General features: G+C 43.1%; 8 protein-coding genes and 1 long non-coding RNA gene across 47 annotated transcripts; 3 read left to right on the top strand and 6 right to left on the bottom strand.

Annotated features, from left to right (window-relative positions):
- Window positions 1–4,249: 4,249 nt before the first annotated feature.
- Window positions 4,250–22,449, bottom strand: cope (COPI coat complex subunit epsilon). Its single transcript, XM_067968456.1, has 10 exons — window positions 22,326–22,449; window positions 16,429–16,491; window positions 15,780–15,880; window positions 15,008–15,160; window positions 14,619–14,672; window positions 10,992–11,073; window positions 9,454–9,609; window positions 6,823–6,891; window positions 5,798–5,872; window positions 4,250–4,589 (listed from the first exon to the last, which is right to left on the bottom strand). Exons 1-10 carry the CDS (start codon window positions 22,431–22,433, stop codon window positions 4,542–4,544), a joined length of 909 nt encoding a protein of 302 aa, XP_067824557.1. The 5' UTR covers window positions 22,434–22,449; the 3' UTR covers window positions 4,250–4,541.
- Window positions 22,450–33,445: 10,996 nt separating this feature from the next.
- LOC137299595 (semaphorin-4E-like) lies at window positions 33,446–90,293 on the bottom strand. Of its 3 annotated transcripts, none has more exons than XM_067968452.1 (15): window positions 90,147–90,293; window positions 65,035–65,413; window positions 63,887–64,032; window positions 53,468–53,530; window positions 52,471–52,569; window positions 49,745–49,844; window positions 47,945–48,055; window positions 46,423–46,574; window positions 44,307–44,482; window positions 43,031–43,187; window positions 41,543–41,765; window positions 38,630–38,745; window positions 38,354–38,520; window positions 38,098–38,150; window positions 33,446–37,039 (listed from the first exon to the last, which is right to left on the bottom strand). In XM_067968452.1, exons 2-15 carry the CDS (start codon window positions 65,156–65,158, stop codon window positions 36,249–36,251), a joined length of 2,478 nt encoding a protein of 825 aa, XP_067824553.1. In that variant the 5' UTR covers window positions 65,159–65,413; window positions 90,147–90,293; the 3' UTR covers window positions 33,446–36,248. The 3 variants fall into 3 exon arrangements, with proteins under 3 accessions (XP_067824553.1, XP_067824555.1, XP_067824554.1); XM_067968454.1 differs by having other exon boundaries at window positions 90,180–90,293; XM_067968453.1 differs by lacking the exon at window positions 90,147–90,293 and adding an exon at window positions 89,594–89,789.
- Window positions 89,655–91,686, top strand: LOC137299596 (uncharacterized). The gene is made up of 3 exons (XR_010957958.1): window positions 89,655–90,009; window positions 90,092–90,985; window positions 91,106–91,686. It is a non-coding gene; the product is annotated as an uncharacterized lncRNA (long non-coding RNA).
- A 26,188-nt stretch (window positions 91,687–117,874) lies between these two features.
- LOC137299593 (growth arrest and DNA damage-inducible protein GADD45 beta-like) lies at window positions 117,875–120,069 on the top strand. Its single transcript, XM_067968449.1, has 4 exons — window positions 117,875–118,096; window positions 118,281–118,382; window positions 118,584–118,797; window positions 119,097–120,069. The coding sequence occupies exons 1-4, from the start codon at window positions 118,053–118,055 to the stop codon at window positions 119,208–119,210; spliced, it is 474 nt and encodes a 157-aa protein (XP_067824550.1). The 5' UTR covers window positions 117,875–118,052; the 3' UTR covers window positions 119,211–120,069.
- A 4,542-nt stretch (window positions 120,070–124,611) lies between these two features.
- On the bottom strand, window positions 124,612–375,361 carry LOC137299590 (guanine nucleotide-binding protein G(I)/G(S)/G(O) subunit gamma-7). Of its 32 annotated transcripts, none has more exons than XR_010957951.1 (8): window positions 375,281–375,361; window positions 359,634–359,698; window positions 257,831–257,951; window positions 248,715–248,927; window positions 245,385–245,522; window positions 225,717–225,816; window positions 211,987–212,152; window positions 167,780–168,345 (listed from the first exon to the last, which is right to left on the bottom strand). XR_010957951.1 is itself a non-coding variant. In XM_067968446.1 (6 exons), exons 3-6 carry the CDS (start codon window positions 328,637–328,639, stop codon window positions 257,922–257,924), a joined length of 261 nt encoding a protein of 86 aa, XP_067824547.1. In that variant the 5' UTR covers window positions 328,640–328,786; window positions 359,634–359,698; window positions 375,281–375,361; the 3' UTR covers window positions 257,904–257,921. The 32 variants fall into 32 exon arrangements, 5 of the variants coding, with proteins under 5 accessions (XP_067824549.1, XP_067824547.1, XP_067824544.1 ...); XR_010957935.1 differs by lacking the exons at window positions 167,780–168,345; window positions 211,987–212,152; window positions 225,717–225,816 and adding exons at window positions 276,736–276,812; window positions 297,741–297,791; window positions 327,183–327,353 and having other exon boundaries at window positions 233,593–245,522; XR_010957940.1 differs by lacking the exons at window positions 167,780–168,345; window positions 211,987–212,152; window positions 225,717–225,816; window positions 375,281–375,361 and adding exons at window positions 276,736–276,812; window positions 297,741–297,791; window positions 327,183–327,353; window positions 375,127–375,233 and having other exon boundaries at window positions 233,593–245,522.
- Window positions 375,362–431,233: 55,872 nt separating this feature from the next.
- LOC137299795 (GTP-binding protein Di-Ras2-like) lies at window positions 431,234–432,001 on the bottom strand. The gene has a single exon (XM_067968731.1). It carries the CDS (start codon window positions 431,999–432,001, stop codon window positions 431,405–431,407), a length of 597 nt encoding a protein of 198 aa, XP_067824832.1. The 3' UTR covers window positions 431,234–431,404.
- A 21,193-nt stretch (window positions 432,002–453,194) lies between these two features.
- On the bottom strand, window positions 453,195–466,508 carry LOC137299589 (zinc transporter ZIP3-like). Of its 4 annotated transcripts, XR_010957930.1 has the most exons (5): window positions 465,561–465,883; window positions 465,344–465,435; window positions 463,815–464,221; window positions 456,975–459,737; window positions 453,195–456,876 (listed from the first exon to the last, which is right to left on the bottom strand). XR_010957930.1 is itself a non-coding variant. In XM_067968441.1 (4 exons), exons 3-4 carry the CDS (start codon window positions 464,019–464,021, stop codon window positions 458,997–458,999), a joined length of 948 nt encoding a protein of 315 aa, XP_067824542.1. In that variant the 5' UTR covers window positions 464,022–464,221; window positions 465,344–465,435; window positions 466,432–466,508; the 3' UTR covers window positions 453,195–458,996. The 4 variants fall into 4 exon arrangements, 3 of the variants coding, with proteins under 3 accessions (XP_067824542.1, XP_067824543.1, XP_067824541.1); XM_067968441.1 differs by lacking the exon at window positions 465,561–465,883 and adding an exon at window positions 466,432–466,508 and having other exon boundaries at window positions 453,195–459,737; XM_067968442.1 differs by having other exon boundaries at window positions 453,195–459,737; window positions 463,815–464,091; window positions 465,561–465,884.
- A 15,787-nt stretch (window positions 466,509–482,295) lies between these two features.
- On the bottom strand, window positions 482,296–511,069 carry LOC137299588 (small glutamine-rich tetratricopeptide repeat-containing protein alpha-like). 3 transcript variants are annotated; one of them, XM_067968436.1, is made up of 12 exons: window positions 510,989–511,069; window positions 500,351–500,490; window positions 499,459–499,562; window positions 497,823–497,907; window positions 496,607–496,706; window positions 493,667–493,771; window positions 491,344–491,482; window positions 490,179–490,241; window positions 489,252–489,289; window positions 489,062–489,157; window positions 486,657–486,779; window positions 482,296–484,678 (listed from the first exon to the last, which is right to left on the bottom strand). In XM_067968436.1, the coding sequence occupies exons 2-11, from the start codon at window positions 500,448–500,450 to the stop codon at window positions 486,668–486,670; spliced, it is 942 nt and encodes a 313-aa protein (XP_067824537.1). In that variant the 5' UTR covers window positions 500,451–500,490; window positions 510,989–511,069; the 3' UTR covers window positions 482,296–484,678; window positions 486,657–486,667. The 3 variants fall into 3 exon arrangements, with proteins under 3 accessions (XP_067824537.1, XP_067824538.1, XP_067824540.1); XM_067968437.1 differs by lacking the exon at window positions 510,989–511,069 and adding an exon at window positions 510,929–510,948; XM_067968439.1 differs by lacking the exon at window positions 490,179–490,241.
- Window positions 511,070–511,858: 789 nt separating this feature from the next.
- Window positions 511,859–537,735, top strand: LOC137299587 (thimet oligopeptidase-like). Its single transcript, XM_067968435.1, has 12 exons — window positions 511,859–512,249; window positions 520,879–521,027; window positions 522,273–522,380; window positions 524,007–524,109; window positions 525,900–526,060; window positions 527,128–527,263; window positions 528,118–528,484; window positions 530,567–530,768; window positions 532,963–533,149; window positions 534,121–534,249; window positions 534,732–534,868; window positions 536,385–537,735. The coding sequence occupies exons 1-12, from the start codon at window positions 512,024–512,026 to the stop codon at window positions 536,547–536,549; spliced, it is 2,070 nt and encodes a 689-aa protein (XP_067824536.1). The 5' UTR covers window positions 511,859–512,023; the 3' UTR covers window positions 536,550–537,735.
- The last annotated feature ends 3,392 nt before the right edge of the window (window positions 537,736–541,127 follow it).

The raw sequence follows: 541,127 nt of genomic DNA, 5'->3' as shown, positions 1-541,127 counted from the left end.
AGTATCATAATATCATGGTATGCTACAGCGCAGAAGGAGACCATTCGGCCCATTGTGCCTGTGCCGGCTCTTTGAAAGAGCTATCCAATTAGTCCCATTCCCTTGCTCTTTCCCCATAGTCCTGTAAATGTTTTCCCTTCAAGTATTTATCCAATTCCCTTTTGAAAGTTGTTATTGAATCTGCTTCCACCGCCCTTTCAGGCAGTGAATTCCAGATCATAACACCTCTCTGCATAAAAAAATGTTTTCTCGTGTCGCCTCTGGTTCTTTTGCCAATCACCTTAAATCTGTGTCCTCTGGTTACTGACCCTTCTGCTACTGGAAACAGATTCTCCTTATTTACTCTGTCAAAACTGTTCATGATTTTGAACACCTCTATCAAATCTCCCCTTAACCTTCTCTGCTTTAAGGAGTACAATCCCAGCTTCTCCGGTCTCTCCACATAACTGAAGTATCTCATCCCTGGTACCATTCTAGTAAACCTCTTCTGCACCCTCTCTAAGGCCTTGACATCCTTTCTAATCATGTAGGTGTAGTTACATTAAACCTCTGAATGCTCGTTGCACACTTCTGAAACTGATGACTCAGATTCTACCCTCAGACTCACACATGAATAATACCCATGTGGACAAGGTGCCCAGAGTACATGGAACCTCTTCCCCTCCACCCCTAGAAGCTGCTGGAAATATGCAGCAGGGCCATCAGCATTTGATAGGAGATAAGGCAGGTTAAGGTTACAGGTCTGACAAAGGTTCTCAACCTGAAATGTTAATCATTTAGTATGAGTTAGTTCCACAACTAAAGGTTACATAGAAACAAATGAGCTTCCAATAGCTCATTGGGTAAATGCAGTGCCCATTGAATCATATGGATCAGGAAGGTCCAGGTTCGGTCACCAGACTGTGCAGTGGGAGGTGCTACAATTGGCTTCATTGCCCTTTGATGAGGAAGGGGTGAAATCAGCCAGGGTTTCTGCTCTTGATTGTTATCCCATGACACCCTGCTAGAAACTGCATGTCTGGACATCAGGGTGAGAACAGGATTCAGCCTAGCTATAACATTTGCATTATGTTGCATGGGTGGAATAGCCTACCAAAGCTCATTATCTTCCCATATGAAGATGAGCCACTGGAGGGCAGGCAGCACACCATAGAACTTTACCTTAGCAAGAATCAATTATTCAGTAGTGGAAGGGAGAAAATTGGCAGGGGGAAATTACTGATTAAAAAATAAGATCTATTTAAGGCCTATGTAATGATTTATGTCCCATGAGTGAAGTAATTTGATTAATCACAACTTATGAGGAAACCGACTAAATGAGTTACAGTCATCCCCATGGGTAGCATGTGTGTCATATCCCATGGCTGTACATGTACACAGTTTGCACCATACTTTAGAAAATAATCAGTAAAGAGGTGAGTTAAATGGTGCAGTACACTCCTTTGTGGTTTGGTTTCAATGCTGCTGAAGACAGTATGTATGTTAATGAGGCTAATTACTACAGTGTTCAGAGAAATTGAGTCATCACATGCAGAAGAACCTCCCTCTATAGTGATGTTCCACTTTTAATTGAACATAACAATATTAAATCAAAGCTCCCCAGACAGCTCAATTGGTAAAGGCGGATCATGCAAAACAGAAGGTTCCGGGTTCCATCCTTGGTCTCTGTTGAGTTAGCCGATCTGAGCCGAGGTGGCTGCACGGATGCAATGCTTGTTTTCAGTGAAAATTCAGCCAGAGTACTCACTCCTGGTCATTATCCAGTGACTCCTGCTGGAAAGTGTATAAAATTATGTGGGGCCTAGATGGGGTGGATAGGAAGGACCTATTTCCTTTAGCAGAGAGGTCAATAACCAGGGGGCGTAGATTTAAAGTAGTTGGTAGAAGGATTAGAGGGGAGTTGAAGAGAAATTTTTTTCACCCAGGGGTTCTGAAACACACTGCCTGAAAGGGGTGGGAGAGGCAGAAACCCTCATTGCATTTAAAAAGTACTTGGATATTCACTTGAAGTGCTATAACCTACAAGGCTACAGGTTAAGAGCTGGAAAGTGGGATTAGGCTGGATAGCTCTTTTTTGGCCAGTACAGAAACAATTGGTTGAATGGCCTCCTTTTATGCTGTGAATTTCTATGATTCTACGATAAATATGTGTCCGTGGACTTCCGATCAAGATCGACTATGATGTACTCCACATGACACTCACACATGAAGTATGGCCAATTGGGAGAGACACTGCAGGGCAATTGAGACATGTGGAACTGTGCTCTAGCACAAGTTAGTTCCTTCAGGAGAATGTCAGAAAAAGGATTCCATGTCTTAGATTGTAAGTGCAATTGGCATTGTGCCACTCCATCATTCTCAGAGGTACTGTAATGGGCAGATGACGAATTCAGATTTTTATAAGGACAGGGCAAGGAGGGAAGAATCATGTCACAGGTCACAGCATCAGCAAAGGCCTATCAGAAAGTTGTGTTTCCCCTGACCATGGATGGTGGAGGCACTGAGAGGAGGGGAAAAAAAACAAGTTCAAAAAATTGTATGAAAAATTCCTCTTAACCTGCTTGACTCACCTGCTGCTGCTGTTTCCCTCACCGTTTGAAAAGAACTGAGGTGAACCTTGGTCAGTTCTAGATCAGGATATGTTCCACTTTTGAATGTGATACCATTTGTTCCTGTTACAATTCATGTACAGTAATCCAGAGTCAAGTGTACATCAGTGTGAAGTATGCATGCCTAAATATCCATTTTTTTTGTTACACCCATGACTGGAACCTGTTTAAGGTGGTGCAAAGAACCAGGAGGCTGATCCCCTTAGTATCAGAGGATTGAGTCATACAGAGAGGCTAGAGAAATTTAGGCTTTTCAGTGTTGAAAGGAAGAACTAAGAAAAAACCCAATCGAAGTATGTAAAATAGTATAATAGGATAAATCCGGAACACTTGTTTAAGTTGAACCCTCAAAGTTAGATAAGGGAACACCACCTCACACTAAAGGCTGATATGAGGAAGCTCTTCACACAGTGATCAACGCATGGAATGGACTTCGAGGTTGGGTAGCAGAGGCCAAAACCTTGGAATCATTTAAGAGACAATTGGATGGTGTGATGGGAAAGTCTAGGTTTTCCTGGATGGATATGGAATGAATGGCCTTCCTCGTGCATATAGATCTTGTTATGTAGAACTATATAATAATTAATGCATACTTGACAAAGTCCCACCAAATCAAACATATCACATATTCTTGACAGAGGGCAGTTTCATTACATTCTACCATATTGGATTCAATGGTCAGAGGCGATGAAGAATGAATTAAACAAATCAGACCCTAAATAAATAATGTCACTCTGAATTGCTGCTGTAGTAGTGTAGTTGGTCTGTGCAGCAACACAATTTTACAGAATAGAACATAAATTTTGTGTTATGTCTTACTTGTATTATAGCACCTTGACACAGGTACACATAACTAATGTGCAGGTTCAAGAATATAACCTTTCTTGGTTCTAGCATTTGAGATCAAATGTTAGACAGTATATGCTGGGACTACTAGGCAATAGAAAATGTTCCTTAGCCACCAGGTTAGGCTACCCAACTGATTTATGATTAGCCTTTTTAACTGATCAACCCAGTTTGATATTAATTGTAAGCACTGCGCTGTGTGAGAGGTGCTATGTAAATGCACGTTATCTCAAGTGACTGTTCAATGTTAGTGTTAAGAAGTTGCAGCTTTCTCTTCTCCCATCTCACCATGTGCTGATTCTTATAGGAATTCAGTTCCACTGGACCAGGCCCCATTTGGTACCTCACTAAGGGGCTCCCTCTTCAAGTGCAAGACCAAATCTACAAGGAATATTGACAGGTTACTGGGGTGCATCATCGCTGAACCCAACCCCACTGTAACCCAACAGTGATGCCTGGCAGCAGGCACTGGTCAGTAATCAGTAATGAGGGGTCGGGGCACCAACTCTGATCGAATGACCCCTACTGCTGCTGCAGCTGAGATCACAAAACTCGGCACAGACTAAAGATTGAACCCAGACCTTACGTGTGGGGGTGATGGGGTGGGAGGGCTTTAACTACCAGACGAGCAAACTATCTATCATCAACGGAGCACCATCACAAGGATTGCAGCGGTTCAGGACAACCAGGCGTGGGCATTAAATGCAGACTTGGGAGCGTTGCCCACATCCTGTGAATAAATAACAACTGGAGCTAGGAACTTGATCAATTCCATAAACGGCATAATCCTGAAATTAACATAACATGACATTTTTATTCAGAATGTGTAAAGTTTTTACTGATTTCAGCAAGTTTAATGACCAAAATTAATCTCATACAGAGCACACGTAAATGTTTTTAATATTTAACAGAAGAGTCTCAAGCAGGTGATAATGACTGCTCTCTGGTCACTTTATACAAGGTTTATAAGTTACGGAGACATAACTTTAAAAAACAATTTCCACAGTTTATGCCGCTGAACAGAAAAGCAGTCCAAGAATGTAGATTACGGTCGCTCTATCTTCATAGACACCCTTTCCATTCTTCTCACACAATGGGAGCGTACTGCAACACCAATCGATCAAATTCATTCTCCTGTGCAGACAGTTCAGAACACAGAATTACTTGACCATCGGAATAGTGAACATTTCGGGATGACTTTCCCATTTAGTTCCAGCATTAGTACACCGACGGTAATGGAGGACTGTAGCAGAAACATAATTCATGTTTTGAATCACCGCACATAGTTCACAGATAAAAGGTGATGTCAGGTCATTGCACTCCTCAGGGATTCCTGCTGGAAGGATATTGTAGAACCATATACACTGCAGTTATAATGAGCTGTTGTGACTGTACTACAGATCCTGTCGTTTCAACACATTCATGCTGCACTTGCGGCCCTGGGTAGTATGTCTGAGATTGTAGTGCCGGGGCTGCAATTGGCTTTCCATTCGGCTACAGAATCACTAAGTATAGTTGACAACTTGTACAAGATGCCCTGAGCCTGCTGCTTGGGAATGTTCTTGGAATCGTGTTATGCTAGGTCGCACTCTCTATTCGAACATAGCATCAGAACAGTGCTCTTCAATTCCAGTAACTCAGTACAAACATCCCATGATGATCGTATTTGATGTCCTGCCAATACGTCCATTGTAGCCAGGCTAAAGTGTACTAATACAATATGAAAAATACTCTCCCTGCTGCAAATTTCTAGTGCCCCTCTCCCAATAAATAGAAATTATTAAATACAATTTATGCTGTGCTTTGTGTAGAGACACGCATGTGTCAGAAAAATGGCAACACAGGAGAGTCCCAACTTACGAAGCTTGATTGCGCTATCAAGAAACTTAGAATCATTGAAGGATACAGCACAGAAGGAGGCCTTTCGGCCCATTGTACCTGCGCTTTCCCACAGGGAGGGAGGGAGGGGAAAAGTTGGAGGAAGTCACAGTGACATTGACAAAGGCCTGAAATGCTACCTGCTTAGCTGTAGTGAACGGTGGTTAATTCGACCGTGGTGGGATTTTATCCTCATTTATTAGGGAGGGGTTACTGGATAGTGATTAGGAAGTGTTAACCCGATTTTAACTTTTCCTAGCAAGGGGAAGACTGAAGCCAATCACAACAAACTTCCCAAACCACTGGTCTAGCCAAGATCCACGTAAAGACCAGGGATCAAACAAGAGACTTCCCTGATCTGTGTTTTATTAAAACATTTATCCTACTGAAATCAACATCCCTTATTCAACTAAAAAGCTTAATTTATTAAATTTACAGTCAGTGTTATTAGCTGCTTCACGTACCTTGGCCATATATTCTTTAACAAACGGGTGTCCTCGGTGTCCATCCTTCAGCTGGGAGAGGTAGCGGTTACTAACCTGTTTATGAAAAGGAAGAGCATATTTTAAGTCTGAGATGGCATTGCCAACAGTGATGGGTAGTCTCATAGTTGGTAATATTTTTAATAATAATATTTGGCTACATACAACATACCACATTAGATCATTGTCCTTTCAACAGAGTGATAATACTGAATAGATTTCACACTGAAGGATCTCCTTTCAGTTCTGATGAAGGGTCCCACCCAAAATGTTAAACATCTTCCTGTTTTAAGGTGCTGGCTGACCTGCAATGCAATTCTGCCATGTGTTTTCTTCTGTTTACATCTTTACACTCAATTCACAGATGCGGATAGAAGCTGTGTGGCAAAACAGTCCTTGGGCTTCCACAACATGAACTTTAGCCAACCTAAGCAGAATTTTGGAGGAACAGTGAAAGCTGCCAGGAAAACGGGATTGCTAATGGAATTGCGGCCTCCTCAAGCCAATTTGCAGCGCACAGTACAATTTAATCTGCTGATACATTCAGCACCAAAAACACCTAGAACAGCCATGCCAACCAGAGCAAAGCTCATTGTGCAGTATATTTAGATTAATAATTCCTATTTTAGCAGTGGAATGGTAGTAGCTTAAAAAAATGTGTAGTATGGGGCAGAAAGGAGGTTGGAAGGGGAAAAACAAGATTTAGTTTTATAAATATTGCCGGAGAAAGAGAATCCTTGGTGCTGAAACCCCTAGTCTACGTGATGCACTCATACCCAGGCCAACTTTTCCCCTCAATCCCAGAGGTGCGCTGGCCAAGTTCACTGCTCCTACATCACCCTGGCTGAGGTCAGCTAATACAGCAGAAACTGGAGATTCAACATGGGACCCTCAACCTTAAGAATGGTTCAATTCGACACTGGGTGGTGCATTCACTCACTAAGCCGTAAGGAGGGGAGCTCCAGTCTTTTACTGGCACCATATTGACAAATCTGCATAAGCCTTACCTCAGGAGCCTTGCCCAGGTGTTGTGAAAGTACAACGAGATTGATGAGAGTTTCTGGATGACTGCTGTCCTGTGAGAATCAGAAGAAAGCAGGTAGAAAAAGAAACAACAGCTTACCATTCAAAGTAGATTAACAAACATGTAACTCGAGTTTCACTTCCAATGGAAGGGAGTGGATCTGCATTATTGACTAACAAAGAACAAAGTAATCAGAACATCAAATGCTGAAATAAGTGGAGTATTCAACTCCCCGAAGATTGAAGAATGGAAAATTGGGGCCACGAAAGCAACGCTGCTGCTGTGAAGCCGGGACAAAACGGACCTGCTGCACACTTTCATCACAAGCTACTGAGCTCGAGTCTGCTCCCGGTTTCACTTTACATCATATCATGTGATACAAGATTAAGCTATATGAAGAAAATCTTCATTTGTCTTAAAATGTCAGGACTGCCAGTTTTTTTATTTTAAACATAACTAAATGTTTTCTTTTAAATATTGTGTTGAACTCCCCCCCCCCCCCCAGCTCATCGATGGCACAGAGCATTTATCCAGTGTCTAGTTGTGCCAGAGAGAGTGGAAAAATCCCAGGTGTGATCCCATCTCTGTGCCAAGGTTGCTGCTCCTGATAGAAGTGTGTAAGGTATGAGCTTGGTTGTGACGCCCCCACAGTGGAATAGTGCACAGTCATTTGCAGTTGAGGCTCATGCATTAAAAAAAAAATGAACACTTGAGAGAAGGCAGTGGAGTGGGATTGGCGCCTGTGGGAACTGAACCTCAGCGAGGAGTCGGTGGCTTTAGAAGCAGAAGGAACCACAGGGAAACCAGGTCACTAAACTTGAAACTGTTACATTCAAATGTTTGATGGATTTTACATCGAGGTCTATGGAAACATCAGTGTAATGAAACAAATTTGCACTACTTTCCGTGACTACGGTCCATCTATTCAGTTTTCCTCTCTCTAAGGATTTACCCCCCCCCCAATTTCCTGTTTTTGTCCCCCATCCTCCCAAGAGGAATAATCCCACAGATACAGCTGCCCTAGGATCTACAACCATGCTTCAGATGCAAGCTTAGACCGTGAACGCCACGCCATCCAACCTGTTGCTGTGGATCTGGATCCACTAGTAACTGGACTGAGCCCGACTGGTGACTGCTCAAACTCACGTAACTCCAGCTCCTTTCAGTCAGCAACTCATTCCCTCAATCAAGGCTGCATACGAACAATGGTTTTTGAGATGAAAGGTGTCAGTGTGCAAACTCTGTACCCAGCAGCCTACATTAATATAAAACATTTTAATTGGAAGAGTAGATCTGACATGAGGAGCAATGCTGGAATCTCGTGCCGATTAGGGAGCACATGTTCGAGAATCTGACCCGAGCTCCTCGCAACAAGCAGGGGATCGTGGAATTACCTTCCTCACAACCCATGCTTTCCCTATTTTCTTTGTTGGAACGTTTTCTCAACCACAAGGTGGCAGCAAAGCTCGTTTTTTTTGTACCGTCTGGACTTTGGGAAGCTTACCCATTAATAGCATTACTTTGGCAGTTTTAAATATGAAGCCACTCATCTATAACTATCAACAACACAGATTGGACTTCATCTGATGCAACAATAAGCAGCAGACTGAAGACAGATTAGACATCTTGTGAATTCATGCAGGAGCTACACCAGCTTGGCTTTTGAAGTTATCGTTCAGTACCTCTCCAATCTACTTCTTTCCTGAAGGCACTAATTGTTGCTGAGGTAGTGACGAGCCCTGATGATGACGGTCACCTGGCCAGTTGACTATGGAGAGCATCACAGTCAAGCCCAACCCTCATCAAATGTTTACATGTGCACTTACCTGCAGGAGCTACTGCTCAAGATAAGGAACCCTGGCTCACATTCCCCATCCTAGTTCAGGTGGCCAAGGTTCAACCTCCTATCTTACATGGAGATCAGATAACTCAACATAAGACAGGGGTTTGAACCTTGGACTTATTGATGTGCGCGGCCAAAAAGAAAGTTCAGTGCAACAACTCTTAGCCCGCCCCTAAATCTAAGTCCCACCCAACGTCTAATCACATATTGCGAAGGGCACTCTTCCTCCTGTAACATTGTTTAGGCCACAGTTAAAAGTATTGTGGGCAGTTAAAGGTGCCCTATTATAAAAGGACATTAAAGCCAGACAGTATAATCCACGTAGGGGATGGGAAACTATATTTATGAGAATAAACTTGAGGTACTGAGAGAAGGCTTGGGAGGAGGTTTAATAGAGGTTTTTAAAATTATGAAGGGTTTTGATAGGGTGAACAGGTAGGGGAGTCATTAATTTAAAATCATCACTTAAGTGAGGAGAGGAGTTAGGAGAAATTTCTTTACGCAGTGGATTATTGGAGCATGGAATATTTCGCCAAAGGCAATGGTTGAGGCAGAGACTCTTAAGGAAAAATGGGATAAATATTTGAAGCAAAGGAAGATACAGGACTATGGGGATACATCGGGGCAGTGGGACTAGTTGTGGGTTTCTTAAGCAAAGACCAGCCACAGATACGATGTTCCCAATGGCCTCTCTTTGTGTTATAAGCTTCTATGGTTTTCTTCCCCACTCCCCATGTGATCACACCCTTATAACAGTCCTCCTACACTTACCTTGTCTAGCGCCTCCTGTAGAACTCCTTCTGCATCATCCCACTTGCCCTGCGCCATCTGACAGGCAGCTTGTCCATTCAGAAGCAGCAAGGTTGCTGTGTACTTATCTGCCATTTCTTGGAAGATGTAGTAGGCATCCTGCAGCTTGTCCCCACCCTGTAGAGAGCAGACAATAAAACAGATTCACCAGAGTACTGACAATTACACAGCACAGGATAAGTTTACAGAATATATACAGAAGTTCCAATACTTTCTACATTATAGCAGTGGTTTCAATCTATGATAGATTTATTCAACACACCAACTAGTTACAATGTATACAATAGCTTGCATTTATATAGCGCCTTTAACATAGAAAAAAAACAAATATTCTAATGAGTTTCACAGAGGCGTAAGGAAAAAAAATGGATGGCAAGTCAAAGGGGGTATTAGGAGTGGTAACTAAAAGCTGGATCAAAGACAAGGGTTTTAAGGAAATTTAAGGGAGGTTGAGAGATATAGGAAGGGAATTCCAGAATGTGGGGCCCAGGCAGCTGAAGACACGGCAGCCAGTGGTGAGGCGAAGGAGGAAGTGGTAATGCACAACAGGCCACAGTCAGAGGAAGAGAGTATTTAGGGGAGAGGGTGTTTGTTGGGCTGAAGGTGATTAGAGAGACAGGGAGGGGCAAGACCACAAAGGGATTTAAACACAAAGATGAAAATGTTAAATTGGACACATCAGGAGGCTGGGATCCAACATAGGTCAGCTGGACCGATTTGGGTGGGGCAGTTGGTAGAAAGTATAAGCAAGTAATGAGGCTACAGTAAAGGGCAAGGTAGCATCACCAGTTAGCCCAGTTTCAGGCAAAGCCAGGACATCAATGCAATCGTCCACAATAGCATTGTAGATGGCAATGGCCTCGTCCACAAGCGAGCGGACATTCTGGTGAGAAATGGAAGGTTGGAGAGGGAAGGATGGGGGTTGCTACTTGTTTGGAGGTAGCAACGAGTGCCTCGAAGGGCAATTCAGAGAATGCCGAGTACGGCACAAGGGGTTGCTATTAGCTTATCCAAGGGGAATTCAAACCTGAAACAGCAGCAGGAGATTAGGAAGGCAGTGGAGCAGTGATGGGTTTGGATTGGAAGGAAAGGCTAAATGTACCCAAGACGTGGGAAGAAATAAAAGGTGGGTAGATTGGGCAACAGGATTGGGAGGAGATAGGAGAGATGGGCCAAGAATAAAAAGGAGATAGTCGTAATTGGGGTTACAAAGGCTTGGAAGAGATTAGACAAGATACGGCCTGATTGCAAACAGAGGACTTTCCCTTACGCCAAGTGCCTTAGATTAGATGGACCTCTTGAAAATTTTCTGTCTCCTCAAAACGTACCTCTGACAGTGTTCTGGCTTCTCTCTCTCACTTCCAGTTCAATGCCCACTCCTGTAAAGCACCTTGTGACGTTTTGTTATGGGAAAGGTGCTGTATCAATGTAACTTGTAGTTTTGCTTCACATCTCGGCTGTTAGAGTTATTGGATTCTGTACATTTGTAGTATACTCACCATAGCCAGGTTCACCCAGGCTGTCGATAACTGTGTCAGGGTAGCATCCTCATCCTGCTCCTGCATCTTCTTCAGCTCCTTTCTGAATTAAATGGATTAAGTCATAGATTATGCAATGCAGCAGGTCTGAAGATGACAGTAGCATCGTAACTTTTTTTACTAAACAGTTTTCTTCCCCTCTCTCTCCTGAAGGAATTAACTCTTTGTTGGGGTATATTCTGTTGACAGTGGATGCACTCCAAAGAGTTCATTGGTTTCAGGTGAGATGTGACCAAGAAATAGGTTATTCAATCAGGGAGTGGGGGCGGGGGGAGGATGATAAAGAAAGCCCTCTTCACCCAATGTCCATATGCATTTTTCAACAGGAGGGACGGGGGGCAACTGGTTAGTCATCAGGAGCAGTAACCTAGCCAATTTTCCTCTCTCTAACCGAACACCACCGAGGCCAGTTGCATCACCCAACACCATCCCAGTTCAGAACAGCAGCTAACTCAACACAGACTGAGCATTGAACCTTCCTAGTCTGAAAGTCTCAGCTATTCGCTGGACAACTTTACTTTCCAATTAGGGGAAGCTGGAGTAATTATGTTGTGTTGGTTTAACTGTTGCCCTGCTTTAATAATGTTCATCACCAGAGTTTAAATTTGGAAAACAGTAACAGAACTAATTACCTGAAAAAGTTCCAAATGCACAGTGTACTGTCACACTAACAGGCTTCAAATATATTCTGATAAAAACATTCCACTACATTAATTCAGGTGTAATTTGCAAATTGCAGTGTCTGGATTGAGTGGAACATCTCACATTTTAATTTTATTTTTTGCTTATATGCACAAAATTTGCATCACACTCCAATTATTGCACACTGGCTAGAACAGATGAAGGCAGGAATCATAGTTATCAACTAGCAGGAAAGATTAGAGGACCTTTAGCTTTATAGAGAAAGTTGAGAGAGGACCTCAGTGAGACATCCAAAATATTACTTCAAAAGGATAGTGGGCATGAGATTCAATTTTAAATTAAAAATAAATGTAAAAGATCACAAATATTTTAAGTAATAAATATTTGGGATAATCTACCAGTTATGGTAGAATGGACAAAGACATTATGGGCCCTCAAGGCTGGATGCTGGACTTGAGTTGAGCTATGATGAGCCAAATTAACCTTTCCAGTTCTTGATTGTTTTCACGTTCCTGGTGACCAGATGTATTGGACTGTCTTCAAAACTGGCCACAGCAAAAAAAATAAACATACCCAAGTGCTGGGTTTGTTCTGTGACAAAACTGATTTGAAGCACTGGACTCAGCCAATCCACGTGGATGCAGAGAGCTTGGACTGAAGTAGAAACTGGGTTTAGTTTCATCACCGATTGCTGGGTGTAAAATGGGATAAAGGGGACACAAACCAATAAAATGATTCAAACCGTTCAGTAAAATCCTTAATCCAAGACATAAAGCACGATATTTACTTGTGCAGTTGCTCGGTTAATCTGTGCATCTGCCATGCAAGTTTCATGTTACACAAACTCTTGTATTAAATTGATTTCCTGGAAATTGGCCAAACTGAGTTACTGAACTCAGCCATACGAGAGAGCCAAGTTAAGATCCACAAAGTTGAAGTAACAATCGCTTCAATATTGCTGCGTAATGACCATTTATGGAAGTTAATTCAAGTTTCCTCAGCAACATCCTTTAGGCTGTGCCTCAATGAGGCCACCAGCATTCACTGTTGAAATGAAATTTAACAGAAAGGCACATAAAAAGAAAAAAGGATCTTAAAAAATTAATTAATTTGCAGTCTGGACTTAGTTACACTCTCAGTTGAGGTGACAGTAGAGATGCTAATTGCCCACAAGACGTTTTGGAGGGGGGGGGGGGGGGGCGGGGAAAGAGGGAAATCAGCAGGCAGGATTTCCACTTTTGCGTGAGATATTTTATATATATTATTTTGAATTAACGCAGGTCTCGCTCCCAGGGTATAGGCTCACACTTGAATGGCCGTTTGGATGACAGTGATAGCTTCAGGAGAGGAGAAAATTGTCACAAAACCAAAAGTAAGCAAATCTTCCAAACAGATTTCAAAATGCAGTGCTGCTCTATAAGTTGTCCCTTTAAATGGGGCCCTGAGTGAGCAAATCATTCCCTTTGCCCAAGCAATATTAACCAAATAGATTGGGAAACGTCGGAAAATTAGTCAGCTACGAGCAAACAACCCTTTAAGATAAAGCTTCACATTTACAGGCATATACTTTATTCCGGGGCAGGCGGGGTGAACAGAGGACTCGACATTTTATTCTACATCCATTTGGAGTCCCCCAAGGATATATCCTTGGCCCTCGATTTCTCATCCACGTGCTGCCTCTCAGCGACATCATCCGAAAACACGGCAGGTTCCATATTTACGCTTGTAACATCCAGCTCTACCTCACCACCACCTCCCTCGATCCTCCACGGTCTCATTTGTCACACTGCTTGTCCGGTATCCAATACTGGATGAGCAAAAATTTCCTCCAACTAAACATTGGGAAGACTGAAGCCATTGTCTTTGGTCCCCTCCACAAACTCCATTCCCTAGCCACCGACTCCATCCTTCTCCCCAGCCACTGTCTGAGGCTGAACCAGACCGTTTGCAACCTTGGTGTCCAATTTGACCCTGAGATGAGCTTCCGACCACATATCCACTCCATCACCACGACTGCCTATTTCCACCTCTGTAACATCGCTCGTCTCCGCCTGTCTCAGCTCATCTGCTGCTGAAACCCCCATCCATGCATTTGTTACCTCCAGACTCAACTATTCCAATGCTCTCCTGGCTGGCCTCCCGTCTTCCACCCTCCATAAACTTGAGCTCATCCAAAACTCTGCTGCCCATATCCTGACTCGCACCAAGTCCTATTCACCCATCACCCCTGTGTTCGCTGACCCACACTAGCTCCCGGTCCGGGAATGCCTTGCTTTTAAAATTCTCACCCTTGTTTTCAAATCCCTCTATGGCCTCGCCCCTCCTAATCTCTAACCTCCGCCAGCCCTACAACCCTTCGAGATCTTTGCGCTCCTCCAATTCTTACCTCGTGCGCAACCCCGATTTTAATTACTCCACCATTGGCAGCCATGCCTTCAGCTGCCTAAGCCCTGGAATTCCCTCCCTAAACCTCTCCACCTCTCTATTGTCAATTGTATCCATATGATTTATATCAATTAGTGTTAACTGTATTCAGGTGGTGCATATCAACTAGGGACTCTCTTGCATCCATTTATATGAGAGCTTATCTAGAGGTTGCACAGTGGGTAATGTTGAGCTCTGTGAATAAAGGCTTGGAAGCAACTGAAGACCAGGCTCTAGTATTCTATCCTTCACCAGCTGGCTATCCAATTTATAACATCTATCTTCCTTGAAACCTACCTCTTTGACCAAGCTGTTGATCACCTCGCCTAATATCTTCGTTGTGGCTCAAATTTTGTTTGCTAACGCTCGTGAAGCACCTTGGTACATTAAAGGTGCTATATAAATGCAAGTCATCGTTGTTGCTTTCTCTAGACAAAGTGCACACAGGTATGGCCTCGTTACTACAAGTGTGTTGATAATAAAACATTTTCTATTGAACTTCAATCTTCATAATGTACTTACCGAGCCAGATCCAGCCGGTCGAGCTTCAGAAAAATCTGTATCGACATGGTCATGCTGCAGGGATTAAAGAGACAAACAAATCAATCTGTACAACACAAGCATACTGCTCTGGGGCTTCAAGGGAAATGATGAACTGAGATCTCGTCTACATTTAAGGCTCAGGTGGATCCATTTGAGGAAGAGTGGAGAGTTCTTGTAGTGTACTAGTCAACACACTTCCTCAAACCAACACATTAGCTGGTCACTCAACTCACCGCTTTTTGTGAGATCCTACAGTTCACTAAATGTTTGCATACAAAACTGATCACATTACCTCAAGGTAATTCACAGTGCATGAAGCAGATATTTGAGAGACATGCGACAAGCAGTACCTGCACATTCCTACTCACCACTCCAGGCTCTCCCCTTGGTGTAGTGTACGCAGAGCTGAATCAGTATTTTGGTCGTGTAGATAGACTGAAGCTGCCATCAACAAGAACGTCGTGTTGCTAATATCAACACTCTTCGCCATCTTCTTGTCCATTTCTGCTATGATGGCATCTCTGCACAAGACGTGATATCATGAATTCTCCTTTTATATACTGACACTAACTTATGTTAAAGTGTAGTTCTACGGACAAATCCTGGTTACTTTTAAAGAGACCAATGCATTAACTACTGTTCTGTGCCAAGTTAGTAAATGTTGGCTAGGGCATTCCAATTGGTCTTACCAACCCTAACTTGAGAGGGTAAAAACAGCTAGTATTCCCATTCCTGACTGCTATCCAACGACATGGGCATCAGGTGATGATGGGATTGGGTCTGGCTGTGATGTCTGCACAACAGAACAGCCCATCAATTAACACTAACACACGTGTAGGAATAACGGCCACTTGGGCAAGTTGCCAGAAGGCAACCAGTGCCCATGGAACTGTACCCTAGCAAAGAGCACTTGACCACAGACAGCATCACAACAAAGATCAATCTCACCCTCACACCAACATCCACACATTGTACTTTCCAGCAGAAGTGGGATGCCTGGAGGCCGGTTGCACTGGGGTCTAATGAAGCACCCCAAAGTTGAGATTGATTAACTCAACACAGACCAGGAAGAGTGCCTGGGATCCACTGTCCCTATGCTATTGCCCTAGTGTAAATATGAAATAAATTATGGTCCCTTACCGTCGATCCTCACTAGACAAATATTCAGCAAACATTTTTACAGCTTGTAATTCAGGAGCAGCTCCTGGTTTGATATCGTCCAATACCACACCATATTTTCTCTAAGAAAAAAAAATTAAATTATGTTTGTTTCTGATCAGCTAGGATTTTAGTTTAAATTTCAGTGAATTTTGCTAACCGTTTTCCACTGGAAAGCAACATTAAGCAATCCCAATTAGATGTAGGACAATACTCCCTTCTACTCTGCCTCAATAAGACTTTATCCCCCAACCAGAACAAATCCCGGCAACAACACCAGAATAAAATATCCATTTCCCACACTCTTTTTAAAAAAAAAACTGAGAAATTACTGACAATTGTGTGTTGTGGATTCACATCCATATAGAATTGCATTGAAACTGTCTAAACTTCTCTCATGTCCAGGAACCATTCCACGGGAAGCAGGAGGGGGAAATCTGAGGAAGCATCAACCCTGACCTACTTGTGCGCTTCAAAATGACAACTGCTCGACGCCACATGAAGTGCTTCCCTTGGAAACCAGAAGATGGGCAAGTATGGTAAAGTTGAAAGTTAACGCACGTTAAAACAAACTGTTTATCCACAATAACCAGAGGAAATATTATTTCCATAATGAACTAGCTGTCCTTACCTGTGCAATGTAAGCTCTATAAAGGAAAACGTCTCGCTCAACTTCTTTCTCTGGGCTGGACAGCTGAAAGACAAAACAGACAATTAGTGCCACAAAAACAAACAGCAATGATAGATATTTTAAAAATCCCATGCTCAATTCTCCTGACAATGCCTACGCTTGCTAGCACACAGTGCCACAGGCACCGCCAGTCCTCCGATAACTCTCCATAATAGCCATTCTTCATGGATGAACCTAGATATTTGGTCTTGGAAGACATCACAGCCAAGCTCAATCCTGTCCTCATCTGATTTCCACAAATCCATACCTCCGGCTGGGGTTGTAGGATAGTGATCAGGAGAACCCTGGTTAATTTTTCTCTCTCCATGTACCAGGCTAATTATATTGTCCCAAATGTCACTTCTGGTTTAGATCAGCTAACTCAGCACAGAAGTCAAACCGAGGATCTTCGGGTTCTTAAGGCTTCGTGCTACAGTAAACGGTGCCTTTATCTATAGGGTTTCAGGCAACTGCAATTAAAAGTTTATATGTAGTGAAACATCTTAAAAAGATAACCATAATAATAGGAGAAATTTTATCAGCTAATAAGCTGGTGGAAGTATATGTAGATATAAATTGGTGGATAAGTAACAAGTTCAATGGAGGAAGTTCTGACAAAGAGCAACAATACAAAGTTATTTCTAGTATTTTTTGGTTTTATTTAACTCTACATTTGTCAGTTTAAGATTTCATTTACTTTTCTCATGCTCAGAAGGACCTGTGTTGCAGTATTTAATGTCACTTAAAGATTTGCTGATTATACATATAATTGGGCAATATGATTGCAAAGACACTCTCATATAGCACCTTTAGTATAGCAAAAATCTCCCAAGTCACTTGACAAGAGGAAAATCAGACATTGGGCAAGAGGTGGAAAAGAGAAAGGTGACCAAAAGTAGTCAGAGAGATATGGAAGACTTCACAAGGCGAGAAAGGGTGTAACAAGGTACAGGAAGGGAATTCTACAGTGCCGGGATGTAGTGGATGAAGACTCTGCCACTGATGCTGAAGTGCACAGCCGACCAGAGAGTACGAACTAGGATGCAGAGCTGGAGGAAATTACAGAGGGAGTTGCAAATGAGGACAAAGACTTTGAAGTCAATAGAAAACATTGTTTTGAAGACAATGGAAAACATTTAATCAAGTTAGAATTTAAGGAAATGAACCTTACAAATGGTAGAAGAGAAACAGAATTAGACCTTTTCTGCCCTCTCAAATGGATTAATGTAATTTGCTCATTTCTCTATGCACATTTGTTCAATTGTTTCAAAAAATGCAATGTATATTTAAATAATAAACAATGGGCAACAAAGAATGAATACAAAGCAGCTATTTCACTGGGGTTCATTAAATATAAATGCCATGACAGTACAGCCCAAGCAGTTTACAACATTAACCTCCATGTTCAGATTACATTATTGCATTTGTTTCGGATAATTCATCCTGTGTATACGTTCACAGACACCAGCTGCATTCCTGTACCCGATGTGGGAGTGGAAATCGCAGCCAATCACAATCCTGTCCTTACACAACCTTCACACGTACACCATATTCGACCAGGGATCACTGGAGAATGCTCATGAGTGGGAACACGAGCCAATATTTCCCCCTTCCATGGCTCAGGGTTGCTGAGGTTAACTGCAGTGCTCCACTAGACCATTAGTTCAGATTAGTCAACTCAGCAGTGACCAGGGATTGAATCTGGATTCCTCTTGTCCGCCTGGGCTCAGTATTGCTACAACCATCATCTAAATATTTTTCTATGTTTCACTGAGATGTAATGAAGATTTTTGATAAGATAAATAGAGAAAAAACTATTTCTCCAAGGTTTGGTGAGTTGGTATCTAAGTGAGTTGGGCATAAATTTAAGATCAGTACCAAAAGAATGAAAGGAGGTTAAGAGAATTTATTTATTTACATAGAGGGTTGTTTGGACATGGAGTGCCCCATCAGTAACAGTGGTAGAAATAGAATCCACAATAGATTTTAAAAGGCAAGTGGATTAATATTTGAAAAAGAAAAATTTAAAAGGTTATGGGAAAGGGCAGGGGAACTGAACCTTTAATGTTAACGGGATGTGGGCAACGCTGGCAAAACTGCATTATTGCCCATCATTGTTTTCCCTGACAGGGTGGTGAGGGGCCTTCTCCTTGAAGCTCTGCGGGCCTTATGTTGATGGTGCTCGAATGATGAAGTTAGGCAGGGAATTCCAGGACATTGACAATATATGTTCAAGTCAGGATGATGTGAGACCTGGAGAGGAACTTGGAAGTGATGACGTTTCCACGTCCTTTGTGGTAGAGGTTAGAAAGCTGGGAAATGCTGTGAAAGTAAGCTTGAGGAGTTGCTACCGCTTCTCGAGTATTGATGCAGGCTGCCCCCATCCAAGCAAATGTTGAGCATTCTATCATGCAACTGACTTGAGCCTTGTAGACGGTGGAGAAGCTTAGAGGAGTCAGGAGGTGAGCCACTCATCAGAGTATCCAGCCACTACCCTGCTCTTGTAGTCATGTTGTTGATATGGCTGGTCCAGTTAAGCTTCTAGCCAATGGCGATCACCAAGGTGCTGACGATGATGGCAGGGAACATGACTGGTGCTGAGGGTCAGGAGAGGTTATTGGCGATAGTACTTACTTGACACTTACATGCTGTGAATTTTACCAGCCGCTAATCAGCCGACGCGTGGTGTTTTGCCATTGGGTGGCATGGGCTGTTTGATTATTGGAAGAGTTGAACACTGTAGAATTGGCAGCAGACAGATGCATTCCTGACACTATGATGGAGGGAAAGTCAATGATGCAGCAAATGAAAACCGGGCTTCTCTGAGGACCTCCTGCAGCAATGTCCTGCGGCTGCAATGTTTGGGCTCCAATAACAACGACCATCTTTTGTTGTGTCAGGTTATCACTTCAGCCACTGGAAGGTTATCTCCTTGACCCTAGTTTTGCTGGAACTCATTTCTGCCATACTTGGTCAAATGCTGCTCTGCTGTCACTGGCAGCAAATCTCTCCTATCCTTTACCATTAAGCCCTCGTATCCACGTTTGGCTCAAAGCTGTGGCAAGGTCTGCAGCCAATTGGTGCAGGCAGATTCCGAACTGTGTTGATTGAAGCAGGTGTCGCTCGACAGCACTGCTAATGAATTCTTCCATCACTTTGCTCATGATTTAGGAGGAAGCTGATAGGGTGGTAACAGGCTAGGTTAGATTTATCCTGCTCTTGGTAGACAAGAGATACATAGGCAATTTTCCTCATTGTCAAGTAGATACCAGTCATAGCCAAGCTAGTGCAGTACAGCATGGGGGGAGGGCAGTAGTTCTAGTGTGCAGGTTTTCAGCACTACATCCAGGATAGAAACAGGAATAGGCCATTCAGCCCCTTGAGCCTCTTCTGCCATTTAATTAGATCATGGCTGATCTGTACCTCAACTCCATTTACCCAGCATTGCTCCATATCCCTTGATATCCTCACCCAACAAAACTATCAATTTTAGTCTTGAAAATGTCAATTGACCCGGCATCCACAACCTTTTGGGGATGCTGGCGGCGTCATAGCCTTAACTATGACCAGTGAACTCAGCTGTTTCGTGTCACGTGGAGTGAAGTGAATTAACTGGACACTGCCATCTACGACTGAGTGGGATTGCCCAGTCGGCACTTTTGGCTGAAGACGTTTGGAAACATATCAACCTCGTCTCTCGCATTCGCTGGGCTCTGGCATAGTTGAGGATTGTGAAGTTCATGGAGCATCCTCCTCCTGTTAGTTGCCTGATGGTCCATCACTATTCTCGATCAGATGTGGTAGGGCTACAGAGCGTTGCTCTGATTTGTTGATTGTTGGATCATTTAGTGGTGTCTAGAGCCTGTTAAGCAGATAGCTCTTTCAGACAGCCAGCACAGACTCGATGGATCTAGTAGCCTCCTTCTGTACTGTAAAATTTTGTAACTTCATAATTTAGAATAAACACTAAAAGGAAAAAAAAATATTGAGTGACATATCAATCTAAGTGCTAGAGCAAGAAAGGTGGCATATTTGGAGCTTAGGCAGACCGGGAGAGGAAAGTTCAGTATGTTATTAACAAAATATAAAGAAACAAATAACCTTATAAGAGAGGCATTAAGAACATAAGAACATAAGAAATTGGAGCAGGAGTAGGCCAATCGGCCCCTCGAGCCTGCTCCGCCATTCAATAAGATCATGGCTGATCTGATCCCAACCACAAATCTAAAGAACACAAGAAGTCGGAGCAGGACCCGGCCACATAGCCCCTGGGCCCTCTCCGCCACCCACAGGGCATTGACCGATCCGAACTCAGCTTCATGTCCAATTTCCTGCCTGCTCCCCATAACCCCTAATTCCCTTTACTTCTAGGAAACTGTCTATTTCTGTTTTAAATTTATCTAATGATGTAGCTTCCACAGCTTCCTGGGGCAGCAAATTCCACAGACCCACCACCCTCTGAGTGAAGAAGTTTCTCCTCATCTCCGTTTTGAAAGAGCAGCCCCTTATTCTAAGATTATGCCCCCTAGTTCTAGTTTCACCCATCTTTGGGAACATCCTTACTGCATCCACCCGATCAAGACCCTTCACGATCTTATATGTTTCAATAAGATCGCCTCTCATTCTTCTGAACTCCAATGAGTAGAGTCCCAATCTACTCAACCTCTCCTCATATGTCCGCCCCCTCATCCCCGGGATTAACCGAGTGAACCTTCTTTGTACTGCCTCGAGAGCAAGTATGTCTTTTCTTAAGTATGGAGACCAAAACTGTATGCAGTATTCCAGGTGCGGTCTCACCAATACCTTATATAACTGCAGCAATACCTCCTTGTTTTTATATTCTATCCCCCTAGCAATAAAAGCCAACATTCCGTTGGCTTTCTTGAGTCTAAAGGAGCAAGACCTGTCACCTATCATTATTGCTACAAGTGATTTATCCCTCAAATTTATTCAGAATCTATCACTTTCACTGCCTCTGGGCAACAAACTACTTTCAAGTGTAGTAACAGGTCTGTAGACAAATGCAGGACCCCAAAAGCAGCATTGAGACAAGTGACTACTTCAAGTATTTTTGATGGTGTTGATTGAGGGGGCAATGTTGGGCAAGGCACTTGGAGAATTCCCAGTTCCTGTACAAATCGTTGCCATGGGATCTTTAACATCTACCAGAACCAGTGGAACAGGCAGACGAAGTTCAACGGATCATCCAAAGGTCAGCATCTCTGAAAATGTAGCAGTCCCTTGGCACCGAGTTATCAGCCTAGATCATGTGCTGAGGCCCTGGAGTGGTACATCCACCACCTTATGACAGGGGCCAGAATGTTGCCAACTGAACCGAGCACAATTCACAGGATCCATCACAACATCACCCGTCAGTGACCTGCCCAAAATCATCCCAAGACACCAAATGCAAGAACTCTTGGACTTTGTGTCCAAGCCTGAACCTACGACCCCCCCCCCCCCTTCCCAGCTCCAGACTTCCCCCTCCTCAAACCCAAGCTCGCCCACAACACCAGCCTGTCCCTATCCCTCCCCTCCTCCTCCTCTAACGGGTGCCCCACCGCCTTGTGAAACCCTGAGCCCCCCCCTCTATACCCGAGGGGCGTGAAGCTGCCGAGGGAGGCCCAGTTCGTGGCGCTGGATTGAAATCACAAAAAAAAAACAGGCGATACTTTCAAACCGAGGGGTGGGGGTGGGGGTGGGGGGGGGGGGCGGCCACCAATAACTCCAGCGGCCCGGCCCGGCCCGTCCTCGGGCGGCTCATGGCCCTCCGGGCCCGTCCAATCTCCTCAGACACCGGCAACCACTGCCGGGCATCCGGGGCTGCTCATGACCGCCCGGCTCATGGGCCGCCTCACCTTGAGCTTCTGCGCCTCGTTGATGCACTGCTGGTAGCTGCCGATGTAGAAACTGTTCTTCACATCGAACAACACGTCGCCCTCCCCCTGCTGCTGCATCGCCGCCATTTTGCTCCCCTTCCCCCCCCCGTTGGAAGTGCGCAGGCGCAGCACACGTGGCGACGGAAGTCACTGAGCAGGAGCTCGCCCGCGGCTCTGCGCATGCTTGAAGGGATTTGGCGGGCCCTGCAAATATTCCAACAAGCAAGGAGAACTTGATGATTCAAAATAATTTTTAAAAATGCATTTTATATAGTAGCATTGAGGGTATTGATCTTATACAACTATCCTCTTCAATTTGCCCAACTTTACTTTTGCACTATTTAACAGGTGGGAACAATTGGATGCAGTCACTGGACTTGCATTGGAGCCAGTTTCATTTACATGGATAACCTGGGTTAAGGAATTGAGGGATGGTGTTAAGATTTGGGTTGACACCAAAGTGCTGTCATTACCAAATGGCAAGTTGTGCCGAGGATTGTGAAAGGCTGCAGGTGGACATACATAAGCTGGCAGGATGGGTAGATGCTGTTCAATGTAGAGTTAAGAATGAAAAAACTTGCATTCGTATTGCGCCTTTCACAATCTTGGGATATCCCAAAACATTTCACGGGTACGATAGCATAATGGTTATGTTACTGGACTAGATCCCATGGCATCAGGTCAAACATGGGCAAGGAAACCTCCTGCTGATTACCACCTACCACCCTCCCTCAGCTGATGAATCAGTCCTCCTCCATGTTGAGCACCACTTAAGGAAGCACTGAGGGGAGCAAGGGCACAGAATGTACTCTGGGTGGGGGACTTCAATGTCCATCACCAAGAGTGGCTCGGTAGCACCACTACTGACAGAGCTGGCTGAGTCCTGAAGGACATAGCTACCAGACTGGGTCTGCGGCTGGTGGTGAGAGAACCAACACGAGGGAAAAACCTACTTGACCTCGTCCTCACCATTCTACCTATCGCAGATGCATCTGTCCATGACAGTATTGGTAGAAGTGACCACCGCACAGTCCTTTTGGAGATGAAGTCCCGTCTTCACACTGAGGACACCATCCAATGTGTTGTGTGGCACTACCACTGTGCTAAATGGGATAGATTCAGAACAGATCTAGCAGCTCAAAACTGGGCATCCATGAGGCGCTGTGGGCCATCATCAGCAGCAGAATTGTATTCCACCACAATCTGTAACCTCATGGCCTGGAATATCCCTCACTCTACCATGACCAATAAGCCAGGGGGTTAACCCTAGTTCAATGAGAGGTGTAGAAGAGCATGCCAGGAGCAGCACCAGGTGTACCTAAAAATGAGGTGCCAACCTGATGAAGCTACAACACAGGATTACATGCATTCTAAAACAGAGGAAGCAGCATGCTTTTCACTAGAACAAAGAAGGTTAAGCAGAGGTCTGATACATGTATTCAAAATTCTGAGGACATTTAATCAGATAAATCGGGAAAAACTATTTCCACTGGTTGGTGACTTGATAACTGGAGAGAATAAATTTATGATCACCAAAAGAACACAAGGAGGTTAGGATTTTTTTTAATGCAGAGGCCTGTTAGGATATGGAATGCCCTACCAGAAATAATAGTGACTATTTTAAATTTGAGCCTTCTTGTTACTGTCTTGCTGACCAATGGAAACAATCTATCACTAGTTACCCTATCATAGCCATTCGTAATTTTAAAGATCTCTAATAGGTCATTTCTTAACCTGTTCAGCTCCAGTAAAAAATAGCTCTGACTGCTCAAGTTTTTTTCAAAACTATGTTCCCTCATCCCTGATAACATTCTAGTTAAGCTGCACCTTTTCCATTGCTTTTATATCCTTCACATAATGAGATGCCCGTAACTGTAGACAATACTCCAACCAAAGCCTAACTAAAGTTTTCTATAATTTCAGCGTTACCTCCTGCTTTAGTATTCTATGCCTCTAGATAAAAAACCAAGTACGCTGTCTGCCTGTTTTAAAGCCTTATCTATTGGCGTTGCCAGTTTTAATGGTCTGTGTATCCACACACCTATATCCCTCTACTTCTTTACTCTATTTAAAATCTTACCATTAAAGCTGTATTTCCTTTTGCTATTCTTACTTTCAAAGTGTACTACTTAATGTTAGCCTTGGCTCAATAGTAATTGTTGCCTCAGGTTCATGGATGTAAGTCCCACTCCAAACTCTTGAGCACATAATGTAGACTGACCCTTCAGTGCAGTACTGAGAGGGTGCTGCACTGTTGGAAGCGCCATCTTATGGGTGAGATGTTAAACTGAGGCCCTGACTGCCCTTTCAGGTGGATGTAAAAAAAATCCCATGTGTGGAAATTGACTGCCATGTTTCCCTACATTAACGACTTGGATATGAATGTAAAAGGTATGATCAGTAAGTTCGCTGATGATACAAAAATTGGTAGGGTGGTAAATAGCGAGGAGGATAGCCTCAGTCTGCAGGACGATATAGATGAGTTGGTCAGATGGGCGGAACAGTGGCAAATGGAATTTAACCCGGAAAAGTGCGAGGTGATGCACTTTGGAGGGACTAACAAGGCAAGGGAATACACAATGAATGGGAAGACCCTAGGCAAGACAGAGGGTCAGAGGGATCTTGGTGTGCAAGTTCACAGATCCCTGAAGGCGGCAGAACAGGTAGATAAGGTGGTAAAGAAGGCATATGGGATACTTGCCTTTATTAGCCGAGGCATAGAATATAAGAGCAAGGAGGTTATGATGGAGCTGTATAAAACACTGGTTAGGCCACAGCTGGAGTACTGTGTGCAGTTCTGGTCGCCGCACTACAGGAAGGATGTGATCGCTTTGGAGAGGGTGCAGAGGAGATTCACCAGAATGTTACCAGGGCTGGAGCGCTTCAGCTATGAAGAGAGACTGGGAAGATTGGGTTTGTTTTCCTTGGAGCAGAGGAGGCTGAGGGGGGACATGATTGAGGTGTACAAAATTATGAGGGGCATAGATAGGATGGATACTAAGGAGCTTTTTCCCTTCGTTGAGGGTTCTATAACAAGGGGGCATAGATTCAAGGTAAAAGGCGGGAGGTTTAGAGGGGATTTGAGAAAGAACTTTTTCACCCAGAGGGTGGTTGGAGTCTGGAACTCACTGCCTGAGAGGGTTGTGGAGGCAGGAACCCTCACAACATTCAAGAAGCATTTGGATGAGCACTTGAAATGCCATAGCATACAAGGCTACGGACCAAATGCTGGAATATGGGATTAGATGAGACTGGGCTTGATGGCCGGCGCGGACACGATGGGCCGAAGGGCCTCTATCCGTGCTGTATAACTCTATGACTCTATAACAGTGACTACACTTCAAAAAGTAGTCCATTGGCTGTAAATGAGCATCCTGAGGTCATGCAAGGCGCTATATAAATGCAAGTTCTTTCTTGGTTGAGAGCCAACACACCCGGACGTCCCATCGTATCAGGCAACGGAACCCTGTGTGAGAACCTCTCTGGATACATCGAGGGCATTCTGAAACCCATCGTACAGGGAACCCCCAGCTTCTGTCGCGACACTACAGACTTCCTACAAAAACTCAGTACCCACGGACCAGTTGAACCAGGAACACTTCTCACCACGATGGACGTCTCGGCACGATACACCAGTATCCCCCACGATGACGGCATCGCTGCGACAGCATCAATACTCAACACCAACAACAGCCAATCTCCGGAAGCCATCCTACAACTCATCCGCTTCATCCTGGATCACAATGTCTTCACCTTCGATAACCAGTTCTTTACCCAAACACACGGAACAGCCATGGGGACCAAATTCGCACCCCAATACGCCAACATTTTCATGCACAAGTTCGAGCAGGACTTCTTCACTGCACAAGACCTCCAACCAACACTATACACCAGATACATCGACGACATTTTCTTTCTATGGACCCACGGCAAGGAATCACTAAAGAGACTACACGATAACATCAACAAGTTCCATCCCACCATCAAGCTCACCATGGACTACTCCTCAGAATCAGTTTCTTTCTTGGACACACGAATCTCCATCAAAGACGGGCACCTCAGCACCTCACTCTACCGCAAGCCCACGGACAACCTCACGATGCTCCACTTTTCCAGCTTCCACCCTAACCACGTCAAAGAGGCCATCCCCTATGGACAGGCCCTGCGAATACACAGGGTCTGCTCAGACGAGTAGGAACGCGATGGACACCTACAGACGCTGAAAGACGCCCTAGTAAGAACGGGATATGACGCTCGACTCATCGATCGACAGTTCCGACGGGCCACAGCAAAAAATCGCATAGACCTCCTCAGGAGACTAACACGGGACGCAACCAACAGAGTACCCTTTGTCGTCCAGTACTTCCCCGGAGCGGAGAAACTACGCCATGTTCTCCGCAGCCTTCAACATGTCATCAATGAGGACAAACACCTCGCTATGGCCATCCCCACACCTCCACTACTCGCCTTTAAACAGCCACCCAACCTCAAACAGACCATCGTTTGCAGCAAATTACCTAGCTTTCAAGAGAACAGCGTCCACGACACCACACAACCCTGCCACGGTAACCTCTGCAAGACATGCCAGATCATCGACACAGATACCACCATCACACGAGAGGACACCACCCACCAGGTGCATGGTTCATACTCCTGTGACTCGGCCAACGTTGTCTACCTCATACGTTGCAGGAAAGGATGCCCCAGAGCATGGTACATTGGCGAGACCATGCAGACGCTGCGACAACGGATGAACGGACACCGCGCAACAATCGCCAAACAGGAGGGTTCCCTCCCAGTCGGGGAACACTTCAGCAGTCATGGACATTCATCCACCGACCTTCGGGTAAGCGTACTCCAAGGCGGCCTTCGAGACACACGACAACGCAAAATCGTCGAGCAGAAATTGATAGCCAAGTTCCGCACCCATGAGGACGGCCTCAACCGGGATCTTGGGTTCATGGCACGCTACACGTTACCCCACCAGCGAACAAATGTTATCTGTTTTTAATATAATGGGTCATTTGCTGGCTTTCTCTGCCTTCCGGATGTTTCTGCCTCTCTCTGTTTTTTTTCCTGTTTGTTTTTTTGTTGAATGTGTATTCGGGGGTTCTGCAGGTGACACCTCTCTGTCTGAACACGGTGATTGCCTTGGCAACGGGCAGTTGCAGGGGCATTCTGTAAACACCATGTATTGTTCTATATGTATAAATGCGTAGGCTTCGAGGAGTTCCTGAACATTTACCTGAGGAAGGAGGAAGCCTCCGAAAGCTTGTGAATTTAAAATAAAATTGCTGGACTATAACTTGGTGTTGTAAAATTGTTTACAATTGGTTGAGAGATACATATTGCCAGGACAGCAAGAGGACTCTCTTGCTTTTCTTCAAATAGTGCCATAGGATCATTCACATTTACCCAAGAGGGCATATAGGACTTCACTTTAAAATCTCATCCAAAAGATGGCACCTCCAACTGCAGCATTCTTTTTGTACTGCACTGAAGCATCAGTCTAGATTACGTGCTCATGACCTGGAGTGAACCCATGACCTTTTGATTCAAAGGTGAGTGTTAGCAACCAATTTATGCTGACACTTGAAACTAGTATAATTTTCCACCTTGTAACTCATTAACACTTTCAAATCAACTTAGAATACTAATGGAAAGACCACAAAATGGTACAAAGCTTGTATCATACCTGCTTTAATCTCAATGCCTTTGTGATCCATTAGGTGAGATCAAAAGCTTCTTTTTGTGGTTTCAGCAGGACTCTGATGGGATGCTGTAATCTGAGAAAGATGAATGGTCTCCATTTCAAAAAGGTGTTTGTTTCAATTTGAAAGACTAGAAAGTTATCCCGAGGCAATTTCAGTAACAGAACAAAGTAAGACCTAGTATAGGCATGCTATTGTGTAAAAAAACCTGAACTTTGCGGAGGGAAAAAAATGGAGTCCCAAGTCTAGGTAGTCTTATTTAACTGTAATTCAGTGCATTTACAATATGCTTGGCTCAGTTGCCTGAGTCAGACAGTTGTAGGTTTAAACCACACATAAGGATTTGATCTGATAATCTTGATCAACGGTCCAGGGGAATGCAGCATTGTCAGTGATGCTATCCTTTGAATGAAATGTTAAACTCAGGTAGACTAATGATTCACACGGGCATTAAAGATTGCATGGCAGCATTCGAAGAGCTGTTCTGCCAAACACTCCTCCCTCAACTGTGTGAAAATTGTGCTTTTAACCTGGAAGTTATGCGCAAATCACTACCTCAGGTCATGCCCATTAACAGCTAAAAAAAGCTATATTTTAAAAGAAAATTTGTCCAGGCATTATTTGGGTTCTTTCCTATTTGGAAATTCCCTTCCTCAACCAAAGATTTTGGTGCAGCTCAGTGGTAACACTTATGCTCTGATTCAGAAGGCTGTTGGTTCAAGTCTCACTCCAAAGACTTGAGCATATAATCCAGGCAGACACTCCAGTGCAGTACTAACAAGAGTGCTGCAGTGTCAGAGGTGCTATTTTCAGCTGAGTCATTAAACGGAGGCCCTGTATGCCCTCTCAAGTGGATGTAAGAGATCTCATGGCACTATTCAAAGAGCAGGGAGTTCTCCCTAATGTCCTGGTCAATATTTATCCCAACCAACATTAGTAAAACAGATTATCTAGTAATTATCTTATTTGCGGTTTGTGGGAGCTTTGTGTGTGCAAATTGGCTGCTGCTTCCCTACAACAGTGACTAGACTTCAAAAAATACTTCAGTGGCTGTAAAGAGCTTTGGGATGTCCTAAGGTCAAGAAAGGCCCTATATAAATGCAAGTTCTTTCTTTCTTGATAATCTACTATTCAAGTCGTGTTCATACCACTCACATATTTTGTTCAGATAAAATGTATGAAACCCACTGGGCTATTATGAAGTCGTGATATTGTCAAATATCATGTTTAATAAACAATCAGTTAAAATCTGTTTTTCTGTACATTGACATTTAAGACTTTGGACAGTTTTGTTTAATCTGTGTCCTCACAGCCTCCTGTGCAGGTATCTGGAGACCTGCGTGACATGTTGTTCAAGTATAGGAGGCAGAACCATCAACTGCTCACGTAGAATGTTTCCTCTGAACCAAAACATACCAATGCTGGCGCAATTTGCTGAAATGTACTTCATTGAAACAGTAATAACCAAGGCAACCCATAGATTTCCTCTTCCCAGTTTTGTTGAAATTGTAGACGTCATTGCTGATTCATAAGGCCCACACAGCAATTTCAAAAAGATTAAGGCACTGACTCGTGCAGGGATACGTTTCCACAACCTCCCTCGCCCGAGTTGCTATTCTTCATATCAGAGCCCAAATACAATGGTGGCATCACAGCTGAACCCAATTCTGTGTCACATGATGTACACATACACACTTTCCAGTAGGGGTCACCAGATACCCTTCAGGAGCAGGACCCTGACTGATTTTTCCTATCCCTAGCCCAAGGCTATTTTGACCAACTGTGATGCCTGTACTGCTGCCCAGAGCACGGACTGACATCCACGGGGCGCTTTTATCCACAATGCTGTAAGAAGAATCTCGTCTTGGGAGTTTTCACTATAACAATTGCTGTAGATCTGTGAAACAATTAATCTTTATTTTGTTTGCTATTTTTGACAAAGATGGATAGATAAGACCATCACTACTACTATAGACAGACATGACTGCCATCAAAATAGATAGAAAGGACCGCCCCTAAAGATCCTGTTCCTGTCTGGAAGGGCTACAAAAAAAGAAGCGTCTGGCAAAAGGATGAAATTTTAAAAATCTCATTTAATCACAATCTCTGTATAAGAATTTTGCTGAAATAGGGTTTGGTAGTATATTCAAAATAAAAGTAAACTTTTCAAAACTAGTAAATAGCATTTGGTAGTGTTTGATAGAGGAAGTGTATAGTATTTAATAACTGAGGGCAGTAGCATTTCTCCATTTAACAAGATTACAGATTTTGTATTTATTCCAAAAAATTACACAGAAATCTCCAATAGCTCTGTACATTTCTACAATTCCACTGTAAAATATTCATTAGAAATTTTTAAAAGTTTTTTTTTGCATTAGTTTGGTACTGAAATAGTTTTAAAGACAGCCACTACTGTTGCAGGTTTTAACAAAAATCAAATGTTTTTTTTATAGAAAGTCTTTTTACAGGAATTGGTTTCACATTGAAAACATGCCAATCTGAAAACTGTTGCTAACATTTTGATGAAAGCATTAACAAAACAGAGTGAACATCTTTTAAGAAATGTCAATACAGAAAGGTTTCTTCCTGCAAAGCCGGAGTTGACAACAGTCGAGAAAATATGACAAAGACCATGAGACCAATATTCTAGAGTGGATTTTCTTTGTGTTAACCTTGTGCTCACACCCTACAGATCCTTTTTTTGTGCACTAAATTCTTTTTTGGTATTACAGGGCTGACTTAATGCAACTTCCCCACTGATTTTCCCTCCCCATCCCCCTTTTCCTGAACACCTTGCTGGGGTGCAGTTCCACAAGCATCAGCCCCACTCTGGTACTTCAGTGAAGTAGCCATTCCGCTAGCATCAGGCTTTTTGAACATGGGAGACATCATAGTCAAACTCAACCCTCTCCTCACCTACTGCCCATCAGCAGGGAGTCATTAATTAGGGATCAGGAACAGGATCCCCGACTCATTTTCCTTTTACTTTCCTGGCCTGGGAGATGCGGAGTCCAATTGTAGCTCTAGCTGGGATCAGCTAATGCAACATACACTTGGAACTGAACCAGAGATTGTCTGGCGCCACACGAGGCAGTACATTTGCCCATTAAGCCAAAGGAAGAGCTTCTGCAAATAAATATTAAGTGGATATTAACGGTCCTATTGACGCCCATTAACATAGTAGCTATCTGCAGTAAATCAAGTATCACAACACAATCTGATCTGAAAAAATGCATTCAAGATGTTTCCATTAGTCTAAATTGAGAAATTTAGATGGGGCTACATTTTCACAGGAACGAGCACAGGGAGAAATTTTTAATTTTCGTGCCAAGCACATATATGTAATTAGAATTATGGGCGCGACAACATTGTGAGGGTTTTATTTTTGCAATAAATGGACAGTTGCAAAAATCTACAAAAATAACGTAACTTGAGGGTATTCTCTTGCTGTGTAATTAGCACATTGTACCGCTAATTTACTGGCATTCTCCTACTTGTTTGACAGACTGTGCTAACTCATTTCTGCCTGCAGCACCTACGGATTCAGTCTGTAATGTGAAGTAATTAGCACAGTGACCACCCATTTATAATATTCTGTATTTAAAAGAGGTGCATAATGCTCTACAAATTAGGAGCATTCTATTTCTTCTCACTCACCAATGTAGAAAAGATGTGAAGGAAACATTTAGCAGAGGGAAACGTTTTAGGCAGGGTGCAGTGTCACTATCTTTATGTGTTGAGGGCTCAAATCCCAACCTCAAAAGCCACTCACGATAATGCTTCGGCGGAGCTGATACAACGCTGGCCTGTAGCTATGGCTAATATTATTAGTGCTGAGTTCCTGATTTCAATCATGCCACTGTGGCCAGTGACCGAGTGCAGGCCAGACACTTCCTCAAAGGAAGAGAAAGGAAAACACCCCGTAGGGTGAGTTGGCTCTACTTTGATAATTACCTTCCACCTGCACGCTAAATGCTGGGACTGCCTCCTAATCCACTTCCTTTATCTTCTTATTGCAGAGCAAGAAAATAAAAAAGAACAGCACTGAATCCCAGCTCTGTCAACATCCCACAACCCAGAAAGCCATAAAATGGAGGTCAGTAGGAAACACGAAGCAGCGAGTCTACCAAGAGTAACAGTAGGGGAGGGGAGGGGGGAATGAAGGGGTCACAAGTAGCTCCCCAGGTGTATTAATAGTAATACATCTGTGAACACATAGTCCAGATTGCAGATTTATCCAAGGCAACTACAGTGTCCCAGAGATCTACGGGGTCATAAATCTTCAATGGGAAATGTCATTTTCATCCTTAAACAAAAATCTGAGAAGAGTTCATGTCAAGTATTGTTCTCTAGTGGTTTTACAGGATACACAGATAAACGTCTGCTGGAAAGAGAGTTCTTAAAGATTTATGTACAACATGCAAGCATATAAAACAACCAGAACAAAAAAAACTCAAGTATAAAAATATAATTTGTCTGTACAATAAGGAATTTGTATGTAGAACAATAAGGTGGAAGTTATCAGGTAGAAAGAACGGTGCTACAAACTTCAGCCGAAACATGCACAATGAATGTGAACTTCATAACATTTAACCAGTCCTCCTTCAGGGAAAAGACAAATGCAAAAATCAATTTTTAAAAAAACATTTCAAATATATTTTGAAGACAGTTTTGCGGGACTGTAACAACAAATTGCATTTATATAGCGCCTTTAATGTAGTAAAAAAGTTCCAAGGCGCTTCACAGGAGCATTATTAAACATAATTTGACACTAAGCCACATAGGAGATATTAGGACAGGTGACCAAAAGCTTAGTCAAAGAGGCAGGTTTTAAGGAGTATCATAAAGAAGGAGAGAGAGGTAGAGGGGTTTAGGGAGGGAATTCCAGAGCTTAGGGTCGAGGCAGCTCAAGGCATGACCGCCAATGGTGGAGTGAAGAAAATTGGGGATGCGCAAGAGGCCAGAATTGGAGGAGCGCAGAGATTGTGGAGGCTTGTAGGGCTGGAGGAGGTTTCAGAGATAGGGAGGGGCGAGGTCATGGAGTGATTTAAAAACAAGGATGAGAATTTTTTTTAAAATCGAGGCGTTGCTGGACTGGGAGCCAATGTAGTTCAGTGAGCACAGAGGAGAGATGGGTAAATGGGACTTGGTGCGAGTCAGGATACAGGCACCACTGAAGGATCTGTCTCATCTGCTTTAGTGATGGGCTGTTTAAGATTTAGAGTAGTCGGAAGATTTCTTTTTAAAAAAGGTTTTCTTTTGAGATTTACGACGATTGAAAAAGCCGCTCAGATCAGGTGCAAAGCATGCTCTTGGCTTTGTATTTTACCACCCATAAATTTAAAAAAAAAATCTCACCATCAAATTTTCCTTCCCTCCATTCCTCCCCACCCCCCCCCCCATCCCACCCCTTCTTCAATCAACTTTATCCCTCCCCAGAGCGTACTGCCTCAGGGTGGGTTACAGTTCCACAACAGCGTTCCAGTACCTCACCCAAGTGGCCATTCTTCCTGTGTGAGCCGATGCAGCACATGTGAGCAGGCTAGTGGATTGTGTTGGGGCACCAATGGGACATCATTTTCCAGCACAGGTCACTGCGTGATAGTCAGGAATGGGAATCCTGGCTGATTTTATCCTCTGTGTAGTCCAGCACGTCCAAAGGATATGGGAACTCGAGTCAACACTGATTGTAACAGTTGGTTGGACATTTCAACCCCACAGTGATCAGAATTCACGCCTCAGATCCAAGTGGTGAATCTTTAGACTCATCTTCAGCCTTATCAAAGCTGAATCTTGAATCAAAATCATGAAAGGTCTAGACAGAGAAGATAGAGACAAAATGTTCCCACTGGTGGAAGGGTCAAGGAGCAGAGGACATAGGTTTAAGGTGATTGGCAAAAGAACCAAAGGTGACATGAGGAAAAACTTTTTTTTTTTTTTTACACACAGCGAGTGGTTAGGATCTGGAACGCACTGCCCGAGGGCGTGGTGGAGGTAGATTCAATCATGGCCTTCAAAAGGGAACTGGATAAGTACTTGAAAGGAAAAAATTTGCAGGGCTACGGGGAAAGCGCAGGGGAGTGGGACTAGCTGGATTGCTCTTGCATGGAGCCAGCGTAGACTCAATGGGCCGAATGGCCTCATTCCGTGCTGGAACCTTTATATGAACGACATCAGGCAAGGTTAAACCTCAAAAGGACAACCAGCCAATCAGCTGCCCGAGTTGCCCAAAGTTATGATTTTTTAAAATAATTTGAACTAAAACAAAAAACAACATTTTTAAAACTAAATTATAATTTTATTCCTGGTATCTACAAAACGGTCCAGCCCTTGCAGTGCCCACTGGTCCAAGTGGTGAAAGGTGTGAAATTTGCCTGTTGCTTATCTAGATATTTCACATCATTCCCTTTTTGACCAAACAAGATTAATCGCTTTTGCAGACTGCCCCCTGCACTTCTTGGTAGTTGATGTTTGATCATGCCTACATTACTGTAGTTTAATGAAAATAATCCGTGAGGTGACTGTAAAAACAGGATACATTTAGGCTTATTCTTCAAATGAAAGTCTGCCTGGAACTTCAATACGGTTAAGCCCTGGCCTGATGAGAGTATAAACCGCTGGTCAGGTGGATCAGAGTTAGGGAGAATTAGAAGGAAAACTTATGATAAATAAATAGGCAAATCAGAGCGGACAGAATAAATGATGTTAAACTGAGTGATGTATTCGGATGCAAGGTGTTTTTGTTTGCCTATAATCTGCCCTTATTTCCTGAAGGTGCTGACTCACTCTGGGGTAAAGTGCCAGTTACTTGCCCAACCAGCTATTCTTTATGTGTGAGCATAGATAAGAATACTATCTACTAAGTATACTATTCACCATGAGACATATCCCTACCAAGCCTGATCCTGTCCTTACCTGATATCCACGTGTACCTTCCAACAAGAATCCCTGAAAAGCAATCAGGAGCAGGAACTTTAGCTCATTTTCTCCCCTCTCCAGCCCAGAGGCAATGTGGCTGAGTATAGCACTCAGACAGATGCCTTAGCTGACGCCAGGTAACTCAGCAAAGAACGCGGGATATTCCACTCTGTAAAATTCAGTTGAATGCTGCCTAACTGAGTTATCGGGGATGCCCAAGGGAATTTGGGGGCTTACTCTTGGATCATGGACAGTGGAGTCTGCAGTGCTATGGTGACTGGTTCAATACCAGAGGACACAAGTTGAAAAATACAAACGTTAGGCATTAAAAAAACAGAACAATTTCATCTAAAGTGTAATAGAGATTTGAAACAGGTTAACAAGAAAGACTATTGAAGTGGGTGGCATAAATGTGTTCAAGAGGCCATTAGAAGTGAGAAGGAATTGAGGGATGTGGTGATAGGCAGAGGTATATGGGGTTGATCTAATAAGCTTGTTGGACCTAATTGTTTTCTCCTGTTCCTAATAAATCTTATGTTCTTCATTAAAATGTTTTTCGCCAACACCAATCAAAAAGTAAAAAGCTTGTCAAATGTTCTGTCACTGTGGATTTGATGATATGGATGTTAAACAACAAGTATTCCAGTTCTACATGGAAGGACACAAATAATTAAAGAAAAACAGAGCAAGATTGAATCACAGCAGCGTAAGGATCATGTGGGTCCTTGTAGAGAACACACACACAAGGGGAAATTTAGTGATTCCATGCTCCTGGGGGGGGAAGCTACACTCAGAGAATGTGGGTCAGAGGATCTGGGCTACAGTGTTGTACCCTTATCTCCAACCCACACTCCCTTCAAGTATGGTTTCTTCGCTGGGAGTGCTGGATCACTGAGTTAACCCTATATAGTACCTTTCTAATACAAACTTTTAGTACTTTTAAGTTGTAGGGTTTTTTAATAAAAAAAGTGATAAAAGGAACTTCACCTCTTTTCCTGGAGAGAAATATACTTAAAGTAGATTACCCTACCCTTTTATAGGACTTCTGATGGTCTACGGTCTGCTACAGAATACATATTGTTTATGGCTTATTCTCCCACATTAAAATTAGTCCAGATAAAGCTGTCCCTTTCATAAGAGTGTGTGGGTAGTTGCCAAGGGCAATGTCAAGAGTGGGAGAGGGGGGCAAGGTCCCATTGCATTACTCGATTGCTCACACACAGTATTCACACACCGTGAGGATTCCCCAAGCATCAATGTCTTTTCCTTAGACTCATGCTTTTGAATCAGTCTGATCAGCATCGATATATTCTAACTCGTCAAGGACAAACAATGGCCTAGCACAGCTGGAGTGTGCATTCTCTAGTGCTATAGAATTATTGTTGCTGTTTTTCTCAAGTGGACTTGCATTGGTGATGCTCGTAAGTGGGAGATCAACATTGCTCAGCGCTCCCTGAAATTGAGGGCCCTCTGGCAGTGGCGTTTTCTCCTCCAACTGCTGCACTGAGTTGTTCAGAAGGCTGGTCGGTGGTCTTGTGTTTCCATTTCTAGATGGACGCAATGGCATTGGCACATGTCCTTTATAAACATTCCATGCTAGTAGTAGTATGAACATCATGACAAAGAGAACCAGGAAACCCTTTAATGTAAATTCAGTCTGAAGGTAACTCTGTGTCATTGGCAAGTTACCTACACGAACATTAGTGCCTGGTGAGGTTGGCAAAGTGGAAATAGCAGGTTTAGCACCAGGAAGTGTCTCAGTTGGAATTGGGTATTCTATGCCAGGTTTATACTCAGATGACTGGAGGAGATAGCTTGCTGTGACTTGTGTAAATGGTTTCCCAGCCACTGTTTCAACAGACTGGCAGTCATACTGTCCTTCGTCTGCTATAGAAACATTAAATATTAATAGTCCATCATTTAAGTAGAGGTATTTCGAATCTGCTGCTGGAATCACTCTTCTGTTGAGCAACCATTGCATGTGAGCCAAGTTAGATGTAGAGTAGCAATTTAACAACATGTTGTTTCCAGGAATAATCATTCGGCTTTCTGCTTTATAGTTTTCTGAATAAAAGAATATTTGTGTTATTAGAAATAGTATTACTGAGAAATAGTTAAATTAAAAAAGACTACTGTACAGTTCAACAGGCATTTTTTATGGGCAATCCTCAAAGTGTCATCAGGCTATTTCACCGTGGAGTGCATCACAGTCAGGCCTGGTCCTCGCAGGTGCAATTTCCAGCAGGGGTCACTGGTTAACAATCAGTAGCAGGAACTCGATCTGATTCTATCCTTCCCTAGCCCAAGGGCATTGAAATCATGAATAGTTAACTTCTCGCTGGGTTTTAACCTTTTGTAATATCGTAGAAGTTGGAAATCCTGTTACAGCAGCTTAATGCACTTGAGACAGCCCACAGACTAAACAATCTAATTTGCTATTCTGATGCAGTAACAAAATAATTAGAAACATACGCACATCAGTCAGTAAAGCTGCTCTAAAAGCGGTACAGTCAATAGTACAGAGCGTTCAGCAAGCATCACCAGTTAATTAAGAACTCAAAGGAATAGCAGAAAAGTAGTGCAGGCTTACTTACCCTCAATTCTACTCAGTTCCATTATCCAGTTGCCTTGCACTACAGAGACTGTGCTTTAAGAAACGGGTTTGTAGTGAGGGTGGAGTGTATTATACGATATCCCAGAGTTGGGGAATGAATGAAGGATGTGCACGTGGTCCCGATTGCTTAGGACCACAGATGAAAGTAAAGTTTGAAAGGCTCTGACCGCCCCTGCAGAGCCTCACTTGACAGGAACGTAGATCAATTAAGCACAGAGGGCAGCGTGCTCAATTCGGGGCACACCTGATTTCTGTTGGGCAAAGCACTGCTCTGGGACTGGAGCCTTGCAATAAATTACCTTTCTGTTTAATGCATCCATTACCATCTATTATTCTGTACATAGGAAATTAACCTCACCAAAAATGTGATTGTGAAATAAGCAGCACTAAATATCCACAGCTGTATATAATCAAAGTTTGAATTTTTGAGGAAAAAATATCCTGGGAGAGGGAGGGGGTGGAAGAAGAAAGGGGAACGTAGTATTGAAGCTGTAAATAGGAAACATACCATGGCTGGGGCATTCTGAAGGGTCTCCGTTCTCTACATTCTGAACTAAGTTCCTAAGGAAAGTAAATATAAACATTAAAATGGGGAACAGTGCAACAAAAAAGCTGTGCCAGCTAATAATTATCTAAATAAATGAATCAAAACTGTGCAGATAGTCAACTTAGCTGTCCTGGCCTTACCAGTAAACAGCTTCCAAATGATGAGTACTTTAAATATCTGCCTCAAAGATATTCATATTGTTGCATGGTTTACTTACAGTACATGGCTATTTTTCTTTGAAATGTCAACACACTGGCTTGTGGTTTTGTCCCACGCACAGTAAGGGTCTCTTGCCAGCACACAATCCCAACAGTTAATATACCGAGTACAAACAGCGACAGGCACTTGTACTACTTGCGATGAGGATCCAACATACAATTGACCCTAGGAGACAAACAACAGTTCTGAAGTTGATACATCATATAATGAAATCCACGTTCATAGCAAAACGTTTCACAAAAGAAAAATAAATTTCACTTTAGACTTGTTTTACCCTTTTTGGAGAAAGCTGTAGGTTTTGCACTGGCTCTGCAGGAAGGAACATCTGCACCTCCTCAATAATAAACATCTCTCTCTCCAAGCTAAGGGCTTTGTGCAGGTATCCACTATCTGAAAAAGAGCACATGACTACTTTGAAAGGCAGGTTTTGAATAAGGTTATGCAAGACATATTCCACAGATTATGAATGCTCATATTATTTTCCAGAAACTATGATAATTCACTCTACTGACAAATAAAATCTCAGAATTTGTTTAAAATTCAAGTAAGGGAGATTTAAAGTTTTTTTTAAATTCGTTCATGGGATGTGGGCGTCACTGGCGAGGCCAGCATTTATTGCCCATTAGAAAATTGCCCTTTCACTTCCTGGATTTGGTCCAACTGATGGGGTGGAACTTTCTTCTCTCTCCTAGCCAAAAGGATCCTATATGAAATGAGGTTGGGTATTCAACCTGGTTCCTTTTAGGCACAGCCCCACAGCGGAAAACTTGGCCCCAATGATCATTTCTCCACCCTCCTCATAATTTTCTCTACTAGTCTCCCTTCTCCCGAAGGCAGCAACTAAAATTGTGCAAGTGCTACACACCCTCTAGTAACTTGCTAGACACAGTTCTACCCACGTGAACCTGGAAAGTGACAGTGAGTGCACATCACAACCAACCCAGTTCTCAGCCATTCACACTCTAGAGAAGTGTAGACTTAGGGGGATGGTTTGATCGAGGTTCATAAGATGAAGAGATTAGATTGTGTTTGTGTCGACAATTTGCTTCAACTAAATAGGTTAGGGAGGACCAGGGGTAATAATCTCAAGTTATGTAAAGGCAGAACCAGGTTAGATGTCAGGAGGTGGTTCTTGTTCCAGAAAATTGTGCACCTGTGCAGTAGGTTGTAGGCGCGTGTGGTGAACACTGATTTTGAGTTCCTTGAAGCGAGAGCTTGACCTGTTTCTGCCTGGGGCGGAGATCACCTCGTATAAGAGGTAGGTACCATATAACAATAATTAGGACCAGAGTGCTCTCCTGGGCTAATCTTGATTACCTGAGGGGGTCGGAGGGGAATTTTCCAGATTTTCCTCCCTACTTGGCCCGGGTTTTTAATCCATTTTTTCACCTCTCCCAGGAGATTACATGGTGGGGTGGGAAGTGTATGCATTGTGATGCACAAGACATCACAATTTTATGGGTCAGGCTAGACAGACCAGTAGTTTTTTTCCTGTCTATCATTTTTCATATGTTCATATGCACTTTCCAAGAGGCGTCCACTGGATAAGAATTAGCAGCAGATCCTTTCCTACTTTCCCTCTCCCTAGCCCTGGGGACACAAGCCTGCCGTAGCACTCAGCTGATGAATCACATATTACAGAAGCTCTTTTTCTAGTGCAAACAAGTTCCTCGTTACTCGTCTGAGTTTATGGGTCCGTCACACCCAGGAAAGATAAATATTGCGCAGATTATTTTCACCATTAATTTCTTAACTTCAAATGCTATTGGGTCAGCTTGCACGATGGCAAAAATGTGCATCACAAAATTTGTGCCATGATACAGGTTTAAGGACCTATTCTGCTCCCATTTATTTTATGTATATCACAAGGGAGAGTAGTTTGTATACAATCCCAAACCTTACTGATCACTTATCAAACAATATTCTAATAGTGGAGTATGATTGTGTACATTTAAAAAAAAATTGTAATTCAAAAAGATCCTTTTGCACATGCATCCCCAGGAGGAAACAAATTCATCCTGTGGAGCTATTTCTTATTCAACCCCATATGGAAATTGGGCACAGTGATGCAAAACTCTGGAGAAGGAGAGATTCAAAACAACTACCTAATATTTACCCAGAATATAAAATGGTACATTATGCTAAAGATTAAAAATTACAACAGTCCCTTAAATCTCAAACTTGCTCACTAAAGATTAAAATTGAATAATTCAATTTAAAGTCAAGGAAAAGAGTTAGGTGACATGATAGTGCTGTGTTGTCAGAGTTAATGCCTTGTACCATGGAACATGGATGGATGAAGGTCAGAACCCACTCTCGAGTTCTCATGGATTCTCACTTGGACAATTCAGAGGGAGTCAAACTCAGATGGTTCCAAGTATCTCCTGGCAGCCAGTAACCGGGGGCATTTGCAACATTCCGGGATTAGATAATATGCAAAGGAAGAGCTAAATCACAAAAAGCACCCAAAAACACATGCCATAAAAATGAATACGAGTTCACAACACAATTAGCAAAAACTAACTCAACATTAGTGATGTCAAAAAGATGACAAGGACATCAGGTATGGTTCACACTGGTTCAGTGGGATTTGAAGGAAGGGTACACCACTTGGGTAGTGTAGAGTAGAGTAAGCTGTAATCTGCATCCAACCCATTCTATGCCTGACTCAGGTATGCTTAATGCTGAAAATAGGTGCCAAAAGTAGGCAAATATTTCATTCTCTAGCATTTAAATCTCTCATCTTCATGGACATAAATACAGCCAACCAGCTGTGAGTTGAATTACTGCCTTAATGTCAGGTATTTCGTCATTTTTAAACTGCTCAACCAACACTATCAGCTGGATTTTACTGAAGTGTATCACTGCTTTGGAATTCAGTGTTAGTCATCCATTACTCTATAGTTACAATTTCTTAGTCAATGTTGTATTCGGGATAGTGCAGATATTTGTCTACGTATTTTGCACATTGTCTAGGTTCCTGCGTGAAGCACCGGAAAGCTGCTGGCACCTGTTTCACATCTTTTGTAAGTCTCACTTTCTCAAGAGCCGAATGGTCCATGGTGTGGTTGGTGTCCTTTTCCAGTGACCTAGTGATCATGCCGTTCCCTTAGAACAGTTTATAGTGCAAGTTTGACAATGTGTAAAGCACAGATTATTGACAGTACTTGCATTGAAAAGATTTTACCTGTTCCCAGAAAAATGACATCGTATTCTTTCTGATTGGCAGCAGCAACTCTGTGTACAGCGATCTGGGTGTACTTTGTTCCCTGCTTTATTAACTTTGGTTGGCTGTTGATGGAGGTTACAACATCATCCATCAAAGGGTGATCCTTTACAAACTGGAGCGTTCTGTCTGGCAGATCTAGAGAAGTCTTGAAGCCACTCTTGCGGATATTATTGTTGATGCACTATGAGGAAATCGAGAAAGGAAAGTGTGTATGCCAACAGGGCCTTCAAATGTTACAAACTTTGAATTTCCTGAAGTTAACATTTATGAACATTGTCCATTAAAAATCAGGTACATCTGCTATCCTCCACAGTTTTCTTGCCTCCTCTCCTGAAGGCGTTGACTCAAGCCAGAGGATTGTTTCACAGGAGCCTAGACAGTGAATGTTGGCAGGCTATTTGACTGTGGAGCCATCACTACTGAGCACAAACCCTGTCCTCGCCCAACAATCAAACACAAGCTCCACGTCAGGAGCTACTGGATAGTGTTCAAAAGAGAGGAAACCTTGGATGATTGTCCCCCTCCCTAATCATGGAGGCTCTGAGGCCAAATGGAAAGGCCCTCTCCTCACAATTCTGAACACCTGGCAATCAAAGCTGGAACTTTCCTGGTCTGTATGGCTTGGCACACTTAGTGCTTGGGTGATCAGGGAAACTACTTTGCTGAAATTCTTAATAAGTTAGAATTCTTAGGTAAGTCTGCTAAAATTATTAAATTTTTCAGGCCTAAATGTTATACTAAATTTTGATTTTATACCACAAATTACCAATATACAGCTGGAACTCCCCCACCCTCCCAGACAGGCAGCACAGTCCATTGAAACTTCTTGTCGTGGTATGGGATGCAAGACGAGTTACTATTTCAGAATATTATAGAGGACTCTACACCACCAAAAATACAACAGTTTCCCTAGTCTGTGCTGAGGTAGCTGATCTCACTGAATTAATGGTGGGGGCATTAAAATAAGCCATCGCTCTCCTGAGCTAGGGAGGAGTATAAAGCCCTCCAGAACTACAGTTCCCAATAGCTATTCAGTAACTCCTGCTGGAAAGTGCTTGCACGAGAATCTCAGGTGAGGACAGAACGTCGCTTGGCCTCCATGGTTGAATATGCTGCCGACACCCACTCAGATGCTTACATGAGGATGGACCAGTTAGGCGAAGTACTGGAGGGTTTCCATCACTTGTGACATTGTGCCCCAGGATGGATCAGTACCTTTGAGAGAGAGAGGAGGAAAACTTGAGGGGAAAATGCTATGTCATGATGAGTCATGAATGATAACACAATGGCAGAGTTAATTTTGTCATCTGAACAGCCTTGCGGTAAAGTCAAAACTATTATTGATAGAATGGAAAAACTCCAGTGTAGTGTGGGAAGCAGAAAAATACCACAGCTCTAGATTAATGCAAAGATTTTTCTCCTTTTATGGGAAGTTTTAGTACTTACAGATCCTGGGCGAGGAACAGGGACTGTTCCACTGTACATCACCCACTTGATGCGAAACTGTTCTATTGTCACAGGTGATTTGTATTTCCCTTCATTGAACACTTCCTGAATTTTTGCCATACTGAAGGCACAAACTGCAGAAATGTCCTGTATTCCCCTAAGTAAATAAGAGTGTTACATTACTGCTTAATACAGGACAATATTGATGAATACATTTACTACACATTTTTTCCTCTATTTTATCCCTTTCCCTGCTGTTATTACATTGTTGCTGACAGACTGTATTAAATTTTAACACACCTGTCCTTTCCTCCACCATTAACGTAAATTCCAGTAAATGTGTAATGCTGAACTTTATAAATTAAAATAAGATAACGATGCAAAACTGATTATTTTTCCTCCACCTAAGTCACACATTTGCTCAAACAAGAGAGTGGACAAGTGACCAAATACAAGACCACTGCCATTTGATAACTGTTCACCAGGAGGGGTGACCAGGATTGACTCAACCAAATCACCCTGCAACACAGCCGCCAAGCCAGCACCATAGTCTCCGCTCCAATTCTCTTTCCGGATCTCCTAAAGGTGCTCCTAAATGGTCAGGCCATCACAGTCCAGCCTGACTGGGTGCTCACTGAACTAGATGGTGAAGGGGTCAACACTGTGTGCATATTATGCATTAATGAAGTAAAAATACTGCTGAGAGAAAACAAAATTAGCCAGCATTCCTGATACTGATCACTATTCAGTGACTCTTGGTAGAAAATGCATGTGTGGGAATGTTGGGCGAGACTTGGTTGTGATGCCCTTTGTAGTTGAATAGCCTGTTGACACTGACTATTTTAAGCTCACAACACAAACCGTGGTCTTTTGGGCAGGGTACCAGAGAACTGCAGGGACCCCATGGAATCATACCCCAGTAGGAGTGAGCTTGTTCAGGAAAGGAGGGCACAAAAAACAAAGAAAGCAAATCCATTATAAAACTGTGTAAATGACACCAAGTCAGAAGTGCCAAGAATGTCCTGTACAGCTAACTTACAACATCACTATCATGAAGTACGAAGACAAATGAACTGTATAATATCACCAGTGTCATATCTAGTGTACGCCATCTTCTAGTCTCCAATACACAAAGTTAAAAAGGCAGAAACCACCATTGAGGAAATAGAACTGGGGGAACTGATGCATTAAATCTTCAACTACATAAATAGAATTAACCTAACTTGGGCCACATCATTTGTTTGGTTTGCTAATGTGTACTTCTGTTTATTCTTACCACTGCGGAGTAAAAACTGCAAAGAAAATATTGTCCCTCCAGTTTGATGCCCTCAGTACAAAGACATCTTGAATTATGTTAAATGGAAAGCTTAACTCAGGGGCAGAGCATATTAGGCTGGCTTTCAGGAAGGAGGTCCACTTCCTTTGGAGAGTCCGCTGGCCACCTAGATCCCCCTGAAATTCAAGAGAACAGGAAAGCATCAACAAAAACCTCAGGAGTGTGATGGAATACTCTCCACTTGCCTGGATGAGTGCAGCTCCAACAACACTCAAGAAGCTCGACACCATCCAGGACAAAGCAGCCTGCTTGATTGGCACCCCATCCACCACCCTAAACATTCACTCCCTTCACCACTGGCACACAGTGGCTGAAGTGTGTACCATCCACAGGATGCACTGCAGCAACTTGCCAAGGCTTCTTCGACAGCACCTCCCAAACCCGCGACTTCTACCACCTCGAAGGCCAAGAGCAGCAGGTACATGGGAACACCACACCACCTGCACGTTCCCCTCCAAGTCACACACCATCCCGACTTGGAAATATATCGCCGTTCCTTCATCGTCGCTGGGTCGAAATCCTGGAACTCCCTTCCTAACAGCACTGTGGGAGAACCTTCGCCAGACGGACTGCAGCGGTTCAAGAAGGCGGCTCACCACCACCTTCTCAAGGGCAATTAGGGATGGGCAATAAATGCCGGCCTCGCCAGCGATGCTCACATCCCATGAACGAATAATAAAAAAAAATTTAAGGTGTCTTTCATCAGTAGTAGTAGATCAACCAGATGTCCAACTACAAGGCCTCTGGCAATGGTACCATCTAGGCTGCATGGTGGAGTGACTCACTTTTAGGAGGGGGGGGGTGGAGGTGGAGAAAGGCAATGGGAATCAAAACCATGATCTTCTTCAATCTATTGCGAGCGCACCAGCTACTGACCCTCTACTGATGGCAATATTCATGAGTAGGCTTGGAATTTGGGCCTCACCAACAATCCAATGCATTCCAACCAAAGGAGATTAGGAGGTGAGAAAAATTAAAATCAGGGGGAAAGGTAAACAGACTGGGGCTGGACATCTCAAGATTTCCCTTTCCTTGTTTTAAAAAAAAATAGAAGAGCTCCCTGTTTGGCTCAGTGGGTAAAGATACCACCCAGTGTGGCACCTGGTGATACACAGCCTGAATCTGATGACAGGTGCCAACTAAATGTTAACTGTTGGTCAATTTTCAGATGATGACTGACCTGCTATGCATTTTCAACATTTTTTTGATTTTATAAAAGAAGTAAATTCAGTCGCACATTTATAATGTAGTTTAATATAACTATGTAATTAACTTGAAAACAGTGTACAGAGGCCAGTGGTAACTACTGGGTGGTTGGAACAGTTAATTTTTTTTTTTGTAAGACGTACAAATCACTTCAGTCCTTTTCGGTTGGGTGGACAAGTGAATGTACTTCATGACGTCAACTCAAATATTACATAATCACTGGCAACAGTGTCTTCCCGAGAGAGAAGACACACCACATCCACTATTTCCTCCCCACCCTTCCAGTGAGCCTATCAGCAGACTACTGCACTGTCAGTAAATATAACAAGAGTATTGAGCAGATTTGAGACAACCATGGAGTTTAATCGCTTTACCAGAGTGTTATGTAACAAATATAAGGTGTGTTATTTTTTTTTAAAAAGTGACCTGTGTGTAATCAGTGGGAGGGATATTAATGCTAGGGAATGGAGCATCAACTCTCAGCTCAGGCACATCACGGTTAGATGCAGAGTAAAGTTTTCCCTACTCAACCACAAAAATTTGCCTTAGCTCTAAATAAAGGAGTGCCCCCTCCCCCTTTTCCACAAAACAGCCTCTTACTGAGATTAGTGGCAATTTAAATGCTGTGGGTCCATAATGGGATTAAAACTGCTCTAACTCATTTCATATAGCATATTTACACTTTTGTCCCATCAGTCTGGACTGATTTTGAACCTAGCGCCCAGAAGTAGGAGGTCAGTGTGGAGCTCACAGCAGCACTCTGCCACACAACTTCGCCTGTCGTGTCATTATTTACAACAAAACTGAAACATTGCAGAATTTTGCCAAAGCGCCCAGTGTTAACACCTACCTTACATACTCGAGCAATTCTCGAAACCACTAATTTATTGTAGAATTCAAACTCAACAGCTGTTTCACTGAAGAACAGGTAGATCTTATCATCATCCCCATCAGCAGTACCTTCACTCTCTTGCACCACATCCAAATGAACAAAATTAGGCTCTGTTTAAAAAAGCACAACATTTATCCAGCAGCAGTGATCAATTTAATGGAGAAAAATTATCAGCACATAGGAAATCTGGGGTCGGTATATTGAGTTGATGACATTGTGTAGACAACGATACATTAAAGATATAAGAGAAAAGGTTTTCTCTAAAATAAAAACTCTTCAAAAAGGTCAAAGTATGTCTTGTGGCACTAATGTTATACAGCTTGGGTGAATATCAGCCGATAATGATAACTGTCTCTTCCTATAGTTTCTGATTCAATCCAAATAATAACATTTTAATCATAGAATTCAAATTAACTAATGGTGTAAATATACTTTAGGTCTGAGGAGTCTTCCCAAAATTATGAATAATCAGACAGCCTGGTAGCGTAATGAGAGGTAGATTTGATCTCCCCATTCTGTCGAGTTTCCAATCTCAGTGCATTACCATGAGTTAAATACCAAATGGAGACTAGGCATCAACCCACAGGAAAGGAAAACAGACGGTTAGCACATCCATCACTGGGTCACTCTCATGTACCAGCTAGTGGACAATTCAGAGCAGCTTGGGAGACTGCAAGTTGATCCCCTTATCTTAGGTGCAGTTGATGTGTGAGCCAAGGAACCAATAAAAATTGAATCTCAAGTTTCAGGCAGCAAGATACTTGGTTCAAATCCAGCCTAGATTGATGGGATAAAAGTGTTCACTGTCTGTCAGCTGTAAATGTCCTACATTAACCAGGTTTGGGCAGTCTTAATCCAAGTATGGACCCACAGCACTAAACTACTCCTAATTCAACACTGTTGTGACTAATCTCATTAAGAGGGGTTATTATATGGAAAAAGGGGAGGGGTATATCCCTCTGTATTCGGGCTGAGGCACACTGCTGCAGTAAAGACAGCCTTGCTCTGCATCTGATATTGCGGTCCCTGGACTGACAGCTCAGTGCCCTATTCACTAGACTAGTATTTCTCATCTTGATGACACAAGGTTTCCTTGGAAAAATTTCACTGACCCCACCATCTAAGGTATGCTTCTGCTTTTTGAGTCAGCATCCAGGTGGTCTTATTTTGTGACAACACCATTAATAACCAAGAACTTTTAAATCAGTACTTAAGCACCAAACAGAAATGGGTAGGTTTTGTTTAATTACATTTTGAAAAGTTGTGTAACTGGCTTGAGAAGCCTATCTGTAGCAGTATCTACATTGCAAAAGGAAAGAAAAAAAAGGAGATTCCCCTGGGTTTTACCATACAGTCCCTTGCTTCAATTTTGCAGTTCACACAATACACCAAACCATATGCAGACTCCCCCACCCACCCCACAAAAAAGCCTGAATGGTAAAAATTGAGTCTTTTAGCTTCACACATGAGACGTGCTCACCATTTAGCCAGGAAGTCTCGTACTCGGTCCTCAGGTTGTTTTTTAGACTACGCAGTAGAATGGGCTCAGAGCCAAGGAAGTTATTTGCCGTTGCTGAGTAAAATTCTCCATCTAAAATACATGAAATTAATGTAATGAAAAAGAGGTTTATATTTCATTCACTTCCTGATCAAATGCTTAGAAACTACAGCTACCACACCTTGTACTGTCAGTTGGCATCAAGTGAAGGTTTCTATCAAAATTAATAGAAAATGGTTTTAGATTTCCAATTTCTATCTACGCTATTGTATCCAATCCAGTTAATTGAATATTTGTGTCACAATTAGATACTTTATCCAGTTTACAACCTAAATGACACACACAATGCCTGCTGTGCGAGAGACATCCCCTGGGTTTTTCTTATTCTCTTCTTTCTCCCCATCGCTCAAAGACAGTGACTCATGTTGAAGTAGGTGTCAGCACTCTTGCCTGAGTCAGAAGGTCATGGGTTCAAGTACCACTCCAGGGACTAGAGCACAAGATCTAGGCTGACACTCCCAGTGCAGTACTGAGGGAATACTGCACTGTCGGAGGTGCTGTCTTTCGGATGAGACGTTAACCGGAGGCCCCGTCTTCCCTCTCAGGTAGACGTAAAAGAACCCATGGCACTATTTCAAAGAACAGCAGAACAGTTCTCCCCGGTGTCCTGGCCAATGTTTATCCCTCAACCAACACCACTAAACACAGATTATCTGGTCATTATCTCATTGCTATTTGTAGGACCTTACTGTGGGCAAATTAGATGCTTTGACTCCTATATTACAACAATGACTTTACTTCAAAAGTACTAAATTGGCTGTAAAGCACTTTGGAACATCCTGAGTTGGTGAAAGGCACTATATAAATGCAAGTTCGTTCGTTCTTCTTTATGATCCCATGGGCACTGGCAGAACCTCCGGTAACTTATTCAAATGGCTATTTTGTGTGTGAACCTGGACTGTGAAAGTTGGCGCTATTTAACAATTGGGGGTCATCACAATGGAGCCCAATCCTGCCTTTAACCAAAGTTAATACATATGCACTTTCCAAAAGGGATCTTAAGATTACAGATCAGGAGTGGGATCGCCCCCATGTCCCCTCCCCCCCTCCAGCTGAAGGATATTGCTGCCAATTGTGCCTCCCTACCACTGTTCCCACTGACTCACTACAGGCCAGATCAGAATCCGGTACTTTCGTTTGTTTGGTGCAACATCACACCAGGCGACACACTCTCGCACTCATCTGCTCTTCTTTCTTCCCCTACTTTTGGGCTGATGTTAAAAAACAAACACTAGTAGGTCAGGCAGCCTCTATGGAGCAAGTAGATGTTTTAATTGTTTCTGTTCTTGTTCAGATTTCCAGAATTTGCAGGTTTTTTTTGGAGAAAATAATGTTGTCTGTTTTGGAGTCTAAATTTCAGCATATGGAGGGAGTCTTTGTAGTTTATTAAAATGATTAAATATTTATCATTTAAATATGATAAATATTGGCTCTATTTGAAGAGCAGGGAGTGTTTTTGGTGTCTTGGCCAACATTTTTCCTTTGATTAACAAGCCATTTTTGTCAACTGTTGTTGTGGCATCTTACTGTGCACAAATTGGCTGCTGCGTTTGTCTACATAATAGTAACTACAAGGCAGAAAGAAATTAAATCGGACGTGAAGTGCTGGGAGACATCTGGAAGACTGGATAAGGCACGATATAGGTCTCTTTCTCGTCATGCAACAGCTACAAATTAGCAAAAATATTCTGAAGAAGAATGGCCAAGAAGTGCATTACATACCAACCATAACGGAAGCGTATCTTTGAGTAGGGTCAAATGGACACTTTCCTTTACTGTCTTCAGGCTTTTTTTCTAGCTGTATTTTGCCACTGTTAATGACCTGTCAAACAACAGATGCCCACAGTAAAGCTTTATTGTACATCCTAAATTCAACTGAGGTGACTTTCTGATGACAACTTGTCAATAATTTAAAAATGCTTAATAGTTTGAAAGATTGGATGGTGCTACCCAATAGTTCAGCAAGTTCATATACAGTACAAAATAGCAAAGCAGGTTCCCACCTTGGAAACTCTCTTTACCCCTATACAAGCAATATATGTTATTTGTAATCACAGAAATAATACTACTTTTTACTAACTTCTCCATGACCCTGGGTTTGACAGTTGATCTCAGGATATCTTGGCTATGGAAAAGAGTGGGGGAAGAGAGGAGCAAGAGACCAAAAAAAGCCAGCCAAACCGCCCGGTCCTGATCACGTTCTAGTGACTCCGGTTTGAAAATGCACATGTGGACCTTAAGCGAAAACAAGATCAGGCTCAGCTGTGATGCCATTCACAGTAGAATAGCCCACAGACATGAAAGGGGCTAGGTATTATACCCAGAGTCAGAGTGAAAAATCTTGCCCAGTCTTGGCTTACGTGAGAATAGCCACCTGGGCGAGTTTCCCGAGGCCTGTACGTCTACAGAAATCAGGGCCTTCAAGACAGGAGTGGAGAGGGAAGGGTGAAAAATGAAAATCAGAAGCAAAAAGTAAACAAAGCAAAAAACAGAAAAAGTGAAAAAAGATTTAAATTTTTTTAAAAATCACAATCACAGGAGCAAAAATTACATAAGGACTCTTTGGAATACGAAGCCTTAAGAGGGTTGATAAGGGTAGTGCCGTTGATGATGTGTATATGGACTTTCAAAAGGCGTTTGATAAACTACCACATAATAGATGTTAGCAAAATTGAAGCCCATGGAATTAAAGGGGCAGTTGCTGCGTGGATACGAAGTTGGCTAAGGGACAGAAAGCAGAGGAGTAGTGGTGAACAGTGTTTTTCAGATTGGAGGGTGCAGTGGTGTCCCCCAGGGGTCGGTGTTGGGATCACTGCTCTTTTTGATACATATCATCATGACCTGGACTTGGGTATACAAGGCATAATGTCAAAGTTTGCAGATGACACGAAACTCAGGAAATATATTAAACAGTGAGGAGGATATTAATAGACTTCAGGAGGACATAGACACACTGGTGAAATGGGCAGACACATGGCAGATGAAATTTAACACAGAAGTGTGAAGTGATTCATTTTGGTTGGAAAAATGAAGAGAGGCAATATAAATTAAGTGGTACAATTTTAAACAGGGTGCAGGAACAGAGAGACCTGGGGGTGTATGTACACAAATTTTTGAAGATGGTAAAATAAGTTGAAAAGGCTGTTAAAAGGGAATAAGGGATCCTTGGCTTTATAAATAAAGGCATAGAGTACAAAAAAAGCAAGGAAGTCATACTATACCTTCATAAAACACTGGTTAGGCCCCAGCTGGAGTATGGTGTCCATTCTGGACACCACACTTTAGGAAGGATGTCAAGGCCTTAGAGAGGGTGCAGAGGAGATTTATTAGAATGGTACCAGGGATGAAAGACTTGAGTTACATGAAGAGACTGGAGAATCTGGGGTTGATCTCCAGAGAGCAGAGAAGGTTGAGGGGAGATTTTTGACAGAGGTGTTCAAAATCATGAAGGGTTTTGCTCGAGTAAATAAGGAAAAATGGTTTCCAGCGGCAGAAGGGGCAGTAACCAGAGTACACAGATTTTAGGTAATTGGAGAAAGAACCAAAGGCGACATGAGAAAAAAATATTTTATGCAGCGAGTTATGATGATCTGGAATGCACTGCCTGAATGGGTGGTGAAAGGAAGCAGGTTCGATAATAATTTTCAAAAGGGAACTGGGTAAATACTTGAAGTGGAAAAATTTGCAGGGCTATGGGGGAAAAGTTCAGGGGTGTGGGACTAATTGGGTAGCTCTACCAAAGAACCGGCACAGGCATGTAGTATAGCAGTCCCCAGAGAACGACAAAGTGGAGATTGGAATCAGGAAAATTGTAGGTCAGATACTGAAACCATTCACTGACCGTGTTCTTGCACCTTACTTCAGCAATGGCTACCTCAGCAGTCTCATTCAGTTCTGCGTAATAATAATGTGCAATGGAGGATATCCATTCCAAGTTTCAAAATCAACACTGTTGTGTACACAGCATGCACACAACCACCACAAATTCTGGGTTTTAACTCAGGATGGACTCTGCATGTGGAGTCAGTCCCGAGGATTACTGTACAAAGGTAATTTATTTCTCGGTAATTAAGCTTATTGTTGACTAAACATAATAATGAAACTAGCATGCCATAATTTCATTTCTAGAACAAACATATCATGTACCAAGCTGCAGATAATATCTTGTGACAGTGTGCTTTTCTTATACAGCAGAACTAGATTGGCTAATGGTAAAATCTGCACAAAACACCTTAGTAGATCAGCAATTTTACATAAAACACAATATCAATTCCCTTTTGAGACCGGCTTACAATTACATCATGTGGTATGAAATGAATACCCAAGACGCTGAACAAAGTTCACACTTGGATAGATTAACTCCCAGTCTCATTTCGTTTGTGTAATTCTAAACTCTAGTATTGATTTATCATCGGATATACGATTCAGAACTCTACAAGTGTGCTCACCATGTAATCACATGTCGGATGAAATGCATTTGTTCCACAAATATACATTCTGGTTTCAGTTAACCGGTGGAGAATGCGTATGTAGTTCCGGCAATCGGTCTGCAATGCAAAAATTATATATAAATGCTGAAGACTGTGGATTACTTTACCAACTTACGCAAACCATTTCGCACACTATTTTCTGCCTTCGTAGCATACAGTGGCTGGCACAGAAGACGGAAAGATGGCATACACTTTCGGTGCCACTGCTGGACTCAAAAGTGGGGTGCAAGAGCTACATGGGTTGACTGATGCTCTGATTTCTAGCCCTCCAACACTTAACCTTTTGCTCAGAGCCGCACCACTGTGCCAAGATACAAGACATACAGTTTTAAAATTTACACAGAATTCTGGTGACCAAATATAGGGACATGGCCCATTGTGGCACATAAGCATTGCTCCTACACCATTTATTTTCCCCACAATTGCTAAGTGTTAAAAAGCTGTGGCTATGGCTTTCATTATACCATAAAGCAGAGAAACATGAAAAACACTGCATTGGGGAGCAAATAACTCTCATCATGGAGAGGGCCAGAACTATACTGGAGAAACTGGTACCAAACTCATCCAAAAAGTAGTGCTGATCATCAATTTAAACTTGGCTATTAATCCACAACAACATTTTTTTTTTAGAAAATAGTATCAATTTTTCTAATCCAAATTAATATTTTTATGTCCAAAACTTGGTGCTCTCTACTTCTGTAGAAAAGGCCAGAAACAAAAATGTCAGTTAAGAGTTTGTGGAAACTTTTTTTGTCACAAACCTTTGTACTGCAATATATTTTTGGAGAAGTAGCAGCATACTCCAACAAACCTGAAATCATTCCAGAATGCCTGTACTTGCTGGTTTTCTGCTTATCATCAGTGCTCCGTCTTATTATAAACCAGTCATTGGCTAACAAGGCTACAGTTAACTGCTGCCTGCATTGAGTGAGTATCAACTAATCGTGCAACATACCTCTCTCGACTTTCCTTTGTACATACATTCATTCCGCTTGTGTTCAGGAACGGCCCACATCTCCTGGAAAAATGGAGAGGGAGACTTGTAAATCTGCAATACTAGAGATGAGCGCAGTCAATATATTATTCAGAGCAAGCTTGGACGGTTTTAAAAAGAATTCAAAAAATAAAATTCTGCTGGAAATCTGAAAACAAAAATAGAGAAAGCTGGATATATTCAGGTAGTCAGGCAGCACATGTGGAAAAACAGGAGGGAGTCGGCGTTTCAGGCCTTATGACCCTTCCTCAGGAGTAGGAGATATTACAGATGAACAGCACTTAAAAAGGAAGACAAAAGGGGAAAGGGAAAAAGTACAAAAAACAAACACACAAGAAATCGAATGATCTGTGGCAAGCTTGAGTGAAGAACAGGAGGTGATTAAACAACAGACGTGATATCAGCAGGAGACAAAGGGAGACATAATAAGATCAGTCGAAGAAATGAAAGACATATACGAGACAGACTGTGTATAGCTAGAGGGGGATAGGTAGAAAGGGAAGCTTGAAAAGCCGCCAAGTCGGAGGCTGCAGTGGCCCTGGAGTCTGGTGACTTAGGCTGCAGACCACCCCACCAGTAGTGTTCTAACGGGGAGTGCCCACCCCATGTTTCAACCCATTCTCTCACCCCTCATTATGAGCGTGCCAGTGTTTCAGGTGATGGGGGGAGGAAGCACGTTGGTACTTGGGGTGGGCACCTCCCTGTCAGAACACTACCAGTGGGGTTGTCTGCACCCTTGGTGTTGACCTGCTTTTACTCCAGATTCCCAAGCCACTGCAGCCTCCACATTTCCTGTGTGTACGTGCGTGCGTTGTTTTCCCTTCCCCCTTCTGTTCATTTTTAAATGCTGTTCATCTGTAATATCGCCCAGTCTTCTGGAAGGGTCGTAAGGCCTGAAACATCGACTGATTCCCATTTTTCCACAGATGCTGCCTGACCTGTAGCCTTTTCTGTTTTGAAACAGAATTCACTGGTTGCTACACCGTTTCTTTTGAGTTCCAGAATAGCAAGCTACTTCCCAGTCATTCAAGTTCAGAAAATTCCAAATACAAACACAATGCTGAATATGAAGTCCTGATATGTGCATAAACTGTTACCCCCCAATTAAATTGCAGAGCATTAAAAAAAAAGGGAAAAGGGAATATTTCAGTATAACCTCCAACGACCTAATCTTTCAGCATTTGTATCAAAAACACAGCTCCATAAGCCAATTAAAAAAACATAGGTAACTAATCTTTTGATCAAGACTACCATAATCTTAGCATTTCCAAGGCCAGGGTGTAGAAATACAACGTTCTTTAGGTTAGCCTTGGCTCCCAGAACACTCTGTTCCCCACCTTTTAATTGGGAGAACAGTTTATAGAATCATAGAAAAATTACAGCACAGAAGGAGGCCGTTCGGCCCATCGAGTCAGAGTCCATTGAATCAGAATATTGTATCAAACATTGTGCTTGGATCAGGACTTCGATACAGTAGGAGTGAAAGGGAAATATTCTGGAAATTTCTGCCCATGCCCGTTGTTTTTTTAAATTCATTTATGGGATGTGAGCATTGCTGGCAGGGCCAGCATTTATTGCCCAGCCCTAATTGCTCGAGACTGCGCTGGTGAGCTGCCTTCTTGAACCACCGCAGTCTGTGTGGTAAAGGTTCTCCTACAGTGCTGTTAGATAGGGAGTTCCAGGATTTTGACCCAGTGACGATGAAGGAATGGCAATATATTCCATGGTATATATGGTGTGTGACTTGGAAGGGAACGTGCAGATGGTGTTGTTCCCACGCGCCTGCTGCCCTTGTTCTTCTAGGTGGTAGAGGTTGTGGATTTGGGAGGTGCTGTCGAAGAAGCCTTGACGAGTTGCTGCAGTGCATCTTGTAGATGGTACACACTACAGCCACGGTGCGTTGATGGCAGAGGGAGTGAATGTTTAAGGTGCCAATCAAGCGGGCTGCTTTGTCCTGGATGGTATCGAGCTTCTTGAGTGTTGTTGGAGTTGCACTCATCCAGGCAAGCGGAAAGTATTCCATCACACTCCTGGCTTGTGCCTTGTAGGTGATGGAAAGGCTCTGGGGAGTCACTTGCTGCAGAATACCAAGCCTCTGACCTACTCTTGTAGCCACAGTATTTATGTGGCTGGTTCAGTTAAGTTTCTGGTCAATGGTGACCCCTAGGATGTTGATGGTGGGGGATTCGGCGATGGTAATGCCGTTGAATGTCAAGGGGAGGTGGTTAGACTCTCTCTTGTTGGAGATGGTCATTGCCTGGCACTTAAGTGGCAAGTAACATTTGCACCATACATCAGCCCAAGCCTGAATGTTGTCCAGGTCTTCTTGCATGCGGGCACGGACTGCTTCATTATCTGAGGGGTTGCGAACGGAATTGAACACTGTGCAACATCAGCAAACATCCCCACTTCTGACCTTATGATGGAGGGAAGGTCATTGATGAAGCAGCTGAAGATGGTTGGGCCTAGGACACTGCCCTGAGGAACTCCTGCAGCAATGTCCTGGGGCTGAGATAATTGGCCTCCAACAACCACTACCATCTTCCTTTGTACTAGGTATTGGCTCTGGCCAATGGAGTTTTCCAGCTGATTCCCATTAACTTAAATTTTACTAAGGCTCCTTGATGCCACACTCAGTCAAATGCTGCCTAGATGTCAATAGCAGTCACTCTCACCTCACCTCACCTCTGGAATTCAGCTCTTTTGTCCAAATTTGGACCAAGGCTGTAATGAGGTCTGGAGCAGTGTGATCCTGGTGGAACCCAAACTGAGCATCGGTGAGCAGGTTATTGGTGAGTAAATGCCACCTGATAGCACTGTCTATGACACTTTCCATCACTTTGCTGATGATTGAGAGTAGACTGATGGGGCGGTAATTGGCCAGATTGGATTTGTCCTACTTTTTGTGGACAGGACATACCTGGGCAATTTTCCACTTTGTTGGGTAGATGCCAGTGTTGTAGCTGTACTGGAACAGTTTGGCTGGAGGCGCAGCTAGTTCTGGAGCACAAGTCTTCAGCACCAGAGCCGGGGCGTTGTCGGGGCCCATAGCCTTTGCTGTATCCAGTGCACTCAGCTGTTTCTTGGTATCACATGGAACGAATCGAATTGGCTGAAGACTGGCTTCTGTGGTGGTGGGGATCTCGGAAGGAGGCCGAGATGGATCATCCACTTGGCACTTCTGGCTGAAGATGGTTTGTCTTGTCTTTTGCACTCACGTGCTGGGCTCTGCCATCATTGAGGATGGGGATGTTCACAGACCCTCCTCCTCCAGTTAGTTGTTTAACTGTCCACCACCATTCACAACTGGATGTGGCAGGACTGCACAGCTTTGATCTGATCCGTTGGTTGTGGGGTTGCTTAGCTCTGTCTATAGCATGCTGCTTCCGCTGTTTAGCATACATGTAGTCCTGTGTTGTAGCTTCACCAGGTTGGCAACTCATTTTTAGCTACGCCTGGTGCTGCTTCTGGCATGCTCTTCTACACTCCTCATTGAACCAGGGTTGATCCCCTGGCTTGATGGTAATGGTACAGTGAGGGACATACCAGGCCATGTGGTTACAGATTGTGGTAGAATACAATTCTGCTGCTGCTGCTGATGGCCCACAGCACCTCACGGATGCCCAATTTTGAGCTGCTTTTTGAGTTTGCACTGCTTTTTTTATTAAGTGGCTTCTGCTGGATTTGTTATATTTATTGCTGAACTGATGATTAAATAGATTGTACTACAAAGATTTACAAGTTGTCTGGATGGTAGAACCACGTTTACACCATGACAGTACCGGTGATTCCCATCACAGAGGTCTCGCAAGAGTCAGTGACAATGGAGAATATAAAATCACAATACCAGCTTCTGCTCAGCCGCATGCAGCAGAGACACAGTTTTATTCCTTGGAAATGTGCTGAGCTGGTAGTTTTGGAGATTTAGACTTTTTAAAAAACTAAAATGAATTGTTTCTCAATTTGAAACATTCTATTTACTGTACTGAGTCTTTTTTGAATAGGTTTAAGTACAGCAGAGGCACAGCACAGACTATAAAAGGCAAGAATGTCACACATGGAAGTAACTTAGGTAAAAGTACCTAAGAAACCAGATCCCAGCATAAAACTACTTAGCAAACTGCCTGGGCTGCACAATACCACAGTACTTTGCATCAACACAGAGTACTATAGACAAGTGGGAACATCCTCATGCTTCCGTTGCAATTACCAGCATCGAACACATCACTATGGGAAAGCACACAGCAGAGGGGCCAAGCACTTCCTCACAGAGGAAGGAGGTTGAAAAAAAAAATCAGACATTATTGGTCTGTTTTGCCACACTTCCAAGTAGATGGCTCAGAAGAGCACTGGGGGAGGCCTGGGAGCAAGTTTCCCACCCACCCACTCAGCTAGAGTTGGCCTGTGAGTCAAAGAAGATATTAAAAGGATTTAAACTCTGGTCAGCTTTTAACTGTCGAATAAAACAACTACAGAATCTTAAATTTAACAGAACAAATTACAAAGAGCAAAAATAAAACTAACAGTGATGTGGTTATATTGTAGGTCCTGGTATTTGTGCTTGATTAACTCGGTCTCATTAATATCCAAATTACCAATAAAAAGAAAATACCATTGCATTATGTTTGGTCTGGTGGGAAAACTGCATAAAAAGTAGCTAACATTTACATCAACAATCTTAAAACATCATAATTCAATGTCAAAGTTTCAGCCAAAACTGCAGTAGCAAAGGAGAACTAAAATTGTTCATTTTTTCAGTGATTTGTGGTTTTTCTGATAATTGTAAGAAAAACTCAGAACCGATACTCAGAAGTAAAAGGGTTTGTGGAGTTAAACTGATTCTCTCCATTTCATCAGGAGACTGCTTAGACTCGTCAACTTAATTGCATGAAAGGTTCAACATTATGGAAATTTAAATAAACTGAACGTTAAGATCAGCAACCTTGTATCACAGCATGCACTATTTAGTCAGATGCTTTAAAATACCGGCAGTGCTAAATGGAAAACACAAGGGCAGCCCTTTTTTTCCTGGTCTGAATGGCTCAACCACTCACTTAAATAGAACTCTCTGATAGCGCAGAAGAGTTTAAGTACCAATTGCATTGTGGCAATTTTAAAAATGGAAAATTATTTTCTGGAGGTGGGGTGGTGTATAATCTGAGGGCCGTGCTCCTCCAGAAAACTTTTATTTTTCACAACTTGATCGACCAGCAGGATGGACGTTCCTAAAATCTTTCCGAAGCCAACAAACAGGCAGTCACACCTGTCAGCCTGGTATAGCGACTAAGATCAGAGAGTTGGTGCATTTTCCATCCATTTGAGTTACACACATGAATATTTCATGTTGCGTTTACTTCATGATGTGCAAAAACACATTATACAATTCACACACAAAATCAGCTCCCTCATCGCTGAGCGAGTTTCTTCAGCGATTAGTTGATGCATAGACCAGAAGGGCTGGCCAACTCAACAGCCCACACCCAACCCTAGAAGCCAGCTAGCTACCACCAGTAACCAGAAGTCACTAATTCACAAGTAGCAGGCAGCCACAAGAAGCCAGCCATTCAACCTGCAGCCACCAGCAGCAGAAGCATGGGGCGAGGCTGTGGTTACCCCAAGTTATGGGAGCAAATGCAGTGGGGTCATAAGGAAAGTCAACAGGGGCAGGAAAAGAATTAGCCAGCACGAGAGACAGTGGCAGAATCAGCAGCACGCCGTACACTAGCTTCAGATTCTTCTGCTGCCTTTCCTGCTAGTTCTACCGCTGTTGATGCTGCTGCTTCTGCAGCATGGGAGAAATTCTGTCAGATAGGTGATTGAGGCAAGCACAAGCTGGTGGTCACAGCAACCAAAAAGTGAACATATAGTTGCCTCCAAAAATTTATAGCGGGTATATAGTGTACACCTACACATGTGTTTGACTATACCCTTGAAGGTTGGTTGAGTAAGTGTTTATTTGCGTAGATTGAAAAAGAAAGGCGGCAGAACAGGACAGGAGTCTGGACCTTCTTATACCGCCTTTATGCTACAGAGCTACTTCGGATAAGCGACTCTGATCATTCAAAGTTTCTTCTTCCTGTTCATAAAGGTGTTCTCTCTTTATAGTGTGGCGTGTCTTCAAAAATAGGAGAGAAAACAAGATAACCGCTCAAACGAACCCCACCCACTCCTTTTACAAGTAAGTTTTTTTTTAATGGGATTTAGCTGCATCACAGTTTCCCATAATGGGAGTACACAAAAGTCCTTGAAAGAGATAGTTGTACATTTCACCCAAACTGAATTAGTTTTATAGCTGTTGCTCTCATTCGTCCCTCTTCCCAGCAGTGTTCCTTTCTAAAATGAGTGTTACCTCTGACTTTCTCAGTATCCATTTATCCCCCAACTCTTGTCTTGTTTGCTCACTCTCCATTCCTGTATTTTCTCTACTCCCACTCCTAATCTCTGCTCTCTCCTAACTTACATTAATTTTTGTTTACTGAAGCAGCGTGGTTTTCATGAAAGTATTTGTTGTTGTTAGCAAATGCATAACCAAAGTATTGAAACGCAGCATATCACTTGTACTTGAAATCACGATGACAAAAATAACTTGTGTCCCTTCTCCTTCCCCAAACATAAAATTTGCTGAAGCACTTTCACAAAGTTAGGGCCCCTTTTAAAGAGCCTCACAGTTTGTACAAACTAAACCTGAAAGAAACAACCTGCGAGATAAATCCTGTCCCGTGACACAGAATTACAGTCAACAGTAACTCCCTGACCTCGGTTAAAGAACTCTGCCAAAGTCAAAGTGTTTCCAAAACAAAGACATCAACAGAACAGCAACTTCCTGCCCTCTATAGGAAAGACTCATCCTAGCCAGCTGCACAAACGTAACATGGTAGTCCCACGATACATTGTCTCTGTAACAGACTTTTGTAGTGGGAGTTTGAGAAATCTATTTTTGTTCAATTAATCTACAACTGTAAATTAGAATGCTTCATTAATATGTTTATTCATAAAGACAGTTTTCTCACACATTTAAAATGCTGATAACTTTTGCCCCCACACCCCTGTTTCACAGCTTTTCACCTTTGCACAAGCAAAGCATAAACAAAATCATTTTGAAGTGTCAGTGTCCAAGGTCAATTATCCTGTAGGCAACAGACAGACTCACGTGAGCATGGTTGTAAAAGGTTTCTAAACAGACGTTTCTCATAACAAAACAGATTGTTATCGTGTTCTAACACATCACTTTAACCCATCATTTCTTTCATCACAACACCTGTTCGGCTCTACTCATTGAAAAGGCTTAACGTCCACAGCACAGCTAAGTTTCAACCTTTGTAGAGAGCAGCAAAACATTTGGTAGAAAGTAAACTTGACTTCACGAGAAAACTGACAGTACTCTTAATTCAAATTATATAAGAACTTCAATTTTATTTAAGCACTAAACTAACCATTTTGCTGTGTTATTTATGTTGCTTAAATCAAATGATAGGATAATTTAAAAAATGTTACTCTACTACTGATAATTCAGTCAATTTTTGCACTATTTTTTTTATATGGAAGAGACAGACTATTTCTTTAGCTAGTTACCCCACTTTCCTTCTTTATCAGCCACTTTCTTTTCCCCCCTTCCCCTCTCCTGAACTAGTTGACTCATTGCTTGGGTATGACTGCATGGGCACTAGTTACAGGCACTCTGATACATTCTACCAAGGGACCATTCTTTATGGGTGACCCCAGATAGCATCAGTGGGCTATTCGTCTGTTAGATGGGAGGAAAATCACAGCCAAGCCCAGTTCCACCCAGACCTATCATCCGTACCCGTGCTTTCCAGCAAATGGTGTTAGATAACAATCAGGAATGGGACCCCAGACAAATTTTTGAGCATTAAGGCTGATCGTAACTCCATTACTGCTACTCTGCTGAGATTGACCAACTTGCTACTGATCACTTTGATCACTTTGCCTGTATGGACGACAAGTAAAGAGGGAAAGCATGCTTAACTGTGATGCCTTCCACAGTGAAATAGCCTACCAACATTCATCACCAGTGCTCATACATGAAGACCGGCTACTTAGGAGAAATACCAGGGGTGGACGGTACCTGCGGAGCCATGCTCCAGCAAGCCTTCCTTGGAGAGAAGAAAATTAGGGGCAAGAGAAAGCAGAGACACTCAAACAAAGGAAATCTGCATCTACTGGGAACTGGAACGAGACCCAACTCATTTCACTTAGGACTCTTCGTCTTTACCAAACAAATAACAATTTCCCATCATCATTTGGAGCTGAATTAAGCTGCCAGGTGAAAGAAGTGTCTGAATATGTTGTGCCATCTAGTCTTTCATCAAATAGATTTTTAAACATCTGTGGACGAGTGGGAGACTAAAACCCACTAGGGATCCCGCTCTTGATCACTAACGAGTGACCCCCCTGCCTGAAAGTGCATGTGCATGGACAGTGAGTGCAGGGCATGAATGCGATCAACTGCAATACCCTTGCCCCCATAGTCGAACAGACTGCTAAAAATCATTGCCTGTGCTCATATTCAAAGAATGGCCACCTGGGTGAGCCAGCACAAGATTAGGCTCAGCATGAGTTAGCATCCTCCAGAGAGAAGCTTAAAAAGCGAAGAGGGAAAATATACATTTTGAAATTAAAGATTATAAACGGGACACTTATTCAAGGTGTTTTGAGTCCAGATCTTAATGGGGAAAGGTCAGTTTAATAAAACATTGTCCTAGTTCTGATGAAAGGTCATCGACCTGAAACGTTAATTGTTTCTCTCCCCACAGATACTGTCTGGCCTGCTGAGTGTTTCCAGCATTTTCTGTTTTTATTTCGGATTTCCAGCATCTCTAGTATTTTGCTTTTGCTTTATTGTCCCCCCAGCCCACTGTGTACTTAATATAATTTTAAAACTTAGCTGTTGTTAAAAACACATGCTATGTATTTTGGTCTGCTACTATTCCTTGTTCTCACCAACTAATTAATTAAGCCAAAAAAATGGTTTACGCTCTATTAGCCAGTTATAATAATAGCATCAGTCATTACCTGTTGCATCTGAATGCATGAATTCCAATCCAGCCCAAGGCAAAATCTAATTTCACTAATGAATCCTGATAGTTATAAGCAATTGCAAAAAATAGGAATGACTGGCTAGTCCAAGCTTTTTTTTTGAGGGGGCAGGTTAACAAACCACTCTGGCAATCCAGTATTGCCATAGGCTTCTCCCATACAGTAGCTCATCTTGAAGTGTTACAGAACTACTAATTGCAAGACAGTTAAATGTTAACAGACCTTTTCAAAACATAATAAAAGTAAGATGGAGGGATTTTATTTTGAAGTATTATCAGCCAATAGACCTGTATAAATACTTAGTGATAAAGAAAAAACAGGAAAGCTAGAATGTTCTAAGGACGGTCTCCTCAAACATTAACCAATCTTACTCTTTCAGATGCCTACTGACCTACTTTACATTTTCACCATTTTCTGTTTTTATTGCAAATATTTACTGTTTTTAATATGTGCCAGTGTATTTCTTATCCAGTATCTGGCAGTAAAGACCTAATACACTTACGATCATACCCCAAAGTGAAAATGAGAAACAGTCCTGCAAAGTCAGTGCCCAAACTCACTGATCCCATTATGGGATGTGGCTGAAAATTGTGCTTCTCCACTGGAGGGGGTGTGGAAAACAGTCATCCACACCATTGAAAGCCACTCATAAAGCTCTTGAAACTCATACTAAGATACAGTTCTATGGGCTCTCGCAGCCCTTCAGCCACTCACCCAAATGATCATTCTTTGTGAATTAGACAATGTCCGTAGACTATTCAACCATGGGGTTCTGGGCCATGCCAAGCCTGTCCTCACCAGACAGTCACACAAATGCACTTTCAAGCAGTAGGCACTTGATAGCATCTTACTTCTGCTTTCTATGTTAATTTTCCTCCCCCCCACCCCCCCCACCATCCTCCACTCCCTAATAAACCACTGCAACTACCATCCCAGTTAACATCAGGCAACTCAACATAGACTAGGAATTGAATTTGGATCTTCTGGGCTGTATGGCTCAGTTGCACAGTAGTTTTTCAACTAAACAATAGGGAGAGGTCCTCAAAGAGTTCCTACAAGCAGCATTCACATTGATCTATTAGTGAGGGACAATGTGTGGCACAGGGAGATCTAAAGGAGTAGACAGGGTTAAAGGGGAGTAAAAATGAGAAACAGTTCAGAAATGATTGTCCTTTGGAACAGGGGTCCAGCGGTCTTGCACTGGGGACCCCAGTTTTGCCAGTACCTCCTGGGTGTACACTGTCCCTGTAATGTTACCAATTTGATATTCATATCAACGAGCATGACCCATAAAATGAAAGCAATTTCTCCCAATATGCTTACTTGTGATATACTGTCTGAAACATTGTCAATGTTGAGTGCGAAGATAGCATCTCTGGCTCCTACAAACAGTAGGTTATGTTCCTCACTGAGTAGCAATGTTGAATAATTGGAGATTCCTTGTTCAGCGAATGTTTTCAAGTTTGCATCTATAAGAAGTAGCAAGATAAAGTTATGGATGGCTGTCAAAAATATTAAACGGTAAGATTTAAGGAAGGCTTTATCTTAACATGTTGAAGGTTGGAATTAAAAATTAAGATATACACTGTATCAAAGTTAGAATTATGCCAATAATTATACAGGCAACTTAAATTATGATGTCACCAATAATAATCAAGATTATATTGAAAATGCAAAAAATGACACTGACATGGAGAACAGACACAGTGGAACCTTGAATATCAGTGATGGATTGAGATATTCAACATTTCTATCTTCATGGAATTGAGTAGCACCAGCGAAACCAAATTCCCCAAAGATTGAATAGTCTGCTGACATTCAAATGAAGAAGAATGGCTGCTTGAGCAAGATATTGGAGGAGTGTGGGCTGTAATCCTAGCATAAGTCAGTGCGCTCTCAAGGAGAGAGAAAATTGGAGGAAAAAAAGCAGCTTTTAACATGGAGCATAGAATTCCACTTAGGGTACAGTAGTGTACTAGTTATGGTACTGGTCCAGCAAACCAGAGCCATGAGTTCAAAACTCACCATGGCAAATACTGAAATTAAATTCAATAAATCTAGCACTTGAAAAAAAGACTACGAAAGCCGCTGGATTGTCGTGAAAACCCAAATGGCCCTTCAGGAAAGAGAACCTGCCACCTCTTCCCCATCTGCCCTACAAGTGACTCCAGTCCCACACTACACTGCTGATTTTCAATGGCCTCCAAAGTGCCCAGCAAGCAGATTGTTTCAAGGGGAAAGCCAACCACTGCCTTCTCAGGGCAATTAGAGACGGGCAAAAAATGCAGCTGTGGTAGCATCACCCAGATCCTAAAAACAAATGAAAAACAAATTAGTGGAAACAGAACAACCTAGATTATTAAAACATACCACTGGTCTATTTATTTTTTGAGGGCAGGGAAAACTGGAAGTAACTGCTTCTCTATTTTCCACAAAAGTAGAATTTATGATAAAAGTACCCGGCTTCTTACCTTCATAATTCACAGTTTTTCTTGGTGTACAATCCAGTGTGTTGGCTTGTGAATACAGTGGAAATCTGATCAGCAGATTATAAAATAGGAACAGGGCAGCTTTATGCACTTTTGACAAGCACATTTTCAGTGTCTATGTTTGGATGTTTAAAGCTTTGGAGTATTTCAGAACCTCTTCAATAAGCTTCAGGAACCACTTTGCTGAAGGGAGTGTCGTTCTGCAGGGCCAGGATCCACGACTGTCACCAACATGGTGCCAAATTTTAAATGTCATCCCAGATAAAAGGCACTTGTTGTAAAGAATATGCTCAAGCGAGAGACAATCTCCTGGGTTGTATCTTCAAACACAGGTTTACAGAATCCGCCATGAAGTATTAACCTGAAATGGAACCGTTGCAGTTCAGTATCTTTGCCCAAATGACCATTCTTCAGTGCAACGACTTTCACTAAATAAATAAACCTGCAATTAATTTAAAACATTTCAGCTTTACAGCAGCCTTTTTGCAATGGATATTAGTTCTTTGACAAACCCAAAGTAGTCATTGTAAACGTTTTTGTATTCGGTCCTATTTGTATGCAGGGAAATCCAAAACCAATGAAAACTTTGCCCAGCCTCTCTACTTCTGCTTATCAAACATAGTGTGGAGATGCCGGTGATGGACTGGGGTTGATAAATGTAAACAATCTTACAACACCAAGTTATAGTCCAACAATTTTATTTTAAAATCACAAGCTTTCGGAGGCTTCCTCCTTCGTCAGGTGAAAGTCTGGGAATCCTCGAACGTTTCGCATTTATATTCAGAGAACAATACCTGGTGATTACAGATAATCTTTCCAACTGCCCGCTGTCAAGGCAATCAATCAAAGTGTTCAGACAGAGAGGTGTTACCTACAAGACCACCAGACGGCCAGAACACAAAACAGAGAGAGAGAGGGAGAAACATCCGGAAGGGAGAGAAAGACAGAAAATGACCCGTTGAATTAAAAACAGATAACTTATATTCGCTGGTGGGGTTACGTGTAGCGTGACATGAACCCAAGATCCCGGTTGAGGCCGTCCTCATGGGTGCGGAACTTGGCTATCAATTTCTGCTCGCCGATTTTGCGTTGTCGTGTGTCTCGAAGGCCGCCTTGGAGTATGCTTACCCGAAGATCGGTGGCTGAATTTCCTTGACTGCTGAAGTGTTCCCCGACTGGGAGGGAACCCTCCTGTCTGGCGATTGTTGCACGGTGTCCGTTCATCCGTTGTCGCAGCGTCTGCATGGTCTCGCCAATGTACCATGCTCCGGGGCATCCTTTCCTGCAGCGTATGAGGTAGACAACGTTGGCCGAGTCACAGGAGTGTGAACCATGTACCTGGTGGGTGGTGTCCTCTCGTGTGATGGTGGTATCAGTGTCGATGATCTGGCATGTCTTGCAGAGGTTGCCGTGGCAGGGTTGTGCGGTGTCGTGGACGCTGTTCTGAAAGCTGGGTAATTTGCTGCGAACGATGGTCTGTTTGAGGTTGGGTGGCTGTTTAAAGGCGAGTAGTGGAGGTGTGGGGATGGCCTTAGCGAGGTGTTCGTCGTCATCGATGACATGTTGAAGGCTGCGGAGAACATGGCGTAGTTTCTTCGCTCCGGGGAAGTAATGCATGACAAAGGGTACTCTGTTGGTTGCGTCCCGTGTTAGTCTTCTGAGGAGGTCTATGCGATTTTTCGCTGTGGCCCGTCGGAACTGTCGATCGACGAGTCGAGCGTCATATCCCGTTCTTACGAGGGCGTCTGTAGGTGTCTGTAGGTGTCCATCGCGTTCCTCCTCGTCTGAGCAGATCCTGTGTATTCGCAGGGCCTGTCCATAGGGGATGGCCTCTTTGACGTGGTTAGGGTGGAAGCTGGAAAAGTGGAGCATCGTGAGGTTGTCCATGGGCTTGTGGTAGAGTGAGGTGCTGAGGTGCCCGTCTTTGATGGAGATTTGTGTGTCCAAGAAAGAAACCGATTCTGAGGAGTAGTCCATGGTGAGCTTGATGGTGGGATGGAACTTGTTGATGTTATCGTGTAGTCTCTTTAGTGATTCTTCGCCGTGTGTCCATAGAAAGAAAATGTCGTCGATGTATCTGGTGTATAGCGTTGGTTGGAGGTCCTGTGCAGTGAAGAAGTCCTGCTCGAACTTGTGCATGAAAATGTTGGCGTATTGGGGTGCGAATTTGGTCCCCATGGCTGTTCCGTGTGTTTGGGTAAAGAACTGGAAGAATCGAAGAAGAAAGAGTCAAACTGGACTCCTCCGGAGGGTCGCTGCACTAAGCTTGACATGTATGCTCAAGCGGTCAGGAAATGAGTCAATGCCAGATTCATCAGCCGCACTCACAAGACAGTCCAGAATGTCACCCGAGCACAACGCAACGCCACCAACGCTCTCAAGACCAACCGCAACATAGTCATCAAACCAGCGGACAAAGGAGGAGCCATCGTCATACAGAACAGAACGGACTATTGCAAAGAAGCATACCGACAACTGGACAACCAGGAACACTACAGACGGTTACCCGCAGATCCGACCAAAGAACACACCCACCAGCTCAACAAACTGATCAAGACCTTCGATCCAGACCTTCAAAGCATCCTACGCGCTCTCATCCCACGTACTCCCCGCGTGGGAGACTTCTACTGCCTCCCAAAGATACACAAAGCCAACACACCCGGACGTCCTATCGTATCAGGCAACGGAACCCTGTGTGAGAACCTCTCTGGATACATCGAGGGCATCCTGAAACCCATCGTACAGGGAACCCCCAGCTTCTGTCGCGACACTACAGACTTCCTACAAAAACTCAGTACCCACGGACCAGTTGAACCAGGAACACTTCTCACCACGATGGATGTCTCGGCACTCTACACCAGTATCCCCCACGATGATGGCATCGCTGCGACAGCATCAATACTCAACACCAACAACAGCCAATCTCCAGACGCCATCCTACAACTCATCCGCTTCATCCTGGATCACAATGTCTTCACCTTCGATAACCAGTTCTTTACCCAAACACACGGAACAGCCATGGGGACCAAATTCGCACCCCAATACGCCAACATTTTCATGCACAAGTTCGAGCTGGACTTCTTCACTGCACAGGACCTCCAACCAACGCTATACACCAGATACATCGACGACATTTTCTTTCTATGGACCCACGGCGAAGAATCACTAAAGAGACTACACGATAACATCAACAAGTTCCATCCCACCATCAAGCTCACCATGGACTACTCCTCAGAATCGGTTTCTTTCTTGGACACACAAATCTCCATCAAAGACGGGCACCTCAGCACCTCACTCTACCGCAAGCCCACGGACAACCTCACGATGCTCCACTTTTCCAGCTTCCACCCTAACCACGTCAAAGAGGCCATCCCCTATGGACAGGCCCTGCGAATACACAGGATCTGCTCAGACGAGGAGGAACGCGATGGACACCTACAGACACCTACAGACGCCCTCGTAAGAACGGGATATGACGCTCGACTCGTCGATCGACAGTTCCGACGGGCCACAGCGAAAAATCACATAGACCTCCTCAGAAGACTAACACGGGACGCAACCAACAGAGTACCCTTCGTCATCCAGTACTTCCCCGGAGCGGAGAAACTACGCCATGTTCTCCGCAGCCTTCAACATGTCATCGATGACGACGAACACCTCGCTAAGGCCATCCCCACAACTCCACTACTCGCCTTTAAACAGCCACCCAACCTCAAACAGACCATCGTTCGCAGCAAATTACCCAGCTTTCAGAACAGCGTCCACGACACCGCACAACCCTGCCACGGCAACCTCTGCAAGACATGCCAGATCATCGACACTGATACCACCATCACACGAGAGGACACCTCCCACCAGGTACATGGTTCATACTCCTGTGACTCGGCCAACGTTGTCTACCTCATACGTTGCAGGAAAGGATGCCCCGGAGCATGGTACATTTGCGAGACCATGCAGACGCTGCGACAACAGATGAACGGACACCGCGCAACAATCGCCAGACAGGAGGGTTCCCTCCCAGTCGGGGAACACTTCAGCAGTCAAGGAAATTCAGCCACCGATCTTCGGGTAAGCATACTCCAAGGCGGCCTTCGAGACACACGACAACGCAAAATCGGCGAGCAGAAATTGATAGCCAAGTTCCGCACCCATGAGGACGGCCTCAACCGGGATCTTGGGTTCATGTCACGCTACACGTAACCCCACCAGCGAATATAAGTTATCTGTTTTTAATTCAACGGGTCATTTTCTGTCTTTCTCTCCCTTCCGGATGTTTCTCCCTCTCTCTCTCTCGCTTTTGTGTTCTGGCCGTTTGTATATTCAGTGGTCTTGTAGGCAACACCTCTCTGTCTGAACACTTTGATTGCCTTGACAACGGGCAGTTGGAAAGATTATCTGTAATCACCAGGTATTGTTCTCTGAATATAAATGCGAAACGTTCGAGGATTCCCAGACATTCACCTGACGAAGGAGGAAGCCTCCGAAAGCTTGTGATTTTAAAATAAAATTGTTGGACTATAACTTGGTATTGTAAGATTGTTTACATTTATCAAACATAGCAAAGACGAGCTACTGTTGTCTTCACTGAGAATCTGTCCCACATTGTTGCTGCACTGGCATTTCAAGATGCCAAAAAAATCATGATAATTTCTGTATGACATGCAGCAAAAGGTTATCTGTATTCACTGTTTCGAAACACCCAAAACAGAACAGACACTGAACAGATCCCTCCACTTATCCCATATGTAGGTACTTTGCAAAAGGAGTATGTTTTGCTTCTCGTGTGCAGATTAGTACAATTTAACTACCTTCTAAAGGCTGAAATAATCTTCTAAGTGTATTTCTTTCAGCTCTGAAATTTCAAATATTTGCCTTTATTTTCAGAGAACTATTACAACTAAAAGACAATCTGAAACTACCCTACCAGATTTTTGATTCTGGCTATTTACTGACTACAAGCCTTGAACACTTTGGAGGTGGAATGATCCAATACATAAACAGAGAGAGATGATCTATTACAAAGTTCTTCCTTGTGCATTAGTGTGCATGCATTGATGCATTTTTAGGTGAACTGCACTTAAGTTCAACATTGCCTTTGCTAAGGTTTTTATATTATAAAATAAACTCATCTAATTCCTGCCGCATGGCTAGTGGCTTATAGCTTGACAGCCCACATGTGACTTCAGGGTCTCCTCTTCATCTCACACCTCCCACCACTTCCCATCAAATACTTATGCCACATCACAGAATTAGAACAAACACTAGGGGAAGGTGGGAAGGAGAAGGAAAAAAAGCAATGGCCTACATTCATATTTTGTTTTCTACCTGAAACTTTTCCTGTGATACCTTCAAAGCTGAATGTGGCAATATTCTGTATTTACTTTATTAACATTATATAGATTGATAGCATGCAGTTTTGGTCACTACCTCAAAAAGAAGAGATGCAAGAGAGGAGTGATTAGGAAGATTCCAGACCTTCAGGCACTAATTTATGAAGAAAGACTTGAGTGTCTAAAGTTACTTTGCTGGAGAAATTAGAGAGCGATAATACAGGTCATTAAGATAATTAAAAGGTTAAGTGAGGTTGAAGCAAACAAGCTATTTATCTTGGACAATGAACATAGGACAGGAAGGCACAAATCTTGAGCAAGGTTACAGATAGAATCATAGAATGGATACAACACAGAAGGAGGCCATTTGGCCCTTCGAGCCCGTGCTGGCTCTCTGCAAGAGCAATCCAGCCAGTCCCACTCCCCTGCCCGTTCCCCGTAGCCCTGTAAATTTTGTTCCTTCAAGTACTTATCCAATTCCCTTTGAAAGCCACAATTGAATCCACCTCCACTATCCTTTCAGGCAGTGCATTCCAGATCATAACCACTCGCTGCGTAAAAAAGTTTTTCCTCATGTTGCCTTTGGTTCTTTTACCAATTACCTTAAGTCTGTGTCCTCTGGTTCTCGAACCTTCTGCCAAAGCTTCTCTATCTACTGTGTCTAGGCCCCTCATGATTTTGAGCACCTCTATCAAATCTCCTCTCAACCTTCTCTGTTCTAAAGGAGAACAACCCCAGCTTCTCCAGTCTATCCACATAACTGAAGTCCCTCATCCCTAGAACCATTCTAGTAAATCTTTTCTACACCCTCTCTAAGGCCTTCACATCCTTCCTAAAGTGCGGTGCCCAGAATTGGACACAATAATTCAGTTGTGGCCGAACCAGTGTTTTCTAAAGGTTCATCATAACTTCCTTGCTTTTGTACTCTATGCCTCTATTTATAAAGCCTAGGATCCTGTATGCTTTTTTAAACCCCTTTCTCAACCTGCCCTGCCAGCTTCAGCGATTTGTGCACATATACCCCCTTTAGAATTGTACCCTTTAGTTTATTTTGCCTCTCCTCGTTCTTCCTACCAAAATGCATCTCTTTGCACTTCTCTGCACTAAATTTCATCTGCCACGTGTCCACCCATTCCACCAGCCTGTCTCTGTCGTCTTGAAGTCAATCACTATCCTCCTCACTGTTCACTACTCTTCCAAGTCTTGTGTCATCTGCAAATTTTGAAATTGTGCCCTATACGTCCAAGACATTAAAAAATATCAAGAAAAACAGTGGTCCTAGTACCAACCGCTGGGGAACACCACTGTATACCTTTCTCCAGTCCGAAAAACCACCGGTCACCACTACTCTCTGTTTCCTGTCACTTAGCCAATTTCGTATCCACACTGCCACTGATACAAAAAAAATTCACAGATACCCTCACAGGATAGTGGAACTGAATCCCAGAGAAGGTAGTTGATTTGGGATCAAAAAGGAGGTGGATCGATATCTGTTCAGAAACTGGATCAAGGGTTATAGAGATATTTACCAACACTGCTTGTTTTTATTTCCCAGGGCAGGCTGGGCAAGGAAATAATTTTCCCTGGAGTTGCGGATCAACAGATGGTGTGCGAGAAAGTCCACAATAGAATAATTATACATAGATCTTGTGTGGAGTGGTTGAATGCCCCTTTCCCCATTCTGGATTTCTTTATGTTGTCATGAATTTAGATGTATTTCCTAACTAACTTATTTGGACAAAATCAAAAGAAAAAAAGCCCACCAATTCTGTTCAATTGCAAAACTATTAGGTACAGGTCCGTGTATTTATTTTCAAAACCAATCAATCAGTCAACCACAGGCTGTGGGCATGTGGTTGACAACAATTGTGCAAGTAAACAAATGTCACAGACTTTGTGCTGTTGAAATGAAAGAATGGGAGACATATTTTTACTTCTTTCAATGCAAAACATTCAGCTATTCAAACACTTGATTATTGTAGTTAAAAATTACAGTACAATGGCAGGGGAGCAGGAAACAGTGTAAATTACTAACCAAATGCAAAGCAGTTTGTTTACAACTAGTAATGTAACTTCTTAACACACAAACTAATGAAAAAAATGGTATCAAATCTGTGCGCTACCCATCAGTATACAATGGCAGTTCTGAGAAACGTCACCTCGAATGTAAAATTTTAGTACAGCTGCTCATGGCCACAAAGTGGCAACCAAACATCGAATGATGATGTTGACATACTGGCAGGTTTCCAGTGGCCTCGTGGAATGTGGTTATCAAAACCAAGAGAACACAACTCTCTTAGTAGGCAATGTGCTGATGATGACTGGAAGTGTATTCTAAGAAGAATGAATGCTTTCAAAGAAGATGGGGGGTGGGGGAAAGAAAGAGAAAAATAGTGCTAAGGGAAAAAGGAAAATGAAACAATATAACACAATGCAATAATATTTCTGCTGCCAGGTTCCAGATGAAGGTTATGGCACAGTAAATTCATAAGAAATGATTAATGAGAAATATCACTCAAAAATACGAAGCCCCAATGTCTCGGCCCCGAGGCCTATGCTAAATGACTAGGTTCATTTTTAAAAAAAAATCAGTGTTTAACCATCTGGTCACTGAACTAGGTGCATGCTACAGTCCTCTGGAAGAATGCTTTGGGTATGTTCTCCAGAAATAGCACTGCAACAAGAAGCTATAAACACCAATATACTCTTCTTGGTCTTCAGATCATTAATTGAGCAATTGGCTTCTGTTTGTGAAAAGCTGTGGCAGGTCACTGAAGGGAAAGTCAACATGGCATTATGTGACCAACACTTGTACCTTTAATTACAAAAATGCATCCAAATATTGGGATAATCATAATCATGATAAATACAGCAAAACAATCAAGCCGTTTTTAAGTGGCGTCACTGGAATATTTCAATTTTTTAGCACAGGGTTAAAAAAAAAGTTTCTTCTCTTCATCCCCCATCCCCAACCACCAACCACCAACGGTTTAGCTGGTAATTGCACTGTGTGGTGTGATACTGAACCAGAGCGTAGAAAGTTTAATGCTCGACTTGTGCCATTACCTGATCTCGGCCAGAATAAAAGTAGGTATGCTACAGCTGGACAGAACATTGTACTTAGAAATTACAACACGGAAACAGACCGTTCAGCCCAACCAGTCTGTTATTGCTTCTCCTCCGCACAAGCAGTAGTCCTAATCCCATGTTCCTACTCTGTTCCCATATCCTGCTTTCCTTCAACCAGCTATCTAACCTTTTCTTAAATGTTGAAATGATCTCTACTTCAATCACTAACACTGGTAGTGCATTCCATCATTTCACAATCCTAGGTCTAAAAAAAAAGCTTCTCCTGTTCCATCCTAAATCTCTCTCCTTAATCTTATATCTATGTCCCCATGTTCTCGACCCTTCAACCACTGGAAATAGTGTGTTTCTATCTATTTTGCCCTATCTCTTCATAATTTTTTAACACCTCTATCAAATCTTCCTGCAATTTCCTCTTTTCCAATGAGAACAGCCCCAATTTTTCAAGTCATCTTCATATTTGTATCTCCTCATGCCAGGTAGCATTCTAGTGAATCTGTGCTGTATCCCATCTATTGCCTGAACATCCTTCCCATGGTGTGGATTCCAAAACTGCACACAGTAATCCAATTGTGGCCGTATGAAGGTTTTATAGAGATTCACCATTACATCTTGACTTTTAAATTCTGTACCTCATGCCATAAAACTACATTTTCCATTTGCTTTTTTTTTTAATTGCCTAATGAACTTGAAGTGCTGCTTTTAAATGTCTTGTGACGTTGAACTCCCAAATCCCTATCTTCGCCAACATCACACAGCCTTCTTCCATTCAAAAGGAAAAATATTACTTTTTTTAAAAAAATCAAAAATGTACCACTTCACATTTACTGACATTGGATTCCATCTGCTATTTTTTTATACATTCCACCATTTTATCAATATTCCCTTGTAGCTTCCTTTGATCCTCAGAATTATTTACAATGCCTCCTTGGTAACAGTTCCCACCATTGCGCCGACCTCAGCTCCTCTGCTGCTGAAACCTTTATCTGTGCCTTTGTCACCTCTAGAATCGACTGCTTCAATGCTCCCCTTGTTGGGCCTCCCATCCACCACCCTCCAAAATCTCCAACTTGTCCAAAACCCAGCTGCCTGTATCCTGTTCCACAGCAAGTCCCACTTGCCCAATTCTACGTCTGCAACCTTCTCAAGCCTATAGCCCCTCTCCAACATGCTCAGTTCCATTGACTCTAGCCTTGTAAGCATCACCCCCTCCATTGTCCCATTAGTGGTGCAGAGCCTTCAGCCACCTCAGCCTCTCTCTCTGGAATTCCATCCCTAAACCCTTCACCTCTCCATTTCTCTTAAACCTCCTCAAAACCAATCTTTTCAACCAAGCTTTCGACCACCCCACCTCCATTTCCCTTACTTACCTATATTTGTGAAGTGCTTTGGGACTTTAATGTTAAACACCATTTAAATGCAACTGTTGGTTTATATTTCTGGTCAACCCAGATGCATCTTTTGAGCCGCATGTACCCAGCATTATACAATAAAGCAACTTTTCTTAGCTATTCAAAGAGTTCACCTAAAGCATTAAAAAACTTTTCTTTTAAAAATGAAGCCCCATAGAAAATCATCACAGATCAGTTCAAACATGCCCGAGACCGAAGTGGTAAGCAAGTACATGTATGTGGGCGGGGTCTCTGGTCTTGAGGATTGCGAGATTGAAAGTTTCAACTGTCCTGAAAACTATGTCCAGCAACTTTCTCCCTCTTCCCCACCCCCCCCACCCACCCCTCAATGTTATAGATAAAGAGATAACTACGTAGCAAAAGAATATTTAAAAGATCGTTAAAAAATGCACAGCATGATTTCAGCATTCCGTTGAATGTTACCTTGAGGCCATCTATAAAGAGTAAAAACAAAAAAGGAGACATGTGAAAGTTTCATTTACCTTCTAACCAATTTGTTACTGTACCACATTTATACTTTCTTTTGCAATGAATGAACCAAAATGTTAGGGGGATGATTTTTCATTTTAGAAAGCTCAATTTCACAACTAATTTAAGATTCATTTATATGTTTCTCACTTTTGCTTCAGTAATGTTTACTGTTCGTTGCAACACCCAGCGATTCACTGCGCGAAATGCTTTGAGACATTTCATATGATAAGGCGCTATATAAATACAAATATTTTAACACATTTATACCTTTATTTAGTGCATTTTTCCCTTTTATCTTTCCTCTCTTGAAGGCAATGATGTGCGCTGAGGTACAAAATCGAGAAAGTGCCACCAGACTACCAGTACCTTGCCCAAGTGACCATTCTTTGTTCATGAAAGTGGAGATGAAAGCTGTCAGGCTATTTGATCACGGGGCAACATAGTTGCTTCAAAGTTCAATCCTGTCTTCATCCAACATCACACTCATGCATTTTCTAGCAGGGTCAATAGACAGAACTGAGAAGCAGGAAACCTGACCACATTTGGCCAAAGTTGATGACCCCGAGGTCCTCACTACTGCTGCAGCGAGATCAACTAAAAAGTCAACATAAACTAGGAATCAAACCTCAGAACTTTCTGGCCTCTGTGGCTCAATAACACACCCTGCAAATGCATCAAGGGAGTCCCATCCAGTGCATTTTTAAGCTGGCAGTCCTGGCACAAAGTAACATATTCTGTTGTGCATCGCCAATTTTCATCATTCCACCATTGGCGGCCATGCCTTCAGCCGTCCAGGTCCCAAGCTCTGGAATTTCCTCCCTAAACCTCTCCACCTCTCTTGCCTCTTTCTCCTCCTTTAAGACGCTTCTTAAAATCTACCTCTTTGACCAAGCTTTTGGTCACCTGTCCTAATATCTCTTAACCTGGCTTGGATCAAATTTTGTCTGATAAAGCTCCTGTGCCACCCCTTGGGGCCTTTTCTCTACGTTAAAGACGCTATATAAAAATGCAAGTTGTTGTTGCAGCCACACAGTTGTGTTAAAATCAGTGAAAGATGGTTGTCTTGGGGCTTTTTAGATATGGTACAGAAAAAACTCATTATTTGCTTAAAAATTGACCAGACACACCAGGCTATAGTCATCTTCCAACATGTCCCAACCTATGTTTCTGACCTCATCTTGCACTCCACCCAATTGTTACTTTTCCTTTCTCAAACAATCCCCTCAAGCCCCAATACTGGCAGCTGGTCATTTACAGTATGCACACAGTTGGAGAAATAAACTAATGCACATTCCACTTGTGGGCTAATCGGAAGCTGTCCATCTTTATTAAGAAGAATGATTAACTCAGCCCCTGATGTTTACCAGAAGTGGTTTACAGGTCAGGAACCACTGCTGGAACTGCTTTTAAAAATGTTTTTACAGCAGGTTGAATTTAATAATGATGGTGCAATTGCAAATTTTTGAATATATTCAACATTTTCACATCCCCAAGATGTGCCAAAGCACTTTACCTGCGATGGATCACTTTTGAAGTACAGTCACTGTTATGTAGACAAACATGGCAGCAAATTATTGCACACAGCAAGATCCCACAAACAGCAAATGAATGAACAACCAGATAGTCTGTTTTTGATGGTGTTTTAGGGAGGAGTGTTAGCCATGACACCAGGAGAACCCTGCTGTTCTTAGAATGGATGTTTTACATCCAGCTGAGCAGGCAGACAGGCCCTTGACTTAATGTCACCTAGATTATGTACTCAAGTCCATAGTGGGGCGTGAACCCCGAACCTTTTGACTCAGAGAGGAATGTTACCAAATGAGCTCAGCTGGCACTTGATGCCATTATTGATTTGATCGAAGAACCATGGCCTATTCAGATGCCGTCTTTCTTGCTCAAGTGCTGTAATTAAATATGCCACTGCTACACGTCTGCAACCTGTAATTTTATCTCAAGTCTTATTCTTTTCCAGTACTACAAACTTGGTGCATAAAACAGATGTTTGCCAAGCTCTTATTGCATTCCAGTATTAGTCAAAAAAACATCTATCGTTCAAAATAGTACATCAGATTATATAAGTGGGATTTCTGAAATGGGAAAAAGTTTGAACCTTTTTAAAATAAGAGTTAAATTTAACATGCAGGTTGTGAAAAAAATTCTTGACAGAGGATAAATAGAGTAGTGCAGTCAGGGTGATTAATCTTATAATAACCTACTATAAAAAACATGCTTTTGTGTCACCAAACTCAGAACTTTGCTGGCAAAGGTGCCACACAGACGGACTGGTTTAGTTATTAGGATCAGGTGAAATATAAATCAATGTGGAATGAAAGTGTCCCAACTTGTCACACAGTTTGATTCACAAGTGATAAACTGACCAAATGGTACCTAGACTGGTTCTGCAACATCTCAACTTACTAGAACACTAAGAAATTTATGACGGTGGAAATGTGGCATCTGTAATGGCTAATATTTAAAGATCTGAGTCTTGTAAAATAATTTTGAGCAGCAAATCAGAGTTTATTTGCATTTAACTAACATTGTGATTAGGCCCATGCCAGAAGTTACATTAATGAAATACAATGTTTGACAAATACCGTCAACTACTGTACTATGGTAGGGGTCGACAGTACACTTTTGTTTGTCAGAACCACTGATCAATTAGTTTGGATAAAGAATCAAAGAATAAAACAGAGGATATCACAAAACAGTTCCCAATCTGCAGAAATGTACTAACAACAACTCATCAAGTAACCTATACCTCCAGAAGGAGGGCAAAGGTGACAACTGGTAGAAGGAGGAAAAAGAGAATAGAACTGGTACTGCACCATTCCATGGATTAAGATAGCATTAGGTTCCGTATTATACCGCACTTCATTGCCTAACTTCCAAAGCAAAATACCATATGACTTTTAAAATTCTGTACTCATCAAATTTCCACTAATAGGGGAACCAAAAACTAGGGGCCCCAAAAACTAGGGGCCATAAATATAAGATAGTCACTAATAATCCAATAGGGAATTCAGGAGAAACTTCTTTTCCCAGAGAGTGGTTAGAATGTGGAACTCACTACCACATGGAGTAGTTGCGGCAAATAGCATAGATGCATTTAATGGGAATACATGAGGGAGAAAGGAATAGAAGGATATGTTGATGGAGTTGGATGAAGTAGGGAGGGAGGAGGCTCATGTGGAGCATAAACACCAGCATAGACCAATTGGGTCAAATGGCCTGTTTCTGTGCTGTAAATTCTATATATAAACACGAGAGATGTCAGATAAGGCAATTAACACTCTTTCTATCCATCATGAAGCATTCCTAGATCATACAAGCTGAACGCATGGGAAAGTTTCCCTAAACCGCCTCACTAATGTGTCTGAACTCTAACTTCATATGTACTACCCAAACTGTACTACAGTAGCTGACATGGTATTTGTCAAACATTGTATTTCATTAATGTATCTGACCGCTCATGAATTATTCCAGCATCCTGTACGACTACACCCCGGCATCAGTGAACACCTTCAGAAGTGGAGAGAACGATAGGGAAAGACAGAAATATTTTACTTTTCTTCTGAGCCACAATATTGCCAACTGAGAGGGTAGACAGCTTCTTTGGCTTCTGCTACCAGTGGTCACTCACTGACTGCTAGTGGATGTAGAAGTGTCCTCCTGGTACTGTGTCCAAACTGCCTGCATCGATATGGAATGTTATGGTGCAGATCTTGCACTTGTGACACAAGCATCCAAAACTGGCTCAAGGGCTAGCGATTCTCAGGGTGCTATTCCAGTTATAACTTGTGGAGCCATAAAGAGGTTAGCAGGGATCACTAAAAGCTTGGTCAAAGAAATGGTCTTGAGGAAGTTTTTAAAAAGGTAAAAGAGCCGTAGAAGTTTAAGGAGGTTCCACAGAATAGAATCATGATGACTGAAGCCTGTTCCACCGACGGTGGGGAAAGGGAGGAGGGGATGCACAGGAGGCCAGAATAGAGGATCGGAGAATTCAGGAGGAGACTGCAGAGATTCAGTGGGGCAAGGCAATGGAGGTAATAATAAACAAGAACAAGGAATCTGAATTAAATGCAGTGGGAGATGGGCAGCCATTTCAGATGGGGGGGGTGGTGGTGGGGGTGAGGGGCAAGGGGCAAGCAGGACTTAGTCTGGGACAATATCTATGGTAGAGTTTTCTGAACAGTAGCGAGAGGCCAACAAAAAGCCATTAAAGTAGTTTAGTCTGGGAGGTAACAAAGACACGTATAAGGGTTTCAGCAGTGGATTGGCTGAAGCAGGGGTGGCGACAGGCAATGCTGCAGAGATGGAAATAAGCATTGTATTTCATTAATGTATCTGACTGCTCATGAATTATTCCAGCATCCTGTACGACTGCACCCCGGCATCAGTGAACACCTTCAGAAGTGGAGAGAACGATAGGGAAAGACAGAAATATTTTACTTTTCTTCTGAGCCACAATATTGCCAACTGAGAGGGTAGACAGCTTCTTTGGCTTCTGCTACCAGTGGTCACTCACTGACTGCGGAAATGGAAAGGATATGGGTTTAAAGCTCATCTCTGCGTTCAGCCATATGGTTCAGCCTGAGAATGTGGCTGGGGAGGGAGGTGGAGTCACTGGCAAAGGATCAGAGATTGTGGTGGTGCCAAAGACAGAGCAAATTCATCCATTGAATAAAAATAACAGTCCTTTCATCATAGCATAACATATTTCTTCATTGATTTCAGGGCATTTTTAAAATTTATTCATTCATGGGATGTGGGCGTCGCTGGCGAGGCCGGCATTTATTGCCCATCCCTAATTGCCCTTGAGAAGGAGGCGGTGAGCCGCCTTCTTGAACCGCTGCAGTCCGTATGGTGACGGTTCTCCCACAGTGCTGTTAGGAAGGGAGTTCCAGGATTTTGACCCAGAGACGATGAAGGAACGGCGATATATTTCCAAGTCGGGTTGGTGTGTGACTTGGAGGGGAACATGCAGGTGGTGGTGTTCCCATGTGCCTGCTGCTCTTGTCCTTCTAGGTGGTAGAAGTCGCGGGTTTGGGAGGTGCTGTCGAAGAAGCCTTGGCGAGTTGCTGCAGTGCATCCTGTGGATGGTACACACTGCAGCCACAGTGCGCCGGTGGTGAAGAGAGTGAATGTTTAGGGTGGTGGATGGAGTGCCAATCAAGCGGGCTGCTTTATCTTGGATGGTATCGAGCTTCTTGAGTGTTGTTGGAGCTGCACTCATCCAAGCAAGTGGAGAGTATTCCATCACACTCCTGACTTGTGCCTTGTAGATGGTGGAAAGGCTTTGGGGAATCAGGAGGTGAGTCACTCGCCACAGAATACCCAGCCTCTGACCTGCTCTCATAGTCACAGTATTTATATGGCTGGTCCAGTTAAGTTTCTGGTCAACGGTGACCCCCAGGATGTTGATGGTGGGCGATTCGGCAATGGTAATGCCGTTGAATGTCACGGGGAGGTGGTTAGACTCTCTCTTGTTGGAGATGGTCATTGCCTGGCACTTATCTGGCGCGAATGTTACTTGCCACTTGAGCCCAAGCCTGGATGTTGTCCAGGTCTTGCTGCATGCGGGCTCGGACTGCTTCATTAATTGAGGGGTTGCGAATGGAACTGAACACTGTGCAATCATCAGCGAACATCCCCATTTCTGACTTTATGATGGAGGGAAGGTCATTGATGAAGCAGCTGAAGATGGTTGGGCCTAGGACACTGCCTTGAGGAACTCCTGCAGCAATGTCCTGGGGCTGAGATGATTGGCCTCCAACTACCACGATCATCTTCCTTTGCGCTAGGTACGACTCCAGCCACTGGAGAGTTTTCCCCCTGATTCCCATTGACTTCAATTTTACTAGGGCTCCTTGGTGCCACACTCGGTCAAATGCTGCCTTGATATCAAGGGCAGTCACTCGCACCTCACCTCTGGAATTCAGCTCTTTTATCCATGTTTGGACCAAGGCTGTAATGTGGTCTGGAGCCGAGTGGTCCTGGCGGAACCCAAACTGAGCATCGGTGAGCAGGTTATTGGTGAGCAAGTGCCGCTTGATAGCACTGTCGACGACACCTTCCATCACTTTGCTGATGTTTGAGAGTAGACCGATGGGGCGGTAATTGGCCGGATTGGATTTGTCCTGCTTTTTGTGGACAGGACATACCTGGGCAATTTTCCACATTGTCGGGTCAATGCCAGTGTTGTAGCTGTACTGGAACAGCTGGCTAGAGGCGCAGCTAGTTCTGGAGTTCATTACACTACCAGGAAGTCTATTCTACTGTTAGTCACCTTATGTGTGATGAAGTTCCCAAGATCAGGTCTAAATTAGCCTTTCGCTTGTTTGAACTCGTAGCCCCTTGTTCTGCTATTACAGTTAATTAGTATTCAGATTTACTTTTCCTGTGCTGTTTACTGCCATACATGCCGCTATAGGGGTTTCCTCTTTAGTCGCCTCCCTCCAATGTTGAAAAACCCAAGTTTCTGCACTCTTTCCTCATAACTTCAATGCTAAGGATCAGTCTCTGCATTGCCTCCAGGGCTTGAAAAGATCTCTCTGCAGCTCTCCGACACTTGCTGCTGTGTGGAGTTGAAACTTTTCCTCTCTTACGTTTCCACCAGGTATTTACTGTTAATATATCCCTGTTCTCTAGTTCAATATGCCGACATTACCTCAATTCACACTTGCATCTTCAGCTGTTATTTAGAGAGCTCCAAAGAGGATATATGTAAGTGAAGATTTAAATCAAAAGACAAACTGTTGCAGGCTAGAGATAAACAGTTTGCAAATGTTGGTACTTTCCTTTAGTTATCATCTTCAAAGAATCTGTGCATTGCCCTTTTTGCAAATCTGTTGCAACCTTGTATCCAACATGACCTTTTTTGATTAAAATATGTGAATCATAACAAGGCATAAATGATTTAAGATAGTTAGCTAGTGGAAAGATCTTATTCCCCAGCATGATGACTCAAAGCAAAATAAACAAACGTACACACAAACAAAAGGAAGAAGGAAATTTCAAAACAAAAAGTAGCATCAGTGTTGCTAATACATGCATAAATTATGTGAAGGATGTGATTAAAGTTGGCTAGGAACAGTACTTATAAGTGGATAACTACGTTTATTCAGTTCTGGAGTATTTCCACAGTGTACACAGATAAGCAAAAGTCCAGAGACCTAACCTAATCAGTAAAGTCAGTGCAACAATTGGAATTTGCTCCTTCAGGGAGGTTTTACATTTACTAGACATCTGCCAAATTAGAGTGTTCTGTTTGTGGTAAGGATTATTCAAAAACTACAGCTCAGTTCCTCCGATAGTTCTGTGGGTAAATGCACAATCTGGTGTGGACCATCAGATTCAATCCCCAGTCAATGCTGATTTAGATGCTCCTAACTTGGGAAGAAATGAGATGTGGAAATAATCAGCAAGAAATCCCACTCCTGCTTGCGATCTAGCGTCCCTACTGCAAAATGCACCAATGCATCTTGGCTGAGAACAGGATTGCACTTTGCCCTAATAAACTCTGCAGTCCAATTGCCTGCCAACATTCACTGTTCATCTCAGAGATTTGCCTGAGGAAGGAGAAAATCTCCGAAAGCTTGTGAATTTAAAATAAAATTGCTGGACTATAACTTGGTGTTGTAAAATTGTTTACAATTGTCATCTCAGAGAAAGATGAGCACTTGGATGAGGTACTGAAGGGCTGCTGTGTCTGTAGAACTGTACCCCAGTGAGTCAACACCTTCAGGAGCGGAAACTGGGAGAAAGAAATACTCCTTAGTAAATCCAAAGCAACTCAAATTACAGGCCTCATTTACTACTATCAAATTGCTTTTACTGTAGTGCTCACCTACTGTCCAGCTACAACCAGCTGGGTCGGCACAAACTAGCAGTTGAATCTGGGACTTTCTGGTCTGTACGAATTAATTCCAAACAATTCAGTGCCTTTACCCATTAGGTAATCTGGTGAACCAATATTATCAAATTACAAACCAAATATATATTCTGCTATTAAATGTGTATCAGAATTAATAACCAAAATGGATCTGTAGTCATTTGAACACTGGATCCTTGGCCTTTATATAAACACTAGCTGATCTACATTACAACAGTGACTGCATTTTAAAAGTACTTCATTGTCTGTAAAGCACTTTGGAATGTTCTGAGGTTGTGAAAGGCTCTATATTAATGCAAGTTCTTTCTTTCTCTCTTTCTTTTCCTGTCACTACTCATGGGGAATCAAGACTAAGTGTAGCTCTCAGGTGAAAGGGTTAGAGGGCGTGGGAATAACTGGATCAGGGCACACAGACATGATTCAGGCCCCATTTTAAAATCATATATCCTGACTTTATTTTTATATTTTCATTGTAAATTCCTATGTCCACATTTATGTTGGAAACTGCCTAGATAAACTTCTCAATTGTAATTGCATCCTCTCACCAGTGGTAGCACTACAGCACATTCATTGGCAAAAGAGTATAATTACAGCACGATACATGTGTGTAGGCAGTTTTCATTATTAATGTGGACATGGAATTTATAAATGCGCAGATGCAATTATTTTTTTATATTCGATATATAAATGTGCAGGGAACACTATTGTACTCTCTAACCAAACAAAAGCTTATCGCTCAGAGCAATTTGCATAGCGCATTACACTAATTTCTGTAAATAATGCAAGGTAACAGAACATTATGAACATCAATATCCCAATTGTGAAAGGTAGACTAGTGATCTAAAGTGTTTGGATAATCCATTTTCAACCACTTTGTTGACTCAAGCATTTCGATATTCTATTTTCCAACCCAAATCAATCACAATTACTGCCATTTTAGGAGGAGTGAAGACAGTTTAAAATTATACTTCCAGTAAAGCTGGTAAAACATCAAGATAATCTGTGTATTCAGATAACTGCACTCTCCTCCAACAAAGTTTATAGAGATTCTGCACACCAAGAATAAAGCCAAAGGAAGGGCCAGTATAAATATAATCCACAAACAAATATAATTTTAAACCACACAGAGTGTTTTTGTGACCTATGGGCTACTTGTATCCATCCACAAGAATCATTGTGAAGAAGTTCGTATTGTGATTGCAAAATCCCCAATTTATAACTATTATATGCAATAGTACCTTTTTTTCAATAATTAACCATTTGAACTGAAAGCCCTTTTCCATTTTCACAATTCCAGGAAGTATCCTTTTGGTTAGCTTGTTGTGTCATTCATGGAGAAACCCATCGGTGTGTTTAAAAGTCTCCAAACCAAATTATTGAAAAATCTACACAAGCAAAGTTTCTGTTTTCCTGACATGGGGTGCACATTCCTTGTAGGGACATAGCCAAGTGAGCTTTGGCATAGGTTGGTAAGAGCCAAAGCTCAGAAACTCTTTCCCCCCACCCCGGCAGTGATAACTGCTGGGCTTTAACTAGCTACAATCATGCAGCCTACTTGCACAGAGTTGTCTGGTACCAAGCGGGAAGAATCCTAACCCCCAGCAACAGGTTTACCCCTCCAGGTCCCAGGCTGGCCAGTCAATAATCAACAGTGTCTGGAGTATTACAGACATGTTGAGCTCAGGCAATTAGATTACCAGATTTGCCACAGAGAGTTGACCCAGTTCAAGTCTCCCATTGTGTTATTTTGGAACTACTTAGATCCCAAAGAGATGTGACTGATTTTGCCGCCCCCCCCCCCCCCCCCCAAGAAGGACAGTCACTGACAAGCACAGATTTGAGCCTTTGTTAGGCAGATAGCATGTAGGAGGCACTCAACATGAGCCACATGGTATGCAGGACAATTCACCATAAAATCTGAGTCCATACCTCATCAAACAATCGTTCGACCAGGGACTACTCGTGAAGAATGGCCAGTTGGACCTGTGGAATTATGTTTATCAAGATTTAGCGTCTTCGTGCAAAGAGCACAAATAATATGTGGTAATACCACATTCTGACATTTTTATGCAACCCAGTAGAATGTGTCTTGAGAATAGAATAGGAGAATGACCTTTCTCTTGCTGTCTACGTTTGAAAAAGCAACCATCGATGGTGGAGCGGAGGACATTGGGAGGAGTAAACTAGTCTCAAAGAAGTGAATGGTATGTGCAGACACAAATAGCTGGAGGAGATTATTGAGGAAGGGTGGGGTGAGGCCATGGGGGGGTTGAAAGCAAGAGGATTTTAAAATCAATTCAATGGGGCCCAGGGGGCCACTTGACTTGGCAAAGCTGGAGATGCTAGAAATACAGGACTTTATGCAAGTCTTGCATTCTGAATTGGTTGTAATTTTCCTAGAGAGTGAGTGTTGGCAGGTTCCTGGACAATGGAGGATTTCACAGCCAGGTCCAATCCACTCCTGACCCAATAGCCAGTCACTTGCAATTTCCAGCAATGGTCAATAGGTAGTGACCAGAAGAGGGAATCCTGCTTGTTTTCCCTTCCCTAGCCCAGGAACAGATGCCAAATGTGCACCTCTACTGTCACCCCAACTACTTTTAACATATTGTTAAAATCTAGCATATTTTTAATACTTTTCTGGCATATTGTGAAACATTACAAACAAGGCAACATTCATTTCTTAGCCTGCAGGCAGTTAATATGTATTACAAAACATTTGATTCAAAATGTAAAAACAGACATAGCAAAAGTCAATGTCCCAAAATCTGAATATAATTTCCTGCTCTACCGTTATTTTTGCCTTGCACTTGTTTAACCTGGGGTCTTCCTTGTCTGTACACCTCACTAATACAGTGGGCACTGCATCAAGCAAACTCCAAGGTGAACTTAACATAGTTGAACACCTTTGATCTTACTGCAGTCATCTTCACTGAATTACCCAAAAAATTCAGAGAAAAAGTTTGGTAGATGGTGCCCAGCTGGTGAAAAAGAGGACTATTAGTCCATCCTTCAGATGAGACATTAAACCCAGACCCCATCTGGTTGCTTGTTAAAGATCCCATGGCACTACTCAAAAAAGAGCAGGGAGTTCTCCTGGTGTCCTGGACATATTCCTTCCTCAACTAACATCACCAGCTTTTTGTAGGACCTTGTTGTGGCAAAATGGATACTATGTTTGCTCCCAAAACAGTAAGTGTCCACATAATTAATTCTATGTGAAGCACTTTGGGATGTTTCTAAGATGTGATAAAACATTATATAAATGAAAGCTTTTTCTTTCCTCATGGGAGAAGGGAAGAAACGAGCCCAGCAAGACCCTGTGTAAAAGTTTGCATTCCCCAAAGCATTGCGAAAACAAGTATCCAAAACATTGAAGTAAAATATTCACACAAGATTGGCAATAATAGTTTTGATTTTTTTTGCCCTCTTTCACTTTCACTAAAACCAATTTGAAAAGCACAAAAATGCTACAAATGCACAGCAGGTCAATCAGCAACTGAAAGAGAAAGATAGGTAAATGTTTTGAGTGTAATCCTCTGACAGGGGCTTACACCCAAAACGTTGACCTATCAAATGTTAACCCTGCTGTGCCTTTCCAGAATTTTTGTTTTAATTGCAGATTGCCAGCATTTGCAGTTTCTTTTTATCTTTAGAAAAGCACATGTATCCCCTGGGACAGATACTGTTCTAGAAAACAATTATGTGCATCCCAGTTAAAATCTGGTTGCCCTGGGTGCGATGGAAATGGTATCAGTTTCACAGAAACGCAGAACAGTTTCGCAACTCAGGCTGAACTGTTGCCTATCAGTTAACAAATTAATCTTTACAGTTTTTCTGTTTACACACTGTACTGTACAATTGTTATATTCTCACCCCATACCATTTCCAAACTTCAATTCAAAACAAAATTTAATTTACAGATTTTCTTTTTTAAAAAGTGTAAATGACAGGGAAAAAAGTTCCAACAAAGTTCCTGAAACATTCTGGACATTAAGGGCACCATGAGTTCTGTAATGTGCAGCACTCAAAATGCTTGCAACTTGCTGGTGTTTCCACAGAGAGTAAGACAGTGGTCTTTAAGTAGAATTATTATTTAATGCAGTGCAAGAGTATATTACAAAGAAGTATTAAATGAAAGGGGAATCACTACGTTCTCTCCTTACACAAACACCAAACAGAAAGATTTCAGGCACCTAAACTAAACATTCTGTATGGGGGTTGGGGGTAGTTATCAGTTGCAGTCCCCATTTCTGATTTCTACCTGGTGTCACCTGCTGAAAGATGATATTTTCTGAGGACAGGGATTTTCCAGGATACTCTCACTGTCAAATGGTCTGCCAATTAATTAATATGATGTGGAGATGCCGGTGATGGACTGGGGTTGACAAATGTAAGGAATCTTACAACACCAGGTTATAGTCCAACTGTTTTATTTGAAAATCACAAGCTTTCGGAGGCTTTCTCCTTCGTCAGGTGAGCGAGTCCTGACGAAGGAGAAAGCCTCCGAAAGCTTGTGATTTTCAAATAAAACAGTTGGACTATAACCTGGTGTTGTAAGATTCCTTACATTAATTAATAGCCATTTGGGTGAGGTATGGACAGTAGCTATAAAGTTGTGTCCCTTCAGGAGTCAGGATTCGAGAAGGGGAGAAAATTGTGGGGTGAAGATTGACCCCACAATTCTCATGTGAGCCTAGGCTGTAGAGGGAATCACAGCTAAGTGCAATCCTGTCTTCACCCAACATCCACAAGAGCACTTTTCAGGAGCAAGTACTCTGATTTTTCTTCTACCTCGCCCAGGGCACTGAAACCAACTGTGACATCCAAAATGCTGCCATCTGAGAACTGGCCTATAAGGCTTACTGTAATGGCAGACATTGCCTTTATCCACTAGTCCATCAGGGGGCCCTTATTTTAAAAATGTTATAAAAAAAAACACCAGGCAGTGTGGGAATGTTAAGCTTCACCAATGTCTAGGTGAGTAAATGTACCACTAGGTACAATACAGAGCTACACAGGCTGGATAGGTTCCAGATTAAGTCTCAGATCTATTCCAAGTTAGCTGATTTCAGCTGAGGCAGTGATAAGGAAAGTAGAATTCAGCTCACACCCTTGTCCTGGGAAGGGATTGGGGGGGGGGGAAACGAGGAAATCAACCCTTGCCAGAAAGGTGCCTACATGGGGGCGTCAGGCAAGCACAGGATCGAGCTCAGCTGTGATGCCCTTGTGGTCAATAGCCTGCCACTCACACACACTTGGATGAAATACTATACTGAGGGGTACCAGCAACTATTGGGATGCATTCACTGCACTAACTCATGCACTTTGCTCCAAGTCACATAAAGATGCTGCAAGAGAAGCTTCCTAAGTCATTTCCAACAATCAATTGCCTACTTAGTCCAAATTTTTGCACTAGTCTTCAGATATCTATTCAATATAGAACATATATATTTTCAGCAATTACATATTACATGGTCTTCTCTATACATTTGGTATAGTTACTAGTGCAATACCCCTTTACAAAATAAACACTCAAAACAAGCAACCAACATCAAGGCATAATTAAATACCCAATAAATCCTGGTCATAATAGATCTCTGACCATTATAGATTGAAATATCTCTTTCTTCTCTGCCCCCTTCATTGTATGTGGAGATGCCGGTGATGGACTGGGGTGTACAAATGTAAGGAATCTTACAACACCAGGTTATAGTCCAACAGTTTTATTTGAAAATCACAAGCTTCCGAAAGCTCGTGATTTTCAAATAAAACTGTTGGACTATAACCTGGTGTTGTAAGATTCCTTACCCTTCATTGTAGGTCACGATACCAGCGCACACCCCACTGCCAAAGCACCAGAGACAATGAGACCCTCATGCTCATTCACCAACCCTATAACAGACACACATGGAGCCCCAACCAACCCCAATCCCACACACATGAAGACTGAAGTTAGTCCAAGACCACTATCAATGCCTAGACATTGATATAGAGCCTATTCCACACTCACCATGAACCAATAGGGAAGACCTAGTGCTAAAAGCCCCCAGAAACAGATGCTACCTAGTCCTCTCCGACCACCAACCCCCATGGCACACGTTTGTACTGGGTCACACCTACCCAGACACAGGTAGAGCCTGGTCCACCACCCTCGCCCCCAACCCCAAGAAACATAAGGACCAGCTAGGTAGCAGGAAAGAGACTATCTTCTACCTCATGTCACAGATCCCCTTCCTATCAGTCTCTCGCCCTTCCCCCCCCCCCAAAAAGGCACAAGCTGCCGTCAGGCTCCCCCGGGCCCACTCCCCACACGGACCTCGTGGCCACGTTTGGCGGTTACTCACTGAACCAGTTGATGAAGCGGGGTCACATTTCACTCAGAATCACCGTCCGCGCCCTCAGGTTCCGACTATCTGCGCCGATATCGTCGAATGGAAAGAAAACAAACACCAGACGCCACAGCTGCACCCGGAGTAGACCCAGCCGCCCCTCCCCCTCTAATGGAACCCCCAAACCCGCTGGCAGCAACCGCCGGGCGCGCTCGCGCGCCACACCAGCCCAACGGCCGGAGCCAGCGAGCAGCCACAGGTACCTCAACACAGCCCCAGCGCCCACTCCTCCCCAACACACAAATCATGTTGACCATTCTAATTACCAATTTAACTTTTGATTTTTTTTTAAAAAAAGAAAATCTAGATTGTATAACTTAAACTGGTCTCATACTTCTTCAAAGTTTTGGCATCCACCTCACCTGAGACAGGTAAATCATTAACTTAAATCAACAACAAAAAGCGTTTACTTAAGACTGTTGTGATTTCTATCTTTTTTTTTCTCCCACGTAGGTTATGAACATTCTCTTTTTAAAGAAAAAGACTTGATTCAACGTGTTAAACTTACAAGTGGATTTACGAGTTCGAGGTGCTTACTTACTGTGAAGACCAATCCTTCGTAACTAACTAATAAGCAAGAGTAAGGTTCAGTACAGGATTCCCACAATTCAAACTGTTGGAAGCTCCAGGTGGCGATCGGGGTGGACTTCATACGCCATCAACTGGAGAGACTGAAAGCTACCCTTTAAAGCAGATGAACAGGATCAAAATGAATGGCTTGCAAATATTTTTCAAAACAAGTGTCAAATAAATTTGAGCAAAAAGCAAAATACCGCAGATGCTGGAAATCTAAAACAAAAACAGAGAATGCTGGAAACACTCAGCAGATCAGGCAGCATCTGTGGAGAGAATAGACAAGTTGAGGTTTCAGATTGGACTCTGCCAAAACTGGAAGATATTAACAGCATTTAAAAAGGAACAGAATAAAGGGGAGGGGGGTGGAAACACACTCAAAGTTGAACCACCAAATGAGATGAAGGATGAAAATGAAAGAACCAAATTGCATTTATATAGTACCTTTCACAACCTCAAGACGTTCCAAAGCACTTTACAGTCAATGTACTTTTGAAGTGTAGTCACTGTTGTAATGAAGGGAAACACGGCAGCTAATCTGCGCATAGCAAGGTCCCAAAAACAACAATGAGATAATGACTGGATCATCTGTTTTTCTGGTATTGGTTGAGGACTCCCTTAGTACTGCACTGCAGTGTCAGCATGGATTATGTGCTCAAGTATCTGGAGTGCGACCTGCACCCACAACCTTCTGACTCAGAAACAAGAGTGGTACCACTGAGCTAAGGGTGACACTTGAAATGGAACTGAGGACCAGGACAGCTCTGAAATAAAGTGAGTTGGTGCTGCTAAAGAAAGGCATCAATTAAAATTAAGGTATGTTTATCATGGTCTATTAAAAAAAGGAATATTTTGTATAAAAATTCTGTCCCTCGATTTTCATTCCCCTTGCAGATTTACCCAATACTTCTCACCAGATGTTGGATCGATTGGAGGACAGGATAGCGGTATGGTACCACCTGGTAAAATAGCTGCATTCCAAGGAGTATTGTAGAGGACAAGAGAACGAAACAACAAAGAAGCATGGTTTGCAGCAGTGGCAGATTTAGAAATTTCTGTAGAGGGATGCAAGTGCCCAAGTCCTGGACACCATTTTCCAACATATTGGCACCTATTATAATTCTGCCTTTCATGCCAGAAATGGTTTGTCCTGAAAAGGTTACAGATATTGCAAATATGAAAATAAAGGAGTTGTACAGAGTTTACAGAGTTCTGTTCCTTCCAGTGGAAATTTAACCTCAAGTACACCATTCTCTAATTTGTTCCCAAACTCGGCAATAATACAAATGCAGAGACAGGAATGCTCAAAGAAGGCAATTAAGACGTTCACACCAAGCAATATCCTTCTTGTCTTACGTCTGCAAGAATAAAGCCATATAAAAGAGCAGAGTTTTAGAAAGACCCAACATTCCTTTCAGGAAAATGAAGTTTTTAAAAGGTGTATTTCAACAGATTTGTTTTACAAATAACCTGTTTTGGGGATGATAAACTAAATAAATGCACCTGAAACTCCCAACTGTCTGAAACCGTTGTCTTATTTTAAAATTTTCCCCCTCAAAGTTAAAACATTTACGCAAACCAGTAATGATGGAAATTAAACAACAACAACAATTTGCATTTATCTAGCACCTTTAACGTAGTAAAACATCCCAAGGTGCTTCACAGGAGTGTTATCAAACAAAATTTGACACTAAGCCACATAAGGAGTTATTAGGACAGGTTGATCAAAGAGGTCGTTTTTAAGGAGCATCTCAAAGGAGGATAGAGAGGTAGAAAAGCAGAGAGGTTCAGGGAGGGAATTCCATTGGTGTTGTAAAGCGATGGCTGATTGGTACCAATGGCCTCCAATCCCACCTACCAATTGATCCAGTGGGTACTGACTTCCTGCACTCCTGTCCTCCAATCGACCTGACTGGTAGTGACAGCATTAAGTCGTGCCCTGCAATCATTCTGATTAATACTGACAGCTTTCAAATTTAACTGGGGACCGTAGTGAAATGTGGACAAGCTGAGATAGTGGTTGAAACACTGACTATGCGACCCCCTCGGAATACATCCACTCCCTGACAGAAGCCTCAAACTCACTATCCCCCTCAGCATCATTTTTGCCTCCATGTTAAAGGACAACACCGAAAGCTTAAAAAGGGCTTGGGAACAGGACCGAGGATGCCAGATAACAGAGGAAGAACGGAGAGATGCACGGAAGCAGACCCTCAGAACCAACACCTGCAGCAGAATGCCAGCTCAGTATAACATACCAAGTTAAACGCAGCCGCAGATGCTTCACAGATTCCACCACTCCCTGGGGGACAACCGCTGGAGGGACTGTGCCAGAAAGGCACATTACTACACACAGCCTGGTCATGCTTCCTTGTATTCAACTATTCTCGGAAGTAGTTAAAGAAGCCACAGAGAGCATGACATGCTTCATATTCTCTGCAGACTCCAGCTTATGTTTACTGGAGACTGAGTTGTGCAACCTAGCACAACCATTATTGCCAGCTGCAAGAAGATACATTCTTCCACTGGGCAAATCACAACGCTTCCCACAACAACCATGGGTGAAACATCTGTGGGACATATATCAATTAGGGCGGGGGTAATGTATGGACTCTGCCTGGAATTCCAGAGGTACCAGACAGTCTGAAGCCCTTTCCTGGCAGCCCAAATGACTCAGGCACCCTACCATACACACCCAGACCACTTCCCATGGCCAGAATGGGACCACAGACTAATGACCAGCACCCAATGCTCCAAAACTCTACACTGTAAGTAAGCAGGAACCTTGATATTTCTTTGATGGAGCCAAACCCCAGATTTGTCAAACTATCCCTATCCCCATCCACAACCCTAAGTTTGCCAGTGTATTCTCTTGTGTGTAACAAAATTGTACAGTAACTTTTCAAAATTTATGTACGTATTCATCTTTCTTAAAGGAAAACAAAGAAATACTGACTGATAGTGTAAAATGCAGATGATTGACATGTATACAGGTTTGATCCCCAGTCTGCACTGAGATACTACATCTTAGTGGGACTATACTAAGCATTCTACCTTGCCTTTCAGCTAATGTAGGAAGCAGTGAAGACCAAGCAGATAGCCTTGAATTTGGAAACAAAGAAGTTTATGAGCTCCTCATATCTAGTATCAACGTTTTTGACAAAGGATTCATATACAAAACATCAACTCCTTTCCACAGATGCTGCCTGACCTCCTGAGTGTTTCCAGCATTATCTGTTTTTTTGTTTCAGATTTCCAGTATCAGCAGTTTTTTGCTTTTTCTTCAGATTTGCTTATTTTCTTCATCAAGGTATTGACGTGGTAACCATACACCTTACTCGCTGCTTTCCCAGCCAAGACCACCCTACCCATTAGGACATCGGCTTGCAGGAGTATTTACAGCAACAATAACTTGCATTTATATAGCGCCTTAACATAGTAAAACGTCCCAAGGCGCTTCACAGGAGCATTATCAAACAAAATTTGACATGGAGCCACATAAGGAGGTATTAGGATAGGTGACTCAAAGCTTGATCAAAGAGGTAGGTTTTAAGGAGCGTCTTAAGGAGCGAGTTAGCATACGGGCAGCAGAGTTTTGAATGAGCCGAAGTTTCCAGAGAATGCAAGGTGGGAGGCCAGCCAAGTGAGCATTGGAATAGTCAAGTCCAGAGGTAACAAAAACATGGATGAGGGTTTCAGCAGCAGATGAGCTGAGGCAGGAGCGGAGACGGGCAATGTTACGGAGGTGGAAGTCGCAGTCTTGGTGAATGAGAGGATATGGGGTCGGAAGCTCAGCTCAGGATCACATAGGATGCCAAGGTTACGAACGGTCTGGTTCAGCCTCAGACAGTGGCCATGGAGAGGGTGGAGTAAGTGGCTAGGGAACGGAGTTTGTGACGAGGACCGAAGACAATGGCTTCAGCCTTCCCAATATCTAGTTGGAGGAAATTTCTGCACATCCAATACTGAATGTCGGACAAGCAGTGTGACAAATCAGAGGCAGTGGAATGGTCGAGAGAGGTGGTGGTGAGGTAGAGCTGGGTATCGTCAGCGTACATGTGGAACCTGATGTGTTTTCGGATGATTTAGAGGCAAGGGAGATGAATTCCAGTGTCCAGTAATAGGTCTACTCCTCCAGGTTGCATTAGTGAGCCAGACTAGCTGGTCAATCATCCACAGTATCCTGAAGTACTGTGGACCTGCTGGGTCAGGTATCGGTTACCAAGTCTTCCACGGAGACTTGGTTCCAAACTTCCATTATCAGGCATGTCATCTTGAAGTCACCTGGACCCCAAAGACCCCCAAGAAGTACAACACTAGTTGGCCAGTTTAAGATCAGAGGTGAGGATGGCGGGGTAGGTTGTAGGATATCTGAGAATTTGGTTGGAGATGGAAAAGAGGAGTTTGGGATTTTCCTAGATCCCCAAAATGATCCTGGGGTAATTGCAGAATTTGGCCACAGAGTGATTGGCAATATGCTTGAGATAAATAGCTAGTCCAGTTTTAAGCAATGAGTGCTCTAGCCTACAGGACTAGGAATTGACTCTGTGAAAGTGACTATTGATATGAAAGAACTGTGGAGGTTGAGGAGTTTCTAAGGTCTGGTGGGAATAAGGGCATCAAAAATGAAGGCAATGCAGCTATTGAGGGTATTAAGGTTTACGGAACAAAGAGATAAGATACAGATCAGCCATGATATAATTGAATGGCAGAACAGGCTCGAGGGGCTGAATGGCCTACTCCTGTCCCTATGTTTCTAAATCAACAGAAGCAGATCAATGTCAGGGCAAGTGCCAAGTCAGAGGAGAGAGAGTTGTGAGTTAGAAAAGATGCTAGTGAGGGCGATAGAGGATAACTTTTTTTTCCAGAAAAGAAAGGATAGAGGTGAAGAAGTGATCTGAAACAGGCTAGCCTGTGCTCAGCACCTCCTCTCACTAGCAAGCCTGCAATCAGGAACTCACCGTTGGGAAATGGAGGCACAATCCCAGGACCTGCCACCATGGGACACAGCATATTGGTGCTTTCAGGGTCCAGGGCCCTCCCAGTTGCTGCATGAGGTCCCAACACGATTGTTAACACAGCCTAAAATAACTGGGTTACCATAGTGATGATGTATCTATGAAGCATTAGAAGCTCCTTTAATCTGAACAATGTAGAATACTAGAAAGAAAGGTACATTAACCTTTGTGTTAAAAAGGAACAAAATTACAAGGGGATTCTGTGGCAATAATAGAAATTTTACCTTGTAGGATTCTATATACAGTGTAGATTTTACGATTTAGCGCTCCTGGTCTAAATAGATAGAAAACAGAGTGGGCTCCAAATCGCATGTGCTGTACCTGAATTTCCAGTATGTTCCATTGAATGAAACTGGAATACTAGAACATATAATATTCCCCATATATTTTTTAATGAAAAGCTATGGTAAGTCAGATTAAAATGGATACTGTTACTTCCCTGATTTTAAAATGGGAGCCCAAAGATGGCCTGTCTACAGGAATACAGTAAGATTCTTTTGAGCAAGGATCAATCAAGATACAGGCTCACATTGTTCCAGTAAGTGGCTGTGATTGGGAACAGCATGCAAATGAAGATTCCAAGTTATCAGCACATGATCAATCTCTCTGATAACTGTAAATGTTAACTCACCTGTTGTCTCCACAGATGCTGACTGACTTGTTGAGTGTTTCCAGAGTCAGATTAAGAATTCTTGGGATCCTGGCCAGCAAGAACATTCGAGCCCCCCACCCCACCCTGCACAACCCCTCCCCGATGTATTAAAATACAAACATGTTTTACCGGGGGGCCCCACCTTCGCACAGGGCCTCATAGTCCCGTGCGTTAATCCGCCCCTGAGTATTTCTAGCATTTACTGATTTTGTTTCAGATTTCCAGCATCTGATAACTCTACTGTGTTGTACCTTAGCACTGTATAGCTTTCAAAAGGTCTGTATTAGCAGTTAGAGAAATATTAAGAGAGACTGCACTTTTGCCAAGTGCCAAAAAAGCATAGTTACTTTGATATTCAATTTAATGAAGATTGATTAATAATCCTAAGGGGAAAAGTGTCCTTAAAAGAAGACTGTGTCTACTTGATTTCTCAATCTGTTAGGGAAGTACTCTATAATGAAAGCTAGTGTAATGCATACTCATGAGGAAAGACTTCAAAGAACCAAAGGATATTGCTGAAGTAAGATTTATTTGACTGTTTGTGTCACCAATCTGCAGAAGATGTTTTTTACCAGAGCAACGGAGACAGCTAAAAGCTATTTCAGAGAACTTTTGTGTGCTATAGTATATTCTAATATTGTCCTGTGCTTATAGTTTTGCCTACTTATTAAACTTCTGTAGAGTTGATTTTAAGTGTAAATAAATAATGATTTTAGTCTGTAAAAGTCTAGTCCTGAGTGCAGTAGTCTGCATTTGAATAAACTGAAGACATAGCATACATAAATTCCAGTATGCAATGTTACTGTAAAATAAGGTAATTGTTGACACTGGACGAAGCAACCTAAGACATAAAAAAAAGAAAGATTTGCGTTTATATAGCGCCTTTCACAACCTCAGGTCGTCCCAAAGTGCTTTACAGCCAATGAAGTACTTTTGCACTGTAGTCACTGTTGTAATGTAGGCAAACGCGGCAGCCAATTTGTGCACAAGACCCCACAAACATTCCCGATTACAACGGGAACAGCTCCTTCACAGAGTCTGATACACTGAAAGGGTAACTGATCAGATGCTTGTCAGCATAGTTGCTATGTCATTACCCTTTGAAAATAAAAACTATTTATATTAATTTTGATATTGGCAGTCCGCTCTCTTTTGGGCTAATCGAACCTCATGGCTGATTTCCTGATCAGGCAGCGAGCCATGATTTTCTGACTAGCGTTTCCTGTGGGACAGCACCCAATCGGAGAATCAGCCCCCTCATTCCAACTCAAAAATGAAAATGGCATTAAAACCCCCGAACCGTAACAGATACTAATCTTTGTGAGGGATTTAGATGACGACTACCATAAGAATAAAGCGTTGAGTATATTTTCCTTCTCAATTTCTTTGCCCTTAGGCTTCCTCTTCTCAAAACAGTTACTCAATCTCAGGTTGGTTCTACGAGCAGCACCTTCGACACTTTGCCAAAGTGCCCTTTTTATTCTTGTAGTGAACAGTATTCCACAGAACCCAATGTTTGGGACAGGAGCAAAGCATTGGGATGAGGGCGGGGATGGGGGGGAATATTGAAGGTGCAACAGGGTTGATTAATGGGAACATGAGGATGAATATTATCCTAGTATTTTGCTTGATAACCTGTACTGACTTCTAAGAATCCTATTACATGTTGGGAAATATTCACAGACAGAATATTGTGAAGGAGTTCCCTGATATCCTTGTGTGTAAAAACACTGCCACTTGCTGAGGTGGTGCTAAACTGTACACACCGGAAGATCCCAGGTTCAGTTCCTTGAGTACTGAGTTAGCTGATCTCAGCTGGGTTGCCACAGTTGGCCTCAGTGGCCCCTGGCCAGAGATGTCTTCGTAGGCGACACAGATGCATACCATAGAGCTTAAGCAACCATATGTAAAGTTTAAATCCAGGTTCCCATTAATTTGCATATCTCTAAAGCGACTAAAAGCAAAAGATCTCGGCGTTCTGATTCAGGATCTATCATATTCTGATTTATGAGGCAACAATGCTAAAAGCATCCCTTTCCAAACCTCTGGGCCCACAAAATGCAAACAGGACAAACCAGCAAGTAAGCACGGCCATGCCTGGGAATTGAGGACTACCTGTGTCCCACGAGCTGCAGTTTAGATATCCCTTCCCTAGGCTAATGGAAGGAAAGAAATCAGTCAGAGCTTCCACTCCCAATTGCTACCTTGTGACCCTTGCTGGAAAGTACCTGTGTGTGAATACCAGAAGGGAACAAGATTGAGCTTGACCATGATGTCCCCCACAGTTAGCCGACACTAGCGATCCGACCTCACACGTGAAAAACGGCCACTATGGCAAGGCACTGGAGGTCTGCTGATACCCAAGGAATTATCTCCTGGCAAAAATCCATACTTAGTTAGCTGATCTCAACTGGACCTCAGCATTCCTGGGCTAGGGATGGGAAAAATCAGGCAGGGTTCCTGCTCCTGATTGCGATCTGTAATTCTGTGTGTGGACTTTGTGTGAGCATCACCTTGAAGCAGAAAATTCCAGCCTGTTGCAACTCTGGACGGGGTTTTGAATGCTCCTGGAGTACTTTGGCAGTGCATATCAGGAAATACTGCACCCTCCCCCTGACCAGAATTTTTCGACCATTAAATTCAAGGGGTGCCAAATTTCCTGATATACCCTCCTAGCCTGCACCAGGAGCACTGAAGCAGAATGGAAGAAAAACAATTCACAAACAGGAAGCTGTGAAAGACATTGAGCATTCGAAGAGTTAAGCTGGAGCTGCTGTGGAAATTGCTGGCATGGTGCTGACAAGGTGATGCTTTACTCGAGGCAATAACAACCTTCAAATTGTTCAGTAATATTGACTAAAGCAGCAGGATGCTGAGCTGAAGCCACTTAAAATATTTGTGTTGTATTTAGATTCTGAGTAATAGATTGCATGTCAGGCCATGTGAGTGGAGCAGAGTATTTTTTTTTGGACATCTTTTTCCTGAGAACACAATGTATTTTGTTACAATGCAGACAGAGGCTGCAGCTCCATATGGTTCTCCTGTGAGGCATTCAGTGACACCCTACCTGTGTTTAAAGCAGACCTGTTAAATGTAACGGTGCATGCTACCGCCAGCGCACTCTCACCCTCTCCAAGCACCACATGTGCAAATCACCACTGCATTTACCCAGCATAGTCTAGACTGGCGTGATAGTCATCTGGTTTTGAATCAAAAAGTCTGGTTTTGAGGGGTGGGCCATCCAGTAATTTGGATAATGCAAAGCCGGTTGGAAAATGCACTCATATGTTGGTTTCCCATTGATGCAAAGGGATCTGTTTCGCTTCCATGTGTGCATGAGGAGGGTCTGTGTTCATGTGTTTCACCTGCCCAAATAGACCTATTTCATGCATTTTAGGAATACAAGGAAGAGGAATGATAGAAAATACAACACAGAGGCCATTTGATCCATCAGACCTATGCCAGTGCTAGCTCTTCAAATAGATTGTGATATCCCCCCCCACCCCATTAAAGTGAATGGGTGGAAAATTGCAGGTTGGCAAGCAGAAAATCCCAGTCATCTACTCTAAGGAAGACTGAGTAGGGCTCCCAAATGGAAAACTTCGGTCATCTACTGTAAGTAATAGTGTGTAGGATGGTGTGTTAGCAGAAAGAAGAGAAATTCAAAGAGGCATTGACCATAGCATTACTAATAAAATAGGGATGGTAATGAAAGGATTGCAGTGTTTCTTGTATAGCTGCTCCCATATAAAGAAAAGGTTCAGTCTGAGAAACCTCTTGCCTATTAAAATCCATGCAGAGTTCCCTGATGGCCCAGTGGCTAAAGGCACCAGCTGGCCGATCACTAATTTACGCAGACCAAAGGCTGCTAGGTTTTTGGTCCTCATCTGTGCTGAGCTGCTTGCTCTCAGCCAGTGCAATAGTTGGAGCACTACAGCTGACCTTTGCCCTCCTGGGCTAGGAAATGCAGAAAGACAAAACCAGGCAGGATTCCTGCTCACCGTCCAGTGAAAAAGTGCACGTGTGGACATCAGGTGCGAACAGGATCGGGCCCGGCTGTCACATCCTCCAGGAAATGAAACCCTACCGACGACTAATGCCCCTATTTTAATGTGGGGGGGGGTGTAGGGGGTAGGGTGTATTGGAGGCCCGAAGCGGACTGCGCACCTGGCAGGTACGAAGGCAGCGAGGCCCAGGCTGATTTTAACTTAAGGGCCACAATTAAATAATTGAGATCGGTGTCCTGCTTGAAGACGGCGGAAATCATGTCAAGGCTGGTGGGCGGGAGCGGGAATTGAGGCTGGGGACCTAAGGTAACGGGCCCCATCATAAGATAAGTGCTGGGGGCGGGAGTGCAGTTCCTAAACAGATGCCGGTGTGGGGAGGGAGAAGGAGAGCCGCGGCAAGAGATGCCGAGGATTTCTTCCTGCCCCTCCGAAGAATTTTTTAAAATCGTTCTGGCGCTCTGCTGCATCAACGCCGGGCGGGCCTCCCCCCGCGCCATCGTGAAAATCACATTGCGGCACCTATTGCGACTTTTACATTTAAATTAGGCCCTCGCTTACCTGCAGCGGGACCCTGGGCCGACTTCAAAGTCGGTGAAGATAAGATGTCACCGGACAGGAACATTGCATCCTCAGGTTGGTTAGTGGACTCCGCCTGACCTCAACCCCTCTGGTCTCCATAATACAAAAAGGATCTAGAAGCACTGGAAAAAGTGCAAAAAAGATTTACAAAAAGGATATCAACTGTGACTACATCCATGATTGCGTAGCCTGCTTATACTCACCACCTACTCTCGTATATTAAAAATGACCAACAGGTGAAGAAGTGGAGGGAGGAAGGCGCTGGTGGGACCCTAATCCAGTCAGTGCCTTCAGGAGAGGATGGGGTAAAATTGGAGTGGGATTACTATCTTCAAAGAAAACTATAAATTCCAAACTGCTTGTACTTCAAACACAGTAGCACCCTTCCAGCATCTGGTTCCAAGCACTGATTTGATTTTTATCATTTACTGTAAAGGCTAAAAGTGCTTTTCATTTGCCTGATAGCACTGAATATTTGCTTTGAACACAATAAATTAAGTAGTCATGCATGAAAAAGACATACTTGCATTTATATAGTGCCTTTCATGACCTCAGAACGTCCCAAAGCCAATGAAGTACTTTTGAAGTGTAGTCACTGTTGTAATATAGGAAATGTGGCAACTGATTTGCGCACAGCAAGGTCCCACAAACAGTAATGTGATAATGACCAGATCAACTGTTTTTTTTAGTGATGTTGGTTGAGGGATAAACATTGGCCAGGACACTAGGGAAAACGGCCCTGCTCTTCAAAATAGTGCCACGGGATCTTTTACATCGACCTGAGAGGGTAGACAGGGCCTCAGTTAAACATCTCATCCGAAAGACAGCACCTCCGACAGTGCAGCACTAGAGTGTCAGCCTAGATTTTTGAGCTCAAGTCGCTGGAATGGGACTTGAACCCACGACCTTCTGTCTCAGAGATGAGCGTGCTACTAGTGAGCCACGGTTGATGCCTCAATAGCTCAAGTTCTGCCAGTCTTTCCTCATACCTCAGTCTTTTGATGGTAGGAATTAGCCTCAGAGCTTTTCTCTGCAATGCCTCCAGGGTTTGACATGTCTCCCTTGTATCTCGTTGACTAGAACTGACTATATGACTAGCTCAAATCAGCCTCACACACACAACCTGACTAGGCGTGGTGAGACAGAATTCATTGGGTAAAAAAGAAGCTATAGATTTTGTTCTAAATAAAAGGCTGCATTTCACCAATTAGTTTGAAGTTGGGGCAGATTAATGACCTTCAGCTCATGTCTATCCTGACCAGCTGGATATAATTGGGGTATAGGATTGTTTTTTATATGTTATATGTCATTGTCAATCTCCCACCCCCTCCTCTCCTGCAGGCTGAGGTACAGGTACAGGCAACCAGGTACTATCTCATTCAGCATTTGACCGAGTGTGGCACCAAGGAGCCCTAGTAAAATTGAAGTCAATGGGAATCAGGGGGAAAACTCTCCAGTGGCTGGAGTCATACCGAGCACAAAGGAAGATGGTAGTGGTTGTTGGAGGCCAATCATCTCAGCCCCAGGACATTGCTGCAGGAGTTCCTCAGGGCAGTGTCCTAGGCCCAACCATCTTCAGCTGCTTCATCAATGACCTTCCCTCCATCATAAGGTCAGAAATGGGGATGTTCGCTGATGATTGCACAGTGTTCAGTTCCATTCGCAACCCCTCAAATAATGAAGCAGTCCGAGCCCGCATGCAGCAAGACCTGGACAACATCCAGGCTTGGGCTCATAAGTGGCAAGTAACATTCGTGCCAGATAAGTGCCAGGCAATGACCATCTCCAATAAGAGAGAGTCTAACCACCTCCCCTTGACATTCAACGGCATTACCATCGCCGAATCCCCCATCAACATCCTGGGGGTCACCATTGACCAGGAACTTAACTGGACCAGCCATATAAATACTGTGGCTATGAGAGCAGGTCAGAGGCTGGGTCTTCTGTGGCGAGTGACTCACCTCCTGACTCGCCAAAGCCTTTCCACCATCTACAAGGCACAAGTCAGGAGTGTGATGGAATACTCTCCACTTGCTTGGATGAGTGCAGCTCCAACAACACTCAAGAAGCTCGACACCTTCCAAGATAAAGCAGCCCGCCTGATTGGCACCCCATTCACCACCCTAAACATTCACTCCCTTCACCACCGGCGCACTGTGGCTGCAGTGTGTACCATCCAGAGGATGCACTGCAGCAACTCGTCAAGGCTTCTTCGACAGCACCTCCCAAACCCGCGACCTCTACCACCTAGAAGAACAAGAGCAGCAGGTACATGGGAACAACACCACCTGCACGTTCCCCTCCAAGTCACACACCATCCCGACTTGGAAATATATCGCCGTTCCTTCATCGTCGCTGGGTCAAAATCCTGGAACTCCCTTCCTAACAGCACTGTGGGAGAACCGTCACCACACGGACTGCAGCGGTTCAAGAAGGCGGCTCACCACCACCTTCTCAAGGGCAATTAGGGATGGGCAATAAATGCTGGCCTCGCCAGCGACGCCCACATCCCGTGAACGAATAAAAAAAACTGGCCATTCTTCATCTGTGAGCCTCGACAGTGAGTTTCAGCAAGTTATTCAACTTTGAGAGCATCACAACCAAGCCTGAACCTATCCTTACCCTTTGTCCAGACACATGTACTTTCCAGCAGGGGGGTGGTGAGGGGGGGGTGTCATTGAGTGGCGATCGGGGGCAGGAACCCTGTATGCCGTTCTGCCTCCATAGCCCAGGGGTTCCAACACCAATTGTCACTCCCTTTCCCAAGCAGACAGTATCAGACTGCAGTTCTTTCCCTACAATAATGTAAACATTCTCAAGGTTGAGCGGGATTGAGAGATACAAATGCAGCTGAATCCTTAGAGCTGAAGGATATTCCCTGGCATACAGCCACTTTATTATCAGCTTATCAGATTTGCACTTACTCGGAATGTTATCTCCTTGTAAACTTACTTCATTAAAGGAGAAAGTATTTCAGTAGAATCACTAGAATTTTTGTGAACTGGATAAAGCCAGTAAGCCCAAAAGCCTGTCTCTTTTGATAGGTGAATCCCACCTACCCGCCTTCTCGTATATCCCTCAATCTTTTCTCTCTCCAAAAAGACATCTAATTGCCTCTTAAGACCATTAATACCATCGACGTGAGTGTCCTTTCCTGGGAGCTTATTCTACAACTATAACCATGTGGGTGGAGAGAGTCTTTGGCTTAGTATTTCCACCTCTGAATCAGAAGGTGCGGGGTTTGAACCCCACTCCAGACAGTCGTGGAGACTAGAGCTCCAGCTCTGAAATCTGGGTTGACATCCAGTGGGGATATTTGTACCTGCTGGCTGTAGGTGCCACCCCCTTGTCGCATGGGTTATGGGAGCCCATAAAATCCTCCTCCTGCTGTATAAGACTAACCATCCTATTGGCTGGTATAAAGATGGTTTTGGCCATGGAAGGAGCATTCACACGCGATCCGTCAGACAGTTAACCAGCCTGCAAATCCTTCCACTGCTTCACACTATGTGAAATCAACAACCATTTGGGTGAAAAAGTTCTGCCTGACTTACTATGTTACTTCCAATGCCCTCATTTTTTTAACTTGTGTCCTCTGCTATTTGAACCACAGTGAACACTTTGCCTGGAATCAACTTTGTCAATCCCCTTTCACAATCTAGAAAGCTTCAATAAGTGCAGCTTGAAGCCTCCTTTCTAAATAAAAGACTCAAATTCCTTCATCCTTTTTTAAAATTCATTCATGGGATGTGGGCGTCGCTGGCAAGGCCAGCATTTATTGCCCATCCCTAATTGCCCTTGAGAAGGTGGTGGTGAGTCGCCTTCTTGAACCGCTGCAGTCCTCGTGGTGAAGGTTCACCCACAGTGCTGTTAGGAAGGCAGTTCCAGGATTTTGACCCAGCGACGATGAAGGAACGGTGATATATTTCCAAGTCGGGATGGTGTGTGACTTGGAGGGGAACGTGCAGGTGGTGTTGTTCCCACGTGCCTGCTGCTCTTGTCTTTCTAGGTGGTAGAGGTCGCGGATTTGGGAGGTGCTGTCAAAGAAGCCTTGGCGAGTTGCTGCAGTGCATCCTGTGGATGGTACACACTGCAGCCACACTGCGCGGTGGTGAAGGGAGTGAATGTTTAGGGTGGTGGATGGGGTGCCAATAAAGAGGGCTGCTTTGTCCTGGATGGTGTCGAGCTTCTTGAGTGTTGTTGGAGCAGCATTCATCCAGGCAAGTGGAGAGTATTCCATTACACTCCTGACTTGTGCCTTGTAGATGGTGGAAAGGCTTTGGGGAGTCAGGAGGTGAGTCACTCTCCGCAGAATACCCAGCCTCTGACCTGCTCTTGTAGCCACAGTATTTGTATGGCTGGTCCAGTTAAGTTTCTGGTCAATGGTGACCCCCAGGATGTTGATGGGGGATTCAGCGATGGTAATGCCGTTGAATGTCAAGGGGAGGTGGTTAGATTCTCTCTTGTTGGAGATGGTCATTGCCTGGCACTTGTCTGGCACGAATGTTACTTGCCACTTATCAGCTCAAGCCTGGATGTTTACATTTTCAGAATGTAAAGTTCCTTATATCTGAAACTAACTTCATTCCATCCCCCTGTACTCTCAAGAACTTAATCTGCACACAGTACTTCAGATTACATCTAATCATATCTTGTACAGGAGCAATACAACCTTTTTGATTTCAACCTAAAACGTGCCCCAATTTGCGATTGTGGAATAAAAAGTTAAAGCTCACCAATGACTAGGTTGGTAAATGTACTGGAATTGAGCCATTTAGAGAGATCCTAGGTTTAATTATTGGGGTGTGCTGAGTTAGCTGGCTTCTATCTCCCTGGAGCAGGGACGGAGAAAATTAATAGAGCTCCCATTCCTCATCACTATCCAGTGAGAATGGGATTGGGCTCAGCTACGACACTCTCCATGAAGAATGGGCACTTGGGCAAAGAATGGGGAGTGGCTGGTGCCCAGGGAACCATAGCCCTGCCAGAGTTAATGCCTTCAAGAGAGGAGGAGAGAAAATTGGAGGGAAAAAAGAAATGCAAAACATTTATCTTCACCTGCAAAGTGACGTTTCAAAGTGGGTTTATTTTATATTAAGCAAGAAGGATGAACCAGTCAACATAATCATTACACTTTTGGCCGATCACTCGTAACTATGACATCTTTTAAATTTAGTCTTTTCCCGTTTCTTTCAACGGAGCAGGGGATGATTGTTATTGCCTGGAAAATTCCATCACTACTTAATCACTCCTTAAAATCCTGTTTTTAATTAAACCTCCAAAACCATAGACTTTTAAGCTCCCATTGAGTATGACAGACTGCAATATTGAGTAATGTACTTTCAGCAGAATTATCTGGTGAGTGAATGAAAACTGCTTTATAATCTCCTCAAACTGCCTGTGTTACTCAACATTTCCTCGTAACTATGAGCTAAGTTTCTATAAGATTTTGTGGTGAGCAGAATCACAGATTTAATTGTCTGTTGCAGGTAAACATTTATCCAAATCTTTAGATGCTGAGATGGAAGTATGGGGATACCAGAGAGATGAACTTTTATGGGAATGTTGGGGTACTTAGAGGGATGAGGTTCCATTGGGAGAGTTAGGGTACTAGAGATATTAGTTTCGATTGGGAGAGTTAGGGTACTAGAGATATTAGTTTCGATTGGGAGAGTTAGGGTACTAAAGGGATGAACTTTGATGAGCCAAATGGCTTTTTTTTCAAACAAAAGCAGAAAATGTTGGAAACATCAGCAGATCAGGCAGCATCTTGGAGAGAACAGCCAAGATAACATTTCAGGTATGGACCTTTGTCAGAACCTTTTTCTGACTAAGTACCGAGTGAGTGTTGCACGGTCAGAAGTGCCGTCTTTTGGATGAGATGTTAAACCGAGGCCCCATCTGCTCTTTCAGGTGGACGTAAAAGATCCCATGGCACTATTTCGAAGAAGAGCTGGGGAGTTCTCCCCGATGTCCTGGCTAACATTTATCCCTCAACTAACACCTAAATAAACAGATTATCTGGTCATTATCACATAGGGTCATTTGTGATGGCTTCCCATGATCGAGTAGGCCATAGATGCACACTCTAGAATGGCACATAAAGAATGGGCATTTGGTGAGCTACTGGAGGGCTAATGTTGCTCTTGGAACGAATGAGGTGTAGTGCCTTCAAAAGGGGAGAAAATGTTTTTAGGGGGAGGGGAATCTTCAAGGAGGCCAAAATGGGCTGGTCCAATAACTTTGCCACACCCCTCACAGTTATGTGAATGAGAGATGGTATGATAATCAATTGCAACTTTTCTTCTTTCCCCCCGCGAGGAATGGAACAGAGGTGACGGTAACTGCTGGTCCTAGTTGTTCTTCACGGGTGTTGACTTCCAGAGTTCCAGTGAGAATGCACAAAAGAGGTAACATTTACTTTCCTTTTGCGGCTGATTGCCCTAGATGTGATAAGGATCACATGTATATGCTCCAGGTGCCTGTCATTAGTCATGGAGTAATTCATTAACCCCAGGAAGATGCCTAGAACATATACACATAGTCTGCCAGGTAACGGGGAAGACTAAGGATTGGTAATTGGACTGAAAACATCTCAAAAGGGAACCGGTTTAATCTGATTTGCAACACAAGCCTGATAATTGTGCACCTGCAGTTGTAACCAACAACTGAAAGTTCCCAGTCAATGCAAAGCATCTATCAACACAATGGGTCAAATACTAGGATGCATCTCAAGGCCTACAAGCCAAAACAAGCTACTGTAATCACGTATAGAGCATCAGTGAGGTTACATTGCATGCGGTTTTGGGCACCATGCCTTGAAAAGGACGCTGATGTGTTGAAGGAGGTTTAGAGATTAAGAGTCTCCATTTCAGCACTGTTCCCCAAGGAAATCTAAGTCACGGGGACAGACTGACATACCCAAACTTGTTGTCAGTGGAGTAAAGGTGATTGAGGAGGGGTCGTGATCCAGGTTTATAAAACCCTGAGAGCGAATGGCAACAATACAGATTCAAACAGGTTATTGACTTTAAACAACGAGCAGGGCACAGGTATGTAAAAGAAACCTCGCTAACAAACTTGAGATTGGAAGGAATTTTTTTTTTTCTCTGTGGACTCTGACAACATGTATTAAATTCCTAGCAACACAGATGATGGGCCAAATGACCTCCTTTTATGCTGTAAATTTCTATGGTTTCCCAGATAAAGCAGTTCCTGATCAGCCATGATTTAATTGAATGGCGGAGCTAGCTCGAGGGGCTAAATGGCTTATCCCTGTTCCTAACTGTTAATTGTATCCATATGATTTACATCAATTAGTGTTAATTATATTGAGGTGGTGCGTATCAATTGGGGACTCTCGTATCCATTTATATGAAAGCTTATCTAGTGTGTGGAGTGGGTAATGTGAATCTCTGTGAATAAAGGCTTGGAAGTAACTGAAGACCAGGCTCTAGTATTCTATCCTTCACTACCTGGCTATCCAGTTTATTACACTAATGTTCCTATGCTGTACTGATTGACACCTTTACAAGCGTTGATCCCTGGACTATGCTGAGTTAGCTGATCTCAGTCAGACAGAACCACTACAATTGGTCACACTGCCGCTGGGTTAGGAGGAGGAAAAATCAGCCAGGGTTCCTGCTCCTGGTAGCCCTCCAATGACTTCCGTTAGAAAGTGTATGTGAACGGAGATCAGGCGAGGACAGGATCGAGCGTGGATGTGATGCCCCTATGACCAAATACCCTGCCAGTGCTCACATGATAGGTGGACAGTTGGATAGGGTATCAGAGGGCGATCAGCATTTGTGTCCCACCGATCGTTAACGCCTTCAGAAGAAGAGGGGAGAAAATTAACCAGGAAAAGAATGAAATAACAAAAGGGGAGAATCTCGTTCTATTAAAAAGATCCTGCATGTATAAAGCGCCTCTCACAACGATTCTCCGCAAAAGAGATTTTCCTCACCAGGGGGAGAAAAATAGATTCCCAGAATGGAAAAGAATGTATTCCAACCTTGTACAAAGCAAGAATTGGTAATTCGATGTTTTATCTTCTCCCTCATTCTACAACCAGGAGAAACAAAAGCCCAGAATCTCCTAGCAACAGCTAACCGAATGCTAATAATCTGTATCCAGGAGACAAGGTCTTATCAAAACTCCTCAATCTTTGCCCAACAGACATTTCTCTTCAGCAACATGCACGAGTCATAACAACAATTTGCTTTGATCATGTTTACATTCGGAAAGCAAATGTATTTTTTTCATTCAGGGAAACCTGTTTCCTTGTTTAATGCAAAGCAGTACAATGTCAACTCAGAGAGAAAGAAAGAAAGAACTTGTATTTAAATTGTATCTTTCATGACCTCAGGACATTCCAAAGCCAAAAGACTTTTGCAGCCAATTAAGTACTTTCTGAAGTGTAGTCACTGTTGTCATGTAGGAAACGCGACAGCCAACTTGTGCACAGCAAGATCCCACAAATAGCAATGAGATAAGTGACCAGATAATCTGTTTTTAGTGATATTAGTTGAGGGATAAATATTGGCCACAACACCAGGGAGACCTGCCTTGCTCTTCTTCGAATGGTGCCGTGGGATCTTTTACATCCACCTGAAAGGGCAGACAGGGAAATCGGTTTGACATCTCATCCGAAAGAAGGCACCTCCGACAGGGCAGCATTCCTTCAGTACTGCACAGGAGTGTTAGTCTAGATTATGTGCTCAAGTCTCTGGAGAGGGACTTAACGACCTATGGAGAGCTTATGGCCTAGACGGTTGAAGGCACAGCCACCAATGGTGGACGAAGTGGAGGGATGCGGAAGAGGCCAGAGTTGGAGGAACGCAGAGTTCTTGGAGGATGGTAGGGCTGGAGGAGGTTACAGAGATAGGGACTCAAGATAATAACACTTTAAAAAATGTTGGGTTACCTTGGAACTCCTAATGCTGTCATCTGCCTGATTTCAAGGTACTTTTATAATGTCCAGTTATTTCCCTTCTGTTGACTTGCTGTATCAGTGGACCAGTCCCTCTCTCTGCTTCACTGAATCAATCGCCCTTAATCTGGCGGCACATTCATAGACCCACAGTCTCATGTGTCTACAATGCCATCAGTTCCCCGTGTGTGGGGATGTTCGTACCAGCAAGTGTAACTGACGGAGGGAGTCTCACATGTCACCTGTCATCTGCACTCCAGTGATACAAAAGTGCCTTAAATTCTGCTACAGTGTGGGCCCCCAGGTGGTGCAATGGGTTAGACACTGACCTCTGGCACTTGGGTTTAAAGACAGCCAAGACTGGTGCATTGACATTCTCCTGTCTCCTGGTTGTGAGATCTTACACAAAATGAGTTATGAGCAGTTCTCAGTCCATTTGCTACTGGACAAGGGCTCACGTCATAAAACTGCCCCTAATCTAAATGATCAATCTCACTCAGAGTGGCTGCAAAACAGCTGGTGCGGGAAGTGGAAAATTAGGGATTGAGCCAGGCGTCTTCTGGTCAGTACAGTCGTTACCATATCAGGTGATGCATTTCCCCACTAAAAGCTCAACGGTTAATATTTCACTCTCATTTGTTATCTGTGAGGAAAGGAACACACTGTCAACCAGTGCTCTATCTGGGGAAAATGTTTCTTCTCAAGGACTTTGACAAAGTCCTTCTCAAAATTGAGATAATCCGATATCAACATTACCTACATCCGCCAAGTCAGTAAAATCCTCAAAACATTCCAACATGTTTAGTAGGCCCAGCACTCTCTCCTGATAGCTCTTTTGTTACATTCCACCTCACTGGATAGCCCAGCATTTGACAACAAATTCTGGCATATTACTCCCTCTCTTGAAGTAAGAACTCTCTTTTACTCCTCTCTTCCTTTTCTCTCCCTTCTGTCTCTTCAACAACAACTTGCGCCTTTAACGTGGTAAACGTCCCAAGGCGCTTCAAACAAAATTTGATACAGAGCCACATAAGGAGATATTAGGACAGGCGACCAAAAGCTTGGTCAGAGGTAGGTTTTAAGGAGTGTCGGAGAGGTTTAGGGAGGGAAGTCCAGAGATTAGGGCCTAGGTAGCTGAAGGCACAGCTGCCAATGGTGGAGCAATGAAAATTGGGAATGCGCAAGAGGCCAGAATTGGAGGAGCGCAGAGATCTCGGAGGGTTGTAGAGCTGGAGGAGGTTAGAGAGATAAGAAGGGGGGGGGCGAGGGCCATGGAGGGATTTGAAAACAAGGATAAGAATTTTTAAATCGAGGCATTTTCTCCACATGCTGAGATGACGACGCTTCCCGTCAGCAAGTTATTCCTTCTGTTCTCCTGCCGTGACTTTAAGAAAGTTGTGAGCTTTTTTCCGTAGTTTTCACCATTGAAAAGCGTGTGGTCTGGGAGCTCCTTCCACTAGCTTAGTGGGTAAATGTCTGGTGTGCTGCTGAGCCATACAGACCAGAGTTAAACACCTGGTCCGTGCTGAGTTTGCTGATCCCAGCTTGGGCACCAGTTAAGGGCGTTACAATGTGCCTCTTGGACCCTTGAGCTAAGGAGGAGAAAAGTCAGCTGCAGTTCCCTCTCCTGAACACTATTAACTGACTCCCGCAGGAAAGTCTGTGCGGGACATCAGGTGGGGACAGAATTGGGCTCAACAATGGTGCCTTTGGTGTCAAACAGCTTGCTGACGCTCGCTGTCTAGGCTCACAGGTTGAGAATGGACAACTGGCCAAAGAATGTGTCATTTTCTCTGGTCCTGTTGGATTGCATCTGTGCATATTAAAAGAAGTGAGGGAAGAGATAGAAGTGAGGGAAGAGATAGCAGCGACACTATTACACATATATAAAAATTCATTAGAAAAGGGAGTAATGCCAGAGGACCGGCAGACAGCTAATGTAATTCCTATATTTAAAAAGGGAGCTAGAACAATTCCAGGGGACTATAGACAAGTTAGCTTAACATCAGTGGTAGGAATGTTAATGGAATCTTTACTCAAAGATGCAATAGAAAAACATCTAGAAACCGAAAATATAATAAAGGATAGTCAGCACGGATTTCAGAAGGGAAATTCATGCTTGACCAAGAATATTGATGAGGAGGGGAAATTTCCAACAACAAAAAAAAAGCGTGTGGTTTAGGAGCTGGATCAATAACTGAGGAAATAAGAATTTGTGATATAATTGTGCATATTATGACCTGGGGAACTGATGGCATCGTAGACACATACGAATGTGGGTCTATGAATGTGCCGCCAGATTAAGGGAGCCGGTTTCAGGGGAGTAGACAGAGGGACTGGTCCACTGATACATCAATTGGGTCTTAGCTTTGCAAAATAGAGCCCAGTGTGACCAGTACCTGACATTAAAAGCAAAAAAAGCAAGTCAATAGAATGAAAATAACTGGACAATATAAAAGCACCTTGAAATTGGACAGGTAACGGCTTTAGTATTTCCAAGGCAACCCAAAATTTTTTAAAGTGTTATTATCTTGAGTCCCTATCTCTGTAACCTCCTCCAGCCCTACCATCCTTCAAGAGCTCTGCGTTCCCCCAAATCCGGCCTCTTGTGCATCCCTCCACTTCCTCCGCCTCCCCAGTGGTGGTCGTCGAGGTCCTAAGCTCTGGAATTCCCTCCCTAAGTCATTAAGTCCCACCCCAGAGACTTGAGGACATAATCTAAACAAACACTTCAGTGCAGTACTGAGGGAGAGCTGCACTGTCGGAGGTGCCTTCTTTGGATGAGATGTTAAACTGATGCCCTCTCAAGTGGATTTTTTTAATTTCAAAATAAACTTTATTCATAAAATTTATAAAGGTACATGCAATGCAATTCAAGTCATGCTTTAAATAATACAATACAGGTCATACAATTTGCAACGGTACATACAGTACAGTTCAATGGTCCCGGTACAATCAATACAATTACACACTATACATTGTACATACTGTTGATGGCACCCTAGTGTGCCTCATTGAATTACAGTCGTTACCGGTTACAGATACAGTATACTTTGTTACATTCATTTATCGTTTTACATTCTGCCCGAGGGGGTTTTTCCCTGATTCCAGCCCCTCAATATACAATGGCGGGAGGGCTCTAAATGGTGGTCTTTCCCCATAGAGCCTTTGCTTAGGTCGCAACTCGCCTCGGTGCGTCCCGCAGAACGTACTCCTGGACCTTGGAGTGTGCTAGTCGTGGACTGCTCCTTCAGCTGGAAGACCAGCAGGTTTCGGGCGGACCAAAGGGCCTCCTTCACCGAGGGTCTTCCAGCCACAGTTGATATCTGTCTCGGTGTGCGTCCTGGGGAACCGTCCGTAGAGCACAGCGTCCTGTTACCAAACTGTTTGGGATGAACCGGGACAGATACCAACGCATCTCTCTCCACACCCTCTGCGCAAAGGGGCAGCCCATCAGGAGGTGGGATACGGTCTCCTCCCCACCACAGCCTCGAGGGCAGCTCGCGGTGGCGCTGAGGTTCCATGCGTGTTGGAAGGACCGCACTGGGAGGACCCTTCTCACCACCATCCAGGCTACATCCTGGTGCCTGTTGGTCAGTTCCGGCGACGAGACATTCTGCCAAATGGCATCGACCGTCTGGTTGAGGAAGAAACCGAATGAGTCCACCCTCTCAGTTCCTTGCAGGACTCTGAGAACGTTTCATGTCGACCACTGTCTGATGGTCTTGTGATCAAAGGGGTTCCTCCTCAGGAACTTCTCCACCTGGGACAGGTGCGGGGGGGGGGGGGGGACGGTCCAGCTGGACGGGACATCCTGCGCCTGCTTGGCCAGTGTGGCCAGACCCAGCCTTCTCAGCATGTTGGACAGGTAGAAACCCAGCACGTAGTGACACTTGGTGTTTGCGTACTGGTGCTCTACACATATCCTGAGGCAGACACACAAAGGTGGCCATCAGGATCAGAGCGACGTTGGGGACGCTCTTCCCCCCTTTGTCTGGGGGCTTGTACATGTTGACCCTGCGGACGCATTCTACCTTGGACCTCCAGACAAAGTGGAAGATAGGTTGGGTGACTGTGACGGCGGAGTTGTGGGGGATGGGCCAGACCCTGGCCACGTAGAGCAGCACCCACATACCATGGCCTTGGCAATCCACTCCTCCCAGTTCTTTGTGCAGGCCAGGGGGCCCCCAAACCAGATCCCCAGCACCTTCAAGTAGTCAGACCTGACAGTGAAGGGGACAAGGGACAGGGCCTCCCACCTGCCAAAGAATATGGCCTCGCTTTTATTTTGGTTCACTCTGGCCCCCGAGGCCAGCTCGAAATGGTCACAGATGCCCATCAGTGTGTGGACCGACTGCTGGTCAGAGCAGAAGACAGTGACGTCGTCCACATACAGTGAGGCCTTAACCTGAGAGCCTCTGCTGCCTGGGATTGTCAACCCCCTCAGACCTGCAAATGGAAAAAATCCTATGGCACTATTGGACATGCTCCAAAGATGAACGGCCAGGATGCAAATTCCAGCCACTGTACTTTTGAAAGGACCTTTTAAAGAATAGGTGACTAAAATAAATCCCACCATTGTTGTACATTTATTTTAAAAAAACATTTTATTTTTGTTCCCAATTTTCTCCCCCGCAACCGGTCCTGAAGTCATTGACTCATGTTGAGGGTATGATTCCTCAGCAATGGCTGACCGCTGTTTCCTCCCTTAAATGCGCATTCTTGATGTGTGAACTGAACAATGAATGCCAGCACGGGCCACTGCAACCCTCTCCGCTTTGCCAGATTTTCCATGCTTCCCTCCCCTCTGCTATTCTGCTGTTACCATTTACATCTCCTCTGGTACCATCTTTTATTTCTATAGTTGTCTCATTATCACCCCCTTTTGCATTGCACCAATCATCCCTTTAGTCATTTAATCACTCCTGCCCCTCTACTTTATCGCAGACTTCTCCCTTTTGTTCTTTCCCTGTCCCCCTTTTCCCTGGCTCTGTATTTGTTTAAAAGCTGTTCATTTCTAACGTCTTGCGGTTCTGATCAAATGTCATCGACCTGAAACGTTAACTCTGTTAAACGTTCCTCTCTCCACAGATGTTGCCTGACCTGCTGGGTGTTTTTATTTCAGATTTCCAGCATCCGTAGCATTCTGCTTTTGTTTTAATGAATGCCAGCAGATTGTTCAACTGCTGGGGATATTAGGGCCAAGCCTGGTCTCCTCACCCAACATTCAGACTTGAATTTTCCAGCAGGGGACGCTGGATAGCAATTAGGGGCAGGAACTCTGGACTCTTCCTAGTCTAGAAACTAGGAAGGGTTTCGAGGAAGGAGGGGAATTTTAACCCCCAAGAGTGGGTGGGCTGGGGTCAGTTGGGAAGTAAAAATTGTAGAAATTTGAGGCGCGACTGCAATCTGGCTCCAACACGCCCACTTCTGGATTTAACGGAGGCGCGTTTGGCTGCGTGCGAGTAACCTACTCGCTGGAGGCAGGTCGATCATCAGGACAGGCGAGTCGGTTATTATCACAGCAGATATTAATGAGGCAGTTTTAAATTGAATTCAACAGGCTTTTGAATTTAACACCTCCAGCACGGGTTTCCCAGGCCGCGGGAATCCCGGCAGGTAAAAGGAGGCGAGAAGGGCTGGATCTATGAGGTAAGTGCCTTTATTGCAATGCTTGTGGGCCACGAGGAGCAGGAGTGCTTCCCTGTGTCCCACCAAGCTTACCTTTTAAACACCTTTTAAACATCGGCCGACCCCTACCCACGATGTCTGACTTCTCCCAACCCGATCCCAATCTCTCCTCGAACCTCCCCATCCAAAACCCCGAATACCCTGATCTCTCCCCGATCCCTCCCCCCATCCAAACCCTAAAGACCCCGATTTTTCCCCGTACCCCCCCCCATCCAAATCCCGAAGACCACGATTTCTCCCCGAACCCCCCCCCCCCATCCAAACCCCGAAGACCACGATCGCTCCCCGGCCGACAGGCAGCCAGCCTGTCAGTCAATCTGGCTAGCTGTCGGACGCTAAACCTGTTGAAAAAATTTAAAAGACATCCTACCGTCAAAATCATCACTTCCGGGTTTCCCGTCCAAGAATTTTGCCCCCCTCCCTTCCTGGCTCCAACTAAATATCGGGACCACTGAGGCTAATTGTAGCACTCACCTTTGCCCTGGTTGAGATCAGTTAACTCAACACTGACTTGGGATTAAACCTGGGGCCTTTCTAATCCATAAGAATAAAAGAAGGATTTGCATTTATAGAGCGCCTGTCACAACCTCAAGTCATCCCAAAGCGCTTTACAGTCAATTCAGTACTTTTGAAGTAAAGTCACTGTTGTAATGTAGGAAACGCAGCAGCCAATGTGCGCACAGCAAGATCCCACAAACAGCAATGTGATAATGACCAGATAATCTGTTTTAGTGATCTTGGTTGAGGGATAAATATTGGCCAGGACACCGGGGAGAACTCCCCTGCTCTTCTTTGAAATAGTGCCGTGGGATCTTTTATGTCCACCTGTGGGGGGAGACGGGGGCTCGGCTTGACATCTCATCCGAAAGATGGATATAGAGTTTGATAATAAAGCAGGTGGTGCACTTACTATCTGAGCCACTTGGACATCGCATGACTTGGCTGTCTTCAAAGGAAATGAATCGCCATCAGAAGTCTCAAAAAATTAGCTTCAAAGAGTTAAAAATTGCATATTAGTAATTTTACTACCAATAGCAATTAAAGCAGATCGCTCCTTTAATTGTATTTATATATATTTTAATGTTCTTGGTGGTGTGGAATGGTGCTCAAATCAGCAGCGCCCCTCAAATATCTTAATGCACCCCCAAAATAACCATGTTCGGAAGTAGCAAATTGTGTTGAGACTTGGTACCAAGCCTTGAGTTTTCCTTTAGTTCAACGCCAGATGGAACCAGTGAACTGATAACAGAAGAAGCAACGGGCAGCACACCCGCCGGACGGCGCTGTTCGATTAGTTTTAGGGGTTTATCGTTGTAAATGCAATATATTTATTTCTGAATTTGTTTACAAGCTGCGTTCGTTTTTTTTAACGGCTTTCAGGGTGGGGGAGGGAGCAGCTAAGCAACGTGCATTCTATTTGGAATTCAAACCATTTCTCAGGTTGTCTTTAATTTCACAAAGCACCGATCAAGTGTGTTTAAATATGCAAATCGACGACTGAAAGTTACATGTAAACACATTTGACCTCTACAAATGGATCGCATTGCAGAACAGTTGTAGTCACAAATACAACGAAGATATTTAGGATATTTTATTTTCCTACATGAGGAGTAGATTGGCCCGTAATAAAATACTGCACTTGATGTCAAAGGATAAACGTAAACAATCAGGTGCAGTGCAAAAACATTACAAAAACGAACTGCAGAATTAAACTAATAATAGTTAAACTTATTACTACTACTTTGCAAAACATTTTGTAATAATCCCCCACTTATTTCTCTATCTGTCCACTGAAAGAAAGTAAACTTAGCTGGTGCAGAGAAAATATTGCTTGCAAATGTCTTGTTTATCTGCTAGGCGGAGTTTCCATTGATTTGGAGAACTCGTTACGTACAGAAAATACTCCCCATCGGAAACTACAGAGAGAAGAGAAATAGCTTCTCTTTCCAGTTCTTTCTATTTCCTTATGAACTCGCACACAGTGTACGATTAAGAAGTAAAGTACATTTAGTTATGTTTTGTACTTCAGAACGGCAAAGTGCAGTGGGTCACTTGGTGCATTCCGCTCCAAAGGACAGTTTATAACAGCCGTTACGCAAGATTTAATATTTAGTTTCACCTACAATCCACACTCCCAACTTCCAACAGAGCCTGTGCTGCAACACATGGCTTCAGATTTCAGTCTCGATCAATCAGTGCAATCAAAAAACTTTGCAAAATCTTGAAAATACATAAAGCCGATCAACTGCTTACTTCTTCCAGCAAATGTCTGCAATTAATTTGGAACAATTTGCGGCCAACTCTACAAGCATTCCCTCAAGTATAAATTTCCAATTTGTTTGAGGAGCCAGTGTTAAAGTCTGCAAAAATAATTTTTTGCTTTGCATTACGTGAAATAGCAAATAAGGTTATAAACATAGAATATATATTTTATATACATAACAACATATGTGCTCTGGCGTTGGGGAGCCGCAAGAAAACTCATCTCATTTTACACTGCATTATGCGGTTTTATTTTTAAGATCGGTATTCATTTCATTCCAACAGAGACAAGGCTGCAGCTTGATAATCCCGACAGCACGCGAAACTGAGTCACCGAGAGAAAAAAAAAAGAGGGAGAGAAACAAGGAATTTCCCAGAACCGTCAAAAAAAAAACGCGACATCTGTGTCCCGCCCCCACGTGGTGGCGGACGTTGATATTCATTACCGGTCGGCGCAGCCAATGGCAAGGGCGATATGTAAATGAGCCGGTGGGTGGAATGTAACATTTAAAAAGCGGCGAGCTCGACTCTCGAGCCGCAGAAAGAACAAGAACGAAGCGGGATTTGTATCAACTCGATCTGCAACCTTGGGGAGGAATTGTTACATTCAGCCGCCGAAAAGCTACAACGTATCATTTTTTTTATTATATTCCTGCACTCGCGAGCTATTTTGTTTTACCTTGGATTTAATTACTGCAACATGACTCTGGAAGATACCACTGGAACTGACAACACGAGCAAAAAGTAAGCACCCAGAGGGGGTTTTTTTTTCCTCAAAAATGCGCACTTGACGTGTTTGCAATTTATGTTTTATAAAAGTGGAAAGGACCACGCGTAGATTTATGAGTATCTGTTGGCTGCTTGGTTTGCAGTCGTCTTTGAAGAGGGACAGTTTTTAAATATATATATATATTTTTTTTTTGTTCAGGATGCAGACGATCGATGAAGCTTTGGAAGACTTACTGGTTGCTGCTCAGCGCCAGGGCTATTTAACCGTTGGCGTTTACGAGTCCGCGAAACTAATGAATGTGTAAGTATCCAACACATGATTTTTTTTTAACCTGCAGAACGAGTAACTATAACCAGTGTATGCAAAGATCAAGTTTTCTTTTTAAAAAATAGCAACAATATTTTATTGCAATTTTTTTTCAAATTTCTTTGAATTGTAAGTTTTATGTTTTATATACATTCCAGTGATTCTAATCGTCCCTTGTATTCTTGTCCCGCACAGCGACCCAGACAGTGTAGTTCTGTGTCTCCTGGCGGCCGATGAGGAGGACGAGGGCGACATCGCCCTGCAGATACACTTCACCCTGATCCAGGCTTTTTGCTGCGAGAACGACATCAACATCGTGCGGCTGCGGGGAGTCAAGCGGCTGGAAGAACTCCTGGAGGCTGGGGACGAGAGTGCCGAACCCCGGGACATGCACTGCATGCTTGTCACGGTAAGAATCACGACCGTACCGTAACTCTTTAGAATTTTCCCGTGCAGACACATTAATAGCCTAGCTATTTTAAATATATTTAATGCATGCAATTTTGCAGATATGCATTGCCGAAATAAACCAGCTCTTTAAAACTTATGCAATGCTATTTAGCTGATCGTGGCATTTGTAGAGTTAAACTATTGCAACAATCGTAAAACGTAGTGTTGCGTGAGGAGACTGAAACTGACTGGAATTGACGCGTTGATGATGCTGACGCGATTCTCAACCGTGTCTTTTTTTAAAAATTCTATTTACAGAACTCTCATACCGATGTTTGGAAATGCGAAGCCCTGGAGGAAGTCGGAAGCTATTGCGAGGAAAGCAGAAGCAAGAACCAGTGGGTCCCTATCGTTTCCCTGCAAGAACGCTGAAAGATTAAAAATAGGGGCAAAAAGAAAGCGGAAAAAAGCGCCTTTAATTAAAAAAAGAGAGAAATGTATGCCGGTTTAAAAAAATAGAAGATGCGGATGGATGAGGAAGAAAATCTTGTTTGCAAAGGCACTATTTTTTTAAAACAAGAAATCGGCATACCAGGCGGAGGCTTGGCTGGTTTTGAGGCAGCAAGTGGATTGCGTCCGCTCCCAGGACCGAGAAGGGAGCTGCAGAGGAGGAGCTGGAGATGTGGAAAAAAAAGATTTGGAAATGGAATAAAGAGAGGTTTCGAAGCGGGACATTTTTATATATATATAAATATATTTAAAAGACTGGACTGAAATGCAGAGAGAGGAGAAAGGATGTTTGATACGAGAATGCAAGAGGACTGTAATCCTGGCTGTGCCCATTGAATGGGGCATTTTACGGCCTCCCCTCGCACACTGATGGGCGTTTTACATCCTTGAGCAGGCTGGAGGGGGAAACAACTGTTAAACCGTGCGAGGCTGCACCAGAAAGATTTGGAGCTGTCTTTTTCTAAATGGAAATCGTTCCTACACGTGTGACTGTTTCGTTTGTAACATCGAGGAGACTTGCAACAGATGTCGAGGAGGGAACTGTTGCATTTAGCTTCAATACTGGGGCTTCTGCAAAGAATCCCGGACTTGTGTAATGGGCACTGCAATTTAATTTAATTATAAACGCTGTTAGTAAATGTCATGATTTTAAAAAAAACTCAGCGTTTTGTTGTTTATAACGCTGAGATCTTCGTTTGTCTTTTTCAGGATATATATGTAATAAAATGAACTCATGTTTCTGTTGCAAATTTACAATAAATATTTTAAAACTTTAAATGTACACGCTGGTCTGACTTGTGTTATCTTAACAGCCACTGCTTTGGGGAGTGGGATGAAATACTTCAGTGACCTTTTTAATGAAGGAGGTTGACATCTGTTACATTCTGCCAGCAAGCAACAGATAACACATTAAAAGGCAAATGTATGTGTTGGGTTGCATCTGTCTGGTTTAGGCCTGGACTGTCTCATTTCAACTTAAATTTTTAGTGCAATTTTTTTTTGCCCATCTGATGCTGTCATGATGTGCAGAAATTAGTCATTGAGGTTTTCAAGGAATTTTCATTAGCAAACATACATCAGAATACAAAGCATTATGCCTGCACCTTTGGCAAAAGATGGCAGCTCCTGTTCTACCCAGCCCTCCATTTGAAACTGCAGGAGAATAAATAAAGAATTTATCTTTACAAAAACATACCTTACTGCAAGGTGACTAAATGTTCTAGTTCCATTCATATTAAAGCTCACTTAAGACAATACTGACCACAGTTACTGGCTTCATAGCTATCCTGTGATGGAATCTGCCTGTTAGTAGTGCAGAGTCTGGTCACTTAAAGGAAGTGGGAACAGATTACTCACCCTGGCATCATAAGATTTTTATGTGACAATTTTTTTCTCTTGGATGCAATTGAATTGATATTAATTGCAACAGAATGATAAGGCTTCAATGATTTAACCAATCTTCCCTCGTACAATCTACTGTATCAAAATGTGAAGTTAAAACTGCTATGCATCGACACTGTGTTATGTAAGTTGGGTGTGGAGTTGCCGAACTGATGGTGTTTGGCAATCTTAAGTTGGCATAAGGCCCACCTCAAGGAGATAGCCTTGATAGTGCTTTGGCTCCACAGCAGATAATTGCAATGTTATTGCAACAGGTGAAAAGTACAGTCACTTTTTAAAATTTAATTTTTAATGTCAGTGGATAGTTCCATTGGTTGTTACTTGAAATTAAAACTTAACCAGCATTTGGATTGTGGTGAGCCCCTCTTTCCCCGATGAGAGAGCAATGCAGTGCCAGCAACAGATGTTGGCTCTGCATCCTCTGTATCGCTATAAGTAGGGATCACTCTCAAACCAGGAACCTGTGGTATAACTGTGCCCTTAAACAAGACTGGTCTACACTGTAATCGTGTTTAGTTATCAAAGGAGTCAATCCTTTAAACTTATACAGAGCGATCAAAAGGCATTTTTGTGGCATTTGGCTCACACCCAATTCATTCGGCCCAGACAAAACAGTATATTGATGCTGGCACTCCAGCAGCCTCAGTCTTCCCTTTTATATCATCTAGTCCCAGTTGGGAAGGCCTATGGGAAAATGCCTTCCAGCCCTGTGACCTTGGTTCTCCGGTCCCAGATGCCACCCAAGGTACAGAGTTTACCTTCTTTACATTAAGTATAGTATACCACTGGCACTAAAGATAACACTCATCTGCTACCAGAAGCAAACTATCAATGTAAAATAGGATTACAAAGTTTACAGCAAGTTGAATTGGTCATTGACCTGTAAACCGTTTAAGTGCACTTGATTATTTTGGGTGGGGAAGGAGAGGAAGTTCCCCAAAAAACTATGCAAATCTTTTTTGGAGATACATCATGCAAAATATTTCAGTAGGCTTACTTGAAATTCACAGTACATTGGATTTGCATCTTGAACTGGTGCAGATACTGATACTCCCATGTCCCAGAGTGAGATCTCTGCGTGAGATCTCTGCCTAACAGCTAAAGAGTTCCTCTTAAACACCTACATACTAATCAGGTCATTAACCCTTTGATGATAGAGTCTTAATCATTTTGTCAAAATGTCTCAAAAGGCTTCACACAATAATTAACTTTCAGAGTGCAGTTCCTGCTGTGCAGTTACAATGCAGGGTGCAAATGCAGACCTGAATCCAAATACCAACTTTCTGTATTTGGTCTGGTGCTGGTCTACAGAAATAAGATTTAACAACATAAATTCCAGGAGCCATATTATTGATACTCTGCCCACAGATTCTGACTTAAAAAGAGGCCAGTATAAAAGGCTCTTAAATATTATGTTTGCAGCAGGAATTCTATGCAATGGAAGTGGTTTCCCAATTGGAATTCTGTTATTGGACCAGGAATCTGCATTTTGTGGAATTGATTGTAGTTAGGATTTATTTAACAGTGTTATTTCACTGACACTGATCACTGTGTCTGCTACTGAGAGACAGCTCATCAGAGAAATGACAGGATTACAGCTTGTTAGATGTTTGTCTGAGTAGGTCCGTTTATTACCTCATTATTCACTAACTACCACAGTCTAGCCAGTGTACATGAGCACTTAAAAAGTCCACCCTCATCTGATAAGCTATCTTACATGTATCTTGTTAGGTAGGTCAACAAAAGTATGGAGAAAGGGCATGATCTTGTCTGATGCACGACTTTAGGCAAAAAGGTCTGGTAAGAAGGATTTTTTTTTCGTACAAAGGGTTATTATATTTTGGAATGGCTTACCACATTTACAAAATTAAACACTTGAAGAAGAAAAGATATTGAAGAGTAAAGACAAAGAACAGGAATTAGAGTAATGACTTCAACGTTGAGCAAGTCCCAGCACAGACACGACAGGCCGAATGGCCTCCTTCTAAGTTGAAACGTCTTTGGTTATCAAGATGAAATCTTAAGCCCTGCTGATGGATAAATTATGGTGTAGTGCTAAGCTGTACAGACCAGAAGTTACCATCTCCAATTGCCAATCCAAGCCAGGGTCGCAATTGGGTTCCTAATGTTGATTTCTGTACTCCCGGGCTACAGAGAGGAAGAAATCAGCCAAGGTTCATATCCCTGTTAGCTACCCAGTGCCCCTTGCTGAAAAGTGTGCACGTCTAGATGATATGTGAAAGGAGGATTGAGATCGGATGTGATAAAAAAAAAGAAAAGAAGGACTTGCATTTATATAGCGCCTTTCACAACCTCAGGACGTCCCAAAGTGCTTTACAGTCAATTAAGTACTTTCTAAAGTGTAGTCATTGTTGCAATGTAGGAAACACGGCAGCCAATTTGCACACAGCAAGCTCCCACAACAGCAATGTGATAATGACCAAGTAATCTGTTCTAGTGATGTTGGTTGAGGGATAAATATTGGCCAGGACACCGAGGAGAACTCCCCTGCTCTTCTTCAAAATAATGCCGTGGGATCTTTTACGTCCGTGCCCTTCAGAGTCAAAGGGCCTGCCAAACTCACTGCCTAGGCTCACACATGTAGAGAGGTCAGCTGGGTGGAGAACTAGAAGGGCTGGCGATGCCTGTGAATCCATACCCCAGCATGAGTCATGACTCCAGGAGAGGGCAGGAAAAAAAAATCAGAAAGAAGCTTTAAAATAGAGCCTAAAATCTTCTAAATTCCTCGCAGTAATAGTAAAAGAGGAACATCTACTTTCACACAGAGGAGAAATTGTAAAAAGAGAGATCTTTTGAAATGTAATGAGTCATATATCAGGAGGCTATTTGAGAAATGTGTGTTTCAGTAATTCTACGGAAAATATTAAATGAAATGAAAACTGAAACCTGCTCAATTAATTCACAGCTTGGAGCTTCCTACTATCTGAGTAAGCCTGACTGTTAAAGGAGCAATTTTCGTAGAAAGCAGCCATTGATACAACTTAGCACTCGGAGGAGAGCAATTAGTGATTGCTGCAAGAATCAGAGATTTTCTGGAATGACCTGCAGCCTCAGCTGTTACATTTATTTGTTTTATATATAAAGCATGCAGCAGAAGCGCAGTACTCTTATTTCTCAGATTACAAAGTATTTGCACTCTGGAATGCCAGTTATTTCATGCCCTGCCCAAGTAAATCAGGGCTCCCAATCCTATAGTGAGTGTCAAATAGAATTGCACGCAGAGGAGAGTCAACCAATTTCTTTTTCTCTTTTTTTGCCAGTTTTCTGTCCTCCTTTCCCCTCCTGAGGGTGACGACTCCTTTGCAGATGTTTCCACAAGTGCTGGTGGCCTCCATTATCTCACCAAGTGGTCACGAGTGGTCCTGGATGGTGAATGTTGGTGGGCTATTCGACTGCAGCGGCATCGCTGTCAAGCTCGATCCCGTCCTTACCTGACGTTCTTCCAGCATGGTGTTGCTGAATAGCGATTAGGAGCGGGACCTCTAGCCAATCTCCTTACACCCCCACCCCAATCATGAGGTGCTGAGGCACAATTGTAGTGTCCCTAACACCACCCCTCTGAGACTAGCTAACTCAATACAGATTGAGAATCAAATCTGGGACCTCTTGGTCTGTACGGCTCTGCTATTCACTGGGTAAGCATGCTGAGTCATTGAGGAAGCCCCCGTCAGAAATTCTCCTCATAAAAGTCCCCACTGCACCCCGCCCTTTAAAAAAAATTTGGTTGAACTTTATATTTAGCATCGAAATAATTGCAAATATTAAAGTTTTTATTAACTTGCAAGGTATTATAAGCAGACACATGGGGTGAGTCAGTGATATTTTTCTCAAATATATACATGTAAAGAGTTTTGAAAGCAGCTGCACATGTAGGAACTTTGTCAAAGTAACTTTCTATTTCTTCAGTTTGTGCCAGAATTTTGAGAGTTGTGACCTACTCCTGGGGAAAACATAAGTAGAACAGGATGTGAGACAAATTTCACAGTAACATACACAACGAGAAAGAGCCTGAGTATATGTGCATTCACTGGTGCTTTAAGGGGCTACCCAACCCCACCCTGTTGCTAGCATGTGGCAGTTTTATTTTTTCCTCTTCAATGTGTCAGTGTTTCTTTCCAATTTCCTCTCGCTTTACCCTCATGGACGTACTCAACGAGTCCAACAGCATACGCTTAATTTGCTGATGCCATTAGCACAATCAGCAGATTGCCAATTCTGAAACGGATGGGAAAAAGCCACTAAAATAAAGTGCATGTGAGCAGTTGTGACTGTGTGTAGCGACGTTCCTCTGTGTGTGTGTGTGGTTGCGGGGCCACTGACCGATGCACAGGGATGTCATGATGCATGGATGTACTTGTGCACACACGCCTCTCTGAGTTGGCTGTTTCAGAGTTGTCAATTCACAAATATCTGATTGGGATTCTGGTGCTGATTGCTGTTCAGTGACTTCTGCTAGAAAAGTGAGTGTGTGTGTAAGACAGGTGAGTGTGGAATTCAGTTGTAATACCCCCCACCCCACCCAGACTACTGATATTCAATGTCCACTCGGGTGAGGTATGGAATTACATATTACATAGAAATTGCAACATAGAAACAGGCCGTTTGGCCAAACCAGTCTGTGTTTATCCTCCTCATGAGCAGTAGTCCTAATCCCATTTGCCTGCTCTGTTCCCATATTCCTTTATTCCCCTTTCCTTCAACTGCCTATCTAATCTATTCTTAAATGTTGACATGGTCCAGTTTTCTGTTTGCTTAGCAATCTCTTACATTGCCAGTGAGCTGGCCCAAATCCACTGTGGACAGATACACATTTTCAGTATCTAATTGCTTCAATGCAACCTGCCTATTATTTATGTTACTTTCTTTAAGCGGTACATTTGTAACAAGAAATGTCTTCAATCAATCTTTGCGCACTACAGTATTTCATACTCCTTTAAATGCCCTATGTAACAAATAGAGTTGCATGGGGAGAGCAATCTCCCCCCAGTATTAATACTATAGATGCACTGCACTCCCTATTTGAGATGACTTTCTTTGCCACACTTGGGGTAGATTAATTGCTGCTTAGCAGCTGCTGGGCATGCAGCTCATGATTATCATAGTTACATTATGTTTGGCCCATCCAGTGGATGTATCAGCCCCCCAGTTTTTTGGTATGGGTTAAGTCCCACTCTTCAAGTCCTTGGAATTGCCCCTGATATACCTCAAACTCTTTAAACTTGGTTTGGCTTCTGGCGTCAGGAGTTATGGGGAGGGGCTCCTGCTTGCTCTCAGATTTTCAATCTCTGCCTTTCACCTGTGTGATGGAGGGTGTGGAGGTGATACTTGCTGTGCAGCCTTTATCTTTATTTGGGCTTTGGGTCAGGTTCATTCATCACTGCCGAGCTTCATGGATTATCCCTTGCTTCATAAGATACTGGGGACTGGGGAAGGAGCCTGGGAGTTGAAGGAGGGCCTCTGGCTCGCCTCTTTCTCTGTTTATGCCACATTGTTAATATTGCACTTGTGGCTGTGCTGTGCACAACAGAATCAGTCACTTTAAGGGAGCTGGAGAGCAATTTCTATGATTGTAAGGAGTCTTACAACACCAGGTTTTAGTCCAACGGTTTTATTTGAAATCACAAGCTTTCGGAGCTTTCCTCCTTCGTCAGGTGAGTGCAGGGTTCCATAAAGGCACAGCATATATAGTCAGAGAACAATGCCTGGTGATTACAGATAATCTTTCCAACTGCCCGTTATCACACCTCGGCAGAGAGGTAATCACAGCAATCAAAGGAGTGGGTGGTGTTCAGACAGGGGAACATTACATCCAAGACTACTGAATACACAGATCACAACGACAGAGAGAGAGAGAGAGACACCCGAAAGGCAGAGAGAGAGAGAGAATGACCCGTTGTATTAAAAACAGATAACTTTTTTTTTCACTGGTGGGGTTACATGTAGCGTGACATGAACCCAAGATCCCAGTTGAGGCTGTCCTCATGGGTGCGGAACTTGGCTATCAATTTCTGCTCGACGATTTTGCGTTGTCGTGTGTCTCGAAGGCCGCCTTGGACGTATTCAGTAGTCTTGGATGTAATGTTCCCCTGTCTGAACATCATCCACTCCTTTGATTGCTGTGATTATCTCTCTGCCGAGGTGTGATAACGGGCAGTTGGAAAGATTATCTGTAATCACCAGGCATTGTTCTCTGACTATATATGCTGTGCCTTTATGGAACCCTGCACTCACCTGACGAAGGAGGAAAGCTCCGAAAGCTTGTGATTTCAAATAAAACTGTTGGACTATAACCTGGTGTTGTAAGACTCCTTACATTTGTCCACCCCAGTCCATCACCGGCATCTTCACATCATAACTTCTATGATGTTTCCTAACTCAAGCCCCACCCTGGTGTTGTCAATCGAAGAAATGTTTCTAAATGTACAGATATAGTGGGAGTGGGGTTCAGTGCCATTGACTGAAGATGAAGGAGGGAGTAGGACAATATCCCATGACTGACGCATAGCAGAGCATGGGCTGCAAAGCACAAAATGAAGAATAAAAGTAGATGGCACCCTTCCTTTTTTGAAATATAAGGTAGTAAGAGGATACAATTTGTATTCAATTTAATGTCCTGGCCATTCCAATGACCCAGAGCTAAGCCTCCACCTCTAAGCCATACAAACCAGGAAGCTCCTGGGGTTTGATCTCTGGTCTATTTAGATGATCTTGCCCTGAATATCGGTCGGGGTTCTATAACTACCAGCCTGCTGGGTTTAAGGTGGTAAAATCCACAGGGTTTCATCTCCTGACTCCATAATGAAAGTGCCGGGTGGGACCAGTTATGGCTGTAATCCTTGCACAGTTTCCCACGCTCACTGTCCAGGTTCACACACGAATAGTGGCCACTCGAGTGAGTTGCTGGAGGCTGCCCAGTGCCCATGGAACCAGGCTCCAGTGAGGGAGGCAATGACTTCAGGAGCGGAGGAAAGAGGAAAGACAAATTGGAGGGAAAAGTAGGGAAAAATTCAATGCTTGGTTCATGTTCGCAAATGAAACGAAGGAATAAAAGGTTATTTTGATCAACTGAGAAGGATGCCGATTATACTGAAAGAGTTGGTGGATAATATAATGCTAAAAACTGGTAGATGGATTCGCTGGGCATCATTCATTGATTTCATAGGCACAGACTAGTAGCTGACTCTTTGATCAATATGATTACACAGAATTACATAGAATTTACAACACGAGCAGGCCATTTGGCCCTCCTGGTCTATGCTGGTGTTTATGCTACACAGGAGCCTCCTCCCACCCCTCTTCATCTAACCCTATCACCATATCCTTCTATTCCTTTCTCCCTCATGTGTTTATCTAGCTTCCCCTTAAATGCATCTATGCTATTCGCCTCAACCACTCCATGTGGTAGCGTGTTCCACATTCTAACCACTCTCTGGGTAAAGAAGTTTCTTCTGAATTCCCTATTGGATTTATTGGTGACTATCTTATACTTATGGCCCCTAGTTTTGGTTTCCCCCACAAGTAGAAACATCTTCTCTAGGTCTATCCTATCAAACTCCTTCATAATTTTAAAGACCTCTATTAGGTTAGGGCTGTGACTGGGTTTACTTTGTGTGAAGCCATGTTTTCACATTAAAAAATCATGGATTTGAATATCAGAAGAATGATCACTTTCAACATGGTTATTAACTCCTTGTTTCCTGATGATATCATTAATACATTACGTCCATTTACTAAACTCCTGCCAGTGTAATGCAACAACATTTACTTGGGATGTGCTTTCCCTTCTCCGAAGGACTCTGAATCCAATCTGTGCTTGTCAGTGAAGATTAACTTTCCATGTTAAAACCTCGCTGGAGCCCATTAGGTTTAAAGCTGGCAAGTAAAACAATGCCTTATCTCTATTCTGATTTAACTGGTTTCTGTTATACAACTGGCACTTCCTCCCCTGTGAGCCTCCAGCTTACTTCCAGGAACTCAAATTTATCCCAGGTATTCCAGATAACTTATGAATAAAGGTTCGCAGTCAAATTTTATCCATGCCTTATTAAAAAAATAAATATTGCATTTATTTAGCAAGTCTTCGGGGCATAATCTAAAATGCTTCACATCCAATGAATTATTATTTGAAGTGCAGTCACCGTTGTTATATGGGTAATTTAGCTAAATTTATGCACAGCAAGCTCCCGCGTGCATCAAGTGTAATGAATGGCCAGATCATTTATTTTTGGTGATGTTAGTTGAGGGAGGAATGTTGACCAGGACACTGGGAGAATTCTCTGCTCTTCTTCATATAGCACCATGGAATCTTTTATGTCCACCTGAATACACCTGAATAGTTGAAGAACAACAGAACCTCTGACAATGCATCACTCTCTCAATACTGTGCTGGATTGTTAGCCTACAAAATGTGCTCGAGTCCCAAGGTGGGACTTGCTTTGACTCACAACATTTTGACTCAGAGGCAAATTGAGCCAATCTGACATGTTTTTGAGGGATTAGCACACTAGATTGATTCCTGGAATGAGAGGGTTGTCCTTTGAGGAGAGATTGAGTAGAATGGGTCGCTATTCTCTGGAGTTTAGAAGAATGAGAGGTGATCTCATTGAAACATATAAGATTCTGAGAGGGCTTGACAGGGTAGATGCTGAGAGGCTGTTTCCCCTGGCTGGAGAGTCTAGAACTAGGGGGCATAGTCTCAGGATAAGGAATCGGCTATTTAGGACTGAGATGAGGAGGAATTTCTTCACTCAGGGGGTTGAGAGTCTTTGGAATTCTCTACCCCAGAGGGCTGTAGATGCTCAGTCGTTGAGTATATTCAAGACTGAGATCAGTAGATTTTTGGACTCTAAGGGAATCAAGGAATATGGGGATAGGGCGGGAAAGTGGAGTTGAGGTTGAAGATCAGCCCTGATCTTACTGAATGGCAGAGCAGGCTCGAGGGGCCGTATGGCCTACTCCTGCTCCTATTTCTTATGTTCTTACGTAACTTGAAAAGCTATCGTTCCGATATTTTTATTTGCTTTTGTACCTGGCAGTCTGGTTTTTAAGTGGATTGTAGAAAGAATTCTAAAGTTAAACTAGTCACCAAAGGGCCATTTTCATCCACGTCCTTCTGCAGAATCGTGGCAATGTCTGCAGAATCATGACATCATCTGCAGAATCATGACATCATCTGCAGAATCATGGCATTGTCTGCAGAATTATGGCAATGTCTGCAGAATTATGGCAATGTCTGCAGAATCATGGCATTGTCTGCAGAATCATGGCATTGTCTGCAGAATTATGGCATTGTCTGCAGAATCGTGGCAATATCTGCAGAATCATGGCACCATTGCCGAATCGTGGTGTCTGCAGCATTTGGAAATCTGCAATCCCAGCCCCTCCTCTCCTCTCCTCTCCCGATGTCCTGACAAACTCTTCTAACTCTCTATGCAGCTGCAAATTCGAAATTCAGAAGTATTTTACATCAAAAAGAACACTGGGGTGAGCTACCAATTGGTTACTGATGTTTGTGGAACTAGACCTCCGCATGAGTCTGGAGAAGAAGGAGAATGGGAAAATCAGAGAAAAAAAATTAGTGGAAAAAAAATGAATTAACTGAACTAACATTGACAAAGCTTGCTAGGGGCCTATTTCACATATCTATTACACTGTGGGAAAAAAGGCTTTTTAATCTCTATTTTGCTTCAGGCTTGTCAATTTTGTACTTATATCCCCTTGTCCTGTGACCTCCAAGTTGACTAACCAGCTCACATCTATTACCTGTAGCTTTCAACATTTAAAAGCCCTTCTTCAACTACTTAAAGACCTGATTATAGATACATTATGACTGATTATTTCACATTACAGGCCCCACGGTGATGTAGCAATATTAGTGCTGGTTTGAAGACAGTGATGGTTCTAATGTTACTTTAAAATGAGCTTTAGTTTCAAAGCAGTACTGTCCCTACTGGCTCAGCAGTTCAATGCACTGCCTGGTGTGGTGGTACTAAGCCTTACCTTCCTGTCACTGTAATCTCCTCCAGCCCTACAACCCACCCCCACCCCCCCAACACCGAGAACTCTGCGTTTCTCCAATCCTGGCCTCTTGTGCTTCCCCGATTTTCATCGACCCACCATTGGCGGCCGTGCCTTCAGCTGTCCACGCCTGGAATTCCCACCCTAAACCTCTCCGCCTCTCTCTCCTTCTTTAAGACGCTCCTTTGACCAAGCTTTTGGCGCCTGTCCTAATATCTCCTCATAAGGTTCGGTGTCATATGTTGTCTGATTACACTCCTGCTTTGGGACATTTTACTATGTTAAAGGTGCTATACAAATGCAAGTAGTAGTAGTAGTAGTAGTAGTAGTAGTAGTAGTTGTTGTTGTTGTTGTTGTAGTAGACCAGGAAAGAAAGGAAGAACTTTCACCTTATGACGTTTTCAGTACATTCCAAAACACTTCACAATCAAAGGGTTATCCTGAAAGTGCGGTCACTGTTGTAGTACAGATAATCCACCAGCCATTTTGCGCACAAGGAGGTCTCACAAACAGCAAATGAATGACTAGATAATCTATTTTTATTGGAAACAGTTGAGGAAGGAATGGTGGCCCAGGCAATTCCCTGCTCTTCTTTGAATAGTTATACCACCTAAGTAGTCAGACAGAGCACCTCCAAATATGCAGCACTCTTTCAGTGTTACACTGAAGTGTCAGCTTAGATTATGTGCCCAAGTCCATGTTAAGGTTTGAACCCACAACCTGCCAACTGTGCCAAGCTGACATCAGAGGGGCTCAATTTCCATCCCTGTTGAGCAGATTTCAGTCAGAGCCACGTTAGGGGTGCTACAATCGGCCACGGCACCCGTGGGCTAGAGAGGGGGAAATTGGCCAGGATTCCTGCTCCAGATTCAGTGATCCACGTTAGAAAGTGTATACGTGTCGATGTTGGGTTAGGACAGGATCGGGCGCAGCTGTGATGTTCCCTGCGGTCGATTAGCCTGCTGATATGCACTGCCAAGGCTTGCGCATAAAGAATGGTTGCTTGGGTGAGCTACTATAGGGCCTGCATGCAGGACTGCGGTGGAAAAAAAAACTAGGTAGGTGAAGCTAGTTCCTAATTATGCTGCATCATCCAGTTGTTATCATGAATTACGTAATTTTTAGCCTCGTGTTTCAAAACGTCCCAAATATTCTGTGGGGTTTTTTGTGATGCTTTACTGGGTGAGGTTTATAGAAACTGAGCAAATATTGCATTGCAAGCTGTTGTAAATTTGCATAATTTATCCCTTACACGTTGTTTATAACCTACTCCGTGAGCTGGTTATCATCAGGAACAGGGTCCAGGCACTTGAATTAAATATATGTTTACCCAAAGTGTTCCCTCCCTCCTGTTTAGAATGCCCACAATCCTATCCACGGGGCATCAAATTAAGCTCACTCCACCTTGCTTAAGAACATAGGAACAGCAGCAGGCCATTCAGCCACTCGAACCTGTTCTGCCATTCACTGGTTCAACCATTCATTATGGTTGATCTGTATCTTAACTCCATTTACCCACCTTTGTTCCATATTGCTTGAAACCCTAACCTAATAAAAATCTGTCGATCTCATTCTTGAAAGCTCCAATGGGCCCAGCATCCATAGCCATCTGGGGGAGCAAGCTCCAGATTTCCATTACCCTTTGTGTGAAAAAGTATTTCCTCTTGATCTGGATTCCCGCACCAGAGGAAATAGTTTCTCTTTATCTACCCTATCAAAACCCTTAATCATTTCAAATACCTTGATTAGATCATCCTTCAACCTTCAAAACTCAAGGGATTACAAGCCATGTTTATGTAATCTGGCCTCATAATTTAGTCCTTTGGATCGTTCTGGTGAATCAGCGCTGTACCCCTTCCAAGGCCAATATATCTTTCCTGAGATTCGGTGCCCAGGACTGAATGCAGTTCTCCAGAGGGAATCTGACCAAGACTCTGTACAACTGAGTACAAAGTAAACACATTGTTTGTTAACATTCAAATAACGTGACATACAGAAAACAAGAACAAATAACTGTTGCGACAGAAGTGACAATGATCAGTCACACCTGCAAGCATGAAACTCCAGTAAAGCTAACCCTTGGAGACTTCCATGGATAGCTGTTGGAAAACGTATGGTCATGGCTCAGCTGTTCATTGCACCCCCTGATATGGAACTGAACAATAGAAGAAGAACTTGCATTTATATAGCACCTTTCACGTCCTCAGGATGTCCCAAAGTGCTTTATAGCCAATTAAGTACTTTTGAGGTGTAGTCACTGTTGCAATGTAGCAAACGTGGCAGCCAATTTGCACACAGCAAGATCCCACAAACAGCAATGTGATATTGACCAGATAATCTGTTTTAGTGATCTTGGTTGAGGGATAAATATTGGCCCAGGACACCGGGGAGAACTCCCCTGCTCTTCTTCGAAATAGTGCCTTGGGATCTTTTACATCCATCTGAGAGGGCAGATGGGGCCTCAGTTTAACATCTCATCTGAAAGACGGCACCTCTGACAGTGCAGCACTCCCCCAGTACTGCACTGGAGTGTCAGCCTAGATTAGGTGCTCAAGTCTCTGGAGTGGGGCTTGAACCCACAATCTTCTGACTCCGAGGTGAGAGTTGCTACCACTGAGCCATTGCTGGCACTGTAGGGAATGAACTTCATAGGTTCAAACCCCTGTTGGTCCTGTGTTAGTTGATCACAGCTGTAGGGGTGTTGCAACTGGGCCACGGCTCTGCTGGGGTAGGGAGGTAAAAATCAGCCAGGTTTCTTGCTCCTGATTGCAGTCAGTGAATCCTGCTGGTAAGTAAATGTTTGGCAAGGACAGGATGAGACTCAGTGATCTAGAGGCACTTTTATATTTGGTGCTTCTGTCATCCACGTGGTGGGAGAATGACGCCTGCAGCCATTCTCTGACTTTTACATTCAGGGGACTGAAGACCCATAAGCACACTGGGCTCCGCTTTTATCTGGAGCCTCTGCAGAACAGAAAATGCCCAGGACCACCTCCCCACATTCACATTGCTAAACCCGGCTCCCTTTCCCAATTGCAGAATCGTAGGCCCATATTTTCGTGAGTTTACGATGCTGTCAGGACGAGAGGGCCAGGTTCGCTTACGCTATAGAGTGCAGAGGGGAGACCTAGGGGGAGATTTTAACCGCCAGCCGATTTCAGGCGGTAACTCGGTTAGTTTCCCGCCCGGCTGCCTGCCCGCAGCAGTCTGTCACGCAGATTTTAACCTCTAGGTCTCAATAACACGCCACGGGAAGTAGCTGCTGGCTTTTGGCACTCGGGTCCATGTGGGGAAGGGAGTTCCGAAGGGTGTCATGGTAGGGATTCTGGGCAGGGGAGACCTAACCTTCCCTTGTGGGGTCTGGGGCAGGGTTTGGCGGGGGTGGGGGGGGAACTCCTTTTCTTCCCGGCAGCACAAAGGACAGTAAAAATCTTCCCTGCCTGGGTTTCCTCAGCTTCCCGATCCTCTTCACACCAGCCATCACCTGGTGGGAGAGACAACCACTGCAGCTTCCCAACTCAGGCCAAAGTTAAAATTGCTGTCGCGGCCTAGTGATGTCATTGGACACCGATTAGTATAAATGAATTAGGACCCTGCTGGCTTTGGGCGGGCAGCTTAGCTGCTTGACCAGAAGTGTCTGTTAAAATAGGAAATGGCGGGAGTCGGGCGGCTTTCTGGCAGGTAAGTAACCCGGGACATTTTAACTGCCCAGTTTCCGTCAGGTGGGTAGGGTTAAAACTCCCACCACCCCCGCCCTGGCCTTTCTCTGGTGGCTGCATTCATATAATGTAAGAAGACCTTCAGATCACACATGAAGAATAGGTATTTCTGTGAAATAGGGAGAGCTGCCATGTCTTAGGGACCATCCCTGATGAGTCAGTGCTTTCAGGCAGAGGAGAGAATCGCAGAGGGTGGAGAGGTAATTGGACACTTACGACACTTTTATTTGGCACCAAGGAATCGAATAGCAACTCAATTGGTTCTGAGTGTGCTGCAACCAGACAGTTGCACTTCCACTGCCTGCTAGTATCACTGTGGAGATGGGAGAAGTTGGATTGTGAAATGCACAGCGTGTTGCTCACTCCCGGCTCAACGGTTAATGAGATGATCAGCTCTTTTCAATCATTAATCTGTGAATGGTATTACAGTGAGTTATACTGCTTTTAATATGCGAATGATGATACGGTGAGTTATACTGGTTATAATATGAGAACGGTGATACAGTGAGTTATACTGGTTATAATATGAGAACGGTGATACGGTGAGTTATACTGGTTATAATATGAGAACGGTGATACAGTGAGTTATACTGGTTATAATATGAGAACGGTGATACAGTGAGTTATACTGGTTATAATATGAGAACGGTGATACAGTGAGTTATACTGGTTATAATATGAGAACGGTGATACAGTGAGTTATACTGGTTATAATATGAGAACGGTGATATAGTGAGTTATACTGGTTATAATATGAGAACGGTGATACAGTGAGTTATACTGGTTATAATATGAGAACGGTGATACAGTGAGTTATACTGGTTATAATATGAGAACGGTGATACAGTGAGTTATACTGGTTATAATATGAGAACGGTGATACGGTGAGTTATACTGGTTATAATATGAGAATGGTGATACAGTGAGTTAAACTGGTTATAATATGAGAATGGTGATACGGTGAGTTATACTGGTTATAATATGAGAACAGTGATATAGTGAGTTATACTGGTTATAATATGAGAATGGTGAGTTATACTGGTTATAATATGAGAACGGTGATATAGTGAGTTATACTGGTTATAATATGAGAATGATGAGTTATACTGGTTATAATATGAGAACGGTGATATAGTGAGTTATACTGGTTATAATATGAGAACGGTGATACAGCAAGTTATACTGGTTATAATATGAGAATGGTGATACAGTGGGTTGCACTATTTAGCTGCAGGTTTCAATTTTGCTGATTACTCTCCCTGCTCTTGGTCAGAGGATAGTCACGCAAAGGGAGGTGGGTAGGGGAGCATGAGCCAAAAAGGAGTAAGAAAGAGATAATTTACAAAATGTAGAACAGGGTGGAGGGGGTTTAAATTAAATTAGTAAGCTCTGGGTCGAATCATCATAATATCCTGGGCATTGTTACAGAGGCTGACATTTAGCAAAGGTAAAGGAGTGAGTCACTGCTCTTACACCGGTAATGTGCCAAGGGTATATGTTACTGGCACCAATGTGTGTTCAATGGAAGTGCACCTGTACACATTGAAAATGGGTCATAAAAGAAAGTGCTTCAGCTCCCTTGATAGCTCCATTGGCAGATGTATTGTCGAACTGGGGCACGCAAACCAGGAAGCTCCCAAGTTTGATTCCTGGTCTGTGCTCTGTTAGCTGGGGTGGGTTGGGGAGGGTGGGGGGAAATCCCTGAGCGAAGAAGGAGGGAGAAAAGTCAGCCAGGATTCCCACTCCTAATCCAGTGACTCTCCTGAAAAATGCGTGCATCCGGATGTCCGGTGAGGATAGGTGGTGCTATCATGGTCAAATAGCTTTTGATCATTCATGCGTGAACAATGGCCACGTGGATGAAGTACCGAAGTGCTGCCAACACCTGTAGAAATGTACCCCAAAAAGAACCAGAACCTTCAGGATAGAATTGTTGGGGAAGAAAATGTAACTGGAACAGAACTATCAGGTTACACTGATTTGTTATTGTGGGTTTGGACAGTTTGGGACTGTACTGAATTCAAAGCTGTTTCAATCTTTAAGATGTTATGTGGTTGAGAATGGACCCAAAATTGACCTAAAATACAAAAGTATCTCACTGGAATAGGGGAGCTTATTTGGTTCATTTAGACCTGACCTTCACAAATAAGGATAAAAGTTAAGATGCCGTCCCAAGAGATCAGAAATAAAGCCTTCCCCTTCTAAGCTGTAAAGACCGGCGAAGATCCCAGGTTCAATCTCCAGCATGTGCTGAATTAGCTGATCTCAGGGAGGACTGATGTAGAGGGGCTACAATTGGTCACAGCACCCTGGGGTTAGGGAAGGGAAAGACTCGGAGGGTTCCTACTTCTGATTGCTGTCCAGCGCACCCTACTAAGCAATGCATGTGTGCAGACATTGGGTCAGAAGGGGATTGGCTTTTGATAGCTCGCCGGAACTCATTTCCAAGCTTCTCAAATGAATAATGGTCATTCGGGTGAGGTGGTTCCACCACAGTCAACAGAAAGGATGGCCGGAGAGAAAACTGGAAAGTGAAAAGGATGAGACTCAGAGCAGCACAGTTACAATCAGAGGGCAGTACGGAGTTGAGAGGTATTAACAGTAAGAATTGTCAAAGCTGTCAGGATGAATAAAGAGGGCGTCATTAACTGAGCACATAGTGTGATGGAGAATCAGGATTTATTGTTGAGAAATGTGCAGACTGTTTGACCGCAGAGGAACAAAAGATTCTGGAACTTACTGTACTTTGAGTTTAGCAAGGAAAAAGGACGACTTGACAACCTCAGCTTCATTTGACATAGAACCTCGAATGCTAGTTACTGAATCAGAAAGCACTTAACTCTGTTCACACAAACATAAATACACAGGGCAACGTACCACTATTTCAAACCAAACAAAAATTGACAGTACAGAGCTGCCAAGTTCCAGCAGTTGATTTATTGCACGAGATTACTGCTCAAGGTTTGCCAAACCCCAACTTCCTCCTCCTCATCTTCAACAGAAAGTGCAAAGTGCAGAGCTCCCTGCAGCTGTGTAACATCGGTAATGAAATTGCTGTATTTTTCCCACTCCCCCCCCACCCCAGTTTTCTCCCCTCCGCTCCTGAAGATGCTGACTCTCAATGGGGTCTAGTTTCATCGTTGCTGGCAGCCGTTCAGCACTTTGCTATTCATTCGTGATCAGCACCTTTCACGACCTCAGGACGCCCCAAAGTGCTATTCAGCCAATGAAGGCACTTTTTGAAGTGTAGTCACTGTTGTAATATAGAAAACACGACAGCCAATTTGCGCACAGCAAGATCCCACAAACAGTGATGTGATAATGACCAGGTAGTCAGTGATGTTGGTTGAGGGATAAATATTAGCCAGGACACCAGGGAGAACTTCCCTGCTTTTTTAAAATACAGAATAAAAAATTCGGTTTGTACAATAAGACTACATGCTCAAGAGTAGTCAGGAGTGTATTTAATACCCGCTATATTGGTTAGGGCTGCTCAGTAGGCATTTAGGGTGTGCGCCTGAAACTGGCGTTAGTCCCACTGCATATGCAAATCGGGGACCGAACGCATGTTTCAGGCCCCTTTGCCAAATTGGACTTCAAGTGACTGCAGGATGCTCTGTCTGTGCTGCAGTCAGTTTCTTCAGGTGCTCAGCAGTCAAACCAGCGGTTCTTCAAGGCTGCTGCTGGAGGCTGCCACCCGGAAGGTAAGTTAAAAGTTTTTTGCTTACCTTATTATAGGGGCAGGAGGAGCAAGTGTTCTCCTCCCGGCTCCACATTAAACCCGCGGGCTGATGCCGGGCACCGCTTTCAACCCCCCCCCCTCTTCCAATTGCCTCCGTCCTTCCCCCGCCACCGACTCTCCTGAGGCTCTTGGCCGACATCTGAACGGGCCAATTTGCTGCCCCCACCCCCCCACTATCCCCAGCTCAACCAGCGTGCTGCTTCCGAGGCCGTGAATGGTGCCTGCATCTCGTTGGCACTGTGCTAATGAGGCCAGCAGACCAATTTGCTGTGGTCCGGCCGCCGGCCTCATTCGGCGTGTGTGCTGCACCGGGATTGTGCCCCGATTCAGGCGCAGTCCGATTTCTAGGCCTAAGTCTTATATGATAATTTAAAACTTCTTTTACACGGCCCCAAAAATTGCTCCTGTCTCAACAAGTGACCTCTGTACACCAAGAGTGTGAGCCGTGGCTCAGTGGTAGCACTCTGGCCTCTGAGTCACAAGGTTCAAGTCCCACTCCAGAGACTTGAGCACAAAAGTCTATGCTGACACTCCAGTGTGGAGTGCTGCACTGTCGGATGTGCCGTCCTTAGGATCAGAGGTTAAACCGAGACCCTATCTGCCCTCTCAGGTGGACGTAGAAGATTCCACGGCACTATTTTGAAGAAGAGCAGAGGAGTTCTCCCCGGTGTCCTGGTCAATGTTTATCCGTCAACCAACATCACTAAAAAGAGATTATCTGGTCATTATCTCATTGCTGTTTGTGGAACTTTGCTGTGTGCAAATTGGCTGATGTGTCTCCTACATTACAACAGTGACTACACTTCAAAAAGTACTTCATTGGCTGAAAAGCACTTTGGGGCGTCTGGAGGTCCTGAAAGGCGCTATAGAAATGGAAGTCTTTCTTTATCACTGCCATCCTTCAATGCATCCTGTGGGGTGCCAGCCTATAAGTGCTCCACTGTGTAATACAGAGACCTGATTGCTTAAATGGAGTGCAAACACAGGGCAACCAGCTACCTGTGTTTACCTGATGGCAGATTCGTGGGTCTACTATGCTGCAGGTTCACTGTGGGTTGACTCTTTTACACTACGGAATGCAGCAAACACTGAGCATCTTTGGCTGCAATCCTGTAATGCAAAAAGCACCTTGTGTGAAACTGTTCGAGGAGCTCAGGCACATTGGCAGTCAGCAGTAAATTAATAAGAGTTCAGATCTGATTGAGTTCCATTGTGTTCTTTATGTTTCAATCCAAGGCAACTTATCCAACCTCTCTGGAGATCTGTTGGGTCACTTTGTACTGGGCAGCTGACGTCCTTTGAGTGCAAAACATATTTCAGAGGTTGGAGCTGGCCTGGAATCCAGCCTCCGAAATGCATTATATCTTTCTGTGTGAAAAATTATAATTTAAACAAGACCCACCTAAGGGCCTTGTTTTGTGCTGGTGCAGATTTATGCCACTATAAATGATGATGGACTCTGACCAACATTCTCCTTTCCCTGTGTCACCCATTCCAACTGGCAAATTCTTCTGCACTGCTGTAATGCATTCCCACCCCTGTTCTACCTCCTGGCTTTCTGACCAGTGTTAGGTTTTTGATTTGAAGCGATTTTTAAAAAAATTGGGTAGGTGTTGCTTGTTGTGCTGTGCTAGGGGAAAGAAAAACAATCACCAGGCTACTCTCGAGGAAGCTCAGAGCAGCAGTGAGAGAGTGATTAGGAGCTCTGCCTGTCCACCTGACTTCAGCTGATGCGTGACCTAACAAACAGACTTGCATTTATATAGTGCCTTTCATGACCTCAGGATGTCCCAAAGTGCTTTACAGCCAATGAAGTACTTTTGAAGTGTGGTCACTGTTCTAATCTTTTAAGCACCTTGGGACGTTTTACTATGTTAATGGCGCTATATAAATGCAAATTGTTGTAATATAGAAACTATCATTTATTTGATAGTGAAAGTATTGTAATAAAGGGAGAGTTTCTATGCAGCAATGCTACTTTGCTACTTTTCTGTGTTACTTGCCAATAGCACTGAATCGTTGTGAAATGGCTCCACTTAGGAAAAGCAGGGAAGTGAGTGAGTTATAAGTAAAATTGAGAATGCTTTGGAAGATCTGCTTCCTGCAGTGTAAACTGTCCTTTACAAAGGTAGTATAAATAGAGGGCGCATCACAGGATAGCAATAGTGAGACTCATCGGAGAGCTCAATAGTGGCTGTGTTGTTAGTAGCTTATGATCAGTTTCTCGAGTGACACATTTATTAAGTCATTCTGGTTATGACCTTTTCTATTTACTACCCTTGCGATAATTTCATGTATTAAGTTTTAAAAAAAACTGGATTAACCTGGATTCGGGGAAAAGATAATTCACTCATGGGTTTGACTTGAAAATTCACTGCCTGGTGTACCTGAGCCATTCAGATCAGGTTGTCCAAAGTTTGATCACTGGCTTCCAATCTGTACGAAGCTAAACTAGGCTAAGGTGGTGGTGGTGGAACACTGTAATTGGCCTCAGAATTCTTGAGCTAGTCAGGTGTAGAAGCAGCCAGGATCTCTGCTCCCAATTGTTATCCAGTGACTCTTACTGGAAAATACAGGTATGTAGATATCGGTAAAGATATAATCCCTCAAAAATGTCAGCTTGGCTCAGTGGTTGCGCTTGGGGCTTTTGAGTTAGAAAGTCGTGGGTTCAAGACTCACTGCAGAACTTCAGCACATAATCTAGGTTAACACTTCAGTGCAGTACTGAGAGGGTGCTACATTGTTGGAGGTGCTGTCTTTCGGATGAGACGTTAAACCGAGGTCCCGCCTGCCCTCTCAGGTGAACAAAGAAGATCCCACGACACTATTTCGAGGAGTGCAGGGCTCGACCAATGTTTATCCCTCAACCAACATCACTAAAAACAGATTATCTGGTCATTCTCACATTATTATTTGTGGGAGCTTGCTGTGCGCAAATTGACTACCATGATTCCTATGTTACATTGGTGAATACACTTCAAAAGTACCTCATTGGCTGTAAAGTGCTTTGGGACATCCCGAAAGGCCCTATATAAATGCAAGTTCTTTCTTTTATCTCATTTGTGAGACCTTGCAGTGCACAGATTGGTTGCTCCATTTGCCTTCATAACAAAAGTGATTACACTTCAAAAGTAATTCATTGGATGTGAAGTGCTTTGGGACGCCCTGCGGATATGAAATGTCAATTATAAATGCAGGTTCTTTCTGTTGTCAAATAACCTGCTGACAGTATTGCACATGCTGAATAGCCACTACGGTGAGGTACGTGACGGCTATCGGTGCTGTTAGAACCACACCCCGACGAGAGTTACATTTACAGGAGAGAAGGGGATCAAAATAGGAAAAACAGAACCGAAAACAAGAATGTAAGTTGCCAAGTGAGGGCCTGAGGGCAAGGGAGGGAAAAGATGATTCTGCAAACTGCAGAAAGATGCAGAACCACCAAGCATTTCATAAATTGACAATATTCTCAGAATTAACAATATATTTTAACAATTATGTGCTATTGGTTCTAAGAATTGACTGGAATTCTCAGAGGCCACACAGGCAAGGTGTTTATGTTGGTACATTAGGAGGCAAGGTGAACCCGCAACCGTCTGACTCAGGGGCACTTAGGCCAATTGAAGTGCCTACGCTGCTGCTACCTTGACTGAGAGCAGTTAACTCAACACAGGCCATGAATTGTATTTCCTGGTCTGTATGGCTGAGCTACTCTCTGCCTTAACCAGCTTAGATGTGGAGATGCCGGTGATGGACTGGGGTTGACAATTGTAAACAATTTTACAACACCAAGTTATAGTCCAACAATTTTATTTGAAATTCACAAGCTTTCGGAGGCTTCCTCCTTCCTCAGGTGAATGTGGAAATGAAATCCTCGAACCCTTCGCATTTATAAATCACAGAACAATGCCTGGTGATTACAGATAGTCTTTCCAACTGCCCGCTACACTGTCACGCTACACGTAACCCCACCAGCAAACATATGTTATCTGTTTTTAATATAACGGGTCATTTGCTGTCTTTTCTATTTTTTTTTGGTGGTTTGTATATTCGGTGGCCTTTTAGGTAACACCTCTCTGTCTGCACACTGTGATTGCTGTGGCAACGGGCAGTTGGAAAGACTATCTGTAATCACCAGGCATTGTTCTGTGATTTATAAGTGCGAAGGGTTCGAGGATTTCATTTCCACAACATTCACCTGAGGAAGGAGGAAGCCTCCGAAAGCTTGTGAATTTCAAATAAAATTGTTGGACTATAACTTGGTGTTGTAAAATTGTCTACAATTAACCAGCTTAGCCATTGAGGCAGCTCTTTTCTCAGCCTTGCTGTCCCAGTGAACCTCCCAGTGGACCATCCTTGCAGCCCTGTATGACAGGAACCAAAATCTGAAAAGAGTAATGGGAATGGTCTGAGCCCCACAAATCAGGAAGGTTGAAGGTTCAATCTCTTCTCTGTTCTCAGCTGGGGGCGGCTGTTGTGCTGCTCCAACTGCCCTGGGGCTAGGGAGGGAGACAAGCTCGGCTCCTGATTGTTATCTCCACCCCCAATGGAAGTGCATGTCTGGGGAAGGCAGGATGGAGCTTGGCTATTGTAATCCCCGCAGTGAAACTGCCTGCCGGCACTCGCTGTCTGGGTTCCCGTATGGAACATAGTAACTGGGTAAGGTAGGGCATCCTGACTGCCACTCATAGAACTGTAACCCCACTGGAGATCAATACTATGGGGGGAAGGGGGGGGGGAAGGGGGGGGAGGTGAGAAAACCGAGGGGGAAAATAAATGAAGCCAAACTTTAGCACAAATTTTTAAGTCTGTTGCAAGTTTTTTTTTCTCTCAAAACAAATCAATGCCTTTTAACAAACTGTTCAGTTCTCTAGTTGGGTAGAATGCAGTGCCCTGTGCAGTATCTACCAGAACAAGCTGTTTTGTTTTTGTTTTGTTTTTCGTTTCCCTCGCGGCCATTCCCTTGATGCATCAGAGGCTCATAAATGCCTGCAAGAAGAGATTGAATGCCAGCAGTGACCAGGGCCAGATCATCATCAGGGTCCCTGGAGGAGCTCAAAGCAAAGGTCACAGGTCAGAGACCAGCCGCTGTGAGTGCAGTGACACTGACAGTAACTCAAAAGGTTGGCTGACGTCACTCACAGGGGTCACGGACGCTCAGCAATAGCTGATTCTCTTTCATTGCAGGTGACTGAACTGGTCTAGTGGACTTTGTAGAACATCCTGCTCCCCTGCTTGTGAACTTGACTCGATGATTTCCACATCGTTCACCTGAGGAAGGAGATAGCCTCCGAAAGCTTGTGAATTTAAAATAAAATTGCTGGACTATAACTTGGTGTTGTAAAATTGTTTACAATTGTCAACCCCAGTCCATCACCGGCATCGCCACATCACGATTATTTGCAACACTGTTATGGAAACTGCTGCCAAAATCCCTCAGTGTTTCGGAAGTACGTGTGTTGCACATAGTACAGGCATTTGAATGGGGGTTGGGGGAGGTGTGGGGTGGGGGGGTGGAATTCCTATGTTGATCATTTTAATTATCACAGTTCCAGGGAGGAAGATTAACTGAGAGGTTATAACTATCAGGAAAGGCTGAACAGGCTGGGGCTCTTTTCTCTAGAAAAGAGAAAGATGAGAGGTGACCTGATAGAGGCCTTTAAAATTATGAAGGGGTTCGATAGGGTAGACATGGAGAAAATGTTTCCACTTGTGGGGGAATCCAAAACTAGGGGCCATAAATATAAGAAAGTCACCAATAAATCTAATAAGGAATTCAGGAGCAACTTCTTTACACAGAGTGGTGAGAATGTGGAACACGTTACCACATGGAGCGGTTGAGGCGAATAGCATCGATGCATTTAAGGGGAAGCTAGATAAACACATGAGGGAGAAAGGAACAGAAGGATATGTTGATGGGGTTAGATGAAGAAAGGTGGGAGGAGGCTCGTGTGGAGCATGAACACTGGCATAGAATGGTTAGGCTGAATGGCCTGTTTCTGTGCTGTAAAATTCTATGTAATTCTATATAATGAAAAAGTTGCGATTTCCCATTTTACAATCACATCAAATATTTCAGAAAAATGAACAACACGAGATTATTCAAACCTGGTTTCATTTTCTACCTGGACGATTCTATTTATTTGATAAATTTCCATACCTCCCCTTATTCAATAGCAGCCTCCAGTAAGTCACCCAAGTGGCCCATTCTCTATATGTGAATCTAGACAATGAGTGTCGCCAGGCTATTTAACCATAAACAATATCTCAGCAAAACCCAGTCCTGTCCTCACCACACTTACACTTTCCAGCAGGGACTGGATGTCAATCAAGAAGGGGAGCCCTGACCCATTTTCTTGCTTCCCAACCCTGTGGGGGCTGAAACCAATTATAATGTCCTTGTTGCTGCACTAGCTAAGTTCAGCCAGCTCAGCACAGACCAGGGATCAAACCTGTGACTTTCAGTTTGCATTGCTCAATTTCACACTGAGGATGTATTGGCACATAATGACAAAGCTGTGTCAATATAACTACAATATATTGTATAATGTTACACTCACCATGTACTAGTATAACATCAGTTTAGTTTAATACTGAGGATGCAGTGGTATAAATCCAGTATGTTACACTAAGAGTGTGTTGTGGAGATGCCGGTGATGGACTGGGGTTGACAATTGTAAACAATTTTACAACACCAAGTTATAGTCCAGCAATTTTATTTTAAATTCACAAGCTTTCGGAGATTTTCTCCTTCCTCAGGCAAATGTTTCAGGCAAGTGTGTTGGTATAGATACACTGTACCATCTAATGTTTCACAGAGGGATATACTGGTTAAATCAGGTGCAATGTTACACTGAGAATGTGCTGATACAAATACATTGATACAAACATATAATGTTACACACTGGATATACTGGTATAAATTTGGTAGAATGATACACCAAAGATATATCTGCACCAAAGCACAGTCGAGAGAAAGTAGTGTCCAACCGTTATATCTTCATAAGCTGCTTAGGTGTATCCCATGGAGTCTTGAGGGCGACATATTAAGATTAAATCCCTGGTCCCATTACTTTGCGTATATCTCTGGTTGCAGGTAATAACAGACTTTGGTGTTCTGATTTGGAATTTATCCACCAAGAAGGCAACAGCACTAAGAACAGCCCTTCCCAAACCTCCACAAAATTCAAACCAACAATAAATGAATGTCAGTGCAAGTAAAGGGAGTTGCTTGTGATTTATAGCCCACATTACCAGGGATTGAAAGCCACATGTGGCCAATGAGACATAGTTTTGACACCCCTAGTCTATAGGGCTGGTGTGGAGGGGGTTCCTGGTCTAGGGGGCTGGTACGGAGGGGCTTCCTGGTCTAGGGGACTGGTGTAGAGGGGGCTCCTGCTCTAGGGGGCTGGTGTGGAGGGGGTTCCTGGTCTATAGAGCGGGTGTGGAGGGGTTCCTGGTCTAGGGGGCTGGTGTGGAGGGGGTTCCTGGTCTATAGAGCTGGTGTGGAGGGGTTCCTGGTCTAGGGGGCTGGTGTGGAGGGGGTTCCTGGTCTTTAGGGCTGGTGTGGAGGGGGTTCCTGGTCTATAGAGCTGGTGTGGAGGGGGTTCCTGGTCTATAGGGCTGGTGTGCAGGGGGTTCCTGGTCTATAGGGCTGGTGTGCAGGGGGTTCCTGGACTAAGGGGCTGGTGTGGAGGGGGTTCCTGGTCTAGGGGGCTGGTGTGGAGGGGGTTCCTGGTCTAGGGGGCTGGTGTGCAGGGGGTTCCTGGTCTAGGGGGCTGGTGTGCAGGGGGTTCCTGGTCTAGGGGGCTGGTGTGGAGGGGGTTCCTGGTCCAGAGTGTTGGTGTGGAGGGGGCAGAGGGGGTTCCTGTTCTGCTTAGTTTGAGGATTTCCAGGGAAGAGCTGACTGAGATCTTTTTTGCACAAGTCACAGATTCTTTAGTGCAGACTGGCCTTTCTCCTTCAAATGGCCGACAGGTAACCTCCGACAGGATTTTTAAAAATATTAATTCTTGGGATGTGGGCATCACTGGCAAGGCGGAATTTATTGCCCATTCCTAGTTGTCCTTGACAAGGGTGTGGAGGGTCTTCCTGAACAGCTGCAGTCCGTGTGGTGAAGGTGCTCCCACAATGCTGTTTGCTAGAGAGTTCCTGGATTTTGACCCAGCGATGATGAAGGAACGGCCGATATATGTCCGAGCCAGGATGGTGTGTGACTTAGAGGGAAACTTGGAGGTGATGGTATTCCCATGCACCTGCTATCAAAGGGGGATTTTGTGAGGAAAGAAAAAACTATTTTACTTTCTAAGTGGTTTCCAAGTTTGAACAAGAAAAAAATCAGAAAAAAAGAAATTGAATAATTTTCAGAAAGTGCAAAGTCTGGGGATCTCTTCCAGGAAAACAGTGGGTCATGAGAGAGTCTGGGAACAGGCTGTCCTGATGGACTTTAGTGAACACAGAGTTTTGGGCTCGAGGCCACGTGGAGGGAGGATGGGGGAATCGTTGTCATGGGAAAAAAAAATCACTGATTGGCATTTTACTCTTTAGTCAAGGTTCACAGAAGGATTTTTTTTAATTATGGAGAATTGATTGTCAGGTGATAAAATGCAAATAAGGCTGGTTGTTCGCCAAGGGAATACAACTTAATTGCTGGTGAAGCCATTGATAAAATGGGAAGTATGCATGCCTCAGTGATTGAAAGAAAGACTTGCATTTATATAGCACCTTTCATGACCTCAGGACGTCCCAAAGCGCTTTACAACCAATTAAATACTTTTTCAAGCGTAGTCACTGTTGTAATGTAGGAAATGCGGCAGCCAATTTGCACACAGCAAGATCCCACAAACAGCAATGTGATAATGACCAGATAATCTGTTTTAGTGATGTTGATTGAGGGATAAATATTTATTGCTGATCTTCTCGTTGTGCATCACTGTCAGTGAAGTCACTGCAGCAATGCATTGTGGTCTCCAATTCCACCCCAGCTCCCACACTGCCTCCAGGTGCTTCATATGACAAGGTTAATCGGGCAAGTCAGGTTCTCACACAGAGGGGGATGGGAGAACAAGGGTATTCCCTCTGGGGCCCAGAATACCCAGCGCTGTCCTTTTGCAGAAATAAGTCTGTCATCTAGGATCGAATTCTGACTTGCTCAGAGGGAGTGATTCAACGATTCTCACCTTTTACCCTGCTATACACTTCAATGAAAACAAAACTGCCTTTGCGTGTCAGTCCTTCCAGCTGCATTTACGATTCACACTCGATGTTTTCTCCCATGCACTTAGTCTGTGCCCCTGGCTGTGAAGCACCTGAAAGGGGAGTTTTTATGGGATTATGATGGGGCAGGTCTAGGAACTTTTTTTCTCCTATCCTGAAGATGCTGACTCAAGATCATCTGATATCTGCACGTACAACTTCAGCAGGGTCATCTGGACAGTAAGCAAGAAGGGAACCCTTGCTGGTTTTTGTCATTTCTCTGACCCAAGGACACTATTCCTACTGCCACCCCAGCTGAGATCACCCAATTCAGTACAAACCCGTGTTCTTATGGGTCTCAGCCATGGCTCAGTGGGTAGCAATCTCACCTCTGAGGCAGAAGGTTGTCGGTTCAAGTCCCACTCCAGAGACTTGAGCACAAAATGTAGGCTGACATTCTAGTGCAGTATTGATGGAGTGCTGCACTGTCAGAGGTGCTATCTGTCTCACCTGAAAGGTGCCATCTTTCAGATGAAACAGTAAACCGAGGGACCCATCTTCTCCCTCAGGTGGATGTAAAAGATCCCTCAGCACTACTTCAAAGAAAAGCAGGGGAGTTAGCCCTGATCTCCTAGCCAATATTTATCCCTCAAACAATATCACTAATACAGATTATCTGGTCATTATCACATTGCTGTTTGTGGGACCTTGCTGTGTGTTAATTGGCTGCCGTGTTTCCAACAATATAACAGCGACTACACTTCAAAAGTACCTCATTGGCTGTAAAGCGCTTTGAGACGTCCTGAGGTTGTGAAAGGCACTATATAAATGCAAGTCTTTCTTTCTTGATAGGATGCTGGATATGCATTTCGCTGCACCTCAACTACATATAGATATATGTAAGGAATCTTACAACACCAGGTTATAGTCCAACAGTTTTATTTGAAAATCACAAGCTTTCGGAGATTATCTCCTTCGTCGGGTGAGTGAGTGAATGAGAGGTTCTCAAATCTCAAATCGGTGAGTGAGTGAACCTCTCATTCACTCACTCACCTGACGAAGGAGATAATCTCCGAAAGCTTGTGATTTTCAAATAAAACTGTTGGACTATAACCTGGTGTTGTAAGATTCCTTACATTTGTCCACCCCAGTCCATCACCGGCATCTCCACATCACATATAGATATGTAATTTAAGAATGCAAGCCTGATGTGGGGAGTTTTCACAAGATTCTCTGCTGGCTTCACTTGAGCTGCTTCAGTTCAGGTCGGTGCTGAGCTCTGAAGTGACCGTTGTCCTGCAGGCATCACATGAATATCAGCACCATGCCATTCGCAGGTAATCATTAAACAACAGAGCAGGCAGCAGACAGCTAAACATTAACCTTCACAGGATTGTGCTAAGAGGATAATTTCAAGGATAAGTTTCAGCTGGCATTTGCAAACATCAGCACTGAAAACAATCGCTTTCGAAGATTAGGGTTGGAGACTTGAGAGAATAAAATGACAGCAGATTGCACTGCTGCAAAATCATTACAACTGATCCAACTCTCATGCAATAACAAAACTCTAGAGGCCATAAATATAAGATAGTTACTAATAAATGCATTAGGGAATTCAGGAGAAACTTCTTTAACCAGAGAATGGTAAGAATGTGGAACTCACTCCCACAAGGAGTAGTTGAGGCGAATAGCATAGATGCATTTAAGCGGAAGCTAGATAAACACATGAGGGGGAAAGGAATGGCAGGATATGCTGATAGGGTGAGATGAAGAGGGGTGGGAGGAGGCTCGTGTGGACCACTGGGCTGAATGGGATGTTTCTGTGCTGTACATTCTATGTAATTCTATGCAATAGAGGCTGCACTATGGGACACTGGGGTGGAGGGGCTGTAGCTTATTGCACATTTTAAGCAACCTATGAAAGTCTAACTGGGAATAATAAGGAATAATAGCAGTCTAAGCTTCCCCATTTGGTAAATGCCCTGCCCAATCTGGCAATGTGCCACACAGATCAGGATGGTCCCAGGTTCGATCCCTAGTCTATGCTGACCTGGTTGATTTCACTCCAGACAGTGGCAGGAGCACTGGAACTGGCCCGTGTCACTGAGCAAAGCAGGGGACAAATCAGCTAGGGTTCCTACAGCTGATCGCTTTACAGGGACCCGTGCTGGAGCATTTGGATATCAGGTGGGGTATAGCATCTGAAGAGAACGGCTCGGTCACGTCCTCGCAGCCTGACATACTGAGGATCTGCAAATCCTTTTATGCCGGACTGTACGACGCGAAGCCCACAGACAGCGCGGCCTCCCACTCCTTCTTGTCGTCTATCACGGAGGTTCTAGACGACAGCAAGCGGGAGAGTCTGGATCACCCGCTAACTCTGGACGAACTGACAAAGGCCGTCCGATCCTTCGAGAAGAGTAAGACTCCCGGAAGCGACGGCTTACCGATGGAGTTGTACTCGGCTCTGTGGGACTGGATAGGCCCAGACCTGCTGGAAGTGTACGGGGGTATGCTTCTGGCAGGCAGCATGTCAGACTCCATGAGGAAAGGCATCATCACCCTCATCTACAAACGGAAGGGGGAGAGGGAAGAAATCAAAAATTGGCGACCCATCTCACTACTTAACGTGGACTACAAAATTCTGTCCAAGGTCATCGCCAATCGGGTCAAGTCAGCCCTGGAGGTGGTGATCCACCCCGATCAGACCTGCACCGTACCCGGCAGGAAGATCTCTGATAGCCTGGCGCTACTCAGGGATACGATTGCCTACGTACAGGACAAGGGGGTGAACACCTGCCTGATCAGCCTGGACCAGGAGAAGGCCTTTGACAGAATATCCCACACGTACATGATGGACGTGCTCTCCAAAATGGGGTTTGGGGAGGGAATCCGCAATTGGATCCAACTGCTCTACACAAACATCAGTAGCGCAGTTTCAATCAACGGGTGGGAATCAGAAAGCTTTCCGATCAAATCTGGAGTCAGGCAGGGCTGTCCTCTCTCCTCCGTCTTGTTCGTGTGTTGCATCGAACCCTTTGCCGAGTCCATCAGGAGGGATGCGTTGAGAAGGATGGGCCTGGCCACGCTGCCACGGAACGCTCCGTCCAGTTGGACCGTTCCGCCCCACCTGTCCTTCGTGGAAAGGTTTGTGCAGGAAAACACCTTTGACCACAAGGCGATCAGCAAGTGGTCCGCACGTAACGTCCTCGAGACCCTGCGGGAAAAGGAGATGGTGGATCCTGTCGGTTGGTTCCCCGAGCAGACTGTCAATGTCATTTGGCAGAACGCCTCATCGCCAGAGCTTTCAAACAAGCACCAAGACCTAGCTTGGCTGGTGGTGAGAAGGGCCCTTCCCGTCAGATCCTTCATGCACTCCCGGACTCTCAGCGCCACCGCGCGCTGTCCCAGAGGAGGCTGCGGTGGAGACGAGACCGTCACCCATCTCCTTATGGAATGTGCCTTTGCAAAGAAGGTCTGGAGAGAGATGCAGTGGTATCTGTCCAGGTTCGTCCAGAGCAGTTCCGTAACACAGGTTTCTGTGCTCTACGGGCTGTTCCCGGGGACGCACACTGAGACGGACATCGGCTGCTGCTGGAAGACCATCAACTCGGTGAAAGACGCCCTTTGGTCTGCCCGAAACTTGCTGGTCTTCCAGCACAAGGAGCTGTCCTCGACCGAGTGTTGCAGACTGGCACATTCCAAGGTCCAGGACTACGTGCTGAGGGATGCACTGAGGATGGGTGCGGCCGCCGCAAAGGCCCTGTGGGGAAAGGCAACCGTTTAGAGCCTTCCCGCCATTGTAAACCGAGGGGCTGCAATCAGGGAAAAACCCCCTCGGGCAGAATGTAAAATTCAAATTGCTGTAATGTACCTGTAATGAATCTGAAATGGACCAGAAATGAATCTGTAAGCAATAATCTGTGTTGAGTATGATGCAATGAGACACCCTAGAGTGTCATGAACTGCAATGATGTCCAATGTGTTCATTGTACTGCACTTAACGTAACCTGCAAATTGTATAATCTGTATTGTGTACGTTTGGAAAGTGATATGACAACTATTTTGTATGTACTGCTGCAAATTTTATGAATAAAGTATATTTTTTGAAAAAAAAAAATCGGGCTTGGCTGTAACGCCCCTGCGGTCAAATAGCTTGCAGACACTCATCTAGGCTCAAACATCAAGAATGGCTGCAAAACCTCCCCTCCTGCCCTTAGTAGATAGGGTGAGATGTAGGGTGAGAGGAGGCTAATGTGGAGCATAAACACTGGTATAGACCAGTTGGACCGAATGGCCAGGTTTCTGTGCTGTTAATTCTATGTAAGTTCACCCGCTGAATCATTGAGCCATGCAGACCATGAAAGTTCCGGACGCAATCCCCAGCCTGTTCTATTAGCCTAACTCACCTTCTGTAAAGACTCAGCTACACATGGAATAAACTTGCTGAGGCGTTGGGGCAGCCTAAACATTAGGAGTTGCCGGGATGGCAGCACCATATGTTACAGCAACGATGAGAAGCAGGATCGCGGAGCAGCAATTCTTAGTTATGCTGCTGTTGAGATCTGAGCAGGCAGGTTAGTTAGTTCCCCCTCCAGGAAGAGAAGAAGGAACAGGGAGAATGCTATCCCTGGTCTGTGATCATACACCCACTATCAGCTGGCTTAAACCAGCATTGGTGGAACCCCATCACCCCCACCACCCCCCCAGCCACCCTGGGATGCTGTTTGCCTGGGAAAAGCAGAGGTTTGAGGAGAAATAGACAAGAGTTAATAGCTTCACAATTACTAAAAAGATGTTAGAAATGGTTAAGCCAACCATGAAGGCATCCTGTCAGAGCACTGGTCAAACATTTAACCTTACATAACGCTCAATAGCTGAATCATTTCCCTGCTTGTAGTGCAGAGCTGTCAAAATCAGCCTAAATTATGTGCTCAGGTCCTGCAATAGGAGGTGAACCCAGAACAACAACAATAACTTGTAATTATATAGCGCCTATAACATAGTAAAACGTCCCAAGGCGCTGCACAGGAGCGATTATCAAACAAAATTTGACACTGAGCCACATAAGGAGATATTAGGACAGATAACCAAAAGCTTGGCCAAAGAGGTAGGTTTTAAGGAGATACTTAAAGGAGGAGAGGTAGAGAGGCGGAGAGGTTTAGGGAGGGAATTCCAGAGCTCAGGGCCTGGGCAGCTGAAGGTATGGCCGCCAATGGTGGAGCGATGAAAATCGGGGATGCACAAGAGGCCAGAATTGGAGGGGTGCAGAGATCTTGGAGGGTTGTAGGGCTGGAGGAGGTTACAGAGATAGGGAGGGCCGAGGCCATGGAGGGATTTGAAAACAAGGATGAGAATTATAAATCTTTGTTTATATGAATGAATAATTTTTGACATAATTGTTTGGCAGCATATCTTTTTAACTTAAGAAATATCTCATCTTTCTGAGGGGGTCCTTGTCAAATGGGAGACTATTTGCAGAGGCACCAAGTATTTTATAATAAACATAATTAACAGCCGCTCTGAAAAAAAAATGAATTCATTGCAAATCTCCTTTTGTGTCCAAGGACAAAGGATAATTTTGTATACAATTGAATAGCTGATATGTATGAAATTCTCACAGATTGACAAAGGACACAATCAGACAGTTATTACTGTGACTTCGAGGGTGCGAGAGTGGAGGAAACTCCCTCTGCTTCCCAGCATTCTGCCCCTCTCCTTGGAGGAAGTGTGTGATTGTTCTCACGTTCACTGTCGCTTCCAGACACTGCCCTTTCACAGGCCAAACCAGTGAATACAAGACAGGATCTGGAATTGTTCACAAGAATGAGCGCACCACTGAGAGCGAGTTGCAAAGTCAAGAGTCATTAACCCTTAGTTAACTTTTTTTTTAAAAAAAAATTGCATTTCTGTAGCCCCTTTCACACCCTCAGGATGTTCTAAGGCCAATAGAATTTTAAGTGTCACGCTTGCTCCCATCTCCAGCTGTTGCATTCAAGTAACTATTTCCAAATGTTCCCTGCCGATTCTTCCAAGGCAAGTGACTGAACAACAGTAAAAACTTGCACCTCATGTGCGAGCCTAGACAGTTAAGGGAATATATTTTGAATCCTCACTGCGAGCGGGAAGCTTCACCTGCCGAGAACTGTAGATTGGAAATCCGGGCGTGCATTGGATATGATTTTCCGACCATGTGCGCGCCCGACGTTCCGATACACCTCCCCCTTATCCATCTTTTGTTTCTGAGGCGTAGATGGTATTAATGCAGAATAGCAGAGAGGGAGGGGAAGCATGGAAAATCTGACAAAGCGGAGAGGGTTGCCCTGGCCCAGGATGGAAGTTCCATCCCCAGTCTGTGCTGAGTTAGTTTCTCTCTGAGCAGCAGTTGGAGCTCTACCATTGGACGACTGTGCCCCTGGGCCGTTAGTTAAAGGGCTGCATTCCTGGGAGCGAGCCCCACCTGCCGAGAGCACGTATCGGAACCTCGGGTGCGCAAATGGTCAGAAAATCATGTCCATGCACACCCGGATTTTTAATCTACAGTTCTCAGCAGGTGAAGCTTCCACTCGTAGTGGGAATTCAAAATATTATCCCCTAACTATCTAGGCTCGCATGTGAAATGTAAATTGTTGTTCAGTCACTTGCATTGGGAGAATCAGCAGGGAACATTTGGAAGTAGTTATTTAAATACCATAGCTGGAGGAGGGAGGAGGCTTGTCATGTTTTTTAAAAATTGTTGTATAAAAAAATTGTGTATTCTTCAAGTTTTTTTCGTTTCATTCCATTCTCATTGAGTGATTCCTGGAAGTTCTAGCCTTCTCGACAGAGCGCCTTGTCAGAAAAAGCTTAAAAAATGACTTAATCTTCCAGGAAACATTATCTCATACTGCAGTAGTACAACCTTTAGTAGCATTTGATTAGTGAGTTAAAGGCGATTGGAGTACATCTTTAACTGAGATCCTCCCACAGGCAACATTGTGCTCTGCTCCACCACATACAATCTCTGAATCGGCCTGTTAAATAGCCAGAATAAACAAGAGACCTCAATCCCTGCAGAGCAAGCAGGGATACCATGTGAAGGGAAAGGCTTTTCCCATAGTGAGGGGTTTGGCTACTCACACCTTTCCTCCTGGGGGGGTCAGTAGGGGGCGGAGGGGGAGGGGATGAGGAGACGTGCTTTGATAGCACTTGTAGCCTCTCCTGGGGGCTTCTGACAGTAGGACATCCCCTCCCCTGGGGTGGGGGGAGAGAGAAGTTCCCAGCTGCATAAATCTAGTGCTCACACCTCAAATATGAGAAAGTATCCGGAAGTACTCCCGCTGCTTTAGCTCATTCGCACCTCGGGCGCAGTTTAAAGCCAAGCAACTGCAGGTGTTTATGGGGTTGTGCTACATTGCATCATGTGCTTCCATAATATTGATGTCATTTTATGTTGTGCAATTAGTTGCACAATATGCCAGTCTTCTGCTTTTGTGGTGATTTCCCAGTTTATGTTACAGGGACAGGTTTCAGAGCATTTGAGGCAATGGAGCACATGCACAGTTCCTCAGAACAACGAACTTGCGTTTATATAGCTTCACAACTTCAGGACTCCCCAAAGCGCTCTACAGCCAATGAAGTAATTTTTGCAGTGTACTCACTGTTGTAATGTAGGAAATGTGGCAGCCAATTTGCGCACAGCAAGCTCCCACAAACAACAATGTGATAAATGACCAGATCACCTGTTTTAATATTGTTGGTTAAGGGATAAATATTGCCAGGACACCGGGATGAACTCCCCCCTGCTCTACTTTGAAATAGTGCTGTGGGATCTTTTACATCTCATTAACGTCTTATCCAAAAGACGGCACCTCAGTCGGTGCAGCACTCCCTCAGTACTCCCGTGTCAGCCTAGATTTTGTGTTCAAATCTCTGAAGTGGGTCTTGAACCCACAACCTTCTGACTTAGATTCAAAAATGTTTATGACGCTATCTGGACCTGAGATTGCATTATTTGTTTATAACTCTCTTCATCTGGTTCTCATTTGCTGTGCAAACATTGTGCAGTTACTTATTCTGATCATGATTTTGAGCAGAAACTTCCCCCTGTTAGTGGTGGACCTAGTAAGCTGTTCGGCTCAGACATAGTATACATGAACCATGCCAACCCCTGGAACATTTCCTGTGGGAAAAAGCATCTTGGTGGGTGAGTCAGGCCAGCAGTCTAATGCTGGTGAGGATAGGACTGAATTGATGCAGCTCCAAGTGGAAATCACAATAGCCAAATCGAAGTGTGGTCTCTTTGAGGGGAATCTGAGAAACATAACGGCAATTAGAAAGAAAAAGTGAATGGTACCTTTCACGACCTCAGGATGTCCCAAAGCACTTTACAGCCAATGAAGTACTTTTGAAGTGTAGTCACTGTTGTAACATATCTGAAGTATATAAAACCCCCTTATTCTGCTCTCCTTTCCTCAAGGTACTGATTCATGCTGGGGGTACAGTTCCATTGGCAGCCCTCTGATGTTGTGTCCAAATGCTCATGTGCAAGCCAAGACAATAAAACCTGGACTTTCTGATTGGGCTTGAGCCTGGCCTGTATTGGAGTGGAGGGTGATTGGTGCCCCAATGCCAGCTTCATTGCAATATTTTGAGTGAGCTCTAGGCATCAGAAGCACCTGCAAATGGGACTCGTTCCTATTAGGGAGGGAGAGGAAAAGCACGCTGCTGCAGGATTTAAAGGACTGCAGTAGCTTGAAGGGACAGGCATCATCATAATCATCTTTGCTACAGAGAAGATGTCTGGCAAGTCTGCAGATGGCCAGTATGCTCCCCCTCCCCCCATGCCCCCATCCCTCACCCCCGGTCCCCCCTCCCTTCCTTTCAGTTCATAGATGCAGCAGGGGATGTGTTGTTGCAGGAATTGAGATAGAGGAGGGAGACCCCACTCTGGCAAGGAGCACGACAGGGCCCCATGGACAGCCACTCAGTGGGAATGGAGAGAAATGGCCACGACAGTATGTGGCTACTCGACTGCCCCATGCACAGTCAGGCAGTGCAGAAACACATCTAACAACCTTATCAGGTCAGGCAAGGTAACAGAAACCAGTCACACCTTCCAAGAATACAATGTACAAAGCATGTCCGTCATTTACAATGACCTCCCCTCACATTATGTGTCAGTCATGGCTCAGTGGTTAGCACTCTGGTCTCTGAGTCAGAAGGTTGTGGGTTCAGGTCCCATTGCAGAGATCTGAGCACATAATCTAGGCTGACATTCCAGTATAGTACTGAGGGAGTTCTGCACTGTCGGAGGTGCCATCTTTTGAATGAGACGTTAAACTGAGGTCAATCTGTCCTGTCAGGCGGAGATAAAAGATCCAATGGTACTATATGAAGAAGAGCAGAGGAGCTCTCCTTGGTCTCCAGGCCAATATTTATCCCTCAATCAACATTACTAAAACAGATTACATGGTCATTATCACATTGTTGTTTGTGGGACCTTGCTGTGCGCAAATGGGCTGCTGCGTTTCTCAAGTTATAAGAGTGACTGCTTTTCAAAAGTGCTTAATTGGCTGTAAAGCGCTTTGGGACATCTTAAGGTCATGAAAGGCACTACAGAAATGCACGTCTTTCTTTCTTTCTATGTTAAAGTGCTTACCATTAATACCCATGGTGCCCTTGGCAGCATTCACCTGGAAGTGTTCCTTTACTCATGCTTTCATGCATTCAACCCATGAAAGGCTCACATAGGCTGCATGTATTTACTTGGAACATGTAGTCACACCTATTATGGGCACATGTCCTGGAAACCAAAGGAAGTTCTCGATTTTTTGCACTCTTTTTCAACGATAAGAGAGCCATCATGTCCTGGAATCCTGCACAGGTGTCATAAGCCATGGCTGCAGAGGATAGCCTCCCCACCACCGACAGGGCACAAGTCAGGAGTGTGATGGAATAGTCTCCACCAGCCTGGATGGGTGCAGCTGCAACAACACTCAAGAAGCTCCACACCATCTAGGACAAAGCAACTGGCTTGATCGGCACCTCAGCCACTTGTCTAAACATCCACACCCTCCACCGCTGGCATACTGTGGCTGCAGTGTGTACTCTCTACAGGACCCATGACTGTCATCACGTGTACACCATCACCTCCAAGTTCCCCTCGAGGTCACACACCATCCCGACTTGGGACATATATATCTCTGTTCCTTCATCGCCGCTGGGTCAAAATCCTGGACCTCCCTACGTAACAGCATTGTGGGAGCACCTTCACCACACGGACTGCAGGAGAATGATTACAAAAATATACCCAACATTGCGATGCCATGTACGGATTTAAAATCTTCAGCTGCCCCTTTAAAAAAAAACTTGTTAAGGATAATAACTTACTCTCATTTTAATTTATAATTGTAGCTTTGAAATTCATCTCCAATCAATACTGTCATAACATGGGCCTGGGACTAATCAGAACCCGAATCATAATATGAAATAGAGTCACAATACAAACACACAGGTGCATGGAACTGCTTTGTCTAATTAGCAGGCCAGATCAAGAAGTGCTTAATCCAACAATAAATCGCATAAGACCGGTGAAAATCTGAGTGAACAAATTCTGCCAGAAGTCCAGAGGACAGGCAGAATGGCAGGAGCCCCCTTGCACTTCTTACTGACAGCACTCACTCAAGGTAAAGGTGCCTCCGTTTCAGCTGGGGAAAGATGGGAAGCACTAAAAATTGGAGAAAAAAAGATCAGTCGGGTTTCTAATCCTGATCATTATGCTGCAGGAAACTGAGTGTGTGTGTGTGTGCTGCTGTTACATGAGGACAGGATCAGACACGGCTGTGAAGCCCCCCCACAGTCAAGCAGCCTTCCGACACGCACTGTCTAGGCTGCCGCGTGATTGGAGGGCTGCCAGTGTCAGAGAACTGTGTGTGAGTCACTGCCTACAGGAGAGGAGGCTGGTTGAAAACCAGAGGAAGTCGTGGGAGTTTTTGTACTGAAACCCATATATATTGGATCAATTACTGGGACTGCGCTGCAGGTACAATGCAGATGGAGACAAGGCTTTGAACTGCTTTTATATATACATATAGTAAGCCACACAATGATAATCAGGGTACATTTGAAATCACAAGCCTGGATTACAACCAGAGCATCCTTGTCCTGCCAGTTTTATATTCAGGGACCACCTGCTATGCCAGCTTCCTGGTGCTGATCTCCCTCGTTTATTTTCCCATGTGATGCTGGGCCCCACAAGCTGCCAGTCGGGTACAGCCGTGGCTCAGTGGGTAGCACTCTCAGCTGTGAGTCAGAAGGTTGTGGGTTCAAGTCCCACTCCAGGGACTTGAGCACAAAATCCAGGCTGACACTCCAGTGCTGTACTGAGAGAGTGCTGCGCTGTGGAAGGTACCGTCTTTCAGATGAGAGGTTAAACCAAGGCCCCCATCTGCCCTCTTCGGTGGACATAAAAGATCCCATGATACTATTTCAAAGAAGAGCAGTGGCGTTCTCCCCTGTGTCCTGGCCAATATTTTTCCCTCAACCAACATCTAAAAACAGATGATCTGGTCATTATCACATTGCTGTTTGTGAGACCTTGCGGTGCACAAATAAGCTCCTACGTTTTTCCTACATTACAACAGTAACTACACTTCAAAAGTACTTCATTGGCTGTAAAGCACTATGGGACGTCCTGAGGTAATGAAAGGCGCTATATAAATGCACGTTTTTTTTTGTATTCTGTACTGGCAGCAGCACGATGATTCCATTACAGGACTGCATTTCAGCCCGAACATTTCCACCAGGCACCTCTGATGCACTGAGATCATGACGCATACTGACAGTGTGGCATCAAATGCACTGGATGGAGTGAGTCAGTAACTAGAGGGCATAAATTTAAAATCAACACCAAAAGAATGAAGGGGAAAGGCTAGGAGCGCCTTTTTGCACACAGGAACACAGGAAGGAACATAGAAACAGGAGTAGGCCATTCAGCCCCTCGAGCCTGTCCCTCCATTCAATTAGATCATGGCTGCTCTGTATCTTAACTCCATCTGCCCGCCTTTGTTCTGTAACCTTTACTACCCTCGCCTAACATAAATCTATCAATCTCAGTTTTTAAATTTACAATTGGCCCCCAGCCTCAACAACTTTTAGGGGGGAGAGAGTTCCAGATTTCCACTACCCTTTGTGTGAAGAAGTGCTTCCTGACATCACCCCTTAACGGCCTAGCTCTAATTTTAAGGTAATGCCCCCTTGTTCTGGACTCCCCCACCAGAGGAAATGGTTTCTCTCTATCTACCCTATCAAATCCTTTAATCACCTTAAACACCTCAATTAGATCACCCCTTAATCTTCTATAGGAGGCTGTTAGGACATTTCCACCAGAAATAATCGTGGAAGCAGAATTCATAGTAACTGTTAAAAGGGCAGTGGATAAATATTTGAAAAAGAAAAAAAAATGGAAAGGATATGGAGAAAGAGCAGGGGAGTGGGAGTAATTGGACAGCTCTTTCAAAGAGCAAGGGCAATGGGCCAAATGACCTCCTTCTGTGCTGTAAAATTCTATGATTTTATAGGAGTGGAGTGGAACCATTGAGTACAACGCCAGCGCATAAGAACCCACAAAATTATGGCTCTCCACCTCCGCCTGACTAAAGAAAGTCAGGCCATTTATAGTTCCAAACAAAGCTGAAGGCGAGGATCACCCATTTGCTGTTGGCTGCACCGATGGAAGATAACACCTCCTTCATATAAACCAGGAAATAACCTACATATCAACATAAGAAAAATGTTTCTTGGTACAAAGTGCTGAGTAAATGGGCTTGAGCTTGCATTAAATACTAAACTGCACTAATTTCACTGGCGAGGGAAATTCCACTCCATATTAGCAAAAATGGTCAGGTTGAGTATAAAATGGGATTTCAGCCCCTCACTCTGCTCTGATTAACTGGGCATCTGGGCAGTCTGGTCCCATTTAATGTTTTAGAGTTGCTTTCGTGAAGTGTTTAGATTGGCAGCCACAAAGTATACACCATCGCCAGGTTACTGGCTCTGATCCAGACCTTCTCAAGGCCCAGTTTGCTCATTCTGCATTTGAATGATCGATTTAGAGACTGGCTCCTTAATTATTTAGTCATTGCTTTGGCAAGCGGAGAAGCTAAAAGGTCAAAATAATTATCAGTGCAGTGAAAACCTTGATATATATTACACACGACTTGCTAGTCATTAGTTCACGATGTCTCATCTGTAAAAAGACATTATTCTGTGGTGCTGGATTTCAAAATATGAAAGCAGATGAACTCCTTTGATGGATCAGTGAGTAAGGCCCTCCTCGTGTTGGACTCAGTCACACAGATCTGAGGGTCCAAAGTTCAGCCTGTGCTGAGTTAGTTGACCAGCGATGGATGGCAGTAGCAGCCCCGCAATTGTCCTCAGTGCCCTGGGCTCAGGAAAGGAAATAAATCAGCCAGAGCTCCTGATCAGTGACCCCTGTCGTGTGTGTTGGCATTGGATGCGGACAAAACCAGGCTTGTTTGTGATACCCCCCATGGTAAAATAGCCTGCTGACACACAGCAATACATGAATGCAAAATGGCCACTTTAGCAAAACACCGGAGAGTGATCTCCATCTGTGGAACTGTAGCCCAGAATGACCCTGTGCCAGGGGAGGAGAACAAATGCCAAGGACTAGTGTGTGAACATTTAACTCGCCGTCTAAATGTCCTCACTCTGCTATTTTAGTACCAGCGAGAATCCGTTGGGAAAAGGCTGCTGGTAACATTTCAGACAAACATGTTTAGCTTTTGCACACTTCCCTCCATGGCATAAGTGAAGTGTTGTTGAGTGTTGAAGGTAACATTAGCGGAGGGTTTTGCTGGACAGGTTTACAATATAATATCATGTCTATCGGTTGTGAAAGAAAATCAGAATTCTGAAAGACAATGTGTGTCTGCCACTGCAGTTTACCCAAACACTCTGGTTATTAATCTGTACTGAGGGTTTCATTCAGGGAAGATTGAGACTTTGCTTACCTTAGGGGAGCCTGTAGAATGCTGCAAGGCAATCCAGCCATTGGATACCAATGGATATATAAGGTAAAAGTGGAATCAGTGGGTGTCTGATGGTATAGATTGACAGGTGGTCTCACAAGCAGAATTTTGATCAGTGTCAGCTATGGCTCAGTTAGTCGCAACTCTCCCCTCTGAGTCAGAAGGTCATGGGTTCAAGCCCCACTCCAGAGACGTGAGCACAATATCCAGGCTGACACTCCCAGTGCAGTACTGAAGGAGTGCTGCACTGTCGGAGGTGCTGTCTTTGGGATGAGACATTAAACCGAGGCCCTCTCAGGTGGATGTAAAAGATTTCACGGCACTATTCGAAGAAGAGCAGGGGAGTTCTCCTGGCGTCTTGGCCAATATAAATCCCTCCACCAACATCTAAAACAGATGATCTGTTCATTTATTTCATTGCTGTTTGTGGGGGCTTGCTGTATACAAACTGGCTGCCATGTCTGCCTACAAAACAACAGTAACTGCACTTTAAAAAAAAATTGTTCTTTGGGTGTGAGGCACTTTGCGACATCCTGAGGGTGTGAAAGGCATTGTAAAAATGCAAGTCTTTGGCTCCAATATTTACGGGGAGACTGCTGGGGAGGCTGAAATCGGCCAAAGACCCTGGCAAGGCTGGGGACTTGGAGGCCCTGCCAATCTTAATGGCAGGGCTTTGGTAGCATATTGTAGGACTGCTTCCCGCCCAGTCAGCTGGCCGAATGGACAGGCTGGCCGGCCGGCGGGAAGGAGTACTAGCCTTTGGAGGCCACCGCCTGCCATTTGCAGGAGTCTCGTCCATGGCCTGATTTCTGCACTTCAAAATTTAAAAGGGGCGGGAACGGGGTCGGGTTGCCCGATCCTGATATTTTAAGCCCCGACCCTCTTCCTCCTGTCGGGGGAGGGGTTAAAATCGGGCCTTTATTTCCTCACTATTGTACTGCATCACTCTATCCTCTGTATCAGCTACGTGTGCAGGTACAATGTCTCGCAGATGCATATACAGTACAGTACTTGGTTACTGTAGGTTGCATGCACAGGCATGATGTTAAAAAAAAGCACAGAAATACGAGCATTCTGCAAAGCTGGCCAGCAGAATACATGGTGCAGCTCCGCAGACCTCAGGTAGGGTTTATGCCAGAACTCAGTACTGTGTAAAAGTCACAATTCTGGAAACTACAGGAAACAATCACTTAACAACAGTGCGGCAAGTGTCATGTATTCACAATTATCCCTTGGGTTAAACCTGCGATGATGTTCTTTTATCACTGGCGTTCACCACACATGCACTCTTGCCAGGTTGAGCAATATTTACCACACAGACAGCACTGGGAATCTGTACTCCCACACAAAGGGGTTCCCTTCTTTTCTGCTTTTATTGCCTTTTTTTTTCTCTCCCTCTTCCATGTTCAGCCTCACTGTTGTGTACCATTTTATGAGCAAGGTGGGTTGGCTGCACTCACAAGTCTCTGCCAACGCCACACAAATTGCTCTGCGAATCTCAATTTGCTCAACCCTACTTTATGTGCCCACCACCTCCCAGAATTTGTCACGTGGTTCCCGGGCTCCGTACCCAGCCTCAGTTAGCTGACCTCAGCTGAGGCTGCAGTTGGCCTCAGTGCCCTTAGGCTGGGGGTCTGGCTCCTGATTGCTATTCATTGACCCTTGGCGCTATGGTGTAGATGTATGGACATTGGTTAAGGACAGGATGAGGCTCGGTTGTTATGTGCCCCATCCCCCAGTCAAACTCTCTGCTGACACTCATTTTAGTGGGGACCACAATAAGAGTTAACCCATGGTGTTTAATTTATTTCTTTTTCCTGCAAAACTTATTATTTGTAACTCCTTCTTCATCACCAGAGAAGATGTTATAACTTATATTCAATATAACAGAGCTTTCAATTAAAGCTTTTTTTGCATTTATAAAGGAAGTACATTAGTAGATTGTTGAACTTAAATTTCTACCGTTCAAACTAAGTTCAGGTTAGCAAATTGCACCTGGTTTTATCAGATCTCTTCAGCATGGCTGTGCCTGAGGGGAGGTTGTGCACACAGGTAATCAGGTTAGCATGAGAGAAAGAGGGTCAATAATGGGGATTATCCTGAGTCGCAGGTTTATTTGAAGCCCCTGTCACTAACTGATTCACACAAAAACAAAAACTCGTCTCCAAGTTCCATGTCAACAGACGTCTTGGCCCAAAGCCCGACTGCACTGGACGAGAGCTGCCTGGCCAACCGCCCTGAGTAAAACTCTTTTCTTTCATTACTCAAACATTCACGTAAATGATGACACACGAGAACCCAGAATCAATTGGACAACAAGAAGCAACAACGCTCTCTCACGAGAAGTTCTGAGCTCAGACTGCCTTTGATAGTTAAGATCCTTTTGATGTTGCATGGAGCAATTTTTTGTCAAAAGGAGCATGTTTATCATACGGCACAAATCAACACGGGTTCGGGTTCCTGTTGCAATAACTAGTTTGACGGGTTAAAGTGCAGTAAATCATTAAAAATTTTATACACATACACACACACACACACACACACACACACGTTTTGCATTGAGCATGTTGTTTGCAGTACGTTTACAACTGCACTAAAGGTCCTGAGTTCTGGAGGTTTTCAAACCTGAATCACAGTATTTGACACTGATTCTACCCTAAGGCCATTGAGTGGCTTAATAAGCGTTTGGGATAATTAGATGGAAGAATGGATATTCGGTGAAATTCAGACATCAGATTCTGATGCAGAGACTCCAACATGGGAGTGTCTGAATCTGATGGTTGAATTTAATGAGATCTTCCTCCATGGCCCAGTGGGTAAAGAAAAGAGAAGAACTTGCATTTATATAGCGCCTTTCATGACCTCAGGTCGTCCCAAACCACTTTATAGTCAATGAAGTACTTTTGAAGTGCAGTCGCTGTTGTAATGTAGGAAACGTGGATGCTAATTTGTGCATAGCAAGCTCCCACAAACAGCAATGAGATAATGACCAGATAATCTGTTTTACTGATGTTGTTTGAGGGATAAATATTGGCCAGGACACCAGGAAGAACGCCCCTGCTCTTCTTCGAAATAGTGCCATGGGATCTTTTACGTCCACCTGAGAGGGTAGACGGGGCCTCGGTTTAACGTCTCATCCGAAAGACGGCACCTCCAACAGTGCATCGCTCCCTCAGTACTGAAGTGTCAAGTCCCTGGACTGGGACTTGTACCCACAACTTTCTGACTAAGAATTGAGAGTGCTATCAACAGAGCCACAGCTGACACCGGGAAAGGCACTGCCCAGCGCAGCGCTAGATCATATAGACCAGAAAGTCTCAGGTTTGAATCCTGGGTTGTGAATAGTTAGCCCACCTCACCTGGGGCAATGCTTGGGATTGTACCACAATTGGCCTCAGTCCATTGAGGTGCAAAGAGAAGGGATAAACTAGGTTTCTTACTCCTGATTGCTGTCCAGTGACCTCTACTGGAATGTATACATGTGTGGATATTGTTTGACCACAGAATCAGCTGTGATGCATCCCGTAGTCAAGTATCATTCTTACATTCACTGTCTGGGCTCATATCTGGCCCAGACAGTGGCCACTTGGGATACTGCCCATTGACCCAAGTCCCCTCGAGAAAGGAGGGGAGGAATTAGAAAAACACATACAACAATGCAGGAAACCATGTGCGTCATTAGAATGACAGTGATTCGGATGAACATCAGTGCAGGTTGACAAAATTTCAATACCCACATTCACTAAATCTCTGCCCCCACCCTCAAAGGAGAGGGACTCAGCCATCAGGAAATGTAATTAAATCTGCTACATCACCACTTTTCCATTTTTTCCATTTTACTCCCCCCTCCCCCACCCCCCCATTCCGTGAAGGGCCAGCAGACCCCTGATTCCCCCCAACTGAACATTCTTCACGTGCGAGTCTAGACAGAGAGCTGGCAGAGCATCTCGTATCACATCCTTAATGGATCATGTCCACACGACACCCACATGGATCATAAATAGGGACAGTTGGGACAGATATGATGTATGAACGTGAGGGACAGGAAGATGGATAAGTGTGGAGAAATGTTTATAGTGAGTAATTGTGGCAGAGGGAATGGTGGTTATCGAGTATAGGGGACAATTGTGGAGAAAGGGGAGGATGGTGTGTAAATTTGGGGGAGGAGCTAGTGGAGAATAAGTGTAGGAAGGGATTAAGAGAGGGGGAGGGGCTGATGTATGGTGAGAGTAAGTGCAGGGGAGGGGTTGTTGTATGGGGAGGGTAAGTGTGGGGGATGGGCTGATGTCTGGGTAGAGTAAGGGCAGGGGAGGGGTTGTTGTGTGGGGAGGGTAAGTGTGGGGGATGGGCTGATGTAAGGGAGGGCAAGTGCGGGGGATGGGCTGATGTAGGGGAGGGTAAGTGCGGGGGATGGGCTGATGTCTGGGTAGAGTAAGGGCAGGGGAGGGGTTGTTGTATGGAGAGGGTAGGTGCGGGGGATGGGCTGATGTAGGGGAGGGTAAGTGTGGGGGATGGGCTGATGTAGGGGAGGGTAAGTGCGGGGGATGGGCTGATGTAGGGGAGGGTAAGTGCGGGGGATGGGCTGATGTCTGGGTAGAGTAAGGGCAGGGGAGGGGTTGTTGTATGGAGAGGGTAAGTGTGGGGGATGGGCTGATGTAAGGGAGGGCAAGTGCGGGGGATGGGCTGATGTAGGGGAGGGTAAGTGCGGGGGATGGGCTGATGTCTGGGTAGAGTAAGGGCAGGGGAGGGGTTGTTGTATGGAGAGGGTAGGTGTGGGGGATGGGCTGATGTAGGGGAGGGTAAGTGTGGGGGATGGGCTGATGTAGGGGAGGGTAAGTGCGGGGGATGGGCTGATGTAGGGGAGGGTAAGTGCGGGGGAGGGGCTGATGTAGGGGAGGGTAAGTGCGGGGGATGGGCTGATGTAGGGGAGGGTAAGTGCGGGGGAGGGGCTGATGTAGGGGAGGGTAAGTGCGGGGGATGGGCTGATGTAGGGGAGGGTAAGTGCGGGGGAGGGGCTGATGTAGGGGAGGGTAAGTGCGGGGGATGGGCTGATGTAGGGGAGGGTAAGTGCGGGGGATGGGCTGATGTAGGGGAGGGTAAGTGTGGGGGAGGGGCTGATGTAGGGGAGGGTAAGTGTGGGGGAGGGGCTGATGTAGGGGAGGGTAAGTGCGGGGGAGGGGCTGATGTCTGGGAGGGTAAGTGTGGGGGATGGGCTGATGTAGGGGAGGGTAAGTGTGGGGGAGGGGCTGATGTAGGGGAGGGTAAGTGTGGGGGAGGGGCTGATGTAGGGGAGGGTAAGTGCGGGGGAGGGGCTGATGTCTGGGAGGGTAAGTGCGGGGGAGGGGCTGATGTCTGGGAGGGTAAGTGTGGGGGATGGGCTGATGTAGGGGAGGCTAAGTGTGGGGGAGGGGCTGATGTAGGGGAGGGTAAGTGTGGGGGAGGGGCTGATGTAGGGGAGGGTAAGTGCGGGGAAGGGGCTGATGTCTGGGAGGGTAAGTGCGGGGGAGGGGCTGATGTCTGGGAGGGTAAGTGTGGGGGAGGGGCTGATGTAGGGGAGGGTAAGTGCGGGGGAGGGGCTGATGTCTGGGAGGGTAAGTGTGGGGGATGGGCTGATGTAGGGGAGGGTAAGTGTGGGGGAGGGGCTGTTGTAGGGGAGGGTAAGTGTGGGGGAGGGGCTGATGTCTGGGAGGGTAAGTGTGGGGGAGGGGCTGATGTCTGGGAGGGTAAGTGTGGGGGATGGGCTGATGTAGGGGAGGGTAAGTGTGGGGAGGGGCTGTTGTAGGGGAGGGTAAGTGTGGGGGAGGGGCTGATGTCTGGGAGGGTAAGTGTGGGGGAGGGGCTGATGTAGGGGAGGGTAAGTGTGGGGGAGGGGCTGATGTCTGGGAGGGTAAGTGTGGGGGATGGGCTGATGTAGGGGAGGGTAAGTGTGGGGAGGGGCTGATGTAAGGGGCTGATGTAAGGGAGGGGCTGATGAGGGCAATGCGGTTGATGTGGTGTATATGGACTTTTAAAGGCGTTTGATAAAATGCCGCACAATAGGCTTGTCATCAAGATTGAAGCCCATGAAATAAAGGGGCCAGTAGCAGCATGGATACAAAATTGGCTAAGTAACAGGAAGCAGAGAGAAGTGGTGAACGGTTGTTTTTCAGACTGCAGGGAGGTGTACAGTGGTGTTCCCCAGTGGTCGGTACTAGGACCACTGTTTTTCTTGTTATAAATTAATTATTTGGGTGTACAGGGCACAATTTCAAAATTTGCAGATGACACAAAAGTTGGAAGTGTAGTGAACAGTGAGGAGGCATGATGTGGAGATGCCAGTGATGGACTGGGGTGGACAAATGTAAGGAATCTTACAACACCAGGTTATAGTCCAACAATTTTATTTTAAAATCACAAGCTTTCGGAGATTATCCCCTTCGTCAGGTGAATGAGTGAAAGGTTCTCAAATCGCATATCTTATATTAGGCTGGGACAGCATCACACCAATCAAAAGGTGTCGTTGTTGTTCAAACAGGCCAGTCACGGAGAACAGTACGTCCCAGTACACTGAATATACATTGTGTCAATTACACAGACAGAGAGAAAGAGACCCAAATGGCAGAGACAGAGAGAGAGAATATTAAAAACCCTTTTGCTGGTGGGGTTACGTGTAGCGTGACATGAACCCAAGATCCCGGTTGAGGCCGTTCTCATGGGTGCGGAACTTGGCTATCAACTTCTGCTCGACGATTTTGCGTTGTCATGTGTCTCGAAGGCCGCCTTGGAGAACGCTTACCCGAAGATCGGTGGCTGAATGTCCTTGACTGCTAAAGTGTTCCCCCACTGGGAGGGAACCCTCCTGTCTGGCGATTGTTGCGCGGTGTCCGTTCATCCGTTGTCGCAGTGTCTGCATGGTTTCGCCAATGTACCATGCTCCGGGGCATCCTTTCCTGCAACGTATGAAGTAGACAATGTTGGCCATTGTCATACAGAACAGAGCGGACTATTGCAAAGAAGCATACCGACAACTGGACAACCAGGAACACTACAGACAGTTACCCGCAGATTCGACCAAAGAACACACCCACCAGCTCAACAAACTGATCAAGACCTTTGATCCAGACCTTCAAAGCATCTTATGTGCTCTCATCCCATGTACTCCCCGCGTGGGAGACTTCTACTGCCTCCCAAAGATACACAAAGCCAACACACCCGGACGTCCTATCGTATCAGACAACGGAACCCTGTGTGAGAACCTCTCTGGATATGTCGAGGGCATCCTGAAACCCATCATACAGGGAACCCCCAGCTTCTGTCGCGACACTACAGACTTCCTACAAAAACTCGGCACCCACGGACCTGTTGAACCAGGAACACTTCTCACCACGATGGACGTCTCGGCACTCTACACCAGTATCCCCCACGATGACGGCATCGCTGCGACAGCATCAATACTCAACACCAACAACAGCCAATCTCCAGACGCCATCCTACAACTCATCCGCTTCATCCTGGATCACAATGTCTTCACCTTCGACAACCAGTTCTTTACCCAAACACACGGAACAGCCATGGGGACCAAATTCGCACCCCAATACGCCAACATTTTCATGCACAAGTTCGAGCAGGACTTCTTCACTACACAGGACCTCCAACCAACGCTGTACACCAGATACATCGGCGACATTTTCTTCCTATGGACCCACGGCGAAGAATCACTGAAGAGACTACACGATAACATCAACAAGTTCCATCCCACCATCAAGCTCACCATGGACTACTCCTCAGAATCGGTTTCTTTCTTGGACACACAAATCTCCATCAAAGACGGGCACCTCAGCACCTCACTCTACCGCAAGCCCACGGACAACCTCACGATGCTCCACTTTCCCAGCTTCCACCCCAACCACGTCAAAGAGGCCATCCCCTATGGACAGGCCCTACGAATACACAGGATCTGCTCAGACGAGGAGGAACGCGATGGACACCTACAGATGCTGAAAGACGCCCTCGTAAGAACGGGATATGACGCTCGACTTGTCGATCGACAGTTCCGACGGGCCACAGCGAAGAATCGCATAGACCTCCTCAGAAGACAAACACGGGACGCAACCAACAGAGTGCCCTTCGTCGTCCAGTACTTCCCCGGAGCGGAGAAACTACGCCACGTTCTCCGCAGCCTTCAACAAGTCATCGATGACGACGAACACCTCGCTAAGGCCATCCCCATGCCTCCACCACTCGCCTTCAAACAGCCACCCAACCTCAAACAGACCATCGCTCACAGCAAATTACCCAGCTTTCAGGAGAACAGCGTCCACGACACCACACAACCCTGCCACGGCAACCTCTGCAAGACATGCCAGATCATCAACACGGATACCACCATCACACGAGAGGACACCACCCACCAGGTACACGGTTCATACTCCTGTGACTCGGCCAACGTTGTCTACCTCATACGTTGCAGGAAAGGATGCCCTGGAGCATGGTACATTGGCGAAACCATGCAGACACTGCGACAATGGATGAACGGACACCACGCAACAATCGCCAGACAGGAGGGTTCCCTCCCAGTGGGGGAACACTTTAGCAGTCAAGGACATTCAGCCACCGATCTTCAGGTAAGCGTTCTCCAAGGCGCCCTTCGAGACACACGACAACGCAAAATCGTCGAGCAGAAGTTGATAGCCAAGTTCCGCACCCATGAGGACGGCCTCAACCGGGATCTTGGGTTCATGTCATGCTACACGTAACCCCACCAGCAAAAGGGAAAAAAAAGTTATCGGTTTTTAATATTCTCTCTCTCTGTCTCTGCCATTTGGGTCTCTTTCTCTCTGTCTGTGTAATTGACACAATGTATATTCAGTGTACTGGGACGTACTGTTCTCCGTGACTGGCCTGTTTGAACAACAACGACACCTTTTGATTGGTGTGATGCTGTCCCAGCCTAATATAAGATATGCGATTTGAGAACCTTTCACTCATTCACCTGACGAAGGGGATAATCTCCGAAAGCTTGTGATTTTAAAATAAAATTGTTGGACTATAACCTGGTGTTGTAAGATTCCTTACAGTGAGGAGGATAATGATAGACTTCAAGAGGACATAGACAGGCTGGTGGAATGGGTGGACACATGGCAGATGAAATTTAACTGAGAAAAATGCGAAGTGATACATTTCGGTTGGAAGAACGAGGAGAGGCAATATAAACTGGAGGGCACATTTCTAAAAAGGATACAGGAACAGAGAGATCTGAGGGTATATGTGCACAAATCGTTGAAGGTGGCAGGGCAGGTTGAGAAAGCGGTTAAAAAAGCATACGGGATCCTGGGCTTTATAAATAGAGGCAGAGAGGACAAAAGCAAGGAAGTCATGATGAACCTTTATAAAACACTGGTTCGACCACAACTGGAGTATTGTGTCCAGTTCTGGGCACCGCACTTTAGGAAAGATGTGAAGACCTTAGAGAGGGTGCAGAAAAGATTTACTAGAATGATTCCAGGGATGAGGGACTTTAGTTACATGGATAGACTGGAGAAACTGGGGTTGTTCTCCTTGGAACAGAGAAGATTGAGAGGAGATTTGATGGAGGTATTCAAAATCAGGAAAGGTCTAGACAGAATAAATAGAGAGAAACTGTTCCCATTGGCGGAAGGGTCAAGAACCAGAGAACATGGATTTAAGGTGATTGGCAAAAGAACCAAAGGTGACATGAGGAAAAACTTTTTTACGCAGTGAGTGGTTATGATCTGGAATGCACTGCCAGGGCGGGTGGTAGAGGCAGGTTCAATCATGGCTTTCAAAAGGGAACTGGATAAGTACTTGAAAGGAAAATTTTGCAGGGCTACCGGGATAGGCCGGGAGAGTGGGTCTAGCTGGATTCTCTTGCATGGAGCCGGCGCGGACTCGATGGGCCGAATGGCCTCCTTACATGCTGTAACCTTTCTATGATTCTATGTATGGGGAGGGTAAGTGCGGAGGAAGGGTTGTTGTTTGTGGAATGATAGGGAGGGGCCTGTTGAATATTCAGTGCAGTGTATAAGCTTACAGTGGTAGCTGGGGCAGGCTGGATAACTGAAAGAGGGAGTGGTAACTTCATCTTCAGCCTCGCTGAGCCTGCAAAACAAAACTCATCAGTTTCTTAGTAACGTAAACCAGATCATCCACCTCGAATTCGGTGTTTCTCTCTGTCTTCATGCCGTGACTGCATGATCCTGAACTGGCCTCTTGCCAACTCTCCCCGACCTCAGCGACCAGTTGCTATTTTGAACCAAGGCTGTAGCATATTATTGTCTTTTCATTTCTTTCCACCCGCACCCCCCACCCACCCCAAATAAAGTGTAAGTTTTTGGTGAATACAAAGTTAATTCAGGCAAGTTTTAAACAGAAAGTCCTACGCGGTACTGTAATTTATGTTTTCTTTTCTGTAGCCAAAATTTGCAGCTGAGTCAGTTTGTCCCCATGCCATTTCATTCTCTCAACAAGTGGTCAATGCAGCAGCTCAGACCTAACTCTGGCTCCTTGTCCTACGGACTCGGAGTCAATTTGCATCAAGCACCCAACAACCACCTCGGAGCTAAGTTGAGGTACCAAATGTATACACCTTTCTTTCCAATCTCCCCTATTCTCCTGATTCGTGCTAGGATACAGGCCATCCCAGACACCGTCTGTTACCTCACTAACCCAGGTGACCATTTTCCCTTCCCAAACCCTTCCACCTCTCCACTCCTTTGCAAAAATACATCTCTTTGACCAAGTTTCCTAACTCTCCATGGCTCCACATCTGTTCCCTTGTGTATATTTTATATCCTCTTCTCCCCCCACCCCACCGCCCCCCATCCAACCCCCTTCCCCCCCCGTGAAACACAGACATTTTTTTGTGTTAAAAGTGCTATATAAATGCACGAACTTGTTGTGGAGTGAGCCCTGACAATGAGTGCCAGCAGCTTTTCGACAGGGTGGGTGGGGGCATCACAGCCGAGACTGATCCCACCTCCAGTCGATGTCCAGGGATACGTTTTCCGGCAGGGATCACTAGACAATGATTCCCCTCCATAGTCCTGGATCGCTAAGGCCAAGTGTAGTGTGCAACTGTGCTTTAACTGAGATCAGATAACTTAGCACAGACACCAAAAGCAAAAATACCGCGGATGCTGGAAATCTGAAATAAAAACAGAAAATGCTGTTTTTGACTTGCACTGAAATGCATGCTATCATTTATAAGATTCACCTCGGTGTATATGGTTTATTTGTTCCTGTGCGAGGGTGAAGGAGAATGTCTGTAAATTTGCAAAAAAGGAAAAGAACAGGGTAAAAATGGATTTTGTGGTCAGATTGTCTCTGTCCTGGAATACACTGAGGTAGTCTGAAATGACCAAACTGAGTCCAAAGCAGAATGGGGCCCAATACAGTGACAGACTTGTACTTTCAGTCAGACTCGCAGACTATGTTAACAGCAAAATTTTTGTTTTACTTATTTCTGCGTCTCACTATTAAATAAAATAAATCCAGCTATATTCATTTCAGTGGTTTTCCTAAACTGTCTCGCATTTTTCGTAGAAAAACTCAAGTTTTGGCAGCGAGCTGACCTTGGCAAGTGTGCAGCAGCCTGTTTGAACAAGGCAAAGGACCTGCTGTTGTACTGCGTTCAGAGTTATTAACCCTTCACCTATCTCACTGATAGCTCTACAGTGTATTCCAACAGTTTTGCGAGCTCCCTCAATGGCACAGTAGGTAATTTCACCGCCTTGTACAGTACTGAACCATCTAAGCCAGAAATGTTTCAGGTTCAATCTATGCTGAGTTAGCTGATCTCAGCAGGGGTGGTAATTAGCAACGCTACAATTAGCCTCTGCACCTCTGGGTGAGAAAGGGGAAAAACGAGCTTGGATTCCAGCTTCTGAACACAATCCGGTGAATTGTGTGAATCTTGGGAGGGACTGGTTTGGTCTTAACTGTAACGCCTTGTCCTGCCAATCCCATGATCAAATAGCCTCACACTAGTGCTCACAGATGACAAATAGGCACTTGGGTAAGGTACTAGAGGGTCACCATCCTCCATGCCACAGCAGGGCTCAGCATCGTTCCCCAGCATCAGGCTTCATTCTTACATCACAGAACTATAAGTGGTTGCGGTTAAATCTAGACTGACACTCCCAATGCAGTGCTGAGGGAGTGCTGCACTGTCGGAAGTGCTGTCTTTCAGATGAGACATTAAACCAAGACCCCGACTGCCCTCTCAGGTGGATGTAAAAGATCCCATGGCACTATTTCGAAGAAGAGCAGGGGAGTTCTCCCCAGTGTCCTGGCCAATATTTATCCCTTAACCAACATCACTAAAAACAGATTATCTGGTCATTATCTCATTGCTGTTTATGGGATCTTGCTGTGCGCAATTGGCTGGCATGTTTCCTACATTACAACAGTGACTGCACTTCTAAAGTACTTCATTTGGCTGTAAAGCTCTTTGGGACGTCCTGAGGTCGTGAAAGGCGCTATATAAATGCAAGTCCTTTCGGTTACAGTTGCAATCATAGGGCAGTGACCCCGCTGGAATCGGGTATGGGTATTGAGAGGTTCCAGAATGTTGAGTCGCTCCTATATTATGCTAAAATCCATGCTAGTGGTATCGGCTCCTGATGTGGGTCTCGAGTAGCCAGCTGCAACCCTAAAGTAAGCTTGGCGGGATTTGGTTGGTGGCCAAGAGGACCAGTTTCTACCCTGCTGCCTGCACCAGCGAATCCCGACTTTCAGGTTGGAGCAGCACGAGGTCTGTGCATCAGGAGCTGGCACCACTGGGTATTGTAGTGCAATAAGAAAGCAATTTCCATTAGACCTTGGAGCAATAGTGCATCTAACCACAGTGAAAGGCTTAATGACGTCCTTCAGCTCGGCCCCAGTCTCGGCCTCACAATGAAGCAGTGTGCCTTTGACAAACAATTGCTAATGGGGACTAATGACTACTGCAGAGGGAGCATAATGATGACTTAAATAGCTCTGTGGCTAAAGGCTAAATACAACGTCCCAATCGGGGAGTCATTAGAGGTTAGAAAGGGGCAGAGAGCAATGGGTCAGTCAGGTTTGTAATACACTCGCTGTCAAGATGCCATAGATTATCTTTGGTAAGTAGCAATATCCAGTGGAGAGCACCAAATCTAAGGGTTGGGAGAACCCAGAAGGAATCAAATTCTAATTTGGTGTCTCTTTTTAGATGTCAGCTTTGGCTCAGTGGTAGCACTCCTGCCCCTGAAGTCAGAAGGTTGTGGGTTCAAGCCCCATACCAGAGCCTTGAGCACATAATCTAGGCTGGCACTTCTGTACTGCACTGAGGGAGTGCTGCACTGTCGGAGATGCCGTCTTTCGGATGAGTCGTTAAACCAAGGCCCCGTCTACCCTCTCATGTGGACGTAAAAGATCCAAAGGCACTATTCGAACAAAAGCAGGGGAGTTCTCCCCAGTATCCTGGAAAATATTTATCCCTCAACCAACACTTTAAACAGATGATCTGGTCATTTATTTAATTGCTGTTAGTAATTGGCTGCCATGTTTCCTACGTTACAGCTACGTCTACACTTCAAAAGTACTTAATTGGCTGTAAAGCGCTTTGGGACGTCCTGAGGTCGTGAAAGGCTCTGTAGAAATGCAAGTCTTTCTTTCTTCTTTCTTAATGCCTCTTCAGTGTAAACATTCTTGGAAGATGAAAGTCAAAATTCAAAATGGGCATCTCATCTCCATGGCTGGAAGACAATCTGCAGTTGAAGAAATGTCTGAACAGGTAAAAATAATCGGTGTGTTTGATCACTGAGTGTGTTACATGACTGGCTGACCCACTCTGTTCACCCCACCTTAATCTCAAACCAATCCCTGATTAGGATCTATATTTAGTCCTTAACTGTTTGATTAATTAAATCTTCCCAGCCAGGGAGATAAAATGGTTGGGGCTGTGAACTTCCTTTCAAATCTCCACCCACCCACTTTGTGATAATCCAGTAGAGACGCAAATAAAGCAGGATTGACCAGACTGTGTCACATTCTCCCTCCTCCCCAACGCCCGAGTTTGCAAAGTTTCTTTTTGTGTTGGTTTTCCTCTTCTCCTGAAGGTGCTGAGCTTGCAGTTACCCAGAACCTTGCCTGAGCTATGTTTAAGCCGACACAATTATTGTTTAAGCATATTTGCCTGTCAACGGCATTACAGCCAATCCCGCTCTCGTCCAGCATCCATACAAATGCGCACACACGCACTTTCCAGCAAGAGACACCATTTAGAAATCGGGAATCGACAACCTGGCTGATCGTCCTTCCCTCTTGTCAGTGGTGCTCGGACCAGCTGTAGTGGCCCCTTACTGTTGATCAACTACCTCAGCTGAGACTGGGGGTTGAAACTAGGACCTTTTGTATTACACCAGACCATTACCCATTAGACAACTGGGAGACAAACCTCCTACTCAATGATCCATCCACGCATAGATAAGTGAAGGTTTCAAAAACACCTGCAAAACTTTCTCAGCATGAATTACAGCTTTTTGGTGATGACGGGAGAAAATTTAGGAAAAAAAACAGGACCATTTGCTCTTGAAATATTGGAAACCTAACAGGTTGCTTGCAGCAGCTGTTTCGAAGGTTTTGAGCTCCTCAAAGCTGGGTGATTGGTATCGGTGACATGCGGTCTCTCTACACTCATGCCACTGACCTCTGCTGTTCATCCTGGGGCCTCCTGCCAATCATAGAGCCAGGACAAAGAGGCAACAGAGCAAATCGATGTTACAGACGTTGACCTATGCTGTAAATGTTCAATATCTTCGCAGCGAAAAGCCTTTGGGGAAGTTGGTGCAGCGATAACCCATGGCAGGCTCTTGTGCTTTCTAAAATGTGTCCCCCTTTTACCGCCCTGAGGGTGGTTATTCCTACTGGGGTACAGTTACACAGGTACCAGAGCCCGAGTGGCCATTCTTCATGGGTGAACCCAGAGACAAGTGTTGGGAGGTGATCAGGAGTAGGAACTCTAGCCCAGATTTTAACACAGTCTACCTGGCGCAAAGGGGGCAGGCGGATCGTTAAAATGGAGATTGGGGGTGGGGAGGGGGGGCAGTTTGTGCCGCGTTCTCGCCCACCGCCATTTTAATTCACCTCAAAACAGGCACGGGAGGGCCACCCACTCCAGGCGGGCGGGAGCCTACTTTACATTCAAAAGTCATGGCCCGATGATGTCATCGGCACCGCGGTGCAATTTTAACTCAGAGATTTGGGGGGGCCTGCACTGGGCCAAACTCGACAGCCAGATCTGGCAAGAGTCAGCAGAGTGGCCAGAAGAGAATACACTAAGTATTTTTATTTAACTTTTTCTTATTTCTTTAGTCTTCCTAACATAGTACAGTGGGATTTTTTTTCATGTCCACCTGACCAGGCAGATGGGACCTCATTTTAATGTCTCATCGGAAAGACAGAACATCTGACAATGCAGCACTCCCTCAGTAGGTCCCCATAAGCCCAGATTTTGTGCGCAAGTCTTGGGAGGGGTTTTGAACCCACAGCCTTCTGACTCAGAGGCGGTGGAAATGGTATCAACTGAGCCAAGTTGACACTTAGAGAAAAGGGCATAGCTCAGTCAGAAGCCTCGATTTTAACTCGAGGTGTGTTCTGTGGCGAGCGGGATGTGGGGTGACTGCAATTCCCCCCTGAGAGTTAAACATGAGCTCCCAAATAGTGCAATTTTTTACAAACACTTTCATCTCCAACCCCGTAGCCATTTTCATGATCAAATTCAGAAAGAACAAGTGCAGATCCTTATTCATCCTAGGAGGCTTTCTGTTTTAATTAGTGCTCTGCTTGCTGTTAAAGAGGATTTGCCTTACTGCAAAAGCAGGCTTAAAATCATCTGCAATAAAATAATGCAAAGCAATTAGAACCTCACGCCCAGCATGCGCAAGTAGGAGTGTGCTTTGTTCCGTTTGTGCGTGCTGTTACATGTGGAGCTTGTTATATATCCAGCACGCTCCAGACCCCGGCTCTGCACAATGGCAGGGCATCTGTCGATGGGGCGGAGCTGATTAGTCAGCATCTTGCCTACACACTTTCTGTCTGACTCTACTATTCTTTGCTTTCAGATTTCTTCCCCCGCCCCCCCCCCCCGTCTCACTCTCCTGGTAACGCAGCGCTACAATCAGATCCCCTCTGTGTTGTTGCCATTGGAGCTGAAACAGGGACAGCAGAAGGAGCACTGCTCGGATGCCAACATAGATCGCCACTGCCTGCGGTGGGGACTTGTGTTACTTTGGATTAAAACAATTTGGGTGAATGACTAACTCTGTGATTTAAAAAAGACAGGCACCCAGGTATCATACCTTTTAATTTCCCCCCACTTCCCCCTAGCTTTTCCCCCCTCTCTTACAATACTGTTGATTCTCGCTGGAGAACGGTACCTCACCCACATGGTCAATCTTCATCGGTAAGGCTAAACGGCGAGTGCCCGTAAGATAGTCAACCATGGGAGAGTATCGCAGCCAACCCCCGATCCGCATGCTCCCACTTTCCAGTGGGGTTACTGAATAAAAGAAAAGAAAAACTTGCATTTCTATAGCGCCTTTCACAACCTCAGGCCGTCCCAAAGCGCTTTACAGCCAGTGCAGTACTTTTTTGAAGTGCAGTCACTGTTGTAATGTAAGAAACGCGGCAGCCAATCTGCGCACAGCAAGATCCCACAAACAGCAATGTGATAATGACCAGATAATCTGTTTTTTTTTTAGTTGTTGGTTGAGGGATTAATATTGGCCAGGTCACCTTGATCTGGAATGGGAATCCCGGCTGATTTTTTTTCTCCATTGCTGACCTAGGGACACTGAGGTTAAATGTACCCCTCCCTCCCTCCCCTGCCTTAGGTGACATCATTATAAAGCAGCTCAGTGAAACCTGGGACCTTCTGGTCTGCAGAGCTTTACTGCTACATCTGGGGATGCCTTTACCCACTAGGCCTTCGAGGAGTTCTGGTTGAACGCGTAAGATATTAAAAGAATGCGATGACATCATCATGCAAAATGCTAAGCAAAGCTCTCCAAGTGATACAGTACTTATGTTGTCACTTTCTAAAAACTGTTTTTGTTTCCAGTTATCTGCCCTCCTCTACAGAACCATGGGGAACGAGAGGGTATAATAGCTGAATCCGGTATGAAAACAGAAAATGCAGGAAATACACTAGGGTTGCCAACGCTCCAGGATTGCCCTGGAGTCTCCAGGAATTAAAGACTAATCTCCCGGACACTGCTGCGAGCAACTCTGGGTGAAAAATCATAGGGGGCATTAAAAAAGTTTTTTTTTTCATTTTCTGTGATTATTAGTTATAAAAAGATCGGAGATGGGAAAAATGACAGTTTGATCAGGTGGGGCAGTTGGAGGTGGGAGGTCATGTGCTGAATACTCCAGGAGTATGTCCAACCAGAGTTGGCAACCCTAAAACACACAGCATCAGAAAAGTCAGTCTTTGGAAGGATGCTGACCTGCATTCCAGCATTTTCTGCTTTTATTTCAGATTTGCAGGTATCTTTTTAATCTACCATGTTCTGCTCAGCCAATGTTCACAAGAAGATTTTGGCCAGGGATCCGACTCCTGGGAGAGGACATCGGATAAGAGCAGAATCCGACTGCTCTGCGATGCTCCTTAAGGTCGAACGGTGGTGGAGACAGACACCTGATCAATGGGCGCTCGGGCGAAGTACAGAGCCCTGGCGTGAGTCAACATCTTCAGCAGAAAAACTGGCAAAAAAAAATAACTCCTGAAGGGGGAAGAAACAATCACGATGTCTGATGAGCTTTGGGACGAGGAGCGTGAATGCTGTCATGTGACAGAAGCATGAAAGCCACAAATCGAATTAAACGGCAGGAGGAGCGATTGAGGGGGCCCCGTGTGACAGAAAAGCACAAGTTGTGTAAACAGGAACCCTTATCTCGCCCTTGCTCGGCAGCTGCTGTGTGTGTGTTAATTCTAGGCGTGAAGAGGGAACTGTGCTCGCAGCTTCCAGGCAGAGCATGTGTAACCTGTCAGCTGATACTCTTCCTCTGCTGCCTCATCAATCACGGCCAGAGCAAGTGTGCAAACAAATGTGCATCAGCTCACACCGCAGCTTTAACCTGAGCGTGAATTCCTCACCCTCCTCACACACTCCCATCCCAAACGTCCTGCAAAAGTTCTTGCTCGGGAGGTGGGAGGTGGGCGTGGGCGGAGGGGTGGGCGTAGGGATGACTGTCTGCCTCTGACCAATTTTAAAGGTTACTTCAGGGGGACTTTCCAGAGTTTTATCATAGAACTCAGCACTGTAAATAAAACCTGTTTACCGGAAAGAAAAGTCCAGATGGGGTACTTTTTGCAAAAATAAAATACTCCAAGTTTGAGCACTTTGAGTTTTGAACAACAAAAAATACAGAAAAGGTAAAAAAAAAAATTTACAAAATATTTGACTCCCCTGCACAGATCTGGGACCTTCCTGGTTTATATTACTCAGTGCCTGAGTTATGTTTGCTAGTTAACAACAGTGACTGTGCATCCAAGCAATTCATTGCATAGGAAGTGCTTTGTGACTCTCCTGAGAGGCACCTTCAGGTTCTGTATAAACACATTCCTTTTCTTTTCTACCTGTCCAGGCAATGCATTTACCATCTGAGGGTGACTGGGTAATTTTATTTTTTGTTCAGGCAAAGTCCCGCACATTACCTCAGTAAAGTTTTGGTAGTTTGAATTGTGGGGAAAAAGCACCTTGACTAGAGTTCTGATGAAAGGTTATCGACCGTAACTCTCTCTCCACAGATGCTGCCTGACCTGCTGAGTGTTTCTAGCAGTTTCTGTTTTGGTTTCAGAATTCCAGCATGCTTTTGTTTTACTTTTAACTAGTGGTATGTATAAAATCACGGCAGCATGTGCCTTGTTTGTGATGACAGTGCATAAACAGCTCAGGAGTGGCTTGGTAAGTAACATAATATTTAGCAAAGAGCTGTCTGTTTGACTGACATAACAACATAAGGGCAAGTAAAAGCTGTTCAGCCCACTGACACCCATCCTCCCAAGCCTAGTATCAACTGAGTACTGAATGCCTCTGAAGTCATGTTCTCCGCCAACCTGCCTGTTAGATTATTCTAAACATTTATCATCCTTTGTGTGATGAAGTTCGTTCAGGTCTCTGATCTCAGTTTATTTTTCACTGGTTTATATTCATGACAAGCCTGCCTTATTTTAAAGTAATATATTCATGAATTATCTCCATTTAATATTTTATATACTTCAGGGAGCTTCTACCTCAAGATCTTCTCCGAAGGCTGCAGAGGTTGTGTTATTTTTAGTGTTTCCTCACCGCTCGCACCCTCTCTCACATTTGGAATTATTCTTCTTTCTCTTCTTTGTAGCCTGAGTCAGGAGGTGGTGGGTTCAAGGCTCACTCCGGGACTTGAGCACATCATTTAGGCTGACACATCAGCGCTGTACTAAGGGAGTGCTGCACTGTCGGAGGTGCTATCTTTGAGATGGTAAACCGAGGTCCCGTCTGCACAGTCAGCTGGACGTAAAAGATCCCGTGGAACTGTTGGAAGAGCTAAGGATTTCTCTCCCGGTGTCCTGGCCAACATTCCTCCTTCAACCAACTCCACCAAAAAACAGATTATATTTGGTCACTTATCTCATTTACTATTTGTGGTACCTTGCTGTGTGCAAAACTGCCTACATAATAATAGTAATGACACTTAAAACGTTATTCCTTGGCTGCAAGGTGCTTTGAGATGCCTAGAGGACATGAAAAGAGCTATAATAAATATAAGTTCTTCCTTTGTTTCTCTCCCCATTACATGCACACCCTTCTGTAACGTGCATCCAGTACTCCTCCAAGTCCTTGTTGGTACCAAGGCATGAGGTGCAAAGGCAGAATACATGTCTTGTCAATAATAGCAGATAAAAGTAAATCCAACTTAACTCTAGCACAGACTTGTTCTAACCTGTTGTACTATCTCCCCACCATAGATGGACACATACAAACCTACTTCTAGAGATCATCTTCTGTTTGGGTCAGGATGACATTAGTTGAATGACAACTCCCATTGGATTTATATTGCAGGCTGTTCATAGTCAAATTCACGAGCAGTGGGGTGTTAAACGATCTGCTTGATAAATGGCCTGGCATTTTAGCTTGGTTGTAAACAGTCGGTGATTCATCTTCAACTATTTATACCAGGCTGATGCTAAGACTTGGCCGTGCGGCTCAGATCTGTGATCTAGACAAACAGTGGATGATATGGTGCGACATTGAATCAGAGTAAATAACTCATGATGGCTTATCGCCAGCTCTTTTAGCTGCAAATTCATGCCAACTGCAAGTTTGAGACTATCTTATAAACAGGAACTCTTGATAGACATGAGGATGATAAAATGACCTCTGAAGGACAAGATTGTGGAGACTCGTCTAAGGTGTTTTGGCCATTGTGACCAACAAGAAGCCACAAATACAATAAAACTTGCATTTATATAGCGCCTTTTGTGACCCCAGGACCTCCCAAAATGCTTTACAGCCAATGAAATACTTTTGAAGTGTAGTCACTGTTGCAATGTAAGGAACGCAGCAGCCAATTTGTGCACAGCAAGCTCCCACAAACAGCAATGAGATAATGACCAGGTAATCTGTTTATAGTTATGTTGATTGAGGGATAAATATTGGCCAGTACACCAAAGAGAACTCCCCAGATCTTCTTCGAAATAATACCAGGGGATATTTTGTGACCACCTGAGAGGGCAGACAGGGCCTCGGTTTAACGTCTTATCCGAAAGACGGCATCTCCAACAGTGCAGCACTGGATTGTCAGCCTAGATTTTGTGCTCAAGACTCTGGAGTGGGACTTGAACCCACAACCTTCTGACTCACAGGCAAGAGTGCTACCCACTGAGCCACGGCTATACCCCGACTGGCATCTCATGGGGCCCAGCGTTAAGTGGGAGAGTAAACGAGGGAGATCGGCACCAGGAAGCTGGCATACCAACTTAGCCACGGCTAACAAGTAGACAATAGAAGATGATTGTCCGGCTTCTCCGGTGCCTCAGTAAGGGCAGCATGTAATTGAGCCATACAGACTCAGAAATCCCCAGGTTCAATTCCCAATCTGTGCTGAGTTAGCTGATATGAGCCAGAGTGGCAGCATGGGGTGCGACAATCGACTTCAGTGCCCGTGGGCCAAAGAGGGGCAAGAAAATCGGCCAAGGTTTCCACTGCTGGAGAGTGCACGAGTTTGGACGTTGGGTGAGGACAGGTTGGGCTTTGCCTTCCCATGGTTGACACAGTCTGGGCTCTACGCATGTTGCATGTCCATTTGGACGGGGCACTGGTGGGCAGTCGGCAACAGTGGAACCATAAGCCAATCACAGCCAGCGCCTTCAGGGGATAAGGGGACAGAAATGAGAACAAAAGCCCAAAAAAAAGGTATATCTGTGGACTTTATATAAAAAAAAAGAAGAATTGAAGATTGAGTGACACAAGTTGTGAAGCTGACCTTGGCACGGATATGAATCACAAGGCATCCTAACACCACTTAGTGGGGGGACAGGGGAGATGTGGAGCCACATGCTAACAGCTAAGGACTGTGACTTGTGTTCGGCAGTGGTCCTTGGTTTGATGGAGATGCCCTTTGACCTTCAGTAACAAATGGAAATCCATTGTGTCCTCTGCGCTCTGTGCGTGTCTGTATGTGTGTGCTCTTTCCCCAACCCCCCCAGTTTGATGGACAGCCCCTTTAACTCGGGGTAGCAGATGGCGGTGGTGCACATTGCGTTGTTTTCTGGTGCTGACACCGGCGTGAATGGGAGGCCAGGGGGGAACAGGTGCAAAGCACCGCAGCACTCTGAACATTACAATGAGAATACTGACAGAATAGAAACCCAGGCAGTCTGTCCCAAGGCACGCGTCTGTCCTCTTACACAATTACAATGACAATCGCTACACTCTCTATCATCACAAAGCACGCGCCAGCACTCTAACATTGGAGAAAAAAAATGCAGTCACCCCAACACGAGTCTGCACCCTACACACTTGGAATATTAAAGACAAACAGCCTTGTGTTGACCTAGGGACTCGAGATTACTGCCGGGAAGTAAGATAAACTATGTATAAAATATTTCTTTTTACTCTTGCCAATTCTATCACACAGTTTGTCGTGTTCTAAGAAAGAAAGAAAGACTGACTTATATATCACCATTCATCCTCAGGACGTCCCAAAGCGCTTTACAACCAACAAACTACTTTTTGAAGTCCAGTCACTGTTACAAACTATGAAACGCAGCAGCCCATTTGTGCACAGCAAAGTGCCACAAACAGCAATGAGATAACGACCAGATAATCTGTTTTAGTGATATTGGTTGAGGGATAAATATTGGCCCAGGACACCGGGGAGAACTCCCCAGCTCTCCTTCAAAATAGTGGCTTGGGGTTTTTTACGTCCACCTGAGGGGGCAGACAGGGCCTCGGTTTAACGTCTCATCTGAAAGACGGCACCTCCGATAGTGCAGCACTCCCTGGCTTATGTTGTTTTTCATTTTCTTTTCCAAGCTCATTACTTTTTAAAGTAAAACGAAATGATCAGCTTTTATGCATAACTTTTTTTTTCTCTGAAGGTCTCAATGCTGCACTGTTCCACAATCACATGTCACCTACCATCCAGGACATTGCCCAAGTGGGCCCATTGTTCAAGTGTGAGCCCCGACACCAAATGAGCTTCGATTCCTGGTCGGTGTGGCGATAGCTGATCTTGATTCCGGGTCCTGATTAGTTATCCCATTCTGGAAAGTGCACACGTCCTGAGGTCAGGTGAAGATGGGATTGGGACTTGGCCGCAATCTCCACTCCTGGTCAAATAGTCTTATCAATCAACACTTGATGTCTAAACCCATGCAAGAAGAAAGGCTATTTGGGTAAAATATTGGAGGGTGCCTGGTACCGGGGGAACTAGTTAGGGGAGGAGAGAAGAAAATTGGGGAAAAATCGTTTAAAAATTGCGCTCATTGCCAGGTATCGATTATCTTGCATTTAATTTACACCGAAACCTTTAACTCAGGAGAACGGAATCAATTTCCTTCATTCCTCAGAGGTCTGGTTGCTCACTTTTAATACATGTTTGTACAGTGATTTCTAACCCACCCCCCACCCCCAAAGTTGTGTTGATTTTTTTTGTCGTTATGAGTAAGACTCCATGAGCCCAGTCAATGCGCCCAGTCTAACACAGAGCAGCGTGTCCAAATTGGAGCAGGTTATTTGAGGAAAGTTGCTTTTGTTTTGTGGGCAGTGAACCCGTGGAATGTGTGTCACAGGCTGCAGACAAAATGCCAATTGTTGGAGCACGGAGCTTGTGTCAGGATCAGCTGGCGTGTGCCTCATCGGTCTGACTCAGTAACAGCTGCTCGAGGGGGGCTCTCTCCTTTATCTGCTATTGAAATCATTGATTGAATGGCGTACGGCAGCAGGCACATGAAGCCTGCCCTTGCTCCGACAGGGTGAATGGAAGCAGGAGAGTGTGTGTAATTATTGACAAATGTCTTTCTACTGTCTATGAAACGAGAGTTAAACTGACTATAAAATCTATCTGCAGGCTTTTGATGCTTTCGTTGGCAATGAAGGCTTAGCTGATGGAGAGCATGTGTATGCATGGAAGGGGAGGGAAAAGCCTCTTATCACCCTACAGACGGCATCTGCAGCAGATCCTTGTTCTTCCAAACTTGTGGCGACCATCGCAACAATTAATTAAAAAAGAAATTCCAATCTTTCTCCCCCCTCCTCTCCTGCTGACACTGACCCAAGGTGTGATATCATGGATCCCAGCCACCTTCCAGTAATAGTGACAGTTCAAATATGAGCCTAGTCAGTAGTGCTGGCAGACTGTTTGAGCAAGTGCCGTCTTTCAGAATGAGATATTAAACCAAAGCCTCGTCTGCCCTCTCAGGTGGACGTTAAAAATCCCACGGCACTATTTGAAGAAGAGCAGGAGAGTTCACCCCGGTGTCCTGGCCAATATCTATCCCTCAACCAACATCACTAAAAAACAGATTGTCTGGTCATTATCTCATTGTTGTTTGAGGGATCTTGCTGTGCGCAAATTGGCTGCTGCATTGCCCTACATTACAACAGTGACTACACTTCAAAAGTTCGTCATTGGCTGTAAAACGCTTTGGGATGTCCTGAGGTCGTGAAAGGTACTATATAAATGCAAACCTTTCTTCCGTTTCTCTCTTCAGCATTGGATTAAACAGTACTGGATTATCCTACTGTATCACACCTTGACCGTATACTGTTAGCCCTGAGTTTCCCCCTCTCCACCGGTGGCTCGGTGGACAAGTGGACCGCCCGGTGTATGGAGAATAGGAAGATCCCAGGTTTGATGCTCAGTCTGTGCTGATTAGCTGATTCTGGCCAGGTCACAGCTGGTTTGGGAAGGGGAAAATTAGCCAAAATTCCTGCTCGTGACTGCTATCCAGTAACTCCTTCTGGCAAGAACGCTTGTGTGGGCACTGGATCAGGACAGGATCAGCCTGTGCTGCCCCCATGGTCAAATAACCGACTGACACTGTCTAGGCTCACGTATAGATAACGGACACTAGGATAAGGCACCAGAAGGCTGTTTAAAAAAAAAATTACACAATCAAACCGAATGACTTGATCCCTCCATTATTCTGATATATCATGATCTTGATAATCATGATGTGGAGATGCCGGTGATGGACTGGGGTTGACAATTGTAAACAATTTTACAACACCAAGTTATAGTCCAGCAATTTTATTTTAAATTCACAAGCTTTCGGAGACTTCCTCCTTCCTCAGGTAAACATTTACCCGAGGAAGGAGGAAGTCTCCGAAAGCTTGTGAATTTAAAATAAAATTGCTGGACTATAACTTGGTGTTGTAAAATTGTTTACAATGATCTTGATAGAGTGATTTCTCCCCCTCCATTATCATATACTCTGACATACGTCTGCAGAATTAGCCAGAACAAATATCCTTCTAATGTTACACTTTCTGCGGCCTCTGAAGCTGAAATGGAAATTCAGTGCAGACCTGGGGTCAGTGTGAGACTTCTTCTGTGGACAGAGTCCTAGTTGTGTACAATTAGACTCATTGTGTTGGTCCCCTGTTCAAGCCTCTGCCTGGTTCCTTGCACGTGCCTGCATCTGGGTAAAGAGGCAGCAGTCTGTGACTAATCAAAATGATTTTTACTTTATAATTTGACGTGTGACTGCCTTAAACCCCCTGAATGTGGTGCGTTCCTGTGTCTTTGACCATGCTTGCAGCCTGGGTGAATGATTGCCATCTACAGCTGTTTACAAATGTGATCTTTGTATATTTCTTTTCTTTGGGTTTTTGGTGTCTGGGAGACACTGAGATAATAACTGCACAAAGCTGCCCTGTTAAGTACATAATTGATTTTCCACAACTTTTCTACATTCAGAAAGGGCATATTATGAACAGGGGGGGATGCATATCAAGTGTGCTGTAATACAACAGCAGTAAAAATGATATTTATTGCTAAGGAAAACTAATATTGGCCAGAGTTTTCTCCATAAAGTTGTAATTGTATCTAGTTACTTACAGGCTAAAGTCACAGGGGGCAATTTTGACTTTGTGCGATAGTGTAAGACGGGTGACAGTGAATCGGCAGCCTGTTTTACATCTCTCCCGATTTGTATTTCCAGTTTTGCATTTACATAGTGCCTTTTACGTTCTCAGGACATCTCAAGTGTATTACAGCCAATGGATTACTTTTGAAGTGCAGTCACTGTTGTTATGTAGGAAAACATGGCGGACAGCATAGTCCCGAAAAAAGTAAATGAGATAAATGGCCACATAATCTGTTTTTGGTAGTTTGGCTGAACAGGACACGAGGAGAGCTCCTTTTCTTCTCTTAATAGTGCCCAATGGGATCTTTTATGTCACTCGAGAATGGCAGATGGGGCCTTGAATTAATGTAGAACTCAAAAGACAGCCTATCCCATAATGCAGAACTCCTTTGGTACTGCAATGGATATGTACCTAAGTTCACAGGTTGGGGTGGTGCTTGAACCCACAACCTTCTGACAGAGGTCAGAGTGCTACAAACTGAGTCAAACTCTATACAAAGGCTGATTCTTCCCCCCCCCCCCCCCCGCTCAACTGTTTTCACTTCCTCCTCTTCTTCTGAAGTATTGACTCCTTGCTGGGGTACAGGTCCATGGGGTACAAGTTCCAAGGGTGTAGAACCTTCCCCAAGTGGCCATTTTTTTTTTGCATGAGCCCAAGCAGCAAGTTATGGTATGCTATTTGACTATGGTGAGCATCACAGCTGAGCCTGTTCTGGTCCAATGGGGCTCTTGCAAAAAGATGTACCATTACCAGTAAGTTAGCTAGTTCAGTGGTAGTTGTTCCAATGGGAGTGGGACTGGGGGTTGTCTGGTTCAAAAAAATATACACTTAAAACAAATCAACCCTTATTCTTATACACTTAATGGGGATTCTGTGGAAATGAATGGTGGGTGGAGGGGTGGGGACGTTTCGGCTTTTGAAGAACTCTGAAAGGGTGTGCACCAAACAAGGACACGCTCCACTACCACAGACTACACACTGTCTGGTGCTCAGAGTTTTATAATCACAGGTTACTCCATTTAACACCCTGTTGTTCAGAAACAATTTCCTCTACACAGTTGTCTGCCTAACTCGTGCGTAGCCAGTCGTAAGATTAAATAGGAGCAGTGGGAATGCAAATACCTCACTGGAGCCAGTTTGGATATTTGCTACATTTAGAATTCCCATTTCCTCCTCCTCCACCGACCTTTGCTTTGTATGTAGGAATCCTACTCACTTCTAATGGAAAGACGCCGCTTGATGTACAACTGAACTGCGTCAGGCATGGCTCAGTTGGTTGCACTCTCGCCTCCGAGTTAGAAGATTGTAGGTTCAAGTTCCACTCCAGAGAGACTGAAGCACAAAAATATAGTCTGACCCTGCAGTGTAGTACTGAGAGTGCTGCACTGTCGGAGGTGCCGTCTTTCGGATGAGACGTTAAACAGAGGCCCTCTCTCCCCTCTCAGGTGGACGTCAAACAAGAGCAGGGGATTTCTCCTGATGTCCCGGGGCCAATACTTATCCCTCAACCAACATCGCTGAAACAGATGATCTGGTCATTATCACACTGCTGTTTGTGGGACCTTGCTGTGCGCAAATTGGCTGCTGCGTTTCTTACAAGTTTTTCTTTGAACTGTAAAGATCAAGAGGGTCTTAAGTTCAATCTCTGCTCTGTGCTGATTTAGCCGATTTCAACAGGGCTGGTAATAGCCGGGCTACTGGGGCCAGGGAGTGACAAATCGACCCGTGTTCCCCTTCCTAATCATCGTTCTGTGACTGCTGCTTGAAAGTGTGCAGGTAAGGACAGGGTCTGGTTGGGTCGCACCAACCCCCACCCCAAACAGCCAAATAGCCTGCTGACATTTACTGTTACTTGAAGAATGCATGAGATTAGCAAAGGGTTGGCAGCATCTGTGGAAATGGACCCCCGCCATGAGTCAGTACCATCAGGAAAAATGGGGTGAGGAGGGAAGGGGGGGGATTGGAAATGAAGAAGTAATCACACAAAGACGAGAGGGACCCAGCTGTGCGAGTGTGTAGACGTGCGCCTCGCAGGAAAATACCTACAGCTCTGAAACAAAGAAGAACCCAATTCGGCCATTTCACCGCCTTCTGCAGCACAGCAGGCTCTTCAAGCTGATTAGTGGCCGGCTCAGCTGCCGAGCTTGTATTATTGTGATGCAGATATGGGTACACGCGGGAGGAGCACGGGGTCACAGACATTGTTATGTAGATGCCGGCACATGCAGGAGGACAAAGGGAGAGAGAGACCACGGCCGTTGCTATGTGGATATTGGCACATGTAGGAGCACAAGGCTGTGGAGCTCATTGTCATTGCAGATGCTGAGACACATGCAGCAGATGTCTGCACGGGGCTTATGGTGTGTGCATGAGCATAGTGTGGAGCTATGACAAAAGTGAACGGCCCAATAGAGCAGACCCTGACCATTACCAAGCTGTACTGTTCTAAGTCGCTCTGTGTGTTCCACCAGCGTTCTGTACCATTGGTCAGTAACTTTGATGAATTAATCAATAATCCGCCCAAAAAACTGCATTGCCTGAAATGGTGGTGGAAGCAGATTCAATAGTAAGTTTCAAAAGGGGAATTGGATATAGACTTGCAACAAAGGAAAAATTTTCCAGGACTATGGGGAAAGGGCAGGGGTCTGGGACTAATTGGATAGCTCTTTCAAAGAGCCAGTACAGGTACGATGGACCAAATGGCCTGCTTCTGTGCTGTAAGATTCTATGAAACCCAGCATAAAAGAAAGACTTGCATTTATGTAGCGCCTGTCACGGCTTCAGGATGTCCCAAAGCACTTTACAGCCAATGAAGTACCTTTTTGCAGTGTAGTCACTGCTATAATGTAGGAAACGCAGCAGCCAATTTGCACACAGCAAGGTCCCACAAACAGCGATGTGGTAATGACCAGATAACCTGTTTTAGTGGTGTTGGTTGAGAAATAAATGTTGGCCCTAGCACACTGGGGAGAATTCCGCTGCTCTTCTTCAAAATATTGCGATGGGATCTTTTACGTCCAACTGAGAGAGCAGACAGGGCCTCAGTTTTAACGTCACATCCGAAAGACGCCAACTCCAACAGTGCAGACTCCCTCGTTATTGGACTGGAGTGTCAGTCTGGCTTTCTGTGCTCAGTGCTGAAATCCCTGGAGTGGGACTTGAACCCACAACCTTCTGACTCAGAGGCGAGAGTGCTACCCACTGAGCCACAGCTGACGAATACAATTATTTCTACGTGGCACTGACATTTCGTAAGCTATTTTGCAGGCAACTTTACTGGGTTTTTAAGATGGAGAGACGCAATGACATCATCATATTGTCGGTGATATTTGCCAGTACAATTTTCTTATTTAGGTAAGAAATAGAAAGATTGGTGAGTGTGGAACTGAGCCACACAAACTAGGAAGGTCCCAGATACATTCCCTTGTCTGCTGCTGATTTGGCTGATCTCAGCTGGAGCAGTAGGAACTCCCTCATGGTCTGGGCTAGGGAGGGGATAAGGGAAATCATCAGGGTTCCAACTCCTGATTAGTAGCGAGACACCCCTGCTGGAAAGTGCATTTTCTGGACATCATCATCGTCAACAACAGCTGATTACATTTATATTGAGTCTTTAACGTAGTAAAACGTCCCGAGGTGCTTCACAGGGGCGATTATCAAACAAAATTTAACACTGAGCCACATTAGGACAGGCGATAGGTAGGTTTTAAGGAGCATCTTAAAGGAGAAGAGATAGGTAGAGAGGTTTAGGGAGGGAATTCCAGAGCTTGGGGCCTAGGCAGCTGAAGGCACAGCCGTCAATGATGGAGTGATAAAAATCGGTGATGCGCAAGAGGCCAGAATTGCAGGAGCGCAGAGATCTCGGAGGGTTGTGCATAGGAACAGGAGTAGGCCATTCAGCCCCTCGAGCCTGTTCCGCCATTCAATGAGATCATGGTTAATCTGTATCCTAACTCCATCCACCCAAGAATGAGGGTTCCATATCCCTTAATACCCTTGGCTAGCAAAAATCTATTTATCTCAGATTTAAAATTATTAATTGAGCCAGCAAGTATTGCTATTTGTGGGAGAGAGAGTTTCATGCTTCTAACACTTCTTGCTTGAAGAAGTGTTTCCCATCTTCTCTCCTGAATGGCCTTGTCCCCTTGACCTAGACTCCCGCACCAGCGGAGAAAAATTCTCTCTATCTATCCTATCAAATCCTTTCAAAAACCCGAAAAACTTCAGTCAAGTCACCTCTTAACCTTCTATATTCCAAGGAATACAAACTTAGTTTATGTAATCTCCCCTCCTAATTTAACCCTTGGAGCCCTGGTAATATTGTAGGGCTGGAGAAGGTTACAGAGATAGGGAGGGGTGAGGCCAAGCAGGGATTTGAAAACAAGGATGAGAATTTTAAAATCAGGATGATGGCAGGATCAGGCAACAATGTGATGCCCCCTGTGGCTGAATTGCCCAGCAATGCTCGCTGTTCCGGCCCAAGGACGAAGAACGGCCACTTAGTTCGGTGCCAGAGGGCAGCTGTGCCTGCGGAACAGTATCCCGGCAAAAGTTAGTGCCTTCAGGAGAGGAGAGAAATTACTGGATGGCAAAACGTTGGAGGGAGTGGAGTGAGGGAAGCAGTTCAATTTTATCAAACAAAGAATCAGCAGTAATTTTTTAATCTACCCCATCTGCAAAAACAACCTCCTATTTATTTCAAATGAGTTGAGAATGTTTTGAACTGATTGCGAATGTCCTATTATTTTCAGAGAGCTGTTGTCACAAGGGCAGAGTGCACTGCCTGTGTTCTTGCTGTTTCAGACTGTTGAACGCATGGATTTCATTGTCATGTAGATCAAGCACATGCTGGCTGTCAGCCACTACCAGATGTCTAAATAGTCCAGAACACTGAGAACAACTGGCTAACCAGAGACTGCACACCATTCAAATAAGTTCATTTTGTCTCAAATTAGCTAAGTCTGAAAGATTAATTTATCAATTCCCCTTGATGGCTCAGTGGGTAAGGCTCCTCCCAGTGACAAAATACAAGACAATGTTAATAAACCTGCAGAATGGGTGTGTAATTGGCAAATAAATTTCAATATAGAGAAGTGCAAGGTGGTGCATTTTGGTAGGAGGAATAAGGCCATATACTCTTTGGAAAATAGCCCGAATTTACCCCCCCCCCCCCACAAAAGATTTGTGCTCAAAGGTGAGGGTCATTAATGCCCGGGGAATCGAATCCTTCTCATTTTAGGCACCCAGTGTCAGCATCAAGCACATGAAGGTTGCAATGTCTGACACAAAGTAAAGCTCTCTCTACCATGCCCCAAAAACATGTCCCAGCCTCAACCGAGCACCCCGACTGTAGCAGGGGACAATTTACCATTCCCACACTATCCATCCCGTGGTGTCTCTGAGTGAGACTGAGTGTCTCTTAGTTAGTGCTAGTTATTGTACTGTGGGCCCACGTGCACTAGGAACTGGATGGAGGCTATCCAACTGGTTTCACACAGGATCCTTATCGTCAGCCAACAGAGACTTTCATCCCATGAGGGTGAGCTGGATTTGAAGCCGGGGGGGGGGGGCGGGGGGATGGGGGGAGATTTGCAACTCACAGCCGCTCATTTCTCATCTGAGAAACAGGTGACCGGCGGTTGAAAAATGGCCGAGGGAGGGGGGACGGGACGCGGAGAGGGGGCACCTCAGCTGCCTCACCCAAGGCCCGTCTCATGCAATTTTCAGGTGGGCTTGTAATTCGTGAGTGGCCCGCACACCTGAATTTCAGGTATATCCAGCGGTCCTTAAAGGGCCCAGGAAACGTTTAGTTCTTATTTTCACGGGTCCACAAAAAAATCTCCGGCCCACTGTCGAGCACCCGCCCCCCCTCATCACCTTCTCCCCTTCAGTGTGGGAAGCCGGCTGATTTCCCGTCCTCCCGTAAACGGTGAGCTTTAGTGGGGTGCCCACTGCTCACTGGCGGCATTTAGAGGAAGCCCGAACCCCAGTACAGTTCAGGCCTCCCAGCGCCTGTTTCGGGCGGGCGTCAAATTTCTCTTCCCAGGGCTCAGAGGTGAAAGGTCGGTGTCCAACCCATTGCATCACCCAGTTTCCCCAAATTTGTTCCTAAAGAAAAAAAATATACATATCGTTTTGTGAGTAATGTTTTTATTGCGCAACATAGATTGATGACACAGTTCTGGTTGTTTTAACACTGAACTGTTTGAGAACACACCTATTGCCCTGGCAGTGTCAGTCCCCACATACTTGCTGTATGCGGTAGGACAAGCTATCAATAATTTACAAAGTTTTAAAGAGAATTACAAAATAAGCTTGAACGCAAAACATCCTGCTGGACAACCCACATATTCCACCAACCCCCCAACCCCGAGCAGTGTTCAAACCTGCATCATGACTGTCAATCTTCATTCCCTTAATTAGTGAGCAACGAGACAGACAAATGTAACACTGACCGTATCTACATCGTCAGATTCCGTATACATTCCTAGATCACTCTGCGTTCTATAGTTTACCGCCCTGCCTAACTATATGTTCAACAGATTCCTGGATAGCTCTATAATCATAGAATCGTACAGCACAGAAGGTGGCCATTCGGCCCATCATGCCTGTGCCGGTTCTTTGAAAGAGCTATCCAATTAGTCCCACTCTTCTGCTCTTTCCCCATAGACCTGCGAATTTCTCCTTTTCAAGTATTTATCCAATTCCCTTTTGAAAGTTACTATTGAATCTGCTCCCACCGCCCTTTCGGGCAGTGCATTCCAGATCATAACAACTCGCGGTGTTAAAAAAAAATTCTCCTCATCTCCCCCCTGGTGCTTTTGCCAATTATCTTAAATCTGCGGCCTCTGGTTGCCGACCCTCCTGCCAGTTGAAACAGGATTTTTCTTATTTACTCTATCAAAACCCTTCATAATTTTGAACACCTCTATTAAATCTCCCCTTAACCCTCTCTGCTCGAAGGAGAACAATCCCATCTTCTTTAGTCCCTCATATCTGGTATAATTCTGGTAAATCTCCTCTGAACCCTCTCTAAGGCAGTGTACAGTTAGATCCATTATGTAATAAATCAGTAATGTATAACTAGCTCTCTAAAATACATTTATATGTGTAACGTACTATTAAATCTGTGTTGTATAGCTTGATCTGTAATGTATGCCTAGATCCATAATGTGCAGCCAGCTCTAAGTACTGCTAGATTGTAATATACAGTTCGTTCAGTGTCCTGTTGATTTCAATTTGGTAATACTGCAGTTTTGGATATTCTCAAAGAGACATCAATAAAACAAATCTATGAAGTTAGCAGAAACTTTTTTTTATTAGGGATCTTTAATTTAATTTAATTTAACAGGATTTCATATAGAAATGTGTTTCCTCTCTCTATTATATGAAATTGTTCTCATTCTGATTCATTGGGAGCGACACTACAAGCCGGGTGAAACTGTGGATATACATTGTTAAGACCCACAGGGTACAAATTAATTAGCCAGATCAGCAACTGGGGGCGACAATTGGCTTCAGTGCGCCTGGGTTGAGGACGGGGAAAATCAGCCTGTGTTCCTGCTCCTGATGACGGCCCAGTGACTCCTGTTGGAAGGAGCTTGCGTGCGGACATTTGGGAGCGGTCCGAATTGGGCTCACTTGCGCTGCACCCCGTGATTGATCAGCCTGCCGACACCCATCGTCTAAGCTTGCACGTGAAGAATAGTCAGTTGGCTGCAATACCAGAGGGCAGCCGGTGCCCTCAAAACCGTACCCCAGTGAGAGGTCGGTGCCTCCAGCAGAGTAGGGGAGAAAACTGGAGGGGGAAAGAAAATTCTATAAGGACATGCTGATCAAAGCCCAGCCTACCAATTAATATTGATATTTCAATAATTAAGCGATTCAATAGTTTTATGATTGCAGTGCTGGCGAAATCTGTCTAGTCATATGGAGTGTCCAGACTGTGATTTAAGCAGAAGCTAAAGTCAGATTTATGTCAGTGGACTGTTCTAGCTGTCACTATACCTTAAGTGCAGGCACATGCTGCCTGTCAGCTGGGGCAGGTGCCTGAATAGGGTGGGGTAATGCTGACAATTATTGACTAGCATGACCTGACCCACAGTGCACAGCCGACAGTGACAATAAAGCCTCAGAGTTATATAATCCTTAAAAGCATTTATGGGCCAACTGATGCCCATTGCTGCTTTCCCCAATGACTAGTTTTGTCCTCTTGGCGTACTAGGATTCTGAGTGCATTGTTAGCAGCCCCTTCGCTTCTCAGATGTGCCTGGGTTTGATATCGATGCAGCAAAGAATGTAAGTACAAAGATTCAGACTTTGAACTTGCTGCCGATGTACCAGCAGGTCACTGTGGAATCGATATCAAATAGTGCGGGTGCTGTAAACTGCTCCCCCAACCAGGACAGGACGGGACGGGACAAGGCTTGGCTTCAAAGCCTCCCTAGTGTACCAAAATGCACTGTGTGAGCTCAGATATATATTGGGAGGCAGTAGACCTGTACCCCAGGGTGAGCCACTGGCTTCGGGCAAGAATGAAAGAAAATTGTAACAATCTCTGTACTTTGTTGGGATTTTAGGGACCCACAATTCACAAATTATCCATGCACCAAACTTAAGGAAAATCCCAGGATGGAAATTCCATGAAAAGCCCCACAGATTCCAACACTGTAAATTATACAAAGCCCATCTGTAACAGATAAGGCCAGAGCATAGTTCAGCTGTGCTTGCTTACACGTCAAGATGACAAATCTCCACCCCACCTGACTGACAGGCTCAGCATAACTCCATCAGCACAGAAACAGAGAGGCCGAGTGGGACTGATAATGCTGTGTGTTCTCTTTTTCATAACATGCTTCTATGATAGACTATCCTGTCCTACATACAGCCCACTGCAGTTTAATACATGGACGCAACCACATGATGGTAGGAATATTGGAGCAGGGCACACATGCACGTCCCATCCATGTGCATGCCTCACCCAAGCGCATGTCCCAACCACATGCATCCTTTGCCCACACATGTCCCATCCTTGTGCATGTCTGACCCACATCTATGCCTCACCTACCCACATGTCCGACCTATATGCATGCCTCACCCACCCACATGTCCGACCTATATGCATGCCTCACCCACACGCATGTCCAACCCATGTGCATGCCTTACCCATATGCAAGTCTGACTCATGTGCATGCCTCACCCACATGCATGTCCAACCCACATCCTTGTCTCACCCACACACGTCCCACCCACGTCCATGTCCGTGCCTCACCCACATGCATGTCCCACCCAGAAGCCAACTATCATGTGTGACAATACATTTGAATAAAACTATCCGATTCAGTGATTATTAATCTGTTTTGGACTGGGCCCCATTGACAATCTCTCAGCCTCTTGTCTCTCTAGTTAGGGATGCTGGCAGTAATAAATCTGCAAAAAGGTATCTCTCTCCTCCTTCACTTGTTCCTTTCTCTCTCATCCTTTACTGTTTTGCTGTTTCCTCCTCAACTTCTGTTTCCCTCTCCTCTTCTCCTTCACTTGTTTTCTTCTTGTCCTCCTCCTTCACTGTCTCAGTTGGGCTGCCAGTGGTAATTGGACAACTTTTCTATGAGGCAGTGAGGGGAAAGGCAAAGGGTAGCAGTCCAATACAGATTGCAGACTCTGTCTCCTCATGGTTAGTTCCTGATCGTAGCTCATGTACTCAACACAGGTAAAATGAGTGCTCCTGACACTGAATATGGGAAGGGTCTCAACTGAGAAAATGCATTATTTTTCTTCCTGATTTCCCATAGAATCATAGAAAGGTTACAGCACGGAAGGAGGCCATTTGGCCCATCGAGTTAAATTTAAAACAGAAATGGACAGTTTCCTAGAAGTAAAGGGAATTAGGGGTTACGGGGAGCGGGCAGGAAATTGGACATGAATTTAGATTTGAGGTTAGGATCAGATCAGCCATGATCTTATTGAATGGCGGAGCAGGCTCGAGGGGCCGATTGGCCGACTCCTGCTCCTATTTCTTATGTTCTTATGAGTTCATGCCGGCTCTATGCAAGAGCAATCCAGCCAGTCCCACTCCCCTGCCCTATTCCCCGTAGCCCTGCAAATTTTTTCCTTTCAAGTACTTATCCAGTTCCCTTTTGAAGGCCATGATTGAATCTACCTCCACCACCGTCACCTCGGGCAGTGCATTCCAGATCCTAACCACTCACTGTGTAAAAATGTTTTTCCCCCATGTCACCTTTGATTCTTTTGACAATCATCTTAAATCTATGTCCTCTGGTTCTTGACCCTTCTGCCAATGGGAACAGTTTCTCTCTATCTACTCTGTCTAGACCCTACATGATTTTGAATGTCTCTAACAAATCTCCTCGCAACCGTCTCTGTTCCAAGGAGAACAACCCCAGTATCTCCAGTCTATCCACGTAACTAAAGTCCCTCATCCCTGGAATCATTCGAGTAAATCTCTTCTGCACCCTCTCTAAGGCCTTCACATCTTTCCTAACGTACAGTGCCCAGAACTGGACACAATACTCTAGTTGTGGCCGAACCAGTGTTTTATAAAGGTTCATCATGACTTCCATACTTTTGTACTCTATGCCTCTATTTATAAAGCCCAGGATCCTGTATGCTTTTTTAACTGCTTTCTCAACCTGCCCAGCCGTCTTCAATGATTTGTGCACATGTACCCCCAGATCTCTCTGTTCCTGTACCCCTTTTAGAGTTGTGCCCTCTAGTTTATATTGCCTCTCCTCGTTCTTCCAACCGAAATGTATCACTGCGCATTTTTCTGCGTTAAATTTCATCTGCCACATTTCCGCCCAGCCTGTCTATATCCTCTTAAAGTCTATCACTATCCTCCTCACTGTTTACTACTCTTCCAAGTCGGGTGTCATCTGCAAATTTTGAAATTGTGCCCTGCACACCCAAGTCCAAGTCATTAATATGTATCAAGGAAAGCAGTGGTCCCAGCACCGACCCCTGGTCCACCGATTTACATAGAATTACATTTAATTAGGTTTGGATTCACAGCAGCATGCGATCAGTGTCATTTCACAATTTCTATTTACTCATCTATTCCACTTACTTTGCACATGCCCAAGATCTGGGAAAGCCCATAAAGGCTTCCGATAATATCCTTTCAACCTGAGCTGACCTCGTGTTTCAGGATCCCGGTAGTAGGTGTTGTACAAGCAGGCCAGTTGAATTCCCAGTTTGTTTTTTTTTGAGCCATGTGATTAAGGAATGCAAACCAGAAAACAGAACAGGGTAGCAACCAGACCAGATGAAGTTATAACTGGAGAGCAACACGAACCATAACACAGCTGTTGCATGGATAGGAGGAATTATGAACTAAAGGAATTGGAAGGGTGGGGCAGGGAATGACCTGACAGTGGGAGAAGAGAGATTCTGAGGCAAAAAGAAAGAACTTGCATTTATATAGCACCTTTCACAACGTCAGGATGCCCCAAAGCACTTTACAGCCAATTTTGAAGTGTTGTCACTGTTATAATGTGGGAAACGCGGCAGCCAATTTGCGCATAGCAAGATCCCACAAACAGCAACGAGATAACGACCAGATAATCTGTTTTAGTGATGTTGGTTGAGACATATATACTGGCCAGGACACGGGGTGAATTCCCCTGCCATGGTTTCTTTTACGTTCACCTGAGAGGGCAGACAGGGCCTCGGTTTGATGTCTCATCTGAAAAACAGCACCTCCGACAGTGCAGCACTCCCTCAGTACTGCACTGCAGTGTCAGCCTAGATTTTGTACTCAAATCTCTGGAGTGGGGCTTGAACCCATGACCTTCTGACTGAGAAGCAGGAGCGCTGCCACTGAGCCAAGGCTGACACCTTTACCCAGAGGTCGGAGACACCCAGGAAACCTCTCCTGGAGGTCACTGGCGTCACTTTGTTTATTGTGCAGGGCTGCCTCTTTTAGCCTGCTTGCTGCTGGAGGAAACGCTGCACAGTAAATGGGGAATAAAACCACGACACCGTGCATGCGCAATTATTCAAGAGTCCGGATTACAACTTTCATTTTTTGCGCTCAGAAATTACCGGGCAAAGATCTATGCAGGCGAGAAATGCAGAAGTGGCGATCTTAGCTCTCAGCGCCTGTGGCCGGCGCAGAACAGGGTCTGCGGCCTCCAGCGCTGGCTGGTTATAGGCCATCGGGAGAGGTTTTGCTTTTGTCGGCGCAGCAAGAAACAAATCTCGAGTTGGATCTCTGTGTCACGTCTTTTATTTACCGCTACTCTCCATGGCAGTGCTCGAGTATAAATGCCACATTGCATGAGGAATACATTGAAAGGGGGGGTTGGGAGGCTTAGGCACATAAAGAGGGACATTTAGTGGTTGTGTATTATATTAAAACATCTTTACAGTGATGGAAAATTCTCTTGGCCAGATTTGTAAGGGAGCTGATACTTTCCAGGTGTGGTGAACTGTAAAACAACCCAAGCAGCCGGCTTCTAAAGCGCGGGATCGTCTCCGGCATGGAGCCCCTTCGTCTCCTCCACTGGCCCTCCTAATTTCCCACTGCCGTCTGTTCTTTGTGGTGCTTGCTTCTTAGAAACTCCCTGTGCTTCAATTCAGTGCACGCTCCTTTCCAGTCAAGTTTCCAGTCGCAGCTTCTGGAAACTAAATCATCATCTGGGTAAATTTAAGAACAAAGAATAAACCCAAATGTCCCATTTCCTACACAGTGGAAATTCTTGACTGCTGCAGCACTATATTTAGTTTTGTTGTACAGACAGGCTGAAGAAAGTGTGTTATTTTCTCTTTCTGCTCAGCAAAAAGTGAGAGATTGCAATGTTTTATTTTCTTATTTTTAAGCATTCAGTGGTTTTGTTATCAGGACTCGGGAGCAGACTCTCTCGACATTACAGGATTGCAGCCAACTGCAGACGCATCGTTCTGCTGCCCATCGGTTGTTCTCCCAACTATGAACAGCCAGATCTGGAGGGAGCTCACATTGCGTTCTGGGTCTTGGTAGCTGTTTTTATGTAAATAAACTAAATAACTTGCATTTATATAGCGCCTTTCACAACCTCAGGACGTGTCCCAATGCGCTTTACAACCAATGAAGTACTTTTGAAATATAGTCACTGTTGCATTGTAGAATAATGGCCTTCAGCCTCTGGCTCCCTACAGCATGGGCCCTGCATGACTGGAAGTAACATCAAGATAAACTGGTCCTGTGTTTTTTCTAACTGCTGCCGGTCTTTCTGGAGCCAGCCAGTCTGCGTGTGCCAAAATAGTGACATCCACCGCTCTTCCCGGAGCAGCTGGTTTCCAGGAAGACCAGTTGCACTATCCGCAACCAACTGTGGGAGAGGGGCCCAGTTATTTCGCTCTCTCAAAACCCAGGCTGCGGTACAACAGCACTTGGGGTTACACAGCAAGGCTCCTGGAGACCAGCACGAAATGCCAAAAGCAAAAGTGGAAGAGTGACACATGGAAACCTGAGACAGGCGCTGTGAATCCAGCCTTTTACTTTATAGGCTGGGTCCTGGGAATGCTGCTGAAGAGCATCGCTCTGCAGAATGTAATTTTAAATTGTGTCGCCGGTCTCCCTGTGAACCGGTGGAGGAGGAGAACCGTGTTCGCAGGCTGGCTGTGATACTTTTCGTCTGCACAGGGTATTGACGTGATGACGTTAATAAAAAGAAAGTATTTATACACCACTTTTCATGACGTGAGGATGCCCCAAAGTACTTTATATTCAATTAAGTACTTTTTTTTGAAGTGTAGTCACTGCTGTAATGTAGGAAACATGGCAGCCAATTTGCACACAAGGCCCCACAAACAGCTTTGGGATAAGTGACCAGATAATCTGTTTTGGTGGTGTTGGTTGAGGGATTAATGTTGGCCAGGACACCGGGAGAACACCCCTGCTCTTCTTCAATTAGGGATCTTCTACATCTGCCTAAGAGTGCAGAACGGGCCTCGGTTTAACGTCTCATCTGAAAGACAACACCTTCGACAGTGCAGCACCCCTTGGGGGTTCTCCCCATCGGCTGCTGTAACTTTGTAAGAAGACTGGTGGGAACCCCCCCCCACCCCGGTATTTCGCCAAAGATACGGCAGCTGATCGGGAGAACCCCTGAGGAAATTCACCCCCATGGTGTTTACCAACCTCATGAAGACTGGTCATGCAATAAGCAATTCCAGGAGGGGGTCACTGGAATGGGATCGATCAGGAATTGGAAACCTGTCTGATAACCTCCTTAGATAAGTCCAATTTCGCAAACCCTACACTACTGGAATCAACCAACTCAGCATCGACTGGAGATCAACTCCTTTATTTTTATGTGCTCATACGGAGTTAATTATTTTCATTCATTCTTTCTAATTGCAAAACCAGGTTTCCTTTTGTCTTGACTTCCAAACGAATGGATCACTATTTGTCTGGAATTATGTGTGCTTGAATGACTCCACCCTCATAGACATCTGCCAGCCAGTGTGGCATGTTCCTCAAACCTTCACTAAATCTCCCTAACAAAGCAAAGTGCCTCCCTGATCAAACTGAACCCATTAAATCTGAATAGAGTGCAGTTAATCTTTCTAATGACCCGGCTTATATTTGCTAACGATCAGATCTTCAATTTCATCAACGGAAACTGACCTCTACACAAGAGCTGCTAAACTACGGGGCTTGGAGTTTCCTTAGTTTAGCACATTACTCATTTTTAAAGGAGTGTTCGGTTCTAACCTGTCAAGATCGATAAGTGATGAGTCAGTCAGTGCTATTGCTGGGAGTCTAGACTGCTTACTCAGATTATTTAATTCCAATCATTATTTTTTTGAAAAAGTTATTTTTCCCACCCACCCCCCTACCATATTTTCTTTCTTTGTGGTACTGACTCATGCTGAAGAACGGGTCAATGGGCACCAGATGGTCTCCAGTATCTGGCCCAAATGAGCCCAGACAGTCAGTGTCATCTGGCTTATTTGAATGTGGACTGCACCATAGCCAGACCCAACCCTGTCCACACATAAACATTTTCCACCAGAGGTTGCTGAATTACAAACAGAGTCGGGGGGGAGGAAGTTCTCCTCCCTCCACCAAGAACGTAAATAAATCTTCACAAATTTGTTTACAACTTCACTCCAAATTGTACACAGAGCAACTCATCACACTGGGAGCAGGAACCCTGGCTGATTAAACCAGATATACTGAAAGGAGACACAGCATTCCCTACCACCACTTTGGTTGCTGATACTAACAAATCTTAAGTGTTCTGATTTAGCAATTATCCAACAATGAGATATCAGTGCTACAGATAGCCCTTTCCAAGTGTCCAGGACAAGGCAGAAAATAAGAGATATAAGTGCAAATAGGACTGACACACAATCCAGTTGGAGTAGGAAGTTGCAATCAACTTTGGAGTTAGATTTGGGAACATAGGAACACGAGTAGGCCATTCAGCCCCTCGAGCCAGCTCTGCCATTTAATTAGGTCATGACTGATCTGTACATGCCGAGTGGATGATCCATCTCGGCCTCCTCTTGATAGCCCCACTATCACAGAAGCCAGTCTTCAGCCAATTCGATTCACTCCACGTGATATCAAGAAACGGCTGATACAGCAAAGGCTATGGGCCCCGACAACATCCCGGCTGTAGTGCTGAAGACTTGTGCTCCGGAACTAGCCGCGCCTCTAGCCAAACTATTCCAGTACAGCTACAACACTGGCATCTACCCGACAATGTGGAAAATTGCCCAGGTATGTCCTGTCCACAAGAAGCAGGACAAATCTGATCCGGCCAATTACCGCCCCATCAGCCTACTCTCAATCATCAGCAAAGTGATGGAAGGTGTCGTCGACAGTGCTATCAAGTGGCACTTACTCACCAATAACTTGCTCACTGATACTCAGTTTGGGTTCTGCCAGGACCACTCGGCTCCAGACCTCATTACAGCCTTGGTCCAAATATGGACAAAAGAGCTGAATTCCAGAGGTGAGGTGAGAGTGACTGCCCCTGACATCAAGACAGCATTTGACTGAGTGTGGCACCAAGGAGCCCGAGTAAAATTGAAGTCAATGGGAATCAGGGGGAAAACTCTCCAGTGGCTGGAGTCATACTTAGCACAAAGGAAGATGGCAGTGGTTGTTGGAGGCCAATCATCTCAGCCCCAGGACATTGCAGAAGGAGTTCCTCAGGGCAGTGTCCTAGGCCCATCCATCTTCAACTGCTTCATCAATGACCTTCCCTCCATCATAAGGTCAGAAATGGGGATGTTCGCTGATGATTGCACAGTGTTCAGTTCCATTCGCAACCCCTCATATATGAAGCAGTCTGTGCCCACATGCAGCAAGACCTGGACAACATCCAGGCTTGAGCTGATAAGTGGCAAGTAACATTCGCACCAGACAAGTGCCAGGCAATGACCATCTCCAACAAGAGAGAGTCTAACCACCTCCCCTTGACATTCAACGGCATTACCATCGCCGAATCCCCCACCATCAACATCCTGGGGGTCACCATTGACCGTAAACTTAACTGGACCAGCCATATAAATACTGTGGCTACAAGAGCAGGTCAGAGGCTGGGTATTCTGCAGCGAATGACTCACCTCCTGACTCCCCAAAGCCTTTCCACCATCTACAAGGCACAAGTCAGGAGTGTGATAGAATACTCTCCACTTGCCTGGATGAGTGCAGCTCCAACAACACTCAAGAAGCTCGACACCATCCAGGACAAAGCAGCCTGCTTGATTGGCACCCCATCCACCACCCTAAACATTCACTCCCTTCACCACCGGGACACTGTGGCTGCAGTGTGTACCAACCACATGATGCACTGCAGCAACTCACCAAGGCTTCTTCGACAGCACCTCCCAAACCCGCGACCTCTACCAACTAGAAGGACAAGGGCAGCAGGCACATGGGAACAACACCACCTGCACGTTCCCCTCTAAGTCACACACCATCCCGACTTGGAACTATATCGCCGTTCCTTCATCGTCGCTGGGTCAAAATCCTGGAACTCCCTCCCTAACAGCACTGTGGGAGAACCTTCACCACACAGACAGCAGCGGTTCAAGAAGGCGGCTCACCACCACCTCCTCAAGGGCAATTAGGGATGGGCAATAAATGCTGGCCTTGCCAGCAACACCCACATCCCATGAACGAATAAAATAAACTCCATTTACCCCCCTTAGCTCCATATCCCTTGATACCCTTGCCTAACAAAAATCTATCGATCTCAGTCTTGAAAGCTCCAATTGTCCCCCAGAATTCTGCAGGGTTGAGAATTCCAGATTTCTACTACCCTTTGTGGAAAAATGCTTCCTGATTTCCCTCCCAAATGGCCTAGCTCTAATCATAAGATTATGTCCCCTCCTTCTTGATTCCCCCATCAGAGGAAATAGTTTCTCCGTACCTAGCCTATCGAATCCTTTTCACATTTTAAACACTTCAATCAGATCACCCCTCGATCTTCTATACTCAAGGGAATACAAGCCAAATTTATGCAACCAAGTTTATGGATTTAATTTTCATGGGGCCAATTGTTGCAGCCCAAACAGCTGTTATCAACTAACCCAACATAGACCAGGGATTACAACCTGGGGCCTTGCAGGTCCATAAGCCTCGGTATCACACTAGGTGGTGGATTTACTCATTGAGCTGCCGAGAGCTCGTCACTGCACATCTATAATGCATTTTCCAGTTTTCCATTTTGTGAACTGCGCAGAAAGATTTCTTGTTACGTTGTTTTACTTTCCTATAATCCTACGGACAGTTCATGCTGAAACTACATCTCATTTCGTATCAGTTCAGACCACAGGCGCTGGAAATTAGAACTGTTTTTAGCAACTGCACCGTGGAACAGGAAACTGCGACTCAGAACAGGAAGCTTCTCAGCTTCAAGTTCACATCCAAGTTACTCAGAGCAGTCTGAGTAAAACAACCGTTCCACTACATTGGCCAATTTCCCCTCCACCAATGGGACTGCGGGGAATCACCTTCCACTGGGTGCTCCCTTCCATTTCAGGGAAAAAAAAGAAAGCAACAGCTCATCTGGTGAATAGCCCAACCATTGCTGTGAATTGAGAAAACCCTCTGCAGAACAATGACAGTCTATAAATTGCTCTTAAAGGGTTAAGTCGTCAGGTGGTCCCGTGATCCAAAAGTCTATCCGGCAGCAGAGGAAGACCTGATCAAAGCGGCCAGTGGCTATATTGAAACATAACAAAGATAAACGAGGAAGCTGAGTTTCTGACACTGACACCTGTCCGGTTCTGACCCAGACACTCCTGTTTTTGAGTGGGGTGTCTGAGAATTTCTAAAATGTAAGCGACTGTTTCTCCCAATGGCTTTAGTTGAATTTATTCAATGAATGGCCATTTAGACCATGAAGGTCTCGGGTTCAATCTGTGCTGACTTAGCTGATCTAGCCAGGGTGGCAATGATGGTGCTACAATCAACCTCAGCATCCCTGGGCTAGGGAGTCTGGATTCCTGCTCTAGCCTGCTATCCGGTACCCCTGTTGTCAGTGTTCACGTGTGGGCATTGGGCAAGGACCGTATTGGATTCGGCTGTGAATAGCCTGCTGACAGTCACTGAATAATGGGCAAGGTACCAGAGGCTGCCTGTAATGCTGTATCCCAGCAAGGAGTAAGGGAGGGGGAGGGGAAAATAGGGAAGAGGGAAAAAATATAAATGAAAGGAAGAATGAAGTTGTGTTTGTACAGGACCTCTCACAACCTCAGGACATCCCAAAGCACTTTGCAGCCAATGAAGTACTTTTGAATTATTGTCACTGTTGTAATGTAGGGAAACGCAGCAGCCAATTTGTGCACAGCAAAGTCCCACAAACAGAAATGAGATAACGACCAGACAATCTGTATTAGGTGCGGGTTGAAAGGTAATTGATGGCCAAGACTCTCCTGCTCTTCTTTGAATAGTGGCCGTGGGATCTTTCACATCCACCTGAGAGGGCAGATGGGGCCTTGGTTTAACATCTCATCCAAAAGGCGGCACCTCCGACAGTGTAGTTCTCCCTCAGATTTTGTGCTCAAGCCTCTAGAGTGACTTGCACCCACCACCTTCTGACTCAGAGGGAAGAGAGTGCTACCAGCTGAGCCAAGGCTGACACTCTGCGATATTACAAGGGAACGGTACTTAGCCGAAATGCTCAGATGTAAGGAGTCTTACAACACCAGGTTATAGTCCAACAGCTATTTGGACTATAACCTGGTGTTGTAAGACTCCTTACATTTGTCCACCCTAGTCCATCACCGGCATCTCCACATCATAACTGCTCAGACTAATTATAGCACTTCTACAGCCACGCTGAGATCAGCAAAGTTAACAGAAACCCCTTCTCACACTTCTGCGTCTCACGTTGTCAGAGACATTAATTATTAAGTTTTTCAATGAATTTTCATTAACTGCAAACTATGCTCCCACCCCCTTGCCCTGCCCCTATCCCATCCTCTTGTCCATCAGTCGGGCTTGCCAAAATGTGGCAACCCTACTGCAGCATGTTAATAATGTGATGATACTGTATCATGGACACGAGGCTTGATCTGCTGACAGCACAGTCAGCAGGAGAATTTCAGTGTCGAGAATATTTCATCGCATCATTTCCCTACCCGACTATGAAAGCACAGCCTTTTTTTTCCCAGTGTGAATGCCACTTTTGGCTGCCAGTTTCACTTACAGTCTGTTATTTTGTAATAATCATAACTGAACTGATTAATTGCATTTGTATGTAATTCTGGGAATACTGAACATGAGAGGCAATACTGCGAAATCAAACAGTTTAATCCAGCAGTGGTCACGATTTTAGTCGTTATGGGGCTGCTGGGATCATACCATGCCGTTTTACAGGCTATATATATATATATATATATAAAAGCTTTAATCAATGCTCATGTCAATTTTCATCTGTCTCAAGCTGAGGATGCTAATAGATTTTAGTGATTTAAGGTATAAGAACGAACTTGCATTTATACAGCGCCTTTCATGACCTCAGGACATCCAAGGCACCTCACAGCCAATGAAGTATTTTTGAAGTGTAATCACTGCTGAAATGTAGGAAACGTGGCAGCCAATTTGGGCACAGCAAGATCCCACAAACAGCAATGACCAGATAATCTGTATTTTTTTTAATGTTGGTTGAGAGATAACTGTTGGTCAGGACTCTCCTGCTCTTCTTTGATTAGTGCCGAGGGATCTTTTACGTCCACCTAAGAGAGCAGACGGGGCCTCAGTTTAACGTCTCATCTGAAAGACGGCACCTCCAACAGTGCAGCACTCCCTCAGTGCTGCACTGGGAGCATCAGCCTGGATTATGTGCTCAAATCTCGAGTGGGATTTGAACCCACAACCTTCTGACTCAGAGGCAAGAGTGCTACCCACTGAGCCACGGCTGACACTTACCCACCAACGAAGCAACAACATTAAGAACAGTCCTTACAAAAACCTCCAGCCCTACAAAATTCAAACAACAAACTAGAGAGTAAGAAATAAAAGTGGAAGTGGAAAAGAACTGCCAGGACTGGACTGCCAGAGTTTGCCTACCACGTGTGTCTGACAGACTATTGATATGGACTCCCCTGGCTTAGTAGAGGACGTGTGGAGATCAGGACCTCCAAGGTACTGCCACGGCGCAGTGTGATTCAGGCTTGTACCTAACATTCCCCGTATGGAGAATTCCGGATGGCAGCATTCCATCAGGGGGAGGCACTGACCTGAAGCCAGGCACATTCCCACTGGAGGGGAGTTTGGGGGTACTGGTCAGCAAATCGCCCCGTGCTCATGGGCTGGGATGTAGAGTAGCATTGGCAGAATCTGGGAGCGGTTGTCCCGATCTCAGCCGACGAGTTAGCAGATGGTATGCGGTGTGGGGAAAGCTGTGGGAGGTTACGGTAGAGAGGCATGTTGTTGGCTGCCCCTAGAATTTAATAGATGACTGCATCACGAGGTAAGGTTAATGAACAGTACAGACCAGGAAGTTTGATCTCTGGTCTGTGCTGTCAGATTATCTTGTCTGGGGGCAGTGACGGTGGTGGTGCTACAATTAGAATGTGGAACTCGCTACCACATGGAGTGGTTGAGGCGAATAGCTTAGATGCATTTTAGGGGAAGCGAGATAAACACATGAGGGAGAAGGGAATAGATGGATATGCAGATAGGGTGAGATGAAGAGGGGTGGGAGAAGGCTCGTGTGGAGCATAAACGCTGTCACGGTCCAGTTGGGGCGAATGGCCTATTTCTGTGCTGTACAATCTATATAATTAGCCTCAGCGTCCCTAGGTTAGGATGAGGCAAAAATACCTGAGTTCTTACATCCGATCACAATCCAGCGACTTTGGGTGGAAAGCACCCACATGTGGACCTCAGGTAAGAAGATGTTTTGGGATGACCTCTGATGCCTCCTACAGCTGAATTGCCTGCCGATACCCAGGGGTAAATTTTAACCCCCAAGAACGAGTGGGAGGTTAAAACAACAGCTTTTTGGAGAGGGACTCACTCACTTCTGCGTTTAACCCAGGCGGGTTTGTCTGCATGTGGACAGCAGACGCCAGGAAGTCTCGCCCCTACTTAAAGCCGGCGGGCCGATACTTAAAATGGCAATGAACCTCATTGAGATATTTGAGGTACTTAATATTTTGTGCATTGGAAAATTAAAATGAATTTAACCTTACCTGTTCGGGTTTCCCGTCGCCTCTGAATCACGTCAGGTGAAAGCAGGCGGGAAGGGCCGGATCCATTAGGTGAATGGGGGCCTTTATTGCACGGCTTGTGGGCCCGGAGGAGCAGGAGTGCTTCATCCAGGCCCAACAAGCTCACCTGGCCAACAGGAACCCCGCGATCGGCCGACAACCTGGCTACCTGGCGCCTGGGAAACCCAGAAGCTCAAGTACTTACCTTCAATCGAGTTGCGGTCACAGGTTGCGATACACTCAATTCGCTTTTGGGTTCCCCACGCGAGTATCTGTGAACGCGTGGTCTACCCTGCTCGGAGTAAAAATCACGCCCCCAGCGTCAAGGTTCACACGTGAAGCTTAGCTGAGTTACTGGCTGGCAGTTTGTGTCCTGGCCCAAAACCCCAGCATGAGTTGGTGCCCTCAGAAGGAGGAAGGAAATTCTTTCAGGCAATTTTAACTGACCGTCTGTTATAGAAGGAGGAGCAGGCAAAGTCTTTTTTTAAAAAATTGCATGCCAGTGCTCTTTAAGTTGACTTCTATCTGGGTCCCTAATCCTGAAATACAAGTCAGGGGAAGATTTGGTATCTTTAACTGAAACTAGTTTCATAGTAATTTTCTGTTCAGTTTCTTGAAAACAAAGCTTTCTTTTAAATATTTGGCACCGGCTGAGTTGAGGAAACACCTTTTTTTTGGGTGTCTGACGTACATGGACTGTGTGATACACAACAACAGCACCTGCAGTCTACAGCAGCAATTACTTTCTCCCACTGATAAGGAAAAGCCTCTGGCTTATTATATCATACGTACACAACTAGAACAAGGGGAAGGGGAAAAGTCGGGCTTTGTGACTCTCTGCGCAATTTGGTGTAAAAATGTCAGCTCCACATAACTACGTAGAAAGGCTCCTATTTTCCCCTGCACTTTGAAAGAATGTCTCATATCTCAGGTTGGTTTAGCATTAAAGATGACGCCATTCTTGGGCCCACTGATCATTTGATAAGGTCACCGAGTGCTGCTCCTGCAATGGATTGCATTTCTTTGTTATGTTTCAGCTTCAACTTTGGAACCCCGATCATCCAGTTACTACGTCTCTGCTCTCTAGAGGGACTGTAATACACCAAGGAGTCTTCACTCTCAGGAGAGGAAGGGAGAAAGCCGGAGGGAAGTGCCTTAAATGGAAAGCTATTCAGCAGGCAGAAAATGATCAAATTAGCCTCTATATTTGCAAATGAATGTTTATTAAAGTGAAAATATTTGGCCAAATATTTCACTTAGAGACAAATTTTCCTCCAATCGGCAATTTTAGCTCATGGCAACTGTGAGGATGAGGTGGCGAAGGTCACTTTATACTCATCAGCTTTTTCATTAGAATTAATGAATTGAGAAAAATACGTCCGTGAGTGGGATAAAGGTTGAGAAAATGTTAATTCCTCTTGCGTTCTAACTTGGTATTGGATGAGAGGCGCCTCCGACCTAGGGCGCATAACAAATACAATGTCAGAATTATGTGCCTCTGACACATGTTGATGGCAGGGTGTGATTGCACAAACAATGCCGACAGTGTCTGCACGCTTAATCTCTGCCCACAGCATGTGAGGCACTGGCCACATCGCACAGGACTTAAACTATTATGTGGCAGGAGCTCAATTTTTTTTTTTTTATTCGCCTAATGATTGTGAATCAGCGGCAACCCAGAAACCTGAATGGGGGGAAACTGTAGGTTCCTTGGCTGGAGAGTTCAGTTCATTTTCCCTTTTAACCCTTTCCCAACACAGAGCAGCTTTTAAGTTGTCCAGAAACTAATATTCCTGCCACAGCATCCGTTCTCTCATGAGGGTCTTTTACGTTTGGAGGTTCTGATGTTTGGATGGTGAGACAACAACAACAGCAACTTGCATTTATATAGCGCCTTTAACGGAGTAAAACGTCCCGAGGCGCTTCACAGGAGCGATTATCAGATAAATTTTGACCCCGAGACACATAAGGAGATATCAGGACAGGTGACCAAAAGCTTGGTCAAAGAGGCAGGTTTTAAGGAGCGTCTTAAAAGGAGGAGAGAGAGGCGAAGGGATTTAAGGAGGGAATTCCAGAGCTTAGGGCCGAGGCAGCTGAAGGCACGGCCGCCAATGGTGGGGTGATTAAAATCAGGGATGCGCAAGAGGCAAGAATTGGAGGAGCGCAGAGATCTCGGAGGGTTGTAGGGCTGGAGGAGGTTACAGAGATAGGGAAGTGCGAGGCCATGGAGGGATTTGAAAACAAGGATGAGAATTTTAAAATCGAGCTGTTCCCGAACAGATCCATGCACTGCACATTGCTAAAACCGTGTTCCCATTTCCTGGTAGCAGATTTGTAGACCTGTAGGACTATGATTCTGCTGGTTGGTTAAGGAAAGAAAGAACTTGCATGTATGTAGCACCTGATTATGTCCTAAAGAGTTTCACATTCATTGAATTACTTTTGTAGTTTAATCACTGCTGTCATCTAGGCAAACATGGCAGTCACTTTGTACCCGGCAAGATCTCTCAAACAACATACAAAATGAATGACCAGTTCATCTGTTTTTATTTGGTGGTTTTAGCTGAGGAGGTTTTGTTGGCAGAACACCCTGTTCTTCTTTGAATAGTACAATGGGATATTTTACAGATAAGGCCTTGGTTTCATGTCTCAGCCAAAAGGCAGCTCCTCCAACAATGCAGCACCTCCTCACTACCAGACTGAACTGTCAGCATAGATAATGTGCCCGTGTCCTGTAGTGGGGCTTGAACCTTCTGCTACCAACTGAGCCAAGCTAACACTTTAGGAAGCTGACTTTAGCAATGGAAACACAATGAGCCAGCACACAGCCATCATTTTCTCACAACCCAAACTGCAAACTGAAAGATACTGTGATCTTCGACACAATCTGCCATTTTAAGTTCCCTCGTACTTCAGGGGCAGATGAACCAACCCACGTAGAACTGTGCCATATGGACTAGGGAAGGCTTTTGGTTCAATCTTGGTCTATGCCGAGTTAACTGATCAGAGACAGGAAACCTTTCAGGCCTCACAAAGATGAAAATCGCTGTACAAAAGTATCATATTAACAGAAAGCATCGGACAATCACAGTAACTTAAGATGCTTGCTTCAGGTTTTCTACAACAGGAATGTCTAACCTTCTGAAACCGTGGGATGGATACAAGTGGGCCGTATTATCATGACGCACAAATCTAAACCTATACACAAAAGTTTAGAGACTCCCTCAAACTCAGAAACCACCCGTCCGCAAAAGCAAGTTCTCCCCATATCCTCCTCCGCACACTCACCCTGTTCCAAAGCTCAAACAACTGGGATGATTCAGCTTCTGCCCTTGAAACTGCCTAGTTTCGTGGAGGATTGGTGAAGGCTGATTCCTGATTGGTGTAAAAAGACTGCTTGAAGATTGGTCTGAATCTATCAATCGGGATGCAACTTTTTCCTATATTCCAGACTCTGGAAATTGAAACAGTTGAAACGGAGTCAAAATTGAAATTGCAGAGGCATGCAAAAGTGAAATTAACCTTCAGGGGCTTCACAGGCCAGATATAAGGGGGGCAATTTTAACCTAACCCGCCCGTCGGGAAACTGATGGGATCGGGTGCAATGCTGGTTTTACACTCCGCCTGACTTTATTCTCCATTGAAGTTCATGGAATAATATTGGGCTGCATTAAGACCGGAGTTCCACCCGACCTCATGGGGTTCCCGCCCGGTGAGTTAGGTTAAAATCACCCACGGTGGATTTAGCTTGTGGGCTGTGTCTTGGATACCCTTTCCCTACAGTATATTACAACAGCCGATTCAACATCTCTTAACCAAAGCCCAGATGGCTCATTGAAGAACTGATTAAACCACATAGATATAAAATTAATTGAGCTTTATGGCAGTGACGTCTTCAGAAAAGCACATTATCGTGGAGAGCTGATACAGAAGCATTTTATCTTTGTATGGTACTCAAATAAGAGATTTGCATCAGAGAGAACGCCCTGGGGTGATTTATTTTTGCACATTGTTTTTTTTTTCTCACCTCCTATTTTCTCTCCTTCCCTGTTAGAGTCACTGACTCAAGCTGGGGTACAGTTCCACAGGCATTGGTAGCTAGGAACATAGGAACAGGAGTAGGCCATTCAGCCCCTCGTGCCTGCTCCACCATTTGATAAGATCATGGCTGATCTGTGATCTAACTCCATATACCTGCCTTTGGTCCATATCCCTTAATACCTTTGGTTGCCAAAAAGCTATCTATCTATCTCAGATTTAAATTTAGCAATTGAGCTAGTATCAATTGCCGTTTGCAGAAGAGAGTTCCAAACTTCTACCACCCTTTGTGTGTAGAAATGTTTTCTAATCTCACTCCTGAAAAGTCTGGCTCTAATGTTTAGACTGTGCCCCCTACTCCTAGAATCCCCAACCAGCGGAAATAGTTTCTCTCTATCCACCCTATCTGTTCCCCTTAATATCTTATAAACTTCGATCAGATCACCCCTTAACCTTCTAAACTCCAGAGAATACAACCCCAATTTGTGCAATCTCTCCTCGTAACTTAACCCTTGAAGTCCGGGTATCATTCTAGTAAACCTACGCTGCACTCCCTCCAAGGCCAGTATGTCCTTCCGAAGGTGCGGTGCCCAGAACTGCTCACAGTACTCCAGGTGCAGTCTAACCAGGGTTTTGTATAGCTGCAGCACAACTTCTGCCCCCTTGTACTCTAGTCCTCTAGATATAAACGCTAGCATTCCATTAGCCTTATTGATTATTTTCTGCACCTGCTCATGACACTTCAATGATCTATGTACCTGTACCCCTAAGTCCCTTTGGACATTCACTGTTTTTAACTTTTTACCATTTAGAAAGTACCCTGTTCTATCCTTTTTTGATCCAAAGTAGATGACCTCACATTTGTCTACATTGAATTCCATTTGCCACAGCTCTTCAATACCTTGTCCAAGTGGGCATTCTTCATAAGTCAGCCTGGTCAGTGTTGGTAGGTTGTTTGACTGGGGAGGGTATAATTACTGAGCCTGATACTGTCCTGACCGTATATCATCACACCCATACTTTCCAGCAGATAGCAGACGCCAGTGGGATTCTTTATCCCCCTCTCTAACTCAGGCACTGGGATGAATTGTTGTTCTCCAATCATTGCCCCAACTGAGATCGTTGATATAGACAGGCTGGTGGCATGGGTGGACACTTGGCAGATGAAATTTAACGCAGAAAAATGCGAAGTGATACATTTCAGTAGGAAGAACGAGGAGAGGCGATATAAACTAGAGGGCACAACTCTAAAACGGGTACAGGAACAGAGAGATCTGGGGGTATATGTGCACAAATTGTTGAAAGTGGCAGGGCAGGTTGAGAAAGCGGTTAAAAAAACCATACGGGATCCTGGGCTTTATGAACAGAGGCATGGAGTACAAAAGCAAGGAAGTCATGATGAACCTTTATAAAACACTGGTTCGGCCACAACTAGAGTATTGTGTCCAGTTCTGGGCATCGCACTTTAGGAAAGATGTGAAGGCCTTAGAGAGGGTGCAGAAGAGATTTACTAGAACGATTCCAGGGATGAAGGACTTTAGTTACGTGGATAGACTGGAGAAGCTGGGGTTGTTCTCCTTGGAACAGAGAAGGTTGAGAGTGGATTTGATAGAGGTATTTAAGATCATGAAAGGTCTAGAGAGAATAGATAGAGAAACTGTTGCCTTTAGCGGAAGGGTCAAGAACCAGAGGACATAGATTTGAGGTGATTGTCAGAAGAATCAAAGGTGAAATGAGGAAAAACTTTTTTACGCAGCGAGTGGTTAGGATCTGGAATGCACTGCCCGAGGGGGTGGTGGAGGCAAATTCAATCGTGGCTTTCAAAAGGGAACTGGATAAGTACTTGAAAGGAAAAAAAACTGCAGGGCTACGGGGATAGGGCAGGGGAATGGGACTAGCTGGATTGCTCCTGCATAGAGCCAGCACAGACTCAATGGGCCAAATGGCCTCCTATGACCTTTCTATGATTCTATGAAATAAGCACAGATTGGGCATCAAATCTGGGGCTTAAAGGTCTCTATAGCCATGTGGAGAATTGTGCTCTAGCGTATCGTGCTGAAGCACCAATGTGTTGTGCTAATAAAAGCAGAAAATGCTGGAGAAGCTCAGCAGGTCAGGCAGTATCTGTGGAGAAAGAAACAGAGCTAACGTCACAGTTCTGATGAAAGGTCTTTGACCGGAAACGTTAACTCTGTTTCCTTCTCCACAGACCCTGCCTGACTTGCTGAGCTTCTCCAGCATTTTCTGCTTTTCTTCCACATTTCCAGCAGCCGCGGTATTTTGCTTTCGAACGTGTTGTGCTACTTCCCTTGTATTCCCCACACTGGTGTTTATCTGTTCAGTCATCCTGGTGAACATTTTCTGTTATTAAACACAATGCAGGATCATAGACACACATTAGGTAATTCAGAGAGGGCAACAAAAGGATTGTGTCATCACTGAAACACGACACATCGAGCTGCGCTGAGGCTTACTGTAATAATTCTGACTCCTACATTGCTTTCAAACTTGTGGCAAAAAGTGAATGTTGGATTCCATGCAGAGTTCTGGCAGGTTGCCTGTCCTCAAACCTTCTTTAACTCTCTGATGACTGACATTCATAGTCTTGCAGCACATACACCTCGATGGTTAATCTTATATTTGTCCTTTTCTCGCTCCTCCAATAGTTCAGTCACTAAGTACATTGCTTAGAGGGGATTGAATCTTACATACCCGGCAGGTCTAAGGTTTGATAGCTGGTGTGTGCTGAGTCACACTGCACTCCCAAACCAATGACCTCCATCACCTAGAAGGACAAGGGCAGCAGGTGCATGGGATCACCATCATCTCCAAGTTTTCTTCCAAGTCACTCACCATCCCGACTTGGACGTACACCGCCGTTCGTTGATTGCCACTGGGTCAAAATCCTGGTACGCCTGAAATTACGCCCCCACTCGCTCGTCAGCTGCCGCTTCTTGCCGGTTTCGGGTGAGCAGCTGACCGAGGGCGTGCGAACAAGGGCCGGGAGTTTGACGCTCGCCTCAGCCCCCTCTGAGTTAAAATCGGGGCTCTTATTAACGTACTTATTCAGGAGTCAGCCTTGGCTCAGTGGTAGGACACTCATCTCTGAGTCAGATGTTGGGTTCAAGCCCCACTCCAGGGACTTGAGCACACAATCCAGGCTGAGGGAGTGCTGCACTGTTGGAGGTGCCATCTTTCAGATGAGACGTTAAACCGAGGACCTGTCTGCCCTCTCAAAGGGACGGAAAAGATCCCATGGCACTATTTGAGGAAGAGCAGGCTAACATTTCTCCCTCAACTAAAACAGATTAACTGGTCATTTATATCGTCCTTGTTTGTGGGACTTTACTGAGTCCAAATTGGATGCCATGTTTCCCTATGTTACAACAGTGACTACACTTTGAAAATAATTCATTGCTTGTGAAGTGTTTTTGGGACATCCTAAGGTTATGAGAGGTCCTATATAAAAATGCTTATTTAATTGTTAACATTTTAAAAAATCTGTGAGCAATGCTTTGGGAGATCCACTATCACTATATATTACAGGAATATAAGAACAGGAGTAGGCCATTCAGCCCCTTGAGCCTGTTCCGCCATTCAATTGGATCATGGCTGAACAGTGCCTCAACTCCATTTACCCACTTTAGTTCCATATCCATTAATACCCTTACATAACACAATCTATTGAACTCAGTCTTGAAAATTTCAATTGACCCAGCATCCATAGACTTTTGGGGGAGCGAGTTCCAGATTTTTTTTTTTTGAGTGAAAAAGTGCTTCTTGAATTTAATGTTTCCTCATCACACCTGCAAATCCTTTCAGCTGCCATATATCCTCCTCCCAACCCCATCACCCTCCTTGCAACAGCCCCCTCTGACGTACCATGAGCAACGCCACCATAGATTTGCTCGTATCATATATATATATATTGCTTCTCTTAGCCTTCTGCTCCTGAAAGGTGACTCATGCTGGGGTACATTGACCTTCCTGTACCTTGCCCAGAGTCTATTCTTAGATTTACCAACTGAGCTATCAGAAGAGCTCCTTCAGTGTCCAATTTGTGCTTTAAATAAATACACTCAAGAACGATCAGAAAATGTCACTGCGCTTCAAACAGAGAACAAAAATAGATTATGCCTAGCTTTTAGTCCCAACGATCACAAATTTATCATACTGCACCTCTGCACCTTTACTTTCCCCCTATGATTGCTCGATACACTGGTTCTGATACCACAAGTATCCAGTTGGCTACAGGCAGTAGAGATATCCTGGAAAGTCATGTCCAAGCTGCTGGCAATGTTTTCAAGTGGTTTTCAAAAGGACTAAAAAAAAAACCCACACTTTTGAAGGTAAGTCACAAAAGCAGTGGGTTAATTCGTTTCTCTCCTAAAAACAGGGGCGGACTGCCCATATGGGAAATCGGGAGATTCCCCCGAGCGCCCCCTGTGAGCAGTTCAATAGTGCTGTATTATCGGCGACCTCCCACCCCTTTTTCCGTGAGGAACCCGAAGAACCCTATGTCCTTTTGGGGGAGCCAGTCTGTCCCTGCCTGAAAATGAGAATTCCTTCCTGGTGCATACATGTGCCAGGCATCCTCTGGTACCTCACCCAAGTGGAAATTTAAAAAAAAAATGTGTCAGCATAGACTGACACTGCCAGTAGACTATTCAACTTCAGGGGCATCACAGCTAAGGTTCGCACCTACCATCAGGCGTCACTGGATTGCAATCAGGAGCTGAAACCCTGGCTAGTTTTCCCTCCCAAACCCCGGGGCACTGAGGCCAATTGTAGCACACCTACTGCCAACCACATCTGAGATTATCTAACTGAGCACTGACCAAAGATGGAACCCGAGACCTCCCTGGTCTGCATGGATCAGCTCTTCATTGGACAAAATGATTCTGCCAGGTACATGTACTTTGGAATGCCAATAAGTGGACAGTTGAGATGAGATTCCAATTCCAGTACTCTGTTGAGCTGGCAAACTACGAGTTCCAGTGGGGGAAATCCCCTGGGGCCTGGCCTTTACCTATAAGGAGTTCGGTAAAGTCAGGTTGGAGTTGGGAAATCACCAGCAAATCACTTTGCACATTGAGTCCAGCTCTACAGGGCCTGCCTGCCCTCTTGGTCACAGGGGCTGTCTCTGAGGAACCAAAAGAATCCAGACAGAAATTGGGAGGGTAAATGTTCTTAATTAAAAAAAAAGGAAAAATATCTTAGTCTGCAGTATTTAAATATTAATCTTTGTGCTTTTGGATAGAAGTAAGTGAATTCTGCAAGACAGGAGGAGACATTCCTGTGGTTTCCATCTGCTATTTTCAGGATTTCCAAGTATCCATACTTGAAATTCAAGGGATTCTAAGAGTCATAAAATCCCACAGGAGTGAGAACTACAGGCACAAACAGGCTCTTTAGGATTTCACAAGTTAGAGGATCACTCAAGGATTAAATTAATAATTACTATTATTATGAAGTAAAAAATTACAAACCATAGAATACTTTGAAATTCTCTCCCGCGACCTCTCCAACTCTCTCTCCTCATTTAAGGCCCTCCTTAAAGCCTACCTCTTTGACCAAGCTTTTAGTCACCCCTCCTAATCTCACCTTCTTGGGCCCGATGTGAATTTTTGTTTGATTACTCCCGTGTGAAGCACAGTAGGACATTTTCCTATGTTAAAGGTGCTAGATAATTGCAAGTTGCTGTTGTTGTATTTACTAAGTCACTAATATTATTTGCAACGTCTCCTTTTTAATTCTCTCCTTAAAGCACAGACTTTTGTTGGACTCAAGGCTGCTCCAGTGCTTCACCCATTGGTCAATCTTTGTGCATGAACCTAGCTAGGTAATGTCAATGAGCTAATTGACCAAGGAGGGCATCACAGCCTACCTCGATTCTAGTCTCAACTGATGTACTTACCAACAGGAGTCACTGGACTGTGGTCAGGAGCAGGAACAGGGTTTCTTCCTTATCCCTAAGCCTGAGGCCAACTGGAATCCCTACTGGTGTCCCAACCCAAATCAGCTAACTCAGCACAGATCAGGAATTGAACCCAAGATTTCCTGGTCTGTACGGCTCAATACTGAACAGCATTTATCTGCTGAGTCATTCGGAGAGCAAAATTACTGGTGATGCCTTGAAAAGGGGGCAATGGATGCCAGTGGGGTATAAGGACATCTGACAGTTGTTTAAAAGATTAAAAATTCAGATATTCGAAATCATTCCTTACTAAATGGTATTAGTTTCCTTCCAAATAAAACGGCACATGGTCAGACCCTAATAACATGCATCCCAATACTTTCAACACTCACAGCAACAACTGTAGCATGTGTTTTACTTTGCAAACAGCTAAATATAGGAATGAAAGCGAGATCTACAAACCTCAGTGGAATTTGTAAATCCTTTGCCCTGATAGTCGGTGAATTATTCATGCATGCCACTGGCCAGCTGTAGTATTCAGACACAAGTGCTGCAGGAACTGGCTCCAGTATATAGCAACCAGCTTATCTTTGATGTGATGTGTTGAAAGGCGCTTGGATAATTCAGAACATCTACTGGTTGATGTCAATTTTGTGTCGGTGTAGAAATGAAAATTGAATGTTGCACAAAACTAATGCTACTCTTACATACGTAGAATGTACAGCACAGAAACAGGCCATTTGGCCCAACTGGTCTATGCCGGTGTTTATGCTCCACACGAGCCTCCTCCCTCCCTACTTCATCTAACCCTATCAGCATATCCTTCTATTCCTTTCTTCCTCATGTGTTTATCTAGCTTCCCCTTAAATGCATCTATTCGCCTCAACTACTCCATGTGGTAGTGAGTTCCACATTCTAACCACTCTCTGGGTAAAGAAGTTTCTCCTGAATTCCCTATTGGATTTACTCGTGACTATCTTATGATTATGGCCCCTAGTTTTGGACCTTTAGCATCCTTTATGGTGTAGGGTGCAGAGGTTTTGCTGGGTGCTTCTGAAAATGTCGACTGTAGCAAATCTCCTGCTCGAGCATATGCCGCAAGACCCAACATCAGCCTGTTTGTATAGGGCAGTAACAGGCTTATAACATTGATGGCCTGACACTGGTGAGTGTCCTGGCCAGATTGCTAGTCACAAAAACAACTTTGGACTAACTGCACATGCACAGCTGCTGTTTTTAACCTCACTAACTTCCCTCCCTTCCTTTCTAGGATGGGTTGGCTCCTCCCTGGGATATAGTTCCACAGGCACCTGGTGACACTTCACCCAAGGGGCTATTATTCACGTGAAAACATATAGTACCTTCCATGCCGAGCTTTCACAAGATCAGTGCAGATGAGGAAGGCTATATGGTCCATCTTAACTGTCCAGGACCCAGCTGGTTTCTATGGGTCAGCTACTCACTAGGTAAACTGGCTGAACCATCAAGGCATCCTTCCAAATTGTCACTTTGTCTATCCCACAGCTTAAATGGTGCAGATTTGGCACTCAGAAGTGGTTCCATAGTATAATAGGTCCATTAAGTGCTTGCCGTGGCTCAGTGGGTAGCACTCTTGCCTGAGTCAAAAGACTGTGGATTCAAGTCCCACTCCAGAGACTCGAGCACATAATCTATGCTGACACTCCAACGTAGTACTGAGGGAGTGCTGCACTGTCGGAGGTGTCGTCTTTCAGATGAGACATTAAACCGAGGCCCCGTTTGCCCTAGGTGGACGTAAAAGATCCCAAGGCACTATTTCGAAGAGCAAGGGAGTTCTTCCTGGTGTCCTGGCCAATATTTATCCCTCAACCAACATCACAAACAGCTTATCTGGTCATTATCACATTGCTGTTTGTGGGACCTTGCTGTGCACAAATTGATTACTGCATTTCCTACATTACAAGTGACTACACTTCAAAAGTATTTCATTAGCTGTAACGCGCTTTGGGATATGCTGAGGTCGTGAAAGGCGCTATATAAATGCAAGTCTTTCTTTTTTTCATTACTGCCAAAGCCAGTTCCATCTTCTGTGATGTCAACATGGCAGTGCTGCTCTCTCTCCAGCAGCTCCAAGGCCCACCTACAGAGTGGAGCCCTTTGTCAGCACCTGTGGAGGCATTGCCAGCCCCACTGAAGAGACTGGTATCTTTGCTAGCTGCTGGCATGCTGCGTGGCTCACCCTCTCTAGGATGGCAAAGTGTTTTTTTCAACTCATTGGTCTGTACTGCCTTTTCCCAGCCACCAGGGAAGGTACAAAGCACAGAGTTGCATGAACCAACAGTACATATGTTCACTTGTGAGTGTGCTGTTGTTTATCTATTCTTCCAGTATTGTACTATCCTCACACAATATAAACTGGGCAGTTTCTTAGCACCAGCACCCTGAGGCACTATTGCTAAAACTATTTTAATTGACTGGATGTTTGTGTGCAATGATTCTTTACAAATAATTAGTTAGTCGTCATTGGTCTTAGCTCTAATTTTTTACGAGGTGTGTGTGTGGGTAAATTCAGATGAAATATTTGTCTCATATCTCATTGAATGGTAATTCCCAGAACTTTGATGGAAGGTTTAGGCACTAAACAGGTTCTGACTTACAGATAGGAAGCATTTCCTGCAGATGGTAGTCTTTTAAAGTCTGCCTGCCTGATATATTCTTATCCTAATTTTTAAAAATGTTTTTTCTTTACAAATGTGGTAATATTAAAAGAAACATTACACAGAAGTACAATAAAACAATTTGATATATTTTTTTAAAAAATCAACTCATAGGAACATCTTTCCAGTAAACATTTTGACAGAGGACTTTAAAATGATATATAAATTATCAGTAGCTAAGTGCACTGCCCAGTGCAGAACTGAGTCACGTAGTTCAGAAAGCTCCTGCTCTGTTAAGTTAGCTGTTCTCAACTAGGGCACAATGGATGGTTAAAATTGGCCTCGGTGTGGCTGGACTAGATAGAGGGAAAATCAGTCAGGGATCCTGCTCCTGATTACTAATTGGTAACCTCTGCTGGAAAAAGACTGTCAACGCATGGATCGGGCAAGAACAGCATTCAGCTCATCTCTAATGATCTCCCCACCATCCTTGCATGGTAAAATAGCTTCACTATCTAGCCTCATAACGTGAAAAATGGCTACTTGGGTCAAGTACCGGTGGGCTATCATCTGTGGAACAATACCCCAGCGAGAGTTACCGCCTTCAGGAGGGAGAATTAAAAAATAATATTTTTGAAAACAAGTATTTTCTTCTGCACTATCTTTGTACTGCTCCGCCACATTATAATGGAAGGTTACCATAATTAACATCAATAATAACACTGTGCACAAAGCATAAACCACAGTGATTGGTAGTTTTCACAGAGAGAAAAAAAAACAAAAACAAACCAAGGGATTGTGCATAAATGTTATTTTCTTTTCAGAGGAGTATAAAGATGATTTACACTCCTCTCCTGTCAAATATCCAATGCAAAAAAAAAATGCTGGTCAATCAGTGTTATACATACAAATACAGGAGGTAATTTTGACTTTGGGCAATAGTGTAAAACAGGCGATATCAATTCAGCCGTCCATTATACACTGTCGCCCAAAGTCAAAATTACCCCTATAAAGTCAACATGCATCATTCAGCCTTTTCTGTTCCTCATCCCACCGGTATCCTTGGTATACTGTCTACATTCTTATGAAGATGTTGGACATGCCTCAAGTGGGATCAACCTTCCAGGTCCAAAAGACTTATGAATGCTATGGTCCCCATTCAGAAATGGCTTCTCTTTTTCTTCCCTCATTGCTCTTCTCCTGAAGATGGTACTTGATGCTGGGGTATAGCTTCACAGACAGCATTAACCCTCATCCATGGGGAACAATTTGCTGACACATGAAGAATGGCCATTTGGACCTGATATCTGCCTATATCTGTACCTCCAGCACTTTCAGGAGAGGAGGGGGAAAATGATTTAAGTAAAAAGAAATTGTTTGGGTACAAGCTTGAACCAGAAAGGAATAACATGACGCGTAGTATCGAATAAGGAATATCTATAGTGATACAAGCATCATGAGTAAAAGGTTGCAAACCCTCTCTAGTGTTTTTCGCTTTCCACTTTGAGCTGACTTATTCAGCTGTCTGACACACACTGTTGGCACGAGGAGAGGGATCAGATCCCAATTACAACAGTAAACACATATTTATGACTCACCCATAAAGAAGTTGATTTTACTTTCCCAAGTATATTGAATTTAATTATAGTTTTTGGTTTAAATGTGTGAACCTCTTTTTTCACCCCTCCAGTCCTGAACTTGACGAATCATGCTGCAGTATGGTCCCCCGGAAGCCTGTCTCCCTCCTGTCTGTGAAAATGGCCACTCTTGGTACATATCAGCTGGTCATTACAACCATGAGCCATCAAAGAGAACCTCAATCCTCTCCTTGCTTGAGGTCCCCACGTGTTCACTTTCCAGCAGGCATCAGTGGATTGTGATTGTGAACCTGTGGAATTCTCTACCGCAGAAGGCTGTGGAGGCCAAGTCACTGAATATATTTAAGAAGGAGCTAGATAGATTTCGAGACACAAAAGGCATCAAGGGGTATGGGGAGAGAGCGGGAATATGGTGTTGAGATAGAGCATCAGCCATGATCATATTGAATGGCGGAGCAGGCTCGAAGGGCCGAATGGCCTACTCCTGCTCCTATTTTCTATGTTTTTAAGCGGGAACCCTAGCAGACCAGAGTCAGTGAGCCCAAATGGAAATCAAACCTGAGACCTGATTGGTCTGCATGACTTAGTTCCACATTGTGCTGAGCAATAACCAACTACCCATTGATGGAGCTCCCTATTTTTTTCCCCCAAGTTTTTTTGGTTCATTTTTTTTCCCTAGTCTTTCTGGGCTGGTGCCAATTGAAGTTAAGATGGTTGATGGGATGATCTGTTTCCAGATTTCTACCAAACACAGCTGTGCCCAGCAACCCCCCTCACCCAATAAGATTTTATTTAGACTAAAACTAACAAGGTTTGTGAAAATATCACAGTTTGACACCTTTGTGCATAATTTCTTCAAAAAAATTACACTTTATTCAGGGGCGAGGTTGATGTGAATGACCTTTTGGAATCCTGCAGCACCTTATCGGGATAGAGAAAATAATCCTGGAACAATACTTTGATAGACCTGAGAAGCAGGATAAGAGGGCAAGTTTAGGACAGATGTCAAAAGGTATTACTTTGCAAAAAGCCTGATCAACAGTTGGAACGGACTGCCAAGAGAGGTGGTTCAGGCCCAGGGCACTAGACTCATTGAAGAAACACCCAATGCTATAATGAGAAGGCTGGCATTTTGGAAGGCTGAGATCAAATGGGCCATTAGACCATCTTTGTCCGAATCAGATTAAAAGGAAAATCAGATGCATTATAGCCAGGTTGGAAATTCTTGTGTTCCACATTGATTCAACTTTCTGAAGCCAAATTCCACCTGTAAGCAATGTGGAAAATTCTGCTTTGTTCATCCACAACCACAATCTTGCACTTTCCATCCCAAACAAATTATGTTCACCTTGGAGACGTACACCCTGCTGATCTCCTTAATAAAATACAATGAGGTTATTTTAAAAAACCATTAAAAAAAATTCAATGCATTATTTTAACATATATTCAGGGTTCACTGATGGCTTTATTGATGTGCAACTGGGACATGCAGAACACAAGGGCTCCAGGTTGCATCCCTGTTTTGCGTTGAGTTAGTTGATATGAATAAAATAACACTACAGTTGGTCCTAGCACCGCTAGGTTCAGGAGGAAGGGAGAATTAAAATTAGCCTGGGGTTCTGTTCCTGATCACCAACCAGCGATCCCTGATGGAATGTCTGGTGAAGACGTAGAATTACATAGAATGTACAGCACAGAAATAGGCCATTCGGCCCAACAGGTCTATGCTGGTGTTTATGTTCCACACAAGCCTTCTCCCACCGTTCTTCATCTAATCCTTCCAACATAGGACAGGATTGGGTTTGACTGCAATGTTTAAATCGCCAGCTGACATTCACCATCTATGGTCACACGTGAAGAATGACCAATGGAATGAGTGGCTACATCCTGGCATGAGGTGGTGATTTTAGGAGAGGAGACAGGAAGTTGAGGAAGAAAACAAAATTCAGGGCACTAAAAATATATTTTCAGGAGATGATTCTCTTAATGAGCCGTCCTAAAATAATAAAATCTTTGGGCTTTAAGCAACTATTTCCCCTCAGATCACAAGAATCCAGTAAGAAAATGTTTGTCATATGCAGTGCAATAGTCCAAAGAGACTAGACATCTCAGACATTTCAGTTACGTCTGATACTTCAGATTCTTGTAGACTTTTCAAATTCCCAGTTGGATAAAACAATTAGACTAAACATCCCCATTATCCTGTCTGATCTCCTTCCCCCCCACCTCCCTCCCACCAGTCTCTATTGTATAATAAAATGCTCCTATAGTCTGTTTCTGCTGTCCTACAAAATATTTTCTGTCTGGCCAGATGGGATACAAAATTTCCTTAGTCTAGCATATAGTAAAATACCCGCATAGCTTGGCCCGTTTGCCTGGAACAAATTCCCAGTCTGGGCGGCTGGAACTGCAAAAGACAGTCTCTCACTTTAATGCAAAATATCTTCATGTCTAAGTAGACAGAACATTATTTTGAGAAAAAAAAGAGAAACTTCCCAGACTGAAGAGAATAACAACACTTGCTCAAACAAACAGGCTGCTGATATTGTTTCGTGCTGTCATTTTATTTATTGCAGACACACGAGGCGGGTTTTATGAGCGGTCTAGTCTGTTCATGACTGGGAGTCAGCTGTCTGTCTGCTCATGTGTGCAACTGCACCAGCGTGTGAAAGCAAAACGTCCTGGCCCTTTCCCCCCCTCAGCCCAGGCTCCCCAGCAGAGTAGAAATTCCTAGCATTTTATTCATTGCCAGCCTCTTGCTCATTCTGACTTCACCTAGTTTGGAGAGCTTTTGGAATCTTGTTTTTAACAGAAGTTTCAGGAAATTACCTTTCCTTCCTACACAAGACTCGGGGCTCGTCCTCTCATCTGCTGTCTTCCATCCAAACCCAGATTTTCAATCAGTCCTGATACAGATTCCGGCCTCTTCCTGGAACAAAGTTTCCAATTTTATTTTTCGGCAATGTGTTATTTTTGGCATCTGTACTTCCCATTTATAAAACTATTTTCTTACATTCCTGAACAAAGATTTTCATGGACGATAAACTAAAGAAAAACTAAGACGGGGGTGAAAAAAAAATCACAGAATTTCTAACATTTTGTTTTCTCTGAAACTTGAATAAAAAACCTTGCAGAGACTTTGCCAGCTGTTATAATCCATCAGGACCTGCCATATAGTCAGGCCACCTGCAACTCTATAGCAATCAGTTAATACCAGTCTTGACAATAGCACAATGCAATAATTAAGTATAAACCCCTGTCTGTAGCAGCAATAGATTTTTGTCATACTTTCCCCCCCATTTGTCCCGAAGGTGCTGATTCGTGGTGGTAGGAGGGAGGGGTGGGGGCCGTAATCGCAACTGATTAATCCTTTTCTCGCACGAAGTACACCCATTATGCAGAAGTCACCGAGACGCAATTAGAAGCAAAAAAAAGACTTGTCCAGGTTGAGATTAGCTCACTCAGCACAGATCAAGGACCAAAACTTGCAGCTTCCAGATTTGTAGAGTTTATAACTACCCGGAACGGCACATCTACCCATTAGGTCGTTAGTGGAGGCAGTGTTTTTTTTGGTTTAAAAAAGCAAATCATGTCTTTGTGCGTTGATTACCCCCTTTTCTGTTTAGGCCAGATACTGCTACTTTATCTCCTCAGTTGGGAGCATGATCGCAGGCACATTCACTGCACCTCTGAACGCTATTAAAGGGATGTTCCATGCAATCTAATGATGGCTTGGTGGATAAATGCATCTTCTGGTATGGTTCCGAGTCTTACCTACTTAGGATCACATCCTGTGCCAGTTAGCTCATCCAAGCTGCAAATATTAAGTTGGCCTTAGTGCTGCACTAGGGAATGGGAATATAACAGGCAGGGATCCTGCTCCTGATCACTATCCAAGTACATCTATGAAAACATGAGAGCTTCCCATGACAGTCTTGCTGGTATAGCACCAAGCTATAGAGATCCAAAAGACCCAAGTTCAAGTCCCAGTCTATGCTGAGTTTGCTGAAAGGACACAACAATTAACCTTTAGCAGGACTAGGGAGGGAAAAATCTGCCAGAGTTCCTGCTCCTGATCACTCTCCAGTGACTCCTGCTGGAAGGTGAAAATTAAGTGGACTGTGAGACACTCCATGATTGAATAGTCTGATGGCATGTTATTACCTCCAGACTCAACTATTCCAAATCTCTCCTGGCTAGCCTCCCACTGTCCAGAAACTTCAGTTCGTCTAAGGCTCTGCTACCCTTATCCAATCCTGCACCAAATTCCACGCACCCATCACCCCTGTGCTCCTGCTCAAATCCTTCATAGTCTCACCCCTCACTATCTCTGTAACCTCCTCCAGGCCTACAACCCTCCCAGAACTCTGCGTTCCTCCAAATCTCACCTCCTTTGCATCCTCCCCACCACTGTTGGCTATGCCTTCAGCCATAAGTTCTGGCATTCCCTCCCTAAACCTCTCTGACACTCCACTTCCTTTAAGGCCCACCTCTTTGCTTGGGCTTTTAGTCACCCCTTCTCACAGCTCCTTGTTGTTTTGCCTGATTACTATGCTGTGAAGCATTGTGGGACTTTTTTCTATGTTAAAGGTGCTATATAAATGCAAGTTGTTATGGTTGTCTAGATTCACACATGTAGAACAGCCACCTGGGTAAAGTACTGAATAGCTGCCAGTGACTATCAAATTGCATCCGAGCAACAGCCATCACCTTCAGGAGAGGAGAAAACAGGTGAAAACTGGAAAAGATACCTCCCCTCAGAAAAAAAGTGCTGCTTATGGAGAATGGGTGAGGACAGGATCTGGCTTGGCTGTTTTGTCTATCTTGCTATATTTACTGTCTGAGCTCATGCATGAAGTGCACTCATTTGGAAAAGGTCAGTTGGCCTGTATGGGACTGTGTCCCAGCAAGAGTTAATGTCTTCATGAAAGGAGGGGCGAAAACCGGAAGAACAAGGAAAAATTACAAGCGCCTATGCCCCCCCTCCCTCCGGCCCAAGCCTGTCCAATGCGATTCTTATGCACCTCTTAGCAGCAGAATCAAAAGTGGCAAATGCCTAGGAGGTCAGGTGATCTGCCACTTTTGCAGCTATGGGATGGTTTTGCATTGCAGGGACACTCCACAAGGAGAAAATAAAATAACAGCCCTATGTAACACTAAGCCAAATAGACAAGGAAGGTCTCTGGTTTGATCCTAGGTCTAACTCGATACAGATCTGAGGATCAAATCTGGGACCTTCTGGTTTGTCTTGCTCAGTCGTACCCTACCCTCTTGTTGCTCGACCCACTGCAAAAAAAATTAGAGATGTAAAACTGGGCAGGAATCTAAACTTTAAAAAAATATATAAAATTGGGAATTTAAATAAAATATAAAGCACAAAAGAGAACCAAAATATTTCCTAAACACAGTATACCCCAGTCAGCAGTAACACAATTTCAATATTTCCAAATTGACACATGTTTTTCACAATTTGAAAGTTTCCACTTTGATTTAGTGAGAGTCAAAGGCCAAATTCACACCCATTTGAAAACAATGATGGAGTTAAGGGTTCACCCAATGATTTTGTGCATTTGTTGTGCAAAATACTCATTAATACTAATCAGGATTTTTGGGAGCAGTTTTTCCTCCTCCTCTCCTGAATACATTGTTGCTGGAATATTAGGAGAAATTTTCTGCTTTGGTGCTCCCAGTACATGTCAGGAAGGAAACTGGGCAGCCTTAGCTAGTGATTTTCTATCCATTAATTTTAATTAATGGAAAATTGTGGGCCAGAGATATGTAATCTCACTGTAGTGTTCAATTTCTTCTATAATTCCATGGGCAGCAACAGTCCTCCAGTACCTTGTCCAAATAGGCATTCATGTTTCAGCATGGATGGAAAGGGGTTAATTTTAACCTAACCCACCTGGGATTGGATTAGTCACCTGTTTTACACCCCACCTGATTTTACTTTCCTTTGATTGCAATGCAGGGAGGAACGGTGTCTAAAACAGGCATATTTATATCTTAAGTGGAAAAACAGGGGAAACCATTCCAGTCTATTCAGTTTTAATTTCCAATGTAAGGTTCGTCAACAGTGGAAAATATTCATTGTGATAAGGGGGTGGGGAATGGATTTACCCACTGGAAAATTCAGCCTCACCAGTTTATAAAGTAATAAGATTTTATTCCCCAAGGTGGTCATTAGGGGCAGTTTCTCTGAAACTCCTGTTTTAGATTTGAATTTTGCTCTCGGTTAAAGTGTGTATAGATGCATTCTGTGTCTTTGTATTTATTAGTAATGCATCTTCTATTTTTAAATTATGGTGGAAATTTACTGTTTCAGTTCTTGAAGAATTATGTAATGAAATTTACAAACACAAGAGCTTCTGCAATAACAGTCAATTTCTGAACAAGCTGATGAACAGTTTGACTTTCAGTATTTGATATTCTTTACAACTTATCACAAATGTTCAGTAGGATATATTAAAATACAATACTCCTTGCAGTAACACAAGTATCATTGCTTAGTCTGCCCCCTTCCCCAGTGGCTCATTTGATAAAGACACTGCCCGGTCTGGTACTGAGCTTTATAGATTAGGAAGGTGCCAGATTTGACCCTGTTAGCCGATCTAAGTCAGAGCAACAATAGGTATGGTACAACTGATCACCGTATTCAGAGACTGGAGAAGGAAAATTCCTGTTCCTGATCGTTATTCCTGCTGGAAGTGCACCTATGGAATTTGGGTGAGAACATGTTTGGACTTGACTGTGATGGTCCTCATCGTCAATTAGTCTGCCAATATATATTGTGTGGGCTCTTACATAAATGTACGGTACCAGACGGTGACCAGTGTAACTGCACACCAGCCACAATCAGCGCTTTCTGGAAGGAAGGGTATTGAAACAAACCCTTCCAGAATTGAAACATTTAATCATTTTGATCGTTAAGGCTCTTTGCATCGTAAACATTTTTTTGTGTGATCTTACGGTTTTCTTATCTCCAGAAGGTACTGACTTTTGTTGGGTACAGTTCCATGGGCTCAAGAGATCATTTGCATGTGTAATTCTAGACAGTGAGTGTTGCTAGGTTATTTATCCAGGGTGCATCACAGGTGAGCGTGTCCCACCAGACATACATTACTCAACAGAAGTTATCAGATAGTGATCAGGAGTGGGACTGTAGCAGACTTTTTTCCTAGACCAGAAGCACAGAGGCAAATTGCAGCACCTTAACTGAGATCATCTAAAACACAGACTGGAGAATGAATCTGGCATCGTCTGGCTTGTAATGACATAGTACTACACTGGTCAGTGCTACTACCCATTAGGTAAGCTTACATGCTTTCAGTATTTAAGGTCCTTTTTAGCTTTCCATTGTGTAAGCATTTTTTCTCCCCATCTCCTCTGAAGACACTAACTCTTGCTGTGGTACAGTAGCACAGACTGAGTAGCAAACCTTCCAAACTTTAACATCTTCCCGTTCTGACGAAAGGTCTTTGACCTGAAACATTAACTTGTTTCTTTCTCCACAGCTGCTGCCTCACTTGCTGAGCTTTTCCAGCATTTTCTGTTTTTCTTCCAGGACTACATGGCTAATGACCACATCAAGTGATGCATTCACTGCCATTTATTTGTTTTTGCGATGTGGGCATCCCTGGCACGACAAGGCTGCAATGCCCTGAGAAGGTGGTGGGCCATTCTTATGATTTTTTGCAAAACTGAGTGACTTGCTAGGTCACTTCAGAGAACATTAAGAGTTAACCAGGCACTGACGATTAGACACGTGTAGAATGTATAGGAGAAAGGAACACTGGAGAACCATTTGGGGTTATTATAACAAAATAGCAGCTTTCATGGTTATTTTTCCTCTGCCAGCCCACAAATTACCTAATTTATTGAAACAAATTTCCCAACTTGTCATGGGATTTGAACTCAGAACCTCAGTACTATAGCCACTACACTACCATACCCATGTGCACCATTAAGGGGCCTAGCACTATTAGTTAGTAGTTGTTGCTACTAGGCATAGGCATTATCTTTAGAATCCAAGTCTATTTGAAGGTGGTAAGATGGCAGTGGGGGACATATAGTATGAGCAATTATGCATAACCAGTGAGGTACACTTCACTTTAATTTTCCTGCAGTTAGCTTATTGCATAACAGCAATTACATGTGAATTGCTTGTTGAACTGAACTCTGTACTGTCCTAAGGAGAATAAAAGTTCTGGTCACTGATGTAATGTGATCTGCAGGACCCTCCAGACTCTGGCAGTCAGGATAATAATGTTAGTACAGTGCATACAAGTTACGTCTCAGGAAGCTTAGCATCCCATTCTCATCCAATAGCGTTACTGGGAACGGATGAATACAAAGGCCCCATGGGGAATAATGATGACATCTTACTGGTAGCCTGTATGGTAATGAATTATTGGCTGTTTGGAATACACGGGACACATAGCATGCATTGGCCTCAACTTTACACAGGCTTCACAAGAAGCAACAAAAAAAAATCTTTGTCAACGTTCCTTTAAGTGTGTTATTCCTTCCCTAGCATTGCTTCTTTTAACCCCATCACTGCAAGCTTACATACTTTCAGTATTTAAGGTCCTTTTTCAGCATTTCATTGTATAAACATATTTTCTGCCCTTCTCCCCTAGAGGCACTAAGTCTGACTGTGGTACCATTCCATGGCTGGCAAACCTGTACCTTGCTCAAGTGACCATTCTTCATGTAGAAGCCAAGACAGTGAGTTGGAATAAGTTATTCAGCCATGGAACAAATTACATCCAAGTTCAATCTTGTCCTTATCTAATGTCGACACATGTACATACAGCTTGCAAGAGTTGCTGGGTATGGATCAGGAGCAAGAATTCTGGCTGAGTTTTCACTTTCCTTAACTCAGGGGCTGTAATGCCCCTACTGCCACACTTGCTGAGAGTAGTTAACAGCACAGTCTGAAGATCAAAAATGAGACCTTCCAGAATCTCACATGCCATTTGTTGCAGAATGCAATTTAATTAAGGTTAGGCACCAAGTATCTTGAGCCACACAGGAAGAATGGTTATTTGCAATGTTAGAAGTCGGGTGGCACTTGCAAAATTTTATCCCAGCATGAATTGCCACCTTTTAGAAGAGGGGAGAAATTCAGAAAAAAAATATCCTGCTAAAACTGTTCCTTGTGTAGGGGTAAGTGTAGTATAGTGCATGTACCTGTCTGGGCCAGAGGGGAGGTGGAATGAGACAATTGGAAGTTTTCCTAACTTACAGTACATCTGTTCCATTTCCATGTGGAACCACATCAGCTGAGAACTACTAAGGCAAGCATATTCACAGGAAATGGAGCTCACAATCTTCTGGCTCAGTTTCAACTCCTGAATTGTTCAAGTTCCCAGGACCAGAATGTGCGTGGGGGAGGCAACGAGACGTATAGGAAATAAATAATTTCTATAAAATTGAAAACTCAATATTTGGGCTTTTAATGTTGTGATAAATCACGAATGTGAAGCTTGAGTAATTGTGTTTGAAGCCCAATAGCGTAATGCACCCCCCCACACCAGAAGGGACTAGCAGCTGTGGAACTGTACCCCAGCCGCAGTCAATGTTTTCAACAGAAGAAATCAAGTGGCCCAAATAAACAATACATCTAGCCATTTACTGACAAAATTTATTTACCCTGATCATTAAAAATAGGTATTAGCCTTGGCTCAGAGTCAGAAGGTCGTGGGTTCAATCACCACTCCAGTGCAATACTGAGGGAATGTTGCATTGTTAGAGGTGCTGTCATTCAGATGAGACGTTAAACCGAGATCCCATCCATGGAAAATAAAATAGGCGGCAATGTTAAACGGGCTGCCGATTCGCTAGCGACCACTTTGTACTTTTGCCCTAGATCAATTTCACCCCCATGGCTTCCACTTTATGCCTTTCCTTAGTGGCATATCTGAAACTAAAATTCCACCACACTGCAGCACTGTGTGGGAGTGGAGAGCCAACCTTCATCTCTTTTCCTTTCTCTGTGAAGTTGCAGTTAGTTTACACCTGGTGCCTCATTCTCCACTGACCAACATTTAAAACTTGCAGGAGCAAGCAACAGTGGTAGAGAATGAATATTGCAACAGTCCATTGGCACAATAACCCGCTGTGCCACAATCCCCTTGCCGTTTTATTGTAAAGAATAACAAACTTGAAGACAGATTTGAAAATGTGAATATTTTATTGTGTTATCAATCCATTTTGAAACATTTCCACAAAAAAATTAAACATTGGAAGGAACTAGGCTATGGCACATTGGAAAAAAAATTAAGATTAAAGGCAAATTAAAAGAAAGAATGTTACATACACACTTCTTTTTACAGCAGTAAGAAATTCAGACAGGTTTGGCAACAAGGTCAGAATTTGGCAAACAATTTTGCTACAAAAACATTCTTAAATAATGTTATCGTGTTATCTTTAAATGCACTTTGCGAATCTGGTTAAGTGCTGAAGCTCTAGATTATCTGCATATGGGTATCAGACAACAAAGGTGAGAAAATGTACATTCCTGTATAAAATAAAATGAATTGTAGATTTTCTCCATTAATATAACCCCAGAGTCTGGCAACTATCGGTCATTCATACAGCATGTGATTTTAGTGCTAAGCAAATTTTGATGTCAACGTTTAAACCTTTTCTTTTACAGTTGGGATGCTACAATAGACCCGAGTGCTCACTAGCAAAGGAGAAAGGGGGAGGGGGTGGGGATTCAGACTCCTAATCTGTAATCATTGATTCCGGTGTGCAAGCGTGAATATATGAAGACATGGCCAGGTTTGGTTTCGGCCGCAGGTTGAATTGTTTGCTCGCAATCGTTATCTAAGCTCACACGTGAAGAATGGCCTTTGATGGAGGTAATGTACCAGTGGACCTGTGTCTGAGCTGGAGTCTCTGCTGTCTGAAGAGAAGGGGAGCAAATTGATTTAAAAAAAAAGTTTTTCAAAAACTGGCCCACTACATGTAGTAAGGGGTAAATTTTCTGCTCATTGACACTGAATGGGTAGAATCTACCACAAGCAACCAAGTTGAAAACATAGGCATAACTGAAGAGGGTGGGGGAAGGCATTGAAAATTAAAACCCATTAAAATAGGGTTAACTAGATGTGAATAAAGAGTGGGGGTGGACGGGGAAACAGAGTACTGTTTGTACATTTCTAAAAATGTTGACAATTAAATATATCTAATTTCAGAATCACCAAAGTTTTAATTTCTTCCTGTTCCCCCATGTAAACTAAAAACCACACAACAGCCATAGGGAATAGGACATCAAACTTATGTCATATAGGGACAGGGTAACAGGTTTATCTAATTTCTTAGGAAGGTCTGAATAACCTGCCTGAGGAAGATGATCCCAAATAGATTATGCAGAGTTTGCTAAAGAGTGGGATAAGTAAACTATTTAGAGCTAACAATCACGCCTCTGCCAGAACAACTTAGGAACATCTCCCGTGTGCATACCTAAAAATGAGGTGCCAACCTGGTGAAGCTACAACACAGGACTACATGCATGCTAAACAGCAGAAGCAACATGCCATAGACAGAGCTAAGCGATTCCACAACCAATGGATCAGATCAAAGCTCTGCAGTCCTGCCACATCCAGTCGTGAATGGTGGTGGACAATTAAACAACTAAAGGGAGGAGGCGGCTCTGTGAACATTCCCATCCTCAATCATGGCAGAGTCCAGCACATGAGTGCAAAAGACAAGGCTGAAGCGTTTGCAACCATCTTCAGCCAGAAGTGCCGAGTGGATGATCCACCTCAGCCTCCTCCCAATATTCCCACCATCACAGAAGCCAGTCTTCAGCCAATTTGATTCACTCCACGTGATATCAAGAAACGGCTGAGTGCACTGGATACAACAACATCCCGGCTGTAGTGCTGAAGACTTGTGCTCCAGAACTAGCCGCGCCTCCAGCCAAACTGTTTCAATACAGCTACAACACTGGCATCTACCCGACAATATGGACAATTGCCCAGGTGTGTCCTGTCCACAAAAAGCAGGACAAATCCAATCTGGCCAATTACCACCCCATCAGTCTACTCTCAATCAGCAGCAAAATGATGGAAGGTGTTGTCGACAGTGCTATCAAGTGGCACTTACTCACCAATAACCTGCTCACTGATGCTCAGTTTGGGTTCCGCCAGGATCACTCGGCTCTAGGCCTCATTACAGCCTTGGTCTAAACGTGGACAAAAGAGCTGAATTCCAGAGGTGAGGTGAGAGTGACTGCCCTTGACATCAAGGCAGCATTTGACCGAGTGTGGCACCAAGGAGTCCTAGTAAAATTGAAGTGACTGGCAATCAGGGGGAAAACTCTCCAGTGGCTGGAGTCATACCTAGCACAAAGAAGGATGGTAGTGGATGTTGGAGGCCAATCATCTCAGCCCCAGGACTTTGCTGCAGGAGTTCCTCAGGGCAGTGTCCTTGACCCAACCATTTTCAGCTGCTTCATCAATGACCTTCCCTCCATCATAAGGTCATGATGTGGAGATGCCGGTGATGGACTGGGTTGACAAATGTTAAGAACTGTCGATCGACAGTTCCGACGGGCCACAGCGAAAAATCGCATGGACCTCCTCAGAAGACTAACACGAGACGCAACCAACAGAGTACCCTTCGTCGTCCAGTACTTCCCCGGAGCGGAGAAACTACGCCATGTTCTCCGCAGCCTTCAACGTGTCATCGATGACGACGATCACCACCAGGTACATGGTTCATACTCCTGTGACTCGGCCAACGTTGTCTACCTCATACGTTGCAGGAAAGGATGCCCTGGAGCATGGTACATTGGCGAGACCATGCAGACACTGCGACAACGGATGAACGGACACCGCGCAACAATCGCCAGACAGGAGGGTTCCCTCCCAGTCGGGGAACACTTCAGCAGTCAAGGACATTCAGCCACCGATCTTCGGGTAAGTGTACTCCAAGGCGGCCTTCGAGACACACGACAACGCAAAAGCGTCGAGCAGAAATTGATAGCCAAGTTCCACACCCATGAGGACGGCCTCAACCAGGATCTTGGGTTCATGTCATGCTACACGTAACCCCACCAGCGAATAAAAGTTAGGTGTTTTAATACAACGGGTCATTCTCTGTCTTTCTCTTCCTTTCGGATGTTTCTCCCTCTCTCTCTCGTGTTCTGGCCGTTTGTATATTCGGTGGTCCTGTAGGTAACACCTCTCTGTCTGAACACTTTGATTGCCTTGACAACGAGCAGTTGGAAAGATTATCTGTAATCACCAGGTATTGTTCTCTGAATACAAATGCGAAACGTTCAAGGATTCCCACATTCACCTGACGAAGGAGAAAGCCTCCGAAAGCTCATAAGGTCAGAAATGGGGATGTTCGCGGATGATTGCACAATGTTCAGTTCCATTCGCAACCCCTCAGATAATGAAGCAGCCTGTGTCCGCTTGCAGCAAGACCTGGACAACATCCAGGCTTGGGCTGATAAGTGGCAAGTAACAGTCGTGCCAGGCAATGACCATTTCCAACGAGAGAGGGTCTAATCACCTCCCCTTGGCATTCAACAGCATTACCATCGCCGAATTCCCCCATCAACGTCCTGGGGGTCACCATTGACCAGAAACTTAACTGGACCAGCCGCATAAACACTGTGGCTACAAGAACAGGTCAGAGGCTGGGTATTCTGCGGCGAGTGACTCACCTCCTGACTCTCTAAAGCTTTTCCACTATTCCACCATCTACAAGGCACAAGTCAGGAGTGTTATGGAATACTCTCCACTTGCCTGGATGAGTGCAGCTCCAACAACACTCTAAGCTTGACACCATCCCAGGACAAAGCAATCTGCTTCATTAGTACCCCATCCATCACCCTAAACATTCACTCCCTTCACCACCGGCACACCGTGGCTGCAGTGTATATCATGCACAGGATGCACTGCAGCAACTCGCCAAGGCTTCTTCGACAGCACCTCCCAAACACGTGACATCTACCACCTAGAAGGACAAGAGCAGCAGGCATATAGAAACAACGTGCACCACCTGCATGTTCCCCTCCAAGTCGCACATCATCCCGACTTGGAAATATATCGCCGTTCCTTCATCGTCGTTGGGTCAAAATCCTGGAACTCCCCACCTAACAGAACCTTCACCACATGGACTGCAGCAGTTCAAGAAGGTGGCTCACCACCACCTTCTCAAGGGCAATTAGGGATGGGGATTAAATGCTGGCCTTGCCAGCCACACCCACATCCCATGAACGAATAAAAAAAACTACATAAATGTGCTATCATTTATATTGCAATGCCATCTCACAGTGTCTTCACCAGCTCTATCTGACAGAAACACATGTTTATGGGTATTGGGTAAACTTAGGATCAGGTTAGCTGCCATGTCCCCTCCAATTGTAGAATAGTTTACTCTCACTTATAATGGCCACTAGCATGAGGTCCAAGAAAGTGCCTGTAGCCTGTGAAACTGTAACCCAACAAGGCGTCAACCATCTTCAGGAGAAAAGGTGAAGGGAGAAACTGCTAATGCCTCCCAGCCACCAAAAAAAAAAAGTACCTTTGTTACAAAAAAAATTAGAATTGTGACTGGGAGTAAGGTTTCCTTCACTCTCCACACTATGCCATTTGGTGAAAACTAAAGCAGGAGCTTTGATGTACAGTAGCTTCTGATTTCTCATAAGTAATAATTCCTCCACACCTCCACAGTAACCAGTCAGCTTGGAATACTTTGCCTAATCAGATACCTACAGATTGGGTATCTCTGCTTCCTTGCTCATTCCTGCCTACCAGAGAAGCAAGGAGTCTAAATACTGCTTCGACAGCATTCTTTCGCCAGTGTAGATGGATTCAGACCCGAAGGTACAGGTTTGTTCCCCACGCTTTGCTGGGATAGCTGATCCTCAGCTGTAGTAGCAATGGGGAAACTACGGTTGGCCTCAAGGTGCCTAGGCTGGGGAGGGTAAAGTTGTCAGGGTTCTTGCTATTGATTTCTAACCAAAACTCCTGGAAAAGTACACGCGAATTGACATTAGGCGAAGACAGGATTAGTCTTGGCACTAATACCCTCGCAGAAAAAGAAAAGGAAAACTGCAAAATATGAAGACGTTGAGCAAGCACTAGTCACGTGGTTTAACAAAAGTCCCATCATTACAACTGATCGTAACACATTTATTGAGAAGGCCCAGGTTTTGGGTATCAGTTAGACATAGAAAATTTCATCGCCAGCAGCGGGTCGTTTAGTGACTTCAAGGCTCGGCATGGTGTTGCGTATAAAACTTTGGGATGATGGTAAATGTGCCGACTGTCTCACCTCGACGAGTGGTAGACTAGTGTTCAAGGCACTCTGCAGGACTACAATGCGGGCCATATTTATAACGTGGATGAGACAGCCTTGTTCTTTATGTGACTCCTGAATAAAATCTACTGCATCAAGGGGGTAAACAACATAATTGAAACAACATGTTTCAATTCTCATCACCACCATGGCTGGAACAGATCAGCTATAGCTTCTCCTAATAGGAAAGCAAAAAAAACCATGATGTTTTAAAAACATGAAACATCTACCAGTCAATTATGAAACCAATGCCAAAGCCTGGATGACATGATATTTTCACAAAATGCATCCAAAAATGCGATTGAAAGATGACAATGTTTGGTCGAAAAATAGTGTTATTAGTCGATAACTGTTCTGTCCACCCTCCTGTCGATGGTCTACGAGTCAGTTAATTTTTCTTCCTCCAAATACCATGTCCTTAATCTAAATAATGGATCAAGGGATCAAAATCTTAAATACCATTAACTGAATGCTTTTAGCTCATAAGAAGTTAGCAGCCATTGACAACAAGGAAGAGTTTATGGAAAACCTACTTGGGCTGGTGCACAATTTTAAAAAAGCCTGGAGATTGGTAAAGCGAGAGACAACGCAAAATTGTTTTATGCGTGCTTTTATCTACAACCCATATACATGGTGATGACTTCCGTGGATTCACAGCTGATAGTGCTGAAAAGATGCCGATCAAATTCTATATTAAGTTCTTAATTTGCAAAAATAAGAGTTCGTAACTCTTGCTCTTAATGAGGATGCAAATGAGCAGTGTTTTGTGGCACTGGCAGATGAAGATATCAGTGCCTCAGTAAGGGTCAAGACGACAGCCAAGAAGCCAAGGAACCTAACCTGAAAGCAATGAACGGTCCAACAATGCCAATATTTGGCACATGATGTGCAAAGAAGACTTGCAGACATTTATTTCTCAACAGGAGCCACTGAAAGAAATGGAAGCAGCAGCAAAGTATTTGGATAAACTACAAATGCTAATCTGAAAAGAACAAGTGTCATGTTTGAGTTAGTGTATGCTTAAATGGCTCTTTGTAAAAAATAAGTTAAGGGAAATTCATGTAAATAAATGTACAAAAATTTTAAATTCAGAAACTTGTGTTGGCGATTTTATTTTTATATTTATACATTGTCCTTTTATTTCGACAAACTACATATGTTGACAAAATTAGAATGGTATCCAATATGTCGACATAAGTGGGTGGGAACACATACACACACTATATCTATAATAGGTTCCATTAAGTTTTAAAGCAGGAAGCATAGCCTGTTGCACCATGTGGAAGATGTACAAATAATGGAGTTTTTAAAATAGAGATTCATTTATTGCCAAGGATGGACATGTCACATGACTGAACTGCTAGTGAAAGCAGGCACAAAATATTTTAAAAGAATTTTTGCCCTAGAGCTTCAGGATTTTCCTCCAACAAAATCAGATTTGCCCACTCCAGTGTAAATAGAGAGCCCTGCAGCCAGAACAGCACTTTGGGTTAGGTGAGTAATCTGCGCAATATCATCACTACAACGTGCTACCACAGAGCAGTGAGTGGGGTGGAACAGTGGTGAAGGTGGGACTCTGCTTTCCAGGCTGGTGCCGGCTGTGTGGAAACAAACAATTAGTGTGGAAAATTGAGTCCTAAATTGCAAAACATGCACAAAGCTGTGTTGAGAGACAACAAATGGAATGTATCCTCAAGTGTAGAAATCAGGTCTCAGAGCACTGCCTCCTTCCCCAATTCATTCTTTGCCAGAACCTGAATGCCATGGAGTCCCAAAACTACCTCAATCCTACCCTCTCCTATAATCTAAAGGCGAACAGCCTGGCTTACCTAATCTTCCTTCCTACTCTTTTCAATCTTGGGGTGTCCTGCACTATGTCCTCAGTTTCTCAGTATAAAAATAATGGAATGATGCTTTGTTTACTCTACAAAAGAAATACATATTTTAAACAGGATAGGCATTGCTGCTGATCATGTACTTCTACTTATCTCAAATTGTACATGATGGAAATGGAGGCATGTACTTTATTTTTCTTCTATCAAAGCCAATCAATAGTTTTAGTTTAAAAAAGTAATTGACAACAATTGTTTCTCATTATCGGCAATTCACGAGTAACACTAATTTCTGAAGCGTTACGTACATGTACTTTATTTCTCTCAAATTAATTTAGTAGTATATGTTGTATCGAACAGAATAAATGAAGGGTTTTGAAAACCAAATATATCAGGAAACCTAAAGCAATCTTCAGCCAATTTAGCTGCATCTTGTGCTTTAAGCAATTGGCCAAGTCTGAGCCCTCGTAAAACTTTGCTCAGGTTGGAAGGTCTGATAATGGGAGACAAGACCTTATTGTTGAGGGAAACCACATTAAATGAGCACTTAAGAGTTAATTAGGGTGATGTGTGTTTTTGGTAACCCACTAAACTGTATTATAAACATTGCTGTTAGGAACAAACAACTGATTTTTATTAATAATAAAATGTGCTAATCACAAACAATTTCAAAACCTTTATGGAAAGACAGTATTAAAGATTTATAAATGCTGGTTGCACCAAGGAGAACTACAGTATTTTTACTGCAATTCATCCCAGGTACATTGGAATTCTTTGCCTGGATCAGAATGATCAATTCACTATGAATATTAGATCCTATGCTGAGAATTCTGGGACTGAGTGACAGGTATTTTGGTAAAGTGGAATTATCTATGGATCAAACATTTGTTTAAACGGAGAAGTTAACTGGATAAATGAAAAAAGTCCCTTTTACTAATGCCAATGAGGCTCAATGAGATCAAAAGAAAATTGGAAGACCAGAAGGAAACTAATTACAATACAGCCGTCAACTGTAATTCCCAATCCTATAATTTACTGATTTTTGGCTATGGCACTAGAGGATGGGGATGGACATGAAGTCTGCAGATAGGCGCCTGCTTCAGATGGAAAGAACCCGAGAATGACTCCAGCTGGCCTACTCTCATGCACATTCTAGCTTAAAAGTGGCATTTTCAGAGTCTTGGTAGCAGGTCACCCTCTTGCTCTTTCTTTCACTCAAGAATAGTGCATGACAGGGGCATGGAAGCAACTTAATACCCTTCCTACATTACCCTCTGTTTGGAAAAGCTCCAAATTTTACGCAAAATCTGGATTCAAAAGCATCATGTAGCAATCTTGGGGAATTACCAAACTCCTTGCTTTTGAAGGAAATTAACGCCCGGGTCTGTCCTGTTTTTTCTACAGTAAAACTTCCCAACAGTTTCTGAACTTGATTTTTCACCTCAAAAATTGTGATTGAGGTCATCATGTCATTATACAACACATTATGGTGGCAATTGGCACATTTTGCCTTAAGAGCCAACAATGTGGCTCTCCATCAGGGACACACAATACATTTTGGTATTAATGGTTCAATTGCAGATTTTTTTTTATTTGGACACAAAAATGTATTTCCCATTTGAAGAAATTACCATAAACATTTAGGTCAGAAATTTCATCCAGAGTTGGATCTTTTGAGAACTTGTGAAACCCACACTTTAAATCAAGGTCTCGGTTATATATCTAAATTAACCTTTTTCAAAAAAAAAGTATAAAGCATTCTTTGAGCAAATAAAGATTGAACAAGTATCCAACTATTTACAATGCAGTATACATTTTAACAAAGACTTCTTGCTCTGAATACATAGGTGGTAATCTGTGGGCAAGTGAATGCTTTCTTTGTAATCTGCACATTACATTTACCATTGTCTTTCATTTGAGTATATACATAAGCCAGCAATATTTTTAAACTTGCACCTATCCAGTTAAAGTAATAACTGTGCTAAAATAATCTGCCAAGTTGTTTAAACAAATTTGAGCTGCCAAATCTGATGGGAAGAATGAGAACATTTCCTTCTCAATTAGAAATTTAAACAAAAACATTTAGGCCACTTAGTCTCAGATTGATGCCATCTTCAATTCTATTGGGGCCACAGGACTCAGGGTTGCTCCAATATTTGCCCTATTAGAGCAAGGGTGTCCAAATTGGCTCGTGGACCACATGCGGTCTTCAAGTTCTGCCAATCTGGCCCATGAAGCCCAAGCAAATCTATTCACATTTCGATTTTATTTAAGTTGTTACATTTGTCCAGTTTCAATTTTGTGGGACTGTAGGTTTGGAGAGGGCTGTTCTTAATAATGTTACCTCATTGGTGGATTGATCCTAAATCAGAAAAAGCAAGATCTGTTAACATATGCACCTTGAGATGTATACAATTTAATGGGAACATGGATTTAAACTCTATATGTGGCCCCTGAGGCTCACAAAGACAAAGGTTTGGACATGCCTGTTTTACAGCAAGTTATAATTCAAGTAACTGTTTTGTTTTATATATGCTGAATGTCAAAAAAAAGAAGTTTTTGGCACCTTTTTGTGTTTTCTCCATTCCTCTGGAAGGCACTGACTCAACAACAGCTTGTAGTTACTTGGCACTCTTCATGCATAAAGTGATGTTTCAGACTGCATCACAATAGAAAGGAAAGGGATATGGTAGACACTAAGCATGAGGAAAAGGGAATAAAATGGAGTGGTTAGAATGGGGAAACCAAAGGAACAATTGAAGGAGGGTTTTGAGAAGAGTTTTGAAAACAGCAAGGAAGGCTGAGGGAACTGGATAGAGAATTCCAGAGGGCAGCTGCTCATGGTGAAATGGAGGAAGTGTCTAGGATAACACTTCACAGGCACTAGTTGCCCTTAGGTACCTCATCTAGTAGCCATTATTCATATGTGTGCCTCACAGTGTCAGCAAGCAATTTGACTGCAAAGGGAATCACAGCCAAGCCCAATCATGTCCACAGCCAAGGTCCACAAAACGCATTTCCAATAGGGGTTCTTGGATTTTAATAAGTAGTGGGAACCTGGAGGATTCTCCCCTTTCAAACTCAAGGCAATGAGGCCAATCATAGTGCTACTTCCAAAGCGCTGGCTGAGGACAGCTAATTCAGCACAGAATTTGGGTGGAACCCAAGAGCTTCCTGGCTTAGCTACTCACCGGATAAACTCATTGAACCAACTGGAGGAGGAAAGGGAGGGAGAAACATAACACCTTTTTTTTTAAAAAAGCTCATTTCATCATTTGCACTTAATGGTTTCAAAAGGCATAATATCAAATGCTCAATGTTCTGAAAGGTAGAAGAATGCTTACTGATTAGGAAAAATCCAGACCCTGGAACAATGGTTGTTAGTGGATTAAAAGCACTGTTGTGTGCTGCTTGTCTGTTCTGCTAAGTTACTCTTTGCAGGATATAAACATTTTTATATTAAAACAACTGTTGGTTGGGACACAAATAGTTTTGTTACTTCTATTGTTGCTAATTAATAGCATAAAAAGGTCAGACTTTTAATATGGTTTATACTGTATACATTAGAATTAACTTTACTATGGGATCAAGTTTTTTATTCTTAACTTTTAAAAAAAAAAATCATACTCCAGGAACATTTTTGGGATAATATCTCCTTAAAACTTCTCTCTCTTACAATTTCATATGAATGTATTACCTACTAATTGGTTCAAATGAATGCACCAACATGAAACATTGGACATGGGAATATTAATTAGACCCTTTTTTACTTGTATTTTAATCAGCTAGTCCACTATAGAACACATTAGGGATCACACATACATACTGTCATATATATATATAGGACAGAATTAGCTGATCTCAGCCAGGCCAGTGGAGATGGGAGGGGGGGGGGGGGGGGGGGAAATGCTGCAATTGGTCTCAGTATCTCCAGGCTAGGGAGAGAAAAAAGTCAGAATTTCCACTCCCGAGTGCTATCCAGTGAACACTGATGAAAAGTACACATGTGTGGACATTCAGTAAGTGCAAAACTAGACTTGACTAAATAGTAGTCCTGGTGATCTAAGCTTATACATGAAGAACGGTCACTAGGGAAAGGTACTGAAGGGCTGCTGGTATCATGTCCCAGCTTAAGTCATCATAGAGAGCAGCAAAGGGGAAAAAACAGAATCAATATTGGCAGATAAAATCAACTCATGCAAAGAAGATTCTTTATAGGTTTGACCGTGTAAGCATTTACTGGGAGAATCTACAGCAGCTTGATAGTCAGTGGCAGCCTGAAAAAAAGCGATCATTGGTCAGTTAAAAATCAAGTCCAGGTAACCAAAAAAGCAGCCACACCCAATCCAAGTCAAATTATTTGTTGCATATTCAACGGTTACTAGTAATTTGAGTTTGAAGGCCAATATCAGAAAAGGGGCTACATTGTACGTTGTGTAAGGACTGTGCTGTGTGAATGATTGTAAGTACTGTGCAAAAAGGTACTTCAAGATTTATAAGTTTATTGTGCATAGATATTGAAACATGTTCTTGTAGTTCTGGGTCCAAGGTCAGGCTGAGGCAGAAGGACAGACCACAATAAGGTTCTTTCACAATACACCTTTCTATCTCTCCCCCTTGCTCAGTAATTTGTTTGATAACATTTTGGACTATTTCTACAGGTACAGTAAATTCATCTGTGAATTGTTTTCATTTTTACATTTGGGGACTCTTTGAACAAAAAAATGTCTGTCCAATGACTGGGGCAGAATGGCAGCTTGTTTTGATATTTTACTCCCATTGAAAACAACAGGGGCTTGAGTACAACTGCAAACACACAATGCATATTTTTCTACCCCTTGGGCTCCAGCTGCAGCTTACAGGAACATGCCCTACAACATTTTGCATTGTGAAAATAGAGTTTGTATTGATGGAAGGTTTCCTGATCTAACAATGTTATGGATTTAGTGTCCAAGATGAATCATAAATAGTTTCCAAATTCCATCATACTTTCAACCTGTGGCTCAAAACACTGGTTCAAAGGATGGTGTCATAATGCAGTGCATTGGAGCTCCAAATGCAAGTTCACACCTGCAATTCACCACATGTTGAGGTCTCAATCTTGGCCACTGTGGTTACGTTAGAATTGTTCGGATCATTTCCATGATCAGATTGTGTTTTTGATCAAGATATTGAATAGGTCCATTTTCTTAATTTAAGTTAGCAGTATTGTTCCTTTGATTCAATTTTGTTTATTCCGTTGTGAAGATTTGTATATTCAATGGAGATGTGCAAGTGTTCATATGTTTCAGCATATTCAATATTGTATTTGTGATGCCTGTTTATATCTATGACTTACTGTTGAGTTTGTCTGGAAACCTCTGGATCAAAGAGTTAACAGAGGCGTTGGTTTTGACATCAAAGGAAGGGATTTGAAATAGAGGGACTTAATTTGAAAGCAGTTGTTTGAAGCGAACAAGAGTCCCAGAAACAAGGCCTGCAGAAAGGTGAAAAATGAGAGCAAGAGTGAACAAAAAAAGACTAACAAAATTACTGTTCATTATTAGAGACTATTGAACTCAATAAGAAGCTGTTCTTAGTGTAATTCTATGTAACAATTCTAGGTAGTATACTCTTAGGGGCTTTTGCTATATAGATAGGATTTTTATATTACTTTGCAGGGCACATTTTCTTCTTTTACCGCCTGGGCAGTAAGCATCGTCTGGGAGGAGAGCAGAGGGGAAAATTGGGTGGGGAGGATTGCATGTCTATTATAGAACCCACATAATTTCCTACCATTAATTTAAATGGAAGGAAACTCAAGTGGGCTCCGATACCAGTGTATGATCTTCCCAGTCCGATTTCTCTCGGTGTTCCATCCAGGATGCTTAACGCCCAAGCAATAAAGATGAAAACGTACTCCTTTGCTTGTAAATAAAGAAATTAAAACCTCTTGTATGTGTGGTAGTATATGGCATTGTGAAGAGAATTTGGTAATGTGTAGGTGGCTACTTCCAGTAAACAGATCACTAGAAGTAGTTTCAATGTTAACCCCTCTGGTTCACACTTCTGCAAGAGCAGAGTATAGAAAAGGTATCAAAGATACAATAGTGACTGCACTTCAAAAGGGATTCATTGGTTGTAAAGTGTTTTGGGACATCCCAAGGATGTGTTAAGGCGTATTTAAATGTAAGTTCTTTCCAGAATGCAGGGAAGAAGAGTTCGCTTACTGGTGTCAGACAGCAGAGAGAAATGATGGCACTATAAACCCCAAAACCATAAACAGCCATGGTGGTTGGAGAAGGCACCTTGAAGCCAGGTGCTTCCCACAGGTAGGAAAGGGCACAGCAATGAAGCGGACATAATAAATTCCCTGACAGACTGCCAGAAGTAGCAGTGCCCTGCTGCCTAGTATGAAACCAACCTCAGAAAACCATCCAGATATGTACATTATGTATTACCTAAAATAAAAAAAGTGCCAAGTGAGTTAAAATAATGCAATAATTTCAGTTTAGGGTTTCTGAATAATATTCACCATCTGAACATCTTGATGGAATTATTACTTCCAACATATTCAGCATTGAAAAAATTAAGAATGTTTGAGGTTGTTGTGAATATAATATGGATACTATATAAGAGGTTAATGGATCCCTGTGCGTAATGCAGCCTGGAGGGTAGAAGACACTGCAAACTTTAAACTCAGGCAAGTTGTGTTGTCACCTACACCCTGAAACTGAATTAACTGTTTTAAATTCATGTACAGATAGATTTTGGTTATCATTTATAATATATACACACAAGACAGTGAATTTCCATTTCAATTCTTCCCTTACTACTGCAGCAATCCTTTTCTTTGATGTGGATGCCTTCCAATGGTGGCAGGGTAAAGGCTATTCCTAGTTGTATGAGGTAGGACCTGAAGGTATATTAAGATCATGTGACAGTACCTGCAGCATTACCAGGTAGTTTTTTTTATCCCACAGGAAAATTCACTATCTGGGTAGATATCATTCACATTTGGCAGTTTTGATTAGAAGGAAAACCTCTCTACAAGATACAAGAAAACTAACTTACAAATGCATGTAACTACTACCGCTGTATAGACACTATACTTTCAAAATTGGGAATTTTTAAAAAGTTTATAGACGGTTAATGGGGAAAGTACGGAATAAAATCCCAGTTGGCAATAGTACTTTCTCATTTCAGCCTGGTGGTGTGTACAGAATCAAGCTTCTCACACTGGATTGTTGGCTTTTAACCATTTTAGCAGCACGCATTATCTGCCTCAACAAATATATTGGGATTCTATCCCTATAGTTTTCTGTGAACTCATAACACTGCTTGTTGTCTGGTTGTTATGTTAGCCAAGTAATTTGCACTGCAAATAGGGACACCAGAACTTTCCTGGTTTAAAAAAAAAAGTATTTTGAAATACAATCCATAGCACTTGCTGATTTCATTTGAAGATTAAGTTTTTTCAACAATTTAATAGCTTACTCCACAGTCCATTAAAAAAAAACCTATGGATTTAATAACTTCTCTCAATCAATAATTCAGTCAAATCTTAGCAATTGTAAAGTAGATAGCCTATGACCAAAGAGAGGCAAGAGAGAGCAAGGCTACCTAAAGTTTTAAATTTATGATTTTTCCTATTTCAGTATTTACTACTCTCAACAGCTAGTGGTGTTTTGAGGGTCACCAGAGGAAAGAAGGAAATAAGAAGTTAGGTGCAAAAGACATTCCTCTCCCACCCAGTCTTGGGCATCAGTGATGAGTTTATTATGCCTCTCTCCACCTCTACAAAATGCCAAACAGCCAAATGCACTATAGCATCATGTGGATATAATTTTTTTTAACCAATACCGATGTCAATATATGTAGTGTTCAACATAAATTAGCAGTTGTCAGTGTAAATTACGACACTGCAACGGATTCTATTCTTTACCAGACAACCTAAACACAAAATGTTAACACAAAGGATTAAACTGCTTCTGATCTAACACACACACACACACATACTCTGGGAAACCTTGCTGCACACAGAGTACTAAATTAACAACGTTCAATTTTCTAAAACACATTTTCTGACATATCCTTGATTGAAACAGATGTTGGTGCTTGGGTCGATAATATTATTCCACTAAAAACTCTCATCATTGAACAAAATGAATTAAAAAGTTAGTAACAAAACTAAAGCTCCCAGTATTGGTCAAGTTGAATAAACTGAATAAGCAGAGAAACTTAAAATGCCCTTATTTACAAACTCCCGTGAAGTACTTAGTAATGGGTATAAACTGTTTCCTCCTCATTTTACTTTTAGAAATACTTAGACATTTAATTTAGGATCTCCATTTTGTGTTAAGCATTCTAAAAAATTTTTAATACCAAAAGGCGCTCATACTGTACAATTCCATTTAATTGGGTTTTCTGGTAGTGTGATAGCTTGACAGACCCACTCCCCCCCCCACCAAAAATAAAATTCAGGGACACAACAGATTTATCAACTAATAAACCTTAGACAAATTAGAAAGCATATTGATGACAAAACATACCCCTTTAAAAGACCTCCCTTGCTTGATCTGGTGAAATTAATTCTCACCAGCTGAAATTTCTAAATCCCTTTGGCTAGATTTGCAACCGTTAGTTCAACTGTAGTTTTAAAAAACAAGTACAATCCTTATTTAGACACCTGTATTGATTGTTTTCAGTGTTTCTTGCTGTTGGCAATCATGAATTGGGTTCTAATGCGCTGTGCTTTGTCTGTCTGTGGGAGAAGCTATAGGATGATGCAGGGTTTTTTCTCCTTGAAAGGATTCTCAGATGCTGGAACTCCAAGAATTAGGGGGTCGTTCCGGGCATGCTGCTCGCAGTAATTCATAAGGTCTACAGCAGCTTTGGATACCTGTTATGAGAGAAGAATTTTTAAAAATCAGTCACAAAAATTATTCTGGGTATATATTGTAGTAACTTTGATTGCATATTCCTCTCCCCCTTCCAATTTCCTGCCTTCCTTGCCTGAAGATGTTGACTCTTGCTGGGCAACCATTCCACAGACACCAGCAGCCCTCTGGTGCCTTACTCACATGTAAGCCTAGACAGTCAGCAAGATATTTTACCATAGCGGGCATCACAGCCAAAGCCAAACCTGCCCATTTTTTTTTTAAACACACACACATCACTTCCAGCAGGATTAGTAATAAAGAGAAGAAACTCCAGATGATTTCCTCCTCCTTAACCCAGAGGTGCTGGAATCAAATGTAGTGCCCCTACCTGTTTCACAGTTGAGATCAGCTAACTGACTAAGTATTGATTAGTGGTTTTTCTGCTCTGATATGTTAGCTATTTCACTGCTTTGACCAGCTGAGCCATTGGTGAAACCTTGCATCATTTTAAAATTTCACATTTCACAGGAATTGAGCTAGATTAACCCAGATCGTATTTGCAGGTTGGCAATTTACCCACAACTAGAAAAGGAAAGCTGTTTGTGATCAAAGTGGTAGTCACACCCTTCACTCACATGTATTTGTATGCCATGTACACGTCATCAATGTGTTGACAAACTATGAGGAAAACATTGTCATCTATGTACTCACAGTTGCATGTGCAATGCCTTAACAAATACAGGGCAAGTATTTCACTGTGCTAGCACACTATCTATATGATCATGATAATACTGATTTTACCATGCAAGGACTGAAATATGGGAAGTTTAAAAAGTGCACTCCCATAGTTCTGTGGGTTTAGCCAGTGAGTAGCTGATCCATAAAAAAACAGGAAGGTCCCAGGTAGTGGTTGGCTGAGCTGAGTTGGAGTGGTGCTACAGTTAGCCTCCATGGCCATGACTTGCCTGTGATGCCCTAGTGGTTGACAGTCCTCTGAAACTCACCGTCAATGGTCACACATTGAATAATGGCCACTTGAGTGAGGTAGTGGAGGGCAATTGGGACACATGGAACCGTACCCCAGCAGAGACTGAACGCTTTCAGGAAAGGAGGGAGGAATTGATAAGAAAAAGATTCAAAAAGTGTTTACATGGCAGCTTTCCATTAAAGTATTATTCATTAGTATGAATAGTGATACTAGATTTTTGTAGGTGGCTGTAAATATTTATCAAATATTAGTACAGTTGATTACTGAAAATTAGCTCAGTGTGACTGAAGTTTATTTGGAAACAAAGTATAGCTAAACAGCACCAGTCCTACCCTGCAGAAATATGTCTCCTGTCAGCCAATCGTGAGCAGCTTGATAGTCTATAAATAATCCTCAGCCCAGATGTTCTTGAGCTGATGGAGGAAGCATGGTGGCAGGAGGAAGCAGTGGGGAACCATAGAAATTGCTTGGAAAAAGAAACTATACAAATCTAGACATGAAATTTCCCTGTGTTCCTGGTGCAGATTCAGTACAGTTAAAGTTTTATAAAGTCAACTCAATAACTCTTATAAATAAAGTTGATCTAAACAGGAAATTGAAACTGGTTACTCTGGCACTTGTCCAGTGAGCTGAATTTTTTTTTAGGGAATAGTTGCTATGCAATATTGAATAAAAAGTACTATTCAAAATGTTTGGTGAAGTTTTTGTTAAAGAACCAAAACAGGACATTGATTTAAAGATTATTAATGAGTTCTTCTACTGGCTCATTTAGAGAAGGTATTGTGTAACTGATTCATTGAGACGAGAAGGTCTCAGTTTTGATACCCTGTAGGTGCAGTTAGCTGATCAGAGTCAGGGCAGCAGTAGTTACATCGTGTCTACAGCACTGAAACAGGCCATTCAGCCCAACTGGTCCGTGCCGGTGTTTATGCTCCACATGAGCCTCCTCCCTCCCTAGTTCATCTAACCCTATCAGCATGCCCTTCTACTCCTTTCTCCCTTGTGTGCTTATCTAGCTTTCCTTTAAACACATCTATGCTATTTGTCTCAACTACTCCTTGTAGTAGCGCATTCCACATTCTTACCACTGAATTCCCTACTGGATTTATTAGTGTCTATCTTATATTTATGACCTCTAGTTTTGGACTCCCACACAAGTATAAACATTTTCTCCATGTCTACCCTATCATTACCTTAAACACCTCAATGAGATCACCTCTTGGCCTTCTCTTTTCTATAGAAAAGAGCCCCAGCCTGTTCAGCCTTTCCTGATACCCTCTCAGTTCGGGTATCAGCCTTGTGCATCTTTTTTGCACCTTCTAAAAAGCCTCAGTATCCTTTTTCTAATATGGACTGTGCACAGTACTCCAAGTATGGTCCAACCAAGATTCTATACAAGTTTAGCATAACTTCTCTAGTAGGAGTGGTACAATTGTTCTCAATGCCACTTGGGGGGGGGGGGGGGGGGTGGGAAGACAGTTAGTGTGTTTCTCTTGTTGACCACTATCCAATGTTCCTTGCTGGATGGGCAGGTGTAGGCCTTAGGTGAGGACAGGTTTAGTTGTGATTCTCCCTGTTGTTGAATAGTAGACCAACAGTAAGCATCAAGGCTTGCACATAAATAGTCTCCACTTGGGTGAGGTACTAGAGTACAGCTGGCGTATGAGGAATTGTACGGAAGGGGAGGGGAAGGAGAAGTTTGAGCCTTGGTTGAGTGGTAGCACTCGCAGCTCCAAGTCAGGCTCTTCAGTGCAGTACTGAGGATGTGCTGTATTGTCAGAATTAGCACGTCTTTCAGATGAGATGTTAAACCGAATTCCTGACTGCCCTCTCAGGTGGGCATAGATCCCATGGTACCATTTGAAGTGTGGGGGAGCTCTCCTGGTGTCCTGGCCAATGTTTATCTCTCAACCAACAACACAAACAAATTTTCTGGTCATTTATCCCATGACTGTTTATGGGGCTTTGTTGTGTGTAAATTGGCTGCTACGTTTCCATGCATTACAACAATGACTACACTTCAAAAGTACTCCATTGGCTATGAAGTATTTTGGGATGCCCTGAGGACGTGAAAGGCTCTATATAAATCTATCTTATATGTGCGTGTTGCTGTTTTTGACTTTAAGAAAGTATTCTACTCTGCAGATTTATAATGTGCTTCCTGCCTTCACAGGTTTGAACACTTTTTGCAGGCACAAGACTGAACACATCACCAAAAGTGGTTCTGAATTGTTCTTGATCAACCAGACAAAAAAGAATTTCAATAGTAAACATGCCTGTCAGACTCCAAATTTCCCAGTCTCCCTGACTATGGTGATTCACTTGTTTATTGAATTTGATGATATGATGGTCCAAGTAATTTTTGCTTGATGTTGGAATGCATGAATGTATGGAATGCACTGGAGTGGGTGACCAGAGTATCTATAACAACTCGCAAATTAAAAGGAAACATTGATCTGGCTACCAACCAGATTGACACAGCAGTCTTCAGTGATAAGTTTCCAGACTGGAAAACCCCTCAGGAAGAATACTGTGTCCTTAACAATCCCACTTCAGGTACATATTAAAAAAAGGCAAAGTAATAGTTATACATAGCAGTCCTTTGTGAGACATGTTTTTTGTTATCTAATGGTCCCTGTCCAATGCCAACACTGTGCAGTAATATTTGGAGTCATGAATAACTGCAGTAAGAACACATCAAATTATACTAAATCAAATGCAAAATATGCAGATGCTGGAAATTTGAAATAAAAACAGAAAATGCTCGAAATACTCAGCAAGTCAGGCAGCATCTGTGGAGAAAGAAACAGAGTTACCATTTCAGATTGATGACCCTTCGTCAGAACTATCCTCGAGTAAACAACTGTGCATTGAAATAGGAACAGCACTGTACAACATGCAATCCACTTCAATCTTCTTAATTTGGCATCAAAAAAGAGTGCTCTGTCTACTTTTTGCCCTTCTCTTCAGAAGGTACTGATTATGCTGGGGTATGGTTCCAAAAGTGTCAGCTACTGTCAGCCAAAGAGCCTAGGCAGCAAGTATCAGCAGTCAATGTGGATGGCCTTGCAGCCAAATCTGATCCCATCCTCACCTGACATCCATATGTGCATTTTACAGCAGGGGCCATTAAAAGAGATCAGGATTTCCTCCCTAGCCCAGGATCATTTTCAATGATTACATTTAAACATCTGCAATGGATTTCAGTTATAAAGTGTCTATCTAGTTACAATGCACAATGAACTTCATATATTGTATTCTAACAAGGATCCACAGCATTATTTTCAGATGTATAGCACAGTGCAAAGGAAAATCAGAATTGAGAAAGGAAAAGTTTTGAGGGTCATCTTCAAAACATTTAGGCAGGTATTTAGAAATGCTGGGCTACTGCCCAGTTCCTCTTGGGTGGGATACTGGTTTAATGCACCACAATGTGTAGTAATGAGCCCAAAAGACAAAAACGGTACCATATTTGGTCCCTGGACCTGCTTAGTAAATTAATGTCAGCCAAGGTAGCATTATGTTTTGGGGTAGCACTAAAACCCACCCTAGTGTCTCCAAGATAGGGAGCGGGAAAAATATCAGCCAGGATTTCGGCTCCTGATTGCGAACCAGTAGCCGCTGCTAGAAGCGTGTACCTCTATTTTGGAGGGGTTAGGTTTGGGGCTCAAATCGGATGGTTCCAAAATTGAACATCATGCGGTCACTATGTCCAATCTAACAATTGGCTGAACTACCAGACAGTCATCACTACACATGGAACCATACTTCAACACCAGTTAGAGGTTGAGGTTTCAGAAATCAAGTTCTGAAAGAGCAATCAGATGGGGCTTGAAATGGCATTCAATGATTCTCTGATAAAAATCTGCTTTCCCCCCCATTTTATATAGATTTGAACTACTAACACTGCTTTTGACTTTGTCTCCCTACCCTGCATTTTGATTGGTAAGGGATCCCAGTAAAAGTCACTGGTTTGCAGTTTTCATGGGGGAAAAAAATGGACAGAATTGCATAATGTAATCTCTAAAGCACCTGTAAATATCCTAGAATTTCTCGTTCAATCATAAATCAGTAGTCCTAATTATAAATGGATGCAATTATGGAATGCGATCCCCAAAACACCAGTAGAAAAAAAATCAGATTCTCATATAATAAAAAAAGGAATTTGACTTGTTCAATCACTTTAAACCAGTGGTCATCGTCTTTGGGAATAATTTTGCGTTTTACATACTAACACCTGTGGAGAAGAGAGTGAAAATGAACAATGGTACATCTTTTCAAACAAGTAAAGGATTTTTTTTTCTTAAGCCTCGATCTGAAATTTTGACTCGTTTCTCTCCAGCGTCAAATTTTTGCTGTTATTGAAAGTTCCAAAATAAATGCTGAAAAATTCCTGGAAAACTTTTTCAAAAATAAAACCTGAAAACATGCACAATACAAGACTGGATTCAGTGCATAACAGGAAGCCTTGGAAAATACTATAGTGCAGTCCAAACAAGATCAGCTGTTAGTTGCCGATTATAAATACACCTGCTAATACATCCATTTAAATCCTTCTGGCCCATTTAAAACAAGTTTTCACAATAAAGCAATAACATCCTGTATGTGTCAGTGATGTTTTGTACTGGTGATATTTTGCCCATGTAAAATAAATCATATTTAATATTGTCCCAAAGTGAAAATATTAGTTCACTGTGACCTCTATAATAGTTGAGAACCACATCACAGTAAACACAGCACCAAAGTCCCTCATGTAACGTAAAACAAACAGTTGACAATCACTTCAAGGCACTTTTATCTTAATGATGGGATGCCAGGAGAGTGGCATCAAGTAGAGTCCCATGACATTCAAACATCAAACTCCACTTTATTATAGCAGCATGCGGCTGGCCCAGTTAGAGGGCCAAGAATTGCATGCTTTCCACTGCCTCCAACAGCCAGTCTTGGATACAGGAAAAATCGTGTTGCATAGGAGGCATGCAGTTCGTCTCTTTCATTATTGATAGTGCGCTAGTGCTGGGGTGGGATAAGGGAAGCTCTTTTAACTTAATAATGTTATATGTCTCTACTTGGCAGTAGCCAGCCCAATTTATGTACACCCAAAAGTAGTCAAATGTAATATTCGCTAAGTCCATTTCTAATCGTCTGCCTTTCATTTCACTAGAGATCATAATTCTTCCACGTCTTGAATCCCAATCAGGCTTAGATGTGAATGGAACATGCTTTTCTCCTGAAGGCGCTGACTAATGCTGGGTGCACCTCCACGGCCACTGGCAACATTCCATTACCTTGTCCAAGAGGTCATTCTTCAAGTGTGTGAGCATAGACAGTGAATGTAGGTGGCTATTTGAGTACAGAGGGGATCATATACAAACCCAATCCTGTACTCACTCAATGTTCACACACATGCACTTCCAGCAAGGGACACTAGATAGCAATCAGGAATGGTAACTCCATCTTCCCCTCCCTAATCTAGGAGTGGCGAAGCCAATTGTACTATCCTTACTGCTTCCCTAGTTGAGATCAGCTAACAGCAGAGGTGAAGGATTGAACCTGGGGTCTTCCTGGTCTGTATTGCCCAGGTACTTCATGGAAAGACTCCCATTTATATAATGCCTTTCACGACTTCCAGACACCCCAAAGCGCTTTACAACCAATTAAGTCACTGTTATAATGTAGGAAACGCAGCAGCCAATTTGTGCACAGCAAGCTCCCACAAACAGCAATGAAATAAATGACCAGATAATCTGTTTTTGGTGGTCTTGGTTGATGGATAAATGTTGGCCAGGACACCAAGAGAATTTCTCTGCTCTTCTTCAAAAAGTGCCGTGGAATCTTTTACGTCCACCATAACCAGCTCAGCATAGCCTTAGCATTCTATTTTAACTTAAAGTGATTGATATTAGGAGATGCAATTGAATGTGCTGTGATGTCCTGACGCCACTGGGACTGTCATTGCATGCTGCTCTGTATACATGTTAGGTTTTTTTCTGGCATGGATAAAAGGGTTAAATTTGCAAAATTCTGCAGTTAAAATGGCAGTAGAACTGAATGATTGCCAGAGTCTGGTCTCTTTTCTCCCCTTCTTGGAAAATTTCCATAATTAGGATTCATAGAAGTACATTTATGAGAATAATCTTTTGCAGAGACGGAAGAAGCTGAATTCGAAATAATTTGCATGATTCAATGGGTGGGATCCACCGTCTAGATCAAAACACACACTGTTCAGAGTTTAAGAGTTACAAGTCATTAACTGGCTCCAGACTCCAGACTGTTATGTGCTACGCCTGCGGGGCTTTGATTTAAATAGGCAAATTAAAGTACAAAACCTCAGGAGTCAGGCAGTAGGGTTTAAGTAAATTTTAAAAAAAGTAAAACAGAAGCTAAATTAAAAAACACATTGCTCTATGATAGCTAAAAATATTACAATGAAGAACATTTTTGGAGTCTGGGGGTAAACATTAATCTCTTGTATTATGTGACTGGCACTGACCCAAGCAAAGAAACAAAGACTCCTTCATGCGAATGCTGTAGAAAATAGAAGTTAATATTTGAAGAAATGCAGCGAACATGGAAGCTGGGATACAGCTGAGGCAGTAATGCAACATATGCAAGACTTGAGTGTGGGAAAATGCAGCATGCACTGGAAGTGCACTGCCTGAAAGGGTGGTGGAAGCAGATTCAATAGTAACTTCAAAAAGGAATTGTCTACATACTTGAAAAGGAAAATATTGCAGGGTTATGGGGAAAGAGCAGGGGTGGGACTAATTGGATAGCTCGTTTAAAGAGCCGGCACAGGCATGATGGGCTGAATGGCCTCCTTCAGTGCTATACATTTCTAGGATTCTAAGTCAAGATTCAGTTTCTGTCCAGAAATGCAGTGCATCTGGTGGTGAATTCAATCATCTATCCTGCCATCCTCTCGCATATCTTTCTAGTCTATTCTGATTCTCTCACTGCATATATGAGTCAGTATTGAGTCCATGCAGAAATGCAATATGCACTGGGGTGGGATTCAACTTATGTGGAGAAGAACAGTGTAGAAGCTGAGATTCTGTCTGTGAAGAAATACAGTCTGCAAAGAAACTCAAATTTTGTTTGCATACAAAAAAGCAGCACGTGTCTCAATGGCTCAGCTGATAAATGCAATGCCAACTGTGGAATTGAGCCATGCAGGCATGGGAAGTTCCATGTTCCATCCTAAGTCTGTGCTGAGTAAGGGTGCTACTATTGGCCTCCAGACTTTGGGAGGGGAAATTAGCCAGAGTTCCCATTCCTGAACCGCACATCAGCTTATGTTGGTGCAATTAGTAAAGGAGGGGGGAACTGTAGGGAGAAAAATGAATGCAGTGTGTACAATAATCATCCATTTCAATGTGACAATGCTTAAGAAGTAGGCTCCCTCAATGGCTCTACAAGTTCATCCAGTGAGTAGCTGAGCCAGACAAACCAGAAAGGTTGCCAGTTTGATCCTTCATTTCTGCTGTTGGCTGATCTCAATCAGGGTGGTAGCAGGGGCTCTACAACTGGTCTTTATTTAGACAGAATAATAAACTAAAAATCAGCTTGGATTCTTCTTTTGATCACTATCCAGCGACCCTTGCTGGGAGTGCACGTGTAAATCTCAGGCGAGGATAGGATCGAGCTCAGCTGTGATGTTCCTCATTGTTGAATTGTATGCTTGATCTATTGTCAAGATGCACAAATGAATAATGGTCACTGGCAAAATACTAGAGGACACTTGTGCCTACGAAGCAGCATCCCAGCAGAGTCAATGCCTTCAGGATAGGATCAGGAAGAATTGATGAAAAAAAAAGACAAAAAAAATCCATAACCTATTTTACCCTCTTTCTCATAATTTATCTCATTTGGATTCTTTTAATATGCTCTAATCCAGCCAACAGATTCTTCCTGCTCTCCCTTAAACCATCTCACCTTGATTCTCTCAATGCCTGCCTCAATCCTGAGCTGCTCCACCAGTTTCCGTGCTTGTGCTATATTGTTAGTTGTTGACATTGTCTGCCATCTATTCTAGGCCAAAGCCAAGCTGAGGATGCTGTAAGAGAGGAACAAAAAGATAGAATATCAGATTTTTATAGCAGACTCAAACCATCATAACTGCCAACATTTGCAAGTCTCAGACGAGAGATACAATTTTGAGTTTTCAGTTCTATTATCCTATTTTGAAAGAATTCCCTGGATCCAAAAATTGTCAAATGCCAGAGTTGAAGTAGTTTAATAATTATTTTGATTTAACTTAATAACCCTATTTTTCCACAACAGTCCTTATGATCCTAAATAATTCCTCTGAAGCTCTTCGCTGGTCCATGTTTATTAAAAAGCTTTCTGTACAGTGCTACATTCAAGCTGCTGTGAAGTCTTGTATAAACGTTTACTTCAATCAATATGACACCCTTTATCATCCAGGAAGCCAGGTTGGACAAGGCCACAGACTTCTCTCTGACAGTCAGGATAGCTCAAGATGGTCAGAAAAGACAGCCACATCCCTTTCCTCTCGAAGTGTTTACTCCCTCTTCTTTGACGCCCTTCTCACCCCTCAAACAGAGATATTCCTTCTACCAGCTTAGGGACGAACTGAACAAGCTCATATGCAATATAGTTTGTGTTGACCAACAAGCTGCTGTATTCATCTGATTTAAATGTAGCTGCTTACCCCACAATCTAATCTATTGGGCCAGACAAGCATTTCTGTACCAAAAGATAGTGCTAAAGATTGCAGCTTTTTAGTTTATTTGGAATGTTGTATGAGCTGAGGAAAATACTCAGATTCTATCCATTCTACTTTCTAATCAGAAACTATCAGAGAAGCTGCCAAGAAGGTTTGATACAAACACATGTAATTTTAAAAGCTGCAAAGTATGTTCAGTAATCAAAATGTTTGTAAATAAATCAACATCTTCTATAAGGATTTTATTGCAAAAAAGTGATAAAGTACCTGCTTTTATATTGGTGCTATTTTAATTTAGATTCCAAGAGAACAGCAATTGTGAGCCAGCTCTTGGTATTTACACTGCTAAATTCAGCTCCCTTTTTCTGGCAGCAGACTCATAGAGCTAGTTTTCATGGGCCTACAAGTCTGCCATTCCAATAAAGGTGCCAGATTTAGCAGTACAAATACTGGGGGTTTAAAATGAACACCAGCGTCCCGGAATCCAAATTAAATATGTACCAATGTAAAATTAAATATGTACCAATGTAAAAGCAGCTGGTAACAAATGTCTCCCTTCCCTCCCCGCAAACCTGGATCTTAACACTGGGCTAAAATAAAAGGATGTTTTAATGGTTGGTGAGGTATAGCGATGTGTTGAAGGAGCAAAATGCATCCTCAATCCTCCATTCTGCTGAACTCACAATCTGAGCGGTGGGAAAGAGAAAAAAAATAAAGCAGAGGGGCTTGGTTGGTTGTCTCTGGGCTCTGGTGTGACCTCCTACAAGCCAACATAGAGCAGCATTGGTAGAGGCCTAGAAGGTCATGGCCCTCTTGACAACAGTCATTGTGTAGCCTGAGGAGACCAAAGGGGTTGGGAAAGAAATGGAGGACTTCAGATTATAATAGGACATCACTTCATAAGTTTTCACATATAAATAAATTAATGTATGCCATTAAATTGGGTGCAGTGTAGCACGTGACATACTAATAAACAATTAAAGATAACATTTGCTCATATTTGCCCTCCATTCAAATAAGTTCAGTAGTTTGCACACAATCTTGGCTTGTATGTCAAAAACTTTAATTTTTACAACAGCCGTTCGTGTCACTGAAAATTGGACCTTCATATTATTATATCTTGTGCATAAATACTACAGAAACTGGCTTACAGACCGAACAAAGTCACGCTGACACTACTGTTACTATGGCAGCCTCAGCTGCTCTGAGATGTTCCAAAAGCATTGAGGAATAAAAACTTAGGAGAACTGATTTGATTTTTTAAACAAAATGTGCTGGGTGTTACCTTACAATTCAGGTGGTACTGTAATTTTGCTGGAAGAAATACTCCAGGGTAAACCTCTACAATGGCCTCATCCTGAGTATTTATGCAAAGAACACACTGCATCAGAGGAAAGGTTGTTGAAATGCAAGGTCTTGGTGACCAGTTACATCTAGTTTCTTCCACGGAGCAGCAGAGATACTGGAACTGGAGCTGCAGCTGGGGACCTTGGCCAAGTTACCATTGTTCATTTATGGGCCTTGACAGTGAGCAGTGGCAGGCTGTTCATAGAATCTCATAGCACAGAAGGAGGCCATTCGGCCCATTGTGCCTGTGCTGGCTCTTTGAAAGGGCAATCCAATTAGTCCCACTCCCCTGCTCTTTCCCCATAGCCCTGAAAATGTTTCCTTTTCATGGATAGCATCACAGCTCAGCTTAGATCCAACACGTGTCTTTTTCAGAATGGGGTCACTGGACACCAACCAGGAGCAAGAAACTTGGCTAATATTACCCTGGGGTGCTGAGACCAAATGTACTATCCCTCTCTCTACCCCAGCTGAGATCAGTTAACTCAGCACATGCCAGAGATACAGCTTCCTTACCTGAATTTTTTTATAAATATGAACGGCATTTTTGGTATGAATAGTTGATGACGATCCTTTAACAATAGTATTTTACAATTTTTTGTGAATGAATGGGATAAAACTCCAGGATTTGAAAATTACTTGTTTAAAAAGCCCGAGTTACATAAAAATACACCTGTCTTGATTTCTGGGAAGAAAAAAGCTGCAGCTTCCTGGTAATACTTTCATCTGCACCCTTTGTTGAATGCATGGGCAGATATTAAATACAGTGTCCAAAAGTGCTCTGGAATAACTCTTGCCAATAAAAGCAAAAAACAAAAAAGAAATTCACGTGACTTAACAAATTGTACTAAACACACAAATCTAGGTCAGCACTTAAAAGTGTACAGTCACATTTTAGTATTTCAGTAAACATGTTTTTTTCCTAAGTCCCAAAGGGCCCAGATGTTTTTATTATATTTTCATTTTGAAGAGAACAGACATTAGCTGATCTCAGCCAGGGACAGATATGAGGCAGCAATCAGTCTCACCTTTCCTTTGTGTGGGGGTGGGGAAGAAAATCAGCATGTCCCATTCCTGATGACTAGTGACCCCAACTAGAAAGCATGCCTGCATGAATGTCAGGTTAGAACAGGATGAGCTCAGCTGAGATGTCCCCCACAGTCAAACAGCTGCTGATCCTCAATGTTTTGGCTTACAAATGAGAAATGGCCACTTGGGCAAGTTCTATGGAAGACTACCCCAACAGTTAACGTTTTCAAAGATGTAATTGTCATTGAGCTGGTAATTTTTTTATATAAATACAAATTAAAAACTTTGGGGGGGGGGGGGGATTTTACGCTTTAAATTAAATTTACAAATCTTAAAACACACAAAAGGAAGGAGAAAATGCAACAACTGGAATACATGCCTCTTTTGAGGTTTCCATTATGATCAAAACTAGCCTCTAACATGTGGGATGTAAAGCTTTAGGATGTTGGTGAATAATGCTTACTTATTTCAAGTCACTAAAGAATTTGCATTTCTATAGAGCCTTTCACAACCGTAGAACGTCCCAAAGTGCTTTACAGCCAATGAAATATGTTTGAGGTGTGGTCGCTGTTATAAATTAGGCAAACGAAGTAGCCAATTTATGTACAGCAAGGTCCCACAAGCAGCAATAAGATAAATGCCAGATAACCTGTTTTTTTTTCTAAAGTGGTATTGGTTGTGGGGTAAATGTTGGCCAGGACACTGAGGGAGTGGGGGGATGGGGGGGGGGGAACTCCCTTTCTCTTCTTTGACTAGTGTCATGGAGTCTTTTATGTTCACTTGAGGGGGCAGATGGGGCGGGGAGGGGGGCGTCGGTTTAAAGTCTCATGCGAAAGACCGTGCAGAACTCCTTCAGTATTGTACTGAAGTGTCAGTCTAGATAATATCTACAGTACAACAGTGACTTCATATCAAAAGTACTTAATTGATTGTAAAGCGCTTTGGCACGTGCTGAGATCGTGAAAGGTGCTATATAACTGCAAGTTCTTTCTTTCATATAAAATGCAATTTTTTTTTCTTTTATGTGTTCAAGTCTCTGGAGTGGGGCTTGAACCCACAACCTTCTGACTCAGAGGAAAGAGTGCCACCACTGCACCAAGGACTACACTAGCTGCGTTGCTCTCAACAGTATTGGAGCCTGTGTAGGGCTAAGACCAGAAAGTTCTCGTGTCAAAAGCAGGCTGAAAGCTGCAAATTTAGGTTTGGCAAGTGCAATACTCACTGTGATAAAAGCTTATGAAATGTGTGTATTTTTACAGATCATTTTAAAGCTGTAACAAACCTAAAATGGTTTCCAAGCGTAAAGTATTTCCAAGTATTAAAACTGAAATGCTTCATTATAAATGGTTTTTGTATCATAGGTCAAAAAAGCTTCAATCAAGAAGTATTTAAGTTAGAGGCTATCTTTGATGGGGAAGTGGTACTTTAAACGATAATTCAGCGATCAGTATCCCAGACAGAAGTGCTGTTTGCAATTGGTATGCCAATAATGTAAGTAGGGATTATATTCCAGCATCAGTGAATTGGTTGCTTAAAGCATAATCATTCCTCTGTCCATGTTGAAGAAATTATGCCATTGTAAATGGCTGTTTGGATGGGCATTACTATCATGGGGCAAGACACCATTGTTACTTTGATTCCTAATATAATAAAACTTGATTGGCAATACCATCTTCAAAGAAATTGTGTGAACTTCAAGAGGGAAAATATCCTTTTTAGCGCTCATTCTTATGTTGACCATTCCGCTACAGGTAGCTGAATCAAGCTCCATTAGCAGTACTTATGAGCTGTCACTTTGCAAGAGTTTTCTGGGAGAAGTTGGAAGAACTAAAGACTCAAACAGTCAGTAGAGTTTTATGTAGGACATCTTCCTTCATGTGAAGGGCACTATGTAAATGCTAGATGTTGTAAATTGCTGATTTGTGTGCTATGGCATCTTGCCCATGTTTTTGCTCTAATGAATCATTTTATTTGTAAATATATCTGCACAGTAGTTTAGCTTGTACAGTGGTTTAACAATGTGATATTCTCCATCATTCCATTCAACAGGAGGCATAGTGGGCATCCTATGTGTTCTTCAGTAAGGAGCTTACCACAATCGGGGTTGATTCTTAGACCCGGGTTATGCAGCAGAGAATAAGAGACACGGTGGGCTTATGGAAACTGTTGTGAAGCCATTCATGGGAAAAGGGTTTAGTAAAAGCCTGAACTGTACCATATCGTAATATCTGTCTTATGTCAAGAGCTGTACATATTATAAGTACTTTTATATGTGAAAGTATGATGTTCCCCTCCCCTCTCAATTTATCTGTCTACTACTTCTCTGGAAGACTATGGGGAGAGATTTCAATGGGAGGACAGGATCAGTGCTTGGGAAGCCCGAAGCAGGCAACACACCCAGAAGTTCAGAAGGAAGCAGAGCTGGGTGACTTTAAACAGACACACCTCATTTTAATACTCCTGCTCCTCCTGGTCCCCAAGGAATTCGACCGAAGAATAAAAAATATTACTTATATTGGCTTCTTCTGGCCACTTTGCTGCATCCCACCAGGTTTCTCTGGTGGGTTTGACACCGGATGGGCCTCCCCCTGCAGAATCAGTGCGAAAATCACATCGAGGTGCTGATGATGTCATCTGGCCACCACATTTAGATTTAAATTAGGCCCCTACCTGCCTGCCTGCAGTGGGAGCTTCGGCTGACTTCAAAGTCAGCAAAAATAAAACGTCGCCGGGCAGGAAAGGTGTGATCTCCGGCCAGTAACCCCTCTCACACACTGTTCTCGCCAGGGGAGGAAGGGTAGAGGATTAAGATTGACCCCAGAGTCTTGCTGCACTACATATCCATAACGTACCTTGCCTAAGTAGCCATTCTCAACTACTTAAGTTTGGGGCATCTCACCTGAGCCCAATCCTGTTCTTACTCAACATCCAAACACATGGGGGGTGATTTTAAAATGGAGCCAGGAAGGGGGCAGGGGGGTGAAATTGAGGTCAGGAAACCCATTAGAACGTGTATTCCTGATGCCCTTATGACTTTGACATAAGGACGTCTTTTATTTTTTTTGTCAGTTTCTCGTCCGACTGACCGGCTGATTGACAGGCAGACGGGAGACCAGCCAGGGAGAGGACGACTTCAGGTAAGTCTTTGTTTGTATGGATTGGGGGGGGGGGGGTGGGGGGGGGGAAAGAGGGGAGCCCAAGGTGGGCACGGGGGTCGCGAGTCATGGGGATGGGATCGGGGGTCAGTCACCGGGGGGGTGCTGGTGTTGGGATCGGGGGTCAGCGATCGTCGAGGGGGAGGGTCGGATCGGGGTCAGGGGTGGGAGGATCAGAGTGCGGGGATCGGGGTTGGAGGGGGAGGATCGGTAACGGGGATCGGAGGGGGAAGATTGGGGTCAGTGATTGTTGTGGGGTCGGTGCAGGTAGGCTTGTTGGGCCTGGGGGAAGTACTCCTGCTCCTCCGAGCCCACAAGTTGTGCCTTTCTAAGTGCCTACCTGTTAAGTCTCGGGCCTTCTCACCTCCTTTGATGAGGCGTAGAACAGAAGGCCCGGGAATCCCGGCCCCCCAGGGTTGAAAATCGGGAATTAGTGAAAAATGGAGGCCTGAAAGGTTTTAAGGCCTGACCCGCCTCCTGGGAGCGGGTTGGTTGCCTGCCCCTCATCCTGCCCCAGTGAAAACCGGAAATGGGTGGGTTGGAGGCGGGTCTGAAATGGTGGCAATTTTCACTGACCCCCGCCCCCAACCCACCCATTTTTTAATTTGAAAACTGAACTCATGCTCTTCCAGCAGGGTTGTTGGATAATGCTTGGGAGTGGAAATGGCTGATTTTGTCCTCCCCAGTCTAAGGGTGTTGAGGTCAATTGTAGCACCTGAATTGCAACGCTGGCTGATATGTTAACTGCACAGATCAGGAATCGAACATAGGATCTCCTGGTCTGTATAGATTTACCGACTTAAACACTGGGGAAAGACAAGCATCACTCCATGTGCGCCATGGAAAAGGCAAAGATACAGGGAACACAGTAATTACAAGACTATGGGAGGTTTCCATTATGGCAAGGGCACCATTTAACTTCAAATTGGTCACCGATGGAGATTCACTTTGAGAAAAGTAGCCAACTTGTCTTTCACCATAAGACAATGACTGAGACATCATATCTGCAATTCTTCAGTTTTATTGGTAAAGCACCAAGGACTATAAAGGTGGACACCAGCAAAGTTGAAGAGGAGAGAAGATGAAGTGCACTGATTAGATGATGCCAAGCTTGGGTTTTAAGTGCCTGTAGATTGTAGAAGGAAGGCATGTCAGGGAGATTGGAAGTTTCAAAGTTTTGAGGCCCCGGGAAAGCATAAATGGGAGCTCACCATGTGAACAATCAGGAACAAACCCACATTCTACCATGGTGAACCACAGGTTGTTGGAGATTCAATTAAAAAAATATAACAAGTTATATAATGGGGTTCTGAACACGGCAACAGTACTGGTGAGCTACACAATATTTGGTATGCATGGCACATATTTTACAAACTTGGATAAAAATATTATACTGGAGAAGTTAATTGGAGCCCACCCACATGTCTGGCACACCTAAAGTTAGAAAACTCATGCATACCAGTGGTAAGTGCCATTACATCACCTTATCATTTAGTCACTTCACAACAGGTTTTGTCAATTTTATTGACTGCAAAAGGATTCATTTACAAAAAAATGTGCTATTTTTGTACAAGTTGCAGGTGCATTGCTATACTCTACAAAATATTTCTGTGCAGATCAACTAGGCTACAAAGAAAATTGCACAGTTAGCTGTCCCAATGGCTCATTTGGTAAGTCCACGGACAAGTGTGGACTGAGCCATCTGATACCAGAAGATCCAAGTTCCCACCCCTAGTCTGTGCTGAACTAGATAATCTCAGCTCGGGCCGCCAGAAATTCCCTCAGCACCACTTGGCTAGGAAAGAATTTTTTAAAAATCAGCTACAGTGCTTACTCCTTGTTGCTATCCAATGACCCTTGCTCAATAGTGCACAAGTGTGGAAAATGGGTAATTATAGAATCAAGGCTCAGCTGTGATGCCCTCTATGGAGGAAAAGCCCATGATCATTCACTGCCGAGTCTCACCTGTAAAGAAAGCCACTTGGGCAAGGTATTGGAAGGTAACCAGCACATTCAAAATTATAACCTAACATAAGTCAACTCATTCAGAAGAGGAGAATAGAGAAGAAAACTGAAGGGAGGAAAAAAGGCTTTAAAAAAAAAATCACAAAAATAGGTTTTAGCAGTGGACCAGTACATTTTGCAACAAAATTAGTGGAAAGTGGTTCTCCTCCTCATAACAACTAATGACGGAAAATTGCTCTTCTGGGAGAAAAGGTACTTCGGCCTGTTTCCTGATACAGGCAGCATATACCAGCCATGATGGAATATGATTTTCTTTTATTTCCTGGGGTTTTACAACAAGCTAAAAACTAGTGCATGTAAGTTTTCCTAAAGAACAGTTAAGGTGTGTAAATTCAATGTTTTAGCAATCAATGGCTGCACAGAAATGATATAGCAGAGCACCCTAATGGTCTGGTGGGTACCGACATTGCCTGTAGTGCTGAGCCATACACACTGGAAGGTCCCAACTTTGATTCTCAGTCTGTGCTGCGTTAGCTTATCTCAACTTGGGCAGTTGTTAGGGAGCTAAAACTGGGCTTGTGTGGTGGTGGTGCCAGGGTGGTGTGGAATCAGCTAGGTTTCCCACTCTGTTACCCAGTGACTCCTGCTTGAAAATGCATGTGTGTGGATTAGGCTCAGCTGCGATGCACTCCATTGAAGACTGGACTGCCAACACTCATCATCCAGATTCACAACAGTTTTTCATGGAAAAATAGAGAGAAACACATATGATCCATAAAACAATGGTAAAAATTCCAGAAAATTCTGTAATCCATATAATAAAAATGGAATTTTAGTCATCATAAACTACTAGACCCAATTATAAATACCCACAATACAGGAAAGCAAGCTCCAAAGCGCTGGTAAAATTCTTGGAAAACCAGGCACTAAAAAGCAAATTTGACATACTCAGCTACTTGTAAAACAATGCCTCTCTATATGAATAATGGCTGCCAGGGTGAGCCACCAGCAGACAGCCAGTGCCTGTAACGCTATTCTTCAAGGAAAGGGAGAAAATGGAAAAAAAAACACAGGAAAGATCCCTGAAACATGCAGAAAAAATATAGCAAAGAAGTCCCAGCTATAACTGATCTAGGAGTTCTTGGTGCTGAAAACGGTTCCATTCTCAGCACTGACACGTACCATCTGGTTGAGCATAAACTCCACCACCTGCCAACTACCAAAAAAGACAAGTGACAATTCAAATTATAATAATGAAAACCCAAAGCTTTAGACTATTGTATTTATATATATATGCAGCAATAAGGCAGGTAGAACAATAAACAAAATAAAAAGGAAAACAAAATTAAAAATTATAAACTCATCTAAATGGTACTGTTATGTAAGTAAATAAGCTAGGTCAGGTCCCATAGTGAGTTGTCACGAATGATACTGTGGTTTGGAAGCTATGAAACAGGGATGGAAACAGGGATGGTAACATGCCTGGGCCAGCAAAAACAAAGACAAGAGTTGGGCGGGAAAGAGCAGAATGGCTAAAATGATCTTCAAAATAAGACGGGAAAGGGGGTGGGGGCATGAATAGCGTGAGCCAGTTCCCTATATACAGTAAGTAGCTTTGTATTTAGAAGAATTATTAACACTTTGGCTCCAAAAGCAGTTCTTCAACTGAACAATATACATAAACAATGCAAAGTGTTTGCTTTCTCCATCCCTCCCCTTAAAAATCAATCCACTAATGTGAAGTGCTAACAACATTGTTATTCCTGACGACCAGGTTTAACCGTGAAAATGATTTTTTTTGTTTACAAAAGTGGTGCAGGAAGCAAATGGGAGCTGGCAGGACTTTCGAGCGTTGCAAGGGTTAACTGCTGGGAACCAAACCACAAGCTCTATCTCCAAAAAACTAGTAGTTAGTGGTTACAAATGCAGACAGCAGGCTGCATGCACACAGCAGTAAATAGACAGTTGCTGCTGAATCTCTGTAGTCTGTCTACCTTCTGTGATTACATTTTGTAAAAATATTGGAAATTTAGTTGGGGAAAGGAGTGCAGGAAAACTAAAGTGAAAAAGTACAATGTTATGTGGACTGGTTTTTCTGACTATGCTGCTTTACAATACTACTCATTCAAGTGCAAAGCAGGATATTCACCATACAGGATAGTTATGTAGTTGCCATGGACCTGTTTGCACCTCTCAAGTGCCAAGAAACTCCCAGGGGTAAGGGTACAGTTTAAAGGGAGGGTGTCTTTCATGAAAAATTATCAAATCTCTCTGTTTGGGGAATTCAAAAAGTAATTATAATGCTTTGTGTGTGAGTAGTGCAATAATAGATTTCAACATGATTTACAGTCTCCTCCTGATAATTTGAAGTTGTATTTTGAGCTTAAAAAAATTCAAATTAAGCAATGTTAATAACACGGCAAAGTGGAAATTTAGTGCCAACAAAACTGAATCATCAAGTAATTTGAATTAAGTGACTTCAAATTAACAATAAACTGTACTTCATTGTTTGTGTTTGAAAATGAATGGAAAAGGTTTTGCCAAACACTTTTTCCAGAAAGACTGCCTCCCTTGAATACTTTCTTATTTTTGCCAATTTTCCCTCCTTTACTGTGGGTAAGTGTTTAGCATTTAGTGTTGTCTGGTTACATGGGGGCCGATTTTCACTTTTGGGCAGTCGACTGGCTGACTCGCCTCTCGTCAAGCGACCGAGATCAGAGCCACTTTTGAGGTCGGGTCTTATTTAAATCTCGCCAATGTGCTACACGCTCTGAATGGGTGTCCCACTGCAGCTTGCTGGCTCTGGGCCAGTGCAATATCGGGTGGCTCGACACCGTGCCAGTCCGCAGGTAGATTTGGGTGAGGTGAGGGTGGGGATGGGGTCACATACGCTGGGGGAGGGAGCCAAGTCAGCAGTGACCTGAAGTATTTTGTGGAACTGGGCAAAGCCTCCTGTTCTTCCTGGTTCCATAAATATATAATCCAAAAATATTTGTGCGTGCAGTGCACACTCCACCCTCACGTCCCTGGAAATTGCAATCAGGGTCCTAACTATGTTGTAGGATCCCAATTTGCGTAATCAAGAAGTCTGGTGTGCATGGCTCAATAAACACTTTACCAAATGAACTACTGGGGTGCTTGAAGAGAAGATTCTGAAGAGAATACGTTTTACAACGATTTGCCAAAACCTTTTAAAGTTTTCACAGGAGGTAGCTCTAGTGACTAGGCAGAATATTCCTAGTACTCACGTCTCAGTAAGTTAATATAAAAAGAAACTGTTCAATAGTTTATATCTCAACAAGTGGTATGAAGTACTACACAAACAGCATTGACAACTTACATTTCTGTACTGTCCTTCATTTACACAAAGACATCAGAGAACGCCTTCCAAGGCAGAGGGGAAAAAGTGAACATCAAGCTAAAGGGAGACAAGAGACAGAATGACTAGAGAGGGTGAAAGCAAGATTGAAGGCAGCGAGAAAAATGGAAAAGGGAGTTCAAGATGATAGAGTATAATGACTGAAAGAGCAGCCACCGATGACAGAGGAGAGTGAGGAGTAAGTCGGTGTCAGAGAAGTGGAGGGTGCGTGAGCGTACAAATGGAGGAAATAATATAGATAGGTTGGTACAAAGTCATGATGCGATTTGAAGGTAATTCACCGGGGTACAATGAACCAATGGAGCTTAAGGACAGGGAAGATTGAAGTGTGGGCCTTACCTGAAAATAATGTCTCACAATGTCCTGAACCGAGTCAGTGAAGCAACAGGTACTTGTGATATTTTACAGCTATGTCATTACAAATAAAGCCTGCATTTAGAGTTGTACTTGAAGACAGGTACCTGCTGACACAGTCCCTTTAACATCAGGGATGTCAAGCCCATATAGTAGTAAAAATGATCAGTCCACTAACCTGCATTCATTTAACATTGAAATTGAAGTCAAATTAACTCCTGGGTGCAACTGCAGCACCAGTCAATCTGGACTTCATGCACTGCCCCTAGGCTTTACAAAAGGAACATGAGAATTAAATACAATTTAGTGTCTGAATTGAAACTAAAGTCTCTTGAATATGAATGTTACCAGCTAGAAACAATCTGATAATTATTACTGTAGCAGAGATGGATAAGAGGAAAGATACCACCTAATGGCTCAATAACTTTATCTAGTGACTCAATGAAGTTGCTGTTGTATCAGACCGTTGGCCTTGGGATAGTAAGCTAATTACAATGCTCTTCAATATTTAGCTTTGTAATGTGCAGCTGGTTTTCGCTGCATTGCAAAGGGCCACCATTCTGTGCATGTGCAGACTACTTGTGACATAATGGCCAGAGAGCAAACACAAATAGAGACTCATGACAATGCATCATAACACTACCACAATGTGCTGTGTATTAACTGGCCCAAGGAATAACTAGTTGGTCTTATTAAAAAAAATTCCAATGTGTGTCTTTTGATGTGGCTGCTTGCTATGTGGGACCTGTACTATAAGTTCTGTCAACTGAAGACCAAAATTAAAACAGCTCGAGTCATACAAATCGCTAAGATCCCAGGTTCAAACCCCAGTCAATGCTAATTTAGCACTACAATTGCATTAGTGCATCTGGGTTAAGGAGAGGAAAACTGATGGTGCTTTTGCTCGCAATAGCTATCCAATGACCCCTGCTAGAAGTGTGCATGTGTGGAAGTTGCACGAAGACAGAATTGGGCTCAGCTCTAATGCCAACATTCGCCATAAAGGTTCACAGATGAATGGCCACTTGGATGAGGTAGTGGAGGACAATTAATGCCTATGGAACCACACCTCACCTAGCAGTCAATGACTTCAGAAAAGTAGGGCAAAAATCCCCTAAGATGGTTAGAATTAAGATGAAAAATGATGAGAGAAATTAATGAATAAATTTTCTACATGTGCACTTTCAGTGCACAGCCTTGCCTGCCAGCGCACTCATTGGGAAATTGCATGCAATGTGTAATTTTTTCATCCATTTCAACATTTCCCACATTACAACTGCACTTCAAAAGTACTTCATTGGCTGTGAAGTGGTTTAAAATATACTGAATTGTGAAAAGTTCTTTCTACTAATAGGTGGAAAATCATGGGCCACATGTGATTTCCCAATATGCCTTTGAGGATGAAGATCCACACCAGGAATGCACTAGCTGAAAATTTATCCCATAAAGTCAGACCCACTGCATTCTCACACACACACACACACACACACACACACACACACACAGTGTTCACTCCAGACTTAGTTGACTATAAACACAATCTCATTGTGTGTTTACATTGTACGGATTCTGGAGTAAATGCCGGTGGAAATTTTGTAGTCAAATAGCCTGCTGACGCTGTCTCGGCTCACACCTGAAGACTAGTTATTTGGGCGAGGGATTGGAGAGCACTGGTGCAAGAAGGAGTCAAATGTCTTGGCAGAAAATTGGGGGGGGGGGGGGGGGGGGGGAGAGCACATTTTCATGAAAAAATGGAAGGGGCAAAACCTGCACCAAAATTCTATCAATATAACTTTAATAGGTTTAAAGCAAAACAACAAATTTCAGCAGGTCAGTCAGCATCTTAAAAAGAAACAGGTTACCATTTCAGGTTGCAATCTTCATTTGATCAACATGCTGTATGGTTCTAGAATTTTCTGTTTTTAATTCAGGTTTCCAGCTTTTGCAGCTTTGATTTTATCTGGTTAGTTATATTGATTTTTGGGGGCAGGTTTTGCAGTTTCCTTACAGGTCATCCTACTGCAAAAAGGGACTATCAAATGTTATAATAGGTCAAACACAGTGGGCATAATTTTAAATTTTCATGGCTCAAATGCAAGTAACAACTAGCATTTGATCTGGGGACATAGAAATGTTTCTCCCCTCCTTCTCTCGAAAGCAGCAACTCTTGCTGGGATATGGCTCCACAGGTGGCAACAGCTCTCCAGTATTCCTCTGCCAACACTCACCATCTAGGCGTGTGCAATTAGATTATGACTGTAGAGGACATCATAGAGTCCAATTGTATCCACACATGCATTTAGTAGCAAGAGTTGGTAGAGACCAATTGGAGCAGAAACCTTGGTCAATTTTCCTTCCCTCACCCGGGGGGCATTAAGGCCAACTGTAGTATCCCTACTACTGCCCTAACTGAGACCAGCTAGCTCTGTACAGACTGGCAGGGTATTAAAACTGTTGACTGAGCATTGTAGCATTATATATCTGTGGCTGGGAAGGGGGAGGGAATGGAAAGTATTCCGCCCCACTTCCCTGACAGTACTTTTCTGCTTTATTCTTCTAGATTGCCATCTATTTCCTATTAATGTTTCTGTGGGAAAAAAGTCTAAATGCAAAGCAAACTTTTTTTTAAAAATGGTGCTATCATACAATGTGTGGTGTTCTCAGAACTCTGTCAGGTTAGCATGTAGTCCCAGAGAGTTATCACTTGGGCTTGAGGCCATGATCCTCTACAAGGTGAGTTCCTCATTCTGGTCATGCTATTGGTATAGGGGAAAGAAGAGGAGTGCAGGTTAGATGATTCTTCACTGGATGAGGGAAAAAATGTCTCTGGATAAACAATCTTACAATGTTCTCTATCACCAATCAGTTCAAGACAGGATGATAAATTCTCAAACTCAGATATGTTACTGTAAGGTACTAAGTGGAGGTCACACAGCCTCCCAAATAGGGAGGGCAGAGGGAAATTAGAGAGTCGTCTCACCCATTACAGCACGCCATAAGCCATTTTTACACAAACTATTTAAGGTTGGATTCTGAGAGACGTGTGTGTGTGTGTGTGTGTGTGTGTGTGTGTGTGTGTTTTCTCGCTCTCTGTGTTTACACTACTAAATCTGGCTCCTTTATCCTGGTTTGTAGGTCGAAGAAAGATTGGTTCTACAGTTCTGTTACTGGAAGAAGGAGATTGGATCTAGAAGTGTAAATGCTGGGAATTGACTCACTGACTCTGATCTCTTGGATCCAACCTAAACAAGTGTCATATAAAAGTGGCTTTACAGTGGCCAGTTTACATGCCATTGGCATAGATCTAGAAGCAAGTCATTCATTTGCCTTGTCAGCAATTTGTGCATAGACTGGGGAGAACAGTGGAATTTTACCCTTAAAATAAAAACAGATGATTTTCGAAGCTTAGTGCCACGGCTACATTGTGTTTAGCTTCAACCGGAACGAAACTCAGCCTTAATCTGATCACTAAATTTATGCACTTTGAATCTGTGCTTGTGTAAACCAGACCTGCTGCAGGATTGCTTTCCACACCAGCATTGATCTGATATATGCCAGTGCAACTTGGCAGTGAAATTAATAGTGAAATGCCCTTACCGACTACTCCCATACAATGTGTTGAATCCTCCAACCCATCGGTCCCAATTTGCCCCATACAAATTAAATATATTAAATGTTGATAACTGCACAAAGTCTCTGGCCTCGATATTAGCAGGGAGGCGGGGCGATTGGGCACGTGGTAAACCCGCATGAACCAAGCTTACCGTTTCCGACACAATCGCACATTGATTGATAGTGATTAACGTCCTCTCCAGGTTTCGCGCCTGGCAGCTAGCCTGAATGACAGGCTGGCTGCCATCAGGAGCTGCAATGCGAAGGAAGGGGGTGGGGGGGGGGGGGGAGCGGGAAAGTCATCCGGCGCTGGACTGGAAGACTGGAGGGAGGTAGATCAGTGGTGGGGGGGGTGGGGAGGACGGACATCGGGAGGATGAAGAGGGGGACATCAAAGCGGGAGACATTGGACATCGGAGCAGGTTTCAATAGGTAGGTGCATTTCGTGTTTTCACTTCATTGCATGTTTTTAAATTTAATTTATTTTGTTTCTTGTTCCCTTCCAGGTGTGAATCAGAAGCGGTGGGCAAGCCGCCCTGGTAAGTTAAAAATCTTTGTAATCCCTTCATCTGTCACAGATAAAGTGCCTTACGTACCGAGGTACATTTAGCTTTTTAAACTGTCAGCCCGCCAGCTTTAATTGCCGGCGGGACTTCCGGTTTTGGGTCGCCCGCGCACACACAGATGGGTCCCTGGAAAACTTGGAAACTGCGATTTTCGGAGCTCCCCCGCCTCCATGCACCCGCATTTGCCTCCTAAAATCACCCCCTCTATCTAACTGTAACACATGATCTGAATTTCTTGATTTGGTTACTCTCTAATCCTCCTCGTTTCTTCCCTGCTGTCCCAAAAATAGTGTCTCTTATTGGGGTACCGTTTCATAGACACCATCTAACCTCTGGAATCTCATTCAAATGGCCATTCTTCAAATGTAAGCATCAGCAGGCTATTTGACCACAGGGCATCACACTTTCTAACAGGGGTCAGTGGATAGTGATCAGGGACAGGGACCCTGGAAGATTTTTCTCTGCTTGGCCCAGGGGCATTGAGGCCAATAGTACCAGTCCAACTGCTGAGGTCAGCTAACTCAATACAGAACAGATATCGAATCTGGGACCTTGGGGTCTGTATGGCTTAATACTGCCCAGGTGGTGCCTTTACCCACTAGGAAATACAGCTGTCAGCAAAAGGCATATTTAACACAACTATTATACTTTTGCCTCGACAGAGACAACATTATTGTACAGAATAAGCACATCCTCTCTGCAACACATCCAACATTTCAAAGCATTCAGGTTTCATGTTGCACTGTTTTGCTTCTCATTAAGAAATGGATATTCATTTTACCTGGAATTTTGTTGGGACTTATAACCAATCCCACCATCTATCTACGAATCCAACAAATGGGCATGTTATTAAAATAGTCAAAGTACCTGGAGGGCAAAAAAGATGACTATGGAATGAAAATAAACCTCATCACAGCATACTGAAAATCTCTCTCAGGCACGCAATTGTCTTTCAGTCCACATTCCAGCTTTCACCTCCATGAGGTTTCTGCGACTATTAGTTACCAACTTTTATGAGTCACTTTCAGCCAGCTTTAAAGCCTATGGGAGCATAGGATTCTTTGCAGTAGGTGGAACATTGTAATCAATTACAATGTACATGATTAACTCTGAATAACACTATGTGACACAGAATTTATAATTTAGTTCTTCTTCCCTTGATTTTTCCTAAGCTTGTCTCCTCCTGGAAAGGAAGACTGGGAGGGTGGGTAAGCGTGTCGTAGACATTTGCAATTTTTTTTTGTTTTACTTTCATCCTGAAGACACAAACTTCGAGCTGGGATACTGGGGTACATTTGGGGCCATGGAACAAGAGCAGTGCAAGTGCTTGGAAACTGGAAAATCTTGTTAAAAATAACAATGGATGGATCTGGTCACATTGCAACTGAGCATAATTTTCTGGCAGGTGTTTGAGATGCCTACCAAAAAAACAGCCATAGCTTATTTAATTATAATGCATTTCAATGAAGTTTAACATGACTTTCCATCTGCTTAGGGGAGGGTTGAGATGGGTCCTCCCTTTGCCCATCTGAGACTTCCTGGTCTTTTTGTTTTACAGCACATTTTTAATACAAGGCTTTATTAAATTTTGTAGAGATTTTCATGAACTATTATTTTAAAGTTCTCTTAACAGTACATAATGTTTATGTTAAATCTAAAGTGGACAAATATTGTCTATTTATTCAACTGCAACAGGCTTTCTGGTGAAGTATTTACAAGACATCAGCAGAACAGAAAAAGCAGAAAAAAGGACTTCAACAAGATACTTTTACAAAGTGCATCACCTTAAGAGTTCTGAACAGGAATGTTCACCTCTGCACTCTTTATATATGAATGTCTTGCGCATTTGCTTCCGTCCACTATCTTCTGGAAAACAGAACCTCGTTGTGGGGGCAACAAAAAATCCCATCCCCTTTAATGGCATGCAGCAGCCCTTCAACAACTGTGGCCTCAGTAGATTTCCCCCCCGACCAATCACAATCCTGCATTTGGACCAAGAGGCTGTTACAATTATTGAAAGGGCTGACCTGAAGATCTAGCCAAGCCAGTCCTTCCCATCAGCACCAGTTTTTACAAGGATCACAAAATCAGGGCTTATGAGCGCAAGTGCTGGAGTGTAACTTTAAGTCAAAAGATAAAAGTGCTACCAATCGAGCCATGTATTCATGTATTCAACTATGGAAGACTTTACAGCTGTGTCCTATCTTACCCTTACCCGCTGCTCCCAATACATGCACACTTTCTAACAGATAAGGATTAGGAGCACTGGTCAAATAACCACCCCCGCCCCCCACCGCAACTATCCGAGCTCAGATCAGCTAACTCGGGATCCGGCCTGAAATTTTCTGCTCAGTCCCCACAGTATGTATTACATTTACCACTGGAATCATTAGAGTGCTGCATGCCTTTAACCCAATTTATTCCACTTGCCTGAACCCAGGGCTCACTTTGAAATTTGTGTGTCACACAGAAGGTGGAGAGCTGGACAAGTTTACACCTTAAATGTCACAGGTAGGTTTCCCAACTGGTTTAGATGTACACATATTATTCAGACTTCCCAAACTATGTCCTCTTGGTCCAGCATGGAGGCCACTCTCAGACAACTGCAGACACAGAGAAATACACCTTTTGGAAATCTAGCATGTACATGGAGATGGCTCAGTAGGTATATGCACTGCCCAATGTTGCATGAGCTCTACATATTGAGAAAAGCCCAGCTTTGGTCTTACTCTGGGTTGAGTTACCTGATCTCAGCAGAGGCAGTTGCAGGAGTGCTATATTAGGCCGCTGTTCCTAGTCAAAGTTCCTGTGTCAAATGACCCTGGTTAGAAAATACACATGTGGAAAATCAGGTGAGGATGTTATCAAACCTAGATTAGATGTACCCATCGTCAAATATTCCACCATCAAATTATTTAGGCTCACACAGGAAGAATGGCCACTTGGGCAAAATAGCATAGGACTGCTGGTGGCTGGGGCACTGCACCTCAGCAACAGTCACCTTCTTCGGAAAAGAGCAGGTTCACATTTACTGTATTTTAGCAACACGTGCAACATGGTATGCAAGTGTAAGCAGGTGAATGTGGTTTTGTTCATTCAGAAGGTTGTGGGTTCAAGCCCCACTCCAGAGACTTGAGCACATAATCTGGGCTGACACTTCAGAGGAGATGCTAAACAGAGGACCCCGTCTGCTCTCTCAATTGGACCTAAAAGATCTCATAGCACTATTCAAATAATGGCAGGGGAGTTGTCCTGGTGTCAGGGCCAACATTTAGCCCTCAACAAACATCACTAAAACAGATTATCTGGTCATTCATCTCATTATTGTTTGTGGGACTTCGCTGTTTGCAAATTTGCTGCCACATTTCCCTACATTACAACAGAGGCTACACTTCAAAAGTACATCATTTGCTGTGAAGCACTTCGGGACATCCTGAGGTGAAAAGTGCTATTAAAATACAACTTTTTTCTTTGTGCTGTGATACTGAAAATGCTACTGCATCCCCCAAAAGGCTTTAATGATTTTATTTTAAATCCTGTTTCCACCCAGTTCTGAATAACTTCAGGGCTGTACTGGAAATGGCTGCATTATTGTTGGGGTGTGGCAACACTCATCGATACTCTATTCATTCCTGTTACAGGATTCAGAGAATGCTTTGCATACTTTAATACTGTTTACATTCTAAGTACACCAATACTCTATTCATTCTTGCATTCCATTGTGACATTCTTAACATCTATTTAGTAGTACTTTATAACTGGAAAAAGAAATTAAATCTGCATCAAAGGGTTTACACTTGCATTTTCATGCCATTATCTAATTTAAAGCTTAATTTTTTGATGTTTTGCCATATACTACATTTTTATGCAACTTATGACAATACAGTAAGGTTCAAAAAAACCCGAGAGCAGAAAAGCTGAGCAACTGCTTTGCAAGTACTCTTCAGAGTTGAAATGCACAGAGCACAGCTGTAACTATTAACACAAATAGTATTTCTGCATCAAATTAAATTAAAATATTTAGCTTATTCAAAGAATTCAAAATACTAAAATTATTACACTTGTTCTCCAATTTTTTCTCTACATCTCTTCAAAGTCATCCACATTCCAATGTAAGAATGCAAGCTGGAGACCTGCTGCTAGTCCTCCTCCAAAGCCACTCTATAAAGACTTCCTTGTTCCTGTGAGGAAACACCTGACCATTGCTCTGTGCCTCCATGGATGGCACAAGTGGGATGCTAAATATCCAGGGTGGGGGGGGGGTGGGAAACTGCAAGGACAATACTAGAATTCTGTGTACCAATGCTCTGCACCACAATTCACAAAAATGTTCCATAAAGCTTCCCTGATAGTTTAGTAGGTAAATGGACGGTGTGGGCTTAAAAGGGCTAAATTATGAGGTTTAGAAGTTTCCCTTAAGTTTAGAAGATTGAGGGGTAATCTAATGGCAGAGTTTAAAATGATAAAATGATCCGATAAAATAGAGTAGATACAGAGAAGCTGTGGTGGAATCCAGAACAAGGGGGCATAAGCTTAAAATTAGAGCTGGATAATTCAGAAAGCACTTTTTCACATAAATGATAATGGAAATTTGGAATTTTCTCCCCCAAAAGGCTGTGGATGCTGGGTCGATTCAAATTTTCAAGACTGAGATCAACAGATTTTTTATTAGGTAAGTGTATCAAGGGATATGGAGCTGAGGTACAGATCAGACATGATCTAATTGAATGGCGGAACAGGCTCGAGGGTCTGAATAGTCTAATCCTTTTCCTACGTTCCTATACTGAAACTTAAAGATCAGACAGGTCCAATTTTTGATCACAAATCTGTGCTTGGTTGGCTGTCAGCCAGGGCAGCAGTTGGGACTGCAATTGGACTCAGCACTCGAGAGACATACAGGAAAAATTAGACAGTATTCCCACTCTTGATCACTATCCAGTGGCACCTGCTGAAAAATTTGCGTGTTGTTGTTGTTAGGTGAGAATAGGATCAAACTCAGCAGTGATGACACACACAGTTCAATAGCCAACCAACATTTTCTACATGATTAATAGCTGTTTGGGAGAGGTGCCTAGCTGCTGGCATCAGCAAGAGTCAGTTCCTTCAGTAGGTGGTGAGTAAATGAAAAGAAAATTGGCAATAAAAACAAAAAAAAACTGAAGAGGTCAGTGGAAATATTGTGATTGTAACCAAGAATAGTATAAATGAGGTGCTCAAACTCTAGGGAGGAAAATTTGATTTAAAAAAGCCTCCTGCAAGCAGAAACTCACAAACAAAAATCACATACAGCAGAGGGTATTATTCATCCCGGGTATTCTTGAAGGCCTTAATCCCTTGAACACAATCTCTCTTTTTTCCACATTCACCATGGGAGAAATGATTTCATTTGATCAGTAAGCAATTACATGCCCAGAAAATGTTGGCAAGAGCCACGGAGAGAAACCACTGCAGACACTTGGGAGTTATAATGGCCTCTACTTCCTTTCTTTTGTACTTGTTGCAGGACAAAGAACTGGTTCCATTTTTAGCTTCATCCGAGTCACTGAATAGCTGAATAAGCTATTCAACTCAGCAACCACAGCAGTTTGAGCTGAATTTTATAGGAATGAGACAAGGATGAGAACATTGGTCACTCTGATTCTTTGTGCATATATCTATATTTGGTGAATAACTAAGAGTATTTGCATTCATCTCAGGAGAAAATAGTTTACTTACTGTTCAACAGTTGACACTGAACCATTGAATGTGAAAAACATGTTTTTTTTGTGTTGTTGACAGCATGTAAAAATTAGTGACTAATTCACTGAAGAGACAGAATCATAATCCTGATTGCAAGGGTACATAAAAAGTGGAACTAAAAATAGATTCCATAACTCACCACATCAGTGGCAGCTTACAAAGGCCAACCATTAACAGCTTAAGAGCCATTTTGAGTATTCGGCAACTGTATGTTTTCTCTTGCATAACTTCAAAAGAGATCTCGTTTACAGTACTGATTATTGTACAGCAGAATTAAAGGACAGTATAAAACCATAGGATATTGCCGAATTCACAAAGTAAAGTAAAACAATTATAAACCAGAGTTTGGCGGTTCAGCAGTATAGTGCAGTAGAACCTGGGTTTGCACCTGCGATTCTTTGCACAGTTTCCAATGAGGCCTGGCCAATGTAGGGACTTCATGGTAGGGAGTATTTGATCACCCATGACAATTCTCAGGCAAAAATAAAAAAAGCTGCATCTCTCTTTCTGCGATTGTCTCTTTCCTCATCTCCCACTCTCTAATTCTTTGTCTCATTCTATTTTTATTTTTAGCTCCGTCTCCCTTATTCTCGCTCCACATCTCACACTTTCTCTAGTTCTCTTTGTATGTCTGACTCCTGTCTCTCTCCCTTTATGTCTCCTTCCCCGGCAACCCCTCTTCTGTATATTTCTAATTCTCTTTGAATGCCTCAAGGAGCAAGAAAGCCAAGGACTTAGAACAGACTGATAGTCTAGCCAGAATTATTGGGACGATCCTGGTAACCACGTGGCTAACACTATGTTAATAGACAAATGATCAACACAAACGAAATTTGCTAAAGTAATACATCACATGACTGCCACAAGCTAAAAATGTTATATACTACTAAAACGGAACAATACAACCCATCACTGTATTTACTTACCACAATAGCGGTCTTTTTTGAGCTATTTGGTCAGTTTGTGTACAATGCTGATTGGTAGTTTTTTCTTACCCGGTTAATGAATAAAAATGGTATTGAGCAAATTAGCATAGTTCACAAATAGGGTTTGTGATTAGGTAGCTTTTCATTAATATGATATTTGAGTCCTATGAACACTTGTGGTGTACCAAAAATTTGAAGTATAGATTTAAAGTGTGCCAGACTCTTGGTGTGAGACATGTTATGGACACACGTGACATGCAAAACTTAATATAAAATCAAGAGATATAAAAAGCCCATGAATCAATGGATATTACACAATAATAAATTGTATTATAAATGCTGAATAGAATAATGATTGTGTTATAAATGCAAACCGGAGATATGGAGCAGAGGCCATGGAGCAAAGCATAGGTCGGACTGACGCTCGGAGTGGAGCAGATGTCAGTCCCATGACCAGGAAACAGAGTGGAGGCCAAGCCTTGGAAGCAAAGCAGAGGCTGCGCTTAGACCTAGGGAGAATAGTAAAGGCCAGGCCTGAACGTGGGATATGGTGCAGAAATAGATCCAGGTCCAGGATGGAGAAATCCATTGCTGAGGTTGAGAAATCAGGGAAGAGTAGGCAGGTAGTGCAAGAGGCTGGGAGGAGTGAGACTCGGAACCTGAAAATCCTAAAAGGGAAAACAGTTAGCCCCGGGGCTGGTGAGGTGGATGCAGAAGCAACACCTAGGGTTTGAGCGTGCTCAGGATCTTTTGGCATGTTATTTTCCTTGCACAGATATTATGTTGTAAATTTTATTTCAAGGCTTATATAATGCGGGTGGGCAAGGAACTGTTAATTCATTTTCCTGTAATGTAATTATTTTTAGTTGCAATGTGAATGGGAAGATGTTTTTTGCTACACAGTGCAATGGGGAGAAAGGATTTGCACAATTTGACTGCTGAATAATAAATAGATGAGAAAAGGAAAATTGACAAAGAATGAAACAATTTGCATTTCTACAGTGCCTTTCAGATCCTCAGGATACCCCAAAGTGCTTCACAACCAATGAATTACCAATTAAGTGTGGTTACCATCATGTAGGCAAATCTAACTGCCAATTTTCACATAGCAAAAGGCCACAAACAGCACATAGATAAATGACCAGTTAATCTGGTGTTGGTTGAGAGATGAATGTTTGCCAGGACACTGGGAAACTCCCTGCTCTTCAAAAAAGTGCCATGGGATCATATGCATACACCTGAATGGGCAAATGGGGCCTCAGTTTAAAATCTCATCCAACAAGGCAGTACTCTCTCAGAACTGCACTGAAGTATCAGATTATGTGCTCAAGTCCTTAAGTGAGGTTTGAACTTACAAATTTCTGACCCAAAAGTTAAAATGCTGCCACTGAGCCAAGCTGATAGACAAGAAACAATGGTCATGATGTAGACTTTACAAGCATGAAGATGCTTTCATTATTTTATAAGGAACAAAGAATGTGCACTAAAGTATGTCAAACCACAACAATTCTTTGCTGCACTCAAGAATGGTACCTTCAGTCAGCTACACAATAGAAAATCATCCAATTATATATTTGCATGTTAACAGTTAAAAGAATTAGTTAAGAGTTAGGATTTATTTGAACCCTTCGACATGAAGGGATGATCTAACTATACTTGCAGTCCCAAGCAACCTTTAAAATGCTGTAATATACAAATGCCATTGCATCAGTGTTGCCAGGTTCTACTTTGGTCTGTTGCAAAGAAATGCCTGGAATTTTCTCTTATGTTGGTCAACAATTTACCAGCATTCCCCAAAATACCACAGAGCTAAAACCCCAAGTTTAAAAATGTGTTGCTTAAAACGTTTGTGCATAAATGTTACTGAATACAAAAATAGATAAAGAATCTCCCCACCCCACCAATACAGCGATGACCTGAAAATCACAGTCAATGTGTGACTGACGTCGCCAGGCAGAGGGCAACAGCTGCTGCTATACAATGAATCTCACTGCACCATTTAAAGTGTGAGTGAATAGCAATTACATCATTCCGAATGCCACAAGAATGTCAGCACAAAGCTTTTGAAAATTCTTCCTGTTATCCCACACAGAGGCAGCATTCCCATGTACGGCTGCTAGGCAAACATTACATTAGAGCCAAATAGTGAGAGATAGGATGCTGGCTCCTGCATAGTTACAATATTAGACTAGGAGATCCAAAAGTATGCAATGCATGCTTGATAAGGAAAATTTATACAAAGTCTGCTGTTGCAATCGAGGCACAGCATCGAAACTCAGAACATCACATTCTACAAGATGTCTGATTTACACTTACTATAAATTTGTTTTTGAGCATCAGCAAATGTTAATGCTCCCATGCACATTTTGATTTCCTATGCACAAGTAAAGGACTTTTATGGGCAATTATGCATATGGACATCAAATGAGAACAGGATCAGGTACAGCTGTGATTCCCCTCCCTCTCTCCAATCTCACCATGTGAGCTCACAAAGAATGGCCACTTGGATAAGGTATCGGAGGGTAGCTAGAACCATACTGTGGAACCACACTGTAGCATGGGTCAGTGGTTCCAGCAATAGAGTGAAGAAAATTAAAGGAAAACAAAGTGAAGGGAAAAGAAACTTTTTAAAATAAAACACTAATGCTGGGTAAATTCCAAAATTGTGAATTCACACCCCAAGAGAATTTAAGTAGAAACAATGAAAATAAATAGAAACATATAAAATGTCCCCAAGATTCAGTGGAAAGATGTGTAGCATCATTATAACAAACTGAAACTGAATTTTATTTTTCACAGAGATCAGAAAATGAGAACAAGTACTGGGAATTTTTCTGTTCTGTGTCAGTCATTCCAGTTTTGGTATCACAGATAAAAACCTTTTTAAGCATAAAATCTTATTGAAGGAGAAACACTGGCTTAGAAATTGGATTGTGCCCAAATCAGGACATGATCCATATGCAGTACATGCTGCACGTGCCCGTGCCCAATTGGCTGGTGACAGGACCACAGCAAGTTGGTCCGCCAGCCTCATTAGTATAGTACCAGCAAGCTGCGTGTGCCAGTTCTGGCCCTAGAGGCAGATTGGTGGTCGCATGGGGGGGTAGCAAGATTGGCTGGCTGAGATACCGGCCGAGGGCCTACGTTGTGACCGTGGGGAGTGGGAGGCAATTCGGAGAGGAGCCGACAGTTTTAATGTGGAGTCAGGAGAAGCACCCTTGCTCTTGCTGGCTCCACATAAAGGTGAGTATTTTGTTCAGGATGAATCAATTTCCCATTTAGGTCGGGCCGGTTTCCGATGCTGTTGGGGCACGGGAGCACCGTAGATTGGCCCCATAAATTGGACTTCTTTGCATCCGTTTTCTGTCTGGAAAATGGGCACGAGGTTCAATTTCACCCCTATTGCCTTGCAAGAAAACAACTCTCCTAAGCTATAGTAAAGTACTCTTTTATGGTTTATAATTTATATACATTAGTGATTAAATGGATGGCACAGTGGATTAGGACGCTATGCTATTACCTTTGGGAGGTGAGCTTTAATCTAGCCTAGACTTTCAGAATAAAATTATCTTCCCTCTGCTAGCTATAAGGGTCCTATGTGAAATGAGCTTGGCTAATTCTTAGTGGTTCTGAATCCATAGCACAAAACAGCTGGTAATTTTGCATCAAACTGCAGTCTTGCTCATGGAAAACACAAATGGCATTCATATTCAAACAGGGCCGCTCTTCAGAAATTAGTTTTAGGGCATATGTTAGTGTAGAGATGGGGATTTTAATGGATCACACCTCAAAATGTTGGTGACTTCCACCAGATATCAATGGGAAAATGTTCCATTTCAAGCACTATCGATCTCCTTGAATGTAAATCTCAGCCAACGAATGCAGCAGTTACCACAGTAAAGACCACACTACATAAAGGAACAGCATGTATCTCAGAGAGTAGCTTATCTTTATCTTTTGGTTGCTGTTCAACCTGTACATTTCAGGTATCTTCTGCTCCTACTCATAAGCAAAACCTGCAAACTTCTTCCAAATTACTACAACAGTGATCTATTCAACCTCAGAGCGAGTAGTGATCACATAATATAAAAACAATTTGAAACTTTTCCACTGTCCAACACTGCTGGCACATCCCACCAGTATTAGTTAAAGCACTGAACAAGTCAAACAAACATTCTCACAGTTAGGAGTACTACAGTGACATCCACCTTTCCACCCAGAAAAGGCTGACTGCAAAAAATAATTAAATTTGTGGTAGGGCTTTTAGATTTTGTGTTCTACGGTCAGTATTGTTCAACTAAGCTTCACCACCTCAATGAAATTCTGCCTATCCTTGCAGCTTTCAAATTCAAAACCTCAGCTACTCCGTAACATCCGCCCCACCTCAGCTCATCTGCTGCAGAAACTCTCATCCATGTCTTTGTTACCTCTAGACCCGACTATTCCAATGCTCTCCTGGCAGACCTCCCACCTTGCACCCTCCGTAAACTTGAGCTCATCCAAAGCTCTGCTGCCTGTATCTTAACTCGCATCATCCCGCTCATCCATCTTCGCTGACCTACATTGGCGCCTGGTACAGCAATGCCTCGATTTTAAAATTCTCATCCTGGTTTACAAATTCCTCCATGGCCTTGCCCTTCCCTCTCTATGTAACCTCCTCCAGCCCTACAGCCCTCCAAGATCTCTGTGGGGCTCCTCCAATTCTTGCCTCTTGCACATCCCCGATTTTCATCACTACACCATCGGCGGCGGTGCCATCAGCTGCCTAGGCCTTATGCTCTGGAATTCCTTCCTAAACCTTTCTGCCTCTCTATCCTCCTTTAAGATGCTCCTTAAAGCCTTCCTCTTTGACCAAACTTTTGGTTATCTGTCCAAATATCTCTTGTGGCTCGTTGTCAAATTTAACATATAGATGAAGCTTCCAGCAGGATTCATGTTTAGGATGGGAACTCTTGCTCATATTTTCCTCCTACCCAAACAGGATTCCCAAGGCCAACTGCTAAACTGGCCGAGATCAACTGACTCAGCACAGACCAGGAATCAAACCAGAGTTCTTCCTGGTCAGTATACCTCAGTACCACATCATCCTATGCATATTTACCCACCGAGCTGATTACACATTATAAATGAGTACAGAGATTACAATTTCCAGTCGTGGAAGAAACACTTGTGATAAGTAACAAATTATTGCACAAAGTACATTGCAACTGTATAGTATACGCAAACTTGGTTTGCAAAGCATACAGTCCTCTTATCAACATTGTATACATATGCTCTGAAGTTGGACAGTATTGGACTTGCCACTGAGTAAGGGCAGGAATAATCTGCATTCACACTCTGCCTCTCAGCTGAAGTGCCATTTCAGACTCAGAGAAACATAATTTTAACACTATCAACATGTGAACTGCTGTCCCTGCTCCCTATAAAGGAAGGCATGTTACTTCATTTTGTCCTGGGCTTCTTTAACTAACGAGTTAATATTTTCTTACCTCAAGATCACTTAACAGGGCCTAAGAGGTGGTGGTGTATAAATTATACTTTTATTTAAAGAATGAAGATGACCCAAAGTCAGCTATTCTTTCTTCTTCATTCCACATTTTCACACAATATAGGACATACCATAGTCATGTAACTTCGGATCCTGAAATAAAATTTCAACACCAGCCAAAAGAACAGTTCTGCCAAAGATATTATTGTCTGCAGTCATCATATCTAATGAGTGTTTAGTGAACATCTTCTAATGAAAGTTACTCCACGTAAAAGTCCCTCCACATAAAAGTCCTCCAAATGTTATTGTTCAGGACTTGAGTAAGAGATGCTCAGCAAGCAGTCATAGAAGGAGTTCAACAATGTTTAATTTCCCCTTTGGCTCCCTAATGGCAAGATGGTAGTGTGCACTCAGATATCGAAGATCGAAGTCCAAGATCAGGCAGTGCCTCTCTAGCACTACCTGCAATAGAATCCCATTTCTTTCAATTTCTTTTGATACCAAAAAGTTCCTTATAACACCATTGTGGGAGCACCATCATTAAAGGAACTGCAGCAGTTCAATGAGAAGGTCCACCATCTTCACAGGGCAACTAGAAATGGGCAATAAGTGTTGTCTTTCCAGCATCGCCCACATCTTGAGAATAAAAAAAGAATCAGATGACAACAGTGCTGCACTGGTGGGCCGCAAAAGGAGTCTGACCTGACTATGCACAAACTCTATTGCAGTCCTATGGAGTGAAGTGGACAGCCTTCTGATATTTTCTATAATCAATTAGTCCAAATTTGCTGTAAAACATCAATGACAACTATCCATCTAGGAAAGCCATTATAGGATTGAACTTTTTCCTGTCTTCCGACTGTAGACCAAGTGTAAATGTAGGTGATAGACTGTTTTGGAGGGTATATAATGCCAATGGGGACCACTGCCTCAGTGGGTATTGCGAAGGTTGTTAGGTGTTCAGTCTTGCAATCACCCATTATGTGGGAGACTTTCATGTGATGCTTGATACACAATGCTGTAGAGGTCTCCATGGTGGCACCTGCTGTTGAGTTCTTGGTGAATTGTGGTGCTGGTAGGTCTTGAGTGGTTATTAATGTCAATGGAGCAGTGATGTCATGTAGTACTGGTCTGAGACTGGTTCTGGATAGTGTCAGCTTGGGACTAGTGCCAGGAAGTGTCATCTTAAGGCAGTTGATGGTTCTCGATCAGTACCAGTTTGGTTCCCTTACCCAATCTCTTTAGTGGACACTCATTACCCACGCTCAGGAGATATTTGTGGTACCCTGTGCCGATGAGGATTCAGTGGCAGGCAAATTCAGATGAGAGCCTCCAGCTCTTTATTTGGAGTATTCAATTTTTTTTTGCATTTTATATCCTTCATCCTCCTTATGCAAGCTAAGCACAGCTTCTCTGTGTTTATAGTTTACAGAATCTGAGGTAGATGCTGAAATTATTGGAATACCAGAATGTACTTTATATGTACACCTGGTACTGTGAATGGGCTATTAGAATTTGTACAATGCTTGAAACCTTTCACAAATTGATTAGAGATCATTGTCCATTTGCTTCCCTTATTTCTTTTTTTGAAGCCCAACCTGAACAGGATTTTATTAGAAAAGCAATGATCTACTTAGGGGAGAAAGTAAAGGGTGCAGGAACAAGTCTAACTAACAAGGCATGCTGTGAGATGCCCTGCTCCAGCAAACTCTAGGCCATTGTTACAAATGCAAGACCTGAAATATTATTAATGGAAGCATTTTTAAATTGCAGTCATTTAAATTAATTACTTGACATGTTCTGAGTCCATAAGGATAAATGAAGTAGTTCAGATTAGAAATTAATAGTTTTGTATGATTTTATTATAGGAATCCTATTTCTGTTTCATATTATTCTACATATGTCTTCAGTTCCTTTGCACAGCAGATAGGGTAGTTAGGTCAAAGAAGTGAAGAGGTTAACAATATTAGGAAAAATTATCAATGCTGGAGTTGGGAAAAAAATGAATTGGTGCACAGTGCATACTTGCTTTATAAGAAATGGGATGTCATGTCAGCACCAGAACAAATGGCAAATATGTTTTTTGTATGTCAACGATACGTTCTCTGGAAACAAATCAGAAAAAGGGTCAGGTGCCTACAAGGTGCTGATAATGTGGAATGAAAAAGAATGCAAGCCACTTCACAGAAATTCAAGTGATTGTAAACAGGAGCGTTCAACAGACACTCGATTCAGTGTGACTCACTAAATCCTTTGTTTCCTGATCATTGTACAATTGACTAGAGATTTCTGCATAATAAATAGCTCACTGGGTATTCTGAGTTTAGTGCAGTGTGACAACCCTGGCATACTTTCAACTTTATTTCCTAGGTATGATGCAATGGGAATGAAAGAGACCAGTTACAGTAAATGCAGGAAAAATTTACCATATCTTCTGTGCAAAGGAACTGAAGACATATGTAGAATAATATGAAACAGAAATAGGTTTCCTATAATGATAAAATCATACAAAACTATTAATTTCTAATCTGAACTACTGCATTTATCCTTATGGACTCAGAACATGTCAAGTAATTGTTAATTTAAATGACTGCAATTTAAAAATGCTTCCATTAATAATATTTCAGGTCTTGCATTTGTAACAATGGCCCAGAGTCTGCTGGAGCAGGGCATCTCACAGCATGCCTTGTTAGTTAGACTTGTTCCTGCACCCTTCAGCTCAAAAATGTTTTGCCCACAAAATTGCTGGAAGCGCAAGCTGATAACGGCACACAGTGAGGACAACAGAGCATCTGGGACCTTGGTGAGCAATGGGACAAACAGGGTATTTTCCTTAACCAATGACATTAAAGGATTGAGAAATAAACAGAAGAAGGGCCAAGAAGGAAGGTGAATTAGAGTGAGTGAATTCAATGTCAAATCAGGTACAGAGAGAGAGAAATAAAGAGAGGGAAAGAAAGATTGGCTAGAGAGAGAGAAAAAGAGACAAAGGAAATGAAAGAAAAATTAAAATTTGATATTTTAAAAATCACCAACAATTCACAACCTGAAGGAATGAGACTCCACACTTAATTGTTCACTTTCTTCTGTGAGGTTGATTGGCAGCCATTGACAATTATCACATTGTTAAAAGGGCACTTACACTTAATTATTAGACTTAACTTTCTGTGGCGAGTTTAATGGGCAGTTAATGTACAAATGCAGCAATTTCATGAGAATCACAGGGAGGTTGAGCGAGATGCCGTTTTCGCGAAGCTAATAACGGAGCGACTTAAATCGGCCAGCAACTTGTGGCGATTCGCAATTCACTGGGTATCTCTTCCTCGACACGTTGGTGGCCGATTTGCACATTAATAACACAGTGCATCGTTCACACGCCATTATTTTTTGAACAAATTCTGTGCCTATAAGTAATTTTGAGAAAGTGATTAGCATCAAGTGTTGAGAGAGTCCTCTCAGTATTGCTGTGAAATTCATTGCACTGGTATCTGATCTCATCAATCCATATTCTTCAAAGGGCAGTCTTTGTTGCCAGAGCGGCAGAAGAGTTGCATAACTGTGCACAATCTTTCCACGACTTTACAAACAACTATATTTGTATGTAAATTATGCATTTGGTAAATTAAAAAGGATTTTCTCTCCGCCTTTACAGTTTTCTGTTTGCCACTCTACCCTGACTATGATTTCCGCTGAGATATGATGCCAGGGCAGCTGTGTCCCTCCAGTATTTAAGTGACCACTTTTTACATATAAACTTAGACTGTGGGATACAGAAAACCAAACCCAACTCTGCTCTGCTCTCACCCAACATTAACACATGCATACATCCAGTAAGAGTTAATACATACTGATCAGAAATACAAACCCTGGCTGATTTTATTTCTCCCTAGCCCCAGCATGCTGAGGTCAATTCCAAATGCCACCAGGGCTGAGATCAGCAAATTCACTACAGGCAAGAGATTGAATCTGGAACCACCCAACTTGGCTACTCACTACAAAAACTGAGCCATCAGGGAAACTTGCTGCCTATGCTCATTTAATTCCTTTCCATTTATGTTAGCTTTTCAGATCCCTTCCATGCTCTACACCATTGTTAATACAAGAAAGGCAGACAAACTGCTTCTTGGTGTCTTCCAATGCCACTAAGAGTTTAAGAACGAACAATGTTGACAGTCCTCAAATTTCTTGACTTCAGTTGTGAAGGAATTCCTCACTTCAGCTTGGCACCTCACAAACAGCTCAGCTGAGATTGAGCATAGTACAATTGAAATCATGGGCATTAATACCCATCTTACCACCCTGCAATCTCACAGCCGATGTATATTATTACTGAATTACTGAATAATTTTAGTAAATAACGATTACATTTCCCACAATGTCACTCATGGGTTGAAGATGCAGCTGGATTGTGGGCCTGGTGGGAATGGTAGTGGAGGAGGCACAGAGAAAGTTTTTATAAAAAGCTGAAGTTGGCAGCAGCAACATGGGATTGGTCCCTAACTATGAACAATTCCCTACATTACAACAGTGACTACAAAAGTAGTTCATTGCCTGTAAAGCACTTTGGGACATCCTGAGGTTGTGAAAGGCACTGCATAAATGCAAGTCATTTTTTTTCTTTAAAAAATAAACAGTCAAGTAGATGTCAATGAGATATCGTCAAATGGTCATAGAGTATTTGGAATTATGTACAATATGTAGATTAGCTACTTAACATTTTTGTAATTGGATCATTTTAATATATTTTTGCAAACATCTCATTTTATACTTTCAATTATATATTAAAAATTTACAAAAAATTTATGCAAAGAATTAGATGCAAAAAATTAGGCATTAGCTGTTAATATTTGTAAATAAATACAAATTTTAACTGTCTCCAGGTCAGAGTACACAGCTGAAGCATTTACGGTGAAAACCCAGTGAGCAAGGCACAGTGACTATAGTTAAGGTCTTCCTGTTGCCAGGTATCTGAGGCAGCACCTTCCACATACATAGCTAGCCTGATACTGTTCTGTAACTTGGTGTAGAATGTGACCTTTCCCCAGGAAGCAATGCTCTTTCATCCACTGGGAAGGTCAACAAGGCCAGTGCAGTCAAATAGGGAGCAGAAACTAGGCTGGAAGCACAGGGCAGGATATAGAGATGGAAGCCTGAAGTTGGATGCAATACATTTATAGTTATGTGGCTACAATGGACCAATGAAATGTCAATGGACATACAGGACAATTTTTTTTAAAAATACAGATTTTGTCTGCAAAACCTAATTATAAAGCAGGATTGTTTGTGCAATGAAAATACATGGTCTAAGTGGAACGATCCATTTGCAACATCTGTGATTTCATGTCTTAATAGATCCAAGGATTTTTTTTTTGGGCAGTCATTAATATGGGAATAGATGTGCACTGTACTGCTAGGCCTAAAAAGGAAATAACCCCATTTATCACAAGAAGTGAAGTCATAAATACCAAACTTACACACAGACTAGATTACTAGAATGATTCAGGACTCATATGCTTTTGCATTTCTAACACTGCAGAAACATTTATAATTTTTCTCTTCAGAAATGGTTTTAAAATGGTTCTGCCTTCCACATTAAAGTGATTATATATAAAAATAATCCAATTGTGGTAGATTTTAGACCACTTTGCCATGCAAATCAAATAATCCTTTTTAAAAGTCTTCAATGACTTCCAGTAAAGTTGACCCTCCCCAACTTGGAAGATGGAAAAATTCCCTTTCTGTTCCACAAAACTGAATTTGCAATATATTGCAAATCCACTGGAGCTCATGTGACTCGACTCACATTTGTTTCTGTGCATGGCTCTGCTATCTGTGAAAAGCATGACTAATCATCATGTGAGACCCCGTGTCCCAGAAAACTCCTACACTTTCCTTCAGAAACTACTCTAAGGAAAGAAAACACAACATAGACATGATTTCACCTCATTGTCTGCCTCTATCAATGAAGTGTCCTCTCAGAACCCAGCTGCACAGCAATTCAAAGCATTGTATTGAAGTTACTAATATACAGCACTTTTAAAGCCATTAATTGACATAATTGTTGTTTGAGCTTTTTACTATAAATAGAAACTTACTGTATCACACATCACGTGCAGTATTTTGCCATTAGGAAAGGAAATATGACTGTCACTTGTGTTGCAATAAGCCTTTTTTCAGACACTAGGGACCAACATTCCTGAATTTTAACAAAAAAGTAGGTGCAAGTAGAAAGCGTCAAATTGGAGGTAGAAAAACACTAATGATCTATACATCTGTGTTTAATATTGCTCTTAAGATTCCTACCTCTCCAAAAATAAGTTAACCAATATCAGAAAAAAAGTGAGGGGAAAAGAGCTGACTTTAGCTTGCTAAGCACCTTGTTAAAGTCATTGAGGAACACATGCAGCTTCCTTCAGTTGGCGTCAATGAGCTTACTGAATAGGAAAATTTCAAAGCATCACAGCAGTAATAAAGGAAATGGTATACAGAGGCACTTTTTTTGCAGAATGTTGATGTTGTAACTATCGATGGAAAGTCACATCACAGCAGGAGGAGGAGTGGGAAGGGCTGCTTGAGCAAAGGCCTTCAATGAAAGCAAGATATTATCTTAAGCAGTGGCATACCGCAAGAATCAGCTGCCTGGGCATTATGGAGGAATAGTGCACGGGCCGGCTCAGACTCAGTGGAGAGTGATACCTGGTCCATAAAAACTTGCAGCTACAGTCAGTCATCTGCAATACATTATCAGTGGCACCAGAGGGTCACCACTGTCCTCAATTTTAATGCAACTAGGGCCTTTTAGGTACCTACAGAGAACATTTCAAAAGTGAGACACTGTCTTTTGGACAAGTGATGACTTCATAAATCAGATTGAGAGTAAAAGGTTAATTATTTTTTTCAATTGTGCACTGGTAGTGATGTATGTGTTTAATTTGGTGCATTTGTCTCGAATGCTGGAATTTCTCTGTACTGGTTGTGCATGTGCCCTACTACGAGGTGCTCAGTTGTAGGACTAGCACTGGTATATAGCTGCAAATTTAGATGGTGAACTACAGGGTGCCCAGAAGGCCTGCTACTTGTGAGCGTGACTAAGTCTGATGTATTATCAGTGTCTGGGTTTCCTTTGCTTTAATTACTGTGGGCTCACTTGTGGAGGGCATTATGTCAGAATTGCTGCTAACCTGAATGACAACCAACTGCTCTTTGCTACTCTACACGTGACTGCTAGAATGCATCTCCTTACTATGGTCGATCTGAGCACCATGAGATCGTGGAGTTCCTCCTCACAGTTGCCTGTCATTGTCACCAAGTGAATTGAATCCAGCCGTCGCTGCATCTTGGAATTTGGACCCCAAAGAAGCAGTGGGAGCAAACATGAGATGCTATTACTGTGATTTCTACTGAAGATAATGTCACGTGTTCACTGGCAGACTAAAATCCAGAATATTGTTCCACAACAGCATTTAATGGAGATAACTGTGTATCTGGATGTTAGACTTCCACATTAAAACTACATTCTAATCATATACAATGGGGCAAGTGACCACTTCATTCCATCCTGCTGCTGGACCAGCCTCTGTTACAAAGCAGATCCACAAAAGGTCTGTATTCCAATATAACTCAGATGGGGCAATCGCTGCAGATCTCCTTCCTGCACCACAAGACCCTCAATCATTACTGCTACCCCTTCCTCACCAATGCTAAGTGCCTCACCTTACGATTCCCCAGAATATCTACTTCTCCGAAGCATATGTATATGTGATGGTAACTACTTCAAATATGGGTTGTGATGGCTGGTACTGCTTTTTGAATTCAGCTGCAAGATGACTGTTCACCTTGCTCTATGAAGAGAGCAGGCAGTACATCAGTAAATAGACACATTTACCCATATGGGCACTATATTGTTATTACATGCCATATTATGCATGCTGACATAGTCATTGCCTTTAGACATATTAGAATATCATGTATACCACAAATTTTGCACTGTCCTTCAATCTCAAATGCACAGCCACTGCCGTCAAAGTTCTCCTTCTTGAAGATGTTAACAACAGGTTGCTCATAGTGTTACTGGTTTATGGTGTGGGGGTCTCTATCTGTTCTACCCTGTGCCCCCCCAATTAAACACAAGGGCAATGGGGAATTGATGAATGGTGGTTTGGTCTATGGAAATTTCCTGCAGCACATACTCTCTCCCATCATAGCTTGATGAATGTAATTTGCATAACCCTGTATTTGCATTCCTATTCCTAATACAATATCTGCTACATTGTTAATGTTTTTGTCACTATACCAGTTTTGTATACTACAACTTAATGTACATACATCTTTGTGTTCTTTAAGTTGTGTAACTTATCTTATTTCTAACATTCTTCCTAGTGGTTCTTTCCAATTTGACTGTCAAAAAGAAGTCCTTGTGATGATTCGTAACAGAGTTCACTAGGACTTGCAGCATTTGTTTAGTAAACTATGATTTCTTCTCCTTGCAATGAGTCCTTTTTTAAAACTATGACTGCATAACCCACATTTGGATTAACAAACTTTATCATTTATATTGGTTAAGCAGCCTGTTAGCTGCTTGAGAAACATTAAACAATGATTGGCTTTAATCACATACAAACATATGTAAATATATAAATAAGGGCAAGAAAAGACCATCAAGCCCACCGTATGGCCTACTCCTGCTCCTATTTCTTACGTTCTTACTCTATCCAGACAATGGCACAACATCATACATCATTTACCCACCCTCTAACCATACTATCTTCCAGGAGAAGAAAAAAGAAAAACTTGATCAATTTAGGAAAAATTCTACGAAATTATTCACAGACTTCCTAAAGCAATCAAGCAAGCTCCATGAGACCACACTTGCCCAAGACTATCACAGCGCAACTATAGCAACTTATCCCCATGAGTTTATCCAATAGCTAATTTTGTGCTCCTAGGAGATTGTAGCTAGTGTAGTCGTTATGCCAATAGACTACAATCCCACCATGGCCAGTTATGAAACTTAATTCGATAAATCTGGTAATGTATGAGCTAGCGTTAGGAAGAGGAACTACGAAAGCTACCAGATTGTTGTAAAAATCCAATGTCCTTCGGGGAACAGAACTCGCCACCCCTATCCGGTCCGTGATTGCAGTCCCATACTATGTGGTTGACTCTTAATGTCCTAAGGTGATGGAGCAAGCCATTCAGTCGTCAGGTTGGGCAATAAAATTGCCCTTGCTGGTATCCACCACATCCTGAAAATAAATGAAAACCAACCCAAACTCTCCCCATGCCAGGGCCTAAGCTCCTTCCTATGAGATAGTATGACAAACTTTCCTCATTCTGAGCAGTTGTTTATTTGCTGCTGCCTGGTGTTACGAGTAATAAACAGTGTATGGGGCTGGGCACACCTAATTTTATTGGAGCAAAATCTTGAAGCTCTGGAGAAAAACTACTATCTTCATGGGCAGCTCCACTCATGTGACAAGTTCATCCATGGCTGGAAATAGCCAAATCCAATCCTTATCCTTGTGCATATTTATGGCTCTTGTCTCTAACTCTTTTTTTTCAGTCTGTGGTTCTGTCTCTATCACTTTGGCTGAAAATTCCTCTCTCTCTCTACAACTTTCTCTCAGGCTCTCCCACCTAATGTGTCTGTGCATCTCTCTACTCCACTCCCTCGGTCTGAAGTCGTCTCTTTCCTAGAATCTGATTTTTTTCCCTGTCTTGCTTGCTTGCTCTCACGTGTACATCTCAGTACCTTCAAGTGTCTGAATTCTTTCTTACAGAGTCTGAACACTGGCTGTCTGAAATTCTCTATCTCCCTCCCCCATGTCTGAACGTCTCTCACCTACATCCCTATCCCATCTTTGACAAAATTCTGCAAAGTTGTCCCTCATTGCCCTCAGTTAGGTAAAATTCCCAAACCACCATAAAATTTATTCAATCAGTATTTCTTAAACAACATAGATCACTCCTGGCATTGTTCATGGTAAGTCTTTGGGTACGGTGTCTCAACTTTGTGTTGGTGGTTCTCTCTCTTCTTTCTCATTTCTTTACCCCACTTGCTCCTATCTCCATCATTTGCAGAGCATCATCCTGGTCACAAACTACCATGTCCCATTTGTTCATTTCTGGATGAGTGTCTTACCACCAGCGCTCCCCATGCCTCTCCAGCTCTTGCATTTCCTTCACCCTTTCACTTCTCCTATTCTCTTCCCCTGCTTTCTCCACCTTCCCTCACCCTTTTGTTTCTTCACCCTTTCCTTCATTGTAGCCCCTTACCATTTTCCTCTTTTCCCCTCACTGTTGCCTCACTTGCCTTTTCCTCTCCCACTTCTCCCTTCCTCCTCCCATCCCCTCATTGCTGCCTATTGCCACCTTCACTGATTTGCTCGTCTCCGATCTTCCCTCATCACCTCTCCATCCTCACTTGTGGTCCTCCCCTTCCTCACTATTTCCATGTCCTTCTTCCCCACCCACCCACCCCACCCTCTTCCTTGCTCCTTGCCTTTAGCCGACTCCCCTCTCCCCCACTTCAACTTTCCCCTTCTGGCCATTTGCTCTGCTGTTCACTTTTTAAAAAGCACTCGTAGCACTTAGAACGCATCTGGAGTAATTTTAAACTATACATCCTAAACATTATAGTGGCCAGGATTCCAGCCACAAAAAGCATCCAGCGAGCCTGAGGAGTGGCGGCAAGCAGAGGTGGCAGCATTAGCAATATAAGCACTTCTGTTAGCCTAAGCCAGTAAACTATCAAAGAATAGTTGATGGGTTACTAACAGCCGAAGTCAGGGTGCACCACACAAAGAGGGTGAGAGACTACTATTGTCCTGCTACTTCTTGGGGCTTCGGGCTGATGGGTTGTTCCTGTGCTGAAGGGGCAAGTTGCTGGAGGGAGAAGTCAGCCCGAACTAGATACGCTGTTTGAGGATCCACTATGCATACAACTTGCATTTAAATAGCACATTTAACGCAGAGGCGGAATCAGAAATAAATGGGCACTAAGCCAAAGGCGGCCGCACTGGAAAACTTAGCCAAAGAGGAGTAGGGTTTTAAAGGAGGAGAGGGAGGTGGCGAGGTGTAGGGGCTTAGGCAGGTAATAACAGGGCATAAGGCCTAGGCGACTGAGGGCACGGCAGCAAATGGTGGGGCATGGAAAATGGTCAAAAGGCCAGAGTCAGAAGAATGGAAAGATCGGGGGGGGGGGGGGGGGGGGGGGGGGGGGGGGAGAAAGAGGAGGAAGGAAGGAAGTCGTTGTAGGGCTGGAGGAAAGAAAGAGAAAAAAGATGAGGCCAAAATCATCGTTGATCTTATACTGCTAATTTTCACCTGTGCAGTCATAATTTGAGCTGAATGCTACCTAAAATTAGTCTTGCAAATATTTTGATCTTCTAGTTCAAGTTATTTTCTACCCCTTTCAATTTCACCCTCTATTGTGCTTCATCATGGAATGGCAAGATGCACATGTGTATGCGATTCCCCCATGGCAGTTTAGCAGGTGAGCAACTTTGGGCTGCCTGCTTGTGCCTCACTAAGCATTTTTATTCACTAAATGTGGGTGACATTGGCAAGGCTGCATTTATTGTTCATCCCTACTTACCTGAGGCAGTTGTGGAGGATCACCTTTTTCAACTACAGCCGTCCTTACAAGCTGAAATTCAAAGGAAAAGCAAAAGAGAAATAAAATCTCAAAAGGGTATCCTTCCACCTCATTAATTATTGAAATAGGGGCAGGAGGGGTAGAATGCTGAAACTGCCATGCTGGGGTCCTAGGTTTGACCATCATCCCCAACCAGTGAGTTTGAGCACAGATAGTTTGCCTAATAGAAATGGAACAAGTCTCAAAGTGGGGGATGGGGACAATGAAGCAAGAAATGGGAAAACCATCAAAACCTAGTCCTTCCCTGCAAAAAACACAGCTCCAATCAGCAGATGTGCAACGTAATGCATTTGTGCAGTATGAAACGGTATTTGGCCAAGGAAGGATTCAACCAGCAGACATCATGGGGGTATGAGGAAGTTTGGGGGAGCAAAATTTGTAAATTTTATTTTAAAAACTACAGTGATGTAATTGAAAATCAATTATACACAAGATAATTGCATTGTTGTTTTATTTTATTTCATAATCCTGCTGCACATTTTCTTTATTTTGCAAGGTACATATATTATTTCATGTCTTTGATGTAAGAGCAGCTGATCTCACTTCAAGAGACTGAACTTTTGCCATACACCGTACAGACGTGAGTGCGTTCTGGCTATAAGTGCATAAGACGATCAGCACTGTAATGCCTTGTAGGTTAATTAAGTTCTCACAGGAAAATGCCACTTGATTTTCAGCACTGAAATTTATTAGAGTTTCAAATTTAAAAACAATAAACTTCCAGATCTGAAGAATTCTGATGTGGATGAATGCTTACCAGCAACTGGATTAATACTTTAACAAACTTATTTGCTACTAAAGACATAATTCCTATTGCAACCCCTGGTCTGGGGCCGACACCAGATTCATCTTTGTTACAGTTGTGCAAAATGAATGAGGGCTGTAGCAAATAAATGAACTAAACACAATAAAGTGGCTACAAGAGAGTGGGATCTTTCATTCCCTTTGTCTGATTTGGATTTGAAAGATGTGAATCTTAAACCTCTTTATACTAAAGAACCACTTCAAGTAGGAATGATTCTGAAATACCTTTGACATCCTTGTGCTGTGGAATCTACTCTGTTTATACTGTGGAATGGATTTCACAGCACTAGCAGCAATATGTGCAATAGTGCCATGCACAGTTGTCTGAAAGTAACGAATTGGAATTAAATTTTCCCAGTGATTCGGAAAGTCTGTATCCAAAAGTGAAAGGGAAAATCACTGACTGAAAAACATGGCAACCATTGGTGTTTGCAGTATTTACATTTGCCAACAAGGGTGCTGATCCTTCCGAAGGCATCAGGGAAAACAAGAGATGATTCTCAGCACCTTGAAAAGCATCAGCTCTATCTCATTCACTTTGCCAGTTGTGGCGGTACTGTACTATAAAGGGGTCTCAGTAATTCATGTTGTTTTGTATGTAGAAATGGTAAACTATAGTATTAAGATCACCAGTTTCATAATCTGTGCAGTAACTTAAGGTTTTATCACATGACAATTTTGATGGAGGAAACAGGAGCTCTACCAGAATTATACTTACAGCTGTTTCAGGTTATTTTTGTTGTGTACAGTACATTCTGGAAATCCTAGACAGCAAAGCTGAAGTGAAATTATTAGCTGTCAACAGAAGTTTTAAATATACTGCAACTAATATTTGATGTTTCTTATTTGGGATTGTGAGACAAGAATGCAACAAATCCTGGCATTCCTAAACTATAGAGTTTAGGTGCTTCCCCCAAGGGCTGAATGAGTTCAGGTATTTTCCAGTGTATAGCAGTGCTAGGACACAGACCATGAAGTCCTGGGTTTGATCTTTGGCCTGTGCAGTCGGCTGATTTCATGCAAAACAACAGTTGGGGCACTACAATTGGCCTCGGACCCCTGGGCTAGAGACAGGGAACATTATATAAAGAAAAAGATTGCTATCCACTGTCCCCTGCTGAGAAAGTGTCCATGTGAACATCAAATGAGTTCAGGGTCAAGCTCTGTTGCGATGTCCTCCATGATATAATAGCATGCCAACACACTATTTAGGCTCACACAGAAGAACAAACACTTGGCAAGGCACTGAAAGGTAGCTGACACATATATAATTGTACCCTGCATACATTAGCACCTCAAGGAAAATTGAGGGGAAAAAACATTTAACAAAACTTTGAGAAATTCTTCACTTTGGTGCACAACTCATTAATGGTCATGCTTGAAACCATTATGAAAATAATTCATAGACTGAAAATCAACTCATTACAAAAAGCCAAAATTATTTTTAAGCACTGGCAATCGGACATCAATGCAGCTCTTTACGTTTGAATGCTTACAGGAGAATGGGGAGGAGATTTTTGCCTTATGCATTGATTGTTGGAAATAATATCCAATTTTATTAACTTACACCCTTATATCACATATAATAAAGACTTCATCTGGATTTGAATGTTATTTAGTTTGCAGTTCTGTGTAGAGGGCTACACGTAATATGCATGTAGCATAAATAGAAAGAGCAGAGAGATTCTATCCAAATGTCAAACCACATGTTGATTTAATGTTTAACTGTTCTGCCCTTTGAACTCAGTTTTGATAACAATTATTCACAGCAAGGAACAATTTAGGAATGTGAAGAATGTAGCATTGTTTGGATGGTGTTAAGCAGTTTACTGGAAATTTTAGACAGATAATTGTATGAACAAACACTTCTCTACTATAATATTACTATGGAAATGGCCCCTCCCCAGCCTCTTCCGAGGCTAAAGTTCTGCAAAATGTTTCGTGTTCTGCAGAATCTATTCTCAATAACTGCAAAAGTGCACTTTTGTAAAGAAAAACTATTGCTGCACATGCATATCACTAGTCATGGTTAAAGGGAACACTTGTTCAAGGTGGCAGCACCATGTAAAAGATTGCACAATGGATCAATAGTACTTCCCCCACCCCGCCTAAAATCTTAAGTCCCTCTTCCCCAAGTCTCCATGATACAGGATACGGCACCACAAAGACCCAGAAATGAGAGAGAGTGGGCAAGGGAACGGAGAAAGGCTGAAACCAAATGGAAAATTAAGATGAAAAATTACCGCTGGCAGAAGTGCTACTCACCACCACTTCAGGAAGCAAAGTCACACCTGTGGATCTGTACATACACAAACGATGGCTTGTACATTACAAATGAGGAGTCAACTGCAAACATTGGCTGCACTTGTAAAGATAAGCAATCCAATCTTTATTGTTGCAACAATTTGCACTCATAGCATCTTTAGAAATAATCTAAAACATCACAAAGTGCTTCACAGAGGCAAAAATAGTCAGACACTAAACAGCAGTGGGAGAAAGGTTAGAAGCACTAGATGAAGACCGAAGTAGGGATTAAGGGGGCTTTCAAAGATGAGTGGGGGCGGGGGGGTGGAGGAAAAAAAGAGATGGGGCAAGGCAAATGGGGTTATGGTCTGGCATCTGTCTGGCCCACAGTGGATCTCCATTCTCCAATGAATCAAATTCAAAACCCTTGTCCTCTTCTATCAATCTCTCCATGGCCTTGCTCCCTACCTCTGCAATATTCACCAGCCCTGTATTCTCTCAACCATATCCTTCCTCTGATATTGCAGATGTGGGGCAAGCTTCACTGATGGCCTCGTGGGTGAAGGCAAGTGTAATACTAGAAGTTCCTAGGCTTGATTCCATGTCTGCAATGTTCGTTGATCTCAGCCAAAGCTGCATTTGGTGTATCCAATTGACCTAAATAAGGTTTTTTTTGTGCATGATCATTATCCAGTGAGCACATTATAGTTGAGCTAAAATCTGTTCTCATCCAGACTTTGGATGAGAACAGATTTTAGCTCAACTATAATGTTCTACATAGGTGAATAGCGCATCAACACTCACACATGAAGAATAACTACTTACATAAAAGGTACTATGTAAGCTGTTGCTGTAACCTGTAGAACCGTGGTGCATAAAGGTCAGCAGCTACAGAAGGAGTGTGGAGAAAACAGCCCCTCGTCACCAATTTTCCCCCTCCCTCCCCAAAGACATTGATTCAGTTTTGGGGTTCAGTTCCATGGGTATCAGCTGCCCTCAGCAGCTACCTTGTTGATCGAATGTGCAGCAAACTATTTGATCTTTGCGGTGGGGGAGGGAATCCCAGCCCAGTTTGATACTACAATTGTACTGCAATCTAGACACTGTTGGAATCAGATGCAAACCTACACCTTACTATTCCAAAGTGTAGCAAGCATGCAGTCTTTTGACATCACCCACAGCACAAAATACATGTGCATTAGGCAACAATGATTTTGGGGCTGAATAACATTATATTTCAGTATACAAAATGTTATTTTTCTTTTTTCCCCCCAAATAGGAAAATAGACAATGGTTTTCAGGTTGTGACTTGCCACAAAATGGCTTCCATGCTGTTTTTGATGCCTTCCTTAATTCAAGACAAAAGATAATGAGCTTTTTAATACAGTAACTGCAATTTTGCACTTCCCCCACCCTGCATGTGTTGACTTAGAAATTGTGTAACATTTAAACAGATATGTTCTCAGAATCCTTCATCATTTAAGTGTCGTGCAAGGTTAAAAACACTGCTTGGAATTGTGTTTGTACAAGTCTAGAACAGTGTCATTAAATGTAAATTTACTGGGTAATATTACTCTTGTAGACCTTTTACAATTATAGAAATTGAAGTATGATAAGCAAACAAAATTATAATACAATGCCTTTCCACTGATGCAGCTGTGTTGAACATAAAGAAATACTAATTTCTTTTTTGCTTAATTTCCTTCTGAATTTAGACCGTTTTTTGTATACAAATCAGTAGATTAATGTGTTCACAGCACAGGAGTTCGAAGACTCAGGAGATTTTTAACAAAAATATTTTCCTTCACTCAGCACCCGTAAATACACAGCATGTTATGACTTGATCCTTGCTTCAAGACAGTTAGCCATAAAATTAGAAATTCTGTACAAGCCATAGCAAATTTGTAGGAGGAGAGGTTGATTGATGGATACTAGTTTGTAAATTGGTGGCGTCTTGTCCATCAATAAATGTTTTTATTTCTCCCCTCTGGTCTTGATAGAGAATGGCCTTGGATGAGGGGCCATATCCCATATGTAAACCTAGACCATGGAGGGCATCACTGCCAAGCCCAATCCTGTCCTCATCCAGAACGCATGCATATACTTTTCAGCACAGCTTACCAACAGCAAGAGCAGGAACCCACACTTATTCTTCTCCTGCCTAACCCAGGAGCACTAAAGCCAATTGTAGCACTCCACTGTTGCCCCAGATGACATCAGTGAACTCCGTAGACATTTGGAATCAAACCAGGGACCTTTTGGTCAGTACTGTATAGAGATATAACAAGTGGCACCTTTACAATGAACTTAATTCGGTCTACGAGTCACTAACTTTTGCTCCCATTCATTAATTTGTAAATCCTTATGCAAATTCCTAGAAATAATACCAGCAAGGAAAAATAAAAATAATCACTCACAATCAAGCAATCCGAACAAAACTAAGGAAAGGTAAATTCAATTCAAAATTTTCTACACAATGCTGATCCATAATATAAATTTTGCATAATGGCTTATAAACAGCAATAAACAAGTGCTATTTACATCTAGTATGTTTGGTTTATTGCTTTTAAAAAAAACTGGTCTTCCAGGAACTTCACTAGAACATTTCCCTCAAGCAAATCTGTCAAGTGACTCATTCAGTTGGCTGTTCAGTCTCTTTCTCTCTTCTGCACCACCACCAGCCCCCCACCCCCGAAAAGTTGTTCCATTCTTGCATGCACCTTTTCTTCAGGCTCCTCCTTTCTCATTCTTGCAGTTCTTGATCTCTCCCAACATTTCTTCCTCTAAATTGCAAGCTATGCTATTTCCATCTTATGATATGCTTGAAGTAAAAGACTTGGGATTGAGAATGACAAACCCTAGTCCTGCCATTGTAAACAGACCCAAATCTTACCACACTGGCATTGTGCACTGGAACACAAACTAGACTAAAGCGGATTTTAAAACAAATTTGAATCAAACCTTGTACTAAAGAATTGTACGGGTTTCACAGTGGTACAGTATTAGAAATGCACATTTTATGTAAATTAACTGCATGGTGCACTAGAATTTTTTTAAAAAAAACATTTGATAGTTTTTATAACTAGTTCAAGCAGTGATTTTGTGGCATGTTGGCACTGCTGCATCCCATTGTGGGATGGTTTCCAAAGCACCTGTGGCAAAACTACTTGCACTTTTCATTTCTGGCTCCAAACCTTCCCAATGGTTAGAGAAGGTCCATACAGGTCAACAATGTAAAAACTGTGATTTATGAAAATCAGTGAAAAAGTGGCATGTGGCAAACTACATTTGCTGCCAACTGATTCCCCTGGTGGAGCTGATGAAGGTCACCTTTTGAGGTGGTTCTTCTCTCTTCTGGTGGCAGCGATGTAATACAAGTGCATAAATCTAGGATGATTTGCATGTCAATGGGCCAGATAATAGGAGGGAGGCAGGTTGGCAGCGGGCGGACTGCGCAGCCGCATCATAGGTTGTCAGCTGGAGGAGCCCTATTTAAAGGGGCAGTCCTCCACTGACTGATGCTGCAGAAAATATGCAAAATTACAGCATGGAGCAGCCCAGGGGAAAGGCTGCTCCCAGGTTTAATGATGACTCACTCCAGGTCTTACTGGATGGGGCGAGGAGTAGGGGGAGGACAGAGATCTTCTCCCCGGCAGATAGGTGGAAGTGGCCTGCCTCTGCCACCAGGGAGGCCTAGCTTGAGGTGGCAGAGGAGGTCACCTGCACCACCAACATATCGCGCACCTGCAGAGTGCAGGAGGTGCTTCAATGACCTAAGTAGGTCAGCCGAAGTGAGTACACTTACTCATTCCCCTACACTCAGTCTGCCACATCACCGCCCCCACCCCACATCTCCTTCTGCACTGCCAACACTACGCTATCACATCACTCCTCACACCCACTCAAAGCTCATCCTCACTTACCTACCTCGCCAGTACTCATCCCACCACTGCCACTCAACCCAACCCTCATACAATCTCATGGCTCTCATATACTCGCCCTCCAATGCATCTCTTTCACAGTCAGCCTCACTCAACCTGCCACTACCTGTGCTGCAGCCACAGAGCATACATCACATATGTGCAGTAGGAAGCGTAAGGCAAACGTGTCGTGAGCATTAAGAGAATGCACAAGGGTGTTTGAGGGTTTGTATGTTTTTTTGTTAAAAACTTATATTTGATTTCTGATCAACTCACATTACATATTATATTGTCATCACTACTGCCACATCTTTGCAAATCTTTTCTGGTTTGTGCAATAACGCCCTTTCCTGAGGATCACTATGAAGACCCACAACTGATGCCACTCATTGTGTCACTGCAGAGTGGGTGTAGGTGTATTTGCAGGGCTCTTTTGTGCAGATGACAGGGACGTCGGCGATGTCCCCGGTGGCACCCTGGAAGGATGCGAAGGAGAAATTGTTGAGGGCAGTGGTGACTGACAGCGACAGGTAAGAAGATGGTGCTCGAGCCAGCCGGGAGCAGCTCGGTATGAAGGAGGCTGCAGATGTGCACGACTACATGTCGAGTGACACTGAGCATCAGAGGAGGTCATGACGGCAGCTACGGCGACCCCCATCCGGAAGATGTACGTTTGAGGGGGTCCGCAAGGTAGGTAAAATGTGTCTGCACACCAAGTTTGTGGATTTTATTGTTAGGAGGAGGGTGGTGGAGGCCAAACTTTGTCCAAAGTGAGGGTCTCCCACCCCTGTCAAATGGACCTTTGCAGCTGCCACAGGCTGATAGCTGCAACACGTCCATTTCAACTGGGAGTGTTTCTCCCAGTATGGGAAACAGTCTCAGTTGAGTTGAAAATCTCACCCCTCCTAAAATATCATGTCAATCAGGTCTGCTAATGACCTGAAGTATCTACTTAATTAGTTTAAGTGGCATCCTAATGGCTTTAATTGCCGGCGGGAGTCCCGCATGCGGGGGCTGCGCGCGCATGTAAGCGCGTCACTGGCAAACCCGGAAGTGGGCGGGTCTGAATCCCCGATTTTCAGAGCCCTCCCCGCCACGAACCCACCGGCTCGGAGGTCCGAAAATCGAGCCCATTGTACTTGTAGATTATTCAAATTTTCTTCAATATGCAATTTGACATGATTTTCTGATTGGTATCTTGATGTCGGTGTTCACTAATTTATTTTAAATGGATTGATGCCTGTGTTAATATAACACCAATCAGAAAATCTAAGTCTCTGTGCTAATGAAGGGCTTAACGCAAAAATACTGAAGGGTGCATGATAAATCGAGGAAGCAGGAACTAAATGCTTGCTTTTGTTTCATACCCCTTTTAACAGAAGTGTTAAAACTCAGCAGAGACTAATTAATATAGACTATGGATGCAAACTTGTGGAATACATTTCCCTGAAGCCATGGCTGCATAACGTGACACCTGAAAATACAAAATAAAATTTTGCACCTCTGCAGTTCTTGTGCTAGATTTAAAAATGATTTGACCTGCTCTTTGCAGCACCCGACATTGGAATAACACAATAGGTTAAACACCGATGAAACACAGTTCAACTACACCCACTCACAATCCGACAAGTTTGCTGCTGCACACGTAATCCACAGTTAAATAGGGTGTCTGATGAGGGCTGCTCCAACAGCCGAGTGAGTAAATGCACCAAATTTACAAGCCTTACAGGCCCTAGGATTAATTACTGTACCTCAGTGCAACACAAGTTCAATGAGTTGGGGCATTATAACTGGTTACTGGATAACAAATCAGGAGAGGAAATCCTGCCAATTTATTTTTTCCTCCAGAACCTGGTGACAGTAACCCCTATTGGAAAGTGCTCATGTCAGGCAAGGACAAGATCGGGTTGGGCTGTGATGCCATCTATGATTGGAAAGCTTGACAAAACTCAAAAAATGGGCACTTGAGCGAAGCATTAGACAGTGCCCATCATGATTACTGCTTTGAGAGGGGAAGAGGGGAGAAATCCAGAAGGGGAGAAGGGTACTAATGACAATATTCCACTTAATGAGTGCAATTTTCATGGTACAAACCACAAAGGTGTACCGTCTCTTTTTTCGTACACAAGATCGTACACAATATGCAAAAACCTCCATTATGGTAAATATCATGTTTTTACGACAACTACCCTTAAAAAGGAATGTTCAAAATTTGCGAATGAATACTGGGAAAAATTGAACATGTATTCTTTTCATTTGTATTACCTGGCTACCAGACTAAATGCATTCTTGATCTGCACAACATTGAAATGACAAAGCAACCGTTAGCTTAGCAAGCCAAATAAAAGCTGCGTTTACTACGGTTTAAAAAAAATGAAACTATCTCTACTATAGGTTTCCCCACCTTCATTTTCCTGATTGATACTGTATTTACGAATCAGTGTGTCTGTGGGTAGTTTTTTTTGAAAAGGTTTCCGAACTGACATCAGTGAAGGCACCGTCACTCCACCTCCCATGACGAGCACGTTATGTAAATGAAATGACGCAGTCGCTGCATCAGATGCGGCCTTTAAGCAGAGGGAACCCGCCCACGCTGCTTCACACCACCTACACAATGAGGCGATGTTAATCAACCTACATCTAAGCTCTAGTTCTACTGGCACATGGTGTATAGTAGCTGGCTGGTGTATAGCCCAAGTGAAAAGACAGCAGTGAATCACACCAACACTCATCACATACAATGATACATCAAGCCTTTGCACAGGAAAGGTTAAGGTCTGGGGTTTCTTTAGTACATTTCTTTACAGAAAAGCAGATTCACATACGCGTCAGATGATGATGCAGGGGAAGCATGGAGGCTGCACTGTGATGATTATTAACCCTCTGAGGGATGCAATAGTTTTCTTAGACATGCAAAGATATTTGATTTAAAACATTCTGCAGAGGAAACTGGTGTAGTGCAAACAAAGGATGCTCTAGGTGCTGTTAGTTTAATTTAAATTAAACAGTAAATTTACCACAAATCATTAGTACAAATATCATTTTTTCCCCTTTGTTCTCCTCTCATACCTCTCCCCCTGTAAAGCATCAATAATAAATTAGGATATGGTTCTACTGGCAATGATAGTACTCAAATGCACATTCTTCATGCATCAGTTTGTACAGCGAACAGCAGATTATATGGCCAAAGGCCACCACAATCAAACGCAATCAACATTTTATCCCAATTTGGGCACAATTGCCCTCTCCTGTCTGGCAACATTCAGGTCAATTGTAGTGCCCCACTGCCACCCTGAAATCAGCTGACTCAGTACAGATCAGGGATTAAATCCAGGATTTTCCTGGTCTGTATGATTATCTGATGCAAGTAAGTCAGCGCGTTTATTCACTTAGTGAGAGTTCTTGAAGATGTCAATGCCCTCAAAACATTCCACGTCTATGCTGAGTTTGCTAATTGATAGAGTGACACTCGGTCCTACAATTAGCTTCAGGAGTCGTGGACAAGGGAGGGAAAAATGAACCATTTTAGTCATCACTATCCCTTCTATAAACTGTGCCAATATGACACCAGGTAAAAACCTAGTCAGGCTGTAATGTCCCCCAAGGTCGAACAGACCGAAAACATTCACTGTCTATTTAGGCCAACCCATGAAGACTGAATATTTGAGTGAGTTTTCAGAGTGTGCCTAGGACCTGAATCCCAGCAAATAAAATTTTAGAAAAAAAAATATACATTTTCAAAAGCAGTTAGTGACACTGTACTTTGTTTTAAACTGACATTTAACCAGCCAGAGGCACATTTACAACCAATGACAATTAACCTTTCAATGGAGCAAAAAGTGAACAAACCAACATCCTGAATCCCAAAATGGCATTTTGGAACATTTTAGAAAATGTTCCAAAATGCCATTTGTGGTAAATTTTAATTTACTGGTTCTTAGTCTAACATTTTCTAAAATTGCAAATGTTGCACACTTATACTCCATTTATACAGTCTCCTAATGGGAGGGGGTACAGGATGATTCTCCTTTGCACCAATCCCATCTGATGATTTTTACAGAGCACAAATGATCATAGCTTTGCTAGGATTCCTCTTTAATGAAGAGACCAATCACAATTAAGTACTACACAGCAGGCAGTCTAAAGAGGATCCCTTTGCTTATGTATTGTCTGTGTGTCTGCTTCTCTGAAATGGTTAAATGCAAGACTAATGGTGCACTTCAGTTTTCCTTAATGTCCCATCATCTACCTTACTGGAGTCATGAAAGATTGAACGGGGACACACTTCCTGGCAGTCCTTTTTAGTCCCGCTCACAATTAGACTCTGGTATCTGCCTACAATTTCCCTTAAAAATACATTCTGGTATGCTCGGTAATGATCTGACCATAATCACCAGAATAAATACTTTCATTCCCAAAATCCAATCTCTACTCAAAACGCTTCATAAAAACAAATTGGTTTGAGGTTGAATTAAAAAGGTCAATGAAAAATTAAACATCCATGAAGTAGAAGGACACAGGATAATTGCAGCAATTACCCCCAAGCAAGATTCTGTTGATGAAACCAGAGGCAGGGCCAGGGGGGAAAAAAAGATTTTTTTAAAAATTGGCTGAGTTGGCTACTTTTGCAGAAATCCTGGTAGTCAGCTCAAGCTCATGAACAATATTGCAAGAGGTCACATCTTAAAATATCCCTTATAATATGTTGCATTTTATTAATGAGTAACAGTAGCAAAAAACAAACAAAAATGGATAGTGCAGGATTTGGTTTCCTAATCAACTGTTATAATTGATACTTTTCCCCCTCAAGCCATGACATTAAGCTCAATACCAAAGGAAACACCTACAACATGCAGCGCGCATGCCCAAACAAGGAGGTTCCCACTCCACAGACCCGCCTCTGCTGCCCACAAGGCAATCCCCACCACAACGTTTCGTCAGCATGTTCCAACCACGCAGTTTTACTGTTCCATTGCTCGTTTAGCCTGATCAACCAGTCAAGAGAATTCCAGCTACCAAACTGAGCATTTTGTGTCCATTAACAATATAAATGCTGGAAATAAAATAATGAAGTTGCTATGCCAGAGCTCATTTTAAAAACCAAAGAAAAATGTAATTGTAAGCACAATTTTCTATCCAACTTTCTCCCTTCCGAAAGTGCTGACTGAATTTAGGGTATAGTCCCACAGGCATCAGCAACCCTCCAGTACCTTGTCCAAGTAGCCATTCTTCATGTTACAGCCTGAGTGAACATCGATGTGGAGACTGGGGTGGACAAATGTAAGGAGTCTTATAACACCAGGTTATAGTCCAACAGCTTTATTTGAAATCACAAGCTTGTGAATTCAAATAAAGCTGTTGGACTATAACCTGGTGTTGTAAGACTTCTTACATTAGTGAACATCAGTAGGCTTTTCTGTCATAGATGGCATCAAAGCGAAGACTAATTGTAGCACTCTTGGCTATGATCAGCTATGGCTCAACACAGACCAGGGACTGAACTTGAAATTTCCTGGTCAGTATAGCTCAGTTCCACACTGGTCAGTACATTTACCAATTGGTCCATCAGGGTAACTACAGTCATTATGCAGAATGTGATTTTTGTACATTTGTACAGTTGGGGATACTGAGAACAGTAGCAGATGCATCAGATAATCTGATAGTGACACTTCCTGTTTTTGCTATTATTAGCTTCTTTTACATAGCAGTTTGGAAGGTGTATGTTACTGTGCATCTGGTTCCAAAATAGCTGGTGTTGATTATAGTTTGCATTGCAACCATATTCCACTTAAAATAAACAATTTCTGGATTTTAAAAAAATTCATAGTTCCCAGGATGTTTTCTTCTTCTTCCTCTTCCTCCCCCTCCACCCCCCAAAAAAAAATCCTTTCCTGCCTTCCTGAAGGTGCCAACTCCTAGTAGGATACAGTTTCACAGCCGTTAGTCTTCTGGTACCATGCTCAAGTAGACATTCCTCTCGTGAGCCTAGATAAGTGAATGTCAGCAGGCTTTTTAAATCATGGCGAGGGGGTGTACTGATGTAAATTTACAGCCAAGCCTTATCCGGTTCTCACCTGACCTCCTTACATGAGCACTTTTCAGCAAGTCAGTGATTAGTGAATTGGCAACCTAAGCTGCTCCCGAGCTCATGGCACAGAAACAAATTGTAGTCCCCTGACTGCTGTCTCAGCTGAGATTAGCTACCTCAGCATAGACTAGGAATCAAATCTGAATAGTTTAGTGTTCAGCTGGGCAGTGCTTCTACTTTATGTCCTCTTTCAATGAAATTGCCAACTTATTACTAACAATGGGCCATTCTAGGCTAAGATTGAACTGACCAAATTAATTTCACTTATCAGGATTTTTAGTCAAAAACTATTGTTTACCTGTCAATCTTTTATGTTTCAAAATATACTTTATTTCATAAAATTTAAAAGATCAGTTCAACATAAAAGGCTACAATTCCAAGCAATGCAGTTCAAACCATTACACACTATGATCCCATTATTACAATTCAAAACAGTACATATCTTCTAATACATTCTGTACAATACAAAGTGGGGTGGCCTTTCCCCATAAAGCCTTTGCTTAGGCCGCACCTCGCTTCAGTGCGTCCTGCAGCACGTGCCCCTGGACCTTGACACTATTGCCGACTGGCACGGTCAGTGGACAGCTCCTTCAGCTGGAAAACCAACAGGTGTCAGGCAGACCAAAGGGTTCTTTGACACGGACTTTTAATATTGCAAATTTTAATATATTTGAAAATAAACTTTAATTCATAAAATTTAAAAATAGAGTTCAACGTAAAAGGACAATTCCAAGCATGACAGGAATTTCAAGTCCCTACGTGTAGAAACTTGGGTGGGGGGGGGGGGGGGGGTCGAATGGGGAGAAAGTGAGGTTGATCTTTTCAGTGATGTTTACAGTTGTTCATTCATGTATAGTTGACTACGAATTTGCATTATGGAAAATCAGAGCAATTATAAAAGAATACATACTTGGATTAAAAATCCAATTGACCTTGCACAAATATCAGTTGGGATTCTGGTCTTCAGGATTATGTAAATTGCTGTTCTTCATGAATGTCCTGAAGTGTACATTTCCCAGCAGGAGTCACTGGATAGCAATCAACAGCCGGAAGCTTAGCAGATTTCTCCCCTCCCTTCAGAGGTCAAATGTGGAGTACCAACTCCTGCTCCAGCTAACTCAGCATGGTACGGGAATAGAATCTAGGACCTTTTGTGCTACAGTTCAGTACCACATTAAAGAAGTGCATTTACCCACAAAGCCAAATTATTAAAACAATGTTTTAAATTAAAAATCACTTGCAATCTTGCCCCTCCCCAACTAGTGTGGTCTAGTGTGTAAAGACACCATATGGTGTAGAACTAAATCACATGTCCCAGAAGGTCCCAGGTTTGATTACCATGCTGACTTAGTTTATCTCAGCCAATGTAACAATTGAGTGCGACAACTACCTCTACAATTGGGTTACAATAACTTGCATTTATGTAGCGCTTTTAGTGTAGTAAAACGTCGCAAGGCGCTTCACAGGAACATTAATAAAATTTGACACGAGCCACATGGTCAAAGCGGTAGGTTTTAAGGAGCGTTTTAAAGGAGGCGAGGTAGAGAGGCAAAGGGGTTTAGGGAGGGAATTCCAAATCTTAGGGCCTAGGCAGCTGAAGGCACGGCCGCGAATGGTGGAGCGATTAAAATCAGGGATGCGCAAGAGGCCAGAATTGGAGGAAGGCAGAGATCGGAGGGTTGTAAGGCTGGAGGCAGTAACCGTGATAGGGAGGGGCGAAGCCATGGAGGCATCTGAAAACAAGGATGAGGGGAAAAGAAAAAAATAGCAATTTGGAGCAGGAACGCTGCTATCTAGGGATTTCTACTAGAAAGTGCATGCATGGATGTCAGGTGAGAATATGATCGGGCTCAGATGTGATACCCTCTACCAAGTCTCTGTCCGAGTTTACATAAGAAAATAGAGAAAAAAATAAACTCCTTTTTACCATCTTCTGACCTGCCCACAGCACTTGGGTCATATTCTGTCAAAAACATTTCCTTGGAATGCGACTGAGCACGTCTCTTTTCAGGTTAATTGTAATTTCTAAAGACACTAGGCAAACAGGCAAGACGACAACTAGAAATACTGAGAGGCTCCAGGAAACAATGAGTGGACTATCATTGTGTATCACAATACAGTTGATGGGAGGGCTGTGTTGGGAGGGGGCAACCATATACAGTACACAACAAAAAACTGAATTGTGGAAAATCTGTCTCAGGAGGTTGTGGCTCACTTAGGTTGCATTTATATTGGTGCTGATTTAATCTGAATTTGAGGAGACTGAAAAACTGGGTGTACACGTCTACTGCTGGGAGGAGCCAGGTACAGCAGTCTAAACCTGAGAACCTGGCTCAGTGTGCTAGAAACTGAATGAAAACAAGGCCAATATAAATGCAACTAGGAAATTGAGTTTCTGGAACCATGTTTCAAGATTAAATGCAAATACAGGTCAACTGCAAACTTGATAATGCTGTTTGGCTGCAAGACAACACACCCATTACATGTACTGATTGCTATCCTAGATAAGTCATGGTCTGGCTCTCCTGTCCCCCATATGTAATTCTGAATACAGAGCATCAGTTTCCACAGCACTCTGCGGATGATGCAATTGGTCAATTATATTTTGTAATTACTACTGAAAACAGCATTTCTACAAAGTTTTATTTAACTAAGTCCACTTTCAAAAATATTGTACATATATTCTCAGCATGGCTTCAAAAAGGGGTAACTCAGTTAACATCTTGTTAAAAAAAAATCTCAATGCAGTAGTCATTACAACTGTTCTGATCTGAAACAGTGTGTTGCTGTTGAGAAGAATCAGACTAAAGACATAGCACAGTGATGGGGAAGATTCACTGGAACTGCAGCTGTTGAACATTCTGTTATGGACTGTGTGACACTCAAACTGGAGCAATGGGTTCAAAATGACAAGAATATTTTAAAATGCAAACAGTGAAGTTGTAAACCGTATGATTTACTACCATCACTAAGCATGATATGCTGAAACAGCCTTATTTTACATATTATTGGCAATTTAGATGCTCAGGGCCAAAAACAACCAGAACAACTGAATATGATGAGCTTGCTCCCTGGGAGTGACACTTCTTTTTTAAATAAAAAAAGTTTCCAACACTCAATGATGCTGCTGCTTTCAAACTTTTCAGTGCACTAATAGAACTGTTTGAGTTCATTGGTAGGCTAGCTTTTAATAACTGGTGCTATGATTATTCAGAATCCTGATTACAAATGTTACACCCTTATTCAAAAAAGGGTGTAAGGATAAACCCAGCAACTAAAGGCCGGTCAGTTTAACCTTGGTGGTCGGGAAGCTTTTAGAAATGATAATCCAGGACAAAATTATTGTCACTTGGACAAATGTGGATTAATAAAGGAATGCCAGCATGGTTTTGTTAAAGGCAAATCATGTTTATATAACTTGACTGAATTTTTTGATGAGGTAACAGAGGGTTGATGAGGGCAATGCAGTTGATGTTATGCATATGGACTGTCAAAAGCCGACTGATAGTGCCACATGATGGGCTTCAATTTTGTTGACAAGCCTATGGAATAAAAGGGGCAGTGGTAGCATGGATACAAAATTGGCTAAATGACAGGAAACAGAGTTGTGGTGGTGAACGGTTGTTTCTCGGACCGGATGAAAGGTATACAATGGTGCTCCCCAGGGGTTGGTACTAGGACCACTGCTTTTTTTGATATATTAATGACTTGGACTTGGGTGTACAGGGCACAATTTCAAAATTTCCAGATGACACAAAACTTGGAAGTGTAGTAAACAGTGAAGAGGACAGACGGACTGGTGGAATGGGTGGACACATGACAGATGAAATTTAATGCAGAGAAGTGTGAAGTGATACATTTTAGCAGGAAGATTGAGAGGCAATATAAACTAAAGGGTACAATTCTAAAGGGGGTGCAGGAACAGAGGCCTGGGGTATATGTGCACAAATCTTTGAAGGTGGCAGGACAGGTTGAGAAAGTGGTTAAAAAAACACACGGGACCCTGGGTTTTATAAATAGAGGCATAGAGTACAAAAGCAAGGAAGTTATGTTGAACCTTTATAAAACACTGGTTTGGCCACAACTGTAGTATTGTGTCCAATTCTAGACTCTGCACTTTAGGAAGGATGTGAAGGCCATAGGAAGGGTGCAGAAAAAAATTTACTAGAATGGACCCAAGGATGAGGGACTTCAGTTATGTGGCTAGACTGGAGTTGTTCTCCTTAGAGCAGAGAAGGTCGAGAGGAGATTTGATAGAAGCGTTCAAAAATCATTAAGGGTTTAGATAAAGTAAATAAAGAGAAACTGTTCCCATTGGCAGAAGGGTCGCGAACCAGAGGACACAGATTTATGGTGATTGGCAAAAAAGCCAAAGGCGACATGAGGAAAAACTTTACGCAGCGAGTAGTTATGATCTGGAATGCGCTGCCTGAAAGGGTGGTGGAAGCAGATTCAATCACTGCTTTCAAAAAAGAATTGGATAAATAATTGAAGGGAAAAAAATTTGCAGGGCTACGGGGAAAGAGCAGAGGGATGCGATTAATGGATTGCTCTTACAAAGAGCCAGCATTTGATTGACCAAATGACGGCCTCCTGTGCTGTAACCATTCTATGATTCTAAAATAATATTGCTTAGATTATGCCAAATATGAATTTAGCGGTATTGCCCTCAAAAAAGGATAACATGTATTTTCAACATTGCTGTTTGTGGGAGCTTACTGTGTGCAAATTGGCTGCCGTGTTTCCCACATTACAATAGTGACTGCACTTCAAAAATATTTCATTGTCTGTAAAGCATTTTGGGACATCCTGAAACATGCTACATGAATGCAAGTTCTTTCTTCCTTTGCCCTGTTTCAGTTGTTCCATTTGTTACAAGTAAAACCCATTCTGAGGTGCAGCTTGTTTAATGCCATCAATTTGGTTCACATAAAATGGTTTGGACAAATTGGATTCAAGTGCGCTTTTCTGCCAATGTACAGAATTTAAGCACAAGGGGCCATATTTACGAAAGAACGAACTTGCATCTATATAGCACCTTTCAGGAACACTCAAACTGCTTCACGACCAATGAAGCACTTTTGAATTGTAGCCACTATTGTAAAGTAGGAATCGCAACAGCCAATATGCACAAAGCACCTACTGCCACCATTATGGTGGCAGTAGCACATTCTGGCATTGCCACCAACAGGATGTGGGAGGAAAATACTCACCCAACCCTTTGTCTGGAATGTGTAATTTGATCCAGTGATTTTCAGGCACGCCTGCCGAGTTCAGGGCACGCACAGCACCAGTGCCGCCGAGTTCACAGTGCGCACAGCGCCAACGAGTTCACAGCGGAAGGTGTGAGGTCATGAAGGGATTCCAACATGAGAATGAGAATTTCAAAATCAAGGCATTGGTGGACCGGAAGCCAATGTAGGTCAAGAAGGACAGGGGCAATGGGTGAACAAGACGTGGTGAGTTAGGATATGCACAGCAGAGTTTTGAATTAGCTCCAGTACCCCTTACCCAAGTGCCCATTCTTCGTATTCAAGTCTAGGCAGGCACAGAGGTCTTTGTAGCCAATCCCCTCAGCCAATGCCCACACACATGCACTTTCCACCTCCTGTCACTGGATGGCGATCAGGAACAGGAAGCCAAGCTAGTAATTCCCTCTTCCTCCTCTTCCCCCCCGCCCCCCCACCCCCTCCTTCTACCTCCATGGCAAATACTGAGGTCAATAGTAGCTTCCAACTACTTGATCAGAGCTGAAGGAACTTACTAGACTTATGTCTTTTAAAAAAATGGGTAATGGAGAAAATAATGAGACTGAAGACTGACAAATCTCCAGGACCTGATATATCCTGGGGTGGAAATTAAGAATCTAGAACAAGGGAGACATAAGCTTAAAATTAGAGCTAGGCCATTGAGGGATGATGTCAGGAAGCACTTCTTCACACAAAGGGGAATGGAAATCTGGAACACACTCCCCCAGAAAAGCTGTTGACGCAGGGGGTCAGTCGAAAATTTAAAAACTGAGACTGATCGATTTTTGTTGGGTAAGGGTATTAAGGGTTAAAAGAACCAGGGTGGGTAGATGGAGTTAAGATAAAGATCAGCAGTGATCTGATTGAATGGCGGAACAGGCTCGAGGGGCTGAATAGCCTCCTCCTGTCGCTAATTTAGCACAGACCAAGGACTGAACTTGCTCATTATGGTTCAGTATCACAGCGAGTTGTGCCGAGTGTGCGAGGGGCACTGACTGTTGTGTAGGCAAATGTGGCAGCCATTTTGGATGCAGCAAGATCCCACAGTCAATGACCAGCTGATATATTGTTTTTTGTTTAAGGTTGTGGGAGGAATGTCGGCTAGGACACTGGGAGAGCTGACCTTCGAATAGCACTATAGGGACCTTCAACATCCACCTGAACAGGTAGACATGCCTTGTTTAACAAAAAAAAAACAAAATGGAGGAAATCCACAGCAGGTGCACCAACAAGCAAGAGAGAGGAGAGAGACAGGTTAATGTGATGACGTGTCCCAACACAAATCTAGCTTTTTTCACTCCCACACTGACAGACCTGCATCATGATTAACATCTGAAGTACCTCCCATCAGCGTTTTTTTTCCTAACTGTTTAGGATTCAGTTTAAGGTAGAGTCTGATTTGCACCCCATTTCCCCTCCCTCACTCCAACCATTAACGTCCAATCATAAACGGCAGGCTTTTCCACCCCCCCCCGCCCCACCCTTTCTCCCGCTCCATCACCAATCTGGATTCTGTCCCCTTGCGGTGCTGTTTGAAGATGACTGCTTGCTCTGGCTGACTGACACTCACTAAGCAAATCTCTCAGTGATAGCACCTGACTGGCCTGCGACCTTCCCAAGAACCTCTCGTCAACACCTGTGGGACAAACTGACCAGACACCGGGTTAGACAAAGGAGATCGATCGGCAAATGCTACCAACAAAAAACAAGACTGTTTTTGCACATGGACAACTGCAAATTCAGTTAGCTGATCTCAGACAGAGGCTGCAGTAAGGAGCACTGCCATTGACCTTCAGCAGCCCTGGGTTAGGAAGAGGGAATAATCAGCGAGGGCTCCTACTCCTGATTATTATCTAGTGATTCCTGGGAGACAGTGTGCAAGCACAAGTGAGCCTGTCAAGTGTACGTGTCCATGGAGATCGAGCCAGGCACCTTCTAGTCCGTAAGACTGAGCGTTACACCAGATGGTGCATTTTGCCCTTTGTTCCGTTGGGGGAGGGGGGGGGGGCCTGTTCACTTTCTTTCAACAAAAAGGCTAATTTACTTGTCAACCTTGAATTTGACAGGTTCAAGCACATATGGATGCAACCACACATACAAATCGCCCATGCACGCCAACACAACTGCACATGCACACTTACACCATCATGCACGCACACACACAAACCCCAGTGCGTGAAGTTTCGTAAAGCTGGATTCCCAAACCAAAAGGCTGGCAAGCCCTCGGTGAGTTGAGGGGCCCCTGGGCTGAGTCACAAGATGGAAGGTCCATCTGTTATACCAGCACTGCTGGCCTGATCTGCACACAATAGGGTAAAACAGCGGCATGGTGCAGCAGCGAGCCAGATACACACAGATACGGGATGGGTCACAGTTTCAATGTAAACGCAATGATAACCACCTTGGATCTGGATGATCCCGACTAAAAAATGGTGGACTCTAATAATGACCAAATTCGGCAATAAAAGAGCACATCATTACACATGCTTTGCTGCATTATCTCCACGATTTGAGCCACCTTATCCATGTGCTTGCGTGCTGCAATCAGCCCTTGCAACATCAGCATCTTGTACTAGTTGAACATGTCCCCGTCTAGGCCTCCCATGACATCAACAGACTTTACGACTAGATAGATAAGAATGGAACCAGGCGAGCGCTGTCCCACCCAGCTGGATGACGGAGGAGATGTTGGAGGAGGATGGTGTGGTCAATAATGTCAAAGGCTGCAGACAGGTCGAGAAGAATGAGTAGTCTATGAGCTCCTCACATTTGTTGTTGGAAGTGAGAGTGGAGGTAGCAGGGGAGAGGGGTTTAAGACTACGGTTTTTAGTGGAGAAGAGAAGCCGTGGGTTATCTTTGCATTCCAGGATGATTCTGGAATAGTGAGCAGTTTTGGCAGAGGAAAGCAGTACTGAATAGTGCTTTATGTGGGCCAACCAGATCTGGCGATGAATGGCTAAACTAGTTGTCCACCATAAACGTTCAAGTCTGCATCCTTTGGACTTAAGGGAGCGGAGATAAGGGCCATGCCAGGAGAATCGACTAGGGTAAGCGAGAGTAATGGTTTTATTGGGGACAAGGGGATCAAAGATAGAGGTGAGGGTGTGACTGAGCAGATCAGTAGCTGCAGAAATGTCATGGTGAATGGAAGGCCAATGGCTAGACAATTGGGAATTTGAAAGTGCCATTGTAAGTGACTTGGGGAAGAATTTTTTTCCAGGGGCAAACACAGAAGGAAGTGGGATTGAGAGAGGGAAGGGGAACATGGGTGGAGAGGGATGCAAGGAAGTAATCAGAGATGGCCCGTCAAACTAAACACTGTGGGAAAGAGCTATGGTGACATGTGGAGCAGTGTGTGTGGGCCATGGATTGTTTTCCCACTTCTTCTGGGCTCCCCCTTCCCTAGTTGCCCCTGCTGCTTCCTTCCCCAGTTTCCACCCCCCCCCCCCCCCAGCTCCACCTCTTCCCATCCCCCTGCTACTCTCCTCCCCTCCAGTCTGCACTTTTAGTGAACGGCAGCTGGGTGACCTACAATGCGCACACACGGCCCAACAAACTCCGGGCCTGAGTGTGCATGAGCTAGTCCCTGACAATAGTCACAGTGCACAAACAGCAATGAAATAATTGAGCAGATCATATGTTTTATGTATTGGTTGAGGGATAAATGTTGACAAATTAATGACAAAAAAAATAGAAAATGCAGGAGGAACCTTTTTTTAAAAAAAAACTAAAAAAGTGCTAAGTATATGGAACAGATTACCAGCACAGGTGGTGGAACAGGAAACCTTAATTGGTTTCAAGAAGGAACAAGACAGGTTCTTGTGGAGAGACTAGAGAATCAGATTCTTCTCCTGAGAGCAGAGAAGGTTAAGGGGAGATTTAATAGGTGTTCAAAATTATGACAGGTTTTCATAGAGTGAATAAGGAAAAACTGTTTCCACTGGCAGGAAGGTCAGAGGACACAAATTTAAGGTAATTGGCAAAAGAACCAGCAAGGAGGAGGAGAATTTTTTTAAATATAAACACGAGTAGTTATGATCTAGAATGCACTGCCTGAAAGGGTGGTGGAAGCAGATTCAATAGTAACTTGCAAAAGGGAATTGGATATATACCTGAAAAGGAAAAAGTTACAGGGCCAGGGGGAAAGAGCAGGGTTGTGGTTCTAATTGGATAGCTCTATCAAAGTGCCAGCACAGGCACAATTGCCCGAATGGCCTCCTTCTGTGCCATATGAATCTACAAAAATGGGACTCGAGATTATTAGCAATGCATCAAGGGAATACTGTGGATAGGTTGACTACATGGACTGAAGGTCTCCTGCCTTAAACTGATACTGTACAGCTGTCTTATATTCACAAACAAGTTTGAAAACTTTCAAAACAGAGCATGTGTCACTCAAAGCACAGTTAGTATGTTATTAGATTAATTAGTCAGTCAAGCAATTCTAAGATTAAATTATAGTGATACATGAAAAGGATCAACAAATGCACAAAATAACACTCATTCATGCGTTGTTACTTAAAGTAGAGACCAGTCAGTGGACAATTAAAGCTGGGGGTTAAGGAGGTCAGGTTTTCTTTAATCAGTGCTGATGAAATGCAGCAACATGCACACACACACCCTCCTCTCTAACGTTTATGCTGCAACATTCTAATTACTCAAAATGCAGGAATTATTTGAAGGGCTCAAAAACAGGTCTATGCTTGTGACAGAAGTAGTCTGACAATACAAAGGCCATCTGCTTGACTTATATTTCTTGCAAATAATCAATAAAAATCAATTTCAAACAAATCACATCTTATTTGTGCATTAGGAGTCTTTCAATCAACAAATATATGGAGGCAAAATATGACTAAATAGGTGACAGAATTCCCAATGAGCTGAAACTGGTGTGAAACTTTATTGGGAGCACTTTAACTTGAAGTATCATCTTTTGGCTTGGTCCTATCAAAAATATTCCTAACTTTAAAAAAATTGGTAAATGACACACTCATTTCTAGAATGCCACTAAACAGTTTGTACAGTAATTTTAAAAAAAATGGAACTCAGCAACTTCAGTACTAAAAAAGGTTAATCCTGTAGGATCAATGCATAAAACCACTGCCTGGTGTGTTCACAGGTTTGACTCGTGACGTAATGAGTTAACAGATTTCAGCCGAGGCTGCAGTGGGGGTACCACAACTGGCTGCAACATCCTTCGGCTTTTGAGACGACAAGATTTAGCAGGATTCTATTGCTGGCTACCACTCCTACTTCTGTGAATATTGTACATGGGCAGGTTTGGGATCTGCTGTGATGGTCCTCAGTCAAATACCAATTTTCATTGTCCAGGTTCACACGTGAAAAATGCTGCATGCACACTGCTTTAAAACGTGATTTTTAAAAAATTCTCTCTTATGGAGTTATGCAGGATCTATGGAGGAATGTTGGCCAGGACACGGAGAACTCCTTGTTCATTTTGAATAGAGCCTTGGAATCTTTAACATGTCTGAATCAGCAGATGGGGCCTCCGTTGAATATGCCTCATCTAAAGAGCAGCACCTCCAAAACTGTAGCACTCCCCCAGTATTGCACCAAAGTGTCAGCCTAGATTATATGGGCTCAAATTGAGGAGTAGGCTTCAACCCACAACCTTCTCACTCAGCAGCGAGATGCTACCAATTTAGCCAACCTGACATTTGTGCTTTTTGAAAGAAAAAATTGGCACGTTAAGCGGAGTCCAAACCACCTGCGTGGTTTTGGTTAGGATCATCTCCCCAGTACAATGAACGTCACATGATAAAAAAAATTTACAAGGTTTCCACCTCCTCTCGACAGCGAGCAGGGGAGTAACAGATGCTTGGCTGTAGTGAAAATGCTTACGTACTGGACAACATTTCCCCGCCCACACTCTTACTGCATTACAGTCAGACCTCACCCGAACAGACATGCCCGACACACAGACCACCCCCACACAGAATGCAGAAGTGTGAAATGTAAGTGGCTGCATTTATCAAAGGCAAATGGTACAGTTGAAGGAACAGCTTCTAAAGGTTGTGTGTTTTTCCCCAATTTTCTCCCATCTCTCCTGAAGATCTTGTCTTTTTTGGTACAGTTTCACAGATACTTCACCTAAGTGCAAACTGCATGGGTAGAGAGATGGATAAAGAATAGACAGAAAGGGAAACTTTATTTAATGCCTGATCATCCTCAAGATGTCCCAAAACGGTTCATGACTGATGAATTAATTTTTTTTTGGTAGTACAGTCACTTATGTAGCCAAACGTGGGAGCTAATTTGCACGTAGCGGCCCCACAAACAGCAAATAAAATGAATGACCACCTCATCAGCTTTTGCTAATGTTGGTTGGGGGAGAAATGTTGACCAGGGCACCAGGAAAATTTCCCTGTTCTTTGATTATTGCCATGTGATTTTTTTTATGTCCACCTGAACAGTAAGGCAGGACCTTGATTTAACATCTCATCCGTAAGAGGGCAATTCAGACAATGCAAAACTCCCTCAGTACTGTGTTGAAATATTGAAAAAAAGCTGAAATCTACTCAGTTGAACAAAAAAAGTGTGCGCAATATGTTGCATATTATCGAGATTCCTTTGGGGTTCTGCCATGTTTGTGCAACTCCATATATAGGCATGTTCCAAGTATAGGGAACTGAAAAGCACTTCTGAAAATTTGACTATTGTTCTCTAGAATGAGGTGCAAATTACACTAATCATGCTGGTATGCAAAATCCCTATTGTACATTAGGAATGAGATGAGATTGTCATTTCCAGGTACAACTGGGCAAACAATGAGCACCTGTTTGTCAAAACACTATGGTTAGTTCTTCCTGCAGATATTGCAAAGTTATTGCTAGCACGGCTTAAGACCACTGCTTCTGCATTCGTTTTACTCAGACAATAGACAATAAACACTACCCAAATGATCAATACCATCAAAAAAAAAACTGGATGCTGGAAATTTGAAATGAAAACAGAAAATGCTCAGCAGGTCAAGCAGCATCTGTGGAGAAAGAAACAGAGTTAACGTTTCAGGTTGATGACCTGATGAGAGCGAGACAGCTTCACCAAACAGGAATAACTGCCTCGAATGCTTGGAAGAGCATTCATTTTGTGGTTTTGAATATATACGAAGCTATTTTGTAGTGTTGGACCTTGTCCAGCAGTTAAGCCTATGCACAACACAATATGATATCCAATCAGGATCTTTTTTCCCCCACATATTGCTAGGTGGGGGGGGGGGGGGGAAGACATATACAAGGCAGTATGATTCACATATCTGCTAACTCATCTCCCTTATACTAACAATGTGCTGTCACTGGCAGAAGTACCAGGCACCCACTGCAGACAGCATCAATATAAAAACACCGTTCGAATGGCAGACCAGCCAATTCTGTAAAAAAAATCCTAAAGTGCAGAGAGTTTGCAAAGATTGGGTAGGGGTTACGGTTTGGGCAGAAGGACTGAAGTAAAAATGGTACATAAGCACATAAATGCAGAATGCACTATTGCATGAGTGTACATATTACACCCCACAAACCCCAACAATTCAGCCCAAACAATTCTGTTCAATTTACACTTGTATTTCTTATTTCTCAATTTGAATTTTGTGGGCTTAGCAGCTTGGAAACTACTGTTCTTCGCACTGATTGGTGGATGCATCCTAAATCAGAACATCTAGGTATGTTGGTCTCTGCAGCTTGAGATATATACAAATTAGTGAGATTGATTTAAAATTTAAATGCAAACCACAGGCTCCATACTGTGTACTCAGTCTATGAAGGTAAAAAGCTTGAACACTCCTGCACTAGTGAACAGGTTTATTGATCAAAAGTTTGCAGAAACTAGTTTAGTCACAGTAGAATATGATTCTGTTTGCAGAGGTCATAGCGTGATTTTCAGTAGCTTTTAAGGCAGGCCACTGATTGGAACTTCAGTCTTAAAGGTGACCTAGCTTACAGGGAGGCTGGAGGAGAGGGTAGCATGCTAAAGCAAACTTCCTGTAAGGCCAAAACGGAGAAGCGTCTCGGGTAGCTGTAGAGAAGACCACAACAGTCCCACCCGCCATTAAAACGGCGCAAAGCAATCTTTAGGAATCTAAAAGGAGGAGGAAAAAAAAACAGGCTAAAGCGATTTATGGCTCAATACCACTGTGGGAATCTCTGCCAGGGCAGGAGAGAGTAACAAGCAGAAACTGCCCTTTAGGAAATCAAGTCCAGTCTGGATTACGTTCACATATTTCCAATTAACTTGTTGCAAAGTTGTCTGATAGAGGCATGAGACCAGGTCACCACAAACTCTCATTCTGGGAAAAGGATTGGCGAGAGTGCTGTGTCAGAGGGGTGATGGCATTGATTTTTTTTTTAAAATGTTAAAATCTACATTAAACATTCAAAGATGCTTTTGGAAACCACATTACATACACTTCAGTGAGTTAGTTAGAAACCAGGACTCTGAATTTCCCCACCTACTCACACAATCAATGGGTATTCAGTGGTCAGTTCAAATTATTATTTTTTTTTGAGGGTACTAAATTCTTGTAAAATGCAACATTTTGGGGTTTTGTGTGTTCTGTATATAATTGTCTCAACTTTCCTCTGAATTATTCCTTTATGCAAGGGTAAAAATCTCACCAGCCTGAAGTCTAGAACAATGTATTTTTAAGGTTATTATAACCTGATAATTTCAGAACCAAGAATTTACCCAGATGAAAAAGATACTTGGTAAATGATTCATATCATTGCAGGAGAAATGCAAGACCTTACTGTAATCTCAAGGGGTTTCACATTATGATTACCCTTTGTGACTGTGTGCATTCCTCTATGACTGTTTTCACAAGTCACCATCAGAAATTGAGAAAATAAAATATAACTTCTGAAATGTTCTCTCAAACTCAAGTTAAACCCAACAAATGTTAATTTTATTTGAGGAAAAGTAATTACAAAATCAAAGATTTTAAAGAACGTTGACAAATTCTTGGTGGGGGGTGGGTGGTGGGATTATCCAACTAGAATCTGGTTTGCAGCATAAAAAGGCCATTCAGCCCACTGTGTTTATACTGGCTCTTTGCTAAAGCAATCAAAAACTACTTCTACTGCCCTGCACTCTCCTCTGCTTCAAATATTCATTCAATTTTCTCATATAAGATGGTCACTGCCTCAACCAGTGTGTGGGCGCGTGCACGCACGCAAGAGAGAAAATGAGGAAAGAGGGCAAGAAGAGAATCTGTCTGGCTATAATTATAATTGCATATGGAGAGAATACATCCACCGATCCCATACAGCAGCGGATATTCTTCAACAACCTGCTGTGTAAAGAAATTTCTCCTAACCTCTCCGCTTACTCACAAGGATGAGAATTTTCAGAATAATTATTTTTAATCTGAATTGATTCTTTTGTTAAAAAATTGCTAAAAAATAACCCATATGGAAACCACAGTGCAATCGAGGGTCAGCATCTTGCTGGACACTCAATGGGCCACTAATAGAACTCTATGGAAGCAATACTACCTCAGAGCCAGGGAAGGGAGTGGGAGTTGCATCGGAGGACCTGATCCCAAACTTGTTGCACCTCCTCCAGGCTGAGGATGAAACAAAGTCATGAACTACCACTCACTGACCCATCTGGAAACTCAATGACAAACAATAAGTATGTGAAAGTATAGAAAAGAAGCACCTTCAGAAGGACATATTGGCCTTGGAGGGAGTGCAGCATAGGTTTACTAGAATGATACCCGGACTTCAGGATTAAGTTACGAGGAGAGATTACACAAATTGGGGTTGTATTCTCTGGAGTTTGGAAGGTTAAGGGGTGATCTGATCGAAGTTTATAAGATATTAAGGGGAACAGATAGAGTGGATAGAGAGAAACTATTTCCGCTGGTTGGGGATTCTAGGAGTAGGGGGCACAGTCTAAAAATTAGAGCCAGACCTTTCAGGAGCGAGATTAGAAAACATTTCTACACACAAAAGGTGGTAGAAGTTTGGAACTCTCTTCCGCAAACGGCAATTGATACTAGCTCAATTGCTAAATTTAAATCTGAGATAGATAGATAGCTTTTTGGCAATCAAAGGTATTAAGGGCTATGGGCCAAAGGCGGGTATATAGAGCTAGATCACAGATCAGCCATGATCTTATCAAATGGCAGAGCAGGCACGAGGGGCTGATTGGCATACTCCTGTTCCTATGTAATAATGAATTATTGCGTCAATCTTAGATCAGCTGGTAGCACTCTCGCCTCTGATTTAGGCTGAGCTCAAGGCCCAGTTCCAGGATTTGAGCACATAAGCTATTAGAACTAAGGGAATGCTGCACTGCTATAAGCGCTATCTTAAGATGTTAAATAGAAGCCCGATTCACCCACTCAGTGGGATGTAAAAAGATCCCAGCACACTATTCAAAGATGTGCAGGAAGTTCTCCCAGCGTCACGGCCAACATTCCTCCATCAACCAACACCAAAAAAAAATAATTAACTGGTCATTCATCTCATTTGCTTTTTATAATTAGCTGCTATGTTTGCATACATAACAATAATGTTAAGACTTAATCAGTAATTCACCGTTTATGAAGCATTTTGAGATGTCCTCCAGATATGCAAATACAAGTTTGTTCTTTCTACAGCCATTCCAACTTTCAAAATTTAATTTTAGTGGCATGCTACCACAGCCACATTACAGTTGCTAGCCAAAGCATTCAGACATCAGTAAATGCATATGGTGTTTAATTTTGTACACATGATTCCAAATTGTACAGATGCTTGGATTGGTCAATCATGGAAATTTAGGGACGTGTCTCCGCAAACTACATAAACTTTTGAGAGAAATGCTGGGATTATAAAACCCTGTGGACAATTTATACCATCCAGTTCTTAAGTGGATACCAAAGAAATCTGTTATGTATTACCTCACATTAGTGGTACTTAGGGTGAATCCAATGATGTACTATTTTATATTATGTATACAAAGATCACTGATTTACAGTAGGTGTTAGTAATATTTTGACAAATTCAATGATTCCATACAAATATGCTTAAACTGTAAATCAATGGCTTTGATTACAGTAGTTAATTTTATCTCTTACCTTTTGCAAAAGCCCAGGATACAGAAGATTGTAGAGATATTCCAGGTGGATAGGAGACAGATTGCAAGAACTGTGTGTAGCAATGCTGGGATAGTGGTCCTGTGGTCTGAGAGAACCAGGAAGGCGATGCAGTGCAAGAACTATGAGGGGTGGTCTTGCTGTTAGGAACACCTGAAAGGGGATACAGACAAAAAAGTGGAAGGGTTTTCAGGGAAAGGGAGAAGGTATGGCCGATTGGATTAACTGAGGATGGGAGTGGGGTGTAGGAGAGTTAAATTCCCTTTACTTTCCATTGACCTGGGGAAATCCACATTAATTAAAATAGAAATAGATGATCCTGACTGTGTATGTTATATAATAGAGATTTACCTATCAGTAAGCAGAAACAGATGAGGAAAGGTGAAACTGCTATCACCTACTTCCACCTCTAACATTGCCAGTCTCTGCCCCTGCCTCAGCTCAACTGCTGCTGAAACCCTCATCTGTGCCTTAGTTACCTCTGAACTCGACTATTCCATTGCTCTCCTGGCTGGCCTCCCACCATACAACTCCGTAAACTTGAGCTCATCCAAAACTCTGCTGCCATATCCTAACGCACACCAAGTCCTGTTCACCTATCACCCCTGTGCTCACTGACCTACAATGGCTCCCAGTCCGGCACCGCCTCGCTTTTAAAATTCTCATCCTCGTTTTCAATTCCCTCCATGGCCTCACCCCTCCCTATCTCTAACCTCCCCCAGCTCTACAACCCTCCGAGATCTTTGCGCTCCTCCAATTCTGGCCTCTTGCGCATCCCCAATTTTCTTCATACCACTATTGGTGGCCATGCCTTCAGCTACCTAGGCCCTATGCACTGGCATTCCCTCCCTAAACCTCTCCTTCCTCCTTAAAACCGACTTCTCATGTCCTAATATCTCCTTATACGGCTCAGTGTCAAATTTTGTTTGATAATGCTCCTGTGAAGTGCCTCGGGACATTTTACTACATTAAAGGTGCTTTAATATGTTGCTATGGGAGACAATAGTGGAGAGGCAGCAGACAGCAAGGGGACTACCTTGGAGACCAAGCTTTGAACTCTGAGGTAGGTAAAATGAATAGATAAATTTAACTTTACTGTCGTAGTATTACCATCACACTTTTCAGTCAAGTGTTACAAGTGCAATTACTACCCTTGCAGAAAGTACATGCTATACTCAAGATTTTCAAATATATATCTAAAATTTACTCTGAACATCAGACAGACCATTCCTGTTCTACATTAGAAAGACAATATTAACAATGCTCTCTATAAGCTATACCCTCAGTCCTACAAACCTGCTTCAACAATGCTACAATAGGAACTTTTACATTGCAAAAAGTACAGCTAACGACAAAAAGTACAGCTAACAACAAATGGAAATTTTCTCTCACTATAGCCTAAATTTGGAAATATAGCTGGGCTGACTTACGTTGTTCATTGGCAGCACAGGTCGACTTTTTCATGGGTCTTGTCAAGTGCCACCAGATTCATAAACTCTGCCTCTGCCCAGTTTATGGCATGGGTGAAAGAATCAATGGGGAGGTCAGCCTCCGGAAGCCAGTAAAGCACCACTCTCCTGACAATGCTGCAACAATATAGAAGCACCTTAAAAAGTGGCTGCTAGAAAACACTCAAAAATGAAGCCGCATGTGACTGAGACTCCAATTATTTCACTCACTGAATAGAAGCATCTAGCAGCCCCCCCCCCCCCCACCACCACCCCCGACCCCCAGTTCTTCACCTCTCCATTATGGCACAATGGAGACTGAAATCACTGCAAGCAATGAATAATGGATGAGTGCATCGCCTGCTGCTCAGTGGTACCGCTCCATGTTGCATGACTGTGCTAAACTTTTCATTTCCAAAAGTTCATTAATGAAACAATTCAGACATTACTGAAATATTCAATTAATGTTCTATTCAACTTACTGAAACTGTGAAATGGTGTTTTATTACAATGGGATGTTCATTTCTAACATTTTGTTCGGTATATGCCTTCAAATGAGCAAAATAAATATCACTATCCCAATGGGTTAGCTGGTTAAGGCGGTAATTACTTGTGTCATATATAGACTAGCAAGGTCACAGGTTTGATCTTTGATCTGTTTAAGTTAGCTGATCTCAGCTGCCGAGGAAGTAGAATCACCAAAATTGACCTCCACTCCCAGGTTAGGAAGGAGATTAAAACGGGAATCCTGACCAGCGACCTTCAATAGAAATGCCACTTGTGTGGGCATCAGGTGAGATTGGATTCCGCTCTGATCGAACAGCCTGCCAACTGTTAACACAGGAAGTTTACACATTAATAATGGCCATTTAGCTGAGGTACTGGAGGGCACCCAGAAGCCAGGAATAGTCAGGGAAGGAGGCGAGGAGGAAGAAATAAAAAGGGTTAAAGTTTTATTAATCTTAATGGAGGGAACCAGAATGAGAAATTCCAGGCATGAACAAACAGGTTTTTATCATATGCAAATGAGGTTAAATCAATGAAGGAGATTTATTTCTTTAGGTAATTTCTTCAAACACATCATTTTAAAACAGTTTTTCCAATTAATTGCATACACTGACACCTTATGCAACTGTTTAGACTAAATGAAACAAGAATTCAGTGATTGTTTTGGCGGCAGTGGAGGGCGGGAAGGGAGGGCGAAGGATTGGTTAAAAGGGCGCTGAAGTGCAGACAGCTATAAACAACAGCCTTGCGTTACTGTTGGCAAATGTATAACTGTACTTTCTTCCTCTAGTGTGGCAGTTTCTCTATTGCTCGGCCATACCTCACCTGCAGCAGATCACGTGCTCTGAAGAGTCTCTCTTCTTGGGTTACTGGGTCAAGGTCTGAGAAAGCTTTTAATTCTGTACAAGGCTGGCTCAAGCTGCCTCCTACTAACCACAGTATCAAGGTCTCAAACACTGATACTGTACTATACTGCAAATCAACTCAAGTTAATTTCTTTGTGTAGAAAGGTCACAGTTGGCTCAGCCTACTTCCCACAGATAAGGATCTGGATTAATGTTGCTAGCCCAGCCAACTGTACTTATCAACTCAACATACCTAATTACTACAAACCACACATACACACAAATAAACTGCCCTCCAAAGTTCAGCAAGCTGATTTCACTCCATCTCTTACAGCCCAGCTCCTTCAGGGAGTTATGAGATTTTACTTCCTTCTCTCTCTCCAATGTATCAAGTCCACAAAGTCCGATGAACAACAGAAAAAATAAAATGTAGAATAAGGTGATTTGCAAAAGTAGGATGTACTTGCAGTGTGCAAATTGGCTGCCACACTACAACAGTGTCTACACTTCAAAAGTACTTCATTGGCTGTGAAACGCTTTGGGAAGCCCTGATGTTGTGAAAGGCCCCATATAAATGCAAGTTCTTTTTTCCTTCTAAGATAAAAATGACTTCCCATAGAGTCCTTGCAACTAGGTATCCTTTATGAAATTTATAAGTGTGCGGAAAATTTGCATTTCTTCAACTGGTCAAGTCTCCCCTACTCCTCCCTTGAAGGCACTGACTTCTGCCGAGGCACTGTTCCACATGTAACAGACACCAGGCACTCTAGTACGTTGTACAAGTGACTGTCTAGGCTCACATATGAAGACTAGTGAGTGTGGGAAACTGTTTGATGACCAAGGGTGGGGTGGGAGTGAAAATCACTACTAAGCCTGATTCTGACCTCTTAGTTTCTGGAAGTGTGAAGTGGACATTATCAGATAGTGATCAGGAGCAGAAACCTTGTCTGATTTTCTCCTCTCTCTAGCCCAGGAGTGTAGAGGCCAATTACAGTGTCCCTACAACCACTGACTACATGGCAATCTGATGAAGCAGCTGAAGATAGTTGGGCTCAGGATGCTGCCTTGAGGAACTCTTGCAGCAAGATCCTGGGGCTGTGATGATTGGCCTCCAACAACCACAACCTCCATCCCTTGTGCTAGGTATGACTCCAGCCACTAGAAAGTTTTCCCCCTAATCCCCAATGACTTCAGTTTTACTAAAGCTTCTTGGTGCCACACTCTGGTCGAATGCTACCTTGATGTCTTTCTCACCTCACCTCTGGAATTCAGCTTGTGTCCATGTTTGGACCAAGGCTGAAATGAGGTCTAAGCCACGTAATTCTGGCAGAACTTAAAATGAGCATCAGTGAACAGGTTATTAGTGAGTACACGCTACTTGATATCACTGTTGACAACTTGTTCATCGCTTTGCTAATGATGATTAGGAGTAGGCCAATAGGGCAGTAATTGGCCAGGTTGGATTTGTTCTGCTTTTTGATCAGTTAAGAGTAAAGACCAGGGGCTCGATATTAGGAGGAAGCGGGTTGGCAGCAGGGGGGGGGTGAATTCGGGGTGCTCCGCACGCGATTGCAGCCTAATTGAAGCCACTTATCTTGGCTTCCAGGTTTCGCGCTGGAAAGCTGCGCAGCAGGCGGACTGCGCAGCCGCATCATAGGCTGTCAGCTGGAGGAGCCCTATTTAGAGGCGCAGTCCTCCACTGATTGATGCTGCAGAAAAGAGCCAAAATGCAGCATAGAGCAGCCCAGGGGGAAGGCTGCTCCCAGGTTTAATGATGCCTCACTCCAGGTCCTACTGGATGGGGTGAGTTGGAGGAGGACAGGGATCTTCTCCCCGGCGGAGGGGAGGAAGTGGCCTGCCTCTGCCACCACAAAGGCCTGGCTCGAGGTGGCAGAGGAAGTCACCTGCACCACCAACAGATCACGCACCTGCATACAGTGCAGGAGGCGCTTCAATGACCAAGTAGGTCAGCCGAAGTGAGTACACTTACTCATTCCCCTACACTCCATCTGCCACATCACCGACCCCACCCCACATCTCCTTCTGCACTGCCAACACTACGCTATCACATCACTCCTCACACCCACTCAAAGCTCATCCTCATCTTACCTGCACTTACTCACCTCGCCAGTACTCATCCCACCACTACCACTCAACCCAATCCTCATACAATCTCATTGCTCCGTCTCATACTCACCCTCTAATGCATCTCTTTCAGTCAGCCTCACCCAACCTGCCACTACCTGTGCTGCAGCCACAGGGCATGCATCACATGTGTAGTAGGAAGCATAAGGCAAACGTGCTGTAAGCATGAAGGGGATGCACAAGGGTGTTTGAGGGTTTGTCATGGTTTTTAATATATTTGATTTCTGATCAACTCATTACATATTATATTGTCACCACTACTGCCACGTCTTTGCAAATCTTGTCTGGTTTGTGCAATAATACCCTTTCCTGAGGATCACTATGAAGACCCACACCTGATGCCACCCATTGTGCCACTGCAGAGTGGGCGGTGTATTTGCAGGGCTCTTATGTGCAGACGACAGAGACGTCAGCGATGTCCCCAGTGGCACCCTGGAAGGATGCAGAGAGGTTGTTGAGGGCAGTGGTGACTTTGACAGCGACAGGCAAGAAGATGCTGCTCAGAGAGGTCCAGGAAGCTGAGCCTCGGTCTGTAGACCCTGTGGTGAGGGTAGTGCCTTCTGCGACACATCTCTCTCTGCGGTTGCCCTCCCTCCTGCTGTGCAGGTGGATGTGTCACAGCACTGTGTTGTGGAACTCCAGGTGTCAGAAGTGGATGGCGTGGCCGGCGAGACTGGTGATGCTGTTTGTCCTCCGAGGAGGTCATGACTAGAGCTATGGCGGCCCCCATCCGGAAGATGTACGTTTGAGGGGATCCGCAAGGTAGGTAAATGTGTCTGCACACCGGGGTTGAGGTTCCAAGTTGGTGAATTTTATTGTTAGGAGGAGGGTGGTGGAGGGCAAACTTTGTCCAAAGTGACAGAGTGGCCTCTTGCAATGAGTGAGGGTCTCCCCCCATCACCTGTCAAAATGGACCTTTGCAGCTGCCACAGGCTGGTGGCTGCAACACGTCCATTTCAACTGGGAGTGTTTCCCCCAGTACGGGAAACATGCCCAGTTGAGATGAAAATCCCACCTCTCCTAAAATATCCTACAAAATCAGGTCTGCTAACGACCTGAACTATGTAATTAATTGCCTTAAGTGGGATCCCGCTGGCTTTAATTGCCGGTGGGAGTCCCGCATGCGGGGGCTGCGCGCGCATCTAAGCGCGTCACTGGGGAACCTGGAAGTGGGCGTGTTGGAGCCGGGCTCCGGACCTGCCCCGGGAATCCCTGATTTTCGGAGCCCCCCCCACCCCCAACCCAGCCACGAACCCGCCGTCTCGGACGTCCGAAAATAGAGCCCCAGGAATCAAACGAGGTATCTTCTGGCTTGTATAACTCAGTTACATGTTGCCTTTACCAACTAAGCCAAACAGAAGCTTAAGGACGTTAACTGGTGCCAAATTATTCACTCAACACAGTGATGGAAGCTTTTAGTGACAAGATCCAAGTTCCCCCCCCGCCCCAGTGATTTATTGGGTGAAAACAGTATGTGGTACATTATTGAAATCTACAAACTGAGAAAATCCTAGGTTTAATTCCAGAGATATGAAATTTTAGATAAACGCAGGCATGCTGGTAGTGGGAAGAGGGGATAATAAAAATTATTTTTTTAAATTACAAAATGCGATATGATGCAAATCTTCTACTAATCTGAGCTGTAAAAATCAAACACTGAGCAAGTATGCTTTGAATCCTAGTAATGAGCTGCTAATTTAGTGCATCTTGGCAGGCAGAGTCTGGGCCACCCCTCTGAACAAATCTAGGGGAATTACAATCTCCATAAAAAGTGAAAGTATAAAAAAAAAGCTCTGATATATCCTTGCCAGTTCACATTTATTACAAGGGTCAGTCCATGAGTCAGGCTGGTGTGCTCCCTTCCTTCTCTGTAGTAAACACTCCAACTCAAAATCATTAGCACATCAACAAGATGAGAAACTTGAATATCCCATCCACTAGTAACTCAGCCTCCTCCCCTCTCCCCTACCACCCGTCCAGCAAGCTTTTTGAAAATGTCAGCAAATCACTGATAGGAGCTATTCAGTAAATACAATCAAGCCTAGAACATGCAAATGCGTGTCAGCAAGCTAATCTTCGTGCAGTATAGTCCAGCCTCCTCCTCCTCCTCTGCTTTTACTGATGCACATCTCCCCATTGATGAGTACGATCACTCTCATTAACACTGGTATAATACGTCTCACTCATTTTAATTTCTAACGGCTGTACATTTTCAAGGTTATCCTAGGTTGCTTGGCACCTCTAGCACACGTTTTCCCCCCGCTTGGTCACCCATCAGAAAATTGATAATTAGACAGAAAATTGATATTTAGGCATGACTGCTTATTACATTCGTAAAGGGCTTGAGATCACTCAAATTTTGCTCAGACCATTGCACGCTTTTCTGATAGTTTGCTACTTAATGCCCAGTGAATATTCCATTGCAACTATAAGAACACTTTCATCAATTAATTAGGCAATAAGAGTATTGTTGACTAGTAATTAATAATGACTGAATAATGCTCTCCTGGCTGGCCTCCCACCTTCCACCCTCCATAAACTTGAGCTCATCCAAAACTCTGCTGCCCTTATCCTAACTCGCACCCTTGATTTTAAAATTCTCATCCTGGTTTTCAAATCCCTCTATGGCCTCCCCCTCCCTATCTCTGTAACCTCCTGCAGCCCTACAACCCTCCGAGATCTCTGCGCTCCTCCAATTCTTGCCTCTTGCGCAGTCCTGATTTTAATCGCTCCACCACTGATGGGCATGCCTTCAGCCGCCTAGGCCCTAAATTCTGGAATTCCCTCCCTAAACCCCTCTGCCTCTCTCTCCTCCTTTAAGATGCTCCTTAAAACCTAATTCTTTGACCAAGCTTTTGGTCATCAGTCCTAATATCTCCGTATGTGGCTTGGTGTCAAATTTTGTTTGATAATGCTCCTATGAAGCGCCTTGGGACATCTTACTACGTTAACGGCACTATATGCAAGTTGTTGTATTACTTCATATGTAGGCACAACATCAAACTTGAGAATCATATTACCAATTAAAGGAAGCCTCTCCGCAGTCAATGGTATTATGTTCTTATGTAACAATTATCCAAAGCTTTTATGGTGTGCACAGTTATCTATCTCCCCACCCAATATGGCACTGGGATATGGTTCTATGGACACTGATGGCCTTCTGATACAGTCTCAAGCAGCCATTCATGTATGAGCCGAGACAGCAACTGTTGTCCTTCATTGTCAAATAACCTGCCATCACAGTTGAAGTAGATCCTGGCCTTATGTGAAGGTCACATGCACACTCTTCAGCTACATCACTGATAGCAATCAGGAGCAGGAAACCTGGATGGCATCCCCCTCCTAGCTCCAGGAGCACAAGGCCAACATGGGACAAAATATGTTTAGTGACTCTAGGATCAGCCCAAAAGAAACCAAGCTATGTATGTACTGTACACAATTCAATGTTATAAAGCACTAAGTACAAAGAACTACTTTGACACTATTCACACTCCCCCAAACACTCAGTTAAGATAGGCATCACATAGCTGAACAAAACAGGTTAAAATGACCTATGTTCAGTTCCTGGGCAGTAGCCAATCTCAAGCCAAGGGGGCATTACAATTAGTCTCAGCACCTTCCCTCTCCCAGGTTGAAGTGGAGGTGGAGGGAAGTCAGACAGCATTTCTGTTGGTGTTGGCTATCTAGACAGCCCCCATCATGCTGGAGATACATTTGTGGACATCAGATGAAGACTAAATTGGGATTGACAGTGGATTAGCTTGCCAACATTTACCATCTAAGCACGCACAAGGACTGGTTGGTTGGTCGAGATGCCAGAGTGCACCCAGCATCTATGAAACCATACCCCTGCAAGAATCAATGCCTTTAAGGGCAGGTGAGGGGGAAAAGTACTTTTTAAACTATTGAAATTTATCTTTAATCTGAAATATGGGAGTCATATATACAGAAAATACTAACTTTCACCCTTTCCTTTAATCTTTATACACCATCTTTGGTTCAGTGGTAGCACTCTGGTCTGAGTTAGATGGTTGTGTGTTCAGGCCTCACTTCAGAGATTTAAACATGTGATCTAGCTAGCACCGAGGGAGTGCTGCACTGTCAGACGTGCCATTTTTCAAATGATACACTTAACTGTGGCCTCTCTGCCCTCAGGTGGATGTAAAAGATCCTATTGCACTGTTTAAAGAGCAGTAGGGAGGTTCTCCCAACGGCCTGGTCAACATTTATCCCTCAACCAGCATCACAAACAAATTATCTGGTTATTTGTCTATGCTGTTTGTGGGGCCTTGCACAAATAAGCTTCTACGTTTTCCTACATTACAACAGTGACTACAATTCAAGAGTAGTTCATTGGCTACGAAGCACTTTGGGATGTCCTGAAAAGTACTATATAAATGCAAGTTCTTTTTTCTTTCTTTACAGTTTATAATGATCAGGAATTTTTTGCACACAAGTCAAATTTATGGAGGAACAAATTTGAAATGGCAAAGATATTTACATTAGTCTGCTGGCTATTTTTTTTCCAAAACCAAGTTTCATATAACAGCTGATCTAGTAAAACATTGTGTCAGTAAAATTTCCATCAGATTTGCAGGGCTGGTTACCCTCACCATTTTTGCTATTAGGACGTGCAAACAATACTACTTTAAATTTGTAACAATCGCTCTCTTTACTATAAGAGCAAATCTTAAATGAGAGTTTTAACACTTGTACTAACAGCACCACCTGCATCATCCATATGGAAGTGGCCTTTTCCCACCATATAATTAGGTCCCTAACCCACCAATATACACAGTTGTGTACACCCCACTGAGGCAACAGTATGTCTTGTTTCCACAGGTGAAGAAAATTCACAACAACACCTTCAGCATGACACAGTTGGAGGGAAGTCCAGTCGCACCTCGAAAGTCATTTGTGCACGAAGTCATTTGTGCAGCTGGCCTAAGGCTAATTAATCTCAATGTGGTTAAAAAAAGTGCACTAGTCAGGCTGCACCAAAAAGTGGCAGGATAGTATGTCAATAGAAAATCTCCACAAAAAAGTTTTCAGTCACTAAATATTAAAAGCAACTTGGTAAACAATACCCCATAAACACTATCACAAAATCTTGCTCATCTGCAATCCTGCAGATTCAGTTCCCATTGCAATTGAGAACGTTTGTGGAAGGCCATCAACTCGGTGAAGGAGACCCTTTGGTGCACCTGAAACCTGTTGGTTGTGGACAGCTCCTTCATCTGGAAGGCTGAGTACTGCCGACTGGCACACTCCAAGGTCCAGGAGTATGTGCTGCGGGATGCACTGAAGAGAGGTGCGGCCTACGCAAAGGCTCTATAGGGAAAGGCCACCGTTTAAGGCTATCCCACTTTGTATTGTTCAGCATGTATAAGTTATGTACTGTGTTTTGAATTGTAATAATAGGATCATAGTGTGTATGATCTACGTTGTATTGGTTTGCACTGCATTGCTTGAAATTGTGTTCTTTTGCATTGAGCTGTGTGTATCTTTAAATGTTAATAAATAACGTATATTTTGAAATATAAAAAAATTGAGAAAGTTTGTGGAGGCCATCCATCTCCCCTCAGGAAAAAATTGGACCAAGAGTCACTTCCTGCTCATGCACAGCTTCATATAATCAGATCTCTGAACAGAACTGATAGATAAACAGAGCAGTCAAGAGTAGGAGAGAAAAAAGTTACAAAGGAAATCTCAACCTCAAGAAAAGGAGGGGAGGTGGCAAAAACTACACATTCTGAAGAATTTAATAATGCAACGAACTGTCAACTGATTTATTATGAATGCTTTTTTAAAATTTAATTGCAAGGATATCAACTCTGAGGAGCTATTAGTTTTAAAGACTTGACTATTATTTAGTGCCATAATATAACACCAATTTCAAAATGGGATGAATACTCATAACAGGACCTTTGCTGTTTTCTCTCCTGAAAGCATCCTGGTGTATAATTCTACAAGTATCCAAGTGCCAAGACTTCATGCATTACCCTAAATTGTGTTGACAAGATATCTGACTGCAGAGGGCATTACAGTTGAGCAGATCCTGTCGTCCTCAGCTGATGAGCACACATGCACAACCTCCTGCAAGGATCACAGGATAGCAACTATTAGCTGGAATCCTGAAATTGTCTCCATGTTATAACAAAGATGAGCACACCATATTTCATAAAAGGAGATAAAACAGAAAGTGGCAATATACAGCAGAATCTTGTGACTCAAACGATAACCAACGTCACCAAAACCACCTGTGACCTTTTTAACCCCTCCTCCTCCTTTTTATTTATTCGTTCATGGGATGTGGGTGTCGCTGGCAAGGCCGGCATTTATTGCCCATCCCTAATTGCCCTCGAGAAGGTGGTGGTGAGCCGCCTTCTTGAACCGCTGCAGTCAGTGTGATGACTGTTCTCCCACAGTGCTGTTAGGAAGGGAGTTCAAGGATTTTGACCCAGCGACGATGAAGGAACAGCGATATATTGCCAAATCGGGATGGTGCGTGACTTGGAGGGCAACGGGCAGGTGGTGTTGTTCCCATGTACCTGCTGCCCTTGTCCTTCTAGGTGGTAGAGGTCGCGGGTTTGGGAGGTGCTGTCGAAGAAGCCTTGGCGAGTTGCTGCAGTGCATCCTGTGGATGGTACACACTGCAGCCACTGTGCGCCAGTGGTGAAGGGGGTGAATGTTTAGGGTGGTGGATGGGGTGCCAATCAAGCGGGCTGCTTTATCTTCTCAAGGCACACTCTTGCAAGGGTCCAGTTCCACCGGTGCTGGCAGCACTCAAGGTTTCACTTAACACAAGGTAACACAGTTGCTGCGAGGGAATCTATTAAGATTGACAGTATGGCAAGTGTTTTCGGAGCAGACAGTCCTTGGAGGAAAGACTAACCTGATTGTCTCATTGAGACATATTTAAAGTTCTCACAACTACTGCACAGTAGTTGATTATATACATATAAAAACAACCACTTTAATAGATGGATTGAATAGAATTACAAGATAGAAACAGACCAACTAGTCCATGTTGGTGTTTATCCACCACACGAGCAGTAGTCCTAATCCCATGTGCCTGCCTTATTTCTATATACCTTTATTTCCCTTCCTTTCAATCACCTTCCTAACCTATTCTTAAAATGTTAAGATGATCTATGCTGTGATGTCAGGTATTGCATTCCACGCTCTATGATTATAGAATCGTAGAATCTTCCAGCACAGAAGATGGCCATTCAGCCCATCGTGCCTGTGCCTGCTCTTTGAAAGAGCTGTCCAGTTTAGTCCCACACCCCAGCTTTTTCCCCCATTACCTTGCAAATTAGTCCTCTTCAACTACATGTCCAATTGCCTATGGAATCTGCTTCCAGATAGATAGGGTTAAGATCTGGAATGCACAGTGAGAAAAAAATTATCCTAATTTCCCCTCTAGTTTTTTTGCCAATTATTTTAAATCGGTGACCTCGTTACCGTCCCACTTGCCAGAGGAAGCAGTTTCTCCCTAGTTGCTTTATCAAAACCCCTCAATTTTGAATACCTCTATTAGGTCGTCCCTTAACCTTCTCTGTTCTGGGTACAATCCCAGCTTCTCCAATCTCACCACATAACTGAAGTCCCTCATCCCTGGTATTATCCTGGTAAACCTCCTCTGTACTCTGTCCAAGGCCTTGACATCCTTCCTAAAGTGTGGTGCCCAGAATTATACACAATACTCCAGCTGAGGCCTAACCAATGATTTGTAAAGGTTCAGTATGACATCCTTGTTTTTGTATTCAATGCCCCGATTTACAAAGCCAAGTATCCCATACGCTTTCTTAACCACCTTATCAACTTATCCTGCCACCTTCAAAGATTTGTGAATATGCATGCCCAGGTCTCTGCTTACACCCTCCTCAAAATAGTACCATTTAGATTATATTGCCTCTCCATGTTGTTCCTCCCAAGGTGCACATTTCTCACTTATCTGCATCAAATTGCATCTGCCATGTGACTGTCCGTTTCATCAGTCTGTTTATGTCCTCCTGAAGTCTGCTTACTATTTAATGCATTGCCAAGTTTTGTATCACCCACAAATTTCAAAATTGTACTCCTATACCCAGGTCATTTATATATGAGAAAAGCAATGATCCTAATACCAACTGCTGGGGGACCCCACTGTTTTCTTATCTCCAAATCAGAAAAACATCCATTCACCACTACTCTCTGCCTCCTATCCCATGGCCACACCTACTGCACCACCTTCATCAACCCTCTCTTACTTCATCAAAGAACTACTCTGTAAAAATGTTTCTTCTGCTCTGTCCTAAATCTTATTTTTAATCTTATATTTATGGAATTATTCTTGGCCTAGACCCCTCATCCACTGGAAACAGTCTGTTTCGGTCTACCCTGTCACATCCCTAAACATTTAAACACCATCAAAACACCCCGCAATCATCATCTGTTCTAACAAAAACCAGTCCAATTTTTACTTATTAAAAAAAATGAAACACACAAGTTTGAAATTAGTTATAAACTACAAGTTTAAACTCCTACAAAAAAAATCCACTGACCCAGAGATAATGTATGAGCAATAAAGTCCAAACAATAGTTATTGCCAAATTTTTGCTGCTTGTTTAAATTTGGGGCTACTGCATAAATTGCTCTTCAAAGCATTTCTTCAGCAACTCACCACACAAAAAAAAAATTTCTATTCTGCAGATATTCAATTTTAAACAAAATTATAATGAGCTTCAGCTCAGTGTGAAAGAGATAGTACATGTTCCCAGTTTTTGGCACACAGGCCAGAAATACCATGGGTGAGACATTAATTAAGTTTCGGTTACAATGAAGCAGAAATATATTTAAACCCTCCATGGAAAAGCTACTGCATGAGTGCAACATGTTCATTTCCTGCATCAGCCACTCTTGCAGCCACTGAGGGAACCAGCTAAATAATTAAATACCAAAATAATTGGGCCTCATGTATTGCTCGGGTTGAAATTACACCACTTTTCACTTAGGATCTCCAACAACCATCAGACATGCCGAGATTGGAATCTAACCGAATGGATTGAAAAGCTGCAAAGGAGGTGGCGTTCTTGGTGATTCAGTGGGTTAGAAGGTGAAGAGTTGAAGGTGAAGAGTGGAAGTACACAAGAGTGCTGGACTTCTTGACTATGAAGAAATGCTGATTGGCAGAAAAGGGGGCAGGGAAAGAGTGAGGACTTTAGGCAACTTTTTACATTCTTATGGAGTCTTCTTCCAGTCAAATATGTAGCCAACTGAATGCACTTCATATTGTTAGAGCCTAGTCTGTAATCTGGTGTCCTTTGGTACGGATGAAACTCCATTCTTGTAATAATTGTTTGCAAGTCTGATGCTTAAACGAAGACCTACAGGAGGTGTTAGCATAAAGACTTGGGAAGAAGGAGCCAAAAGAACACCAGAAATACAAAAAAGAGGAAGTTATTTCCAGGTGGCCAAATTACTTGCAACCAAACATAAAATTACAAAATAAAAAACTACAACTACGCCTAAATTGGTTGCACATTTGACCCCTACATGATATAGAATACTTACTGAAGAGCAGCAATATTAGTATTATTCATCACCATTCTGTTGCCTGAGGAATCAATTTCCTTTCTTCCACCCCACCCCAATTTTCTCCCCTCTAAGAACTAAGTCTACTTGGGCAAGAGAATCCAAGCTACCTCCTTCAGGCTACATGTAGCTCCCAAGCCCTGGCAATTTATCCCTCGAGGCCCAAGCAACACATTATTTCATACTTGCTGGCTTATCCTCTTTAAATTTTAATGGACCTGCTGGTTTGAAAAGGTCTGCATTTAAAAATCAGAATATCAGGATGGGTTAGCAAGCAACTTGATGTATGCAAATTAAAGGGAACATGATGCATAACTATATGGTCCACAGAAAAAGTACTTTGAAACCTGACAAAGGTAAAGTTCCACTGACACAGCAGCCCTCCAATTTCTTGCTAAGTGACCATTTGTCATGCATGAGCCTAGATAGGAGACACTAAATAGTGGTGGAGAAGGAATTTGGGTCAGTTTATCTTTTCCTTAACCCAGGACACTGAAGCCAACTTGGCCATCTTAACTGCAGCCCTAGCAGAGTTCGGTTAGCTCACACACCAGGAATCAAATCTTCTGTATGGCTTGGTGCTCTATTGGGCTGTACTTTTATCTACTAAGCTACAAAAGAAGTTAGAATTCATGGCTAAAGAATAGAAGCCTGGGATCTACGTGTTACATTAGTTCACGACAGAAACAATGGCTTATCTTAAGTAAAGCACTTGAAAAATGCAAGTTTAGAACCCAATTAATGCAATATTAAACATGAATCAGAGGCTGTTCTTTAGAACTGTATTGACTGGGGTTGATGTCCATCTTCAGAATCTGTAACATACATTTTAATCACAAGTTGTGAAATAGAATATGCACCATACAAAATGGTGCAAGTATTGAAGCTTCCAATAAATCAATTTCAAAAGCCCAAAGCAGGGGAGGGAAGGGAAGGAAAGACCTCCCAAATATTAGGTAAAACAGCAGTTACACTGCAAAATGTTCAAAAAAAGCTTCCTTATTTCTGTTTCTCAGAAAAATATAAAAGCAATTCACAAAATCCTAAAATCCTCTTGTGCAGGCAAAATTGGAGCAAGGGATGTGTTAAAATATCATTGCTAGCACCTCCACTATCAAAACACATCAAAACTCTCAAGAAAAACCATAGTTAAAAGGTTAGGTTGTGCAAGGGTGAATGTGTGGGGGAAGAGAAAGGGCACACTGAATCAGCAGTGGTCACCCCCTCACTTATCTGTCATCAAGATCCTCTAGTTTCTCAGATACTTTTGATTTATAAAGAAACACTTTACAGAAGTGTTCTTTCTGAAGACTTATTTCCTGGTAAGATTGCAATATTGCAAAAGCTTTTGATAAAAGAGATTTGGTTGCAGTTGCTCTTACCTACCACCCTTGGCTGGTTTTACAATCTCAATAAACTTCACATCAAAATTGCATCAAATTCATATGTATTTCATTCCCAAAACATGAGCTACAAAAGGAAAGATTTTAATTATTGCTAAGTTAACAGTGCTCACTTAAATGCAACAATCTTATGTACTAGCTAGATTCCTTAAAGCCATTAGATATTAAGTTAATGAATAGGATCCAGCCATGGAAATATTTGAAAAAAATTATAGTTTGTGTAAGTAGCTATCAGGGGATAGAAGGTGGGTTGTTGCTCAGATTCCCCCCACACGGTGAGCTGCTGAACCACAGAAGCCAAAAGTCACTAGAGAAACCTGCATCTCTGAACAGCCAGCACAAGAGAGGCTGTGACCACTTTCATTTCCTCACTCAGTTACAAAATGGTGTATATGGTAAGAGACACCAAACTGGGAAAATGCATCAAACTGACAAGATTAAAATAAAATTTAGCAACATAAGGCACCTGCTTATTGTATCAGAACCTATCAAAGTCATCCACTATATTTTTAAATTTTAAGTATTTTTTTCTTTTAATTAGAATTGATTATTGCCATATTAAAAGGATATTCTATTAAATGTTGAATGAAAGGAACCTGTGTCGCAACTGAGGGAAAACAAAGAAGTGTGTAACAAGATAAAGACAAACAGACAGACACAAGTTATGTAGGTTCCCCTCAAACTGGATTAGTTCCATATTCCATTATTGGGTACGGTAGCATAATGGCTATGTTACTGGACCAGTAATCCAGAGTCATGAGTTCAAATCCCACCATGGCAGCTGGGGAATTTAAATTCAATTAAATTTTAAAAAAATCTGGATTTAAAATACTAGTATCAGTAATGGTGGCCATGAAACTACCGGATTGTCGTAAAAACCCATCGGGTTCACTAATGTCCTTTAGGGAAGGGAACCTGCCATCCTTACCCAGTCTGGCCTATATGTGACGCCAGACCCACAGCAATGTGGCTGATTCTTAATCGCCTTCTGAAATGGCCTAGCGGCTAATCACCACCTTCTTCAAGGGCAATAAATGCTTGCCTTGCCAGTGACGCCCACATCCCATGAACGAATAAAAAAAGATTGCTGGATTGTCAAACTTTCCATTTTTAAACAAGAGTTTTATAATAGTTTTTTTTTAAATTGCCACTAAAGCAGTTTCTCATGTGCAAAACTGACATCGCAGCTGCCAGTTATGACAACATGCAAATGGAGCAAAGGGCAAGATCTGATTGAGGCTGCCATGAGGGGTGGGGGCAAGAAAGGAGCAGGGGGACAGAAGAGAAAGGAATAAGCAGAGATGCATTCTCCACCAGAAGAAGGGATACACAGCTAAGGGTACACTTAAGAGCTTTGGTGCAAGTTTGAGAGCATTTCACCAGCCCAAACACAGCTGGAGAATTCTCCTTTGCAACCTACAGAATGGAGTTTAAGTAAAAGCAAATGTCAAAATAGAAATCAAAAAAAGAGTTCCCTTAATGAATCAATTCATAAATTCGCTACAGTGTGCATCAGGAAGGTCCCAGGTTCAATTCCTAGTCTGCAATCTCCAAGAATGTAAAAGCATAGGAATAGGCTATTCACCTTAGAGCCTGTTCCATCATTCAATCAAATCATGTCTAAATGTGCACCAGTTAGCCTCAATCCTCATGGTTCCCATTCCCAAACTGCTGTTCAAGTACTCATGCTAGAAAGGATGTGCAAGTGAACATAGTGCGAAAGCACGGTGCAAAAAAGTGCAAAAAAAGTCAGTGTCTTCAGAAGGGAGAAAATTGGAGAGAAGGAGGAGAAACAAGGGTTTAAAAAGCAAGAGAAGTAATAAATCTCCATACAGAAGCTGCTAAAGTACTGATTTCAGACATTGCGATTAAATTGCAGTTAAGTCACAAAGTGAAGATGCATGTACTGATATCTGTGGAGACTGCTAATCCCTGACAAAACAGACCTGAAGAATACATGGCTGGCAGATTTGAAGATGAATTTCCAAATGAATTGCTACAATGTGAAGCAATAGTGCCCTCTAATGGGCATAAAGTATAAAAAGAAAAAAATGGGAACAAAGATGCTAGCTATCCAAAAACAAAACTGGAGACACTCATCAGGTCAGACAACATCCATGGAAAAATAGTCAATATTTTAAGCTGTTGACCCTTCAAGACCACACACACACACACAGGAAACTGGAGAACTAGGATGTTACATACATTCAATTTTTAAAAAAAAATCTATAAAACACTAGTATCAACTTTTGCAAGACTGCTGTTCAGAAATAATTTGCTCAATATTGGCAATGACTATTGTGCGTACAGTGTAGATTTACTAGGATGCTGTGTGGTATGAGAAAACACAAATGTGATTAAAAACTTGGAAATTTGGGGCTGGTTGTTAGAACAGAGATTACCAAGTGATTTGTTAGAGGCATTTAAAATTGTAAAAGGGATAGGATATAGAGAAATGACTGTTTTCAATGTTTGAGGGGTCTAGAATGGGGGACATAAGATTAAATGCAAGAGATTTAGGACAAAGTAGAATTTTTGTTTTAGGTTGTGAAGTTTGGAAATGCACTACCTGATTTATAGGACCAGAGACTGTTAACATGGGATTATGGCTACTGCTCGCGTGCAGGATAACCACCAATATGGACTTGGTTGGGCCAAACGACCTGTTTCTATGCAATTCTTTTCTGGCATTTTGATAAGCAAAGTGCGTGCCAAGAGTGCAAAGGCAAAGCCAGCAAGACAAAGTAAAAGCAAATGTACACTCTGTACAGTGATGTCACTTATTACTGAGTGAGTAGATACAGTCACTGAACACTTGTTGCAAGGAATAAAATGCACCAATTTTAAGGAACATTCTATTCTAGGATAAGATTTCATCTTAGACAAAATCTGAACTATAAAACATTTTAAAATCCTATCCTTGCTCAAAAATTTTTAATTATTAAACAGTTAACATCCATAAAACATACATGACCCAGAATATGGTGTGGCTTTGTGTAACATGAATGTTATAATGCACAATGACATCCCACACCATCCATATCACTGTACTGCAGTTCTGAAAATGGTGACAAGTATCAGCAGATCTGGGAGGTCTCAAACATTTGGTAGAGGGGAGAAACTAGTCAGGGAGTTTGATCTCATACTGCTCAAACTCTATAACCAAAGAACAGCATTAGTAACACCTGTGATGGGGTAAATTATGTAAAAAACACAAAGGGCCAAGGAGGCATGACAAACATGAAATTAATACCCTCTGCCCCCACCATCATAAAATTCAGTTGGGGGGAGGGAAGAAAACAAGACCCAAAAGAATAATGATCTGCGCTGCAAGTTGCAACAAAAACACAGAATTTTGCCCAATGTAAACATAAACAATTATTCATTTGTATATCAATGTTTAATTCTGGAAAAAAAACAATCACACATTTGCATGTTTCCCTATGAGCACTGCATTTGTTCATTGCACCTGAAATGCTTTGAGGCAAGGTACGGTGGCACAGGTATGCCAATTATTCCTCTCGTCTTGGCATTGATAAAAACCATGTTTAACCAGATTATGATGAAATAAATGAAAGATTTCTAACAGCTGATCTGAAGTTAAGCTGAAATCCTTACAGAAGTTCCAAAGCACAGCTCAAGCACATGTTTGACACACCAAATGTTCTGCATGCATTGCATTTCCACACATATTTCTAGGCCCTTAGAACATAAGAAATAGGAGCAGGAGTAGGCCATACAGCCCCTTGAGCCTGCTCCGCCATTCAATAAGATCAGAATCCGGAAGTCCCACCAGCAATTAAAGCCGGCGGGTTGATAGTTAAAGAGCTAAATATACCTCATTGGGGTACTTATGTCACTTTACTTGTGACATATTAGGTAGTTAGAATGATTTTTAAACTTGCCTGGGTGGCTTTCACACAGCTTCTGATAAGTGCCGGATCAGGCAAAAAGAAACAAAATAAAAAACCATTGCACGGAGTTAAAACACTAAATCAACCTACCTCCCCACACCCCCCCCTCTCTCTCTCTCTCTCTCACCTCCCCTTCTTTCTTCCCCCCACCAGATCTTCCCTCCTCCTCCTCCTCCACCCCCCCCCCCCGATCTTCCGTTACAGCGCTGGATGACGTCTCTTCTCCCCTCCCTCCCGCGTTGCAGCTCCTGACGGCAGCCAGCCTGTCATCACTATGCGATCGCATCAGACACACTAAGTTTCGTTTATTCAGGTTTGCCACGCGCACCTTCACAACCCCCCCCCCCCCCCCACCGCCGCTGCCAACCTGCCACCATTTCAAAAATCAAGCTGTATATCTCTAAAATCATTCTGTGAAAGTGATTTTGTACCCTTTATTTTAATTGATGCAATAAGATGAGAAAATTGTTGCTACGCTTCAGCCCAAGATGAGTTCTCAGCAATTCCACGGATTCCAGTCATTTATGTAGCAGAATAATAAGCAGCTTGAAGAACACACTCGAGAGGGGGAGGTTATTTACCAGCACTGTGATAATGAGCATGTTGCCGGGAAGGTGTCAACTCTCTCACTGTTCCAGCACATTATTCAATTCAGAAAAAAGGACAGGATGGAAGTTCCTGGTAGGAGTCTTATTTTCCAGTAGGGACAGTGATGCCTCCTCACTAACAGGAATAAAATTTGTAATTATTGTGGCAGATGTACCAGAATGTCAGCATGATGCAGAGTTCAGACAAATGCACGCATCAATCACATCACCTCCACAATAAAAAGGACCTGACTGTACCACTAAATCATCTTGTACAGTAAAATGAAACTGGCACTCTTGGCAGAAATGTTTATGTGCAATAAAATACCACTCCAGAAATGAAGTGCCCATATTTCCACCCCCCTCCCCCCACCACCACAAAAGGAGCTTACTTCATTCCTAAAAAGCACTTATTTGTAGTACAATGTAATTGTGTAAGGAGAGATACTCTGTACATATACATTTCACCAACTGGTTCAATTATCTGATCGCTTCCTTCCCCACCCCCACCTCTTCCCATTCTTTTTTATGTGGGAGTCAACATGACAATTAGATCAGCAGACAGATTCACCACAGAGGGCATCATAGCCAAGTCAAAACCCAAAATTCACAGATGTAATTTCCAGAAGGGATCAATAACAATCAGAAGTAAAATCCTGATGGCATTAGTGTTCCTTAACTTAGGGGCAAACAGTAACGTCCCAACTGCTGACCTGGCTGAGATCAGTTAACTTTTGACCAGGAACTGAATATGGGGTCTTTTAGTCAGCATGGCTTAGTGTTACACTGCCTTCACCCACCAGGCAATCAGACAAGCTCCAGGTTTAGTTCTGAAGGTCTCACCCAAAAACATTTACCAATCCTTCATTTTCAGATGCTGACTGACCTGAATATTTCCAGCATTTTACATTCTTATTCCTGATTTCTATCATGTCAATGATGATTTATAATTTGGGAATTCACCTAAATAGTTCTGGGACTACATTAATAGTTCTCTCCAAGCATTCAGCAGCAGATTCAGCTTCAAAATCTTCCAAACCAGCCCATCTAATATATAAGTGTAGAAAATGGTGTTACTTCAAAAAGTTGCATTAAATAGCAACTTGGAAAGGCTTAGCATACATAGGAACAGGAGTAGGCCATTCAGCCCCTTGAGTCTGTTCCAGCATTCAATGAGATCATGGCTGATCTGTATCCTAACTCCATATCCCTTAACACCCTTGGCTGGCAAAAATCTATCAATCTCAGATTTTAAATTGTTAATTGAGCTAGCATCTACTGCTTTTTTGGGGGAAAAAAAAGTGCCACACTTCTACCATCCTTTGCGTGAAGAAGTGTTTCTTAACTTCTCTCCTGAATGGCCTGGCTCTGATTTTAAGGTTATGTCCCCTTGTCCTAGACTCCCCCACCAGCGGAAAAAGTTTCTTTCTATCTACCCTAACAATTCCTTTCAAAGTCACTATGGAATCACTGTTTTAGCTGCTTTTCTGCACCAGTTAAAATGAAATGATACTGTATATAGCAGTATGAGAAACTGAAGACAACCTCCATTGTCCTTCAATTAAAATTGAAAATGGAGATGCATGTACACTTCCAGAGTGCTAAATAATTAATTTCTTTAGGCTTCCTAAATCCACTAAGCCCTTACATAAGCAGAGAGTGTTAGTTCCCTGTTTGAATCACATAGCATACTTGCAACATTTAATCAAGCAAACATGAATAAATACTACTCAGTTCCAGCACTTTATTTGGTCAGTTCTATCCCTTTCTCTCAAAAGATGCAAATGTTTGTGGCAAGATGCCACACACAATGGCTGCCCTCCTAAAGTTGGCCATTATTCACGAGTCCAATGAATGTTGAGACTATTTGACTTGAGAACGTGTTGTGATTCCTTCTAACCAGAGTGTCACATATGCATTTTCCAGTAAAGATCATAGAATAGCAAATCAGGGGCAGCAATCTTGGTTGATCTAGCCCAAAGAGTACCAAGGCCAATTGCAGCACCCTTTGAGAGCAGCAGAGGCCATGAATCAAAGCTGGGAATTCTACTCTGAACGTTTTGGTATCAACAGACAATGTATTTAGGCATATGGGAGGATAAGTTTATTTCATGTAGAACAAATATTCACAATGCATTTTAAAAATGTTAATATGTACAGAAAACACTTCCTGAGCTCAAGGTATTGAGCTAAATTATGCTACAGCCCAACATGGACATAGCCCAGATTTTCCTAAATATATCTGGAAGCCAAAGAAAGAGTTAAAGCTCAGTCATTTCACTTGTGTATTTCCAGCATTGTTTGTGTTTTATTTCAATTTCAATCTCCAGCATTTGCTTCAAAAAATGTTCTGAATAAAAACAAAGTTTTGATCTTGACAAAAATAATTTGCCCAGCATCATTAGTTACCACGTGCTGAAATTGCTGAATTATAGTGTGGCTGGAGATCCTAACCACATATAAACTGCTCTGCATGTGTGTTTTTAAAATATGATAAATCTCAAGACACATTCAGGTTATAGCAAGCTTGTCAGGTGTCCAGCGAATGCCACCATTGCAAATTTTTGCCTAGAGCGAAGACTGAAAGACTTCCCCAAAAAGCTCCTCCATTCCCCATGTACTTACTTTTTATCTCCAATATCAACACTTGAAACTACATAAATTTGGAAATCAATATTTTACTGATCATACACTGAACAGCAATTTACCCACTGACAAAATTACAACAGATATGTAATTGCTCATTACAGTGAAATTTTTGTTATCTGTACGCCAATTATCCAGTTCCCAACTTTCAGCCAGAACTTTTCTGGGATAAAGCGTTGTACAAGACACTGCCTCATTACCTTCTGCATAACATAAATCTACCACACAGCCCAGTTATTTGTTTTGTATTTGCCTTCATTTCTGTGCCTAGGATATTACTATAACATGCGTGCAAGACTAAAATTTGTGGACTCTTGATTATCTTCCAATTTCTACTCTGTTTGGGAGAGGGCTTTCCATTATGGCAGATAACAGAGGTTCCAAATGTATTTACAAGATCTAAGGCAATGCCACACAAAGGTGCACTAATACACGCCACCAGAGTGTGATGGGATACAGCTTCAATCCCTCTTGGAGTTTCCCAAATAAAAAGAGGAAAATTATCCTTGGGCAACCTTTCAGTTTGCAATGCTAGACTCAGGGATACTGGACATGAGAAAAGAAATTGAGGACACTAGAGTATCATTTTTATTTTTTTGCATTTACCATGTGGAAGCATCTTGAAGTGAGCAGGCAAACATATTGGAACTGAGCAAAGATGAACCATGGCAAGTCAACAAGTCCAATTTGTCTAGGCTCGGGTTTTCTCACCAACTTTTTAAAACTTATCATAGACCAGCAGCAGGTGTGACTCAGGACACCAGAGGATGGAAATCATAACAGATGATAGCAAGTATCCAGAACTGGTCAACTCATAACTAATATACACACAAATGCATCAGAATTTTGCTATGAGTCAGCACTCATTATCTTGACACCAATGTAGAATCATAGAATTATACAGTATAGGAGGAGGCAATTTGGCCTATCATGCCTGTGCCGGCTCTTTGAAAGAGCTATCCAATTAGTCCCACATCCCTGCTCTTTCCCAATTGTCCTGCAAATTTTTCCCCTTCAAGTATTTATCCAATTCCCTTTTGAAAGTTGCTATTGAATTTGCTTCCACCACCCTTTCAGATTATAACAAATCGCTGCATGAACATTTTTTCCTCACGTCACCTCTGGTTCTTTTGCCAAATACCTTAAATCTGTCTTCTGCCAACTGACCCTTCTGCCACTGCAAACAGTTTCTCTTTATTTACTCCATCAAAACTCATGATTTTGAATACCTCTACCAAAACTCCCCTTAACCTTCTCTGCTCTAAGGAGAACCCCAGCTTCTCCAGTCTCTCCACGTAATTGAAGTCCCTCATCCCTGGTATCATTCTAGTAAATCTCTTCTGCACCCTCTCCAAGGCCATGACATCCTTATCATAGTAGGTATAGCACAGGAGGCGGCCATTCAGCTCATCGTGCCTGTGCCAGCTCTTTTTTCCTAAACTGTGGTGCCCAGAATTGGACGCAATACTATGCCCGGGGCCGAACTGGTGTTTCATAAAGGTTTAGCATAACTTCCTTGCTTTTGTACTCTATGCCTCTATTTATAATGCCACGGATCCTGTATGCTTTTTTAAACAGCCTTCTCAACTTGTCCTGCCACCTTCAAAGATTTGTGTACATACACCCCCAGGTCTTGGTCCCTGTACCTCCTTTAAAATTGTACCATTTAGCTTATATTGCCCCTCCTCATTCTTCCTACCAAAATGTATCACTTCACATTTCATGTTTTTCATCTGCCACGTGTCTGCCCATTTCACCAATCTGTCTATTTCCTCCTGAAGTCTGTTACTATCCTCATCGTTTGCTACATTTCCTTGTTTCATGTCCTCTGCAGACTTTGAATTGTGCCCTGTATACATACACCCCTCCCGTCTGAAAAATAACCATTCACTGCTACTCTCTGCTTTCTGTCCCTTAGCCAATTTCATATCCATGCTGCCACTGTCCCTTTAATTCCCTGGGCGCCAGTTTTGCTAACAAGTCTATTATGTGGTACTTCATCAATCACCTTTTGAAAGTCCATATACATATCAAGCACAATTTGCCTTTAACAAATCCATGCTGGCTTCCATTTATTGACCCATAATTTTCAAAGTACCAATTAATTTCATTCCTGATTATTGTCTGTAAAAGTTTCCCCACCACTGATGTTGGACTGACTGGCCTGTAGTTGCTAGGTTTATCCCTCTCCCCTTTTTTGAACAGGGGTGTTACATTTGCAATCCTCTAGTCCTCTGGCACCACTCCCATATCTAGTGAGGATTGGAAGATTGTGGCAAGAGCCTCCACAATTTCCACCCTTACTTCTCTCAGCAACCTAGGATGCATCCCATCCGGACCAGGTGACTTATCTACTTTGAATACTATCAACCAAGTACCTCCTATCTATTTTTATCCTATCCAATATCTCTACTACCTCCTCCTTTACTGTGATATTGGCAACATCCTCTTCTTTCACGAAAGTACTCATTTTGTATCTCAGCCATGCCCTCTGCCTCCACAAATCAAAGGTTACAGCACAGAAGGAGGCCATTTGGCCCATCAAGTGCACGCTTTTTTGGGTCCCTATTCGGCCCCACCCTTCCTCTGATTATCCTTTTACTATTTATAGGTTTACAAAAGACTTTTAGGTTCCTTTTAATGTGAGTCACTAATCTAGTCTCATACTGTGCGAGAGCCTTAACCACACGGACTGCAGCGGTTCAAGGCGGCGGCTCACCACCACCTTCTCAAGGGCGATTAGGGATGGGCAATAAATGCTGGCCTTGCCAGCGATGCCCACATCCCATGAACAAATTTAAAAAAAACTCTGCCCCTCTTATTTTCTTTCTCAGTTCTCCTCTGTACTTTCTATATTTGGTGTGGTTTTCTACTGTATTAACAACCAGACATTAGTCACAAGCCTCCTTTTTCTGTTTCATTTTAATCTCTATCTTTATCCATCCAGGGAGCTTTGAATGCCCTTCCTTTCCTCCTTGTGGGAATGTGTCTAGTCTGTGCCCAAACTATCTCCTCTTTGAAAGCCTCCCATTGCTCAATTACTGTTTTGTCTGCCAATCTTTGATTCCAATCCACTTGAGCCAGATTCCTTTTCAACTCAATCCTCCAGTTAAGTATTTTCACACCTGAATATTCTTTGTTCTTTTCTATAACTACTCTAAACTTGATATTATGATCACCGTTTCCCAAATGCTCCCCCAATGAAACATGCTCCACTTGCCATAAAATTGTAATAAAAGTTTTTTTGGAAATAATTTACTGGATTATTACTGGATGACAAAATAAAAATGGATTTCTATACTCTTTCTTGCCTCCTTCTTTGTACTTCTGATGGACACAGCAAAATTGATGTACTGAACATGCTGCTGTACAGAATGAAGGGAAATCAGCTTAAATGCTTGCAATTACCCACAGCAAGCTCAGGGTTACCAATGGGTAACCAGGGAACACACTGAACGGAGATTTTTCTCCATAAAAAACAATTAAGCCCTCAAGAAACTATTTGAAGAGCATAGCAACATTTGTGGAGAAGAACTTAAAAATATTGGACTAGTTACAACATATATTGTTTTACATACTATAATGGCTGCTAAGTGCTACAATTGATATCCAGACCGTGGGCCATTAGGGTCAGGAGTGGGGGAAAAACTAAGATGCTACCGCTCCCAAATGCTATCCAGTGACCAAACTAGAAAGCTCCTGCCTTGCACAACCTGATACAACCAATAGCACTGTACATCCCAATAGCACTGTACATCAAGGGCAAATTGATCATACTTGCAAATATAAAAATTGGAACACACATGCAATCTATTAATGAAGTTATATAAAGTTTAACAGGGGCAAAGTATGTGTGCAGCAAGAGAGAACAGGATCTAATTATTCTATGACACCCTCTATTCACCGCCTAAGCTCTCTCATGGCAAATGGCCATTTGGGCTAGGTATCGGGGGATTAATGGGACCCAAAAGAACTGGACCCTGAGCATCTTCAAAAGAAGAGAAAATTGAGCGGGGGGTGGGGGGGGGCGAAATAAAAGTTACAAAAATCTAGTTCGAGAAAATTCTGGCGCATTTACACTATTTAAAAAAACTCACCTCCCAAGGTACTACTAACAACAAATTGCATTTAGATAGCCTTTAACATAGTAAAACATCCCAATAGCACTGTACATCAAGGGTAAATTGATCATACTTGCAAATATAAAAATTGGAACACACATGCAATCCATTAATGAAGTTATATAAAGTTTAACAGGGGCAAAGTTTCACTGGGAAATTTCTGGATACATAATACAGATATAACTAACATGCACAACATCCATCATCTTGTTTCATACAGAAAGCACATTCCGGGTGGGGGGGGGGGAAATGAACATACACATTCCAGCCAAGCTCTGCATTCAGAGTGCATACAGGGAGCTGCTATTTGTTCTGTTCATTAGATAATCATCTTGATTGTGGTCTATTGCCATTATTTTTCTCTACTAGTCCCTCACATGTCTAACAAATGCCCATTATTACTCGAATAAACACACTCAGCTGCCACCCATTAAGTCCCAGTATAGTACATCTAACATTCAATTAATTTCAATAATCAATAGATTAGACAGAGATGGGAATGATTGCCACTAACTTAATCTCATGACCCACAGTGTACTGCAATTTCAGTCAGCAGACCTAACCAGTCTAGGGTTGATTTCCAGGAAGAAAACCATGACCTGCTGGTGGTGTGAAAGCCTCCTCATGCCACATGACCATTAACTTCTGACAGTGACACAGCAAATTTTGACTATAACATTAAAGAAGGAACAAGTGATTCCAGCTTTCAGGCAGGTTATTTTACCGTACTGAATCCTGGAACCTGCATTCAAAACAGAACGATTTTATCTCACCATTTCATTAACCCCAGAAAGCTTGCAGCAGCGTTTCAGACATTTGTCTGTTCATTTTTTTTTTGGCTTCTTAACCCACTGATTTCATATTTACTTTTGGAGATTTAAAACTGGTTTTAAATTGCACCAGAGGCACCAGCTCCTGCCTTGCACAACCTGCTACAACCAAGAACAGGTCTTTCCAACTGCTGTCTCAGCAATATCTTGCATTTATATAGCACCTTTTAAAGATAGAACATCCAAAGGCAAATGGATATCAAGGCAAGAGAGATTAGAAGGGCTCACTGAAACTTTGGTTAACAAGGTGGGCTTTAAGAAAGGTCTTGAAAAAGATGAGGGAAGCAGAAATATACAGAGGCCAGAGTCAAACAAACAATACATTTTGGAGATGAGGGCTGGAGGTCAGAGATGGAAGGGAGGTAGCAAGGCCATAAAAAGGTATTTAAAGGACAGGAACAAGAATTTTCAGGCATTCTGGAGCCAAATGTAGGTTAACATGGATTGTTTGGTGGGGGTGATGCTCACCAAATCTCACTTGCCTGTTGAGATATGAAAAGCAGAATTTTGGATAAACTGGAGTTTATGGAGGATGGAAGATAAGAGCAAGGGCAACTTGGAGGGAGAAAAAAATCCGACATTGACAAAGGCAGTTTACTTTTGCATTGCAGGTGTAGCAACTTCAGGAGCCTCTGCCATTAGCATGAGTCCTAGCACAATATAAAAGCAGCCTAAACACACAACGTACACAGCATGTGAATTGACTACTAGTGCAATATATTTCAGTAGAGCCGAGAAAAGCACACTATGTCCAGTCAGATGCACAAGTTACCATGTGAAAATAGCTAACATTACATACAATGATTAAGGCACTACACAATGAATGTCTGAGGGATATCATCTAATTCATTCTTTTAAATTGCCCTCAAGCCCCCATTTGAACATTGGAAAATTCTAATATACTGTAGCACATGGTACAAGGAAACAGCATCTAATCCCTTTCCAACCTTATCCCAAAACAAGGATTCATCACACAATCTCACTGGAGCTGTCCAAAGAAAATGGACAGCATAAATCACTTTTAGCAGAAAAGCCATTTGTGGCCACCTTTAAGCTGTCTATTGAAAGGCAGGTAACTGTTCTACACTTTTAAAAACTCAATCTAATCTCAAATGAAGACAAATGTAATAAACAGTTCATTTTTTACACCAAACAAAACAAACTACTTTCCAAAACAGTAGTTATAAATTAATCAAAGTGGATTATTCTGTTTCTTACTTACTACAGGACATGTAGAAGCATTTCCTAACTTCACTCCTGCATGTTCTGGCTCTAAATGTTAGGCTATGTCCCCTAGTCCTAGTATTCAAGTATCGGAGACCTCCAAAAACAGTTACAAATGTCTCAGCACCAGAAGCAATAATCCAGCCACTAATCTGTAAATCCTGCATGGTCTCTTTAAATAGCACTGGTGGGGTCCTCCAGGCACTCTAAGACACATCCAGATGGTCAGGGTTAAGACTGTGTGTTGAATGATGACACCATTTTGGGACATATCACTTTAAATAAGCGTTGCACACTGATTGTAGCCATTTTCTCCCTACTTTACATGCTTCCAGCATTCCTTATCTGTGCCAACTCCTATACCAAGATGGCATCCAGCGCACATCACTCTGGAAACGTGTGCACGCAGCCAAGACGCCATCTTGGATGTCGCAGAGGCCGTGTGGCGCCGAAACAGGCGCTACACGGCCCAATTTTACACACACACTCATTACAAAGTTTGCCAATCAATTCACAGCATTTCATACTTTATTATGCTACCATGCCACTAAATTTGCAACACTGTACAGTACCTTTTCAACATTAGCTCAGCAAAAAATATGTACTGCGTAACCCATAAGTACATCCAACTATAACTACACAAGACTCATTAATTACATTTTTAAAATAATTGATCTACTCATATTTTGTACTGTGTATTGAAATGAGTGTTTCACCATAAATAAGCCTGTTTTGATAATTGCTACGCTGGTTAACTGCTAGTTATAATTTAGAAAATTTAAGCCAAATTCTTTAAACATCAATCTTTATATATTATGAGCTCCATGGATAAACATTACAATTATCAATTTGCTTTTTCCCTTTCTGTAAACATAATGCAATAAAAAAAACTTGCGACAACATTAGCTCAAACACCAATTGAGACATGGATTGAGTAGTAAATGTGTAGTTTACAGTGCCGTGCTTTGAAATGCCATCAAAAAACACGAACTGTTTGTTCACTAGATTTTCACAAGGTGTGGGTGGATTTGTTCATTCTATCACTGGCAAGAGCGCCACCTACTGGCTAAATTTGACATACACATACCACTCAAGTTAAGGTGCAAGTAGATTAATAAAACAAACCCATCATAGAATCAGATTGGCAATTAAGTATTAAAAACATTCTAATATAAATATACCTCTTGGCGAGTTAGATAGCCTATTAAAGATTCCACGATATCCTATTAAACTATGATTCCAAGTTAAAGAAAACATAAAAATGTTTATAATGTTATTAAGCAGGAAAAGCTGTTTGTTCCATTGCTTGTACTGCAAAACAGTTAGCTAAACATGGTAGGTCTTGATGTGTCACCTGGCTGCCAAAGGTTCCAGAGCCTCCAATTATACTCACGGGCCTGGAATTTCCTCCTTGGGCACAACATAGGAACAGGAGTAGGCCATTCAGCCCCGAGCCTGTTCCAGCATTCGATGAGATCATGGCGGATCTGTATCCTAACTCCATCCATCTGCCTTGGCTCCATATCCCCTAATACCCGTGGCTAGCAAAAAATCTATCGATCTCATTTAAAATTATTAATTGAGCTAGCATCTACTGCTTTTTGTGAGAAAGAGTTCCACACTTCTACCACCCTTTGAATGAAGAAGTGTTTGTTAATTTCTCTCCTGAATGGCCTGGTTCTGATTTTAAAGGTTATGTCTCCTTGTCCTGGACTCCATCAGCAGGGTAGATAGAGAGAAACTTTTTCTATCAAAATCCTAAAAACCTCAATCACGTCTCTTTGTAATTTTGTGCTCCCGTCTACACTATGCCACCAATCTTTGGGTCATCGGCAAAATTGGATGTATGGCTCGAGATACATCCCATGTTGCCCTCATTTTGCCAATGTCAAGATACACCCAAGTATCCTCCAAATCATTAGAATATGCCCAAACTTAAAGTCGGGGACTTGGCCAGTTTGGTGGGCAGAGATTCATTTGGACACAAGGTTCGATGGACAGACATAAAAGTTCAAGGAGACTTGAATGTATTATCCGTGTGACTATAACTCACTTATACCCAAAGTTTCACGATCTTTTAACCGTGTAATTGGTTTGCGCCCAGATTGTGGGTGTATCTGAGCACATATAGGGAGGAAACACCAGGCCACTATTTCAAAGTTATCAAAGTATTTCATCTTCTAAATGAACAAAGTTGTAGGAAATGAAGATAAATGCACTTGCAAGAAAATAAAAATAACTTCTCCCCCACATCAAGGCACCACCTCTGGGTAGGATACATGGATACCAGCTGCCCTACAGTACCTTCTCCGATAGTCATGCTTTGTGCACAAGTTGAGATGGTGAGTGCAGGCAGTCTATTTGACCACGCAAGGCATTACAATTAATCCCAATCCTGTCTTCATCTGACAGCCACACATTTTCCAGCAGGTTTTCTGGATAGTAGTAGTTAATGGCTTCCCTCCTTTGGCACAATACCCCAAGACTGTGGGTACACAACTGCCAAGAATTGAATCTGGGTTCTTCTGGTCTCCTATGATATACTGCTTCATCAGGCAGTGCCAGTGGTGAAGCAACACAAAAAGGTAATTTCTTACCTCCTCCTGCCAATGTGCTCCCTTTTCCTACACTCCTGAAGGAACTGACTCCTTGCTTGGGTACAGTTCCACAGGAGCCAGGCATCATCTAGTATTTTGCCCAAGAAGCTACCATTGATACATGAATTTAATATTAGAGTTCAGCAGTCTCTGCTATGGATAATAAAAACAGACAATGCTGGAAAAGCTCAGCAAGTGAGGCAGCATCTGTAGAGAAAAAAAAAGTTAACACTTCAGGTCGAAGACTGACGAAAGGTCTTCCAACCCGAAACGTTAACTCTGTTTCTTTCTCCACAGATGCTGTCTCACAGATATAGTGCACCCTCTTCTGGTTATGCTTACTGAAGGATACCAATCCATCTTTTCATGGTTAGAATGGTAGCAAGGAAGGTAGACATGCTCTAACTTACTCTGTGGCATAATCACAGGTAAAATAGGCATTATAAATCCTTGTGGAAGAACTAAAACATTAAGTGCCTTATTTCACAATGGTTAGGCATAGCTGAACTATTCTCATATTGGTTTACTAGCATGGTCAAGCCACCACTAAAATCACTGCTTTAATAACATTTATTTAAAATACTGACCTTATTAGCTGATCCAACTGGAACAATGCGTCTTCACTTTATGCTCCAACGGAAATAAATACTTCCTGAAAATGGCAAAAAAAGTTACTTAGTTTCTATCCATCACAGCAAGAATATTTTAAATTTAAAATCAAGTATAAGGGATAATTTAATCAAAAAGCAAAACCTCTCCCTATGCAGATAGAGAAATAAATAGAGAAATGAGATAGAGACTCCAATTTTTTTTTTCTCGTTGTCATTTCCTCAAGGTGGTAACTATAAAGAGGATTGATTGCAAAAGGAAGGCAGCAGCCCTTTATTAGTACCTTACCCAATTGAGAGAGTTCCCCCCCTCTTTGTAATTGGGCACTTTCCATAGGGCACCTTTGATACCTCACCTAAGCAGGCAATATTCATTTGACAGCAAGTTGTCAGCAGTCGATTATAAAACAGATCACCTGATGTCCATATGCACACACTTCCAGCAGGTGTCACTGGATAGTCATCAGGAGCAAGAACCCTGGCCCAACACCAATGGCCTAAATTAAATACCAGGCCAACTGCAGTGCCCTTTCTGCCTCAGGCAAGATTAGCTCAGTACAGGTTTGGGATAAACTCATCCACATTTGAGCTGCAATAGTGAAAATACTGCCATGCTATTCAACTATGCAGAGTATCACAATTAAACCAAACTCAAGCCTCATAATAACATACACAAACTTTTCAACAAGAGTCTCTGGATTGCAATCATACAACTTGCATTTTCAGAGCACCTTTAAAGTATTTTTAAAAATCCCACCGTGCTTCACAGAAGGTAATCATCCACAATTGACACCAATCCAAAAAGAGAGATATTGGGAGTTAGAACCCTGGCTCATTTTCCCTTCCCTAGTTCAAAAGGTGCCGAGTTCAACTGCAATCTTTGAAAATGCTACCCTAGCTAAAGTCAGCTAACTCAGCAAACTGCAGGAATCAAACTAAGGCCCTCGGGCTTTATGTTTAGTGCTAAACCTGAAAGTGGGCATCTTTGCCCACTAACCCATCAGGGGATCCAACTTCTAATTTTCAACAGATTATTTATTGGATCAATAAGCAGGAAATCTCCAAGTTGACTTATAACCAATTGCAGTAAACTCCAGCTTTGTCAGTGGGTTTTACAATCAAGAAAACATTTGTAATCACTATCTTTACATCTAGTGTTGTGCTAGAAAGAGATTTATCGCCACCGTGAGGCTAAAAAATGCATTACATTCAACACTGAAAACTTCTGCACTTTTCTGCATCGTTTTCTCCCCTCCTACGGCTTATTAATCATTTCTGCTCAAGCACAAGTTACCAAGCTTTGAGTACAAACTGGAGAAGATTTATGACAATATGACTCATTACATCCAAGTTCTATAAAATTTACTAGAAACTCCAAAAAATTTATAGGTTTGGCAACAATCCCATTTGGAGTACCTAGAACTGTAACAGTGCTAGGCAAGAACACAATTCAGTCAAGAACCCATACACATATTGGTAAACGAGAATATAGTGTTGGTCAGAAGACACTTTGATCAGCTCGGTCTTTACTTTTAAAAAAAATTACCTGTTGGGGGGACACCAAGTTGCCCCAGTGTCACCAGACGGGAACAAAAACTGTTTAGGCAAGTGCCCTAGGGAACCACAGTATAAAACAAAGGATCAGTTATACTTCTCCAAATGAAGTCAAAGTTGCCATTCCCCACTTTATTGTGGATGATTGCATAGACATCTTAGCTTTGATGAACTCAGCTCACCTTGCCCCTCACCAAAGCCTCTCAGCTGGTTATACTTTCCACCACCTACTCTGCCCAAACCATCAGTCATAGTGTGACCCTCCATCTTGGTCCCTCCCACTACTTCCCTGGCACCTTCTCCATGCAGCACCTCACCGTTGCCACCCTTCTGGCTACTACTTTAAAACTCTCATCTGCCAACCCTCAACAGCCAAGTTCCAAAGGTATCCTCTCAGCTTCCACACTAAGCGAATCCTTATCCTCCATCTCATTGCCCCTTTCCCCCACTCCCCTGAATGCACTACCCTCCTGCCCACCCTAAACCTCTCCCTCCGCATAAACTCTCCTATTCATATTCACGGCAATTTCCTTAACCATACCTTCGCCAATGGTTCCAATCTCTAATCACTTCCTTGTATTAGTCACTGTCCACATCCCCTATCCTCTTCATTCTGCAAACATCCTGGGGGTGGGGGGGTACTCGTCACTTAAGTGCACTTTCAAACTCTGAATTACCAAGCTTTTGGCTCTTCATTGGCTGTTGTTTTGCTCAACCACTAACTGATCACCTTTGATGCACTGGTCCCCAGCAAAAACTTTCCCAGTCACCCTTTCTGGTTGATCCCTGTAGGTCCAAGAGGCAAAGTCTTCAATATATCTGGCACACTACTGGCTTAACTATCCATTAACAGAACTGACTGGACCACATGAACCTCTATTGGGCCTCGTTCTTTGCCAAAACTATCCACTATTTTAGGATCACGCTGGAGTAAAGATAAACCCCACCCCTCCCCCTTTCTTTTCTCCACTACCAGCCATCACCTTAAATCCCTCTATCCTGCCCTCTCCACTCTGAACTTGAACAAGTGCTGGGAGCACATGGGCCTTTTGGTCAACAAGACGGAGACCAGTTGTCTCTGCTTCTTCCTTATCAAGCTAAAATCCACTCCCAATTTTTCCCACCATGTCCTCTATAGACTCACCTCATCCACAAGACTCACTCCTACTTCCTTGACCTCAGTCTCAACTGCTGACTGCCCAGCTTCCCTTTCTAGCTCCATGCTTGCCAACACTAAATGGCTCCCTCTGCCAAGCACTGTCATGCTCCCTTTCAAAACAGTCATCACACTCATCTTCAAAATACCAATCTTCAACACCTCTATCCTTACAAACTATTGCCCTAGCTCCAACTTCCCTTTCCTCTCCAAATTCCTTGAATAGAAGATCACCTCCAAGTCCATATGCCCCCCTAACTCCATTTAATTCTCCCCAATCAGGTTTCTGCCCTTCCACAGCACCAAAACAGCCCCAAAGTCACAGATGACATTCTCTGTGACTGGGACCACAGTGCATTACTCCTCTTAAATCATCGACCACACCATCCTCCTCTGATTGTTGAGCTGGACAGGACTAGCTTCAGTTGGTTCCACTCCTATCTGAGTGCAGTCAAGCAAAGGCTTCTCTTCTAAACAAGCTTCTGTTTGCATCACATTTTTTCTATAAATGCATGGACCCTGTCACAACCACTTGGCAATTTTAATTCAAAAAGGAAAAACAACTTGAGCTCCAACAGCTTCTCTGCAAGCACTCTACAAGCTCTTAAATATAATGATTTAGAATGTAACCGACTAACTTGCTTGGAGTTACAAAACTAATCAGCTATTCAGGTAGCGTCATACACAAGAGTGAAAGTCATGTAGTTTACACAGTCATCTAACTTCAGATTCATTTACCACTTTGCAGCACCATCACATATATACACTTTTATAAAAGTGGTGCATTGCATACATTGTTGACTAGCAAGGTCCCACAAACAATGAGATAAAATGACTAGAATGTTATTTTTTTAAAAATGTTGATTGAGGGATAATTATCGGCCTGTACACCAGGGAGAATTCCGGTTCTTCTTCGAAATAGTGCCCTGGGATCTTTTAAGTCTACCCAAAGGCGCAGACGGGATCTCGGTTTTATGTCTTATCTGAAAGACGGCAGCTCCAACAGTACAGCACTCCTTCAGCACTGCAGCGGTGGGTTGTGGAATAGTTGGGTGGGATTCCAAGGTCTGGGAATAATAGGTCAGTGGTGGAATGGGGGCTTTGAGTTAAAGCAGCACTGGGAGGGAGGCAATGGAGTGTGAAGTGCACATCTGGGAGGATAATCAGGATGGGATCCAGGATGGCTGGAGTCAGAGAGCTGCAGTCATAGAATGGGCAAGCATGTGTTTGAGTTTGAGGTGCTGGGAAAATTTCCAGGGGGAAAGGGGGTGGCTGCAGAGTCTACTAGTACTTGGGAAGAGGGTACCAGGATATGTTTCAACTGGAGCACTGAAATACAGCAGGAGGCAATATGGGAGCATAGCCACTAGTACTTTGCTTGGGGCATGGGAAGCAGAGAGGAGAGAAATGGGTATTCGCGGTAGCAGGAGCGAAATGTGGTAGATTTGGGGCGGGGAGGGGAAGGGGAGGAGAAGAAAGGAACATAATCTATAAACAGATGCAAAAGATCTCATGGCAATAATAGAATGGCATTCTCCCAGTGCCCTGCCAATATTTTTCACATCTGCCCTCAAGATACAACACCAGCAAAAGCAGGTTAATTAGTTATTTATTTCATTTGCTGTTATTGACCTTGCTGTGTGCAAGGTTAAAATGCCTACACTTCAAAATAATGAATTGTGAAGCTTTTTGGGATGTCCTGAGGACACAAAAATGAACTATGGAAATGCAAGCTCTTTGGAAGTAAAACAAGGAAGCAAGTACAACAGTGTATGCAGACACAGAAGAATAATTAAGATTGGGAGATGTTAGAAAAGCAGCTTGGAAGCTGGTGAGTTGTTTCACTCAACAATGCAATGAACCTTACACTTAGATTGAGTACATGTAGAATTTTCCTGGGCAAACAATCGTACTGACAACAAAAATAACATGGACGCATCATCAAAACAGGGGAGGGATGACAAAGGAATTCAAGAACACATTTGAATTTTTTTTAAAAAGGGCTTTAAAAATCTTAACTGCTCGACGAGAAGCGTCTTCTGCCAATAGATGGTGCCATCACACAAGAAAAGCAGCGCAGGCTTCATTTTAGACAACGCATAGTCTTAAAAATCATCATACATTGCAACATTGTGCCCCTGTCACAGGTAAATTCCCACTGCCATAACAAAAATTAGAATAAAAGGTAGCTCTTATTCTACTGGTGCAAAAATGAATTTCATTTTCAAGCCTCAAGTCAAGCCAAAAGATGCAGTACTTAGTTCTCACCACTTTAGGGAACTAGAGATATGTGTACAGGCCAAAACAGAACTACAATACACCAGGATTCATACAATAAATGGAAACTATGCTTGGAAAACTCCATTCAGCAACTCTCAGGAGGGAAGCAAAACTAATTTATACGAACCAATGCAGTTTTCTCTTGGTTAGCTAATGCCACAAATGCGGCTCCACTTGAATTTCATACCCATCTCTCCACAAGGTCTCATAAGAATTAACAGTTGCATTTTTTAAACAACTGCTTCAGCTCAGGCTCAATTAACACTCAGGATGAGCAGACAGCCCGATCTCAATCCCATTCTGGAACTCTTGTAAACAATTTTACAACACCAAGTTATAGTCCAGCAATTTTATTTTAAATTCACAAGCTTTCTCCTCGAGGCTTCCTCCTTCGTCAGGTAAATGTAATTCTGTAATTCTGGAGCTCGGCCATGAAGTTCACTTTTCACATTGTCTCAGGAATTTTCCTCCTTGATGTGCACTTGGTTCCTCCTCCTTTTGACAGCATTTCATAGAGCAGATACACATTCCATGCAAGGAATTGCACAAATGACTGCCATTTTTCACAGCCAAGGCAATACAAGTTAGACTTGCAAACTGAGCCACTCCATCCTAGCACATCAAAACCATGCACAAAAATGCTCACAACTTAATTGCGCATATCATAGTCAACTAGCAGGCTTGAGTGAACAATTTTATCCAGACAGCAACATGCCACTATCTCAAATGCCAGTTATAATCAGCAATTTTCCCAAGAGTAAATGAGAACCCTCATGTTTTCCACCTATAGAATAATCAAATTACTGAAAATTGGATTTATTTATTCTCAACACAAGGAAAACTAAAGCTGCTCTACTCCAATTTCTCAGAACTGATCAACAATCACCACCATCTGTCTAGTTTCAGAGATTTCCAGTTCTTCACTAAAATCCACACGGCTTTCATTTATACCAAAGTGTTTTGGAAACATGGCACTTGAAAATTTTATACCAATTGGATTTTTCAGATAACACTGCAACTGGCACAGCAAGTAGCAGTCCAGTTTAATATATTTACAGAATTTTATAGCACAGGAGGCAGCCATTTGGTCTATCATATCTGTGCCAATTTTCCAAAAGCTATCCATTTATTCTCATTTCCCTGCCCTTACCCAAAACTTTTTCTTTCCTTTTTACAATATTTGTGGCTTTTAAAATCAATTTTACATTTGGAATATTTATTGAAAAAAGATTCCAATGGAAACATTGAAACTATTTTGTCACAAATACTAATGGGGTGGGGGGGGGGGGGGGGGAAGTCCACTATGGGGGCAGAACAGACTTCACACTCCTTCCAAAAGCACAATGATATAAACCCAACATCTAACGAATGCTAGGATACAGGTCGGACAAGATCCAAAATCATCCTAATTTAGCAAGAGGAAAATCAACAGGTCAAGAACTTTTGAAATAAGCTAATAAAAGTTACAAAATAATGACTGAAGCTGAAAGGTCATCTGTTAATCCTACTGCATTTAGCCAGTCCATTACATGAAACAATAATGTTCTTGCAAGGAAATGCAGTTCTTTCACACTTAGACACTGCACTCTGTAATCAAACATCTCATTTGAGTGTGCAGGGACAAACTTCAAAAGACCTCACCCAAGGAGATTAAATAAATTGGGTATTAATAATACATTCAAACATACATGACCTGTGAAAGGAATGGCGTTTTCTTGATCGATACTTTATACTCAGCACCCTCCACTTCTGTGCTCTGCAGCTCACAAACCATAATTTTACACCCTTCCATTTTAATGGATGGAAAATCATGTGCTGGAAGCACAGAAGCTGGAAGTCTTCCCTCACATTTAAGGTCACAATGAACATTTTGGCAAAGGGAAAAAAAAACAAAGCAATGAGAAAGGTTTATGGCACAAAGCCACATCAGGCCTGTAAACAGTCTAACTTCATGCATGTTACTTCCTATTGTGCCACACTCAATGGAAGAGGTCAGCATCTGGAATTTAGAATACAAGAGTCAGCACAAATCAAAAATTTACACTGGTTCAGGCCTGTGAGCTATTATGCTTTGGTCAAGACTACAGGGCAAGAGACCATAGTTTCCTCAGAAGTACTTGTATCATTTTTTTTTAAAAATTCGTTCATGGGATGTGGGCGTCGCTGGCGAGGCCGGCATTTATTGCCCATCCCTAATTGCCCTTAAGGTGGTGGTGAGCCGCCTTCTTGAACCGCTGCAGTCCATGTGGTGAAGGTTCTCCCACATCTTATTCTTACCAGTGATCAATTACAAACAAGTCAATTCACTATGTAAAAAGCCATTTTTAAAAAAGTAGAATATATATATTTATTTATATTATTAAGATGGATCAAGTTACATTGAAACTACAGCACAGGAACAGAGCCCAGCTAGTCTATAGCTGCTTTTATGCTCCACACGAGCCTCCTCCCTCCCTACTCCATCTAACCATCTGCATGCCCATCTATTCCTTTCTCCCTCATGTGCTTATCTAGCATCCCCTTAAATGTATCTATGCTATTAGCCACAACTCAATGCTATGCTACAAAGTTCTTGGTAAGCAGTTTTGTGCTGTGGACATGTGCCTACAAGAAACTGGGCTCAGACTGCCCCAAAATGAGTTTCACCAAAAAAGTTGTCAACGAGAAGACTGTCAGCTCATCAGTCTGGGCTAGATAGGAACTTAGGTCCCAAAAGTAAAAAAAATATAGTACAAAGTAGTACTTACCCAAAAGATAGCATTTTTAAAAAAGTTAAATGTGGACAACATGAGGGAAAGGAGAATAGATTAAAGCAAAAGTTACAGAACACTTAAGGTAACCTCAATTCTCCCCAATCAAATATACCAGATAAAATACAATTTACCTTCCAAAAAGATTTAAAAACTGATCAAGGGCATAAAAGACATCAAATTGAATTTTCACTTATGAACAGTCACCTAATCATCTATAGTCAATTATTACACAGAGACTACAACCACAATATTAAACTGGTGTTGAGCCCGGTGTACATTTATGTTGAATAATTCTTTGTGCAGTTTTATTTCTTAAAACTGTAGTTACCATATCGTAGCAGTCAGTTTTGCTTTCCTCAGATTAAACAAAAATTTGGAAGCGTACAGGGAGAAGACAAGGAGGTGCTGTAATTTGGACGCAAATATTCTTCAGTTTCCAGAAAGTGAATTTTACTGGTGTATCATTCCCAATGGTCTTAAATCAAACAGTTTCAACAATTCCAGGATGTTCTAATGACCAAACCCATAACTAAGTGGCCAAATGAAACATTTGTCTTTACTAGAAGATACAAAGAGAACAAAGTAACCTAATGCTGAATTTAAAAGCTATACATATCTATGAATAGGGCAAATGTAAGCAAGGATTTAGATTAGTAAAGAACCAACTCATCACAACAGTGTTAGCGGGTATAGGGGGGAGTGACATTTGCTTCAATGTCACACATGAACTTCAGCAGTGACAGAAACTTAAATCCAAAAGCAAATACTGTGTATAAGTTATAGAACATTTCTTCAGTTACATGATCACTTTGGGCTTACCAATATGGAAGAAGCTCAGCAGCATGTTGCAACAATGTAGTATAATAGAGTCTAACACCAGGACTCTACTTTTCTCCCTCCCACCCTGAGCTCTTTATCTCAGCTGTGTCACTGTAAAGCCACTGGTACACTTTGAAGCAGGTTCAAATAGCAATGAGGGAGCCTGGGAGGTCACCCACCTCTTGGCCATAATTTATATAGTCCCAGAAAATCCCGGGGGAGGGGGAAGCGAAAGAAAGGATGGGGCAAGCCATGGAATGACAATGCTGTTGAACAGTTAATTAATGCCTCGTTTACTTTAGGAAATAGGAGCAGGCTATTGCTAAGTCCGCCCATATAACAGGCTTCCTTAACAGAGGAGAGTTTCAAACGGCAAATAGTTATTTCAATTACATTTTCCGGCTCTGTGCCTTTTAAACACTGCCTGTGTTCAGCTCTACAGCATTTCAGCACAGAACATCTGTTCTGTGCTGAAATGCTGCAGTTTTAGATTTATTTCAGACTGGTACTGCAATCTGTCTGACTCCTACATAGACTTCTATTGTATGAAAGATTCAGACTGCCACGTTCATTGGCACAGTCATTACACAATTTTGTGGTCTTCTGAGCACAACCATCAACATGGTACTGGGTTTCACTAAAGTGTAAGCTTTGACTTATAAAACAGCAATGCAAACCAGAAATTTAAAACATGAATTCCTATTCAGGAGAAAAACTTAGCATGCTAGCTAAAAATGTTTTTTTTTGTCAAAAAAAGTAATACAAAGAGCTCTTGCGTCAGTTGCTCTCCCATACATGAACTTCACATGGAAGTAATTGATGCAATTACATTTCAAATTACAGTTTAAAATATTGGCTACAGTTAGAGACATACAAAAAGGGAAGCAGAAAGCAGTCACAGGAATTCATTCCAGATGCCAGTCTGAGGTATCTAGATGGAGTAGAAACATACAGTCTCACTCCACAGTAAGGTCACAAACTCTTAGCCAAGCCAGAGTAATAAAATAGAAGAGATTACAAAGCAGTCAGCTGCTCACTCACCTGCCCTGAAGAGTTTGCAGTCTGTATGGTTCACTTCCATACAGTACATGTACCACCTAATTTATCTGGAAGCTACAGAGAACAGAATGGCCTTGATCCCAGAATTCTCTTGGCTGTTGGCCATATGCTCTGAAGTTTGGTCAACACTTTAAGCATCAGACTTGGTCCCTGTTAGGATATTCTTCCATGAAGATAACACATCTAGTATTCTTGGCCAGGAGCTAGCGGTACTTTGCATTCAAATGATACAAGCGGCTGGGGGGTGTGCGTGTGCGTGTGCTATGCAACTGAATTGAATAGAGCAGCAAAGACAAAGGGGAATCTAATTAATAAAAAACATTTGCCTGAGGAAGGAGAAAATCTCCGAAAGCTTGTGAATTTAAAATAAAATTGCTGGACTATAACTTGGTGTTGTAAAATTGTTTACAATAATAAAACAAAGACATTAAACTATTTCATCTTAATTCAATTCCCAATTAAGATTGTTGCACTTTTAGCACTGGTGTTAGGGTGAGACAGAGGGGGGAAAAAACATGGTGTCTAACTCCTGTTGGAAAATACACACATGGGCATCAGTTGCAAACAGGATTAGGCTGTGATCCCACCCACAGCCAAATACTATATCAATATTCACTATCTAGACTCATACAAGAAAATGGTCACTTAGACAAGGTAGTGGATGGCTGCTAGCACCTTTGGGGAAAATACCTGAGTGACAAATATGAAGTATTTTTGTTCATCTAGTTTTTTTTGGTTACAGTTCCTTTAAATCTAGTCACAATACACAGTTTAAAAAGTATAGCCATAATATGGCCCCAAATTCAAAAGACACAAATGTTTCAAGTTTAGTTTAATTGACTGTAAAGCTAAGTAAGGAGCCAAGCTTTCAAACAAATGCAAACAGTATATTTGTTCAGTTATATGTATGACACTTATTTTTGAATGTGTCAAGAGCTATTCAAAAATATAGTAAGTACCAGTAACTGTTTTGGGGATGTTTAAAGAGAAGAGCAGAACTGAGCAAAATTGAAAGTCAGTTTGGTATTCTCCAGAGAATGTTCTAACCGTACATCAGCTCTCAGAAGTAAAAAGTAACAGACAGACAGTGCTTTTCACATCGAGTCAGAGAATATGTTGTATAACAAGAGTGCTATGCCATGTAATGGACAACATGTTAGGGCTACTGATTTGCCATGATTAAATATGTGAAATGGTAATATAAATAGACTCTACTGTAGACACACACATACATACTTATTTCTCATAAAATAAATCCCAAAAAATTAAATTTAAAACAAGATCTGAAGTTGTGATGCTCTGTAGCCAAAGAGACTAGAGACCCTATAGTATAATTTTAATAGCTAAAAGCAGTTAACAAAGGTTATTTTGTTAGTTACCTTGGGCATGCAACCAAAAGTTTATCTAGATGTTAAGACTAGTGCCATGGGACGTTTTACCATGTTAAAGGCACTATATAAATGAAAGTTGTTGTTGTAGTGAAGAAAGTCTCAAAAGCATAGAGGCTTAGGGTTCAGCTAAGACACAAAAGGTCTTGAGCAAGAGTAAAGACCCAAAACTATTGCAGAGTCAATGCGGGGGTGGGGGGTGGGGGGGCGGAAGAAAGCAATTATTTTTAAAAGAAACAAAGGATCACTGCACATGAACTTTTTACATCAATTCTCAGTTGTTTCTTCCCTAGTAACCCCAACCCAGAACAATGGCTCTCATGGCTAGGTAAAATTTCCACGGTTGACTAATTTTCTAGTCATGCATCTCGTCTGACCATATTTCAGAGCAACCATTTCAACTTCGCTTTGCTGCAATTAAATGTCTAAAAATCTAGACACTTACTATGCAAGCTCATCCAAGGCAACAAAAACGTTGATCTACATGTGGAACTGTTCATCATCTTCAAAAGAAGAGTCAGATGGAAAACAAAAATTAACTATACAGCATTACTCAAGAAACCTGCGGAAATTCGATCAAAGTAAGTCCTACAGCATTACAGAGCGGTGGAATGTAGTTTAACACCCAGCTGATGTCTCAACTTACACCCTTTCTCATCATCATCACCTCCACCTCCCTCATACTTGAGTTGCTACTGCAAGTTGGCACTTAGCAGAAGCCAGCAGGTAATAAAGGCCAGGTAGGGAGCTTTGACATTGGATTGTATAGCAGCCAGCTCAAGAGTGGCACCAGATCATCCTCAATCATAGTTGCTGCATACCCTAGGATGACCAGAACAAAAAAGGTGATGAAAGAAAACAGAAAGGTTAAAATTTACAATGAACAATTAACAGTCTCCATAGACTGCCTAAACATCACAGTTGGTAACGGCAGCATTTAACTGAATCATACAAACTAGAGGGTCCTGAGTTCAATTGCCAATCTATGTTGTTAACTGATCTCAGCTAGGGACGCAGCAAGGACAATGCAATTGGTGCCAGCACCTTTAAGATTTGGCGAGGGGGGCGGGGGGGGGGGGGGGGGGGGGGAGAAAAGAGGGCGGCTTGAAAAAAAAAGTGGCCGATGTAATCCAGCAAGAGTTAACACCTTCAACAGAAGAGGAAGGACAGAAAATTGTTCAACAAAAAAGTACTATATGCAAAATAAAACTTACACTATACCTGCATAAATGACAGTTTTACATTTGTGGTGTATTACAGCATTACAGTACCATGGAGACAAAAGAGCCAATTAAATTTTTTTTTATATAATATTCTAGATTTAATTGTCTAGAAGTGGCATTGAACACTCTGATCTAAAATAAAAACAATTTTAAGCATCAACAAAAAGGATTCACACCATCATTTGTCTGAATCAAGAAAATGACCAGTACATACCCCTCTGTTCAGCATTATCCTTATGATATAGGGCATTATAGACTTCTCCACAAATAAGTGGATGGAGCACAAGATGGGCAATTTTGTACCAATTTCACAACTAAGGATGATGGTTTTTCCAGGCCATTAAGGTTTAACTTTTTACATGTAGTACATACACAATATTACTGCTGTTCAGTAACAGCAGCATTGTTAAGGACACAGCAATGGGATGAATCATTCTGGACCTCTCAATTCACCCCAGAATATCAAATTAATATTTCTTATAATCAAGCATGGATAAATCATTCAGTTTAATAAACTCTCCTCATTCAATTACAGAATTACTAGTTGATTTTCTGTGGCATTGCTCACAAGTAGTTCAGGGCACAGGGGAGGTTGTGGAAGCGTTAGATAGGTATCCCTATTTTTTCCTGACTGTGCCTGTCCTCAAGCCCAGTCAGGGAAAAACTGGGGAGCAACTGACCACTGCGGCATGTCATTCACGGTCTTAAGGATAGCAAAAAAAAACTGTTGGCTAGAGAACAATAGTGGCAAAGTTGTCCTCTTCAGCACACACTAACTAGCATGGATTTTCATATTTGAAAATGGAGGAAACTTCTTTTATTAAAAAAAAGTTTAAAAATTTCAAAATGGCAAAAATAAAAAATTTCAAAATGGCAAAAATTTAAAAAAGCAGCCTTTCTTGTGGGGATTCAACTGCCATGGTGTCAAATTACTGTAATAGACAGTGTCTTTACCTAGCAGGCCATCAGGAAAGCTACGTTCAGTTTTTAAAGTGTTTTTTTTAAGCAATACTTTGTTGCTTATTCACTTTTTATTTTAGCTTGACCAGTGAGCCTGTGTCAATCAGCAATAATTCAAAGCTTACTACAATATTACAAATCACAATGACATTATATACACAAATATAAATGAATTATATGCAAATAAAACAATTACAAAAACACACAGCTTTCTCAATTTTACTGTCTTACTCTTCAATTTAGTGCTGTCCCTAGAATCTCAGTTATAAATAACACAGAACGTACTAAGACCATGTAAACATGAATGTGGCTGTATAGTGTTACAAAGCAGAAAGCGATCAAGACCACTAGTAAGCAAAACTCAAATTGTTTAGTAATGTCACTACAAATCAAAAAATTATACCTGCAGCACTCTAGTAAATTATTCTGTATAAAATTTTGAAGATGTTTTTCAAAAAAAAAGGCAGGACATCAATGCCTAGCTAGGATATCAAACTTGATAGCAGCAGGCCCATGACAAATAAATTCAGATTATCAGTACTTACACTAATGACAGATACAGGAAAATACAGCTTCTTATGCATAATATGCAAAAGAGAGAGCAAACTACAAAATTGGATTATCAGGTTTCATCCAGCAAACAGTCGACATGGACCTCTTTTGGTTTACATGAAGCATTTGAAGTCCAAGATTAGGTTACAGTTACAACTTAGTATTATATGTACAGTTTCTCATCAGTGCTGAAGTGTGTTTTTTAAATTTCAGTGCTTCATTTTTAAAAAAATGTGTTCTAATCTCAATGCAAGGATGTTCAGAGAAGTGCATTCTTCTGTGACATCGCTATGGCAGACTGAAGGCACTGACTCCAGTAGCCCTCTGGCACCTCATCCAAATGACTATTCTTCAAGTGTAGGCAAATTATTCCACCTTACCCAATGGCCACACACATGCACGTCTCAACATACAGTCACTGGACAGCAATCCAGAATGGCAAAAAGTGGCTGATTTTCCCCCATCCTAGCCCAGGGTCACTGAAGCTAATTGCTTCCCCCAACAGCTATGCCAGCTAAAATCAGCACAGACAAGAATCAAACCTGCCTTAGTGCTACACTGGACAGCGTCCTTATCTACTAGGCCACTTAGGGAGTTAAATACAGTTTTTTTTTTAAAAAGTGTGTTTTTTAAATTTCAGTGCTTCATTTTTTTAAAAATGTGTTCTAATCTCAATGCAAAGTGCAAGGATGTTCAGAGAAGTGCATTCTTCTGTGACATTGCTATGGCAGACTGATCAGAAAATAATTTGCTGCAGTTGACAGAGGGAATTCCTTACACGGGGCTAATTACACACAAGACAGTCTGCAGTGGGTTTCAAGTCAGTAGCACATTTAGAAGCCTTGGTGACATTATGTGCCTTGAAGCAAAATATACAAACAAACTTTGAGATTTACCATTTTTGCCAAAAGGGCATCATGCAAACAGCAATGGTTAGTGGGATCCTACAAATGAATCACACAAATTGACAAACAATATTCTACAATACAATCACACATTATAGATTTACAGCTAACAAATAATTTAATATAGACTTGATTTTAATAATCACCAAGTATCATTTTAATCCTGTCAACAGAAATGTAGCTTCCTGCTGTTGTCAATAAAAATTTCCAATGACAACTCCTTGCACTGTTTACATTTTTTAAAAATCAAATCCATATAAATTTGTAGAATCCTCTATGGTTTCAACTTTGTTACCTCTACGCTCACTGATCTTTATTTTAATATATAAAAAAAGACAAATATTAGCACACTGATGATATTGCATCCGAGTTTCGTGTGTGCCTCCCTGTAACATGAACATGGCAATGCATTTTGATAATAAACACCACAATGCAATTTATAATGAACATAGAACCTTCCAACAACATACATTAAATGCTACAATCTACGCAAAATGCAATTTTTCAAGCTGTAATTTTACAACTAAAATAATGCAACATTTTGCAGAAATACATATAATAATAATAAAAGGACCGTCCCGCAGCTTCCTACTAGCTCGGCCCGTCTCTGCCTTCACACAAACGCACCGGAGTTAGATCCACAAACCTCGGCTACAACTGAAGACACGAAGTTGCGGCGAATACCCGACCCCACCAGCCATTATCGGGCCCTCACCCCCCCCCCCCCCCTTTTCTGTAAATAGCGCGTTCACTTACCCCTCCTCTTTCACACCTACTTTCCCCCAGAGTTAAGAGGGGAATAATCCAATTGAAAATAACTAACCCCAGGGTGTCCTTCATGCCACACACACCCCTCCGTCTCGTTCAATGGCCTCTCTCACACCGACCCTCTTCTTCACCCGCTTTTCCGCCCATGGCGCCCACTAACGGCTGCCCCGCCCACTTTTCCAACCGCCACTTTCCCCGCGTGCACTTACCCCTTGGGTTTAAAGGCCCACACGAGACCCAGGGCCACAACCGACCAATCTTCATACCGGAAAACTCGCCGTCCCGCCCTGATGGACAGGCGAGCTAACGAATCATAACACAATATGGTCCCCCCGGGGTAGCCAATGATCGGAGCATGGAGGCGGGGCTTAAAAGGCGCCAGCCGGTTCGGCGGAGTCGGAGACTATGACGTCACACATAACAGAACCCGCGGAGTTAAAAAAAATTGATTGACACATTCCTTAGCCAATCAAAACGCTAACTGTATAGTTGACGGTGTTTGGAAGAAACAAATCACAGTAGGAGTGAGGCGGGACTTCAATTGTCACTATGTGACACATGGGTTCAGAGCTTGCAAGCAACATTATTGTTCAAGTGTTAAGTTTCCTTTGTTTTACGGTTTAGTTTTCTACTAGAATCATATAAAGTTACGGCACAGTAGGAGGCCATTCGGCCCATTGTGTCCGTGTCTGCCGAAGAAGAGTTATCCAGTTTAATCCCTCTTTCCAGCACTTTTTTTTTATTAATATATACTTTATTCATAAAATTTGCAGCAATAGATACAATTCAGTTGTCATATCACACTCCAAACGTACACAATACAGATTATACAATTTGCAGGTTACATCAAGTGCAGTTCAAAGAACACATTGTACATAATTACAGTTCATGACACTCTAGGGTGTCTCATTGCATTACACTCAATAAAGATTATTGATTACAGATTCATTACAGGTGCGTTACAGATTCATTACAGGTACATGACATCAATTTGAATTTTACATTCTGCCCGGGGGGAGGAGGGGTTTCCCTGATTTCAGCCCCTCGGTCCGTAATCCTGTAGGTTGTGGCACTTCAAGTGCACATCCAAGTACTTATTAAATGTGATGAGGGTTTCTGCCTCCTTTCAGGCAGTGAGTTCCAAACCCCCACCACCCTCTGGGTGAAAACATTTCTCCTCAGCTCCAGTCTGACCCTTCTACCAATTGCTTTAAATCTATGCCCCCTGGACACTGACCCCTCTGCTAAGGGAAATAGGTCCTCCCTATCCAGTCTATCTCGTCCTGTTACAATTTTACATACCTCAATTAAATTCCCCCTCAGCCTCCTTTGTTCCAAAGAAAACAACTCCAGCCAATCCAATCTTTTCTCATAACTAAATTTCTCCAGCCCTGGCAACATCCTCGTAAATCTCCTCTGTACCCTCTCTCGTGCAATCACATCTTTCCTGTAATGTGGTGACCAGAACTGTATGCAGTACTCTAGCTGTGGCCTAACCAATGTTTTATACACTTCTAGCATAACCTCCCTGCTTTTACATTCTATGCCTCGGCTAATAAAGGAAAGTATCCAGTATGCCTTTTTAACCACCTTTTCTACCTGTCCTGCTACCTTCAGGGATCTGTGACATGCACTCCAAGGTCCCTTTGTTCCTCTACACCTCTCAGTATCCTCCCATTTATTGTGTACTCCTTTGCCTTGTTTGCCCTCCCAAATCCATTACCTCACACTTCTCTGGATTGAATTCCATTTGCCACTTTTCTGCCCACCTGACCAGTCCATTAATATCTTCCTGCAGTCTACAGCTTTCCTCCTCACTATCAACTGCACAACCAATTTTTGTATCATCTGCAAACTAGCTGTGTCCTTCTAAAAAGTGGGCACTTCTGATAGTTTTTGTTTGATGACACTGGGGCAACCCAGTATTAGGAAAAGGCAATAGAAAAATAGCAAAACTGTCCATTATCTTGATAATATGCAATGAGTATACAATTTTATCACCCTTTCTTTCCCCAAAGTAGTGTTGTGGGCTGGGGTATGGTTGCATTGGCGCCAACAGATTCATTCATGACCATTCTTCATTTGTGCATCTAGACAGTGCCAATAAGCAGTAGGGAAAATCACCTGACAGCAAGCAAAAATGGGGAGGTCAGTATGGCTGATTCTTTCCCTCTCTGGTCCAGGGATACTGAGGCCAAATTTAGAGTTCTGGTTGAGTTCAGCTAACTCAGCATGAACCAGCTTTAAAACTAGGACCTTTCATTGATTTTCTGACCCCTACTTTTTCTACCAATCTTCATCTCTCCTGAAACTCCTTTCTGGGGTAAGGTTGACCCCTCACCCAAAAGCCATTCTTCATGCGTGAGCTTAAACAGTGGCAGAGTATTCAACTGCGATGGGATGACATTCACATATGCACGCTTGCAAAAGGGGTAGCTGGATAGTGATCAGGGACGAAAACCCTGGCCGATTTTCCCTTCCTTACCCCATCGACACTGAGCCACCGCTACTGCTGCCCTGGCTGATATCAGCTAACTGAGAACAGCCCAGTGATCAAACCTGGCACGTTCCTGGTCTGTATGATTCAGCATCTCAGCGCCTTAACCAGCAGAGCCATGAGAGGAATCTTGACTGATTCTTTTTAAGTGAGAGGATCATAGAATCTTATACCACGGAAGGAGGCCATTTGGCCCGTCATACCTGTGATGGCTCTTTGAATGTGCTGTCCAATTAGTTCCACTCCCCTGTTCTTACCCCATAGCCCTTCAATTATTTCCCCTATGATTTATCCCCATAGGATAATGTATTTTCATCACTATATTTGTGTTAATCATGTGCGTATTGAAGTGGCGTGGTGGCTTACTGCATTGCAGCTCTGCTGAAGATCGTGGAGAAGGAAGATATGAGTTTGCACCTGTAATTCCCCATGGAGTACATTACACAGGAGTACCTTCCTGTGAGTTCCTGAGCAGAAGACAGGTGCTTCCTCCATAAGGAGAGATGGAAAGTTGAAGGGAAAATATCCTCAAGACACTTGTGGTATTTCCCAGCAGCAGATTTCAGAGTGGCACAGATATAGGTCACCAGCATTTAGAGCTTGTTTTGCAAGGCACTGGGAGACCAAACAAAGGTGAAGAGAGGAAAAAATCAATACCATTAGAAAATAGATACATGTTAAGAAAGAAAGAACTTGCATTTATGTAGCACCTTTCATGACCTCAGGACGTCCAAAACCATTTCACACCCAACGAAGTACTCTTGAAGGGTAGTCACTGTTGCAATTTAGGGAAATGGCAGCCAATTTGCCCACAGCAAGGTCCTACAAATAGCAATGAGATAAAAGACCAGATAATCTGTTTTAGTGATATTGACTCAGGGATAAATATTGGCCAGAACACTAGGGAGAAATAGTGCCCGGGATCTTTTACGTGTACCTGAGAGGGCAGACGGGTTTAACATCTTATCTGAAAGACACCTCCGACAGTGCAGCACTCGCTTAAGTGTCAGTTTAGATTATGTGCTGAAGTTCTGGAATGGGGCTTGAACCCACAACCTTCTGACTCAGAAGCAAGCTAACGCTGACAATATTAAGACCCAATATTGCAGTAGTTCATTTAAAATCTCTTCAGTAACCAATCTTGTGGACTTCAGTTCAAACAACATAATTCGATTGTGGAAGCTTGATGCTTCATCTTGACTGCCACAGTACCCTGCACTAAAGAAAATTCATCAAAAACAGAATAAAACTGCGACTCACAGACTCCACTTGTACATATGTATTCCAGGTACAACACAGACTGAAGTGTGTATCAGGAACATAAGGGATATTCAGACAATGCTGAAAAACTGCTTAAATTTAATTCCTGTAATTTATTATTACATTATCCTGATCCCTCAAGATGTTGATGCCTTGCAACACACTCAAGCCTATTGTAAGTCATGTGATAAAAGAAAAACTTGCATTTATATTGCATCTCATGTCACCTCCCTCAGAAACATGCGAGTGCTCCAATACAATAAAGAAAATTGGCTGTTGTTATTTAGGTAGGGTTGCCAACTATGCTTGGATGTATTCCTGGAGGCTTCATCGCATGACTTCCCACCTCCAACTGCGCCGCCCAGTCAAACAGCCTTTTAGTCCCTTCCAATATTTTTAGAACTAATAAACAAAAGTGTTCAAAGAAAATGAAAAAAAACCCCACAATTTTTTGATGCTCCTATGATTTTTCTCCCGGGTTGCTTGCAGCAATGTCCAGGAGATTAATCTTTAATTCTTGGAGATTTCAGGATATCACAACAAGGGTAGTATAAATTTGGAATTCTCTGCCCCAAAAGGCTGTGGATGCTGGGGGACAATTGGAACTTTCAAGACTGAGGTCGATAGATTTTTGTTTGGTAAGGGTATTCAAGGGATATGGAGCTAAAGTGGGTAAATGGGGTTGATTAGTCATGATCTAATTGAATGGCAGAGTGGGAACAAGGGGCTGAATGGCCCATTCCTGTTTCTATATTCCTATAATCCTGATGGGTCAGCAACCCTATATATAGGGAAATATGGCAGCTATTTTGCACACAGCAAGTTCTCATGATCAGCATGAGGTTAATGACCAGTTAAACTATTTTTGATCACCCCTGTGCTCACTGACCTACATTGGATCCCAGTCTGGCAATGTCTCGATTTTAAAATTCTCATCCTTGTTTTCAAATCCCTCCGTTGTCTTGCCCTCCCTATCTCTGTAACCTCCTCCGGCCCTACAACCCTTCGAGGCCTCTGCGCTCCTCCAATTCTGGCCTATTACACATTCCCGATTTTAACTGATCCACCATTGGCGGCCATGCCTTCGCCAGCCTAGGCCCTAAGCTCTGGAATTCCCTCCCTAAACCTCTCCGCCTCTCTACCTCTCTCTCCTCCCTGAAGATGCTCCTTAAAACCTACCTCTTTGACCAAGCTTTTGGTCACCTGTCCTAATATCTCCTTATGTGGCTTGGCGTCAAATTTTGTTAGATAACACTCCTGTGAAGCACCTATAGCTATATAAATGCAAGTTGCTGTTGTTGTTTATTAAACAGGGAATGCTGGCTCGGAGACTGGGAGAACTCGCTGCTTTTCAAGTAGTGCTATGGGATCTTTAACACCCACCTAAATCAACAGAATAGGTAAGAAGGGCCTTGGTGTTACATTTCATCTGACAATGGATCATTCCCTCAGTACTACATTGGAATATCATTCTAGATTATATGCTCAAGACCTGGAGTAAAACCTGAACCCACAGCCTTTTGACTTGGGACATGAGAGTGCTACCAACTGAACCAAGCCAGTATATATGAAGCAAATATGCACAACAATATTTCTTAGCCATAATGACAGTGCTATATACAATTTGGTAGCATTTCCAGATGAACAAATGGCAACATCTTAAGACAAACCAAAAAGTTTACTGATGATAGAAAAAGAGCCTATAGGGTAGAAATTACGAGTGGTGTTGTTCTCATACAAATGTTTACATGCTCATATGAAATTCCTCTCTGCACTATTTTAATGCAGACTGTAACCAATTTATTTTTAAAACCAGTGTACAGGACCAGCACCAATCCTAATTTTTACTCATACCTGTCATTTACAAAATTGCAAGGAGCACCATTAAATCAAGGATTCTGAATCTAGAAGTTCTTTCAGAAGCCTATGTCCAATTATAAAGAGTGCAATTTGGATTGAAGGAGTAAAATGGTGATCTACTGCATACTTGGACCTGTAATCAGAAGTAGCACACTTCTGGGTCTCCAAATGGCATTCATAAATATCTTGAACTTTGTTGCTCCTCTTTATGATGGAACCTGAAACAGGTGAGTCTTATAATACACTCCCAGCAATTAATATTCCTCTACATAACATTAGAGCAGGGAAAGCAGGAGTAGAAGAGTTTTTAAGAAGATGACTATAAGCATAACACTGAGGCAAATTTCCACTCCAATGACAAAGGAAATTTACAATTTATGTAACCATGATTTTACTACAAATGGGGGAAAAATTCACCTTGCACCGGTTTCCGGTGCAAAATGGACGGTGCAATCGGAACACGCGCCCGAAGGCACCGGCAACAGGCCCAAGCCAATTTGGCATCGGGCCTCGCTTACATTAAACTGGCAAGCTACGGGCAGCAATCGGACGTCCTGATACACCTCACCGGTCAGGGCCGTTCGGCTCTGATGCCAAGCAGGCCCACAGGTAGGTCCTCAGGGAGGGTGGGCGAAGAAGCAGAGTGGAGGGAACCCAGGCTGGCTGCTGCCCACAGTATTTTTGTGGAGCCAGGAGGAGCAAGCACTCCTGCTCCACAGAAATGTAACTGGCAAAATGTTTCCTGGTCATTTTTTGAGCGGGCTTCCGCGGGTCTCTTTAAGGGCCGCTGGTTAGGCTGCTCAAGACCCAGAACAACTGGGTGGAGCATGCGTGTTGCAAACTCCATCTATTTATACACAGAATTCAATCGGCATCCTACAGCCGACATCAGGACCCTAATTTGCACACGCAAGGCACCTAATACCTATTTCAGACGGGCGCCAATCACACCTAAAAGTTGACGGCTTCCAATTTGGCAGCTGACGCACTTCCAGAGAAGACCAGGCGCAGGGGTTTGCAACCTGAAATGTGTTCCCCCATCCTTCATTTTACGCCCAAAAAACGGGGGAAACTATGTAAAATTTCTCCCCCAGCTTGTTTTTGGCCAAAAATGCAGCATAACAAGCATACTCTTTGTTTTTGAATAAACGTATTATGGTTATTGGCCTTCACAGTTAATTAATTAATCAACATCTGCCAAATGGGACAGAAAAATGCCAAAAATGCAACACTAGCACGTTTATATTTTTTTCTTATCCAACTCAGCAGATGGCTTTGCTTTAAGGGAGCACCATGTCATTTTTTTTTCCATGTCTAAAGCCACAATTTACGCATTTTGTTGCGAGTTGCCTTATGCTACCAGTTTTGTTTCTCTCCAAGAAGAACACTGACACCAATTGTAACACCAAGCAGAGATCAGCTAACTCAGCGCACAGCACCAATTCAAACCAGGACTTTCCTGGTCTGCACGGCAAAGTAGCTATATTCTTGGAGTTGTGAGGAATGAGGGGGAAGCTGTGATATCAAGTCTTATTTTAAGTTGGATAGAGTATATGCTTTCATGTGTGAAACATATCAAATGCTAGGTGCTATGCAGAATTATTCTATTTGTGCGGTTAAATCTCTCCCAAGTACCAAGTCCTTCTTTTCATTGCTGTCACAGGAGAAAATTCTTTCAGAAACTTCTGTGTGTTAAAACATCATTAGGGCTGGGTGATGTGGTTCTGTGGTCAACCAATGTTTTTTGCTACGTAGTGACAGGACACAAGCTCTTCACCTGCAATCCTACTCATAATAACTTACATTTGTATAGTGCCTTTAACATTGCAAAATGTCCCAAGGTGCTTCACGGTCAGGAGTCAGATCTGACCAGGAGTAGGAGGGAAATTAGGGGAGGTGGCTGAAGACACTGTCGAAGAAGTATTTTTGAAGGCAGCTCTTGAACATGGCGAGAGAATGTAGTGAAGCACAGAGGAGCTTGGGGAGAGTTCCAGTGTGTAGGGGCAAGATGTTTTCCATTGACGGTAGAGCAGAGGGAGGGAGGAACACATAGTAGACTGGATGTGATTTGTTTCGACTGTACTCTCAAAGAATGCTCCAGACCTCAGCTGTGCCACCAGAGATGACACAGAGTAGCACTTCCCCCAGAAACAGAAAACAATATCAGTGGGCAGGTTATCATGAACCTTTGCTGCATGCCACCTAGAGGCTGAGTCAAGATCCATATTGGTGAGATCCCTCCAATGTACCACCCAGTGTGTGACTGAGTTTTTCAGATCAGGAAGGCCTGGGAGCAATTACCTTCCTATTGACTCGACTAAGCAATGGCACATTTTGTGGGGAGTCCAGAAAAGATGAGAAAACAGACAACAGCAACTTGCATTTATATAGCACCGTTGACGTAGAATAATATCCCGCAGTGTTTCATAGAGGCGTAATCGGACAAAAATGGACGCCGAGACAAAGAAGATATTAGGAGGGGTGTCCAAAAGCTTGGTCAAACAGGTGGCTCTTAAATAAAACCTTAAAGTATGGTAGGGAGATGGAGGGGTTTAGGGAGGAAATTCCATAGCGTGGTTCCTAGATGGCTGTAGGTCCAGCCACCAATGGTGGGGCGAAGGGAGGGGGGAATGCACAAAAGGCCAGAGTCAGAGGGACAGGGAGTTCGGTGGGGGGGGGAGTTGTTGGAAATTTTTTTTTTTAAAACTGTCCAGGTTTACATATTATTCTGCATGTACAGAATCAGGCTGAAAATGTTAGAATCAATATCCAAGACGGTGGGAAATCTAACGATGTATATTAAATTTTGTGCTCCTTTTGGCTAGATACTGGCAGAAATTATTGAAATTATAATTGCACTATTATGTTTCAGACCACACACAGTCTCAATCTGTCTATGGTTCATACAGGTTACAAACCATCAACCTGCGGCATAAAGCTTTCACAGCTAATAGACTATAAAATCTTTTTTTAATAACTGCTCCTGTGGATCACATTAGTGGTTGGCTGGTACATCAGGAGATTGTAAAACATAACACAAGTCTAAGTCTATAGCTATGAAATATTTAGGGGGGTAGTATGGTAAAATTATTTGACAACTTTTCGTTGTTTAAGCCCCCCCGATGGATCAGGTGGCAAAGGCAACTTGTAACTGAGCCATACAGACCAGATGGTTCCAAATTTGACTCCCAGTCTGTGTCGAATTAGCTGAACTCATTCCATGATTTATCATATGTAAGGAGTCGCACAACACCAGGTTATAGTCCAACAGCTTTATTTGAAATCACAAGCTTTCGGAGCTTTGCTCCTTCGTCAGGTGCAAGGAAAGCTGTTGGACTATAACCTGGTGTTGTGCGACTCCTTACATTTGTCCACCCCAGTCCATCACCGGCATCTCCACATCATGATTTATCATGGCTCACCTCTCCTGTACATGGCAATAGAACAAATGGGGCTGAAAACGGTTGCCATGTGCGAAAGCAGTATCCTACCATGAGTTAGCACCTTCAGGTGAGAAGGAGAGAGAATTGGAGGGCCTCTCGCATGAGCACATCTGAGTTGCAATAGTGCACCAGAGTGGAATCGATCTCATACAATGTAGGGGGGTGTTTAAAGGAGCTATCTCCTCTCCCATCACTGAGCAAATAAAACAGTTGATAACAACACAAATGTTTGATAGACGGATGGTAGTAGCATAACACTTTTGTGATGTTCCAAGTGTGAGATGGTGGATGAAAGTAGTGGACATCCACCTCACTCCAATATCTCTTCAAGTGGCAGCAACTTGGACAAAACATCACTCCTATCCAACCACCTCCTCATATACACACAGCAGTACACTGCAAGCCTGCTACACTGTTACCAGAAAGGGGGTACATCGTATAGCATGTAATGGCTGTGGAATTATATTGCACTATGGATCATGTTACAAATGCAATTTTGCACAACCACATTGAACTATCAAAACTAGCTTTGTCGCCTTTCCCATTTATTGCTTAAAAAAGTGTTATCATACAGATACCACACTTGGAGTACTGTGCACAGTTCTGGTCTCCATATTATAAAAAGGATATAGAGGCACTGGAGAAGGGGCATGAAGACAAGGATGATACTGTTTATGCGAATAGGCGGGGTCTCCGCCGAACGTCTGCCAAGGTTGTGGCTCCGAGAAAATTTACTCCCATCATTTCATAAAGCAAGAGCCCCTTTACTTCACTGCAAAGTACGCTTAAAAAAAGTGCAAGGAAAAATACCATTCTTGCAGTCTGCTAAGGGTTAATCAAGCTCTTAAATATGATGAAAACGAACCAATGAGATGCTGCCTAGGCAAGGAAAAGAAGTGTAAAATGTTTAGATTTTGTAGCCAGGCCCAGAGACACCGACCGGAATGAGCCTGTCACGCAATCTACATCTGTCAACGCATTACTGCATTGTTCCTGTGACAGTAATTCATACAGTTCCAGCACAAACAGGACATCTTTACACATCAGCAATAGAAAGAGAAATTGCAAAGCATTTGGCCCTATTCTGTTCCATTAACCATTTCATCTTTATTCTTTTTCATATGCCAATTCCTGGGGTAACAGCGGCCCAGATTATTTTTGTGGGGCCCAGAGAAGCACTCCTGCTCCTCCTGGAACCACAAAAATAATTTCAAGCTTACCTTTCTAGAGCTTATTTGCTGTACCGGCAGTAAAATTGAACACAGTAGTCCGAAGAAAGTCTGACCATTATATGTATAACTGCAGTATTACTTTCTTACTTTTATATTTTATACCTTATTACAATGAAGGCCAGCATCCCATTAACCTTTATGATCACTTTTGCACCTGTGAGGTAGCTTTTAATGACCTCTTAACATCTTTTTCATCTGTCTCCCAACAACTTTTTCATTTGTTTGTACTTTAATTTGTCATTCTTAAGTCTAAAGTATACTTCCTCACACTTTGTTATGTCAAATGGAAACTGCCTTCGTTCAGCCTCATGTTAGGGTTCAGTTCTGCCGATGCCAGCAACCCTCCGGTACATCACCCAAATGCTTATTTTTTTGTGTGTGATCCAACACAGTGAGTGTCAGCAAGCTATCCAACCAAGGAGGACATCACCAACTGAGCCATATTTTGTTCCCACCTGACTCCATATACATGTACTTTCTGGTGGAGAGGGGCCGGGTCACTGCATAGCCATCAAGAGTGAATGTTTTGATTGACTTCCCTCTCCCTAGCCCAAAGACACTGAAGCCAATTGTAAAATCCCAATTGCTCCCCATCTGACACCAACTAACCCAGCACATACCAGGAGTCCTCTGGTCTATATGGCTCAGTATTACACAATGAGATAACTTACCCACTGAGCTATTAAAAGAAGTTGCATATCCCAATTTTTGCTGAGTTGAACAGCAGTCCTACACCTGCCTTAAGAATCATAGACTCTTACAGCACAGAACGAGGCCATTTGGCCCATCGTGCCTGTGCCGGCTCTTTGAAAGAGCTATCCAACAAATCCTACCCCCCGACTCTTCAAGTATTTATCCAATTCCCTTTTGAAAGTTGCTACTGAATCTGCTTCCACCACCCTTTCAGGCACTGAGTTCCAGATCATAACAACTCCCTGCTTAAAAAAAATCTCCTCTTGTTACCGACCCTCCTGCTAGAATGATTTTGTGTTGTTCAGCGATGTATACGTGGCATGGACGTGAACCATTCTCGAATGATAGTCACAGTACTGCAGCTACTGGTCCAATCAACGTGAGTGAGCGGCATAGTAGACCATGATGCATCTGGCATTAACAATCTCTGCTGATTCAGCAACTCTGACCCTGGGTCTATAAAATAAAACATAAACTAGAACTCCCAGGATGGCTCAGCAATTAAATCACTTGTGTAGGTGTAGTTCATAACCGGGACGGTCTCAGTTGTAATCCATAGTCTGTGCTGAGTCAGCTGGTCTTGTGGGGGAGTGGAGTGCATTAATGGGACTGTACAAATACAATGGTCTGGTTGACATGTGAAAAATAACCACATGAGAAACTGATCCAGAGAAATAGTTCATCTGCATTATTTTTACTTCAAACATTCCTCCTATTTCCTCCCTTCTTGCTGAGTTGTGCTGGGGATCGATTCCATAGGGACCAGCAGCCCCCCCAGTACCTTGCTCAAAATTGCTCTGCATGTGTGAACCTAGAAACAACGAGTTGCTGATGGAGGGGGTTTGCCCAATGCACTGAATCGCATTAGGCGCCCAATCCCAGAATAATCAGGCACACAGGCCCGAGCCCTGCAAGGTGTCAGCACGTCCCATTGAGAGTGACCAGCGTGGAGGGTACTAGGAGCCTGTCTACAAGCAGTGCACAAAGCTCATTTAGTCCCTGAATAATATTTAAATTTAGGTGGCTTCCCCATAATATGACTGGCATGCTCTAATTGCCCAGTGCTCATTTGGAACAATGCTTAAGAGACTCCTAATTAAAAACAAGCCTGTAAACGCAAGTGATCTGCCCCCCCCTCCCCCGCACAATGCTCCCCCCACTACCTTTCCCCTACCCTTCCCCTCAACCTCCCCCTTCCCTGGCAGGCAAAAACAGGGATTAAAGGGTTAAATTACAAGGACAGGTTGCATGAACTTAGCTTGCATTCCCTTGAGTATAGAAGATTGAGGGGCAATCTGATAGAGGTATTTAAAATGTTGAAAGGATTCGATAGGGTAGATACAGAGAGACTATTCCTTCTGGCGAAGGAATCAAGAACAAGGGGACAGAATCTTAAAATGAGAGCAAGGCCATTTAGGAGGAAAATGAGGAAGCACTTTTTCACACAAGGAGTAGTAGAAACCTGGAATTCTGTCCCCCAAAAGGCTGTGGATGCTGGAACAATTGGAGCTTTCAAGACTGAGATCGATAGATTTTTGTTAGGTAAGGGAATCAAGGGATATGGAGCTAAAGCAGGTAAATGGAGTTGAGGTACAGCTCAGCCATGATCTAATTAAATGGCAGAGCAGTTCCGAGGGGCTGAATGGCCTCCTCCTGTTCCTAATGTTGGCAGGCACCCCTCTGAACAAATCTATGTTCCTAAAACTGCCAGTGCTCCACGGGCAACCAGGAGACATTCACTTGCTGCTGGCATCCAAAATTCTCAAATTCTCGTCTCCCTTCCAAACGTCTGGCTCCTCTCCCCCCCTCCCCCACAAGGTGAAAGTTACCCGGACAACCAGGAAAACATTCAAATGAACTGATCTTGCATTATTGGTCGAGGTCAGCTCATACCACCATAATCATGTAGAGTATTTGAACTGCACCAGCACACTGTGTAGTAGCCACGTTATCAGATCTTGAATGGCGGTAGGGTATTCATTATGATCACCCACCATCCACAGAGAGGGTACAGAGGAGATTTAGGAGGCTGTTGCCAGGACTGGGGAATTTTAGCTATGAGGAAAGTTTGGATAGGCTGGAGTTGTTTTCTTTGGAACAGAGGAGGCTGAGGGGAGATTTAATTCAGGTGTATAAAATTATGAGGGGCCCAGATAGAATGGAGAGGAAGGACCAATTTCTCTTAGCAGAGAGGTCAATAACCAGGGGGCAAAGTAATTGGTAGAAGGATTAGAGGGGAGTTGAGGAGAAACTTTTTCACCCAGAGGGTGTAGGGGGTCTGGAACTCACTGCCTGAAAGGGTGGTAGAGGCAGAAACCCTCATCACATTTAAAAAGTACTTGGATATGCACTTGAAATGCTGTAACCTACAAAGTTACGGACCAAGAGCTAGAAAGTGGGATTAGGCTGGATAGCTCTTTCTCAGCCTGCACAGACACGATGGGCTGAATGGCCTAATTCTGTGCTGTAAATTTCTATGATTCAATGAATGTGGACACATCCTCTTGAGATTATTTGGATGATGAGCAAGAGCATGAATCCTTGATGATTATCTTTTTGCTCTCCCTAGTCCAGGGACACTGAGGACAATTGTACATCCCCATCTGAAATCAAAGCACAGACTAAACCTGGGACCTTCCTGGTCTGTATGAATCAGTAACACACCAGGTGGCACATTTACCCACTGAGACATCAGAGGAACACATTGCACAAGTATTTCAGTTGAATTCCCTCATTGTTCAGTCTTCTTTATTTTGCAAGGTTTTAATAAACGTTTCCCCTCCCCCAAGTTTCTTTCCCTCCTGTCCTGGAGGCACTGACATGCTAGGATATGGTGCCAAGGATGCTGGCAACCCTCCAATATCTAGTTTGTGGCCATTTTTTCACATGTGTTGGCACCACAAGAGCACCTGACATCCACACACTTGGACTTTCCAGCAGGTACCACGTGGTAGTGCCAAGGGTCGGAACCCTGGCTAAATTCCTCCCCCAGCCCCCCATCCAAGGGTACAGAGGCCTTATCACTGACCTGGCGAATATCAACTAACTCTCCATAGACTGGGGATTGAACCCGGGACCTTCCTGGTCAGTACCACACTGGGCGATGTGTTTTCCCAAACCATAGCGAAACCTTCATTGCTAGGTCTTCAGCTGTGATACCACAAAAGGTGAAGGTTTCATTTACTATCTCAGCTGGGCTGGAAGGTTGACACCATGAGCAGAAGCTATGTGCCACCCAACAAAATTAAACTTGTATAGAACCTTGGTTAGACCATGCTTGGAGTACTGTGCATAGTTCTGGTCTTCATATTATAAAAAGGATACAGATGTATTGGAGAAGGTGCAAAAAAGATTCACAAGGATGATACCAAAACTGAGAGGATATACTTATCAGGAAAGGCTGAACAGGCTGGGGCTCTTTTCTCTAGAAAAGGGAAGGCTGAGGGGTGATCTGATAGAGGTCTTTAAGATAATGAAAGGGTTTGATAGGATAGATGTAGAGAAAATAATTCCACTTGTGGGGGTGTTCAAAACTAGAGGTCATCAAAATAAGGTAGTCACCAATAAATCCAATATGGAATTCAGGAGAAACTTCTTTATCCAAAGGTTGGTAAGAATGTGGAACTCACTACCACATGGAGTAGTTGAGGCAAATAGCATTGATGCATTTAAGGGGAAGCTAGATAAACACATGAGGGAGAAAGGAATAGAATGGTATGCTGATAGGGATGGATGAAGTAGGGAGGGAGGCTCGTGTGGAGCATAAACGCTGGCATAGACCAGATGGGCCAATGGCCTGTTTCTGTGCTGTAGACTCGATGTAACTCGATGTAAGAGGTAAGGAAGACTGTTCGGCCAGTCACCTCCGGCCTCTATCATGAGATACTAGTTCAAGACTGGCTTCAGCAACAACCTGAGAACAAGGTTATCAATTGCCAATTCATGGCTGCAGAATAATACACTCATCGAGGAGAAACCTAAAAGAAAGAAGGGAGGAAAAAATAAGAAGGAAAAATAGATAGCTTCTTGGTGCTGTGCAGTGCTGTGCTTACACTGGAACATGACACCTAACAACTTTAACCAGTATTGATGAGCTACCTCTGATAGTTTCCCACAACCATCTTTGCAATCGATGTACTCTGCTGGCTTCTCATCACTCTCGTTGCTCTGACAGTGCAGCCTAAATCCCCATCTTCATAAAACCCAGCACGGGAAACTTCCAATGAAGGGAGATATCGATAATGCTTGTCTTTGTGTGACCTACTGAAAATCGAATATCTTTGAAGGGCTTCAGCTGAGCTAGAAGTGACTGGGGCTGCTTGCAGATAAGAAAAAAAATTGACGTTTGTTTTGCTAAGGACATTTTATTCCTTTCCTTTATTTTTTTTCTCATTGGATTTTTCCCTTCTCTCCTCCCCAAGACATTTTGCTATCGGTTTGGTGGTCACCCACTGGGATTTTGCAAAATTGGTCACTAATACGACTGTTTAACTTGACAACTTGTAATTTTAACCTAACCCGCCTGGCAAGAAGCTGGTGGAACTGGATGTAAAATAGGTGGCCTACCCCATCCTGTCAGCTTCCCGCCGGGCAGGTTAGGTTAAAATCAGCCCGCTGAGTGTTGGCAGTGTATTTGACCGCAAGGGCATCACAGCTGAGCCCTATCCTGTCTGTGCACGCACACTTCCAGCAGTACGTTGGCCAGTTTTCTCCTTCCCTAACCCAGGGTGCTGAGGCCAGTTGGAGCTGCACCCCATGTTTGAGATCAGCTGACTCAGCACAGAGCGTCAGTCGAACCTGGGAACACCCCAGTCTGGATAAACGTGATGAACCATCAAGGGAGCAAAGATATTTGATTATCTTCGGCTCTTCTGCGTTCTTTGGTATCCCTTTTGCCACTGATCGCTGCCCTTGCTCACTAACCTGAGGGCTGCTGCTAGCGTCACAGCGGCCTGATCTTCAGCGATGTATTGTCGGGTGGGCTGCCTCAGCCCCGCAGCTCGCCCCCTTCATGGAAATAAGGCCCGAGGCCCAATATCAGGGGCGCCTCGGGCCTCACCATGCAGATGCAGGGATTGCACCCTGAGGCTCCCCCATGCTCCCAAAAATGGGTGCGCTGAATTTCTAGGCCCATTATTCCAAATTTTCCTCCCTTTTCCTTTGCTTGATTTCTGCTCAGTTTTCCCCTGATGACATGACTTAGGTCAAGAACTCATCATGTGGGAAACCAAAAATAAGTACATGAACCCCATTACTCTATAGTACAGTGCATTGGAGACCTAACTTGCTGCATCACTCTGCTAGCCCATAGTTTTGGAAGTATTTCTCCTTTTGTCCTTCTTCCTCTTCTGAAGGCTCTGGCTTCTGGTGGGGTACAGGCCAGCAGGCAGTGGGTGCCTTCTGGAATCTATCCCAATTGGCCATTCTTCATCATATCTCGAGTTGCTGACACCAACAGATCTTAGTGTTCTCTTTTAAGATTCATTGGTGTCCATACTTAAGAAAAGACATACTTGCTCTCGAGGCAGTACAAAGAAGGTTCACTCGGTTAATCCCGGGGATGAGGGGGTGGACATATGAGGAGAGGTTGAGTAGATTGGGACTCTACTCATTGGAGTTCAGAAGAATGAGAGGCGATCTTAATGAAACATATAAGATTGTGAAGGGGCTTGATCGGGTGGATGCGGTAAGGATGTTCCCAAGGATGGGTGAAACTAGAACTAGGGGGCATAATCTTAGAATAAGGGGCTGCTCTTTCAAAACTGAGATGAGGAGAAACTTCTTCACTCAGAGGGTAGTAGGTCTGTGGAATTTGCTGCCCCAGGAAGCTGTGGAAGCTACATCATTAAATAAATTTAAAACAGAAATAGACAGTTTCCTAGAAGTAAAGGGAATGAGGGGTTACGGGGAGCGAGCAGGAAATTGGACATGAGTTTAAATTTGAGGTTAGGATCAGATCAGCCATGTTCTTATTGAATGGCGGAGCAGGCTCGAGGGGCCGATTGGCCTACTCCTGCTCCTATTTCTTATGTTCTTATGTTCTTATCCACCTATCGAGGCAACATCACTAAGAACAGTCCTTTCCAAAACTTCAGGGCCATAACAAACAACACAGACCAGAAATATAAGCACTAATAGGACTGAGCTGGCTGGGCTTCAAGGGATGGATTGCCAGAGCTTGGGAGTTTCACATTGCCCACAAGCCATAGGTGGCACCAGTGCCCTAGTGCATCTGAACCTGCGATGCCAACATTCCCCAATTTAAAGAAAGTGTTGGCATGTTTTTCCACACAAATCCCTTCCATGGTTTAGTCTAACCATTCTCATTTCATTCTTCATATCGGTAAGCCAGAGTTTGAAAGTTCATGTCTGTCTAGGATTTCCAGTTTCTAAGCATTACTTTCCACTCCAGCAGTAAAGCTTTTGGAATTAAGTGAGCTTTGTGGTCCAAGACACATAAGCATGCAAGATCCCCATTGTCACAGGGTTGCCATTGTGCACGGCTCCTGCTCCTTTAGAGAAAAAGGATGAGATGAACATTTTTAGTAAATATAAGATGCAGCTGACCTTGTCAACCGTGAGCCGTCGGCTATAGAGATGCTGCTTCAATACTCAGAGCTTAAAATGAAAGAAAGAGGCAGAGAGAACAAAAGAAAAGAAAAAAACAAATATTTCCATTCGTACTACAGGCCCCGAAGAGATTGCATTCATTGCTCATCAGGATGACCTGAATTGAATGAAACCTCCCAGGGGTTATAGTGAGGGCTGCCTATATTCAGTTGATACATTGTGCGTTGGTGACTGTCCAGCCTCAGCTTTCCTTTGCTGCACGAATCGACAGGAGAGGTACAGGCTTGTTGTGTATCTGCTTTCGACAGCAACGAGTTTGAGGTTTACTCTGAAGCACTGTTCCAGCAAATAACTCTGCACTGCCTATATTTGACTGCACAATGTCAGTGTCTGGATAAATGTGGGTGAGGAAAGTCGTTCAGCCCAACTTGGCTCATTGATCCAGAAAGACCCGACAATACTCTTATCATGGTATCCAATCGTTTCTTAAATGATTCCACAGTTTTTGCCTCCATCACTCTACCTATGTCCACACCGTGTGTCGATCTCTCCTTCTGCAAACAGCGTCCCAACATCAGTTCTATATTTATATTTTGCTCGTTTGAACATGTACCCTCTTGTCCTACTCTTGTGATTTAGTTTCAAGTAATTTATTTTTGCATCTACCTTTTCCATATTGCTTATTACATTTGGCTGTGACTCTTAAAAAGGCTAATGGAACGTTGGTCTTTATCTCGAGGGGGCTGGAATACAAAAGGGTGAAAGTTATGTTACAGTTGTATAAAGCTGTGGTTAAACCCTATCTGGAGATACTGCATTCAATTCTGGGCACCGCACTTCAGGAAGGATATATTGGCCTTGGAGGGGGTGCAGCGTAGATTCACCAGAATGATACTTGGGCTAAAAGGGTTAAATTATGAGGCCAAGTTGCATGGACTAGGTTTGTATTCCCTTGAGTATAGAAGATTAAGGGGTGTTCTAATTAAGGTGTTTAAGATGATTAAAGGATTTGATAGGGTAGATAGAGAGAAACTATTTTCTCTGGTGGGGGCGTCCAGAACAAGGGGGCATAACCTTAAAATTAGAGCAAGGCTGTTTAGGGGTGATGTCAGGAAACACTTCTTTACACAAAGGGTAGTAGAAATCTGAAACTCTCTCCCCAAAAAGTTGTAGAGGCTGGGGGTCAATTGAAAATTTCAAAACTGAGATTGATAGATTTTTATTAGGCAAGGGTATTAAGGGTTACGGAACCAAGGCGGGTAGATGGAGTTAAGATACAGATCAGCCATGATCTAGTTGAATGGCAGAACAAGTTCATGGGACCGAATGACCCTATGTTCCTTCCATTGTACAAGTCAAGTGCAAGTGGGATAAAGTGGCAGAGTGGGATAATATACACTAACCCACCCACGTTAATGCTTAGAAGATGGAAAGATAAAGAAATATATGCAAAGAAGCATACGTAAAGAGAGAATCATAGGATGGTTACAGCACAGAAGGAGGCCATTCGGCCCTTCGAGCCCGTGCTCGTTCTCTGCAAGAGCAATCCAGTTAGTCCCACTCCCCCACCCTTCCCCCGTACCTCTGCAGATTTTTTCCCTTCAAGTACTCATCCAACGCCTTTTTGAAAGCCATGATTGAATCTGCCTCCACCACCCTTTCAGGCAGCGCACTCCAGATCACAACCACTCGCTGTGTAAAAAAAGTTTTTCCTCATGTCGCCTTTGGTTCTTTTGCCAATCACCTTAAATCTGTGTCCTTATGTTCTCGATCCTTCCGCCAACGGGAAGAGTTTCTCTCTTGCTGCTCTGTCCAGACCCCTCATGAGTGAGAGAGGAAGTCAGAGAAAATGAAGACATGGACAGAAAGATAGAAAGGAGGCAAAAGGGTCCAGAGGGGAAATTTTTTCACTCAAAGGGTGGTGAGTGTCTGGAACGAGCTGCCAGAGGCAGTAGTAGAGGCGGGTACAATTTTGTCTTTTAAAAAGCATTTGGACAGTTACATGGGTAAGATGGGTATCGAGGGATATGGGCCAAGTGCAGGCAATTGGGACTAGCTTAGTGGTATAAACTGGGCGATATGGACATGTTGGGCCGAAGGGTCTATTTCCATGTTGTAAACTTCTATGATTCTATGATTCTAAAGGAGAAAGCAAAGGGCAAAGAAAAATGGGAAATAAAGGGTGAGCGAGAAGGATGGGGTAAATGTAGGGAGAAAGATAAAAAATGGCAGAGTAATGGGGACGAGAAGCAGAGAGAGAAGGAACGATAAATGGAAGAGTAGAGTAGAGAAAGAAGGACAAGAAAGAAGCGGAAGGAGTTAAAGAGAAAGAGAGAATGGTAGTGCAGGAGAAAGAAAGTGAAGCAGGAGAGAGATTTAAGAGATTGGCAGCTGATCGCACCCTCTGGGCCGTACATTTCAAGCTACTTCAATGATGTGAACTGAAGCGTCTGTAAAGCACACTGTTTGAAAAGTATTTTATGCGGTGCCTGAAGTGGAACAAAACAGTCAGCTTTTAAATTTGTTTCCTGAGACCACAATGCACTTCTTTTTGAATCGATGTATTTTTCAGCCACAAAAAAAAATCAAAACACTTGAAAAAAAAATTCTGATTAAATGTTGAGGTTGATTTTATCTCATGGTTGGGAACACGGTCTAGCGAGTTGTCGGCCTGTCTGGGAGTGGCAGCAAGGGAAGCTTGGCTGATTTTAACGGCCGGGCCTTGTTAGCCTGCATCATGCTGGCTTCCTGACCAAAAGGGCCGGGAAACGGCCGCCCCGTTTCATGGAAACGGTCCCCGGCACAAGGGGAGTGGCTGCAAGGGCCCGGGGAGGAGAATCTGGGCCTCTTCTGGTTCCTGTTCCTGGCAGGTTTGGCCACCACTGCTCCCTTAGGTAAATATAGCAGTCGGGCCCCGATGACAACAACGGACCCAATATGCATATTTAAAAAGGACCCCGTCAGCTTCAGGTGGGTGCCCTTGCTGCCTGCAATTTAAAATTGCCGCCGGCCAGATCAGGACAGGAATGGAGTTAGTAAATCCCCAGCTCCATTTTAACCGTCCTCCCCCACCTGGTTTCCGTTGGGCGGGGGTGGGAGTAAAATTCCCCCCGTTATCTTTCTCTTTAAGGTGCTATTGACCTCATGTACAGTTCCGGAATTTTCCGGTTTTAGAATCTATGGCTGGGAACTTCCTCGCGGTGTGAAAAGTTACGGGGGCCGATCGGGAGAACGCACAAGAAAATTCCCGAGGACATAACCGTAAAATTTTACTGCACAGAAGGAGGCCATTTGGCCCATTGTGCCTGGACTGGATCTCTGAAAGAACTATCCATTTAGTTCATAGAATCATAGAATGGTTAGAGCACAGAAGGAGGCCATTTGGCCCCATCGAGCCCGTGCCGGCTCTCTGCAAGAGCAATCCAGCTAGTCCCACTCCCCCGCACTTTCCCCATAGCCCTGCAGATTTTGTTCTTTCAAGTATTTATCCAATTCTCTTTTGAAAGCCACAATTGAATCCGCCTCCACTACCCTTTCAGGCAGTGCATTCCAGATCATAACCACTCGCTGCACAAAAAAGATTTTCCTCATGTCGCCTTTGGTTCTTTTGCCAATTACCTTAAATCTGTGTCCTCTGGTTCTCGACCCTTCTGCCAATGGGAACAGCTTCTCTCTATCTACTGTGTCTAGGCCCCTCATGATTTTGAGCACCTCTATCAAATCTCCTCTCAACCTTCTCTGCTTTAAGGAGAACAACCCCAGCATCTCCAGTCTATCCACATAACTGAAGTCCCTCATCCCTGGAACGATTCTAGTAAACCTTTTCTGCACCCTCTCTAAGGCCTTCACATCCTTCCTAAAGTGCGGTGCTCAGAATTGGACACAATACTCCAGTTGTGGCCGAACCAGTGTTTTATAAAGGTTCATCATAACTTCCTTACTTTTCTACTTCATGCCTCTATTTATAAAGCCCAGGAGCCCATATGCTTTTTTAACTGCTTTCTCAACCTGCCCTGCCAGCTCCAGCGATTTGTGCACACATACCCCTCAGGTCTCTCTGTTCCGTACCTCCTTGAGAATTGTACCCCTTGAGATTATATTGCCTCTCCTCATTCTTCCTATGAAAATTTATCATTCGCACTTCTCTGCGTTAAATTTCATCTGCCACGTGTCCGCCCATTCCACTAGCCTGTCTATGTCCTCTTGAAGTCTATCACTATCCTCCTCGCTGTTCACTACCCTTCCAAATTTTGTGTCATCTGCAAATTTTGAAATTGTGCCATTCCTTTGTCCTTTCAAATTTTTCTTCCAGTGGTAGCAGTCTTGCCTCTGAGTCAAGTTGTGAGTTCAAGCCCCATTTGAGAACCAGATCATATAATCCAGGTTGATGCTTCAGTGCTGCACTGAGGGAGTGCTGCATTGTTGGACGAGCCTTCCTTCAGAGATATTCAACCAAACCTTGTCTGATTGATTAGGTGGCTTTTAAAGAACCCATGATACTATTCAAAGAAGAGCAGGATGTTCTCCAAGTGTCCTAGCCAACGTTTATCTCTCAGCAAACAGTGTGGATGTGTGTGTGGGCATGTAAGTCAGTGTGGATGTGTGTGTATCAGTATATTTGTACACTGTGTGTGTACTGCGCAGTATTGTATTCGTCAAGGTGAGGAGTGGCAAGTCTGGAAATAATCAAACATTTTCCATTTTGCACAGTATGACAGCACTATTGGGTAATGCAGGCCTGTGGGATAGTTGCAACAGATAGCTACCCATAAATTATCTTGACACGAGAACTGAAGTGCAACATCAGAAAAATAAATAAAATCCTTCCTACTCCATCGCTTTTCCATTTCCATTTCCCACACTCCCAGCAGTGCCAACAAGTTCGGAATCCAAAGGAAATGTATGTGCAGTGCACTTGTCTCCACTCAGAGCAGTAGCCAAAGTTAGGCTCTGCCAAGGCCAAAGTTTCCATCCAAATGGGAGATATTAAATGATATTGTTTACTAACTCCTCCGACGCGCGTCTTCCTTCCACTCCTTCCTCCTCCCAGACCGGGCACTCCCAAAGGTCCAGTTCCAGTGGACTCTGATTGCGATCGAACTCATTTTAATTTACAAAATAAATAAAAAAAACATATAATTGGATTATTTTGGTGTAGTTTTGTATCGTTAATGTTTAGTTGTTCCTGACTGCTCTTTCCTGGCGCTGTTGAGTTAGTGTGCTTAGTAAACAAGAGAATTTCTGTATTTGTTAGTGAAATTTAACTAGTAACGGGGGTCTTAAATACAAAGAAAAACTTTAAACAGTTGCACTCAGGAATGGAAATTCTGGCCTGGAGGCAGGAGGATCAAGATTCCATAAAATGAAATGAGAAATTGTGTCCTCCAAAAATGATTTGACCTATCTCTAGATTCATCAGAATGACACCAGGGCTTGAGGGTTAAATTATGAGGACAGGTTGCAAAGATATGTCTTGTATTCATTTGAGTATAGAAGGTTGAGTGGTGATGTAATCAAGGTGTTTAAAATGATAAAAAGAATTCAATGGAGTAGATAAAGAGAAACTATTTCCTCACGGGTGAATCTAGAACAAGACCGCATAATCTTAAAATTAGAGCTAGACCATTTAGGAGTGAAATCAGGGAAAACATTTTCACACAAAGGGATGTGGAAATCTGGAACTCCTTCCCCCAAAAAGCTGTGGATGCTGGGTCAATTTAAATTTTCAAGACTGCGATCGATATGCAGGTAAATGGAGTTGAGGTACAGATCAGCCATGATCAAATTGAATAGCACGAGGGGCTGAATGAAAGAAAGACTTGCATTTATACAGTGCCTTTCATGACCTCAGGATTCCCCAAAGCGATTTACAGCCAATGAAGTACTTTTATATTACTCTTGTAACGTAATCTTCGAAATAGCGCCATGGGATCTTTTACATCCACCTCAGAGGGCAGACGGGGCCTCGGTTTAACGGATCATGCAAAAGTCGGCACCTCCGACAGTGCAGCACTCTCTTGGTACTCCACTGGAGCGTCGACCTAGATTTTGTGCTAAAGTCTCTGGAGTGGGATTTAAATCCACAACCTTCTGACTCAGAGGCGAGAGTGCTACCCACTGAGCCACAGCTGCCGCCAGGCCTGCTGCTTTTCTCATGTTCCTCTCAGGCAAAGAGTTAGATTAAGCTCCCATATATCCTCAGGAAAGGAACAAAATTATAACCCTCCCCCCTTTCTAGTCCACCTATATAGTTACAGTTCTATTATACAGTTCTGTACACAGGATTTTGCCAGACGAAACATTAAATCGGGAAATAAATACTAGAAAAACTCTGCTGACTCCACATCTTGTAGGGATACTGTCATCCCAGAAATAAGACATCCTCTAACCCATCTTATCGAAGCTGCCAGCTCCTGCTCAATCTTAGGTGATCTAAAAAAAAACATTCAACCGGGTGGCCTGCTGATAGGGATTTGTCCCGGATGATGGTTTCCACAAAAAATTCCTGATGTTGATGGTTTACCACCTTCATAACTAAGGAGTGACCAAACTAGTCAAAGGGGAAACATTTGCAGGGCTATGGGGAAAGGGCAGGGGAGTGGGACTAATTGGTAGCTCTTTCAAAGAGCCAGCACAGGCACGATGGGCCAAATGGCCTCCTTCAGTGCTGTATGATTCTAGTCATTGGGGCACTTAAAATGGAGCAGGACACTTGCCTGCTGGCCTCCCGCACTGATCCTATCGATTGTAATTTTAAGTGCTCTCCAGGCCTTATGAGGAAGCCTCCCCTCCCCGGGTTTCCCTCCCCCTCTCCCGACCGCAATCCCCTCCTGACCTCCCCTCCTGATCACTTACCTTAGTACGGGGGACCATCCTTTTTGATCGATAACGGCGACGTCCTGCCGCCCAATTTTAACAGCACGGGCAGCTGCCTCCCACTGACTTCCTGGCCATTTTGGTCAGGAGGTCAGCAAGCAGCATGTTAATGAGGCCTGGGCCCAAAAATCAGCTGGGCCTTCACACTGCCCCTCGCCCTTGGGCCAGCCGCTCGCTAGGCCGCATTCCCGCCCAGGAGTTAAAATCGACTCCAATTACTCTAGACTAACAAACCCATTGCCAGATCTTCATGGACAGCTTAACAACAACAACAACTTGCATTTATTTAACACCTTTAATGTAGTAAAATGTCCCAAGGTGCTTCACAGGAGCGATTATCAAACAAAATTTGACACCGAGCCACATAAAGAGATATTAGGACAGGTGAACAAAAGCTTGGTCAAAGAGGTAGGTTTTAAGGAGCATCTTAAAGGAGGAGAGAGAGGTGGAGAGGTTTAGGGAGGGAATTCTAGAGCTTGGGGCCTAGGCAGCTGAAGGCACGGCCGCCAATGGTGGGGCGAAGGGAATCGGGGATGGATGAGGCCAGAATTGGAGGAACGCAGATTTCTTGGAGGGATGTGGTGCTGGTGGACGTATCAGGGAAAGGGAGGGGTGAGGCCATGGAGGGATTTAAACACAAGGATGAGAATTTTAAATTTGAGGCATTGCTGGACCGGGAGCCAATGTAGGTCAACGAGCACAGGGGTGATGGGCAAACGGGACTTGGTGCAAGTTAGGATACAGACAGCAGAGTTTTGAACGAGCTCAAGTTTACGGAGGATGGAAGATAGGAGGCTGGCCAGGAGAGCAGTGGAATAGTTGCGTCTGGAGGTAACAAAAGCATGGATGCTAATGAGATCTTCCTGAAATAAAAATAGATTACGATGATCTGTTAAACTGAGACTACTGACACGGGACTTAAAAGAAAAAGAAAAAGATTTATGGTTTGTCTTATTCACCTTGAGGTGTTTAATTTTATTCATGCACTGAGCTCTGCTTGGAGAAGTGAAACTCGGCAAAAAGGACTTTAGTGAGTGCGTCAATCCATTTTAATCTGAAAACATTTACTCATCTGTAAACTACTAGGCAGCAGATATTAATCATCCATTTTTAGAATGAAAAGCTAATACGCCAAGTGTTAATAAAATTGTAGGCAAGCACTCAGCGCCATGGAATGATGTTAAAGTATTGAGAACAGCGTGCACAGAGAGACAGAGACTGAAAGAAAGAGTAACATAGGGACAGGAGACACACAGCAAGAGGAATAAACAGATCAACACAGAGACAGATAGTTTGATAATCAAACACTGAATATAATATACAATCAGCAAAGATTTATTTCCAAGGAATCAATTGCAGATTATCATTTTGATAAACTGGCATTGATGATATAACAATTTTTAATCCTGTTGTGTAATCATTACCAGGCACTAAAGTCACAAAACTCACTGATGGCAAAAATAAATATTGACCAAAATTCCTCTCATTAAGTTAAAACATTTTATATTATATATACTAGGGAATGATTCCAAAGTAGCAAACTCATTTCAGGATATGGCTGATAGGTATAAGCATCTTTGCTATGAGGCCAACTGTTAGCAGCCTAACTACTGACTGGGCCTAGGAGAGGGAGAAATCCTGCTCCTTCCCCCTGCCTGACAGTACCTATCAAATGATAACAGGTTCAGACTTGGTTGTGATGTCTTCTACAGTCTGACAACCCTCACTATCTAGGGTCACACATGAAGAGTGGCCTCTTTGGCGAGATGCTGGAGGGTTTGCTGGTGCCTTTTGGATTGTGCTCCAGTAAGAGTCGGCGTCTTTAGGACAGGAGAGTAAAAAATATACCTCTCCGCCTCTGCTATCATTACACATTATTGTCCAAACCCTCTAGACAGGCCTCGTTCTGTAGAAAATATATTCATCAAAGTGAGGGATGTTAGTGCTGGGTAATTGGAATATTTGCCATTTCAGGCATGTAATGTCAGCATCAAGCACTCCCAGGCCAGGTACAGCACAGGTTAGATGCAGAGTGAAGCTCCCGCAATCTGCCCCAGCAACCCACCTCCGCCCCAACCTCAGAAGAGCTCTCTCTACTGCACCAGTCAGGCATGTTCCCCATTTTCCACACCAACCCTTCTGTTTGAGTGACATTGCTGATCGGTGCCAGCAGGGGTGGCATTAGGACCATGCAACTGAATGGGGCCCCGCGAGAACCCAGTAAAATGTCAACCATTTTCACATTACCTATTGCAAACATGCATTTTCACAATTGTACATGTTCAGGTTTGACACCAGATTAAGTAGGTAATATTGAGTATCATTGTCTAGTAAAATGTAGGGGCCCCAAATCGAACTTTTGCATGCCTCCCCCGCCCCCACAAGGCAAACGCCACTCCTGAGTGCCAGTGCCCCCACTAGGACCTGTCCAATTCATTTCACACAGGAGACTTTCATTTTATGAGGTGAGGCTGGATTATGAACCTGGGTCCTAGAAGTGAAAGGTAGACATGTGGGAATGATTGCAAGTCAGCACTCTCTGAATACAGCGATAAATCACTCGCTGTCTGTTCTCACAATTTATGATATTGTCATCACTCCTCAGCGAGATTATTGTCTTGTAATCACTCGTGGGTATTCATTAATCTCCAGAATAATCAATCAGGGTACATCAATGTTGCTGACCTCATGGTATGTTCACCAATGTGTTTGCTTCATTCGAATCTTGTTGGTCATGAGTTGGAGTCCAGGTGCTGATGGCATTGGGATTTAGTATCCATACTTGGGAAAATGTATACCTTAGTGTTGGAACAAGAATCAATGTCTTAAGTTTTCAGCGCCATCGCCTACTATTTGAGACATTGTATATTGTAAGGTGGTTTCATGAATGGGGAGAGGGGTGAAAAAACATGGTTGGTCCTCCCTTGTTGGGATGGGTTAGGAATAAGGCACAGGCACAGGGCAATAAAACCTGACCCACTCTCCCTCTTAGTAATAAGCTGAAACTTACTTCAGCTTTGGTTCATTCCAGCATCTAAGAGGCTCTGGCTTTGACTTTATCAACCTCCTTGACCTCTCAGGCTGAATTTAGCGCTGCCAACCTTGGAGTCCTGTTCAACCGTCTGCTGAATTTTTTACCCCATATCCAGTGTGTTGCTAAGATTATATTCTTCCATCTCTAGAGCCTTGCACACTTACACTTCTACCTCTCCCCATTGCTGCTGAAACCCTAATCCATGTCTTTATGAACCTCAAGTTTGACTTTTCAAAGGCTCTCCTTGATGATTTCTTCACCTCCAAACTTCCCAAATAAGCAGGGTTCCTTTGAGATTGAGTTGGGTCCAAGGTGACATGCCTGGCAATTTCTTCAAGAAGAAAGAACTTGCATTTATATAGCACCTTTCACAACCTCATGCTGTCCCAAAGCACTTCACATCCAATGACATGTAGTCACTGTTGTAATGTAGGAAACACGGCAGCCAATTTACACATAGCAAGGTCCCACAAACAGCAACATGATAATGACCAGATAATCTTTGTATTAAAGTGATGCTGGTTGAAGGATAAATATTGGCCAGGACACCGGGGAGAACTCCCCTGCACTTTTTCGAAATAGTGCCGTGGGATCTTTTACACCCACCTGAGCGCACAGACGGGGTCTTGGTTTAACATCTCATCCGACAGACGGCACCTCCGACAGTGCAGCACTCCCTCAGTACTGCTCTGGAGTGTCAGCCTGGATTATGTGCTCGAATCTCTGGGGTGGGACTTGCACAGTGTAATTTCAAGGCCGAGTGATGTCACTCAGACAAGGTGTCAGAGAGTGGTGACTGCCTTTGTAATTGTGTAAGGAATCTTACAACACCAGGTTATAGTCCAACAGTTTTATTTGAAAATCACAAGCATTCGGAGGCTTTCTCCTTCGTCTCCTTCGCTCACCTGACGAAGGAGAAAGCCTCCGAAAGCTTGTGATTTTCAAATAAAACTGTTGGACTATAACCTGGTGTTGTAAGATTCCTTACATTTGTCCACCCCAGTCCATCACCGGCATCTCCGCATCATTTGTAATTGTGGCCCAGCCAAGGGTCTTTAGGAGAGAAGAGGAGAATATTGGAGGGCGAATTATAACCTTAGAATAATAAATGCAAGCTACACTAACAAAGCACAGATTAAAGAAGGAACTAAATCAAAAGCAAAATATAGCAGATGCTGGAAATCTGAAATAAGAACAGAAAATGCTGGAAATACTCAGCAAGTCAGGCAGCATCTGTGGAGAAACAGAAGGAAGGGTCATCGACCTGAAACCTTAACTCTGTTTCTTTCTCCACAGATGCTGTCTGACTTGCTGAATATTTCCAGCGTTTTCTGTTTTTATTTTATATTGAAAAAGGAGCTAGGTTGGGAGGGACTTGACTGCGCATAGTCATTTTTTTCATCCCTATCAGCAAATGTTACTTTCAACACAAGATAATAACGCCTCATAATAGTGCCAGAGCAAAGCTGCAATTTGAAAATCATGGGGCTGAAGTGATTTGATTTCTAAAGAAGACCAGATTGGACTGTTCCCTTCCTTCTCCCGACCATGCAGAGAACATTACCTCGGGCTGTGGCATGTGGAGGAGATGCATGAAAGGACTCGTTAATTCTCTTACTTCCTATTTTTAAGCACATCGTAAAAAAAAAAGGTTTTTTAACCAGGGTAACGGCGAGGCTAAAGGTAACACAAGAGCTAAAGGAGACTCTTCAGAGTGCGCCTTTGAACAGGGGAAGAGCTCTGACTGCTGTGACTGATCTACAAATGGCACTCGCTTTTTCAATTACATCGTTTCACCCATTCCGAGCTGTAGAGTTTCTCATCAGCCTTGCTGTGTGACGCTGGGGGGAAAGTCCCTTGATTGTCGTGAATTTTAATCACCCATTAAACTAACGGGATTCCTTCATCCCCGCACAGCTAAGGTTTTTCGTCCTTAAAATAAATTATTTTCACGCCTGCCTAAAAATAACGCACAGAGGAACATGGTCCAAATCGCTAGGCGGAAAATGTACCCTCCTGTTCTGTACAGTTCATGATGTGGAGATGCCGGTGATGGACTGGGGTTGACAATTGTAAACAATTTTACAACACCAAGTTATAGTCCAGCAATTTTATTTTGCTGGACTATGAACGTTCACCTGAGGAAGGAGGAAGCCTCCGAAAGCTTGTGAATTTAAAATAAAATTGCTGGACTATAACTTGGTGTTGTAAAATTGTTTACAACTGTACAGTTCAGTTATGCATTGACTTTCTCAAGCGAGCCAATTAAGAGAGGCTCATGCTGACAATCCTTACAGCAAAAAGACCCCACTGTGATGAGCTTCAGGTACCAGATATTGTAAAGGGCTTTAGATTTCACGATGATGACAGATGAAGAACGCCAGTGGGCTCATCTTAATTCATCCTTCCAGAAAGATCCTAAACTGCCCCCATTGTGGCATGGAATTGTTCCTTAAATAATTCCAGGGTTTTTGCCTCTACTGCTTAGACAGCATCTCCTTCCCCTGTGACCTCTACCGCCCAAAAGGACAAGGGCAGCAATGTCGTGCAACAATGAACACCATCACCTCCAAGTTCCCCACCAAGTCACATACCATCTGTCTTGGAAGTATAACCCTGTTCCTTGGAATATCCTGGAATTCCCTACCTAATAGCATTGTGGGAGCTGCCATTGAAGGAGAATGCCCACCAGCATCTTCTCAGGGCAACTAGGGATGGACAATAGAAAAAATGCAACTTTATCAGTGTAACCCACATCCCAAAAACAACACTTTTATTATGCAGCACCTGGTTTAGCACTGAGCCATAGGGATCAGCCAGATCCAGGGTTCCCTTGTCTGTGTTGTTAGCTGATGTAAGGAAGGGCAATGGTGAGGACTGCACAACTGGCCTCAGTGACCCTGGGTTGGAGAGGGTTGAAGTGACCAAGGTTCCTGCTCCTGATTGCTGTCCAATGACCTCTATTGAAAGTACACATGTGGGCATTGTGTGAGGACAGGATTGGACTTGGCTGTGATCCCCTACACTCACTGTCTGGACTCACCTGATGATCACACACCAGTGGGTGCTTGGTGTCCATGGAAATGCACCCCAGCAGGAATTCAATGCTTTCAGGAGAGGAAAGGGTGAAGAAAAAAATAATAATAGAAAAAAAGAGAGAAACTTTAAAAAAAAAATCCTGGGTAGTCACAACATCTTTGGGCCACTACATCATGTCATAAAGACACAGAGGCAACAATCTCTCCTGTGGACTCCTGCCATAGAACATTAGCACATTTACAAAGTGCATCAAAGTATGTCTTGTTAGCCTCAGCACTGCATCAGAGCTGCTTCTCAGCAGGTGGAGGAAGATACTGACAACGAGAAATATGATGGGATTTCTCCTCACTTTGATGTAACAATGATGAATAATTCATGCCCTATCTAATCTCTCATACACTTGTATTTTTTTTCAACTTACATATATTTCCAAACCAATATTTTTGGTAACATTGAAGTTGACACATTTTTTATCATACAATGATTGGGATTACATTTTTTCATAGTATCTGATGCCATTGGAAAATCATTACCTTTTTATATTTTGCTGTCATTCGTGCAGCTCCACCAGCTCATAATAAATAACAGTGCCAAAATATTATAAAGTAAAAGTGCCTTTACTTTTGACGTACCTTCCCTCTTTTGGGGAAAGTGCCTGTCTCTGGGCCTCTCCTCAGTAGCATCCCATAGTAATACAGCTGAGATTGGGAGCTCAAGATGGGATGGGGAAGGGAGAATCACAGGCACGAATAGGGTTGCCAACTCTGGTTGTACGTATTCCTGGACATTTCATCACATGACCTCCCACCTCCAGCTGCCCCACAGTCAAACTGCCTTTTTTCCCAACTCCAATATTGTTATAATCAATAAATGAAAGTATTCAAAGAAAATGAACAAAACGCACCATTTTTTAAATGCTCCTATGATTTTTGTTTCTGGTGTTGCTCGCAGCAGTGTCCAGGAGATTAATCTTTAATTCCGGGAGATGACAATCCCAGGCAAAAAGGCACTTCAATCTACTGTGACTCCACGTGTTGGCACTCCAACCTGCATCCATTTAAGATCTTAGCGCTGATTCCATGGTCAGGCACTAGCAAGGGGAATGGTTCAGGAAATCACAGGCACGTGATAATGGATGGTACTTCCTCAACCACACTTCCTACGAGCATCACTTCTCACCAGGGGTCATCCGATTGCAGAATCAGACCTCTTATGTCTGTTCATCAAATATCCAGATCCCAGCAACTGCTCAATAGCTCCCCCTGTGGTTCTGTAGATAAATGCATTGTGTGGTGTTGTCCTCAGCCATGGAGACCAGGAGGCCCTTGGTCTGACCCTTGGTTAAGGCTGAGTTAAATGGGCATCATTTGGGGGTGCTACAATTTGATTCAGTGCCCTGGGCTAGGGAAAGGAAAATTCAGCCTGGGTTCCTGCTTCTGTTTAGCGTCCATTGACTCCTGCTGGGAAAGGTGCTCGTGTGGAGGTAAGGTGAGGACAGAATCAGGCTTGGCTGTGATGCTCCATATGGTCAAATGGTCTGCCAGCACTTACTGTCTGGGCTTACACATGAAAAACGAAACCGTGACATGGTAAATGTATCATGATAGCACCTGTATTCTTCCAGCAAGTAGCTGTTTTGGCATCTCAACCAATCTCATGACTGGAGCCAGAGGTTTCCCCAAAAAAAGATTTTAAATGTTCAGCACTGTTAGAGACATGGGTGGTGCAGTCCATCAGACTTAGGAACATAGGAACGAGAATAGGCCATTCAGCCCCTCAAACCTGTTCCGCCATTCAATTAGATCATGGCTGATCTGTACCACAACTCCATTTACCCGCTTTTGCTCCATATCCCTTGATACCCTCACCCAACAAAAATCTATCGATCTCAATCTCGAAAATTTCAATTGGCCTCCAGCATCCACAGCCTTTTTGGGGAGAGCATTCCATATTTCCACATTTTAAGGTTATGCTCCCTTGTTCTGGACTCCCCCACCAGAGGAAATAGTTTCTCTCTTTCTACCCTATCAAATCCATTTCTCATTTTAAACACCTCAACTACATCACCCCTCAACCTTCTAAACTCAAGGGAATACAACTCAAGTTTATGTAAACTGTCCTCATAATTTAACCCTTTAAGCCCCGAGCCTAAATCCTGCTCAGTCTGATGAAAATCCCTCTGTCTGTTGACTATAAGGGTCCTATGTGAAATGAGTTTGGGCACTCTCAATCCAGCTCCTACTTGTCCCCAGCACTAAACTGCCCTGCAGATTGCTGCTACATTGGCAGTCTTACTCAGAGAGAGTACAGGATAGCTGATGTTGTAAATAGAAAGCATCACACTGATGCAGAAGGGGTGCTCTTCTAATGTTGGGAGAAACAATTTCCTCTGGTGGGGGGAGTCCAGAACAAGGGGGCATAACCTTACAATTAGAGCCAGGCCATTCAGGGGTGATGTCAGGAAGCACTTCTTCACACAAAGGGCAGTGGAAATCTGGAACTCTCTTCCCCCAAAAAGCTGTTGAGGCTGGGGGTCAATTGAAAATTTCAGAACTGAGATTGCTAGATTTCTGTTCGGGAACGGTATTAACAGGTATTGAACTAAGGATTTAAGTTACAGATCAGCCATGACCTAATTGAATGGCACAATAAGCTTGAGGGGCTGAATGGCCTGCTCCTGTTCCTAGAGTTTTACTCTGCATCTAACAGTGATTTATTTGGGTGCACTTCATACTGACGCTGGGTGCTTGAAATATCTTACTGAGTACAGAATGCATGAAAAACCAATTTAAAGATTGTTGTGATATGGGTTAATGTTGCTTGGCTACTATTTGAATTTGGTAGTTTCAATATTATGCTCGATGTACCGTGTCTGCTTTCCTTTTTAATATTTTTCTGGTGTTCTCATTGTACTTGTGATGCATGCACTTTAATCTCCTGGGGCAGAGGGAGAGCTGATGGAATCTGGAGGGGAAGCATCATCTCAGGTAATGGGCACATTGCAAAATTTGGAAAAACAGAAGAAGTTAAACACTAATACTTACATGAAATTAACAGTTCAATTGAAATTGACAGTAATGCAAATCGAATATATGCCCATTGTAATCTATCAAAAATCAAATGTCAGAACCCTCTTGTCCTTTCCCATTTCCGTTTAGAATACTAAAAATCTTGGCTGAACGCCAGCCCTTGATGCAGAGCCCAGGGGAAGAGAGGCACTGACAGCTGTTACTGTGACTAGCTTGGGACTATACAATGATTGCTCCATTCACTGCATCTGCATAAGTTTGGTTTCAATTTGTGTGCTTTTCTATCAGTCAGTTCTTTCCTGTTCTTTCCTATTGCACTTCCTTCTTTTCACTTACTCCTCGCTACCAACAAGGCAATTAATAAAATCAGGCCGTCTTCGAAACTGTTACCTTTTGGAATTTCAGATGGAAGCGTATTATCAACTAGCTTTCCTATTCCCTTCCCTTCCTTCACTGGCTGAGTTGACCTTGGTGCGATTGATTTATTCTTTGTTTATAGCAATAAATACCTATGATATCTGCCCTTGGTTGCAGCACGAGTGTCAGGTACAGCCACTCTCCTATAACTGGGTCAGGTGAAAAGATATTAGAGGTTGTTTCAAGAAGACAAATTTTAAAACAGGAACGTTAAATCTGGTGAATGTTTTCAACCTAAATAATAATAAATAAAAGGAACAATTCTTGCATTTAAAAAGCACCCTATTATGTTGAAAAGAGGAGTGCAGTGACTATTGTTTGGGCAAATAAGGCAGCCATTCTGCACCAGTTACGTTGTACAATGTTACAATTTGTCCTGCCACCTTCAAAGATTGTATATGTACAACACTATCAGCTGTGGCTCAGTGGGTGGTCCTCTCCCTTCTGAGGTCAGAAGATTGTGGGTTCAAGTACCACTCCAAGAAATGTTGGGCACAAAATCTAGAGTGACACTCCAGTGCAGTATTGAGAAACAGTTGCACTGTAGGAGCTGCTGCCTTTTGGATGAAACATTAAACCAAGGCCCTGTCTGCCCTCTCATGTGGACATAGAAGATCTGACGGCTCTATTTTGAAGAAGCGCAGGGAAGTTCTCCCGGTTGAATCTGCTTCCACCACTCTTTCAGGCAGTACATTCCCGATCATAACAACTCGCTGCGTAAAATTTTTTTTCCTCATGTCGCTTCTGGTTCTTTTGCCAATTACCTTAAATCTGTGACCTCTGGTTACCGACCATTCTGCCACTGTAAACAGTTTCTCCTTATTTACTCTATCAAAACCCTTCATGATTTTGAATAGCTCCATCACATCTCCCCTTAACCTTCTCTGCTCTGAAAAAAACTGTCTGTACTCACCAAGCATTGTTCTGTGAATTATAAATGCGATTTCATTTCGAGGATTTCATTTTCACATCGTTCACCTGATGAAGGAGGAAGCCTCCGAAAGCTTGTGAATTTAAAATAAAATTGCTGGACTATAACTTGGTGTTGTAAAATTGTTTACAATTCTCTGCTCTAAGGAGAGCAACCTCAGATTCTCTTGTCCCTCCAAGTAACTGAAGTCTTTCATCCCTGGTACCATTCTAGTAAATCTCCTCTGCATCATCTCCGGGGCCTGGACATCCTTCCTAAAGTGTGGTGCCCAGAATAGGACACAATACTCCAACTGGGGCTTAACCAGTGCTTTATAAAGGTTTAGCATAACTTCCTTGCTTTTGTACTCTATGCCCTTATTTATAAAGCCAAGGATCTCAACTTGACCTGACACCTTCAAAGACCCCCCAGGTCTCTCTGTTCCTGCACACCCTTTAAAATTGTACCATTTAGTTTACATTGCCTCTCCTCATTCTTCCTACGAAAAAGAATCATTTCACATTTCTCTGTGTTAAATTTCATCTGCCATGTGTCTGCCCATTTCACCAGCCTATGTCCTTCTAAAGTCTGTTACTATCCTCCTCACTGTTGACTACATTTCTGACTTTTGTGTCCTCTGCAAACATTGAAATTATGCCTTGTATATCCAAGTCCAGGTCATTAATATATATCAAAAAGAGCAGTGGTCCCAATACCGATCTCTGGGGATACCACTGCACACTTCCCTCCAGTTTGAAAAACAAACTGTTCACCACTACTCTCTGTTTTCTCTCCCTCAGCCAATTTCTTATCCACTCAGCAATTGCCCTTTTAATCCCATGGGCTTTAATTTTGCTAACAAGTCTATTATGTGGTACTTTATCAAATGCCTTTTGAAAGTCCATATACACAACATCAACCGTTGATGCATTTAAGGGGAAGCTAGATAAATACATGAAGGAGAAAGAATAGAAGGATATGCTGATAGGATGAGATGAAGTAGGGTGGGAGGCGGCTCATGTGGAGCATAAACACCGGCATGGACCAGTTGCACCAAATGGCCTGTTTCTGTTTTGTACATTCTATATAATTACACTCATGTAATTCTATGTAATCAACCGCATTACCCTCATCAACCCCCTGCGTTACTTCATCAAAGAACTCAATCAAGTTAGTCAAACACGATTTGCCGTTAACAAATCCATGCTGGCTTTCATTTATTAACCCATATTTTTCCAAGTGCCAATTAATTTTGTCCTGGATAGTGTCTCTAAAAGTTTCTCCACCACAACGTTATGCTGACTGGCCTGTAGTTGCCAGGTTTATCCCTCTCCCCTTTTTTGAACAGGGTGTATTTACAGTGGGGGGTCCCTGGGCATGTGTCAATATTTACAGGTGATCCTTGGGAGAACTCCTTGCTCTTCTTTGAAAAGTGCCATGGGACCTTTAACATTCCATATGAATATGCAAAGGAGAGGGGGGGGGGGGGCCTTGGTTTGATGTAACATCCAAAAGAAGGAAGTTAAATAGATTCGTTGAATGGCCATTGCATGTCAAATGGTTAGGAAAGCAGATGGTTCTATAACTGAATGCCACAGGGGTTTTAAACATGCTTTTATGAGACCCTGTTTTTTTTTGCCCAATCAAGGTTTCCAGTAGCGGAGGTTAATAATCATCCGAACAGATTGGACCGTGCGCAATTACTGTACAGGATGGTAATCAAATGGATGCCAAATCTAAAGCCATTAAAGCGTTCAAGTTGGAATTGCTGGATTCCCTACAGTCAAGGTTCGCATTGCCTGAGCTCTTGCAGAACTGTTCATCTCTACCTACTGAACTCCAACATACTTTCAGCACATTTCCCATTAGTCTTAGCCACAGGAAGGGCAAAAATTGTACTTCGACAAGCTCATCCTTCACCTTAACTGCAGTCTTAAGACTCTGGTCAGCACCCTTGAGATGAGGTTGGAAATGTTATTAGCAAAGCTTAAGCGTGTGAACAACATCACTTTTATTAAGTGGTAGCAGCCATTGATGGTGTCAGGAGAGTCCTTAATTCTTGAAACTGCCAGTAATTTAAAATGATTTTTATAAAGCTCCTGCAGCCCAGGGGTACAAATCAGTGGAATAAAAACAAAAAATACTGGAAACACTCAGCAGGTCAGGCAGCATATGTGGAGAGAGGAAGAAGGTAAGATTAACGTTTCAGGTCGACAAACTTCCATCAGAACTGGAAGATGTTACAGATATACAGATTAATAAGGAGGAACAGAGTCAAGGAAAAGGCAGGGGGGGAGGTGTGGGGAGAGAGTATCAGATTTCCACTATCCTTTGTGTGAAAAAGTGCTTCCTGATTTCACTTCTAAATGGCCTAGCTCTAATTTTACAATTATGCCCTCTTGTTCTGGACTCCCCCACCAGAGGGAATAGTCTCTTTGTATCTACTCTACTGAATCCCTTAATCATTTTAAATACCTTGATTAGATCACCCCTCGACATTCTAAACTCAAGGGAAGACAACAACAACAACTTGCATTTATATAGCGCCTTTAATGTAGTAAAACGTCCCAAGGCAATTCACAGGAGCGATTTACAAACAAAATTTGACACTGAGCCACATAAGGAGATATTAGGACAAGTGACCAAAAGCTTGGTCAAAGAGGTAGATTTTAAGAAGCATCATAAAGAAGCAAAGAGAGGTAGAGAGGCAGAGACGTTTAGGGAGGAAATTCCAGAGCTTAGGGCCGAGGCAGCTGAAGGTACGGCTGCCAATGGCGGAGTGGCTAAAATTGGGGATGCGCAAGAGGCCAGAATTGGACACAAGCCAAGTTGATGCAACCAGTTCTCTTAATTTAACTCTTTCGAAGTATTTTTCATTGGTTTGGATGTCTATGTAATGTGAGGACCCACTGTCATTTCCAGTTTGCACATCTTCCCTCCAAAATTATTCTGATTTTCATTCATTTAATCCTTAGGTTGCTTTCCACAATTGCTTTGTCGTGACACAGTCGTGTCTGTAATTAAGGTAATTACATTCCAATTTAATCACTCACCATAAGAAATTATTGTTTTCACCTGTTACCTCACTGCATCTTTGTTCCAAACACTCTTCCAGAGCACAAGCAATATTATGGTGGAGGGTTAAGAACATCAGTTGCTGAACTTTCTACAATAACTTTCCTGACTGTTAGCAAAGCAAGCTCAGGCAACATGGCACCAATCGTACTGCCAATGGCACACAATGCTGCCAGTGATACCTTGGTCACAAAAGCTCCACTAATGTCTTTGTGACTAAAAGCACTGTCTGATGCGATACTGAGCCACGGGCATCATGAAGGTATCTGGTTTGATCCCTTTGATCTCAGCCAGAGATTGTCCCTGGATTAGGAAGGAGGGGAGGGGCAGGGAAAATGCCTGGCTTGCCTGCTTCTGGACATTGAGTGATGGACAGGATCAAGCTTGTCTCTGATGCCCTCCTTACATGACGAATGAGCACTTGGTTGAGGAAAGTGAAGGCTTGCCACCACATGTGATCCCACCCTCTCAAAGGGCAATGCTTTCAGAGAAGGGGGAAGAAATTGAATTTTAAAAATTTGGACACTGTCTACGTATCTATTTGAAGTTTTTAGCCTCTTACAACATGGACTATTTTGGTTTGGAACGATGGCAATAATTTTTAAAAATCACTTTAATGGCATCAGTTACAATCTCACACTGCATCTTATGGACTACTAGTGTAATGATGATCTGTGTTCCTTTAATTGTTGTCCCAAAGCATTCATTGTTTTTTTACCACCTGATTTTGGCAATGAAGTTCTAAAAACCTGTCCCACTGGTTGTTAAAAAGATAAAGCTTGCATTGATACAGTGTTTTTCACATCCTCAAAATATCCCAAAACTTTATAGCCAATGAATTACTTATGAAGTGTAGTCACTGTTCACTGTTATGTGGCTAAACACAACAACCAATTTGTACAAAGTAAAGTTCCACAAAACAAATGAGATAAATGACCACTTAAATCTGTCTTGGTTGACAGATAACTCTTGGTCAGAGCACCAGAAGAACTCCCCTGGTCTTCTTCAAATAGGACCAGGTGATCTTTAATGCCTATCTGAACAGATGGATGGAGCCTTCGTCTGATATCTCATCTGAATGACGGCATCTCCGATAATGCAGCACTCGCTATGTATTTCACTGGAGGCTTAGACGGTTAAATTATGGTGACTGGTTGCATAAACTTGGCTTGTATTCCCCTGAGTATAGAAGATTGATGGGTGATCTGAATGATCTAAAATGTTAAAAGGGATTTGTAGACAGAGAGAAACTACTTCTTCTGGTGAGGGAACCAAGAACAAGGGGACATAATCTTAAAATTAGAGCTACACCATTTAGGAGGAAAATGAGGAAGCACTTTTTCACACAAAGAGTAGTAGAAATCTGGAATTCGCTCCCCCAAAAGGCCTTGGATACTGGAACAATTGGAGCTTTCAAGACTGCGATCGATAGATTTTTGTTAGGTAAGGTAATCAAGGAATATGAATCATAGGCGGGTAAATGGAGTTGAGGTACAGATCAGCCATGATCTAATTGAATGGCGGAGCGGGCTCGAGGAGCTGAATGGGCTCCTCCTGTTCCTAATGGTCCTAAGGAGTGTTATGTGCTCAAGTCCTGGACTGAGACCCAATTCCCTTCTGACTCAAGAGACAATGGTACTACCATTCGCCAAGCTGACACACACTGTTGTATCTGTCCCAGATGTTACCGGTATTCTGATGCTGATTTATTAGTGAGGGCAGAGGCCTGGGATGAAGGTTGGGACATTGGAGTACCCCCTGACGGTTCAAATAATAAAGCCAGATGGAGCGGCATTTGGGCACTACAATTGGTTTCCGCAGTTAGAGAGGAGAAAATATAATCAACTGGGGTTTCTGCTCCCTATCGTTCTCCAAGGACCCTTGCTGGTAAATCTGCTCAGGCTCAGGTGTGATGTCCTCCATAATTGAATAACCTGCCAGCACTCACCATCGAGGCTCATGCAAGAAGAGTGGGCACTTGCATGAGGTACTAGAGGGTTACTGGCACCTGTGGAACTGTACCCCAGCGAGGATTCAATGCCTTCAGGAAAGAAGGAAGAAAAATTGAAGGAAATAAAAATACATTCCAATGATTCTGATGTGTGTTTCAACGATGGTTTGTCAAACAGGGCAGGGCCTCGGATACAGGTTGAGACACCATGAGTAAGATTCCACACTGTAATCTTTACTCCTGTGTGATGCAGTGTCACCATGTGACCACACAGCGACTCCATCTACCTGATGTTGATCGGAGGAATTTCTCTCTCCAAGGTTTCCCATGGCTCATCTGGATTTCCTGCTCCTGGGGCTAGGAAATACCTATTAGCTCAGTTAATTTTAGCAATTTGGGATGCAGCCCATCGGTCCCTTTGGGACACCACAACCTGTGGACCTTGGTAAACATCATGACTTCTCTTCAGGAGGCCATATCATGTGTTTCAGGGGATTAGTAGAGAATAGATAATGGTAGCTGGTCAGGCATTTTTGCCCAATTTTCATGCTCAAGCCATATTCTTCCTGGGAAACTGTTCCACCAGTGCTTCTTACCCTATGATACCTTACCCATTCTTCATGTATGAGCCTAGACAGTAAGCCTAGACAGTGATTGTTTAACCAGGGTAGGTGGGGGATGGAGCAGAGCTGGGAGAAGTGGGGGGGGGGGGGGGAATTGGATGGGGGGGAAGGGTGGGAGAGGAATTACAGACAAGCCTAAGCCAGCCTTCTCCTATTGTCCATATTTGTGAATTTTCTAGCATGGGGGAGCCACCAGGTAGCAGTCAGGACCGGAGATCACGACTGAATTGTTGTCCTCCCTACTGCCAACCCTTGCTGAGCTCAGTTCGCTCAACACAGACCAGCAAAAGAGCCAGGCATCATCCTGCTCTGTATGGATCTGTACCACATCAGGTGGGACATTTGCCCACAAAACTATGGAGGCTTATTTCTGATCAGATATTTTGAATGAAAACTCTGATAGGTAATTTTATGAATTTCCACACCCAGCAGGGAGTGTTGCCCAATGGGAATGCCATATTGATAATTTGGGAAAGCAAATTAATTTTAATGAATGGAAAATTGTGGGAGGGGTACATCCCCAAATCTCCGCTACGTACTCCCAATAGGTGACGCTCCACTCCAGGAGCGTGAATTCATAAGCTTACCCCTCATCTCCCAATCCTTGATCTAATTCTAATATCTACAGGCTACACGCTTCAACATCCACCTATCCATTGAAAATGAATGCGAATGAATAATCGCACAGATATGAGAGTAGTCTGCAAACTCTTTTTCTTACTGGCGTGTTATCAGAAGGGACAAGGAATTTCAAAAATTGCATCTCAAAGAAACACGAGCGAGAACTCCATCAGACAATTTTCTTCTTCACTGAAAAAAAGATTTATTCATATTCGACACTAAATTTTGCAAACTACAGCAAACATTTTCAAAATACAGGAGAAGCAGGATGGGGAAAATACTCTGAACAACACTTCTGCCCACGGCTGGATGGGAAACTAAGAAAGAGGCAGACAAGCCTGAGCACTACTGAAAAACAAAATAAAACCCAGATTGTGGCCACAGAGGAGCAATGGTAGAAATCAGCCTCTTAGTCAAAACAGCTCTATACAACTTAACCGGCCTGTGTATTTACATGGAAAACCTTCAGGTGCACATATGCAGGTCATGTGGTTCATTAGCCTGACACATGTTTGTGGAAAAAAACAGGACTCGAGTACACTTTTAGAGATGCATTTTGGTAGGAAGAACGAAGAGAGGCAATATAAACTAATGATACAATTTTAAAGGGGGCGCAGGAACAGAGAGACCTGGGGGGTGTATGTACACAAATCTTTGATGGTGGCAGGACAAGTTGAGAAGGCTGTTAAAAAGGCATAGAGTACAAAAGCAAGGAAGTTATGATAAACCTTTATAGATCACTGGTTAGGCCCCAGTTGGAGTATTGTATCCAATTCTGGGCACCACACTTTAGGAAGAATGTCAAGGCCTTAGAGAGGGTGCAGAGGAGATTTACTAGAATGATACCAGGGATGAGAGACTTCAGTTATGTGGAGAGACTGGGGTTGTTCTCCTTAGAGCAGAGAAGATTATGGGGAGATTGAATAGAGGTGTTCAAAATTATGAGGGGTTTTGATAGAGTAAATAAGGAGAATCTGTTTCCAGTGGCAGGAGGGTCGGTAACCAGAGGACACAGATTTAAGGTAATTGGCAAAAGAACCAGAGGGGAGATGAGGAGAATTTTTTTTATGCAGCAAATTGTTATGATCTGGAATGCACTGCCTGAAAGGGTGGTGGAAGCAGATTTAATAATAACTTTCAAAAGGGAATTGGATAAATACTTGAAGGGGAAAAGTTTACAGGGCTACGGGGAAAGGGCACAGTAGTGGGACTAATTGGATAACTCTTTCAAAGAGACGGCACAGGCACGATGGGCCAAATGGCCTCCTTCTGTGCTGTATCATTCTATGATTCTAGTGAAAAAGCATATTGCAAGCACAAGAAATGAGAACTCCTTTGGGCAGCTAAACATACATAAAAGTCCTGGACCGTATTGGATGAGGAACGGTCACAGGGTTATGCAAATTCTCTCTCAGTATCCCCTGTAAACAGATTCAAAGAGATGAAGTCACAGATCATCCGTCAAACCTAATGCACTAATCAGAATAAGCCCTCAGAACCCAGATAACCGTTAGACAGGCTGCAGGAATATGTCAATCTTCTAAATGTATTCTTAGCCTCTCCAAATCCTGTCTAAGCTGAGAAAAATAGTTTGAAATTGATGGATGTACTTATCTGCAAACTTCCCACCCCCCCATCGAATTGTCTCCCCTCCTCGCCTGAAGGCACTGACCCTTGCTGGGTTTAGCTCCATAGGGACCATTAGCCCTCCAGTACCTTCCTCAAGTGTCCATTCTGAACAGCGACCAGGAGCAGATATATTTGCTATCCTAATGGCACAGGGGCCAAATGAGTCACCTCAAAAGAGTCACCAAAAGTTAGGTTGGCTCAATGATAGCCCTCTTGTCTGTCAGTCAGAAGACTTACTTACGGGTTCAAACCCTCCTCCAGAATTTGAACGCTTAACCTAGGCCGACACTTCAGTGGTGCGCTGCATTTTGCAGGTGCTGTTTTTAAGATGAGACATTAAACCAAGGCCTGATTGCCTGTTCAGGTGGACATAATAGATCCTATGCTACTTTTTCAGAGAAAAGCAGGATGTTCTCCCAGTGTCCTGGCCAACATTCCCTTAACCAGAACCACCAAAACAGATTGACTGGTTATTGATCTCATTGCTCTTTGTGGGATCCTGCTGCGTGCAAATTGGCCGATGCATTTGCCAACCAAACAACAGTGCCTCCACTTCAAAAGTAATTATTTGGGGGCAAAGCACTTTGGGGCGCCCTGAGGATGTGACAGGCGCTATATAAATGCAAGTTCTTTTCAACAGCTGTCATTGTTGGGGTGAGCTAATTCAGCACAGAGCCTAGGACCTTCTCGATATGTGAGTGTAGCTCCACTGCACGCTGGATGGTGCATTTACCCAATGAGCCATTTGGAGAAGCCAACAAATAAAATTTATAGCCGAAAAATATAAAAATAAATAACAAGACTGGAATTGTTGTATCTGTAGCTGTAAATTGTATTGTTTACTTAATGTTGAATTGGATTTAGCAGTAAATCCTGATAGTCCCATTTGACGAGCTGTGCGGGAATCTCTCGTATTACGTTAAGTGTGTCTCCACATCTGAGGAATATTTTCAGCAAATGCTTTTCTTGTGCCTGCCGTGCATAATTGCACAGATAATTATTGCACAGGGGCTATTGAAGCAGTGAGAAGGATCCCAATATTGTTTTTTTTTCTTCTCTTCTCGTCTGAAAGCCTTAATTCCTTGCTGGGATATAGTACAGCAGATGCTGACAATCTCCCAGTCTCGCAGCCAATTGGCCATTCTTCAAATGTAAGCCCAGGTAGTGAGTGCCAGTAGGCTATTCACCAGAGTGTGCATCACAGCCGTGCTCAATCCTGTCCTCATTCCAAGCACGTATACACACCTTCCAACAGGCTAGATAATAATCAGGAGCAGGAATCGTGTCTGACTTTCCCCTCCCTAGCCCAGGGCACTGAGGACAATTGTAGCACTACTACTGCTGAGATCAGCTAATGCAGACCAAGTATCGAACTTGGAACCTTCTTGGATCTTATATGGCTTACAGTATCATCAAACTTTACTTAGTAGGACTGCTGAAATCTCCATGTTGTAAAGGAACAATAAATATTATACAAATTGCAAATTAAATTATTAGTTGCCTTTCTCAGTGTCAGATACAATGAGAGACACAGAAGTGTGCTGATGTGAACTGCCCTGTGTGACAGGTTGCCTTGAACACAATCCGTGGGAAATGGTTTCAGAGTTGAGCTGAAATAACATTAAATTAAGCTCTACTGATGGGCCAGTGCCCCACTCGATGTGATACTGAGCCATATAGACCAGGAAGGTGCAAGGTTTGTTCTCTGGTCTGTGCTGAGTTAGTTCGCCTCAGCATGGGGATTGTTGTGGGCTTACGATTGGCTTCAGTGTCCCTGGGCAAGGGAGAAGAAAAGTCTAGGGTTTCCCCCTCCTTGAAGATGTGTGTGGGCTTTGGGTGAGGCTAGGTTATAAATCCCTAGCACGTTGAAGTAGCCTGCCAACACTCACTGACTAGGCTACTGTATAAAACAGTGATTCGGGTTAATACTAGGAATCAGCTGGTATCAATGCGACTATACTCCAGGAACAAGGGGAAAAATATTGAGGGAAAAATAAATGGGAGGTGAGAATAATACAGTGACGTGATTCACAGGCAGGAATATCAGGGAATTACTTTCAGACTAAAGCATAATTATAAGAGAATTTGCAGTCAGTGCTTATGATTGCCCTTTATGATCCCCTGTGGCCTCACTCACTGATAGTCAGGATTGGAGCAACATTGTGATATTTAACCGCTAAGATGGGGTTGTGTTTATGTCAGCACCAGGCACTCCCAGGTCAGGTACAGATGCAGAGCGAAGCACCCTCCACTCAACCCCAACAATGTGCCATTTTTCTAATTTCCCACACCCACCATCCTTAGGCCTGTCTGAGTGACATTGTCAATTAGTGCTAAATTTGGGCAGTTTTGTGTTGCAGGCCCATGCCCATATAGGACCCTTATGGCCAGTAAACGAAGGAGACTTCATATCATTAGTATGGCAAGGCCTTTAATATATTACTAGTAAATTGTCTATGGCATTGGCCATGGTCAGAGAGAGAGACTTCAGAAACCTGCTACACGAAGCCATAGTCGGGAAATGTTGACATAGCAATTTACAGTGGTATACAGTGACACAAAAGTATTAACAAAAATTATGACAATCGGAAGTAAGGTTCATGGACAGGAAGTGCGTGTCTTATGCAAGATTCTTAATAATATAGCTAGATACAGATCTATATAGTTAGCTACTTTTAAATCAATTCAAAATGATCTTAGGTAAACTTATTTACATTAATTATTAACAGTAGGCGAGTGAGCTGTTGCCTTTTATAATGCGAGCCCACAGGATTGTTATTTCACCGTGTGAAAATTCAAACCGCTGTTTCATACATTGTTCATAATGCCTAACAGTCAGTGACAGCGTGTGAAAACTCTACCACTGTGCTGTCATAATGACATCCGTGATGAATTTACACTGTGGCAGATGCCATCTCTGTTTTTGTAAGACTTTCTGCATCGCTTTTTAAAAAAAAAATTAGCTGTTATTAAAAGAAAGAAAAACTTGGAGTTACATAGCGCCTTTCATAACCTCAGGACGTCCCAAAGCGCTTTACAGCCAGTGAAGTACTTTTGAAGTGTAGGCACTATTTTAATGTAGGAAACGCTGCAATCAATTTGCGTACAGTAAGGTCCCACAAACAGCAATGTTTTAGTGATGTTAGTTGAGGGATAAATATTGGCCAGGACACCAGGGAGAACTCCCCTGCCATGGGATCCTTTATGTCCACCTGAGAGGGCAGATGGGGCTTCGGTTTAACATCTCTGGAGCCCACCCACACGTATGTCCAACGCATAAAATGCCTGACCCACGTGGGTAACCCTCCCACAAGCTTTCACTCAATTTAAACAAGACAGTCAGATTCAGTGGTCTGCAAACTTTGAGCTGGGCTCGACCAAAAATGTCAGCCTACCAATCCCCTCTAGCTAAGAATACCAGCTGGAGAAAGTCTGCAAATAAATGCATCTTTCTCCTCCTTCACTTCTGTCTGTCTGTCTCTCAGTCTCTCTTGCTTTTCTTCTTGCCTCCTCCCTCACTTAAATCTCATTTCTCCAATATCTGTTTCTCTCCTCCCTCACGTTCGTGTCCCTTCTCCTCACCCTTGTCTTGCTCCCTTCCCTCACTTTTCTTTTTGCTCTCATCTTACTTTTCACTTTCCTTTTTTTCCTCCTCTTTCTTACCTCTTTTTTTTTGCCTCTTCAGCGGGTTTTCATTTCACTCTACTTCATGGGGCATTGGGACCTGCTGGATGGGGAGCAGCACAGGAAAGGTGAGGGAGCCGACTGTTTTCTCAATCAGCCAGGCAGCGGGAATTAGCAAAAAGCACTGGAAGCAGGACTTTGTAATAAAAAAATACACAGGGCGTGAGTCTTAAAACAAGCAGATGGAATGGATCTTACTAAAGGCTCGTTGGAACAGCCTGGGCTAACGAGATGATTCCAATACAATTTTACCAGATAAAAAGGAAGTCTTGCATTTATATAGCGCCGTCCTGTGTCTCTTAGAAATCTCTCAAAACACTTCACATAACATAAGTTGCTTTGAAATGCAGTGACTGTTGTTATGTGAGCGAACGCAGCAACCATTCTGTGTTTTTAATGGTATTTGTTGGGTGAACATTGTAACACCAGGAGACTGCCCTCTTCTCCATTGTCAGCCATGGTTTAGTGGGTAGCACTCTTGTCTCTTGAATCAAAGGTTCAAGCCCCATTCCAGAGACTTAAGCCCATAATCCAGCTGATACTCCAGTGCAGTACTGAGGGAGTGCTATACTGTCAGAGGTGCTGTCTTTCAGATGAGATGTTAAACTGAGGCCCTGTCCACCCTATCAGGTGGATGTAAAAGATCCCACTACAATATTCAAAGAAGAGCAGGGGAATTCTCCCAATATCCTAGCCAGTATTTATCCCTCAATCAACATCACTAAAAGAAAACAGATTATCTGGTCATTATCACATTGCTGTTTGTGGGACCTTGCTGTGTGCAAATAGGCTGCTTTATTTCCTACATTACAACAGTGATTACACTTCAAAAGTACTTCATTGGCTGTAAAGTGCTTTGGGACATCCTGAGGTTGTGAAAGGTGCTATATAAATGCAAGTCTTTCTTTTCTTTTTTTTAAAAGGTGCCGTGGGATCTTTAACATCCACCTGAACCACTGGAACGGGGGAGGCAGGGTTTCGATTTTAACATCTCATCCAAAAGTCAGGGTGAGAACGCGGCTTTAAGAAACAGGTCTTCCATCTACTGTAGGCGACTGTGTGTGTTGGGCTGGACCAAGGTAGTTTAGCAGTGAAAGGGTCAGTGGGCATGCAGTCTTATGTGAGAAAGCAAGAGGTGAATTCAGTCAGCCCCAAGCTGAGAAGACCTCCTGTCCCATTGTGCAATCAAGCCCTGTCCTTCCCAACCCACTCTCCCAAGGCAACAGCAGAGAGCTTAAAATACCAAAGGTGCAGATGGTTGCTACGGCAACACACCAATGACGCATTTACAATGCTCCCAAATCCCCCGAAGGAGAATTCGCAATTAATAATCGTCACCACTGAATATCTTTTCATCGCATTCCATTTGTTAGACTCCATCACGGCCACATCAACATTAGCATACAGAGAGAATCAGTCGAGGGAGGGAAAAAAAATTGCTTGCATCTGCAGTTCTTAATCATTTCCAGTAGATTAGAGCCAAGGAGGTGTGTAGCAGTATTTTCAATGTTGTTGACAAATCATTACATAAATGTAGCCAATACCCAATTCCTCCCTGTCTGAACAATTTTAAAATGCATTATTGGATTGTTTTTTATTTCTCTCTGTGCCTTTATGGCCGAGAGATTCCTGGATAATTAATCAGTGGGATAATTAACGTCCCTTAAGATAGTGTTTTTCAGTCTATTGCAGATAAGTTGAAGCTGAGAGGCCCGATTCCTGTTACAACCCAGAATGTTTATAACTATTCATCACATTTAATGATTTGCTTTCTCATTTTGAACTTTTAACTCTCCCCAAATGGACACAGTTCCATGTGTGCCAGCCAGTAGCCTCCCCCTACCTGCCGTATCTCACCCAAGTGGCTATTTTTCACATGTAAACCGAGGCAGTGGAGTATCAGCAAGCTATTTGACCGGGGTGGGGGGGGGAGTCTGTCGCAACTGAGTCTATCATCATCTGACATCCACGCACTTTTCAGGAGGGGTCAACGGAGGGTAATCAGGAACTAGAACTCTGACGGAGTTTACCCCTCTCGATCCTGGGCATACTGAGACCAATTATACTGCTGCCCTTAGAATGCTGCCCCACCCAAGAACAGCTAACTCAGCACAGACCAGGGATCAAGGCTGGGGAATCTCCTTGCTTGTATGTTTCAATCTTACAGCAGATAGTGGGAGTCGTTTTGACTTTGGGCGATCGTGTAAATCGGGTAATAGCGAGTCGGCCGCCTGCTTTACATCTCTCCCCGATTTTTTATTTCCACTGACTTCAAAATGGGGAGAGATGCAAAACGCGCTATCATCCATTTTACACTATCGCACAAAGTCAAAATTACCCCCAGTGCATTGACCCTCTGGCGGAGTGGGGGGAAGCCCTGCTAATAGTTGTGTTTTTAAAAAAATTGGTACAGTTCTGTCATTAAATAACTCTACAATTCTTGAAGAATTTTCTGGAAACATTTCGCATTTTAAGCTGGAAAAGGCAGGTTTGGAAAATGCTGCGATAAACTGCAGCCTTGTCAATCCCAGGAGAGCCAGTCCTGCTTAAGCAAGCACTTTTGAAGAGATGAAAACCTGAATTAACAAAGTGATTGAAGCACTGCAAGGAGTTTATATAAATATATATATTTATATAACATTCTTTAAAATGACAGGAAACTACCAAAATGAGCCAGGGGCCATTTGCTTCACGTATACCAGCCTAATTTAAACAAATGTATTAAAACGTTGGCTCTTTAATCATAGAATCTTACAGCACAGAAGGAGGCCATTCGGCCCATCGTGCCTGTGCCGGCGCTTTGAAAGAGCTATCCAATTCCCTGCTCTTTCCCCATAACCCTGTGAATTAGTCCCCTTCAAGTACATGTCCAATTGCCTTTTGAAAGTTCCTATGGAATCTGCTCCCACCATCCTCCCAGGTAGTGCGTTCCAGATGTTAACAACCCTCTGTATGAAAACATTTCTCCTCATTTCCCTTCTAGTTCTTTTGCCAATTATTTTAAATCTGTTTACCAACCTCCTTGCCAGAGGAAACTGTTTCTCCCTACGTACTCTACCAAAACCCTCATGATTTTAAATTGCTCTATTAGGTCTCCCCTTAACCTTCTCTGCTCTGAGTACAATCACAACTTCTCCAATCTCGCCACATAACTGACGCCCCCACATCCCCATTATTATTCTGGTAAACCCCCTCTTTATCCTGTCCAAGGCTTTGACTTCCTTCCTAAAGTGTGGTGCCCAGAATTGTACACGATGCTCCAGCTGAGGTCTAACCAGTGATTTGTAGAGGTTTAGCATGAGTTCTTTGTTTTTGTATCCAATGCCCCGATTTACAAAGCCAACTTGTCAACTTGCCTTATCAACTTGCCCTGCCACCTTCAAAGATTTGTGAATATGCACCCCCAGGTCCTTCTGCTCTTGCACCCCCTCAAAATAGTAGCATTTAGATTCATTGTTTCACACATTTCAAGTGATTTTCATATAATCAATTTCTCTTACATATGAATGGGATTTTCCATTGGTTTACGGGTAGACTTCCCCCCCACCCCACCATTGGATCCATGTGGAACTGATCTCAGCTGGGACAACAGGAGGTGCTACAACTCACCTTAGTACCAGGGGCTGAGGAATGGACAAATCAACCAAGGTTCCTGGTCCTCGTCGCTATCGGTCCCCGGAAATCACGTAGGTAGTTGGGGATGAGGGGAGAAGGGGGGTTGGCGTTCATGGGAAGGAGGCCCAGGAGCTTCCTTGTGGAGCCCAGAGGAGCACTCCCCCTCCCCGTGACCCACAAGGAAACCTTTACTTGTCTTATCGGCCCTGTTCTCGGCTGGTCCTTTGCACCCGGTTCTCCTGGCGAGGCTGGTATCAGGTGCCAATCGCGGCTGTCCAGCGTTAAAACATAGTCAGGTTTTGAATGACATCATCAGACCCCGGCTTCTGAATTTCGACGAGGCCCTCGCCTGCCTGGAGCAGTGAGTATCGGGTGAGTAGGTCACTGCAGCGATTTTAACCTCCCGCATGCTCCTTTCTCGTTGGGTACGTGGGGCTAAAATCGGGTCTGGTGTTTATCCTCCACATGAGCGATCATCCTAATCCCGCTCTGTTCCCTTTATTCCCCTTTCCAACAACCACCTATCTAACCTATTCTTAAATGTTGACATGGTCTCTACTCCAATCGTTAACTCTGGTAGTACATTTAACAGCCGCACAACCGTTTGTGTAAAACAGATTCCTCAATCACTGGAAACAGGCTGTTTCTATCTACTCCGTCCCTTTCCTTCATCCTTTTAAACACCTCCAACAAATCACTCCGGAATCTCCTAAAAGAATCAGCCCCAATTTTTCAAATCTTTCTTCATATCTGTATTTCCTCATAACAGGCAGCATCCTAGTAAATCTGCATTCTACCCTCTCTATTGCCTCACTATCCTTCCTATAGAGTGCAGCCCAAACGGCACACTGTACTCCAACTGTGGTCCTACTAAAGTTTTATATCGATAAACTATTACATCTCGACTTTTCTGTTCTATACCTCTTGCCATAAAACCTAGTATTTCATTAGCTTTTTTAATGATCTTATTCACCTGAGGTGCTGCTGTCAATGTCTTGAGAACCTGAACCCCCAAATCCCTTGGCTCTTCCATATCATCCAGCTTTCCCACATTCAAAGAATAATTATTACTTTTTTTTAAACCAAAATGTACCACCTCACATTTACTGACATTGAATTCCGTTTGCCATTTTTTTGATCATTCCACCACCTTATCAATCTCCCCTTGCAGCTTCCTGTGTCCTCAGAATTATTTACTATGCCTCCTATTTTAGTATCATCTGTAAATTTGGACACCACTCCCTCAAAGGTCTATATCCAAATCATTAATGTACACAGTGAACAGAAGTAGTCTCAGAACAGAACCCTGTGGGACAATGTTACTCACTTCCAACCACTCTCGCAAACTGCCCTTAATTTATGTTCTCTGTTTTCCTCCCTTCTAACCAATTCCATACCCCCTAACCTTCTCCAATAGGCTCCTGTGTGGTAAGCTTTCTGAAAGTCCATGTACACCGCATCCACTGCAATACCCCCTTCCACCGTTTCTGTCACCTCCTCAAAGAACTCTATTAGGTTTATCAAGCATGATCTTCCTTTCTGAAATCCATGTTGGCTGCTTCTAATTATTTTCTCTTCCTCTAGATATTTTGTAATTGTGGGTTCAGGAAGCAGATGTTGATAAAACATTGGTGCTTTCACATCATCTGTCTTGCCCAATAGGATGCTGCCACATGAGGTCACATGGCAGCACTTCACCTGTCATAGGAACAGGAGTAGGCCATTCAGCCCCTCGAGCCTGTTCCGCCGTTCAATTAGATCATGGCTGATCTGTATCTTAACCCCAGCCAGAGGGTGGCAAGTCAGTCATTGCTGCTGTGCAGATGCCATCTTGAAAGTGGTGCAGCAAACCACAATCAGTTGAGCTGTGAACTGAGCAGGGGAGGGGTCGGTGGTGACATGGAGCGGGGTCTGAGAAATTTGAGGGTGCATTCATGCTACAGCTGTAGCATTGGCATAAGGCATTTTTGCTTTGCACCAATGTTGCAGTTATCATGTAAATGCAGCCTGAATCTGGAGTCAGGGCCTGGCGTGACATTGTAGAATGCAGAGTGAGAATCCCTGGAGGAGGGAGCTTCACTCTGCTTTACTTCAGTATCAATTCATCCAATTTACACTACATAAGTTTAGCATGGACGTGAAGCCAAAATGTGCAGTGTGAATGCCCCATTAAGCTGTGCTGGAGGTAATGTGCTCTCCTATGTTGAATCTAGAGGAACTATGTTACACTGCAGGTTCCTCATTCAAAAAATACCTCCCCCTCCCCAAAAAAGCCCTAGTTGGAAAAATTGTTTGACCAGACAAGACATAAAGTTATGCCTTGGATATTGTTGAAAATAATTGGCACATGGATTTGACCCCCATTACTTTTGTAATATTGTTCCTGCAAGGAAACTAAAAAAATGATAGAAAATGTCTAATCCTGGTTGAGCCAGACTCTACTATCTACAGTCCCAGCATGATCATTAGAGCCAGAGTAACACAGGATAGATCTTCTGATCAATGAGGTTGAGGGACAAATGCTGAACCTTTGTGCACGATTCTTAAGCCTGAAAATAACAAATACAGGAATGTGGTAAGAGCGTCTTTAAGTATTCATACCTGAATTTTGTCAGTTGGAATTCTACTCCTATATGTTTAGATACCAATATGACAATTCAGGCAAACATTTATACTTTTCACCCCAGTTTTTTTATCCTTTCCCCTGACGCACACTGGAGTACGGTCCCACGGGTGCTGACACCATCTGGTACCTTGCCCAACATGCCCATTGGGTGAGCATCCAGTGGACTATTTAACCTCTTGTGGCTTCACAGTCAAGAGCAATTCTGTCCTCACCTGTCACTTGCACCATTCGGAAAAAGGGAGGAGGTTTCCCGATGTCCTGGTTGACATTTTTCCCCTCAACCAACACCACCAAAAAACAGGTTAACTGGCCATTTACCTCATTTGCTGTTTGTGGGACCTTGCTGTGTGCAATTTGGCTGCCACGTTTGCCTACATAACAACAGTTCTAAAGTCATTCACTGGCTGTGAAGTTCTTGGGACCTCCCGAGGACATGAAAGGCAAATGTATGCATATATTCGCATATGTAAATGCAAATAGTTTTCTTTGTACTTTCCAGCAAGGGTCACTGGTCAGCAATTAGAAGGAGGAACCCCAGCTGATATTTTTCAGGACACTGAGGTAAAATGCAGCATGCCAGTGCCTCAGCAGCTGAGATCAACTAACTCAGAAAAGGCAATGGTTAAAACCCGGGATCTTCCTGCTCTGTAGGGGGTCAGTTCCATTCAAAAACAGGGCACCTACCCATTTAGCCAGCAATGAACCCCTTTGCTCAGTACATTTAATCACGTTGTATAAAAAGTGTAGGGTACTGTTTAATTAGAAACATAGAAAATTTATGGCACAGAAGGAGGCCATTCAGCCCATCATGTCTGTGCTGGTCAAAATAGAGCTACCCAGCCTAATCCCACTTCCCCCTAAGGGAAATAGGTCCTTCCTGTCCACTCTATCTGGGCCCCTCATAATTTTATACACCTCAATTAAATCTCCCCTCAGCCTCCTCTGTTCCAAAGAAAACAACCCCAGCCTATCCAATCTTTCCTCATAGCTAAAATTCTCCAGTCCTGGCAACATCCTCGTAAATCTCCGCTGCACCCTCTCTAGTGCAATCACATCTTCCCTTAATTGTCTCTTGTAATTGCCTCCTATTCACAAAAAGCAGCAGCAGCCATATTGCCAGCATTTTATTGGTAAAAACACATTCAGCAAACATGTTACAGAGAGGAGACATGGCAACTGTTCATATGTTAAAGGAAAACTATCTCCTGCAATTAACCGTAAATTTCGGAAAAATATTATCCTGCTTAACTCTAGCCTGTTGGAGCTGCAGTGTTGGCTGGTGTCCTTTCATGCACTGGAGTAAATAGATGTTATGATGCAAACATCTACTGTGGCGAGCATTAGATTGCCTCGTGGCCTAAACTCTATTGCCCTGCAAGTAATGCAGGTAACTGGTCAGCCTACAAGGTTCAGTCCTGCTGGCATTCTAATTTGACATGCGCCTCCAAGTAAAGCTTGTTTTCACTAATGCTTTAACCCATGTGTTGAACAATGCTGTATAAGTTAACTATCTCTCAGTATCATAAAAAGCTGGTATGTTCTCTTGGACTGAAATTTTGTGTAAATTCCCCTTACATAATTTCACAGGGCATTGGTTATCAAACAGGAGTCAATTAGTCTGCTTGAGATAAGCGAAAGATGGAGAGCCAGGGAAAGTTGTGTTGAGGTCCTACTTAATAGAGAGTGGTACTGAGAACAGGAAGTAGATCAATAAATGTTCTGGAGCAAACAGGAAGAAGACAATAAGTTCACGAAAAATCAGAGAGTAAATCATGTTTGATTCCAGTAATCCAAAGTTGCAATGAGAATTTGAAAATCTAGGTCAGAGCTAAACATAAAGTTCTCCTCTTTATGGACTAGGCAAAGATGACTTTTGACAATCTCAGTACAGTTCCTCCATTAGCCCCAGTGTGTTGCCTTCGATCCTATAGCCTCAAATCCGATGAACCTGGGACTAAGTGTATGGAGAGCGAGAGTCCCCTAATCCATAAGATTGATGTGTTTTGATATCATGTGCTGAGACTGCACTGTCAGGGCACAATTCCCAGTGTGAGAATATCTAGTGACCAGAATACTGCCATCAAAATGCCAAGTGATCAACTGATCCACCCATGACAATTGGAAGGAAATTTCTGATGATGCATGCAATAATAATTCAACGCAAACACCAATAAAATCAAGTACATGAGCACCGTGTGTGTATGTAAGATAAATATTTTGTGTATCGCAATTATATATAGGGATATTCTCGGTGCTCCAAGAATAGTACTGCTAAGGTGCTGAGAATTCAGCAAAGTTTACCAATAAACCAACCTTTCCACAGTGGAGTAGATCGTAATCCATAGGACAGGCAAGGTATGTGTACTTTTATTTCAGTAGTTCTGTTGCCGGTATAGCTCAGTAATGATAAGGATATCCATACATATAGAACAGTAAAATTGTGTCTTATCAAAAAAACTATATAATTAAGATAACATTATGCTACATCTTTTCTTAGCCTTTTCTCTTCACTACATTTGCACTGTAACCTATGATATATATATATATTTTTAAATCAAGCAAATAGTGGCTTGTTTAAAGAGCTTTAATGTGCACTGAGCTGTGCCCCGGTGCATTTTACCAACACAGACCCCGTGCAGACAAGTGCTTAATTCTGAACCATATACAGAGAGTTTTATGTAGAAACGGGGCAAGTCAAACCAAACTGGGGGTATCTAGTGCAAAACATCAGCAGATTAAATAGTTATAGCTCTCTTACCCACCCCCTCCCCATAGGCACTTGTACCATGTTTTATATCGGTGTGGGTATTTGGTGCAGGGTTTGCATGTTGCCTGGCTTGCTCCCCTCTGCCCAATATTGTGCTTTTATTGTCATTGCGTGTCCTTATCCTGGTATGGGAATATCTCCCAGATACCATAGTTACATTTGAAGTGAAGAGTAACTAATAATTTACTTAAATGAGGTTGAATATAGTTAGGAAACTTCTAAAGCTGGATAGCCTGACTATTGTGTAACTACTATTGAAGAGCTATAGTTTTTATGCTCATTTTCAGCAATTTATACCACAGACCATAGTCTACTAAGATTACAGTGAATGTGCTTTTTACATATATAAGTTTTAAAAAGTTAATACATTCAGTAAATGGCATTATGATGAAGGGGCATGGGTGGATAATAGCCACGGAGACCCAAAATACATGAACTAATCATACCTACCAGGTTCATATATGCAACCACCATCCTACCTAGAACTTCACATGCAAGGGGACACTTGGAAGAATGGATGCTCAAAGGAACTCCTATATCAAGAACATAGGGAAGTGATTCCAGTGGAGACCAGCTAAAGCTCCTCTACTTGGGTCTGAGTCACGTATCTTTGTCTTTGATTAACTTAAGTTATTTGTTACTTATATGCTCAGAATGTTTAAGAAGTTTTATTGCCTTAACTGAAAATAACTAGAAAGTGCAATGCATGAAACAAATGAAATCTGATGTTGGTGAGGTACAGGTCTCCAGTAAGCTTATAGAAGATGGGAAGTAGGGTTAATATGCAACAGAGGATGGTGCTGCGTTGATGCTCTTCCTTACAGTTGGTCTAATAGTCTTTCTGAGATAAGCAAAGCCACCCATTTGACTGAAGAGTGGAGTCTACATGATGCTGCATTTTCCCTTTAATTTCTCTGTTCGCTTCTGTTGTTTGGACTTCTTCCCATCAATATTCAGGCTCATGGATCTGCGCTTTTCTAAATTAAGCAGTTCCTGGAAAAGCTCCTTGACGTTGTAATTCATCTTGGCTGAGGTCTCAATGAAGGCGCACTTCCACTCCTTAGCCAAGGCTTCCCCTACCTTGCTGTCCACCTCCTTAACCGTTTCGTCACACTTGTTCCCCACCAACATGACTGGGATGGTCTCGATATTGCCTTTGATCTGAAGGATCTGCTGATAGATGGGTTTCAGCTCCTCCAGAGACTGCCGGCTGCAAATCGAGTAGACCAAAATGAAAGCATGTCCCTTGGAAATGGAGAGGCGCTGCATTGCTGGGAACTGGTGGGAACCTGTGGTGTCGGTGATCTGAAGGTTGCAGACACTCTTGTCGCAGCTGATCACCTGCCTATAGGTATCTTCAATGGTGGGAATGTAGGTCTCTCGAAAGGTTCCCTTGACAAAACGTAGCACCAGGGAGCTTTTCCCAACACCCCCAGCCCCAAACACCACCACGTTGTAATCATTACTCTGTTCAGGCATTTTCTCAGGGTCTTCTTACCTACAAATAAACAATAATAACATAATAATCCAACAGGTATTACCAATGACCAATTTTAATGAAGAGTTTGGATCATCACTGCTGCTGTGACACTTTCCTAATGATTTAGTCATCAGTTTCAGTTTAATTACAACAAATTAGAGGCAACCTCTGTGTTTTTTAGATGATAAACAGAACTATTAACAAATAGGTAAGTTGCAGTAGTGTCCAAATGGGAGTAATTGAATTCTATTTCTGGCATGCAAGCCAGAAAAATCCCTTCTGTTAGAATCGATGCAACTCATTAATGTCCAAACCATCAGTGGGATCACATTTGCTGCTCGAATAACTTTTCAAGAAGAAAAGTGATTGGAGTGGAAAATTCTAGATGGAGCCAATTTTGTTCCATTTTGGATTTCAACTAAGGTCAATGAAAAAACTAGAAAATGGATGAATCCGAAGTTCCACTTATTTCACGGGATTGCGTGAATTGTGTGGTGTAATAAAGAGAAGTCTGAACACATTCCGTAATAGGGGGATGTTCTAGTGAGTGGGAAGGGGGTGGGAAATTATGAAGAAATCCAACCAGATGAATTTTCCTAAGATGGTACAAGGGGTGAGAAACTTTTATAGTGAAGAGGGGCTCTTTTCACTAGAACAGGAAGGTTAATTTCCACTGGTCAGTCAGTTGGTAACTAGAGGATATAAATTTAAGATTATCAACAAAAGAACGAAGGGAGCAGTTAGGGGAACTGTTAAAATTATCATACAGAGAGTTGGTATGCTATGGGAAGCCCTATCGGAAACTGCGGTGGTGTTAGCAGAATCTACAATAACTTTTAAAAAGGAAGTGGATAAATATTTGAAAAAGAAATTTTTTAAAGGGTATGTAGAAAAGGCAGGAAAATGGAACAAAGTGGATTTTTTTTCACAGAGATCCGGCGCAAGCACGATGGGCCGAATGGCCTCCTTCTGTTCTGTAAAGTTCTGTGAATGATATTGGGTCCCCGCAGAATGACCTTCTTACATGGCATTTGCTGTATTTACACCACAAAGGGTGAGAAAATGGCCCTCGTGAAATGGGGATCTTGCCTTTAGTGAAATTGCAGGACTAGGTTCGCACTCCCCACCCTGATACATTATACACTGGCAGGCCCCATCTGCTGCTCCAGCATGCAGACCCACATCTGATGTTGAACCAGCGACCATCGGCACAGACATGATGAGCCAAATGGCTTTCTTCTCGCTGTAAATTCTCTCAAAGTTAAGAAGCGTCAGAAATGTAAAAGGTTGCAATAACTCAGCCAAACTTTAAAATGGGAATCAATATTTCCATCAATAACCATCATATTTCAATTTGAAATAATATGTCTTCTGCTGTTTCACCTTTCTGTCACAAATGTAATGGAGAATGAACTTCCCAATAGAGTTAAACTTGAATGTGTGGAATTATCTGCAACTGGTGTGCACTTGTTTTTGGAGAGGAATTGTCCAATGAGTAGTGAGATGTGAAAAGATGACAGAGGCCAGCACGCACACTTCTTCCCCGATCCTTTGCCTTCAGCAACAACAACAACTTGCATTTACACAGTGCTCTTTAATGTAGAAAAATTTCCCAAAGGAGCGGAGGGGTCGAGAGAGGTGGTGAAGGGGTCCTATATTGCATTCCTTCTGAGCATAACCCGAGAGACATTCTTCAAAATCAATGGCCAAGGATCATTTTTCAAAAGCCACCAGTGACCTGGGAGAAGTTGACATTGTCATTGCATCTTTTGCACTTAAGGGTACATTTACAGTGGAAGTTTAGTGTTGGTGTGAAGTGATTTTAGCTTTGCACCAGTGCTAATGTTGCAGTGTAAATCCAGAATAAGGGCCTGACCTGAGTCCTGAGTGAAACTGTTGGATTTCCTGGAGGCAATAGTCTCACACTTGTTCAGTTTGAGTGTAAATCCAGTGTAGTGTCAAATGCAGTTTACAAACTTTTTACCCTAAATTTACCTGGCCTCAGTTTAAATCTTTAGGGGGTAGGATTCTCCACTCTCCGCGGTCTAAACATTTACATTTCTCCCAATTGGGAGAGAGCTCTATCAGGCATGCACAGACCTCTTTCCTAGGCAAGAAAATTAGAGTTCCAGACAGGCTCGGAGCTAAGTAGCATGAAAACGGTTCTGCCTGGCCAAAACCCAAACTGCAGCTCGGCTGGCCTCATATCAGTAGCTGCAGTGTAAACGCATCCTAAGTTGACAGGCTTGACCTGGAGTTGTTTGAGGATTCCATTCCATTGGCAGTGGGAAAGCTGATGAGCCATACACAGCTACAGAGTTTTCTCAGGCTCCCACCTCCTGCCAATTCCTTTACCTACAATTTCCACAGGCCAATTGTATTACCATTGTATTCAGGTTCTTTCCATTTTCTGAACTCTCTGTAATCTTTCCCCTTCTTTCTTAGGCTTCTTTATTGCCTTAAGAATTGGATTCATCATTAACTTAGGAGTTGCATTTCTTCCATGAGAGGGCCCTAGGTTGAATGTTGGGTTCCCCACCAAGTATTCTGTAATCAGTAGGATTGTTTTTGTGAAACATATGTTCTTGTGTAGTTGCTATACTTGTACTCTCTCATTATGGCCACCTACACTTACAAAAAATGTTCCCTTTTGCTCAGTTAACCTTCATTAAGAGGATGTTCTCTGCCAAGCCCATAGAGTGATCCCATCCCTAGATCTAACTATCTCTACCTCTCCTAGTTGATGTTCCTCAAGCTAGTTAAAGTCAAGACCCAGTCTCCTCCCCAAATGACATTCTCAGCAACTGACTCCACTTTGATCCTATCTCTTCTATCTTTCAATCAAGGCTTACACAGAAATTTGCTCTCACTACACAGACAGAAAAAATGTTCTACAACAGATTCTTTAGAGAATTTAACATTTGGTACAATAACAGTTATTCAGATTTCAATAGCTATTATTTCTTAGTTGGCAGGTTCTCTGCAGAAAATCACTATAATGTCCTATGTCTCTACTTAGATGTTCCAATTCCTTTAAGCAAATAGAACATCAGTTTATCCTAAGTATGAATGTAATGTAAATATTTATTTCTTTCGCTTGTGATTTCTTTCGATTTGATGATTTAAGCTTCTACCTTGGTCCTGCTCTAGGTATCTAGGATTTCAAACCTTCAACTGTACTAAAATCTCATCATGAGCTTAGTTACTCCATCGGGGCACAGGTCTTATTGATCACATTCCTCAATGAAATTGTTAGTGGTTCCATGTAAAATGTTACAGTTGCTTCTGTTAAAGTTTTGGAAAAATTTATGGTTTAGGCAAATTCACTTGAACCTGACTCCTTGGTGTAGTCTGGTCTTTTTTTCCAGCTGAATGTATCTCACACATCTCTTTCCTCAGCTTACACTTGTTATGGTCGAAGCATTAATACCTGCTCAAGTATTCGTGGCACATTTTTACAAGAATCAAATTGGATATTACCAGGAATCCAAACATTTTTCATGGATTTCCTTACATAAGGACCTCAAATTTGACATGGGTGTGAATGCAATGCAATATAGTTTTCCAGCAGAAAAATAAACTGGATTACAAATTCAACTACTTCTGCATCTATCCAAAGACACAAGCTCATGTTGCAAGATGACAGCTTGGAGCTTTAAGCTATTGATTTGTCACTGTTACAACATTCATTGACAGCAACTGCAGAGAGGGAGCATTCATAAGCCAGTGATTAGACAGTGCTTTATGTGTGAATTGCTACCAAGTTTTGTGTGGTAGCATTCTACGGGCCAAGACAGATGTATTTCTTGAATCTGTGCTTCAATAAATGGTTAGCTATATGTAGTCAGTGCATATTTTAAGGTGCTCCAAATGATGGTCCTCAAAGGACCCATTGTTCAGTTGAATTGAAGTTTTATCTTTCATTTGGGGACTTGCATGCCAATTGCTCCCTTAAGAAGTTATTTAAATGGCAAGTTACCATTGTACCCAAGGGAATACAGTCGAATCATTTATAAACTTAGGGGAAAACATTTTTTGTTGTGTGGCATCAATACAAATTCTCATCTTTTCAACATTTGTGAAAGGAAAAGAATGAAACCAAAGTAGTTCAACTAATGAAAAGAAACGGAGTCGGGTAACAAATAAATTAATCACATTCAATATAACAGGAGATAGAACCCAGAATAGTGAGATCTGTCTTAAAGAGCCCTTGTTTTGACAGATCAACTATCTATAGTGATCTTAGTTGACAACAATAAATTAATGAATTGAACTAGAAACGATGCCAGGAGACAACACAACTATTAAAAACAACTGAAGTCAGTCCCAAAGTTTGTTGTCATAGACAAGCACTATTGCATCTTACTAACAACATTTAGATTATTGTAAGGAGTCGCACAACACCAGGTTATAGTCCAACAGCTTTATTTGAAATCACAAGCTTTCGGAGCTTTGCTCCTTCGTCAGGTGAAGTCACTTCACCTGACGAAGGAGCAAAGCTCCGAAAGCTTGTGATTTCAAATAAAGCTGTTAGACTATAACCTGGTGTTGTGTGACTCCTTACATTTGTCCACCCCAGTCCATCACTGGCATCTCCACAACATTTAGATTAACAGATTATGCAAGCAAAGGATTTTAAGGGACAAAATCTGACTGAACTCCACAAACTAGCACCACATACAGATATATGCAGGTATCTATAAATACAATGCTTACACACTGATATATGTTACAGCCTTAAAATGTATCCTCACTAGAAAATACTTCACCCCAGGACTTCAGGGGCCTCTCCCCAACACTGTCCAATTTTAAATCAACAAAATGGTTTTCTGGAGCGATTGGGTGCTGCTCTTTCACCTATGGGATATGGGCTCAATTGGAGCGTAGACTCATGAAATGAAAGTCTCTCTTTCATAGTGAATTTGGACAGTCTCAACCCAATTCCCAATGGTCCATGGCATAAAAACTATCCACAAATTGGCAGTAAATAGACAACCTTGCTCAGCTGTAAGAGATGGATGGAGCAGATTGGAAAAACTAGTCCGAAAGAAGTGGTCATCTAGGATTTTGACGGGAGGGGTGGAAAGGGAGGTGTGGTGAGATTTTTACTTGGCATCTGCTTGTGCTACACTTAATGTCAGAATGTTTGCTCCTGCCTCCAAAAGCCTAAACTAGAAGAATGTTATGTTCTCCAGAGCAGGTATGGTACTAATATACACACTCGTGCTGATATCCCTTATCTTGATAACATTCAAACCCTTGCCAAAGAAAGGGGGGAGGAGAGGTTTTGCAACACATATTCCTGTTGAAAAGTTCTCTTTCTCCACCCACCTTCCCACAACAACAATTTACATTTATATAGCGTATTTAAACGTAAGAAAAAATCCCAACCCGCTGCACGGGAGTGTAATCAGACATAATTTGACACAACGCACACATAAATGTAGGTAGAACTTTCAGATGCAGAACAAATTGTTTGCATTCTTTTATGTCTTGGGCACATTCTCACACAACACTTGGACAGTTATGTTCTCAATTCTTGAACCGTGCCAATTTTATTTGGACCTTCTCAGAAGTCTATGTCAATATATATATATATATATATACACAGAGTAAGATATAAAACGATTTTATTTTCTGAGGTTAAACTTTTTCTTCACCTGGCGTGCATTGTTGTTACACTGGCCAAGGGTTGCAGGGATAGATGCTGCAGTGTAAGAGGCGGTGACTCTGAACTTTTAGGTCGTGTCTACAGAGATCTGAAGGATCTAATGTCATTGCCGATCAGAATATCACTGTCCCTCACAATGCTGTGTATGTGCATTAACTATAGTTTAGGTGCATTAAACTATGTTGTTCGGACCAAGCATAACAAGAATTCCTCTGTTTTAACTGTGACGAATATAGTCAGAAATCTCCTAGACCATGATTGTGGCTCTTTCTCGTTTTCTGCTTACTGTAGCTAATCGATTGATACATTCTGTTCTCGGGTCCCTGGAATAGAAATAGATTTTAGGAGCTTCCCCTTACAAATATCCGCCTCCTGCACAAACACAAATGGTGGTCTGTTTGATTAGCTAAAACTTTTTTTTTAAAACGCAAACTACTATCCAGTAAGTACTTAATTGGCTTTTGCATCTTGCCTTCTGACTGATTTAAGTGCTTCGTAATAAACTCAATCCTGTTGACTTAATTCTGCCTCTTCAAATTCCCCCTTCCCTAAAAAAAAATCGCTCGAATAAAACCTCCTGAACATCAATTAATTTGGTAAATGTGTTGAGTGGAATTTGAACAAGGAGCGGGACGCCGAGGCTCAAATACTTTGAAAAATGTTGACACCCACAGACAGGATTCAGCTCATCCAAATTCCAACTCATTTGAAATCATCGAGACACAACAGGCCATGTCTGAGTTTAAGCTAAATGCTAACAGTCCCCTGGAAACCAGAATGTTATTTGGAGTGAAATTGATTGTCTTTTATATATGTATAATTTAATAAATCTTTATTCCATTCCTCGAATGATTTTAAAATCTCACTGTGAAAAGATCATGACGTGGTGACTGGTAAACTAAATGATCTCCTTGTTATAGCTCGCATCAGAGAAACTTTCAACCCCTGGCTGTAATTCTTGGACAGCCGAAAACAGATCGAATTGCACGCCTGCTGAATGGAGATTCATAGAACAGGCTGAATTCACAGGAATGCCTCATTTCAGTCTCTGAATCTGCAGATATCGGTGGTGACTCCCGCTCTCACTTGCATACACACATTATCCTTTGCACACTTACACTTCCGCACACTTGCACACTATTCCTAGCACGCAATCACATTACACTCGATTACTTACACACTCACAATTACACACATTATCGCTTGCACTATCATTTGCGCATAGACATGTGGTTAGGACTGACAGTTCCAAGCGCAGACCAATCTTTTCACACGTTTGCATTGATGTATTTAAACACTCATTTGCACAACGGTGTTTAATATTTAATATTCCCGCTCACGTGCACAAGCACTTCAACGATTAGTATTTTACCCACCACTTTCCCCCTCCAAATTAATATTATTTTTTCTGTGATCACCTCGGCACTTTGAACACCAACTCATAATAATCCCGTTTCTTTTTTTTGAATCCTACCTTTCCAGGTTCGTATTAGAAAGGCTGGGATCTCAGCCTGACGTGTCGCTCTGAGCAGCTCCAGTGAACAATCGGACACGATTCCCTATGAATACATTGCACACACTCTTGGAAATGCCCAATGTCAGGCAGCGCGACATACAGAAAGAGAAACTGCATCTGAACGGCACGTCGTCAAGATAAGAATTACCTTTGGAGTGTGGTGTGACTGTCCAGCGCGATGTTTCCCAGCTCCAATCTATTGTCTTGTTGGGTTGTGTGTGTCTCTCTCCTTCACTTTCACATTCTCGCTCACTGTTTCAGCACCACATCACCGCGGACAGCTCCCGGACTCAGCACATTCCGCCAGCCTCCTGCAACTGGAGTTATTTATTTATTTTTGCACACACACACACCATATACCTAGACAAAACAGTAATTCCTCACAACCAGGGCGTATATTTATCCTCACCTCTGCCTCATCCTCATGTGTAATAACCATAAACAGATTTCTATAGTAAAAGTGCTGATATTTACAGAACTGCTTCATAAATGCAAGGCAATCAATTCTCTCTCCCCCCCCCCCCAATCTGCAAACATCCACGAATGTTATTGCATCGGACACGGCTCGTTTCCATCGTTTTCTCGAGTGAAAAAAAAATCAGCAGCGTGCACACATCACTGACTTGCTTTATTCCCCTCTCCCTTCGGCCGGCTCACGAGGGGCTAAAGCATTGTATTGTGGACGAAGCGTTGTTGCAAGAGAGGGGAAGGAGAGTCAGGCAGGCCAAGGGAGAGAGATTTGTAGCTCTGACTGACTGCAAATTCTCTTTCATTTTATTCAACAGCCCTTCCAGGTTCTCGGGGAGGCGCTTTTCTGAAACTTAGTCAAAATCAAACGCTTATTAGCTACTGGGACCTTTCATCTAGAAATAAAGGTCGAGCATTTTCATTCTAAACTCACAACACTTTTTTTCCCATTCAATTTTACTCCTCGCGGTAACTTCTCCAGCCTTTTAACTCCGAATACACCCCCATACACAATTCCTATTGCCTTCAAATAAATCGCCCTTTATCTCCAATTACTCCCCAATACAGACACTTGCCCCCCAAAAATTACCCCTGTAGCCCTTTGCAATCTTTTTAACCCCACATGCATAATTTTCTTCAGCCCAAATTTGGCTTAGAAATGACACCATATGATACTAGCACATCGTGTCAAATTCCACTGCTTACTATTTTAAACGGATTTATGCTTCCTTTAAAATAGGTATTTTTAGCGACGTGTTAAGCGTTCATATGAAATCACGCAGCACAATCTCCACGTTTATATTACATTTTACCTTCAGTTAAATATAGCCTTTACCCTAAAGAAATTATCATTGTAGCCTTTTTATGACCCCACTCATCGCATTCTCTGGTTCCAAGTAGAATTACCTCTTGTAGATCCAAATCAAGACTAGAAGTGGGAAGAACGAGAGCCGAGTGATGGTCGTTTTGTTCTAAAACGCGTGCAGTGCAAGAGTTCACAAAGCGTTTCCGAAATTATATATAGAACGATGGATAAATGGGGGTGTGATCTAATGGCTGGGTTCAGGTCACTTGACAAATCAGCACTATTTAGTAGCTTTGGGTGGTAATTTTATTTTTATTTCTTATTTTATAACCAGATGATTCACAAATTACTTAAACGAAGGTCACTTCTCAGTGAAGGTTACAAAATACCTAATTAAAAATTTGCATCGAGCGAAAAAAATATATTTTAAAAATCTTTATTTTAATTGCTGTTTGGTTACAACACAATATACATTACATACATTATATTCACAATACACTGGTATATTAGACATAGCACAGTGTGGTTGTTAGTGAGTTCACTGAATGGCTGGAGGTACGAACAATCCTCAGGACTGATTCCTAGCAGGGACAGTGGTACTGGGGTGTACCGATGTACTTTACTTGCTGTGTCAGTGTGTGGTGGGTTTTGATTGCGTGACCAGAGCTTTGAGAGTTATCGCAAAGAACAATTAAGAAAAATTGCCAATCACCACGCACCTGTAATGTTCGGCCTTTAACATTTTCCAAGCAGCTTTGAACTAGTGGCTCAACCAAAAATCGACAGAATCCCAATTTACACAGGGGGCCCTACACTTCCGGACATCCATCCACTGCCATGGAAAAGAAGTCAGAAGGGAATGTTCGCAGTTCCCTCTGAATGAACAACAAACTCTTTATAATCGCCACAACCCCACTTGCTGCACAACTTCGTTTTGATGACGGTTCTAGCACAAAATATAGAACTTGAAGGTTTATCTTTGTAGTAAAGCTACACATAATTGCTACCAAGGAAGATAAAGTTTTATGGGTCACAAACTATGAGAGACCGTGCACCCACATTCCTATATTAACTCAGAAGAGATCATGTTATATGCATTTGCTGAGCATGCACTTATCATAGTGATGATTTTCTTGTTAATAAATCTCGTTAAACCCTATTTCAACAATAAAGTTTTCCATTGTAAAAACTTGAAATGTAATATGGTCTCTAAATACTAGGTTGACAACCAGAAGGGGACTCAAGTCCGGACAGAGTGACCACTGACTCAGTGGTAGTATTTGACCCTGAGCTGAACTTCCGACCCCATATTCTTTCCATCACCAAGACCATCTACTTCCACCTCCATAACAATGCCCTTATCTGCCCTTGCCTCAGCTCATCTGCTGATGAAACCCTCATCCACGCCTTTGTTACCTCCAGACTTGACTATCCCAATGTTTTCCTGGCCGTCCCCCAACCTTCCACCCTCCGTAAAGTTGAGCTCATCCAAAACTCAGCTGCCCGTATCCTAACTCGCACTAAGTCCCACTCACCTATCACCCCTATGCTCGCTGACCTACATTGGCTCCTGGTCCGATAATGTCTCAATTTTAAAATTCTCATCCTTGTATTCAAATCCCTCCATGGCCTCACCCCTCCCTATCTCGGTTACCTCCACGAACCCTACGACCCTCCAAGATCTCTGCGCTACTCCAATTCTGGCCTATTGCGCATCCCTGATTTCCTTTGCTCCACCATTGGTGGTGTTCAGCTGCCTGGGCCCTGAGCTCTGGAATTCCCTCCCTCAACCTCTCCGCCTCTCTACCTCTCTCACCTCCTTTAAGTCGCTTCTTAAAACCTACCTCTTTCACCAAGCTTTTGGTCACCTGTCCTAATATCTCTTTATGTGGCTCGGTGTCTGATAACGTGCCTGTGAAGCACCTTGGGACATTTTACTATGTTAAAGGCACTCTATAAATGTAAGTAGTCGTAGTAGTAGTTGTTGTTGTATTCCCACCACTGAGTCAGAAGAGTTGGGTTGGGGCCCCACTCCAGACAGAGAGCAGAGACCGGAGCACTGGCTCTGAATACTGGATTGATGTCCAGTGAGGATACGTGCACCTGGTGGGTGCAGCTTCCCCCTTATTGTAAAGGGTAGGCGGGGCTCTTTAGCCTTAGTTGCAACCCACCTAGGAGAAGATAAAAACCATGAGAAAGGCAATGGGAAACCACCTCAGCTACTCTTCCCTAGTAACTGGCTCAAGAATCTGTAAGTCTTGTGCTGGGACCTGCCTTAGAGCAGAACACAATAGACGGTTGGATCTGGGATGTCCTGAGGGTTAGCAAGAAATGCAAAGCTCACTACAAATTGCAACTTCCTGCCTATACAGATCCTTCCAATAGTTCACATTTTGTTAGTATGAGAATGCTTAGCATTTGCATTTGCTATCTGAATTCCACCCACATTACTGCAGCAGGTAGCACATGGAAAAAGTACAGGTGTGTATTTTAAATGATATGTTAGCTCTTGTTCCTGGAAATATGACAATCCCATCCTGAAACCTTATATATTATATATATAGAGTAAATGCTGAAAATATTCAGCCAGTTAGTCAGCAACTGTAAGGAAAAAAAACAAAAAGTTCAGGTGTGCCACTTTTCCTCAGAACTGGAAACCATAAATAAGACTCAAATCTTTTATTTCTTCACTCGTTTTTATTTTTTTTAAATTCCACTTTGCTTTTACTTTCTTGCTTCCATTTTAATTTTTCTCAGCTGATTCCCCATGGGGTTCCTCATTTTAAAAAAAATTTGCGGGTGACGCTGGCAAGGCCGCATTGATTGCCCATCCCTAGTTGCACTGAAAAGGTGATGTAGGGTTCTTCTTTTTGAACTGCTGCAGTCCGTGGTGGCGGTGGTGTTAGACAAGGAGTTCCCGCAATTTGACCCGTGATGAAGGAACGGCAACATACGTCTGAGTCTGGATGCACCTGTGACTTGGGGGGGAAATTTGGAGGTGATGGTACTCTCAGGATATTGCTGCTCGTCCTCAGTGGATAGGCTGAAGTCATAAGGATTCTTCCCATGTTTAGCTGTGAGCCTCCTCGTCCCTTTAAGTCCACTGCTCAGAGCTCCCTGTGGGGAAGTGATCTAAGTAGGTTCTGTCTTCAAGGAGAGGGTTGTTGTTGATGTTATTGTGGTTGTTGGGGTTGTTGCTGGGTTGTCTAGACTGGCATCTGTTTAGCTCCTCTTTTTGTTATCTCACCATCTTCGGGTTATCTCAAGAACAGAGAAAAAACAGCAAGAAATAGCATTTTTAAGTTTGTTTGGTTGTGATTTGTTGGTGTTTTATACAATGTGTGACATCTGGTGTGCGTGTAATGCTTGGAGTGTGACAGTGGCACTCAAAATTTTGATATAAATAGATTTACTCCCACTCTCTTCTTTTCATTGGCCTCAAACAGTAGGCGCAGCTTAAAAATCAGTGTTGTCAAACTTAACGATGGGGGAACGAAAGTTTAGTTCAGACTTTGTTTATTGTAGTGACTTTATGAAAACAAACCCGAGCAACCATGTACACTTAAAATAGCTACGATCGCTCAGTGCCTGTTTTATATCCCAACGTATATGAGGATAAAAATTGACATTCATGAAATCCCATTTTCCGTTAAAATAAAATGGGTTAACGCCTCCACTTAAATTGCAATGGAAGGAATTCCTTAAGGACACATTAAGCGTTTGCACACTAGTATCGCACAGTGTGATTTCAAGGCTATGGCCCAAAAATTCTTGTGCCTGGGAGGGTAGAACGTGGTGTCCTAGAACACTCCTGTGAAGCATCTTGGGACGTTTTACTACATTAAAGGTGCTCTATAAACGCAAGTTGTTGTTGTTGTATGCTGGATGGAGAAACTGGAATTTGGAGCTGGACCCACTTTTACTGCGTCTCCGCCCCTTTTTCCATGAAGAAGAGAAATTCCGGTGGTGGGGGTGAGTGCTTTGTGCCTCCTCTTCTACCCCACAGAATGCACTTGCGCACAGTGCAGGGGTGTCTGCAGCGATCCGGTTAGAAGTGGGTCCCACAATGCCGAATTCCTAATGGCAAGTTTACAGCTCACTTAAGATTCGGGATTGTCTTTAGGTGCAGCGGCCTGCAAGCCCGATATTCCTGGCCATCGGTGGGTGGGGTGAAAGCCAAGGGGGCATCATGACTAGCACAGGCGCAAGCCCCTTTTATACTAATGACTCTTCCTTGGCATCAGGGACAAGCTCGATGCTGGAGCAGACTAATGGCTAGAAGAACCATGGTGCCTCGCTTCTGGCGATACAACGGGGCTCAAGGAATTTCATGGCCTCCATCATTAATACCACCGTTAACAGCAAAATAACAGCTAAAACGTGTTTTTCTTTGTTTTTCAGAGGTGTTAACAATACAGTCTTTATCCCTAAACACACTGAGCTATATTTTCCGACTGGATTTAATACAAGGGAGCTCGTGCATATTTGTATGGGAATTAGGGTTGCTAACTCTGGTTGGGTATATTCCTGGAGGCCTCGGACTACCCCGCCCCCCCACACTCCCACCATTGGTCCATGCTCCGGGTGCAAAGCCTTCCCACGGCCAATCAGAAAACGAACAGACCCTTTGTTACCCGATTGGATTAAACTTGACTGTCAGTGCTAAAATGTGTGGTTATTAAACTGGGGATTTGTACCTATTACAAACTTAATTAAGACAGTCAAACTTATTTCATTTACAACTATTACAGACAAGAGACTTTCAGCCAATCAGTCTGGATTGGTTTTGAACCCAGCTCCCCGAGCTGGAAGGAGATTGGTGGAAGTAGAGCAGTCTTCTCAAGGCAAGACAGTCCAAAGGAAAAATAAAGGGGTACAACGAGAGGCAGAGCATGAGCACTGTTCGCTAACAGTGTTTGACAGGCAGAGAACGTGAATGAAGTGGCACAAAGTATATAGCTGGAAGAAAACTTGGAAAGATTCTCTACTAAGCCCTTCCCCCTTCCCCAACCACCCTAGGGCAACAAAATACCAAGATCACAAGATAGAATGGAAAGATCTTGCATTTATATAGCACCTTCCACATTCTTCGGGCATTCCAAAGTGATGAATTTCTTTTGCAGTGTAGCCTGTTGTTAAGTAGGCAAATGTGGCAGTGAATTTGTGTACAACAAGATCCTATAAATAGCAAACAAGATAAATGATCCATTTTTGATGGTGCAGGTTGAGGTGTAGGTATTGGCCAGGACACCAGGAGAACTCTCTGCTCTTCTTCAAATAGAGTCATGGGATCTTTTACATCCACTTGAACAGGGAGACATGGCCTCAGTTTAACATCTGATCCAAAAGACAGCACCTCCAACAATGCAGCATTCCCTCAACACTTCACTGGAATATCAGTCCAGATTATATGTTCAAGATCCTGGAGTGGAACTTAGAGCCCATAATCTTCTGACTCAGAGGCGAGTATAATTAACTGAGCCAAGTTGACACTTGCAAGCTGATAGATAGCTTGATAGACACTTGGTTCATCCTAGCCTATATATCCACAAACTACCGTCTAGAAACCTACAGTCCCACCCATTACAGCATTCAACTTATTCTTAAATGACTCCAATATTTTTGCCTCCACTATCCTACCTTTCCATCTGTTGATCACTCTTTATGTGAAGAATTTACAGACATCCCTCCGAAATTTGCATTTTGTTAGTTTGAATGTGTGTGCCCTTGTCGCGCAGTCGTGATTTAACTTGAAACAGTGCTATGGATTTACTTTTTCAATATTGCTAACTATCCTACATAGCTCTCGGTCCCTCCTATCGAGACTTAAAAATACCAAGCTTCTCCAGTCCTTCTCAAAACTCAACCCTCTGAGGGTGGGGATCAGTCTTGTGGCTGCCGTCTGTGCAGTCAGCAGGGTTTTGAATGTCACTTGTGTTACAAAGAACAAGTAATTAAAAAATCTCAAGAAAATAGGTAAACAGGCTGCAGATAGTTTTACTAGCAGTATCATAGGTTGTCTTGACTTTCAATACAGGAATGAAAGTGACATTTAAACTGCACGACCTTATGCTTCAAGAAGAAAGATTTGCATTTATATAGCGCCTTTCATGACTTCAGGATATCCCAAAGTGTTTTACAGCCAACAAATTATTTTTGAAGTGTAGTCACTGCTATTGTAATGTAGGAAACGGGGCAGCCAATTTGTGCACAGCAAGCTCCCACAAACAGTAATGTGATAATGACCAGATAATCTGTTTATTCAGGTGTTGGTTGAGGGATAAATATTGGCCAGGACACCAGGAAGAACTCCCCTGCTCTTCTTCAAAATAGTGCCATGGGATCTTTATTTGGTAAAGAACCCTTGAGCTCCCTGCAAAACAAGCCATGGTTTTCTTTTTATAGTGACCAAACTTTTGATAAAGTTCTCTCCCTGCCAAATGTCATTCCCTGGGCTGAGAGGCATAGACAATTTATTGCTGATTATATCAATTGATAAACTTGTAGATTTAGTTAGCATAATTATCACTAATCTTTCAACGTGGAAGTCAAAGACAGAGCAGCACATTGCAGTTGGAGCTCAGTGCAGTGAGAAAGATATAAAGGGGGACTTTCCTTTAATATAATATTTTTAAAACTCCACACACTCCCCAATGTCTTATGAGGCTGAAATAGTGAGATCCAGTGGAAACTGAGAAAGGGAAATGGACAGATATTCACAACAGGTTTCGTTTCTCAGCTTAGGCATTTGAGGATTGAATTTCAAAGGAAGCCGATGAATATTAGCTTGCTTCAGGCAGCAGAGGGAAGGGTGGGAAGGTGGGGAGAGAGAGAGAGAGAGAGAGAGAGAGACTATTTCCATGAGCACTACAGAGGAATTAAGATGAAAGTCTTTGACGTGGCAATTACATTAGCCCCATACTTCTGACCTAGATGGAGTACGCGTAAGGTAATAGATATTAGTTCAGGTGCTATCTTTTTTGTGAAGAGGGCACATACAACACAGGATTAGTTTCAATTTCAGTTGCAGTTTGTGTTCTGTGTTTAATTAAGGACTGTGGATCAGGGCTCAATGTCATTAGAAATTAAAGTAATCTTTTAAAGCACCAGTTGACAAGGTAGTTAAAGGGACAACGTCAGGGCTAGATAGACTGGGTATAGCACGTTGGATAGCTCATGGTGATGATAATGCGATAAGGGAAGGAGTCATGTTAAACATGCACTTGTGAAAAAACTAAGTGCATGTGAGACCTCTCTACCCCTCTCTATATTCTAAGTAAATCAACCTGCACGCTCCTCCTCCTCCTCCTGGTATCCTCACTGTATTGAAATCAAGACTCAAGACAATAACTAATGGGAAGAGGAGGCTCCACGAACATCCCCAATCTCAACCATGGCAAAGCCCAGCACGCGAGTGCCAAAAGGCAAAGCTAAAGCTTTTACAAGCATCTTCAGCCAAAAGTGTCAAGTGGATGATCATACTTGGCCTCCTCCTGAGGTCCCCACCATCACAAATGCCAATATCCAGCCAATTTGGTTCATTCCCCATGTGGCTTAATGCACTGGATACTGAGAAGGCCACGGGTCTTAACAACATGCTAGCTGGAGATATGCACACCTGAATTTGTTGTCCTCTCACCCAAGCTATTCCAGTGCAGCTATCATACTGATGTCAGTCCAACATTGTGGAATATTGCCCAGGTACGTTCAATCCACAAAAAGCAGGACAAATCGAACCCAGCCTAACAGCCTCTTCCCGGTCAGCAGCAAATGATGGAAGTAATCATCAATAGTGACACCTACTCACTAATAGCCTACTTGCTGATATGGGTTCTGTCAGAACCACATCTCCAGACCTCGTCACAGTCTTAATCTAGACGTGGACATGACGTAGATACAAGAGAAGTGAGATAATTGCCCTTGATGGCTGTGTCTCAGTGGGTAGCACGCTCACCTCTGAGTCAGACGGTCCCACTCCAGAGACTTGAGCACATAATCTAGGCTGACACTTCAGTGCAGTGCTGAGGGAGTGCTGCACTGTCAGTCGTGTTGTCTTTTGGACAAAGCCCCATCTGGTGGATGTAAAAGTTCCCATGGCACTATTTCGAAGAAGTGGGGAGTTATCCCTGGTGTCCTGCCCAATATTTATCCCTCAACCAACATCACAAACAGATTATCTGGTCATTATCTCATTTCTGTTTGTGGGACCTTCCTGTGTGCAAATTGGCTGCCGTCTTTCCTACATTACAACAGTGACTACACTTTAAAAGTACTTCATTGGCTGTAAAGTACTTTGGGATGTCCTGAGGTCATGAGAGGTGTTGTATAAATATGAGTCTTTCTTTTTTTGACATCAAGGTAGCGTTTGGCAGAGTGTGGCACCAAGGAGCCCTAGCAAAACAGAGGTCAATAGTAAAACCCTCCAGTGGCTGACACACAGGAATTTCATGGTTATCGGATGCCAATCAGCGCAGTACCAGGACATCGATGCTGTAATTCCTCAGGGAAATATCCTCGGTCCAAACATCTTCAGCTGCTTCATTAATGACATTCCCTCTATCTGTTTATACTTCTTGTGTTCAGCTCCATTGATAACTCCTAGGACAATGAAGCAGCCTGGAGCAGGAGATGGACAACATCCAGGCTTGGGCCAACAAGTAGCATTTAACATTGATGCCATCTAAGTGCCAGGCAATGACTGTCTGCAAGAAGAAAACGCCCCCCCTCCACCCCACCCCTGACCTTCAACAGCATCACCATTGCTGAGTCCCCTGCCATCAACATCTAGGGCATCACCAATGACCAGCAGAGGGGTTGGGTGCTCTGCCACAAGTGGCCCACCTCCTGACGATACCCCGTTAACGAATGCGGTAGTCTTCTACGTTAATGAATACTTGTAGTAAGCAGAATACGGTAGACTTCTTCTAATTAAAAGAAAATCTATCCTTTATTAAAAGCATTTTCAACAGGGTAGAAACATAGATATGCGTTCTTTAATTCCAGCCTACCTCTGGATACAGTACGGTAGAGACAGCAACTCCAGTATTCTACACCACTGGCAGCCAAAGCATGGTTCCTTTATGCTACCCCTTCCACATACTCTGGACACACCCAATGAAACCCATCTAATACACATAAACTGAGTGTCTCTGTCTGTCATTCAAACACCACTTAAAAGACAACTGGCTTTGATGTGGGCATTTCCCCACAAAGATCGCTGTGTTTTTGTTCACTCGAACCATATATGACATTTCTCCCATCAAAGCTTCATTGCACACAGATTATTGTGTCCTGTCTGGTTGAAGTGTGACTTTCCTGTATTTGATTGATCTTTGTTTCCTAGACTGGCTGTCTCAGTTTGTTGTTCATCAAGTAGCAAGTTCAAAGCTAATTATCTTATGTATATTTTTCTGGGGCTTGATCTTATACAGATCACTGTGTCTTTGTCCACTTCCCTTTGACTTGATGGCTCTGATTGTCTTTCACCAAGTAGCAAGTTCAAAGGCACCTAAGGTATTTTAACAGTTAACAAGATTAGATGTGGTCTCGAGTGATACCATTTGGACCTACACAATAGGAAGTCAATTGCTAGGCAAGGACATGTCTCGACTTGTCCGACATAGGGTCGAATAGCCACCAAATCGGTCTTCACACTGTTTCTTCTCCTAATCCATGTTTCAACACCCCCCCAAAGCCTCGACACCTGTTCCAAGGGTAAAGTCTGGAGCGTGATGGAATACTCGCCACTTGCCTGGGTGAATGTAGCTGCATTAACACATAAGCTTAACACCATCCAAGACAAAATATTCTGCTTGATCAGCAACTCTGCCACTGAACTCAATGTCCACTTCTGGTGTACTGTGGCTGTAATACAAACCATCTGCAGGATGGACTGCAGCAACTCTCCAAGCTTACTTCAATGGCACCTTCCAGTCCTGCGAATTCGGCCACCGAGAACAAGAGCAGCAACGTCATGGGAACACTGTCACCCCAAGTCACACGTTATCCTGACTTGGAAATATATCACTGTTCCTTCATTGTCATTGGGTCAAAATCCTGGATTTCCCTCACGAGAGCACCACCACAAGGACTGCAGCAGTTCAAGGGTGTTGCCCATATTCTAAGAGCAAATAAAAAACCTCCTATAATAACCCGTTCCAGAACTTCCAAATTGTGGAACTCCTCACTCCTACGATCTTCCCTTCCTCCTACAGAGGCTTTTAAAAGCCAAGCTTGGTGTCCCTTAACCATCACTTCTTGACTACCACATCTGGTCATCTGGTCACTACAGGCTTGGCCCTTCACCTACATGGAGGATGATGATGATGAGAGTGCAGAATATGTATTTTCTCCGTCTGAAGATCAGTTTGTGCTTTTCAGAATGTGTTAAGCTGAAAACATTTGTAAAGCCAGGAAAATGCATAAATCTCAATGACTGCGCTCTCACTGGCTGCTGAGGAGTCTTTTGACAGGAGTGAGTAGAAATGTGTTGGGCCTCGGATGTTGGACCAAGCTTCAGCAGGATAAATCTGGCCCTCTGCTCTGGCCACACAACAGCAAGTGTAGCACACTTGCTACACTTGCTGTAGCAAGTGTAGCAAGTGTGCTACACTTCTCTCACACTCCTTAGGTATCACTTGTTGTCACAGGGTTGTCACTTGTTGTCACTGCTATTTCTTTTAACAATGGAGTCACAGCTGGTGCTATCAGAGGGACCAAGGCGTTAAAAGTTATGGAGCGGACACAGGTGACAATTAGCTTTCATATTAATAATCTGCTACTTTTTTTTCTTTTGAGACCAATAAATATTAAAATTACATTTCGGGATAGTGGTGTACAACTGTTTAGCATTTTCATCTGAAATTCTTCTCACCATTATTTAGTGGAGGCGTTAACCCACTTGAGTAGGGTTGCCAATTCTGGTTGGATGTATCCTGGGGAGGTTTCATCACATGACCTTCTGCCTCCAACTGCCCCGTCAAGCTCCCACCATTGGTCACCCATGTCCATCCTCACGCTGCACCGAATTCCCAGCGAACAGATTCTTCGTTACCTGATTGACTGACAGTCAAGAATCATCCAAACAGCCTTCCCCCACCCCCCCATCTCCAATATTTTTATAACTAATAAACAAAAATGTTCCCAAAAAAGAGAGAACAAAAACCTCGCAATTTCTTTAATGCCCCTAGGATTTTTCTGCTGAGTTGCTCACAGCAGGAGATTAAACTTTAATTCCTGAAAACTCCAGGTTAGTACTACTTTGCATCTCTGCTGAAATAGTGGATGGGGAAATTTCAGAAGAACTTATTTAGCACTCGTGCACTACGGTGTAATTGCAGAGCCAACATTTATTTTTAGCGGAGTCCATTGCTTAGAATATCCTATTGTTCCATTGCATCAGGTGGCTTCAGTAACAGGGCGATTACCCCTTCTGGTTTTACCACGCTCCTTGCGGTGAAAGAGCCAGACCTTCGCTTGACATTTACTCTGTGCGACAGGAGTGAGCCCGAGAACTCAGCAGGAGGGAGTGCGCAAAGCTCACCACCTAAAGTTCCTGTGGCACTACCACGTGTACAATTATAAGCAATTCGCGGTTAGGAACCGCGTCATCAAATATTATGGTGCAGTTGGGGGTAAGAAGAGAATATCTTCCCTGGAGATACCTATGGCTGACCTGGAGCAGAATGACTTGTCCTTTCTCAAACACGGCAATTAATATCTGCAACTACTAATTACAGCTGGCAACTCTTGCATCCCCATGATTTAATCGGAGGCCGCATGTCACTTCAAAACAATTCAATCGGGGGGCAGCTCAGCAGTTAATAAAAAAAAAATGAACTGTAATTGTGCATTTTTAGTTCTGAAGAAGCACGTAAAATGTTAAATTACAGAGTACATAATTTTTTTTGGCTTTGATAAATGACATCATTGTGACCCAGGTGGCTGCAAATTACGAATCCTCAGCTTACGTCCACACCACTTTTATTCACATAATTATCAATAAGCGTTATTGCTGGCCATTAGGAAAAAGTTTTTAAAAATGAATGTTTTAACTGTATGTCAGCCACGGCTCAGTGGGTAAGCTCGCTTGCCTCGGAGTCAGAAGGTTGTGGTTCAAGTCTCACTCCAGATACTCGAGTGTCAGCCTAGATTTTGTGCTCGGGTGCAGTACTGATCGATCTCTTGGTATGTGATGAGTTAGTTGAACTCAGCTGGTGCAACTTGGAAAATCACAGTTGGCCTCAGCTCCCGTACCTAGCAAGGGGACAAAAAAAAACTAGAATCCCCACCTCTGTCCAATATCCAGTGACCTCCACAGGAAAGTGCAGACTCTTTTATGGATGGATAAGCCAACATTTGGGGGGGGGGGGGGGAATAGTCCTCCACAGCTGTATCTATCCTGCCATCAGGTGAGGACAAGAATAGACCTTGACTGTGATGGATGACACGGTTGAATAGCTGGCCGATACTCACTATCTAAGCTCACAAGAGAATCAACAAGGGATCAGAGGAGTGAGGCCAGCACCTGTGGAAATGTACCCCCGCCCCCCAACCACTGGATTCAGGAGATGAAGGTGAAAAAACTGAAAGGAAAAAAAGGTCACTGATGCATTATTTTCATACCAAAGAGAAGATTCGAATACCAGATGTGTTTTGGAGCCCTAGTGGAAGCTCAGCTAAACACATAAAAGAATTAAAACAAATTTGAAAACATGAACATACAATAATATCTGGAATTATATATATTTTTTTAATTATTTGCAACATACTCCACGGTTCTTGATTTTAAAAAGTTAGTATTTCTACAAAATATATAATGTAACCTAACACATTCAGAGTACAGTACACAGAGAGGAGCATGCTTTATCATACAGAAGGTCTGCTGCATCAATCGATCTGTTCAGCCCCATTTGCAAGCTCTGCCGAGCGCCTGTTTTTGGAAAAATTCCTGATCCGACAGTCAAGAATCCCATAATGGCAGCTTTATCCCAAAAAAGGTGACACAATTCTCAACACTTTCCATGCCACCCTAAGCCAGCTGCCCAAGCACTTAATAAAAAGAAACTAAGGATCATTTGCCATGAAATTAAAAAAAACTTCCCAATCCTTCAAAGTTTGCCCCATCTCTTGGATCAGGTGTACACTGGTTTGTTGAGAGTCACAATCCTAAGTAGTGACTTAATCAAGGGCCACGCAGAGATTTATTGTGAAACTACATTTTTATTTTTTTCTTAAAAGTTTCTCTCTCTCTGCACTCCTCTCTACTCCAACAAATCCCACAGACACTGGCCAGGAACTGAAGGTCCACAGAGAAAGACATCTATGGAGGTCCACACGTGGCTCTCAAGTTGAATGAGAACCAATTGTAGATTCTCTTTAGGGACTTGGACTGGCCATTTTCCCCACCTCTTTCCTGCCCCAAAACCATACTGTTCACACTCTAAATTACAAAAGTCTCTACCTCCTTTCTGCTGAGTGTTCACTGTAATAGAGTCTTATTCTCTAAAGGTGAAGCAGCTTCTGTTTGAGTTAATGTTTAGTCTGTGTGTCGCCTTTAGTTTATAATCTTGTCTCTTAATTTGGCTTCACACAAAATACCTCCACATAGCTCCTTCCATCTAGAAAATGGGGCCATAGACATTAGATCAATGCCATATTTTGTCAGCTGGAGAGAGAATTCTAGTTGGACAAATTGGAAAGTGTCAGGCTTCCCAGTCACGAGAATATCAGTAATGTGTAATAACAGGTGCATGAAATTTTCATACTTTGTCCATTTCAAATGTGAAATTATAGATTTTGTCCTTTCAACCTGGGCAATGGCTGGAGAACCCAGTTTCAGTGATACTTAACACTAAACAAGGGTGGTTGCAGGTCAGTCACTGATGTTAGTAACGCCAGCAGCAAAATGAGGAGATCAATTAAGAATATCACACAAGAAATGTATTGGCACAACGTTTAATTGTAGATTATTGGCATCAAAGCAAGCCCAGTGACAACACTACCTGGGAAGGAATGTGCCTTCTATGTAGCACTGCCATCTGGCAGCCTGGGTGGGACCGGATGCAACTCTCAATGACATGAGGAGAGTACAAATGACAGGCAGGCCTGGTGCATGACTCTCCCCATTAGAAGGTCATCAGGTGCTGAGCTAGTGCATGGCATTGATTGCTTTTTGTGCTGCTCTCACGTGAATGCTAAGGCTGTGAGGGTGGAGGGAAAGAACAAAAAAAAACCACAAATAAACAAAACACTCAAACAAACTTTTAATATAATCATAGAAACATGAGGCCAAAATTACCGAAAGAAAAGTTAATTTGAAGAGCTCAGGGGTTTGAAATTTCTCTGTATGCTCATTTTAGTGCACCCATTAATGTGTTTGTTAAAAGAGTGTGCACAGAAATTTAGTGCAAAGTCCTTAAACGTTTTTAAAATAACAGAATGTAGTTTAGTGTTTACCAATTTCCCCACGGCAGCCCTCCCAGCCAAGGGTGGTGCACAAAGAACAAAAATAGCTTAAAAGTATAAATGCAAAGGTTAGGATCCAGATTAACAGATCAGAAATGACTTATAATTGTATCACTCCACTGAGATGTCAGAACTGTTGGCATAAAAAGCAACACACTTTAAAACCTATCAAGAACGATCCATTGGTGTTTATGCTCTGGAGTTCTGCAAACAGCACTTAGTGCACAGGCAGAATGATGGTCATAAGGAAGGAGTCCCCTGCCATTAAAAAGACTAGTGTACTTGGGTGTATTTACACTACAAATATGTTGAAGATGTGAAGTGGTTTGTACTGAGACTGCAGTTATCATGTAAATGCAGAGTCAGGATTCAATCTGACACTGGAAGGGAGTGGAGGGAGGCTGCCTCTCCACTTCAGAGGGAGTGTGGGCCTTCATAGCTGATTTATACTCCATGTTTAGTGCCTGTGTGAAGTGGTTTTGGCTGCGTACTGATGCTGAGCGTGTTAAAATTCCTGGACTAGCAGCATGCTTTAAAAAAAAACACATTTCTCCTGTCCTTTTCTGAAGTCGCTGATACATGCTGGGATACGGTTGCACAGATGTCAGCTGCCTTCCAGTGCATCACCAAAATCACTATTCAAGTGTGAACCTAAACAGCAAATGCTGGCATCACAGCTATGCGCATACCTGTCGTCACAGGTGTGCAGTTAGCAGCATGGATCACTGGACTACAATTAGCAGCTGGGTGCATTTTTGATTTTCCCTACCCGAGCTCAGGGACACTGACTCAAATCAGCAAGGTCTGGGGATCGAACTCAGGACAATCCTTGTCTATACTGATCAGAACCACTTTAATGCCTTTCGTACACCCATTAAATGATCAGGAAAGCTATCAGACTCAATCTACACCCACTATTAGTGGTTGCGTGTTGGCATACTCAGTACCTCTCTTCTAGTTACGAGGCTGCAATGAAACATCAATGAATCTCCCTCCTCCTTTCCCCTCCCCCACCAACTGAACAGTTGCAATTCCAGTCCACATTGGGATCCGAAACTTTAAAGAAAAGCAGACTGAAGGTATACAGGCTACCAGCAGAGTCGACACAAAGCAGAGTGACCGTCAACATACAGCACATAAAGTGCACCTGAACTTAAGTACAACTTACAAGAGCACGAGCCAGAAAAATAGCATATCTAATAAATACCAGTTTCACACAGCTCCATTAGAGAACAGAACTCAACACAAATAAATAACCCATATAGCAGTTCTTTGTTAGGCATGGAGATGCTCTGAGATTCACATTGTAAACCTTTCAAAATCAGTTTACAGTAAGTGTTCCCTGATGGTAATGCAAATAAAAGACCTTGCATTTACACACACTTTTATCAAGTCTCTCAAATGTCTCAAAGTGCTTTATATACAAATTACTTTGAACTGCAAGACCATCTTGCGAATATATTTTAATATTGTTTGAAGGATATGTTAACATTTCTGCAGCAATTAAAAAAATTCAGTATCTCTTAACTAATCGATTCAGTAAGCATTACTAATGAAGTGACTTGTTGCTCTACACTTCCACCTAATACTACTTCAGTCAGTGCACTCTACTTAAAATGTGACTAGTTTTCCATCATTTGCTCTCATAGGGTGTAAAACATGTACGAAAAAATACTATTGAACAAAGTGCAATTATATTTACAGTAATATAGTTCCAGGCACCTTATATGTCAAAGAGCCTCATATTTACATAGGAGATACTCAGGTGCTTGCAAGCGGTATATAATTTTACAAAAGCATTCTCTTCCTCGAGTGAGTACGGGAGGTCCTCCATGGGCGAATAGCCTATCGACACACACTATCCAGGCTCTCATGGGTACAAAGGTCACTTGAGTGAGGGTACAAGTTGACAAGGCCTGTGGGACTGTACCCCAGCAAGAGGCGGTGCCTTCAGGGGAGAAAACAGAGGAAATAAAAACAAACATCAGGATGAAAGTTTCCCAGGCTCGGTGTTGGAGGAAATGGACTCATTTCTAAATCACTTACCGAAGACGAGATCGCTCAGGAATTTACAGACAACAAACTGCTCCCGTGCACCGTGGCGAGGTTTACCCGGGCAACAGTTTTTTGCCCAAGAGGGCAATTACACTCCAAATATCTTCTGCCAATCCCATCCACAGGAAACAGTGTCCTTACGGAGGTTTTCAAAGCATGCACGGAATTCCTGCCACATCTGAGTGGACTATTTCCTGCACAGCTCCTACTGTCTAGAAAGCAAAAATCACCAGCAGGACCCTTTTAATAAAAAAGTTTCAAGCAATCAACAGCACTTTATTTTGCCATTTTTCTCTCCTAAAGCACCAACCCTTGGTGCATGCTTTCACAGGCACAGGATGTCCTCCGGTACCTCATTCTCAAGTGGCCGTCCTTTGTTTGTGCACCTACACAGTGTTGGTATACTAGCTCTCCGTGGCGGTGGGAGTTGTGTGGCATCACAGCACAGCCGAGTTAAATTCTGTCCTCACCTGACGTGCACACGTACACTTTCCAGCAGGGGTCACTAGTGAGTCAGGGGGAAAGCAAGAACCTGTGCTGATTTTTCCCCCTCTCCAACCCTGCGGCACTTGGCCTGTATTTGGCCTGACTGCCACCAAAGAGGAAGAATAGTTAACACAGCACAGAGTTAAGGAGCCCAACAGCAAGAACGAGCTACATTAACAAGCAGAATTGAAGGCGATGCACTGCAAAGTTAATGACTACTACATCAATGTTCAACATAATGGGAGCTGAATTAACAAAAAGTACATTAACCTAGGGGATGCAAGTTAATTTAATTCACACTGCTGGGGCCAGTGTCTCCTCCCATTCCTCAATGAGGTCATTGACACTGGCTGTTTAAACAAGAAACAATGTTCAAATATTGGCCAGAATAAAGTGGAAAGTTATTCTCTCTGTCTCCCCATCCAATATTTCTCCATCCTGATGCCACGGCACAATTTCACAGATGCCAACAATCTAGTACCTCGTCTAGACAGCTACTCTTCGCACGCGAGGCTTAGACGACGAGTGTCAGCAGGCTATTAACCACGGCTGGGGGGGGAAAAAAATCTCAGTCGGATCCAATCCTGTCCTCGCCCGACTTCAACAAATGGACGTATTTTCTAACAGGCGACGGGGATCGGTAGTTGGAACCGTGACAGATTTGCCCCTCCCTATTACAGGGGCAGTGAGGCCAATTGTAACAGCTGCACCACCAGCCTGGCTGAGATCTGTTAACACAACACCACGTGGGGATAGAACACGGGACCTTCCTGCTGTGTGATCAACAGCAGAATGGGGAAAATGAATAATTCTTGTAGATTATTTTGATTTCGACACTAGCACTCTCCTTTAGTATTAAGTAGAATTAGAGAAACATGTACCACAAGATTCTATTCTATCAAAAAAAATAACAACCTTGGAGCAATTTGCTAAATGTTTATAAATAGATTTTGTGCAGAAATGCTACAGCAGTCCGAAAGGAATTCAATGCACAAGCTTTAAAAACCCTGGCAATAATTTAAACCTTGTATAGTAAACACACCTAGACATATTCAGTAGTGTCGTCACTAGGATTTAAGTAAAGTGTAATGGTGGGCATATGAAATCCCCAACTGAACTGTGAAAACACCCAGCAGTGATGTTGCCTTTCCAGAGAAACTAGTTTGAGTTGTTTAACACTAGGCTGAGATACAGATGGAAGCAATTTTGGATGAATTCAGACTGCCACACAAGATATACTGGCACATTATTATAGAGCATTGGCTTAAGTATGGTGTTTTTTTTATAACCCCTTTTGCTTATGGCATTCAATACACTAAGTAAGCCCAGTGACAACACTGTACAGTATACTTGCATCAAATGTCAATCCAGTTAGATATTTACAGCAACATTGGCTATTGAACTATTACCCATAGACGTAACGATAGGTTAGAAAATATCAAAACTGGGTCCCAAGAGAAAAAGGAACACTCCGTCTAACCTGGGCATATGCCTTAGTAGTAGTGCAAGCTGAACCAAGGCAAAACGTTACCACTTTAGAAAGACGAGCCCTGCCAGCAGTCCGTAGCCCAGGATCAGAGAAAGTACTTTCAGTAGGCGGTCGTGCTTGTCTTCGAACTCCTTCACCAGAATTTCGAAGAACGTAACAAACAGGAAGGTCCCGGCGGCAAAGCCTTGCAGCAGGACCGACGCGATGTGACTGCCGAGGCTGTCGGCACTCTGGATGCCCATCCCGATGCCGATCCCGGCCGGTATCATCGCGCTGACCATCAGGGCCAGCTTCAGCGCATCTTTCATCGGCAGGGCTCCTTTCGCCATGCTCACCCCCAGGGCCACAGCCGCCAGCATCTCGTGGACCGCCACCCCGATGAACAGGTTGATGACCTTCGCCCCTTTCTCCTGCAGGCCCAGAGCCAGGCCCTCGAAGACAGAGTGGGCGGACAGGGCGAACACCAGGCTCAGCAGGCGCAAGGGGCTGGAGCGGGAAACCTCCGCCATGTTCAAGGAATGGCTGTGCGAGCGGGAGCTGCGGCCGTACAAGTTGCCTTCGCCTCGACCCGGTGAAATGAAGGGGCTCTCGTACTCTGAATCGCTACCGCCCTCCGAGCCGGCGTTGAACGTCTCCAAGTCAATGAAAGACGGCTTCTCCTTTCGGAACGTCAGGATCAACTGCTCGACAAAGATAGTCAGGAAGAATCCCACCATCATTGTCGTCTCACCCAGCGGATAGTCAGTCGATATGTTTCCGATTTTAAGAACCTCTTGAACCTGCAACAGGAAGTTAACAGTCTGTAGGACAAGGTTTTAAAAATCGAGCAGCTAACAGAATATACAAGAGTACTCCAGTCTACAAGAAACGCCAAAATGTTTGATAGTTCATTTGACCCAGTGGCTAATATTTATGGTGACTTTTTATTTAAAACCTAGAAAAATACCTAGTTGGAGTTTCTTTTACTTCTATGTTTTAAAAAAGAGGCATCTGAGGCTCCCTTGGTGAGTTACTTGGTAAAGAGAATATAATTGAGCCAGGGAGAGTCCCAGGTTCGACACCTAGCCTTTGCTTAACTAGTTGATGTCAGCTGGAGTGACAGTTAGTCTGATATAGTTTGCTCCAGTGGCCCTAGACCACAAAGAAGGAAAAAAACAAGTTAGGCAGGGTCCTGGGTCCTGGTCACTAGCTAGTGATCCCAGGCCGAAAAGCGCATCAGACTCGGGGGCACCCTCTGGGCACTTTTTTTTCTTATTTTCAATTTTTTTTACAAAAAAACCTATTTTATTTCCTCGCCTGTGTTTTTACATAGAATTTACAGCACAGAAACAGGCTATTCGTCCCAATTGGTCAATGCCAGCTTTTATGCTCCACATGAGCCTCCTACCTCCCCTCTTCATCTATCCCCATCAGCATAACCTTCCATTCCTTTCTCCCTCATGTACCTATCCAGCTTCCCCTTAAATGCATCAATGACTCAACTGCTCCATGTGGTAACAGGTTCCACATTCCAACCTCTCTGGTAGTTAGCGCAAGTTAACTGTACCCTAGTAAGAGTCAGCGAATTGAAAACTGGATTGGGGGGGGGGGGGGGGGGGTGGTTTGAGGAATCCCGTCCGCCAAGTATTCAAAATGCCCTTTTCAGCCCACCCATAACTGCAATGGGTACTGAGTATTTTGGTTGTACTAGTTGCCATGTTTTGTGTCAGATTCTTTTGGTGTCCTGGGGAAGACAGGATGATTAAGTGAGGACACACTGTAACAGATCCCAAATGTTTTGTTAGCTATTCAAGGCAAGTTACATCATGCCTCTGTGAATAACAGGTGTGGCATAAATCACACTGGTGTTTTCCTCTGGTAACAGAGCTTCCCTTCCAATGGCCCAGAGTGATGAAATGTACAATTATAGAAGATGAAGTCAATACAAGATCTGCACCCCCTTCAGAGCTGCATTCTGCCTACTTTATTTCAAAGGGAATACGTTTTGGGAGACTAGAGACTAGTTGGTGCTGTGACTTAGAACATCGCTATTTCACTTCTGCAGCCTGGCTTTCAATCCAGCTCCATCCTAAGGGATGCAAGTTTTCTTCTCCTCAGGCGGGGGGGGTGGGGGAGAAGGAAGGAAAATAGAGTTTACATATTCTCAAATCGGTTCTAAACTGCTGCAAATCCACAATGCTCTTACGAAGAGTCTACAGCACAGAAGCAGGCCATTCGGCCCAGCTGGTCTATGCTGACGTTTATGCTCCACATGAGCCTCCTCCCACCTCTCCATCTAACCCTATCAGCGTATCCTTCTATTCTTTTCTCCTTTGTGCGCTTATCTAGCTTCCCCTTAAATGCATCTGTGCTGTTTGCCTCAAGTACTCCTTGTGGTAGCGAGTTCCACATTCTTCCCACTCTTTGGGTAAAGAAGTTGACCAACGGGCACTCTGTCTCCCACACACACAGCCCACTGGTCATTTGCCGGTGTGACCTCATGGCCATTTCGTGGGACTTCCCCGGTCAGGTGAGTGGACTGTCTCAATCTAAGGCTGTGTCCCAAATGGCTGCACGGAGCACGGCGAAAGTGTTCACTTTGGGACAAACCTCAACATCGCTTTTTCTCAAAATATTTTATTTTTCCGACCTCTTCGTGCCGGGGGTGGTGGGGGGGAGGTGGGGGTGGGGTGCGTGCCCCACAGTTTGGAAAACGCTGCTTTACAATAAAGACCTGTAGGGTGGGAGCCTGTACCATTAGGAAAACAGTAGGTTTCATTTTTATAATTGTGATTTATTGAACTTTGTTTTATGATTTGTAAGTTATCAACAAATATCTAATGTTTACGTTTATAGGGGGGGTGGCGAGAGTGCTCGCCTTCACTACTGTGGGGTGGGAGCCAAAGTAGTTTGGGAAATGCTGCCTTAAATGGATCTATGCCATTCGCCTCAACCATTCCTTGTGGTAGCGAGTTCCACATTCTTATCACTCTCTGGGTAAAGAAGTGGTCTTTAGACTGTATTGGTGTTTTGGACGGATACCCCAATGTCAGCCTCACTCAGAGAAACCACAGAGATAGGGAAGTAGAAAATAGCACATTAGCATGTGCTTTTTGAGATTAAAGCACATTGTCACAACGCTACCGACGGAGGTTTGCCCTAAGGCAGGTATATGGAGTTAGATCACAGATCAGCCATGATCTTATCAAATGGAGCAGGCACGAGGGGCTGAATGGCCTACTCCTGTTCCTATGTCCCTAACTATACTGTATTTACTCGGAAGTGCTCGATGCATACTTTGCAAAATATACAGTGTTCTGTACTCCAAGCACTGACATCCCCCAACTCGAGTCACAACCTCGCCTCATTTAGATCTGTCGCCAAGTGCCCAGAGCTTCCCTTTAACAGAAGGCACCTTCAAAGCACAGGAAATGTAGAAATGTCCAGGACTGGAAAAGACTGTTTCAGTCCATCTGGCTGTTCCCAGAGTTCAAAAACAGAATAAACAGATCACTATTTACATTCTTCAATTAATTTTCCTGCCAAATGCCTGACCAACTTCCTGCGTCTGTACAAACACAATGCCTGTTAACAGTTCCAAAACTCATCAGCAGCTAACGAATAACACTGCTCACGGCCAGAGGATGTGTTATTTTATAACAACAACTTGTATTTATACAGCGCCTTCAACGCAGTAAAACATCCCAAGGCGCTTCACAGGAGCTTTATGAAACAAAATTTGACACCGGCAGGAAAAATTATTTCATATAAAACAGCATGTAGCTGTGTGCCCTTTAAGGCTAGGTGCAATTGGTCTGTGGATTTACTTGAGTTCAAGTTGTAGATGAGAACCACAGCTTTGTTTGATGGACAAACAGCAACAACTTACATTTATATAGTGCCTTTACAGAAGCGATCAAACAAAATTTGACATCAAGCCACATAAGGAGATATTAGGACAGGTGACCAAAAGTTTGGTCAAAGAGGTAAGTTTTAAGGAGTGTCTTAAAGTGGGGGGGGGGGGGGGGGGGGGGGGGAGAAGAGAGAGAGAGAGACACAGACACACACACACACACACAGACACACACACACACGGGTATAGGGAGGGAATTCCAGAGCTTACAGCCTAGACAGCAGGGCTGCCAATGGTGGAGCGATTAAAATCGGGGATGCGCAAGAGGCAAGAATTGGAGGAGCGCAGAGATCTCGGAAGTTTGTAGGGCTAGAGGAGATTCCAGAGATCGGGAGGGGTGAGGCCATGGAGGGATTTGAAAACAAGGATGAGAAACCAATGAAGTAGCTGTTGTGGAACCTGCATGTTTCTGGAGGGAGGGTGCTGAAATACAGCATTTTTAAGATTGCTTTGCATCTGCAAGAATGGAGTTCAGGAAGTAGAAAGTATAAATTAAAGCCCATATTGGGCTCAGAAGTGTATAACATGATCCTGGGTTTAAGAGAATGAAAAGTTAACAGCACAGTAATCCTGTACTATGAAACATCATCCCAAAGCTTCCAAACAAAGCAGTGCATTCATTGCTCATCTGTTAAGGTTCAAATGGGGATCTCATACCACCAAACTCATTCGAGGGGAACATCAAACATGTGCAAAGAAAATGGGGTTTTGTTTCTCTGAGACAGTATTCAAGACATGAACAAGGCACCAGTCCAATCATTGTACTATAGACTCCCTCAGTTTCACAGGTGAACCATAATGTCACAGCAGGTTTAACCAAGTTACTTGCAGGATTCCTTAAGCTTTAATCAATGAATGCTGGTTTGAAAATTATCCTGTCCAACACTTCATAAATGTTTCTCTCCCGTCTCCCCTCCCACAGTATTGCTCTCTCCATCAATGACAACAGGGGAACAGTCCTCACCTTTTCTCTGACAATTGGCAACAAAGCATTAAAGCAGGTAGCCAGAAATATTCCACCACCAAACGAACTGCAAAGCGAGAGCACCTTCTTGGACTTGTGCGCCTTCTCATAATCTGCTTGGATTATCCGAACGGGCAACAGGGAGCCCACCATCATCAGGATGAAAACCCCAGCCATGCAGAGGAGCTTGGTTACCACAATATTCATCTTCGAGTCCGAGTGATGAGGTCTCTGCCTTCGGGAAGGTGGCTTCAGAGACGCAGATGACGGCACTCGACTTTAAAAAAGTAGATTCAATTACTCCTTCAACTTCTGTCCTCCGCCATCTTTTCTTTCCTCAAAAGGGCAGAACAGTCCTTTTAAACCCCCTCTCAGATGGCCCATGAATGCCTCCAATTTCATTGTAACTGGGGAGACACACAAAATCGTGACAAAATAATTTTCTTTGCTTCACTACGATTTTTAAACTTATGCTGGTGAGGTAACAAGAAACTTTTGTTTAACACATCAGGTACTGACTTTTCACTCCTTGTGCAGGGCCTGATGGGTATATGGGAGGGGGGTGGGGGGGAGGAAGAGGAGGGTGGCGTACTGGGATGACATCGTATTTTAGTCACATCTATTGCATGCAATAATTAAATTGGAGATGAAAAGTATATCTTAATGGGTGAGGTTGCAATAGAGAGGAATGAAAAAAGAAAACACACCCTACAAAAAGTGAAAAAGAACCAAACAGCATGTCCAGTCTGCATAGTATGAATTAATCACTTTAACAGCATGGACTGAAACATATTCACAATAAACTCCAATGAGATATGAATTGGACCCCCACCCCAAGTTTTCTCTTCCCTTTCCCCCCACCCCCCCTTTTCTGGATGATGGTGACTCAAAGTGAGATATAATTCCTCTAGTGCTGTCTGCCCTTCAGTACCTCGTCAAAGTGGCAATTTTACCCGAGCACACATCTAAGTCGTAAGCATTCCGTTGTGGAGGGCACAGATCCTGTGGTCAGCGGACTTCCAGCCAGAGTTGCTGGATAGTGGACAGAAATGGAAACCCTGTGAGATTTCTTTCCCTTTACAAGACCAGGTGCACTGTATTGTCACCAGCCATTAAAAAAGATTACCAGGATTGTTGAAATAACTACAATGCTCAGTTTTAAAGTGTACATAAAAGTTATGTTGTAGCATTCAACCCTTTGTTAATTGCTGTAGCTATTTTACACTAAAACTAAGTATCAAGTTTAACAATATGATTTACCCAAAATCTCCGTGACAAATCTATGAGGATTTTTTTTGAAAAATAATTATAGGGATCTCCCTAATGGATACGTAAGTAAATGCATTGTCCAGTGCAGAACAGTTTAGAAAGATCCCAGGTTTGATTCCTGGTCTCAATACTCCAGGCTACAGAGCAGGAAACAAACTGCTAGGGTTTCAGCTGCTAAATGCTATTCAATGACTCCTCCTGGGATGTGTGCATGTGAACACTGTGATGCCCCCACAGTCAAACAGCCTGCCAATACTTACTATCTAGGATCACACACAAATTACAGCCACTTGGACAAAGTCCTGGAAGTCAGATAATGGTCATGGATTGAAATCCCAGCATGCGTCACCACCTTCAGAAGTGAAAGAAAATGAAAAAATGTTTTTAAAAAAATAAAATGTAAAGACCAGCTTATCACATCATTCAGATACAGCAATACCACAGGAAACAGATAGTTCTAATACTTATCTGAGGTACCTGTCACTTCCCCAAAATGTCCTTCAATAACTTACACTCAGGAAGCCCCCATTCCCCAACCCACTCACTGCCATTCACACTCTAGCAGCCCTTGTATCCAATGTCCCCAGTGAATTCAACTAAAGAGCCCCCAACCCATTCAATACCTTTTACACTTGGGGAGCCCCCCACTCCCAGCTCACTGTCTCTTGCACTCAGGGAGCCCCTTCCCTCAGTCCCACTCCCACCTCAGTGCCTCTTGCACTCAGGGAGCCCCTTCCCTCAGTCCCACTCCCACCTCAGCACCTCTTGCACTCAGGGAGCCCCTTCCCTCAATCCCACTCCCACCTCACTGCCTCTTGCACCCACGGAGCCCCTTCCCTCACCCTCACTCCTAGTTCACTACCCCTTCCCTCAGTCCCACTCCCACCTCAGTGCCTCTTGCCCTCAGGGAGCCCCTTCCCTCTGCCTCACTGCCTCTTGCCCTCAGGCAGCCCCTTCCCTCAGCCTCTTGCCCTCAGGCAGCCCCTTCCCTCAGCCTCTTGCCCTCAGGCAGCCCCTTTCCTCAGCCTCACTGCCTCTTGCCCCCAGGCAGCCCCTTCCCTCAGCCTCACTGCCTCTTGCCTTCAGGCAGCCCCTTCCCTCAGCCTCACTGCCTCTTGCCCTCAGGCAGCCCCTTCCCTCAGCCTCACTGCCTCTTGCCCTCAGGCAGCCCCTTCCCTCAGCCTCACTGCCTCTTGCCCTCAGGCAGCCCCTTCCCTCAGCCTCACTGCCTCTTGCCCCCAGGCAGCCCTTCCCTCAGCCTCACTGCCTCTTGCCCTCAGGCAGCCCCTTCCCTCAGCCTCACTGCCTCTTGCCCTCAGGCAGCCCCTTCCCTCAGCCCCGCTCTCACTGATCTGCCCCCTCGGCCTCTCCTCCAGCTGACAGCACCGGAAATGCACTCGACCGCTCTGATTGGGCATCCGATGCTACCGGAAGGACGAATCTAGAATATGATTGGTCAGTTCCCTTGTCAATCTTAAATGCGCCCGCCCACAGCGGTGTGCCCTGAAAAACACGCCCCCGCGCCTCATAGTCCCCATTTATTAAACCAATTAATTAATGTCGGAAGATTTCAGTTTTGTATTTATTTAAATGCGAACTTTAAAAACAAGAATGATTAAGGACGCAGTTGCGAAATAATTAATTGTAACGCTGCTCGTTTCGTAATTTTTACCTACGTTACTAAGCGGCTGGTAACATTGAAATGTTTCCGCCTGTGGAATAGTTCCGGGCTGAATCTCTTTGCCCCTTATGGCAGAGAAAGTTTACTAACATCACCCATGTGGGCAATGCTTGGGGGAGGGCGGGGTATCCCCTTTAAGCTGCTCTTCATGGTTGGCATTTTTGACTCAATTGATAAATAGACACTAGATTGATTTCTGGGATGAGAGGGTTGTCTTATGAGGAAAGATTGAGTAGAATGGGCCTATATTCTCTGGAGTTTAGAAGAGTGAAAGGTGATCTCATTAAAATGTATAAAATTCTTAGGAGGGCTTGACAGGGTAGATGCTGAGAGGCTGTTTCCATTGGCTGGAGAGCCTAGAACTATGGGTCATAGTCTCAAGATAAGAGGTCGGCCATTTAGGACGGAGGTGAGGAAAAATTTCTTGTTTAAGAGGGTTGTGGATGCTTAGTTGTTGACTATATTGAAGACTGAGATCGATGGATATTTGGACACAAAGGGAATCAAGGGCTATGGGGATAGGGTGGGAAAGTGGAGCTGAGGTAGAAGATCAGCCATGATCTTATTGAGGCTCGAGGGGCCATATAGCTTACTCCTGCTCCTGTTTCTTATGGAACAGTTTTTTTTCCATTTTTTTTATTCGTTCATGGGATGTGGGCGTCGCTGGCAAGGCCGGCATTTATTGCCCATCCCTAATTGCCCTTGAGAAGGTGGTGGTGAGCCGCCTTCTTGAACCGCTGCAGTCCGTGTGGTGAAGGTTCTCCCACAGTGTTGTTTGGAAGGGAGTTCCAGGATTTTGACCCAGCGACGATGCAGGAACGGCGATATATTTCCAAGTCGGGATGGTGCGTGACTTGGAGGGGAACGTGCAGGTGGTGTTGTTCCCATGTGCCTGCTGCCCTTGTCCTTCTAGGTGGTAGAGGTCGCGGGTTTGGGAGGTGCTGTCGAAGAAGCATCTCCACCCGCACATTCCATACTCTGGCTCCAGTAGAAGTGCAAGGAAGCCTAGGGTTGCCAACTCTGGTTGGACGTATTCCTGGAGGTTTGATCACGTGACATTTTCTCACTGTTTGCAACTGTTAGTTGAGTGTCTTAAATATGTTAGCGTTCCTAAAATAACGTAAGATAATTATGTTATAGTACATAAGAATTTTTTTTAAACTGGAGGTACAATTTGCACAGAGATGTTTTAGAATTGTGGACATTTATTATGTGTACCAGAATTGGAATGGCTAGGGACAAAATCTGTGACAGACCACCCATATACATCAGCAACTTTGCATAGATTGCAGAGGGCTGCTTTGTTACAAAATAAAGCATGCTACATAATAAATAACTGGGTATTGTATTGTGGTTATGTTGCTACACTAGTAATCCAGTGGCCTGGACTAATAATCCAGACTGGGTGGGTTCAAATCCTACCGTGGCAGTTTGAGAATTTGAATTCTGTAAAAAAAAAATAAGGAAATAAAAAGCTGATATCAGTTAAAAAAAAAAACAAATGTCCATGAAGCTATTGGTTTGTCGTGAAAACCCAACTAGTGGTTTATTAATATAATTTAGGGAAGGAAACCATCACACCCCAACGTGGTTGACTGTCAACTGCCCTCAGAAGTGGCCTAGCAACTACTCAATCGTATCAAAAGCACTGCAATTTGGTTCAAGGTGGCGGCCCACCGCTTTTTCAGGGCAAGGACGGGCAATAAATGCTCACCTTGCCAGCGGAACCCACATCCTGAGAATGAATAAAAACAGACACTAGTTTTATAATGTAAAAATGTGAGGTTTTTTTACACAGATCTCGAACACCTCAATCCAGACTCCGCAAATGAACCTATGTTGGCTGATTGAGAGGAGCTGCACCATTTGTGACACTCTTTCCAGTTAAGGAACTCCATGGAGGCAACTTCTGTTTGTCTCACAATCAGTTTCTTTCCTTTAAATTTTTATAGTGAGCAGAACAGAAAGCATGCAGTACTAGGTGGTCATTTAAAACTGACTCCAAATTGGACCCAGGCACATAACATATTTCACAGGTGCGCTTGCTAGACGCAGTGACGAATTTGGAGCACAGGGTTTTTGGTGCATGCACCAATAGTCAGATCAGATTGCATGAAAAAAGACCCTTTCGCTCACGTTTTTACAGTCAGAATAATAATTTTGCTTATCAGTTGCAAACTTGCAGGCTGCAACAGATGTAATTCTTACAAGTATAGGCCTGGAATTTCCTTGCGGTTGGCGCAGAATTGCACTTCCGACGAGGTTACGACGGCAGGGGTGTCGGGGGTGGGGGTAGATGGGAACGGCTATGAAGAAATTCCAGGCCATTTGTTTAAGTGGGAGGTCGGAAATGGCTAGGAGCTTGTCGAAAGAAGACAGAGAGCTTTGTCTGCGGAGCCTCGAGTGCTGGTTAGGCAGATATGATGGTGGGGACGGGACGCAGGGTTAGCTACAGGAATAGGCCATTCAGCCCCTCGAGCCTGTTCCTCCATTCAATTAGATCATGACTGATCTGTACCTCAACTCCATTTACCTGCCTTTGCTCCATATCCCTTGATACCCTTACCAACAAAAATCTATCAATCTCAGTCTTGAAAATGTTAATTGACTCAACATCGACTGTCTCTGCCCCGCCTTGGCTCATCATACCTTTGTTACCTCTAGACTCGACTATTCCAATGCTCTCCTGGCCGGCCACCCACCTTCCACCCTCCGTAAACTTGAGCTCATCCAAAACTCTGCTGCCCGTATCCTAACTCGCACCAAATCCCGTTCATCCATTTCCTCTGTGCTCAGCTGTCCTACATTGGCTCCCAGTTCACCAACAGCTCGATCTTTAAAATTCTCATCCTCGTTTTCAAATCCCTCCATGACCTCGCCCCTCCCTGTCTCTGTAACCTCCTCCAGCCCTACAATCCACTGCGATCTCTGCGCTCCTCCAATTCTGGCCCCTTGCGCATCCCCGATTTTCATCGCTCCACCATTGGCGGCTGTGCCTTCAGCTGCCTGGGCCCTAAACTCTGGAATTCCCTCCCTAAACCTCTCCGCCTCTCTCTCCTCCTTTATGACCCTCCTTAAAACCCATCTCTTTGACCAAGCTTTTGATCACCTGTCCTAATATCTCCTTAGGTGGCTCGGTGTCAAATTTTGTTTGATAATCGCTCCTGTGAAGCGCCTTGGGACGACTTACCATGTTAAAAGCGCTATATAAATGCAACTTGTTGTTGTTGTATTTGTGGGGGGAGGGAGGGACGAGACGTGCAATGCACACTGCTGCTTTTGTAATCTAATGTAGATGACATTAATCTACACTACTTTAAGAAGTCATTTTGAGAACTAGTAAGTGACTTGCCTCTTTATTGCTTGACTCTCACCAAACCATTTCTGGATTATTCTGTCCTACACTCAGGTCCCTACTGTCGGACGTGAGCTGATCATATTTAAACAAAGAGTGAACGATTGGACTTGTATTTATGTACCGCCTTACACCTCTTCCGGACGTCCCAAGGTGCTTCACAGCCACTGAGTTCTTTCGAAACGCAGTCACGATCATCATGTGCGTGGGAACGCCATCACCCCCAAGTCACACACCTTCCTGACTTGGACATGTATCACCGTTCCTTCATCGTCACTGGGTTAAAATCCTGGAACTCCCTACCTAACAGTACTGCGGGAGTAACTTCACCACACTGACAGCAGTGGTTCAAGAAGGCAGCTCACCGCCACCTTCTCAAGGGCTACTCGGGATGGGCAATAAATGCTGGCCTTGCCAGCAAAGCCGACATCCCGAAGAACGATAAAAAAAAAAGCACCCAACTTGCACACAGCAAAGTCCCACAAACAGAAAATGAGATGCACACTGCTGCTTTCCTGGTATCCTTGCGAACATAACTCGTTAATCTGTTTTTGGGGGTGTTGGACGAGGGATGAACGTTGGCAAGGATACCCAGGAAAGCTCCCTGCTCTTCTTCAAATAGTGCTATGTAAACAGGAAGGAATACAGCATCTCCAAATATTGCAGCACTCCCTCAGTCCTGCACTGAAATACCAGCCTAGCTTATGGGTTGAGTGCTTGTAGTGGAGCTGGAACCCACAACTTTCTGACTCGAGGCAAAATGCTATCAAATGAACCAATCTGATACCCTCTGACACACCACAATTTTGAATAATTGGTAAAGATTATTAACTCCACTGTATTTCATAAACAATTGTAAAACACCCAGGGACAAAAAACTCCCCTGCAATAGTTGCTGTTGTTTTTTAGGCAAATGCAGCAGCCAATTTACGCACAGCAAGGTCCTACAAACAGCAATGAGATAGATGACCAGATAATCAGTTTTCATTAAGGTTGGTTGAGAGATAACTGTTGGCTGGGGTACCAGAACTCCCCTGCTTTTCTTCAAACAGTGCCACGTCCACTTGAGCAGGCAGACAGGATCTCGGTTCAACGTCTCATCCGATAGACGGCACCTCCAACAGTGTAGCACTCCCTCGGTCCTGCATTGAAATGTCAGACCAGAGCAGATGTGCTCAAGTCTCTGGAGTGGGTCTTGAACCCACAACCTCCTGACTCAGAGGCAACATGCTACCACTGAGACAAGGCTGACAAAAAGCTCCTTAAGGATCTGCTATGTATTTCTAGAATGTTATGTAAAACAGCCATCTTTAGTCAAATTTTATATTCAGACTTTTAATTACATTTATTTTATTTTAAACACAGACCTTGATTCCGTCTACCTAATCTTTTTTCTTCATTCGATCATCCATCTTCATTTGTTCACACATTTTTGTTCCTCTTAAAGACGAGACCTTTAAAATGGTCAAGAATGAATTTTATTAAACAATTCCCTAAAGCTTTCCTACACCTGAATATTTATTATCAATCTAGTGGCTGCAGGCTGGATCTCAACTGTCTTTAGCATCATGCAAATAAATTAACGCCAGCACGCTTCTTTCATGGGCAGCAGGAAGGAAATTAGTCAAATCTGCAAAGCTTTTGGATTCCATTAAACCGTACCTTCTAGCTTAGAGTACCGGATCGAAGCAACCCCCCCATCCTTCCCCAGGTACGCGCACAAATATTGGGTTTTACACTGCAGCCAACAGAGGTGTATTCACAATCTGAAATACAGGATTGGATAATTTACAAAAGAAATTACCATGTACACTAGGAAAGGGAACGGCTGCAAATAGAATTCATACTTTGTTTAGCTTTCTTTCACATCCCCTAGTTCAATCCAAGTTAGGAGCTTATGGAAATGCCTGTTAAAAAGGGAAAACATAACGGGCAAAATGAAAAAAGTAACTGCTTGTTGGGAAGTATTGAAGAAATATTTGAAGGTAATGCACACAAAGTCCAGAGGAAGGACTTCAACTTGTTTTTGTAAAAATATTGGAATAATATGTATTGGGGCGAGGAGAGTCTACTGAGTCTTTGATCTCTCAAAGAAGGTAAGTTCCTTGGCTGAACAAAACCCAATTGTAGTATAAATGCAGCTGATGGTAACAGGTATTAACCACCTTGTACAGAGTAAAGCTTATAAACCGGATAGAAAAAAGTTTCATAAAGTACGACGACTTGCATTTACACTGCACCATATCATGCTTCTCAAACACTTTACATTACAATAATTTGCTTTGAAATGCAGTCACTTATGCAGGCAAACACTGTAGCTATTTTGGAAACAGCAAGATCCCACAATCAACAATGAGAAGATCAGCCAGTTAATCTAGTTTTGGTGGTGGGAGGAATGTTGACCAAGACACTGGTAAAACTCCCCGCTCCTCTTCAAACTGTGCTGTGGGATCTTTAGCTTCTACTTGAACCCCCAAAGACCTTGGTTTAAGAGCTCATCCAAAGCATACAGCTCTGACAACTGGGACTCCTGCGGTACTGCACTGACTATCAGCTCAGATTTTGTGCGTGAATCCAAAGTGGAACTTGAAATCACAACTATGGCAATAATAATTAAATCACAACGTATCAGGAGCACAACTAAGAGACAATTTGGAACCAATTTAAAGCACCTGAAATACTTCCCTCAAATGTAAAGTAAGGTAACGGCGGGAGAGAGCGAGACCAGAGCGGGGATAAAAACAGTGCGGAGAGAGCGGGAGTTCAGTCGGTGAGCGGCGGGAGAAAGCGAGACCAGAGCGGGGATATAAACAGCGCGGAGAGAGCGGGAGTTCAGTCGGTGAGCGGCGGGAGAGAGCGAGACCAGAGCGGGGATATAAACAGCGCGGAGAGAGCGGGAGTTCAGTCGGTGAGCGGCGGGAGAGAGCGAGACCAGAGCGGGGATATAAACAGCGCGGAGAGAGCGGGAGTTCAGTCGGTGAGCGGCGGGAGAGAGCGAGACCAGAGCGGGGATATAAACAGCGCGGAGAGAGCGGGAGTTCAGTCGGTGAGCGGCGGGAGAGAGCGAGACCAGAGCGGGGATATAAACAGCGCGGAGAGAGCGGGAGTTCAGTCGGTGAGCGGCGGGAGAGAGCGAGACCAGAGCGGGGATAAAAACAGCGCGGAGAGAGCGGGAGTTCAGTCGGTGAGCGGCGGGAGAGAGCGAGACCAGAGCGGGGATAAAAACAATGCGGAGAGAGCGAGAGTTCAGTCGGTGAGCGGCGGGAGAGAGCGAGACCAGAGCGGGGATATAAACAGCGCGGAGAGAGCGGGAGTTCAGTCGGTGAGCGGCGGGAGAGAGCGAGACCAGAGCGGAGATATAAACAGCGCGGAGAGAGCGAGAGTTCAGTCGGTGAGCGGCGGGAGAGAGCGAGACCAGAGCGGGGATAAAAACAGCGCGGAGAGAGCGAGAGTTCAGTCGGTGAGCGGCGGGAGAGAGCGAGACCAGAGCGGGGATATAAACAGCGCGGAGAGAGCGAGAGTTCAGTCGGTGAGCGGCGGGAGAGAGCGAGACCAGAGCGGGGATATAAACAGCGCGGAGAGAGCGAGAGTTCAGTCGGTGAGCGGCGGGAGAGAGCGAGACCAGAGCGGGGATATAAACAGCGCGGAGAGAGCGGGAGTTCAGTCGGTGAGCGGCGGGAGAGAGCGAGACCAGAGCGGGGATATAAACAGCGCGGAGAGAGCGAGAGTTCAGTCGGTGAGCGGCGGGAGAGAGCGAGACCAGAGCGGGGATATAAACAGCGCGGAGAGAGCGAGAGTTCAGTCGGTGTGCGGCGGGAGAGAGCGAGACCAGAGCGGGGATATAAACAGCACGGAGAGAGCGAGAGTTCAGTCGGTGAGCGGCGGGAGAGAGCGAGACCAGAGCTTACTCTGAGAGCGAGACTCTGAGACCAGCGGCAGTTCGGGGTGACGTCACCAGTCAGAAAGTGACGCGGCACAGGGGAGGCAGCTGATTGGTGAGTAGGTTCAGGTGAGTATTTCTACCATTTTACTGTAAGTAAAGTAATAAGAAAGGGAAGATCTGCAGGTTTTATAGCAGGTAGTGTTTTTTTTTAGTGAACCTAGGTCCCTAGTACAGTTAACATTTTCTAATTTCAACGTAATTTAAAAGGGGTAACTCAGCTAAGGCAAGTCATGGCAGCAGACCTCGCACCCGTGATATGCTCCTCCTGTAAGATGTGGGAAGTCATGGATACTACCAGTGTCCCTGCCGACCATGTGTGCGGGAAGTGTGTCCACCTGCAGCTACTGACCGATCGTATCTCGGAGCTGGAGCTGCGGGTGGACTCACTGTGGAGCATCCGCGATGCAGAGAAACTCGTGGATAGCACGTTTAGCGAGTTGGTCACACCGCAGGTAAAGGGTATACAGGCAGGAAGTGAATGGGTGACCACCAGGAAGAGTAAGAGGTGCAGGCAGGTAGTGCAGGGGTCCCCTGTGGCCATCCCCCTCTCAAACAGATATGCCACTTTGGATGCTGTTGTGGGGGATGACTTATCAGGGGAAGGCAGCAGCAGCCAACTTCCTGGCACCACGGGTAGCTCTGCTGCACAGGCTGGGAGGAAAAAGAGTGAAAGAGCTATAGTGATAGGGGACTCAATTGTAAGGGGAATAGACAGGCGTTTCTGCGGCCGCAACCGAGACTCCAGGATGGTGTGTTGCCTCCCTGGTGCAAGGATCAAGGACGTCTCGGAGCGGCTACAGAACATTTTGGAGGGGGAGGGCGAACAGCCAGCTGTCGTGGTGCACATAGGCACCAACGATATAGGTAAAAAAGGGGATGAGGTCCTAAAAGCAGAATATAGGGAGTTAGGAGGTAAATTAAAAAATAGGACCTCAAAGGTAGTAATCTCAGGATTGCTGCCAGTGCCACGTGCTAGTCAGAGTAGAAATAGGAGGATATTTCAAATGAATACGTGGCTAGAGGAATGGTGCAAGGGGGAGGGATTCAAATTCCTGGGACACTGGAAACGGTTCTGGGGGAGGTGGGACCAGTACAAACCGGACGGTCTGCACCTGGGCAGGGCCGGGACCGCTGTCCTAGGAGGAGTGTTTGCTAGTGCTGTTGGGGAGGGTTTAAACTAAAGTGGCAGGGGGTTGGGAACCTGAGCAGGGAGAGAGAGGAAAGCGTAACAGGAAGGGACAGAAGGTATGGAGTAATAGGTAAAGTGTTAAAAAAGGAAAAAGCAGGAACTAAGCATCACAAAACAGATTTGAAAGTTCTTTATCTGAATGCACGTAGCATTCGTAATAAAATGGACGAGTTAACGGCACAAATAACTACGTATGGGTATGATCTTGTGGCCATTACAGAAACATGGCTGCAGGGTGACAACGACTGGGAATTAAATATGCCAGGGTATTTAACAATCAGGAAGGACAGGCAGGAAGGAAGGGGAGGTGGGGTGGCTATGTTAATAAAGGAAGGAATCACTGTAATACAGATAAATGATATTGGGACAAAGCATCAAGATAATGAAACAGTTTGGGTGGAGATAAGGAATAATAAGGGGAAAAAAACATTAGTGGGCGTAGTATATAGGCCTCCTAATAGTTGCAACTCTGCTGGAAGAAGTATTAATCAGGAAATAGTCGGGGCATGTAATAAGGGAACAGCTATAATTATGGGGGATTTTAATTATCATATTAACTGGACAAATCAAATTGGGCAGAGCAGCCTTGAGGACGAGTTCATTGAGTGCATCAGGGATGGATTTCTTGAGCAGTATGTAACTGATCCTACAAGGGGGCAGGCAACCTTGGACCTGGTCCTGTGTAATGAGTCAGGATTAATTAATAATGTCCTAGTTAAGGATCCCCTTGGAACGAGCGACCACAACATGGTTGAATTCCATATCCAATTAGAGGGTGAGAAGGTTGATTCTCAAACAAGCGTACTGAGCTTGAATAAAGGAGACTATGATGGTATGAGAGCGGAATTGATTAAAGTGGACTGGGAAAATAGATTAAAGGGTAAGACGGTACATGAGCAGTGGTGTTCATTTAGGGAGTTATTTTACAACTTTCAAAATAAATATATTCCACTGAGGAAAAAAGGGTGTAAAAGAAATGACAGCCATCCGTGGCTAAGTAAAGAAATCAAGGATAGTATCCGACTAAAAACAAGGACATATAAGGTAGCCAAACTTAGTGGGAGGATAGAAGATTGGGAATTCTTCAAAAGACAACAAAAAGTAACTAAAGGATTGATTAAGAAAGGGAAGTTAGATTATGAAAAGAAATTAGCAAAAAATATAAAAACAGATAGCAAGAGTTTCTATAGTTATATAAAAAGAAAAAGGGTGGCTAAGGCAAACGTAGGTCCCTTAGAGGACGAGACCAGGAAATTAATGGTGGGAAACATGGAGATGGCAAAAATGCTGAACAAATATTTTGTTTCAGTCTTTACAGTAGAGAACACTAAGAATATCCCAACACTGGACAAACAGGGGACTCTACGGGGGGAGGAGCTAAATACGATTAAAATCACTCAGGAGATGGTACTCAGTAAAATAATGGGACTCAAAGCGGATAAATCCCCTGGAACTGATGGCTTCCATCCTAGGGTCTTGAGGGAAGTGGCAGTAGGGATTGTGGATGCTTTGGTGATAGTTTTCCAAAATTCCCTGGACTCAGGAGAGGTCCCGACAGATTGGAAAACTGCTAATGTAACACCGTTATTTAAAAAGGGTAGTAGGCAGAAGGCTGGAAATTATAGGCCAGTTAGCTTAACATCTGTGGTGGGTAAAATTTTGGAGTCTATTATTAAGGAGACAGTAACGGAACATTTAGATAAGCATAATTTAATAGGACAAAGTCAGCATGGCTTTATGAAGGGGAAGTCATGTCTGACAAATTTGCTTGAGTTCTTTGAGGATATAATGTACAGGGTGGATAAAGGGGAACCAGTGGACATAGTGTATTTAGACTTCCAGAAGGCATTCGACAAGGTGCCACATAAAAGATTATTACTTAAGATAAAAAATCACGGGATTGGGGGTAACATTCTGGCATGGGTGGAGGATTGGTTATCGAACAGGAAGCAGAGAGTTGGGATAAATGGTTCATTTTCGGACTGGCAACCAGTAACCAGTGGTGTTCCACAGGGGTCGGTGCTGGGTCCCCAACTCTTTACAATCTATATTAACGATTTGGAGGAGGGGACCGAGTGCAACATATCAAAATTTGCAGATGATACAAAGATGGGAGGGAAAGTAGAGAGTGAGGAGGACATAAAAAACCTGCAGGGGGATATAGACAGGCTGGGTGAGTGGGCGGAGATTTGGCAGATGCAATATAATATTGGAAAATGTGAGGTTATGCACTTTGGCAGGAAAAATCAGAGAGCAAGTTATTTTCTTAATGGCGAGAGACTGGAAAGTACTGCAGTACAAAGGGATCTGGGGGTCCGAGTGCAAGAAAATCAAAAAGTTGGTATGCAGGTGCAGCAGGTGATCAAGAAAGCCAACGGAATGTTGGCTTTTATTGCTAGGGGGATAGAATATAAAAACAGGGAGGTATTGCTGCAGTTATATAGGGTATTGGTGAGACCGCACCTGGAATACTGCATACAGTTTTGGTCTCCATACTTAAGAAAAGACATACTTGCTCTCGAGGCAGTACAAAGAAGGTTCACTCGGTTAATCCCGGGGATGAGGGGGCGGACATATGAGGAGAGGTTGAGTAGATTGGGACTCTACTCATTGGAGTTCAGAAGAATGAGAGGCGATCTTATTGAAACATATAAGATTGTGAAGGGGCTTGATCGGGTGGATGCAGTAAGGATGTTCCCAAAGATGGGTGAAACTAGAACTAGGGGGCATAATCTTAGAATAAGGGGCTGCTCTTTCAAAACTGAGATGAGGAGAAACTTCTTCACTCAGAGGGTGATAGGTCTGTGGAATTTGCTGCCCCAGGAAGCTGTGGAAGCTGCATCATTAGATAAATTTAAAACAGAAATAGACAGTTTTCTAGAAGTAAAGGGAATTAGGGGTTATGGGGAGCGGGCAGGAAATTGGACATGAAGCTGAGTTCGGATCGGTCAATGCCCTGTGGGTGGCGCAGAGGGCCCAGGGGCTGTGTGGCCGGGTCCTGCTCCTACTTCTTGTGTTCTTTAGATTTGTGGTTGGGATCAGATCAGCCATGATCTTATTGAATGGCGGAGCAGGCTCGAGGGGCCGATTGGCCTACTCCTGCTCCAATTTCTTATGTTCTTATGTAACCAAGCAATAGCACCACCCTGTGGTTAAACATAGTAAAATAAAGTTAACTGCCCAGCTTGTTACACTGAAGCTGGATAGCATTGGAGTGAAAAAAGGGTTCTTCAACTCGTACAGGAAGACTAGCTATCATTTGGACAAGTCATGTGAGGAGACGTTAAAATTCTCATCCTTGTTTTCATATCCCTCCATCTGTAACCTCCTCCAACCCTACAACTTGCCGAGATCTCTGCGCTCTTCCAAATCTGGCTTCTTGCGCATCCTCGATTTTCATCCCCTCCACCATTGGCAGCCGTGCTTTCAGATGCCTAGCACCTAACCTCTTTGCATCTCTCTCCTCCTTTAAGATGCTCCTTAAAAACCTACCTTTTTGATCAAGCTTTTTGTTCACCTGTCCTAATATCTCCTTATGTCCTTAAGGGAAAACGTCCTAAGGTGCTTCACAGGAGCGTTATCAAACAAAATGTCTCCTTACGTGGAGATATTTTGTTTGATAACACTCCACATTAAAGGCACTATATAAATGCATGTAGTTGTTGTGATAGGATGGAGGGATGGGGCAAGAGACATACAAGCCAACAACCATAGAATTGTACCCAAGCAAGAGCGTTCAGCAAAAGGATGGTGAAGGAAGGAAAAAACTTATTTTTAAGGTGGATGTCAACTGTTTTACAATTTAAATATATTGTATATGGGGTATATATTTTAATAAACTTGCACAGGGAAAGGTGAATACTCCCTCCCAGTTTAGAATATAAAACGACAATGATCCTGTTTAAAAACAATTAAAGTTAAAACGAGGTTCCATTCATTTTGCCCTTTTGTCACGGGTGCAATAGCTCCATGCAACATGACTGTTATGGTCAGCATTTGTATGCAACTGAGTACAGTGGCGTATTGATCCAGTCTGTGCTTTGTCTCAAATGCTTGATTATAATGTACATTTTGTATCTGACCTGATTTGATGTATTGATCCATTCCATTTTTGTAACAGCTGCTTGATGTAGTGTATTGATCTATTCCATGTTTCGTATCTGACCTTAGCACAGGCTGATCAGTAACTCCAATAATAGGCTGGAGGCAGTGTGTAAGGCAGTGAAATGTAGACCTGAGGAACTGGTTAGTCTGGTGAATATTGTTCAGCAATACATCAGACATATTCCAAGTTGCCCAAATCCTTTTACACTACAAATACCATCGACAACAAAAGATGGTTCAATAAGTTAGTGATAGTTCCTAGTCACCTATCAAATTTCCCCCATAACACTCAGTAGAGGTCACCAGGTCACAGTAAAAGAGGTTACTGAACAGAATTAAAATAGCTCAAATGTTCAGACAAAACGAGGCAAATTTTAGCATCTTGGTCCTAGGTAAGAGGGAGGGGTGAAAGAGGGCGTTGATTACAGTGAAACCGTAGCCAGCATGAGTCGGTATGCAGCAGGGGAGGGTTAGGAGTTGTATCCATCCATTGTTTTAATGATCAGGTGGTGTCCTACAGTTCACACACTGCAGATCCTTGATTAGTCAACAGGATGACCTCATAGTTGCAGAGGAAAGCAAAGCTTCACATGAAATTCAGCAAATTTTCCCCCTCCTATAAGAAATGTGGTATGACCACCACAAAAATGAAACAGCTATTGCTGAGAGGTGTTTTCAGTTTTCAAAGGACTGGCTCTTCCTTACTGTCACTAGCCTCATATAAATCTTCTGTTTTCAGATACACTTGTAAATAATTTTACAACACCAAGTTATAGTCCAGCAATTTTATTTGAAATTCATAAGCTTTCGGAGGCTTCCTCCTTCCTCAGGTGAATGTGGAAATGAATTTTTTCATTTCCACATTCACCTGAGGAAGGAGGAAGCCTCCGAAAGATTGTGAATTTAAAATAAAATTGCTGGACTATAACTTGGTGTTGTAAAATTGTTTACAATTGTCAACCCCAGTCCATCACCGGCATCTCCACATTCAGATACACTGACAGCAGCAGGTGTAGTTAAGACCAGTGAGCCCAGTAACCAGACTCCAGTCAGTCAATGATAACCTCTTCCAATGTTTGAATTCCTGTGTGTACGATTAGTTTTTTTTTTGCATGAGAACATATTAAGATGTTTCTTCACGAGTCTGTGTTTTAATGCAGGTGTCAAAATTCTTAATTTAGCACAATGATAGTTACTCCTCCTTCAATATAAACACTGATTGTTAATTTTGTCCTTAAATGTAATCAAAGGCTCAAAGTAGAAAAGGAGTTAAGTATTTAAAAAAAATACATTAATCAAGAGTGAAAGGAGGCTTCCAATAATTGGTCTGCAAATTTTTATATGCATGTATGGTGGGTGAAATAGCAGACGAAAGACCCACGCCTAAAATGTTGAACTCTCAGTTGCCAATTGACCTGCTGCATACATCCAGTTTTTATTGTAGGTGTGATTTATTGATTGCAAGAACAGTGCTGAATGATTGCAAACTGCATTGCAATTCAATGCTGTGGGACTGATCCTCGACCTTAATCATCTCATGTACCAGAGGACATAGATTTAAGGTGATTGGCAAAAGAACCAAAGGTGACATGAGGAAAAACTTTTTTACACAGCGAGTGGTTAGGATCTGGAACGTACTGCCCGAGGGGGTGGTGGAGGTAGATTCAATCATGGCCTTCAAAAAGGGAACTGGATAAGTACTTGAAAGAAAAAAATTTGCAGGGCTACGGGGAAAGGGCGGGGAGTGAGACTAGCTGGATTGCTCTTGCATAGAGCTGGCGTGGACTCGATGGGCCGAATGGCCTCCTTCCGTGCTGTAACCTTTCTATAATTCTATGACGACCAGTAAGAGCAATTCGAATAGCATGTCCAGCTTGTTTAATGGCTCATTGGATAGATACTGAGCGATACAGCATTGATTTCCAGTCTGTAATTATTTAGCGGATCTCAACTGGGGGCTGCATTTGGGACACTAAAATTGGTTTCATAGGAACAGGAGTAGACCATTCAGCCCCTCGAGCATGTTCTGCCATTCAATTTTATCATGGCTGAATTGTACCTCAACTCCATTTACCTGCCTTTGTTCCATATCCCTTAATAGTCTTACCTAACAAAAATCTAGATATCAGTCTTGAGAATATCAATTGACAGCATTCACAACCTTTTGTTTTGGGGGGGGGGGGGGAGGGAAAGAATGTTACAGATTTCCACTATCCTTTTTGTGAAAAAGTGCTTCCCGATTTCACTCCTAAATGGCCCACCTCACTTTGATGATTATGCCCTTTTGTTCTGGATTCCCCACCAGAGAAAATTGTTTCTGTGTCTACCCAATCAAATCCCTTAATCATTTTAAACAGTTCGATTAAATCATCCCTCAACCGTCTAAACTCAAGGGAATACAAGCCAAGTTTTTGCAACCTGTCTTCATAATTTAACCCATTAAGCCCTGGGAACATTCTGGTGAAGCTGTGCTGTACCCCCTCCAAGACCAATATATCCTTCCTGAGGTTTGGTGCTCAAAATTGAACACAATACTCCAGATAGGGTCTGACCAAGGCTCTGTACAACTGCAGCATCACTGCCTCACTTTTGAATTCCAATCTCTTCATTATCCCTAATCTCGGAAAGGGGGGGTGGAAAGGGAGAAGAATCAGCCAGAGTTCTCATTATCTAGCTGGAAAGTGCACATATCGATGTCGAACAAGGATAGCATTGTGGTTTGAAGGATGACAACTAGGGTAGGGTGCTGGAGGGCAATCAGTATTTGTCGATCTGTAAACCGTTATTTTAGTTCATTGCACCTTTGGGAAAGGTGATAAAATTGAGAAGGGAAATAGTGACACGAGGCAGTCCTCGTGTCACTTTGGGCTAGGATTCAAAGCCACATCCGAAAAAGGGAACAGTTTTGTAAACACAAACAACACAACAAACACAGTGAACTGCAGTACTGAACTTTATCTGTTACTGTTTTACATAACGAGATCCTGACTGGTGACAAAATTCTGATATTTTAAGTTACTGGACTCTTGTGCGGATGAAATAAACATTGCCCCCTCCCCGCCCCTCAACTTTTTTTTTTAAAACAATACAAATGTATAAAGGCTCTGCACGTCACGTGTATTAAAAACTTTAAATAAGCAGATTACTCTGGGCTAGCAGTATGTTTACGGCAAAGTATTAACCTTCATTATTACAAATGGAAAAAGACTACCAACCACCTGGTGGGCTGAACTCTGCTTAAATATTCACCAAGAAGGATGGCTGTACAGAAGTGTTCATCACAATAAATGGGAACGAGGAACTTGAGAAGTTGCACCTTGTGTGGAATCAGCTGCAATCCACTCCCAGGCGTAAGAGTTTTTTTTTAAAAAAAAGAGCAAATTACAAACGTTTGCAATTCGTTCTTCTTTGAATAGCGAAACATTGTGAATCAAGAACAGGGGTGTCCAACATGGAGCCTGGGGCCCTGGTACTCGAAACCCCAGACAACACGAGTTTTATTTGTGTTTATATTTCTTCTTTGCTGGTTTGTCCCATTTGAATTTTACCAGCCGGGCGGTTTGGAAAGTGCTATTCTTAATGCTGTTGCCTCATTGCCGGACAAATCCTAGGCCGGAACATCAGGATCCGTTAGTATTTCCAACTTACGATGGATGTAAATGATTGGGACCATGGACTTTACACATGGCCCCTGAGACACCGTGGTATGCATGAAGACGAACACTTGGGACACCCCTGCCCTGGAACAGTTCGGTTATCTACTTGCAGAACCACTGGTTTCTAGTGACTGAATAAGTCAAATTCAATTTTTATGACCTGGGATTCCAGGATTTTTTTTAACCAGTGTTTTGCAGATTGCATTCTGTGATCCAGTAAGTTTAGAATGAATTAACTAGAGCCAGTAGTTCACTGCTGCCCAAATAAATCAAATTTATTACAGGGATTTTCACTGGCGTTTTGGGTTGCGTTCCGTTCCATCTATTTTTCCGTGAAAACTGTAAACCAGTGGTCTTGCCCATGTGGCACAGGCTGAATATGTGCACAAACGTCGACACCAAAACACTTCCATTAATACCGTATGCGGATTTTAAAAAAAAGAAAAAGATTCCATAAGGGAGCTGTACAGAAATTTAAGGGAAATGGCTTAAGTGACAGAATGGGAGAACTTTCACTTCAACTTTCCCTTCCTTTTACGATCAGGTGTTGGCTACAAACACTGGTTGCTAACGAAGGCCGTTTATTCCTACAGCTGGAACCGTGCACATTATATGTTCAATCCTCAGAAAACATGGTGTATCGGTAGTGTTGGGAACAGCTGGTGTCCAAAACATTTTTTTTGCTTTTAAATTTTAAAAATATGATTTGTGTTGCACTGCTGACACCACCACACTGGGATCCCCCCCACCATCAATTATAACATAAAAGGGGTTGATTAGATTTTAAATAATAACTGGATACCTTTTTTTTGTTGCATACAGAGTCTGAAGTCTACACTGTAAAAGCATTCCCTAAAACACATCAACTACAAATTGGAAGTTGATCTCAGTTCTGTAGAGCCGGTGAGGTTAGCCATTTCTCAAACATCTGTTACTGAAAGAAGTTCTACCATTTCACTCCCGGGGCCAACTTAAGATTCGTGTTTTATCTCTCGTTTTCAAACAGTTAAGTTTAAGACTGCGCACAAATCCTTCTGCTATTGTTTTCATACCATCTTCTGCATCATTAAAAGCCGATGTGAATGAAAAACACAAGTGATGCTAATCGTACTGTAAGGTGAATTAGTTTGTATTTATAAATATGGCTTTCTGTTGTTCCATTCTCCTGAACAGACAAAATGCTAGAAAAAATTAAGACAAAAAATATTCTTATATAAGCTTTGTAAGCTAAACAGTACAAAGCAAACGAGGGAAATGTCATTATTGTGGAAAGGCGAGATATGGAGCCATTGCTGTTCGTGTTTTTTTTTTTAAAAAGAAACAGTGGAATCTTACAGGTCGACAGACGTTCTGGAGAAACGATAGAGCAGCTAGGTGTTCCTCTTTGAACATTGTGATTAGAAAAACTTAGAGAATCACAGAAAGCTCAATACATAAATTCCACAAAAGGTTGATAAGTAGCTTTTGCAAGCTTGAAAACCCAGTTTTTTTTTGTTTGTTTTAAATTCCGTATTTACAAGTTGCCAGTTCTTTGCTCCGGGGATCCACCTGAACATGCAAGTGACAGTACAAATCATTACTTCAAGTTCCTGATGGCAAATGAAGAACAAACGACCTCAACTCGTAGTAGTAGTAGTAGTAGTAAGGGTTAGACTGACCCACATCTCCTGTGAAATTAAAAACATCCAAAAATTAAATCAACATACGCATTCTTAACTGAGGAAATTCAGGTTTCCAATCACACACAACTTTTTAAAAAAATATTTTTTTTTCTTCCCCCTCCCTAAAGATGCAGACCTTTGCTGGGGGGGGGGGGGACAGTTCCACTGGCAAGTCACCCTCTCGCATGCTTTGTAAAGGGCCATTCTTCATGCGCGAGATTAGCTGACGAACGTCTGCAGGCCATTCGACCATGGGGGGCATCACAACCAAGCCCAACTTGTCCTGACCAGACAGCTATACATTTGCAATTTCCAGCTGGGGGCGGGTCACTGGGTAGCAGCCACGAGCAGGATGCTTAGAAAATTGCAGAACTCTTATCGCGATCCTAACCGTGACCACCAAGTCAGTACAGATGTGGGAATCAAAATTGGGACCCTTCCAGTCAGTAAAATCAGAAAATGTTGGAAATACACAGCAGGTGAGCCAGCATCGGAAAGCCTCAAAAACCCCAATTCTCAGATGCTGAATGACTGGTGGATTTTCAGCACTTTCTGTTTACTCTCCCCTTAAATCCTGGTGTTGCTGCCCTTTTCCTTCCTCTCTCTCTTTTCCAGGGTGTTCTACCATTAGATCTGCTGATTTTGTACTATTCAGTGATGATACTTCAACCATCAAACAAGACACTGAATAGAAGAAGCTAGTGAATCAGTGGATTCCCTAGGATCAGATAAGGCACTTCCCACCTCAGTTAAATAAAAGGTTTTGCATACGTTCACCCGTCAATAACTTGCATTTATGTAACACCCTTAAAATGGTAAAAAAAATGAAGAAACTACTTTTGCAGAGGAACAGATAGCGAGTCTTGTGGGAGAGAGAAGTGACGGAATACTTGATCAAAGAGATGGGTTGTCAGGAGGCTTTTTAAAAGGCAGAGAGATAAGTAGAGGGGGCAGGGGTTTAAAAAGGGAGTTCAAGACAGTAGAATTAAGATTGCTGTAGGCTCTGTGCCTTGGCTTGGGTCTTTGTCTCATCTTAAGGAGATTCTCCTGGATAAGGCCTTACACCTACAATGACTTAATACATTTTCCTCTCTGCTCTCAACAAAGTAGCTGCTTTGGATATAAAGCAAGTCATGGAATCATAGAATGGTTTCAGCACAGGAGGCTGCCATTCGGCCCATCGAGCCTGTGCCGGCTCTTAAGAGCAATGCAGTTAGTCCCATTCCCCTGCTCTTTCCCCGTAGCCCTGAAAATATTTTCCCTTCAAGTATTTATCCAATTCCTTTTTGAAAGCCACGATTGAATCTGCTTCCACCACCCTTTCAGGCAGTGCATTCCAGATCATAACTACTCACTGCGTAAAAAAGTTTTTCCTCATGTCATCTTTAGTTCTTTTGCCAATCATCTTAAATCTGTGTCCTCTGGTTCTCGACCCTTCCGTCAATGGGAACAGTTTTTCTCATTATTTACTTTATCTAAATCCTTCATACCGATTTTATTGTTGACTGCAACAGAGGAAAATGTACCTCCTCATCCTGAGGCATTAAATAGAGACCCTGACTGCCCTCTCAGGTGGATGTAAAAGACCCCATGACACTATTCGAAGAAGAGCAGGCAGTTCTCCCCAGTTGCTTGACCAATATTATCACTCAACCAACATCACAAACAGATTATCTGGTCATTTATCTCATTGCTATTTGTGGGAGCTTGCAGTGCGTACATTGGCTGCCGCGTTTACTACATTACAACAGTGACTACACTTCAAAAGTAATTCATTGGCTGTGAAGCTCTTTGGGACGTCCTGAGGTAGTGAAAGGCGCTATATAAATGCAAGTTCTTTCGATTTACTCTTTTTAAAAAAAAAAGTGAGAAAATTGTTGAAAAATTCACAACTGGTTCCCTGACTGACTATGCTATTTTCCTATATCTCTGGTTAACTTCTGTATATGCCTACATTTCCAACTCACTGTCAAACAGCACTCACCTCGTCTGCCGTTAGGACTGTTCCTCGTTGCTGGTACTGGGGGTTCGGCTCCGGATTTGGCTCCTTAACTGTTCAATTAGCTCTGGGTTCTGCTGCTGCATCTGTTGTGCAAACTGCTGCCCTCTTGAGTTTAAAAAAAGAAAATTAATTCGACATACCAGAAATTACACACGATTTACGTGCACTACGTACCATTCACCAGCTCGGGGGGGGGTGGCGGAGGGAGTCAAACTACCCCCCGAAACACACTTTCTATCGGGCAACTGAAAACAACACTAAAAAAAGGTGTGGAATGGGTTATTGACTTGGCTTCTCAGTTCAAATAATAATTGGGGGCCAATTAATTTGTTACAGAGCAACATCCCATCAGTTTCTATATGACTTGTTCCCAGAGTACTGCAATTTTGCATATACGTCCCAGGGGCAGTGAAAATGCCAGTTTCTGAACTTATCTGAGCTAAGAAGCATTTGTCGTAACAAGTTGCTTAACCCAGTAATGGTGAATGGCAGCCTAAGGTACCTGGAGAAAGCAAATGACCCAAAGAAAAGCGAGAGAGTAGGTGCCCTTCACAGTTATACATTCTATAATTCAACACATATTTCAAATTAATGACACAGGAGAGACTATAAGAAAAGAACTTCCATTTATAGGGAACCTTATACATCCTTAGGAAGTTCCAAAGCGCTTCACACTCAATGACATACTTTTAGTGCACTCAGTGTTGTAAAGTAGGGGAAGGTGGCAGCCAATTTGTGCCCAGCAAGGGCCCACAAATACCACTGAGATAAATGACATTTTAGTGACGTTGGTTAACAGATAGATATAGGCCAGGGCACCAGGCGGACACCCCTGCTCTTCTTCAATGTGTCAAGGAATCATTCGCATCCAGCTGAAGGGGCAGACCGGGGTCTTGGTTTAATATTTCATCCGAAAGACAGCACCTCAGACAGTTCAGCTCTCCCCCAGCACAGGACTGAAGTGTCAGCCTCGATCATGTGCTCAAACCTCTGGAGTGAGGCTTGAACGCACAACCTTCTGACTCTGAAGCGAGCGTGTTCCCACTGAGCCGAGGCCTGACACATCCATTGCTGTTGAAGATGAGTCATCCAAATTTCTGAGTGAGTATTTGAGTAAAATGTTAAGAGTCATAGCTGTTTATTATCAGCTTCAAGTCTCAGAAGTGACAAAAGAGAAACAATTTTCTTGGAGGAGAGGCAACAAAAAAAAGACAAGAAAAGCATTGCAATCAATTTGTATCCTGGGAAAAGAAAACCACTATTATTTGAAATTTGAAATGAAAGACAGCAAATGTTGAAAACACACAGCAGGCCTGTTAGCATCTGAAACAGAAAAGGCAGGTCATTGTTTAGGTGTAGACATTTGTCGGATCTGCAATTTGACAAAGGGTTTACACTTAAAATGTTAACTTGTCTTTTCAGGTGCCGAAGGACCTGCTCTGTAATCTGCAATTTTTAAATCTCTCGCTAGTTAAGAGGGCAATTCGTGATCTGGGCCAAAAGGGTTAAATTATGAAGCTAGGTTGCATAGACTAGGCTTGTATTTCCTTGAATATAGAAGATTAAGGGGTAAGCTAATTGAGGTGTGTTTCAGGTGATTAAAAGGAGTTGATAGGGTAGATAGAGAGAAACTATTTCCACTCGTGGGAGAGTCCGGAACAAGAGGGCATAAACTTAAAATTAGAGCTGGGCTGATGTCAGGAAACACTTCATACAAAGGGCAGTGGAAATCTGGAACTCTCTCTGCAAAAAGCTGTTGAGGCTGGGGGTCAATTGAAAATTTCAAAACTGAGATAGACAGATTATTTTGTTAGGCAAGGGTATTAAGGGATATGGAGCCACGGTGGGTAAATAGAGTTAAGATACAGATCAGCCATGATCTATTTGAATGGCTGAACAGGCTCGAGGGGATAAATGGCCTACTCCTGTTCCTAAGTTCCTATCTGTACAAGATGACTTCACTTTAATAGAAGACGGATGTCATCTTGTGCTCCACTAGAACATCTTTCAAGGTGAACAACTGTGCAATAATATCACTTCTCATTGTCATTACTACCAAAATATTGCTGTACTGTTGGTATTAAGTACTCACTGCTCATTTCTCTCCTTCTCATCAAGCATCAGATGCCAGGCATCTACATGTCCATAAAATTGGCAGTAGACAGGAAGGGGCAGTATGTGTTAACTTTTTAAATAGCAAGAGTGGAGTGGAAGGAGATGAAAGGTGATCAGAAAAGCATTGGAATCCTTCTCGAAAATGAAAAAAAAAATTGGAATTCGGTTATACGCAGAGAGGTGGACAGTTGACTTTTGGTTGCAAGGTTGTTACGTAGATTTGTTTGCCTTGTAATGAAGGCAGGAAGGGCAAGAATAAAAAGCACACTCACGCTTGGATGAGGCCCGCAATATCATTGGCTCCTGTCCCTGGCCCCGCTGTGGCCCCTCCTACTGGACCATAGGAGCCAGACATCATTCCAGACATTCTGTCCAACAGAATTGGAAACAAATTATTAACTGAATGTAAAAATCTCAGAATTAACAGTAACTAAAAGAGAAGCCACTGAAAGAGACACTTACAATTGCTGTACTTGTGTATTCTGCATTAGATTAGATGCCTAAAAGAGGAAATCATTGAGAAATCACTGTTAGGTCAACTATGATTAGTTCTTACACGTGTTTTGTTTTTACATAATTAACTTTTTTTTGCATATCCTGTGAAGATTCTTTTAAACATTCAAGTAAAAAGCAATGGAAAATATTTCATATTACAAGGTTCGAATAGCATTCAGCAATAAAGAGCTTGTTACTTGTCTGATACCCTCCTAGTTGCAGTGATGGTCTTCCAACCAAACTGGGAGAAGTTTAGAGTGTTGAGGCTGCCTCGTTATTACATTGCTGAGATGAGCTATTGTTACTGGGTTGTTATTACTGCTGTTGGAATAATTGTGCTCAAGTCAACATGCTTAATGTTGGCAATATGTTTCTTACTTCATCACCATAATCTGCTCCCATCACCTACCAATCTGTGTACATCAGTACTTCACCCTAGTGTTGTACGGCTCAAACTACTCTCCCCAGACATAGCCCAAGATTAGACGCGAAAAATCTAGAATCAAACTGTGGCAACATCAGGAAGTACAAGTGGACACAGTAGAAACATTTCACACTTGCACCATCAAACCTGACTGAAATCCTAGCGACAACACTGTCCATAATCAGCAGCTCCCACCAAGGCCACTTGGAGGGACACTTCATGAGCGGAATGATCCATTTGCGAGACGGCAGATACGAGAAAGCAATCTGCAGATTGTCCATCTCAGTTGAATTGCTGGTCACAGAGCAGTAGTCGGAAAGTTCGGGGATGTATTCACGGCATGGGATTTCTTCACCCAATCGGGGGAAGGTTATTTGGTGGCAAGTGGCCTTGTGGAGGACAACCGATTAGGAAAATAAAATGTAGAAACCAAAAAGGAGCAAGTAAAAGAGACCAAGCAGCAGAATTACCATATTCATGAAGCCTGGGTTATTCAGTAAACCTGCCAGATCGAACCCACCGCTGCCTCCTGTCTGGGGGAAAAGAACAAACAGGCTGTGAGCTAAATCGAGAGGCGTTTTTTTTGTGGGGAACGGGAGAAGAAGGGCCGACATCAAGACGAGGGCGCACGTACTCTAAGAGAATTGCAGTTCCGCTCAATTGCATGGTGAAACATTCTCCCATTTCAGTAGCCGGTCAGCCACCAAGCATGAAATGCAAGAGTGAACTGTTCCCTGCTCACAAATAGTACCTTCCCATTTTGGATAGAAAAACAGTATCAAATTCCCATTCAAGGAGTCAAGTATTTGAGTTGCATCTACTCCCTGCAAATGTTTCCAAATTCTACCTCTGCCTTCCTGTAGCTCCCAGTTTAAAGGAATACCAAGTACAAAATTTGCCCTGTATCAAAAAATGAGGGTTGCAAAATATCTGCAGCACTGTGTTTACTTCCATCACCGGGATGACAGAAGGCGGCGGCGGCCATCTCTCCAACTACTTTTGTGCAGATTTCAGGTGTTGTCCCATTATTGAAAAAGAGCTTGCATTTATATAGCACCTTCAACATAGCAAACGTTCCATGCACTTTACAACAGGGGGGGGGGGCAGAAAAAAATGAGAAAAGGACAACAAAATAGATAAAAAGGGATAAAGGATCAGACACTAAAAAATGGTGCAGTAGTTAAGAGTGGTGAGCAAAGGCTTGGTTGATAAGATGGGTTTTTGAGGTGAAAGAGAAGTGGAGGGTTTTCTGCAGAAAGTCCAAGAGAGTGGGGCCCAGGAGGCTGCTTTTAGTGATTTATGCATCTGTATTCCCAGATCTCTTTCCTCTCCCCCATTTAATTTCTTACTTTTCAAGGCATAAGTGGTTTCATTATTCCTCCTACCAAAATTAACCTGCTTTAGCAGGCTAAAAAAGATTCAGATTTTAATTAATCCAAAAAAGCCTAATTTATTTCACAGAATTGCTGAAATAAAATTTTGAAAGAAGCTTTTCGTGCAGATATGTTACTGTGGTTAAAGACCCTTGAAAATTGATTTCAGACAAAATGTTGCCTTTACGTGAACTTTACAAATTGTGTGTTCAGGGGATTACACGTTGATATGTGCAGACGCTTATTTCATTTCAGCACTTACTGGACTTGGTGCATCCTTGATCTTCTGTTCTGCTATATTGAGGTTTGCTCTGTATGATTCATTGTCAGGATCCAGTTCTAGAGCCTTCTTATAGTAATCAACTGCCTCGCTGTATTTATTTAGACTGGCCAGGGCCAACCTGAAATGAATCAAACCAATTAACTGTCTTCATCCAGGTAGAAATGCATTTTGTATCCTTAGAATAAACACCACTTCTGCAGAGCTTCATAGAAAATGTAAAATGCTAGAATTAGAGTTTGGGCATTCCAGGATTTTACAAAAAGTAAAAGAGGACTTGCATTCATATGGTGCTTTATCACACCCAAAGCACTTCACAGCCAATTAATTACTTTTGAAGTGTAATCATAGCAAGGTCTGACAAACAGCATTTGCAATGAACGACCAGTTAACGTGTTTTTTTGTGGCGTTGTCAAGGGAAGAACGTTAGCCTGGATACTGGAAGAACTTCTTTGAATTGTACCATGGAATCTTGTGTTTCCACCTCAACAGGCAGATGGGGCCTTGGTTTAAGGTACAATATATGGCATCTCAGATGATGCCGTGCTCCTTCAGAACTGCAGTAAAGTGCCAGTCTAGATAATGGGCTCCAGGCCCCACTCCAGGACTTGAGCACAAGTCCTTAAGTCTCAGAGGTGAATGGGATACTAAATAAGCCAAGCTGACACTTATACCTCAGGTACGTTCTTTAGCAGCCTGACAGACACCAATGGTAAACAGTATATTTAAGTATGCTATAAGTTTCAAATGTACTTCTATTCTTCACAGACAACCAATTGATTGTGACGGCCTCTGCGGCTCTGGTGATAGCAAGTGCTGAAGTAGAAACTATTAGTCTTGGAAGGTTTCAGCAGCAAATGGGCTGAAGTCAGGGTGGAGGCAGCGATGTTATGGAGGCAGAAGTTGGCAGTCTGTGATGGAGAGGAAATGGGGTTGGAGACTCAGGTCAGAGTCGAGTAGGACGCTGGGGTTGCAAACAATCTGCTTCTGCCCAACAAAGTAGCCAGGGAGGGAGATAGAGTTGGTGGCAAGGGTCAAGAAAGATGTGTTTAGTCTTCCCAATATTTAGCTGGAAGAAATTATTGCTCATCCATGACTGGACATCAGACAAGCAGTAGAGGCAATGCAAAGGTCGAGGGGTGGTACAGCTGGATGTCAGCGTACACGTGCAGAGAGAAGTCTCCCACCAGCAATAGCTAGGTGCCCAGACAGTAGCAGCAGTAACTTGAGTTTATGACAGGTTGCAGCAGTAAAATAGCAAAGCCACCGGGCAACCCAATGTCTTCATCTCTGATTGCTAAAGTTGCAGAAGGGTGGCTGGATGATTTACAAGGGAACCAGTTGGTGGTAATATTGGCATGCATTAAATACTTAATTGCCTGCCTTCCTCTGTCATAGCCTCTCAATTTATGTAGTTACATTTTAAACCTTTACAGATACTATCCATGCTGAAAATCATGAGTTTAGATAGTGCTCCAGTCTTTCACTGGAGCTGACACAAGTAGCAAGTACAGGGGTAATGAGAAATAAAGGAAGATAAAAAGCAAACCCATGTCGGTATAACCAACTAGTCCCTTATAAACCATCTGGCCATTCCTTCCAATTTCAGCAGGATAAAAAAAAGAGAACACCGGGTTTCCTGGTGGCATTGCTATTTTACTGCTGCTGCCAGCTGGGCTCCAGCTACTGTCCTGTGGGAAACTCCTGCTCACAAACATGTATCACCCAGGGACCCGAATAACTGATTACTAAGGGAAGTCCTTAATCTAGTTTCATGGCTTAAAGCACAAGATTTAGGAGCAATGCACAATGTAATTTTTCTCAAATGTCAGCACTAATTAAAAATGCTGTGCATCAATTCTACACCTACAGGTGCAAGTCACATTCTACACAGCATCTCCAATGGCTTGACTGGTTAAGGCAAAGAGTAACAGAGAGTACAGACCAGGTTTGATCCCTGGCTGTTGCCGAGTTAGCTAATATTAATTAGTTTGGCGGTAGGGTCACATCTACCCTCAGTGTCCTGGGTTAGTGAGGGGAAAGATCAACCAGGATCCCTGCTACTGTTTCCTCACCAGTAACCTCCTGTGAGCAACATGGACATCCAGTAAGGATGAGCTCAAGCTCGCCTTTGACGCTCTCCCATGTTTGAGTAGCCTGGCAACACTCAATATCTGGATTGATAAATGAAGAATGTCCACTTGAGCAGAAGGTGCCCAGAATCCCCCTTCATGGAACCATTGAGCCAACACCTTCAAGAGTGGAGAAGGAGAGGAAAATGCCAACAAAAAAAAGTTCTAATCACCCCATTCTTCCGTAAGCTTTGCTGTAGCTCGGGTCAAATGCTATCGCCTTTTCACAGTCTTCCACTGCACCAGTATAGTTTCCTAATTTACTGAACGCTGCTGCCCTGCAAAAGAACACAAAAAATAGTGAACGGTAAAACCAGATCATTTTCCACCCAATAAGCCTTGGAATATTTTAGTGTTAGATTCTGTTGTAATAAAGCAAGTTAGAGACAATACATCTGAAACCTGTGTAGTCAGAGAAACTATAGTTGCTCAGTCATAACCTTGTACTTGCTCAATATTAACAGTTCCACATGATGCAGTCTTCGCACATCTCAACCCAAATACAAGCTTGCCCTTCTAGTTCACCGATTTCCCTTTCTCTACACAGTCAAGTATCCAACAACTGTTTTGTTCAATACTCACTCTCTTTACAGCAATCTATATCTCAGGTCTTAATGTCAATATTATTTGGAATGACAAATATGCAAATACGACCTCAGGACGAATCAAAGCGCTTTACAGTTAATGAAGTACTTCTTAAGTGTAGTCACTGTTGTAATGTAGGAAACATGACAGACAATTTGCACACATAAGAACATAAGAAATAGGAGCAGGAGCAGGCCATCCAGCCCCTCGAGCCTGCTCCACCATTCAACAAGATCATGGCTGATCTTCGACCTCAACGCCATTTTCCTGCACTATCCCATATCCCTTGCGGCCTTTAATATCTGGAAATCTATCGATCTCTGTTTTGAATGTACTCAATGACTGAGCCTTCACAACCCTCTGGGGTAGAGAATTCCAAAGATTCACCACCCTCAGTGAAGAAATTTCTCCTCATCTCAGTCCTAAATGGCCCACCCCTTATTCTGAGACTGTGAACCTTGGTTCTAGACTCCCCGGCCAGGGGAAACATCCTCCCTGCATCTACTCTGTTGAGCCCTGTAAGAATTTTGTATGTATCAATGAGGCCACCTCTCATTCTTCTAAACTTTAGAGAATACAGGCCTAGTCCACTCAAATCTCTCCTCATACGACAATCCCGCCATCCCAGGAATGAGTCTGGTGAACCTTCGTTGCACTCCCTCTATGGCAAGTATATCCTTTCTTAGATAAGGAAGGTCCCACAAACAGCAATGTGATAATGACCAGATAATCTGTTTTAGTGATGTTGGTTGAGGGATAAATAAATATTGGCCAGGACACGGGGTGAACTTCCCCGCTCTTCTTCAAAATAGTGCCACGGGATCTTTTATGTCCACCTGAGAGGGCAGATGTTTAACGTCTCACCCGAAAGACGGGCACCTCTGACAGGGCAGCAGTAGCCTAGATTTTGTGCTCATGTCTGGAGCAAACATCAAAACTACATTAAGTTGTGTCATCACAACTAAATATAAAAGTGTTATACATCAAAATGTTCTATTCTTTCACATCTTACCCTCTTAACTACACAAATCACACACTGCGGAACAAAGTCCCAGTGGCATCAGGCTACAGAACCCATTCAAGCTTTGGGGAGGGTTTCACATTCTGGTTTATTTTTCCATAAATCACTACTCTTCACTCATTATTTGTTCAACTGCTCTCCTCATAGCTTTAAACGTTTTCCTTGTTTGAATGCATTTCATCAATAGGGTCAAAACATGTTATTCCAAGGGTGCTGACCCTAGACCAGCTTGTACTGAGGAAGACTTGTTCTGCCTTCAATTCTCCAGTGCATATGTACTATCAAGGGAAATGGACACACAGAATGTTGAAGTACAGCAAGGCTCTATTTAAGACTAAAAAATCTTGAATAAGAAAGCTTTAATAGATTATCAATTTCCCCTCTCTAAAGCCATGGGTAGGCAGTAAAGGATTAGAATACGGGGTCACATGGGATCCAAACATTCAACTCGGAAGGCATTAGGAAATTGGCATAGTTGAAGCCTAAACTCTGGAGAGAAACAAAAAAAGCCAAGAAAACATCAGGACCACGAAGTGGGGAGGAATCTAAACTGAATTAGCACGGAGATAGAAACGAATCGGGCAAGAAGGTGGGGAGGAGCAGAATTTACCCCTAGCCTACATTATGAAACAGCTATTTAGATACAGCAAGAAGGATATTTGGGAGGGACTGTACACCAGTAATCTCGTCAAAGGGTTCAGAAGACATCAAAAACTGCTTGGGAATGCTCATCTAAACATCAAAATGAAACTTAGCTTTGCTGAAATAAAACATACCATGGCATTTGTAAGGGTGCTTTTACCATGTTCTAGGTAATATTTTGTTTGCTGTCACTGGGTGTCATGGCAGACCCCCCCATGACTAGGGTGGTCCATACAGCTGATATGGGAAGTAGGTAACCTTGCATATTTATCTGTTGTGTTGCTGATTCCTAAGGGATAGAAGTTTAAGTGATATAGTAAATGAGTTTTTTTACTGTATGTGACAGTGTATGTATATTAAAAACTTGCTTTTCAGATGGTATTAAATTACATATATCACACATTACACTGGCATACAGCTTATACAATACAGTCCAACAGTTAGCACACATTTAAAAGTGGCTTGTGGACAGTTCTAATAATCTGTTGCATAGAATCATTCATTATTGTAAGTATTTTGCCACAGTAGCCCTTGGTTTCATTCCTGTGGGTTGCCTCGTTCTGCGTTTTTCTCTCATTGGGCTGTTTGGCCAAACAAAGTATGAGACTTCGGTTACGTGGGAACTGTAGATGTGATCGTTCTTGGCAGGTAGTCAGCAAAAAGTACCAGAAAGCCAAAAGTGATGAAACAAAATATAAATGCATGCATGTGTTCACTGCTTGACAGCTCACTCCTGAAGTCAACTTCCTGCTAAAGATCACAGCTCACACGAGAACTTCCAAATACAACTGCAGTATGTATCCAAAAGGTTGACACAGACCAACATTCAACACAGAGAAATAAACAAAACTGGTGTCTGTCATACCTGTTGCAAAAATAAACTGCATTGCTAGGATTCAATTCAATGGCTTTTGTGTAGTAATCCACAGCATTCTGGTAATTTTCTAGTTTCATTTGCTCGTTTCCTAAATGATGAAAAGAAAATAAGAATCAATTTCATGTATCCGAAGGAAGCCTGACCATCCCTTGTGACCAAATTTGTAGCTTCTAATGCTTTGAGCACACTTCCAATCATGAGACACCACTGCCTTCCAGCTTTCACGTGCTGCCTCTCTTTCATATGGTTCATAATTATCAACTTCCTGCCACTCAAAGCTTCAGAACATTTTGGATAATTGGGAATGGCTCCCATTTTTTTTTCTGGAAGTGTGACCATGTGAACATTAATTAGAGGCTTAAAATTGAGATAAAAAGAAAAATGCTTGAGGGTGATTAAAAGTAAATATCAAATGGTGATAAACCATAAGGGCAATGCTGGGTTGGCAGGTTGTCCATATCCAAAGATGAAATTGCTTTCTTGCAATTACTTCCACTCAAATAAACCTATACAAATGGTTCAACAATTCAGTTGGCAATAAATCTAGCACTGAGGCAACTCCAGAGTCCTGCTCAATAATGTCGTCCAACTGGAAACATAAGGCTTATCATAGAATCATACAGCACAAAAGGAGGCTATTCGTCCCATCGTATCTGTGCCAGCTCTTTGGGACATCCAAATTAGTTCCACTCCCCTGCTCTTGCCCCATAGCCCTGCAAATTTTTCCTTAATCTACATATTGAAACAGTTGCTGCAGTAAGTTTGTTAATCCATAAAAGATTTACAACTAGGATGATTTATGTGTTGACAAGTCACAACTCCACTATTAGCTGTTCTGTTGATTGCTAGCAAGAGAGTGAAAATTTTAACCTGCCAATTTAGGAAATTTACTAGCTCAAACAATGAAATCATCTGAGCATCTGAAGGCAGATCCCCAGACTGAAGCTGGTCACGTGAAAACTGAATGATGGAATATGTGAGGCATATTCCATCAGTCATTATTTGATATATAGGCTAAATTGGAGGTCAGCACAATGCACTAAAAACAAAATGAAAAAAAAATTCTTCAATTACTCCTTCAGTAAAAATGTTTGCAAAGATTCTTGGCAAGAAGCCATTGTTCAATCCAGTAAATAAATTAGCCATGGGGCGATGAAGCACACACAAATTGTGACAAATATTCACTGGAAGCAATTATTTTTACCTTCAGTTTTCAGCAGCTCAGCATTTGAGAGATCTTCAACAGTTGGAGAATCAGGCACACAGTCCACAGTCACATTAGGTATCTCCTGCAAACACACATCTCGATTTCAACTCCAATATCAGATATCAAATGAATCTTAAACACATTTTTCTAGGGTTATGGTTAGGATTACATAAATGACAGATGAAAAACAGACATTTAGCCAAATTTCAATCTAGCATAATATAATTTTGATGCAGGATCTGCTATATGCTGGAGGAAATCCAAGTTTCATTCAAGCATCACAGCACTTTCAACTTAAAACAGTTGAATGGAGGAGCACTCAGTTAGGAAATAAACAGAGAATGCATGTCTTATTTGGTTTCTGATTGTAAACAATTTTACAACACCAAGTTATAGTCCAGCAATTTTATTTTAAATTCACAAGCTTTCGGAGGCTTCCTCCTTCGTCAGGTGAACGATGTGAAGGAGGAAGCCTCCTTCACCTGACGAAGGAGGAAGCCTCCGAAAGCTTGTGAATTTAAAATAAAATTGCTGGACTATAACTTGGTGTTGTAAAATTGTTTACAATTGTCAACCCCAGTCCATCACCGGCATCTCCACATCATTATTTGGTTTCAAGTAACCTCCATTTCACTTTTGCATTTAGCTCATGGATCAAGCCAGTTACACAACCATTTAAAGTCAGAACCTAAAAGGTAATGCAAAGAGGAAGCGTGAATAAAACAAAAGCAAAGCTTACGCCTGGGCATTGAGGAAGGGAGAAATGGAGGATGATGAGCAAAATTAGACTATTTTATTTATTACTAAAAGATTATACAACTGTAATAATCAGTGTTTAAGAGTCAGTTGTACCATGATCATTAAATGACTAATACTAAAATGTAGTATGATGCACACTAATTTTACCAATTCTAAAACGGTCAAACCGCCAATGAAGTAAACTGGTTAAATGACTAAGGATATCATTGAAAGTGTGCTTTAATTTCCAATTTTTCCTCTTCGGACTCTTGCTAGGCCCAGTTGCATGGGCACCAAGTATCCCTGGGTACAACAAAGGTTTCACGTTACCCAAGACATTGAATAACTGTAGGTTATCTGACTGTCCCGATTCCCTGATGGATCAAGAGCAAGAACCCGGACTGATTATTTTCCTCTCTAGCCCAGGGGCATGCTGAGGGCTACTATAACATGCCTACTGCCAACCTAGTTCAGGCCACCTAACAGTTCAGACCAGGAACGTCCTAGTCCACATGGCTCAGTTAGATACTGCCTTTGCCAAATTTTAACATAACTTCCAAACAATTGTCAGCAACACAGTGCTTGAATTCCCAACTGCCTGTATTAGGAAGTGCTGAGTCTCCACACAGTTCGACTTCAGATGGTGCTGCAGTGCTGAGACATCATGCAGATTTTGTCCCACAGGGAGAATGGAAGGAAGAGAAGCAACCCAGGAAGCCTACACACCTGGAAGCAGCTGCCAAGATGATATGTAGCATGGAGACATTGATGGATCTTTTAAAAATATCAGAAAGAACAGGAACAGAATTTAACAATGAAAGCCCACATAAATCAAAGAACCACATAGTTAAATGTCACTTGTGGCTCTTTTTTTCCTTTTAAATTCACCTCTTACCTCACCAACAGCAGCAGTAAAAATCTCTGGGAGTGTCTGAGACACAGCAAGATCCTCATTATCCACAGAGATGCCAAATGCCGTCTCCAAACACTGGACTGCAACTGGGGACAATAACATAGACCACTATTTAAAATACAATCATTGATTAACCTAGCATTTTTGTCGGCTGAATTACTTCAACTTTAAAATCAAATCTTGCTCTTTCACAAGACCTCACATTTTTCACTAAGCTACTCTTAACTTTGGTGCATCTGACCTGTTTTAAATTTGCTCAGGTTTGGGTTGGTAACATCTTGTATTTATGTACAAGATAAGTTTATAATATTTGCAGACCTCTTCAGAAATGAGGTTTTCTCCATTTTTCAGATTTTTTTTTTCAGCTCCCTGTCCTCATGGTATTATTTATGCATGGACCCACTCCCAGCCCCTCAACAATGCTGCTCCATAATCAGCCAACAGGCTACCCGTGAATCAGCTGCTTATTTTCTGCCTCTTCCTATGGAGAGACACGTAGCCTCCAGCTAGTAGTATGCTCAATGTGAGGCATTACGTGGAAGCTGACCCATGGATATACCAATACATGCCCCACTACTAAGGAGTCCACAATGGAATGGCTTACCTGGATGCCTGTTCCGATCAGCTGAGAAAGCAAAGCTGCGTGATCGACATGCAAAAGTAACGCCCAACATTGTGCAGAGAACAATGCATGGCAGCTTTGCTAAAAAAGAGGTACCATAGCGCAGAATGCAAGTCATACTGTTACCCATCCAAGCACACACAAAAAATTTAGAAATATATATGTTCTCTGGTGTTGAGCTATAGCACTCAATTTCAACTCTGTTCAGTTTACAATTCTCACCATCCCTTCCCCAGCAAATATGTCACTTACCCTCTAAGCTCTCCTGAGCATCTGAAGTCAGATCCCCAGACTGGAGCTGGTCACGTAAAAACTGAATGATGGAATACGCGAGGCGTTTATTGTCTGTCATTATTGGGTTTATAGGCTAAATTGGAGGTCAGCACAATGCACTAAAAACAAAACAAAACAAAAATTACTCAAGTCACTCGAAGGTTTCAATAGTATACTTTGAATACCCTTTACTTTGCCATTATAGAAGATTCATCTTCAAAGGGAATTGGAACACAGTCCCACACTTTGTGATGTTGGTGATTAAATGAACAGCAATCTCCAGTTTTCATCTCCCCTTATACTGCTGCTTATTAGTTTGGATTCCAAGGACCCTGAACCAATATGCAGGAGAAATAAAAAGAAAAAAATTTCAAGTGGTGGAAATCTGAAATAAAAATAGAAAGAGCTTGAAATGCACAACAGATACTCCAATCAGCAAGAGGAAATTAATGGGTTGAACGACCTTCAAACTGCTCAGAGAAGCAGCAACTTCTTAAATTATAAAAAAAAATCTGTGAGGCAACAAAGAGACTTTAAGAGAACAAAATGACCTGCAAATAGTCAAGATTATGAAAAACACAGGAAAATGAGGGAAAAGAAAAAAGCCTACAACTTGCATTTATATAGCGCCTTTAATGTAGAGAAATGTCTCAAAGCGTCCCATACAACAACAACTTGCATTTATAAAACGTCTTTAACGTAGTAAAACGTCCCAAGGCGCTTCACAGGAGCGTAATCAAACAAAATTTGACACCGAGCCACATAAGGAGATATTAGGACCAAAAGCTTGGCCAAAAAGGTAGGTTTTAAGGAGCGTCTCAAAAGAGGAGAGAGGTGTAGAAAGGCAGGGAGGGAATTCCAGAGGTTAGGACCTGGACAGCTGAAGGTGTAGCCACCAATGGTAGAGCGATTATAATCAGGGATGCGCAAGAGGCCAGAATTGGAGCGCAGAGATCTCGGAGGGTTGTCGGGGTGGAGGAGGTCAGAGATAGTTAGTAATCAAATAGAGGTGTAATCAAAAAACGGGAGCCAAGCTAAGGAAGGAACTATTAGGGGAGGGGGAGGGGTGACCAAAAGCTTGGTGAAATAATCGGGTTTTAAGGAAAATCTTAAAGCAGGAGGAGGGGTTCAGGGAAGGAATTCCAGAGTATACGAAAGAAAAAACTTGCATTTATATAGCATCTTTTGTGAGCTCGGGACGTCCCAAAGCTGTAAATAGTCTGGTTCAGCCTGAGACAGCTCAGCCTGAGAAAGTGGGGGGGGGGTGGGGTGGCATGTGGAAATTGCCACGGATTTATGGTGGGGGCCGAAGACAACGTCTTTGATCTTCTCAATGTTTAGCTGGAAGAAACTGTGGCTCACCTGGATGTTGGACAAGTAGTCTGACAACACAGAGGCAATGGGGGAGTTGAGAGAGGTGGCGGAGAGGTAGAGGTGGCGGAGAGGTAGAGCTGGGTGTCGTCAACAAACCAGAAGCAGAATCCTCCGCCAGAGCTGTGCCTTGATGAAATGCTCAGACCCATAAAATCAACTACCTCCCCTCCCTCAGATGCCAATGGACCCATTGCCACATCTGTAGCTGAAAGGCAAATGGCGATTATGACTAAAGTCTGAAGTTACTTAGCTAATATTCAGACCTGGAGGCCTAGGAAAAAGATGAGATGTTAAACTTGATTGAAGAAATGTAGGAAGATAAAGACAGAGAGTTCAGATCAGGTGTAAGGGGGAAGTTAACTAACTCTGTAGAATGGGGATGGAAACTGGGAATTTCTGGTCTGTAGAGCTCAATACTGCAACGAGCATTGCCGCTCGCCACTAGACTCTCTGAGACAGTCCATACCCATGAGAATGTGGGTCCAAGATTCTGTCGCCAGGATACGAGAACCAACTTCAGCATCGCTCTCCCATGACCCGAACTAAACAAGTGGCAACGTAAAAGCATCTATTAAGAAATTGTGGGGCCCTAAATAGACAAATCAAAATCAAATGACGAGCTACTCAAAACATCATCATTCTTCACCACATCTATTTAAGAAAATTTTAATTAGCAGGTACACTGGCATGCAAACTAAAGTGCAAACACTCAGCTTTTTATAAAATGGTCTATTAATTTAAATTATCGATCCTAAAGAAAGTCAATAGCAGTAATATATATTTACAGAGGAAGAACGAGACTCTATTACTAGAATTGATCAGAGATAGAGCTACATTTCATTCAAATTAATTCAGATTTGCCCCACATTGCTGAGGTTAGATAAGGTTACAAGGAGTTAGCTCTCTTTTCATCCACTGGGAAATAATAATTCTCTTTTACTCTCCATTAAATGATCTTTGTTCGTTGATAGGAGAAAACAAAAAAGAACTTAGCAAATGCAACATCTTGTAGGTATAACTGTGCATGGGTGGAAAGAAGGAAAAATTCAATTGAGCAAGACTAAATGCAGACTCCCCTATTAAATTTCCTCACAGATTTATTAGGAAGTTTGTGGAACATGCAGGAGGATAAATCATAACCTCCTGATAATTTTCCTCAGAGTTTAAATAAGATAAGGATTTTTAAATTTAGAGTAAAAGATACCTTGGTATGTGTTTAATGTCAGTAACACAGTGGGTACTTTAGATGATATATTAAAAACTGCAATACCAGTTTATCAATGTCACTGAAACAAGAAATGTTACCGCCCCCAAAAATTCTCCTAGCTCTTATCCTCTTCAAAATAAACAGTTACTGAGGGAAGATATTTCTGACGTGCATAAGGTCCTGGAGGAGTACGATGAGTTCATAATGGTGGAATAAAAGTGCAAGCTTATCACTTGACTCTAAATGAGTAACATTAAATTATTTGATACTGCAAAATCTGTTGGAGAACAATCTGTAACTGGAGGAATTCTGATATTACTGTAGGCATTTACAACTACACATTTATTTATTTAGGGAATGGTCACTTGAGAAGTCTTATTTGGTGGGGGGGAAAAAAGATTTTATTATTGCCACTGACCACCCTATGTACTCCGACATGGAATAAAAAGGGACAATGTCCTACATCTTTGCAATGTTGTAGCCAGGCTGGGGTTGTGAGGTGGTTTGAAGAGCATTTTGCTGAGAAACAATCTGCATAAACTGTATATTAAAAGGCATTTTGTTACTAAACCTATTATATGTATCACAAGACTCCAATATTCAAATGGTCTCATCCATATTCCTGCTTTTAGGATTTAGTCACATTTATAGAAACCAATAGTCAAGCACTACCCATTCAAATGGCTTCATGTATAACATGCTTTATGAATGACTCAGGTGCTAAAAGCAGGAGGAATGGGGCACTTCTGGGAACTAAGCTTTACAAGTCTCATGCTATTGGTCCTGCACGCGTGTAGCTGGAGCTGGTTTTATGCTGGTGCCATTCAGATTCTGGGAAAACAGACTGGTGTCTATGATGCCGCTCCCATAAATTACGCTGTTATAACTGGCTTCCTTAACCCTGCGGTAGACTAGTTGGTCTACCACCTGGATAACGGAGCCAGATTCAGCAACGTAAACACCAAGAGTTGGAGCACAGATGTCAGTCTTTCGGAATCCAAATTAAATGGCACCATTACAAAAACAGCTTTAGATTATTCCCACAAACAATTTTGAGCTAAGTTGTGTGATAGGACAACAAATTAAAAATTAACAGACCTCTGGTTAGGCGCTGGTCTTACACTTCTGGGACCCAAGTTCAAATCCAGCCCAGACGGATGAGGCAAAAGTATACCCTGTTGACTGATTGTAAACAATTTTACAACACCAAGTTATAGTCCAGCAATTTTATTTTAAATTCACAAGCTTTCGGAGGCTACCTCCTTCCTCAGGTGAACGATGTGAACGATTATGGACAACAATGTCTCAGGTGACTGAGACATTGTTGTCCATAAAATGGCAGCTGTATTCATTGAATAATAACTCCATTTGAAAGCAACTTCTTCTACCTGAAGTGTTTTTGGATATTTTAAGGGATGTTAGACGGGGGCATATAAATGGATTTTTTCCCCCTTTCTTTTGTTTAAAATTATCCATTGGAAGACAAGAACATGGCTAAGATCCTAAAGTATGACGTCACAAAAAGTGTCCTAAAAAGCAGTGAGATTGGAATAACGTACTAAACTTTTCAACTAAAAAGGAGATAAAGATGAAAATACATAGGTTAGTCGGCAGCTGAGACAGAGAGGGTCCTTCAATTTTCTGTTTTAATCTCAGACTTCCAGTATACATGGCATATCTTTTTACCTCTGGAAAGTATTGTGATCAGAGTCAAATAACCGCAGGCAGCCCACAGACCCTCTTTCCCAGACTTAACACGTTATTGAAGTGTCACCAACTTCAACACATTTTTACATCATGATCTTAATGAGCATATGCTTTGAGCGTAATGTTCTCCAGAATGAACAAGTCACCAGCCGAGTGTTGTAATCCTATAGCTATGGCAGGTTGGAGGGGGTCCGGAAGGAAGAAAAACTGTTTATACACTACTTATTCCTGACCAGATTCCCCCTGGGAAAAGGAACTGCGTTGCCTCCCAGTTACCTAATAAGTCAGTTAACTTTGTTAAACTTCTGTAGAATTATTAATGCTAAGAATTACACTTTTAACTTGCAAATTGAATTTCCTAATATATTTGTCCGCCTCATAGTAAATGTATGTATATGTGTTTATTATTTACATACATGTTTACATATGTACCTATACATTGAGCTGCTAAATGACTGTCCGCCCTGAGCACTGTCAATTGACTGTGAAACACGTGAATAAAATAACTCATCTGATATTGGTCCAGAATAACAGCTGCCCACTGATCCCTCACTGATATGGTCAAAGGCCATTCCTAACAACCTGCTTCTGCCAGGTTTATTCTGCCGTTGAGGTTCTCAAGACTTTTTCTGAACTCTTTTTCCTGGTTCAAGATTTACCTGGTGCTGTTCTAACTTCCAAACTCGGGGTCTATTTTCCTTGCCCCTTTTTGTGACATGCCTCGAGTGTTAAAGGCACTACATAAATGCAATTTGTTGTTGCCATTGCCTACATTTCATTTATCATTTTAAAATATTTCCAGTTATTTATCCTTCTAAAGAAAATCATCAATTGGGAGGCTCAGTCCTGTGGATCCATGGCACTACAATTAGATTATTTCTAAAATATTTATGCAATAAAATGACCTTATAAAAGTTTCTTCCCATACCAAACAAACACCGACTCTTGGTGACATTCTCAGGTCAATTTCTGGGTTTGTATATTTAAAATTTTCTGAACCGATTCGTGCTTAAATTCTATTAAGTTGTAGATCAAAATTAAACAGTATCATGCTAAAGCAAAACCACCATGTTTAGTCATACTAGTTTTTCTTTAGTATGTGGGAGTGTGACTGTCTGACAGATTGTATCCCAATAAGTGCTCACTTCACTCTCCTATAAGTGTGAGCAAATTTCTCCATGATGCCTCACAAACTTTGTTCCACGTTGTGCATGTATAAATACTTTTGGTAGACGGTCAATCCCTGCACTGGCTTACTGACGGCTTACAGCTATGGGGTGCCCACTGACTGGGTGGGGGATGGGACAGTCACGTTGGATGGCACGTGGGCAGGGGAGCGTATGTCGATCTCTCCACAGTTCCATCGTTCTCACCTTCCTGCGGGCGGGCGGGCACCCGCCCGTGTGTGTGTATATATATATATATATATATATACATACATACATACATACATACATACATACATACATTCCTTGCCAGACCATCTGCCTAGAGATCCAATTTCCAAAATGCTACGTCAAAAACTTCCCTGGTTGTTCACAGAGGAAGATATGGGGCTATCTGGAGACAGAACAGCGGGATTAGTTGTGAATTATTCGAGTAAAGAGCCAACAAAATGGGTCGAATGGCCTGCTTCCATGCTGTAAACTTCCATACTAACTCTTAGCAAGGGAATACCAGGAACCCTCCAAAAAGCAGAGTCTGTCATTAGAAGTTTCTCCTAAAGAAAGCTTCATACCTCCGGTCAACAGCACAAATGAATGAACAATTCAATACTTGAAAACTATTTTCAGCTACCAGAACATCCACTTACCTTGGTACCACATCACTACATTTTGAACTGAGCACAACTAACACAAAATAAACATTGCTTATCAATGTTTTAGGTTTGAAAATAGTTAGATGCTACAGAGTGAGACTAGTAAGTAGTCTAAAATCAAGATGTTCAGATAACTGAACAATAAATGCAAAGCTTGGCTGATATACAAATGTCAGCAGAACCCAGAATAAACTAACTCACTTCTCCACCAAAAACAATTAAATGTCTGTTCTGGGATCAGGCACATCAAACAAAAGTGAGACTGAGGCAGTCTGATTTTAAAATAACTTTGCCCTTAAAAAACAGCTGATTGTCATAGTGGCCATTAAAGCTTGAAGCATAACAGCTTCTTTACTACTCTTCCCTGCTAAAGTTTTATATTGTAGGCATCAACCCCACAAGATCCTATGGTTCTAAGCAAGATAGAGTAAGCCATGACATCTGCAACCTTGGCCTGACTGGTGATGGGTACATATCCAAAACATTATAACCTGTCTTTTCTCGTTACAGATGTTGACTGACTTTTCTCCAAAAAGATCTTTTGGAAGAAATTTGCTTGAGTCATTGCCTGGACCACATCTTCCTATAATTGTGACAGATGCGTGAGGTGGCATACATGAAATTCACGAAAATGTAGAGTTATCTTATTAGATTATAAAATAAACTTTTCTTGTGAATTAAAAGCTTTGGAAACCTGAGCAATCTCACTGTTACAATCTAATTTTGATATTCAGATAATTGCTCTAAATTCTTGTGTTCTGTTCCTGGGATTTAGGACTTATCAGGAGGACACAGTTCAGTTGTCTTATGCTTCCATTACTTGTCATCCAACTACATGAATGAATGAGTTATCAAAGGCTATTTTTGATTTTGTAATCACCATTCAGTGGCATAGTGGATCAGTCTTAAGTCACTGCACAACTGCATTAATAAAAATGCTTTGAAGAGGGAGTTCAGTGACATGAAATACATTAAAGCTCCGTATGGCATGGAGTGGTACGACAAGCAGAAACAGCAATATTTTCTACCTTGGCAGGCTCGGGGGAGGAAGAAAAGCACACACTTACAGGCAAACAACACAGATTTTGCAACTTCTTAGCAACTAATTACTGTGACATGGGCAAAGGTCTGGGAGCAGATCAACTGCCTATTTTCCAGGTCAGAGTAAGAAAAAAATATTAAAGGAGATACTTTGCAAACAAGCCCAACATGAAGAGTGCACGTGCATGTCGAGGACTCCATTTCTCTTTGCTCTACATCGCTGGCTCCAGATCCTTTCCCTCCCTCCATCCCACAGTCCCCTGTAGAACTAGTCCAGGAAGAAAAATGAGAGATGAAGAGGGAGTGTAACAAACACTGGGATAAATTAATAAAGTTAATGAAAAACAAGGTGAATAATACAGTTACGGGAAGAAAGTAAGAGTGCAAAATCAGAGGCTCCCATTTTTAATTGTTAGCCCAAGGCAAGGGACATCGGGCAAGGACACTCAGTTACGTCCCCACAGCAAAATAACCTGCAGCCTTCACTGTCTAGTTCACACATGAAGAAAGCATTGCTACTTAGGTGAGATACCAGAAAGCACCTATAGAACTATAATGCATAATGAGTAAGTAATTTTAGGAAGGAGAGAAAAAGTCAGATGAACAAAAATTCAGTAACTTCAGCATTTACGAAGTCCCAGATCTAATCAAGACATTAAAGAAATAACTTCTGGAAGCCTATTCTATTAAGCTTCATAAGGATCTTTTGAGAATTGTAGTTCTGTAGCAAGAATTATGAATTATCTATATATAGGTAATGAGATTTTTATAGATTTGTAAGCAAGTTAAATTTCCAATGAAGTAGAACTGGTCTAATGATTCACAGATGCAGTTTTGTCTCAAGACTCTTGATTTTCTTTGCAATTTTAATCAATGCTCCTCCAAGAATAGACTTCTCTGAATTTGACACAGAACTGTACGAATTCTCATCAGGAAAGAACATTATGCAGATTGCTAATCATATCAACTCCTGAAAACCTCTTACGGCGAGAGACTATGAATTTGGGGCAGGAATTTTTAGATTCTTCTACATCTCTGGCTATCAGAATTGCTGCTGCAGGATACGTATTGATTGTTGAGACAATGGCCATAACAAAAAGAGTAATTTTCTTTTGTTTTTCTCTCCTCCTAGTGTGAAGGGACTGGAGCATGATTACACTACCTTTTCTAAGCAGCCATTCCATTTCCAAGTGGTTCCTTGTGTGCATCTAGGAACTGAATCCTGGCAGGCTATTTGACTTTTGAGGACGGGATCCTATCCTCACCCATCATTTACACTTGCACACTTTTCAGTAGGGGATCAATAGAATCGTCAAGAATCCTTGCTGATTTCCCCACTGTTTAGCTCAGGGCCAATGGTAGCATTCCTACTCCTACCCTAGCTAAGATCAGCTAATTCAGACCAGCAATCAAACCAGGGACCTTCTGATCTGTATGGCTCATTTCATTTCATTAGTGGAAAGGGCTTCTATGCTTTAATATGTACCAGATCTCCCATAGTTTTGCTCAGAGTATACCACATATGTGGTTTTATAATAAAGAGTACTATACCATGCAATGCACAATGCATTGTTCTGCTAAGATGGAGCCATGTTTAAACTGGAGCCATGTTTAAACTGGAGCCATGTTTAAACTGGCATGTCCTTTTAAAGACCATAAAGTCTAATTTCTACAAGTCAACACAATCCACAATCCAAGGTCAGCTCAACTGTTGTTTGGTCAGGGGTGTTGCAGACTGGAACGTGTTTTGTCAGTTTCAGCTCAAAAGTGCTCAGCATTGTATAACTGCTTGGCAAAGTGTTTTTATCAGATTAAAATAAGTTTGATATCACAAAGGATAAATACAGCAATAGTCCCTAACATGACATTCTAATTTCTTATCAAGAATGTTGTACAGTACTCTTATGATTCAGATGAGGTCTCCAAAGTCAAACAGTAAAATGCCTCAATAGCAGATTGGACCTTTTTAATCAGAGTACAAATAACAAAGACAGAAAAACATAATTACCAAAACTGATTTCATAAATATGTAGTTACGCTAATGCACAAATAAAAATAAAGCTTGAGTTACTCTAGCAGCTGCACAGAACTGCTCAGTGGGGGATGTGAGTAGAGCAACCAAATGCCATACATCTGTTGAGTTATAAAATGAGCCAAAAATATCACACTTGCATCTGGATCATGAAGTACTGGGATCCCCGTCCGATTTCCCTCGTCCACCTCCCACTGTTTTCTCCTGTTCTTAGAGTGAAAATCAGGGAACTATACTGAGAGGCAAGGTTATCCCTTCCTCCATTGCAGTGCAAAAATAGTCAATTTCCCTGGTAGTTGAAATAGAATAATTCTATCGAGGGTGGAGAGAAGGGGGAAATGAGGAAGAGATGAGTCAGCCCTACCCCTCAGTAAGGCTAATGAACCAACTGCAAGAATAGAAGCCAGCTGGTATATTTAAAGGAGAAAAGGAATCAGGAAGCAAACATGGCATCCTGGGCGCAAGAGGCATTGGGCATAAGAAGAAAAAGAATCCATGTGTGGAATACACCAAACAATAAGGCTTAGAAAAGCATGGAATAAGAGAACATAAAAACAAAAGGAAAACAAAAAGGAAATCCCAAACAGCAAAAAGTCAAAAGAAAAAACAGCAATGAAGGAATGATATACAATAGATTTGAACATAGTATATGAAAAACATCTCATACACAGATGCTAAAAGAAATTTTGGAACATTTGTTATTTCAATCTCTACCAAGTTTGTTTATTTTATCTGTTGCAATTCACTGTAGAAACATTATACTAATTTTGGGAAAGAAGAGGTCAGACTCCGAGTGTACCGCCAACACTTTCAGCACGATGTCAATTAACTGAAAATGCAGTGCTGTCAGTAGGTGGGCATGCAAAATTTTCATACCTTGTCCACTTGAACTATGAAGGCTCAGCAGCATAATTCTAAATTCAGTCCTTTCAATGTTGGATTGTGTATGAAGGGAACATTTCATGCAGAAGTACAGGTCTGTTATGGGCAACGGTAGTAATTTGGAAGAATAATAAGCAGCAAACAAATATCACAGAATCTCATAACTTATTGAATTAAGTGTGCTTATGCCATATTGGTACCAATAAACGATTAACCCTACTGAATTATCGTCAAACATCCCCCTACTCTTGGAGGCTCATCAGTATGACAGAAGAACAGCTATGCAATAGTCTCAGCGAAGAATGTGCCAGCAATCACTGCATGAAACGGTGACTCGCAGGTAACACAAGGCAGAGCAACACAAGGGCAGAACATTCCAGCCTGGGCCTACTATACCCGAGTCCCTCCTCACTCACACGTACCGACACAACCGTCAAGAAAATAACCCTCCTCATGGGACCCGAACTGTAAAATTGCCCTGTCGTGAAGCCTTACCTGGGGCAACATGCAATTCCCTCGCGTCCGCCCCGTTAAGAAATACTCCCTTACACTCACCGTTCTCTGACACTAAGACGGACACTTCCACCACCAACTCGGCACCTCTCTGCGCAAGCGCCGTCAAAAATGGGGGGGGGGGGTGGTGGTGGTGACGTCCAGATCTCAGAGCGCATGCGCTCTTTCCGCTCGCCGACCACGCGTTCCCTTCACCCGTGACGTGTCGTAACGGGGGGGACGTGCTGCGCATGCGCTGGGGGAGGCGGTGAGATTTGCGTGACCTGGTTCTCCACGCGGCCGGTTCGGGGCAGCGAGCTGCTTGGCTGTTGAGCAGATCATATCTTTTTATTTTAAAAAAATGATTTAAAAAATTGTATGGTGCGTGCTAGGAATAATAGTTCGTAAAATGCATCGAATGAATCACCTTGATATGTGACATACACATGTTATAATTTATCTGGATATTTCTTGATGCGCGCTGGTGACAAGCTGATTCTTGTTGCACATAACGTGAAAAATAAGAGGAGCCCGGACTTTCTGTGTAGAATCCAGTTTATTTATGTGATATCAAGGTTAACGACATTAGACCAACACACTAAAGTCCCATGACAGCTGTTCAGAGCTGGAGGGGGCGGGACTCTCGGTTGTCAAAGAAGCTGACGTTTTCCTCCTCGCTTTATACCCCGCCCCCCGGACGGGATAATATGAATGACATCCCGAGTAACGAATGGATGAGCAGTAACCTAACAATTCCGTCCAATGAACGAGACACAGAGGCGGGATATGCGGCCTGTCACTCACCGTCCATGTTCCCCGCCTCTTTGGAGGCGTGGAAATGATTGACAGTAGAACCAACCAATGGAGATGATCGAAAACCTACACGCGAGGTAAGTTTGGCCAATGAGGATGAGAGGGAGGCGGGACTTGGCGATTGTTCGTTGGGCTGAGAATTCCCACGTTTGAATCGTGGGGTGACCGGCGTGACAGCGATCGGACGATCAAGCGACGGCTGTACCTCAAAGCCTTCATCACCCGACCGACTGCTCGAAACCTTCCTGTGATCAGAATTTTTTTAAAAAAAAATCACCGATCACTATGTCTCCCACCGGCGAATCTCTGATCGGCAGCAGCGGGAGAGGAGACCCCGCGGGCCCGAACCACCTCCGCTGGAACCTGAGCAAGCTGCAAATCGAGGAGGAGGCCCAGGCCCTGATCCAACGAACAAAGCAGGTGTACGATCGCGTTGGGTTACTGGACTTGGCGGAGGTGAAGTACGAGAACACGCTGAAGGAGCTGGCGGACATCGAGGTGGAATATACTGGTAAAGCGAGCGAGTGAGCGAACCCCCCTGGGGCTGCCATGCGCATTGATGAGGGAGAACTTCGGGAGGAGAGGGAAGGGATTGCAAAGCCCTAGAATTTAATTCATTCATTCATTTGTGGCAGATAATTAACAAACACGTAAAAGGAGCTTTGATTGGTAATTTTGTACTTGTTAATCTTTATTAAGGGTAAAATTTGAATCAATATTTGCGCAGCGAGTTGTTATCATCTGGAATGCAGTGCCTGAAAGGACGGTGGAAGCAGATTCAATAATAACTTCCAAAAGGTAATTGTAAACAATTTTACAACACCAAGTTATAGTCCAACAATTTTATTTTAAAATCCACAAGCTTTCGGAGGCTTCCTCCTTCCTCAGGTGAATGTGGAAATGAAATGGTGTTGTAAAATTGTTTACAATTGTCAACCCCAGTCCATCACCGGCATCTCCACATCATTCCAAAAGGTAGTTGGATAAATGCTTCAAGGGGAAACATTGGCAGGACTATGGGGAAAGGGACTAGTTGGATAGCTCTTTCAAAGAGCTGGCACAGGCACGATGGGCCGAATGGCCTCCTGCATGGTATCATTCAATGAATATTTGAAGCAGAGGAAGATACAGGGCTGTGGGGGGAGGGAGAGAGAGAGAGAGAGAGAGCATGCCAATGGGGTTAGTTTTAGATTGCCCTATTGAAGAGCCAGTTCAGGAATGGCCTCCTTTTATGCTGTAAACATCTATTGTTCTAAGAAGCTGATGGTTAGGTCTTCATTTAGGTTACGTGTATTTCCAGGTTACTGTGCCAAGACTAAACTCCCAGGAGCATCAAAGTGTGCGCTTAGGTAAAAAGCATCAAGGGACTGTTTAGAATTAAAGATCAATGAGGTTTGTTAGGTTGGACTCAGAAAATGGTTTAATGTACAATAAAAGTTAGTACTGTATTGGTAATTGTGTTGTTTAATCTGCTTATACACATTTTGTACTTCAGCCTGGAAAAAAAAATTGTGAAAGACTGATCATTGTCAGTTTGAAAATGATGTCAACCACGACTGATACATCTCATAAAATGATATCAAATTGCATTGTTAACAAAAAGAAAGCTTTCCTGTTGAGTTAGCTGATTCCACCTGGACCTCAGTTGGAGTGTTACAGTTCATAGAATCACACAGCACAGAAGGAGGCCATTCTGCCCATTGTGCCTATGCCAACTCTTTGAAAGAACTATCTAATTAGTCTCAATCCCCTGCTCTTTCCCCAAAGCCCTGAAATTTTTTCTTTGTCAAGTATTTATCCAATTCCCTTTTGAAAGTTACTATTGAATCTGCTTCCACCACACTTTCAAGCATTCCAGATCATAACAACTTGCTGTGTAAAAAAAATCTCCTTATCTCCCCCCCCCCCCCCTGGGTATTTTGCCTCTGGTTACTGACCTTCCTGCCAGTGGAAACAGTTTCTCCCTATCTACTCTATCAAAATCCTTAATAATTTTGAACACCTCTATTAAATCTTCCCATAATCTTCTCTGCACGAAGGAGAACAACCCCAGCTTCTCTTGCCTCTCCACATAACTTAAGTCCCTCACCCCTGGTACCGTTCTAGGTCAACTCTTCTGCACCTTCTCCAAGGCCTTCACATCCTTCTGAAAGTGTGGCGCATAGAATTGGATACAATACTCCAGCAGAGGCCTAACTAGTGATTTATAAAGGCTTAGCATAACTTTCTTGCTTTTGTACTCTATGTCTCTATTTAAAAAGCCCAGGATCCTGTATGCTTTTTTAACAGCCGTATCCACTTGCCTTGCCACCTTCAAAGATTTGTATATGTGAACCCCCAGATCTCTCAATGGATAAATTGTACCATTTAGTTTCTATTGCCTCTCTTCATTCTTCCTTCCAAAATGCATCACTTCACACATCGCTGCATTAAATTTCATCTGCATGTGTAGGCCTTTTTTCATTCGTTCATGGGACGTGGGCATCACTGGCAAGGCCAGCATTTATTGCCCATCACAAATTGCCCTTGAGAAGATGGTGGTGAGCCGCCTTCTTGAACCGCTGCAGTCCATGTGGTGAAGGTTCTCCCACAGTTCTGTTAAGTAGGGAGTTCCAGGATTTTGACCCAGGAACGACGGATGGCGTGTGACTTGGAAGGGAACATGCAGGTGGTGTTGTTCGCATGTGCCCGCTGCCCTTGTCTTTCTAGGTGGTAGAGGTTGCAGGTTTGGGAGGTGCTGTTGAAGAAACCTTGGCGAATAGCTGCAGTGTATCCTGTGGATGGTACATACTGCAGCAACGGTGCGCCAGTGGTGTAGACAGTGAATGTTTAAGGTGGTGGATGGGGTGCCAATTAAGCCGGCTGCTTTGTCCTGGATGGTGTCGAGCTTTTTGATTATTGTTGGAGCTGCACTCATCCAGGCAAGTGGAGAATATTCCATCACACTCCTGACTTGTGCTTTGTAGATGGTGGAAAGGCTTTGGGGAGTCAGGAGGTGAGTCACTCGCCACAGAATACCCAGCCTCTGACCTGCTCTTGTAGCCACGTATTTATATGGCTGGTCCAGTTAAGTTTCTGGTCAATGGTGACCCCCAGGACGTTGATGGTGGGGGATTCAGCGATGTTAATGCCGTTGAATGTCATGGGGTGGTGGTTACTCTCTCTTATTGGAGATGGCGCAAATGTTACTTGCCAGTTATCAGCCCAAGCCTGGATGTTTTCCAGGTCTTGCTGCATGCGAGCACGGACTGCTTCATTATCTGAGGGGTTGCGAATGGAACTGAACACTGTGCAATCATCAGGGAACATCCTCATTTCTGACCTTATGATGGAGGGAAGGTCATTGATGAAGCAGCTGAAGATGGTTGGGCCTAGGACACTGCCCTGAGGAACTCCTGCAGCAATGTCCTGGGGCTGAGATGATTGGCCTCCAACAACCACTACCATCTTCCTTTGTGCTAAGTATAACTCCAGCCACTGGAGAGTTTTCCACCTGATTCCGGTTGACTTCAATTTTACTAAGGCTCCTTGATGCCACACTCTGTTAAATGCTGCCTTGATGTCAAGGGCAGTCACTCTCGCCTCACCTCTGGAATTCAGCTCTTTTGTCCATGTTTGGACCAAGGCTGTAATGAGGTCTGGAGCCGAGTGGTCCTGGCGGAACCCAAACTAAGCATCAGTGAGCAGGTTATTGGTGAGTAAATGCCGCTTGATCGCACTGTCGACGAAATCTTCCATCACTTTGCTGATGATTGAGAGTAGACTGATGGGGCAGTAATTGGCCGGATTGGATTTGTCCTTTTTGTGGACAGGACATACCTGGGCAATTTTCCACATTGTCAGGTAAATGCCAGTGTTGTAGCTGTACTGGAACAGTTTGGCTAGGGGAGTGGCTAGTTCTGGAGCACAAGTCTTCAGCATTACAGCCGGGATGTTGACAGGGCTGATAGCCTTTGCTATATCCAGTGCACTCAGCCGTTTCTTGATATCACGTGGAGTGAATCGAATTGGCTGAAGACCAGCTTCTATGATGGTGGGGATATCAGGAGGAGGCCGAGATGGATCATCCACTCAACACTTCTGGCTGAAGATGGTAGCAAATGTTTCTGCCTTGTCTTTTGCACTCATGTGTTGGACTCCGCCATCATTGAGGATGGGGATGTTCACGGAGCCTCCTCCTCCCGTTAGTTGTTTAATTGTCCCCCATCATTCACGACTGGATGTGGCAGGACTACAGAGCTTTGATCTGATCCGTTGGTTGTGGAATCGCTTAGCTCTGTCTATAGCATGTTGCTTCCGCTGTTTAGCATGCACGTAGTCCTGAGTTGCAGCTTCACCAGGTTGGCACCTCATTTTTAGGTATGCCTGCTGCTGCTCCTGGCATGCTCTTCTACACTCCTCATTGAACCAGGGTTGATCCCCTGGCTTGTTAGTAATGGTAGAGTGAGGAATATGCCAGGCCATGAGGTTACAGATTGTGGTGGAATACAATTCTGCTGCTGCTGCTGGCCCACAGTGCCTCATGGATACCCAGTTTTGAGCTGCTAGATCTGTTCTGAATCTATCCCATTTAGCATGGTGGTAGTGCCACACAACACGTTGGATGGTTTCCTCATTGTGAAGACAGGACTTCATCTCCACAAGAACTGTGCGGTGGTCACTCCTACCAATACTGTCATGGACAGATGCATCTGCGACAGGTAGATTGGTGAGGACGAGGTCAAGTAGGTTTTTCCCTTGGTTCGCTCACCATCTGCCGCAGGCCCAGTCTGGCAACTGTGTCCTTCAGGACTTGGCCATCTCGGTCAGTAGTGGTGCTACCGAGCCACTCTTGGTAATGGAGATTGAAATCCCCCACCTAGAGTACATTTTGTGCCCTTGCTACTCTCAGTGCTGCCTCCAAGTGGTGCTCAAAATGGAGGAGGACTGATTCATCAGCTGGGGAGGGCGGTAGGTGGTAATCAGCATGAGGTTTCCTTGCCCATGTTTGACCTGATGCCCTGAGATTTCATGGGGTCCGGAGTCAATGTTGAGGACTCCCAGGGCCACTCCCTCCTTACTGTATACCACTGTACCGCCACCTCTGGTGGGTGTGTCCTGCTGCTAGGACAGGACACACCCAGGGATGGTGATGGAGGAGTCTGGGACGTTGGCTGAAAGGTATGATTCTGTGAGTATGGCTATGTCAGGCTGTTGCTTGACTTTCATCAGTCTGTCTGTCCTCCTGAAGTCTGCTGCTATCCTGATGGTTTATTGCATTTCCAAATTTTGTGTCATCTGCATAGTTTGAATTTATGGCTCCTGTGCCCAAGTCCAGGTCATTAGTATATATCAAAAGGAACTGTTGCCCTAATACCGACCCCTGGGGGACACCACTGTATATTTCCCTCCAGTCTGATGAACAACCATTCACCACTAGTCTCTGCTTTCTGTCTCTTAGCCAATTTCATATCCACGCTACCACTGCCCCTTGAAGCCTGTGGGATTAGATTTTGCTAACAAGTCTGTTTTGTGGCACTTTATCGACGTCTTTTGTAAGTCCATACACACATCAACTGCACTACCTTCATCAACCGTCTCCATTATTTCATCAAAGAACACAATCAAGTTGGTCAGACACGATTTGTCTTTAACAAATCTGTATTGGCTGTCATTTATGAACTAACCCATGTTCTCCCAAGTGACAATTAAATTTTTCCTAGATTATGGATCTCTAGAAGTTTCCCCACCACCGATGTTGGGCTGGCTGGACCACAGTTATCAGGTTTATCCCTCTCCATTGTTTTGAACAGTTTGTCTCAGTGTTCCCATAAGCAGGAATGGGGAAGAAAATTGGACAAGTCTCTGACTCCTGATCACAGCTTCCGGAGACATCTGCTGAAAAATGGACCTCTGTTATGGACAGAATTGGGCTTGGCTGTAATAACTCCTGTGGTTGAATAGCTTGCCGGCAGTTGCTGCCTAGACTGTAAGGTAGCTGCGGCTACTGGAACTGTATCCAACCATGGGCTAGCCCCTTCAGATGACAAGAGGAGAAATCCTGAGAGGAAAATAATAAAACCGACTTATAAATCATTTCTTGAGCAATGGGTGAAAATCAATTGCTCTTTACATTTATTGTGTAATAATAGCTTTCTACATGTGCAATTTTATAGCTAAAGTGCTTCCTCCAAAATTGAAATACTGCCTATATTCTTAGCTGGGAAGATGACCCAATAACTCACTTATGATTTTCACTCATGAGCTGTTGGATTGTCCTTGTTCATGGAGACATAAATAGTAGTTGAATACAGTACAGCAAACTCCTTCGTGAATGATTTAGAAATAACAATGTGGCATGGCAGTATTTATTACACACAACTGAACTCAGCAGCTTCTGCGTCTCAGTTGTTTATCGGTCTGTGCACACCTGATGTCTTTTTTGTTGGCAGTTCATTGTTGAGGCTTGTACATAAAGATTGGCATACCAGAAAGTAGCCAACACATATGGAACCAAACACCAGGGTACGTTACAGAGGTGAAGAGGGAAAAATGGCAGCTAAACGTATTCGAACGTTGACCACTGGACTGCTTGGTATTTTCTTTCATTGCCTCAAATGCCATTTGACCACAATAGATCCCTTTGTTTTCAGCCTGTATCTGTAATGTTCTAATTGCAAACACTGATCCGTGCACATTGTGAATGGAAAATTCCACTTTGCTGCTAATTTCTGAAATAAAATTATTTTAAACTGAATGGGGGGGGGATTGTCATACTTTTAACATGAACTGACAATGAAACATAAAGAAATTTCTCATGTGATCCCCTCGAACTGTCCGACATTGTATCTAGAAAGCACTGGTCAGAGGGGTACGTATTGTGGAAAAACCTTTGTAAGCAGATGTAAGCAATAGTCCAAACATTCAGCTGTTTTGTGAGTGGAGAGCTGCTGACTGGAGGCTTTATCTTACTCTCTCCATGGCTTTGTTGGACTAATAATTCTGGGGTTATGTCAGTTTTCACAATGTATGGTAGAACCTAGAAGTCACACACCAAAGTTATGAACTGTCCAATCAACTGAATACATTGCACATTAATGGGAGAGTTCAGTATGTTACTTTTCAAAAAAATAATGTTTCAACTTTATTGTAAATTGAAATGCTAATTCTTCTACTATAAAATTCTTTTCAATGCTTCGTCCTCATTTTTAAAAAAACATTCTGATGATTTTATTTGTAGGAAATGGAACACTGAGTCAGCATCAAGCACACCCAGGTCAGGTGCGATGCAGAGTATGGTGCTCCCTGTTCCCTGTCCCAATAATGTGCATCAGCCCATAACTCTGAAGAGGAACACTATCTGCACTGGAATGATATTTTCCACTTCCTTTAGCAGTCATTCTGTGCAACATTCCCTATGTAGTGCCAAATTAGGGGCAGATTGTGCTGTGGGCCTGCGCCTACTTTGGGGCTAGATTGAGACTGCCCAACCTAATTTCACAGACCCTTACAGCCCATAGACGGGAGAAATTTCCTCCGTCTAAGTACAGGTTGCATTTGAATCAAAATCCAAGAGGTGTATGGTCAGTATCTAACCAACTACACCAACTATTCCTTGGTAAATCTTTGTTATTCCCTGGAAAATTACAAAACCTTAAAGTTGCAGACATTTCAGAACTACGAACACAATCCGGATCCCAAAATTTCCACTTAAACAGATAATCAGTAGTGTTACTAGGCTTATTTAGTACATTAGCATGCTTACTTTAGCCAATCATACTTTTAATGTTTTACAATACAGCTCTTGTTCTTCACCTCAAATTGCTCCCACCATGACTACCACCAGTGATGGACCTGTACCACCTGTATTTCACGCTAGTGTCCTATAGCACAATGTAGTATCTGAAAACACAATCCGAAGGACAATATCTAGTATTGTACTGCTGGTCGTTTTTCATAGTTTGAGTGGACATCGTATGAAAGTTTCACATATCCACCATTTCATTTTACTGAAATCGTAGTGACAACACTGAATAGATACGTGAATGCAGGAATTGGTACATTAGCTGAATTTCCTCATCTACACAAGAGTATATATTTCCAATTTAAAAATAATTTAGCTCTCCATTAAAAGTATATCTTTTTCCCTTTTAGTTTCCCCAGTGGCTTGCGCCGTTCCTCAGTGGAGACGCCAGTGAAGTAACCAGTGCCATTCTGTATCTTGGGAGTGCCGTGAGAGTGACCTGGATTCACCTGCCTGTTTCTTTGTTCTCAGCACATTGCCTCCCTTGTTCAGGGATACCAAGGCCATTTGTGATACCCTAACTGCTACCCAAGTGAGAACAAAATCCCCTGAATGTGATCAGTCGCTGGCATCCACCTCTAGCTGCTGCAATGTAGCATGTTGGTTGGTACACCGACCTGCTTCTCACTATCTAGGACTCCCAGCCCCTATAAATTATCTTTCTCCTTCCAATGTGTTGATTCAAATATGTTGCTATCATAAAAAAAATCATGCTTGTGAACAGCAATAAATTGGCCTTGCCTGCTAATCTCCAGAAGCAGAATAATCTGTTGAATCTCTAAAACCATAGAAAGCAAATGAACATACTTCTTCATTTTCAGGCATCCTCCAAACTCTACTTAGGGAAAAATCACAGAGGGATGATCTCCCTTTAACAGTTACATTTTCGCTCATTTGATGGTTCGGTTGGTGAAAGCAGTATTTAACTGAGTCACAGAAACCAGAATGTCTTCATTTTCATTGATCTGCACTAAGTTAGCTGATCTGGCCTGGGGCAGCAGCTGGGGTACCATAGTTGGCTTCTGAGCTTGATGGAGCAAAAATCAGCCTGTGATCCCACTCCTTGTTGCTAAGGCATGTTAGAAAGTGTGCATGTTAGGTGAGCACAATATCAGGTTACATTGTGATGTCCTTCACAGTGTCCATGGACTTTTACCTCAGTATGAATCAGAACCTTCAAGAAAGAAGCAGAAAATCAACATTATAGGAGTTGGGGAAAGTAAAAGTGCCCTCCCTGGTGTGCTGTACCATCCTTATTAAACTGGACCTGCTCCTACCCACCTCTCTAGTACAGTAGTAAAATTGATATGCTGAACCCTTTGCTTCAGATGCTGAGACTTGTTATTTGATATTTCAGTACAACGGAATATTCTGGACTTCCCCCAGCATGTTTCTCCTTGCAAAGAGGTTCGGGCTGCAAGCACCGAGGCGGACAAACAACTGTCGGAGTTTGATGTGGAGATGAGCATGAGAGAAGACGTCTACCAGAGGCTTGTTGCTCTTCAGGTGAGAATTGACACCAACTGAGTAAAGAATAGTGGAACTGGTGTGGAAAGCGGTAGCATCTCTAAGGCCTCTTTTATCTTGCTGGACTCCTTCTGACAGTTTTAGAATATTTGTTAAAAAATTATGGGCAGAGCACCCCTATTCTTGCAGTTGGGCTGCTGCAATTGACCTCAGGCTAAGGAGGAGAAAAGTCAATCACAGTTCTTGCTCCTGATGACTATTGCCTCCTGCTGCAAAGTACTCATGTGTGAACATCCTTTAGGACAGGATCAAGTTCTGATATGATGTCCGCCACAGTTGAATAGCTCATCAGTTAGGGTCACACATGAAGAATGGTCACTTGACTGCCGTGGACCCCCACCTCCCCCTCAGCATGAATCAGCCCCTTTGGGAGAGAAAGTGAGAAATTTGGGGTTTAAATTGTTCCAGTATCAGACACCATGATTGCTCATTGTTCTGAGACCATGACTGACTGTCACTTTTCCGGTTGTCCTATCACATTCTTTGTAGCATTCTTTAAACAGGTTGGCTCACTCAAATCCCACCCCAACAAGTAGAGAACACCCTTGAAAGTGTCAACTTGCCTGAGTTGGTAGCACGTTTGCCTCTACATCAGAAGATTGTGGATTTCATTTGCACAGCAGGGCTTGAGTGCACAATCTAGGCTGGCATTCCAGTGCTGTACTGAGGGAATGCTGCATTGTTGGAGGTGTCGTTCTTCAGATGAGACGTTAAACTGAGGTCATCTTTGCATGTTCGGATGAATATTTAGGATCCCATGTCAATACTTGAAGAGCAGAGAGTTCTCCTGATGTCTTGGCCATCATTCTTTCATCAAGCAATACCACCAAAAATAGATTAACTGGTCATTGTTATTCCACTGGTGCAGAATGGCTGTAGCATTTACCTACACTTCAAAAGATGTGTGAAATGCTTTGAAATGTTTGACAATGTGATAAATGCAACCATTATTAATTATAACAAAAAATTTGCATGGGATTGTGTTGTAAAATGGATCATCTTTCAGCTACCTCTGAAGGAAAGCCATGTTATTTTGGAGTAAGATCCTCTAGTTGTCACTGTTCTAGCTTGCAAACCAGAATAGGTTACTAAAAATCACATTTGCATGAAAGACGAACTTTGTTGACACACCGAAATCTTTTCCACATTTGATTAGAAGAAAAATAAATATATTAGAGATAATTTCTTTGTGCTGCGTCACTCTGTGGGGTTTGGTTCTTTCAGGATAAGTGTCAGGCTGATGAACTACGGCCAGAGGCTAGACGCTACATGGAAAGGCTGCTGAAACTAGGAAAAAGAAATGGACTACACATGTGTAAAGACAAGCAAGAGGTGAGTAGCAGTAAAAATGGCATTTGTAGATGAGTCATCCAACCACACAGAGAATGCTGGAAATACACAGCATGTCTGTTTCCGCCTGAAAATATTTTGGGTGTGGACAGTGCTGGAAACTGTAAGCAAATGAGTCCCTTTATAGAATTGAACAAAACAAAGAAAGGAGAGAGAACAACTGGTAAAAGTCAAGAGTAAGTATTGTTGTCTTGAGTCAAGGAGAGGTAGTTTCTTTTTATATCTGCAACAACTTGCATTTGTAAAGCTTTTCTCACTTGATAATGTCAGAGAAAAAGGAGTAGTGACTGAAAGAATGACTTCGGATAGTGGAGTGAAGGAAGCAGGAAACGAGCAGTAATCCAGTGTCGGAAGCTAAGAATCCGTGTAGATATATGGCTGGAGAATATTGCTTGGTATGGCAGAGTATGGTCTGTGAAGGGATTTGAAAATAAGTATGAGGGTCTCAAAATCAATTTGCTGGGGCACAGGGAGCCAGTGGAGCTTGGCAAGGATGGGGATAATAGGAGTGCGAGATTTTGTGCAGGAAAGTACGCAGGCTTTGAACTTCTGAACATGTTGGAGTTTGTGGAGTCAGGAGGTTGGCAAAGAGAAGTTGATCAATTCTTGAGATGTTGAGCATCAGGGGGAGAAAATAGGAATAAAAATGGGCAGTGTTTAAGAGCTTCAAGAAAGCGGCCTTGACAAAAGGCCAGATGGAGGGTGGAATGCTCAGCTCAGGCTCCAATAGGACATTGAGGTGGCAGACCTGGGGATTTAGCCTTGGGGTTTAGATGCAGGAGACAACCTGGAAGTTGATGGAGTCTAGGCCAGAGGCATGCAATTGCTGGCAGCAGTAATAAAAGATGGCTTCAGTGTTGCTGACACTGACCTGAAGGCAATTTTGCTTATCTAGGAAATTCAGGTGTATAAGTCACTACTTTTTAAATAGCTTTCTCTCCTCTTCTCAAGGTGCTTACTCAGGCAGGGTTTAGTTTCACGGGTTTTGGCTTTCCTCTGGTCACTCTTGTAGTAGGTAAACGGGGAAGTAGGGTTGAGGTCGCAATCAGATCAGCCATGATCTTATCAAATGGCAGAGCAGGCTCAAGGGGCCGAATGGCCTACTCCTGCTCTTAATTCGTATGTTCGTATGTGTGAGCCTGGACAGGGAGTGTTGTCAGGCAATATGATAATGGAAGGAATCACAGCCAAGCCAGATCCTCACACATGCATGTACTTTACAGAAAACCTGACATTCTCTTCTCCCCCCTACCCTTTCCCCAGCTCTGGGGCGCTGAGGCTATTTGTGGCACCCTAACTGCTGCACTAGCTGAGACCGTTTGACTGAGCACAGAACAGAGGTTGAACCTGAAACTTTCTATTTAATATGTCCAAGTATCACGCCATATAAATTTATCCACTAGGTCTTTGGGGAAACGCCAGCCTTTTATTTTTAGCCTAATGAATAGCAGTTTAGTTTGGATACATTGGATCTTGCTGTGGTATTTAACACCACATCTAAATAAATTCCTTATTCTGGAAATACACAATACCCTCCCCTGCTGAAAATCTTGGTAAATGATGAGATGCTAGTGAAAGAGCTCAAGGTCTATTTATTCTGTGCTTTAGGAGATCAAAGCTATCAAGAAGAGAATCAGCACTTTGTGTATAGACTTCAGCAAGAACCTGAACGAGAATACTACCTTTCTGGAGTTTACCCAAGATGAATTGGGTAAGCAAAAAGTTATTTTGTAGATGAAAACAGGATTGGAACTTAGCCCTGTAAATGCCAAATGAAAGTATATCCGTTTGTGCAGCCAAGTGGCCCTCAGTTTCAAGCACAAGATTATCCCTCTTCAGACGGCTTGTGCATTTGACTGGAGTACAGCCTGTCACTGGGAAGGTTTCATTGTTCCTTAGGCAGACTGAGCATAGAGGTGAATATGACATCAGGTTACTCATTTATGATCTGGCAAAGACTGTCTGCCCATTTGGAGGGGTGATGACAGAAATCACCTGGTTATATTCATTGCCTACAATGAATATTTGCCAATACCATGTGCTCTTTGTTGCCATGGTGAGTTTCTGTTGTGGTTTAAAACAAATTGAGAAAATGTCGAGTATTTTTCTGAATATATCTTTTTTGAATATATACCATGGTGGAAAACTTGGAGCAAAAAGTACTCCGTGGACTTTTCTTCCCCATTTAGCCAATAATTTTGATGTTTTGCAATGTTTTGATGTTGTGTGATGCTCTCAATTCATCATCTGAAATTTCTCCCATCCATACCACCATCAGGGAAAGTATTGTCCGGTATCAGCCTTGGCTCAGTGGTAGCACTCTCGCCTCTGAGGCAGAAAGTTGTGTTTAAGCCCCACTCCATAAACTTGAGTACATAATCTAGACAGACACTTCAGCGCAGTACTGTCTAAGGTGTCATCTTTTGGATGGGATGTTAAACCGAGGACCTGTCTGCCCTCTCAGGTGGACATAAAAGATCCCATGACATTATTCTAAGAAGAGCAGGGACATTCTCCTGGTGTCCTGGCCAACTTTATCCCTCAACCATCATCACCAAAAACAGATTATCTGGCCATTATCTCATTGGGACCTTACTGTTTACAAGGCTACTGCATTTCCCTACATAACAACAGTGATCATACTTAAAAAGTACTTCATTGTCTGTGAAGTGATTTGGGACTTCCTGAGGTCGTGAAAGGTGTGATATAAATGCAAGTTCGTTCTTTCTTATTTCACCGCAGCGCTATACAGCTCAAAATGCTCTCTGTAGATACAACTAAGTTCAGAATGACATTGTCTAGAATTGTACCACTGGGTGTTTCTCATAGCTAAAGTTGACACAGGAAAATTTCATACCTCCGGCATTAAGTTTTGCTGTAATACTGGCTGTACGATATCCTTGGGTATGCACGTGTCCGTTTCTGCTTCCAAACCATTCGTTATCCCGTTCCTTTATTTTGCTAATTTTCTCCCCCTTTTCCCTCTCCTCTTTCCCTCTCTTGACTGAGTTGAATCCTATTGGGATTATGGTTCATCGGGTCCTGAACACCCTCTGATACATCACCCAAGTGGCCATTCTTTATGTATGAGGAAAAAATAATAGTTGAACATGGGGGCACCACAGCCGAGCCTGATTTCATCCTCATCTGACATTTTCACATGCATGCTTTCAAGCAGGGTTGACTGGATAATGATCAAGTGCTGGTATCTTGGCCTGTTTTCCTGTATTTTCCATGGGGTTACCGAGGCCAATTGGAGTTCTCCAACTGATTGAGTTCAGATAACTCAATACAGACTGTGGATTGAACCAGAGACTTTTTTGGTCCGTATGAATGAGTTACAGGCTGAGCCAGCAGGGATGCACCTCAGTTTCTCATTTCAATCTCCATCTGGTAATTTCATTGCGACATTTAAGGTTAACGAGTGGTATGAATAGTTTTGTTTTGTCTAAGTGATTTCCGTTCAGTGGTGTTGATCATATTAATATATTTTGCTACTAGGTGGTCTCCCTGACGACTTTGTCAGTAGCCTGGAAAAAGTGGAGAATGGGAAGCTGAAGGTGACACTGAAGTATCCCCACTACTTTCCCTTAATGAAGAAGTGTTACGTTCCAGAAACCAGGAAAAGAATGGAGCAAGCCTTTAACTCCCGCTGTATGGAGGTGGGTCAAGCCTTCCTTGACAGTCTCTGGTCTTTTTATTCTCAATTCATAATACAGGGATAGCATAAGGGTCGACAGCGATGGCATACGTACCTCTGGAAGCAAGTAACATTACTTTGTGAGTGCTGCAATATAAATGGGATATTAGATGTATCAGTACAGTCCTGTTTATGCAATGGCAATTACTGTTTTCACAAAGTTAGCAGTTGAATTGAGATTAATCAGCATGCCAGTGATATCACTGTAACAACCAGAGAATCCTTAAGAGCAGGAGTAGATCATTCAACCCATCGAGTCATTGTTAGTCTTAGCAGTCTTAACTTTTTAATCCCAATTCCATGTATTTTCTTCATATCCCTTAATACCCTCACTCTCCAAGTAAATATCTATCTCCTTTTTAAACACTTAAATTGATATTGCCTCACTGATCTTTTGTGTTGATGTGTTCCATATTCATACAGCCTTTTTTCCTGTATTTTTTAATTAGTTCAGTTCAAAGTGTAAAGATTATGTCCCCTTGTTCTGATTCCCCTTCTAGAGGACAGGGTCGTTCCCTACCTACCGTGTCAATTCCTTTCCTTATTTTAAACACCTTGATCCAATCACTCCTTAACATCCTTATCAGCCGGGAATATAACCCAAGTTTATACATTGCAGCCAAACCTGATCCCACGCATCCAACTTCCTTTCCAGCAGGAGTCACAAGATTGCGATCAGCAGTAGGAACCTGGGCTGATATTTCTTTCTTCCCCTTCCTGACCCAGAGAAGAGAGGCCAATTGTAACAGCCCATCTACTAGCCCAGCTGAGATCAGCTAGGTCAGTTCAAATGGGGGATCAAATGTGGGACATTCCTGTTCTGCATGGTTCCACACCAGGTGATGCAACTATTCAATAGGGAAGCTCAGTGAGCAGTTTCAAAGTATAAAATAGAGCAGCAAGGAAGATATCTGTTTTACTGCATTGAGGATTACCGGGCAGTCCAGTAACATGTGATTCTACTTAGGAAAGTATTGCTTAGTATTGAAAACAGAGTCAAAAAGAAATCACTTTCTCTTACTGATCTAGGACAATGCAAAAATCCTTAAAGAACTGGTGGAACTTCGTAAAAAGAAATCTGCGCTCCTGGACTTTAAGACTCACTCGGATTTCATACTAGAAATGAACATGGCTAAGAACAGCAAGAATGTCAACATCTTTCTTGGTAATGAATGTCAGTTTAGAACCATTGCATTTACCTTGAGCGCAGTGAGTTAGCACACTGGCTTTTCACCTCAAGGATCTAGGTTTGAAACCAGCCCTGGATGGTGGGGTGAAAGTCTCTGCACTCTGCCAGCTAGACAGGTCCTTTATAAAATTAACATGCACAGTCTGAATCCATTTTTAATGGGTCTGATACTGTACCATAGAACTGTCCACAAATTGGCAGGCTTGGGCAGTAGGATCACTGTTGTGGAAAATGGGGGAAAAAATCGCTTTGGTGCAACAAGGGGTGCTCTTACTGGTTCGGATTTTGTGTGCATGCGTGTTGGGTGAGGACTGGATTGGGTTAGATTGTGATGAGTCCTAAAATTGAATAGTCTGCCTACAATCTGGTCTGCTGTATTGCAAAAGCTGAGTTGAACTGGAAAAGAAATAACGGAGGCAATTTTAACTCTATCCTCCCAGCGGGAACGGGTTAGTCGCACCTGGAAAGTCACGAGGATTCACTTACTGTCTCATTCCCACCTGCTGCCATTTTGGTTGGGGTCTCTGTCCATTGGTACCTGGCTTAAGCAGCCTAACCAGCGGTCCTTAAAGAGACCGCTGCAAGGATATGTTTAATGTTTTCAAAATTTTTAGTTTATTTGGTTTCTTTTTAATTTTTGTGGGCCAGGAGGATCTTCTGAACCGCTGCCATCCCACCCACACCAAGCTACACCCCCGACCAGCGAGCTACCTTCAGCACTCGCAGCTCACCAGGAATATGGAAATGAGGCTTGGGCCTCATGTAGAGGACATCAGTGACTGCCCAGGGACAAAATCCGTGCTTCTAAACCTTTTGAATTTGTGTTTCAGATGAACTGGCACGGAAGCTGAAACCACTTGGTGAAGAGGAGCGGGCAGTTATCATAGACCTGAAGAGGGATGAATGTGAGAAGCGAGGGCTGGATTTCGATAGTATGATAAATGCCTGGGATCTGCGTTACTACATGAACCAGGTGGAGGAGTTGAAGTACTTCGTGGATCAGAATCTACTGAAGGAATATTTTCCGATGGAAGTGGTAACATCTGGCCTGCTGGAAATCTACCAGGAACTGCTAGGATTGACCTTTCAGCTCATTGAGAAAGAACCTGTGTGGCACGAGGATGTAAAGCTGTACTCGGTGAAGGACACGGCAACCGGAGAGATGTTGGGACAATTCTACTTGGATTTATATCCAAGGTGATTTCTTAATCAACTAAGGAGTGAATATACTTGTTCAAAAACATAGATAGTCCTGCATCAAGTTATAGTTCATTAAGGTGGCCCTCCAGTATCATTATCAAAATATCTTATCTGGGTAAAATGCATTGCCCACTGTGAAATGGATCCATATGGACTAGAAAATCTTGGGTTTGATCCCTGGTCTATGCTGAGTTAGTCGCTATCAACCAGGTCAGTAGTTGGGACAGCACAATTAGCCTCAGTATCTCTGGACTAGGGAGGAGAAAAAATCAGCTAGGGTTCCTGTTCCTGATTGGTATCCAGTGACTCCTGTTGGAAATTGTGTGTGTGGATGTTAATAAAAGAACTTGAATTTTTATAGCATCCCAGAAATATCCCAAAGTGATTCACGTACAATAAATCACTTTTGGAATGCAGTCATTGCTGCTGTGTACATGAAAGTGTCAGGTATTTGGTGCACAGTTAGATCCCACAAACAGAAAATGAGACGAATGACTAGTAAAAAATGAATTTTGGATGGTTTTGGTTGAAGGAGGAAAGTTGACGCAGATTTGTAGACCAGCGAGGAGAACTCCTTTACATAGTGCTAGCAGATCTCTAACATTCACCTGAACCACTGGAATAGGGCGGCTGTTTAAGTCACATCTGAAGGACAGTGTAATGGTGAAATGTGAGCCTGTGTTGGGTGGGATTGGGATGGGGCTGAGCTGTAATGGTGGAATTGCCAGCCAGTACTCACTGTCTGGGCTCATGGATAAAGAACGGCCACTTGAGCAAAGTACCAGGAGGCTGCTGGCTTCAAGTGACATGGAGAGAAAATTGCCATGGGAATTTGCAAGGTTTTGGGGAAAGAGCAGGGGAGTGGGACTAATTGGACAGCTCTTTCAAAGAACCGGCATGATGTGCCGAATAGCCCCCTTCTTTGCTGTATGATTCTATGATAATAAAACAAAATAAAAATATTTTTCACTCCTTTAATCAACATTACAGCTTCTGTTAGAATGGGCCCTAAAATGAAAACTCAGAGAAAATAAAAACGGATAAAATCTGTGTAGGTATATCTAAGAATATTTGGCATATGGATGTGATAGAGCTGGCTTGCTGAATTTTATTGTATTATTAGAGGAGAGAGAAACATATTTCTTTTTCACATCACTGATTTACTGATTTTCTTACTGACAAAATTGCATAGTAATTATTTGCTAAAAGGCCATTTCAGAGTTGGGGTTGTCACCTGTTTGGTTTTTGAAGGAATGTCCAGGATTTTCTAAAATGTGAACTAAGCCCCAGGGCTGCATTTTACACCCCGCTGCCGTCCGAGCTCAGGCGAAAATTGGGACAGGGGCTACTCGGGGAGATAGGAAAGCCGTACTGTTCAGGTTTCATTTGTCAAAAGTCATGGAATAGAACTGATGGATTTTTTTTTATTATTGAGACACGCAGACCAAGGGCCCTTAGAGTAGATCACAACCAAGGTTGAAAAGTGTAGGTTAGGTTAAGCTTGTGTTTTTTCTAAAGCCTATAAATTGTAAGAGGAAGGGAGGTGAGGAGTTCCACAGTATTGAGTTCCTGGGCCTAAATGAATCAGAGTAGGAAATGGTGTGATAAGTTTAGATTTCAACACAGTAAAGACGCAGGAAGGAGGAAGAGTGTGTAGGACGGTGGGTTTATTTAGAGCTGAAGAGGAACGAGAAGAAAGATCAGGGGAGCAATGACCATAGAATAGTATTAATAAAGTAGAGGAAGGTAAAGCTCAGAGAAGGGGGTCATTGGGGGCAATGGTCAGAGAAGAATTGTGAATCGGTTGACGAGCTTTCTCTTGTATCCTGCCCAGGAGTAGGGGGGAGAGGTGCTACGGGAGTAAGGTTCAAGTCTTGAATGATTAGAAATTCAACACACCCATGATGGTAATCCAGGAAGTAAATTCCATTCACGTCCATTGTATACAAATCCAAATTAAAATATGACCTTTGCAAACTATTTGAGACGTTATCAGGTTATGGGTGTATTTAATTATAGCTACCAATAGTGACCACCAGAGGGGCTGATGTCCTTGTTGCAAATCTGTTTGTTTTACAGGGAGGGGAAGTATGGACATGCTGCTTGCTTTGGCCTTCAGCCAGGATGCTTGCTACCTGACAGTACCAGGCAGCTCACAGTGGCCGCTATGGTGGCAAACTTTACCAAGCCGACCCCCAGTGCACCGTCATTACTTCAACACGATGAGGTTGAGACCTACTTCCACGAGTTTGGACACGTGATGCATCAGATCTGCTCTCAGGTAAGAAACTCTTCCCCTCCCGACACTGCCATTACAGTTGCTGCTATTGGTATCAGTGTCATAAATCCCAGGGATTTTTCTCCCAATTCCCCCCTCCTCCTCTGAAGATACCAATTCTTGCAGTGGTGCAGTACCAGCAGCACCTCCATTCCCTTATCCAAGTTGCCATTCTTCATGTGTGAGCCTAGACAATGTTTATTGACAGGTTATTTGATTTTGGAACGCACCACAACTGAGCCCGAACCTGTTCTTACCCAATGGCCACACTTGCACTTTTCAACAAAGACCAACGGAAGACAATTTGGAATGGGAACATGGATTGATTTTCTTTCTTAATACAGCTTTGCCATTTTGTCTTCATTGTTGTTCTTAAACCTTGAACGTAGAAATGATCTAACCTTCTGCCAGGCTTCACTGCTGTAGACAAGGACAGATAATACCAAACTCTTACAGGTCTCGAATTTAGTTTTCATGTTAATATTCTGTAGCTTTCAGATCTTAGATAGCTGCAGAAAAATCATTGAATCATAGAAAGGTTACGGCACGGAAGGAGGCCATTTGGCCCATCGAATCCGCCCGGCTCTATGCAAGAGCAATCCAGCTAGTCTCACTCCCCCGTCCTTTCTCCTTAGCCCTGCAAATTTTTCCCTTTCAAGTACTTATCCAGTTCCCTTTTGAAGGCCATGATTGAATCTGCCTCCACCACCCTCTCGGGCAGTGCATTCCAGATCCTAACCACTCGCTGTGTTTTTTAAAAAAAGTTTTTCCTCATGTCACCTTTGGTTCTTTTGCCAATCACCTTATATCTGTGTCCTCTGGTTCTTGACCCTTCTGCCAATGGGAACAATTTCTTTCTATCTACTCTGTCTAGACCCTTCATGATTTGGAATACCTCTACCAAATCTGCTCGCAACCGTCTCTGTTCCAAGGAGTACAATCCCAGCTTCTCCAGTCTACCCACGTAACTAAAGTCCCTCGTCCCTGGAATCATTCTAGTAAATCTCTTCTGCATCCTTTCTAAGGCCTTCACATCTTTCCTGAAGTGCTGTGCCCAGAACTGGACACAATACTCCAGTTGTGGCTGAACCAGTGTTTTATAAAGGTTCATCATGACTTCCATACTTTTGTACTCTCTGTCTCTATTTATAAAGCCCAGGATCCCGTAATACCAGAAGCCTTGCCAATTCTTGCATTCATTTCCTTTCTTCACTTCTCCATCAATCGTTATCATGTTTACCAGACAAATGAAAGAGCTCACATCTTTCAACTGCTCCCCCATGAGTGACAATTCCTTGTTGACAATCGGTCTTCACGGTCTTAGTCTTTGGTGACCGAGAGAAGCAAGTTCGTCCCCACTCAATGGCTTTGAAATTTAGTGCTCATTGCCAGTGACCGCTGCCCCTACCGAAAGAGAAAATTGATACGGGTATGGTATAAAAATATCTGAAATGAGCCATTGGGAGGAATGTGCTCCTTATGTACTTCATGAGCAACATCATAATGTTGCCATTCGCAGTAATGAGTGTCTTAAAAGGTGATTGCATCTGTGACTCTCCAGTTGGTGACCTGGGCTTACTATTGGTTGCATATGACATTTGAAGCATGAAGGAGACTCAACAAGATCATCACTTTCACAGTCAAAAATCTGCCACAAATGAGACTTGTACTTCCGTTGCTGTATCTCATCTGCTTGAATTCATCTCATAAAACAGTCTAAAGGGTCCCTTGATTGCTCAGCTGGTAACTGCCCTACACCATGTCCACACAGACCAGGAAAGTGCTCGGTTTGATCCCTGGGATGTGATGTTAGCTGATTTCATCCAGGCTGACAGTAAAAGCACTGCAATCTCCCCCCTCCCCACCGCTTGGCTAGAGGGGGAGGAAAACAAGCTGCTGACGATCATGATCCAGTGACTCCTACTGGAAATTATACGAGCATGGACTTTGGCTGTGATGCCTCCCCTGATAGAATACCCCGCTGACTGTCACTGTATACACTCGCTCATGAAGAACAGCCGCTTAGGGGAGGTGCCAGAAGGTGGCTGGTAATTGTGGAACTGTAACCCATTGTGAGTCTGCGCCTTAAGGAGAGGAGGGAGCGGGTTGGAGGGGAGAAGTTCTTCTCAGTACAGTTAAACACAATCCTATATTCCATGAAGTGAATTGACGCAGTGATCCTGCTATTGTCTTGCAGGCTGAATTTGCCATGTTCAGTGGAACACATGTTGAGAGAGATTTTGTGGAGGCTCCGTCTCAGATGTTGGAAAACTGGGTTTGGGAGAAGGAACCCCTACTCCGGATGTCCAAGCACTACAAGGATGGGAAAGTGATTCCACAAGATCTGCTGGAAAAACTCCTTAAATCCAGGCTAGCTAACACCGGTAGGTATTGACAACATTTTTCACGCCTGTGTAGTCTTACAGCAAATTAACAGGTGAACAAAGGTTAAGAGCTCACAGACGGTTTGCATCGGAGTTGACTTACTTTTCCACTTTGTGCCTGATGCAGGCATTCCGGTCACAGATTTACCATAACGGCACTTTTGCACTGATAATGTGGCATCATCAGTAGGCATATGGTATTCCTGTAGCTGACTACACAATAATATTGGTGTTGAGGAAATAAATTCAGCACCTCTGATGTCAAGAACATGATTTTTTGTGGGTCTTGAGATCTGCCTTCTGAGGCAATACATATGTGGACCTCCAATCTCCTAACCCACTACAGAGAACTGAAGGCAGACAGTCAAAGAAAGCCAGGGAGAGTGGTGTGCAAGGGACAGTTTCAAAATGCATATAAGACATTTTGAAAAAAAATATATTTCCTATCTGAAAGAGTATCTTCTTTTTGTCAGTCCAGGAAGCAGCTTGGAGAAGATCTGCATAAATGGAGGCCTTTGTTTTTGTGTTGCTTCTGACAGGTATCCTGATCAGAAAAGACCCTCTCGGGTTATATATTTGATGGTTCTGTATCCCTGGCATCCTTTCCAACCCTCAATGCCAATCCCAGCAGAATGAGAGTATTTAATATTGGTTGGGATCTGATGGTTGGCACCTGAGCAAGATGCTTTTGAGTTTATTTCTGACGCCGTGGCAAGGGTTAGTTGAAGGTGTCAGGCAAAATCAAGACCTCCTCCCTACAGAGGACAGAAAAAAACCAAAGGGAGATTTATCACCTGCCTCTGAGTGGCATTAGCAGGGGCCTGGGTGCAGGTTGCCTTCTTGTTCTTCTGATCACAATGATGCTTAGGCTGGGAGACCAAGGCAGGGAAACTAGGAAGAAAATACACAGATTTGTGCTATTGCAAAGAAACACAAAAAATTATTTTTCTCCCTCTTTCCTTCTTCAACAGGTCTCTTTAATTTGCGACAGATAGTTTTGGCGAAGGTTGACCAGTCACTGCACATGAGCATGGATGTGGATGCCAAGGAAGAGTATGCCAGGCTATGTAAAGAAATAATGGGAGTTCCAGCATCACCAGGTAACTGCCAGCTGAAAATAAAAACTTTCCTTTTCTGGCATTGATGCAAATGGCAGATAGGCAGGTACCGCAGCATAGAATAGCCACCCAGCCCAGATGAGCTGAGACCAATTGTAGCGACCCTGCTGCTGCTTTGGATGAGATGCGCTATCTCAGCATAGACTGGGGATCCAACCTGGGACCCTCCTGGTCTGTATGATGCAGTCAACTGAGCCATCGAATGAGTTGCTGTTAATTGTTTGTTTGATGTGACCTTCTCCCTCCCACACACCCTGCAAGGAAGAGGCTGCCCATTGCTCTGTGATACAGCTGAATAATTAACCATGTGCAGCAATGGATGTGTGTACCCAGTCTGTAACCTAACACAAACCTCGCTCACCGATGAACATTTAATAAATATATCGATGACACTAAATATTAATACATTGAATTTTTTTTTAAGAATTCAGGCAGATGAGAATGTAATTGTATTTATTTTTCAGGAACTAATATGCCAGCCACATTTGGGCACCTGGCTGGGGGATATGATGCCCAGTATTACGGTTATCTCTGGAGTGAGGTCTACTCGATGGATATGTTCTACACCCGATTTCGACAAGAAGGAGTCATGAGCTCAAAGGTACAGATCGATTTTTATCCAGAGTTTTGATCTCTGATAGAAAACTGATGTCCAAATCTATAACCAGTTTGTTTGTCCTCATCTTACAAGAAGGGTTATTAAATAGTGATCAGTGTTAATTGTATCCGTTTGATTTATATCAATTAGTGTTAATTGTATTCAGGTGGTGCGTATCAATTGGGGACTTTCTTGTATCCATTTATATGAGAGCTTATCTAGGGTGTGGGATCAGTAATGTTGAGCTCTGTGAATAAAGGCTTGGAAGCAACTGAAGACCAGGATCTAGTATTCTATCCTTCACCGGGCTATCCAGATTAGAACAATCAGAAGCAGGAGCTCTGGCTGAGGCCAGTTAGATTGTCTCCACTGCTTGGCGACAGTTCCACCAGTGCAATGCACTAGGAGACTGCCAGCACCAGCGGAATAATATTCCAGTATTAGTGAACACTCTCAGGAAAGGGGGAGAAGTACCATAAGAGTTTACAGCACGGAAGAAAGCCATTCGGCCCATCATATCTGTGCTGGTTCTTTAATAGAACAATTCAAAACTAATCCCCCAGCCTCATTCTCTCCCCTTAGCTCTGCATTTTCCTCCACTTCAAATATTTTTCCAATTTTCCCTTAGGAGATGCAGTGGTTTCTGACTCTCTGTCACAAAGCATTCCATGCTCCAACAACGTAAAGAAATTTCTGCTAATCTCTCTCCTCACTCTCATAGTGACAATTTTAAATTGATGACACCTCGTCACTGACTCCCCAGCCAGAGGAAATAGTCATTCCCTATTTACACTTTCAAAAGCCTTCATAATTTTAAAAACTTCTATTAAATCTCCTTTTAGCCTTCTCTGCTCAGAAAATTGGAAATCTTTTGAACATGTTCTAGTCTATTTTAAAAAACGACTGCACGTTTTGCTTTGTCCAGTTGTATCCTGAATCTGTAGCCTGGTTGTAGTTTATGTTACAACATTTGTATCGAGGTATATCCATTTGGTGCACATTGACATGAAAGTGGCAGCATTACTTCAGAGTCAGGTCCTAATCTGAATGCACTAAAACCAGGTGATATGCGACCCCCTCCTCCAGGAGGCTGTCTCTCACCGTTTGGGTTTGGCATCATGTGGAATATAACTCCACTGTGGTGCCAAGCAAAGTTTAAAAGGCTCAGATGACCCGTTGGATCTTGTAAGCACTTTATAAAATCGCTATAATCTTTTTAGTGTTATGAGAAAGCAGGCACTCCCACAATCCTAACGTTAAAAAATACTACACGTGCAGAGAGGTCTCCTGGCAGCCCGAGTGTAGTTCAACGTACCTGCTGGTTGCACCTCACACTTTACAGCTACCATCCTCTAATACAATATAATCACAGCCAAGACCCGGTGTTCCTTTGTTGTGCATCCCAGTTATAAACTTTCCCAATGGGTAAGCTTATAAATAAATTAGCATTTAATGAAAGTATATCGTATTCACTTTTAAAAGAAGCCCCTAACCTACCCATTTTGTGCTCACCCTCTAGGTCGGCATGGATTACCGAGACTTCATTCTTAAACCGGGTGGTTCTCTGGATGCCGAGGAGATGCTGAAACATTTCTTGGGGCGTGAGCCAAAGCAGGAGGCCTTCCTTCTGAGTAAAGGGCTGACAGTGGATCAGGACAAACACTCTGCCCCTTCTGCGTGTTGAGATTGTTCATTTCACTGCACTTCGTGTGAGCACCGATCTCCTTCCACAGTGGCACAGGAATCTCTCCTTATATCACAAATGGACTGGTCTCCAAATTGATTTTTTTACGACTGTTAATCTATTGCACAACTACAGTGGGGTAACAGGTTAACCAGAGCTCCCTGAGTTGCAGCAGAAACCCTACATTAAACTCAACGAAACAGACAGGCATATGATAATTTGTGAAATCTTTTCAATTGTAATTTTTGCATAATCAAAGGGGAAAGAAGGTCTAAGAAACAGGCTCTTAGTCATAAAAATAGACCCTTCACTGCAACAGTTGGGGTGGCAGAATTTCCTTCAGTGCCCCTGGGCTGGAGAGGGGCAAAATTAGCTGAGCGTCCTGGTCTTGATTATCATGCAGCGACTCCTGCTGGCTGGTGCGTGTGTGAGGGTATTGAGTGAGGACAGGATGGAGCTTGGTTGTGATATCCTCCAGAGTAGGATAGCCTGCCAGTACTCTCTGTCTACACCGACACAAAGCACGGCTATTTGGGCAAAGGGCACCAACATCCATTCCCCTAAGAGAAATCATAACCTTCAGGAGAGGAGGGGAGAAGGCGGAAGGAATGTCCACTTACTGTTAGTGATAAATACCTACCTTTACAAAGCACCAAGAAAGCAGCAAAGGCATCTAAATGTCAGTGTGAACAAATTAATGGTTTAAGATTAAATAATTAATTTTTAGAACATAAATATTTTTATTACAGGTACTAAGATGAATGGGTCGTTTTTGAGGGAATATGCTTGTTTTCTACACTTTTCTTTCCCTTTAAGTTTTGCTCCATGATGAAAAGAATATGCAGTGAGTGTTGATGGAATGTCGTTTAATCATATGACCTTGGTGATAGAAATCGTTGACAAACTTCCCTGATGGCCTGGTGGGTAAATGCACTGCTCCATGTGGTACTGAGCCACACAAACCAGGAAGGTTCCCAGTTTGTGCTCTGTCAACTCGAGACACTACATTTGGCTTGCACACCTGGTTTAGGGCAGGGGGGAATCAGCCAGCACCCCCGCTCCTGAATGCTATCCAACAACCATATTTGAAAAGCTGCCACACGGGTGATGGGCCGAGCGCCTTTGCCACCTGTGGAATTGTATCTGAGCATGAGAATAAAGGCAGAACATTAGAGAAGAAAAATAATTTGGGTTTAATGGTGCATTATATTCCTTTGTGGTTTGGTTCCAGTGCAGCTGGAGGCAGTGTGCGTGTGAGCTAGCTTCTTATACGTGATGTGGGTTTACAATGTTTATGCTTTGAACACTCGCGTCAAATGAAATTCTAAAGGAAAAGATAATTTCAGTAATCAGAAATGACACTCCCATATGGGAGGGTCTTTCCCTAACTTTTTGCCCAGGGTCACAATCTTAAGCTTGCTGGAGGGTCACTTGGGAGTGTTCCAAAACATTTGTGTTACGGGATGATGAGATGAAGGTTTGTGTCCTTGTCTCATAACATAGTGAGCTCCTGATTTGATATTGGGGAGTTGCTGAGTGTATTTTCTCTTGTCAGGGGACATTGGACAGCCTTGTCTCCTTAGTGTTTTCTTGCATTATGTCACTGAAGAGCAAGAGGAGAGGAAACAGTGTTAAATCCTAGCTCTTACAACACCCCCGGCCACGTGAGCTGCTGATTAAGCCCTAGAGATACAGTGAGCAGCTCAGCACCAAATGTAAACGGGCACATGTAGCCCTCAGGTAGTATTATGTGTACCACTGTTGTACAGTATAATGAACTGTAACCATTGTGGAAATTGATGAAAAAGGTTTTCTGTGCACGCAGGATGTACAGTGAATAACCAGCTAGAAAGAATTTTCTTAGTCATCTGAATCGTGGCTTTTATCAATGCAAATTTGTCAACTTCTCAGGGGGAAAGAGGCTATATAACGTGCCCACTGAGCAGTGCGTTCGCAATAAATCAGCGACACAAGATTTGACTGTATGTGACACAAGGAGTTGCTCCTTTTTAAAAAAATATATAATGGCACAATGTGACTCATCTAACTTTTTGTCAAGGGCCACAATCCCAACCAATATCTTTCTCAGATACGTTTGATGGGGGATGTGTGTCTGGACCTATGATTCTCCAGCGAGCTGCTGCTTTTAAATCCTGCCTCCTAATACCATTTCTGCTTTTCTCTTTTGCTGGAGAATTTTTTTTTTTAAGAAGAGGGGACAGCACCGAATCCCAGCTTGGTCATCATCCTACTGCCAGATAGGTGGTCATTTTGGCAGAGAGGTAAATAGAACAGGATTGCTTTTGAGAGTCCAGGTGAAGGAGAGGTGGGTCACAAATAGCCCTGAGCAATGTGAGCACCGTAATAATGGTGTTTTGGAATCTGATGGATGGAATTGATCCCTGTTGTTGCCTGGTGTTCTCTTACTGTGGGCTGAGCAAATAGCAGCTGCAGGTCTATTTGGAGGTGGGGAGGGGAGAGATTCTGTATTTTCAGTGGGGCATTAGATCAAAAGCTGATGTATCGCATGACAAGACTCTTAATAAGTGACTTCAGTCCCACACACAGTTCTCACCCATTATTAAGCTCTTTACATTGTAACATTGTCCTTTGACATGCAAGCATTTTGTGCATTTCCAATGAATATATATATTTGGAACAAATATATATCCCTTTAAGGCACAAAAACCCAACAGGAAAAGTGGTCTGACCGTGGCTAACAAGAGAAATTAAAGATAGTATTAAATCAAAAAAAGAGGCATATAAGTTGCCAGAAAAAGCAATAAGTCTGAGGATTGGAGTATTTTAGAATTCAGCAAAGGAGGACCAAGAAATTGATAAAGAAAGGGAAAATAGAATATGAGAGTAAACTAGTGAGAAACATAAAAATGGACTGTAAAAGCCTCTATAGGTATGTAAAAAGGAAAAGACTGGCGAAGGCAAATGTGGGTCCTTTACAGACAGAGACAGGAGAATTTATAATGGGGAATAAGGAAATGGCAGAGAAATTAAACAAATGCTTTGTGTCTGTCTTCACGGAAGAAGGCATAAAAAACCTCTCAGAAATACTAGAGAAACAAGGGTCTGGTGAGAATGAGGAACTGAAAGAAATTAGTATTAGTAAAAAAAAATATTACTAGAGAAATTAATGGGACTAAAAGTCGATAAATCCCAAGGACCTGATGATCTACATCCCAGGGCTATGAAAGAGGTGGCTATAGAGATAGTGGATGCATTGGTTGTCATCTTCCAAAATTCTATAGATTCTGGAATGGTTCCTGCAGATTGGAGGGTAGCAAATGTAATCCCATTATTTAAGAAAGGAGGAAGAGAGAAAACAGGGAACTACAGACCTGTTAGCCTTACATCAGAAGGAGGGAAAATGCTAGAATCTATTATAAAGGATGTGATAACAATGACTTAGAAAATAAAAATAGGATTTGGCAGAATCAACATGGATTTATGAAAGGGAAATCATGTTTGACAAACCTATTGGAGTTCTTTGAGGATGTAACTAGTAGAATAGATAAGGGGGAACCAGTGGATGTGGTGTATTTGGATTTTCAGAAGGCTTTCGATAAGGTCCCACACAGGAGGTTGGTGAACAAAGTTAGAGCACATGGAATTGGGGGTAATATACTGGCATGGATTGAGAATTGGTTAACAGACAGAAAACAACAGAGTAGGAATAAACGGGTCTTTTTCAGGTTGGCAGACTGTGACTAGTGGGGTACCGCAGGGATCGGTGCTTGGGCCCCAGTCTATTCACAATCTATATCAATAATTTGGATGAGGGGACCAAATGTAATATTTCCAAGTTTGCTGATGGCACAAAACTAGGTGAGAATGTGAGTTGTGAGGAGGATGCAAGGCGATATAGATAGGCTAAGTGAGTGGGCAAGAATATGGCAGATGGAATATAATGTGGAAAAATGTGAAGTTATCCACTTTGGTAGGAAAAACAGAAATGCAGAGTATTTCTTAAATGGTGAGAGATTGGGAAATGTTGATGTTCAAAGGGACCTGGGTATCCTTGTACATGAGTCACTGAAAGCTAACATGCAGGTGCAGCAAGCAATTAGGAAGGCAAATGGTATGTTGGTCTTTATTTCAAGAGGATTTGAGTACAGGAGTAAAGATGTCTTACTGCAATTATATAGGGCTTTGGTGAGACTGCACCTGGAGTATTCCATACAATTTTGGTCTCCTTACCTAAGAAAAGATATACTTGCCATAGAGGGAGTGCAACGAAGGTTCACCAGACTGATTCCTGGGATGGTGGGATTGTCGTATGGGAAGAGATTGAGTAGACTAGGCCTGTATTCTCTGGAAGAATGAGAGGTGATGTCATTGAAACATACAAAATTCTTACAGGGCTCGACAGGGTAGATGCAGGGAGGATGTTTCCCCTGGCTGGGGAATCTAGAACCAGGGGTCACAGTCTCAGAATAAGGGGTAGGCCATTTAGGACTGAGATGAGGAGAAATTCCTTCACTCAGAGGGTGGTGAATCTTTGGAATTCTCTACCCCAGAGGGCTGTGGCTGCTCATTGAGTATATTTAAAACAGAGATCGATAG

This window comes from Heptranchias perlo, chromosome 29 (genome assembly GCF_035084215.1).
Source record: "Heptranchias perlo isolate sHepPer1 chromosome 29, sHepPer1.hap1, whole genome shotgun sequence".
Taxonomy (NCBI): domain Eukaryota; kingdom Metazoa; phylum Chordata; class Chondrichthyes; order Hexanchiformes; family Hexanchidae; genus Heptranchias; species Heptranchias perlo.
The sequence above is the reverse complement of the archived record's forward strand: the minus strand, read 5'-3'. Positions and strand labels throughout refer to the sequence as shown.

Bases quoted from the DNA above. Each gene is read 5' to 3' on its own strand.
- cope (XM_067968456.1), bottom strand. From the start codon at position 22,433: ATGGCGGCGATGCAGCAGCAGGGGGAGGGCGACGTGTTGTTCGATGTG. The intron at 11,074-14,618 runs GTAAGTACATTA...CATTTAATTCAG, and splicing joins GACCGGCTGGATCTGGCTCG to AAAGGAGCTGAAGAAGATGC. The intron at 4,590-5,797 runs GTACGTGAAGCA...CTGTCTGCACAG, and splicing joins TTAAAGAATATATGGCCAAG to GAGAATGAATTTGATCGATT.
- LOC137299595 (XM_067968452.1), bottom strand. From the start codon at position 65,158: ATGTGCTTGTCAAAAGTGCATAAAGCTGCCCTGTTCCTATTTTATAAT. The intron at 49,845-52,470 runs GTGAGCACACTT...GTTGTTTGACAG, and splicing joins ATCCGACATGTGATTACATG to GTCATTAACAGTGGCAAAAT. The intron at 38,746-41,542 runs GTAAAATCTTTT...GCTCTTTTTCAG, and splicing joins TGTCATTTTTCTGGGAACAG to ATAGTGGATACCTGCACAAA.
- LOC137299593 (XM_067968449.1), top strand. From the start codon at position 118,053: ATGACTCTGGAAGATACCACTGGAACTGACAACACGAGCAAAAA. The intron at 118,097-118,280 runs GTAAGCACCCAG...TTTTTTGTTCAG, and splicing joins ACTGACAACACGAGCAAAAA to GATGCAGACGATCGATGAAG. The intron at 118,383-118,583 runs GTAAGTATCCAA...TGTCCCGCACAG, and splicing joins TCCGCGAAACTAATGAATGT to CGACCCAGACAGTGTAGTTC.
- LOC137299590 (XM_067968443.1), bottom strand. The intron at 297,792-327,182 runs GTAAGAGATAAA...TTTGAATTTCAG, and splicing joins ATCCTGGGCTTTTGCAAAAG to CTTGTAAGGACGGCTGTAGT. The intron at 269,499-297,740 runs GTAAGTAGGGAT...GTCTCCCTTTAG, and splicing joins ATCCTCCACAACTGCCTCAG to CTTGATGTTCACTTTTTCCC.
- LOC137299795 (XM_067968731.1), bottom strand. From the start codon at position 432,001: ATGCCTGAACAGAGTAATGATTACAACGTGGTGGTGTTTGGGGCTGGG.
- LOC137299589 (XM_067968441.1), bottom strand. From the start codon at position 464,021: ATGAATATTGTGGTAACCAAGCTCCTCTGCATGGCTGGGGTTTTCATC. The intron at 459,738-463,814 runs GTGAGGACTGTT...TTCCTGTTGCAG, and splicing joins TGCCAATTGTCAGAGAAAAG to GTTCAAGAGGTTCTTAAAAT.
- LOC137299588 (XM_067968436.1), bottom strand. From the start codon at position 500,450: ATGACAGACAATAAACGCCTCGCGTATTCCATCATTCAGTTTTTACGT. The intron at 497,908-499,458 runs GTAAGAGGTGAA...GTGTGTTTGCAG, and splicing joins TTACTGCTGCTGTTGGTGAG to GAGATACCTAATGTGACTGT. The intron at 491,483-493,666 runs GTGATTAGAACT...GATTCATTTCAG, and splicing joins AAAGCTTACGGAAGAATGGG to GTTGGCCCTGGCCAGTCTAA.
- LOC137299587 (XM_067968435.1), top strand. From the start codon at position 512,024: ATGTCTCCCACCGGCGAATCTCTGATCGGCAGCAGCGGGAGAGGAGAC. The intron at 528,485-530,566 runs GTGATTTCTTAA...TTTGTTTTACAG, and splicing joins TACTTGGATTTATATCCAAG to GGAGGGGAAGTATGGACATG. The intron at 533,150-534,120 runs GTAGGTATTGAC...CTTCTTCAACAG, and splicing joins ATCCAGGCTAGCTAACACCG to GTCTCTTTAATTTGCGACAG.